Below are 487,512 nucleotides of genomic sequence, written 5' to 3' on the forward strand. Positions count from 1 at the left end.
TCTTTAAAAAAAAAAAAAAATTATGTACTGCTGGCCAGCAGCGGTGAAAATAGCAAAGACATTTCATTCTTCACCTGGTGGCTGGGTAAATAGCAGACAATAGGCACAATTTGGTCAGTACCCATACAATTAGTAAGGAACTTCACTATTTGCCCAGCTGCTGGCTAAATACTTGTAATTATGTATTATTATGCCTAGCACATATTTTAACAGGCATGTACCACCACATAAAACTGCACTCCCATCTCCTTATGCAAGCTAGTGCTAAAACTGGCTTACATTACATTTGCACCAGAAGAGCACCAACTCATAAATCTAAAAGTCCCTATAGCTATCGAAGGGAATGTTTGAATGTTTCCAAGTTAATTTGGAAGACATGTAACAGATTGCCACTCCGTTGTACCATGGGCCAGACCACAGCAAATTGGGAGGCCCTTTATGGATTTGCCACATACACCACAACTGCTCCTTTCATTTTTACCTGTAGAGGTAGCTAGTGATAAAAAGGATCAGATACTTTTCAAAACTGGGTGAAGCTGTTTCTACAGCTATGTACTCACTCTTAATCAGAAAGTAATGGGAACGTACCAGGGCCAGATATAGGAGTACCAAAAGACTCCATGTTATCAGGACACCTCCTTTTCTGCCCTGAGTTTTCATTTTAAAAAAACAGTGTATTATGGAATTAGTAATTCTGGATCTGGTCAATTAAACAAATCAGACAAAAACATCTGAATACAATGGTTTGTAAAAGCAAAGGCTAGACCTGGAACATTAGTGACATGGCACAATATGATATTTGGGATGATCTTTTCAAAATACAAACTATTGTGTAGGGCCCCTTATGCAAGTCATCAATGTGGTATGATTGAAAAGCTTTGTTCCAATATCAAGACAGAATGAATAAAAAATATACATCTTAAAAAATAGAAGCAATGTACCTAGCTACATGTCAATCAATGTTTTTTTCAGATGCCTTCATAGCTATGTTTGCCAATAAATTAAATAATAAATATGATAAATGGCTGTGAGGTTGAATCATCATTTGATTCTAATTCCTTAAAAAGAAGCATCAGGGGCAGTCGATCAAGAATGTATCCTTCGTAATCTGATTTCCAGATATGTGGTTCTTAAAAGGCAGGCTTTATGCATTGCTGTAATAAGCCTGTGGTATTGGTTATCCTCTTGTTAGATACTTTATAGTTTATTTAACATATAGTGTAGTGCTGATTTCATACAGCCAGTAGTCAGACTACAGAGTATAGTCATGTAGATGTGCTGCAGGTATGTCTAAGCACCTCTCATATTTTCTTCTTGTAAATAAGATGCATGCACTTCTTTCCACAGGCCGCTTTCTATGTACCACAGATAGACAATGAAACTATTCTTCCGCCTCTAAGCCGGTGTTGTGGTAATTGTGATAATAACAAACAACATATTGGGGAACCTTAAAGCAACATTTGTTAGTTTTCTCAGAATAATGATAATGAGAGGTCGAGGGAGTAAAGAAGTGTGATTATTTCATTGATGAGTTTATTGTACAAACAGGACCAGAAATGTTCTCCTAAATTAACAGAAGGAAAGTCCTAAGTGACTTGTAAATGCTATACCTATTATGTCAGTTTTTCTGGCTATCCTTTTGTTCCCTCCCTGGTGAACTGAGAGTGTACTTTGCAAATGGCCCTTCCTGTTTTTTTTCTGTTTGGTGGGACTCTGATGACAAGGAAACACCCAAATTGTACCTCTAATGAGTAAGATTGCTGCTGAACAGTCAGCCCACGCTATACGGTGACAGGTCCAAGTAACAACAGATTAATATTGCATGAGAACAAGACTTTTAATCTATGTCACAGTGGAGATTGGCTATTGGCTGTTCAAGATCCCAAACTGCAGTCTCTTGCCTTTGTCGTGTATGGAAGCTCAGAATGTGTGTTTTACTGATATTGGATGAATGGTGGGGTACAGTTGAGCGCGGGTGTGTGTCAGACAAGTTAGTTGTCCTCCCGGAATACATTGTCTTAGCCCTTGGTAGTCATGCTAGAATGCACATACTGGTTCCTAAGTGCTCACCTCTCTGAAACCAGTTGTAGTTGGTGGATGGGGAAAACGCTACAAAAGTATTCCCTTGTCACATTAGGTTTCCTTCTGCTCAAGTGAGATCCACTTGTCCCCTGCTTTCTATGTTGCTATATAGAGACAATGTAGTCTGATGGAGAAGGCTATCTTGCCTGGAATCAACAAAACTACCCTGGCCGGTCCATACTGCTCTGGCAAGTTATTTTGGGCCTCAGAATCCAGGAGAAATTGGACAATAAAACGAAGAAGCACTTTTCTAGGATTTTACTTTTCTATATTGTATAATACTTCATGCCCCTGATAAGGTACCAAAGCACTTCTGGGTCATTAGCTAAAAAGCAACCCTATTGGCTGTGCTTAGTTGATATTGTGTGGTCAATGTAGAAAACATTGGGTGTTATGCATGAGGGTCAGTATCGTGCTCCCATAATTGCACAGCAAACATGGTTATGCTAAGCATGAAGCGAAGCAGAGAGCTTTAAGGGAGGTAGAGTTGCCATCTTCTTTGTGGCTGTGCTTGGTTGGTAGGTGTTGATTTATTGTCTGGCCAATATAAAAACTATTAGGTAACATATGGGAGGGCCAGAGGAATGCTCCAAAATGTGACAACAATCTTGAAAGTATGCTTATCCCTGGAGTGCAGCAGAAAAGTGTAAGATTGAAATCAGCTTGGGGATGCATCCCATCATCCCCTAATCTGACCTATGTATGATTATCTGTGTGAGAACAAAAAGGGTAATCCATCCATTGGTAATTGAAACTACACCAGGAAATAGGCCAGATTCCTTTAGTGTAGTAAAAAATACAAGGGTTTATTTACAAGCCCCTTGGGCCGTTGGTGTGTCACTTTTCGAATGGGAAAACTTGACGTATTGGCGGCACAAGGGGCTTTTAAATAAGCCCCACAGTCTTCAAAGTCAGAAAGTGTGCTGTCTGACCAATAACACCCTCCCTATGGCTTTGGAACAATATAGACCTGCAAATAATGCCATGGGTGGAGAAGTACCCGAGGCCTAGACCAATTACATTGCTTGCACATTTCACAGTGGTTGACTCATTTGCTCCCCGAGTTCCCAGTTACTTTAATCTTTTTATGGCAGTCATTATTAGGTCATAAACACTGAAAATCCTTTCTGGAAAAAAGGTTACTACTATAATACCTACTCTCCAAGTATTAACCTATTTGTGTAACATATTCAATTTGAATTCCTAAGGAAGAACTTTGGAAAAATCAAAATAGTCAATGGGCATGGGTCCAGGCTACAGGTGTAGGGCACAGCCGGATGCACTGATGAGGTGCTGCTTCCTGGGTGTGTAATTACCCGAGGACACTGGTGAATGTAGGCACTGAGCCTACGAGGAAGAGGTATCTGTCCTCCAGGCCCCGTGTGCTGATCCCCCATGGGCGAAGTGGCAGGCCTGTAGGGTGGGGTGTCCTGTCGCTGCCCCAGGCCATTTCAAAGGCCAACTCTGGGTGGCGGAAGGGAGAGTAAAGCACTGTCCGTCCTCCTGTAAAGGGCTGTGCACATCTTTAATTGGAGCCCCAGGGAAGCATTCATGGTTGGGCAGGCTTGGCCTCCATTTTGGGCATGCGGCTCGGTGGAGGATAAGGCCAATTGTCAAAAAGCGTGCCTATCCCTGGGGTGCCTATCCATCACCGTCTCTTAACACCCTCCGGCAGCATGGGTGATGCCTGGCAAACCCCGGTGACGTTGAATTATTGCCACTGCCGTCACACTGAAGGGGGAGCTAACTTAGCGGCTGCCATGCTGGATCTGCCTTCCTAGCCACCGCCAAGGAAATAGATTATCTAAAAATAGCAGTCTGTAGCAATTGTGACGTCATTATCACCACCTGCAAAGCAGCCTTCTGCCCTGCAGTAAAATCTTATCAATAGTTTTATCCACAGGCCTTGTGAACTACTTCCTCTTCTTATGAGGATGTATGACGTTACAATGCATGCTGTTACAACGCATGCTGTTACAACGAAAGTTTTACAACGCGAGTGCATTGACAACGCAGGACATTACAACGCAAGTCTTTACATCGACTTGCACTAGATGGCGTGCTAACATTAAAAAAGTGTAATTTACTATTCCAACTCCAGTCCACGTAACAGTAGGGAAGGTGTTGGGATAGTAAACTACACTATTTTTAATGTTAGCACGCCATCTAGTGCAAGTCGATGTAAAGACTTGCGTTGTAATGTCCTGCGTTGTCAATGCACTCGCGTTGTAACAGTTTCGTTGTAATGGTAGTGCGTTGTAAAAGTTGCGTTGTAAAGGTTGTTCCCCTCTTATGACTATGTAATCCATGTAGCATTATTAGAATAAGAACATCTAATTACAGTAGGATTTGCGAGCTTTGGGCGTGGAGTGGGTGGGATCATCACAATTTCTATGATTAAAGGAGAGGAGTGAAGGGCATCACTGTTGGACTAAACATGATGTCATCCCACAATGAAAAAGGTCAAAGGCCCTGAGACACTACATACAGTGGTTATAATGGTAACACAGTTGCCAGAGGCCACCCATTGTCCCTATAAATACAAACAAAAAAGACCAGGAAAACTAGTTTGGACATGAAATGCTTCTAGTAACAGAGTGGCCTCCTTATTTGAGAGCATCTTCTGAAATTATAACTGAGCAAAATGAATAATTACAAAAATCAAAAGATGGGGGAGAAAGGCCCACTTGTCCTGTATAACCAGGATCTTTGTTCGCGTGGGAACCGTCTTAAAAAACCCTCATATACGTACACAGGCAAAACAGCTGTATATCTTGGTTCTCCGCCTCAGTGTACAGTAACAGCATGATCATAAGGTCTTTTCCTTTGTCCATATGCTGACCTCTGCATGGAGGAAGACCAACTGGTTTGTCAGTAGTGGCAAGGAATGAAAAATGAGGGCGTGCTCGTGCTCTGATTAGGTGAAGTAAAATTCCCTACACCACTTTTCACATGTATTTTATTAAACATGTTGTGATGTGGGAAATTAAAAACGCAGTTGTGCGTGTATAGACCCAGTTACTGGTCTATCGCACTAGTGTTGGTCAACATGTTTCAGCCTCGTGGATCCTCTAGAGGCTTTCGGCAAGACCGGGGTGTGTTTAAGAGCGCATTTTGGCTCTTAATAGTGGGAGGTGTACTCACCGCATACAGAGCAAGAACAAGCAATGACCTTCCTCTCCGTGGCAGATGTTCCACCGACAGAGACTCCTAGCCCTCATCTAGAGGGTCCATCAAGTTTCAGAGTTGAGTACAACCTTTAATGGTGGCCGATTTGCATCTACTGTAGAGTGGATGGTCCACCCCCATTTATGGGTGTAAAGTACATGTAATTTCAACATGGTAACAGCACCAGATTTTAAATAAACAATAGATATGGTCCCACTAAGAAGCTGTGAAATACCTGTAGAACATTAGGGAGGCAGCTAAGTGAATATCAATAATGCACTCTGGATTTCAGGGTAAATATCCATTGCCCACATTCGCAATCGGAATCTTAATGTAGACCATGGGCCATAGCAGAATTGACTCTGGAATTTCAATCCGCAAAGCGTCTTCGTACATTCTGGAGAGTGACGTGGGCAAAGTGAATTCTGCTACAATAGTGGTAAAATGAAAATATGGAAGATTATCCATCTTCACTGTGGTGGCAGATTAAAATTCAATACCATGGTGGGGAGGAAATAAATCAGCCAACCTCTAAATTATAACCCAAGTCTGCTAAAAAATAAAACAAATTCCAAGACAAAATACATGATGAAATATGAACTCAGGAACCAACCCAAAATCAATGAAAAGTTGACAACGTCATGAACAAGTGTTCCAGATATCCGATTAGATCTGACCAGATTGGCAGAATAAAATGCTGCTTGCTAGAGTGTGTATCATTTGAATGTAGCAGGAAAAAAGGCAATATCCTATATCTTGCAATGCAGGGCACCCCTGTTACTTTTAAGATATGTTGCTTTAGCTGTTGCTTAGAAGATTGAGCCTTGAAAAAGAGTCACCCATCTGGATTTAAACAAATTGTATTCTCTGACTTGTTTTGAGTGCAGCATTAGTGGCAACATGGATTCCATATTACTGCCCATTGTGTCACTGCCCAGATTTATACTAATGTCCTAATTCCAAATTACTTCACAGCAATACCATAAACAGCATGGGCCAGGGAATGGCTTGTGGAAACCAAACACAAAGGTGCATCTTACCAAGCGGCAGCGATAATTATCGCTGTCCACCCTCAGCGTGAAAATGTTTATCGCCGGCTATCACTGATAATTATCGACATGCTAGCGCTGTTAACAACGCATTGCGCAATGGCGATAATTATCCCAGCGATAGCGATGTCTTCCATGGAACATCGCTGGTTTTCCAGCGATGTTCCATTGAAAATGGCGTTAACCTTGCTGATACGACCCTGTGGTCGTAACAGCACAATCCACCCCCAATGAGAGGTATAGCTAAGTCAGCATTTTAGCAGACGTTATTCGCCAAAAACTAACATCTGCTAAAACCCTGAGGGCCACATTGTAAATATCGTGATGTGTCTTTAGCGATAATTTACAAGGGCGTCCATCAGGGGTACGCCCATTGACGCCCACTTTGCATCTCATTAGAGATGCAAAGCGAGGCGTCGGGAAAACGGGTGCTAACATGCGCTAATGCATGTTAGCATCCCCTTGTAGATAGGGCGATAATCTTATCTCCGCTTTTTAGATAAGGCCCTTGTTAATATGCCCCAAAAAGCGCATAGAAACACCTTTAGTAGCATTGTTACTGTAGGTTATTCCACAGGGAGTTCTGCAAAGACCTATATCAGGAGGTGATGCAAAGTGAAAAGCGTACCACTGTTTTACAATATTACTTTCAGCCTTTGGCCAGACCTTTAGGTGAGGCATTAGGTGCTGGGGAAGAAGACTATGAAATAGATGCAGTACTTGTAATATTCTTTCTATACTGTAGGAATGTTCATTGAAGTCATAACCCTGATTATTCAAATTCACTGTATGTACCCACTAATGTAGCGGTACATTCAAAAAAATTAATTGATACCAAGATGGACAACTAAAACTGTGTTCTTAATTTTTGCCAGGCATTTACACATGAATTGTCGATTATATTGAATTAGTGGTAACATTCACAAACCACAAAGCTCTAGGGGCCACAGTTGCAGGTGATTTGTGTCCTTGTTTTAATCTTTAATTTTAAGCACTGAAAGAGTGGTATAGATTTAAATACTGTGGGGCATATTTACAAGGGCTTTATCTCCGCTTTTTTGGCTTACAAAGCCAAAAAAGCGGAGATAAAACCAGCGCCCTATTTACAAGAGGGTGCTAACATGCATAATCGCACATTAGCACCCTTTTTCCCAACACCTCACTTTGCATCTCCAATGAGATGCAAAGTGGGCGTTACTGGGCGTACCCAATATGGACAACCTTGCAAATATCGCTGACGTTTGCATCGCGATATTTACAAGGCAGCTCACATGATTTTAGCACACATTAGATTTTGGCGAAAACAGCAGTTTTCGCAAAAACCTAACATCTGCTAAAATCCTGCTTAGCCATCCCTAACATAGGGGGTGGATTATGCTGATACGACCCTGTGGGTCGTATCAGCAAGGTTATCGCCCTTTTACAGGGAACATCGCTGGAAAACCAGCGATGTTCCCTGCAAAAGGGCGATAAGCTCACTATCTCTGGAATTTTTATCGCCCTGGAGTAACACGTTGTTAATAACGCGCTACCAGGGCGATAAATACCAGAGATAGCCTGCGATAATATAATTATCGCTAAGAACGACCAGCGATAATTATCGCTGGCCGTTGTTAATATGCCCCTGAGATAACTTTTGAAATGTGCATGTTGTGCAATTTTAAATGTTTGCCAGAAATCAAAAACGCTTGCAATTTTACTCACACATCCAATGGAATCCATGGGAATTTTCCATAAGACGCCACACTCACTCAATTTAGTCCACAAAGGTGATTATTATACGTGGGCAAACAAATTACCTGAGTACACCCTTTTTTAAACCATTTGCAAAGCATTTTAGCAATGTATGCGAACCAAAGAGGCAGGCAGATTTTGGACGTTTTGTTGGGTTTTGTGAATTGTATGTGGTTTTCTCTGGCAAAACGTGGCCCGCAGTGAACAACACGATCTACAATTATCTGCAGTTCATTTTAGGATTCTTGTCTGTTCTTCTTATTGTTCATCTGTGGCAGGTGTAAGCAGATTGTTTTGCATATTGGCAATGCAGTCCTCTTCTGCCTACTACAAGAAGTAAAACAAATTGACCACCCTAGGGGTAATGACACCTTTTATCAAATTTCACAAAGATAGTTCATTGTCTGAGGCGGGTTTTAGACTTTCACTGAATAGTAAAAGTACTTCTATAAAGAAACAGGTGTGTCACGTCTGATGTGATATATTTTCATTAAACCCCATAAACAATTATAGACAGAGAAATTATTAGAGAGTAGATCTATATGTTATCAGGTTCCCTTACAAAACCCACCAAAGGAGACATTTTTAGGGATTTATGAAATAGTTGATGCCAAGACCACGTTCCAATAAAATAGGTAAAGTTTATTTTTTTAATAAATTGTGCATATTAGGACAAATGAGTCCTTTATAACAACTCTTTTTAAAATAGATTTTGAATTGCTTTAGATTCGATGTTATTTCGTCTGCTTTCAATACTGGATTTCATAGCAGTTTCCAACAGCTATTTACAATGTCAAATCTGTAAGCTTTCAGAATTGTAAACAAGTAAAAAAATGTATGTTTGGTTTTATTGCCATAAACACAGGTTGATTAATTCATATACTTAATTATAAAATTGTAATGTGAGCACAACACTGCAAAACACAGATAGCATGCCTGAAACTGATTTGAAACATGACACCAATATAAAATGTGAAATTGAGTTATTATGTCAGAGATTAGGTTGCTTTCAGATGAACTTTTGCATCTTTAAATCACGTAGGGATAATATATGTTATGATTTGATTGGTTGAATCGTCATCTCATCAGACAGAATCGGGATGCCAGTCATGCCAGGCGTCGGCTTAGAAATATGGACAATGGGTGCAAGTAAAACTTTTTAACTCTAAAATTAAGCCACATATGTAAGAGATGAAGCAGTAGAACTATATGTATTACATGTAAGCAAAGAAATGTTGCACATCAATTAAAATAACTTGAAAATTGTCCGTAACAATCGTCCAAATTGTAGGTTGGTGCTTCCAGCATTGTCTTTAATGGTCTTCTTTATAAAAGCACAGAGTCTATAAATCACTTTCAGCCAACACGCGATTTGTCATATGGGCCAATGATCCCCTGACTTCATCAGGGCTTCACCTGAATGCCGAATCCACGAGTCTCATGGCACTCCGGGCACAACATGAGACACCATTCCACATCGGGTACATTTGAGCTAGAATGCAATCCTTATTGCTAATATTGTAAACCAACACTTCATTGGTATTTCTTTACCTTACACATAAATAGGCTATATAGCCCTGATGAAGTCTCTTTTAGTTGTCTTTGCTCTGCCATGTGGAGGTGCCAAGTTGTCCAATGGTGTCCAAGCACTTCAGCTCCAAATAGCTTGTACAGGTATATTGGAATGGTAGAATACACATATGCTTTCCTGCAACCCAGTTTCTGGAGTTCCAGAGCTCTCCGCCTGCCTTTGGGTTATGCTTGGCATAATTTAGCATCGGACATACCCTAGCAGGGACAGTGTATGTAGTTTAGTTGTACTTTGAAGAATTGTTGCCAGTTTCTGTTTGCCTCCTAGAAAAACTGGGAAGACCCATATTGTCCTGAATGTCATTTTAAACAAAGGTTGCACTTCTGTTGTCCTGGCTTTACCCCTCGTGGCTTTAAATGCTTGATTAATCCTGGCTCCATTTAACCAGCAGTTGTGATTCAGCAGGATTTCTGAAAAAAGACCTCATGCATCAATCCAGAAGAACAGGAGGGGCAGGACTGTAGTGCCAACATTTAAATTAAGTTGATAAGGCATGTCAGTTGTCTTATAATAACAGTGGAATGCAGTTTAAAATATGACAAGTATTGGCAAGTAACAGAAGCCCCAATACCAGTGACTAATTTGTGTGTGGTGGTTGCAGCTTGGGGGCACTAATTCTGCTTATCTGGGGACCAGGAGATATTTTTGTCATCCCACTTTAACCCAGAGCAAAAAAAGGAAAGACAGAAACGAGAGGCAGAAGAAGGAAGAGAAAGGCAGAATAAAGTGACAAACAAAGGCGGCATTGACGAAAAAGAACCTGGAAGATTGAGGTAAGGAGACAAGAAGTGTAGAGTAGTGGAAGATATTTATTTAGGAGATATCTACAGCGCATGGCCACCAAAGATATTGATGTACCTTACAAGTTGATAATAAATGTGACACAAGCTCTTACATAGAAGTGATGATTTGTTGTAGTAATAAGTGTGACAATGTTTAACATAGAGAAGATCAGGGTAGGAAGAAGGGGGGAGGCAGGGCGGAAGGGTGATCTTAGCAGATGGGAGGGAGGTAGAGAAAGCGGAGTAATGTGGAATCTAGACTAGGCAGCCTTGTTATTTGCCATTCCCGGCATATAGGAGTGACAGCATTGGGCTCCTAAGGAAAACCTTTGGTTCCTGCACCTACTTTCTGATCAAGCACTGCCTAAACAATGAGTAAGGCCTTACTTTCCCTAGCTACTCAAAATGCGACAAAGGGTTAACCTAAAGCTGTTCAACTCATGAGAACATTTACAACAGTTTGTTTTTCCTTATTTGTAGTGTCTTGTGAGTTAGAAGTGACAGAACCCTTTTGGCTCTCAATGGACTCCGTAGACTAAATGTTGGAAAGGGAAGACAATTTTGAGGTCACGTTTACACACCGATGAACAAAGATGTTAAACTACCCCCGTATGTGGCGCAGTCATTTACGAGTGCCCAGGCTAGGGAGAACGCTTCAATATTAACTTGCCATTTAAACACCAAACGATAATCCTACACATGCGTTAAAGTAGTGCCTGCACTGTCACTTACATTTTCAGGAAGCACATGGGTTGGCCGAAGGTATATTATAATGGTAAGGATTGTCTTTTTTTCCTTTAATTTCTCACATTTGCTTTTCTATCATCAGATAACAAAAAAAAGGCAAAAAGCAAAAGACTGTTCTTAGATATGGAGCATATCAGTCGCGGCAGGCATGACTCGCGGGTAGGGATGGGGGTGACGCACGCGGAGGGGGTGGGAGTTGATTTAATTTTTTTTAATTGTTTTAAACTTACCTTTGCCGTCGGTCCTGGACTCCCATGTCGCATCTCCTGCTCTCTCTGCTCACAGGAAGCAGAAGCAGGCAGCCTCCCTCTCCTCCCCTATGCCAATCACAATGCTGCAATGGTAGCGTTGTGATTGGCTAGGAGGCCGTCCTTACAGGCGTCTATGGTGAGGCCGTTTTCTCCATTCAGGCTGTACAGCAGCCTACATGGAGAAAACGGAGAGTGCTATGACTGGTTTGGTCGGCCCTGGGGACGACCAAACAGTCAGCGCCCATACCATTGGGCTAGCCATTCCTCCCCGACTCACCAACCAGACATACCCTTCTTCTGCTTTCTCGCAGTGTGAGAAGTAGAAACATAAAATGGTATTTATACCATTTTACGTTTCTGCTTCTCACACTGTGATAAAGCAGTGGGGCGACGCTCCGACGCCCACGTGGAGGAGCCGCCTCTGGAGCATATGTTTTCTACCAACATGTTAACACTTACTGTTTGAAACCCTTGCACAAGGGAGAGACTCTTAAATGCACTTGGAAATTCAGAAGATAAGGAAGAACCCAACTCAGGACTTTTACTTACGTGCACATTTTTGGGACCTGTATGTCCAAGGCTAGTGGCACTGGTCTCCCCACTTCCTCTTGGTGACAGTAAAGGGTAGACTTGCTGGGTACCCTAAAGGAGAGGGTTCCTCTGAAACTTCAGTGAATTGGTCCTGTAATGGGTAGCCCTTATTGTGAACCCCCTGGTTCAAGTCAGTCAAATAGGCACCTTGCAAATGGCCGGGTACCCATGGGCCTGGGGAGTGCAGGCACAGTGTGCAAGCAGCATTTAGGGCCAGGGAGTGGTGCTAAGGAAGAACCGAGGAGAAGGTGTTACCAGGAGCAGAGAAAGAGTAGCAGATCCTGGTGATAAACATCTCCTTGCTGTTGGAAGAGTGCTGAGGCCACAACGAAGCATTACAAACCAGACTGAGAAGCTAAATGGGCAGGAGGGTGTGTCCTTAGTTCTTTCTCATTGGAGGGCGAGTAGCTAAAAATGTAAGTGCCAAGAAAAGGCCAACACCATTAGAGTCTAATAGGCGTGAATCCAAACCTCTTGGAGACTGGAGCTCACCACCAGAAGTAAAAGACATCACTCTCTAAGAGAGTTGGCCTGTTGGAACCCGAGATAAGTACCTGTACTTCCCTCCTTCAGAGAGAAACAACTTAGCATGTCCCCAGTGCCACTGGGTGTGAAAAGGCAGTTTTGTGAGAAGCAGTTTCAGAACTAACTCCCCCTAAGTCGGGTCACTGCCCTGGAGGAGTTCAGTGATGGGAGGCATGCCTGGCATTCCCCCATCTTCACACTTACACTCAAAGGGAGGGCTAGTGCCCTGTGGGTTCTGTTGTGCTCCATTGTAAAAAGGCTGCCAGGGTGGGCTTGCACCACTGCTTGCCTCCTCCGCAGCTCACGCCCCTGTCTGGGGAAGCACACAGTGGTCCATGCCTGCCTGTGCAATGGAGAGAGTGGGGGCATGAGAAGGAATGGGAGACAACCTGCTTCTCCGCTTCCTAGGGAAGGCAAACAAAAAGGTACAACTTCTTACCCTCAAGATAAGCAGGGTCATACTGGCCGTACTGGGCATCGGTCGCTTCCCCAGGAGGCTAGAAGGGTGGGGGCCGGTTTTGTTGTGGTGGGGGCCGGTTTTGTTACTGGGGGCCGGTTTTGCAGCAGGCAAGCATATCCACCCTCCGGGGGCAGGCAGTTCTTCTTCAGGGGCTGGTCCGAGACTATTGCCAGGGCTGCTTTGGGTTCCCAGTCCGGCCCTGAAGAGAAGCGCATCCAGATTCCACAGATGTGGGAGCACGAGCTCCCAGTTACTAAAAAAGAAAAAAAGGCGCCAGCAGGTACATTTCTGATAATGTAAAAAGAAAAGCCAGAGGCAGCTGAAAGATAATGCCTGTGGTTGAAAGTGCTTCCGTGAAGACTCTAAAAAATTTGTAAGTGAGCAAAAGTGGTTCCACAGGATGAGAAGGGACATGACTAAGGATCTTTAGTTCCTTTTGGTGCTACCAGCAAGGTGCCAGAGCTCGACATGAGCTTTCCCTTAAATGTGGATAAGATAAAGTTGAGCAGTGAAAACTTTATTAACTTACACTGTGTTAATTGCATGTGTTGTTAGTTCTATCCTGAAGTGTTTCAGAATTGATTTGACTGTATATGACTCTATTTTTTGCTCTTAACTACTGTGCTTATGAAAAGCTAGTTAGCTTGAATTATATTAAATGCCCTCCTCATTCTGTGTTAGGCTCATAGTGGGATTATTCTATCTTTTAGGGTTCAGGATTTGCTGGAGCACAGATCGTTACATGTGGTTCCTGCGCAGTGGGTCCAGTGTATAGGTATGAGGTACAGGTATGCAGGACCTTTCTTTACTGTACGGCCCTGTTGGTTTGGAGGCCCTTTTGATGGCATCACCATACGTATTTTTACCTGCCATTCTGCATATGTCTGTTAATTTGTACATAATATTTCATAGTATTTATAATATCGTACTTTGTCTTTTCAAAAGACAAAGCACTGGCTGGACAGCTATTTATTAAGTGTTGTTTGCTATGTTGCTCGGCCTGAATCTCTTGTCTACAGCACCTTCCAGGAGTAAGCTTTGGACTGATCTCCCTCACTGCTCTTAGAGTCAAGTGCTAAAACAATATACTTGGGGCTTATTTATGAGCTGCATGCGACACTTTTGAGCCGCCATTGTGTCACTTTCCGTGATTTAGCGGCAGCGTAAACAATGCAACATATTTACAAAGTGACGCATCTAGGCAGATGAGCCACTTTGTAAACCCCTGCGCCACATTATACTTGCGTCAGGTACAATGTATGCAAGGGGGGCGTTTCCCCGCAAGAAAGCCTCGTAGCCACACAGGTTCAAAATGCACATGGTCAAGGACTTGGGGCCAGATGTATCAAAGGGTTTTGCCCATTCTGTGTCTATGGGGAAATGTGTTGGTACATAAGGCCCTTTATCTTCACAGGTGCATACCGCTCTGTGCCCTGCCCCCCCTTTGCCACCCAAATGATGAGACAATTGTGCATATATCAGAATGAGACCAGAGGTGTATGTAAAAATGAGCTCTGGTGTTGGGAAGAACCGATACAAATTTCGTAATATTTGGCCAACCGATGCAGGAGTGGAGACCTATTATGCTATTTGGATATTGCACAAGGCAAATGGTTTAGGCTGCAGCTCTCTAATCAAGATGACTTTCTGTGATTAATGATAACGCTGCTGGTCGGTTACCCCAGAAAATGTATTTCACTCTGCCACAGTATTGCGAAGCTTAGTTTATCTCACGGGTATTTATACTGATGAGGTGGCATTGAATGGCTGTGATAACATGTGTGTCTATAACATGGAAAGTGCAATGATGCCAGTTACCCTTGGTACGTCAGAAAGCTATTACTTAAGGCAATAAGGGGCATATTTACAAGCCCCTATCGCCACCATAACGTCACTTTTAGTGACGTTCTTGTGGTGATAGGGGCTTCGCCTTATTTACAAGGTAGCGTTAAGCCACTTAGCCGCTGTACTTAGCGTAAAAAGGAGAGGGCAATGGGTGTTGCCCACCACCACAACACCCACTGATTTTGATGCTGCCCCCATTCACAAGGGTGGAGTAAATAGGAGTCAGCGCCAAAATTAAGACCGGGTCTTAAACAGGCGAAACGTGGAGAAATGCTTTATTTCTCCTTGTTTTTACTGTTTACATGTGTGATGCATTGTGCAGCACACATGGAAACAGCAAAACGCCAATGATTGTTTATGTGCTGGAAGTTCTCCCTTCCTACACATAAACAATCATTAAACAATGACATTTTGTAACTTCTTTGTGTGCTGCATTAAGCTAGCACACATAAAAGTTACAAAACACCATTTGAAGATTGTTTATGTGCAGGAAGGTCTCCCTTCCTGCACATAAACAAGCTTCCCCTCAACGCAGACACCCTAGCAGCACTATGGTGCAAGGGAACCTGCGTTGAAGCTAGGCAGCTAAATTTAACACCAACGCAGGGGGAAACACAGGGCTGCACCATATTCTTGTGAAAATGGCACAGCCCTTCGTTTCTAAATTGACAGAGCGTGTCCTTAGCCTTCTTGTTTTAACAACACGCTTCGCCGCTTTGTTGTAAATATGCACCGAAGTTTCTGATTTCTGTCAAAGACAAGAAAACTGTATGTATCTGGTGGAGATTTCACAAAACCCTGATTTGTACACAGCAGTGATGTTTTATTTTGCAACTTTCCTTCCATATCCCTGTATTCCCAACGTATGTTTATATTTTTCTGTATTTCTGTAAAAAAAAATTCCATGTGAAGGCATCACTTCTCCCACACCTGTTCATAAACTAGTGTTCTATGCTGTTTTCACTGTTCCAGAACCATTAGCCAAAGTCACCAAGAAGTCCATAGAAGTATGTAAAAGTGTGTACTAGACATAAGAAATGTAGGTGAAAACCCACAAAGGTATCACTGTGAGGGTATTTGCAATGAAACACTTGGCATGTGCAGATAGTGGTATTTTGCGTTTGGAACTGACTTTCTGCATCTACTATTAAACTGTTAAGTCTCTCAAATTTCTGCAAATGCCATCATTCACAGAATAGTTTTGGAAGGTCACAGAGTTTCATGGTGGTGTGCGTGGTTTATGAAGGACTGCAAAATATCGAAGGGTTTATGAAATTAAGCGTTTCATGATTTGTCTTTGGCACCTTTTCCCCCAGTTTTGTGGAACAGAGGAGAGAAATCCCAAGAATTTGAATAATTCTCTGCTGCTTTGCATGAATTAAAAGATTGACTAATCAATTGCCCCGGCCATCCTCTCAGACTCTCCTTGTGGCTGATATTACTGTGACAAATTCTGGCAATTGGTGACACCTCCAGTCATAAGTCATATTTCTGCAACGCAAAAAAAGTGGATTTTTAATGCAGAATTTAGGGGCATATCAGCAAGAACCGGCGATAATTATCGCTCAGCGCGAGGATAATTATCGCCGGCTATCGCTGGATTTTATCGCAGAGATAGAGTGCTATCAGCAACGCTTATCTCAACAGCGATAAAATTCCAGGCGCAAGCTCCCAAATGTGCTATTATCACTGGAAATCCAGCGATAATCGCACAACGTTTGGCGAGAGCTTGTTGATTAGGGCAGGGCAGACTCAGCCATGATATCCACCTTCTATTGGATATCATGTCTAAGTCAGATGAAAAGCAGGCGTAAGGAAAGTAGCGATAACCGCGGTTAGCGCTACTTGTCTTATCGCTCTGCACGTTAGCGTGAGGCTAGATAATAGGAGAAATGTCGGTTAGTGACATTTCTCACGTTCTTTTGGGAAGGAACGCCCACTTTGCATCTCATTAGAGATGCAAAGCTGGGCGTTAAGGGGAAGGGCGCTAAGGCAAGGATTCACGCGATAGCGTGACATTGCTAATAAAGCGATAAAAGTATCGCCTCTTTTCGGCCGAAAACAGACGCAAAAGCGGCGATACTCTTATAGCGCCGCCTTGATGATCTGCCCCCCAATCTTTTCTATGAACATTTATGAATCATTCAAGAAAGATAGATATGGAATCCTACCATTTGTGCTTGCACTAAGAAAATCAAGGTAGCATATTCCTAGTCAGGTCTGAAATATGCCAATATGACTGCTCAAGACCCAATATAATATAATGTTGTCTCTCTACATTGCTCCATGCCTCTACCTTTAATTTGAATTCATTGTTCCAATAGTTAACATTGCTAAAAAAAATAATAAAGAACAACCAATGATAGTCCCCTCTTCGATTCTATTTTTTCTGATGACTCTGTTTCCTGAATGACAGAAAGACATATGAATATGTGACATTTCTTGGGCACTGTGACCCAATTAGTCAAAGTGGGAGCCAGAGACATAGAAGATGTCACACTAGAATTATTCTATAGTGATATAAATCCCTATAAATATGAGGCATCACAGATTTCTGATGTGACTTGATTGACACGAAAGTATCTCCTGAAACCACATTAAATCAGTTAAATCATATTATATTCATAACTTATTCACAGAAACTTTACCACTCTGGCTTTGGCCTTCATGATAAATGATCTGAACGCTACACCAATTCAGAGTGCATTGTAAATACAGGTACTGCTGTAAGTGGCGGGATAGGGTATAGGTTCCGTGGGCCTTATTTGCAAGGAATTAACAGCGCAGTGCTGAAGACAATTTGGCAGTGCCACGCTATGTTAATTCCGAAGCAAAGGGACACGTCATATCTACAACGATATGACAGATCCCTTTGCTCCGCCCTGCACTGGTGCACAATTAGCTGCCATGTGCCGCTGCAGGCACCCTTGCACATGGTACCTTCCTGGACAAAAGCAAACCTGAGAGGCGTCTTCCTCTTTGTATGTGTGCTGCAGAATGCAGTACACATACAAAGAGAAAAAAGCAAGGAGAAATATAGGGATTTTTCCTGGTGACCCCTCACCTTGGGAAAAGCCAATAGGTATGATCTTATTTTAGGTGTATGTTTGTTGTTATGTGAGATATCTGGATGACATAGCAGAAAACTCACAAAGAGGCCCCCAAATAGTGATCAGGTGACACACTATGTAAAGCACAGGATTTTATTTTACTTATTTTACCCACATACTTAATGTGGTCCTAACCCGGGAGTCCGCAACGCCTAATCAGGAGGTCAGCAACTGTTAGTAAAATTAAATAATATTAGCAGATTAATAAAGTGCATTTAAATAAAAATGAAAAATTGTAAGGGGCATATGTACAAGCCCCTATCGCCATGGGATCGACACTTTTTGTGACGTTCCCATGGCGATAGGGGCCTTGCCTTATGTACAGGCAGCATTAAGGCACTTAAAGTGGCTTAACTCTGCCTTGTACATAGGGCACCCTTTCACGCTATGGATAGCGTGAAAGGGGCGTGCAGTGGGTGTTGTGGTGGGCGTTCCACCGCAACACCCATTGTATTTGACGCTGCCCCCTATGTAGAAGGGCAGCGCACATAGGAGGCAGCACCAAATTTAAGACCAGGAAAACCTTGGTCTTAAGGTGGCAAAACAAGGAGAAATGCATTATTTCTCCTCGTTTTTGCTTTTTCCTTGTGTGCTGCCTTGTGCAGCACACATGGAAAAAGCAAAATGCAATGGTTTGTTTTTGTACAGGAAGGTCTTCCTGTACATACACAAACCTTTTTAAAAATGCAATTTTTTAACTTTCATGTGTGCTTCATGAAGCAGCACACATGAAAGTTACAAAATGGCATTTTATGATTGATTATGAGCAGGAAGGGACACCTTACTGCACATAACCAATTCTCCTCTGCACACAGACACCCTTGCACTCTGGTGCAAGGGTGCCTGCATTGGCGCTAAGTTGTGTAACTTGCATTGGGAAACGCAGGGCTGCGCCACATCCTAGTATATATGGTGCAGCCTTGCGTTTCCGAAGTGGCGGAGCGTGTTGTTAAGCCCAGGAGGCTAACGACACGATCCGCCACTTCGTTGTACATATGCCCCTAAGTTTTAAAACATAATGTAAATGCAAAGGAATTCAAAATTGGTAGCTAAAATTTAAGTCTCGAAACCTTGTAAATCTGGAAATGCGCCAAAAATCATGGGAGTTGCGTGGGAACACCCGCAGCAACGCGCATGGAATGGCTCCCTTGCGCAGAGCAAGATGACGCAGCCATTGCTGCTGTGTTGCCTTACTCAAGATTTATGAGGCCACTTAAAGCCACACATTGTGGCTTTGAGAGGCTTCATACATCTGACTGAGAGCCGTGCGTCGCGCCATGTACCACTTTTCATGGTACAAATAAGATGCAAAGCTGTCATAAATTTTTAACTTAGTATACTGGGCCCCAAATTCAGAAAAGATGAAGGTCATTAATGAAGAAGGTCCTACCACAATTTGGTTGTGTAATCTGTTGCTTTCCAACCTTGGTCGCCAACATTTGCATGTCCACATTCTGGGCTTCTTGTTTGATCACTCTCTGACTCTTGCTCTCCAGATTTTTATGATGCCTTCTGGCTGTTTTTTTACCTAAGGATGCTCAGGATATTCTTCCACCTTTATCCTTCTCTTGCCAATTTGCAGACACCCAAACAATCATTGTGTCCCATCTGAATTACTGTAATGCTGTATACCTCAGTTTTCCTACCTAACTTAACAACCTTCAAACAGTCCAGAATTCAGCAGTCATATCTTGTTTGACTTGCCTTGTGAGGCTGGCCAACTTGCAAAGCTCCATTGGCTTCCTGTGGTTACATTCTTCTGGTTTAAGTGTTTGTTCTTTTACCAAAGGCTGTTAAGGGTATAGGCCCCATATTATTGTGCAAAATCGTCTCTGCATCTGCTCATTAAGAACTCTTTGTTCTACCACTGCCAGACTTTTGACAGTTAGCAAGATCCTAAGTCCTGCCCTCCCCTGACTGGCATCAGCAGGTCATTTCCATTTCAGATTGCTGAATGGTGGTATTTTATGGCAAGACCAGAGGCTAGCATTATGCATATTTTCTCTTAAGTCCTACACCTCAGCAGCAACTTAAAAGCACAAGGGCAGGGCTTTAAGCCAGGTGGATCCTGCCAGGTTTCAGACCCAGCAGTAAATAAAAACTGACTTTAAAAACAGGAATCATTTTCATGTCCTTATTTGTTTAGAGAAAAAACAATATTTGACTGTAAAAACCCATATAATAATTAATGTCAGCAATCCAGTCCCTGTTCACAGTCCATGTTTTACTTCTTGAATCTGATTTCCCTTTGAGTGTTTGCTTTTTCCAAATTTTGTGCTTCTGTAGTTTGTCCATGTAACATAGGACTTTTATATAGTGCCTACAGTGAAATAAGTCATCTCTAGCTGTCTAGATGATTTCAGGTTGTCGGTGGATGTTATAGATGGGGGCAGTTTCTCACACTAATTGACAGTAGTTCATAAAGGTTCAAACTACAGGCTCAACCATTGCTCATCCAATCGTTGGCCTCTGTATTGAATGTACAGAGTGATGGTCACATATGTGCCCAATTGTAATCAAAACTGTATGTGAAATTGTGTAAAGGTGGTATACACAACTGTTGAAATATTGACACCATTAAAGTAAGTTAAAATGCTGTGTTTACAAGTGAGAAGAGAGAGTGGATATTTGTTTGCATGTGAGAGAGCGAGGACATGGTGAATGCGGAGGTGATGTAAGGAAGGACAGAGTGAACTCAGTAATTAGAGGAAGAAGATGACGTGTGAGATAAGCTAATCGAGGATATCTGAAGGATGTTGGGTGAAAAACAGCATAAAGGTCTAACAGAGTGAGATACTAAAGAGGAAAGTGCAGTGAAGGAGAGAAGAGGAGAGACTGAGATACTCCAGAGACTACTTTACCTTCTACAGACTTTAGTAATGTTTAACTCTAGGTCTCATATTTCCAAAATTTCAAACTTGAAGCATTTTAAATTCTAATTATTCATATCAAAATCAATGTTGTTACTCATTTATCTGATACAACTAAGAAGCATTGGAAAAGCCAATAGGTATGGTCTTATTTTAGGTGTATGTTTGTTGTTATGTGAGATATCTGGATGACATAGCAGAAAACTCACAAAGAGGCCCCCAAATACTGATCAGGTGACACACTGTGTAAAGCACAGGACTTTATTTTACTTATTTTACCCACATCCTTAATTACATAGGCTAGTGGGCCTAACCCGGGAGTCCGCAACGCCTAATCAGGAGGTCAGCAACAGTTAGTAAAATTAAATAATATTAGCAGATTAATAAAGTACATTAACATAAAAAGGCGAAATTGTAAGGGGCATATGTACAAGCCCCTATCGCCATGGGAACGACACTTTTTGTGACGTTCCCGTGGCGATAGGGGCCTTGCCTTATGTACAAGGCAGCATTAAGCCTCTTTAAGTGGCTTAACTCTGCCTTGTACATAAGGCACCCTTTCACGCTATGGATAGCGTGAAAGGGGTGTGCAGTGGGTGTTTCGATGAGCGTTCCACCGCAACACCCATTGTATTTGACGCTGCCCCTTATGTAGAAGGGCAGCGCACATAGGAGGCAGCACCAAATTTAAGACCAGGAAAACTTTGGTCTTAAGGTGGCAAAACAAGGAGAAATGCATTATTTCTCCTCGTTTTTGCTTTTTCCTTGTGTGCTGCCTTGTGCAGCACACATGGAAAAAGCAAAATGCAATGGTTTGTTTATGTACAGGAAGGTCTTCCTGTACATAAACAAACCTTTTTAAAAATGCAATTTGGTAACTTTCTTGTGTGCTGCATTTTACGATTGGTTATGAGCAGGAAGGGACACCTTACTGCACATAACCAATTCTCATCTGCACACAGACACCCTTGCACTCTGGTGCAAGGGTGCCTGCATTGGCGCTAAGTTGTGTAACTTAGTGCCATCGCATGGGGAAACGCAGGGCTGCACCACATCCTTGTATATATGGTGCAGCCTTGCGTTTCCGAAGTGGCGGAGCATGTCGTTAAGCCCAGGAGGCTAACGACACGATCCGCCACTTCGTTGTACATATGCCCCTAAGTTTTAAAACATAATGTAAATGCAAAGGAATTCAAAATTTGTAACTAAAAATTAAGTTGATGCCCTTATTTTGATTTGTGGCAGTAGTGCAAAAACAGCCGATTGGTGGCTTAATTGAAGCAGCACTGGTAAGCACCAACAAAGATTGAGCATTCATTTGCTGCAAAAAAAGTAAGGTGTTATGCTAACGTCTGGTATTTCACTTAGGGCCTCATGTAGGTAAATAAATTTTACCGGTTCTTAAATACCGAGCCGTACCGAATCGGTAAATTAGAATCGGTAAGTTATATGTAGGTAAAAATTCGGTAACAGTTACCGATTCGGTAACATTCGGTAATCACGAATCGGAATTCACCGAATCAGTAAATACCGAGGTGGTATTTACCGATTCGGAAAATACCGAGGTGGTATTTACCGAATCGGAAAATACCGAATCGGTATGTACGGATTCGGTAAATAAAATCACATGACTTGACGAAACAGCTAATCCTGTGCAACGACAGCCCACCCAACCAGGAAGTGGCCACACCCAGGCAGGTGTACATAATTAGCCGACCCTGGAGAGGCTTTGAGTGCAGAGGAGAGGCAGGGAGCCGTTGCCTGTGCGAGCGGGAAAACTAACAGCATGTCCAGCCAGAGAACACAGAGAGACGGAGGGGAAAGGAGGAGGAAGCTGAAATTTAGCCCCAAGGAACTCCAGGTGCTGGTGGAGGAGGTGGTGAAGCAGCACCAGAAGCTGTTTGGAAGGCAGTCCCTGCAAGTGCCTGAGGCTGAAAAGCGCAACATATGGCTGGCCATCCAGGCGCAGGTCAATGCTGTGGGAGTGACCCACAGGGACATTGAGGTCCTCAAAAAGCGCTGGTATGACCTGAGGATTGTAACCAAGAGGAAGATGGGCGACATCCAGAAGGAGGCCAGCCAGACCGGAGGTGGAACCAACAGGGCACCTGCCCTCACCGAACTGGAGGAGTTGGTGGCGGCCACAATCGAGCAAGAGAGCGTCGTGGGCCTCGGGGACGCCGACAGCTCTGCCAGAGCCGCAACACACCAAGGTAAGACGAAAGCACAGCAATGTAGCCCCCCCACCCCTATCCCACATCCCCCATTGTGAAACGAGAATCACACTGCAGTCCACACGTGTCAGTGCAGACAGGCAATGCATTCCGGGAGATGTAGTCAGGGTAACACTAACCATGACGTAAATGTTACAGGGCAACAAGGCATGTCACGCACTCGAGGCACAAGGAGACAGAGGACATTTTGGAATGTGAAATGATTTATTGTGACGCTTGCAATGCAGCCCTTCGGGGACACTGAGCCAATGTTGTATTTCTGTCCACAGATGTGACATCATGCAGGACAGGGCATGCTGCAGGAGAGACGGCACACCGGCCACAAATATCACCTCTAGCCAGCACAAGTTCAGACCAGGGAGCAGGCCCACTGGCAGCCGCACCACCAACACAGCCAGCCTCGCCGCACCCAGAGCCAGCATCACCTCACCGAGAGCCAGCATCACCTCAACCAGAGCCAGCATCACCACTCATGTTCGAATCACCGGCCACATCTCCGCTTGCAGGTGTGAGAATGAGGAGGCGTCCAGCAGCCAGGCTACGAGCCTTAGACACCTCGTCAGACGACAGCATGGGCCCAGAAGACCGCACCAGGCCCCAGGAAGGGAGCCATGCCACTGTGCCCCACACCTCACAGGCAGCACAGACGGGAGCAAGAGGGCGCCGCAGGTCGCGTGTCCAGAGTCCACCAGCACCCATTGACGGCCATGGTGTCTTCTTGGGTCTCGAGGGCCAAATGTTGAAGCAACAGCGCCTGCAATCAAAGGCAGTCATGTCAGTCCAGAGGCACATGCGGGTGATGAAGACAACATTAGTCAACATGGACAATAACATTAGCGGCATGGCTGCGGGCATTCGGGACATGTCCCAGTCAATCCAGCAGTTGTGCAGCAAATTAGATGCTGACATCGAAGCACGGCGCCGGGAACGCCAGAGAAGGGACACCACCAGCAGGGCACTCAACCGTCTGGCAACTGCGACTTCTCTACTGTGCCGGCGCTCTGTGACGATGCAGGAGGGCCTAACACAGTGCTGCAGCGACCTGTCTCGGGGGATGGTGCAGGTGACAAGTGCACTAGGGGTGCTATTGACTAGTCAGGCGTCGACAACTGCTGCAGGGGATGCTGCGGAGAGCATCGACACCAGCAGCAGGAGCAGCATCACACCCCCCGTCCCAGAAGCACGCAGGAGCAGCAGGCGGCTTGGGGTTGGCTCTAGTGAGGATGCACAGGCCGTGCAATCCACCACTGCTGCGCGTATGCGCAAACATTGATGTGGCCCTGCTTAGCCACTTCCCAATGGGTGACGTAACCCTGGACATACTCCTTGTATAGATGGTATATTGCCAGATTGGCTTGTTCATGTGTTCATGGCGTGGTGCCACATTAAAACTACGTCATGACTTCTCACAACTCGCTGTGTCCCCTCACTTACTCAGAAATAGTTGCATGTGATCTCTGCCCGTCTCTCTCTCCCATCGATTGCAGTTGGCACTCTAGCTGCGTTGCCCTCTGGCTGGCCTGACTCATCCTCGTTGTCCTCAAAATATGTTAGTTCCACATCTGTACCTTTTTTCGTGGCAAGGTTGTGCAGCATTGCACAAGTGGCAATAATCTTGCAGCAGGTGATGGGTTTGTACTGGCGTGCGCCTCCGCTCTTGTGCAGGCAGCGGAACCTGCTCTTCAGTAGTCCAAACGTGCGCTCCACCACATTGCGTGTTGTTTTGTGTGCCACGTTGTATCGTCTCTCACTCTGGGTTGCTGGGTGTAGGTAGGGAGTGAGGATGAATGACCGGCATGCATATGCACTGTCGCCTAGATGAGTAAAAGGGAACCATCAGTAACATGCCTCTATACACTATGATTTGCAGGTTTCAAGGGGCGTCACTGTTACTTACCTAGCAGGTATCCCTCTCCGAATTCTCCGGCACTCAGTCGTGTGTAGATCCCACTATTCTGGAAGATGTAAGAGTCGTGGGTGCTCCCAGGAAACTTTGCAACAATATCTGTGATGATGTTCCCTGCATCACAGATCACCTGCACATTGATGGAGTGGGTGGACTTCCTGTTCCTGTAGATGTGCTCTGTGTCAGCTGGTGGACAGATTGGGATGTGTGTACCATCAATACAGCCGATGACATGGGGGAACTGTGCCATGTGATAAAAGTCTGTTTTTGTTTTCTGCAGTGCAGCCTGTGTGTTTGGGAAGCTTATGTAGTGGTGCATTCTCTGCATCATGGCATCCAGGAACTTCATGAAGAAACGTGACAGGCAACTCTGGGATACCCCACCCACCGCAGCTGTCACCACCTGATAACTGCCGGATGCCAGCAGATGTAGGCTGCAGAGCACCTGGACATGTGGGGGTATGGCGTGCGCCCTTCTTATTGGCTGGTCCAGGTGTGGGTGAAGGTCCCTGATTAAGTCCATGATGGTTTCGGGGTGTAGCCTGTACCTCTCATGTATCTCTGCATCAGTCAGCTGGAATAGTGTGATGCGCTGTCTGTAGATGCGTTCCTCCCGTCGCCAAACCCTCAGTCCTGCTGCCTGTAGACGTAGGCGCCTTGCAATGACGTACATAGCGGCCATGTTGTCCACGCTGTTGCATTTTGGGATTGCTTATCTGCACTGTTGATGGTTACCACCTGCTTTCAATCCGTGTTAATTACCGACTCTTATTTACCGATTTTCTTGGATTTCTTAATTACCGAGTGCTCCTACATGTCATTTTGATTTTTACCACTTCATATTTACCACTTCATATTTACCGATTCGTTAATTGTGTATTCGGTAAATCTGATTCGGTATTTTGGAATTCGGTAAATATGAATCGGTATTTACCGCCTCATATTTACCGAAAAGTGGTTTTTGGACTCCTACATCTCACTTGTCTGAATACCGGTCGGTAACGGCATATTTACCGAAAATCGGCCGTTACCGACCGGTATTTGGCTACCTACATGAGGCCCTTAATCTTTTAGAAATATAGCTAAATTGTGAAATGCTCCAACCTCCCCACTAAACCTAAAATCTCGATTTTTGCATTTTTAATTTGTTTGTGAATTAAATTAAATATTCCATAAATTGTGTATTTGTTTGAGATATACTGGCTCCTGCATTTTTGTGTATCGTTTTCAGGTTCAAAGTTTTCAGGTTCAAATCATGGAAATTGCTTAGACAGGTTTCCTGCCTTTCAGTAGTGATTCAGTGGGGGGTCCAAAAAAGTCAAAAGGTTAAGAACCATTAACATAGGCGCTCCTCTTGGAAAGGATGCTTAGGGGCATATGTATAATAAAGTGGCGAAGCATGTCATTAAGCCAAGAAGGCTAACGACACGCTTTGTCATTTTAAAAATGCAGGGCTGCACTATATTTACTAGAATATGGTGCAGGCCTGCGGTTCCCCCTGCACTGGCGCTAACTTAGCTGCTTAGCACCAATGCAGACACCCTTGCACCATAGTGCAAGGGTGACGGTGTTGAGGGGAAGATTGTTTATGTGCAGGAAGGTCCCTCTTCCTACAAATAAACAATCCTTAAATGCCATTTTGTAAATTCTATGTGTGCTGCATTGAGCATTCATTTGCTGCAAAAAAAGTAAGGTGTTATGCTAACGTCTGGTATTTCACTTAATCTTTTAGAAATATAGCTAAATTGTGAAATGCTCCAACCTCCCCACTAAACCTAAAATCTCGATTTTTGCATTTTTAATTTGTTTGTGAATTAAATTAAATATTCCATAAATTGTGTATTTGTTTGAGATATACTGGCTCCTGCATTTTTGTGTATCGTTTTCAGGTTCAAATCATGGAAATTGCTTAGACAGGTTTCCTGCCTTTCAGTAGTGATTCAGTGGGGGGTCCAAAAAAGTCAAAAGGTTAAGAACCATTAACATAGGCGCTCCTCTTGGAAAGGATGCTTAGGGGCATATGTATAATAAAGTGACGAAGCATATCATTAAGCCAAGAAGGCTAACGACACGCTTTGTCATTTTAAAAATGCAGGGCTGCACTATATTTACTAGAATATGGTGCAGGCCTGCGGTTCCCCCTGCACTGGCGCTAACTTAGCTGCTTAGCACCAATGCAGACACCCTTGCACCATAGTGCAAGGGTGACGGTGTTGAGGGGAAGATTGTTTATGTGCAGGAAGGTCCCTCTTCCTACAAATAAACAATCCTTAAATGCCATTTTGTAAATTCTATGTGTGCTGCTCAATGCAGCACACATAGAAGTTGCAAAACGGCATTTTCTTTAAATGATTGCTTATGTGCAGAAAGGGGGACCTTCCTGCACATAAAGAATCAAAGGCGTTTTGCTGTTTCTATGTGTGCTGCACAAGGCAGCACACATGGAAACAGCAAGAATGAGGAGGAATAAAAGCATTTCTCCTTGTTTCGCCTGTTTAAGACCAGGTTTTTCCTGGTCTTCATTTTTGCACTGACGCCTATTTATGCTGCCCTTGTAAATAGGAGGCAGCGTCAAAATCAATGGATGTTGCGGTGGAACGCTCACCGCAACACCCATTGCCCTTCCCTTGCACGCTAAATACAGCGTGAAAGGGTGCCTTATTTACAAGGCAGCGTTAAGTTGTGGTAAATAAAATATTACGCTCTCAGACTTTTATATTATCAATAAGATCATGCATAAAGCAAGAGGCTGAGTCTGTGGTATCAGATTCATAAAGGGCTTTATTCCAATAACTCGAGTCAAAGGGAGAATATCTCCATCACCAAAAAAGGATCTGGACGGGGCTGAAAAGTATTCTCAATATTCTCCAAACATTATTCACAGAGTACAGTATATATACATTTCTCAATTGTACGTAAGCAAGAGAGCAAGAGAGAATGAGATAAGAGCATGTGGGCGTGTAAGTAGGCGTGAAGGTGGGCGTCCATGTGGGCGTCCACTTGATGATAATGGGTAAATTGTCATGTGTGGGTGGATACCTGGAGATGATTTCGCAATGTCAGCAGAAATACTTGGCAGAGATGCGCGCGCAGCAGCATGACGTGTGATTGACGCGCAACTAGAGGGTGAAGGGGACTTGACATTTAGCTCTACATGTGGAGACAAAAAGTCTGGGGTTATGTCAACCTAATCCCAAATCATATCTAATATCCTATGTTTAAAGAACTATGTTATCCACAAGGGAAGGGCTCTCGGACAGAATCTATTCTATACTGACTGTGTGTGCGTGCACAAGCGTCTAAGTGTCTATATGAGATGCAAGGGGCAGAAACTTTCCATGGTAACAGGGCTATGAATTACTTGCATGAAGACAGAGAAACCGGGCCTTTTGCTTGGTAACTGGAAGAATGTTTACTTAAACTACTAGGCAGGAATGCATCGGCTGAGGGGGAAGCAGATAATTCGAAGGTGAAATACAGTTTCTTGGCAGGCAGGCAAAACTGGCCGAGGCAGGCACCGTTAGCCGCACAGGGAGTAGGACAAAGTTCATGGATACAGATGCGAGCTCAAGTTGAAGCTGTCAGAGGCAGAGAGCAGGGAAAGGCTTGAGGACAGAATCGGGCCTACTCGCCTGAACTGTAAAAATGGAGTAACTGAGCCATATAAAGTCGGTGGCCTTTCATACTTAGGAAGCGAATATCCAGCCCATTCATGGCGGATCTGACAGAGGACATGTTGACGGTGGACGCACATGTGTTTGCGTCATCAAAACTGGAACTGGAGGGAACATACATGTACTTGTGACATGCACATAGAACCGTTGGGGTCCAAGATAGGGGACATAACTGACCAGGAAAATCCACATTTCCACATTCCCTCCTTGTCCCCTACTTGCCCTTCAAGAGATATCAATCTTCATCAATCCATTGATCTGTTCATATAGCATCATTTGTTCTTTCTTCTTCTTCCGTGATCTTGAATGAAATCTTGGTGGTGGAATACACGATGTGGCACACAGACCACAGATCGCTGGTCCACATTGTAGACATAGACAGCAACTGAATAGTATGAGAAGGCCAATACCTAGGAAGGATAGGACCCTCCATCCAAAGGTAGATAATACACTCCAAAACCAACCGGACCAAGTCCAGGTGCCTGGATTCTGGTGTATCTGGCTTACAATCTTATGAAGGCGAGTTATGGCTTTATATACAGATGGCGAATTTTCTGGTATGAAAAATGCAACAGCTTGATTTGATGACCCTACAAGCTCCGCCCCTATCGGCCAGGATAACGTCAAGGACAAGACTATTTTAAGCACAACAATCCGCATAGCAGACTGCTCTTCTGTTAAATTGCCTAAGGCGGAAATAGTTTCGTTCACTACTGCTTCAAGGGTTCTGGTTAATCTACGTATCAGCTTACTATTGGTAACTGTACCTATATAGGGAAAGAAACCTTTATTGAAATCTGTGTATTTTTCCCATGCTGCTTCAGTGTAATCGACAATTGGGAGATCTCTCTGCTGTCTATTGTGTACTAAATGAGTATTTTTATGATAATCAGGAGGAGCTAGGAAAACAGGTGGTAGGAGGAATGCTATGTAACAGGTACCATCCCAATCTAGAGGTAGGCGTATATATGCGGTCTGGCCACATATAAAGTAGGAATGACGAGAAGCTCTAAATGTAGACTTGCCTTGATCACTGAATTTTATTACAGTGGTGCATTTACTATGGCCCATGTGTATGGAGCCATTCTTTCTTATACATAATTCCTCTTTTACTGGGAATACGGACATGGCGGGCAAGATTGGTGTAGCTTCAGATTCAATGTTCAGGATCATGAGGTTAAGTGTAAAATTACCTAATTCATATACTTCATTTCTTAGATCAGTTCCTGTTCTTTTGGGAAGTCCCTCCTTGTTAGGGTAGCAGACTTTAAGCAAAACTAAGTTCAGGTTTCCCCATACCCAGTTGTCTTGATAAACTGCGGAATTCGAATCTAGGGAATTAATTAAACTAAACCATGCTCCACAGGAGCCATTGTGTGTGAACGGATAGAGAATAAAGGGGCAAAACTCCCTTATAGTTCTGATAGGGGGGGAGTCGGCCACAGACCCAGCAGTCTGTAGCATTGCTAGTCTGATATGAATGGTGCAGCATCTGAATAAAGGTATTGTTGCGTAAGGCAAGTCGATATGATAGCTCATAGGATGGCAGATCACTAAATGTGTGCTTTATGGTATCATTAGTGGAGGAGTGTAAAAGTGAGGCAATAGGAGGAAAAATAGCATGTAGTATTAAGCTGATACATATTATCGTGATGTACATAAGAGATTGAAAAATTACAGTCACTATACATCTATTTGCTTCTTATCTAGCTCTCTTATTTTTGCTTTATGTTATTGTCCAAGATCTTATGCGAGCCAGAATACATGTTCAACCGCTTCACCACCTAGTGGACTTAATTGATCAAACGGGTTCTGACTTCTTGGATCACAATTTGGCTTTGTGGAAACTTCTGGGCATTCTCCTCTAGAAAATGTTGTTCAAAATCCAAAATCCAAGTTCAAAGTTTTTTTTCCTTTGTAAAAGAGTGGTGAAGGTGCAATAATCCTTTCCGCCTTTTGACTTTAACGGCCGTCCCCGTGGTCCAGAGCACTGACTTTGGCGCCTTCCATCCAGGAGCGATGGAGTATTCTTTGACCTGGGTGTTGTCAGGCAAGGCGGCAGCAACCTGCGAACAACAAGAGAGTAGTGCAGACATCAAGGAAGCCAGGTAATCTGTCAGCATGTTACTGTCAACATAAGTAATCTTTTAGGCATTGTAGTGCCCACATATTTTGGTGGTCTACCAAAGACCACTTCATAGGGAGATAAGCCTGTTCTAGAATGAGCTACCATTCGCATGTAAAAGAGGGCAACCGGCAGGGCTACCATCCAGTCTATACCTTTGTCTGCGCAAAATTTTAATGTCTGATTATGTCTTTCTACAAGGCCTGCTGCTTCAGGATGTCGCACACAATGGAATTTCCAGGTATACCCTAACAGAAGGGACACCTGCTTCATTAGTACCAGGACATATTTGTAACCTCTACATCTGTTTATTTGGATATAATCCATTTGGAGCACTTCAAAAGGGTGGTCAGGTGGATGGAATCCACCTTGTTCCATCGGAATGCCTTTACCTGGATTGAATTGGCAACAGATCATACATGTTCTGACCTTTTGTTTCGCTGCTGCACGCAGGTGCTTGTTGAACCATATATTCTGTAAGCTATCTATCATTGCTTTCTCTCCTAAGTGTGCAGGACTATGTGCGGTATTTATAATCACTTGTACCATGGTATCAGGAAGAAACCATGTGGATTTGCCCTTATTCATCCAACCCTGATCAGTCAGTACCCCTCCTTGTTCCGACCATTTCTTTAATTCGTCCATAGTAGCATGTGTCTGTATGTCTTGTACATCCTTGGAAGGATCCCTAACTGTCATGGCTTTGGACACTTATTGAACCTGTAACTTTGTCATGTCTAGTGGGGTCTGAGCTGTCTGTTTAGCAGTTCGGTCTGCCAGATCATTGCCTTGGGAAATGGTATCTGTGGCTCTAGTATGTGCTTTACATTTTAGGATAGCTATGGCTGTTGGTAAATGTATTGCTTCCAGTAGGGCTTGAATATGGGGGCCATGCTGTATCTTGGCCCCATGGGAGGTCAAGAAACCTCTTTCTCGCCAGAGAATCGGTGTAAATGTTTACTCTCAGGTGCTTAGCTCTTATGCACGCTTGTGTCAGGGCGATGAGCTCTGCTGCTTGTGCTGACAATATGTCTATTCTTTTAGTCTCTATTATTACAGTATCAGCAGTCACTGCATATGCTGCCACTAATTCTCCCGCCCCTGTCCTCATGCATGAGCCGTCAACTTATAGTGTTAGGTCGGGGTCTGGGAGTGCAACGTCTGTCAAGTCTTGTCTTGGCTTAGTCACGGTATGTATTACTTCAACACAGTTGTGTGGTGAAACGCTTTCTGTACTGGAGGGCAAAAGGGTAGCAGGATTCAGTATGTTGCATCGTCTGATCTCTATGTGTGGTTGAAATAACGTTGGCTCATAATCCGTCAGTCTAGCTACAGTCAGGTGTTGTGTTTGTGTCCGGTTCAAGAGAACCTCTACTGCGTGTGGTACTTGTACTGTCAGAGGGTGGCCCAGCACTATCGAGTCACTTTGTCTTATGGCTAAGGCCGTTGCTGCAACTGATTTTTGGCACGCAGGCACAGCCTGTGCTACTGGGTCTAATGTACTAGAAAAATAAGCACAGGGCTCGTGTTTTCCTGCATGATCTTGTGTTAGGACAGATAGTGCTGTTCCATCCCGCTCTGTCACAAAAACATAAACGATTTGTTGTAATCAGGGTTTGCTAAAACTGGTGCTTGACATAAAGCTCTCTTTAATTCTTCAAATGCCACAGTGTGTTCTTGTGTCCAAGGGAGGACTTTAGTAGAAGCTGTATTAGGGGCTTGGACTAATTCCCCTGAAAGATCACAATAAAACATGAGAAAAAGGGGAAAACACCATACCTATTTCCTTGGCTTAATTTCTAAGGGGGCTAATTTCTAAGGGGCTTAATTTCTTAAGGGGCTAGCGGGAAGCGAACCTCCTCAGGGGCCAGCAGAAAGCCAATATTCTCCTCCTTCCCCCCCTTTTTGACAGGAGGAAATCTGAAACAGATTTCACTGCTGTCAAACACTATCAAACCCTGTGTCTTGTCAACACTATTAATCCCTGTGTGTAGCTACTGGGCGTAAGCAAAATTATAGGAGATACACAGCGTATGTGAAACGGCGAGAAATCCTTCAAATTAATGTACAAACCTCATTGTGTTAGCTCATAAGCTGGCCAAATGACATCTCATATGCAAATGTCCCTATTACATGAACCTACACCAACCTGAAGTCAATATTAATGCTAGGAGGCCCTAATAGGAATGCTAAATTACCTAAATATTCGGAAAACCAAGTTTAAGAACAGTTGTTAATGTTGATAATTAATAATTTATCTGCTAAAGAAATCAGTCAATGTGCAATAATTTCCACCTATACAATAAATAGCCTAATTCAAAAACAAGTCAACTTTAGGGGCCACCACTTACAAGAATGAGCTTACTAAAGCAAACTTTAAAAAGGAAATCCTGTCAGATATTTTCTCATTACCCTAAATACCGAGCCTTATTTGTCACTCTGTGGTGGCAGTCCTTATTTAAAACAGGCCTTTCAAGAGTTAAAATGCGAGTGCACAGATCATAATTGTTCCTTAATGTCCAATCTGGAAACATATGACCGAGGCTGCCTGTCTATAAGAGAAAGGCAGTTATGTGAAAAATATTTTAGTCTTGCATAGCCTTTTTCTTTTGTTTCATTCATCTCCAACACCAATTAGACATACACTGATAACGTGTTGTCTGCTATTTTGACAGCATGATAATGGTAATATCATGTCTGTGAAATTTAGTAATTGTGCCAAGCCATCAGTATACCGGGCACAGAAAGCATAGATAATTACACTAACATATATAAATGAGCAGCGATGCGTAATTACAGTACCTACAGCTCAGATGCGAACATTCTGGCCTGCTTAATTTGTCAGGCTTATAATCAATAACTTATTTACCTGCCCTATACAACCCCATCTGGCAGTGGGTCATCCCAATGATGACCGCGTCAAGTCTGACACACAGGATCAGCAACAATAATCAAAAAATGACGAACACACGAACCTGTCTCTTTTTTTTTTTTTTTTTTTTTTTTTATAAAAAAATGTGCTATGCTTCTTTGTACACAATGTACCCTCATGTCCTAGTCGAAGATGCATCTCACATCTTTCCTCACAGACCCGTAACCACTGGATCATTTATCCAATGCAACTGGTGGCAGCTTGTGGCCACAATTCAAAAATGTCTGAATTTGAAAATCGTTTTTATATAGGCACATAGCCCTTAAAATTCCAAACAAGAGCAACATTTTACTTTCTGACCAGAAGCAATATAACAATTGCTAAAAAATAAAACAAATCTTCTCCATAGACATTTCCTCGGGGCACTTGTTTTGCACAGAATAGAACAAGGGAATCTTTCTCGACTTACATTTCTCAGCTGCCCTGTCTTATCAGAGAAGTTAAAAATAGCCCCTCAGCGCGGCCTGAGCCTGGGCTGCCAGCCATCTTTTTTTTGTTTTTCCTACTCCTGGCCCCAAGGCTCTCCAGCTGCAGGCATTACACAGATGCGATGTCAGAGAAGCCTTCTAAGCAGTGCCCTGTTCTGCTCCTCTCATCGGCCCCCACCTACACTGGCTACAAGGTCAGAATCTGTCTCCGATTTCTGTATCACATTCTGCTCTACACGGCCCCCACCTTCTCCTCACTCTGAAGCTGTCAAAGACAAAAAGACTACTCAATTCCATAAAAACTGCAATAATTCGCTCAATTGAAAAATTATTTTTACATACAATTTGCACTCAGGGGGTCATAATCTTACCGACTTGACCCAGCACATTGGCTCACTGGACCATCAAGAACACAAACCTGTATTCATGAAAAATTTGCAAATTCGAAATACCCACAATTCTTTTTCCAAGCTAAACTTGTCACTAATTATTTTTCGTTAACACTTTGTACATTAGGGGTGTCATCAAATCACAGGAGTTGCTCCTTCTCTAGCTGCACCCCTCTCAATTTCCTATTGACAACGTAGTCAAATGTTGGACCATGTAAACACCAGCTATGCGCTGTTCATTTGGTGGGGGGCTCAAGAACCTTTGGGCTACTATATAATTAATATATGTATTATAACTGGTCTTTTTACTGGGGCCACTCTTGCTAGGTCCTCTGAAAGGACGGGATAAATACCAGCAACGTCAGTATTTCTTTTTCTGTCAGCCTGCGCTCATTTTACCAGCTCAAATTCCTCCTGTAACATCTCATCCTTGGCTTTTCCAGACTCCAGTCCACTTCTCTCTGCTTCGTGAAACACTTACTCTGTCCTTCTATGTCACTCCTTGCGCCAAAAACTCAATGGCATCCTTCCAAGCTGGTCTACATTTCCTCTTTCATAAGAGTGTTTCGTTGTCTGTCTACTTGTTCTGCTTTTACTCAGATACCTTCCTCAACTAACACATTTTCTCGGGCTTTGTCTGAATCCTCCCTACTTTTCTCTTCTTTTCTGAGCGCTTACTCTGTGCGTCTATGCTATTCTTTACGCCATAATTCAACAGCGTCTTTCTGTGACTGTCTAGCTTTCCTCTTCCACAACTCTTCTTCGACTTTCATGATACATTCGGCATCCCAGGTCCCAGCTACGGGCCATCTCTGACTTTCTGGTAACTCTTTGGTGTAGTCCACCCATAGATCAAGGAATAATATGGCGTCTAAGCCATGCTTGTGATACATAAAGTGCCCTGGAGTGTCCCTAGGAGGAATAGGAACTGCTTCTTCAAGCACCCCTTTTCTAGTAGTAATCTGTCTGAACTTCGAAAAGAGCGGCATATTGACAACTGATCTGACACCTGGTCTTGAACACACTTAATACAAAAAGCACAATAATGAACAATCATTCATACCACAATATGCAGGACATTTTAACACATTAAACATTGAACATAAAACATTTTAACCTTTAAAAATGACCAACAATGATGACAGTCTGCATAACTAATCACCAAGCAGAATTCTTGACAATAACTAGATACTTCGGAATACTTGATATACTGCTAAACAGTACATATACACTGCTAAACAGTGCAGACCGGATTTGTGTACCCAAATCCGTCTTGACCGGCACAACCTATGTGCGCGTCAACACGCCTCCCCGGCGATGGTACTCACCGGGTAGCTCCTTGAAACGGAAGGCCTCGGAGAATGGACTGGACTCGACGACTGCGGACATCGGACCCTCTGGACATCGGGACTTCGAAAACCTGGTGGGCCTCTGTATACCTCGGACACAGCTCTCTCGCAGGTGGGCTCTGGGTAGACAATCTGCGTTCCTCACCGCCTCGTATGGATGCCTGGTCGCAGTCTGTCCCCTTCATTGGCCTGAGGGAGTTGGCGGGAAAACCCGCGACGTGCGCGCTTGAAGTCCATCACGGCTATGGAAGGGGGCAAAACTGGACCTTCATCTCCGGCGTGTGGGGAAAGAGATTAAACTGTTCGGGCGCCATTCTGTGGTAAATAAAATATTACGCTCTCAGACTTTTATATTATCAATAAGATCATGCATAAAGCAAGAGGCTGAGTCTGTGGTATCAGATTCATAAAGGGCTTTATTCCAATAACTCGAGTCAAAGGGAGAATATCTCCATCACCAAAAAAGGATCTGGACGGGGCTGAAAAGTATTCTCAATATTCTCCAAACATTATTCACAGAGTACAGTATATATACATTTCTCAATTGTACGTAAGCAAGAGAGCAAGAGAGAATGAGATAAGAGCATGTGGGCGTGTAAGTAGGCGTGAAGGTGGGCGTCCATGTGGGCGTCCACTTGATGATAATGGGTAAATTGTCATGTGTGGGTGGATACCTGGAGATGATTTCGCAATGTCAGCAGAAATACTTGGCAGAGATGCGCGCGCAGCAGCATGACGTGTGATTGACGCGCAACTAGAGGGTGAAGGGGACTTGACATTTAGCTCTACATGTGGAGACAAAAAGTCTGGGGTTATGTCAACCTAATCCCAAATCATATCTAATATCCTATGTTTAAAGAACTATGTTATCCACAAGGGAAGGGCTCTCGGACAGAATCTATTCTATACTGACTGTGTGTGCGTGCACAAGCGTCTAAGTGTCTATATGAGATGCAAGGGGCAGAAACTTTCCATGGTAACAGGGCTATGAATTACTTGCATGAAGACAGAGAAACCGGGCCTTTTGCTTGGTAACTGGAAGAATGTTTACTTAAACTACTAGGCAGGAATGCATCGGCTGAGGGGGAAGCAGATAATTCGAAGGTGAAATACAGTTTCTTGGCAGGCAGGCAAAACTGGCCGAGGCAGGCACCGTTAGCCGCACAGGGAGTAGGACAAAGTTCATGGATACAGATGCGAGCTCAAGTTGAAGCTGTCAGAGGCAGAGAGCAGGGAAAGGCTTGAGGACAGAATCGGGCCTACTCGCCTGAACTGTAAAAATGGAGTAACTGAGCCATATAAAGTCGGTGGCCTTTCATACTTAGGAAGCGAATATCCAGCCCATTCATGGCGGATCTGACAGAGGACATGTTGACGGTGGACGCACATGTGTTTGCGTCATCAAAACTGGAACTGGAGGGAACATACATGTACTTGTGACATGCACATAGAACCGTTGGGGTCCAAGATAGGGGACATAACTGACCAGGAAAATCCACATTTCCACAAAGTCACTTTGGCTTAACGCTGCCTTGTGAATAAGGCTAGGTCCCTATCGCCATCACAACGTCACTGAAAGTGACATTGTGGTGGCGATAGTGGCTTGTAAATATGCCACTTAGATACGCTTCTTTGGCTATGACCTATTTAGAGACGCCCAATCGTTTTTTACCACTTAGAGCAGGGGTCTTCAAACTGTGGGGCGCGACCCCCAGGGGGGCCGTGGAGTGATGCAAAGGGGGTCGCGCCTTCCCAGTCACACTTCTGCCCAGGCCCAAGGGCTTCAGCCCTCCCCCCCACACTTCCCCCATCCTGTGTCTCAGCCCGGGCTGCTGCAGTGAAACTTGAGCTGCTGGGGGCTCAGCTGGGCAGTGTCTGGATTCCTATCTCCGGCACCCCCGTGTTTTTTCACAGGTCTTTAAAGACCATTTGCATTTTAGCATGCCTTTGTAAACTGGTTACAGAGGCTTAGGTTTTTTTGCTGGTTCCAGTACCCCCTGGGTCCCCACTGTGCCTCTTCCTTACATTTGGATTTTACATTCACTGCCCTAGTGTGAGAATGCATTTCATGGAAAGGAATACAAAGTTGGCTTCCTGGGGGCGCCGTGTGTGAAAGTTTATTGTGCTTTTGAAGCACCTGCTGCAGCGTTTCTTTCCCGGCCTCATGTGATTAATTATCTTCCTGGAGAGAGATCAGTGTTTTGTATAGTTGAGGTTTTGACTTAGGTGAAGTTAGTGCAGAGGGTTAATATGCCTGCTGCAAAGAAGGTGTACCAAGTAGATTACAGAGTGCGTATGATGTGAAGAGATCAGCAGGTTACTGCTTTCAAAAGAGACATCCTTTTGTTACTTGCAATTTATAACTTAAAGTCCTAATATAGAATAGTGAGCTATTAACTTTCATCCTAGAACAGCATGCACACTACAAAGAATACCTTATTAGACCATTGATTAATGTTGCAAAAAGGGTTAATTTGGCTAGAAATCAATTCTTATTATTAAAGGAAACTCCCAACTATGCTGTTTCTTTTTCGACTCTGAGTTTGTGCTTCTCCGCACCAAGCACTCTGAAACTATACTGCCTACCAGTATGGATGACATGTGACTCCTATACTTTTAGTCCTTTGGCTTATGTAACATTTCCTATACACTGATTTACACATGTATGATTGATTGTCTGTGTAATGTGTGTGTGATGCAAAGTGCTCGGACACCCTACACTGGTATGAGTGGCACTATATAACTAATTCAATGCATCTGAGAGTGTGGGGTTATGGAGACTTGGTCACTGTTAAAGGGTGCTAGTGAGGGAATCCGTGGTGGGGGTGGTCATTGGGGGGGCACCAACAAACATTGTCGCACAGGGCACCACCAGCACTAAAGCCGGTCCTGGGAAGTATGCACAGATAAGCGCTGAAAATACCGCTTTAGGTGACTGCTTTTTTTTGTACCGACAGGGCCATCAAAATAATCTGCTGGTAACCCTAACCATAGGACTGGAAGTTTGTTGCAGGATCAGCACATTATTTATTTCCTTCACCCTCGATCCCCGATTAATGCCGCAATAGTTTAACTTAGATCTTAAAGTCTACGCCCCGTCAATAACATGCTGAGTTACTTCATGGGTCTGGGAATGCACCCTGCATTCAGACAACTCATTCCTCATTCTCGCTCTTTATTGTCACGCTCACCTTGCACTCACAGTGATCACAATGCACTCACACTGATCACCATGCACTTGCACCATTCACCCGCTCACCTTGCACTCACAGTGATCACTCTGCACTCAAAATGCACTTGTCCTGCTCACACTATACCTCAACCTGCAGTCACACGAGTACACTACTCATCCTGCACTCATGTGACACTTCACTCACCTGTCCCCCTCACTACTCAATATGCAACTCACTCAAACAAGCCCATTAGTAATCATACATTCATTCATCCCATTCTGAACTTGCATCCGCACCTAAAATGAGAGAGGACAGCAAGGGAGTGAGAGAATTTTATTGAAGAGGTCAGGGATGAGGAGAAATGTGAATTGCTGAAGAGAAGTGTGGACACCCAAGAAGTGAGTGTGATCCAAAGGTGAGGGCTTCTGTTAGAACAAAGGGGAGATGTGAAAGAGGAATGGGGGGACTGGAGAGGTATAAGATACAAATAGACAAAAATTTGAATGAAGAGACGAGGTGAATGAGAAGTGCTGAGGGGCACGGGAGGTGACAGGGCCAGAGAGGCCATGAGATAAATGTGAGAGACTGTTAGAGATGAGGGCAGTGAAAGGACAGAATGGCAAGAGGTGATTAAAGGTGAAGTGAGAGGTTTAATGGGGAGAGTTCAGAAGTTGTAAAAAGGGGTGAAAGAAAATGACCTGCAAAGTGAGAGAGGGATCCGGGGTTAGGAGAGGAGAGAGGGATGGAAGGGAGGGGGTGAGAGAAAAGCTGCATGGGTAAACGGCTTAACTCTACACAAAACCGCCAGGGTTTTAAGGGACCCCTGCTTCTTCCGGTCAGGGCCAGGTGAGCTTCTAATGTGGCAGCACGTATTGCTGCAGAGTGGAAGGCCCTTCACAAAGGTTGACTTGAAATCTTTCTGATGATAATTGCTGTATTTTGGTTATAAATGGGTACTGATTGGGTGAAATCTTTCCTCAGCGTTACTGTGTGTAACAAATATCAAAATAATGAAGCAATGCTATCCCAAAATACGCGGCATCACATAACCTCATTTACATTTTCATCCCACGCAATTTAGTCAACAGGTTTAGACATTTTTGTCAGGAGGGGGTCCTTACGCCTCAAAATGTTGACAGGGGAGTCTCGGTATCCAAAAGTTTGAAGACCTCTGACTTAGAGCAATACACAAGGGTAGGCGCGCACCTTACAAATGCAATAAAATAATTAAATAAATTAAGTGAGAGACATGACATTTGGAGACAGAAGACAACAAAAGCGGTAAAATGCGGAAAGTCTTGTTCATTATGAGAAAACATATTGCAAGTGAGCCTGCAGAGAGCAGGGCTGGTCTGAGCACTATAAGAAGCAAAGTCCCGAGTCAACATGCTTATTAAGAATGTATTCAAGTGAGTATTGCTTGGAAAGTGGTCATAAAACGGAGGACCTGGGGCACTTCACTGTTCCTGACATGAAAGTCCATACATTGGCAGTATGTTGTAAGGATTCCATAAATAGGTGGCCATGCCCCAGACATGCATTTTTTTGAATGAATATCTAGTATTTCACTTAATTGGTGCTCTAGATTTTTGAGTGCCATCTTTCCATGAGTGAAAGATTTTTTTCTCTTTTTTTTTTATGTGTCATTTATATATATATAACTCAACAACCTTCTTTTCACGAGGAGTTCGATCTCATCAGGCAATCTTGGCTAAGAGGGGGGAAAGGTCGTCCCCCGGAGCAATCTGCAAACACAACCGCATCCAGAGGAGGGGCGGAAGGAAACACAAGGGCCGGAGCAAGAGGCGCCAGGAATCGAAGGGGACGATACAATCGGAAATAGAAGACAATCTGAACATCATTAACCTTTCACCTAGGATTTTGAGTACGGAAGAAGAAAAGGTACTCAAACTTGGTTTAACTTTTTGTCCCACTGGCTGCTATGAATATACCCAAACGCGAATAGACTTATTTAAATTTGTACGAAAATTAAAACTAATGAAATTTTTCAAACAAAGAAATCCCGCGCAACAAAGCGAAACTATCCAGAAAGGGAGACGGCTTGTAACAACAGAGCCAAGTGAAATGAGTGTTCGTGATTTGGAAACATTGGCAATTTTGGAGGAGCTGGGGGAAGAAAGCGGCTCCCAGTTACCCTTAGCGAAGGATAACCGACAACGCGCAGCAGAGATGGGAATAATTCAAGTGGGGGAAAAAACCCCCTTCAGACCATCTTCACGTTTCATTCCACAACTTCCTATGAATGCCATTGATATATTCTCGGAATCAGTAATTCAGGACCTCAAAGAACTCAGAAACAGAGAGGGAAGTTGCAAAAGCAAAAATCAACGACAATGGAACTTATCCTTGAACCAGAGAAAGGCAATACAGAATTTACAAAAGGATGCTTCTATAATCATAAAACCTTCAGATAAGGGCGGCAATGTCGTCATACAGACCTATACAGGTTATTGTAAGGAAGCTCTCCGCCAATTACAGGATGAAGCCAACTATGCCCTAACGACTGAAAAAGAATACAGGATTAGCATTCAGAACTATGCCAATTTGATCCAAAAATGGTTCGAAAGAGGAACGTTGTCCAGGGAAGAATTATTGTTCTTACAAAACAACAATCCAAAGATGCCTACATTTTATCATTTACCGAAAGTGCACAAAGACACAGTGAACCCACCTGGAAGGCCAATAGTATCTTCAATTGGAGGTTTGACTGAGAACATGTCCAAATTTATCGATTATTTTTTAGCACCTTTGGTTGTTCAGACAAGTTCTTATACGAGGGATACTAAGGACTTTCTGAAACAAATGCAGGGCATCACATGGGAAAATGATTTCCTAATGATAACCATGGATGTTTGTAATTTATACACGAGCATAAAACATCAGGATGGTCTAAAGGCTGTAAAATTCTTCTTGGGGCAACGACCAGTGAGGCTTCTAGATCACAATGAAATGTTACTGGAGTTTATTGATTTTTGCTTGAACAATAACATCTTTGTTTTCCAAGATCAGAGGTATCGACAGACAATGGGTACTGCCATGGGCACCTGCTTCGCCCCCAGCTATGCGAATCTTTTTGTAGGCTGGTGGGAGAAGCAGGTAGCCTGGGCAGATGACAATAGCATTTGGGTGGACCAAGTTGTCTGCTGGCGTCGTTACATTGACGACCTCTTCATTATTTGGAAGGGGTCCAAACAATCAGCAGAAGAATACATCACTGCTCTCAATGTAAATAACTATAACTTGCGATTTACCCATGAAATAAGTGATAAGGAAATACACTTTTTAGACATAAGGGTCTTTGTAAAAGCTGGTATGATTCAGACATCATTGTACAGGAAGACCACAGCAGGCAACTCTATTTTGCATGGCGGGAGTAGCCATCCGAGAAACCTGATAGGTAGCATTCCGTATGGCGAGTTGCTGCGTATCAGGAGGATTTGCTCTATGGATGAGGATTTTGACCAAGCAGCCAATGACAGCGTTAGACGCTTTAAAGCTAGAGGATACTCACAAAAGGTATTGAATGAGGCACAATTGAAAGTCAAGGAAGTGACAAGACTAACCTTGCTAGATGACAGTCCCAAAAAGAAAGATGAGGCAGGAAGCTTAAGGTTAATTACTACTTATACTTCATCAGCAATGAGGATAAGACAGATATTACGAAGGCACTGGAGGATTCTCAGAATGGACACTACTATAGGTAGTTCTCTGACTGATAATCCTCAGATTACTTTTAGGAAGTCAAGATCCCTAAAAGATCTATTGGTACAGAGTCACCTAAAAAAACCATCTGTTTCCACCTTGGGACTGGGGGACCTTAAAGGTTAATTTCCCTGCGGGAAATGCAAGGCGTGCCAGGCAAGTAGGAAGACCATTATGTACACCATTCCGGGATGTGAAACCCCAAAAAAGATTACTAAATTCATAACTTGCACTATACCATTTGTGGTATATTGCCTCGAATGCCCCTGCAACTACCGTTATATAGGTAGTACGGTAAATGCGGTCAAGATGCGCATCCTAGAACATCAAAGGGCAATTGCAAATAGAGATGTCAATTACCCTGTTGCACGACACTTTGCCTCTCACCACAACAGTGATAGAACTCTCCTCAGTTTTTTCAGTCTGGATTGTATACCAAAAGATATCAGAGGTGGAGAAAGGGAAAAAGCTCTGAGACGCCTGGAATCCAGGTATATTATTGAACTCCAGACAAAAACACCTGAGGGACTGAATTCAGGGGAGGAATTAATTACTCACCTATGAGAAACCATTTTGTCACTGTGTTCCTAAATTTGAGCTGAATAGAAACTAAGGAAAAATGTAAAACTTGTATAAATGTGATTAATCTAGTAATGAGATGTCTCATTTGAAGTGCACTAATGATATTGTGAAAATACAATCTCAGGGTATGCCCATCCAGGGCTTTATACTTACAGAATATGATGAAAATGGGATGCCTCATCGCGAAAGAATTTATGAATTGTGAAACATGCAATTTAAAGTTAAGAAATTGAATGAATTGTGAGTTTAATTTGATTACAAAGAACATATATCATGATTGAAATGTAATTTTGCATGTTCAAAGATGGCGACCAAAGTCACATTGAACTGGTCCCTCATTTATGTTTACAGAATAAGATAAAAATCAATTTCCGTTTTGTACGCGAGCCGACACTGACGAAAGCTACGGCTGAAACGCGTCTGTTTGCACTAATAAATCCGAATTGGGATTAAAAATCTAACCGGAGTGCTGGTCCTTTGTTCACTTCGTGGAACTTTGGAGCGTTATATATATATATATATATTCACTGAAAAAACCATAGGTTTCACACATGTTATAGTTAGCGGAAATTTTACTGATAAAAAACCAATGAAATTCCCCCGTTATAGTTAGTGCAGGCAACTATAACTCACGCGACCGCAATCCTCTGCTGATGCTAATACTGTATTTAGACACTTATTTGCCCATGTCTTCTTCCATAAATTTTTAGCTATACATATATTACAAATATTTTTTTTTCATAAAGACACATATGTCATCAGCAGAAGATTGCGGTCGAGTGAGTTATAGTTGCCTGCACTAACTATAACGGGGGAATTTCATTGGTTTTTTATCAGTAAAATTTCCGCTAACTATAACATGTGTGAAACCTATGGTTTTTTCAGTGAATTTGCAAGGTTTTTTAAATGCTAATTCCTAACTATAACGTGTGTGAAACCTATGGTTTTTTCAGTGAATTTGTACGTTTTTTTAAATGCTAAGTTACTTTACGCCATTCGTGGCGTGCGCGCCCACTTAACGCAGTTCGTTCCGTGCGTGCACGGTGCGCTTCGCGCACCGTGTGCGCACAGTGAGCACGCGGTGCGCTTCGCGCACCGCGCGCCCACTTTACGCAGTTAGTGCCGTGCACGCACGGTGGGCACACGGTGCGCTACGCGCACCGCGTGCCCACGTTACGCTAGATGGGCCATGTACGCACGATGCGCTTCGCGCACCGTGCGCACATGGAGGACATATGATGCGCTTCGTTGTGAAAGGTAATATTTTAGTTTTTCATATATGTGATAGGCCATGCACAAATGGTGCCGTTAGGGCACCATTTGCACATGGGGTGGGGAGAGTGTGGATAATTTTTTTTTTTTTAATTTTTTTAACCGTACGCGTACGGTAAGCGTAATCGGCGAAATTATCGAAAAAATTAAAATTCCGTTTTTGGCCGTGGGGGATCTTTGGGGACTCCCTCAACATGGCTAGGTGCTTTGGAGCTGTCTAAACAGCCCCTTTACATGTTTTTGTCCTTTGTTTTTTAATCCACACTCTGAGTGCGAGAGAGAAAATGGCGGCCGCCGCTTCCTGGTTTCGACCGATTCGAATGTTTACTAAGATCTAACAGCCAATCAGAATCGCGCTCGCGCACGTCACCGTACGCGTACGGTAAGCGCACCGTAAGCGCACCGTAAGCTGGCTCAGATATATATATTGATTTAAAGGCTATTTTCTCAGAATCTACTGAACAGATTTACACCAAACCGACAAAAGGCACTTCCTTGACCTGTAGACTACCTCTCTGCCAAATTTCAAGGAACTCTGTTCAGCCGTTCGGGCTGTAGCTGTGTCTAAAGGTCCTATGGAAAAATGCATGGGAAAAACGCGTTTTGGGACCCCCCTTTTACCTCAGCCCCCGCTTGACGAATCCCCCCGAGACTTTCAGGGTAGGAGCGGAGCGTAGCGCCCCACCTATTTTGAAATATTCGCGAGGATTCGTCGACCGGCGCCAAAGTTATTCAAAATAGAATGTTGCGGATTTCCTATGGAAACAGGGTCCTAACTATAACTACCTACTGGCGACCGCCAGTAGGTAATATATATATATATATATATAAACAAAATTTTGGGGCTGGGCTGGCAGTGCAAAAAACAACCCCTTCTCACTATACCTCGTCAGACGTGTTACCGGGAAGGGTACCTATATGTGCTGTGCCGATTGGAGTTACTGGATACACAACTTAGAAGAGACAATCCTTTAGTATGTATAGATGTGAGGACGGTATTCGGTTTGTAGCATGTATAGCCGGGTCGCACTACGGGCTGTCTCGGGCCACTGCGGAACAGGAATCTTAGCAGCAACTGAGCTATCAATCTTTGGTGCATATTTTTACACCCATTACAAGATATAGAAGGTGTGTTTCAATATTACCGGAGGCCCCAAGAAACATTTCTGTGGGTCAACTTTACTTTTTATCTGTTATTGACCAACACCATAGCTTACCTATCAGGGTTTGACAAATGCTGACTCCGCGACAAAGTGATCTACTGAGCCTTAAAAAATCCAGGAATCCAACAAGTATGAAATGGTACCTGGGCATGGATCAGTCCATGGAAGCAGAAAAGATGATTTATGGAAGTAGAGGATGCCCATGGATTTATTTTCAATATGAGGATCCTGCAGATACTGCTATGGCTTAGAGAATGATACCGTAGGTGCTTCCAGGTGGTCCAAGATTTTGCCACAAATGCTTGCAGATGGGAGATGCTCAGATTTTATGGTGGGATGAAACTTGGACTTACTGGAGCTCATTGGGTCAAAATCACTGGCAGTATAACTACCAAAAAGTTATTGCAATTAGGTACTTGCGCCAACTGTTGACAAGTGCCTCTGTATGTTATTGTTCAGATTTTGTTGTTTCATGCAAAAAGAAATAAAAAATTGTTACAAAATTGAGGATGATGAAACACGTGTTGGACTGCATGCTTGCTAACTAAAATGAAAAATACGAATTGAGGATAAATTGAAAGAGAGAAAAAGAAAGTAGAGGATTTGGGGTTTTATTTAAGGTGCATTACTGGCATACCTACTGCCCCTATACACTGTTTTAGTGTGCAGTTGATACAATGTCAAAACTGCACTGTCTTGGTCCAGTCCTTTGGCTCAGTTTGACATCTGGTGTTAATGGAGTTCCTGCTAGTTTTGAACACTATATTGAACGTCTCATTGTCATGAAAATTGGTCTAATGAATACATTAATGTGGCTACAAAACTATTGTTACCAAGCTGTGTCTTCCACATTAGGAGGTCTGAACCTTTTATTTCTCCTTGTTAAGTCCAGTTGTTGACATCAGCGGGATCGAGAGATTGAGTCAGTTGTAGGTACGACCAATTTAGAAATTCATAATTGCATTTTAATGGGCTTGCAAACTGTGAGGTGCTAATTTTTATTTACGTAAAGGGGCCATGCCCGCTGTACAAATCGGTAAGAATCAGTGTACAAAAAGAATAAATTGCATTGGCCAATTACCTGGTATCACTTCCTCTTTGAGGAAATTGCTAGATAGATTCTGTTAGACCTGTCAACCTTAGGGTGTTTTTCTCCCAAACGTTTTGCCTTCACCCTTCGATTTTGCGCACTCTGCACTTTACCACTGCCAACCAATGTTAAACTGCTTGTGCTCATTGTCTTAAAACGTGGTAAATTGGCTTATACCTGAGTGTCATATTTAATGCACATATAAGTCGCCAGTAAAGTGGTATACCATATACCCAGGACCTTAAAAGTAAATGTCACTAGTGGGCCTGCTGCACTATTTGTGCCACCCACTTAAGTAGCCCCTTAAAACATGCCTAAGGTCTGCCAAAACAGCCTGAATGCGTTTTTAGAATGTCAATGTGATTTGGCGATATAACCTACTTTCCAAGCTTCAAACTATCCTTTTATTGCACGTATGCCAGCCCTAAGGATGGCCCCAGGTAGCCCTTGGGACCGGGGAGGTTTTAATTAAAAGGTGGAACATGTGCTTTTAAGTTTTACATGACCTGGTAGTAAAAAAATCCTAAATTTATTTTTCACTACTGTGAGGCCCACCTATCCCATAGGATAACATTGGGTTACCTTACTACATTTAACAAATATTTACTTTTGATCGTGTTCGAGTAAACATTTCATGTTTGGTGTCTGAGAAATTGTAATTAAAACCCTCTTTAATCGTATAGTCGGATTTTAAGTTACAATTTAGAAAATGTCCCTTTTGTAAAGTTGGCATTTCACTGCCCGTACTATTTGGTGCCTGCAGCCAATTACTGGGTCACAAAACTGAGTTTTGTTGGCAGTTGGACTCTGTTTATTACTCCCAGACAGCCACACAATAGAGGGATTAGGTGTCCCTGGATGGCCATCACTGGCAGTATGGGGGTCAGAGCTGTGCACAGCCTCACTTGCAACTGAATAGGCTGTACATCGACTCCACACAAAGAATTAGTCACCACTGCATTCTTCATGCAGACTCCCAGGAGCAAGGGCAGGAAAAGCAGTAACCTTCAAGTAATTCTAAGAGAATTCTCTAGAAACTTCTCCTACTTCAAAGAAGGCACCAGGTATACAAATATGACCCTCAAACCCACTCTTAAGTTTACCTTCTGGACCTGTGGAAGGAATCTTGGTAGACTGCCTGCTGCCTTGGCCTGCTGTGTACTTCAGAGGACTGCTTTGTTGCACCTGGAAGGACTTTCCTGCTGCCTGAAGCCTGTCTTGAACCCTCAGAACCCTGCCCTGCTGCTTGAGCCATTTTTTACTGATGAAGCCAATATTGCCAGAGTGAATCCAAGGGCTAGTTGGCCAGCATCCTGATCAGAGCCAGAAAAGACTTCAACCATCTTGAACCCGCACCTGGACCCAACCTGACTAAGTAATACCCTCCCAAATGGTGCCCATCCAGTCATGGACCCTTAATGGTGGTGTTAAAGGTGTTCAGATAGCCAAAATCCAAAACTTGGGGCTTACAAATATTTGACTAAAAACTGTTATGAGAATTGAGAGCAGACAGGGACCAATCTGCTCATCTATACGCTCAAGGTGCATCAACGGTCAGTCTGGTATCGCGGCTGTTCCCGCTACAATCTCTGCAGCAGCAAATCCTGTTCAGCATTCCTTCACATTGTGAAACTCTTGTGGGCTCTAGCCTCCAGCTTTGCACCACAGGGCTTCCAAAAAAAAAACTAAGTACGAATGTAGAAATCTTCACCGCTACTTTGTCCAGTGGCTCCCCAACATTGATGCCTCCTCCTCGGACACTGCCTGCAGCCTTACCCCACTGAACATGAACCTTCCCAGAGACTCTTTGTTGAAATTTCTTCTAAATCCAAAGATAAGCGCCAACCAGGCCCACTCCACTCTTTGTTCGGACTCACACTTCATCACGGTCGGCCATATTCTTTGACTTTGTGCTGGTCTCGTACTACTAGATGACCGCAGTTGCCGTTTTGATCTTTTAGGTGCCAGTTTTTACCTTAAACTTTAAAAATTCCTAACTCGGGTTCTACTGATTGGATTTTATTAACTTTGGTGTCAATTAATTTTTTTAAATTTACTCTAAATTGGTGTTGAATTTTTCTTGTTTTTTGTTTTGACGTTGTTGCTATTTGTGTGCTGCATTTACACATTGGCTCTAAGTTAAGCCTCATTGTTTTTAGGCCAAGTTACCAGAGGGTTAAGCACAGGTTAATTTAGTTGTGGTTCACCCTGACAGGGATTGCGGATGTTGCTTGAGCAGACTTAACACCCCTCAACCAAAAACCTGATTTCTAACAGATTCTAAAAAGTGCCCTTGTGATAATGTTTCATATCAAAGCAAATTGCACTTTATTCTGTTCTGCAAGTTCTATACAAGTCCCAGGAAAAGATTTGCGTTGCAGATATTCGATACTACATACCCTAAATTTGAGACAGTATCCGCAAGCCCTGTTTTTTTCTGCAGACTCTTCAATTCACAGTCATCACAGCGGCTATCGTAAGCTTTGTACACAGCACTAGCAACATAAGGAAAAGATTTTAAATGTATGATGTATAATATTGTATATTATAGAATGAATTGATTATCGTATTGACAGAGTCTGCTATTTTAGGCTGTCAATCATGTTATGTCTCACTTTCTGTATTGTTTTACATCCTATTTTTCACATTTATTCTTAACATGTTGTTTATTAATCATTTATGGCCAATCTCAGCCGAATAAAGAATTTTTTATTGAAAAAATTTAAAATTGGGAATGAAATTGCTGGAGAACACCAGAGAGGATAAAAGGTCCAGATCAGAGCACTGTAGAACCATGCCACGAGATAAGCCACTATGAACTTGAAACCCTTGTGGACAGATTTGCAATTGAGAATAAGAAATGAGTGGGATAAACTTCTCTAACTGTTCCTGAATCCACTAAAAAAGCCAAGAATACATGTTGTAGTTGTGACCAGCAAAACAATGCACAAAATTAAAAGTGATGCAACTTACGTTCACATGGCACAGGAAAGATATAGCCAGCATGATATAGGATGCTTCTGTAACATCTGACGGGGCAGCATCTAACCACTACCACTACCTCCCCACCAATGCCTTCTCCACTTTCCTCACTCCATGTGAGGAACTCATTAATAGTACACTAAGTCCATACACAGTGCAGGTTAGCGCAACATAGACACATTTGCTCAGGAACCCATGTTGAGAGGTGAGTGTCTCCCATAAATATAACAATACAATAATAGCAATTTACACACCTCTAGGAAACATGTTCCAGAATGTGTTTGAAGGAGTACAGCTCCTAACAGGTCACATACATTTACAATCAATGAAAGGCAGCATTTCTTTTTAATCATGCATTATTCACACACTGCATCAAGGTACTTATAGTCTACAAAAGTTGAATTTGACAGACAGTCAGCAATGTGATGCCTGAAGGTTCCACGCATCAACATTGGCATTACCCCACATCCTCTTGTCCTCATTCCAGTGGCGGCTGGCATCCACTGAGGGTGGAGAGGCAGGCAAACAAAGGAAAAAAGAAATGCCCTTACCAATCCTCGCTCTGACTTCGTCTGCTACCAGGACTGCAGTGCAGGCCCCATCAAACTCTCTCGACCAATCCAGGACTGCTCACATACTGTTAACCAGCATGTGGGCAGTGCCCTTGTTGGTGGGAGCGGCCATTGTCGTCCCTCCCGAGGGCACTGGATGCCTGCACTTGCTCTCAACCTAACTGTCTTAAGACAGCTGGGTTGGTAGGTTTAAAGTGCGTGTGTGTGGCTGGCCGTCTCAAGATGGCTGGCCAAGGACACATGCTCATGTTAAACAAGTGCAAAAGGCAGCCCGTTCAACAGGATGATAAAAATTGAAATGGTAATGAATTACCATTTTATTTTTTATCTCTTGGGCTTTGGGGGACACATAAGTGAGGCGACGCTCCTCCGCTCCAATGGAGGAGGCGAGCCACCCCTGTCTCATCCTCTTCATTGGTTTTGAGGTGGAGGTCACCTCAAGAGACAGAAAAAGAGCAGGAAAGCTAGTATGGATCTCCCCTCCCTCTGGGATTGTAGCCTTTAGGGGGGGCATCCATACCCAGCATTCCTCCTGTTCTTTTCTGTCTATTTGAGACGAGTAAGGGTGGATTCGGCTGCTACTGGGCTTGAAACTTGAAAAGATGGATGGGCAAAGTTCCTTCTTAGATTGAGCAAACGATAGTGGATCGCTAGAGGCAATCATTTCCGGATTGTTCTCCCTTGCGTGGATGCTGGGCTGTTCGTGCAAGTGCATTTCAGTCATCATTCGCTCAGATGCAGCAAGCGTGAAGGAGTGAAAAATGAGCAATGGCTGTCAGGTAGGTTCACGTAGCGTTGATTTACGTTTGGGGGTTTGAATGCTGCATATTGTTTTTGGATTACAGTTGTCATTATTGGGAATCACTGTAAGTATGCTGTCTCCCACTCTTCTTCTGATTCCTCAGAGTATCCTCCCCTAAGAAGAGCATATCTAAGAAGGGGAAGGATCAAACTTAAAAGACTGATTAAGGAGACTTTCATGGAAATAAAAATGGATAAGTGTCATTTACCAGATAAGTCTGATCCTGTTTTATCAGAAGTATCCTCGAATTCTGAGGAAGAGGAAGGACTAGTTTCTGATAAACATTAGGGAAAATAAAAAACAAAAAAGAGATGTGGTGGGACATTTTAGTTCATGTGAGCCAAAATGTCCCATAGGGACATCTAGGGCTTCAGGGAGAGGAAGCTCCTAATCGGACATGCCTGTCCATACTCATATCTTGGGGAGCCCCTTAAGAGGGAATAGAAGGACCCGTACAAGATCATGCTTCCACCTTTTATGTCCAAGTTGTACCCTCTTTTTGGCATGCAGAGAACGTTTCTGGATTGTATTTCCATTGGTTCTCTGGTTGCTAGTTTGGTGGGCAGAACCTCTCTGAGGAGGCAATCATTAAAGACCAGTCAGACAAGAAAGTCGATCCAGCTCTAACACAGGTCTATTCTGGTACTCATCTAGCCCTAAGAGTGGCTATTTATGAAACCTATGTTTTGAAATCCTTAATCTGGGACTAATTAAATCTATGGAGGAGGGTAATGGTTGGGCTTCTCTATTGGAGGGCATTTAGAGGCAGATTGAGTATATCTCTGATATTTCTTTCAATGTTGTCAGCACAACTGCATTGGCTGGAGGAGCTTCTATTTTATTCTATTGCAGCCAGAAGATACTTGATGTTGAAGGACTGGCACACTGATTCAGCAGAGATAGCGTCAGCTTTGGGAACGCCTTTTGAGGGGCTCACCTTTTTGGCACTGAATTGGAGAGTAAACTTCACAAGTTATTTTATGAGAAGAAACACTTCTCATCATTCAAGCAAGGTTCCTTTGTTCCTCAAAGCATAAAAAGTCTCCTTTTCCTCAGCCCTCACGTAAGCATCAGCCAGGCAAATTCAGGCCAAGGAATGAGATTATAAGACCAAATCTCTCAATCAAAACAAATACTGGGGGGGTGTGGCCGAGGAGTCAAGATGGCAGTCGCACTCTAAGAGTGCTCCGGACCCCCTCCATCATCCGCCTCACATCCGCCCGTTTGCAGCTGCCATCGGACTCTCTAAGCTGCCCACAGAGGTTCCCATCCTGCCTGCATCGCTTTGATCCCTGTTGTTAGTAGATTTGGGCTCCCGCAACCTGGATCCGACCTCTCTCCTCCCGGGGCCTAGAAACTGCAAAATGGCGCCCTCCACTGCGCTTCACCCATGGCCCTAATGTCTCTACCCTGGCATTTCGCCGCCTGGCTCCCTCCTTGCTGCTGCGGAGTGATGGAGGTGCCTGACTGGAGTTCGCTTGTCTCTCCCCCTGCCTGAGACACCCTGAAGCTGCATCTCTGTGTCAGCGCCTACCTGCGGTGTGGCGGCGCCCGAGGCCGCACTTGGGGGATCGCTTCGCGGCCTGAGGTGACCGGGGAGAGCCGAGGAGTGAGCGTGGCCCGGCCGTCCAGAGGAGTCCCTCCTGGCCCTGTGGAGAGCTGTGCACCTGCCTGGTGTCCCCGGTGAGGCTCGGCCCCGGTTCTACACGGCTGCACCCACCTGGTGAGTGAGGCCCTGCAAACCCTGCCACCATTATCGGGTGGCGGCGCGGGAGGTTGGATGTCGTCTCCCTCTCCCCCTACTGCATTTGTGTCCCCAACTGCGTGCCCAGAAGACCCATCCGCTGTGTTTTGGGGCGGAGGGTCGTTCTTGCCCTCTGGATGCTGCCTCCTGCCGGTCCTGAGGGAGGGACGACGGACTCGGCCCTTGGCGCGGCCTTCCATCACTGGGGGCCACCTTTGCTCCGCAACTTGCTGGCGCACCCCTATTGTTGCTCTTCTGCCACTCCTGGCCCTGTCTGGGCACCCCCTGCTCTTCATGGACCAAGGTAGTGCGGCAGATCCGCCCTGGCTCCCGGGCATCTCTGGCCTCTGAGGATGGCGGGAGGCCCCTGTGACCTTCGCCTACAGGCTCCCGGTGAGTGGGGTAGGGGGTGAGGATCGGCTGCCATGTCGGATGGTGGTGCGGGGGGATGCAGTCGGCGCTCCCGCCCCCCCTCTCTTCCTCAGTGACTTATCCCCTCTCCCCCCTTCTGCCTGCACCAGCCTGTTGTTCCTGGAGGGGCCCAGCCCAGGATCTTCTCACCGCCACTCGCTCAAGGAGAGGGGAAAAGCTGGACACTGTCCACCCTCCTGGACCTGCCTATACCTCGGTGCTTGGAGCCTGCAGTCTGCCCTCGGGCACCTCCGGCGATTGTTGCCGGACCCCTGCACTGGACTGGGTCTCACCAGACTGCGTTGTGAAATAACGGACCGGCTCCCTGGGACCCCCTCATCATTAACTCACTGGGGCCTATCTTGAGACTGGGAGGTGGTGCCATCCTGTGTCAACCGTCGCATCGGACGGATATTGGAGAGGGGTTCACGGACTCATGCTGGTCGACCCCGGGGGCTCACGGGGACCTGGAGGGTTTGGCCTAGACACCCGGCCCGAGTATTGATGGTCTGGGTGCCGGCTTCTTCCCCCTTTGGGACCGTTGACTGCCTCTCTCGCCCGTTCAGCGGCTGGGCCCCCCCACTCTAGGGAGCGATAGGCAGGGACCGTGCCCCGAAGACAACGGCCCCACAGACCCAAACGATAATGGACCAATACACCACCAATGACAGGGATCCTGGAGGTGGGGTGTCCAATAACCCTGCCCCCGCGAGGGGAGATCTCTCCACTATCCTCCAAGCGATTGGCGCGTCGCAGGCCTCGGTGGAGAACAAGATTGGCGAGGTAAGGGTGGACATGGCCCTCATTCGTCAGGACCTGCGCAATGCCACGGCCCGGATCTCGGAGGTGGAATCGTGCATTTCCATGGCCGAGGATGATATAAGTCAACTCAAGACCCAAGTGGCCCGCCTCCAAACTCAGACCTCGGAACTCCACCGTAGGGCTGAAGACGCCGAAAATAGGTCAAGGAGGAATAACCTGCGCCTCATAGGATTTCCTGAGGGGGCCAAACAGGGTCAAACGGACACATTTGTGAAGACCTGGCTGAGATCCTGGTTGCCCAAGGAGTCCCTCTCCCCTTGGTTCGCGGTCGAGCGTGCCCATCGCTCCCTGGCTCCATGGCCTCCACCCGGGGCTTCGCCCCAGCCCATCATCTTGAGGGTCCTCAACTTCCGGGACAGAGACGCTATCATTAGAGCGGCGAGGACACAAGTTCCAGTGCTTTATCAAAATAATAAGATCATGCTTTTCCCGGACTATACCAAGGAGGTACAGGCCCAACGACGAACTTATGACGATGTCAAACAGAAGCTCCGTAACCTGGGTCTTCGCTATGGCCTCCTCTTTCCAGCCCGACTCAGAGTTGTATTTCAAGACAAGAAACTCTTTTTCGATACCCCCCAAGCGGCCTGGACTTGGCTTACAGAGAAGCGCCCTCTCCGGACCCGTCCTGCTTCCCCCCCCCCTGTTCGACGGGAGCCTACGCAACCTCATCCGACCCTTCCCAAGCCACAGCAATGTCGTGTGGGGTCCCACAGGAAGGGTGACCGGCGTGGCGGGGCCTCCCGATCACCGGATGCAGTGTCCCAATTGCTCATTACCTCTGAAACACCTCGGCTGACTGGGACCAAAAGCCTGACTGGTTCCTTGATTGATCTAAGCTGGATCCCAGACCCCTCTGAGACACTGCGCCCTGCCATATCTGACTCTGACTTGTCAAGGAGCCCCGCACTTCGAGGATCTGGGGAGGACGACGGAGTCTGACCCCTGGGGCCCACTGGCTTAAAGTCCATAATTCTGTTACTTAATTGTTCTTACAGCTGTTAATGTTATGATATCTGTCTACATGGAGGGGTCCATCTCTACCACGCTCATGCTCAGCTAACCGTTTTAGCTTAGCACTCAGACTTATTTGTATTTCTGTTTTGTTGTTTTCCTTTTCAGGGCAACCGAAGTGTAGAGTGGGGGTGTTGGGGGGCGGGGGGGGAGACCGTCGTCTCCCGATTGTTTATTGTTTTTGGCCGCCTTCGGGCCAATGCTTTTTGTTTTTCATGGCAGCTTTCTACACACACACGTCACCATTGACGGCAGGAGACCTATCAGACCACACATGCTCTATCCCCGCGCCCCGGCTATGGGATGTTACCTCCCTTGGGACCCGGGTCTACCCGCACTGTTCCACACACACACTACCCTCTCTGATGACGTCCACCCTTAATAGACCCCTCCACATTTTGGCGTGGAACGTCAATGGGCTACTAGACCGAATGAAGCGAACCGCAGTTCTTCGCAGTGCCCAACGCCAGGCACCCGACATCCTCTTTCTGGAGGATACAAACCTTCTGGGAACTCATTGCACCTTCCTCGCCCATTATGGGTTTGACAGGGTCTGGCATTCTGGTTTCACACGGTGCTCCCGGGGAGTGGCCATACTGATTCGCAGGGCCTCCCCTTTACTTTGATACAGGCCTAGACTGACGCACAGGGCCTCTATGTGGCCTTGACCGGCAGGATCGAGGGTCTTCTTCTTAATCTCTTGTGTGCATACATTCCCCCTGCCACAATGCCCTCTGCCCTTCGACGCCTTATGCTAATAGTCTCAACCTTTCCTCAGGGTCTGAAGGTCATCGGGGGCGACTTCAATGCTGTTATGCAAACTCCTCGTGACACGACAGGTGCTCCCTCTGCATCCTGTCTTGCCTATGCTAAGCGCCTTTCTGATTGGTCCTCCGCCCTAGGTCTCTGCGACGCTTGGAGGGTGTGGAACCCCCACCGAGAACAATACACTCATACTTCGGTGGCCCACCGTACTCACTCCCGTATTGACCTTCTCCTGTTGCCGGCCATCGACTGTCAGTTGATGTCCGGGGTTACTATCCTGCCCCGAGGTATCTCAGACCACTCACCTGACTCCCTCCATCTCGGGAGTTCCCCCGGTGGAGTCCAAACAACTTGGTGGATATACGCTTGGTTTCTGCAAGATGCGGAATTCGTCGAAACCCTTGGGCAGGAACTGCAGCAATACTTGTTGATCAATAAAGGATCGGTCCCCTCGCAGGGTACATTGTGGGAGGCCGGAAAGGCCACTATATGAGGCGTGGCTAGAGGCTTGGTCCACGCGAAGCGCACGGCTCAGACCGCCCGCCTTGTGCAGCTTGAGGCCCGCGCTTCACAGTAAGAAACAACCCAGGCTTCTGCCGAAAGCGTTGACTCCACCCGACTGCTCGTAATGCTCCGTGTGGAGATCTGTCAGATCTCTCTGGCATCCCCTAAAATGCTATGGCGCTCCTCACTGGCGCGCGTATACAGCTGGGGCGACAAAAATGGCAAAATACTCCATAATCTAGTCTCGTACCCCAAAGTCAACCGCATAATCCCCGAGGTCCGCGATGCGGCCGACGCTCACCATTTCACCTCGCAGGCTATCGCCCAAGCCTTTGCGGGCTACTATGCTAACCTTTATGCAGTCCGACCTCCCGAAGCCTCCCTGGCTGCATTGTTGTCAGAGACAAGGACCCAACTGCCCTGTCTTCCCCAGGCGGTCTCGGAGACTCTGGACCTCCCCCTTACCCCGGAGGAGATACACGGGTTCATTTCATTCTTGCATTCCGGTAAGACGCCAGGGCCAGATGGCTATCCTCAAGAATATTACGCGACCTACCGCGACTTGTTGGTTCCGCACTTAGTGGGTCTGTTCCAACATGTGGTGGACATGGGGTCCGTTCCCTCAGAGACTGACGTGGCCACTATTGTGGTTCTTCCGAAGACACAACCGCCTTCCCTTGCCTGTGCAGACTATCGCCCCATTTTCCTTATCAACACCGAGGTGAAAATCTTTGCCACTGCCTTGGCCCAACGTTTCTGCCCCCTCTTGCACCACTTGGTCCACCCAGACCAATGTGGCTGCCCGGGGTACCCAGCATTGCATGCGCCGTCTCCACCTCGCCCTCTCACACCGCCATCATCTCACTCCATACTTGGCCCTGCTTTTCATTGATTCATTGATTTTGAAAAAGCATTTGATACTGTTGACTGGAGCTATCTGGAAAATGTGCTGGAGGTGTTGGGTTTCGGCCTTCCATTTCGGCACCTCATCCATGTTTTATACTCCAGTCCTAAAGCGAGGGTCATAATTAATGACGTGCTCTGGGGGGCATTCCCCATCCAGAGAGGCACTCGCCAAGGCAGTCCACTCTCGCCGCTTTTATTTGCGCTAGCGATGGAGCTCCTGGGCTCTCTATTATACGCCAAGATCCCCGCATCCGGGGTTGGGCTTGTGACCCTTATAAGGTCGATAAGGTCGCCCTTTACACCCACAATGTCCTCAGATTCTTGGTGGACCCTGAGAACTCTGGCCCACGGTGCTTGGATGCCCTTTCTGCCTTTGAATGGGTTTCTGGCCTTCGGCTCAACCTGGCGAAGTCCACTCTGGTTCCCCTCCACCCGCCCCGTGTCTGCTTCGATTGGCACACGACCATTCCTCTGTGTAGGCAGTTCTTCAAATATTTGGGGGTCTGGGTCACCCTGCTTCCAGAACGTGAATGGGCCCTCAATATTACACCCCTGGTTACCAAGGCGGACCTCAGGCGATGACAATCCCTTCCTCTTCATCCCCTTGGCAGAAGTGCCCTTTTTAAAATGATGGGTCTCCCACGGTTTTTATATATTCTACAAAATATAACCTTTCACCTCCCGGGGAGCTGGTTCTGTGAGATTGATGGTTTACTCACCCGATTTTTCACGGACTCGTGCTGGTCGACCCTTGGGGCTCACGGGGACCTGGAGGGTTTGGCCTGAACACCCGGGCCCGAGTATTAACGGTCTGGGTGCCGGCCTCTTCCCCCTTTGGGACCGTTGACTGCCTTTCTCGCCCGTTCAGTGGCTGGGCCCCCCCAATCTAGGGAGTGATGGGCAGGGGCCGTGCCCCGAAGACAACTGCCCCACAGACTCAAACAAAAATCGACCAATACACCACCAATGACCGGGATACTGGAGGGGGGCATCCAATACCCCTGCCCCCACGGAGGGAGATCTCTCCACTATCCTCCAAGTGATTGGCGCGTCGCAGGCCCCGGTGGAGAACAAGATTGGCATGGTAAGGGTGGACATGGCCCTCATTTGTCAGGACCTGCGCAACGCCAGGGCCCGGATCTCGGAGGCGGAATCGCGCATCTCCGCGGCCGAGGATGATATAAGCCAACTCAAGACCCAAGTGGCCCGACTCCAAACTCGACCTCGGAGCTCCACCGTCGGGCCAAAGACGCCGAAAATAGGTCAAGTAGGAACAACCTGCACCTCATAGGATTTCCCGAGGGGGCCAAACAGGGTCGAACGGACACAGTTGTGGAGACCTGGGTGAGATCCTGGATGCCCAAGGAGTCCCCCTCCCCTTGGTTCGCGATCGAGCGCGTCCATCACTCCCTGGCTCACGGCCTTTGCCCCGGCCCATCATCTTGAGGGTCCTCAACTTCCGAGACAGAGACGCTACACACCTGTAGCATGGTACTTGGCTGTGGGAGGCCTCGACTCTCTGGGACTTCCGTCGGTGGGACCACATTGGGATCTCGCTTCTTGGGGACGTCTGGATTGGGGACCACATCAGAACCTTTGCAGACTTGCAGCAGCGCTACTCCCTCCATTCCTCCCAATTTTACAAATACCTACAGCTTTGGCATGCCCTCAGGGTGCACATTCCGTCTCGCACCTCCCTCCCTGTATTTAGCCCCCTCGAGGCCCAAGTGATGATGGGGAACATAGGTAGAGGGGGGGTGTCGCGGATTTATCGCTCCCTCGTGAACAATGGCCCCACAACCCTAGATTCATTGCGTGCCCGCTGGGAGGGTTGGTTGGGCCCCTTAGAGGATGCGGAGTGGAGAGACGCTCTTATGGCCCCCAAGACCTTGACGCCCTCCTCCAAATTGCGTCTAATCCAACTCTACTATTTACACATGGCATACCTAACCCCTGCGCGTCTATATAGAGCCTGACTGCCGCCCTCCCCGACCTGTACATGATGCAATCACTCCCCAGCTGACTTTTATCACATGATCTGGCAATGCCCTGTCCTTGCACCATTCTGGGGGGGTGTGGAACTGGAACTTACACAGACCCTGGGTGGACCATTCCCCACGACCCATTATGTCTGCTTATAGGTGTGTTTGAAAGCCTGGATGGTTCTCGGGCCGACAAGCGCTTCCTTGGGACTGCAGTGGCAGTGGCGAAACGTGACATTGCGGCACTCTGGTCTCAGGCCAAGTCCCCTACTATGCGGAAGTGGAGACGGGTGGTAGACTGGTGCGGAACTCAAGAGGAACCCCTCTTTGAATTCCGTGGCTGCTCTGAACTATTCAGAAAGATTTGGGGTAAATGGTTCAATCTATTGTCCTGAGGGGTGTGTGTTTTTATGAATCGTGATAACCCCGTCCAAGACTCTATCCTGAAGAATGATTTACAGGTCTCTGTCATCTTCCTTGCGGTTGTATACTATCCAGACAATGTGCTTGATTTTGCTGCTAATGTAAATTTGTGGTTTGTTTTAAAATCAATAAACATGATTATAAAAAAAAATAAAAAATACTGACAATGCCTGGTCTGGCTGAGAGTTTCCGGTTGGAGGCAGGATGTGTCATTTTCAGGAAGCCGGGGAACCCTCTACCTCAAATGCTTGGGTTCTCTAGGTTGTTAGGTCAGGATTCAGGTTAGAGTTTGTAATTATTCTTCACAACTCAGGGGCAACACTAACTCCTTGGCCATCCAACAAAGAGAAGCAATTGGCTCTCCAACAATGGATAGAGAAACTTTTGTTGAACAAAGCAATCTCTCCAGTGCATCAGGTGGAACAAAACCAGGGGTTTTACTTAATCATTTTTCTGGTTCAAAAGTATACAGGGAATTACAGGGAGGTACTGGATATGAAGCATCTCAACAAGTTTGTTCAAACTCTCCCATTCAAGATGGAGACATTACAGGAGATAATTCCACCAGACATCAAGGGTCACTTTATGATAACTCTAAACTTACATGATTCTAACTTCCATGTACCTATCTGCCTGAGCCATCATCAGTTTCCATGGTTCTGTGTTTAAAGGAGATGCTTCAAATTCAATGTACTCTCCTTTGGCCTAAAGACTGCCCTGTGTATTCACAAAGGTGGTTGCTCCGGTGGTTGCATTTCTTCGTCTTTGCGGGAGAAGATTCTATCCTTACATGGATGATTGGCTCCTTCATGCACCATCGAAGGGGCAACTACTGCAGGTTATGGAAAGGGTCGATGAGTGTCTACAGTCACATGGATTTCTGTTGAATCACAGCAAGTACAATATGATTCCAGTGATGGAGCAGGCAGTGCAAAATTTTGTATACCTCCTCTATTTTGCATGAAAGTATTAACTGAATAACCTACTTATTATAATTTACTAATCGTGTGCCGTAATATATTAAGATTAACCAACTTGCATACACGAGTTACACGTGGGAACTTGCTATTTGCATGGCAAAATAACTTTAATATCTATAATACGTACGCATATTAACAGTAGTATATGTGATAAATAGATATTGCATGATGTATGTTGCTTTTGTAACGTTTGCACCCTCGTGGAGGACCATAAAGGTGATTATACTGCTTTAAATGTCGCTATAAGCTAGGAAAATACTAATACAGAAAGGGATTAGTGAGGATATAACATTAAAAGCATCATTTCTTTATATTAATTACTCTTTTGTGTTTGTTTCGCTTAAGTTGACATCTTGGCCTAATAAAAGATGGCGGCAGAGTACGGATTCAGAAGTGGCCATCGTCTCGTGATGCACGAAGCCTAGTGCGCAAACTCGGACGGTACCGTGAATTCCCTAACGACCTCTGTACACGCCGTTCCTGTCAAGGATAGGTTACTGGGGCACTGCCAAAGACCCCAGAAGATAAGAACTGTTATAAATGAACAAAGAATGAATTTTAAAAGTTGCAACATTCGGAAATGTCCTCATAGCCGGAGAACTGATCAGCAAAATCCCTGTGAAAATTGACAATACAAAATCTGACGATTTCTCTTGGCCAATCATCTCTCTTCTCCGCCCAAAAATGTTTCACGTTATCCCGAAAAATAATATAAAAGAGTAGTAAAATAGGGAGGAGAAAAAGGTCGATGAGGAGTTGATGAGAGGGTTGTGTTCGCTACGCTATTCAAGACCTTTCGATGACGGATGCTGGCACGATTTCTGGTCCTTTGATGATCTTTGGGGCTGTAACGTGCTGAGCAAAGGACTCTGAAATCTGGCCTGATCCTTGGACAATTTAACGACAAAATTTGGTTATGCTGAGCCAATGAATTAGAGAAAACCCAGATAGCCAGAATAGGTAAATATGGTGTTTTGTGATTTACTTAAATTGATCTAGAAATACTAAAATTGAAGAGACAAATGCAACTTTAATGAAAAATTTAGATAAACAATTATTGATTAAGAGAAAAATGATTTTTTGGTTCTTTAAAAGGATAATAGAGGATTCTGAGTCTTAAATGTGTTTTAGCTGATTCTAAAATCACCATCAACCAATCCAACTATTTGGTCCGATCGACCAAGTGGGCGGGGTGCCTTGATGTTTAGGATTAGGAATCTATAGGTGGCGAAGGTTAATGTATATGATGTAAAATAACTTTTCTTTCCCTATAGGTTATAAGGTACTCCCACCCACATGTCCGGCCCATCATTCCCCCTCCTGTGTGCAGACCTGTGAAAGAGAGAAACGTGCGAGTGTTGGTGTTATGGGCCCCACCAATGAATGCGTGTGTGAATGAGTTAGTGTGACGGCAGGTCTGCGACGTAAGGAGGACAGCTGTGTTCTCAACTTTTTCCCAGAGTTGTTGATTGCGCTGGATCAGTTTTTCCTGGTAGCAGAGTTATGGTTTTATTGCATTGGTTTGGTGATTATTGGTTGTAAATTACTTATTGATTATTGATAAGTATAGGTTTATGTATTAACACTCTATGTTGAGTCGTGTTGCGTTCCATGTTGTTTGACGACTTCTGGGATGTAGGAAGTCGGAAGTTTGTAACGATTCCGTAGTAAAGCAGAGGTAAGCACTGCTCTCGGGAAAGACGGAATTGTTGTTGTTGCCCTGTAGGTACACGGGGAAAACGTGTGACGATTGAAGTTGCACGACGCATTCTGGGTTCGATTCGGTAACATCGTCGTGTGTTGCCATTAGGGACATTTTCGGTATCCGAGAAATGTATGGTAGCGTAGGTCATCTGTGAAATTTTGGTCTTAAGTACCAGGAGTCCAAAAGGAGCTCTGATTACGCTTATCACTGGAAAGGTAATAGGTGTTCCCTAAGGTTGTTAGAAGGATAAAGTAGAGGGAAGTGCTACTTTATTAACAAATGAAATAATTCTGTAGTAGGGCAGAGGTAAGCGCTGGTCTCGGGAAAGACAGGATTCTGTGTGAATGAACTACATTTTTCGTATGAATGTATGTAAATTAAATGGCATTCAGGTTAATTGTGAAACTCTGGTTTTAATTCTCAGGAGCAGTGGGTCTCCAACAGGTGTTTTATTTCTGGAGAAACGGTTAGCTAATGCTTGCTAGAAGGGTACAGTAGAGGGAAGTGGTACTTTATCAACAGAAGTAACGATTCCGTAGTAGGGCAGAGGTAAGCGCTACTCTTGGGAAAGACGGAATTCTTGTGAGAAAGGTCAAGACTATCCTTTGTTAGCGAAACAGATAATGGTGGCGTATTTATGTCGTTACTAACAGAATTTTAGTAAAAAGTGAATGTAAAAAGTTTGCCGATAAATTTTGTAAAGGAGGGGTCAGCAGGAGAAGGAGTAGGAGAAGGAGCAGCAGCAGCGAGACAAGCTGACGTCAGAAAGACCGCGCTGGAATTGGACAGTCAGTAAGAAACGTAGACATTTCGGATTGGTGCGTTCGTGTACACCGCACTGCGAGTGGAGAATTACAGGGTGGCATAAACGCTCAGGATTGCTGCGTTAGTGTGTGTCGCGCTACGATTGAATAGAACAAACAAAACAGTCGTAGGAGAAATCTAGCCAGACAGAAAAGAGAAAATTATGTATTACGATCCACCAGAGAAGGAGAAAAAGTCCTGGTTCGGTAAAATCAAGAACTTATTTAAAAAGGACAAACCGATTTTGACTAGAGAGGGACAGTTGATTCCTCCAGCAAAATCACCTGCATCTTTTAAGATTACGAAATACGGTTATCATACATGTATTTGGTTAGACAATTGGGCAAAATATACAAAAGATTATGGAGTTTTGGCATTTCCGGAACATGGTTCATTTAATTTAGCGGTTTTGAGAAATCTGAGAGAAAGAATGATGAAATTAGAACCGAGACCTAGACCTACACAGTTTGAAGGATTGACAGAATGGGAAGATGAAATGTATGACAGAGAATGACAACGGAGTGGCGGAAGGTATAGATATATGTTTGGTAGATCATATGGACAAGAAAATCATGATGATAGAATGAAGAGATGGCGAAGTGCAAATATGACTGATGGGTTGTTTCCTATGAGAAATGTGGAGGAAACCTCTAGCAGAAAATGTATGGAAAAGAGAAATAATACAGGATCAGAAGGTTATAAGTATGGTGTGCATGAATCGGAGGATGATGTGCTTGAGGATATGTTTTATAAAAATCCACCCCCATATCAACAAAATTCCACATTGACACCGAGTGATCCAGTAAAAGAATCGCCACAGAATATAAAATTTGAAACAGTACCACATGAGGCAGGACGAAATAATCCTTTTAGAGAAACAGAAAATAGCCAAGTTAGTAAAATGGCTAATGAAAATTCCGCTGAGTTGGCTAAAACTACTCTAGAATTGACTGAAAAGATTAGAGAATTAACTAAAAATATGGAAGCAGTAACTGTCCCGTTAACAATAGGTCCTCTAATACCAATTTTTGATAAACAGAAGGATAGTGAGCATTGTCTGACGATTCCTTATAATGCAAACAGAGAAAATGAAATACAAAGACGAGATACAAGAGAAAATTTGTGGGGACAAACGGTAGGAATTTCTGAACAAAGTACTCCTAGAAATTTGACAGTAAATCAGAGTTAAGTAAATAGAGCAATAATGACGACAGTACCAGGATCACCAAAAGGATTAGAACAGACACGAAATGAAATGATTTCTGTAGGTCCTACTTCTGATGAATTAAGTGATTGGTTAAGAAGTTTACAGCAAAAAGATGCTGAGCCTAAACCTTTAGATGTGGCTAAATTAAAAAATAGTATTAGAGGAATTAATAGTAGGGACTATTCCTACAGAAAAATTAAAAAGTTATCAGGATGAAGAAATCATGTTTCTATGCAAAAGCATAACATGGAGAGTCAGAAATTTACATGAAAGATTGGAAGAAGTGGCAAATGAAATGGGTATTGATTTTGAAAAGGTAAAGTCATTACAAAAACCATATAGAGTAGATTTTTCTGAAAAAGACATTGAAAACCTAAACACGACAGGACGAATGATTCAGATTAAAGATGTAATCATATTATTGAGGAAATGGGGCGATGTAGATAAATGGAAGAGTAGATGGTTCCGAAAACAAGATGATGCAATGGATAAAACGTTTGCAGCCTACCCAGTAGGAGGGAAAGAAAAGGTAGTAACTGAATGTCCTATGAGAGAGATTCCAGGTGGAGGATATGTGCATGTCCCCTGGACTAGACAAGATATTTTGTCGTTTACTAATGATTTCCCTCGACTGCGCGAAAAGCCAGTTGAGTGGTACAGGCAGGTAGACAGGTTTGTGAAATTATAAAAAGTCCTATGGATTGATTTGAGTAGTCTTTTCGACTTAATAGTACCTGCAGATTTATGGACCGAGTGCAAGGTAATGATCAGCTGGCCTACACAAGAATACCCTAGAGATTCAAAAACCGGTACCCCAGATCCCGAAGTAATGAGAAAATATGAACAAGTAATTACCTTTTTAAAAAATAAAGTACCTCCTAAAGAAACTGATTGGGTAAAAATTTATAGAACTCATCAAGAAGTGAAAGAATCAGTACATGCTTACTATGAAAGGCTGATTCTTGCCTTTAAACAGTATAGTGGTGACGAAAACTTAAGTGAAAAGGATTTGAGTCATTTTGTATATAGATTTCTGTATGGATTGCAACCTGAAGTAAGCGAAATGATTAAACAGCATACAGTTGATTGGCAGAATAAAAAAGTACTAAGACATGCAAAATATTTTAGTGATGAGATTGAAGCAAAGCAGCGTAAATTAAAAGAGAAAGCCATGTGGGCTCAGGTAAAGGTAGCAGAAAGACAGGAAGCTCAATTGATTGAACAAGCAACTGGTACGGGCATGAAATCAAAATTTAATAATGGAAAAGGGAAAGGACAATTTAATATAGACGAAGCCAAAAAGAAAAGGCCATGTCATAATTGCGGAAGAATGGGACATTGGAAATCCGAGTGTAAATTTCCCCCGAATACTAATGGTGATAATGCATCATTGAATCCGCAGGTGCAGAAAGAGGTGAGTCGTTAACCGCAGCAACAGCAGCAGGTTGTTCCCCAACAGAATCAGGTGCCAAAACCGCCTTTTCCACAGAGCGTAAAGCATCAGAAATACAGTAATGAGACAGGATTCTACAATGAAGAACAGGTAACTAAGCTGCCGTGCGCTAGTGCTGTTTCGCAGTATTGGCTACAACGCGAAGAGAGTGAGTCAGAAGAAGGTTATTGACGGTGCCAAGGGGAGGAAGAGGAGTGCGTACTTGGCGCAACTCTAGAAGTAGACCACACAGGCCCATTTGTGGATGGAAAGGTAAATGACAAAAACATTACTTTCCTAGTAGATACTGGTGCTACTCGTTCAACTGTTAGATCAGCTGATGTTAAAAATCTTCCTCTCTCGGACGAAACAATCCAAGTAGTTGGAGTATCCAACAGACAAATAAAAACGTACTTTACTGAACCCGTAGAAGTCAACATAGGGAGATTTTCTGAAATGCACCGCTTTGTCGTGTGCGACTCAAGCTCTGTAAATTTGTTAGGAAGAGATTTACTGTGCAAAATGAATTGCACTATATTTTGAACTCCCGATGGTATAGCATTCAAGACTCCAGATGAAGATGTACTGTATAAAATGACTATGGCTCATATGGAACCTGAGATTACTGAGGCATTTGCTGTATTTAACCCTGAAGTCTGGGATTTCACAGGAGAAGATGTGGGATTAATGAAAAATGTAGATCCCGTAAAAGTGACTGTAAAAGAAGGAATAAGTTACCCAAATATTCCTCAGTACAAATTGACGCCCGAGATAATTGAAAGAGTTACTCCTATAATGGACATAATGATCAAACAAGGTATTTTGAGAGAAATAAGGAGCAGTCCATGTAATTCACCAATTATGGGCCTGAAAAAGCCTAATGGAACATTTAGAATAGTGCAAGACCTGAGAAAAATAAACAAAATCATTGTGTCATGTTGTCCCATTGTACCAAATCCATCTGTGATTTTGTATCAGATTCCTCATGATGCAGAATGGTACACAGTAATTGACCTATGTCATGCTTTCTTTTCCATCCCATTGCATCATGACAGTCAACAAATGTTTGCGTTCCGGTTTGGCTAACGTATTTTGGCATGGTGCCGAATTCCACAGGGGTATACAGAGAGCCCCTCAATATTCAACCAGATATTGAAAAAGTCCTTAGAAGATCTAAAAATGCCTGAAGGCTCAGTACTGGTTCAGTAAATTGACGACCTGCTTGTGGCGTCAAAAACTCGAGAAGCTTGTGTAGTGGATACCATAGCATTGCTGAATCATTTGGCAGATGGAGGACTTAAAGTATGTCCGTCGAAATTGCAATTCTGTCAGAAAGAAGTACAATATTTAGGCCACAAAATCGAAAAAGGACTGAGAAAAGTAACTGCAGACAGAATCAAGATAATACAAGGAACGAGAGCACCAATGACACAAAGAGAAGTAAGAATGTTTCTTGGAATGGTTGGATATTGTTGTCAGTGGATAAGTAACTTTTCCCTGATTGCAAAACTTTTGGTACGCTTATTAAGAAGTGATGTGAATGACCCCATTTAGTTAAACAAAGAGGAATTAACAGCTTTTAAACAATTGAGAGACAGTTTATGTGAAGCACCAGCACTTGGTATGCCGGATTATGAAAAATAATTTGAACTTTATTGCAGCAAAAGAAACGGATGTGCACATTCTGTATTAATACAGAAACATGGAAAACTAAGGAGACCAATTGCGTATTTTTCAGCTATGTTAGATCCCGTAGCTGTAGCATTGCCAGGTTGTCTGAAAGCTGTAGCAGCCACTTGCAAAAGTTTGGAACAAAGTGAAGGAATTATAATGGGATACCCTGTGAGAGTGTTTGTACCTCATGACGTGGCAATCCTTTTAACAAGGAGCTGCACCCAGTTCATGACACACAGTTGTCTGACTAAATATGAGAAAGTTATCCTAGGTGCAACAAATGTGAGCCTGGTGAGATGTCTGAATGTGATTCCTTCAACGTTACTGCCTGATGCTGAGAATGTGGAAGTCAGAGATGATGTGGATCATGACTGTTTGGAAGTGCTTGATTTCTGTACCAAACCCCGACCTGACATAAAAGATGTACCTTTGACAGAAAGAGACTATGTGATGTTTGTGGATGGATCATGCTTGAGAACAGATGAGGGAATGCTGAGTGCAACATATGCAGTATGCACAATAGCAGCGGTTTTGGAAACGTCATGTCTAAAAGGAGTAAAATCAGCCCAAGTTGCTGAACTGTTTGCCTTAACAAGAGCATGTAAGTTGCGAAAGAATGTGAGAGTGACTGTGATAACCGATAGTCAATATGGCTTCGGTGTAGTGCGGGATTTTGGCCAGATTTGGTCGCAAAGAGGATTTTTGACATCAAGTGGAACTCCTATAAAGAATGCTGAAGTGGTTGGAAAATTGCTTGAGGCGATACAGCTGCCTAGGCAATTGGCTGTTGTAAAGTGTACAGCACACACAAAATCTAATGACTATGTGTCAGCTGGTAACCAATTCGCAAACAATATAGGCTCAATATTGCGCACAAAATCAGAATTCGATCAATAGGGGAAGAGAGAGGGAAATTAATTCATGCCCTTTGTTGTTTACTAACACTATGAATACATGGGAGGAAGTGAGACAGTTGCAGGAAGAAGCAGGAGATGAGGAAATGAGACACTGGGTAAAAGCAGGATGTGCACCACGGGAAACAGATCATGTGTGGGTTTATCGGGATGGAAGACCAGTCATGCCTGATAGCATGGTGTCTGCCATGGCACGGATGTATCATGGAGAAACACATGTAGGAAGAGACGCAATGATTAAACTCTTTAAGCAGACATGGTATAATGCAAAATTTAGACTTGTAGCTGAAAGTCTTTGTCAAATAGGTCTTATATGTCAACAATTCAATCCAGGAAGAAAAACAGTGGTAAGTCTGGGAACAATAGGTCGAGAAGGAGGGCCTTTCACCAGAATGCAGATTGACTTCATTGAAATTCCCCCATGTAATAGGTTGAGGTATATTTTGGTGATGGTTTGTCTATTTTCACGATCGGTGGAAGCATACCCAACGAGAAGAAGTGATGGAATTACAGTAGCCAAACTATTACTAAGAGAGTTCATTCCTAGATTCGGTTTTCCAGTCACAATTGAATCAGATAGAGGAAAGCATTTTCATAATGAAATCATGAAATTGATTTGTGAAGCATAGAATGTACAACAGAAACTACATTGTGCCTATCGCCCAGAGGCTTCTGGTGTAGTGGAACAAGTAAATGGCCCCATTAAAAACAGGCTGGGAAAAATGTGTTTAGCCACAGGTTTGAAATGGCCTGATGTCTTGCCTCTGGTACTCATGACTATTAGATCAATTCCAGACAGGAATACAGGTCTGAGTCACCATGAAATTGTCATGGGAAGAGCAATGCGACATGTTTTCATACCAGTCAACAAGCTTTTGCTTATATCTGATGACTTGGTGTTGGATTATTGCAAGGGGTTGGCTGATTCCGTTCATTCTGTGTTCCATCAGGTTGGATCAGATGCCACCACTCTTGAAAAGAAGCCAGCTCATGATTTGAGCCCAGGGGACTGGGTGAGAATAAAAGTGCACCGAAGACAGAACTGTTTGGTCCCACGTTGGGGAAAACCACGTCAGGTGATCTTGATTACAACAGCAGTAAAATGTGCAGGAGTGAAGAACTGGATTCATGCTAGTCATACCTTGCGAATTCCAAACCCAGTAGATAACAAGGAAGGAGAATACTTTGAAGAATCAGATACAAGTTCTGAATCAGATACTGAAGAAACAAGAACAAGACACATTCCTGAAAGGGGGGAATCAGAACAAAGTCCAGTTATTGCACCAGAGAACCTTCCTTTAAGAAGAAAGTTACAGATTTCTGACACCAGCTCAGAATCAGAGACTGAACCTGTTCAAGCACATAAGAATAAGAGTAAACACAGTGAATAAACTGTAAAGGAAATTCTTGAAAAGACAGTCCCGAATGAAAGTTCAAGAGAAATTCCACCGGAGCGAATAAAATTAGATGGTAAGGTATCAGATACAGAGAGTGAGGGAAAGATTTTTGCAGAAGACCCCCGAGGAGTTGTAGGGAACTCCCACATCCAGTTAGAGGAAGGGACAGTTAGTCAGCAGGAAGATTGTGTGGAAGAACCACGAGGAGGGACAGAAGTAGGGAACAAAACAGAAGTGGTGGAAAGGAGAACGGTTGAAGAAAAAAGTCAAGTTGAAACTGAATCAGAGGACAGTGATGAAGAAGTATCAGAAGGTCGAGTCCTGAGAAAGAGAGCATGGAGCACTGAGAAAAACGAGAAAGGAAGTAAGTTGAAAAGGCCAGCAGGAGATGAAATTTGGCCTAATAAGATAAAAAGATTAAGATACAGATTGACACAAGTGAATTCATCTAGAGCTGAACAAGTAAATGAAGCGTCTAGACAAGAAAAATCGAAAGAAGTAAAACAAACAACGGTGGAAGAAAATAAATGAACGAGAAAACCTAACCAGAAGTATAAGTCGCCGGAATGGTCATATGTGGCATTGCCTGAAATAAAAGAAGTGACTGTACCAGGAGTGGTTGAGGAAGACGAAGAATCGGAGATCCTGAGAGTTATCTTGTCCGACATCGGAGAAGAGACGGATGTTCAGGAAATCCTACAACAAGACTAAGAAAGAAAAGTGAAAGACGATCAAATGCCAAATTGAAAAGATAAAGGTGTTAAAAATGGAGAAACAATAAATTACCGGAAAAGATATAAAACTGAAAGAACCAAGTGGGTGCTTAGAGCCTTGGGTTAGACAAAACTAGTTGTGAAGTAGAAGAGGCTAAGTCAAAAGACACTGATCATTTTTCAAAATGGCAAACACAGAAAATAGAAAATCCAAATGTGTATTTCTTAGAAGATGGTTAAAAATGTGTTGTTGTTGTACAGGATTGCTAATGCTTCTGTGGAGCGTGTTAGCTCTAATGGTTTCATTTAAGGCTACAGTAGAAACAATAGAAGGACATAGCGAGAATAAAACTAATATAGAAAAGACTCAGAAGAGGTATCCGACTAAAATAGACAGAAATTATTTACATAAAAATTGGTCCATAAATGATTTTTCTAACAATGTTTTTTCAAAATTACTATATGAATATGTGAAGACGATGGACGTGAGGGATTGCTACGTCTGTATGCAGTTGACAGCGTCTGTATCTGAGGGAGTGACTTACCATCACTTACCAGTAACATATGGAATAACATGTAGTGTAATAGCAAGCTTGTTTTACAAAATGGGGAAGTTAGAATATTATTTTTCAGATGTAGATAATGTATTTTTACAAGTACCTGTAATTAACAAGGTGAATAAAGTTAAACCTGCAAAAGTGTTAGGTGAATTTTTTTTAGAAACTAAAGAATTAACATTAGAATCAATATTTAGAAATAATCTAACTTGCAGTTTAAAGAAGGAGGAGAAAGTTTTCTTGGATATGGTTGAAGAAAGGAGATTGAAAATGCAAAGGAAAGCACCTGAGGGAAAAGAAGAAAAGACAGTCTGGGATGTTGAAAGAGAAAAACATTTGAAAGGAGAAGCTAGTCCAACAATGGCTTTAGATTGGCCTCAGAAACGGAAGTTGTGTATTAGAAGAAATCAAACTGCATATGATAATTATTTTGTAGGTACCAGTGATTGCCATGATACTTATAGAATCATGGGAGGATGGGGATTTATAGGAGGAAATGATCCAGTTTTTCCTGGATTATATTTTATCTGCGGGAACAAAGCATATTATCGATTACCAGATCATTGGTATGGTCTGCGGGAACAAAGCATATTATCGATTACCAGATCATTGGTATGGCACATGTTATCTAGGCCTGGTTTTCCCAAAGGGTTTTCCATGTGGGAAGAGGGAATGATGGTGCACATGATTTAGGAAGACAACTAACACGTAGGAAAAGAGAATCTTGGTAAGAAATTGTAGGAGACATTTTCTGAGCGTTGATACCAGCAGTGGGAATATCTCTGAATGCACATAAAATTAGAAAACTTTCAACAGTAGTAGATCGCTTGTCAACAGGCACCGCTGGAGGATTTTTATTGGTAAATACTGAAATGGTTGCCATGTGTGCCATGGTGATGCAAAATCGACTTGCCCTTTATATAATTTTGGCAAAAGAGGGTGGAGTTTATGGAATGCTGAGAGTTCAACATTGTTGTACTTACATTCCTGACGAAAGTCAAGATTTAAAGACTTACATTAAGAATATAACTGAGACTGTTTCTCCCTTGAGTTTTGTTTCATTGTTTCTTTGTTTGTTCTTTTCTTTTAAAAATTTAAAATATCTGTATCCTGCCTAGCTTCTGAGTTGCTTAGAATATCTCCTGTAACCCTGCTTGCCCTCTGGGGATCAGTCGCTGCTTCGTGACATCCAGCAATTGATATGCATATACTAGCGGCCGGCCCTGGTGGTTGTAGGCCCATACTTGTCACGCTGCTATTTTGCACAATAAAGTTTTTCAACAAAAAAAAAGAATATAACTGATTTGCCTGAGGAAATTGTTCCACTGGAGGTTGAAGGTATTTGGGAAAAGATTGGGAAAAAGTTTTCTACTATTACTTCTTACTTCAGCTAGGTAGTACCTTTATTGATAAAATATTAATTCCAGTAACGTGTGATTATTTTAGTATTAATTCTAAGACTAGGATGTTTATGTAGCAAGAAAAGGAAATTACAAAAACCCATAAAAAGAGAAACTGTAAGAAATAAAGACAAAGAAAGAAAAAGAGAATTTGAAGAAGTAGAATTAGAAGAGTGGAAAGAAATATGTATAGAAAAACAAGAGAAGAGGAGACAGGGGAAACAGTAATATAATCTAACAAAAGATATAAGGGTATTGAATTCATTTCTTTTACTAAATTTTTCCAAAATTTTAAAGGTAGTGTGGTGATGTTTTAAAAAATCACCAAAGGGGGGATTGATGGAGCAGGTAGTGTAAATTTTGTATACCTCCTCTATTTTGCATGAAAGTATTAACTGAATAACCTACTTATTATAATTTACTAATCGTGTGCCGTAATATATTAAGATTAACCAATTTGCATCCACGAGTTACACGTGGGAACTTGCTATTTGCATGGCAAAATAACTTTAATATCTAAAATACGTACGCATATTAACAGTAGTATATGTGATAATTAGATATTGCATGCTTTATGTTGCTTTTGTAACGTTTGCACCCTCGTGGAGGTCCGTAAAGGTGAATATACTGCTTTAAATGTCGCTATAAGCTAGGAAAATACTAATACAAAAAGGGATTAGTGAGGGTATAACATTAAAAGCATCATTTCTTTGTATTAATTACTCTTTTGTGTTTGTTTCGCTTAAGTTGACATCTTGGCCTAATAAAAGATGGCGGCAGAGTGCGGATTCAGAAGTGGCCACCGCCTCGTGATGCACGAAGCCTAGTGCGCAAACTCGGATGGTACCGTGAATTCCCTAACGACCTCTGTACACGCCGTTCCTGTCAAGGATAGGTTACTGGGGCACTGCCAAAGACCCCAGAAGATAAGAACTGTTATAAATGAACAAAGAATGAATTTTAAAAGTTGCAACATTCGGAAATGTCCTCATAGCCGGAGAACTGATCAGCAAAAACCCTGTGAAAATTGACAATACAAAATCGGACGATTTCTCTTGGCCAATCTTCTCTCTTCTCCGCCCAAAAATGTTTCATGTTATCCGAAAAATAATATAAAAGAGTAGTAAAATAGGGAGGAGAAAAAGGTCGATGAGGAGTTGATGAGAGAGTCGTGTTCGCTACGCTATTCAAGACCTTTCGATGACGGATGCTGGCACGATTTCTGGTCCTTTGATGATCTTTGGGACTGTAACGTGCTGAGCAAAGGACTTTCGGACTCTGAAATCTGGCCTGATCCTTGGACAATTTAATGACAAAATTCAGTTATGCTGAGCCAATGAATTAGAGAAAACCCAGATAGCCAGAATAGGTAAATATGGTGTTTTGTGATTTACTTAAATTGATCTAGAAATACTAAAATTGAAGAGACAAATGCAAATTTAATGAAAAATTTAGATAAACAATTATTGATTAACAGAAAAATTAGTTTGTGGTTCTTTAAAAGGAGAATAGAGGATTCTGAGTCTTAAATGTGTCTTAAATGTGTTTTAGCTGGTTCTAAAATCACCATCAACCAATCCAACTATTTGGTCCAATCGACCAAGTGGGCGGAGTGCCTTGATGTTTAGGATTAGGAATCTATAGGTGGCGAAGGTAAATGTATATGATGTAAAATAACTTTTCTTTCTCTATAGGTTATAAGGCACTCCCACCCACATGTCCAGCGCATCATTCCCCCTCCTGTCTGCAGACCTGTGAAAGAGAGAAACGTGCGAGTGTTGGTGTTATGGGCCCCATCAATGAATGTGTGTGTGAATGAGTTAGTGTGACGGCAGGTCTGCGACGTAAGGAGGACAGCTGTGTTCTCACCTTTTTCCCCGAGTTGTTGATTGCGCTGGATCACCAGCAATGGGCATGACTTTCATAGGAGGGAGGTTTCACGCAGATTTTAACAAGGTTTTCCTTCCAGAGGTTCGGGCAGTTTCACTGAAAAAATTTGCGCTGGACATCATTCAAAGTGGGTCACTTTAAATGAGACAATGGCTCAAGCTTCATGGGCACATGGTGCCATGAGTCTTCACTGTGCCCTAGGCGAGACTGTATCTTCATTCAGTCCGGCTTCATCCTCACTTATTTTGGGATCCAAAGTCTCAGGACTTCGACCAGATGATCCCAATTACAGAGGAGATACGAAAGGAGCTGAAATTGTTACTTCATCCGTAATCCCTCTTGAAGGGTGTGTCCCTTCAGCAGGACCATCCAAAAGGTTCTAAAGATAGCAAGTGCCTTTGGTTGGGGAGTGACTCTGGATTCAAGCTCTGGCCAGGCAAGATGGACACTTCCAGAGTACCATCGTTTATCCAACTGGAGAGAACTCACTGATGGCTAGAGCAGCCATGGCCTATGCAGGTAAGAGCAGTGGGGCCAGGTTGGGGGGTTCGACAGACGACGACAAGAGAAAATTATTTATTTATTTAATTTTCCCTTGTGGTCGTCTGTCGAATCCCCCCAACCCGGCCCCCCGCTCTTACCTGCACGGGCGGCAGCTGGTCTAGAGAGCAGTGACCCATTTTCAACAGTTGATTCAGCGTTTTCAGATTGGTGGTCTGGTCTAACAATATAGTGACAGAGCCAAACCTGAACAACCAAAGGGGGAACCAAGTCCAAACTTCTCAAACGGATAGCGGTCCAGCTGTTTTAAGGGCAGAAGTTAACAGAGCACATTTGGATTCCCTCTCTGGTTATTACTGTGCTATACATAACCTACAGTCCCTGAGGGCAGTTCATGTGAAAGGGACAGATAATGTGATAGTAGATTTGCAGAGCTGAATATTTCGGGAAACATCGTTTACATCACTTGCCAACGCAAGTCGTTACAATGGCTCATTGTTACATCGCATGCCATTACAACGCTAGTCGTTACAACGACTTGCTGTAGGGGGCAGAAGGTGTTAGAGTTGTTTGATTTTCAATCCAACACCTTCCCTACTGTTGCACACACTGGAGTTGGAATAGTAAATTATACTATTCCAAACTCCAGGGCCCCCCTACAGCAAGTTGTTGTAACGACTTGCGTTGTAATGGCATGCAATGTAACAATGAGCTATTGTAACGACTTGCATTGGCAAGTGATGTAAACTATGTTTCCCGAAATATTCAGCTCTGCAAATCTGCTATCACATTATCTGTCCCTTTCACATGAACTGCCCTCAGGGACTGTAGGTTATGTATAGCACATAGAACCAAATTGAACATGAGGGATCACAATTATGGGCAATTTAGTGTGTTAGTGGTATCTAACAGTTGGGCAATTCATATTGTTGCCGGTAGCTATGTTTTGTAGCAATGCAGTTAAAAGCAATGTGGTTGGTGGGCATTCGGGACAGTGACCTCAAATATGTGTCAGGATGTATTTTTATGGCACATGCCCATCAACTGTATAGGAAACACCAGATAGACTTTGTATTGTGGGTGCTTTTTCTTCCTCTATGGTTGTACTCTCATATTATTTAACCTAATTGTGAACTTTTACCTAGATCTTACATGCCAGATGCAGAAATCATGTGTGATCCCTGGATAATCAGTGGCGGCTCCTCCGCCAAGGCATAGGAGCGTCATGCCACTGATTTTTAGAAGCGAAATAAAGGAATAATAAAATGATAATAACTTGAGGTTATTATCATTTCATTTGTTCCTGCTGCAGATGTGGGTCCCGGGCTCACTGTGTCACTGGATTCAAGCTATCCTGGCTGATGAGGGGTGAAACCCTGAAACCGGTCCTAGGATGCTTGTTTCCAGTCCAGGCTGAACTGTTGGCATGAGGCACAGGGTCAAGGCGAATTTGCATATGTCAAAGTCTAAACTGGGGTGCATTGGTGAGCAAAAGAATGATGTCTTTAACCCAGATCTCTTGACTGGGGGTGAATGTTTTGATTTGTTCTGCATTCCGTCCATCGAGTGTGTGTCTTTTGCTTTATCCCCATAAGTGCGCTGGGTTTGCCCAGACCTGGGTCCCGGGATCACTGTGCCACTGGATTCAAGCTATCCTGGCTGATGAAACCGGTCCTAAGATGCTTGTTTCCAGTCCAGAGAGGAACTGACTTGGCAGTTCGGTTGGGACTGTTCCCATGAGGTACAGGGTCAAGGCTGATTTGCATATGGGCAGGTTTAAACTGGGGTGGCGTGGTGAGCAAAAGAATGATGGATTTAACCCAGATCTCTTGATTGGGGGTGAATGTTCTGATTTCTTCTGCATTCCATCCATTAACTGTGTGCCTTTTGCAGCGTCTCTGCAGGACGGGGCTGCTCTGCTCTCAGAGCAGGGGAGGAGTGCTGTGTACACTCTTTAAGTGCGCATGAACTTTTGGCTTGCCGTCTCGGGCCGGCCAAACATTCATGCACACTTTGCATGTTTTCCACCTAGGCTCCCACTACCTGCCTGACCACCACCTGCCCTCCATCCCCCGACTACCAACCCCCCACCCCCGACCTGTGCTGGCTGCCACTGTGTATAATGTACCCCTATGTCTGTGACCATAGCACACCACTTGAAAGATGATCAAGTGCTGGTTCTTACTGCTCCTATAAATGTTCTTAATACCAAAGGGGGACATATCATTTTGTCCGTCCTATCCACACAGCGTACGGCAAAACATTTGCACCCTGAAAATTTTTTGACCTTTGTATCCTTAAATTCTACTGTTTTGTATGGAAATGCCATATATGATTTGATTCTGACTAATATTTCATGTGGGAGCTTTCTAATGATTTTGATACTGTATTTTGGCACATGCCTCCAGACATAGAAATAGCAGATTGGTAGCTTCCAGAAGCGAGCAGCTGTAGAGTGCACAACACCTGAACATGTGTTGGTATTGCCCAACTGTATTGCATTTCTCATCCTAGCGATGGTCAGAACTCCTCAATAATCTAACAAGCATTGGCAAAGCCAATAGGTCTAGCATTAACCAGAATCTTATTGGTTTTGGCAATGCTTGTTTTTAAAGTATTTATGCAAATCCTTATTATTGTGGAAGCTGCTGGGTCTACGTCAATCGAAAAAGAAATTAGATAACAGAAAAACATATATTCTGGTCTCGAAAAGCACACCTTGCCATTGTAAATCCTAGCACTGAAAGGAATGACCTTTAATTTCACAATTTTCACATTTCCAAAATGTACGCTAGACTGAGCTTATTTTAGCAACATACTTATTTTAAGTGTCATGCATTGCATTGGGGTGCTTTAGCATGTTCCAATCGGTATGCAAAATGTTTGCATATCGCTAAATATATTTGGCCCTGTCTTCTATGAGGCATTTGTTGGAAACAGCAGCTTGTAACTTGTACCTCATTACATTAAATTGATTCGTGTATTAATACAGCTGATATTAGCTTCTGAATGCCGTAGAACTAAAACTGACACCCTCCTGACCAGCACCAACATTTTCCATGGTCTCAAATTTGTTACTTCTGCAGAAGTTGTGAGGCGTGTCCCTAAGTTTTAGAATGTGTCCTTTGACTCCTATTCATCACAGTCTTTCCATCCTTTTCCTCCCAGGTTCTGCAAACATACAGCTTCTTCAAGTCCTGCGTGAATTGCAGACTGCAGGTGCAGTAACCTTTCCCACAGCAGAAGGGCACTCATGGTGCAATTCTCCATGTGAGAGTAGGCTGGAAGAAATAGCTCTGGGTTAGCCCATGGCGGACACTCAAAGTGAGAGTGGGGGAACTGAGTAGCAGTGAAACGCTTGGGTTTCAAGGATAATCTTTATTAGGTCTTGATGGTTTCTCAGTTAACAGATATAGGAACAGAATACACAGCAACTGAATTGAATGATCATGAAAAATTGTTAAGGCATTTTTTTTTACTTTTTTTTCAGAGTTTCACTTTTCTAGAAAGGCTGTTTACTTTGATTGTTAAGCAGAGCTATTGAGAATGAGCCAACCAAATTGCAGAGCGGGAATACAATCCCCACAAAAAATACGTGTTTTTCTTAAAACAAGGCAAGTGAATTGAAATCTTAAGTTTAAAAACATTAACTTCTCTCACCCACATGTCTGTGTTTCATTAAATACATATTATCCACCTTCGAAGGGTAACTTAGTAACCAGATACAAAACTGAAAAAAATCCAATTAGGTTAACGGTTGCTACTGAAATTCAAAGTCTTGTTGATGAATAATTTTACCTAACTTTAATATTAAAACCAATACTTACAGATGGAAATGAGCAGATTCACCATTTTGGGCTTTCATTGTGAGAGTATCCAGAGGGTTTCTCACTGGTGCATTGATTGTTAAAGACTCCCGGCTGGCATTCATGATTCTTTCAGAACTATTCCCTAAGGAGAGGTTTACTTGTAAGGCCCTGTAGTTTAGTTCAAACGTGCTAACTTCAAAGCCTAGGGACCGTGGGTTCAATCCCAGCTTCCCCACTTTATGAAATGTTGTGATCCTGGGCAACAAACTGTGAGCCTCAATAGGAGTGTCCCAGCAAAATGACGTGGTATTATTATTATACCTTTACTTTTCCTACGGTACGCCGAATAAAAGCATAAATAAAACACAACAAAACGAATGGGATGGGATGGGATTCAGTGCTTCAGTGCTTTGAGCGACACGATTAAAATCAAAATAGACAGCTTTCCTAATACAGCATTTGACATCCCAGTCCCTTGTTAATTATTCCCATTTGGGCCAGCTTTTCCCAAGAGGTAGGACCCCCAGTCAGGCCTTTTATTAGACTTAATCTGGCCAACTAAAAGCAATATTTGGCAATAAATCAAGCTATTGAAACAACCTTTGCAAGAATCGCCTTTAATAAAGGAGACAGAGAAAACCCATCATGTTTTATCATAGTTTACTAAGTCACTCACTACAGACATAACATTGGCCTTGACAACATTTCAGGGCTGCCACAAGTGACTTTGAGAATCACCTCTCAATATATTGATAGGAATCAACACTTTCTAGTATCTCATCTCCAATCCTCCAAGTATGAAGGACCCTCTTTCTCCGAAAGACCAAGGGGCATATAATCAAGAGATATATCGCCACGTTTTCGGCACATAGCGCCGAAAAAGCGGCGATTTTATTATCTCAATATTAGCAAGGCGTCGCTAACATGCATTAGCCCATGTTAGCGGCCGAATCTGCATCGCATCTCATTACAGCGAGAGATATCGCTAATGAGATGCAAAGTAGGCGTTTACTCCTAGGACAACATGTGAAATGATCGCGAAACCAACATCGCGGTATTACCAACGCTGCCCCTGAACAGCGAAGCGAAGACAAAAGGCACGTTGAGCCCACATTATCGCATGGTTCTAACGCCTGAATAAAGCCTGACTTAGCATTATTGCCTATGGGAGGTGGATTGTATGGTTAAGTACACACTCCCCTATTACCAAGCTTTTCATTAGCGCTGTGAAATCATCGCTGGATTTCACACACTAATGATCATTATCGCACTCAATCATTGTATTGTACTCCGCCTGTTAGCAAAGCGTTGCTAATACACCGCTAACACGGCGATGTAATTCAGCGATAGAGGGCGATAATGAAAAACGCGCTAAGCGAGATATGCAATATTCATTGCGTGTTCTTGATAATATGGCCCCCAATCTTTGGATTTCTTGTTACTTTATTACCATGTTATTCTGGAAACAAAAGTGACATAAGAAATGATACACTGCAGATCAGTGGGGGCACAATTCGGCAAAGCCAGATCGTCTTCTTATAATCCCACTCTATTAATATGGCTTTAGGATAACAGATCTCAGGGCCTCTCCCATTGAGGGGGGTCACAGCTTGAGAGTTTGCAATTTAATTAACTAGCTCTGTCAAGTGAGGGACCAGGTCTGAACTGAAGGCCTTATAAAATAGGGCGGTGAAGCCACCGGGGCCAGGTGCTTTATGCAGTTTATGGGAGTCTATAGCGGCCTGTACCTCTTCTCTTGTTATGGAGCAGCTTAATGTTTCATGGAGAGCTGGGGAAACTTGAGGTAAGATAACTTCTTCTATGTAAGTTAACTGTTCCCCAGTATCTGTAGGATCCATGATATAAAGTTGTTTGTGGAAGTTGTGAAAGGCCCGAACCATCCCTTCTTCCGTACAGTGAACAAGCCCAGTCTCCTCTTGTATCTAACATATGTATTCTGTATTCCTTTTCCTGTTTGGTTCTCAATTGTCTCGCTAGTAGCGAACCTACCTTGCTGCCTTGTTCCTAGGTAGTCTTTTTAAGACGTAGGAGGGTGCATTCTGCCTTATTTCTGTAAATAGCTTTGATCTCTCCCCTTAGGGCAGTAACCTTCCTCCTCTAGAGGGTAAGAGTAAAAACCTTATGGGCTTTCTCGGTTTGAAGGATTCGGCTTCTAGCACTTGTTCTTCCTTGGTTTTTGTTGGGTCAGGGTAGTCATCAGAGATACATTTTCCTAGTAGAACCACCTTAAAGGCGTCCCAGGTTGTTGAGTGAGAAGTGTCTCAGGGCTTGTTCTGTTGGAAAAATTCCCTTATTGTTTTACAGAGTTCGTCTCAAAATGAATGATCATGTGAAAGAATGTTAGGAAAAAAGCATCTACAAAAGGTAGAGATAGGGGTACGCCAGTCCATCACTACTTCCACCAGGCCATTATCCGAAAGAGTAATAGGGTGTGTTGTGGCAGATAAAGCATTGCGTCATAGGAGTTGGCTAATGAAAATGTGGTCTAGTCTAGAATAAGTACGATGGGAGTGGGAAGGTATAATCGCATGTGGTGGGATTGAAAGCCCTCCAAGCATCTAGTAAACCCAATTGGCAAGTGCTGATTTATTATTTTTAGTAAATGTACCGGCCTGTGTTCTTTGAAGAAGAAGCTTTGCTTGATGCATTTGTTAGATGTGAAGAGGGCTTTGTTAATCTACCTTAATAGAACAGAGGATTTCAGAAAGGTGGACAGTTTGTTTGTGACAATTGGTCCAGTAAGGAATGGATTGAAGCCTTCAAATTCTACATCGAGTAGATGGATAAAACAAGCGATTTTGGTGGCTTGTGAGACCCAAGATAGGAACGTGGTGAGTCAGATTCAGTGAAGATCAACTAGAGCTATGTCCTTTTCCTGGGCTTTGTTCAAAGGTGTCTCAATGGAGGAGATTTGCAATGTGGCCACATGGTCATTGCCTCATACTTTTTTGGAAGCAATCGGTTGGAAGTAGGAGGTCATGTTTCAAAGTCTTTAGCTACCTCTGTACTGAACTCCAGTATAGATTGATATGTATGTAAATAAACATATTTTGGTGATTTGGATTAAAACTTGACTTATGCAGTTATGATCAATGAGTATGTGTATTTGTCAAGGTAATAAGTGTAGCTGATTCTAGCTTTGGCATTAGCTCATTGTGTAAATACTGGGGCGATGAAGACGGACGAGGAGGTAGTGACCTGGTTACTTACCGGCAATCTTCATTATGTCTAAGTCTTTCTCCCCACAGTATAGTTTCCCATCAATCCCAGTCCTGTGTTGGGTGGCTTCATTTTTTGAGGCTTTAGGAACTAGGATGTGTTCTTGGATAACTTCCTTTCTATGAAAATTAAGGGGAAGAGGAAGTCGGTTATATTGGAGGGATGGGAACAAGTCTGTTAACTTTTGTTTTGGAGTTTTCTTTAATGGAGGCTAATGTGCATTGTGTAAATACTGTGTCGAGGAAGATCTGGACTCTGAGTAATGAAAATTACCAGAAAGTAGCCAGAAATCTCACCTGCTCAACAGGGATTTGTTGACAAGAAGAACCCCAATATCTCAAACACAACAATTAGAATTTAACAAAAACATAATCAATAACATCTAAAAGCAAAGTAAGACAGTAAACAGCTGGATTTGGTAAATCCCCCCAATCTATACCTAGCATGCAAGCTTGTTCCCAAAACAATGCATCACTTATTGCTATTTTGCAATGATTAGAAGTCCCCTTGCAAGAAGTGGAACATACCAGTGTGCCAATTGCTAGGCTTCAGGCAATATGAGACGTCCCTAAGAATTATGAAGTCTGATACTAGAGTTGTGGTAGTCATTAGTGCTGCTAAACTTTTGCATGCTGCTTGGCTTACGTGAAAACTTTATCTTGAGAGCACCTTTTGTAGCCCTTCCAGTAATATTTGATAGATTGCCTACATTCTACCAGGAGAACACCTTATTTGCACATTCTTGCTGCTGTGCCTGTTTTCTCTTTTATTATAAGATGATGAACTTTTACTTTGCTATTTTTAAATCTTCTCAAGCACAACGATACATTTTACTCCATGTCACTTTATTTCCGTATAGAACTGTGTCCTATCTTGTTAAGATGAATTACTGTATTGCTATTTTACACTGTAGGTCGCAGTGCTAATCATTAATTCCAAATTCGATTTTTATTGATCCTTTTTTGCTGGGATGTTCTTACTGTACCAAACCATATGTTTTTAATTCTTGTATATTTTATGGATCCTGAATCCGAAATAAACAGATATAACTGAAATTTCACCAACCATTGATAAGCCTACGCTCTGCCTCCCTTTCACTTGCCCATACTCCACCTATCTATCGAAGCAAAAGTGGAGGACACTCCTTCCCCACATTGCAGCAAAGACCTAGAACAGCCTCTGCATGCCCCTCCGGAACATCACCTCACTTTCGGAATTCGAATGGTCTTCACAAGCTGGCTGTTCGAATATGCCTCTGTGGCCTGCATGTGCCTAGATACCCTATCGTGTGATTAGCTGCACTTTATAGATCCTGATTGATAAGCTAAATCCACCCCTTTTTAAAAATTGACTTAATGATAGTCCCAGTCAAATACTAGGCAGCTACCATTAGAAACAATCCATCTGAAAAAAGGATGCAGATGATCGTCCCACCAATTCTCACTGAAACTCAGTAAAATGCGTGGGAGATTTTTGGGCCCGAGGCCTGACTCAGGTGCATTGACAGAATGGTTTTATCCACCTTTAACACAGTAAGAGACTCTAAGAAAGGTTCACCAGCCTCACACTGCAACAGATTCTCAGCAGCCTCTGTATATATCTAACAGATACTTGATTCATTGACCTTCTAAAACTTAATAATCTATTGCATTTTCTATAGCTTTTTCCCAAATTATCTAGCAGATGGAAACCACCCCTGTTCTACTGCTATAATAAGGTGGGAATTTGCTGCCATTTTTTTAACCTGGAACTATGATTTCTCCTATTTCAATACTCTTTGAAGTTTTCAAACTCTTACAGGCCTGAGTGTCAGGTATCATGCCTCTGCCACTACCTGGGGCCCTTTGTGGTATGCTTGTTACTACAGATTATAGAGGGGGGGAAATTACCGTTTTACAGTATGTGAAGGTGGAGAGTGTAGATGAGGGCACAAAGGATGACTAGTTGAGTCTTTCTGTGTAGGCCACAGTATGTATAGTTTTCTCACATGTTCTTTAATTCCTTATGTGTTATACCATTCAGGATAATGGTTCAGGAGCTTGGGCGTCCCGAGAACATTTGTGCTGCTTGCGGTTTGGGATGTCTAAGTCTTACAGCAATTTGGCAATTGTACAATATATGGAATTCCTGGCAGCCATCTTGACTAACAGCTTATTTAATCAACTCCCTCAAGATGTTTTGAATTGAGTTGTCATGAGAGATGCTGATCTGTGGAGGCTGTATTTCCTCCTAAAGCTGCCACAGTGTTATTTCTTGGCTCCTCCCCAGCAACCAACTTGGCCCTGTACATATGGACCAGTCAGACCTAAGTACATTTTAGCGGTTTTATGATACAACCAAGCAAGCCTAAACAACGCAGTCTGAACCACGACCGTGCCTTTACCATGCATGCCTTTACCACGCATGCCTTCTTCACGTATGCCTTTACAACGAATTTCGTTGTAAAAGCATGATGGCTAAAGGAATATGTGTGGTAAACTGCAGACCCCAGCCCCCCACCCTGTGCCCTAACACCCGATACCCCAGCCCTGCAATCCACCCGCCTCAGCCCTCAAAACTACCCTGACACCTCACCCTGAGCTCTAACACTCGGCCTCTGCCCCAAAAACTACCCAGAACACCCCTGCCCTGAGCCCTAAAACCCCACCCTAACTAATTTCCCTGAGCCCTAAAACCCTTCCCCAGCCCTTAAACCTACCCCAACTCCCCCACCCTGAGCCCTAAAACCCTGCCCTCTGCCAAAAAACAACCCCACCCTAACTGCCCTGAGCCCTAAAATTGACCCCACCCATGAAAACTGCCCCTTTCCCCCCATCCCAGCCCTGAGCCCTAAAACGCTGCACCCTGCAAAAAAATTACAACAACCCACCCTGCCCTGAGCACTAAAATTCTGCGCCCTGCCCAAAAACTATCGCCCTAAGTGCCCTGAGCCCTAAAACTACCCCACGACTGAAAATTTCCTCTGCTCCCCCACGCCTGCCCTGAGCCCTAAAACCCTGCCCCAGCCCTTGAAACTACCCCGCTCCCCCCGACCTGAGCCCTAAAACCCTGCGCCCTGCCCAAAAACTACCACCCTAACTGCCCTAAGCCCTAAAACTACCCCCACGCCTGAAAAATTCCTCTTCTCACCCACTCCCGCCCTGAGCCCTAAAACCCTACCCTTGAAACTACCCCGCTCCCCCTCGTCTTGAGCCCTAAAACTGACTCCGCTTTGTCCTTAAAACTACCCAGACCACCCCAGCCTTGATCCCTAAAAACCAACCTGCCCTTAAAACTACCCCTTACCCCCCCCCCCTTCCCCCTGCAAAAAAAACGACCCTTGCCCCAGGCCCCCCCCAACCCAGCCCCACTCATTCCTGGCTGTGTCCAGAGCTTCTTCTCTCTTCCTGGTCCTCTCCCCGCCCACCCGCACATACAGACCACTGTCTGCCTTAACCATGCGCGGTTAAGGCGGATGCGTGGTTTAGGCAAGTGTTGTTCCGCTTGCATGGAAACGGCACACGTGGCTCAGCCTGCATTGTAAAGTCTGTTTCCCCTTTTCAGCATTATTCAGTACGAGCAGTAGCGGTTTGGACATGGATATGTGTTATGGGCAATGTTTGTTCATGTGTAACTTATGCAGAGTTGTGCTAGATGGAAAGACCTAAGAAAGCCGCAGGCTCAAAGAACAATGGCAGCAGTGTCATCTTCGTAACACATTGTTTTGAGTAACTCGTGTGATTTCACAATCCTCTTAAATAAAGTATATATGGCATAGCGTTATGGTTGAGACGGCCATGACCACATACCATTGGTTTATGACAGTGATATTCTGCTTCAATTCTCTATTAACTATTCTTGGTGTCTATGAATAAATAAACAGCAGCTGCAAATCACTCACTTGCAACAGGTTTTCTATTCTGATAAGTACTACTGATTGTAAGGTTACAGTTTTCAGTTTTACTACATTTGTTCTATCTTGTGTGTGCATTGACCCTCTCGCAAGGTCGGACAGTCCAGTTCCTTGAGGGAGCTTCCCATGTGGCAGCAACATGATTCTTCTGGTCCTTGTGAGCTGGACGCCAAACCAGGTAGGCTTATTTCAGTTTCACCAAACACCACCTTTTCTTTTTAAACCCGGGATTTTTGCAGCAGTAAGCATGTTTGCATAGTCAAGTGATAGTGCTCCATTTATTCTCAGGGAGACTGTCTACTTCATTATTGGGAATTACCCTGAGAATTAGCGAAATTTGGGGAAAAACAGAGCATCCTGTGTGGTAGGTCCAGATAATTCTTTCCACTGATCAGAAATGGGGTCATAAAGGCTCATGATAAGGAACAGCTGTTACAATAGGAGGATCTTTGTGTTGATTTTTGCAGATGAACACACTTGTCTTTGTCTTATTTTATCTTTATTTTAGTTCATTTGTTGCTCTCGAACCCTTCGCCTGGGGTCTTTTTTTTATACTACTGTGTTCTAAATCCATAATGGTGACTTGGTGATCACCAGAGATCATTGATCCATGATGCCCTTCTACTCCCTCAGGCAGAGAACACATTCCTGCATTCAAACTTGACACTGGTAGAATCCTTATCTTTATTGCCAGATATAATCTCTTCCCACTTTCTAAACTCTTTTTCTAAGTACAAATACTCCCGTCAAACCATGTAAATTTACAAAGCTTATGATTGGATTCAGCCAAAACAGAGGTAATTAAAGCCCAGATCCTATTGAATATTTCTTCGTACCAGTCCTAAGTCGTATGAGACTACCAGCCTGGAAAATCATTCCACCTCAACTGAAGATCTTTTACCTGATGTAGTGATTCACCAGTATATCAAATTCTCAATCTTTGAGGAAAAGTGAGAGCAAGGTAGAGTACATAGAAATAACCTTACGTCTGGTAGTCAACAATTTCCCTCTAAAAGAGTAATGACCATTGTTACCTCTAAAGGACACTCAGTGAAACAAGTTGGCATTAAAGAAATATGTAGAAATAAAAATGTAATCAGTCAAATTCTTAGATTGGCTACGAGTAACCGTCTTACCAACAGGTCATTTGTTTTTCAACTATCTCATTCAAAGCAATTAACTGTCTAGCTAGTAAAATGTATATTAGTTCACTTCCATATTTTGTATCAGAACAGTTAACATACTCCCCTTGAGGTATTTTAAACGTTTCCAATAAAGACTCTAAATTATCCATCTTCTTCAAATCCAGTTTCATATTTAAGTCTCCATCTAATATTGTGTGCCCCTTTGGGAAGAAGCTTGCCATACTCAGCAGGTCACATTGAAACTGCTGCTAATCCTTCCAAATGTCATCAATTTAAAACAGAGGTTGTGTATGATCAGCTCCTCACACTGATCTACTCTTTCATTTAGCCGGGTTAGTACTGCTAAGCAGCCTTCATAGGATGTGTCCAGTTTTAAGTAGGATCTAATTGTATCAATTGAGACTAAAGTCAACAACCCACCGGAAGCTCTTTCCCCATTAGCTCCACAAGCAGACAAATTTAAGGCGATACAGCCCGAATATCCATATTTGATATTTATTAATTTATATAGCACCCAAATCACCCCATCTGGGGTATCTCCGCGCTGGGGGAGCGTGCTTCAGCCAGACAGACACACCTCAGAAGAGATAGGTTTTTAGCAGCTTCCTGAAATGCAGGAGGTTCTGACATTCGCATAGTTGGCATGGAAGTTCGTTCCAGAGAGTGGGGGCAAGGAAGATAAACGCCCTGCCACCCATGCGAGCTTTTTTAATTCTCGGGGTGCAGAGAAGAAGTTTAGATCCTGACCGAAGAGGCCTAGAGGGTGTATACCTTAACAGTTTATCGGACAGGTAGGGGGGTCCCAGCCCATTGAGAGCTTTGAAAACAGTGCAGCGGATCTTGAATTTCACTCGTTTTCTCACAGGGAGCCAATGGAGTTTGTTTAGAAACGGTATAGAGGCCGTTCTGGGAGGGGCATTCGCTACAAGTTGGGCCGTGGTGTTCTGAACTACTTGCAATTTGTCCAAGGAAGCCTCGTTGGCCGAAGCCAACAATGCATTGCAGTAGTCCAGTCGGCTTAGCACTAGAGCTTGCATCAGTGTTTTCGTATGGAGGGTGGTCAAAGAGGGAACACTCTTCTAAGGAGGCTGAGAATGTGAAAACATGTTCCTGTGGTAGTGGTGTCATGTGCTTCGAGCGTATGTTTCTGGTCAATACGGAGTCCCAGATTCTTGACCACTGTTTTCGGGGAGGTGGCCGGGCCTAGTTCCTCTGGCCACCAACTGGGTGAACAGCTTGTTGCCGTGCCTCCAAACAACATAATTTCTGATTTCTCGGTGTTCAGTTGAAGGAAGTTGGCCCTCATCCATGCAGCAATGGTCTTCAAGCCCTCTTAAAAGATGAGTTGGATATCAAAAGCGAGCTGGGTGTCGTCCGCATAGGAAATGGGACTGAACCCTAGGGTCTTCATTAGTTTGGCCAAGGGAGTGACATAAATGTTAAAAAGAGTAGGACTCAGACAGGAGCCCTACGGTACTCACTTGGCTACTTTGGTGGTCTTGGATCGAAAAGTGCCCATAGTAACTGTCTGAGATCTTACTGTTAGGAAGTCTGCCAATCATTTCAATGCAGCCCGTTGAACCCCGATCTCCTGAAGTCTCTCCTGTAGGATTTGGTGCGAGATGGTGTCAAATGCCGCCGATAGGTCAAGCAGCACTAAACGTGCTGCCTGACCCTTGTCCAGTGCCATTCTAATGTTATCAGTTACCTCTATTAAGGCGGACTCGGTACTGTGCTTGGCCCGGAAACCTGACTGGGAGACACCCAGGCAGTGTGAGGATTCTACGAACTCAGATAAGTACTTTTTAATGTGTTTTTCTAGTAACTTACTCTGAAGGAGAAGCAGAGAAATGGAGCAATAATTGGACAGTTCGTCTATGGGAGCTTTTAGGTTTTTCCGGATTGGAACAACTTGTGCTGCTTTCCATTCGGGAGGGAGTCTGCCATCCCTCAAGGAACTATTGAAGATGGTGTAGATAGGAGTAGCAAGTTGTTTAGCAAGCCGGAAGGTGATCTTTGCCGGAATTATATCTAAGGGGGACACAGATTTGACTTTAGTTAACAGACACTTTATCTCTTCAGGGATGAGCAATGGAAAATTATGCAGTTGTGCGGCATTGGCAGAGGTTGCTGAGCATTCTGTGGAGGGATTATTATAAATACCACTAGTTGCGGTAATTTTGTGGTAGATTGTATCAATTTTCTGGATAAAATAGGATGCTATGTTGTCACATAGAAATTGAGAAGGATTCTCTACAGTGTCGCATGCCTTAGGGTTTGTAAAGGACTTCAGGATTTAGTACAGAGTCCTTGAGTTGTAACCAGCCTGCTCAAGTTGATTGGCGATATGCAGCTTGCGTGTGGACTTAAAATGTTTATGGTAAGAGGACAGTGCAACTTTGAATATCTCTTTATCCTTTGCACTATGTGATTACCGCCATTTACGTTTTAATTTCTTACATTGGCTCTTTTCCGTCCACAGGAGCGGGGAATACCAACTGGTTTGAGAGTGTTTGGGAGGGTGGGACTGTTATTTCAAAGGCACTACGTGAACAACAGTGGATTGTTGGATGGTGTTAAAGTGAGCTAGCTGGTCTTCTACACTACCCGTGTCTGTATCACTGAACCAAGAGCGAAAAAGAGTCTGGAACTGGTCAGGGTTAACTTTATGCCATTGTCTATACCAACGCATGGGGTAGGTTTTTGGGGTTGAATGATTTCTAGGACTCATGATTTGAAAATCTATCAAAAAAAGGTCTGACCAGGTTAGAGGACGAGTTTCCCCACAGGTGATGTTAGAGGAATTAGTTAAGATTAGATCTAAAGTGTGTCCCACTGAATGAGTGGGGGCGTAGTTAATCTTCAAGCGGTCAAGTGTGGCCAAATCTACCAGACAAGCTATGGCGTCGAGATTGGAAGCATTTCCACTGTGAATATTAAAATCACCCAGGAGTAAAAAGATTTGAGTTGAGATGACATGTGGGGAGATGAATTCCATCAGTTGGTTAGTAAAATCTAACAGGGGGCCCGAGGGCACTTTTCCAACTATGTTGTGGATGCAAGTCAAGTCTAAAAACTACACATTCTAGTGTGTCCTTACACATCTGGTCTAGAATAGAGATAGTGATAGATTCTTTATGTAGAATGGCTATGCCTCCCCCCGCCCTTCCCTGCCTGTCAACATTGGCCAAAAAACAGCTCCAACTCTTATGTTTGTTGGCTGGGTCTGGGCACGACCTTGTGGAATGCTCACACAGGGCCTAGATCCCTTTATCAGGTCGGGAGGTGTGCAGTGCGTTAGAGTGTCTTCTAGGGCAATGCTCTGAAACCTACAATTCCTGCATGGGAAAGGCCCTTCTAGATTTGTGGAAAGAGAAGAAGCGGAGTATACTAAGAGAATCACGTTCCGACTCCTCACCCACGCACACAAAGCTCTCCACAACCAAGGCCCAAGATACCTCAACCACCGCTTGACCTTCTACACTCCCACCCGCCAGCTTCGATCAACCAGCCACGCCCTCGCCGCCGTCCCCCGCATCCGAAGAGCCACAACAGGAGGAAGATCCTTCTCCTACCTGGCTGCCAAGACGTGGAACTCCCTCCCCATCCACCTCCGCCTGACCCAAGACCACCTCTCCTTCAGGAAGCAACTCAAGACCTGGCTGTTTGAGCAGTAGCGGACCCCCCTCCCCCAAGCGCCTTGAGATCCTCCGGGTGAGTAGCGCGCTATACAAATGATTGATTGATTGATTGATTGATTGACTCACAGGGGTTAGTGAGATTATACTTAATCTTTAATTAATCTTTAATAAATCGTCCCGTGTGTATGAGCAGCGATAACGCTTAAGGGTTGGCCCTATCTGGGGGAAAACTGCAGAAAAAATAGTGTTTAACAAGCAGGTCTCTTAGAGGGATAATCATCTATCTCCCTTTCTACTTACCTCATTGAGTGATAGACCTCCCTTGAGGTTTTACCCCAACCTCTGCATAATTTCTTTCTGGGGGTCTCCTTAAAATGTACACCATTGCCTGATGCCTTAAAAATGTGACCTTTTTGCTAATATGTCTGCCCTTCCTCAGATCACCAATTTATCTGACCAGCTCTCAAACCCACATATTTTGAAGGGCCAAATTACTTTGCATTTACACTGGGGTGAGTCTTAACATTTTTCAATAGAGTAATGTACAATTAAGGAACTCATCAATTGCCTCTTTTACCTCTTAGGCAAAAAAACAATCTTTGCCTCTTCACGACCATTATAGAGAGACAAAGGGGATACTTGTTTTAGGCTGTGTATTTAACTCAGAGTAAATTTGATAAAATACTGTGCAAATTCTCTGCCTATTTAAGGGTTTTTGCTTTGCATATGTCCCTCCCGAACATATAAATTACATTGTCATCATACAGTGGCGACCGAGCATCTACTATTATACCTAAATTTCCAGGATTTAGAGATCGAAAGAGGTTCTTCATGAATAGTGCTTACTGTAACAACACGACTGACAGCATCAAGAAGCTTTTTGCATTACTTGAATCTTCAGACTTTTCCAGTGGCGGTGTTGGCTGTAATGTATGCTCAGGCTTCAAAGAAATATGGGTCATATTATCAAGCACGGCGCTAAAATTATCGCCGCTTTAGCGGCAGAAAACTGCCGCTAAAGCGGAAATAATGGGCTTGATAATATGCCCTCGACATTTCCCATAGAAGCCCATGTTGACACCAGAACATGGGCTTCTATGGGAATTCTCGAGGGCCTATTATCAAGCCCATTATCGCCGCTTTAGCGGCTGCCGGTAAAGCGGCGATCATTTTAACTCCGTTTCTTGATAATATGCCCATATATTGTTTGGAGGAGCCATTTTAGTCTTTTTCTGTTTCTTGCTGTTAACATCAGATATGACCTTATTTGTATATGTAGCTACTGCTAGTAATGGTTTGAGCGGAAATTAAAACTTCTAAAATCTTCCCGATATATACATTTTCATTAGGACGGTCAACTTTTTTTACAGACTTCAAATTAGTATACATAGCATTTCCAGCTGAATGCTGAAAGTGGTCACCTTATATGAAGTACCCTTGAATCCTCATTAGGTTAAATCTTGCAATTAGTTTTAATAACGTTGTCAAGCACACTAGTTGATTGCTGCTTTTATACAGTCAATAATGCCTCCAATATGGCCTGAAGGGTAGTTCGTATAAATAGCGAATAGTTTTACATGCTTGTTTTGTGAAACTGCCCTTAAGATTCTGCTCTCTTAGATGTAAGTAATGCACCACTGGCCTTGAGCTTGAAGTTCAGTATATGCCTTTCTAACCGATTGCTGCATTCTCAGTTTCTCCCGATTCCACCATTTACAACTGATAAGATTTCATCCATTTCAAGTTCATCCCACTTTAGAGACCCGGCAATACAATACCCCACGCCTCAGCATTCCCATACCCGTCAAAGCCTTCCATACTTCCAGAGACCCCTAAAGACCTGTCAGAAACCAGAATCGCAAAAACATACTCGCCAGTGGATAGAAATGGGTCCCTAAGAACTTTGTAACACAGTTTTGACATTCATTTGCATACATTCTCAAAAGCCTCTCATAACATAGTCCAGTACTTTCATCACATGCCAACCAAATCAGACCCTCCCTTTAACAAGGGTGTTTGGGTTCCAGGGGTGGCTCCTACGTAATGGGGAGGAGCGTAGCCCCACTCGCCAGGGTCAGTCACAGAAAAAGAAAATGATAATAAAACAATATAATTTTCTTTTTCTGTGACTGGCTGGCATGCCTATTTAGGGCAGGGCGGAGTCGGGCTATGAAAGGGAGGAGTGGTGTGCACTTAGAAGTGCGCATGTGGCCGGTCAAACAGACATGCGCACTTCTATTTTTCCAACCCAACTTTGTTCACAGCCGAGTTGGTGAAAAGCTGCAGGCTCCCAGGCGGTGTCTGAGCGAGAAACCAGGCCGCTCAGACCAATACTGGAGCTAATCACTTAGCATGAGAGCAGTCTGAATTTGGTGGGGAGCCTGTGTTTTACCAGAGACTGCTGGGATTGAAGAATCGCGGCGGCTGTTGCCGTTGGATGCAGCGGCAGCGAAAGGTAAGTTGTTTTTAATCATTATTTTCCCCTAAATTACCCGTTGCCACCCTGCCCCCCCACACCCTCCTCACACTTTTCGTTTGTGGCTGCCGCCATTGTTGGGTTCACTCAACCCCAAAAAATATTTTGAAATGTAGGCACAATTAAGCACTTTCTACATAAATTGCTGTAATTTGCAAATCTACCCGGTCCTTTCTAAGCATGTTGCTCTTTCATGTCATGACTGATATATCTGTGGAAGGGACATGGTGGCAAATTGGAAAAACAAAATATCAGAGATTTGACAGCAGCCAAGTTACACAGACAAGCAAGGGCCTCAAACAGTAGCAGCGATTATCATACAGGTTTAAGTATATGCTTTAAAGTGCAATATTTTTGTCCCAAAACATCACCTTCCGAGTCTATGAAAATATACGCATTTGCTATGAAAAACAAACTTTTCTTTTTGAAAAAACAAACTCATTTACCCAAAGCAAAATATTAACACACCAGCCTTTTTTTTAAGTAAATGTAATGTTTGGTGTACAAACTTCACTTTATAATTTACCCACATGAACTACTGGCACTTATCTGACACTATACCAAGAGTGGGTACTATCATGACTTGGCTGCCCAAAATATGTGGTGAATTATCAACAATATGCCATAGTTAGGAAGGGGGAGCTGAGCACATATGTACACTCGCACACTACAAGGTCTCTTTCTTTCTCGCTTTTTTAGAGTGAGACAAAGGTGGGATGGATATGGACTAAAGAGGAATAAATTGACCAATGAGTTGAGGTGGATGGCGACAATGGGGAGGACAGGGTGGAAGGAGACAACCAGCCGCATAAAATTAACAGGTCGATGCAGCCTACCACGTGCATACCCGGATAAACATTAATGGGAGTGTGCAGGTCCACTTAACTGTGCTTGAACCAACAGAACTCTGTCGCCTGTGGCATAGATGTGTCACATTCTCTTATTAGGTGCGCACGCCTCATCTCATCCTCACAAGTTGTCCAGCTCACTGACCCATGAGTATCCTGAGTGCTTTAGTATCTTCTTTGACCAAATAACCATCAAAAACATTTTTTCTCTCTCAGTTGACGCTTTTCCAGCTGTCCTCTGATTTTTCTGCTCTTTTTGATAAATTCTCTTTCAACGGGCATGCGATTGGCGCTTCAATTGAGTAATAACTCTTTAATCTGGATACATTCATTATTTTATAAGAAAGGTCTAGCCCTAAAGAAAATAAGAACAAGATACTTACCTTCGGTAACTCTCTTTCTTGTGGATCCTCTATCTAACTGCAGATTGCTAACCTTGGGAATACCAGGCGCCAGACTGGATCCAGAATTTCTCAGCATTGCTCCCGCGCACCAGCAGATGCCACTGTGCAGCTCTGCGCCAGCTTCGCACCATCACTGAAGTGCCACCCATGCGTGCTTATGTCAGTTTCTTTATTGACTCCATCCATGTTGGGGGACGCGGAGCAAAATAATTGAACAGATAGAGTGTGGATATCTCTAGATTGGGATCTTGTTATTGATAGAAAAAGAGACCATTACACAGAATGGGGAGGTGAGAACGTGGTGCAGAAACTGTGGTTAAATAGAGTATGCACCACAAGGGTTGTTACCAAAAGTGAGTAACTTGTTCTACGATGGATACACCTGACTGCAAATACCTCACCTTGTAAATAGATACCAAAGCAATGCCTCCAATATTGGAATGGCGCAAAGCAAAAATTCTTGCAGTACCGAACGTGTAAAATGCTGCTCGTGCCAGACGTGGCTATCAAGGAATTTGTGCATCCTGAACATGTGAATTGATGCCCACGGCGCGACCTGATGTCTAAAACAGGTAATCCGCTTGCCAGCACAGTGGTGGCAGCCTTAACTCTAGTCAAATGAACCCTCAGACCCTCTAGAGTCTGATTCTTGGCCAACGAAAAGCAACTCTTAATACAAAGGACTAGCCACTGCAATATTGTCTTCTGTATTGCTTTACCATTCATGCCCCAGATAACCTGACAAAAAGCTGATCATCCACCGATGAGGCTTAGCACAATTGATGTAGAAAATATTGGGGGTCCAAGGATTGGAGTCTTGCCTCCTCATTCGAGGGGTGAAGCTAGGCAAAGAAATCCAGAAGAGTGATGGATTGGCCTACATAAATGGGAGTTACAACATTCGGCAGAAATAGTCCTCTGGCCCTTAACACTAGTATGTCTGGGTGAAAAATGGTGTACGGAAGTTGAACAGACAGAGCCTTCGTTCACTCACGCAATTCACTGAAGTTATCCAAATGATATGAACAGCTGACCTGAGCGTCTCCTGACTCTTAAAACTGTTTTTAAGCTGAAATGAGGTACATATAAGGATTGTGAAAAACAAATTAAGGTCCCACTGCAGCCTCACGAAAGGATTGGGTGGGAACATATGAATTAAACCTGTAAGAAAATACATCACAACTTGTGATTTAAATAGGGATGCTGGATCTGGGAACCGCAAAAAGCCTGAAAGGGCTGACAAATAAGCTTTAACAATTTTAACTTTAAATGTTTAACTTTAAAACATTCATGTAATGCATGTCAGCGATTTAGGGCATACATAAACCCATAAAATAGATCATAAAATAGGAAATAAAAGTCACCTACCAGTGTTCTTCAGTTCTCCAGCAAGGGCCCACTTAACTCTCCTAACCAATCCTGGCGCTACTCTCATGCTGTTAACCAGTGTGAAAGAAGCACCAGGATTGGATGGACTCTCAGCACTCTAAAGGGCACTGGAGACCTGTGCTTGCACTCAACCCAGCTGTCCAAGACAACTGGTTTGAGAGGTTTAAATTGTGCATGTCTGGCTGGCCATCGTGAGACAGACAGCCAAAGACATGCACACTTTAAACTTAAAGTGCCCAGCCCATCACCCCGCTCTCCTGCTGTCACTCAGCAGCAGCCCCGCCCCCATCCCAACACTTGGCTCATGATGCGGGCTTGGAGAGTTAAAAAATAAAATGGTAATATTTATTACCATTTTAGTTTTCTTCTGTGGGTATTTTAATTAGGCAGGCAATGCTCCTCTGCCTTAACGGAAGGCAAACAGGAGTCCCGAGCTCCATGCTAGGTGGGATGCATCTGAGAGAGAAAGAGAGACATCTTGGGAACTTGAGAGTGCAAAAGTGTTGATAATGAGTGTTCTCAGCGGTGGCGAAGAGCTCAAGCAAGGGTTCTCCCCAGTGTTGGAAGACATCCGGCACCATTTTTGGGTGTAACTGTCTTTCATAATCCGGTAGGCAAGTGCAGCTTAGTTCATCTGCCCTAGTGCTAAAAGAGTCTGCCTGGTGGTTCACACCCAGGGAAATGTCCTGACGACTCAACCTGACAAGTTCCCTTAGTGTTGATCCCACTGACATTTGAGATCCCATTCAGGAGCCCAAATGCGCCCTCTGGTGTAGTTGAGTGGATTGTGGGTGAGAGCGCCGAGGGATGCGTACTTTGTGTGCTCCCGCCCCACTTAGTTAAGTGAGGACTCATCCAGGAGGTGTTAGTACTAAAAATAAATATTAGTGCTAAAGAAAATCTCGTACTTGTACTATACACCTATTTAGTAGATGCCCCTATTCCTAAAAAAAATGCACTCATCTCCTACACTCCTTTAGGGTAATGTTGTCCATGGAATGTCATCTTTTAAACCCCTGTCTCTGCATGTTAAACACCCATCAATGTTCCTTGATAAACAAGAACTTTGATATGTCTTTGACAGTGGTCGATATTATTGGTTTGTCAAGTGAGGTCCAATGGAGATCGTTCACTGTGTTCCCTTTCTCCAAAAAGCAATTGGTCAGCTTAATCGGGGTCTTTTTGCATCTATGCATGCTATGATGTTCTGTGATGCGTATCCTGATCTCAAGGAGCGTCATCCCCACATACCGGAAACTACATAGACAGGTAATGAGATAAAAAAGTTTATCACTTTTGCAATTGGTGTGTTGTCAAGAGTTTCTATGGGGTGAAATTTCCTATATCCAAATGTGTGGTATGTTTGGTGTATGCACAAACCTCACATGGGAAATGATCCCTAACAGATGGTAAAGCCCATGTCTCTTGTCTAGACGTCGAGGGGATGGTCTAGTATGTACCTGCGGATCCTTCATTTTTTTGGCTTCGTTTGTAGGCAAAAGGAGGTTGTTGCATAGTATGGTCGCCTGTGTTCAGATTGTGCCAGTTCTTACACACTACCCATTTGATGGTGGTAGAGAAACTGCTGAAGGTGTTTACAGAGGGGAGTACAACTAGAACCTTGAGGAAACTCCACAGGCTTGGAGGGGAACTGGAACAAATTCAAATTAAAGAGGCGCTCAAGAGATTGTGTTAGGTTAACCAAACCTATTACGAAAGGGGTGATAAGGCAGACAGTCTCCAGGCCCATAAACGTATGCCGATTGTGACAAAAAACCACTTTCGAGCAATAGAGAACGAGGAGGAAAGGCAATATTACTCAATCCTGTTTCACGCTCATGATTTGGACAAGCAACTCTAGGACGAGTAGCTTTGAGACTTTCCTCCCCTAAAAAGGGAGGCAGAAATGCACCTCATGAAAGAGGCGGCGAACAGATTGCCATCTAGGAAGGCCCAGGGCCCTGATGGCTTACCTGCCTCTTTCTACAAGGCCTACACTGCGCTTCTAGTTCAATCCCTTAGTCGGGTTTTGAACTATTTTTGACATCTAGGGTAGCGACAGATACTAGGCTCGGCTCCCATCTTATTCTTTTCCTATAACCTTATAAAAACCCAAAGCTCTATTTGTCATATAGACCGATCGCACTATTAAACTGCGACATCAAAATATTCGTATCCATACCAGTAGGCAGGCTCCAACACATCAGGTCCCACCTTGTCTCTACCCAACAGTCAGGTTTTATCAAAAATAGACATGCGAACAATAACAAGAGACTGGCAGTGGTGCTCAAAAAGGCCTTATGCCGGAACCAGCCAATGGGCGTTAGCTGCTGAGATACAGAGAAGGACTTCAACAGGGTGGACTGGCCATACCTGTCAAAGATGCCGGACAAAACCCATCTCGGTCCCAAGATGAAAACATATATTCAGGGGAATTACCCGAAACTGACTACAGAATTAAAAAATAACGGGGAATTCTCATCTGACATCCCCACCCCCCCCCCAAAAACAAGTAGAATGAGGCGGGGATGCCCCTTTCCCCCCTAATCTTCGCCGTGGTCATGGAATCTCTGGTGGCCAAGATCCATAATAATCTCATCATCCATGGTTATGCTTTGGGGCTGAGCTTGAGATCAGTGCTGCAGGCAGAATTATTGTTCAAAACCTCAGGTAATAGGGAGAGCGGATCTACATGGCCAACAATGGGTCAAATACAGATTGGTGGGTTTACGTGGGTAGTCAGGGGAAGACTAAACCATATACTAAAATGGTGGTATGTGAACCACGATTCAAGTCAAGACTATACCCAGAAGACGTAGAAGTGCCGGGGACCCAAGGATTATCCAGCGCCAATCAGGGATCGATAATCAGTCAATAATACAAACACAGGCCCATACTCATTCACCCAAATCCCTGTTGTGCTGGTATAAGTTTATCAAGGTTAGAAAACAAATCAGTTGTCCATAATACAGGCTCATATCTGACACACTAAATTGTAACTGAACCTGTATTTCAACTTCTTTCCTCTGGTTGATGGACCTAAAGTTGAGAAGTTGATGGTAATAATTAATACTATCTATCTATCTATCTATCTATACTACTAAATAATCACAAACTCTGTAAAGTTATCAATGTTTATCGCAAAATAATGTGAAGGTAAAATGCTCACCGTGTACAGGTTTACAAGGCAAACAAAGAATCGATCACAGAGAGAGAGAACATTATCAATAACAACAGTATCAAACTTACATCAAAATGAACGTATGCAAATGAAGGAGTGGATAGGCCAGAGACAGTAGTTTAAGAGACAGAAATACATTTGCAAATGATTATGCAAAGTATGAATCATTAGCTATACTAACCTAAGGAAATCGGAGGAAAACCACCTCTAGCCAATGGGATAGCGGGGGTTCCCCGTGTAAAGATTCGGAGAACAAAATTTATCAGGATACAGCATTCAGGTCAGGAGCAGGAAATAGATAGGCCTCTATCAGCAAACCAACGGACAGCGACGATCCCCTTCTAGCATCGCCAACTTCGCCCTGGCATCGGCAGCATAGCCTCACCACCCTACACCCCCCCAAGACACCTCAATTATACCCTAAAAACGTACATGTCCAACACACATTTGTTGGAAATTTTTCAGAAACTCAGTCTCTCACTGGCTAATTTAGGGGGTGTTCTATCACACCACCGTAGTCCCATTCATAATTTTCACTGCTTCTTTGTCTTACACATTTCACATTACGTTAACCACATCTCATAAATACACATTTCCTCCAACAAGTAACATGTTGCAAGTCTCTACATATTCATTGTTCGCCTCTGCAGTTTCCGTGGAAGAAGTTTGTACATTTGCACTTGATCCCACAGCCATCCTTCCATTACTTGGCAGACACACAATAATCCTTGAAGGTTATCAGCCTTTGCCTTCTCCATTCTCTCTCAGAGCTCGATTTTCAGCGTATTTATTTTCTTTAACCCTCAACTGACATGCAAAGATGTAGACCCATTCTTGCTTTAGTACAATGAACAAAACACAGACATGATTAATTTCACGAAATATATTTCTCACTCTTTACCAACCACCATTCCACTATCCCACGTTATATTCCTAGCAAGCGAAATAATGTGAAATAGCGGCATTATTTTGTTTTATTCCAAAAGCAGAACGCAAATGCGGCCTAGTTTTACATGCATTAGTCCACGCATTAGTGCACATATGTGCAAAGCATTTCCCCATGTTTTCGGGTTTTTGCAAGTTATTTCCACAGCACACTGTCAGTTTACGGTACGGAGGACTTAATCCGAGCAGGTTATATTTTCTCAAAACCCTGCTCCATCAGGATCCACCTGAGGTAAGTAACCAGGAGCCCCACGAAGGCCGTGTGCAGAGTGGGAACACGACTGCGGGTTCAATACAAGTCAAAGGGTAAGTCGTAGCAATTTCAAAGAAGAAGGACCCTTCCCAGTGGAACCTGAAGAAACCCCGTGGAAGACAGAAGGATGGAGAGCCACCTCACCCGTGGATACCTTAGGAACCATGATACCTACACCAGGAAAGCTGGGTGCATAGATTTGAAGTGGCGTCAGCAACCGCCGTTAAACTCAATGGAGGACTTCAGGAGGATGCAACTACTGGAGAAGGCGAAAGTGTCCGGTGGAACTCAAAGGTGGATTCAAGTTGAGAAGTACCTGCAAGGAGAGGGGACAGAGTGACCAGGAGCAGAAGAGGAATGCCCACCGATGTCAGGTGTTGCAGGAGAGATGACTTTGATCTTGGAGCAGCAACTGTGAGGACCAGGCAATGCTGTGGAAGACCAGGAGCCGTTCACAGGATGTCCCACGTCGGATGTCGAGAGTTGAGGGGTCGGTGTCCGTCAAGAGCACCAACAAGTCTTGGCAACTGCATACAACGTGGAAAGTGAAGACGGTGCAGTGTCGGGATCAGCAAAGTCCAGGTGACTCAACACAAGGTAGGACCTGAGCAATCAGGGGTGCCCGCAGAATTCAAAGATGACCCTCAAGAGGACCCACAGGCCAGAAGTACTCAAGTTGCGAGATGACTTCGAGCAGCTCACCAAGGATGCAGGCCCAAGAGTGTTGCGGTAAGAGAGAAGCTCTTGGTCACTGGAGATGCTTGAAGGTAGGGCTACTTGGAGCCCGAAGATCTTAGGGGAAGGAAGCCAACAAGCATTAGCAATGGCAAGTCGACGCAATTCAAAGGGGTGCAGTTCCTGCGACTCCGACGAGGGATACTGGCCCCAAACCTGGTGAGAGGGAAGGGTAGGCCTCGAGGGATGTGAACGACCAGGACCTGCGTTGCTGAGCCTTGCGGAGTCTGTGGGAGCCCAGGATCAGCAGACCGGTCAGCTTAGTTGTGGTGCCTACAGATGCAGGACAGTGATTTCTTCACTTCAAGGGATATTTGCAGGGCAGTGACTTCTTCACTTCAAGTGAGATTCCATCAGGTATCTTGGATGCCCACAGGCCTTGGAAGGTTCCTGTATGAAGCACAGGCACCGACGTTGCAGCAAACAAGTGGAACGACAAGACCAGGAGCAGCCGCCGTCTTCCCAGTTGCAGTCTTGATGCCCAGAGCGAAGTCCAGAGTGCCCAGATTGTCGAAGAAGTGATGTCTTGAAGTGAATCTTATCCCGCGACGAATCTAGGGACCTACCCTCAGGTAAACCCTTAAGTACCCTAGGGAGAGGGTTGTGACGATTTAGGGTTCCCTTCCAGGGAAGGGGTCGTACAGTGAGGAGGATACTCTCATGTCCTTTGTCCAGTTTTGTGCCAGAGCGGGAGCCAACTGCTCCCTGAGCTGGTTTGAACTGGACTATGCAAGGAGGGCACTAAATGTGCCCTACAAGCAGAGTGGCGCTGGCAAGCGCTCCCACCCGACCCCAATACACTAAACCCTGTCTGGGAGGTGGTCACACCTCCCTGTGACAGGATACCTATTGTTCTACCTTCCCCTGTTCGAGCCTTGCTCATCAGCAGGAGGCCAGAATTGTGTCTCTGGTCAGCAACAGCCACGTTGTGCTGTCCAGATGTAGAACACTGGTACCGGGAGCACTGAGGGCTTCCCGGAAGAGTTTTACAGTGCATGGATTCATACCTCCATCATCATTTATGGTGTGGGGGTATGATTCGGACTTGTTTGATACCAAACATGACAGGGTTCATTACAGCCACTTTAGAGATGGTCATCACGTAATGATGTGAGGCCAATATGTATTGTAATGGCTGATGCACTTAAAACCTGGGAGAATAGACTCCGAAGGTTGCAGAGGTGTCCTTCACATGCAGGGGCACCCTCACACTTAGAGCCGAGCACCCTGCCTTCAGGATTGAAGTGCTTGCTTTAGGGGTGAGTTATAGGTTTAAAGTGCAGTGACCTAAGATATAGGGAAACCTAGATCTTTCGTATGTCGTGCTAGCACCAGCTTACACAAGCTGCAATGGTAGGCCTGGTTACAGTTTGAGTGGTCTCCCATGGGTGGCAAAATACATGCTTCAGCCCATGTGGGACCCCTGGTGTATCTATGCCCTGGGTACCTCAGTACCAATTACTAGGGACTGATAAGGTCACACTGGTATCCAATCTGGGCGGTACCTAAGTACTTACCATAGCCAATTTAGAGGAGAAAGCACAGAGACTGGGGTCCAAATTAGCAGGATCCCAGTCAGACTAGTCAGAAACAGCATAGCACCAGGCAAAAAGTGAGGGTAACCATAAAGGCAGATCCTACGTTCCGACACCTTTGGTGTCAGATCTCGGGATTGATCTACTTTGGGTTTGTGTGTCCAAATATGGTGTACTGTTGTGCGAGAAGGATCAGGCTGTTTGAAAGCTTCTCCTGGAGACTGATGGACAATTCCAGTAGCATCAAGAACCAAGTCGGCCCAGCCCAGTTGGTGCCCCTAGGATGAGGGTCAAGTAGACCTGCCTCATTTGTCTCACAATGTATGGAATAAATAGGAGGGGCAAAAATATACCCGCCAGTTCATCCATAGCTCATTTCCATGAACTGGAGGTGTGGGTAATGGGAGGTGAAACTTGTGCATTTTGAGTTTTCTTGAGTGGGGAAAAGTTTGATGGCTGGGCTCGCCCACCTCTCGAAGTACCTTTGAATGTCTTTTGGGTGGAGTTCCTACTCATGGACTTGTTGATGCATCCTATTTAGCAGGTCCACAGTGTCATTGTCAATCCATGTAAGGTGTTCCGCTAGGCGATGGATGTTGTGGCAGCTTGCCCAGTGCCAGATCTGTTGTTTCAAGGCAGACTGGAGGTAGAGGGGTTATAGTCAGTGCTGGAGCCTGTGGAGGCCCTGTGGTGGATTTGAAGGTCCAACCTGCGCAGAGGGCGAACAAGCGAGCGGTATTCTAGATGGAGGGCCTCTAAGCTCCCTGGCATTCCAGAAGGAGTCAGTAAAGATCTGAGGAGTCAGTACAAGGCCTTGCGGAACTGTTTGGTCTGCCAAGTTGCGGATGGCATCCAATGTCAACCGACTTCGGGCGCGAGATTGTGAGGCATGGCAACTCCCTCATCTTCTCTGGAGTATGTGAGTAGTGGTAATAGGCAGAGTCCCGCCCAGATTTTTTATGTTTTTTCCTCAACTTACACAAAAGACTTGAAGCACAACAACGACCCACCTTGAGATCGAATCCTGCGACTTCTGAACCAGCAATAGGACCAAGACTGAGCCTTCGACTTGCACCAGTATCACCGCAGAGTCTTCTGGTGCTTGGCAGCAAAGTTTTGCCTTGCAGTTTTGTATAGCCTTCGGGTTCATCGACACACAGTCACTGTAGGATTTAGAGTCGTGGCCCAACCACAGACACCACATGAAAACCTGATGAGGATCTGTTAGAGATATTTGTTTGCGACAGTCCTTAAAGGGTTTAACTCCTGTTGCTTTGAGACATTTCCCTTGCACACAGAAAACTGTCTCAAAGAAACGTGAGGTAGCTCTGGATCCACATCTGGTGGCATGGAAAGAAAGGAACATACAGAGTTTGCAGTGCTTGGGAGTGGCTCATCCTTTCCCTTGTGCAGGATGACTTTATGGTGCTAAGCTGCTCGCCAGATGACTGTGGTAAGGCTTCAGGTCTTGGTCATCGGGGGGAGTTGAAATTAAAGTATAGTCGTCTCATAGGGGATCTGTTCCCCCTGAACCAGTGGGCCAGTCATATGGATCAATTTCCCCATTCAGGCTGCCTCGTCGGAAAAGGAATGTATGGACTCTTCTGTGGATTTGAGTGGAGGTGGTGGCAGTGGTGAGACTGGCCATGGTGGTGAAGCAAGCTGTTCATGCTTGGGTGTGGGAGGTCGTGTAAAAAGTCTTGTTGTCTGGCCCTTGTGTTTCTTGTACACTAGGTGTCGAGGTGCCTCAAGGGCAAGTTTCTCTTCGACAGTCATCCTCCACCCTTTGGAGATGGGAGGCAGATAATAGAAACTGGCTATGTTTGAGGTGGTTTGCCGAAATTCTGCCTGTTTTGAGGTGGATAAACAGACACACTTGTCTGGCATTGATTTCTTCTCAGACATTCCAGAGGATGTGAGTTTCAGAGGTTAGCGATGAGGGGAGTCTTTGCTTCAACTTTAAGTTGGGCCTCGGAGGCATAGACCTCTGCTCAGAAGATGGTGGCACACTGACTATTGGGTGAGAAGGCATCAAGGGTGGGTGTGGCTCAATGCCCTTTGATGGACGGCAACTCGTCTCGAAGCCTTGTCATGGTGCCAACTGGAACACAAGGATGGAGGTGGACCCAAGGTCACCTTTTCGGCTGGTTCCAGGCTTGATGTCCGACTCCCTCAAGAGCAGTGCTCTGCCTTAGTGTGGGGCGGTTAAAAAGGCTGTGGCCTCAATCTTTGGCTGGGTTGGGACCAGAGGTCTTTTCTATATGTGGTTACATTGGCACAGACTCCAAGGGGTGTTGTTCCAGAGAGGTGCTTGCAGAAAGCATCTCGAGAATGGGTGCGGCTTGGGCTGCTGGTGTTTTGGAGGGTCTGGCTTCTTTATCCTTGATTTTGAGCAGATCCTGTTTGCCGTAAATGTCTAGGGTGTCTGATAACACCCTGTGCTACATTTCCAAGATCACTCAGTGGCTTTCCCTCTAGTACCTCAATATCGTCTTGCATTGGAAGGCAAAAAAGAATTTGTATGACGAATTCTTGTATTCAGGAACAAGACAGAGGTTACAGACCTCTTGGTGATTGGCCCAAGGATACTCGGCATTACAATGAGGACAAAATCGGAAGGGTGTGCGTTTTTTTAATCGGACGACATTCTTCCAGGCAAAGTCATTGGTGATGGAAGAGAGGTGGGAACTTGCACCATCTAACTGGGCATCAAATCAATAGGTTAGAATAAATGCAAGGTGGTTGTTCTCTTTAAACTATGAACTACAGCTGAGCCTGAAGGCTTTGCAAGAAAAGCGTCGGCCTCGGAGCAGTAGCTAAAAATGACCAATGGCAGAAAAAAAAAATATCTAAAAGGAGGAGTCGGTGCCCATGGAGGAGTCCCACAGCATTGCGTGACTACGCTTTTAAGGAGAATCCTCCAGTGCCTCATCCCAACACTAGACGGTAAGAGTTGTCAAAGCATGTTGTGTATCTAGAGCCAGACATGCTATTAGGAATATGCTACTTACCAGTATGCATCTGTTCTTGGCATGTAGAGCTGCAGAGTCACACACTTAGGATAGTAGATCGCCATCTGGTGTTGGGCTCGGATGCTTGCAGGTTGTTGTTGTCTTCGAAAGAAGTCGTTGGTCACGAGATAGGTGACTCCTCCCTTGGACGACAGTGCGCATGGGCATCAACTCCATCGTTAGATTGTTTTTCGCCATGATGGGAAATGATGGAGTTGGTAGAAAAGAGAGAGAAGTCCATGTGTGTTGTCTAAGTAAGACAATGCTGGAACAGATACAGGTCCCGGGGAGGTGGGTGGGCGTGTGTGACTCTGCACTTCTACATGCCAAGAACAGATGCATACTGGTAAGTAGCATATTCCGTTCGAGGCATATGAGCTGCAGATCACACACTTAGACTATATAGCAGTCTCTCCCCTAGTGGTGGTCACCTGTATCGGTTGCAGCAGTTTGAAATAAAGTTTTAAGGACAGCCTGACCCACAGAAGCTTGCTGTTTTTCTTGCACGTCAACACAATAGTGTTTAGTGAAGGTGTGTGTTGTAGACCATGTGGCTGCCTTACAAATATCTTCTAGGGGAATGTGTCCTAAGAATGCCATAGAAGCCCCTATTTTGCGTGTGGAATGCGCTCTAGGGGGGACCATTAGTGTGCGTTTAGCCTTGTGGTAGCATATTTGGATACATTTAACTATCCACCTAGCTATCCCAGATTTAGAAATGGGGTTGCCTTTATGTGGTGGAGAGAAAGCAACAAACAATTGTTTTGTTTTGCGGAATGATTTGGTTCTGTCAATGTAGTAAAGAAGGACTCTTAACGTCTAAGGTATGAAGAGCTCTTTCAGCTACCGAGTCGGGATTTGGGAAGAACACTGGTAACTCTACTGATTGGTTAAGATGGAACGGAGATATGACTTTTGGAAGGAATTTCGGATTTGTTCTAAGAACCACTTTGTTACGGTGTAATTGTAAGAATGGTTCTTGTATCGTTAAAGCCTGGATTTCACTTACCCTTCTGCGGGATGTGATAGCGATAAGGAAAGCCACTTTCCATGTGAGGAACTGTAGTTTGCATTTATGCAGAGGTTCAAATGGGGGTCCCATGAGCCTTGTAAGAACAATGTTTAGATTCCACACTGGAGAGGGTGGTAATCTGGGAGGAATAATTCTTTTTAGTCCTTCCATGAAGGCTTTGATCGCAGGTACTTAAAGAGTGACAAGTGTTGTCTATTTTGTAAGTAGGCTGCTAATGCTGCTAGGTGGAGACGTATGGATGAGTATGCCAATTTACATCTTTGCAAGTGCAGTAAGTAGCAAATGATGTCCTGGATGGATGCATCCAGTGGGTTTATATGATTGTTAGTGCAGTAAATGGCAAATCTTTTCCATTTTGCAGTGTAGCAGGCTCTAGTGGTAGGTCGTCTGGCCTCTCTTATAATATTCATGCAGTCTTGTGGTAGGTTGAGATAACCGAACTCTAGGACTTCAGGAGCCAGCTTGCCAGGTTCAGTTGACCTGAATCTGGGTGTCTGATTTCTCCATGGTTCTGGGTTAATAAGGATGGGGAGAGATGCAGTTTTTGGTGGGGCACTAGCGAGAGTTCCAGTAGAGTTGGGAACCACGGTTGGCATGCCCATGTGGGAGCTACTAAGATCAGTTTGAGAGACTGTTGCCTGAGCTTGCGTACCACTAAAGGAATGAGTGGGAGAGGCGGCAAAGCGTACGCAAATCTGCCTGACCAGTTCATCCATATTGTATTGCCCTTTCACTCCGGGTGGGGAAACCTGGCAGCGAAGGTTGGGCATTTTGCGTTTCGTGTGGGGCGAACAGATCTAGGTCTGGTTGGCCTCATTGTTGGAAAAAGGGTATTAGAACTTGGGGATGTAGTTACCATTCGTGGATCTGTTGAGTCTGTCGACTTAACAGATCGTCAATCTGATTGTGAACCCCTGGAAGGTGTTCTGCAAGTAGGTATATTTTCTGTTGAATGGTCCATCTCCAAATATTCTGTGCGAGCTGGGACAGCTGGAGAGAATGTGTGCCTCCTTGTTTTTGTATGTAATACATGGCTGTCATGTCTGTCCGGATGAGGACAGTTTTGTTTTGGAGATGTAGTTGGAATGATTTTAGTGCTAGGAACACTGCTAGCAGTTCCAGGTAATTGATATGGAGCATTTTTTGTTGAGTGGTCCATTTGCCCTGAGTGGTGTGGCCGAGGAGGTGGGCTCCCCATCCTGTGAGCGATGCGTCCGTTGTCAGCACTATCTGTGGAAGAGGCTCTAGGAACGGCCGCCCTATGGAGAGGTTTGTTATGTTCCACCATTTGAGAGAGCGATGTGTGCGGCTGTCCACCAACACCAGATCCGTAAGTTATCCGTGAGCCTGGTTCTACTGACGTGCTAGACATTCTTGCAAGGAGCGCATTTGAAGTCTGGCATAAGGCACAATGAAGATGCATGATGCCATCATGCCTATGAGTTGCATGAACACTCTTGCTGGAACGGGATGGTGAACCAGTGGACGCCGCAGTAGGTTTACACGCGGGGGAGCACCGCGACCAAAGTACCAAATAGGAGCTCTCCCCTCCCTGGAATCGTATGGCCATAGAAATACCATGAATTACAAATGTTACCATTGATGGACCAGTACTCTTGGTTAGTCCATTTTTGCATGAGACGCACGCATTAGCGAGTGTGTAAAAATGCAATACACACGTGGTTTAATTTTTACCATTCACCTTCGAACTTTAACTAATAGAGAGGTCCTGAAGAAAGCTCAAAAAAAAATTTCAAGAGCTGAAACGTGTTGACCAAAGGATAATCCAGACACTTACTTACAGTTCTGACATATTATCCATCTCACCATTTTTAAACATACCCTGGACCACTGGGAATAAAGTATTGAATAGTGAGTTTCCCAGAGGTATTTTTAACGTCACTACACTCACAGCACCATCACACAAAAAACCTGCTCCACTGTAGAACAAGTTACTTACCTTCGGTAACGATGTATCTGTAAGAAACATTAGTTAGTTAGATTCCTCACCTTAGAATATCCCCAGGCATCAGACTGGATCCGGAAGATTTTTCGCCAGCAATACCCCTTGCGCGTCGCTAGGCGTAGTCTGCGGCTCCGCGTCCGTCGTCGGCGTCGTGCGGCGGAATGACGTCAGAGTACTTACACGCCGCCCTCGCGCGCTGACATCAGTTCTTGTACATAGCTTTTCACGCCAGGAACGCAGAGCCATGCAAGAGACCGACACTGGTGCCAAAAAAGTCTAGGGCCCTGAAAGGGATAGCCTTAACCCTAGATGTCAGTTCGCAGAACGGAGAGGATGGGTGGGTCGGTGAGGAATCTAACTAACTGTTTCTTACAGATACATCGTTACCGAAGGTAAGTAACTTGTTCATCTGAAAGAAACACGTTAGTTAGATTCCTCACCTTAGAATAGATACCCAAGCAATACCAACCCCGGTGGTGGGTCTGCGAACCAAGATCACACCAGAAAGTCCTGGAGGACAGAACGGTCAAAGAAGCCATCCCTCCGGACTTGGCTGTCTAGGCAATAGTGCCTGACAAACGTGTGCAGCGAAGCCCACGTCGCCGCCTGACAGATGTCCTGCAAAGGGACTCCCCGTCCCAAAGCAGTAGTAGCCGCCGTGGCCCGAGTAGAATGGGCTCGCAGCACAACAGGAGGGTCCTTTTTCGCCAAGGAATAACAGATTTTTATACACAAAACGTCCCACCGGGAGATGGTCCGTTTGTGCACAGCTTTTCCCTTCTTTGCACCCACGTAGCCAACGAAAAGCTGGTCGTCCACTCGGAACTGTTTTGTGCGGTCCAAATAAAAGGAGAGCGCACGTTTTGGGTCCAGACGGTGGAGCCGCTCTTCCTCTTTGAAAGGATGCGGAAAGAAGGTGGGCAAGGTGACAGATTGCCCAAGATGAAAGGGGGTCACCACTTTCGGTAGAAAGGAAGGACGAGGCCGAAGGACAACCTTGTCCGGATGAACAGATAGAAAAGGAGGCTTGGACGATAGAGCCTGGAGCTCACTCACCCGTCTAGCCGAGGTGATGGCGACCAGGAAAGCAGTCTTAAGAGTTAGAAGAGGACAATTGTGAAGAGGCTCAAAGGGAGCGCACATCAGGAATGTTAAGACAAGTTTCAAGTCCCACTGAGGCATTACGAAAGGGACAGGAGGGAACGTGTGAGTAATGCCTTTAAGAAAGCGTGACACTACAGGGGACTTGAAAAGAGAGGGCTGATCAGGAAGCCGTAAGAAGGCAGAGATGGCAGCAAGATAACCTTTCAGGGTGCCCAGGGCAGAGCCCTGCCGGGCCAAAGAAAGAAGAAAAAGGAGAACCTCAGAAAGAGGGGCGGAAAGGGGATCCACAGCCTTTGCTGTGCACCATGCCACAAATTTGTTCCACCGGCAGGCGTATACCGTCTTTGTGGAGGGACGCCTGGCTGCCAGAATGATATCACAGACTTCAGGAGGCAAGTCAAATGGCATCAACTGCCGCCGCTCAATCTCCACGCATGGAGGTGGAGGCTGGACAGGTTCGGGTGGAGGACCGTCCCCTGATGCTGCGACAGAAGATCCTCCCGAAGGGGCAGACGTATCGGAGGATCGGTCAACATACTGAGTAGCTCGGGATACCAGTACCTTGTGGTAAATATTTCGTTACCGGTACTATTTTTTATGCGGTAAAGTCTGTCTAAGAATAACTCAGTAAAATGAGAGGCAGAATCCGTGGTATTAGAGCGTTTAAAAAGGCTTTATTCCTATACAAAGGAACACAATTCGAATTGTGGGCCTTCTATTCCATCACCACGAAAGTTCAGGAAGGAAGGAACATATATTATTGACAGATAGGTAGTTTTATAGAAAATACATTACAGTAAAACAGATGCAAGAGGCGTAACAGCTGATAAAAGGTGCATACGTAGCTAATAGAGGGCGTAATTTAATAAACGTCATCATACATGATGTAATATGTGGGTGGATCCATAAGAGAATCCTGCAATGTCAGCAGAAATAGTTGGCAGAGATGCGCACGCAGCCGCATGACGTGTGATTGACGTGCAACTAGAGGGTGAAGGAGACTTGACATTTAGCTCTACATGTGGAGACAGAAGTCTGGGGTTATGTCAACCTAATCCCAAATCATATCTAATATCCTATGTTTAAAGAACAGTGTTATCCAAAAAGAGAGGTCTCTTAGGATAGAATCTTATTCTATACTGACTATACTGACTGTTAGTGCGTGTACAAGCGTCTAAGTGTCTACACTAGATGCGAGGGGGTAGGAATATTCCATGGTAACGGGGCTATGAATTACCTGGCATGAGGGCAGCGAGGCCTGGCCCTTTGCACGGTAGCTGGAGGAATGTTTACCTAAACTACTAGACAGGAATGCATCGGATGAGGAGCGAAGGAGATAATCTCGAAGGTGAAATACAGTTTTTGGCAGGCAATATGGTGGATCAGGCACCGGTAGCCGCGCAGGGAGTAAGACAAAGTTCATGGTCACGGATGCAGGCTCAGACTGGAGTTTTCAGAGGCAGAAGGCAGGAAAAGGCTTGATGACAGAATTCGGGCCTACTTGCCTGAATCTGTGAAATGTGGAAAGTGAACCACATAAAGTCGGTGGCCTTTCATACTTAGGAATGGAATATCTGACCCATTCATGGCGGATCTGAAAGAGGACATGTTGACGATGGACGCACATATATTTGCGTCTTCAGAACTGGAGCAGGAGGGAACATACATGTACTTATAGCATGCACATGGAGCCGTTGGGGTCTACGATAGGGGACATAACTGATCACAAAATTCATATTTCCTCAACCTTCGTGCCCAATCCGGAGCCACCAAGATGACTTGGGCCCGGTCGTGCCTGATCTTCTTCAGCACTCTGGGCAGAAGTGGTATAGGCGGAAAGGCGTACAACAGACCGCAACTCCACTCGTGACGAAAAGCGTCGCCGAGCGAGTGCCGACTTGGAAAATCCAACGCGCAGAACTGCTGACATTGTGCATTCTCTTCGGTGGCGAATAGATCTAACCAAGGCTCTCCCCACTGCTGAAAGAGACCTTGCGCCACTTCGAAGTTCAGACGCCATTCGTGATCCATCATGCACCGGCGGCTGAGTTCGTCTGCTCTGGCGTTCAGAGAGCCCGCCAGATGTTGAACCACTAGGGTGACGCCCTGGTGTTCCAGCCACGTCCAGAGGCGCAGAGCCTCCTGACAAAGGGTCCACGACCCCACCCCGCCCTGTTTGTTGCAATACCACATGGCGGTGGTGTTGTCCGTGAACACCTGCACGACACTGCCCCTGACAGAGGGAAGGAAGGCTTTCAGTGCAAGTCGGATCGCTCTCAACTCCAACAGGTTGATGTGGAGACGAGACTCCGCCGGAGACCAGAGGCCTCTGATCTCCGCCTCTCCCATATGGCCACCCCATCCCAGGAGGGACGCATCCGTCACTACGACATGCTCCGGTTGGGGAAGGGAGAGGCTTCTGCCCAAGACCCAATCGCGGTCCGTGAGCCACCACTGCAACTGCTGTGCAGTGCCCTCCGAGATCAAGACATGGTCGGACAGGTTTCCGTGATGCTGGGCCCAATGACACTTCAGGTCCCACTGCAGAGCCCGCATGCGCCGCCTGGCGTGATGCACTAGTAGGATGCAGGAGGCCATCAGCCCCAGAAGCCGCAACACTAGCCTGACCGAAACCCAGGATAGAGGCCGAAAGATGGGAATCAGGGCCTGTATATCCCGGACCCGCTGTTCCGGTGGATAGACCCGGAACTGCGCCGAATCGAGAACCGCTCCGATGAAAAGGAGCTTCTGAGAGGGACTCAGGTGTGACTTCGGCACGTTGATGGAAAACCCCAGCAAATGCAGGAGATCCGCCGTAGTCTGGAGGTGGGAGACGACTGCCTGGGGCGAGCCCGCCTTCAACAACCAGTCATCGAGATAGGGGAAGACTGGAACCCCTGATCTGCGCAGATGAGCTGCGACCACCGCCATCACTTTCGTGAACACCCGAGGGGCACTGGTGAGGCCGAAGGGGAGCACGGTAAACTGAAAGTGCTCTTGGCCCACCGTGAACCGCAGGTAACGCCGGTGGGCCGGCAGGACGGGGATGTGGAAATATGCGTCCTGCAAGTCCAACGCTACCATCCAGTCTCCGGGGTCTAGGGCAGCTAGAACCTGAGCCAAGGTCAACATCTTGAACCTTTCCTTCCGGAGGAAGGCATTGACGTTCCGAAGGTCCAAGATAGGGTGCAGGCCCCCTTTGCCCTTCTTGGGAACCAGAGAGTAGTGGGAATAACAACCACGACCCACTTCTGGACTCGGAACGCGCTCGACGGCCCCCTTGGCCAAGAGGGCCGAAACTTCCTCGTGGAGAAGATTCAAATGATCCCCCGAGATACGGTGGTGCTGCGGTGGCATGGCTGGAGGGGTCGTCTCGAAGGGGAGGGAGTAGCCCCTTCGGATGATTTGCAGCACCCACCTGTCCGATGTGATGGACCGCCAGTGGAGCAGGTGATGGCGAACTCTGCCGCCCACTGGCGTGGAATGGGCCTGAAAGCTCGGACTAGGAAGGCTTTGAGGCGGATGCTGCCGGGGTGGATGTGGGCTGACCTCGTCGTCCTCCAGATCCGCCTCGGCGGAAACCACGTCCGCGCGCAGGTTGGTTCTGCGCCTGGTGGCTAGGCGCACGTGAGGAGGCACCCCTTCCTTGGCCACGAAAGGGGCGAAAAGCGGAAGATTGCGACCGCGGGCCGAGAGGCCCAAGGACTTGGCCGTAGCCCGGGAGTCCTTAAAGCGGTTCAGTGCACTGTCCGCTTTCTCGCCAAACAGGCGAGTGCCATCAAACGGCATGTCCATGAGAGTGCTCTGGACATCGCCCGAAAATGACGTGGACCGCAGCCAGGCGTGACGTCTAAGCGCCACTGTGGTAGAAATGGCCCTACCCAGCGAGTCCGTGGTGTCAAGCCCACAACGTATAGCATGTCGCACGGCATCCCTCCCATCGGCCAGAGCCTGGGTAAGTAGTGTCCGGACCTCCTCCGGACACAGGGGCAGCGCGTCCTCCACCGCATCCCACAGAGAGTGGGAATAACGGTCCAAGAGACAAGCGGTGTTCAAAGACCGCAGGCCCAAACTAAGGGAAGAGAACAGCTTCTTGCCAAACTGTTCTAGTCTCTTGGAATCCCGGTCCGGCGGGGCGGTCGGGAAAGAGGATTGGGAGGTGGAGGCCTGGATAACCAGGCTCTCAGGGGTAGGGTGTTGGGACAGGAAACTGGGGTCGCCCGGAGCAGGGCGGTGGCGCCTGGCGACGTTCCGGTCCACAGGAGGAACTGTGGAGGGCTTGGACCAGGTGCCCTGTAGAACGTCAATGAGGGCCTCATTGAATTGCAGCAGAGGCTCAGTGGAGCTTGCTGCAGACTGAAGCACCTCAGTAAGGACGTTAGTCCTCACAGCCACGGCAGGCAGCTCGAGCCCAAGGGCTGCGGCCGCCTTGCGCAGCACCACAGAGAAAGCAGCGCCCTCCTCCGAAGCCACAGTCGGAGGAGAGACAAATCCAGTGTCTGGAGAGGTATCCAGGCCACTGGCCTCCCCCAGTTCATCTGCCCAGTCCTGGGACAGTTGAGCCTGAACGGCCATAGGATCCTCAGATCCCTCCAAGTTGTCCCCATCATCCGACTCCTGGTATAGAGGAGAAAGTAACGGAGCCAGGCGGTAGACATAATGTGTCTCTAGCGGCGTCGATCTCGGCGTCCATCGACGCCGGACCGGCGCCGGGCCCGGAGTGGGACTGAACCGGGGCTCGACGTCGAGCGGAGTCGACGTCGGCGTCGGAGGTGGTACCGGTGTCGACGCCGGCGGAGGAGGCGTGACGAGGTCGACCGGCGTCGACGGGGACTCGAGAACTGGTCCCTCGGGCGCTTGCGGCGTCGAGGCCGGAGCCGTCAATGGCACCGGGGCCGGAGCCACCGGCAGGCAAGGCAGCCCAGTCGGGTCCGCGGGGCCCGAAGGCGCACCAGCGGGCGCCGACAGCGGAGCCAGGTTCCTCATGGCCGAGAGGAAGGCACTGACTTCCGCCGGCGTCGCGTTAGTCCCAGGGACCGGAGGGTATGGGGACGGGCGCGGCGCCTGCGGCTCCGCCGGAGCCGCGGGGGTGGAACCACCCTGACCCTCGGCCAAGTCGCGCGACCGGCGAGGGGAGTCCGAAGAGCGATGTCGCCTCTTGGACTTCTTGGAATGCTTCGACTTACCCGAAGACTTGGATCCCGACGACCGATGGTGACGTCGGCTGCGGCTCCGCGACCGATCCTTGGACCGCCTCCTCCGAGTGGCGATTCTCGAGAAGCTTACGGGACCGCTCCCGTCTAGCCTTCGAGGTCAGGGCCTTACAGTCCGAGCACGACTCCGCGTCGTGGTCGAGGCCCAAGCAGTACAGGCACCGGCGGTGATGGTCCGTAACCGACATCAATCGGTTACAGTCCGTACAGGCTTTAAACCCAGGCATCCTACCGGCACCGGTGTCGATTGACAGGATCAAAAAGTTAGTAAAAAATTGACTAACGGGGTAGCTCTCCCGGATCTGCGCTTACTGGCGCGGAAAAAAGAAGAACTGACGTCAGCGCGCGAGGGCGGCGTCTAAGTACTCCGACGACGTCATCCCGGCGCACGACGCCGACGACGGATGCGGAGCCGCAGACGACGCCTAGCGACGCGCAAGGGGTATTGCTGACGAAAAATCTTCCGGATCCAGTCTGACGCCTGGGGATATTCTAAGGTGAGGAATCTAACTAACGTGTTTCTTTCAGATACAACATACAAATAAGATGCGGGACCTTCTCGGACATCTGTCGCAAACAGGAATTACAAGTTTTAAAGCCAGAAGGCATCGCACACTGTTCCCGACGCTTTGCATCGACAAGGAGACCTGAACACAGGGCCAGAGCAACCGCTCACTCCGGATCCGTGTTGCAAGCGGAAAAGAAGGAAACTGACGTCAGCGCGGCGGGAGGGACTTATATGACCTCGCTGACGTCACGTACTTGGACGACGTCATGGCGGGGTCGTGTGGCACCGTCCCCCGGCGCGCAGAGGTGCTGCTGCAAAAGTTTTTCCGGATCCAGTCAGACGCCTGGGGATATTCTAAGTTAAGGAATCTGCTGCTAGATGTCTTTATCCGATAAACAGAAACACACTTCTAGACCCAATGCAGTGAAAATAATGCAAGGGGAAGGCTGTGTCCTGGTGCATTGTGTATTTAGGGTGACGTTGTTATGAGTCATTCAATTTTGATCTGAAACCTAAAACAAATCATTAGCAAAAGTATATTGTAACAGACAAACCAAACTAGAGCAAGGAAATCATGAAGAACCACAGACACAGCAGCAACTACGTGTGTCCACATAGAAATCAGGAAGCACGTAAACCTCAGCTTTTTTCTTTTGTTTATTTTTAAAAATGTTCCATAATATAAAAGAAGCATATACCCAGGATGTGCTCCTCCAAACAGGGTACAGCCCTCACCACACAGAACATGCATGCGAGTTCACGCGAAAGGACCTGTGCACACTGCATCAGATGATACCTTATATCAATGCAGGTTACAGTAAGTGGAAATAAACAATCAAGGACAATGCCTAGCGGGAAAAAAAGCACAAGGATTACAACACAAGCAGTGCTATTATACAAGACTGAAATTTCAGATGGTGCACCAGCCTGGCCACTATATTTCAATGGAACGACTCCTCGCCTCACCCACACGCTACCATAGTTGTTACTTATAAAATTGCAGGGGGGCATTAAAAGGTGTATTAAAGGCTTAGGAGCAATTACGATACGGAAGTTAGATAAGTGACTATTCTGATGTGTAATGCATCTCATGTTTCTTTGGCCAATTCTGTGAGGTGCTCTGATGAGTCAGCAAGCATGATATCGAGTACCCTTCTGGATTGTCCATTTCCTGATGGGCAAAAGAGCTTCACCCTTCCTCCTACAAAAGCAAATCACTTTGGGCCAGATGTACTAACATTAGGAATAGAATTTCCAAATTGAGATTCTCTCAGAATCGCAAATAGGACATCGGTATTCCTAAAGTATGAAACTCTTTTGAGTTTCAAAAGTGATTCCTAGTGGATCGCAAATAAACCTACCTCATGCACATTAATGAGGTAGGTCGCAATTTGTGAACCATTATGAATCGCAGCCAGCTCAGGTATGGTGACCTGCCGAGGTTAGCAGATCACCATGTCGGTCATAGCTTTTCAATAAAGCAATTAAAAATAATAATAATACAGCCCGTTTTCCTTAAGAAAAACAGGATGCATTTAAAAAGGAAAAATTATGCTTTGCACTTTAATTTTTTAGAGCAGGCAGTAGTCCATGGGATCACTTACATCTCTTAAAAATATTTGTTTTCCATTCTCAAAGGGGAAAGGGGTTACCAGGGGACCCCTTCCCATTTTCAAATGGGTTACTACTTCCTTCAAGAAGTGGGTAAAATATAAATGTTTTGTGACCGTAAATCGGTCACAAAACATACATACATCCAATTGAAATTTGGTATTTGGAAGAGACACCCTAAACAGGCCCCTTCCAAATACCGAATCGCAAACACAGTAATCCAGTAACGCGTTACCTTATTGCAATTTGTGTTTTGTACATATGTAAAAGCATTTTTGCTGTCGGAAACGGCCCGATTGGCCGTTTACGTCCGCAAAAAATGCTTCATACGTAAGGCCCAATTGTTTATTCGGTCCCTCTGCTTAAATAAACTGCAATCAGGGTCACTGGAATTATGCGAGAGTAAAGCTGGACAGTGGAACCCTATAGGCCACAGCACCTGACTCGCTATCCCCATGTCATATGTATATACTCTGGGACTACCCAGAAATCCGTGTGCACACTATAAAGCACCCACTGTCACAATGCAATTCCAATACAGGAATATCACAGTTTAAACAAAAGCAAAGGTGCACCACCAAAAGACCCAGACAAGGAAAAAGAATCTTTAAATCCGTGTCCACAAATATATTCTTCAAAGTTCTTCTTTTATTTTGATACAGGTTCAAATCACGATCAATACTATCAAAAAACAGCAGACGCGTTCCGTCCTTACAAAATGACTTCTTCAGGGCATAGTAAGTCTGTATATTTATTAGGACGGTGAATGATCCAAGGAGTGAGAATAACCAAGGATATGTTATATTTCCGTCAGCTTGTCTATTTTGTATAACAGGCAAAGAGCTCTTCACATATGTTGAGCGAAGGAAGTGGTCCAGCTAACCAAAGAAATTGGTGCCACTAGTTATATCAAGTTGGTTGAAAGCTTCGATTAATTTTACTTTGCGTTTAGTCAGCGCCTGACTTGTCAAGAAGGGCAAATATTTGTATAGTCACTCCATAGTGAAATAATCCATGGTCCAAAGTGAATAAAGGGAAAACAATGTGATTGGCAAAAGTACCATTACCGTCCAGGATCAGTCGGTATACGGCTGTTTTTTGATCGTCCTGAACGTGTTTTAAACCTCTAGCAAAATAAAAGAAGAACTTTGAAGAATATATTTGTGGACACGGATTTAAAGATTCTTTCTTACTGGAATTATGCGTCAGGGGAGCACGAAATCATGCTGCAGGTTTAACCAAATTATGCAGCAAGAAAAGAGAAATTATGCAGCATAATGCAGCACCTTTTTTATGTTATTAATTTATAATTATGTCATTTTTATGCATGGTAATACTGTCTTTGTAAAGATTTCACCTGATTAGTGTCAGTTTAACAACTAAATAAAGAAAAAAGAAAATGAAAGATGACCAGTTACCCTTTGAGAAGGGCCTTCCACTGCACGCAAACATATTTTTAGTAATATTTGATTTGTTTGAGGTAGAAACAATATTTTTTGTTAAATTCTGCAGCGGATGATTGATTGTGTGGAAAACGCAGCAAATCCTTAACTAAGCAATAAAAGCTGCGGCTGTAAAATCGAATAATTTTAGTGGTCGATTCTGTAATTCTATGCTTTTGCAGCGAGAGGTAATGAGTAAAGCACAGAAGACATGATCATTTTTGTAATAAATAATCATAACTCGTTTTTCATAGAACCTCAGCAGTGCCTCAGGCACTCCTGAGAAATTAGCTACATTCATATTGGTTCCAATGAGGTGATGGATCATAGTGTCCTGAAGGAAGGGTATAGTTCTGAAGGTACTGCCACCTGAGTGCCTATCTGTAAAATGCAGGATTATAGATGACACAGTAAAGAATGGGGATACTTATAACTCAGTGACTCTAAGCAACATCAAATTGATAATCAGAGTGAAGATCAGTTTTCTATGTCACTGAGAACACCTAGATAGAAAAATCTCTATTATTCAAGGTTCAATTTCTATGATGTAATGTTATGTTTGGCCCCTCCATTCAGCCCTGTCTTATCAGATGCACAGGAGTAGGAGTCGTCATACATATGAGCTCACCTTACAGTAGCACCATGCCACAAATTACATATGATGTCATGTTAGCCACCACTTTCCGACCTGCTGCCCACCGCACCAACCAAATTTTAAATACAGATCCTTGTCAAAGAGTAGATGCGATACTTCAAAGGCAGGTAAGGAAAGGCACTAAGAAGCCAGATGAGGGAGACTTTCGTCTCGCTGGGCCCCCTGCACATGAGCTGAAATTGACACATCAGAATGTCTACCATTAAAGGCTTGATTAAAAGAAAAAAAAAAACAAGTGCAGGGAATAGACATCTTACTTTGGAGGTCGCTACCAGGGCTGCCAAATGCCAGAATTGCCCAATACCAGGGCTGCTTAATTTTGATTATACTAAAAAGGTTATGGGGCCACCTGGTGTTCTAGGGAACACTACTTATAAATAACATTGCTCCCTCTGGTAATTTTTTAAGCTTAAAATTCTAAAGCAAAGACTAGAATGCATTATTCATCTTTAAGACATTTAACAGTGCATTTAATTTCTGTAAAATCTTTAGTTTTTACAAAGATCAATAGAACAAGTGATTCAAAAACAGCACAGTGTAAAGTGATTAGTGACAATAGTGAAAATGAGTGCACTGGTGCTAAATTACAAAGGATAATCCATTTACAATTTTGAGCAAGTAGTATGACAATTTACAAACTAAGCAAATCAAAATTCGAGTACATGTTGGGTACTACACACTTTGGTAGTCAACATTGTAATACATCTATGTTTCAACCCTTTTTGCTACTTAAATGAGGGTCTTCATCAGGACAGAATAGAGGAAGCAGCCTTACTGTCACAAACAAAATCATGTATGACCTACATATCCAAGTTCCAAATCCATTCCTGGGATCATGAATGATCTGTTTGTGTGTCTTGCTTCCGTTTAGGCTTGTGTCTCCAACAACCGACACAATAGAATTCACATTTTAATCAACATAATCGTTCATCAATCTCCACAAGGCTCAGCTTGTCATGGTACCATGTGCACCGATGTTAGGTCTCGAAAGTAACTAAATACAGTTCAATGTCTTACAGATGAATAATACATTCTGGTCTTTGCTTTAGAATTTAAGGCTTAGAAAATTCCCAGAGGGAACCATTGTTGTAATTTAGCAATAATTTTGATTATACATCATACCTCTTTCTTCCATTACCCTACACTTCTTAGTTCTTGATCTCACTCCAGCAGATGGTTTTTCATCCCTACTTTCTCCCTTGGGCACTGCTTTTCATTTTCTTTCTCACTTTCTCTTGTTCTCTGTCACAGTGCGATGATGGAAAAGAAGTCCTGGTCCCCAAACATAAGTGTTGGTGTCCGTACCCTACAACCACAGGCACAAATAAAGCACTGCCTATCAGACATGAATAGGTGTGTGTTACATCACAAAAAATGGCACATGTAAATAGAAAAAGCAATTGATTCATAGAGAATTTGAGACAGACTACTATTGCACAGTGAGATCACACCCTGCACAATGTGTCTGGCTTTTCTCGCTTGGAAGCAATCCTCTGATCAAGCAGAATTGGTTAATACCTTCTTGGTCTGTTCAGGTCAATTACGTTCCCATAAGGCACTGAAAAGGCACAGGATAGTCCTTGGTGGAGGTTGGAGTGGTCAAGAGAGACTTGCTGTGTCTGGAGTAGTTGCATTTCACAAATTAAATGGTTTTATAACACTAAATATGGCACTTCTACTAAATCATATTTGTAAGAGCAAGTTCAGAAAATGCTGAAAATTGAAGATAGTGGGCATTTTATCTTTCCTCTCAATGAATTATGGGAGCTTTTATCCAATTACACCAAAGTAGAGACTGTAAGCAAATTATACATTTTTAAGGCTTCTTTCTTCAGGTGCAGGAGATGACGGACATTATATTTGAAAAACTCTAAAAACATTAAAATGAAAATGATGGTCATCAAGAGAAATGAGGCTGTAATTCTTAGAATGCAGTATACAGATGGCCCATAGCTGGGATGGTCTGCAAGCAGCCAGGTAGCTAGCTAAAGTCTCAAAGACACCGTCTCTAGTTTAAGAAAAATACTTTTTGTGAGCGAGTGAGAACATTCTCTGATAAAAAGGACAAATAAAACATGACTGGAAAAAAAGATGGTGACAATTCGTGCCACAACAAGACATGCATCAGGATAACTGCAGAAATTGATATTTATATGCACATCTTACAGTGATTTATGTTACAACTGCAGGTAAAATACACCACAAATACCTTCTTCGCAATTATGGTGGATAACTCATATCAGACTAATCATGAGTAATTTAGGAGACAAAAACAAGAAAAGGGGGGGATGTAATGCTCAGGACGCTGTTGGAATGGCACATCTCATGACTGTTAATTTAAAGTTGTTTATTCCATGCACTGATCATCTATCCACACAGCTTCTTATTTGGCAACCCCAAAGCCATGAGGTATATTGCAAGGCAGGAACGGTTGCACCCAAAGGCACATGTGCAAGGCTGCTGTGGCTTATGAGATGAAGTAATGGCGTACAGTAAATTAAGTCCATGTTCATCTTTCGTGCTTGTAGAAGTTCATCATGAGGGTGTGGGTAAACAGGGACGTAGGTATCATCCGTTATCCAACAGTGACGGTGAGAAAACGTATATTTGAAGCACCCCAGGCCAGAGCAGTAGGGTGAAGACCGGTTGGCCACACGGAGCGAAGGACTAGAAGAAAGTGCTATATATATAGAGCAAGCTTCGCCACTCCTCATCTGAGAGGCACTGGGGGTTGCATCGGGTACACAAAGCTTGCCAGTGGTAAACATCTAGGTACAGCCGGCACTATGACTTCGTCTCTAAGCAAACATGGTCATCTGTAACCACTGCAGAGGACAAAAAACAAAAATGAATACAAATGATCAAATAAATGAAGCAAGGTACAAACATACCATTACCCATGAACCACTCTGTAAGCAATGAATTACTTTACCTTAAATAGGTCAAAGAGGACCTTTCCTTCTTTCTGTGTATCCATTCCCTGGAAGAATCCTGTAGGGTGAAAGAGTTTCTTATCAGTGTTCATGAGTAAGTTGTTTAATTAGATTCTAATCCTGCTCCAGGCAACAAGTAAAGACAACAGCCATGGATGTCAATTGGGATATCAAGAAAGTACGGTTGCTACTCTCACTTGCCAGTGGCCATGATATACCTGGACTTGGAAGTCATGATGGCAGTAGCAGGAATAGAAAGTAAACATTGCACGGTACTTTTACTTTCCAAGGCTCCGATCTTTGGCCATTCCTAAGCCTTCAGCACCAAATTGAAGGCTGTTGAGGGATTATTTATAGTACTTTCTCAACTAATACTAAAGCCTGTTAGGCCTCGTTAGAGGTATGGAAAGCATTATGTAAACAGCACTGCAATACAATGTGATGTCATCAGGTATCAGTGGGTGTACAACACCATTTCCACTAACGCTAATATTTTGTTGAATTAACATGCATGGCGGCAGGAATTTTATTTTTCGCCTTGCATTAATTTATAGGATTGGCTTCTTAAATTATTTCAAGGGAAAAGGACTTTAAAAGCCATATTGACACAAGGTAGCCATGCTCCCGCAACACTTCATCATTGCAGCTTTGTAAATCAATCACCTTCTGGGGCTGTGAGTGACATTCACCCTGCATTGCATGCCCATTCAGCCCTAGACCTATCTGAAGTATCCTATCTAGTGACCACAGTGGTGGGGTTCAGTTTTGTGCCCTTTCAAATCCTCTCCTCTTTTTAAAGGGATCACCCTTAAGTGGCAAGAGAAGGATCTGTCTCTTGCAACTCTTGTCTTCCTTCCTCTGACTGGCTAAATTCATACAAGCAAAACTCATGACGCTCCTTCATCACTCTAAAAAACAGAGTCCAAGGACACTCACTGAACATGGTTTCAAGTCGCACTAGGCAGCAGACAAAGTTGTCAAAGTCAACAGCCAGATCAGGCTCTGCATAGCGAGTGATGATAAGCTGGTGCAGGTTGTTGTTCAGTTTGAAGCCTGTAAAAAAAGAGAAACCCAAAAAACACTTCAGTGACAGTGTGACCCAATTTCTTCACTTTCCCTCCAATGTCAGGCCCTAGAGGAGAATCTGAAATGTTGGAACTACTTCTGAAGGAATGGTTGTGCTGGATGGTGGTGTGACCAATGGGTACTTTTCTATATTCAGCTACTTTTAGGCCCACTTAGTAGGGATCTGAAAATGTAACACTACAGTCGGGATCAGCCCAGCTGAGGTCCAATGAGATGTAGAGAAAAAAAAAGAGAATTCAAGATAGGGGATATCTCTGTAAGCTTGTAATGCCTAATATGCAGAGAAAATCTAAAGGAGGCAGCTTCCTTTCATACATAGTGACCTTGACAGGACTGGTGTTTACTGCCCAGATCTGTTCACAAGTCATCGCTAGTGGCCCAGTGCTGCCTGAAGAATACAAAGGGAAAATTAAATCAGTCATCTCACTAGCGACTCCTAATCAGTCCCATCACTGGATCCAGGGTTGAAAAAGTCCAGCAGAAGTAAGGAAAAAAACATTTGCAGGTTGGGAAGTTGTGACAGGATCTTTTCTGGCTGCGGAAATTTTTATGTATCCCACACCACCATCTCATGTGACTGTTACAAGCTAACAGTCCAGCTGCTTATCTCCTTCTGTATACTGTTAATTAGTGATCTACTAGTCACCTTCTCCAACATTTCATGCCACTGTGCAATCCATAATGTAATCTGGCAGTGTGTGACTCTGAGTTCCCTCAAAAAATACTTTCCTCCTTGCAGGGCAGAGCAGTTCCCCTACTTTTAGTGATAAGATCATGCAGAGCCTCTTAACTCAAGAACGTTTTCATAACCAGGCTTCTGTGCCATGTTACCGTCATTGCGGTTGCTACTTCCATTTACTAAAATAATCATTATTCGCACTAATTTAGCTCCTTTATCTCATGCATACTTGGATCCTATTAAATCCATTGCCAGCTTCTGGTACGCGCCTCTGGATACCTGCACAGGACTCAACAGTGATGCACTGTACATGCACAACGCCTGTCACACTTCACATATGCTCGACACTTCGGCCAAGTTCCTCATCCAATCAGGGGTACATACATCACTTCTTTATTTTTTGCTTCAGATAACTGCATCCCAAATGACTCTTGTGTGCTGTGCTGTCTTTATATCTATATGAGCTTCTGCCTCACAGACATTAGGGGCATTGCCCTCCTGTCCTCCCAACCTACTGAGAACTATTCGATCAAAGTGCTCATCTCCTTCCTCGCCCTTGGCAGGCATTCTACACAAACAGATGTTGCCACATTTTTCTTCTACTACAAATAACAAAAAAATATATTTTGTGATCACCAAGTCTTAGAGGAAGCCAGCACTGAACGTTCATTGTCAGCAAGTTCACCAGGGATTCATGATGTGATTTTAACTCAATGTGAATTCCCCATAAGTCTTCAAAATATGCCATATTCCAAAAAGACAAGATGACTTTCTAAGGGTGTCAGCACTCCATCACTGTCAGAGTCATTGATGCTTATGCAGGACAGCAATTGATAAATCCTTTAACACTTGTGGCAATACTGTTCGCAAACCATAAAGGCTTGCTTACATTCACCATCAACATAGCCTTACATTTTACATGAAAGGGAGCATCTGTCATTTTCCCTCAGTCCTCCAAATAACATTACAAATGGCGTTCATTTTTTGAACAGCTCGTTTTATGTTAAATTAGTTTTGAAACATCTTCTATGGGTTTTCATATACTATTCTATGAGGCTCAGTTGATCTTTGTCTTTCACTAATTTAGCCTTTCCCAACTCCTCCACCAACCCCCCTTCTTGGTCTAATACCCTCTTCAGCCTGGTAGGCGTTTCTCCTGGCCTTGCATTTCTGTATATTCAAACCGTTTACCTTTAAAACCTGTCACTACCACATGTTGTGTTCATTTGCAGTGTTTTCATACAACAAAATGTCATCCACAACATACATTATTCCTTCACTATCCTTGAACAATGAATCTATTAAGCCTTTAGGCATAGTAGATGCAAAAGCCAACAATCACGCAAAAAAAGTTCTCAAAGCACCACGTAGTCTGAAAAACTATAGCACATGCCTTGATCCAAGTTGCAACGTTATTTGAGAACATTTATGAGACAGATTTAAAGTGCTGTACAGTTTGACATTCTCTAATGTGTCATTTATATATTTTATTTATGTTTTATAGGGGAGTCAAGTCTATCCAATATTCAAACTCCAATGACTCAATATAAAACACACTGTTACCTTCATCTGTTTTCATTGGAATAACCACACACTGCGTTACCTTCATCTGGTTTCTGTGGAAGAACCACTGGCATGCCTCTTCTAGTTCAATCACACCACACTCTGAGTCCCACACCAATGTGACAGGCCTTTCTACAATAAAGCTCGGTCCCACCAATGATCTTTGCAACAGTGGTGGTGATGAAAAAGTGAGGAAAGGTTGCAGAACAAGCTTTAAAATAGAAAGTCATTACACAACTTCACTTGGTGAAGTCACAACAAGACATACTAAAAGTAAAAAGGTATCAGTGTCCCATCAAACAACCACTCAAAGCAAAAAGCGGTCATTAGATAACTCAAACTCACCTGCAAATTCAATGGCCAACCTCATTTCATAAGCGCTCATGCTCCCAGACTTGTCCACATCAAACTTACGAAAGATGGTCTGCAAAGAAGAGAGGCATAGAAGTAACAGCCTTGGAGATAAGTGGGGTGAGTGGAATTTGGAGTTTCACTGGAAACTTTTTATTAAAATGTAATTCTTCCAAAAAAGGATTACAATCATGCACATCTACATACAAATTGTCAATATACCACAACGATTCTCCAAAATAAACACCTCACAACCTGAAGCTGGGACTGGGTAACAATGTTCCCATCTTCTTGAGCTAAATATTCACATCTCTCTAAAGATGATAAATCCTGAAATTAGTTATTAATACTACATTTAAAGTGTTACATAAAATAGAACTGCTAGGACTGCAGGTACTCCCCACAAGTAGGTTAAACAAATCTAGAATTTAGCTGAAATAGAAAACTATGAATCAACATTGAAATCTCGAAAAAATAATCCAAATATTATTAGTATACTTTATTTCTGAAAATGACCTTAAAAAGTAAAACTTTAAGAAATGAAAAACAACCCCCATACAATTGCCAATGGAGATGGGTTTGGCTACGCGGTGTAACATTTAGAGATGGACAGACTGCTTTTTAGGTCTCGCCTGGCAAACGCAGCGCAAAGCGCTGTCGCCAGCGAGATCTATGGTTGCTGACTTGCCTCGGAAGTGGGACAGGAGATGGGCACGCGCAGGCTTTTGGCGGATTGGAACCTGTGTACGCGCTTGTGAGGTGTGCACTTCTCCTGTCCCCCTTCCATCCTCGCAAGCCAGCATGCAGTATCACTTTTCTTTTTTTAAAACTCACCCCATCGTTGGAGCGGCCCGCAACGGCGGGTCTGCTCAGGAAATGAACATTGACGCTGGCTGTGGCGCGCTTCCGGAGCACTCCAGCTCCTCTATACTTCTGCCAGCACAACGCGGGGCTCTCTCCTTAGGCATGGGAGCCCCGCACTGCTATCTGCCGCTCTTCACCCAGGCCCCCTCCTGGGACCCGGGACTTCAGCTCCCGCACTTCCTCTCTAGCACCGGGGCTCCCTCTTCACCACGGGAGCCCCGGAAGGGGACAGGCGCTGCCTGCACCGGCCGCACGCGCCGCAGCTGGGCACGCGAAAGTTACAGGTACTGCGCATGCGCGGGCAGCCCTCGCCCTCCCAGGTCTCCTCCCCGGCCCAGATGTGGAGCAGCTTTCTGTTTTGCTTGTTTTCAGGGCGAGTATGCATGATATTTCACCGTTAATGTGTGTCAGGTACTGCGACACATTTAACAACAAGCATTTGCAATGCAATAGGTCTCGCATTGACGCGAGTTTGAGCTATTGACATTGCAAATAAAAATGCCTTTTATTTTCTTTTTAAAAAAATAAATAAAAGGCATTGTTAATTACAATGTCAATAGCTCAAACTCGCGTCAATGCCAGACCTGTTGCATTGCAAATGCTTGCTAAGGATTGTTGCAGACAGAAATGTCCTCAACTTGGGCTGCCACAGGGGCTAGTAGTCTCCCTAGGATATCACCAAATTGGCATTTTCTTCTACAGTACCTGTCCCTTAGAGTAAGGTAACCTTTTAACATTGCTGCACCCTGTAAAGTGTATTTTAAAAAGTGACAAAGGAAGGAAGGGAGACTTACAAGATAGTTCTTGATTTTGTTCCATAAGATATTGAATTCCACCAATCCGAGCTTCCCATTTCCATCTTTCTGGAACCAGGCAGTTAAGGAGAAGCATTAGGACAATATTTCCAAATAGAGAAAGAAAGTTTATAATTCAAGAGCCTTATTATAGCTAAAGGAGAGCATGCTTAACCTTGAATATAACATATTGGGGAAAATACTGTTGAACAGACGGTACTAATTGTGGGATTGTTGGTCCATCAGACCAAAATGGATTTATACATGGGCAAACACACAGCGGCAAACCCAACCTGCCTAGCAGTGGCTCTCGATGTTGAAAAGGCACTAAATACTCTTTTTTGGTCCCATCACCTGACAGTATTCAAGAGAATGGGGTTGGTCCTAATATTTCTCAGCTGGAAGTTAACACTAAACAGTCACCCAGTGGCCATGGTCAAAATGGGGCAGATCATATCAGATCGCTTTGATAAAGGAACAGAAACTCGACAGGGCTCCCCCCTCCACCCACCGATCCTTGCGCTGGCCATGGAACACCATGTAGGCTACTGCACACAAAGGCGTAATACAGGGGAATGCAAGCACCTGCCAGATGGCATGGGATATCTCTATATGCGGCTGATGCCCCGACTTGCATCCAAAATGCACATGAAACCCTCCCACGGCTCGTGGAACTATTAGAGACATTCAGGGAAAAGTTGGGCCTCAAAAGCAACTGGACTAGATCTGGTCTTTTCCCTTTGGGGTTGACATTCAATTAGTGTAGTGGTGCAGTTTCACCTACCAGACTGGCATGGTGATTCAACACTTTTAAATACCTGTAAGTGCATGTATACCACACGACCGATGACCTTACTGGGGCAATCTGGGAAGAGTGATGGCCTTGATCAAAAGTTCACTATCATTTTGGACCGTATTACCCCCTCAATGGGTCGAGTGGCGTTAGGAAAGATGGTAATACTGCCAAGGCTACTATACTACTTAACTGCACTACTGATGTTCCTCAACCGAGACACTTCATGGTCTCCTTACGAGCCTCATCTGGCGGTAATGGTAGAAAACGAGTGGCGCTACATACACTACAGAGCCCACAGCTAGGAGGTGGACTGAGAGCCCCCAGTTATGAACTATACTATGCAGCGGCATGACTGCAGTGGCAGATGCAATGGTTGGGAAAGGGGCACTGTGAGGAGAGACCAGAGGTGCCACAAATACTGGGCAGCGTATCTATCCTGGTTGGATTTCAAACACCTCCAAGACAATTTCCTCTGAATCCAACTTAACAAAGGTGGCGAGGGCATGTGGGCACAGATATATCCACACATAGGGCCCCCTCCCCATATTTCGCACAGTTACTACTGTGAAAGCTACCCGAGATGCGGGGAGCTGAACCGAGACACATTGCACAGCCCTGGAGGGACACCAGGGTGACTCCACTTGCGGGGCTTACATACTGATGTAACCTACAGCCATTTTAAGAAATGAGGGACACACAAATTAGAACCAATAATCTCCACACCCCTACAACGGCTTCTTCTCATGGCCCTGGAAGGAAAGCTGTGATTGTACTCTATGACCTGCTTAATGCACAACACACTTGTAATTCAGACAACAAAGGGAAGTGGGTGACCGATCTAAAAAAGAAGTTTACCACTGAACAGTGGGAAAAAATCTTATCACTAATATAGCAGAACTCAAGATTCCAATACACATGATTTAACTATTTACCCCGGATATACCTTACCCCGACATGTCTACATGGCCTATTCATGGCAGCATTGCCCTAATGCCCTAGATGTCATCAGATTGATGAAGGTTTGTACCACATGGTGTGGGAAATGATCTCAGAGCTGGTGGATCGATCTTCTAGTCCCCCACCTTTAAGGTGTGACTTCTAGGGTTTATGGCAAGACCACAAAAAGATAAATTACTATGTAGATTCATAGACTTAGCCCTCATACTCTTCAAAAGTGGCATTGCGATGACATGGAAAGTTGCATAGCGCCCAAAGTAAAACTTTGGCGGCAGGACTTGTAAAAATGGGCCAGAGGGGAAACCAATGAAATAACACTGACTTGAAGCATGGAGGGACAGGAGCCAATCAGACTGATCTGAGATGTATACATTACCAAACTGGAAGCAAAAAACAATACCAGACCATTGTCATTAAACATAAATGTTGAGCAACCCATGTTGAAACAGTAAGCAAATGTTATACATATGAAACATGGGTAGAGGCGGAATGGGCCATTATCAGCCCACATGGAATTTGGCCACACATACATAGCCAAACTGAACAGTCAACGATTGTCGCACCTACAACACCCCGCCCCACGCGGGCTCTCACAATTGCAGACACTCTCATAGAGGGACAGTCAAAAAAGTCTCAAATACATTTGCTGTTACTAAGTATGATAACCAATTGCTAACTTGTGTAAATCCCGACTCCCAGAATGGTGCTGATCATTTTGAGAGGGTCAGCCCTCCCCACCCACAGGGCCCCCAAAACACCCAATTAGTGGCCAAGCCCTACACCAAACTACTGAACCCCCATTTTTCACCCTTGCATTGTAAGCACTACATGTCTGTCAGTGATGTTAATGTAATATGATTGTGAATCTTAACCACATCTTTATGACTGTTAAAGGTGCATAAGCTTTCACAATTGCATTTTTGTTAAAACTAATAAGGAAATTAAAAATTAAAAAAAAGAATGTTCACATCACAATGATCATTTCCATGAGCTCCATGGGAGCTGCCATCGACCTCCAAGATACCTATTGATACATCCCTATTTATGCAAACTATCAGAAGTTCAGCAGCAGACTAATTACAGGTGGACAGGACTTAGATGCAACTTTATTCTGGTGCCTTGGGTGAAATTTCACATCAACAAGGTGATGAGGTACATCATAGCCCACTGGTATTCCAACTCTCAGTACCTTGCAATCCAGGTTTTAATGTAGACAGTACCCTAGTAACTATACTGGTGACTGAACTCTCAGAATCTCATAAGTATTCTTTTATCAACTATACCTCATTTAATCTGTCAGATGCCAGTACAGTGAGAAGGAGTACATGGATTGAGTCTTATCAGAATCAGGGCCTGTGGCCTTTGTTTCAATGGGCCAGGTCGTCCTGTTGGCCAGAGTTGGCAGCCATTCACTAAGCACTTTCTCAGTTCTCTCACCTATTGAAGGGCAAGGTGGCATTAGTCAGGAAAGACTACATGAGGAAGTCTTATTTAGTGAGACAGGGAGAAACGAGGTTGATTTCCTGGTCCAAAATATCAGATCAGATATTCGACTGGGCAGAGAAAACTGTAATATCAATCTTCGGCCATTCTCATTCAGGGGTTATCAAATACAAACAAGCGGAGCAAGGTGAGCCGTTCTTTGCTAGACTTCCTCCTAAGCCCTCTTATCTTTTCATCAGATATGACAAATGTGGAAGCATCTGAAAATGGATCTTTTTACTTTCCCTCCATACTCTCAGTAAATGGTGTGGATCAAAAGGTTTACTTAAGCAGAAGGCAGATTTTGTTCAATTTCTGCCCTTCCTCTAGGATGGCATTTCATTAGGACCGAAGGTTCCCACAAAGGCAGACATGTTGATGATTCTGCAAAAATACAGAAAATGGAGCCTCGGCCTGTTCAAGATGGAGGCGGGCCTTATGGCCTTTACATCACCTGGTCTTATAAACACCCAGGTTCTTATGGATTTTAATGACTACATTATTTATAGGTCCCTCCTTTGTGCCCAGCGTAAACTCTGCATTCCGCAGGGATCAGGAGATAGCTCTTCCAGTGTTTTTTCCTCTCCTACGGATTCAGTGGAAAGGAATCTAAATTCACTAGATGGAGAAGAGCAGTCTTCCGTTGTCCGGATAGAGTGTCAGGGTTTCACCCTCCCAGTTTGTGAACTTTGGGCCAGCCAAAAAGAGAGCCAAACCTTCAATGCAAACCCTTAGCAAATGGATTAGGTCTCTGATTACTTTGGGCTGTAAGACTACCTGATTTCCTTCCCCTTTGGGAGTTCAGGGCAGATCAACCAGAGGAATGCCAGCCTTTTTGGCAAAACATTCAGGCGCCTCCACAGTAGAGATTGGTAGATGTAGCTACATGGGCTCCACTGTCCACTTTTGAAAATGATTAGGGGGTCAAGGTGTGATTATTAAAATCTAAGCATTCAAATTTCAGTTATTCTGGTTCGTTTTGCTAGGATAGTAATGGGAATATGAGCAAGGCTGGTCGAAAGGGTAATGTTTCAAATACTTACTGTTAATTGCATTACTCTAAGTTCTTCCCTTGCTTTAATTCATGACATGTCCCTTGCACTTGTTCTTCAGGCAAACTCATTTGTCTACGGTTCTAGCTCTTCCATTTAAAAAAAAGTTCCCAGGGCACGCTTCTTATTCTAGATGGAGTCACCTTCTATCCGGATTCCATTTCAACTATTTCTGCCCTGTCTTCCCTTGCGCTCAAATCTGTAGCTTTGAACAACAGTACTCCCTAACAACCTTGCAATCATTTCAACCTATGAACATAATAGCAGTATGGTCCAAGGCACAATGTGCCTGAAGCAAGATGATGCCAAACATGAACATGGTAAAGGCTTTAAAACATCTGGAATGAGTCAATGCCTTCATCACAATTGCCTGCCAGTCAAGGCCTGAAGAGATGGGGTTCTCAAATGATCTGATGTTGTGTCAAAGGAGGAAATTAAGAATGTAATTTTTTCTCATAAGGCCCAAATAAGTTAACCTACATATCAACTTTAAAGAGTCAGGTTAATTATCGCAATAAGCTGTCACCAGGAAGATGCATAAACAATGCCCATACCTGGGGTTTTAAACAAATACAAGTGACTCTGGGAGGGTAAATGGCAAATACTGGCTCTCACCCTTACTGCATGCAAGAGCAGAGAATAGATGGAGATTTAGGCACCGTTGTCAGTACAGGGTCAGGGAAGTCTTAAGGAAGGATACATCCATGAGGTTGACCATGCTTCGGCATGCCTCCATACTAAAGCCTTTTGTTCGGAGGTCTTGGTCTGTAATGAAAAGATAAAAAGTTGCAGCAATTAGTCTTGGATGATGGGGATGATCACCTAGGCAAACCAGTGTCAAAGATGATGGATGCATAATCAAGGACAGGGTCTAATCCTCAGCCAGCAAGGTTGGATACCATAGCTTCATCCTCCAGTAAGAGAGATCGCCACTTACGTTTCCCTACAATCTTGTTGAGAATGGTTTGAAGCTCCTTCACACTGACTTCCAAGTCCTGCACAGGAAAAAAAAAAAGACAAAAATAAAGGGCACACTTAACAAACAAGCATTAGGGTAAAGATGGAGACTTTAAGAGCCATGTGAGTCGGAACTAGAGGGAAGGCTGTACTTGGTGTCATATTCTATTCCTAGGTTACTTTGCCAGCATTCGCATTGTTCGGTTCTGCAGATCATGGCAAAGCGCATACTCAAGTACAGTATCATCTGAGAGTATGCTGCAATACAAAAGAGCTGGCCTCAACTTTGTCACAGAAGAAGACATCAGAACTTATGATATGACTAGAAGAGCAGAGATTATGCAGCTCAAAATTGAGGTTCCTTGACGGTTTATATGTGGGTTTGGTGTTGAGAATGGCAGTGATACCGTATATACGGGCGGAGGTCAGCTGTATTAAAGTGGTAGGGATGTTGCTTCCTGCATGCTAAGATAGATGTGTTACTGTAGAGGTGTGAGTGGGTTCCAGTACTGCAGCAGAATGGTTAATATCTCAAAGTCTGAATCTACTGCTCATCCCCTCACAGTGCCTGGGACAAGCCAGGGATTAAGATCCCTCATCTGTTCTTCAGTCATGCTTAGAACAACAACAGGGGGTGGATGATTCCTCAGGAAAGACAAATTTGTATACCCCGCTCATCCCATGATCAAAGCAACTTCCCAGTACAAGGCAGCCTTCACTTACAGGACCAGCCAACTGCCTGAAAAGACTCTTGAATGCAGCGTCAATCTCCTGTTCTGACAGCATCACCTACGAGAAAGAAAAAAAGAAAGCAGTCAATTTGATTGGGCGGTTCTTAGTCATCGTTACTTCCATCTGAAGGCGGGGGTCTGTCCCAGACAATCCAATCCTAGTAACAAGCTCAGAAACTCTAGCAAAGGGGACATTGATATGAAAGCCTAGTAAAAGTAAAGCTGTGGGTCTGAACGCGAAAGGTGCCCTGTGTGAAATCATGTTATATTTGACTGTTTGTATTAACATTTTGTTTATTGCTGGATGTAAAATGATTTGTGTGAAAAGCATCTTGCAAGACCAAAGGAAAACCGATTAGGTGTAGTTACGAACGCCAATGAATTAGATTTCTTCCCAAGTTTTCGTTGGCATTTCCAAAGCAAGATGTGATGTGAGGCATCAACCCAAGATTCCACCTATCTCACAAGCTGCCTCACTAATTGCTTTTAATTTCTGCCATATTTCCCAAACCCAAGGCTAAGTGTTGGGATGGAAAGGGACATAACAGGGAGAACGGCCAGATCGTGGTCCTTACCTCATCTGGGAGATCTGCTGAAATCTGATCATCCATCACCCTGTAAAGAAAGGTAAAAGAAAACATACAAACAAAAAGTGATATGGAGTTCAGGGTGTAAATGAGTACAACTGAAATTGCAGGATCCTTATAAGGGGTTTAATGATTATTGTAATCAATCCTTTTGCCACATAAAAGCGCTTTCTTTTCAAGGCTTTGGTTATATAATTTTTTTTTTAAATGGGTTTACCCCTAGTCAGGCACTGCGCACTTCTTTTGATTTCACCAATCAGCAAATTAAATTCTCTTGTATGAAGGTACTGGGGAATACTGCTGTACAAGGAAACAGGTAGTATATTTGGTGCTATAGGAAAGGTAACAAAACCTACAACAATACAAAAATTACACAAAAAAGCTTCTTGCAAGACCAATTCACTGAAACATAGTATATAAAAAGGCACATTGAGCATATGCCATTTACAGTTTGGAAAATGATGTACAGTGTTATATAGACGACTGAATCCAATTCCGAGATACCCCACAAGCACAAACCAGTCTTCAGATTGATTTTCTAATAAGGCAGTCTGCAGGAACACACAATACAAAATGGAATTAAATCAATGCTACAAAGGTTGCTTATTTTGGCAAGCACACAAGTTAAACAAAAATAGAAATGATAGAGCTATAACATCTGATTTGCCAAGGATGTTTCAAGGAACTAGCTAGATGTGCCATGAATGTTAAGACATAAGAGTCTGTAGAGGGTTCAGTTGACCATCAACAGCCTAACTGTAAAGCCATTTGCTTATTCCAATACATTCTTTCCGGGCTTCTTCTTGATTGTAATGTGAGTTTCTGACTAGTCCAGACGAGCATAATTGAGTTTCTCATGAACTGGGCTCATAAGGTCAGCAATGGTAAGGTAGAATGGAGAAACACTCACTATTACTGAAATAGAAGACCCCAAGTTCAAACAAGGGGTTACTGAGAGCACAAAAGCCCAGACTAATCGGTCTTGGCAAGTAGGAAGTTGTCATCATTACTGACTTTCCAGGGATTACTATGCATAAGGGTGTTGAAAGAGGCTTAGAGGAATTTTCCTAGCTAATATTGGATGGTGTGCATTCCCTAGGGAGCACTTTCTTGCAACCAGATGTAGTACACACAGGCCTATTGGAAGATATTCCAATTCCTGAAGGTGGGCTAAGTGATCACATGATGGATATGACATTGGCAGTGCTTGGATATGTTTTTCTTCCAGATGAAACCCTTTGAGAAAAAGGTTTTGGAGCCCCAATCGCAGATCTGGTCTGCTAATAAGCTCAAGGAGCAGGATTTATCTCTGCACTTTTTTCCCCAGAGAACAGGATTTCTGGGTGGTCTTTAAAGGCTTGGACAACTCTTAACTGTAAAAGAGGAAAAATCACTTTAAAACCAGAGCAACAGCTTTAAACTATACTTGGGTTTCTTATCTTGGGCTGACCGCAATCAGAGTCCAGAGGTCCGGGGAGTAAGCACCCCAACTGTACAGAGATGAGTCAGATATGTTGTAGAAAGGAATGACCCATGAGGAAGGTTGATATCTAAATTCATAAGGAGAAAAAAAAAAACTTGATAGGAGAATGTTGTTTTGCAGGAGCCGATACTGCTGAAACCAAGGAAGAGCCAGATGCCGTTACATTGGCTAGAGGATGCACATGAATGCAAGAGGTCAAGAGACCCAAAACGCCTGTGAAACACACGGCAGAAAGAAACCCTACAAACTTAAGACCTTGGAGGAGGGCTAGCTGAGACTTGATGTTTATGGTGAAATCTAACAAGTCTAGAAAGAATGTGTCCCAACAACAATGGATGTTTTTGCCAATTTCACTGGTGTGTGTGCTCCTTTCAGAAAGTCACTCAGGGAGGGGCATAGATGAAAAGGTAAGGCCAATACTATGAGAATGTTTGTGCATACCCTTAAACAGAGTTGATACTGACTTACAAGCACATATTTAGAAAGTGCGGCTGTTTATGTCAAGCAATAGTCAATGCTCTTTCTCGATGGAATATGAAATGCATCTTGAAGGCTTACATATGACTAACAGTCTTCATCATGCAAAAGCTCCAGAATTAGCCACAGAGATAGGATCTAAAAAATGTGTCCACAAGTTCAGGTCATACAGGCCTTGCACATGCCTGATGCCCATCGAGTGTCTGCATTTCAGACCGAGAAAAAAAAACGTAGAGTAAATGGCATTAGGGAGGTTGGGATTAATATGGATCTAAATGATAATTGAGACTATTACCTTAATCGGAAATGACTGATGAGATCTCAAAAACCTGTGGGCATTCCATCATTTGACATTATACAATTGGAGGAGTTACTCCATTTCAAGACGACTTGAATTAATACAAAAAACAACAAAGTAAAGGCCTTCTGAATTTCTGTTTTGGCGCTTCCCACCACTTTGAAGTAATATACAAGTCAGTGATCTGGTTGTCAACTGAAATCGATCGCGAAAGTAAAGAGGAAAAAAAACCTTCTTGCCTCCCAGTGCTATGCACTCCTTTTTTGGCCTTCTTAGACGAGCAGTGCTTTTCCAGATCTGCTTCCAGGAGTTCAGAGTCATTGTTCAATAAAATTTTGTAGCGGATTGGAGTCCATGTTATTTAGTGCCTTTTCCAATTAAACTAAATGTTGGTATGAGAATATATCCTTTTCTAAATGTTTCTTTCTAATCAGGTCTCGGGTAATATTCTGGAACTGTGAGGATTATACACTTTAAGAACTATGTTACTAACTGAACTGCTTCACCAGGAACGGAGACATTTCCTCCAACCCTCTTGTTTACCTTGTTATTACTTTTGATTTTTTACGTATTCCACCAAACTTAGAGTTCATAAACTTATAAGGCGGCCTTGTTTGAAATTTGACTTATTTTTTGGTAGATACTTAATATGCTGTGAAGGAAGAGCTGAACTGGTTTAAGGATTGAAGATACTATGACCGTGAACATATTGTTTCTGGATCATTTGATCACTCATTGAAGACTAATAAAGTGTTTCTAAAGTTTGCCGGTAACCTACAGAGACTCTATATTCTCATGTCTTACCCATTTCCTTTCATTCTTAGTATGACAGAATACACAAGAGACAGTCACATGAAAACTCTTATTACAGAAGTGAGATATGTACAGGGGAGGGTTTTCTCACTAGTTCCTTTAACTATAAACATCAGTAGTTATGCAAGTGTTTTCAGCCTTAGAGAAAACTTTTGTTTTCCAGGGGAAGATTGGGTATAGCTGAAAAGCTCCAAGAGTGACCTTTCATCAACATTACCTCCCCAACTCGTTGGTCTTAGGAGATGGAAAATCACAAGTTTAAAAAAAACAGAAAGTCACCCTCCCACTGATGCATAAACTCTTGATCAATGGAAAGGAAAAGTCGAGAGATCCCTGAAGGATGTCTTCCACATCTTCAGAATGAGCATGTTATGTTAGAAGTCTGTCTCCAAGCTTGCCTGAGCTTTCAAAGCCAGTGAAAGTAGTTAATTGCCCTTTTTTGCTGAGAGGTGTAGAACACATGGACTTGTACGAGTACTACACCTTTTTGACATTCTTCAAAAACATTGCAAGTTGATGACGCAAACAAAGTCTTGCCATTAAAGGGTAGAAATGTACTTGATATTCCGGGCACCAACAGCTTAAAGCATTATTTTGTAGCTACTCTAAATCAGCTTCTTGGGCCTCTGCATTCTAGAAGACGTTCTACTGAAGACCATGAATGAACACATTCTGCAAACCTTTCAATGTTTCCCAATGTTTGTCACTTGTAAACCAATAAAACAGTTGATAAATAGGTCGCAAGGACTTTCAAGGCCTGCATTCTAGTAGCTCATTTACCGAACTCCACCATGCTTTCTCTTCCTCATCTAGAACTACAGAAGGGGCAGTACTAGGCCTCTGCCATTCTCAATGATGCTGTAACATAAGCCGATATCCCATCATGACAACAGGTCCAGGTGTCACTGTTGAGACAAGGACTGTTTTGAGCCATGCCATCTCTTCTAATTGAGCACATCAATGATGCAACTGTACTCCACCATGATAAATGAACGGCTGCAGCCCCCGTCACAGCAGGGCAGCAGATGACAGGAGATGTCACACGTAGGCTATGCCCATGTGCACACAGAAGACTTCATAAGACTAAGTGACCCCCCTATAACTAAATTACTGAAAATAATTTACAATGGTTTAAAAGTGGAAAGACATCATTTTTCTTGGCACTGGAATATCACTAACAGTTTTATTTTAAACCTAAACCTGAAAACGTGACTATGAGAGATGCAAAGCAAAGTATGGCTACCGCCTCAATGTCATTTTTAAATGCATCGTTTATGTGACTAACTTCTAAAATGGTGACTGATGTTTCTTAATTCTGGTTCACTTTCTAGCATATGTGGGCATGGAGAAAAGTTAGACAGAAGTTAGTGAGATACTCCTGAATATTGCCCAAAAGGTTTTATTACAATTTATTAAAGTTGCACCTCGGCCAGCCCTCTAATGTGCGATTGTGTGGGGTGGTTTCCTCCAACACAAAGAAAAGATAGACAGGAGGTGGGGCAAAGCAAATGGTGATAGAATGCACTCGGCCCCTTGCTATGTTTTGGTTGGTTGTTTAAACATGTATGAAAGCACCATGGTAGCCAAATACTTTATAATCTCAACAGTGCTGTCACGTTTATAATGAGGAGCTCTTTTTAAATCTTGGCTGTGATGTGATCCTCCTATTGGAGAAAGTGGATTAGGCAAAAATGTTGAAAACTGGACTGATGAAAAAAATCAGTTAGTTTTTTTAAAGGAAGAGGGATACATTATTATGGGCAATTTAGAGTTATGGAACATAGTACAAGGTTCACGAGAATAAAGACTGTCTCACTAAAGATCTGTCTATTTTGAAGGTCACTTTGCATAACCATCAAACTTGCTCAAACAGGCAGCTCGTCATTTACAAACTACTAGATTTTACTCCACCAGTGAGATTCTTCTGAAAGGGGATTCTTTTTAAAACACTTTCAAATAGTTCATCATTTGTGAGGTGAAGCAAATGCTTAAGAAGAATATTTACTAACAGCAGCCAGGTCAACAATAAGGAAAGGGAGGCGTGGCTTGAAAGCCAAGAATGGCCGCCGATCAGTAAAGGAGCTCCGAGCCATCGCACAGACATCTGCTGACGCTGGAACCTTTCCCCAGGACCTCATGTGCTAAAGTGAGTCCCGGAACGAGGCGAACCCATGGAGCCCGCTGAGACCGGTGGAGGACATGGTCCCAACAGCTAGAGCATCGCATGCACACTCGACTCTAGAGCATTCCCATAGATAGGATCACGCCTATGGCCTATTGACAGACCCCCCACTCACCGAACTCTGCGGGGCGACTCAATATTGTCTCATGGAATGTAAACGGCCTCCTTGAAAAGATAAAAAGTGGGGCAGTTATGACGACAGCACACATGTATAAGCCGGACATGCTCCTTCCTACAGGAAATGCATTTCATGAGCAACAAGGTACCCTTTCTGGCACACAAAGGATTTACAAGGTTGTTGCATGCAGGGTTTCACCGCGGCTCACAGAAAGTGGAAATACCACTGTGGAGGCACGTCCCCCTAGAGATATCAAAAGAATGGCATGATCGACTGAGACATTATTTTGACGGCGATTGGGACACTGCATGGGGCCCTGATGTTCGGGTTTTGAGTCTACACCCTTCCTCCCTTAACATCAGAGTTCACTGCAGAACTGAGATTGCTCCTACTGCAGCTCCTGGCAACCCCATGGGTTAAGGGGGGATGGGGGGGGGGGGGGGGGCGCAATGGGGTGCATGACCCTCGACTGAGCCGCTCTTACCAGGCGCCCACGGTAGGAATGCAACCAACCACTTTGGCCATGTTTATGCGCAATATGTCTCTTTTAGATGTGCGGCAGGCACATCACCCATTAGAGTGCCGATACACGCTCTTCTCTAATGGGCACAAGACTTTCTCTCACCTCGCTTATTTCTTACCCCCACCCCACTACCTAGAGCCACAGGGTACTCAGTACACACATCCTAGTATGCATCCTAGCACGAGGCCTGTTGGATTACTTCCCTATTCAGATGGACCTCGCCTGGGGGTCTCTGCGATCTGCAACTGGGTGACACCTGAGTCGTTGGTTCCTGCAAGCTGGTTACTTCCACACAGCCTGCCAACGAATGAGAGAAAGTTACTGAAAAGAAAAAAATGGGTCTTTGACTCTGGGGAGGCCTTGAAAGCCAACCTCAGAGAGATCATTAGCTATAACAAAAAGCCCGAGAATGAAGTCCCAACAAAAAATCTTGGACTTGAAATCTTTTTGCCGAGCTAGAACAGCAATACATTACAAAGGCAGAGGATTCAATCCTAGGGGAATCTCTCTACTCTCTCACACACACAGACGCCTCTAAGAAAGGAACAGATACAGGAGGCTTGGGCAGCTTGACTTGCTCCTTGTAGTCAGAAATACCAGTTGGGTGACAAAGCTAGCATGACTCTTTATTGGCTGTGTACAGTCCATGCTAACAAGACTCCCATATCCTCCATCGAATAACGACCTTGGTATATAAATCAAGGGCAGTGAGGATATAGCAGGTGCTTTTGCCACTAACTACCAATGAGTATACGACCTCAGCCAGGAGGAGAGGAAGCCAGATATGCAACACTTCGTTGCGGACCTCCTGATGCCCAAATTGGAACCGGAAGACACGGACGGAGATACTGGAGGCAGATGTCACATTAGAGGACTTGGGGGAAGCCCTGATGCAGCTTTAATCATTTAAGGCACCGGGCCCCAATAGGTACCCGGCAGAGTTTTGGAAGCTCCAAGGGCGCAGGTGGGCCTACTCACATTACGAAGGGCATATACCTCGAGATATGCAGATGGCAGACATGGTGGTGATCTCGAAACCGGGCCATATAGGCACACGCTGCAGGGAATATCACCCAATCTCTCTGTTAAACACAAAAGTTAAAATCTGGGCAAAGGTTTCGGCCAATAGACTGTCGGGGTGATTGGTAAACTGGTGCATCCCGATTAGTCCGGGTTTATTCCTCGGAGGGTCACTAGGCACAACGTTAGAAGGGTAAACAACACTACTGAGATGAGTGCTGCCATGGCGGGCCATCAAACCCTATTCATGGTTGACTTTCATAAAGCGTTTGACTCCGTAGAATGGGAATACCTCGTCACACTGCTAGCATATTGACAGTTTGAGCCTAAATACATTGACTTTATAGGACTGTTTTACACTCAACTCCAAACCAGGGTACGGATTGGTACCCCTGTCTCTCCTGGTTCCCTATAAGGATGGGCACTTGTCAGGGATTCCCTGTCTCCCCTCTCCTCTGCCCTAGAACAGAGCCCCTGGCTGCCTGGGTAAGAGCGGACACTCATTTCCGCGACAGGATCTCACTATACGCGGATCCTCCCAGCTCAGGCCGCGAATCCTGCAAATTTTAACCGTGTTTGGGGAATATTCGGGCCTGCAGATTAACAAATAAAAAACATCCATTCATCCCATAGACTGATGCCCGACAGAAGTGTCTTGGGCCCTGGAAGTACGGATATTCCTACATGGTTTCAAATATTTTGGAGTATTTATCACGACAGACAAAGCCTTGGCATACGAGTGCAACCTCAACTCACAGTTGGGGAGACTGACTGGAGGGACATCAAATACTGGCACTCCCTACCGCTATCTCTGCTTGGCCGCTCAGCCATCTTCAAGATGGTCTCACTACCGAGAATAATGTAGCAACTCCAAAATTTCCCCTTTCTGGTAAGGAAGTCCTTTTTTGTCAAGGCCAACGCTCTGGTAAGAGACGTCTTGTGGAACAGAGGACCGCCCTGCATGGCTCTCTCCAAATGCTGCAGATATACCTTTGAGGGGGGGCATTGCCACCCTGGCTCTGTTGCAATACTACATGGAGGCGCATCTTCTAATAATTAATGACTGGTGGTTTGAAGAATTTGAGGATCCAGCATATGCAGTGGGGGGTTAGGTCTTGACAGCCTTCCACATATGCTATGTGGCAGCGATTTGCCACGCGCTACAGTTACCTCCACAAGGGTGGTACTGACTGTATTGAAGGAGGCCATGAAGGCCGCTGGATGGGCTGGCCAATTGACACTGCATACTCTGCTGTGAAAGGGAACTAGATTTCCCATGGTATCGGCAATGAGAGGATTTGCCAAATGGGATGCCATTGGCATTGTGACGTTTGGGAGATGTTCTTACAAACGGATCCCTTAAGGCCGTCTCGGAACTGCAGGTGAAATAGCAAATGTACCTCTCCCAGTTTTTTTGTTGCCTTCAGCTTCGCCATGCTCTCAACCCATATTTGCTGGTAAATGCCAAAATACAAGCCTACTCACCTCTTGAGGCTAAAATTCTGCTCACTGATATCGAAATGCATAAGCTGTTGGTATTATACCCAACACTACTACGCCAACAACCAGATCCTATGTTGGGAGTGAGGGAGGCGTGGACACCGAACTTGGTCCAACTTGAGGACGAGGACTGGAGGAAGATGGTGGCGGCTCCAAGGTAGGCAGTGGTGGCCATCCAATTTAATCTTTTTCAACTTAAAATACTGCAACCACACATACCTCACTAAGGAGAGACTCTTTATGATGGGGTTTGTGGGCTCCTGGAGTTGCCTGCATTGCAGTGCTGCTGATGGAGATTTACTGCACACATTCTGAGGCTGTTCAGTCCTCTCACACTTCTGTGAGAGGGTGCTGGGAGCTTTGGGGAGGGTCCTGGGCTGGAGGGTCCCTAGGAACTCCAAATTGATCTTACTCCAGATCGCAGATGATGTAGAGGGTAACAGATATCAGAAGGCCCTGCTGTGGTTGGGACTGCTTGTGGCCAAGTGGGACATTGCAAGGGAGGGGGAAATGGCAGGGCCCCGACCTGGGATGGATGGGAAAAGGCATGGATTTCTGCATGGGCCTGGTGCACCCGGTTTATCTGCAACATAAAGTGAGTATTGAGGGTGCGCGGAAACAGAAAGAAGAACTAGCATTTCTAATTGAGAAATGGACTGACAGGAAAACAAAAGGAAACACCTGTGTGAAAACAGAGGTACACAAGTCTTTCAGTTCCCAGGATGATGAGAGAATGCTTGACATGACACCATATCATGGGCACAGTGTACGATTTGGGAAGTGTGTCACCTTTGTTAGCATCTGATTTTTTCTAAAATTTAGAATGGAATCCTTTTTCTTTGGAATAAGCACCCAACTAAGACTCCTGTTCCTCATAGCTGACGTAATCTGCCACATTGATAACATTGATGGAGAGAACCGTCCAGTAGGCACCCTTCATTACTAGCATGAAGTTCTGAGCCGCATAATTTTCGCTACTGCACCACAATGTCCGTAACTTGAATTGCATATAGGGTGCACAAAACTATTTGTGACCTTGGTAGGCATCACATGGAACAATTTGGAGTACACGTCCATGAATGCAATTTATTATAAGTCTGTACTTTATAGGTGCCTGGAATAGATTGAGTAACATGATATTAACATGTAGCTTTCTAAAATGTGCTGCTTCATGTTGCTTTGTATTTTGCTATTTTATTCAGGCTGTTTTTATTTATTTTTTATTTTTTTTATAGCTGGTATTCAGCATGTTGCATTTTACAAAGGAAAGTTATTTTTGTATTTGCATGAAGGAGGAAATGGATTTGAGAACCTACATTCTTTTAATTAGGAATGTACATAGGGATAATGCATTATTTTATCATCTGTTGTTGTAAATTATGTGGACCTCCTTTGGAGTTCTGTCCCATAATAAAGCTAATTAAATTGAATTCCAAGTCTGGTAGCACTGCAATGGGGGTGGTCAGTAGCATGCACCTTTGGGCAATCATAAATTCACAACAAACAAAAGTCAATTACACTGTTTTAGCTATGCAAACTTGTCTTCAGCCTCGAAGTGATTTTCAAAGTTATTGTTGACGAATCAAGACCTCAAAGTCTCCTTGCAAGCAGTCAAGTCACGCCAAAAATAAACATACATGACATTTTCAGAAAGGTTTCCTCTAGGAACCTATAAGTGCTCAACTGAACCCAGCTGCAGACAAAGACCGCTAAGGAGATCATCAGCTCATGGTGCCTTCCGAAGTTAGTTATTATTAGAAGGAGCCTCATTGCAAATCCAAAATCATCATAATCCCAAAATCAGCCTTGCCCAACGCATAATCTAAATTTTTAACAAATCAGTGATGTAAATCTGTGGGACACATGATGTACTGCAAAAAAGAAATACAGTGCCATGAGGGTCCATAGCCACATGACCAGCAGGGCTGATAACCATAGGAGAACTCTTTGAACATCAAACGCGCATGTGAGTGCCGGAGTCACAAGGGAGGAGATACATTTACAAGCAGGTAACAAATGCCCGCAAGAGGGAGTGGAGGCTCAGAAGGAGTATGGAGGAGCTACTTGAAAGGAGAGTGTATGGAGAAGTGAGTGCAGAGTGCTCATGGGACTTACACTGTGCCATGCTTGTTCTCGGAGAAGACTCTTATGACGAAATCAGCCTCCTTGTTGGGCTCGAAGGTGGATGGCACCACAATGTACTCCCCTGGGGGGAGCTTCAACCTTGTGCTCACTTCTCGTAGGTTAATGAACTGTTCTGAGCGTGCCCGTGAGCTATTGGTCAAGAAGAATTCCCGCTTCAGGTGAACTGCTGACTGTCCAACATTCTGCAAAAGACAAATTGACTATTATGACCAACTGAACATCAAAGGAGTAAGCTCCACATCATGCCCAGCTCCAAGGCATCTGTTCACCACAATCACACTGCCAGGTACAGGTACAGATACAGCACAGACTGCAACAGTATCCTCGCACCTTTTTTATTTGTGCTATATATAAATGGGTTGGACTCCACTCTTACCAGTATTGCGACAGATAGCCCTAGGATAGGTTCACGTAAAGTGCCTGTCCTATTATACGCAGATGATGCTGTTCTCCTGGCCCGTACTCCCAAATTTTAATAGATGGTTTTACAACTTTCATGACTAATCTGGACATGTCTACTAATCTCACCAAATCATATGTGATGACGGTAGGGGAGAAACCACGAAGACAACAGAACTTAACTATTGGTACACATGTACTAGGAAATGTACCCATGTTCACTTATTTAGGCGTAACCTTTGATGTAAAGCTGAATTTTAAAAATCTAATAGATGAAAAATGTCTCAACATGTCCAGGATTACAGGGTCCATCAAGGGATATGCCACACGGCTGGGGTATTGGACGCCCGGCCTTATTTTAAAATTGTATAACTCCATCTGTTGTTCAGCGGTTCTATATGGTAGTGAAGTTTGGGGCTTCATAGAAACGTCTAAACTTCAAACTGTTGAAAATAAATATTTGAAAAGCTTGCTAAGAGTTCCGCCTAGCTTACCCACTTTCAGCATACATGAGGAGTTGGGGGTCAGCTATCTCTCTGACCTGGTGGCCGTCAAACCCCTTCTCTGCTGGCTTAAAATTTGGCTCAATGAAGACTCCGAATTAACAAAATCTGTCTTATTGGACTGCTTGAAACTGGATCATAGCAGCAGGATCCCGTGGCTGCGATACGTCAAAACCACATTTATGAAGTTGGGACGTGAGGAACTGTACAGTGCACCTGAGATAATTAGGTCCAGCGACAAGGGGAGTATAAAGATCTTGCACTCTAATTTTCTGGTTAGCAATCGTGAAAAGGCGGTACTCTCAAAGCGGACTGTGAGAGAACATGCCTTGGTCAAAACAACCACTAGTATAGAACCCTATCTGTCTTTCGTACTTAATTCACATGAAAGATTCCTAATGATCCATTTTAGATTTGGTCTTATTCATTTTTTATTAGCAGTGCCAGAGGGTTTTACCGATAAACTTAGCGATAAAGGGCACTACGGCTGCGATTGTAGATCTCCGCAGGATACCCTTCATTTTATATTTTTATGCTCTTTTTATGCCGGGCCAAGGAGACAGTATCTAAAAGATCTGCTTAAGAAACTTAAGTTTAAACATGTAAGGGTGGCATTACTGTTTTTAAAAATGTCTACCGATCAATTCACTTTATTTTGTGTTTTAAACTTTTTGAAGGCAGCAATGAGACTACGTAAAACTAGAGGAGTTGTATATTAATTCATTGTAATGAACTTGAGTACAGTGTATTATATTGACTGGTTGGGAGGTCTCTTCTTTTAAATGTATTGCTTTTATGATTTAATTTTAAATCGAAATAAAGCTGATTGATTGATTGACTGCAACAGTGTAAGCTTCAGCTACAAATAGAACATACACATTATGGGCAGCCATTAATCAAGTGTCTCTCACATGCAGGTTCATCATGAACAGTGTCGGTACAAGTTCCCCTCACTCACAACAGCCACAGCATAGGCATCAATTGTATATTCAAACAAAATAACTAGAACAAAGGCATCAGCGATGTAAGTGTTTCTTACACAGGATAAATAAAGCACAGGAAACAGCAGAGCAAGCGTGCCTAACAGAGGAGATACATCACTGACAGTCTTCCCTCACACTTAAGCATAGTTGCACCCAACACCTAGTGGTAACAGGATGTATATGTTTGTACCAAAACCGTAAGCCAACAAGCTCCTCAGGGATTCTCAAGATGAACAGGCAGTCACTTCCCCAGGACCACCCGAGGAAAGGGGAGGTCGGCCCTCCCAGGCTTCACAATATGCTATACCAACATACTTACCAGGAGCGTGTGTATGTCTACTTAAAGAGTAGTGAAAACTGGCCACATACCTCTTGTGGGACCTGAAACAGAAGATGCACATTATTTTAGAATTCTAGTGGAATACAAGAGACATGCAGGCTGATTGGTACAGACAGTCTAGAAATCCCAGACTTCCAAAAATTGACAACTTAGAGCAATATTTAGTTCTTGAAAAGATAATCTTGAAAATATCCAATCAACCTGCCTACAATAAAGTCAAATAATTTCTCAAGACCATCTGTTCATTATTGCTTGGTGAAAGAAAAGTAAGAGTCTGGCAGTTACACGGTTTGAAAACAGTTCTGCAAATGTTAGATAAGGGACCCCTATGGAGAGTTATTTGGGTGAAATGCTCTTTTTTGTTGACAACAGGTGGATTTACAAGTCTTCCACCTGCAAACAGTTCAAAGACCTTCACCCACGCTAACATGTCCACGTTCAAGAGATTCAGGTTTGGTGCAATAATACAGTCAATAGGTGCATTTTAACTTGATGACCTTTGAAATACCTTCATTGTAGGCTGAAAGTTTGCAGGCACTGCATGCGGCTTACCTCATACACAGCAAAGCCAATGGTCTCCATGTCGCGCCCAAAGCGCTTCTCCTTGCGTCGGTTCTTCTGCATTAGTGACAAAAGAAAACTGCACCCCCGTTCGTTGCCATACTCATCGTCGTCGTCCACTTCATCCAGCTTGATCTTGAACTGTGGATTGATCCAGAAAGTGGCTGTAGTGGGAAAGAGAAGTAAGACGTGTGTCAAGAACACCAACCGTGTTGACCAGAAACAAATCAAGAGTGGTTGCAGGTCAAAAGGTTGTACTATTGGCGGGAAAAGGGTCCATGATGGAGTATGGGAGGTAAGCCCTGAGTGTGGGATATCTGTAGAACTTCAGGAACAACTATACTACAGAATGTGGAATATTTTCATTGAAAGGAGAGAGACTGACTAAAAGCAGGAGTGCTATACCGGAGTTCTGTGACAGCAAGAGAGTCAGTCTTTGTAGGCTGGTTTGAATGACTGGTAAGTACCTGGGTAGTTTCGGCAGCCACCAGCAGTGCTGCCACGCCGCCAACCCCCATCATACAGCGTAGTATTCCACTTTCTGTACTTTCTTGCCTTTAGTGCATCTGGGGTGAGGTTGCAGATTTCCAGCCGTGTGAACTCCCGCAGGAAGTCTCGGAACGCCATCCTAATGAATAGAAAAGACAGCTCAAATCTCAGAGGTCACACACAGCACATATTAAAACCTTTCTCAACACAATGGGATATCTCAAATTAGTCAGTTTTTCCTCAATCCTGAAAGTAATCACAATTTACATGCTAATTTGTGTCTCTGTATTTAATTTTATGATAGAATTTTACACGTTTAATGTGCTTTTTAAGTATTTTTATGCTTTTCCATGTGCATAGTTCAAAATCACACAGATTATTTCCTAATGTATTAACTAACTACTTGAAAGAATTTCTTGGGTAATGGTAGTTCTCCAACATTAGTATTCGTCATAACTTCACATCCTTTAAACCTCCTCTTCAGACCAAACCCAAACAATGGAGGAGTGCTCAGTTGTGGTTCCCCTTTAGTCCTAGCTCTTACCCTCTGCCCAAAGTGAACCATGACCCCCCCCCCCCCCCCCTCCCCCCACCATTATCCAGTGTCAGACTGGGACAGATAATAAAAGTGAACTCCATTGATGAAACAGGTTGTATAACTAAAAACACTGTTAAGTACTTATGCAGCAGTCAAACAGTAACAAAGTGAAAATTCAACACAAGAAATCCCACACCAATTTAGAACGAATGTAGCGAAATTTAATAAATGTTACAGCAAAAGGACAAAAATCCAATCAGTAGAACCGGAGATATTCAATCTCAAAGATTTACGTTAAGTAGAACGTCTAAAAGAACAAAGCGCTACTCACGGTTATTTGGTCACGTGAGGCCGGGTGAAAGGCATAAATTCAGGCTGACCACGATAGAGCATGAATTACAGGGACCAGGTTATTTCTGCTGAAAAAGACCCCTTCTAAAGTCCAGCGTGAAGAGTCTAGTTTGTGGTGGAGGAGGTCGCGAGGAGCAGGGACAGGGTTGTAGATGGTCATCTCTAGCGCAAAGAGCTGGCCGAGAATCAGACGGTCGTTGCTGGAGCTTTGTGCTGGGGATCATAGCAGATTGTCTATGCTGTGGCGCAAAGTGCAGATCTCATGCTGCCTGTCGTCGCCAGAAATCACTGTAGCGCAGGTTTTGGGTTCACCGGAGATTCGTGTTGGCAGGCCGCATGGGCAGCAACATGTTGTCACGAACGGGCCAGGTCACGAAGAGCTCAAAACTTCAGGATATCTTTTTTTTTTCTTTAAGGCACTCCACTAATGCCACAGCAAGGGTCCACGACCTGAGAGGCACCCCTTGGGTATCAGGAACTCACTCCTGCAGAGGTCAGCAGGGCTCAGGCAGGTCCAGGTGCAAGTCCAGGACAGCTGCAGACCTGGGCAGTTCCAGAGGGGCCTCTGGAGCTTGTTGTGTTCCAGTAGTTCAGAGCAGGAGGACAGTCAGCAGACCCTTGGAGTCATTTCAGTCTGGGACAATGGGTGCAAGTCCAGTCTTTCTTCTCAGAGAGCAGGGTAGCCCTCTCAAGCAGCAGGGTAGCCCTCTGGCAGCAGGGCAGCCCTTTTTCTGCAGTATCAACAGGTCCAAGAGTATACTGAAGAATGGGTCTGAGGGTCTAATATTTATACCTGGTGTCCACTTTGTAGTGGAAGAAACCTCTGGAATCTTCCCCCAATAAGAGTGTCTGGAATTTCCTCCTCCCTGCAATAGTCCCAAGTCTGTCTGCATGCACAATAGGCTAGTATGAAGTACTTTGTGTGAGATCTGAGGCAGTGTCTTTGAAGTGCAAGTGTGGCAGGTGACCGCTCCGGGTTCCTCATCAAGTCACAACAGCCCATCCTGCCAACATCCAGACAGTCTATGGTGTGGCGGTATGGGAGGAATACACAAAGGCCAACTGCCAAATAAACCTAGTCATGTGACCCAGGAAATAGGCTGCAACCACCAAAGGTTAGTACAAGAAAATACCAACTGTCTAAAAATAGCATTTTCAGAATTGTGACTCAAAATCCAACTATACCATTAACCCCCTTCCCCGATCATGACGGAACCACTCCGTCATGAGCCACGGTTGCGCTGTGCTCATGACAGAGCGGTTCCGTCATGCTGCGGCCGTTGGCGGCCGCTCCGCCCACGCGGCGCTAATTCCCCGCCTGTGCGGGCGATTAGCGCAGTGGGCGGAGACGTGACGGAACCACTCCGTCATGAGCACAGCTCAACCGTGGCTCGTGACGGAGTGGTTCCGTCACGAGCACAGCACCACCGCACCTGCCCCCAAACCCCCCCAGCGCCGCAGCGGAATTCCTGCCGCGGCGAAGGGGTTAAGGAGAGTTTTACATTACAATTCCTGAGACAACAAACAGGACATTTCTACCTGCCTCCTTACAAAAGTAATCACTTACTAAATGTAATAAGGTAACCCAAAGTTATCCTATAGGAAAAGTAGGCCTTGCAATAGTGAAAAACTAAATTTGAGTTTTTCACTACCAGGACTTTAAAGACTTAAAAGTACACATCCCACTTTTTAACAACAACACACCTGGCCCATGGGTTGTTTACAGCTTACCTAAGTGGTGACTTATTGGTGTTAAAAGGGAACGTTTAGGTCTGGCAAAAGGTTTATTTTGTCAGGTCAAAATAGCAGTTCAAAACTGCACACACAGGCTGAAATGGCAGATGGGAGACAAGTTTAAAAGGGCTACTTAAGTGGGTGGCACAATAAGTGCTGCAGGCCCAGCAGTAGCATTTAATTTAGAGATCCTGGGTACCTGTAGTTAACCTTTACTAGAGGCTTATAAGTAAATTAAATGTGCCAATCAGGTGTAAACCAATGTTACCATGTTTAAAGAAGAGCGCGCAAGCACTTAACCACTGGTCAACAATCACGGGTTCAGAAAACAGAGTGGCGAAGGCAAAATGTTTAGGGCTGACTGGATAGAGGGCCAAGACCAACAATAACCAAGGGCTATTGAGAGGGAAAGACTAGCAAGAAAGATGGCATGTGTGATAAAACAAAGAAGCAGAAAAACACACTTAAGGTAGCTAGATAAACAGCTCCTGGTGCACTAGAGGTACACTTTAATCAGCTAAAACAATTCTCAGCACAAAAAGTAGGTGTTATAAATTTACTTTCATGTAGTCACTTTGTAACCACCACAATCACAGACGTTAAGGATTAAATGGCCTACACTAGCTGTGACCGCAAACGTTTAATACTAAACATATTATTATTCTTTGCTTGATTTCAAGTTGATTTTATTTCTTTGCACTCTTCTCTTAGACAATTTAGAGACAGCCTTGGGTGCTTTGGAAGTAATTTTTAACCGGCCACTGATTAAGATGGCCAGTTAATTAAACATTTCCTTGCAGGTTTCCCATACACTGCAATATGGGATTTAGATACAGTCTATACAGACTTTCGTCCTGCTCAAGTTGATATATTCAGAACAATTTAATCATTTTATTTTTAGTTTTCATACATCACTGAAAACTTAGAAGAACAACTGTCCTCTTTGTGAATGCTTTTAGATACACTACTTGAACAGGTTTTTGCTTAAGGACTTGCATTTTAAGTTTCCTAGCCAGATTTCTCACCTTCTGGTATAAGTAACTAATCTGATGATATATACTAATGCACTGATAAGAGAAACCGGTAACCACACACTCACCTGTACAAGTTAAATGTTAAGGGCTATGATCATAGCTATAAATAATTAAATAGACTAAAGCCACATTTATCTGCTAGAGACTTCTAGCCGCAGATTCCTTACCTCAGAATATTTCCCAGATTCAAACTGGATCCGGAACTTTTTGAGCAAGCCCATTGCATGCTGGTAGGTGGTGTCGTTTGGTTCCGCATGATGTCATTGGCATCATGAGCCGGGAGTAGCATGCGCTGTATTTATAGAACCACCCCAGTGCGCTCACCTCAGTTCCTCCTTCTTTTCATCATCAGCACAGTTTCAGATCAAGCTCCCCTCAGTCACTTTTTTGACCGACTTCTTTCGACATTTTGACGAACTCCAGGGTGTCTTTTTTTACATTTTGTTTCTGAGATGACCCCAAAGAAACCTACCTGGCTCAAACTTGTATCGCCTGTTATCGACAGATTTCAGTGCTAGATCCTCACTTGGTATGTCTGTGGTGCCTGGAAGGGGACCATGACTCCAAGTTGTATGTGGAGTGCAAGACTATAAACCCCAAGGCCATTCGCAAGTGTGCCAAGAAGGTCTTCGCCGCTCACAATGCAACTCTGTGCTGCTACAGATCCTGTTTGCGTGGGAGGTCTCAGGACCGCTCCGCAGTCACTCGTGTTGGTTCTCATCGCACTCCAGCACTTCTTCAGGTAGGTCCCTAAGAGGAAGTCCAGTAAGTGGAAGAGCTCTTTGACATGCTCCCATTCTCAGACAATGCAAGGGAACAACACCACAAATCCTTACCTCGCTTGCAGGTGGTTTCTGTGCAGCTGGTATCAGAAGTTGGGTCTGCTCTGCGCTTCTCTGAATTTCCTAGAGCAACCCCCGCCCAGCTCCAAGAGTTATTAAAGGCCATGAGCTTCATTGTTTGGCAGTAAAATCCCTCTGGAGCACCTTTGGGTCCCATGGGTACCGGAGGGTCTTGGGCTGGAGTTCCACCAGCTGGTCCGACCTCGGTGCCAGTCTACTCCTTAGGATCTGTTGTTCAATCTAGATCGCCCCTGGCTGTGACTTCGTGACCTCCTGCCGAGGCTGTTTCAGTGGTGCCATTCCCAGCACCACCAAACCCATCTAGATTCCTGACACCGATAAAGAGACGGAACGGTGTCTCACAACGTAGATTCTAATGCCAACCAGGCCCACATGAATTTCACTGAAGGGCTTGCTGGGGGAAATGAATGGAGAAGAGCGGAGGATCCCTATGCCTCCACTGACCCTCTAGCAGACTCTGTGACTGATGACAACTGGCATTAGGACCAGACTGACATCAGTGGTCTGGACACTTCACCAGACACTGGCTTCCTCTCTACTCCCACAGTGGCTATGGAGCAAGAGGCTTCCTTTGCGATGGTGGTCCAGATGGCAACGGAGGTCCTAGACCTTCAGCTGCCCATTGCTCAAATCAAAATAAATGTCTTGACAGAGGATCTTCAACCGGGGATATCCCCATCAGAACCCACACTATCCTTCAACGAAGCGCTCACTGATGTCCTGCTCGGGGCCAAGCCCTTCACAGGCACTCGTGTGCATAGAACCACTCCTGGGGTCCCAGCCTTTCTCTCCCATCAACCTACCCCTAAGTGCCTGTTAGTCCAGGCCTCAATTCCTTGAATCAATCTCAGCACATACCCTACCAGATAGGGAATCCAAGAGACTGAATGTCTTCAGTAAGAAAATTTTCTCTTTCAAGAGCCTGCCTAGCACCGTGGTCTGTTAACACCACGTGCTCATTCGGCTGCTATTCCCATACTGTGTGAATAAAGTTGCGCAAGTGCTGCCTATGGTCCCAGATGCGGCCTGGGCCATACTCTCCCAAGCTACTGCTGATGGGCAAGATACAGCAAAGTAAACAATAAGATGTTGGTTGGATAGGACTGGCTCACTGAGCAGACCCACTGCTTCTTCAGTGGTGCTTCAACGTTGCGTCCGGTTGAGGAATACTGGGTTTTCGGGTATGTCCAAGCCTCGCTCATGGACGTGCCCTTCGATGGAATCCCCCTCCTTGGAGACCTGGCAGATTCGGCTTTGGAGAGATTTATGCAGGGGCACAGTTAGGTCGCTGGGGCTCTCTGCAGCCCAACAACAGCCACATTCCACCTTACACCCCTTCCTTACATGGCTATGGCAGGGGCTAGCAGCCGTGTCCTTTCCTCCTTAGCCACCTACGGCAGGCAGGCTAAGTCCTTTCGTGGCGCTGAGCACGACTCCCACAAGCCTTGTGGGACCCAAAGGCAGAGATCAGCCCAATCCACCCCTTCACCCGACATCCACAGGGTCAAAGGGAACTGCAAACGACCTGCAGTGGTGGCTCACGAACAGCGATTGGGTCAATGGCAGACCTCTCTCTTCCCAACTCAGAGGTCACAGTGGTGACAGATGCATCACTCCTGGGCTAGAGCAGCCATCTGGGAGAGGTGGAGATCAGAGATTTCTGATGTGAAGCCCAGACTGTCAGAGACCGACCTGCTGCAGCTCCAGGCGATTCAACTGGCATTGAAAGCCTATCTTCCTTCAATCAAGGGAAGGCTAGTGCAGGTGTTGAAGAGCAACACTACTGCCAACTCATCCATAGTGCATTGCCCAAGGAGTGTCGGAGTCCGGAGGAAAGCTTGGGCATTTTCCATTTTCATCAGTGGCAAACATCTATCTGAGGGAATCCCCATTGAAGGAAATACAGGAGAAGGACTTCGGGGTGAAGTCCGTAGTCATGGACTTGTTGATGTGTCCTGTTGAGCAGGTCTGCCAAGTTGCTATCTATCCCGTGAATATACTGAATCAACAGGTGCACCCTGTGATGCATCGCTCAACAACAAATGCCCTCTGCTAATGCACACAATTGGAGTGAGTGCGTTCTCCTGTTTTTGCAGGTAGAACATAGCATTTGTATTGTCTGTCCGGATCGGAACTACCTTCCACTTTATGAGGAGAAGGAATGCCTTGAGGGCCAGTTGGATAGCGAACGGTTCTAGGTGATTGATGTGCAGCCCTTAGTGTGCAGGAGCCCAGACCCCATGGACAGTGAGGTCTTGTAGATACGCCCCCCCCCGCCAGTGAGCAAGGCATTTGTGGTGATGGTTTCTTGCAGAACTGGGTCGAGAAAAGGCTGTCCCTTCAACAGGTTGTTTGCATTGCACCACTGCAGAGAGCAATGAGTACAGCCCCAGAGCAACACTAGATCCTTCTCAATGACTCTCTGCATGAGACCTTTATGCCGCTAGGCACTGCTGTAATGGACGCATGTGTAAACTGGTGCGAGAAACTATGGCAAAGCAGGAGGCCATCATGCCTAGTAGGCTCATTTCAGTCCTGACTGTTAGCCTATTTGGAAAAGAGGCAGCAACATTTAGCATGCTTGCACCCTTGCAGCACTGGGATAAGCTTTCCCCACATGGGAGTCGAGAATGGCCCAAGTAAGGGCTGCACTTGGACGGGTGAAGGTGAGATTTGGTCACATTTATAGCGAATCCTAGGCTGTAAAGGAGTTGTATGGTGGCCAGCGTGTGTACTAGGCATTGATGCTGAGAAGCGCTCTTGATCAGCCAGTCATCCAGTTAAGGCAACACATGAATGCTGCTATGTCTGAGGTGAGCAGCTACTACAGCTAGGCACTTGGTAAACACCCTGGGTTCTGTGGTGACCCCAAAAGGTAACACTTTGAACTGATAATGCTGGCCACTCAACACGAATCTCAGGTATCTTCGATGCGCCAGGTGGGAGTAGGCGTCCTTCAGATCTAGGGCGGTCACAAAGTCGCCTTGTTGTAGCAGGGGCATGACATCCTGGAGTGTAACCATGTGGAAGTGCTCGGCCAGGATCATAGCCACCAAGATTTTAGATTGCTATGTGACATTTTCATATTTTCAGACTAATTATGAGTGACATTCCAATGACTAAGTGACACTTTCTCATGAGTAAAACGAAGCAATGAAGTCCATGGAACGGATAAATATTACAAATTACTCCATTCCGAGCTGCGAGAAACTCTAAAAAGATCTTGAAATTGCTGCATAGCACCTGAAATTAAAGGTCCCAATTGATCACAAGACTTTTGTTTTTTATAATTAGGTGTTCTTTGTATTCTGGGATTTGTATGCCCATGCATTATGATAGGAAAAAAGAAAACTACTAATCCCAGTATGCTGAGTGTTTTAGATTAACAAGTCAGGTTTCACAGTGTTACAGTTCACATGAAGCACACAACAGGAAGCAGCTAGGGATCGGCCTTGGTGATTTGGTGTCATGTGACACAGAGAGCCAACCTCTGACACAGATGTCACCTCATAAGTTATTTAAGGCTTTCTCCCCACTACAATGATAAGAAGCTCTAACCAGGCCTAGACTGCCCAAAAGCAGCAGAAGAAGCAAATGCTGCTTAGTGTACACATTCAGCCTCCTGCCAATAACAAGAACCTGAGCCTGACTTTATCTCAGGAACTGCAGCCACTCGCTGGCACTGCTGCAGACAGCAGCATGACGTCCCGCAGGTCAGAAGCCTATTAAAGTCTATGGCACAAAAGAACTCATCCTGACCAGAATTGGCTGTCTTGGTAGTAGCCATTAGGCACTGCCTCTCTCCGGACGTCATGGTCAGTCCTGTGTAATCACAATCAGTAATGGCGCGTAGAGCCGGGAATCGAATGAGATTGTTACATTGCAGCAGCTGAGCTAAGGCTGCAGAGCAGCTCAGTCGGAGCCCCCAAAGCCTGCTGGGTGCATGATTAGCTGCGCTTACGGCTTGAGAGCGAGGAGGCGCTATGCCTACTATGAGTGACTTTCCATTTAAGTGTGATGATGCGGACCACCACAGTGAAATGCGTTAGTCCGACGCCCGATGGGTGGTACTTGGCAGGGCTGCAGGATATACATGTTGCGGGGCCTGAGGTCGCGAACTGGCTTGAGGGAACCGTCCTTACAGGAGATTAGAAAGTATAGGGAGTACATCCCTTTGTCATGATGTTCTAGCTGGACAGTTCCCATGAGAAGGGTTAAAACTGATTTCCATATGGCTGGGTCCAAACTGGGGTGGCGTAGTGAGCAAAGAATGATGAATTTAACCCAGATCTCATGACTGGGGGGTGAATGTTTGATTTATTCAGCATTTCGTTCATTATTTGTTGCCACAGCATTTCTTGCTCTAAGTGGGGTGGGTATGCCCAATGTGGACTCCATGCTCGCTGGGCCACCTTTCAAGCTAGCCTGGCTGATGAGGGGTGATACCCCGAAACTGGTCCCAGGATGCTTGTTTTCTAGTACAGGGAGGACCTGGGTTGGCAGTTCAGGCTGGACTGTTCCCATGACAAGGAGGGTCAAGACTGGTTTCCATATGGCGGAGTCTAAACTGAAGGGGCATGGCGAGTAAAAGAATGATGGATTAAACTTGATCTGTGACTGAGGGTGAATGTTTGATTTATTCTGCATTCCGTCCATCAGTTGTTTTGGGTCATATATTTTGGGCTGGCTTGTAAGGATTGTTTTTTGGTGGTTTGATTCCTTTGTAGCACCTATTCCTTAACTGGCACTCCAGCTCTCTAGACTGCAGTAATCTGCTATTAGTTGTTTAAGCTGTGTTTGGAAAGGGATTGTAACACTCGTTTTTTGGCTAGGAGAGTGAGTTGTTTACATGTTGGAAAAGCAGTATTGTTAGAGGGCAAGGTTTAGGTCCTTACTTATCCCTCCACTATTCTTTTTCAATCCAAATAACAGAATAACATGTCCACCACTCAAATCAAATTAATTTCAGATTTCCGTATATTAATTCCCCACTAATCCGGTTTGGGTTCCAAAGTAGCATGCTACCCATCAAAAAGCACTTCAACACCTCATCAGGGGTAGCAAGCACTATATAAATCCAAAGGCATTCCTCTCCCATCCCTCCACTATCCTCTTCAGTTCAAATAACAGACTAACATGTCCACCGCTCAACTTAATTTCATACTTTTTTGGTTCTTGAGTAGCATGCTACTCGCTGAAAAGTGCTTCAGCACCTCATCAGGGGTAGCAAGCGCTGTATAAATGCAACCTGTACCGTCTTCTATCCATCCACTTTCCATCTCAACCCAAGTAACAGACTTACATATCCACCGCTCAAACTAATTTTATGTTTCACTATACTAATTCACCACTAATCCTTTTATGGGTTCCGGAGTAGCGTGCTTCTCGCCGAAATATAACTTTAATGCCTTGTCAGGGGTAGTAAGCACTATATAAGGAATATGCTACTTACCAGTATGCATCTGTTCTTGGCATGTAGAGCTGCAGATCTATACACTGTGCATAGCTCGCCATCTGGTGTTGGGCCCGGATGTTTGCAGTTTGTTTTTCCTCTTGGAAAGTCTTTGGAAGTCACGAGTTCGGTGACTCCTTCTTTGGTTCGTATTGCGCATGGGCTTCTGCTCCATCCTCAGATTGTTTTTCGCCAGCAGGGAAAGATGGAGCGTAGTAGTAACAGTAAAGAAACCAATGTGTTTTGGATCTAAATAAGATAAAACTGGAACGGATACAGGTAGCCGGGGAGGAGGGTGGGCGTGTATAGATCTGCAGCTCTACATGCCAAGAACAGATGCATACTGGTAAGTAGCATATTCCATTCGAGGCATATGAGCTGCAGATTATACACTGTGCATAGATTATATAGCAGTACCCAACCCTAGTGGCGACCACCGGCATCCGTTGCAGTTGTTTGAAACAGTGTTTTTAGTATAGCTTGGCCCACACTAGCCTGTTGCTTGGTTTGCACATCTACACAGTAATGTTTTGTGAAGGTGTGCGGTGTTGACCATGTCGCTGCTTTGCAGATGTCATCTAGTGGTATGTTCCCTAGGAAAGCCATAGAAGCCCCTATCTTCCTTGTAGAGTGGGCTTTAGGGGGAACAGATAGCGTTCGGTTTGCTTTGTGGTAGCAAATCTGTATGCATTTCACAATCCACCGTGCTATCCCTGATTTAGAAATAGGGTTGCCTTTATGTGGTGGGGAGAAGGAGACAAATAGCTGTTTGGTTTTCCTGAAAGGTTGTGTCCTTTGGATGTAGTAAAGTAACGCCCTTTTAACATATAGTGTGTGTAAAGCCCTTTCCGCAATGGTTTGGGGTTGCGAGAAAAAGACTGGTAATTCTACCGACTGGTTTAGATGGAATGGGGAAATGACTTTGGGTAGAAATTTGGGGTTGGTGCGGAGTACAACCTTGTTGTGATGCATTTGGAGAAAAGGTTCCTGTATAGTGAGTGCTTGTATTTCACTAACCCTTCTGAGGGAAGTGATGGCCACTAGAAAAGCTGTTTTCCATGTGAGAAATTGCAGCTCACATTTATGTAATGGTTCGAAAGGGGGTCCCATTAACCGTGTGAGGACTATATTGAAGTTCCAGACAGGTGAGGGTGGTACTCTGGGTGGAATTACTCTTTTGAGGCCTTCCATAAAGGCTTTGATGGCAGGCACTTTGAAAAGTGAGAGGTGCAGCCTGTTCTGTAAATAAGCAGCAATTGCAGCGAGGTGTAACCGAATGGAAGTATATGCTAGGTTACACCTTTGTAAATGGAGTAAATAACATATAATGTGCTGTATGGATACATTTAAAGGATTGATTGTGTTGTTGTGGCAGTAAACAACAAATCTTTTCCACTTTGCCGCATAGCACGCTCTAGTAGTAGGGCGTCTAGCTTCCCTGATAATGTTCATGCAATCAGGGGGAAGGTTAAGGTATCCGAATTCTAGGACCTCAGGAGCCAGATCGCAAGGTTGAGCTGAGCTGGGTCCGGGTGCCTGATCTTTCCATGGTTCTGGGTTAGGAGGCATGGTGAGAGGTGTAGCTTTTGGTGTGGTACTACTGAGAGTTCCAGCAGTGTGGTGTACCACGGTTGTCTGGCCCATGTCGGAGCTTCTAGGATCAGCGTTAGGGAATGTTGCTGTAGCTTTCGCACCACTAATGGAATTAGTGGGAGAGGTAGAAAAGCGTATGCGAATTTGTTTGACCAGTTCATCCATATCGCATTGCTTTTGGACAATGGGTGTGGATATCTGGCGGCGAAGCTTTGGCATTTTTTGTTTTCGTGGGTGGCGAATAGGTCTATGTGTGGATGCCCCCACTTCTGAAAGAACGGGTGAAGAACGTGTGGGTGAAGTTCCCACTCGTGGATCTGCTACCCCTGTCTGCTGAGCAGATCTGCCACGGTGTTTTGGACTCCTGGGACGTGTTGGGCTAGAAGAAAGATCTTTTGTGGAATTGCCCATCTCCATATGCTATGCGCTAATTGAGAGAGCTATGGAGAGTGTGTGCCCCCCTGTTTTTGAATGTAGTACATGGCAGTCATGTTGTCTGTGCGAATGAGGACTGCCTTGCCTGAAATCTGCGTCTGGAAGGATTTTAGGGCGAGGAAGATTGCCAGTAACTCCAGATGGTTGATGTGGAGTAACTTCTGATGCGGCGTCCATGTGCCCTGTGCTGTGAGATGTAACAGATGAGCTCCCCAGCCGGAGAGCGATGCATCTGTTGTTAGGATTATTTGTGGGACCGGGTCCAGGAACGGTCGACCTCTGGAAAGGTTTGTGGTGTTCCACCACTGCAGAGAGCGATGGGTGCGACCGTGTACCAACACCAGATCTGTCAGTTGTCCCTGGGCCTGGTTCCACTGGCGCGCTAAGCACTCTTGGAGTGGACGCATTTGGAGTCTTGCATGGGGCACTATAAAGATGCAAGAGGCCATCATCCCTAAGAGCTGCATAAACACTCTTGCTGGGAGAGAGTGTTGACATAGGAATTTTTGACGCAGAGCCTGTATTTTTGCAATCCTGGCAGGATTGGGATAGGCTATGGCTTTTGAGGTGTCTATGGTGGCACCGAGGTATTGTTTTGTGTGTGATGGTACCAGGTGGGATTTTTGATGGTTCACCGTGAAACCTAGCTGGTGAAGTAGTTGGACCGTAGCGGCGGTATGTTGCACACATTGTTGGTAGGACGTGGCTTTTATTAGCCAGTCGTCCAGATACGGGAAGACGTGAATGTGCTGTCTTCTGAGGTGTGCAGCCACTACTGCTAGGCACTTGGTGAAAACCCTTGGTGCTGTTGTTACCCCGAACGGGAGCACCTTGAACTGGTAGTGTTGTCCGTCCACCACAAATCTGAGGTACTTTCTGTGAGACTGGTGTACTGGGATGTGAAAGTATGCGTCTTTCAAGTCCAGAGTGGTGAGAAAATCGTTCTGGGAGAGGAGTGGAAGAACCTGTTGAAGGGTTACCATGTGAAAATGGTCTGAATGTATGTAAGTGTTTAGAGGTCTGAGATCTAGGATAGGTCGTAGAGTCTCGTCCGGCTTTAGAATCAGAATGTACAGGGAGTAGACCTCTAAATTTTGTTGATTTATGGGGACCTGCTCTATTGCTCCTTTTTGCAGGAGGGAGATCACCTTGTGTTAGTAGCGCAGTATGTTCTTGAGACATAGGGCGGTGCCTGGGTGGAATGTTTGGGGGGGTAGATGTTAATTCTAGGCAATACCCTGATTGAATAATTTGTGTCACCCATCTGTCTGAGGTGATTGTCTCCCAGACGTGAAGGAAATGTTGTATTCTGCCCCCGACCGGAGTGGAATGGTCTGGAGGGAGCGGGGGAAAGTCATTGGGCAGGAGGTGTGGCAGAGCGGGCGGTATTTGTTTTGCCTCTGCCCTGATTATTATTGCCCCTGTATCCGCCTCTTTGATAACCCTTTGTGAAGGTAGATTGAGGAGGGGATTTGTAGGACGTGGATGCACTATCCGAGGAGTAGCCTCTACCCGTGCCCCGAAAGGAAGAGCGGCAAAAGGAGCGCCTGGGAGTATGTGACTGCAGGGCTCCCATGGATTTCGCCGTGTCTGTATCTTTCTTCCTCTTTGAGGGCTTCGTCTACTTTGGGGCCAAATAGATGATCTTGGTCGAATGGGTGGTTTAATATAGAGGCTTGTACCTCCGGTTTAAACCCTGAAACTCTGAGCCAGGCATGGCGACGGAGAAGGACACTGGTGTTTATGGCCCTGGAGGCTGTATCTGCTGCATCTAGGGCACAGCGTATCGAGGTATTAGTTATTGTTTTTCCCTCTTGAATCAGTTCATTAGCCCTAGTCTTGTACTTTTCAGGGAGATGGTGCATGATGGTCTCTAGCTCATCATAATGCACCCTGTCGTATCGAGCCAACAGTGCTTGCGTATTGGCGATATGCCATATATTGGCAGCTTGTGACGCAGTGCGCTTCCCTGACGCGTCTAGGAGCTTGGACTCTTTGTCAGGCGGTGGTGCTTCGCCTGACGCCTGAGAATTTGAGCGCTTCCTAGCTGTAGATACCACTAGGGAATCCAATGGTGCAGGGCCTTTAATATATGAAGGGTCTGTGGGGGCGGCTTTGTATTTTTTCTCTATACGAGGGTTTAGGACCCTGGCTGGGTCTTTAAAAACCTCAGGTGCATGTTTAATTACGCCCTTTAGCATAGGTAGAATGGCAGTAGACCTGTGTGCATCGTCAAAGGTGTCTAGGAGAAAATCTTCCTCCACTGGATCAGTATGTAACTCCACCCTGTGGTAGTGTGCCGCCCTTTGTAACAAGTGGTGAAAGCCCAAGGAATCTTCAGGTGGGGATGGCCTAGATGGGTAAAGGTCATCCTGTGGGACATCTGGGATGTCCGGATTGTTATAATCATCCCATGGGTCTGGAGATCCAGTAGGGGTGGGGTCTTGTGGAACATCCACTGGATCATAATAAGGGTCTCCCAAATCGTCAGGGACAGGAGACAAGGTGGGGGAACGATGAGGTGGAGGAGGTGGGGAAGGCACCCTGAAAGGAGAGGTAGCAATGTCCTTTCTCTTTGGAGGTGGAGGTGGAGCTGGTTTGTCCAAGTGTCTCTTTTTTAAGACAATGTCAAGTGTCCAGTTTTTGGATCCTTGGTGAGTGTTTTTTGCAGAGGATCCGGTGTGAAAAGTTCCTGCGACACTGGTTGTTCGGTCGGCGCCGAAGTTTTCGGGGCCGACGGCTTTTTAGGCTTATCTAAGCCGTGCTTCTTTGGAACCTCCGATTTTTTGGTCGATGCCGAAGAAGGCCTCGGCACGGGAGTGTCGGTGCCGAGGGTCTTGTGATGTTTGGTCGGCGCCGGAGGAGCAGGTTTCGACACCGAAGGCTTGGGTGCCGGGTTCGGTGTGGAGGCCGATTTTTTCTTTGGGGACCGAAGGGTGTTTTTCGGCACCGGTAGTCAGCTGGCTCGAGCCCGAGCTGCCGGAAGGCTTAATAGGCTTCTTTACCGGGCCTGAAGGCGGGGTGTGAGAAGCAGTGTCCTTGGTCTTGCCTAGGCCCGGAGGCGAAGGTGTGACCGAAGCCTTTTTCGGTATCGGCGTGGGCGTGGGTATTGTACTCACGACCCGCTGCGCCGGGGTGATGTCCTCCACATCTGAGTAGTCGGCCTCGGAAGAACTCACGAGGTCGTCGTCCTCCTGTTCGATGTTCTGCTGTCCCGGAGCTTCGACGTAGTCTCCGAAGATGTCGACTGGAGCGGAGGTCGAGGAGTGCGCCATGTTGCGTCTAGCCCGTCGATCTCGAATGGTCGTCTTAGAGCGAAAAGACTTGCAGGCGGGACAGTCTCGGGCCTCGTGTTCTGGGGAGAGGCAGAGGTTGCACACCTCATGAAGATCGGTGTGGGGAAACTTGGACCCACATCGAGGGCACTTCTTGAAGGGAGTTCTTTCCATCAGCCGAGACTGGAGCCGGAATAGGCCCGAAGGCCGCCGTCGATGACCGGAATCGAAGAAGTGCCGAAGAGAAGGTGAGTAAGATGATTTATTATCTGAAGAAGCTCGATGAGCGAGGATTTTGCGTCGATCGTTGAACTGGGAAGTTCGGAACCGGAGCGCGAAGTATTACATCCGAGCCCAATGGCGGAAAAAAACAATCTGAGGATGGAGCCGAAGCCCATGCGCAATACGAACCAAAGGAGGAGTCACCGAACTCGTGACTTCCAAAGACTTTCCAAGAGGAAAAACAAACTGCAAACATCCGGGCCCAACACCAGATGGCGAGCTATGCACAGTATATAATCTGCAGCTCATATGCCTCGAACATGTAATTACAATGCAATACAATACTCTGTAACAGAGGAAGAGGTAGCTTTAAGGAAGTGGGCGTACTTGTGGTTCATAAGTGAACTGAAATGTCACATTTTGCATCTTGTATTGAGCATTCACAGCATTATCCATTATTGTCATTGGGAAAAAAAAGTTTAGAAAAAGCAGATTAACTTTTTTAACTTGACAATGAAAGAAATATATGATTGATTTAACAGATCGTATAACCATCTCTACATTTGAGAGTACCCTAAATTGTTACCTTGTTAGCAATTTGAATTCTCTGTATAACAAAAGATGGCAAACAATTCCCAGTATTCTTTTGCACAGACGTTTGCACAAGTAATGTATCAATGTAATGTACAAGTATAACCTCTCAGTGACTCCCAACCTTGCCTTTATGCCTTACGACATGATTATCTCAACGTAGACCCCTCCACTTGACAAAAGTGCTCACCAGAATTCGCCATCCTCCATTTGGTTCCGTAGGCTGCCACGTTCGGATTGGTCTATGGAATTCCATTCAGAGGAGCTGAGGAGAATGAGGGAAACAAAGAAAGTCTATTGAGAGCTCTTTCTCTCCCCCTCCTGTCCACCAGCCCCTTTTTTAAGGATATATTGGGAATACAAGCACTTGGATGAGTTCTTTTCAGATAGCTGCACTAAAGTTTGTAAATGTCAGGGAACTAGAAATGTATTCACAGCACAAAAGTATGCATGGTTACTTTTACAATTCAGAGGGGTTCTTTGGAGGAGCTGGTGTACTCCAGTCATACATGTAGGACGAGAAAGGGAGACAGGAAGGATTTCTAGTGAGAAGAGCACTCAAGGCTGAGTCATTAGCCAATACATCTTGCTTCCCCTTTATTACTTACTTGTCGCTCCAGGGCCCAGTCCACTCCACCTCTCCCCAAGGGTTACGCATGCGAATTAGGCTAGTATTCTGCCCTCTGTAATTCACCTAAAATACAAAAAAGGCTATCAGATTTGAGCACAGAGTCATATCAATTTACTGATTCTGGAGGATTCTTAAGTGGAAACACTACGAAGAGTACCCACAGAGTGTCTTCAACACAGAACACTTTCAGGAGAATTGAAGAGCAAAATTTGATTCTAGAACCCAAATGGTCTCTCATGCACCCCAATTCTGCCATACAATGTTTGACTTACACATTCCCTCCAGGAAAGAATGTATAACACAGGTGTATCTCAAATGTGTTCTGGAGGAACGCTGAATCAATCTTCCATCGTGAGCTAAATCAGAACTGTCCCCCTCTTGTGTTTGGATGTTTTGTACTGCACCAAAGTCTTTTCACTACCAGCAACAACAGCTTTGTTGGTGACATCATATGCTTGTGGAAGTGTTTTCGTATTAGTAATTTCTGTATTCAACACAGATATCAATCATGAAAGGAAAACTTTCTAAAAATCTGTAAAAGGGAAAGATGCATCATTGGAGAATTTTGGAACCACCCCAATCATGTTTACAAGAGCTTCCTTACTTTGCTTGTTTGTTCTACTGACACACAAACACCCCTCCAATGAATTAACAGTAAGTGGACTATTGACGGACTGACAGAGTAACATATAAGACATGTGGGTCACCTGAATGTAATTTAAAAAGTATTTTTATAGTACTAGCTGCAAAGAAACGTCTGGAATACATTGTGCCTTATTCTGTGAAATTTATATTATTTTAAATAAAATGACAGATTTTAAAAATACTACATTTATAATGTTTGAAGTGCTGGGATGTGCTACATTTCCCACAGACACTATTTAATGCATTTAAATCATGTCTGCTTCTTCAGCTTATGTACTCTGACAGGTCTTCCTTTTCACAGCAAAGTGAAAAGATTGTAACCTTAACACAGCACTATTCTGGTGCAGGAACGTACCCTTTCAGATAAGGCCCACATAGTGTTGCAATTCAGTTTCTAGAAACCTTATTCCAAAAGCGCCAGCATTTGGATAATGCTTCACCTGTCTGCCATTCCTCTTTTTACCAATTATTTAAAGTATGCATAGAGTGGTCATTGGTTTTGCCCCAGAGGAGTAGTTCCTTCTCACCTTACATCATTGGCTGGATAGTGTATAATTCCATTGAGTAAGGTGTGCCTGCATTGCAGTGCATGAGGGGCTAATTTACATCCAAAAACTGCACTCAGTCACCACTTACTATATTCTTTATGACATACATACAATTGTAGTATCAGATCAAAGGGGAAGGGAGAAAGAGGCTGAGATCCATTCAGCTTCCTTATAGTATTCAATAATCACAAGAGAATGGATCACTTGTACCTGTGTAACCAGGGTCGTTAGTTGTTGGTTCTTTCTAAAAAAAAAACCTCATTCACGTACATAGGTGGTTCGGCTGTATATCTTGATTCTCCGCCTATTTGTAACGTGACAGAATCATCAATGGGTTTTTGTTTAGGTATGCTGACCTCCACCAAGAGGTTGACCAACTGGTACTACAGTAGCGACCAGAGATAAAAGGTAGAAAAAGTGTGGGTGCTAATGTGAAGTGTGTTAAAATTACCTACATCGCCATTTAATAACAGTCTTTAATTGTTATGGGGATGTGGAAAGGTAAAAGCAGAGTGGTGCATGTGTAGACCAAGTTACTGATCTTACGCACTGGTTAGTCCATGTGAGCGGTCGACACGTTTCAGCCCCATTTATGCACAGTCGGGTCGGGTGGCTTTCTTCAGGACCTGTGAGTGAATATAGTTTCTGGATTGGGCAACTATGATAAGTGGGTCATTGACTTACAACTTTAATTACGTGGTTATCAGGTCATTCGTACCTATAACTTTGTACTTTTGTAACATAGCAACAGTAATGTGGCATCCTTGCGTATGAGGTGATAAGTGCCTAAATCCGTACTAGTCCGAATATTGAGAGCTTTAATCGTCACGGATTCATGCCAGGAGTGAATGCACACGGATGAGAGACGGACGCTGATCAGAACAGGGTCACCCATGAAAAAGCGTGTCGACAAAACAGACTGAAGTTATCGGCAAATAGTCAAGGTCTGCTCCTGTCTAATATCTAAAGTCTTCTCTGAGCATGCACTGGCTATTAGCTATTCCTCTGTGATTATTTTTTAGCAGTTTTGTTCTGCTACACATGCTCTGATTTTGGCCTGGTGAACATGGTCTGTCTCGCTGATCTTAAGCACAGGCTGATAATGTGTAGCTCTCCTCAGCGAATGTGTTAAGGAGTTGTTTCTAATGCACATATTCTACTGGTGTACTCACGTCTGTGTTTAGCAGACTGAGTAAGGGGAACAGTGATAGAAACATCTAGTAAGTGAACACAGGTAGATTTGTGATTGACCACAGTGAACCCAGTTCACAATAGGCAGGAACAATGAGCATTCACAAATTAGCGTGGTTTAAAAAGAAAAGAAGGGGGTCTCCATTCAGACTAAGCGCACACCAGTGAGCATGCAAAGGTTCCAGTCTTGCTGCAAAGGTTGCTCTGGTCAACAGTAAAGCATGCTCTAGTGAGCAAGGTCTGAGCTATATAGCTTTTTTCTTTTTGATTCTTCAAAGAATCTTTCAGGCCAGGTGCAGCCAGAGCATTGGTAGAACCTGCAGGTCAATCTATTTATTAATAAAAGTGCTTGGTAAGTGATGAGTGAGCTTGTGTCTGAGTAGAGTAGATCAATGGATGCATCACTGAATGCAGCAGTGGAGAGGGTGCGGCGGTGGTGGTGAATGGGACGAGCTCCTGCCACCATCATGGCTTGTAGCCATTTTGATACATGCTCATTTATTACATATTCATTCATCTGTGCACAACCATTCATCCTTCGGTACACTCATCTATTCATTCCACCATATTTTTGCAGTCTTATATAGCGCAAACTCGACCCAAAGGTATTGGAGTGCTTTACATGAGCCCCAGTTACATTACACAAGGACACTTTTATATTTGTTTTTAGGCACGGGGAGATGAAGTGATTTGGCCAGAATCACAGGATGTTGAGCCAACGCCGAGACTCGAACCTGGTACCCCAGTCCCAAAGTTGGCAGCTCTGGTTGTTATGCCACATTCCCCCCCCCCCCCCCCCGGCTCTCTGTCCATGTTTTCACTCACCTAATCATCCAGCCATATATTCATCCATTCAGATAGGCACTCATCCATCCATCAACGCACCGAATCACTCATCCATCCATTGTTCTATTCACCGACTGATTTCACATTCACCCATTCAACAATCCGCACAACCCCACAAACAATACTGCTAGTCCATGAAGAAGCATTTTCATTCAAATAAATTCAGATTCTCTGGGCTTGTTATCTAAAGCTGGTATTTGTTTCTCCAATGATCCTGTGCAAGCTGTAAAGTTAACTGAAATAACTGAAAACAAACACTAAGCAGGCAGTTAAAACTGAATGTTTAGGCAAAGGATAAACTACCAGAATACACAGAAGGAAGGCAGCAGCACAGAAGGTGTGCCTAAACCTCTAAGCTGTAACTTTACAAATAAGTAACGTCTAGGGGCAGAAATAAATGCAATCATGTTATTCCCCTGCTAACAGAGCTAAAACCACATAGGCTTAACACTGTAAATGCAGGGACTGGATTGTAAACATATTTCCTTTATCAAATTCCAAGTGATGTATAGCTACATCATGTTTTACTCTGCAGGACTATAAGTGTTCAAGAGAGTGCACAAGTAAAGATATTTTCCTTAAGCAAACGTCATTGACAAGCAGTATATTTTACACTTTAGGAACTGTTTGCACTGCAGATGAGCATAAAGAAATGTAAAGTTCTTCTGATTTAAATATATATTTTATGAGCATTGAATGCTATTAGTACTGACCTTTCTGAGATACAGCCAGTAAGTAAACTTGCGGTTTTATTTGGTTTTATTGTAGCATTTCAGGTCCATGTATTAGCAAAAGTGAATCTCTTTGATAATTCGCGATTAAGCATATGCTGACAGGGGACTATACTTATTTTGTATATTAGCACTCAGAGTACTGCTTCCACAACAAGCTTTCACTTTATCACTGAAGATTCATTTTCAGAGGTTTCATTTGGGATTGGGGCAGAGAGAAATTGAAATGGTTCTATAGGGTTAAGGGTTTCCCACAAACGAGGACGCCATTCCTCTGACAGGACTATGGCCAATCTCTTCTGTTCTAGCATGTGCATACTACTTACTCATAAACAAGTGCCAGACAGAAGGCCAAGGATGCCTAACTCTGTTTGCAGCATCAGGTCATGTGTATGTCATTGTAGTTTTCCCTATGTTAGCCTAACTGTGCACGACATAGACCGCATTTGCTTTGCACAAATTACTATATAAAAATGTTTGCCTTTGCGCCACATTGTATTTTCACTAGGTCTGGGCAGTAAACTCCCCTCCGCTCGTGGTTTCTGCACTCCGCGTTACGCCGAGGTCCATAAAACTCCACTCTTTACTCGTGTTCATCAACATCAAGTTGGCGAGCGCGAGCGAGGAAAATCCACCACATGGCGAGATTTTTCCTCATTCGCAATCGTCAACAACAAGTTGGCGAGCATGGACAATCAACCTTCCGGCGAGATTTCTCAACACGGGTAGTCAGATTTCTCATTGCGAGTGGTCACGTATGCTCGCGACCGCTAGCATTGAGAAACCGCCCGCTCGCGAGGAGAAAGTTGCCGCTCGAGTAAAAATCTATTAGAGCAGCAAAAAGGAAGCAGCGCCCGCTTGCACTGTGCATGGTGCCGTTCGCGATGATTGCACAGTGTTGTCAAGCAGCTTGCACTGAAAATCACCATGAACTACATTTATCTAAAGAAACTCTGCTGCTTGCGGAGCTCCGCATATCGTGGCGGAGTCTTTTTTCCACTTACTCCGCGAACTCCACCCAGGCTTAATTTTCACACAGAACCTGCTGTTGTTCTCGCGTTCTGTTCTTTGCTGGGATTTAGTCTGAACACAGCAGACACGGTCAAACAACAATGACACGTTATTTTATTCTGGTCAGGCACAAGCACGTAGACACAACACAGAATGCAGCTGTTTATGAGCATGTACACTTTGTCATATAGGTTATGCACAGTAATGTCACACACACAGATATTTCCTGAGAGAAGATCCCGGCTGTATCTGAGATGTAGAGCGTCCATCTGTGTATGCCAAGGTACATGGTCCGTAACTAATCACAGAGATCTTTGCTGTATGATCAGTTTGCCTCTGTAGAAGGGGAGGGGGGTTAAGCTAATCTGTCTTATAATATGACAGGGCATTTTATGATATACGGTCTACTGACTATGCTGATGGTATTTTTGCTAGGCAGTTGTTTTCAGATTGTGGCATGTATACTGCATTCTAGAGCACAATAGTTTAAATAAACATTTCAAACTTCCTTTGCGGTTTTGGGCATATCTTATGGAGTATGAGTGATTGAGCTTAACATGTTTACTTTTATGTCATTGAATTGCCGAATAATGTATCATTGACTTGTGTGTGAGCGAAAGAGTGTGTCCTGTTACCGTGATCCCTGAGAGGTCAGGAATGTTGTGTTCTGAGGGGTCAATTCATTTTTCTCTCTGGAGATGGGTAGGAAGGCAAGTGAGACACTATAGCTAGTCGGACTCAGGCTCATGGTACTGAGGTGGTATGGTGACTCAGTCCCTATCTACTGATATTCTATGGTCCCAAGCATAGTTCTGTTACTGAGCAAAATCCGTGCACCAATCATAACATGAAACTGTGACTGCAGACCCTGACAGGCCCAGACTGTAGTCTATAGTTCACAATCCTGAAACTGAAATGCTGAAATAGGAACCAACATGGCTCCATTAGCTTCATAGTCTGTGGTCTCAGGACCACAAACCAGGAAAGGGAACCCAAAGGGTGTCCATGAGTTCTCTGGACTATGATCTTTGTACCGGGAATGTGGACAATTGACCACAGACTCAGAGGGGTCTGTCTGGGTCCGCTAACCCCTCACGGGGTTTACAGCCCAAGGAATACAAACTGGTGTTTTTTTCTATTTTTGATCTATACGGGGGCTCTTCAGGATATGGAGCCCATGCTCTGCATTATGTAATGACGACAACAAGAGTACATTTTCTGTTGCTGCCAGAAGCTTCGGGTTTACAAACTAGACACTAGGTTTGTGGACCTAAAGTGGACGAGGGAAGAAAATGTTCCCTCATCTTATCCAAACGGATTGCTTTTTTTCCCCAGTTTGGTCCCACAAACCATCCTTGAGCCTTATTCGTGTAGAATTCACTGTATAACAGTGCAGATATCTCTAACCTTCTTAACCATTTAAAGACCACCAAAATATTTTTCTAATGCTTTGTTCTTAAAAAGCCCACCTTGAGTAAAGTTGTACTTTGATGCCTAGTTTGGTGTAATTCTGTTGGGCTGTTTTTTTCTGTAGAGGAGAACAAAGAATCCTATGGGAGTGGAAATAAGTCGATTTGTTGACCCCTCTCCCACTTCCTTCTTTCACAGATCTGCATGAAATTTGCCAAGCCAAACCTAAATTGAAAAACTATTTTTGGGAAAGTATTGTCTGAAATCACTGAATCCCATCAAAGTGATCAAGAAAAAAAAATTGCAAGTATTTTCAATGGAAACTCTGACCTAACCATAACTATAACTAACTATTGTTATTCTGTAGAATACATAAATATATAAATACACACACATGCCTGTTGCCCAACCCCAAGTTTTTTCAACATACAAATGTACTGAAAAGTCATTAATAAAATTTATGTGATAATCCTGTACCTTCTTCATCATGATGAGGAGTACAAGTGCTTAGAAAGAGTTGAAGTACACATTATTACATGTAGCACTTGACCTTTTGAATATTTTTTAACAATCAGAAATTCTGTAATACAGAAAAGTGAACCTTTACTTACTTTGCTTGTCTGAGGGCCGTGGGGTCTCACTGGAACACCAGCAAGCCCATAACAGCATAAACTCATATGCGTGTGATACACTTGTTGATTAACATGCCTACATACTTTTTAGATACTGACAGGAAGTCACTTCATAAAAGAATCTGAAACTATTTTGAAAGTGAAATCAATATACAACAACATAAAGAGCCTAAAGAAAGATAATTATCTGGGACCATAGCTCTCCATCATCAGTTAGAGAACTTCCTATGATCCTTGATCCTCATTGACGGCAAAGTATATCCGAAGAGAATAAAACTCAAAAGGTTTGAATGCTACAAACATAGCACATCTTAAAGAAAACTGTAGAAGCATGTTTCAGAATGAGATGGAAAAGCTACATGCAGAAAATGTATTTACCTCTTTTGCACCGGTTACGGAGTAGGCGTGGCCTTTGACAAGCTTCTTGAACGTCACAGCCTCCTGATCACTTGCACTGGTGATCTGCAACAAAAGAGTGCCGTGAATATAGACCTCAGTTTATGAGAACATTACCTTCTGTTGTAACCTTGTCCCAACAGGAAAGCAACTGTTCCAAACTGTTAAAGCCTGGGGCAAAGCTTCCCATTTTCACTCTTTCTTCACAAGTCTATTCGTCACAAAGCATGCATCTCAAAATGGCATGCAGGCCGTGGCATAGTAGGCACCGATACACTAAGTATTTGCTTTCCAAAATATGGGTGAATTATATAGGACACTACCATAATGGCCTGCCAATTATGGGATAATAACCCACTTATCGATGATAAAATGTAACTATGACAATTTAATCTGAATTAGATGCTCGATGATAACCCTTTCATCCTAAGACTATGACCTTCTCCAGAATGATCCATGATTGCTTAGCTACATGTCAACTCAACGATAACCCATTTATCGTTTGGCAATAATCCACTCTATGATTATACAATCATGGTCCTGACTATGCACACCTCAATGAAGGCGCATACATGATCAGCTAAGGCCAAATCAATGTCGATTCACTCAATGTCCAACAATGACCCACTCATCGTCCAGGTTACAGTGTCTTGCGGGGCCTGTCAAAACATGACAGCTGTTCACTTTGTGTGTGTGTATATATATAGAGAGAGAGAGAGAGACACAAGTCAAAACATGTAGTGATGAAATCCCATTGCTCAAGGATTCTTTTTTAAAACCAATAAAACAACTGCTTGACTTCTGAGACTCATCCCTCCACTAAATACCTTCTCGGCTCAGTCTGCTTAACATTTGTACAGGAATAAATAAAATATAAATTACGGTTAAAAAAATCTACACAGTATATAGAACACACCACAACATGACAAGTCAACAGAAGCCAAGCATTAATGAGCAGGCACTATAAGAGAAAAGGATCAGCAAACAACGGAAAACAGTATGTGGGCCCCCAGCTTACATTACGGTAGCCCGACGACTGTGACAACTAGACGGACTGCTCTGGGACTTTTACAAAACCAAGTTAAAGTTTTTTTTTTACAAGTTATCAGTTCAAGTTAACAGAGACTCAATTGTGTTAATGTATTACTTTGTTTGAAAAAAATAAGAAAAGAGCATGGTGTCATTGTAGAAATGGAGTCCTCAGGTAACCTCAGTTTACAACAGCATTCCAAGACACTGGCCGCTGTGTAAAGTTTACATACGTAAATCTAAGATGAAAAGATCTGAGAAATAAAAAAAGTTCTGAGACGTTAACTCCAGCTCAGAAGTCCTACATCCCAGCTTATTCTAGCACAATTCCGACCATTCAGATCCTTCTTTAATAAGTCTGGAATAAAGAAATACCTTTTGATTTTAATAAAAATGATACATATAGTATCCTTAGGTATAGGAGCTTTAGTCAGCTCTATTCCTCCAATGGTCTATCATTGTGTCACTCACATTTTTGATCTATCCACCACAGAATGCAGAGTTGGCAACAGAAACAGCCCACTTCAGCTATTGGCTTAGCTCTCTATGAGTGATGACAGCATTCTGCTATTGCACAATGTGCACTTACACAAAGTCCCCTTGCACAGTTTTACAAAAACATTTACAAATAGGGGCAAAGTCAAAATTTCACAACCAACGACTATTGGATTAGCTAATGGCTGTATTCTACTTCAGCTGTCTGCCAGCTGAGAAACGTTGTGTTTTTCCCCCTCATTCCCAAGCATTCCCGCTCTTTTTCTGTCTCACCGGAGAGTTCCTGCATCACCTCCTGTCCGACCTGGACAGGACAGGATGGAATTTGGAAATATACTCCTGATGTTTTCATTCAAATCCTCCAATGACTGAGATGGATTAAAAAGTGGCCCTGTCCCGGCTCTACTGATGCTGTGCAGAGAGGAGAAGCCATCAGAAATTCTGCTCACCCTAGGCTGTTACAACCCTACTCAGGACAGCAGAGTATGGAACACTCACCCCCAAGCTCCACTTTTGAAAGCTGAAATAAAGGCCTAGGGGTCTGAACCTGAAAATATATCCATGTGAATACAAAAATGCACTAGAACAATTCCGAGTGTAGTATAGGAATGTATTCCGCCAAATAAAACCTCTGTTGCATGGCACAGTTAATATACAAAAAGACCAGTGCGGCATGTACAATGGAGGGAGACAATTTCCTAAACTAATCAATCAATCCGGGTTCTTATACAGCGCAGCTATTCACCCGTCATGGTTCAGGCGCCGGGTGGGAGGGGGGTCTTCAGTGCAATAGAAGAGCCAGGTCTTGAGGTCATTCCTGAATTGAGGCCAGGGAGATGTGCTTGCCAGAGGTCTCTTTCACTTGGTGAAAATTTCATGGGTTTCACACTGCAACGCAACATACCGGGAGAGCTGGACACACCCAGCACAGCTGGAGCAATGCCTATGCAGCAGAGCCACAGCACCATGGGCCTCATTTCGATGTCGGACGGAAATCCTTCCGCCCGACACAGTCTCAGTCCTGTGACTGACCGACACCCAGCCAGCATTCCCGACCGGCCCATTACAATGTGACAGAGCATTGTTCGGTCGCATTGCACTTTTCTCAATGGGAGCTCGTGTTACATCCGGAAACCGTCTGTAACACAAACTCCCATTGAGATAAGGGAGGTGCAGTTCATTCCAGCACCCCATGACAGGCATCTCAAGGTACCTGCCATAGATCAACAGGGGGGCACCATAGATGTCCCCTCGGCCTCCAACCGGAGGCTTTGCACCCAAGGGGTCCCTGCAGGAGGCCTCCAAAGTAGAGTTTCAACAGCCTCTCTGTGTCGGAAAGGCTGGCAAGGAAAGGCTGTTGAAACCTGACATTGTAATCTAAAGGGTGGAAATGCCCGCCCTTGAGATTACAGGCTGGATTTCGACTGGCCGACGGGCTCTCCGAGCCAGTCAGAAGCCAGCCGGAATGACCGGCAGGTTTAGTTTACGACCGTCTCCATCGTAATGAGGCAGTTGTAAAATAAACCCTCATTACGACGCGGCCGTACAGGCTCCGACCGAGGGTCAGAGCCTTTTACGGCCGCATCATAATCGGCCCCTAGGTGTGTATGTATACGATAATGTTAATGCACAAACGGACCTGGCAAAAGGCAGATCACCATTTTATGTGTTCAGAAGACAACTACATGCCAGTAACAACACTGACACCTCGCATTATTAAGAGCAAGGACAGACAGACCTGAAGATTGCCGGATGGTCTGCCGATGTTTTAAAGAAGTCACTCTTGCCACTCAATGCCCCTAACGATTTATAATCCCTCCTGATCCCCAAATTCCTTGCAGCTGACCCATCTCAAACTTACATCGATGGAGCAACCCATCAGTGACCCTCGTTCCAGCGCTTTCAGGATAATCTGGTACAAATCTGAGGGGGGCTTGGTCAGGTCGAACCACTCCGTCACTCCTCCAGTGAAATCCTCGAACCCCTCGGACGTGCTGCCACCCGAAAGGGCTTCGTAGCTGCCATTCACCCTGTGAAGGACGAGGTGGGAAAGTATTCAGTACTGAAAATTACAGGACACAGAGAGAAGTAATTTTTTTTTTTTTGTTTTTTTTTTTAGAGTAGCCATGCGTTATACATTACTGTCATCTGGTGGTTAAAAAACACTATGGTGTCTATGAATTCTGCATAACAAGGGTTTTCCGACTCCAACCACTACATAGCGGGATATGCACAGTATTTGGATCTAGAAGACATTTATGCTGCAAAACAAAGGAGGGGGGGCTAGGTTCAGTGGGGATAATGTTGTTCGTTCTCAGTCACACTGGAGTAATCAGCATGATATTCCTGCCCACCACCAGTCGAGGGCCTTAAACAAGCCAAGGAAGAAAACACGCCAGGGCACCTGAAGGTTGAGACATGCAATGTTCACTACCAAGGAGATTCGTGCAGGAGCTGCGCAGTTTTACAGGAAACTAGGATTTCCATCTAAGAATAAACGGATACATCTTTTTTCACAAAATGGCCGTCACGATGGCAAGCTTGAGTTAACCGATTAGAACCGAGTGGCCGGATGATGGCGAGGTGGAAACTTGGCTAAGCCAACTCAGCCTTTCAACTTTCCGCAGTTGTTAAACAGATTATCAACACACTGTTGAGGTATGACATGGCAAACAAAAACCAATTCATAATCATTAGAATGTCTGGCCTCCAGCAGTCCAGGATCTGCGTCGATGTAAGGGCAATCTGCGAAACACCACTATTTCAGGATCTGGCAACCATGCCTAATTTTTGGGTGTATGAGATATCACAGAAAAAAACTTCACATAGAATACCATTACTGAGAAACTATTTCACCTAAAGCGTTCACTGGAAATTGTGTGCATATATCTAATTTCAGGACAAAAAAGAAATCCCCAAAATGTGCTTTTTTTTTCGGGAGGAAATTCCTGCCAGGCCCCCTTTTTAGGTAATATAACTATAATTTGTATATGTCACTATAAACACAGAGTATATATGCAGATGTGCAGACTGCAATATGGAGAGTATATATGCAGATGTGCAGAGTGCAATATGGTATTTATCACCACTGTGTGAGGACCATGACTCACGAAAGGTGAAGCCTCAAGTGGGTATTTATGCCCACCCACCTGCAATAAGAATAATAAATAGCCTATTCAATTCTGAACATCTGCATGGATGGTTTATGACCCAGCATTTTCATATTGGTTTTAAAAAAGGATATTTATCCGGTACAAGGGATTATTGCAATTGTGCAGTAAGACAAAAATAACTTTGAAGTGGCCTCGTAACCATTGGGAGAATTGTTTCCATGTGTTAAGTAAATGTAATACGAAATCTGTAAGACAAACAATATTTTTCTAATCGCAAGTTCGCCCTAGTCTGGTAATAACCTGTAACATGACCAGTGGACTGTAATAATAAAAGTGTGACTGTGCATGTATTAGTACAGTTGCACTAAACATTATATATGTTAGTTCTAGGGTGAATTAGGTATACTGGCAAAGTTGGTCATCACAAATGTAAATTTATTTAGCAACGCGTAAAGGTGAAGTCTCAATGGAGGGCAGAAAAGTAGAAAACAAAGGTGAACGTCAGAAAAATGTCATATTTGACACACACGCTGTACATTTCTAAATTATGTCTAGAGGATTTTTATAGGTAATGAAAACTACCTAGAGGACACAAATGTAAAAAAAAAAAAAAAAAAATTGGATGGAGTGTAAAAGGAAGGCACATGAAATGCTGAAGAATTGCTTGGATGAGGCAACATGAAAAACAGCATGGGGAAGGTTGAACTCTACTACTGCAGAGAACGGAAACCCAAAGAGAGAGCTTGTGAGGAGAAGAAAGAATCATGGAGCAAAAAAAAAAAAAAAAATTATGGAGGAGGAAACCTGTGAATGGACAGGGAAGCCCCCGCTTTACAATGTAAAATATTTATGGCGCAGGAGAATAGAAGCGAAAAAACCCACAAGGGGTAGGAAAATGTTAGAGAAACAGATCACCATGTTTATTTAATGGTATGGAGGAGGAAACTTCAAAACCAGATGGGAAAGCAGGGGCGGATCCTCCATTGGAGAGGAGAAGCGTCGCCCCACTCATGTGCCGCCCCAAAGGCCCAGAGATAAAAAATAAAATGGTAATTTTTTGTTGTCCCGTCCTGAACCGAGCATCAGGGCGGGCCTGCTCAGTGAGGAGAGAGGAGTGGTGGGCAAAGGGCCGCCTTTTGCACTAGTTTAAAGTGTGCATGTGTCTTTAGCCAGCCGGCTTGAGATTGCCAGCCACACATGCGCACTTTAAACCTATCAACCCAGCTGTCTTAAGACAGCTAGGATGAGAGCAAGTGCAGGCATCCGATACCCTCTGAAGTGTCGACAGAGGCCGCTCCCACCAATCAGGGCACTGCTCACATGCTGGTTAACAGCACGTGAGCAGTCCTGGATTGGTCGAGGGAGTTTGCTGGGGGCTGCACTGCAGTCCCAGCAGCAGACGAGGTCGGAGTGAGGAGGATGTCGTCAGGATCGGCAAGCGCATTTCTTTGGTTTGCCTGCCCCAAACCCTCCCCCCAACCCCAGCCTCAGTAGATGCCAGCCGCCACTGCGGCGATTTATAATATCTAATGTTAAGGTTTTTATATGAGTAAGAGTAAGCATACAGTACAGCGAGTAGGATCATTTGTAAAAAATTTGTAATCGAAATTATGATGTGATAAACAGTAAGATTAGTACACGAGTGAATAAAGAATACTGGGCACTGAAAACAATTAAAAGTCACTGCAAAGGCTTTAAAATTAAAGAGGCAAGCAAAGCTTCGAAATTGTATGGAGAAGGACAAAGAAAATATTTATACAGTTACATTAACAGGGAAAATGAGAAAACATGTGGACACAGAGCATGATGGATAGGAGAAAAGAAACACGCAGGTTTTAACTTGTGCAGAGGAGGAAACTGATCAGGAAAGAAAATACTTAAGCTATATAGTCACATATTATTCTTCTGCCCGAGTTACCATGGCCCGCGCCGGAAATGGATCATTCCTGCGTGCCAAAATCTGAAACTAACAAAATGTATAGTGGCCCTTAGAATACTAAGGAGTGACACCACTCCAGTAAGAGCCATTGCTACGAGAAACTTATTGCTACGAGAAACTTTCTACAGGCGGTATGGCACAAACGTGGTAGGTTACCGATTGTGCCCCTAAGCGATAATGGGAAAAAAAATTTAATGACTGTTTTATTTCTTATTAACATTGATTTTAGATTTATAGCTGGAAGATCATTTTCATGTTTTTATGTATTTATTACTCGACTTGCACATAGTTCTGCTTGATTTTTTGCCTCCATTTTGCACATAAGTAATGGCTAAAGAAAATGACCCTTGAATAAGTTTGGTTCCTTTTAATGAATTGCGCTGTGACATGTCTTAAAATTATTTTATGATGTATCTATTGACATGTTTTTGCACATGTGCACATTGATGGTACTTGGCTAACGAATAAAGTTTATTGCTACTAATACTACTTAAGCTATAAGAAAAAACGAGTTCAGGACAAGTCCGCAGTGGAAGAAAAGAAACCCAGCCAATCACAGAGATGATTAACAGGATGTGGTTAAAGAGAGGGACAAAACGAAGGAGGGCAAGCCAAAAGAAGGGGGCTGTGAAAACAGTAACAAGTAAATAAGAGTGCCAATAAGGCCAGCCTATGGTAAGCAATGGGCAGTCTTTAAGCCCAGGAAGGCTCTTGGGAAGCCCACAATGTGTCTTTGCAACCAAACAGATGTGCTGCTGCCTAGTAGCCTAGACCTAAAAATAAGAGGACTGGAAAAGGGTTTTTAATATTTTATTAAGGACGATATAAAAAAAACAGTCTTATCACCTTTCTGCCTGTTGCGGTAGGAATGTAATGAGAAAGAGGGAGAACTTTCTCTGGTACATGAGGATACTAATCTGTGGGGCGAGGATATGGGTGGCGGATGGAAGGGAAAACGTGATCTGCAGGAAGAAGGGATGAGGGATTTCTGCAGGCAGAGATGCTTTAAGGGAGAGGGTGACCTCTGGGGTAGGCATGCAGAGGGAGGAGGCCTTGATCCTGTATCCAATGCACATGAAGTAGGGACCACCCCCCCACCCCACCCCCCCCTGTAATAATGGAAATTTCCTGAGGCAGGGAAAAGAGACAACAATAATGTAGATCCTCAGGCAACTACTATCTAACAGTTATTCGTGAAAAGCAGAGCCCATGACCATATGAATATAGAAACATATCAGAAATATTGTATTATCAAAAATTAATTCAACATATCATAATAAATACATAAATATAAATTGAATATGACTTCAAAACAATACAATCAGATCATACACACCTCTCATAACCCATACTCCTCCACAAATTTGCACATTATTCCCAACATGCAGAAAACTGTATAACATCTAAATTCCTGAGGATCTACACTATGGTTGTTTCTTGATACTGTATCCCCCATTACTCTCTCCTTTTTTGTTTGCACTATTTATTGTGAACCACAGATTGTGTAGAAAGGTTGGCACTATTCGCAAGCTTACATACATACCTAGAAGGAAGGGGAGAGAGGGAGACCTACAGCGAGAAGCGCAGAAGATTGAGAGGAGAGCAAAAGGGGGAGGGAAGAGTGAAGAAGAAAGTGACTTGTAGGAGGAAAGGTTAATGGCAGAGCTTAAACTATTTCCCTGTAGACATTTTCATGCACAAAATGTCTGTAAACACATAATAATATACCCTGGGTAAAGGAGACGATGAACTACAGGGATGAGAAAGATATGATTGCCTACCATGGAGAGAGATGGCAAAAGAGAGGAAAGGAAGAGAGCCACCCGCATGTGAGGAGTGATGACGGAGATGGGGGTCTGCAGGAAAGGTAACCCTTATGGAGAGGGAGACAGAAAGAGAGATGTAGAGGGATAAGGTGACTTGTAAAGAGAAGAGGGTGATTGTGACCTGTGGGGTGAAGTGGGAGTGGATGACCTGTAGGTGGAGCGTGATGAGGGTTATGGTGAAATGTGGGAGGAAGGGGTGAAGGAGAGGCTGGCCTAGATGGGAAGAATGATAGGACAGCATTGCGGAGGGGAGGTCGAGATTGGGCTTGAGGGTTACCTGCAGTGTATGCACTGAACCAAACCCATCCCTCAGGATCAGAATCATTTTTTAAGTCCAGAATTCTCAGCACTGATGTTAGCGCTGTGCGGATCAGCAATAATTAAAAACTCTTTACAGTATCTGCCTATTACACACCGGGAAAGTGTCCCAATTGTCCACTGGATCCCAGGAAGAAGCAACGGGGGACATACCTCTCTGCCTGTTGTGTGAGATTTTTTATTTGTTTTAATCTGGAATGAAGAACAGCTTCCACACAATCACAAGCAGGACTGGTGGCTCATGCTCTGCGATCGCTCTTATAGGGGCGGACTGCTTCACCCTAGTGTCATACACTGCTGGTAAGGGTGTCCACTCAACCAATCCATTACAGCACATAGAGAGCAGTAACCAAAGATTGGAACAACCCCTGGATGCATGGGATTATGAATAAATAGACAATATACTACCTACCACATGCTTCTAGATGTCCAGCACCCATTTCTAAGCTGGGACCCACAATCCGCTCAACTGTCTATATAGCAATTGATTATCCATTGGTATTTACCATGGAACAGCCTCCAAACATGTTGGTTCGAATCTGCCGTGCATCCTACATAGTACAGAGCAAGTCTCCCGAAACAAGAATTGAGAAAACAAATAGGTGTGAAAGAGGTTCAATGAAATATTTTATATAATAGGCCAACTGCCAAACCCAGAACTTCTGGCTTTGCCAAGGTTTGTTCTTCAGCGCAGTGCAAACGAGACAATTCATTTCCATTAGTGGACCAACACAATTCTGATCAAACTTGGCCTTGGTCGAATCAAACCAGCAATGGTAAACCGATCTTTAATCCTTTAGCAAATCACCAAGCCAAATCCTATAAATTTACAGCTGTACCATTCCCGAGTGCCCTTAGTGACCTAATGGAATGCTCTGTATGCCAGCACCAATCTGGAGGGTATCCATATGGTGGCTGGATTAGTGGTGTTGCATCCCTATGTCTATTCTCTGAATCGATCTAGACCCACGTGCAACAAGCCACATGACTCGATACTCGATTACCCGATACCCACTGATCCCTACCAGTTAAAGGTCTTGTATTACAGTGCTGACTACCAATGCCATTTGGTCCTCAAGGAGACTAGTTTGATGTACACCTGCAACAATCCTTTCAACCCACACACTTCTTTATCTGTCAGGTGGATTCTCCCAGCACCAACCAAACAAGCGCTTCAGGTCTACATTAAAAAGACTGCGCCAAGTTTACCTTGGCCCAAGGCCTTGTGTAGATTCCACTGCTTTTTGAGGAATTTACATCCAACAGGATCCCATGTAACTCTTCATCTTTTAAGGCAAGGTTTATAAAGAGATGGTTTAGGCTATTTGGAGTGGCTACTGGCTCCTCGTAACATTTTGGTCAGCTGAGTTGCACAAGATCCTGAATATCAAACTGACCCTTATCGGAAAGAATAGCACAAGTATTCCCACAGGTCGAGAGGCTGCATATATACACTTTCCAATCTGGGATAATTGTACGCTGTCGCCTGACTGGCCAATATCACAAGGTTCGTACCTGCCTTCATCCAGCCACAGTGACCGATCAGCCTTCCCTGAATAATGGGCACCCGAGTCTTGTTACATCAAGTGGAATGCTTTTAGTCCAGCGACTGGTCTCCATTTAAAAACATCTTGAGTACCTTTGGGTCCCTTACTCCTCTTGGGACTGTCTCGGGGACCAACAACTTGACAACCGGTAGCCCTGTTACCTGAACTACAGCTTTTTCTAGAGCCAGTGTCTTAGCCACAGGAATTCTGCAGGAATAAGGATTGTGCTGTGGGCTTTGATGTTATTTCTGATCTACGGTTTTTGACCAGTCACTTTTGACTGTGCCTTTTGTTATGGTAACCACGTAATGGATGAATTTTTAAAAGTATATCTATATATATATTTTTTTTTTCACTTAAAAAACCATCGGTTTCACACATGTTACAGTTAGCTGGACATTTCACTCGTACAAAACCAATGAAATTCCCCCGTTATAGTTAGTTCAGATAACTATAACTCGCGCGCCCGCAATCCACTGCTCATGACGTCACATATTACATCACTCATGACATGGTCAGTGGTATCACTCATGACATCACTGATGACATCATCCTTGTGATAGAGTGGCGGTCGCGCGAGTTATAGTCAGCTGTCTCCGGGACCGCCTGGTGTGGCGCGGGCCTTGATTTCCCCATCCCGACCACACCGGGGGCGGGAAGGCCGGCGCCGCTGGTCAGGCCTCGAGGGTTTGCAGCGGTGCCAGGGGTCCGTGAGGAGAGGAAGGTGCGGTGATGAAGGACAACGAAAGAGCGGCGCCGGGGAGCAGCAGCCCGAGCCGGTATTCTGGGCCACCCTCCACAGGTAGGGCGTCGGAGCCCCCGGTGTCAGACCGCCGCAACCCCCCGTATAGCGCTTCCAATTGCCGACCACCTATACAAGAAGCACGCCTGCGTCCGATGTTTTGGGTGAGAGATCACTTGCGACGTCCTCGAGAATTGGCGGTGTACTCCACAGGATTCGTGGGCGATCCTCGTGGCATCCGCGCTGACTAAGTCCCGTCCAGAAGCCCACAACAGAGGCGAGACACCCTCAACACTTCAGGGAGTAGTCGGCGAGGCCTGGCCGTGAGTGGCGGGGGGAGCTTGGACGGTACCCGGCGTCTGGGGCGCCCCCTGCAGGGTGTATGGCTTGTTGTCACCTCACGCCGGTGCGGCCGGTCGCGCCGGTCCCCTCCGATCTCTAGGGCCCTCCGGGGCACCAGGGGGCTCTCAGGTGGTCCGCATTGGATAGATGGTGGACGGGCTGACCGGGAACGCACCACCCTCCCCTGATGCCGCCGAGGAGGCAGTCGCTGTGACAGTCACGGAGGTAGAGGCCTCACCGGTGGTGCAGGAGAGGTGCCGGTGTCCCCTTAGCGGCCATGTTGAGGTCAGGCAGGCATCGTGCGAGAGGGTCAAGAAATCCCCAGGTCGTGCCGCTCCTGCCGGATCCCAGCACCTTCCCTCCAACTCCCCAGGAGTCAGGTGTGGGGGGTACCTGGGGCCCTCGGTGGCGACGCCAATGTCCGCTCCCAGCTTACTGCGGGCTCTCGGTATCCAAGGTGGCGGGTCTGGGTGAGGCCGCGATGCTCATCTGCCTCAGGGTGTTCTGTTCCGAAATCCTCGGATTTCCTTTTGGCTCCTCTCGCCCCCGGTGTCTCTCCCCGCTCTGTCCTCGTCTCCGTCAAGGAGGCCCCGGCGCCATCTTAGGTCGCGGGCTGCGGCGCTAGCGGCTCCGTCCGGGGGAAGCCTCGGTACTACAGCTTCAGACGCGTTCGGGCGCCCATCGGGATTGCTCCACCATACAGGTACGTTCCGGAGGTCCCTGGGCCGCCGAACACCCGTTTCAATGCTCTGAGATGCTGCGAAGAGGCGCCCGGTCACGGAGCCTCAGTACTGCATGACCGCCATCGTGGCTGGCTTGGCCACGCCCCCCGAACAGATTGACTCCATATATGCTAAACGGTACAAAAGGGGGTGGTGATGGACGGAGCATCAGAACCAATCAAACACTCACACCCAGTCAACAGATCTGGGTTTAATCCATCACCGTTCTTTAGCCCACTCTGCCACCCCAGTTCAGACATGGCCATATGCAAATCAGTCTGACCCTGTGCCTCATGGGAACAGTCCAGCCCGAACTGCCAAGCCATGCCTTCCCTGGACCGGAAACAAGCTTCCTAGGACTGGTTTCTGGCATTTCAGCCGTCTTCAGCCAGGCTTGCTTGAATCCAGTGGCAAAGTGAGCAAGGGACTCACGTCTGAGCATACCCTGCCAACTTATGGCGAACAAAGCGGTACAAAGGATGCTTGTTTCCAGTCCAGGGAGGACCTGGCTTGGCAGTTCCTGGCTTGGCAGTTCGGGCTGGACTGTTCCCATGAGGCACAGGGTCAAGACTGATTTGCATATGGCTGGTTTCAAACTGGAATTGCATGGTGAGCAAAAAAACGATGGATTTAGGCCCAGATCTCTGTACTGGGGTGAATGTATGACATTGTTCTGCATTCTGTCCATCAATAGTTCTTTTTGCATCCATATATGCAAAAGACACATCCCTGACCTGAGGACTACCTCTTTGCCAAATTTCAAGTAATTCTGTTCAGCCGTTCGGGCTGTACCTTCGACTAAAGGTCCTATGGGAAAATGCATGGGGAAAACGCGTTTTGGGACCCCCCTTTTTTCTCAGCCCCCGCTTGACGAATCACCCCGAGACTTTCAGGGTAGGAGCTGAGCGGAGCGCCCCATTAGTTTTGAAAATTTTGCGATGATTCGTCAACCGGCGCCAAAGTTATTCAAAATAGAATTTTCAGATTTCCTATGGAAACTCGGTCCTAACTATAACTATCTACTGGCGATTTCATGGAGGTGAGATTGGGACTTGCAGCCATCTCCTGTGCTGCCACAGTCCCTCCCACCAGCCCAGTGTGGTCAGGTTGCTGCCCCGACACCCTCTCACCTTCCCTGTTTTGTCTGTGTGCGTCATTATAGTCTCCATGTTACCCTCCATTATGTGTTGTGCTTCCAGTGCCAATCGTGCCTGCCCTTCATGGTCAGCTTGCTACTCCCGCCCTGCTCTCTTGCCCCTTGCCCTCCATTTTCCATGTGCAGACCACGATCCCCGGTCTCCTGCCTTGTAAGGTCCGTTGGTGTGCCCCTATTCCCTCCCTCCTGCTCTTCATTGTCCATTATGCTGCAACTGTCCCTCCTGTCTGTCCAGTATGGTCAGCTTGCTGCCCTGGTCTCTTTCCCCTCTGCTCTCTGTTATCCATGTACATGGCCCAGTACCTCCCCTATTGCTTGCCAAGGTCCATTGTGCTGCACTGCTATCCCGCTTGCCCTGTGCAGTGTATTGTGCTGCTGCAACCCTGGACACCTGCCCTGTAAGGTCAGTTTGGTGCCCCTGACTATCTGTCTCCAGCCCTTGGTTATCTGAATCCATGCCTCTACCCAATTCCTCCTGCCCTCCTTGATCCAATGTACCATACTTGCCAAACTTTTGAACTTGGTAGGAGGGAGATATTGAAAAAGAAACCTGAGAAGTTGATTTTCCCCATTGATTTACATTGAAAAACAGGACATTTTAGGCAGGAGACAGATAGAAATAAAGCCCTCTTGGGCTTAAAAATATCTGGAGCCACTGCCTCTTCCTTCTGCCCTCAATCGTCTGTTATATTGCCACAGCCTCTCTAGCCTGTCCTGCAAGGTTAGTTTGTTGCCCCTGCCCCCCTTTCCTCTGCCCTCCATGAAACATTGTGCTGCCACTGCCCCTCTCACCTGCCCAGCGTGGTCAACTTGTAGCCTCTGCCCCCTCCTCCCTGCCCGCAAATAGAGTCTGTGCCCTTGACCTCTGCCTCCCAACAGTATTCTAATGAACAACTAGATTGCTAACATACTATGTTTATTAGAAAAGTGTGGCACGCCTGACGTTATCTTGATGTAATCAAAACTGTAATAATTAAGGCATTTCCCTTAGAAATTATAAAAGCGAGAGTCTTATTCCCATTGAAATTATGGTTAGTGTTCTAAAAAAGTAAAACAAGAACATATTTTCGGAGTTCTCAAATAGCAACAAAGCACTTTAAAAAATGTTGTTATCTTTATGTTTCTTTTATCCAGCTGATCACTTGACTATATATTACACTTAGGGGAGAGGATGTGGCGTTATGGCCAGAGCGGCAGCCATTGGAACTGGGGAACCAGGTACGAGTTTAGGTATGAGCTCAACATCCTGTGATTCTGGGCAAATCACTTACTCTCCCCATGCCTAAAACCAAAATAAATGTATCCTTGTGTAATAAAAATGATGCTCATGTAAAGCACTCCAATACCTTCAGGTCAAGTCTGCGTTATACAAAACTGCAAAAAAACAAAACAATTAATTGTTTTACACACTTCTGTCATTGCGCTATATTTGGGTGATATTTGTGCTACATTTGGGCTCTTTTTCTCTGGTGGCCATTTTGGGAGAATTATTAGATATGAAGCTACCTAATTTCCCCATTTGCAGCATTAGGCTCAGTAGAAAATGCTTTCAGTTTTCCACTTTGATTTCATCAAGAGAGCATTCAGATGTGCTACACTTTTGGCACAAATTCTTAATGTTAGCACTCTAGTTGCTCATTAGAACACTGTAGTAAAGTTGTTCATCACCAGGGATTCAATCGGGATGGCTTCAGGTGCAGGGACGGACTAGCCGTAGCAGGCACCGGGCGTTTCCCCGGTGGGCCACCAGGGTGGGGGCCGATTTTTGGCCCCAGGGGACCGTTTTTGTTACAGGGGCCGTTTTTGCAGCCCCTGTAACAAAATCGGCTGAAACCGGCCCTGGCAAACAGCTCGGCCGCAACCCCAACCCTCCGGGGGGCCGGCCGAGCACTTTACCAGGGCCGGTTTTGGTTCCCAGTCCGGCCCTGTTCCGGTGTGCCATACCTTTATCATAAGTAAGACTTTTAGCACTCTAGTTGTTCTATAGAACACTCTAGGAGGCTGCAGTAGAACACAGGGGAATCAACTGACAACTGACAGGCTGCGCCTGCTGGAAGTACATGATATTCTGATATTCTGAGAATGTCAGACTTCATTCTCATTTGACTGAGAAAGATAGTGTGAACTTACAGAAAATAAGCTCTCATTTCAGATTCTGGAGCACCTTTCATAACCTCTATGGTAAGATCATGATAAAACAGTATTCTCTCAAACATGATTGATGAAATCCCAGCAGAAAGCTTTTTCACAGGATAAAATCCTCTTAGAACACACCACAATTCCTAAAATGAGTATGGTTCCATCAACAAATAGTTTATATTGTACCTAAAATATGTTATCACCCTTTATACATTCTCCTTTTTGTGACCCTCAAAGCCTGCCTCTCACTACAATGCATTTTAATGGGGTGTATCATGCATATTGGTCCCAAGATGGCTGCCAGCACTTCCTGATTGAAGTGCTGACAGTCAACCAGATCTCAACATGATATCTGTGCTTAGGCTCTGCCCAGATATACAAATTTCTTTTTCTTGAATATCCCAATAACTACTGAACAGATGTATACCAAATCACAAAAAGGGCTCTTTCCGGACTAAGAGCTAGCTTTCTGCCAAATTTGGTATAATTCCGTTTCAGACTGTAGTCGTGTCTAAAATCTCTATAGGAAATGCACTTTTTTTACCCTACCTTTTTCTCGGCCCCTGCTTGACGGATCACCCCAAAACTTTCCATGCACAACAAGAATCTGGAGGGCATATTTTGGGGAGCATTTCGTGAAAATTTGACAAACGGTGCCAAAGTTATAAGCAAGTCAAAAAACGGTTTTCCGATCGTGTTGCCATGGTAAATGCCTTTTTGGTGTTGCCACCATTTGATGAACCTCCATGAGATTTTTTTTCAAACTGCTTCATTTTTGACTGGTTTGCACATGGAAACTTTCCCAAACCGCTGAATGGATTTGGACTAAATTGGACTAAATTTTCAAAAGGCTAGAACTTGGTGTAAATGTGATTTGGTGTAGTTTAGAGAAATGAAGGCTCAAAAACGTTATATATTTTACACCGCGGAGGTTCCACGGACCCAAGAGATCTCCTGCTGAGATCTAATTGGCTCCCACTATATCACTATATCAATAATGATGTGGAGGGAGCCCTCTTAGGACTCGGGACTGAATCTGGAGTCCTAAAAATAACACAAAAAGAGACATAGGGGGCATGGTAGGGATACCCTGACCACCTAGGCCTGGTGGTGCAGTCCCATAACCTGGAGCCAAAAATGTTTTACTTTCGTTTTCAATATTGCAGCAAATTTGTGGTGGAGCCATGAATCTGTGGCAAAAAAAAAAAAAAAAAAAAAAAAATTGTAAAAAAAAAAAAAAAAAAAATTAAAAATCGCAGGCTCCTGTGCATGTCAACGACCAACCCCCTGGGTGCGCCAGGGCCCGGGGGTTCGGCACAGTTTAAAATTAAGAAATTAGGAGAGGGGAGCACATAGCCTAAAAAGGCCCTAGGATACCAATCCTCCAGGTGCAGAATTCTTCAAAAAAGGGGAGGTGGCTGCACAGCCCTGCTCCACAAGCCTAAAAAGCCCACAGTTCCCCATCCACAGGCCATGTGTATTTAAAAGGGAGGAGGGCTGTGCAGCTCCCCTCCATGACCCTTAAAAGGTCCCAGGGACCAATTCCCCGGGGTCAGCTCAGTTATTGTATCCCGAGTAGCCCACATCCGGGAGACAGTAGTTTCCCTGCCCAGACAACGACTGGCAGGGAAGCATATGTTAGCTCCCACCTGTCAAGAGCATTTTTTAATCTCCTGCCAGATGGAAGCAAACATGCCTTCCCTGCCTGCAGCAACACGGGTAGTGAAGGAATGTCTGCTCCAGGCCAGCGGGAGACTTGACTAGGCCTTGTTGCCAACCCCCGCTTTGCACAGCCAAATGCCTTACAGAGTATGGGGTTTGTTGTCAGCAGGGGGCTGGTCATAACGGGCCAGTAGCCAACCCCACACCGTGCACGACCAATGGTCATACAAGGGGTTGGCTGCCTACATGGGGGGGGGGGGGGGGGGGGGGGGAGGTCGCGAGTTGAGGATAGTACTAATGATTAATCTATTGCTCGCCACAGCTGAATTTATTTTATGTTATCCTTAGCAGGGGTGTAGCTTGGTCAGTAAGATTTGTGGGGGGGGGGTGTAAGCTTCCGATTTCTCAACAATAGCACTGACACATAGGGGTCTATTTACCAAAGTCTCACACAGCGCAGCAGTCAACAATGCTGCGCTGCGTGAGGAGGAGCAAGCAGCAGAGCGCCATGCTGACAGAGATATTGCACTCTCCTCCCCTCTCCCTAGAGCCGGTGCACAATCAGGTAGCCATGCAACATGCACACACCTTTGCACCATAGTACAAGGGTGTCTGTGTTAGTCTGGCAGAGTACCTTTCCAGTACAAAATAAAATGCTTAGACTAACTTTAAACTTTTCCCACTTTGATTGTGTGCTGTACAGTGCAGCACACATGCAAAGTTAGAAATGAAAGGAGAAATAAAAGCATTTCTCCTCGATCACACCAATTTTAAAAGAGGGTTATATCTTGATGCAAAACGGTCTACTTTTTTTTTTTAGTAAATAGCGTTTTGCATAAAAAAAATCATGGTTGGTTGCATGGGAACGCCCATGTACCACCAATGGAACGCCCGCTTGGCACCAACTAATGCAAAGCAGCTCTATGCGCTACTTGCATTACTTTCAAGTGAATTTCCAGCACAAAACAAGTTTTGCACAGGAAAGTAAATGGGGGAAAAAAGATTTTGCGTCACTTTTGTGACGCAAACACAACACAAAATCTTAGTAAAGATACCCCATAATGTTAAACTACATTATACAACAAGCAGGTAGCATGAGAGGGGCTTAAGCAGGAGTGGGAAGGGAAAGTAATGCGGATTGGTAGGGGTACTAAGTGAGACAACACATTATTTTGTGAAATAATCAACATTTTTTTCATTCCCTTCCCAAACAGAGAGTGAGTGAGTGAGTGAGTGAGTGAGTGAGTGAGTGAGTGAGTGAGTGTGTGTGTGTGTGTGTGTGTGTGTGTGTGTGTGTAAAAACATTCCTTGTCAAATCCGACAGACACCTCAACATACCCGACTGAAAAACACCTGTACCCAACTATATGTTTCACAAAATACATTTACTAAGGAAGTGTAACACCCCAAACACCCCTCCTAAATCTACACCCCTGGTCATTGGTACTAATAAGGGAAGAATTGTATTATCAAAAAGTATATTTAGCCCGAATGCATTTGATTAGACTACATTTTTCAAGGGTTCCGTCAATCCTAAACAAACATTGATTTAATGTGGATGGGAGCTCTAGATCATGCTCTCTGGACGTGCTGGCGCTAGGTTTGTGGTTAATTGTATTGGGAGGCAGAAAATCAGCTGCTGCACCAAGAGCTTATTCTATGGTTTTGTGCAGGGTGGTGGAGTCTCTCTCATCTGGGTTGCAGCCATACATCCAACCTTGGTTGGCATTGACCACACAATATTGATGTATGTATGTACATGGTATTTTATTAGCACAAACTGAGGTAAAAGGAAGCAGACTGCTGTACATTGTCAAAGACAAGCATAAAATCAATGAGTAAGAGGAGAGGAAGCTAGGTGGTGGATGGTTAATTCATTGTGAGGTAGGGTTCTTTAAAGAGGTGAGTCTTCATCTCTTTCATAATTTTGAGCAGAGTTGGGGCAGTCCCGATGTATACAGGAGATATTGGTCCAGATTCTGGGTGCATGGACAGAAAAGGTCTGTAGTCTTATTTTATTTTTTACACTTTTTAGTCTGCAGTCTGATGTGTCCAGGCTGTGGCGTGCCAAGGTACACCAGAAATGGTCTGCTGCTGGATTTAAATATGGTGCAGGCCAGCAAGGGTTGTCAATAGAATTCCATCGGGGGTGATTATAATATTTCATGCTATGGATGAGAGAGGGGCAGTGTGTAGGATGCCCAAAAGGTGTGTCAGTGTGGAGTCAGGGAGGTCATGAAGTGGGGGATTACACCGCCATTCAGATGCAACAGTATGAGGGGTTGAACAGCAGACGTTCTCAGAGATTTTTGGTGTGCACACAGAACGGCATAACTGGTGGCCATACATTCCATATTAGCAAAGGGTTTCTGCTCACACAATGTAAAAAAATGAATAGCCATCAGGTTTGTGGTGTTGCCAAGTGCATTTATTATAAGCGAAGGATTAGGCTTCTTTTTTCCAGCGTTGCTTATAATTTTGGTCCAGTACTAAATGCAGTTTTGTGGTGTTGTATAGCCCCCAAACCACATGTTGAGCACCTGCAAGCAAATAAAAGTAAGCTTTGAGGGAACCTTGCCAGACAGCACAAAAAAGAAGGGTCTTTCAAGAAAACTAATACATTATCTAATCATCATCCCCTTTTTAGCTCTCTTTTGCCATTTTTAGGTCTCGGGACCATCCGGTCTGCCGAAGGCAGAACCGGAAGTCGAGAGATTTAATGTTTTGGAGAAGAGGGGCTTGAACCCGCCCCTCTTCTCCCCTGTTCTCCATTGGCTGGCCTCTTCAATGCTGGCCAGCCATTGGAGAAGAGGTCCCGTCACTCCGATCAGGCCCCGTCCTTTTCGGATCGGGGGGCGTGTTTTTTGCAGAAAGTCTAATTATCTCCTCCAGCCAATGGCTGGAGGAGATAACAGCAAAACACGCCCCCGATTCCGAAAAGGACGCTGCGTTTCTCCGAGGCATTTCTGCTCTGCCTCGGAGAAAGGCGGTGGTGTCTTCCGGTGCCCTCGGCTTGTTCCTCTTTACTTTGTATTTGTAAATGTGCCACAGCTGAATGAGACGTTTAAGGATGACTGACTGCTTTCTGGGCAATGCAGTGGGAAATGTATATGGGTAAGAAACATTGTTTCCTGCTGTTCCCCACCAGCTGTCTGGCTGCTCCTTCACTGTTAGTTATTCGTTAGTCGGATGTCTCGTCGCCTCTTTCTACTGTGGTCCGTTGTGCCTGGTGTATCTCTCTGCTAAAGGCCGATGTAGGTGGCCTCTGATCCTCAGTGCCACCCATCGACGGACGCCTTGCTTCTTCAGAGACTCCTCCTGACAATTTGATGGGTTAAAGTATGTCTTATGTTTCCCAGCCGGTGTTGCTCATTAACATAAAAATGCTGCATGCAGCAGTGAGTGGCATGCAGCATTTTTTTCTGTAGCAGTGTGAGGCATGCAGCCCTGTGTGGCGTGCAGCGGTGTGCAGCAGTGTGCGGTGCGTAGCAGTGTGTTGCGTGCAGCTGTGTCGTGTTGCATGTAGCAGTGAGTAATGCAGCAGTGTGCGGCGTGCAGCTATGTGTGGCGTGCAGCACTGTGTGCCGTGCAGCAGTGTGTCCTGTGATGCATTCATTTGTGTAGCATTGTGCGGCGTGCAGCAGTGGGTGGTGTGCAGCAGTGTGCGGCGTGCAGCATTGTGTGGCGTGCAGCAGTGTGCGGCATGCAGCAGTGAGTGGCATGCAGCATTGTTTTCTGTAGCAGTGTGAGGCATGCAGCCCTGTGTGGCGTGCAGCGGCGTGCAGCAGTGTGCGGTGCGTAGCAGTGTGTGGCGTGCAGCTGTGTCGTGTTGCATGTAGCAGTGAGTAATGCAGCAGTGTGCGGCGTGCATCAGTGTGTGGCGTGCAGCACTGTGTGCCGTGCAGCAGTGTGTCCTGTGATGCATTTTTTTGTGTAGCATTGTGCGGCGTGCAGCAGTGGGTGGTGTGCAGCAGTGTGTGGCGTGCAGCATTGTGTGGCGTCCCACAGTGTTTCGTGTAGCAGTGTGAGGCATGCAGTACTGTGTGCCGTGCATTGGCGTGCAGCAGTGTGCGGCGTGCAGCAGTGTGCGTCGTGCATCAGTGTGCTGCGTGCATCAGTGCCGTGCAGCATGCAGCAGCGATTAATGCAGCAGTGTGTGGTGTGTAGCAGTGTGCGGCGTACACCAGATCTGGAAGGAGGTTCCCTGACGGTGCGTGTGATGTAACAGTGATAGATTAGCAAGAGCAGATCTGGAAGGAGGTGCACTGACGGAGCGTGTGTGGTAACAGTGATCTATTTGCAAGAACCCATCTTGAAGGAGGTGCACTTACGGAGCGTGTGTGGTAACAGCGATAAATTTGCAAAAACTGATCTGGGAGGAGGTGCACTGACGGTGCGTGTGAGGTAACAGTGATAGATGATCCTGAAATGATGTTGAAGGAGGTGCACAGACGGAGCGTGTGAGGTAACAGTGATAGATTATCAAGAACAGATTTGGAAGGAGGTGGCCTGACGGAGCGTGTGAGGTAACAGTGATCGATTTGCCACAACATATCTGGACTGAGGTGCCCTGACGGAGCGTGTGAGGTAACAGTGATCGATTAGCCACATCAGATCTGGCCTGAGGTGCACTGACGGAGCGTGTGTGGTAACAGTGATCGATTAGCAAGAACAGATCTGGAATGCGCTGCACTGACGCAGCATGTGAGGTAACAGTGATAGATTTGCCACAACATATCTGGACTGCGTTGCACTGACGGAGCGTGTGTGGTAACAATAATAGATGACCCTGAACAGATGTGGAAGGAGGTGCACTGACGGAGCGTGTGTGGTAACAATGAGAGATGACCCAGAACAGATGTGGAAGGAGGTGCACTGACGGAGCGTGTGTGGTAACAATGATAGATGACCCGGAACAGATGTGGAAGGAGGTGCACTGACGGAGCGTGTGTGGTAACAATGATAGAATCGCAAGAACCGATGTGGAAGGAGGTGCACTGACGGAGCGTGTGGGGTAACAATGATAGATGACCCAGAACAGATGTGGAAGGAGGTGCACTGACGGAGCGTGTGTGGTAACAATGATAGATGACCCGGAACAGATGTGGAAGGAGGTGCACTGATGGAGCGTGTGTGGTAACAATGATAGAATCGCAAGAACCGATGTGGAAGGAGGTGCACTGACGGAGCGTGTGGGGTAACAATGATAGATGACCCAGAACAGATGTGGAAGGAGGTGGACTGACGGAGCGTGTGTGGTAACAATGATAGAATAGCAAGAACAGATCTTGAAGGAGGTGCACTGACGGAGCGTTAGTGGTGCAAATCTAGAGCAAAAATTCCAATTAAAGACTGCTCTCAGTTATAATAAAAATACAACTCTGCTTTAAATTGACCGAGTGCGTTCGGGTGATTAGCATCTCCGCAAACATAAGCTCGCTCTTGCCTACATGTAAACGGGGGCTGCAAGGGTCCTACTTTGTTATCTATAGCGGTCTGAGTGCATAAAGCCTCGTTGTATTTGCTCTGACATCAATGTCGACTCACATCCAATAAGGGTACCCCACATAGTGCCTCGAACAGCACATTAAGTCTAGAAGCAGGTGAAGTAATCGTGTAGAAATCTACGGCCGTTGTTCAATTTCTTACCTTTGCATCCTGTGTAATGGTATGAAATGGATAATGAGTTAAAGAGTGCATAACAATTAATAAAAAACTAGTTTTAAAGCGTCCAAAATGGATTTCTTGTCGATTTTCCTACAACCAACTTTTCTTTAGTAATGAACTTGTAAACGGCAAACATTGAGCACTCTCTGGAGTGCTCCAAGAAAAATCTCGTAACTGTTATAAAACATTTTATCAGAGGAGTCATGTCTTTTTGTAAAGACTTCTCTCTGGCCACTGTATCCTGTGTTGTCAGCAGAACAGGAAACTGCAATTGGAAGGATGTTTGCGTTTTTTTTTTCTCTCCAGGCGCCCCTGTTGTCTGTAATTCCCACACTTGCGAATGGGCCATTTACCAAGCCTAAAGGCTCGGTCTGGTTTCGATATCTGTGGCGCCTGATGTCTGTTGTGTGATCGTGTTTTTCCCTGCAGGAAGGGAGGGGTTGGAGCATCTGAGAGAGGGGGGTGGGTGGGGGCGGGAAAAAGACTGCCATGCGAGGGCCGCTGTAAGCGTGGCTAAGGCTTTACAAACAAACAAAAGTTGAGAAAGTGCATGCCAAGCAATCACAGAGTGCTTTGAATTCGCGTAAAGAGACATTCCTGCAAGATTTCAATAATGTGTGTGTGGCACGTAGTGTTTTTTGGAAACCTGTTGGGCACTAATCTATTGTGTGAAATATGGCAAAAGGTTAAGATACACGTGATGTTTTCTCACTTGGGACATACTGGCTGCCCCCGTTTCTGATGCAATTTTGTGTTTCTTTTTCAAAAACAAAACCAAACAAACATTTCCGCCTATTTCCTCACTGTGCTGAGAAGTAATCTGGAGTTCGCTGCACGTCCGAAAGGAGACGTTTGTTTGGGGCGGGGGGGGGGGGGGGGGGGGGGGGGGTGAAGGCTAGTGAGTCAGTCGTTGTAACGGGGGGGGGAAGGCTAGTGAGTCAGTCGTTGTAACGAGCGAAAAATCTGAAAGCAAGCGTGCTCTGAAGCTGACGAAGAGGGAGTGGGAGGGGGGAGTGGAGGCGGGCACGCAGGCTGCCAAATGGTTATATTTTTTTTGGTTTAAACGGAAGCAAAAACGAAAATGCATTTGATTAGCAATAACAGATTTGGAAGGAGGTGCCCTGACGGAGCGTGTGTGTTAACAGTGCTATATTAGCAAGAATCGATCTCGAAGGAGGTGCAGGGACGGAGCGTGTGTGGAGGAAACCAAGAGGACAATTAACAACTAAAGACTGCTCTCATTTATAATAAAAAAAATACAACTCTGCTTTAAATTGTCCGAGTGCGTTCGGGTGATTAGCAAGAACAGAACCAAGAGGACAATTAACAACTAAAGACTGCTCTCATTTATAATAAAAAAAATACAACTCTGCTTTAAATTGTCAGAGTGCGTTCGGGTGATTAGCGAGAACAGATCTGGAAGGAGGTGCACGGGGCATGTTTGGCAGGGCTTGGCGAAGGGTTTCCATCACGGCGAAAGTGAAAGCAAACGAGTGGTTTCAGGACTCCAAATGGTGCGCACGCCCGGACGGGTCACATGCACTGTAGTTGGAGGCCTGCAAAGCCACTGTTAGCACTTCCAAAACTCGCTTACTATAAGTCTCGCCAGAGCAGCGCTAAAGCGCTGGCTCAGGCGAGACCTAATGAGCCCAATTGGCTTTGCGAATGCTTTTTTAAAAATAATTTGTGATTCCTATGGAGTTGCCCGGATGGAAATGGAAAAAAGCAGAAATAGAACTACAGTTACTTTCTTTGGCTAATTGTAGGCATGTGTTTTTTCTAAGTCCATGCCAAGGTTAGGTGTGCGTGATTTTGTTGTAATTAGCAATTATTTTTAGTTAGACATGGGGTGAAATTGAGTAACAATTGAATACCAGACTCATTAGGCTGAAAGATTTCGTTCAAGAAATATAATATTCTTAAAACTATTAGACATGTTTGCTCAAAACCCAGAATGGGGAAAGATGCATTTTAATGTAGACTCACAAAATATATGGTTGATCCCCCTTACAGACAAATGCAGCGTTAATCAAGGTGCGGGCTATCACTTTAAAAGGTTGGAGTGCCACAGGCAAACCTGTGCATTAGTTGGGATGAAAAATACACCTTTTTAAAGACCAATGACTTATAGGAATGACACTTTGAAAGGATCTTCGACGTGGTATAAAGGGTTCACTCCTATCCTTCGTTTGAATATATTAAGCCTTGATTTAAGCTCTAAGGCCCACATCCGCTGATGTTGCCGCCATCCTATGCACTGACACCCAAACAAGGCAGCCTTGCACGATGCATAGCCGTGCACCATGATGCAGAGGTGAGTGTGCGCTGTCTAGCGAAGGATTTGTACTGGAAGCATATTCTTTTCCAAATGACTATGCCGATCAGGCCCCGTCCTTTTCGGATCGGGGGGCGTGTTTTTTGCAGAAAGTCTAACATATCTCCTCCAGCCAATGGCTGGAGGAGATGACAGCAAAACACGCCCCCGAATCCGAAAAGGACGCTGCGTTTCTCCGAGGCATTTCTGCTCTGCCTCGGAGAAAGGCGGTGGTGTCTTCCGGTGCCCTCGGCTTGCTACTCTTTACTTGCGTGAAGGAAGAAGGACAGCCTGGTGCGCCGATGAGGAATCTGCCAGACAAAAAGCAATCATCGGGTTTTAGGGCTAAATAATTGGCGGTATCATCTCGCCCTCTCCTGCAGCATCGATTTCCTCCCACTCTCTGCCTCCGAAGCTCCGCCGCACCACAGGCCTATTTAAAAACCTGCAATTTGTAGTTCAACAGCAGCCGAAAGATTCACTGCAATGTGATATCAGACGCGGCTTGTCACTTCAGATCACCTATCGATCCGTGCCCCGCCTGCACGTCGCCGACGCCTTCCCCGGGAAGAGTCGGGTTTCCTCCAGAATGCAATAACAGCGCTTTATTGCTCAGAGGGATGGAGGGAGGCGTGCCGATGAGGTGCTTCGATGCCCTGCCTCTCAGCTCGGGGGTACCCGTGGTGGGCTTCTCCGGAAGCTCACCGGGCACATGCGTGTCCGACTGTACACAGGCTGCCCGGTGGGGTTTACAAGATGCTAAAGGCGCGCGTCGTCACAGTCACTGGCCATTGTGGCCACTGAAATCTACCAATATCCACTAGACTTAGAGACATGGTTACCATTACACTTGACAATGGATCATTCTACCAAGAGCCCATAGAGAAAATAAAAAAAATATATATCTTTTAGCAACTGAAGAGAGTTCGAACGCACCTCCCCACATCCAAGTCGACATATTGGCTGTACCCAAGATGGTGGCGAGGCTTCCCACTCGTACAACACAAGGCGCTCGATTAAAGGAGGTACATATTCACAGGTGCACTACTGCCTGAAAATAAAATGCTGATCTGCTACTTTTATAGATTTCGTTAAAAAAAAAAAGTGATTTGTTACTATTCGTCCTGCATTCATGCAATAGCAATTTACTTCTCTTCAAACAATTGAGAACGCTTGGAAACCAGCAGGACGCTGCTGTATTAAACCCATGTAAAAAGAAAAGAAAGAAACTGAACTAAGTCCCTCCGTATCCAACAAGCATTTACAATGCAATGGTCTCGGCATTGGTAAAGTTAGAGCTATTGGCATTGCTCATGACATTATTTTTGTTTATGTTTTTGTTTTTAAAACATTTAAAGAAACGGCATTGTCATGAGCAATGCCAATAGCTCTAACTTTAACAATGCCGAGACCGTTGCATTGTAAATGCTTGTTTGGTTTGCTCTCATTTTGAAAGGACCTTAACTTGTTTTGAGCTTGCTTTCAAAGAGTGTCGTCCATGCTTAGATCTGGTAACACTTCCCACTTTATCCCTTGTGTCTGTCATCTTAGTGACTTCCAAAGTGACAAAGAGCAGACCTGTGGAGGTTCATCGCAGAGCAAGGACACGTGTGTCGCTGGGAAGCACATTGATTCATCAAGCAAGTCCTTTATAATACAGCATCTCTGTCTCAGTTGCAGAGCATCTAGTTGGCCGTATATGCAGTGTTCACTTCTCTGCTTCAGCAATCAGGCATGTGACTAAATGCAGAACAATACTTAACTGCTGCTACTTGGCTGCTATTCCATGATGCAGAGGGGACTTAACTTCCCATCATCTGTTTTTGAGAGAACCAGAGTCTGAACTGCAGTGTTTAAGTCTGGTCTACATTGGCACGCCATTAACAAACGCGGACGTGGCAGGCATGCAAACAGTGGTATTGTGTAGAGCCAGGTTCTGGCTCTTGGAAGGGACATAGTTACCGTCAGTATACGACAAAATGCTATGCTGGAAACTGTTAGGATAGCATGGGCAATTAATAAATTTGCTTTCTGGCATAAGTATTTTAGCCATGAGGTTCAAATCCAAAGTTAACTGTCATTTATCCTTTCAAAGTCAGTGGCAGCTTACAAGGAGCCAGATAACGGATGTACTCGCAATCCCACCCTGCTCTAATGCCCACCTGTGCTGCGAGTACCGGATGCACATCGGAATCATGTACGCATTACAACAAAAGAGTGCCGTCTCCAATGCATTCTCTTGTTCACCGAAGTAGCCCCATACCCTGGAGACAGCACTGAAGAGAAATGTAAAATATTCCTTAATCTGCTTCTACGTGTTTCCGTACAGATGCCCATGACCGACCATTAAAGATGCCTTCAAGGTCCCCCTCAGAGGCTTGGGTGCTACATGCCTTTGCACAAATACTAATCATTTTGAGAACACGTCATGCCCCTGACGAAGTAAGCCCAGAGTCATCCTGAGAGACAGTTACTTCAGGAAGTCTCGCCAGTTATTGTTTTCTTGTGAGTGCTTCAGATATGATGCCTGGGTTATTGGGACAGACGTCCACTGCATAGCGTTATAACGCTGTGCTGCCTGAACTATAATCTTTCAGACCATCTCAATGGGGTTTTGGGGGGAGGTGGGGGTGACCGCTCCGGAGGCTTGCACCTCTGGGGGTTTTGGGCCTGTGGTGCAGCCCTAGCTCAATTGGGCGCTTTGGGTTACACAAATTGGGCTGGGGAGGTATTAATGCAGTCATTTTAGGCTCCGTGTCACCATTTTGAGTAATGTGACACAGCAGTCTACCATTTAGGGGGAAGAAAGCATTTTCTTCCTCCCTTAATTCATTGGGGGATTGTCATTAAGGATCTACATGGTTAGGGTAATTTTATTGAGCACAAGTGTGCTGGGTTGGGAAGTTTTTATTTTGGTTGCCCCTTGAAGCAGGTGCAAGGCATTTTGGTAACTAGTTTTTATATGGTTACAGGTTCAGTTTAGGGTTGTGAACAAGTTACACCGGAAAGAAGCAACAAATGATAAGTTAAGACAGGACATACTTAGATAGGTAGATGTTTATAGAAGTAGGTACGAGGTTTTAGGGGTTAAAGTTCAACAGTTAATGACCAAGTAGGGGTTTAAACAGTTGCAAGTAAAGGATATAAAGAGAGGGAACACTTGGGGTGGGGGAATTAGGCATGTAGGTGAAAAAAAGTATAGTGACTTGTAGTTTAGTAATTCAAAGGTCAAACTTAACATTGTGAGGTGCACCGGTCTTCAATAAAGCAGCCTTTTCCACACAGAAAAGCGAGTTAGTGGTCTCTACTGCACCCCCTTTGGCCCAATGTTGGCCTCATTATTTAAGCCCACTGCACCACCTTTCAACAAGAAATGATCGAAAATCAAGCCTGCTATATTTGAAACAGGTCAACACCCAAACAGTATGATGTTGGGTACGGCCTCCTCAGTCCAAACTATGAGGTTACTGGTGATGGTGGCAGCGATTCTTGTCCAGGAGTGTTGATACTTTTATCTCCATCCCTGAGTGTAGACTGCCCATTGGCTGCTCCTTTTAAAGGATTGTCGCTTTGCTTTTCACTGGAGTACTTTCCATGCCCTTTTTCTGAGAAGTGCTGTATGTGTTGCGTGAACTTCACTGTGTATTACGAGTGGAGGGCGCTGATGGGTGCAATGAAGATCACTTGTTATTTAGCATGCGTTTAGTACGCATGCCATTACAACGCGGTCATTAGTACGACCGCGTTGTTAGTTCGCATACCTTTACTACGCAATTCGAAACAACGAATTGCAGTAGGGGGGTGCTGGATGTTGGAATAGTATAATTTACTATAACAACTCCAGTCTATGCGGACACTAGGGAAGGTGTTGGATTTTAAATCCAACACCTTCTCCCCCCTAACGCAAGTCGCTGTTCCGACTTGCGTAGTAAAGGTTTGCAAAGTAACAACGCGGTCATACTAACGTCCGCGTTGTAATGGCATGCGAAGTATCGCATGCGAAGTAACGAAAAGTTTCTTACCTGTCGGTGTAGTTTTGCAGCTTGAAGATCTTTCTGGATTCACTATGCTGTGCATTATTCCGCGATCTTGTGGTTGGGTCCGGATTCGTAGTCTTTTCTTTGTTTTTTTTTTTTTTTTTGTAGCCCAGGTGGGCGGCGACGACCACCATTTGGTGCACCTTCCGTGACGTCGTCGTGCTTCCTGCGGAAGTCCCACCTTTGGGGCGCCATCTTCGGGTTCTTTTTTCTCTCTTTTTTTTTTTTTTTTTTACCCTAGGCGATTGTTTAATCCTTTTGTCCATTTTCTGAACGTTTCCATTTCTTTGATCTTTTCCATTTCACCCCCTCTTCCTCCAGCCTCATCTTCCTGGCGGAGGTGGGTGGGTTCGCTAGTGAATCCAGAAAGATCTTCAAGCTGCAAAACTACACCGACAGGTAAGAAACTTTTCGTTTTGCAGCGTGAATCTTTCTGGATTCACTATGCTGTGCATAGACTTTGTAGCGGTTTTCCTAATTTTGTGGTGGCTGGGTGGAAGATGATCGTTGGTCGTTGAAAATGTGTTGTAGCACCTTCTGTCCGACCTGTGCTTCCTTATTCATCTGAATGTCCACGCAGTAGTGTTTTGTGAACGTGTGCACAGATGCCCAAGTTGCAGCCAGACAAATGTCTTGGATGGGCGTGTTTGCCAGGAAGGCAACGGTGGCCCCCTTCTTCCTTGTGGAGTGAGCCTGGGGCCCCTCCGCTAGCTCCTGTCCAGCCTGTTTGTGACAGAATTGAATAGTGAGGGCAATCCACCTAGCGATGGTGCCCTTGGTCACTGGTCTACCCATGAAGCTAGTAGCAAAGGACACAAACAGCTGCTTCGACTTCCTGAGTTCCTTGGTTCTTTCAATGTAGTGCATCACCGCTCTTCTGGCATCGAGGGTGTGCAGTGCCTTTCTGCGTTTGTAGTCGGGTTTTGGAAGAAACTTGGTATCTGGATACTCTGATTCATGTGGAATGCCGACACTACCTTGGGCATGAAGTGTGGGTCCGTCCTCAGGACTACCCTGTCTTTGTGAATTTGAATGTAGGGTTCCTGTAGCGTTAGTGCCTGAAGCTCGCTCACCCTGCGTAGTGAGGTTATGGCCACTAGGAAGGCAGTTTTCATCGTCAACATTTGCAGAGTGGCCTTGTGAATGGGTTCAAACGGCGCCTTCATGAGCTCCGTCAGAACCACGTTTAAATTCCATGCCGGCGGCGGCAACCTTTTCGGGGGGGCCATTCTTTTGGCTCCCTCCATGAATCTCTTCACCACCTGCGAGGTGAAGAAACTCGTACCCTTCTCACCTCTGGTGTAGGCAACGATTGCTGCTAGGTGTACCCTTAGGGAGCTGGAGCAGAGGTTACTCTTTAGAAGGTGTGTGAGGTACCTCAGCACAGTTGAGTCTCTTGTCATTCTGTTTTGCAGGCCTTTTTTCCTGCACCACACCGTGAATCTTTTCCATTTTGCGCTGTAGCATTTTCTTGTAGTTGGTTTCCTTGCCTCCCGTAGCACTCGCATAGTGCTTTGAGGCAACCTTAGGTGTGCGAACTCTAGGTCTTCAGGAGCCATGCTGCCAGGTTGAGGGTCTCTGGCTCTGGGTGCAGGACCTCCCCGTTTTGCATTGAGAGCAGGTCTTTTCTCCTCTCGAACCTGTACGGATTGCCTTGCGCCATTTCTTGAATTTGTGAGAACCATGTCTGCCTCGCCCACTGCGGGGCCACTAGGATTAGAGTCATGTTGCTGGTCCTGCACTTGCTGAGCACTGTGTGCAACAGGGGTATCGGTGGAAAGGCGTAGGCAAATGTCCTCGACCAGCTTATCCATAGGGCATTCCCCTGGGATTGCTGATCTGGTTCCCTGGACGCGAAGCTTTGGCATTTTGCATTTTGGCGTGTTGCAAATAGGTCTATTGTGGGAGTTCCCCATCTCCGGAAAAGCTTCTTCGTTTCCTGGCCATTGAGCTCCCACTCGTGAGATGCAGAGGTCTGCCTGCTTAGCCAGTCTGCCTCCACATTGTCCTTCCCCGGTAGGTGAATTGCCAGTAGATCTATCCTGAGAGGTATGGCCCATCTCCAAATCTCCTGAGCCAGAGAGGAGAGAGGGAACGACTGTGTCCCCCCCCTGCTTGTTGATGTAGAACATTGCCGTGGTGTTGTCCGTTTGAACCAACACCCTCTGGTTGTACAGGTGCCTCTGGAATGCCTTCAGGGCTAGTAGGATTGTCTTCAACTCGAGGTAATTGATATGGTGAACCGCATCTGCTGGAGCCCACAGACCCCTCACTCTGAGGTTGTCCATGTGTGCCCCCCATCCCTTTTGCGATGCGTCTGTGGTAATGGTCATTGTTGGGTTTGGTGGTGTCAGGCTTCTCCCTGCTGTCATGTTGTCTCTGTTCCACCAAGTTATCTCCTCCTGCACTGCGTGCGTAACAACCACTAGATCCTCCCAACTTCCGTTTGCTTGTGACCATTGCTGTTGTAGCCATTCCTGGAATGGTCTCATGTGCAAGCGTACATTCGGCACTAGCTGGATACACGACGCCATCATCCCCATCAATTTGCTCACCGCCCTCACTGTCAGAGCTCGCCCCTTCTGGTAGAGCCGCGTCTCCTTCAGTAGGGCATCTGTCCTCCTGTCGCTGGGCACCACGGTGCCGCACAGGGAGTTGATTTTTGCCCCCAGGAAAATCTTCACCTGCTCCGGTTCCATCGACGACTTCCCCCAGTGGATTGAGAACCCCAGGTTCGTGAGAGTGTCTGTTACGCGTTTTGCGTGCGCTGCGCACTTTTCGCGCGAGTTTGCCTTGACCAGCCAGTCGTCTAAGTAGGGGTAGACGTGTATCCCCTGTTTTCGTAGGTGGGCCGCGACCGCCGACAGGCATTTTGTAAAAACCCTTGGTGCTGATTTTAATCCGAATGCCAGGGTTGTGAACTGGTAGTGTTCCTGGTCGATGTTGAACCTTAGAAGACCCTTGTGTCTTCTGTTTACTGGGATGTGCAGGTAGGCATCTTTGAGGTCCACGGTGACCATGAAGTCTCCGTGTCTTATTTGGGGCAGTACCTCCTGCAGCGAAGTCATCTTGAACCTTTGCGTTCTGACGAACTTGTTTAGGTATCGCAGGTCTAGGATGGGTCTGAGGCTCCCGTCTACCTTCGGGACCACGAAGTAGTTTGAGTAGACCCCCTTGTTGCGTTCTCTGAACGGCACTGGCTCTATGGCTTCCTTTTGTAGAAGCTTCCGTGTTTCTTCTCTGAGTAGGGTCAGTTCTTGGTCCGATCTTTGCCTTCCCTTTGGCTTCCTGTTTGGCGGTTTCCTTTCCAAATCTACGCAGTACCCGTACTGCATGATGTTCAGTATCCATTTGTCTGTGGTTATACGCTGCCACTCGTGAAGGTAGAGTCTCAGCCTTCTGCCTACTGGTGTTGTATGCTCGTAGGCTTCTGATCCTTCTCTCCCCCTCGATGTTACTGTTTCGCGCCTCACCCTTGGGGGCATGTCGAGGGTAGGCGTCCTCCTGCGTGCAGAGTCACTTTGATGAGGGCTGCTCCCCCCCTCTCCTTCTCTGGCCACGTCCGTTCCCTCTCCCGCGAAAGGACTGGCCCCGGGGCTGGTACTGCCAGTTTTGCTTCTGCTGACCCTGTCCGTGACCTTCACCCTGCTGACCCTGCTGGAACGTCTGGTGCGACGGGCCCTGCTGGTTTCCTCCCCTACCGTAGGGTCTCCTTGAGGGGTTGCCTCGCCTCATTCCCCTGTGCTGTAGGGCCCCCATGGACCTCGCCGTTTCGTTATCTCTTTTTAGCTGGGTGAGCTTCTCGTCAACTGTTGCTCCGAACAGTGTCTCTCCGTTGAAGGGGGTGCTAAGGATGTTGTTCTGCACCTCCGGTTTGAATCCCGAGATTCTTAACCATGCATGCCTTCTCTCGGTGACCCCTATGGCCATGAGTCTTGCTGAGGTCTCTGCCCCGTCCAACGCCGTCTTTATGCAGGAGTTGGCGATGTTTTTGCCTTCATCAACCAGGTGTGAGGCTCTCTGGCGGTATTCTTCGGGGAGATGCTTTACTAACTCTCCCATCTCGTCCCAGTGCTGGTACTGGTGTCTATTGAGGAGAGCATTGGAATTCGCCATGCGCCAGTGCATAGCGGCGTTCCTCTCGACCTTTCTTCCTGTGAGGTCTATCCTCCTGCTCTCTTTATCAGGTGGTGGGCCCGAGGTTGCTGGTACGTTGGCCCTTCTCCTGGCCGTGGACGCTATGATGGAGTCTGCGGTCACGCTACCCTTGATGTACGGGGGGTCGAGGGAAGAGTGCTTATACTTTTTCTCCGTCCTCGGAGTGATAGACCGGCAGGTCGCTGGTTCCTTGAAGGCTTCTCTCCCCTGATTCATCACGCTTTGAAGCATGGGGAGGAACTGGCTCCTTGTCTGGATGGGGAGCAGGGTCTCGACGAGAAAATCGGCTTTCGGCTTCTCTTCGTCGAGTTTGACGCCGAAGGCTGTCGCTGCGCTTCTGACCACCATATTGTACACCCCGATGTCGTCGGGTGGCGAAGGCCTCGAAGGGTACGTGTCCACGGACTCCTCCGGGTTCTCGGTGTCGAGATCCTGCCATTCAATCTCGTGGCTGGTCGATGGTGCCGAACCGTAGACCGACTGTTGGTCTTCTTCCTCGGCTTCCTCTTCATAATAGGTCTCGTCTTCCTCTTCGAGATCCCTCATCAGTCCCTCGGTGTCGAATTCTTCCTCGACCTCGACGACGTCCGCCGATGAAATCGTTGGAATCTTGAATTCCTTCATCTTGGCGTCAAACTCCTTCTTCCTTTGAAGGATGTTCTCCATTTCGGCCTCGAGCCGCCTTTTCTTTTTCTCCATCTCGGAGATGCTTTCGGCGTCGACCGCGGATCTTTTCGTCGAAACCTGCGTCGACGTCGACCGTTCTTTCAGCGTCGACCGGGCCGCTCCCTGGGTTGTCTTCGACGACCCTTGCCTTTCGGCGTCTTTCGGCACCAGGGAGTCCTTCTCTAAGGATCCGCTCGGCCTCTTGTCCATGGTTCCCCCTTTGGTCGTCGAAATTTTCGGCGCCGGGGCTCCCTTCGTGGACTTAGACTCAGATTTTTTCGAGTCACCCTCGTGTTTTCGAGGTACTTTCTGTTTTTCGCTCGACGATTCTCTTACCTCGTCTTCTTTTTTCTTGTCGGTCTCTACGACCGTGAAGTTTTCGGCTGTCCCGGCGACGTTGTCCTCGTCGTCCGAGGAGAGGCCCAGATCGTAGAGCGACGGGGCCTTACCCTTGCCATCCATGCTGGCGTTGGCTCTTCTCTGCCGCTCTCTCACTCTGAGCGTCTTCGGCGCGAAGGCTGAGCAGGCGTTGCAGTCCTTATTCTGGTGTTCGACCGGTAGGCAGAGGTTGCAGACCGGATGCTGGTCCTTCTGCGCGAATTTGTGGTGGCAGTTTGGGCAGAACTTGAATGGCGTCTTGTCCATTGCGCTCAGGGCCTCTGAGTGCGCATTCTCCCAGGTCGTCGAAGAAAAAAGGGCGCTGAACCTCCTTTCTTCGCGCTGCTGATGAAATAACCTCCTTTCCTGTGAAACTCCGATGTATTTGTCGACGAAAACTCGCTTTTCTTTCTTCTTTCTTCGGTTGTAACTCTGGAGCTTCTCGATGACGATCCAGACCCAACGGCGGAAAAAAGAATCTGAAGATGGCGCCCCAAAGGTGGGACTTCCGCAGGAAGCACGACGACGTCACGGAAGGTGCACCAAATGGTGGTCGTCGCCGCCCACCTGGGCTACAAAAAAAAAAAAAAAAACAAAGAAAAGACTACGAATCCGGACCCAACCACAAGATCGCGGAATAATGCACAGCATAGTGAATCCAGAAAGATTCACGCTGCAAAAACGCTGTTTACCGCTCAAGATCCCTTCCGTGAAAACGGAGTTACCTGTTATCCTGTTCACTCCAATGTGTAAAGTCACCCCTTTCCCTTTGTACCTAAAATCCCTTCACATCATGTCAAAACGATCCTTCAAGCTCTGATGTAATTTAGCAAACCTTATTCAAGGCCAATCTGATGCGGTTTCCACACTAGAGTGCATCTTGACCAACAAAGTCAGTCACCCGCCTACACATCACTCACTTAGCATAAGCCTTCTCCAGCAAGGCACTCCAGAACTCCGTACCCTCCGCCGAGTGGACAAACACGAGCTTGCCATCCTTCATCGGCAGCAAGTCATCCACCACCACGTCTACCCACTCACCGAACTGCCAGATCTGTAAAGAGACATAAAAAGGGGAGGAGCCAGTGAATGAGTGAATGTTTGACATTCTGACGTTAACAGCGAAATTATGGAACCAGGCATCTGCCCATAAGATTACATAGGAACATCTATGTACTAAGGTCCTACACTCCTAGCATATGTTCAAATCCTTTGGGAAAAAAACAATCAACAATGATGACTGATACCAGCCAGTTAATTAGTATGCTAATCCAGATACACGAACAGGTAAACCACATGCAGGGAGCAACTGGGGGATACTGTAAGTATGTACCTAGACAAAGGAAAGGCATGAAGCGGATCACCAAAAAATGTGGAATTAACTCAAAGCAAACATATGTCGGTAAACTATTTTTTCTCAGGGCAACTTACCAGCTTTTACGGTTTATGGTGAGAGAATATGGTGTACCTCTTCATGGGATAATGTGCAATTCAGGGTGTCTAGGCACTTCACACATTTCTTAATAAAATCTTTTTACCCAATAGATATACTCATTTGCTCGGCTTCTGAGGTGAAATGTTAAATTGACCCTAGGGAAAATAGCCCCACAGATTGCACAAAGATCTGACGCACTTGCTTGTCTGGTATTTCACCTTGAAGAGACTGTTTTTCCTTACTTTCCCTTAAACACATGCCTTTATCAAATCTCTTTGTCTGCTACAGTGTACACTTCACAGAAGCTAAAAGTTCTGTTTTTCTATTACTAAAGGGATCGGCTCCATTACAGGTTAGAACTGGTTTCTTTTGCAGCATGCAATCTCTTCTAGATTCACATGCTTTGCACAGATTATGGAGCAATATTACTTGTCTTGTGGTGGTGAGTAAAAGAGGAAGTGGAGGCAAAAATGTTGTTCCACATGGCTTGTAATGCCTCAACTTCTTTGAGTGAGTGTAAGTCCACGCAATAATGTTTTGTGAATGTATGTTGAGAAGACAGAGTTGAGGCCCTACATATATCCTGTATTGACATGTTGGTGATCAAAGCCATTGTAGCCCCATTCTTCCTAGAGAAGTGGGCCTTTGGTTTTCTGAGCAAAGGCTTGTTCGATAAAAGGTAACATAGTTGGATAGTTTGTACCATCCATCTGTCAATAGTGTTCTTGGAGACAGCCATCCCCAGAGCATGAACTGAGTGGCTTAAAAAGAATGGTTGTGTCTTTCCAATGCTGTGTGTTGCTTGCATGTAGTACACAACTGCCCTGCTGACATCTAATGTGTGTAGGGCTTTTCTGAAATGTTTGTAGTTTTCTGGAAAAAAAGACTTATTGCGATAGTCTGGTTTTAGTGAAAAAGTGAAATAACCTTTGGTAGGAACTTAGGGTATGTCCTCATTATCGCTTTATCCTTGTGTATGGCTATGTAAGGCTCCTGTATCATTAGTGATTGTATCTCACTAACTCTGGTTAGTGTCTTAATTGCTACCAAGAACAGTGTCTTCAGTGAGAAATGTCCGAGTGTGGCTTTGCGCATTGGTTTTTAAGCTGCCTATATTAACCCTGCCAAAACTAAGTTTAAGTTCCACTGTGGAGGAGGTAACGCCCTTGCTGTTAAAAAATGTTTTGCTCCTTCCATGAACCTCTTTATTTGTGGGAGTGACAAAATGTTCTGTATACATAGCGCATTTAAGTAAGCCGCAATGGCGGATAAATCCACCCTTAACGAGACATGAGAGTTTTCACTTTTTTAAATGCGTTAAGTACCAGGCTGTTGCAGTGTCTTGGAGGAGCACATTCTCCATCTTATTGGATTAGCACCAAGTTACAAATATTTTCCACTTGAAGGCATGGCACCTTCTGGTAGCCAGCCTTTGGGCTTCTCCGATTGTATGGAACGTGGCCTCTGGCAGATTTACGTGTGTTCATATTCTACTGCTTCAGGAACCATGCTGCCAACTGCATCGCCCCCGGGTTTGGGTGTCATACTCTTCCCTGTTGCATGGGGTGGGTGTCCCTGCACAGTGGAATTTGACATGTTGTTTTGACCATTGGATCAGGTGAGAGAATCATGGCTTCCAAGGCCATCTTGGAGCCATAAGAATGATTGTCATGTTTAAATTTTGAATTTCTTTAGAACTGTTGGGGGGGGGGGGATCAGCTGTGCTGGCGCAAAGATCCTGTACCAACGTATCAACAGGGCATTCCCATGTGATTTGGGATGGCAGTACCTGGATGCTAGGCACCAGCTTTTGTGTTTTCTGATGTTGCGAAGAGATCCATGTCTGGTGTCCCCCCCCAGACCAAATAATGTGTCTATAATAGACTGTTCTATTTCCCAGCAGAGTGCGCAGTTTGTCTCCTTAGCCCGTTTTACTGAACATTTTGCATTCCGAGACAAGACTTGCTAGCGGTAAAATGCTCTCTGCTATGGCCTTTTTTCAAATGCTCTGTGCGAATTGTGACAGTGGATATGATACTGTACCTCTGCCCCGTTTGTTGATGTACAACATTGCAATTGTATTGTCTGTTAGAATTTGCATCATTTTCCCCCTGATCTACCTTTGAAGGGTTTTCAGTACGAAGAAGATTCTCTTTAGTTCCAGAAAGGTGTTGTGTTTGGTAGAGTCCTGTTCTAAACATAACACGCTTATCTTTAGTGTATCCATGTGTGCTCCCCAACCTACCATTTTGGGGTCGGTGGTAATGATGGCTTGTGGTGAGGGGGCTTAGAAAGGTCTCACCTAGAAAATGTTGCCCGCAGTCAACCCCCTCAGGTCCTTGCTGACCTTGTCTGTTACAACAACTTCACTGGACCCTCCCAAGTGCCTAATTCCTGAGCCAATTGATTGTATAACATTCCTTACTGGCCTCATGTGAAGTTGTGCAATGGGAATGAGGTGGATACAAGAAGCCATCATCCTTAAGGGTTTCGTTACTTTCCTCAGACTGTGACATCTGGGCGAGTTGTATTGAGTAAGTATGGCCTGAGCCCTTAGTGTGGTAGGATATGCCATCGCTACTTGTGTGTTGAGACCTGCTCCCAGAAACGTTTTCCTGGTTTGTGGATTGGGAAAGATTTATCCAATTCACAGTAAAACCAAGTGTGTGTAAAAGTAACACCATGTTCTCCTGCCAAAATTCCAAGGTGTCTGCCTTGACTAGCCAATCGTCTAAGTATGTGTAGACATGTATGCTCTGCCTTCCGAGTTCTGCCGCTACCACTGTCTTGGTGAAGACTCTTGGCATGGACTTTATTCACAACGGTGGGCCCTTGAATTGGCAGTGTTCTTCTTCCAATATGAATCTTAGGTACTTGTTGTGTGCCATGTGAATGGGTATATGGAAGTAGGCATCTTTGAGATCTAACGTTGCTAGGTAGTCCTCTTCATCTAGCAAAGGAATTCCGTTCTGTAGTGTTGTCATTTGAAATTATTGTGTCTTTATGTACCTGTTCACAAAGCGTAGGTCTAAGTGAAAGTCGTAAAGTCAGATCTGTTTTTGGTACAAGAAAGTAAATGGAGTATAGACCTTTGTTGCTTTCCTCCTGCTGTACTTTTTCTATAGAGTTCTTTGTCAGCAACTCTTGGTCCTCTTTACATAAGATCTGCAATTGGTCCTTTCTGCAATGCTGAGGTGTTGGTGGTTTTCATAGGAAGTCTAAACGGTAGCTGTAACAAATGATATGTATAACCCACTTGTCAGTGGAAATGTTTCCCATTTTTTTCAGAAGTCCTTTATCCTCCCCCTATGGGAGGCTATGCCTGGGGAAGTGGAGAGCGAGTCACTTAGGACCACCTGAGGCAGACTTCTGCAGTTTTCACTCCTTGGTTTTCCACTGCCTTCTTTTTTTTTTTAATAATTTTTTTTATTTTCATCATCACAAATGACACAAGTAAAGTTTTACATCACATTAGTAATAAATCAAAAGAACAGTGAAAATTACAAGGAGAAGGAGAGCAACAATCATAACTTAGTCAAAGAGGACAATATAAACAGAGTTTTCATATAATACTTGAATAATATAAAGTTATATAATCAAAAAGACATAGGTCGCCACAATACTTCAAATTTGTCTAAAGAACGAGTTCCCCTTGCCTTTGCTAGGGCAGCCTCTAAACCATAAATTTCTTTAATTATGACCCAACAATCCTCAACCAACGGAGGTGTGGGAGAAATCCATACCCTGGCTATAGTTAATCTCGCAGAAGCCATCAAAATTGAAAAAAGACGTGCTATAGCTGGATTATTCTCCCTATATCCCAACATAATTTCTAAGTCAGTAAGTGGTTGATCCAGCCCAAGTTTAGACTGTAATAGTTGTTCCATTTTCTGCCAGAAATCCGTCAATGCTGGGCATGATATAAACATGTGTAATAAATTAGCAGCATATAATCCACATTTAGGGCAGTATTTTTTATCACCCATCACATTTCCTTGGGCCCATCTAGCTATTTTAGCCGGTGTATAATACAACATACAAATAGTACGTAATTGCTGTAGTTGCAGATTAGCAGAATGGACTGACTCTTTCAAATTCCCTAATGCTTGTTTGATCATGCTGGGTGAAACCGCTATGCCCAAAATTTGGCTCCAACATTCGGCTAATTTTTTGCTACCATCCAATTTAAAACCATGTAAGTGTGTATACATCAGCCCTATTAAAAATTTGGTCTTTCTTTCATATATACAATCCCAAACGTTTGACTGCATAAACTCAATTGTCCCTAAATTTGAAGTCAAGTAGTCTCTTACTTGCAGATATTTAAAAAAGAAATGTGATGGTAAATTATAAATTAGAAACAAATTTTCAAATGATTTGATTCCTTTCTCATTATAAATCTCGCCCAAACATATAATACCATACTTAGCCCAAGATTTACCAGCCTGATCCTGAAAAACCACGAGAAAAAGAGGATTCCCCCACAATGGGCATTTGTTATGAAACATTGATAATTTACACTTAGAAAACATATCTCTCCAAATATACACAATATCCCTCACAGTCTTAAACTTAACTCTTTTAAAGTAATTAGGGTCATTTATTCCATACAAAAACATATCCCGTTGATTACCTAACATAAACTTAAAGAATGAATCTGTCTGGTCCAAACCCAACAAACAATGAAAACGTCCGGTAAATGAGGCCCAGAAATACATTTTGAAGTCCGGGAAACCTAGTCTGCCTTGTTCATATGAAGATTTGAGTAGCTCAATTGCCCTCCTAGGTTTCTTATAGCCCCATATAAAGCTACTACAGATACCCTCAAGTTTTTTTTTTAAAGTATTAGGAATTTTCAAAGGAATTGAACGAAATAGATATAAAAATTTGGGAAGTATTTTCATTTTAATTAAGTTACATCTGCCAAGCAGTCCTAAGGGAAAGCCTATGCCAGACTTTGAACAGCTTAGTAATTGCCTGTAAGAGTGGTACATAATTAAGATCATTAATCTGATTAACTTTAGCTTTTATCTTTACCCCTAAATAGGTCACTGTTGTATATGCCCCAGGAATAGATTTATGGATCCCGGCTGTAGTAAGCACTTGAGTTTTTATTAACATTCAATTTATAGCCTGAAACGTTACCATATTTCTCAGCTTCTTGCTGAATCCTCATCACAGCCTCACTTGGGTTAATTGCATAAACCGCTATATCGTCAGCATATGCCGTGAGTTTAAGTTTGAAAGTACCCGATTACAGCGGATTAATGTATGCGCAAGATTGTAAGGTGCGTAAAAATGGCTCTATGTATAAAGCAAAAAGTAGTGGAGACAGAGGGCAGCCCTGTCTAGTCCCACATAAAATCCTAAACGATGCTGATCGGAATCCCATATAGGAGAGATTGGCTTGTGGATTAAAATATAAGGCCTGTATGCAAGATTGAAACTGCGTACCTATACCAATCTTAGATAGCACTGCCCATAGAAACTCCCCATCTTACACGGTCGAACGCTTTTTTGGCGTCTAATAAAATCATTCCAAAATCTATTTTCCTTTGCTCAGCATAATCGAATGCTCCAATAGCCATATTCACGTGAGCGGTGGTATCCCTCCCTAGTATAAATCCGTGTTGTCTTTCAGAAACTAGATCTGGCATAAGCGGAGCTAAACGGGTTGCCAAGATCTTTGAAAATATCTTTGCGTCTGCATTAATAAGGGAGATTGGTTTTCATAGGAAGTCTAAACAGTAGCTGTAACAAATGATATTTATAACCCACTTGTCAGTGGAAATGTTTCCCATTTTTTTCAGAAGTCCTTTATCCTCCCCCTATGGGAGGCTATGCCTGGGGAAGTGGAGAGCGAGTCACTTAGGACCACCTGAGGCAGACTTCTGCAGTTTTCACTCCTTGGTTTTCCACTGCCTTCAAAAGAGGCTTTTGGTTGCTGTTGTTGCCACAGCCCTTGAAATTGGATGGTTCATGGCTATTTCTGGCTCTATGAGCCACACATTTGTCTCGTCAGACCTCTTTCTGGGAGACTGTCTTTTTTAAATAAAGGTCCCATCCCATTTCCTTTGCAGTCTCATTTGCTTTCTTTATGTCTTCCAGCGCTTGGTGAACATCTGGGTCAAAGATCAGATTTCCTGTGAGGGGTTTGTCAATGATGGTAGATTGTAGCTCAGGTTTGAACCCGGAAATGCGCAGCCACACATGCCTCCTCATGACAGTCCCTGTAGCTAACTGCATGCTTTCTGTGCCAGCAGAATCAAAGGCTGATTCAAGGCACAAACTGGAAATGTTCTTTCCTCCCTCAATAATGCTCTTTGCCCTCTTGTAATATTTGCCCAGAAGATGTGACATGAGAGCTTCCAAATCCTACAAGCATTGATGAGCATGCCTATTTAGTAGTGTATTTGAATTGGCGATTTGCAGCTGTATCTCTCTCCATTTTCCATCCCACAGCCTTCATTCTCTTGCTTTCTTTGTCTGAAGCGTGATTCTGGGCAAACCACTTAATCTCCCCGTGCCTGAATGTGTAACGTAACCGGTGCTCATGTAAAGCGCTCCAATACCTTCGGGTCGAGTTTGCGCTATATAAATCTGCAATAATTTTTTTTTTAAAGCGGGACCCACAGATGCCAGGGACATTGCTCTCTTTGCCAGCCACAGTGGCACATGTCCTGTGTCTCTGCGCCTGGAGATGGCCGGGCTAGTGCTTTCCTGAGGTAGACTGTTCAAGTCTCCCAAGGCTAATGATGGTGTCATAATAGAGACAAACACAAGGAGATGATGGACCGAGCGATGAAACATTTCAGACACTCATAGATCTGTGTTTAATCCATCATTGTTCTTTAGCTCACTTCGCCACCCCAGGTCAGCCGCAGCCATATGCAAATCAGTCTTGACCCTGTTCTCTCAACTGTTTTCCTTCATCCTTCCAGGATTCTTCATCAACCTCTGTCCAAAAAACGTCTGGATCTCTCTGATCCATCCCTGTATTCAACTGTGTAAAAAGGAATCTAAGATGGTGGGCACGCACGTGGACTTTGTGGGATTGCTGTCGAGGTCATGCTCTGCCCATGACGACTCTCAAACCACAAACTAACAAACTTTAGAAAGCAATTAGGATATTTCCGGACTCGACCACTAGATGGCAGGATTGTGCAACACATGTGAATCCAGACGAGATTTCATGCTGCAAAAACGTAACACTTCGCTATTAGCAACCAATCACAAAGTTTTTCTGAAAGAAAGTGAAAGTAGAAGTAGAAAATCAGTCTTACTGAGGAAAGCAGATGGCCTCCAGAACGGAGAGTAAGAGATTTCATGGTTCCAAATCAGTGCGCTAGAAATCCGGTTGTATGCACTGCCTTATGGAGTGACTTGTAGGTCGCTCACTTCATGTGTTCCAAAGAGGTCTAGGCCGTGCACGAGACGCCCCAGTGCCGAATACGGATTTTAATATCATTCTGAACGAACCTCTCAGTCACGCTTTTAGCTGGAGGTGACAAATTAAGATTTTAATCAGGGATTTAGCTGACACCTAGGCTAGTTCATTTTAGGGCTGATCAAACAACTATAGCTTGTCCATAATAATCCACATTTGTAAAGCGCAAACAATCACCGTAAGGGTCTCTAGGCGTTGGGGGACGTTGGGAAGGTTAAGCAAGCTACTGCCCAGAGTCACATGGTGCTGGGCTAATCTGCCTCGGGCGCCGGGGATTGAACCGTGATCCCCAGATACCGGAGTCAGTCGCCCTGGCCGCGGCGCCACACCTCTTCCTTAAGAACAGTGTCTCTGAGGGCCGAAGGGCTCAGATACTACAGCAGGCGCGGCTCCTCCGCTAAGGCGGAGGAGCACCGCCTCACAATGGAAAAAGGAAAAAAAGTAAACATAAAAGGATTAACGCCACATTATCATCATTTTATTTTTCCTTACTGAGGGAGGTTTGAGGGGCAGGGCTCAGCGGTCGTCATAGCCAGTAATGGAGAAGTGGTTTGGGCACTTAAGTGCGCATGACTGTTTGACCGGCCATATTGGGCTGGCCAAACAGCCATGCGCACTTTGCATGCTCCCCACCAGGCTGTAATGCAAAGCCTGGTGAGGAACATGCACAGGCTTCCACTCCCTGTCTGAGGGCAGAACCACGGCGCTCAGACCAATCACAATGCTGCTGTCATGGTGACAGGAGCGTCATGATTGTCTTAGGGTGTGCTTCCTGCTGAAACAGAAGAGGACAGAGGCGAGGCGGCAGCCAGGTAAGTCAATTTCTTTTTTCTTCGCCCCAACTAAATTTATTGATTTACCACTCAGCTGGACACTGTCCTCCAGGGTTGGCAGGCCATCAGGAGTAACAAAGATGTACACTGCCATGTCACTTCACAGTTTGGCCAAGAGTTCAAAACAAAAGAAAAGGTTCTATTTTCTCGAGCACCATGCAAATAAAAGGTGACGGAAATAAGTTTAATGATAGCTAAAGAACAAGGACAGACATTGCATCTGTTTTCATTACAGACATAAAAAACAGCATGACCATTCAATAATATGTAATGTATCATGCATGTAGGAGTGTATGCAAAATTCGACCGATACTGGCCATTTCGTTTATACAGTACACAATACTAGAAAAATAATTTTAGGCGCTTAATAGATTTTAATTAGGTCTCAATTTAAAGGTATTTATTTGATCAACAACCAACGAAAGACATTTTTATTTAACCCAGTTGCTGATTAGTACTCTGATGGGTCCTGAATTATATGCCAACCACCTCTACCTGCCAAGGAAGGCATCTGGGCAGCTCACCATGTGCATCCAGCATCAGAAGAACCTCAGCGACAAAACCCCAGGCTCCACGGCCAGCACCTAGACAGTCCAAGGTGAGGGGTAAGTATCATCGCATGAGTCTGCCAACATGAGCAAGCGACTGAGAATCAAGAGTTGCTAGTTGAAAAGGAAGCGTGCCCTCAACTGTAAAGCGTCCTGATTTGCCCCATAAAAACGGACCAAGGGCAAGAAGAACCAGCCAAACTTTATGAGCAGTAATCCGGAAAGATAAAGAGATCTTTTTTTTTTTTTTAACTAGTTTTTTTAACTAGTGCGTTACAAAGAGATAAACATAACGTGTATTTGTAAAGCGCACATTCACCCAGAGGTCTTGTGGCGCTGAATACCAGATGTTTATTGTTACCCAACTCAATGGTACTCATTTTATCGACCTCAGAAGGATGAAAGGCTGAGTAGACCCACTGGGATTTGAACCTGTGACCAGGAGGTCAAACATAGGCCCCTGCATTAGTCCACTAAACCACCTCATACATTGTAGAGAGGAGCTGACAGACTATGAGCAAAGGAAAGCTGGATGCGCCCTGAATGCCAACAGAGCCCCAGCATGCCTTCTGTGGTCAGAAGCTTTGCCCTGCAAGAAGACCAAGCTGAGGACTTTGAAAGGAGTTTGTTCAGGAGGGCATCTAGGCCACGGATCCGCTCCGATCACCACATCATAGTAGCCTCCTCATGGGGCCTTCATTAGGGCAACTCTAGATTTGGAAACAAACTGAAAAGTAACAGCCTTTGCTCCTCCCATACAGGTTGCACTTTTAAAGAAAAGGTAGCTTTAACGTCCGTGTTAGAGGCAGCTTTAAAGTTCCAGCGACCGATTTCTGACAATTTTATATTAAACACTTGAGAACCAAACAAAGAATAATTTTGGAGTATTTTATCCTTTTCAAAGGGGGGGCATTTTGATAGGTTAATATTTTAATAGTTAGGCTTGAGTTGTTTGAAGTAACAACAGAAATACGCCTGTGAACATTTTTTAATAAGAACAAGAAAACGAAAAATGTTTTCCCACGGGGTGGCATTTTTAGCAATAGGAAAAATACCTTCAAAACACAGCCATGCCGACCTCACGGATTCTGTTTTCATGGTAAAGTTGTTTCATGCACTTGGACAGGCTGCATTATCAAGCAGGGATTCTCGATTTGGGTAAACTATGTGACTGAATGTAAGAGGATATTAGTTTTGTATGAATTTAAGCTGCACAGAATATGCACATTTTTACTTCTGCTGGCTTGGGGAGCAACCACAAAGTTTTAAAGATTGATGGATATGAATGCCTGACCTTTTGATCATCTCTTGCTCAAGTTACAATGACATTTTAATTGCACCTTGACCTGTGTTTGGACAGCAATTGTTTAGGGTACTTTTTATGGTGGTTTTGATAGGATAAAGGTTGTGATACTGCACAACTACTTCCCTTATATGTACATTTTGAAGTCTAGACAGGTGACAATACTGTGTATTGTTGTGATGCACGTGTCTTTTGAAACATTTGTAGATGTATTCTGTTTGCATCTTCTTTAGTGGTTATGGAAGACAAGGCCACATGTAGCAGGAGGAATGGTGAACATGGTCTGCCACAGGATTGGGTAGCAGTCAAAGATTTGTTGTTGGGATGCTGTTCTCTGCAACCATCAATTCAGTTGTGGTGTTTGAGTGGGTGTTCTGTCTACGGCACGCCTCGAGATGGGCATTACTGTGAGTACCCCCTACCCAGACTCTGTCTTGGAGCAGCTGGATTGTTGGTTCTGGGTCTACTTTTTGGTTAGGTGGAGATCTGTGGTGGAGGTTCCATAGACTTTATTCCCATGGGAAGGGCAGTGACTGGGGACCTAAGCAACTTTCACCTTTCCATTCAGGCAGAGATTTAGGATAGATTTTTCCTTCCCCCGAAGAGCCTTTTAGGGATGTATCTATGTTTTTGGGCTGCAGTTTCAGAGACAGTGGGTTTCATGATCTATACACTTTGCTATGTTTCGTTCTTTAGCCAAAGATATTTTAAGTTGTTCGAGAACTTATATCATAATCTTCTATTCTCTTTCCATGTGTCACTGGAAGAAAGTGACTAGTAGCAAGAAGCCGAGTCATGCTTTAAGGTCTGTAGTGCATTAAATTAACTAACAGAGTACACATTATAATTGATGCAGTAAATGGGGTGACCGATTTGCCCCCTCTGGAGGAGTGAGAGGAACAACTGCACGGTTTATGCCTACCTGAAGGGTAAGCCTGATATGAGAGGTAGGAGATGCTGAAGGATTTGCTTGTGCCTGAAGGGTTGAGCAAATTCTGAATGAATGGCCACACTTGAAACTTCATTTCCCTTTTACCGGGAGTGAGGGAAGGCATATAGAGAGATTGCCTTCTAGGATAGAAATAAGCTAATATATTTGAATGTATTTAGTTTTTGTCATTAAGAGGGTATAAAAGGCATGTTAGTTGACAGGAAATGACGTACACCAGGGGATACGGAGATCCTATCACCTGACACATAGTATCTATTCTTTGGGGCCAGGACAAAAAGTTTGCATGTTTATTTTGTTAACAGGACAAATAAACCCAAACACCTGAAGCACAAACACTTTGGCTGCCAGCTAACAGTGGTATGGTTGTGGGAAAGAGGATTGTCTGCTGCTATGGCATTAGGCGCATGCATCTATAGAAGATGTTTGAATGGTATTTATGATTCATTCATGTAAAGCCTATACTGGTGTAGTGAGTGCTCCTATGAAATACTGTGACCTGTAAAGTAAGACTGCATTAATGATAGTGGTTCCAATATAAAAATGTGTACATGTTTGCAAAATGTTGACAGTTTGTGGATATTTATAATGCTCCTAGAAAACTCCTTTCTGACGTGGAAATACAAGCATAAGAATGGAAGAAAGACTGGTGGCGATATTATTTCGAAAGAAAACTATGTGCCCAAAAATATTTGTAACTTGAAACAAACAAAGTTACCGGCAATTTTGCTGAAACATTGTGCAATTTGTTTACCTTCAAAATAAAATGTACCCAAACATATTTGCAACATGAAAAAAGCATTTTTACAGTGTTACTAAACTATGGTGCATTCTGTTAAAGACAACTTTAAATACAATTTCTGAGACACCATTTAATTAGCAACAGTGGTCCCTCAAGGGGGAAGATTGAACCTCTACTTCCTAGGAGAATATTATTTTTACTATTAAAAGATTGGTTCAATTTCTAAACAAGACCGTTTTATTAAGTTGGTTCAATAATAGAAAATAAAAACATTGCATTTTTATATACTCAAGCCAAATTTAAAGTAAAAAAAGACGATCCCAAAGAGCACAGCAGAGCAGTGCAAGTGAAATAAGTGAGTGTAAAGTGCGCTGGTGCTATTCAGTATATTTCCATGAATAGTGACTGATTCAGGGTGCAAACGTGGCTGGTACACAGCAGGGGCGGCTGGTGACATTTGAAAATGGCGGGTCGTAAAAGTGCTGGAGGAGTGCCCAGTCGGTGTCGAGCGAGCAAGCAATGCAAAGAAAGAAATACTGGGGATAATGGTCCCGAAGAATGAACTACTGCTCTAGCGCGGAAGGAGGGGGGAGGCAGCTGCCAGCAGCGGGAGAACTGAATAAAATTAAAACAAAACTTACCTGACCGCCTCTGCTCCTGGTCCGCGTTGGCGCCTCTGCCCCCTTCAAACCGGAACACCACGTCAGCACTGGAGTGGCAACCCCTCAGCCAATCCTGGCGCTGCTACAGCGCCAGGATTGGCTGAGGGCACAGCTTACGCTACGCCCGCCGCCTGCCCATTAGGAGACCGTGGGGCTCCTAATGCGCATGCGCAAGGCAGTAAAAACACAAGTACGCATGACTGGGCACGGGCTAAAAATTACTCTCCATGCCCACTCATGCGCACTTGTGCTGCAGTGCTGCCTATCCCTGGCTTGTCTGACATTGCATGTCAGTCAACAGGACGCTGGACCGCCCACGGCCCGACGTCATGCTGACTGACATGCATTGTCAGTTCTCCCCACCCTCGGCGTCTCTGAACTTAAGTAAACTAAGTTCAGAGACACCGAGGAGCGAGCTGCGGGCGCGGGTGGGGGTGCAACGCCCCAACGCCCCAATGGACGCACCGCGCCTGGTACACAGAGTGAAAATGCTACAGAATCAAATAAAACAGTGCACTATTATTGTGTCAACGTTTCGACCCTATTTATACAATTTACACATGGTCATCATCAGGATGTAGTGGCCATATTTTCACATGCCAGTTTGATTAATCATTTCCCTCAATTGGTGAGTCGAGATTCTTCTCTGACCCATTATTTCAACAGTGATTTTCATTGGACTTTTAAGAGTCCAGTGACCTGATAATTGTTGTTATGATAAGCTACAGCACACAGAGGCTCCACGTTTTTTTTTCTTCACTTATGTTGGTAGTTACCCAACGTTATTTCAGAGATACCTTTTTATCACAGTTTCATTTTTATCACCTGTACTCCTCTCTCCCAGAGGTTACTACATTTATGGACGATCCAGTACAGCATGCGGAGGCAACCTAATGCCACTGGTTGCCCATATCTCATTCTACCTTTGTCAGTAAGTTTTCTCACAGGTTACAAGCCACCAACCAAGACTTCTTTACAGAGGTGTTATTGTTATATTCACTAGTTTGTTTTACTTTATTTATCCATTAGAGAAACCCAATCCCAGGGAACTTTCAACTGCATACGGAACGGCTCCAACCCAGAATTCTATACTGTTACACACATGTTCTGACTGGAAACCATACATTATAGGTTAATTACCCAGTCTGTTGAATCCACTTCAACCGCTCGAGTGTAGAGACATATACTCACAGGGCATAACTGTATCGTCTTCTTACTACAGATTCAGATTTAATCCCTTCCACTCCTGTGCAGGCTTATGTGTCAGTACCCCTCTGAAGTATCTCCTCATTAGGCCCTCCCACGAGTACATTGTATAAATTCCTAAACTGTGTTCTATGCAAGCAGACCCACTGACACAGGTTTTCTCCTCTGGAGGTGCTTCCTAAACATGCGTCTTGACGATGACACTGTCTCAATTGTATGCATAGGGTTGAAACGTGGACACAATAGTGTACTGTTTTATTTGATTCTGGAGAATTTTCACTCTGTGTCAAAGTGTTTACCGACCACATTTTCATCCTGAATCAGTCACTATTCATGCACATAGGCTGCATAGCACCAGCGCACTTTACTCTATTTGATTGAGTACATAAAAATGCTACGATTCTTTTCTATTGATCAAACTGAATTAAACTGTCTTGTTTAGAAACAGAACCAATCTTGATTTTCTCCAAGGAAGTGGAGGTTCACACTTCCCACAACCCGGATGGGCCTTTCTTTGTTTCTCTTTACTACTATATTACCCAGGTCCCAGGGTTACTGGGTTTCCCCTTATCCTTATACATACACCATTTAATTAATCATTGTTGATGCCTGCCAACATTAAATGAAAAATAAGTGGTAATCACTGTAAAACTAATATTAGTGGTGTAAACATATTATAGGCCCTATTGTTATGTTGTTATGTTATGTTATCAGTTTTGTAAAGCGCAAACAGCTGCCCCCGCAACGGGGCGTCCCGGCGCTGGAACCATAACACAACCAACTGAAACAGGGGGAAGGGAGGGACCTAACAGGGGGGGAAGAGATAGGTTTTAATAGCTCTGCGGAAAGCTAGGATGTTGTCCATGCATCGAATATTGAGGGGAAGGGAGTTCCATAATTTGGCCCCCAGTAGTTTGAAGGAGCGCCCTCCAATGCGGCAAAAGTTAGAGTAGGGTACCATTGCTAGGTGTTGCCCCATGGACCTGAGGTTCCGTTTGGGAGTGTAGGGGGTCAACAGCGAGCGGAGTAGCTCCGGGCCTTCGTTCTTCATGATTTTAAAGGCGAATATGAGGGCTTTGAACTGGATGCGGGCTTCCATGGGTAACCAATGTAATCTGTGAATGGTCGCTCTCGCCGAGCATCTTTTAGGGAGACCTACTATAGCCCTTGCCGCCGAATTTTGTATCCGTTGGAGTCTCTTAACTTCAGTTTTATTAGCTCCTAACAACAAGGCACTCGCGTAGTCCAGTCTGGACAGAATGGTAGATTGTACGATGAGTTGACGAGTTTTTGAGTCAAAATAGCCTAAGATGGGGGTGAGGCTTCTCAGTAAGCCAATGCAGGTTGCGGCAACTTTTTTTGTGTGCGACTGGAAGCTAAGAGCAGAGTCCAGCCACACTCCCAGGTTTTTAGCTAGAGTCTTTGGGGGGGGTGCTGGGCCTAGTGATTGGGGCCACCAGAGGTCATTCCAGTTGTTACTATTTTTCCCCATTATCAGCACCTCTGTTTTGCCGCCGTTGAGTTGAAGGCAATTAGCCGTCATCCATTTAGCAACGGCGGTCAGACCATCCCTGAATCTAGTGGCATCGGGAGAGGGGGCATGGTTGAGGCTGATGACCAACTGGGTGTCGTCGGCGTACGACACCATTGTGAGGCCCCATTTCTTGGCAACCTCCGCCAGGGGTTGCATGTATAGGTTAAACAAGGAGGGACTGAGGGCAGAGCCCTGTGGAACTCCTTGTCCTATGTTTTGAGGTTGGGAGATAAACGGGGGGGCAGATACCCTAAACGATCTGTTGGTTAGGAATGATCTAAACCATTGGAGTGCCGCGTCTACGATACCTATGTTTTCCAGGCGTTTCAATAGGATGGCATGGGAGACCGTGTCAAAGGCCGCGCTGAGATCGAGTAATATCAGCGCGGCACTTTTGCCGGAGTCCATAATTTCCCGTAAGCTTTCTGTGGAAGTTAGGAGCGCGGATTCCGTGCTATGGCCCGGCCTGAACCCGTGCTGGGAGGGGTCCAGGATGTTGTTTTTCGCCATGTGCTCACTTAGAATTTTGTTAGCGTGGGCTTCCGCCAGTTTCGCGACCCATGGGAGCAGAGAAACGGGCCGGTAGTTTTCCGGTTTAGCGGGGTCTAGGGAGGGTTTTTTTATGATCGGTGTTACCCAGGCCTGTTTCCAGCAGGTGGGGACCGTAGCCGTGGCAAATGAAAGATTAAGGAGTGAGGTCAAGGGTGGGAGGAAGAATTCCAAGGCTTCCAGAAAATGAGTGGGCCTCATCGGATCTGTGGGTGCGCCCAATTTCACCTTCCTACAAAGTTTAGAGAGTTCTTCACCGGAGATGGCGGGTATGCGAGTGAGACTAGAGTCTCCGAGGATGGTAGTGGGAGGGTTGATGTCCTCTGGACTGTCCTGGGTGAAGGCATTGTAAATTTTTTTCACTTTATCCGTGAAGAAGGTAGCTAGGTCTTCACATTGTTGCGTGGAGGTAATGTGAGAAGCCGGCTTGTTTCCGTTTTGTAGTTTTTGCACGATTTGGAAGATCGTTTTCATGGGGTTAGGGCTAGCATTTATCTCAGTGGCGTAGAAGGCAGCACGGGCTACCCGGATTGCCTTGTGATACGTTCTGAGAGTGGTCAAATATGCGTCTTTGTCCTCCTGCTTGTACTCCTTTCTCCATTGTCGCTCCATTTTTTTACAGACTCTCCTCATTGTTTTGAGGTTCTCATTGTACCAGGGATTGGAAGGGGTGCTACGCCCTTTGGTCCACTTCGCTGGAATAATGGCGTCCAGTCCCTTGGTAATCCAGTTCTGGAAGGACATATATGATTTCTCAATATCATCTATATCCTCCAGGTTAGGTCTCCCCAAACTCGCTGCAAGGTCACATTGTTGGAGTTTGTGCCAAGGTCGTTTTAGGCAGGAAGTTGGAGACTTTTTTATGGTGGAGTGGTTATTAGGGATGGAGAAGGTTACTAGTGAGTGGTCCGTCCAGGCCATGGGTATAGGATCATCCGCTCTGGCCTCTGGAATGTTCGTAAACACTGGGTCCAGCAGATGGCCCGCAGCATGTGTTGGGGTTCGGACAAGCTGAATTAGCTGAAGAGCAGCTAGGTCTGCTGTCAAGTTGCTGATTTTAGCATCTGATGAATTGTCTATATGGAGATTGAGATCTCCTAAGATTGTGAAGTTGGCCGAGTCAGTAATCATAGCGAGTGTTACCTCAAAGAGCTCTTCCGTGAATTTCGTGGAAGGCCCCGGCGGTCTATAGATAAACAGGCCTGAAAAAGTGCAATTTGGATTAGTGGAAATTTTGAAGCGTGCGCATTCACAGTCCGCAATGCTTTCCTTTAGAAAGGAGCAGGTGAAGGAGGATCTGTGGATGGCGGCGATGCCCCCTCCTCTTGAATCTCTGTTAATACAGGTCATAGCAAACCCATCCGGTATAGCAAGATTGGGGATACTGGTTAGTTCATCTTTAAGCCAGGTTTCACTCAGAAACATTATGTCTGGGTTCTCATCCATTAATAGCGTTCTTACCTCCGCATGGTGTTTGACCAGGGATCTAACATTCAGCTGCATGATGGTAAGTGACGTTTCCTTCCTTTTGTTCTCTTTCTGGCTGATATGGCGTGGTGCAGGTAAGACCAGGTTACAGCTTTTACAGTGGAGGGCGGTACGACCAATGCAGCCCTCTAGCTTGTCGCATCTCAGGCCAGGGTTGAGTGACCACAGTGTATCACTGTCGTATACGTATGACTTTTGGGCAGGGGGTCTGGCGAGAGGCGAGGACTTGGCGAGGACGGGCGAAGACGGGCTTGCCTTCGGCGCGCAAACGGCGCGCCCGCTGCGCCCGTCCGCTGCGCGTCCGGTGAATGCACATCCTTAAAGGTGGGAGAGGGGGAGGGTGGGCGTGGCCTGCAGGTAGGCGTGGCCTCTGTTCCTCGCCGGTAATGGCGGCAGAACTGTTTGTTTTGGCGGAATCGGTGCAGCGAAGGGGTCGCTGTTTAGGCGTACTTCTAGCCCAAAAGGAGGTGCCTGAAGGGTGAGTGCGCAGTTAAAATGCAATTTTTTATCAGTGACACAAAATACAAATTTTAAAAATATTTCGTCCTCTCCCGGCTTCCGCCTCAGGAGATTGCGAAGTATTCTTAAAGTAAGCCACAGAAGTGCACCTGTAGGTTTATGACTTTGCATTGCTGCAGATTTGCGATATTAGGGAATTAAGTAGAATTCAAGTAAATGTATTTCCTCCAAGGAAAAACTCACATCTCATCCTGAAAAAAGGTTTACGGCATCCTTGTTCAGAGCAAATTTCTGACCTTTCCCAGAGTGAAAAAAGTTTGGGGAAGGGCTGGTGATGATAAACATTGAAGACTGAATACCTTTGGCAGGTACTTCAGTTTAACTGTTTAGATGAAGATACTCGAAAAAAAACTGAAGAGGCCCTAACAATTTCTAAATATTAGTCATAGTTAAATAAAATCTACTACTAGTGTGTAAATGCTATAAAAACGTTAGGGTTGCATTTCGGTCCCAGAAAGCGCCAGCATCTTTTTTAATGGGCATCATAGATTTAACCACACTGTTTTACCCCTGGTTTGATAAAGAGGGGTTCTTCAAAGAAGGTATACTGAGGGCTACACACCGAGTTCAGTGGGAGTTGTTTACTGTGCCATGTTTTCTCTGAATCTCTAATCACTTTCACATCCGAAAGTAAGCCTTGAATGTTCAATCTTCACTCATCATGAAGAGGCCACTAAGGGAGTAAATAGGATTTCTAATTAGTGTGTTATAGTATTTAAGGACCTGGAACACCAGAAGTAAAGGACAGTACTCATTTCACATCCTGCCCAGTAACCTCTTCCTGCCGGAGCCCATAAAATGCCTCACAAATATAAAATAATGAAATTAGAAGATTTGTTTCACAGGCTGTATGGGAACAGGTGACTAGTCATCCACAAGTCTAATTCAGAAAAAAGTTTAATGCACCGAGTAACCACAAGCAAATATAAAGCAAACCTCTTTGACTAAATGTAGAGACTCCATTACGGATTGACCTCTTCTGGGCAAAGCCAAAACACTGCTTCAGGGACCACCTCGTCCACACATGAAGCCCCTGCTAGAGGTCTGTTATCTCTTAGTAAGAGAAGTTTGGAACCACAATTGAACCCTGATGTCAAGGGCAGCCAGAGAGACCCAAGTGATCCTTAAACAGCTGTGAAACAACTCTCAGATTTAATCTGCGGTCAGCAAAGCAAGCAGTGGCGGGTGGAGGATGGCACTCATTACCAAGTCAAAGGGACACATAAGGCACAGGAAGAGGCTCACCTGAAAGTGGAAGACGCCAGCGTAGCCGTCCTGGAAGCTCTGCCCATGAGGCACTACCCGTTGGAGAATGGGCTCATTCAGGGTAAGGGAGGCAATGGCAGCTAAGAGCCAGCAGTCACCTAGAAACAAACATGGTATGTGATGAGACAAAAGGGCTCTGTGGTTCGGGCACCAGTTCATCTTGCAATGTCAATCGTGTCACATGTGGAACGATGATCAATCAACAGTCTACCTTTCTATGTTAGATTTTCGTTTTTTATGGCTGCCAACGTTTGGATTGTCTATCTGGATGCTGCTGGCATTTACTACTGCACTTAAGTTAACTGAAAGTTTCCTGCTAGCCAAAATACTACTTTAGGCAAGTTGGAGCAAACTTCACCGGCGTGAAGTTCTACAGATCATGGCTTTAAGAGAAGTGGGCCCAACAGGTACAGCAACCATCCAATAGCATTGTGTGTGTTGGCTAGAATCCACACAAGAACGACCGAGGAAGACGGAGGGCTCATAGAGCACACTTCAGTTGCACGTCTACAGGCAATGCATAGACCATGCGGGCCACTTATCAAAACACTGTTGCATCACAGTTTGTGTTTGTTTTCAAGAAGTGAAACCTACAGAATAAAATGCAAATTTGTAGCTTTCTGGAAAGCGAGAAAGAAGAAAAGAAGGAAGACAAGTAAGGCGGAAGATCAGGAATAGAAAGAGAATGAAGACCAGGAAGACGAGAAGGAGTAGGAGGTTGGAAGTGCTGGTGTATGTTTGGGATATGGACAGTCTATTGTATAGCCAAAAAAAAAACATATTTACATTTCAAGTAAACAATAAGGCTGCCACATCAGAATGCACAGACACATTTGTCACAGGCCAAAGTGACTAAAGCAAAAATGTCAGCAGCTAGCTCAAATACAAATGATAAAAACCTAGAGCCTCTATTCTTCCAGGCATCAAGATCTCTACCAGGACAGCTTAAGCTGTGCATCCGGAACTGCATAAATGCACAATCTGTACACTGAGAATTAGTTCATGCACCAAAGAAAAAACTAGTTAGATGGCATGGAACAGGCGGTGGGTCTCACTGCTGATCAATATCTTTTCATACCTGAGAAGTCTCACCTCTCTGTAGCAGGTATTGCCTAAAAATAAACATCTTCAGGGTCACTGTAATACATCACATCTTTAACTTAGGTTGCCATTTCAGGGGACGTCCCTACACAGACATTCCAACCCTACACTTAACTAGATGGGCTACAGCTGTAAACAGTAGAGTTGGATGGAGAAGCTCAGACCCCTCTTGGAGGGACACATGGCAGACAGAGACTACTGGACCCAGCCATGTTGGGTGAGGTCGCTTGCCACTTGTGTACTGAGGTGTGTTCTACCCTACATTTTCAAACTGTGCCACGAATGAGCCCTTTCTGCACTGAAGTCTCATCACACAGCAAGGGCGAGCAGTCACATGTGTTTCAGGGAGGTAGTATGGGGTTCAAGAGCTCAGAACTGGAGTCAATTCTCAGATAGTTAATTTACAACCCAGTGCTTGCCTTTTTGTCCAAAATAGTAGCAACAGCCCCAATATTTTGTGGAGGCGCCACGAGTTAGGACAATGTGCAGATTTTGTCACTGTTACCCCAACAGGTTCCAATAAGCACTCCGTTCAATAGTTCTAAAGACCGGTTTAGTTTAGGCAGAAAGTCCTAAGTGCTGGTACTCAAGCCCTTGGAGGGCATCTCAATCTTTTGTTTAAGTCATAGATGAAGCTCTGTGTTACCTCATTGATGGTCTTGCAGATTAGGTGGTGTCACCGGCGCAGCCCGCATCCTAAGTCTTTGCAGCAGTCTCTCGAAAGAGGAATTTAGCACTGCGAGTCCCAACCTAGAGAATGATGCCTTCGGCAGTTGCAGCCTACCGGTCAAGTGCCAACAGGTCCTACAGCAAGGCAATTGCAGCTTGTGTGTCGATTTATCAGTAGCACTGTGTCATCGCAAGCTGCAGCTTCCCACACAAACCAGGCTCCACGTGTCTTCTTTCTCTCCGATGTCAGCAATAGCATCACCACCTCCCGGTCCACAGCAGTTGCCAGCGGACAAAGTAACAATTACTTTGGTGAAGTCTTTGAGGCAGTTTGCACCCCCAACTTTTTAACGAGAAAAGGAGACCAACTCTTGGTACGGTTAACACCAGGCTTCTCTTTGTGATGTAGTCTACTTTATTTGGGTGGTCTTCACGTCTACAACACATACAACTTCTCCTCCTTGACAGTTTCGCCTCCCGCAGGGCCAGGCACACTCTTTCAGTCACATAGCAGGTAGGCAGGATTCTAGGCAGAACGTAAACCCTCATTTCCTCTAGCACACAGTGCGGACTTTAGCTGATGTGCCCGCTCATTTGGGAGACCAGCAATCTGGGTGAACCAGTACAGGCTACACAGCATCGCTTTAAGTACTCTGCGGAGCACCCCCTTCCATGGTCATGAAAACTTGGAACTTGAACAAAGTGGTGCATTTCGAATCCCACTTTTATACACATTTTCCAGACAGAGGATGTGGTTCCAATACCCGAGGTATAACCTGTTTGGTTGGTTTCTCTTCCACATCACCTCTAGGCTGCTTACCAGACACAGCATTTGTTTAAAGTGATTTTTCTCACAACAGGTACCAATGGGGCTAGCTCAATTCAAGGAGCACCCAAAACATGGGCACAATGAGGTGTGAGATTTCAGCTTGTGGCGGTCATCAGCCTTCTTGAAGCAGTAATCTGGGACAGGCAAAATGGAAGGCTGGGTCTAGAAACATACTCACCTTTAACACAGAAACTGCTCCCCCTACACCTTACATCAACCAAATGACAGGGTTCAGGCAGTATTAATCAGAGGTCCCTTGCTAACAAAGTTCCATGGAATTTTTAAAGGTAGCCCCAACTCTGTCCTCCTCACTTCAGTGTCTGGGTCTCATCCTTCCAGCCACAGGAATGCAGACAACACCCTTCCAGTGTCTGGGGAGGAGATCCTCATCCTCTTTTGCCTTGCTAAATTAGGGGCATCCAAAATGGATCCCCCTGGTTTCAGTGTTCATATTCACACAGATACAGTCTTTCTACCATTCTGGTATCACGCTCTCACTGTACACATACATGCACTCATCACAAATACCAACTTAACATACTTTCAATGTTAAGGACACAAATATCGATTCAAAAAATATAGTGGACCAAAATCACATCGTTAAATATGTAAATATATCAAGTTAGAAAAATTTAACATTATATTCACTATAAAAATTGTACTTAAAAATCATTACATTCGCAAAAATATATATACACACACACACACACATCAGGAAAACCAAAACTAAAATAACTTTGAAAATTGATTCACAAAAATCATTTTTTTTAAACAGAACAAAACACAATTTAAATGAAAATATAAATAGGCTTTGAAGGGTCAGAATTCACTATTCCTACACCAAACTAAGTATAAGTAAAGAACTTGGTTTTTTGGAGGAGACAGATTTGATTAGTACCACACCATTCTGAGCAGCAGCAGGTAAAGTGATGGACTTTGGAGAGGTGAGATTTGCTATTCCTACTGCAATTTAAGCAACAGCAGGGAAAGGGTTAGATGTTGGAAGGGTTAGATATACTTTTCCCACTCAATTGTTTTTAAAACACTAAACAGACAAAAAGTCAATTAAAATATATATCATTTTGACAGTGAATACAGATAATTAAATATTAAGATTACAGCATTAGAATGAAGATTATAAACAAAATATTAAAAAGGTTTACTAATTAACATCATAAAAAATATACATATAATACACTTCCCACACTTCTACCCTAAAACTCCAGTACCCACAAAAACAAATAAATATTCTAGACAAAATTAAAAGTACTGTTGTAACCTATGCTGTTCTTTCTTGTGACATTTCATATGGAATGTGGTGAAGCAGTTCAGGTCCTGATCTGGATAGGTTCTTCGAGACTATCTGCCTGCCCACAGTCCCCGAAGACCACCAAGAAACGCTCGATGGTCCCTCACTTTGGAGGAAATCGGGGTGGTGATCGGCTCCATAGCATCTGGGAAGGCACCGGGGTAGGATGGCCTACCCGCTGAATACTATATGGCCCACCGGGAGTCCCTAGTGTTGAGGTTGCATGCCCTTTACTCCACAGCTCTTGACGAGCACACACTGCCCCCCTCAATGCGTGAGGCCTACCTGGTGTCCCTACTCAAGCAGAACAGGGACCCCGAGAATTTGGGATCATACCGACCCCAGGCACTTCTTAATGTGGACTATAAAATATTCGCCAAGGTGTTGGCAGAGCGCCTGGTACCAGTAGTACCAGAGTTAGTCCACAGCGACCAGAATGGTTTTGTACCCAAACGTAGTACCTCACTGAATCTGCGGAGGTTCTTTAGGATGGCGTCGGATAGTGCACAGGAGTGTCCTACGGCAGGTTGCCTTGTGCTGGACCTCGAAAAGGCCTTTGATTGTCTGGAGTGGGGCTACCTCGCGGCAGTGCTGATGCGCTATGGGCTGGGCCTGGGGTTTCTCCAGATGGTCGACCTACTATACAACAACCCCACAGTGAGGGTGAAGACAGGGCCATACATCTCTGACGCCATACCAATTCGCAGAGGCACTAGGCAGGGGTGCCCGCTCTCGCCCCTCCTGTTCGCGCTAGCAATCGAGCCCCTGGCAGCGGCACTGGGTGATGGAATTCCCTTGGTGGATGCGACACATCAGGTATCCCTGTACGCGGATGACCTCTTGGTCTTCGTAAGAGAGGTGAGTAATATTCCAGCCCGGTTGGCGCACACGTTGCGCGACTTCGCCGCTCTCTCGGGCCTCAAGGTAAATGCCAGCAAGTCCTGCCTCTACGCGTTTAGCGGAGCCACTCAGGACCCGGGCTACATACTAGATGGTGTGCGGGTGCAGTGGAAAGGGGACACTCTCCGCTACCTAGGAGTTCAGATATATCGCCAACCAGCGGATCTCATCGAGGGTAACCTGGGCCGGGCTGTGACAGCAATTAAGTCCCAAATACGATTCTGGAACACGCTCCCACTAACAGTCACCAGCAGGGTAGCATTTTCTAAGATGGTGATCCTTCCCCGCCTCCTGTACTACTTTGCCAATCTGCCAGTTTATGTCCCGGCGGCCTTCTTCACCACACTCACTCAGTTACTTCGGGACTTCCTCTGGGGCAACACACGTCACAGGGTAGCGTTGTCTAAGTTGTACTTGCCCACTGACCAGGAAGGCCTTGCTGCGCCGTGCTTCGAGCATTACTATTTGGCAGCGCAACAACAATGGATAGCCCGCTGGCTAGCTGACCGGGGACATGACGACACCGCGACCACAGCACCTCCCCTCTCTCTAGTTGATATTACCAAACTCTTTCACCCTGCCGGAAAAGCCCCAGCATCGACACCGCTCCTCATGGTGGTGGCTTACAAATGCTACCGCCGTAGCCTATACCTTACTAGAACTCTGGTCCATACGCTCTGGCCATACCACTAGAGGGCTCCCCCAGTGGGCTGAGAACGCTTACATCTTCTGAGCTAGTGGAGTGGCACAAAGCAGACATACAGACCCTAGGTGACTTATATAGTGCTGGCATTCTCATGACGTATGTATCCCTGGTTGAAGAGGCGGGGCTGCCACCTTGGCAATTTCTCAGACACCGCTCACTGATTGCAACGCTGACCTCCACATGGGGGGACATGAAGGAGGACCCAAGACAACACCTTCCCATACAGTATCTTTATGTTATGGGGCGAGGTAGACACTTGATTCGGTGGTTTGCGGCATCCCTACGTACACACGCAGAGATAAGTTTGGAACCACTACGCCGAAAATGGGAAGCAGATGTGGCGCGGCCACTAGAGGATAGGGAGTGGGGTAAGATGCTACAGAGTCCAACACGCATACCTAGAAATATGAGGTTCCGCCAAACACAGTTGTTTATACTCCATAGAGCATACCTTACACCGGAAACGATCAATAGTTACTTTCACCGCACAGATACGGTCTGCCCACGCTGCGCAGAGTTGGGAGCTGGGTTAGTGCACATGCTGTGGAGCTACCACAAGCTACACCCCTACTGGGGGGCGGTTCGATAGGCGCTACACACGTGTACGGGCCGCACCATACCCTTTGAATGGTCAGTTTACCTGCTGCACCTCTTTCGCAGAACGCAGTCCACAAAAGTTTCCTCCCGCTTTCTCGACTTGTGGCTGGTGGTGGCTAAATGGCCACTTACTAAAAGGTGGAAGGCACCAGACCCACCACACATAGGGGTGTGGAGGTATTCACTCCTGGCGTGGGCCAAGGCAGAGGGAATAGCTCTCCTGAGAGGGGAAACGCTTGGACTCAGGAAGACGCCTACTGTGAAACAAGGGAGGGTCTACTACAGGCCTTGACACAGTCTGGGGGGGGGGGGACAGCGCAGAGGGGCGTCCTGAACATGGGGGAGGCACCCTTATGGGGAGTGATGAATAAACCACCAAGGGTCAGTAATGTCGCCATACAAATACCCGTGTACTATCTGGTGCTCAGGATGGGCAGTGCTGAGCTCTCTGGCTGGTGGTGTCTGCCTGCGGGGAACCGGGGGCGGGGGAGGAAGAAGCAGTGGGGACACGGTGCGGAATTCACATTCAAAAGTCGGACTATGCTGCTGTTCTTGGTTATTGGGGTTTTGTTGAGTTTTGCCCTTTAATATTTTCTTTCTAACATCTGTGCACACATGTATCCTGTAGACTCTGTACACCATACCACTGAAACCATGTCACCAATGTATGATGTCGTTTATCCTGTCCAGGTTTAACTTGTAACTAAACCACTACTGTCCTTGATATGTACATCGGTTTATCACTGGTCCACAGTCATGTTCATCTGATATTGCCAAATACTTTAAGGTATGGTCGATGCTGTATGTTAAAAGCTGCCTGTCTACAAGATGTCAACTCTTCAAAACAATAAAAACAGATTTATAAAAAAATGAGTGCATGCTTGGTGAGCCCCATCATGTCACTGGAAATGGTTCTGGACTTCGCACGGCATGGCCACACCCAAGCCTCTGTGCCCACACTAGACTGCCATTACCCCAAGGCAAAAGTGAAAGTCTAGCTTCACATGAAGTCCTGCACTTACGCCAACAGTGCATGCTTCTTTACTATGCAGAGAAAAGAACATGTGGCCTAAAAGCCAGAGCTGTCGACTTTGGCACTGAGGTACCCAGGGTTGAGACCCAGTGTCAAATCTACATCCTGTGATTCTGGGCAAACCACTTAAACTCGGTGTCTTAAAAAAAAGAAAAGTGACCATGCATAGTATACTCTGGTGATCACGTAAAGCGCTCCAAGGGCTAGATATACAAACATAAGAAATACCAATTTCCTAATTGCGATTCTCTTCGAATCACAAATAGGAAATTCGTTATTCCTAATGCATTAAACTTATTGAGTTTCAGTTAGGGATTCCTTGTGGGCGGCAAATCGACGTACCTCATGAATATTAATGAGGTAGGTTGCAGTTTGCAACCTACTAGGAATCACAGCCATCACACAAGGATGGTGGCCCGCTGAGGTAAGCAGACCACCATGTCTGTGATTGCTTTTTAATTCTGCAAACTTTTTTTGTTTTATTAAATGCAGCCCATTTTCCTTAAAAGAAAATCGGATGCGTTTAAAAAGAAAAACAAATTAAACCTTGAAGTTTCATTTTGTAAGAGTAGGCAGTGGTCCGTGAGACCATTGCCTGCTCTTAAAAAATATTATTTACACTGACTAAGGGTAAGGAGTCTCTTGGGGACCCCTTCCCCTTTGTGAATGGGTTACCACCAGTTTTAAACTGGTGGTAGAGTAATACTGCTTTGCATCAGGAATTCAGTCACAAAACAGTAATACATACATACCATACCGATTCGGTATTTGGAAGGGACACCCTAAACACGCCCCTTCCAAATAACAAATCGCAAATGCGAAATGCGTTTCGGTAACAAGTTACAGCCTCGCATATTGTACATTTGAAAAAAGATTTTTCCTGTCGCAAAAATGCTTTGTACATCTGGCCCCTGGGCCAAGCCAGTTCTATATAAAATTACCAACAAAAAAAAGGGCATTCCCGTTACAACACAGAGGCCTGGAAGAGTAGTCGAGAGGGAGGTATTAATGGTGTGTTATATCAAAGCTCTAGTCAGTAATGCCACAGCCAGGACCTGGCCAGCTGTAAACTGCGTGTGTACCCAAAAGCATGTGTATTTGTCTGTCATCCTGACATTGTCAATCAGTGTGTGATGTAGGGGTTTGTGCGTGCGTGTGTGTGTTTCTGAAGAATTCGCTCAGGTTTCAGAGGATTTTGCTCCTTTACAAAACACAGCCCCGCCTTGGCCTTAACTTTTTAACAAAAAGTTGTGACTCAGACCCTGCCGTTCTCCTAGTACAGTCACACTCCATTAAGAACCGGGAGTACGCGTTGCCAGGCGTTGTTTAGGGGGGGCGGGGGGTGTTGAAAATCCACGTTCCCTTCCCCAGACACACCCAGCGAGAATGTTCACCAAGTGCAAGGGCCTCGCCCTCAGGAAGCAGAAGCGAAATGGGCCTACTGTGAAAAAAAGCAAACGTTTGTCTAGCCCTGCTGCCATCTCAGAGCGCGTTTGAAAAAGAAAGAAAAAAAGCTTAGGATTCCTCTGAAAACCGCAGCCAATGGTTGGTTGGGCCTCTTTGACATCCACAAAACACCACATAACAACCCACGCAAAATTATATTTACTGATTAGTAACAGTGTGCATGGAGACACGCATGTTTAGTTTTACTTACTAAAGTAGGCCGTTTAAAGAGACCTGAATGCAGTCGAGTGAGAAAATATCGAAATAACTTAACCGCTCTCAATCTTGCTAATCTAAAAAACCCAATCACATAAGTATGCAATATTTACTTAGGACCTTCCCTGAATTTAAGTTGCATTTATTTTTCATTTGACTGACTGACTGACTGACTGACACACACACACACACACACACACACACGCACACACACACAAACACACACACACGCACACACGCACACGCACACGCACACGCACACGCACACGCGCCAAACCCCACTCATGATCAACGTTGCCATAATTTTCTTTACGCCCTTCGACCACTGTCTGTTTATACCAAGCAAGGACCCACGTGTAGCTTAAGGGTGACCAGTGTGTTCATACAAACCAAGAACCCCAGGAGTATGCAATGATTATCACCCTAGATAAGAACAGACGAGAACAGCAGTGCCACCTGCTGGCCACCTGAAGTATGGCATTAGTTGACACCGCGAAGGGACCAGACAAAGATCCAGCCCTCTAATGACCAGAGTATAACAAGCATTTGCAATGCAACAGGTCTCGCATTACCCTAGTTCGAGCGATTGGCGTTGTAAATGTCAATGCCTTTTATTTATGTTTTTGAAACAAATAAATCACAGTCATTTACAATATCAATAGCTTTCCTTCTAGCTTTAAAGTCTGTTGCAATGAAATCAGTTGTGCAATACAATTGCCACCATGGGTCTAGGATCTCAGAGCCAGGCACCCTGGCATGTGGACCTACCTACCTCACAGACCAAATGGTGTGCCTTATGCAGCTCAACTCATTTCCACTCTCTTGTTTCTCTACACATGGTTGGCGCAATTTGATAGCTGAAAAAGCTTCTTGGGGAGGGGCGGGGGGGGGGGTGACTGGTTGACTTGTGCAGAGTAGAGAGCATTAAGGAGAGGCATTGATGCAGAGTAGCTTGGTACAGTGATGCAGTATTGCAGCAGGGGATACTAGGGAGATGTCCTGGCTTGTGGTATTAATTCACCATAACACGCTTCACATATGGGCAACGTGGTAATGCTGCCAGTTTACGTCATCCGGGCTGCAAAACGGGCCGCTATTGCATATTTGTCATATTTTTGCATGCCACAAATCACTCTCTGTTGTACCTAGTAAAATTTGTGCTGGAAAAAAAAAAAAAAAAATCGGTAGGTCCGTGCGTTCAAGACTCGTGTTTTTGATTTGTGTGAAAACTCCTGTGGTTATCATCCCGATCAAAATGATGGAAAAAGTCAGGTGCATCTTGTCATCAGTATAATGCGGGTTCCAAACAGTGTACCAGAACCGCACACCATCAAAAGCACACAGCAGAAATGCATACCGCAAAAACGCATGCCACCAAAAGTCCAACCAACGAAAAGCACACAGCAAAAACGCATACCACCAAAAGCGCAACCACCTAACGCACACAGCAAAAAAGTGAGTGTGGTGTCCCTAGTGGGTGCCGCGCTCCTTAAAGTAATTTAAAAAAACATAGAAGAGAACGAGGAGAGGTCGCCGTCGCTACACTCGGGCTCATGCTGGACGGCGGCCCGTGCCTGCGGTGCTGCTCCGCACCTAGTCAGCAGAGAGCGTGCTCATGTAAGAGTCTGGATGGGCGGGGCCTAAAGGAGACCGGGAGGGTTAACCAAAAAGCCTCACTCCAACTCACATGTGAGCGTTTAACATAAAGTATGATGCAAGCGAATGAAAAACGGAGGCGGAGCTACCACCCCACTTCTGAAAGCTACCCGACAACAATAGATCACGCAGAGCGAGCAACGCATGCACTGCGACGCTAGGCGAGACCTAAAAAGAATTCTCAGATGGTCTGTGAGGCAGACAGTGAAACACCAGTGTCACTACTGGACAGTCCAGTTATGGCACAGACTGAAATTTTAGCGTTAGCAGAAAACGCCGAACGCAGGAGTGGCACAGAGTTCAGTCAAACAAGGTACTACTGACTGAAGTCCTAGGAAGGCCTGGTAGGCACAGGTCGACCATGGAAATCTAGCGGCCAGCTAAAATAGACCAACAGCGGAGATCCTAGTGGGAGCGCAAAGGCACTGATCCAGAAAGGACAACCAGTGCTGAGTCCGAGCACAGACCTGACTGACTCCCTGGAGAGCGCAGCGAAAGTACCCCTGCAATATAGTTTTACAGCAGTCAGCCAAAGTGGTCTCACTTAAAAACTTGCCCTGGGGAAGCCGTAGTCTCATTCTCTACCAGGCCCTTTCCTTCCAGATGTCTACCTTGACGTCATCAGATCAGGTTTATCTTCTGCATCACCAATGGATCGCCATGCTACTCATATCTACAGCTTACGCGCTCTCCGCACATTACATTTTAGAAACCTGCTTTACTTCAAGGCTACCTATCTGCCTTTGCTTTATTCTCAGCCTGCCTTCCTGACGATACCTGCTTAGTGGCAAAGGCCTGCGTGGCTTCTGTCCTACTCATTTAACTGACCTGAAAATCCGCGAGCCCACTGAAGTAAGGGGCTGCATCTTTCATCAGCACAAGTCTAGCTCTGCTGAAAGTCTGCGCGTTAATACTGCCCTTCAATACCACCATATTATCACATCTGTATACACCGGGCGCACCGGCCAGCGAGTCCTTTAATGGACTAACGGTCTTAATGATTGAGGACATCTCTTTTGCACAGTATTATGTTTTAACAATGAGCTTTTAGCAGTCATTATAACTTTATTTGTGTGGTTTGACTGCAATGATTTTAATTAAGTTGCAAATAACATTTTTACTTACAGCTATAAGGCAGTGGACAGCGGGTATACTGGCTGTACCATGGTGGGGAGGTCATTTACTGGCTGCGTACTGTGAAGTTTGATAAGTCCCCCATATTCAATAACTAGGGTCCCTCTTTCCTTGAGGAGTGTCTCTTTGTAGTGTCTGTGTAGTGTGCATGTTCCACAACTGTGGTTAGGAACCCTTGTATTGGATGGCTGGTTGCCATCTCAGAGTGGTTTCACTGCAGGCTTATTTCAGCGATGTCATATGTGGGACCCTGCTTAATCTTGGCTTAGAACCCCCTCCTAAATAATGACGTCAACCGGTGGGATCGCAAGAATCCCCTTCATTATCATGTTGAATAGGTTTCCCTGTTCTAAAATGGACCTCACTATGCCCTATCCGGTGCCGCATAGGCTGTAGTCTGGTAACCAGCACAGTGGATCATATAATCTGATGCTCCGCAAGTGACTGACTAACACAACAAAGAAGCAAGATGGCAAGGGTGTGGCCTAATGGCTTGAGCCGTCGACCTCGAAGCTGGGGAACCAGGTCCGAGTCTCAACAGGGATGCTCAACATCCTGTAGGAGTGAGGGTATAAGTATATGTTCCTCTCCTGTAATACAGTGTATTTTTTTAGACAACAGGATAATTCCTTTTCTAAGGCATCACACAGTAATCCAATTTGGTTTGGGTAAAGGTAGTTCTTTTCATTTATTGCTTTGGCAATCCATTTCACTCATTTAAGTATTCTTTTAATTATTCTTTTATTTTTTTAGACAGTTGTTACAGAATAAAACAGCCGACACGTGTTTCGCCCTATATGGCAAATCAAGCCAGAGTGGTCCAGCGGTTATCACACTGCTGTACCGCTCTAATGCAAGGATTTATCCGGGGACAGAATTCTAGAAGTTAGATTACTCTGCCACTGAAAATAATGGATTTTGTTCATAGACTACCTTGAAGCAATTTGGATTGTTCTCAAATCCGGTCAGATTTTATGACCTATGTTCACATTGATTGGCCTTGAGAAAGATCTGGCTTGATTTGCCATATAGGGCTGTTTTCTTCTGTAACAACTGTCTAAAAAAATAAAAGAAAAATTAAAAGAATAATCAAATGAGTGAAATGGATTGACAAAGCAATACATGAAAAGAAAAGAACTACCTTCACCCAAACCAAATTGGATTACTGTGTGATGCTTTAGAAAAGGAATTATCTTGATGTCTAAAAAATACTCTGCATTACAAGAGAGGAACATATGCTTATACCCTCACTCCTACTTGTTCAGCACGAGGTTGGATAGGTCCAGAGCCTCAAGCAAAAGTTCCTCCATCATTTTAGGAATCGATATCCAGCACCAGGATCCCTGGACCTTTTCTTTTTCTAAGATGCTCAACATTCTGTGATTCTGGGCTAAACCCAATCCCCCCATGCCTAACAAAATGAACGTGGCCACTTGTAACGCAACTGGTGCTCATGTAAAGTGCTCTGATACCTTTGGGTCGAGTTCGCCCTATAAAAACGCCCCCCCCCCCCAAAAAAAAAATGCCTGTTTTGCTGGCTGGAGAAAGATCTTTTACTTTATTTTCTAAGATGTCACTTTGGTTGGCACCTACTTCCCAGGAATGTCTCCAAAATTAGAATAAATAGTATTGCATCTGGACTTCATGGACACACTGCACAAAAGCGTAGAGAACACATTTGCCAGGGACAGGAACTTTGCTGCTTGCAGTCCTCTTTAAGGGTTAGGAACAAGACATTAACTCTGAAGAAATCTTGGGAAATCGGTGATGCTGTGACGATTAACTGCAGAGATATCGGAGGACCATGCCCCTGACCAGAAACAAGATCCAAACAAGGACCAGCACAGTGTAAGTCACAGTGGCACCAGAGGCTACTGGATACTGGTGAAACAGGAGAAAAACAGTGACCAGAAATGTATCTGTTAAGAACTGAACCATAAGGGCTGGGAATGTTGTTCAAATGGTTCCAGATTCAGGGAGACCTGCTACAGCTTATAGTATCAGTGCCCATACCAAAGGGTGCAGACCAACAGCCCCCATCTCCCACAACATCTAGAAAGGTACTGGGTATATGCAGCAAGTGTCACAGAAAAGACACAAATGGTGAAACAGCAGCCCCTTAAGCCAAGTGTTCTTGCTTACCCTGGGCAGCTACAGTGGGACATGTTAGGGGTCCTGGGCATTTTCTGCCTGTCAAAGAGGCCTCGCAAGCAGGTCCTTCCAGCCATTTTGCTCTCCTTTTTGCAGATGCAGTCCAGCTTCTCCTATTGCCAGGAGAGCTATTTCTTTTCAACATAGAATCAGCAACAAGGCAACCTCACAGTCTTTCACAGACTTGGGCCCAATCAAGAGACAGAATTTCAGAGGTTCCAACCATGGTTGATATGTACCAGTATTTATCCTTCCTTGGTGGCCAGGCCTGTCCAATCAGGGCTTCCACTTCTTGGGAATGGCTTGGGAACACTGCAATCCTACATACTACCACTGCCTAGCACACACCCTAGCACAAACTATAAATCTCCCGAGGATAAATGGACACTCTGCAGTTATCTGTCCTCCTTTCATGCCAGAAATCACAGAAAACAACCCCAGAAACAGGTTTCCCACTCACCTCCACAAACATCAGAGATCTCCTCATCCCAGCAGGCTACAGCATCCAATATATAGAACACATACAGAAAAGAGGAGCAAAGCACCGCTAGCTGTCATCTACAAGTTCACCTGGGCCCTGCAACCCTAAAAAACATTCAAAACCCAAGTCAAACGACTGTCTCAGTTGCCACTTTCCACTCAGCATTTCAGAAAGGCTTCTTTACTCTGATCTGCAGCCACGCAGGACCCATTAAGACCTTCAGAAAAAAAATCCCAGACCCCCCCCCACCTTTACCATCAGTCCCCTGTTCTCACCTTACATTTCTCAGTGACTTCAACGCATTTGTTATGTTATGTTAAGGGCATTTATTGAGCGCAACTGTTACCAAAAAGGTGTCCTGGCGCTTAGAGAAGCCTAAAGAGGGATCTAGTCAGGAGAAGGATATGGAGGATCAATAATTGAAAAGAAAAGTTTTCAATGTCTTTCGGAATGGAAGAAGATTGGTCGTACTTCTTAGAGATCGAGGGAGAGCATTCCATGCCCTGGCTGCATGGACTACAAAACTTCTACCACCCCAATTGGCCTTCTTCACCCTGGGAACTGATACCAATTTAGCATCTGAGGATCGTAGGGTTCTGGTGGGAGAGTACCAATAGAGTTGCTGTGTTAAGAATTCAGGCCCTGTTCCATGAAGGGCCTTAAATACCAGCGTCAGAGTCTTGAATTGAATGCGTTGCCTCACAGGTAACCAATGTAGAGCTTTAATTTGAGCAGAGATGGAACCAGTCCTAGGAGTACCTGTAAGTCATCTGGCAGCCGCATTCTGCAGAATCTGTAATTTATTTAAGGACCCTTCATGTATTTTCAGATACAGACTATTGCAATAGTCCAATCTTGGCATACTAAGAGCAGTAACAACTGTTTGTTGTACTGCTTTTGGAAGTAATGGCATAATTGTTTTACAGGATTTGAGAATGTAGGTAGTAGTAGAGACAACTTTGTTTACCTAATCCCTGCCACTCAGTTGATCATCCAGCCAAACTCCCAGATTTTTTACTTTCCCTACAGGAGTGGGGAGTTGGCCAAGATCTGTCAGCCAGCAGCCTGGTGTCCATAGGTTAGGGTTGTTGCCAAAGAGAATAACCTCCGTTTTGTTGGAGTTAAGCTTTAGGCAATTTTTTGCCATCTAGCCTCCCACAGCAGACATACAACTTTGTAGTCTTAATTAAATATTCACAGAATTTCCTGGGAGTAGGTTGACCACTATTTGGGTATCATCAGCATATGAGGTTAGTGTAAACCCAAATAATTCGACAAGCGGTGCCAGAGAGGAAACATATACATTAATAAAAAGAGTAGGACTTAGTGAAGATCGCTGGGGAACCCCACAAGGCAGGGAAAATTATTCAGCTTGAAACTCCTCCAATGTTACAGTTTGTACTCTGTCCGTCAGAAAAGATTTAAGAAGATTCCAGTCAGAGCCCCTAACTCCTACTTCCATAAGACGTTCAATTAGTATACTGTGATGGACGGTATTGAATGCCGCTGAAAGATCCAACATGATCAAGGCGGCATCCCCTCCTTGGTCCAAAATGTTCCTGATCTCTTCCGTGGATTTTAACAACGCGGTTTCAGTGCTATGACCCCCCCTCTAAATCCAAACTGTGTTGGGTCCAGGGCTTGTGAGTCTTGTAAAAATGTATTTAGTTGGGCATTAATATTCCTCTCAATGACCTTTGCCGGGAGTGGAATTCTTGATATAAGTCTAAAATTGTTGGGGTCATTGGTATCTAAATTGGATTTCTTTAAAAGTGGCAAAATTGACGCATGCTTCCAGTCTTTAGGGAAATATGCATCTAAGTACATAGTATTAAAAATGGAGGTCAATATTTTTGAGATCGGTTTTACGGCTAGTAGAGCTACCGTACTTGGACATGGGTCACAAGGGGAGCCTGACTTTATCTTCAGTAATAACTTAGTTATGAAAGGTTCTGTTAAAGGGGCAAAGTTAAGTAAAAGAGGGCTGTTAACCATAGTTCCTAATTGGGAGGATGCTGGACTCAGAGTGTTTTCTTGGGCTGAATTAAAGAAGGTAACAGATATTAATTACCTTTTCGAAAAAGCTTTTAGCAATCTTATTACACAATTCTTGACTGGCCTGAAATGATGAAGAACATGGGTGGGCTAGAGTTTTTACTATTTTAAAAATCACTTTAGAAGTTTTTAGCGGAATTAATTTTATCAGTAAAATAGTTTGGTTTTAGCAGCAGATGTTTATAGGTTGACAGGCTAGCTTTATAAATCATTTTGTCCTTTTCATTGTAGCCCGCCCTCCATTTTCTTTCCAAGTGCCTACACACAAGTTTCTGATCCCTAAGTTCAGAAGAGTACCAGGGAGCAGAGGGTTGTTGTCTATTAAGGCGAAGATGTTTCAATGGTGCCAATTTATTCCCTACAGCTGTCAGCCAATTTGTATATGTATTAGTAGCCTCATCTAGGTTTCTTGGTACCGATGGTAATGTTAGAGTAAGATGTTGTTGCATTTCTCTTGAGTCTATCTTACTCCAGGCTCTGGTCACGGAGCTTTTTTTCCCCAGCGATTTTGGGGCCACGTGGTCAGGCATGCTAATCTCACTAATGACCGCCAGGTGGTCTGACCATGCCAGAGTGAGAGTATTTAAAATGGTTATATGCGAATTATTTGAAAAGATACCATCTAGTGTATGGCCAGCTATGTGAGTTGCTCCACTCACTAATTGCTCTAAGTTGGCACCTGCCATGGCTCTATCAGCCGAATTGTTTCTGAATCAGACTAATTGACGATTTGACAAATCCAGAGTATAAAACAATGAAGAAGGATGCCCTTTCTACATGATCCAATACTATGGAAATCAAGCAGCACAACACCAAACCCATCCAATCCAAAGCTAACACCCTAGACGTAATTCTGGCAGCTTCAGCCGCAATCCACTATGCTGGCCAGATATCCCTGGGATCGCTTAGCTATTTTTCCATGCATTTCTTCATTATCCAGACCATTCCATAGCATTGAGGTCAACCAAAGATAGAAAAAGAAACCTTTTGCTCCATCAAATACGTATTAAAGGATGCACTCCTAGAAGATATCAATCAATCACTTTCATACCAACAAGATCAACAGAGTAAGATCCAACATTGAAAAGGACATCTAGATTATATCTGCCCCCCAAACTTTCAACCTCCCCCCACAATCCAAATGGAAAGTGTTCAACCTCCTCCGGCACAATGAACTCACTCAAGGTAACCTCCTAAAAAAGACCATCTTTCCATCATCTGCATATCACCTCTTCAAGATGCCCTGACACCACTACTCAACATTGTCCATTTCTCTTTCAGCCTAAGAACCTTGAAGGACGGATCCTTTCGCGTAGAAGAAACCAACTCTGGACCAAGATCAAGATCTATCAATAATCTGATGGCACCCATCTCTGATTTAAAATATCCTCTCCCAAAGGCATTCAGTAACTCCCAACCTGCCTTGAGATAATCCAGAACTAAATGTCAAGTACCCCCATAAAGCTCAATACAACTAAGTAGGAATTTCTCCTATTCACTAACCATTTAAAACACCACAAATTCAAGAATGGCATCCAATATGAAAATGGACAGCTTCACCCTGCAACTGATAGACATTGAAAAAAAACATTTGGTTTCACACTTCACAGAGACCCCCTCCTTTCAGGAACAAATCCTGGGGGTGGGGGGGGGGGGAGACATATCAGACTGCCAGATTTCTTTCCTGAAGAGAGTGAAGTCAGTCATTTCAGAAGCCGATTCCAGAACACAAGTGCAAACCCTGGTCCTTCTACATCTTAAATGAGGCAATGCCCTGCTCAACCACCTACGTGACTTCGGTGTGGCACCCCAGAAAGGCATCCTACATGCTGTTTATCAAAAAAAGGGGGGAATTAGAGGTTGATGGTTAGGTTCACCCTCCAGCAGTATATGTATCAAAGAACAACCTGAACTAGTCAAGTAAAAGAACCTAACCTAGGGGGAAGGGAGGTGTCAGAAAACAAATTGATTCTGAAATACACCAAATATAGAAAAAGGAAAAGATTGTCCTTTTCTTGAGTCCCCTCACTCACCAGCATATCACCCCATTTTTAACTTTTTCAGCTTAGAGCATCAATAAAGTTTATTTGGCCCACTAGCTGATTAATTTTAAATTCCACTCCACTCTTTCACTTGCACTACACATAGTCTGATTTTTTAGTGCTCCTACGTAATTCGCAAGTCGCAGCACGCCTCAGTCCGTAGAGGACTGGGAGGACCCCAATGATGAAGCATGTCACCGTGTGAAAACCCTGGTGAGTGAGGGGACTCAAGAAAAGGACAATCTTTTCCTTTTTCTATATTTGGTGTATTTCAGAATCAATTTGTTTTCTGACACCTCCCATCCCCCTAGGTTAGATCCTACATGCTGTGACATCTCATCAGAGGTATGAGGAAATCTAACCATAGCACTTTAACATTGAAGGTATTATATTGTTTCAGCCCACCTTACCTAGCAGGAAACTAACTACTTTAGTGTCACACCAAGAGCCAGGGCACCTCCAGACTGGAGACAAAAGTGTGCAAGAAATATTTTTTTTTTTAAAACACACACAAGGCTGGCATTCTCAGACTACACTCCCAGACTAGTCCACCACCCCAAATTATAATAAATTTACTGCAACCATCCTGCAATTCAGAAAGAGGCCGAGGCTCATGTCTTGAAGGAATACCTTACCCTATCTTACTATAAATGGCCCTGTATTGTACCCTTGGACTCTCACCCTTCTTCAGCCCATCAGTGCCTGCTAGCTGGGTTCGCATCTTACCATTACCTATAAATAGAGACATACTAATATATATATATATATATATATATATATATATATATATATATATATATATATATATATATATATATTCACTTAAAAAACCATAGGTTTCACACATGTTATAGTTAGCTGGACATTTCACTCGTAAAAAAACATTGAAATTCCCCCGTTATAGTTAGTTCAGATAACTATAACTCGCGCGCCCGCAATCCACTGCTCATGATGTCACATATTACATCACTCATGACATGGTCAGTGGCATCACTCATGACATCATCCTTGTGATAGAGTGGCGGTCGCGCGAGTTATAGTTATCTGAACTAACTATAACAGGGGAATTTCAATGGTTTTTTACGAGTGAAATGTCCAGCTAACTATAACATCTGTGAAACCTATGGTTTTTAAGTGGATTTCTAAGGTTTTTTAAATGCTAAAGTCATGTATGTATTATTATATTTTTTTATGTATTTATCATACAATAAGCTACCTATGTATATAGTTAGAGATTGACTGTATCCTGTAATATGGAATGGCTCGTTTAAAAGGCTTTTTTCTTTTTTTTTTTAAGGTTTTTCACCGTGCGCACACCCCACGATTTTTTGAAAAAAAAATAAAATGTTTTTTTCCTCCTTCGGGGTCCTTCAAGGACCCCCTGCCAAAGGCTAGGGGGTCAGGAACTCTCTACCCTGCCCCCTTTTCACGTTCTCCACCTTTCTTTTTCACGGTCACACACAAAACACACAAAATGGCGGCCGACACTTCCTGATTTCGACCGATTCGAATGTTGACTGACATGTAACCACCAATCAGAATTACGCTCGCGCACGTTATGGTGCGCGCACGGTGTGCGCATGGTGCGCGCTTATAGATATTTATGTACTTTTAACTGCAATTTTCTCAGGAACTACTGAACAGATTGACACCATATATGCAAAAGGCACATGCCTGACCTGAGGACTACTTCTTTGCCAAATTTAAAGTAATTCTGTTCAGCCGTTCGGGCTGTACCTTCGACTAAAGGTCCTATGGGAAAATGCATGGGGAAAACGCGTTTTGGGACCCCCCCTTTTTCTCGGCCCCCGCTTGACGAATCACCCCCGAGACTTTCAGGATAGGAGCTGAGCGGAGCGCCACATTAGTTTTGAAAATTTCACGAGGATTCGTCAACCGGCGCCAAAGTTATTCAAAATTGAATTTTCTGATTTCCTATGGAAACTCGGTCCTAACTATAACTATCTACTGGCGACCGCCAGTAGATAATGTATATATTATACAAGAACTAAGTAAATCTGAGAAAAAAGATCTCATTGCGGCAGAACAGGAGGAAATAAAAGAACGGCTTAAGAAGCATGAAGATAAGATTAAAGCGAGAAAAGTACATGAATTTGCACGCGATCAGGCCGACTATGAGTTAGGCCAGATTTATACCTTTGCCCGAAAATATGAAAACGCCATAAAATTAAAATTTAGTGGCAAGGTGAAACCCAATGTTGTAAGCAGCATGCAAACAATACCAAATGATGACAATGTTTCAAACGCTGACAACTAATAGCACAATCCTCAGCCTTGGAGAAGAGATTGATTTTTTTAGTGGAGGAGCGGAGGCAAACATTGAGACCAAGAAACGAATGGAAGCCAACAGAAAAAGGCGGAACACCATTAGAAGAGTGCGGCGCCGTAGGTGTCAGCGTGAAGCCAAAAGAGAAGAAGAAAAGAGATCAATGCCACAAGTAGAAACCGGTGACGATGAAAAAACCATCATCAACTTGTCTACAACCACATTAACCAAGGCGGAGGAACAATTACTTGCCCTAGGATTAAATTTCATTCCAGAAAGCAACTTTAATTATGTTAACACTAGAGTGGATGTGTTTTGCTTCATACGGAAATTGAAACTTAGAAAATTCTTCACTATAAAAACAGGACTTGAGAAAGCGAAATCAACACTGCCATCGGAACTAAGAGGTCCACCAAAACTACAAGTATCGGACATTCAAACACTCTTAACCATGCATGATCTAAGTAACAAACCGAACATTAACAACCAACAACAAGATTCGGTTAATGCCACCCAACAAAGGATGTACAACATTCATTTACTACAAAAAGGAGCAGGTGAAAGTCCTTATAAGCCTAAATCGACATTTCTTCCAATGATGCCTAAAGACGCAGTTGATATTTATCACAAACGTGTCATAGAAGACATCAAGAAATTGCACCACCAAGTGAATTACAAAAAAAGTAAATTACAGCACAACAGAATACAATATCAAAATCTGGTGAATAAGTTAAGTAGGGATGTGGAGATTGTTTTCAAAAAATCGGATAAGGGCGTCAATATTTTATTATGGTCCAAACAAGACTATGTTCTGGAAGCAATGCGACAATTGAATAACGAGCAATGCTATGAAAGATCCACTATGTGGGAATACAATAAAGCGAAGGATTCCCTGAAAAAGGAGTTACAATTTTGGAAGCGGGATGGACTGATCACTATGGAAGAGTTTTCATATTTGTTCAATGAATATCCTGTTCTTCCTTTCTTGTATCTTTTACCAAAAGTCCACAAAAATGTAATACAAATCCCGGGTCGCCCCATAATCTCTGCCATTAATAGTATGACGGAACATGTGGGTGAATATGTGGACTTTTTTCTACAAGAGCTGGTAAAATCATTACCCTCATATGTAAAAGATACTGGTGACTTTTTGAAAAAACTCAGTGATATTGTCTGGACAGACACTCTGGTGTTAATAACATTAGACATTAAGGGCCTCATGTAGGTAAATAAATTTTACCGGTTCTTAAATACCGAGCCGTACCGAATCGGTAAATTAGAATAGGTAAGTTATATGTAGGTAAAAATTCGGTAACAGTTACCGATTCGGTAACATTCGGTAATCACGAATCGGAATTCACCGAATCGGTAAATACCGAGGTGGTATTTAGCGAATCGGAAAATACCGAGGATACTACCACCTTCCCTTAACCAAGTAGCCAATATCATAATCATGTTATAATAGAAGGTCTCGCAGGCTTGAATAGGGGACCCCATACCTCAAAAATCAGCTCAGTGAAATCACATCACAGGAGCATCAGGAGCCGTCTCGCAGGAAGGCACGTCTTCGGTCTGAACAATAAACATGATGTCTGTGATATGAAAAGCACCAACTTTCAGGTAATTGCAGCTGCGCGTGTGTCATGGCTAAATAGTGGGTCGAACAACCTAGAGTGGAAAACATGCATCGTGTAAAATTCCAGACTGTGTGTCACAGCATGTACAGACCAAGGTCGCTGCGCAGAGCTTGGGATGGGAACAACAGAATGCACTCGTCTGAAGGAAGTCTCGAGTCAGCAGTTTATTCAAGAAAGAACATGTAAACGCAGTGTCGTGTGCAAAGACAAAAAGATGGCTACATAATATTCAACGTGGTTATGCTAACTGAACAATGTATGTACGTATTCAGGGAGAACTCACTACACGCCCCCTTGAGCGAAGCAACATGTAATAGGCAAGAAAAGAGAGAACGCAGAGTTCAGTTTCGTCAGAGCAGAACAAGGCGTAACCAATGCAGCGCCAAAGTCCTAAAGTCCAATTCATTGCAGCATAAAATTCCAAAAAACACAATGCAAGTATAGTAAAAAACTCAAGCCGACCATCAGGAAGAGAAAACGAGAAATAAGAGAAATAAATGTTGCGCCAGGGTGCTGTCCAGTAGCACAGGCGCAATGGACGACAATCCAGTTAATCCATGAATGTATAGGCAGCATATGTGGCCACGGCTTCCAACAAAAAATCGTTTGCAGGGCCACTAAAAGTCTCAGCCATCCAATTAAGTAAAGAAAAGGAACATACGTGTTCTCCAACCAACGGAGCCTCTAGCACAATCAGAGGGCACCCGGAATGTTCCTCCAAATAGCTCATGGACAAGAAGTCGTAGGCTGCCGCTGAGATGTCCCAATTACCCAGGATACCATGCGCCGCACCACACGCCATGATCCGGACACCAGAACAGGACAACTCGTGAGACACTAAGGGCCTCATCAGTCGATCGAAATCCGGCACCGGAGACACCATGTTGGTCAAGCACAAATCCAGAGGCCATTCAAAGGGACAATCCAGGCAATGTAATACAGGTTGTACGCAGGTGAAGTAGGAATACCTGAAGGATAATCCATAAGCCAGGCTCACAGTCGCCAATGGCAAAGTACCATAGAAGTCAAGCATCCTATCACGAACAAGATGCAGACGGGATGGGTGCTCGTGTGGCACAGAAGGAGCAGCCATTCCGGAGTACGAAAAGGTAAAGCAGCACACCTGCCACTAGCGCCAGAAGCAGCGGAACACCTCCAAAGATGCTCGAGAAAAGTGAATGAACAAATGCCGGAATTACACCAAAAATAGTTAGGAAAGAGGTCACGGGGCCCTGAGCCCACATGTTAAAAAAAATGAGCCAGGCTGGTCGTGGACGAGGCATTGATAATAGTTTGGATCAAAGAGCTGAAATGCAGGGGGAGGCCAGTGTTCAGAGGCGCCTGTACCTCAGTGCGCGTATTAGCAACGTGAAGGACAAATGTTTCACGAGAGGAAGTCAAAGGCACCTCTTTGTGGGACAATGGCGCTCTATTCTGCTCAACTTGTTGAACTCTGCTTTCAAGGTTGGAATCGAAGGCCAGATGGAAACATCCCGCCGCACATGCGGGGGTGGAAAAAGAACAGTATTGCAGCAGACAACTTTATGCGAGACAGTTATGTACGGGATTCCCACTCACATCCCGCAGCAAGCTTCATTAATCAAAATTGAATAAATACCGTTTGCAAGCAGAGTGAAAGAAGGTGTAATCACAGGCACTGGGATACCTCGTAGGACGCACGCCAAAATCGGGGCTTGTACATTGCATGCGCCGTGTACTTGCATGTGCCTATTGTCTCATGTATGAATCCTAGAAGTGAGAGTGCTAAAGCTATTATCTATGACGGCAAAAGCCTTCTCCATGTTTGCTTGGTCAATAGCTCTCAATCTGGAAGCCGCCTCACTGTGCGACAACTTGCAGACTTCGTTGTAAGTAGCATACGCCCACCTTTGGGTTCTGCCACCCACAGGACCATTCCCAATATCATTCAATTCGGTATGCACATTGATGGAGTGGGTGGACTTCCTGATCCTGTAGATGTGCTCTGTGTCAGCTGGTGGACAGATTGGGATGGGTGTACCATCAATGCAGCCAATGAAATGGGGGAACTGTGCCATGTGAGAAATGTCTGTTTTTGTTTACTGCAGTGCAGCCTGTGTGTTGTGGAAGCTGATGTAGTGGTGCATTCTCTGCATCATGGCATCCAGGAAATTCCTGAGGGAACGGGACGGGCAACTCTGGGATACACCACCCACCGCAGCTGTCACCACCTGATAACTGCCGGATGCCAACAGATGTGGGCTGCAGAGCACCTGCACATGTGGGGGTATGGCGTGCGCCCTTCTTATTGGCTGGTCCAGGAGTGGGTGCAGGTCCCTGATTGAGTCCATGATGGTTTCGGGGTGTAGCCTGTACCTCTCATGTATCACTGCATCAGTCAGCTGGACTAGTGTGATGCGCTGTCTGTAGATGCGTTCCTCCCGTCGCCCAACCCTCAGTCCTGCTGCCTGTAGATGTAGGCGCCTTGTAATGACGTACATAGCGGGCATGTTGTCCACGCTGTTGCATTTTGGGATTGCTTATCTGCACTGTTGATGGTTACCACCTGCTTTCAATCCGTGTTAATTACCGACTCTAATTTACCGATTTTCTTGGATTTCTTAATTACCGAGTGCTCCTACATGTCATTTTCATTTTTACCACTTCATATTTACCACTTCATATTTACCGATTCGTTAATTATGTATTCGGTAACTCTGAATCGGTATTTTGGAATTCGGTAAATATGAATCGGTATTTACCGCCTCATATTTACCGAAAAGTCGTTTTTGGACTCCTACATCTCACTTGTCTGATTACCGGTCGGTAACGGCATATTTACCGAAAATCGTCCGTTACCGACCGGTATTTGGCTACCTACATGAGGCCCTAAATCATTGTATACCAGTATAGAACATACTGCTGGCCTAACTGCCGTTAATCATTTTTTGGAGTCCAGATCTTGTGAATATTACCAACACAATAAGATGCTAATGGCCCTTATCACATGGTGCTTGAGTAATAATTATTTTCTGTTTGTCAAAGAAATTTACAAACAGATACAAGGTGTTGCTATGGGGGCCTGCTTCTCTCCGAGCTACGCATGCTTGCATGTGGGCTTTTGGGAGGAGCAGGTGCTCAGGAAGCAGCACCTTGAGATCTTTACAAATAATATTGTTCACTGGTTGCGTTACATTGACGATGTGTTTATAGTGTGGAATGATAATATGGAGAGTGCCAAAAAGTTTGTGGAAACAATCAATGTTAACTGTATGAATCTACACTTTACATCGCACATCAGTCAATCTAAAGTAGAATTTTTAGATGTTAGTGTGTTCACCAATGAAGGAAAACTAGTTACCACTGCCTATAGAAAACCAACTGCAGGGAACACAATATTACACGCAACCAGCGCACATCCTAAGCACCTTATCAGTAGTATCCCATATGGGGAACTCTTGAGACTAAAACGTATTTGTAGTACATCAGCTAATTATGAAAATTGTAAATACAAAACTTTAACTTGTTTAAGAAAAAGAGGATACAACAACAAAATATTGACAGAAGCTGTGAATAAAGCTGAAAAGCAAACAAGAGTATCACTGCTTCCACAAAATGATAAGAATGAAATTACTCCTGCAGATACAATTAATGACACACCAAGACTTATAACAGCCTATAGTCGACAAGAGAGGAAAATAAGATCAATAATAAATAAAAATTGGCCTATAATACTCACTGATAGTGTTCTCAGTTCGAGACTTCCGAATAAACCAGTGATTACTTTCAGAAAGACACAATCCATGGAATCTAAATTATACAAGAATAGTCCAAAATTGAGTATTAACAAATCCTGGTCAAAACCCAGACAAGGCTTTTTTAAGTGCACATCTTGCCGAGCCTGCAAATTTGGAGTAAATACAACACGATACAAAACGCCCTTTAGAGAAAACGAAGTAATCATAAAAGGCAGCTACAACTGCCGCACCGATCACGCAGTATATGTTCTCACGTGCACTTGTGGGCTTAGATACGCGGGGAGTACTAAGCTTCAAGTTCACGTGAGAATATTGCAACACTTACGAGCGATTATTAATAGTGATCCGGCGTATCCAGTTGCCCGCCATTTTAAGGAAGTACATGACAATGATGTTAAATGTTTGTCTTACTTTGTGATTGACTCTATTCCAGTCCCACGCAGAGGAGGAAATCGGGAAAAATTACTAAGACAGCGTGAAACTAAAACTATCTTATCTGGTGCTGTGCTGTTAGCGGCTGGGCTGGGCCGCTTCCGTTGCGGAGTCGAAGGTCCCCACCGGGAGTTTGCCTTGCCTCCGCCGTTGTGAGCCCGCTGGGTGTTTGCCTTTACCGCCGCCGACGAGTGCCGCGAGGAGCCCTACGGAAAGACGCCAGCGCTGCGTGTACGGTGAGCCACCCTCGACCCACCCCCCCGTTGCATGCCGCTACCTGCGTTGTGGTGCCGGAGGATAGCGTGGACGTGGAAAGCGGCGGGGGTGAGTGAGGGTGCAGTGAGAGGATCAAAGCGGATTTAGACCGCAGCTGCTTTTCCCCCATTGCTGAATGCTGGAGCGGTGCGAGGAAAGTCACCGTAATTGTAAGTGCCGGTGTAGGTGCCCGGTGTAGGTACTACGGCTCTGAAACGCCACGATACGGTGTTTTGAAAAATGTGCTGAGTGATTGCTTCTTTCGTGGAGTTTCCCGGATGCTAAGCAGTGCAGCAGTGATCATTGGTGTTGCAGGGAGGGGTATATTGGAAACGTGGACTTGGAGTCAACGTTAGATTCTGGAGACCCGTAGAGTTCTGGTTAGCAATTTGGGGGCTTGGGGAGTGTACCGGATCTCTGTAGAAGCCCGGGACTTCTCTGGACTCACACTGCAGCCTGTCTGTGTTGAACTCGGAGAGCAGTCAATTTGATTTGTCTCACTTTTCAACCGCTGCGAGGCAATACTGGAAGCTTGTACCTACCTGGGCATTGACAGCTTTAACCGGGACGGCAACGCTGTGGGTCCTCCCTGCCGCCGATTAACATCACTGGCCGCAGTTGAGGGGGACTGCAGCTGCCAGGACACCTTGCGGAATCGCGTTACTTCCGCCCATCATTGCGCACGGAGGCGCTGAAAAAGCAGAGACTCCCTCCAGGACGCGCGCGGGCGGTGCCGGGGGCCAGGGCGGGGCCATCAGAGGCCGAGGTAGGCCGGGCTGGGCCCCCCCCTTTTTGTAAGTGACTGCCTCATACACGGAAAGGATTTTTATTACACTAGTGGAGCTAGTAAGACGCTATAATTGCCCTATCCTGCACTGTGTTATAAACTCTTAATTGGTCGATTGGAGAGTCTATTGTTATTGTCCTAGGGCCCATGAACTAGGCCACATTAGTCCCGACTACGATTAGTTTTCATTATTGTTATTGTGATGTCGTCTCTTGATAAACCTACAATGGCTGGAGGAGTCAATCAAGGTACACTCGATAATTTTGTCATCAGGGCTATCTCGGATATCGACAGGGAAATCATACATGAAGAGCGACGGGCCGAGAGACGACGCTCTATAGAATTTATTAAGAACAAGCGTTTGTCTCTGGGCCCGATCCAGTTAGCTAGCTCGCCTGCCTCGAGCACATATCGTGTAAGGGAGGATTGTGGGTTATCCCCAAGCAACAGTATCCCTTTATTTCTACGAGATAGATCCCCTAGTCTAGTAGAACCCAATACCCTGATCATGAATGTTTCTGCCTCCTCTAGCAATTTGATTCCACAGGATGCGATTACGATGGATACTCCGTTGCCACCATTAAAATCTGTCCAAAAAACCAAAAAAAATCTTAAAATCCCTCGCGCCCAAGGCCCACCACCGGGGAAAAAGAGAAAGAGGGGGAATGGTCCTCAGAAAAAGTTGCTTAGTCATTCTAACTCTGGGATCCTGCAAAGCCCCTCTCTCAATGTTCCACCAATACCCGTAGTAGTAACTCCTCCATACGTATCATTGAAAGATGCATCCACTACCGACCTAATGGGCAGTATGGAACAGCTAATTAGATCACTTATATCTCCGTTAGTAGAGAGGATAAAAAGAATTGCTGTACAATTGGATAGTTTGGAACAGTCTATTTTGGCAATCAAAGGGGCAACCAAGGATCTAAATATGCCATCTCCAGTCCTTCCTGATTCCGCTTCGGGCCTCAACCATGTGCCTCAAAAGGAAGCAACAGCAACTAATATAGTCAAGACAAAACTGTTGAAAGCAACCCCCTCTAAAACTATAGGGCTAAATGCAAATAGGGAAAACATGGGGGCTCAAGTAGGTGGAATTATAAATCCTCCGAGAACTGTTTTAACATCAAATCTCCCAAAACTGAACAGCTTGAATAAGCCGGCGAAGTCTACTGCACAAAAAAAGCACTCAGTAGAACTGCCCCCAGAATCAGTTCCGTATGTGGTGGTTCTTACTGGTGTGCCACCCCTAGAGGAGGGTAGAAGAGAAGCTGTCTGCCAATTGAAAAATAAGACCATATTTTGGCTTAGACAGAATCGCCCTCTACCGCCAAACATAAGCGGCGAAATCCTATATGTCAGGCGTCTCCCATGGTTAGGTCAAAGAACAAAGGACATAAAAGGGGATATCGTAATAATAAATTTTCGTGACAATAGAGCTGTTAGACACATTACAAACTGGTTCCCCCAAAACGGCAGTAGTGTAATTTCCACCCAGGATTTGACTTATTTTTATCCAAGAGGTTTAGTGGCCCCTGCAATCAATGTTATGCCCCTGTTACAGGTAGACCATTTTGGGGCACCATTCCAATACCAAGTAGGCCATCCAAGGCACTCTTCCCGTCAGCAGGTCGTTCGCTACCCTCATGTTTACAATCGATACGGGGTTCTATCAGGCTTGGAGGGAGTAGATTGACTGCAATTCGGGGGTACAATAAATACTGCCGAGGACAGCTCACAAAAGGTGCCTCTCATAACCACAGAACCCTTACCCAATGGTAGACCACACATTACGCTTTTAACCCAAACTAGTTTCCAGCATGTAGTGAGCGATTCCTGTGATAGTGGGCCAGGAGAGATGTCAATTGTCCAACAGGGGCCAAAGGCCAGGATCCTCCCCAAGATATTTAGCAGGGTGGAGGGGGCTGAACATCCAGGCTTGGCAGGCTTTCCTCTGGCAGAAGATGTTGTGGCCAGCCCAGGTGGGAGGAATGAATTAGGAATTGCCATTAATGAGCTAGCAGGAGGTTGTGAACTGCGAAATATTAGTGGCCCAGGGGTCCAGCTGCCAGCCATCGCTGTACTGGGGGGTGATCCCAGTAGGGCTAGGGGCAGAATAGTCTTGTGGAATGTCGCGGGTTTGGGCCCTAGAATGTACTCTCCAGAGTGGGTGTCGTTTATAAACGACTTTGATGTCTGTATCTTCCAGGAGACATGGGCCTGCGAGCCTCTTTTCCTTTTGGGCTTCCTTAATTTTTCTGTTTCGGCCGTTAAAGGGCCAAAGGGAATACCAAAAGGGGGTTTAACCATTTGGGCTCGGCAGGCTCTCTTTGATAAGATAGCAGAGCTCCCCACAGGCAATAATGACATGCAGCTGATTAGGCTTTGTTTGCCTTCGGGGGAACCTCTATATATTTATAATCTCTATAGAAGAGGTCATAATGGGGGGAAATCCCAAGTCTTGGTTGCACTCGACCAATTGATCGGTGCCCAGTCAAGCGAGAACAACATTTTAATTGCCAGTGACATGAATATGACCTTTGAGCCCCTTTTAGTAGAAGGCTGGCAATCAGGAGATGATGTAGATATCGAATGGGGAATCCCTAAGCTGGACCTAAAACCGGTGAGTAGATGGTCAGCTGAAGTATTACAGTTGAACGCTATATGTAGCGAAAGGGGGCTCAGAGCTTTGAATGGTAGGACATTGAGCGATGGACAAGGGGCAAACACATTTGATAATGGCCGTTGGCAAAGCCGGATTGATTATGTTATTTGTAGCTTAACGATCTGGCACTTGATGAAAGATATGAGGGTGGTTAACAGACAAGAGAGTGATCATAATCCCCTTTGTATCACTCATTCGTTGTGGGGGGGGGGGACCAGGAGGGGCAAAACATTATAACAGAAGCAATGGCAGAGATCGTCCCAACGAAGGACATGAGGCGAGTCAAGTGGCCCCAAATTGTGGTTAACCACGAGGTGCTATTAAGTATTAATTCAAATCTGGATCTTACTACCTCTGCCATGGAAGTAATTTTGAATACAGGATCGAGGAGCAGATCAGATATGGTTGAGATTACCAACCTGCACTGTGAATTCTTTAGCTCGATAAAGGGTCATTTCTATAGGGCAGTACGCTCACACCCGGGCAAGAAAAGCCGCCCTTATGTGGCGGGGTGGTACAACGCCACATGTAGGGAAGCTAGAACTTCTTTGGGGATGGCCATCAAGTCCAAAGACCCTGCCTCCGTCAGGGAAGCAAGGCGGAAATATAAGTCCAGTGTATCTATAGCTAAGAAACAATGGGACGAGCAGCACTGGCAAGATCTTAAAGCTGCCTGCTCCGCAAAAGACTCCAGATTATTCTGGAATATTGTTAAATGGGGGAGAGGGGGTCTCCCAGAACCACCTTCCAACCATGTTTCACAGAGCAACTGGTTGGATTATTTTGGTCCCCAATATAGGTGCCGTCCGGAGGACAGGAATGGGGAGTCTGTGCCCTATGTTATATTCCAAGCTCCTCCTTTTAACAACGTGGATGTAGCATTGGCCTTGGATTCAGTTACTCGGGGCAAGGCCCCGGGCCCTGACGGGGTGCCTGCAGATGTATTTCTCTATGAGAAATCATGCTGGGGCAAGTATATTTTGAATTTGGCCAATGCAGTAGCACAAGGGGCTCCGGTACCAAAGTCCTGGCTGGGGGCGGTAATAATCCCTATATATAAAAAAGGAGACAAAACTCTACCAGGGAATTATCGGCCCATCAGCCTTATAGACACAGTTCAGAAGGTCGTAGGTAAAATGACCTTGGCAAAAATCATAGCCTGGGAGGAAGAAAATAATGTTCTATCTCCCTTCCAAGCAGGTTTTCGCAAATTGACTAGTACGATAGACCAGATCTTCCGGTTTATGCTACTGCACTGGAAGACAGTAGAGCTGGCGAAGGGCAGTCTTTATGCTGCCTTCATAGATTTACGTGCAGCTTTCGATCTAGTCCCTCGCTCCCTGTTATGGAAAGTCTTAGGTGAGATGGGCATGCCACTTGAAATACTATCGCTAGTGATGAGATTGCATGAGTCAAACTCTGCAAGGATCCAGTGGGGGAAACATGGGCAAATATCTGATGAGTTCCCGGTAGAACGGGGGGTACACCAAGGCTGCGCCATGGCCCCAATGCTCTTCTCCCTTTATATTAACGGAGTAGTGGAGCGTATGTTGTCTGCTTCTGTAGATGCTCCAACACTGGATGGAGTGAAAACGCCAATCCTATTATTTGCAGACGACACGCTCATTCTATCCAAAACTCCCAGCGGCCTGCAGCGTGCCCTGAATATCTTCGAGGGCTTTTGCACCGATCGAGGCCTAGAAGTAAATGTAGCCAAAACAAAGCTCATGACATGCAATCCCCACTCCAGCTTTAGAGGGAACTTTTTCATGGATGGCCAAAAGGTAGAAATGGTTTCGGATTTTGTTTATCTGGGCATCCACATAGCCAAGGGCGCAAAGTGGGGGAAACACACAGAAGTGGCGGCTCTTAAATTTCGCCAAAACACTGGTGTTATAAGTGCTGAACACAAAAGGTCTTTGACCAAACCTATTGCGCCAGCACTCCAAGTATATGAGGCCAAAGCCATTAGCTCGGCGCTCTATGGCTCAGAGCTTTGGGGCAATGGCAATAGCACCATTAACGCTCGCCGAGAATAAATTTCTTCGAAACCTCATCGGCCTTCCCAAAAGTACACCCATGAGGCCTCTGCGTTGTGAGCTAGGCAGGAAAGCCATTTCAGATATGGCTAGACTAAGACCCATTTTATACTGGCGGCGCATTTGGGTCACCCCTGAACTCGCTCACTACGCAAGGGGCTTCCTGGATTTAATTAATCATGATAAGTTCCACAAGATAGGTTGGTTGGGGGATTTGCGCAGAATGCTGGGGATTTTGGGCATGAATGAGCTATGGGTGAATCCAGAGGAGGCCTTGTTCCCGACTAAAGCAGTTATAAAAACAAAGTATTGGGAAATGGTAGAACATCGGGATTGGAACAAAGCCGATTCTTCTACCATGGAGGGACTTTTTCTTGAAGTAAAAGATTCCCCCTTCCTTGAGCCCTATTGGGATATTATAACCAAACCCCTGGATAGGAAGCTATATTTCCAGCTTAGAGTGGGGACTCTCCCAATTAGATCACTAACTGGAAGATGGGCAGAGGGTAGTTCCAAAGCCTGCCCAGTCTGTAAAAAAAGCACTGAGACCACTGCCCACTTACTCTTTGTGTGTGGGGCTTATTCAGTCCCCCGACATGTCTGGCTGTGGGCTATGTGCAAACAGCTAGGCACGAGAGAGAGCGGCATCGCTCTTAGGATTATTCGCACCAGTCCTTTAACATTCATTGCTGTGGCAGTTGCTAAATTTCTGGGTTGGGCTTGGGCCATTAGAAGGAAATCTCTCCCCTAATAGTAGGCTAGGTGAAATGAATATTAGTCCATTGCCTGTTCCCCCAGTCAATGAGATTCTAGTCTCTTTGTGTTTATACTGGCTAAATAACTGCATTTGACATGATCTTTAGTTTTCATTGATGAATTTTAATATTATTGATGCCATGATGTTTTATCATTTTAAAGATTTTATAAGAGATTGTAAATATGTTATAAATGTTTCATGCTTTTATGAGTTTTTTTATCTCGAATAAAGCAATTAAATCGGATCGGAAAAAAACTATCTTAGAACTCGATAGTAAATTCCCAAATGGATTGAACAACACGGAAGACTTGCATACTTTTCTATAACTTTGTTTATAGACTTCCCTACAAATGATGATTTTTTCGTTATAAACACACTTTTAAACTTAAAAGCTATATTCAAACAAGGGGCACTAAGAAATGTGAGATATTGTAGCTGTATGAACCCATGGAAACTTCCTGCTATAAGAAGCAAAAGTGACGAAGTCTTTAACGTTCACCTTATCTAGATACCAAAATAACAAATATCATCTATAAACGCTTCTCGTTCTTTTAAACAAACACCAACATTTTTTTAACTAATTCTGTATAGTTAATTATTACACTTTTTCTCTTGTGTTATTTATCTATGTATTGAAATGATATGCACTAGGCACTTTAAATTTTTTTTAATAACACATAGGAATCACTTGCACAGATTTGCACGAGGCACTTTCTCTTTATAAATATTTGCTCTGAGAACTAGTATTATGCTGAAATCAAAGGATTATACGTGGAAAAATAAAAGGCATTAAAGCAGTTATATGTTTTTTCCAGAGGCAGACATTTGCACACGATTTCGCTATTTTAACATTTGTTGAAGTGTGATAATATGTATATTTTAAATTATTTATACATATTTATTTATGAAATTTCATTATTTTTCTGAATATTGATATATCTTTAAAAATGTATTTAAGACACGCACTACAATAGATGCTAATGCTGATGTTTATTAGGTGTGCGGTAAAATAAGTTGAAGTCTGTTTTCAGCCATCGATGCACTTTGAAATGAGTGTTTGAGCAGGTAACAAAAGGAAGTGTTTCTTCACTTTATGATTATGGAGGTGTGTTCTGTTTCACAAAGCATATATAAAAAAGATGGCGTACTGCAGTCTCCTTATGTGATCAAGGGCACCTGATGCCCGAAACGCGTCATGAGATGAGGAATAAGGAACAATAAAAGAATATTGCCACTTACTTGTCCTGGTGAGAGAGACACAGACACAGACACACACACACACACACACACACACACTCAAAACTCTATAGATCTGGCTTTGGCAAACTACAAACCTCTCAATTCAACTTCCTTTTGGCAGGAGTCAACCCCCATTACCATCCCCTCACCCAAACCTTCGGTTTCATCCACTGCAATAGCCTTGACTAGGCTACCCCCACTCTGACTAATCAAATTACAGTGTGCCGCAAGCGCTCTGGAAGCTCATGCGGAGTGACTGTTGTCCTGTGTATTTGTGAGTACTGCCAGGGAACTAGTAGCCTTATGAACCAGGCATCATGCCTTTCAGTTTGTGAGAACTGCTGTGTGTGGATCATGGAAGCAAAACATTAGGAAGTTCTCGATAGTCCCGGAGCACCAACTCTGAACTTGTGTTGCGGTGCACAGAGCATCACAGAGCTTGAAAAAACAGGCACACAAGGAAGCCATGAGAGATGCATGCAGGTCTGACACTTCAGTGCATCTGGAGAGTAGAAGAGGGGCCTAGATGGGGCCGGGCACCCCTGACAAGCACAGACACATACACATCATCTCTCTGTCACACCGCTATCTTACCTGGCAGACTCTTGCATCTCTGGACCGTCCAAATACTTCTAACGTTCCTCCATTTTCCAGGTTACGTACATCTCTGTCAAGTGAAGTTTACTAGGCTTATCACAGTGATGTGACTTGAGGCAGCACCTCAGGGAACGGACACCTCAAGTGGGGCTGCCACAGTTTCTGGTGCCTGAGGAGTTTAAACGTTAGCCATGGGGGAGCTAGAATCTACTCTTGAATCAGGATGTGAAAAATGAATGGCAACGCTGACAAACTCTGTCAAAACCAACCGATCAGCTACTGCTCGCATCCATCCACCTGCACCTCCCCATTGTTATTCTCTATCTCGGCTTGCACAAATGCCAAGCCCTCCTGTCTTCCTTGGCAGACACTGCCAAAGACATCCCCGCTCAAAAACGTCTACCCTGCTTCTTTCATGTGGCACACCTCCTACGTATTTCCTCATTCTCATTCTCTCTCAGAGGGCATGTGACTTTACTTCCTGTTATGTCACTAGGTCAAAGGTTATGTAACATCACTTCCTCTGATATCACGGTATCAAAAGTCATGCCTCTTTTTGGCCAAATATAGAGGCCTACTAATATCATAGTGTTACAGCCTGATGCCGAGGGCCTGACCGGTTGGTAATGACCAGAGCCACAGTTGAGGGGCCCCTCGTGGCCGGTTGCAGCCTCCTCTCAAGCTGCTGGAGAGGACAAAGAAAAGGTTTCACATAAAAATACAGGGGCTAGTCGGAGGTGGGGGTGACATGTTTTAGTTGCAAATCTCATCGGTGGTCAAAATAGACAGTACTGCTAAGAGTTGCTCAGTCATATATGCCTCTAACATGCTTCTTACCTTGGGAAAGAAAATATGCGTTTACCCCAAAACGACATCCTCATGAATCCATCTTCAAATGCTATGGGATCATCCCATAACCAAAGCTGTAGCTATCAATATCACACCAGATACAGTGTCGCTAGTCCCAGATGTGAAAGGGTCCCACAGAACCCAAATTATGCCTGAGTTTTTACTGCCCAACCAGAGTAGGAGAGGGGCCCTTTCGCAGTGCTTACATTAGGCCACTTGGCACACTTACACAAGCACTTCCTGTAAACACAGGATGCCTCCAATGAGAGTTTGCAAACGTTGCCAGACAGGGCTACCAATCGCTTTCCATTCCCACTTTCATCACACAAAGTCGCCGGGAGCCAGTCTCCCTAATCGACGGTGCACCTGCCAAAAACACACAGGAAAGCAAGCACTGGAAAAGCAAATAGTTCAGGCCTTAGCAAGCCTTCGAATTTTTACTTTGAAACTTTTTTTAAAGCAAGCACAAGGCATTCAACGTTTAAATGCCATAAATAAGTAAAAATGCTGCCTGTCTTAAAGCTATTGATATGGTTGCACAGAAAAAATAAACAAGCACTGAGAAAGTCAATAGGTCTAGCCTACGAGACAGCCTATTGGCTTTAAAAATAAATAACAATTTAGCTGTGTGACTGTTTTTAAACATAAACATCCTTCTTTTACAATTATTTAGTGTGAATGTAGCAGTCTGGGGTTTTGGATTGTTAAAAGTGATCTTGAAATTATTTTAAGTGGTATTGTTTGTTGCTTGCAGCATGAGTGTAATAACGAGCATTGCCAAAGCCAATAGGTCTTGGCAATGCCCAAGCTATTGGCGTTGTCAATGTGAATGTCTTTTAGCTGCATTTGGTCCCCTAACTGATGCTACTGTGACAGTGTTAGTGTGTCAATGTTAGTGAGTTAGTGCTAATGTGTTAACACTGCTCTGCATTATTCCATGCAGATATGTGGACTGACATGAAAACTGAAAAGGATTGGCATCAGCTCTGTTGTCTTTTCCCTCAAGCCGGTCTTACTTCTCAGACAGTAAATGTTAAAGCATCGATCCGTATGCCCACCTGACCCTTCCCCTACGAGTGCCTACCTTTGCACTGTATGTGTGCTGTAGGACACTGAATGCGGGTCTGTACGTGTAAACCTCTGCGTGTCGGTCTGTGTTTCATTGTCCGTCTTTGATTATTTCTGGGTTAGCCTGGGGACCCCGATGGTAACCTATAGGCGCGTGTTGAGGTGGCTATGTCGGTTTATTATGGTACGTACGCTTTTGTGCGCATGTGGGTGTCTGCAAATGGTCTGCTTCGCCTGACGTGCAAGCATGTATAGTGTGCATGCACCATCAAGCTCCAACCCAATGGCTTTAGCGAAGGTCTAGGCCCGACAGACCTGCACGGGTTCTAAGCACATTGCTCATGATGCTCTGCCATTAATTCAGTGCTCAGCACGGATGCTAGGGATCCTAATAAAATGAGCAGCATTGACCCTTAGCCAGTAGCTAGATAGCAATAAAATCATATTTAAGGGCCGAGGGTCCCCTGAGATCTCTGGTCCCGGTACCACTGCACCCGTGACACTACACATGGATGGGCTGCAGTCACTTTAGCACCAAATGACTGGTCTTATTGCTGCACTGCGCACTTGAAGATGGGGATTTAGAAAATACGTGTAGAGATTTGAATAAGGCTTATGAATGGAGCTGAGATGTCCCGCAATGGAAACAAACCTCTGTGCTGAGCTGCGCAACAGCTCCACCTTGTGAACATGTGGCCAGAAATGTGATCAACATCTGCACCCTCAAGTCAAATCACGATACCATTGGAATATACGCACTGCTTGTGGGTGTAGTGACTGCGCCCCATGGAGAGGAACACACTAGACTCCAGTTAAATGATGATTTATTATCATTAACAAATGGGGACGGGTGGCCCAATTTCCTTGCTTGCATTAAGCCCACGGCCCCCTTGCTATGCCACTGTGAGAATCACTGTGGTACGCTTACAATAAAGCAACATCGCATGGTCACTCACGTTAACCATATGGGTGAACCATTTCGAACATGTCCAGTGGCACCGTAAAATTCTGCCCGCAATGGGTGGGTGAGGGGAAGATTTGTATATGATGAATAACAATGGTATGGGACAGACCTTCAAACCACTATGTTGTAAACTCAAATTCTTGAGTAAAAACATGTGCATACCCATAAATCGAAATCCAGCACGTATGTGAATAAAAAATGTATATTTTTAATTTAAGATATAATTTGAAATGCATATATTAAATAATTCAAACATTTGTGCCCATCAGCTCCAAAACGTGCAAAGAAATAACATAAGGTGTATTTGTTGATCGCACCTTCATCACGAAGGGGATCCAGGTGCTGAATAACAGATGTTTAATGCTACCCAACTCAATGGTACTCATTTTATCGACCTCATAAGGATGAAAGGCTGAGTGGACTCGCCCGGTTTTAAACATGTGATCATGAGGTCAAACACCGGCCCCTACAGTGGACCCATTAGTAATCTAAGCCACCCTACCCGGTGTAAAGGATTCACAAATGATTAACTTGGTTATTCAATATGAATATATTAATGTATTAGTGCCCGCGAGTGCCACTGGCAGAGTCAGTGTTCGCTCTTTAGATTCCACAGTGCTCATCCCTGCTGAATAGTGCCTACTTCAGTAGTAGGTGAAGGCTGGGGGCTCGCTGTACCCAGGGGATCCTGCACCATGGGCTGTGCATAGACCTTGTAAGGGTCAAAGGGATACAGGGAGCAGGGCACCAATGAGGAAGGGGATGGAGAGATGGACACTGGGACATTAATTACAAATTAAAAATTCCTCTCACAGAAACGGAGCTTGGTGTGAAAACACAAGCACTCGTGTGAAATGCTCTTAACCAAATAAACAAGCAGTGATGAGAGATGGGGTGGGGGCACGGAATAGGCGCCCTCTGAAAACAGCATCTGACATTTGATCTCAGTCTTTGAATGCTCAGCAAATGTGACGAGATAAGAACAATGTTTACAGGCCTGTTTACAGGAGCGGAGCGAGTGAAAACCAGACCAATCATGTAAATTGCTTTGCAACAAAAAAAAAAAAGTAATTCCTAAAACAGATGCTAAAATTGGACCAGTGGGTTGATATAGTAATTGGTCCATGCTCTAGGGAAGGGCTAAGCACAGGAAGTGGCATGACGCACGATTGCCATGCACAAATGGGGAGAAAGAATAGGAAAGCAATGATGGAGCCAGCAAAAGGGAAGCCTATGGGCAGGCTGAAGCCCACAAAGTATATACAACATGTCTCGAAGAAACAGCGCAAGCGCTGTCTAGCCGATTCCTAAAAAGCAGTTTATCAACTCTTCCAGGTTTTTGTTTTGGCTTCAAAGGAGACATAAAACAACATATGTTGATCGCTGTTAAACTGTCCAAAGGGTTTTGGCTCAATGATGAAGCAAGAAGGTGCGATTACGGACAGAGCTGAGGATTTTGGAACTGGGGAAGCTGGTTTGTGTCTTGGCAAAGGGCTGAGTATTCTGTGATTCTGGGCACATCACTTAATCTCCACGTGCATAAAATAGGATTGTGATTTTGTGACAAAAGAAACCGCCAAGCTCTTAGAATGATTTAAATCCATCCAAACAGTGTGTATGGGAGAGCATCACAAGCCTCATTGTATGCGAGGGACAGATATTGTATGCTTGCTAGAGGCTTCTAGTGCCATGTCAAAGACGGAATGTGCGCCCACCAGTTTGGTGACTTGATGCTGTATTGGGTGTTAGGTGGCACAAATAACATGCCGGAACGGCCGAGGATATTTCATGCATAAACTTTTGCAGTGTGGTATTTACCTTTACCACATTGTGCCTGCACTCCAAATGTATATACATTTCAAGGTAAATGCTGTTGCACCGTGAGTTAAACAAGGTCACACCTACACAGAGGCCAGACAACCAATGTCAATGAAAATGTTACTCCGCCGAGAGAAGCACTCCCCCCGAAGTTCTGCTAGAACAACATACCATGGCGACAACACACCCCGGACCTAGCAATCAGTCAACAATTTAATAGTACCATCAACGGCATGATCCGAACAAGCATAATAAACATTCACAACAGTTTGCTATCGGATCATTAACAATAGTAAACCTCCTAAGACAATATTTATTGGGCAAGTTCCGTGATTCGATTGAGGCTGATAGTGTTTATTAAACATGTCTTAATGGTTTAATTGCGGGACTCCCACTGGAGTTTCTCCCCAAAGAATATTTGGGAGCTAGACTGTCTGCTTCGCTCCCATTATTGGGGCACTTTGTGCTGTCGTGTAGCACTCTGGAAGTTGCAGTGGCCCATGGCTTAAGGGGGCCTAGCAGCTCCCGACTTGGAATTATATCACTTACAGTGCAGTTTCAATGGGTGGCGCATTGGCCAGCCTTTCTATGGGACAGTGTGGGAACTGCTGAGGATGGCTTTCCTTCCAAGGGCTGCTTATTGTTTTTTTTTTACAGAAGCCCACTCCTGCTTCCAGGGTACAGTCCTCGAATATCCGGATTAGGACTGCGCATTATGTTTGGGATTGTGCCTTGCGGCAGACCCAAACGCCGCTCCTGTACTCCCCTGAGCTTCCTTTTCTGGTAATCCGCCATTAGGGTCACCTGGGTGGGTGGTCTGGTCTCTGAGTGGCTAGCAGGTGGGGATTGATGTCCTGGGTGATCTTTTTTGCTGGGGGAGAATTGCGTCCTCTCAGACCTTCAGGAGCCTTATGACATTCCATTGGGCCATGTCATCCTTCACAGAGCCCTGACACGCAAGATACAGGAGTGGTGATGCACCGGTCTGGCGGAACCTCCGGAGCATGATTGCCTGCATCATCTTTTCCTTATTATAGGTTGGATGAAAGCTGTTACATTATTTTATAGGGCTTTACTGGAGGGGGCACAACCAGCTTTTGTGAACCTCCAGTTCTGTTGGGAGGCAACCTGGGGACACTCTTGGATTCCTCTTGAAGGAAGAAACGGGAATCTAGTTTGAAAGTATGTAAAAATGCCCGCTTCAAACTTATTCAGTGCTTTTATTTACATCAGGCCTATATGACACCAAACATATGCACACTATATTTCCGGCCGCGAGAGTGTCCCGGTGCACCGTTGAGGACGCAGATTTTTTCCACATGGTTTAGTCCTGCATGCTCTTATTTCCCTATTAAACAGTGATGGTCCAGGTGGGCCATAGTCAGAGAATTTTCTCTGGGTCCTTTATTGGGATTGCTTGGCCTCCATGAAAGCTCAGCAGCTCAGAAGGTTACTGATCGGTTTTTCGATATGGCCTTGCTTCTTGCCCATAGACTGTGACAATAAGTTGAAAGTCGGTCAGGGGTCCTGATGTCTACAGCTGGTGGTTAGAGTTAACAAAGTGGGCTGAATGCAAACGGGAAGAGATTCGTAGGTAGGAGACTTGGGTGGTTCAGAGAATACCAATACTACCTGCATGGGATAACATCTTGTTAGCTTGTCGGTGACTGGATCATGGAGGCCGGGTGCTTGTGAATGGTTCCTCTTCTGGTGGCTCTGTGCCGGACTCGGACGCTGGAGGGCTAAGTCCGGCCCACGATGACACTCCTTAGTGGTTTTCCTTCCTTTCTCTGCTTGTCCCCTCCTGTTGTGTGGAAACCTGGGTTCTGTGCATGGTGGGTTTATTGGAAGGGGGATTTATTTCTGGATTATTGCTATACTTTGTCCATTCCCAGTCTGTGGGTACCCTTATCTTTTTTTCTGGTGGAGCCTTTTCTTTGCTGTGTCTGTAGATAATATTATTGCTACTCATTGTATCTGCATTATTTTATTTGACTTCTGCTGTCTTGTCCCTAGGTTAATCCTGCCTGCATTTCTGTTCATATATACATTAGTTGGTTGCAATGTATAGTACAAACTCAACAAAAATATATTTTTGAACATTTTCTTAATGATTTATTCATGTGAATGGCAAATAAGGAAAGGCTGTGTCGTTGCATGCCCCCCTCCCTATTTTTTATAAGCACTCATCAGTCAAGGCACCGGAAGTGCCCAAAGCCTTTAATTGCTTTTACGAGGGTCAGTATGGGGCGGCAATATTATATTCAGGGTAGCGTGCCAGAATTATGCTTTTCTTTATCATTTTTGCTCCATGTCCATATACCTATATGTACGGATTGTACGCTGCATGCATGTTAACACACCGGTGGACAGGGGCTTAACCCATACCTTCTTCTGCGATATGTTAACAACTCAACGGTGTACCCACGTGGGAGCCTCTTCCTTTCACTCTCAAGCTACCCAAAGCCCTCTTTCCGCATGCCCCCGTGTGCCTGTATTAGAAGTGGAAATTGGTACCCACTAAATATGAGTGCCCAGTTTCTTGTGTTAACTTTCAAACATGCGGCACTAGACACAATTATTTTGCCAATGTTTGTTGTATGCACAGTGGCCTCCCATGAACCCTGGCTGGCATGTGTAGCATTTAGGGCCTTCGAGGCGCTAGATATGCACTGAACTCTTCTGCATAAAGTTGTTCACTTTAATTGCAAACCAGACTCGAAGTAGTGCTTTACCTGAACTCTAGTTACATTAAACATGTTTTTATTTTAGGCACAGGAATGTGAAGTGATTTACCCAGAATCACAGGATGGTAAGTCGACGCTGAGACGCGAACCTGGTTCACCAGCTTAAAAGTAGGCAGTTCTGGCCGTAATGCTACATTTTTATCCTGCGAGTTTTGCGCTGATGTGTGATGTCTCTTAGCAAACAGAAATATGCCTGGGACCCATTGCACCAATATACACTTTTCCTGTTCAACTCAATAATGTAACTAGAGCTCGGTCCAACATAACGTTGTGGCTTTCAGAAAGAAAGGCACATGGGATGCTTATGGATGTAATCTGCGGTTCCATGTAGTGTGCACTCTGTATAGGGGCATTTCAGTGCTTTGCAACACAACCACACTTATCACACGCATTTTAAACATTCTTGCAACTGCTTACCGAGGCCTATTGAGTGCTGCATTTTCCATCATGGAATATTGAGCTGAGGCTGGGATTCCCACCTGGTTCCTTAATTACAATGGCGGCTGCTCTCTTGCGCATCTCGGAGATATGAACGCGTTCGCATCGACCGCCTGCCTTTTCAGCACTAACGCGCAAAATTACAAAGGCAAACGACCAGGAAGCAAAAGTAAAGATACTGCTTATGCAATGGGCGCGGGATTATAGCCCATGCCCAGCTGGGGCAGAAGTTCAAAAATGGTAGCAGTGGTGAATGCTGAAACAAGGCAACACTTTAATACAGCAGGCTGACAGGACGTGCATTCGCAAGGATGGTGCAAAGATGAAGAAAAAAGTAGACTCTAAGAGAATACCAGTGGATGGACACAGGTACTTGGGCCATGCTCAATGGGAGGGTTAAGCAGACAAAAAAAGTGACCCCAGCAAGCGCAGATCATATAGAAGCATTCAAATGGGAGTGACAAAGCTGCCAACCAACTGTAAGCAATAGGCGGACTGCAAGTCCAGTGCATGTAAGCAAAATGTCTCACAGGGACAACACATGCACTCTCTAAGACCTAAAAATGACCACTGCATAAATCAAATGAAATAAAACATAGAATGAAGGCAGATATGGAAGCAGTTATTGGCCCACAAGCCTTGGCACGCAAGTTGACTGTTTTAGGTGGATGTGCACATGCAAACTGCCATCACAGTAAAGATAGCTTATGACTGAAGCGGGGGACCCACTGCTCAATGTTGTATGCTGTGGTGGATAGAAGCAAAATGTGAATAACACCTGTACATATAAAGGAATGAAGATGGCGGACTAAAAGAACCGGTATATAGCTATAAATTTTGGTTATGATTTTTTGTGAAACATGAAGCTAGTGACACAGCTAGCTACAGGAGTTCTAGGCCAGACCCAAAAAACCATGAGTCATGTAGTCTTAAGCGACAATTCCTACAGGACTGAAAATGAAATAACATGTTCAGGGAATTTTCCGGGTGGGGCCTAACTGCTCCAGCCTGTTTAGTTAGATCTGCAGCGCTCATGGCGATATTCCAGGATCGGAAAGGCGAATGCAGCAGGATGAGTCACGGCTTGCTTTCTCCAGACACACTGCTCCAGTTACCAGAGGAAACACACCGGCAGCGAAATCGGCCTCTTTCTTCTCTGCAGCACCACTTTGAGGAGGCTATACTGCATAGCTGCGTCAGAACAAGTGTTTCAATTCAACGTTGACGTAACAGGGTATCAAAATCTGAACCAAGGCCAAAACGAACTTCGACCAGGGAGATTTCCTCCCCGGTGACTCTTGGGGCAGCCATGGCGTTGGTCATCCGCCATTTTCCTCTAGGAGGGGTGGGGTGAAAGACTGCACAGTAGAACATACTCAAAATAGTTGCTGTCTGGCAAAGCTCATGAAATGTGAATCAGTGGGCAGTGCCATTTCACACTTAACATCACCACCTCAGATCTGCCAACTCACTCAGTGCCCCTGCGTGTCACATAATATCAGTTCTCTTCACACCGTCTCCGGACTGATACCACAAAGTGGAAGGCAATGGGAGGTGAGGAAACCCATGTTCAGAGAGCTTCCCGCTCCGGTGTGGATGCTAGTCACACATGAAGTTTGTTCATTGGGGGTTTTAAAACCTCCTCTAGGACATCAGGCACAACCTCCGAATCGTGTTTGTTTTTAGGCGTGTATGGCACAAAGACACGCCCCTCTCCGTAGCCCCGCCCACTCAAGGCTGATGAGTCGAGTGATGGGTTCAAGGCACCGACCTATCCCCAGATCCCTCCCTCTCTTCTCACATAGTGGCATTTCTTTCACAGTCAGCAGGTCTGTCAATCGATGTAGGGACAAATGTCTCAGCTTGGAAAGTCCCTGGCAGGGGCAAGTGTCTCGGACAGGCAGTGTCGGATTACCAAATAGGCACCGGCCTTTAGGCCCCACTCCTTTTAGGGGCTTTGCGATGACGGATCAAAATAATATTGATTTGATCTTGATAGAAAATTACAATCAAGCTTTCTTACATATTGTTATCAAAAGATAGAAAACAATGAATCAACTGAAAGGAACGATACTTTACATTAAAGACTCTATAGAGAAAATACTGTATTCATGTAATGTAACCATTAACAACTTAAAGTACATAAACCAGAGACATCAGATTCACATAACAGTTTGTCTCTTAAAGCTCATCTGCTAGCACCTGGCAGTTTGTAAAAAAAATAAAAAATAAAAATTCCGGTGCATTGGGTATTAAGAGATAATTTGTGTGTGTGGGGGTTGGTGAAATGTTGACTGCCTAGTGGCCTCCACAGGGTTTAATCCGGCTCTGTGGACAGGGAAGTCCCCCCTCCCCCCTCAGAGGTCTCATGCAGCATCACTCTTCACCAAAGTGGATGACATGTTGTATATAAAACTGACAGAAACGAGCACTCCTGTTTATCGCACTGCCTTGGGTGCTGTATTTAACTCCTAGGTTTGTAGAAGTGCCTGTTTACAACAGAACTTCAACTTCAGGTCCTTTGGGTCAAACTTTCTCGCCTCCTTAGACTGCTGCCACTAGGCTTTGGGCCACTCTCCTGCCATGCACTGCCCACTCCAGCTAAGAAAGTCACAAATCTGGGGGCCTGTCTGGAGCCGCAGCTGTCACTAGCAGAACATGTGTAACATATGGTGCTGGTTTGCTTCTTTCTCCTGAAAGTAATCAGAAAAATATCTGCCCTTTATCCCTAAGAATGTCCATCGCATGGTAATCCAGGCCACTATTTGGGTCGCCCGGATTACTGTAACTCCCTTTTCTTAACTGTTGACCAAAGCCTTCTGAGAAAGCTGCAGAGGGTCCAGAACGAAGCAGCCAAACTGGCCCTCAGACTTCTACACTCCTCCTCCGCCTCCGGAGCCTTGGACGCTCTTCATTGGCTCCTAGACGGACAACGGATTGCTGTCAAGTCTTCACACCATGTTTTCGAAGCAGTTCACCATACTGGGCCTAACTATCCATCGCAAAGATTCATCAGTTATACACCCTCCAACTGTGTACAATCTTCAGATGCCCAACAGCCTTCTGTTCCCTGAGCTAAGCAGACACGTTTGGGTGGTAAAACTTTCTCACTGAAAGCAGCTAACATGTGGAGCGAGAGTCCTTGTAAGATTCCTGTATTACTGATCTTCAGAAAGGCCTTAAAGACTTTGGTTTTCAGTAACTAATTTATGCCTGTTGCTTTTAGTCTTGTCTATATCTTAGTTTCCAGCACCAGGACACTTGTTGTGCTGCAGAAATGTGGACACTTGTTGTGCTGCAGAAATGTTATACTATATCAAGTCAGCTCAGGAATTATCAGCACTTTAAAGACAGCACTTTCAACACATTTCTCACTCAATCCAACCAAGCACTGCACCGCTGTACGCCGTGCTACCGGTCTTGTAATGCACTAAGGTGCCTCATTGTTAGTATGAAGGTAGTCCTGTCAATGCACACTGTGGCACCATTGGCCAAATGATATTGGCTTTCCTTGCACAGCCACTTGAAGAACCAATATCACACAGGGGAACATATGATGAGCTGGGAACCCCAGGGAGAGAATAGTTTCCAGCTCCTCTGTTGAAGCTCTGCTCAGCTGAAGCCCATGTGGGATTCTGCAACTTCTATTGGACAGCCACTGGAAGAGCCAATATCACACAGTGGAACATAGGATGAGCTGGAAACCCCATGGGGAGAGTAGTTTCCAGCTCCTCTGTTGAAGCTCTGCTCAGCTGAAGTCCATGTGGGATTCTGCAAATTCCACAGGACATCTGCGTCAGCCCTAGATACTTTTGTTTTTGGTGGTTGGGAGGTAGTGGCGCTCAGTACAAAGCAACATCCCTCCCCATGGCCCGGCCCCTCAGAATCCCCAAGGACTAATGCTACTTTTGTTATGTTAATTTGTATAGCGCACTAATCACCCGAGAGGGTAACCATCTGACACTAAAGGGCTCAAGGCTTCACCCATCCAACCTCCTCCCAACGGGGGAGAATTTTTATTTTTAATTTGGCAGGTCTGATGAAGAGCTATGTAAATGCAACTACAGTACAATACACATTAGCAGTAAAGGAGGACATTTCTGGGAAGAACTCAGGAAGGAACTGCAGAATAGAAGCATTCATTTCTCCTGACCTGATACAGACATTATGAGGAAGGGCACTCCCACCCTTGCTCAAAAGTGACACTGGGCGTGCCACTGTCCCGGGAGCTCAGAAAAAAGCCTTTTGTTAGAGAGTTAAAAAAAACAGGTTCTCAAACACACAAGTAAGAAAAATAGAAACTGGTTTATTAGCAGAAATGGCCTGGTACAGGGATTTAGTTTCAATTGCACGAAGAGCAGGATGACTCAGTGAGTTACAAAGCTCCCTTCTGAAACATGCATAAATTGAGAACTATTTTTATTTTTTTATTTACTTTTGCAGTTTTAAATATCGTAGGGAGACTCGCCAGAGCAGTAGAATGCTTTACATAAAAGTGAGTAGTAACGGTACAAACAGGAAGGTATATAGTATATTACATATAGGAAAGCGTGCAGTGTGTATCATGAAAAAGACGATTCGGTGCCAAACAAAACAAGCATTGGCATAGCCAATAGGTCTCGCCTTTGGGACCTTATAAGTGTTTAGCCATGCAACAGTTGCATAACTAAATCCTTATAAGGTCCCAAAAGCGAGACCTATTGGCTATGCCAAGAAAGTGATCGCGATCACGATCAAACATCAAAGCGGCCGTGCCATCGCGAAAGTGAAAGTAATCGCGGTAAAGCGCGGCGCGCGCGCCCGTGCTCATGCACTGTAGCTCTAGGCCGGCCTGGTAGCACTTTTTGGAGCCCTCTCAATAAGTCTCGCCAGACCAGCGCATGCGCTGGGTCAGGCAAGACCTAAAAACGTACTGGACGGGGGGGGGGGGTTGGGTGTTGAGATATGGTTCACGAAACCTTAGGGGTTTGATCAGACTAGCGGCAGGTTGGCCATGCGGGAAGGTTAGACTACTGTGCAGGCTGGGGGCGAATACGTATCTCACGCATCGGTAGTGATTCGGTCTGGACTGCTTGATGTAGAATTGCAATGCCGCCGGTCCTCAGGGATGTCGGCTAAATGGCTGTGTGAGAGATACTGGACCGGTTCCGAAGAGCTCGCTGGAGCAACCCATTGTATTTGGAGCCTATGGCAGTCTGACATGTCTATATACTATATCTCAATAAAGGTTTTTCAACAAAAAAAACAAACAAACAAAAAAAAAGACCTAAAAACGTACTGCCATACATTCCGGGCAAACACTGGAGACAGGGAAGCCTGCAGTATTCCAGTCTAGAGGGCGCAGCTCCAAGTAAGATGCATACAAATACCCTTTATAAACTGCCTCCCTGAAGATCTAAGATATCAAGAGAATATCTGGTCCTTCAGGAAAAAAGTCAAAGTAACTATTTAAAACTCTTCCAAAAAGTGTCACTCTTGTTGACCTTCATCTCAAGAGGAAAGACACAAACAAAAGCTTCCTGTGTTTTCTCCTCTTTTCCCTCGTTGTGTGAATGAACTATCTCCACCTCCATTACCCCATACCTTCCCCCGCCTCTTCCTGACTAGATCTCTCTCTCTGCTCCAATGTAAAAGGTGCCACGGGTATGCTCTGCTTACAATTAAATGTACACTTGGGACATCCTATTTATGATGTTCAATGTAAAGCGCAGACACGCCTGGGTTGAGTAGCACTATAAAAGAAACCCAAAATAAACGACACCAATAAATTAGATCATGGCAACACTTTTCTAGTTACAGTGCTTATGAATGACAGGAGAGCTATTATTAAACAGCAAGTCTTAGCCGACCCTTTACCCCCCCCCCCCCAAATAAAATAAGTGAACTGAACAGTACAAGTGCTTAAAGTCACACCAACTGCACACATAGGAGGGTAGTGCGAGCCTTGCTCTCCCCCAGAACCTGAAAAGCAGCAGTGCAAACCTCTAGCTATGACGTTGTCTTCCCCAGCCCGTCTGGCCCTAAAGGGTGGTTGGCCATTTTGGGACAGCCCCTTGCACAGCCAGCTCCTGTAATATCTGCACTTGGCTCAGCGCCCCTTCCACCCAACTCCTCCTGTACAGGATGACAGTCGTACTAGCCACACCCCGTGCGGATTAAATATGAGCACCGACAGCGGACAAAAGGAATACAAAAACGATAACTCGGATCAGCAACCGGTCCTAACCTGCCGGCTAGGAGAACCCCACGGGGTGTGCAGTCGGGGAGGGCAGCGCCTTCACGTGCCACCGTCTCTGTGTTTGTGCATGAATGCATGTGCTCACAGGCCCCGCATTCCGCCCAGCACCGCCTCAGAAACTTCTTGTGGGATTCGAATTGCAACATGGCTGCCAGACACGGCGGTGCAGAATTCCATTGACTAGAATTTGCTTTAGAGGGGGAACCGGTTCTGGCTTGAGAACCACTGCAATTACAATTTTGTGATTTTAAAGCTTGCATTTGAAATTTCTCAATCGTGTAGGACAATGATCAAATTCTGAAAAAGTTTATGCTACAATGTTCTAACTTTATGTAGCACAATTCGCCTAGTTAAAAGAATTGTGAAAGGATAATTTTCTCATTCCACTAATATGAAATACTACATAAATCCGAGCCCAATTTTTACTCGTCTGTGATGGAAAAGTCTAGACCTATTGTGCTTATTCTGTACTAATTAATAATGGAACATTTTATTGCCTCGGTTTTCTAATTCTATAAGAAATCAGGAGTCAAATTTAACCATTAAGGGAAACACTGGTGAAAATGTGACCAGCCCTTCAGTTTGGTTTGGTTTAGTAATGTCGAAAAACTGTGCAAATTAATTTCCCGTTTCACAGCCCTGGCACGTACCATAAACCATGGGTTAGACGATCGCACTGGAGTGCTGGTGTCCGCAGCACTGCACTGAACTGTATTGATCAGGCATATTACAGTTCCACCGGCTCCCATAATGCGCGTTGAGGCGCTGCAGGGCATAATTAAATAAAAGCAGACAGTGCTCTTCAGCTCGCCCTGTGCCGCTGCCCAGGCAATTAAAGGGGCAATCACCATCAAGGCTGCCCAAGTACCCCAGCCTACAATCAGTATTGTGTCTGCATCCTGGAGCCCGACTCCTTGAAGAGGAGACCACGGCTCCCTGGTAAGATGCTCTCTGGCTAAGCTTGGTCGTCACTGGGATGGCACACGCCAGTCCAGCAGAGCACTGAGCTCAGCCATAGGGCAACAGCGGCAGTGCCAGAGTGTGGGGCCGGGGTCAAATACTTGGCTAAAAAAGACAAGTATTTTATTTTTATCTATTTCGTTGTCATTCACTTTCAGGTAACTGCATATATATTAACACAACTTATATGAAATATAAATGCAAGTTAAAGTAATGAGTTTGGGGGGGGAGGAGGAGGAGAAAGAGAAAAAGAGAAAAAGAGAGAGAGAGAGAAAGAGAGAGAAAAAGAGAGAGAGAGAGAGAAAAAGAGAAAGAGAAAGAGAAAGAGAGAGAGAGAGAAAGAGAGAGAGAGAGAAAGAGAGAGAGAAAGAGAGAAAGAGAAAGAGAGAGAGAAAGAGAGAAAGAGAAAGAGAAAGAGAGAGAGAAAGAGAAAGAGAAAGAGAGAAAGAAAGAGAGAGAAAGAGAAAGAGAAAGAGAAAGAGAGAGAGAGAGAAAGAGAGAGAGAAAGAGAGAAAGAGAGAGAGAGAAAGAGAGAGAGAGAGAGAAAGAGAAAGAGAAAGAGAAAGAGAAAGAGAGAGAGAGAGAGAGAGAGAGAGAAAGAGAAAGAGAAAGAGAAAGAGAAAGAGAAAGAGAAAGAGAAAGAGAGAGAGAGAGAGAGAGAGAGAGAGAGAGAGAGAGAGAGAGAGAGAGAGAGAGAGAGAGAGAGAGAATATAACCAGAATTGAATCTTGGCTGGCATAGTGGGGATGAGGGTCTTGTGTATTTATAAAGCTACTAGGACCCGGCTTGTGCGAGTGAGAAAGCACTGTGGATATGAAAGTCATTATTTTAAAATTGTATTACAGGGTTAGATAAGTGTCACATATTTGGCAGTAGAATGGCCCTCATCATTAAACTGAAACCATAAATGTGTTACACATAAGCAATCTCAAAACTTGGCAGCTATTCTTACAGACTCGTACATACCCAATGCCCCCTGGCAGATGTCTGTCCGGGTGGCTCCGTCAACGATGAACTGTGGTCTGGATACCAATTGCTGAAAAAGAGGAGCTTAGAGTCAACGGTTGGCCCTCAGGTGGATGAAAAGTAGTATAAGGCAGGGAGTCACCCTCACCTTCCCCACCCCCACAGCCAGAATGGCAACATACATTTTGGCTTCCCAATTAGAAATGTCCTCTTTCAGAAGCAGTGCTAACCGATCCATGCACACAACATTCCCAAAATATCCTTTCCATCACCGATATATCACCCCCACTGCCTCAACAAGAAATAGCAAACAGGCCACTGAAACATTAGCGTGGACGCATTTCTCTAACAAAGTATTTTCATCATGCATCTAGGCATGCTCACCGCAAAGACCAGCGGCGGCTCCTCTGCAATGGCGGAGGAGCGTTGCCCCACTGCCTGGCTCAGAGCCAGCAAATGAAAAATCAAACGATGTCCTAGCATCTTTTTATTTTTGATTTGCTAGCTCCGAGCCAGCTTGTGCAGGGAGGGGTGGCGCAAGGGGAGGAGTAGTGATATGTGTACTCCCAAAGTGCGCATATGTATTTGGCCGGCTGTTTCAGGCCGGCCAAAACACATATGCGCACTTAGGTTTCTCGTGCAGGCTGCATTTAACAGCCGGACTGGAGAAACCCCCAGAGACTCCCTGGCCTGAGCAGGGCATCTCTTCAGCCCGCTCTGGCCAATAACTGCACTGCTCTCCTGGTAGGAGAGCAGCGCGGGATTGGATGGGAGTCTATCCCAAGGGCTGCCGGGACCAGGAAGAAAAGAGGAAGCACAGCGCGGCCGGCACCTTAAGGCAAGTTTATGTTTTATTATTAACACCCCCATGCTCGTCCCCAACCCCCGCGCTCCCTCCTCCTGCCCCAACACCCTTTGTTTATGGCGGCCGCCATTGGCAAAGACCAAACCATGGACCGAAGAGCAGGCACGAAGTTCCAAATAAGCCAGTTTACTTTTTTGCCTACAATTACACATATTGAAATCTACACATACCCTCCATTCGTGGAATACACAAATAATATGTGCTAGCAGGAGGCCCTAAAAAGTTTTTTTTAGCACCTGCCACATTTCTTTCAATGGATGGGAGAAAGTAATGCAGCTGAGTACTCAAGTCAATGTTGATTCACGTAAAGAAGACAATCATTGCTTCCTTTCCCGAACGGCACTATCCAGAAAGACTGACCAATATTTCTAGAAAAATCTTTTGCACCACGCTCCGAGGCGGACTTTGCGTTCTCATACTCTGCCATTTCCCTGGTGCGGTGCAGGCTAGAGGGCTGCTTTCATGGCAGCGAAGGCTGTCATGATCAAACCATGGTCCCTTTCTAGTCGCTGCCACCAGCGTGGGGTTCGTTTGAACATTTTTGCATGGGTCGATTTTTATTTCTGGTCCGGCCCTATCCATGCCGCACCTCTCTAACCATGAACAGTTCTAGCTTGGTGGAAGATACGGAGTGTTTGCTGAAAGAAGGGAGGTCATGAGCTTTGAATATCTCGATGAGCGATGCACATTGGCATGCCTGGTCAACCTGCACCAGTGGAGACTGAAGTGTGGGTTATATCCAAGTCCAGATTTTAAGGTTAAAGAGGTCTCTACTCTGTATCCTCTGATGTTTCCAACTCACATTAAGGAAGGTTCCAAAGTACATATGCTCGGCATTGTCTAGGCAGGAGAGTAAGTAATACGTGGATGGTGGCTTGTACTTTCTACAAATCGACGTATCCACTTAAAGCATAGGGAAAATGTCAGTCATTGACTCCTTACTTCCTGCATTGGGTTTAGAGGTGCGTGGAGCTCGTTTAGCCAGACGGTGAATGGGTGGGAGGTGGGCCACATATCCCAGGCTAGTGGTTCAGCATTTGACATGGTTCATTTGAAGTGGTTTCTTACATTATTAATGGTTGTCAATGCGCCCTCTTTTCCGTAAACAAGCATACTGCGATCTCCTTACAATACTGTGAAATCAAACCACCCCCCCCCCCCCCACTGAGCTTTCTTTCTTAAAAGAAACCCCAAACTGGTGAGCCTGTCCATATACCTCCACTCTTCTAACCAAATTAATTTGATGGCCTGCCTTGCATTAGAATCTATCAATATCCTTTTCACATAGAAAGGATGAAACATGATAAGCAGAAAATTGACTAACTAGAACATTGTGATGGGTAACATGGCATCTTCAACGCCATTTTCAAAGTCCCTTTTAATGGATGCTCCACATTGCATGAGGAGGCGTGACGCTGTCCACACATGGTTACCTTGTTAAATAGGAATCCATGAGCTTTTGTGTACGGCTGGCCGGACATGAGGCACTTTGCTAAGTAACTCCGTGGGAAGTATATGTTTTTTTGCAGTGAAGATCAGAAGCAACCAAATGTTACTATTTGGTGCTCTTCCTGATGCAAATGCCTCACGCTCAGGATCGCAGCACCGAGGTCAAGTTGGTCATGACGGGGCTAAAGAATTTTACCTTGGGTGTTTTTGAAATAAAAACTCACAGAGTGGTTTGTACCAGCTGTCCCACCCTATAGTTTTCTTATTTATTTAAAGGTCCCCTGTATTTTTGTGGCATATCTAGGGAGCTTCCAATGTGAGGGACCATACAGATGCCAACTATGAGACCTGTGGCAAGCTAAAGGCCATTGCTGCAGAAGTATCACAAAAAGTCCTTCTACCATCGACCAACTGGATTTCTCCAAACCCCTGAATGCCTTGAAGCCAATTTGTGTTTTTGGGCATTTTGTGTAGCAGTTTTGTGGGTAAAAGTCCATCAGTCACAGTTAGTGGGGAGCCATTTCTTCCTCGCTCCAGTGTAAGAGCGCGATGAACGGTGTCTGAGTTTACTCTGTGAAGCAGTGCTTTATGTACACCAAGACAGAGAGCAGATTGATCCTTGCGAGTAGAGACAAGAGGAAGCTCTTGGCCGCATCATTTTTGTGTCAGAGAGTTCATAAATCTCCCATTTAACAGGCTCGTCTTAGAACCTGCTCAACAACACATCTCAGGCCTCTCCAGGTTGTGAAAGAGCCCATAAAGATCCTGTGATCTACTGAGGGTCCTGGAGCCCCATTACTGGTCTCCCTCTGAACCAGACTCCGCTGAGCAAAAAACAAAGAAAAAGGATATATCCCAGCGCCTCTATGTCCTGCGCTTTTGACTATGGACCACAAGATTAATCTTACCTTTAAGGTTACAAAATCTTTTACTCGCAGTTGAAGACAGTTCTGACCTGAGTGCTGCTTGTTTCATTAAAGCTGGGGTCAATGATAAAGGTCTGACTTTGTAATAAGTGGATGGGTCACCTGAGAGGAGACCCTAGCAAGGGCTGGGAGACCAGAGGAGCTTCTCCAACAATTTACAGGGACTAGGAGTGCAACAAAACTGCAGGCGAGACTACCCCACAAGTAAATATTCAGCCTGGTGAATATGCTCTCCTGCACCATTGAGTGACCATTTATTATGGGGGATTCATCCTTGAACCATCACCAAAGCTCAGAAGCTTCTGTCAATCAGGATATGCGCGTGTGGCCCAGATGCAGTCAGTGTATCCTGGAGACACTTTCATGCAGCGGTCTAGCAAATACCCAACCTTTTGGTCACTGCGTTCTGGGATCAGAGACTGAGGACCCCAAGGTCCCTCTACTGAAGAAAAAAGCTTTTCTCTAAATTGGAGACAGTCCAGATACAACCACGTCTGAAAACGCAATACTCCTGAATTCGGCACCACTAGCCCCGTGAGACTAGCACTATTTCGGATGGAGGTATAAGTTCAGGTTAGGTATCCGTGATGTTCGCAAATGATAATCCCTGACCCCACATATTTGTAGCAGAAGACTGCAATGTCCTGGAAACCATAGAATGTTTGCTTTGTCAACTACCTTCTGGGATAAATGGACTTTTATTCATCCTTGGTTACAGAGTTAACATGTTGTTGAGAGGCTCAGAAGTAAGCTCTTCTGATACATTTTGACTTCAGAACGTATACCTTCTCCCCACAGTATCATCAGGACACCTCTAAGGTATTCAAGGGTCAGTCCCTTAAGTGCTGAGGATTTCCATCTCAGTCCCCCTTCGGCTGAGCCCTCCTTTGACATTTGGGGTAGTCCGCGTTTGAGCCTTCATAACCTATCACCACAGATATCAAGGCTACGTTGGTGTGCCTTTTCCCATAGGTTGGAGATTCCAATAGTACACATGATTTTCGGAGAACAGGGAAAATAGCTAAAATAAAGCAATTTTATTTTCTCCGAAAAATGGGAAACAATTGATGCACAAGAAAATTTGTGGGTTCTTCTTCTGAAAATTTACATCAGCAAACTGTTTACCGTGCTAAAGTCCTCCTTTCCCCAGCTCTTATAAGCAGGCAGAGCTGTATAAAAAATCGTTTTTGCATATTGCTAACTGTGGTCAATATTTCGAATTTTGTAGTATCCACCTACTTGCAGTTTATAAGTGAAATAGGTTTGAAACATACGAGTTAATCTGGAAAGCTATAGCATTCTGAAAGTAGACACAATTCTGCAAGGTGTCATTTGAGTAGATTGCTCATTATTTCCCCAAATAAATTAATAATTGAAATCAGAAAATAGTGAGCAGGAAAAAATAGAAATGGGAAAAAATGTTTGCATCTCTAAATTGCTTTAAATCCAGGCCAATCTACAGAGTAATATAGAAATTAGTCTGTAATATTCTTTCAGTCTTGGAGATATACAAAATTTGCCAGTCTAAAACAAGCATTGGCATAGCTAATAGGTCTCGCCTTTGGGACCTTATAAGTGTTTAGCCATGCAACGGTTGATGTTGTTGAACCAAGGATATTGTGCTGCATAACTAAATACTTATAAGGTACCAAAGGCGAGACCTATTGGCTATGCCAATGCTTGTTAGTCGAGAGGTGGGGCTGACTGCGGCCACCTTTGTTTTGCAAACATCGTTTGATAGTAGGCCCCATGCTGGCTGAAAGAATCCTCTCACCCGCTGGATTGAAAAGGAGCTACAAAGCTTTAGGAAAGGCAGGCCAGGTTCGTTTACTATTCATGTAAATGATAGCTTATCTGGCTGCTGTCATATTGAGTCACTGACCATTAACCTGGTTCTCAGCCTTTTATGGACTGCAATAAAACACATTGTAATGCAGCGGGAATCCCAGCAAAACATGCCCTTTAAGTGCAAAACCTGCCATTTGAAGTTGTGAAAAATGTTAGTGAACAGTGAGGAGTCAGCTCCTGGCTTTAGCCATAGTGAAGTGTCAAAGCCCCTCTCCCCTTGCACAGATATGTAAAACTTGCAACAGCGAACCAACAAAATGATAGACAATTGTAAATGTGTCCGTCTGCTCATCATTCTAAAGCACACCTGTAGACAAATTATACAGACTTCGTGTTCCCCAGGGGCGTTCTTCAGCCTCTCGTTACGTCCGACGGATCGACGCCCGAACTGCTGTTCGCATACTGTGTTTGGAAGCACCTACCATAGTGCATCCGACGGTAACCAAACACCGTTGGGTAATGAAGAACACCTAGGTGCACTGTCCTTCCTTTATTTCTATGATCGTACTGTCTAAAACGTGCAGCTAACTACTGGGGCCGCGCCGACGGATCGACGCCCGAATTGCTGCCCGCACACTTTTTGGAAGCACCTATCATAGTGCTTTCGACGGTAACAATACACTGTTGATTAATGTATTATTACTCACGGGCCTGACATAATGTGCAACTAATAACTGTGGCAGTTCCGACGGATCGACGACCTAATTGCTGCTCGTACACTCTGTTTGGAAGGACCTATCACTGTGTTTCTGACGTAAAACCACACACTGTTGGTTAATACTACCGGATGGTGACTCAGTAATACAGGTGTTATACGGTTATTGTGCCGATCTTCGGGCGACAACTTACTTGGATCGGGACTCATATAAATTCATCTTGCTGCATTATAATACTTAAGCCTTGAGAAAGTTACATTACGTAACGAAACACGTGTCGGCTGTTCTTGATGGTTTCCTCAATGGGGTGGCGACGTCTGACTCTCCTCCCCCCACGGAGTTTTTGTGTGTCTCCGAAGGACGAGATGTGTATATTGGGTCATTACTGTGTACATTGTGTTTTTCAAAGGAAACAATGGAATACTGAGAACGGCTTTCTTAATTGTGTATAATTGATTATTCACTTTGTACATTGTGCATAGTAAATGAGAATTTTCTGTCATCGTCATTAAGAGCTGACAATTGTTTATAATTTTCTTTTTTTGAAACAAGTTATGACTTATTAAATTACATGAATATTAATGAGAAAAATATGTTGGGACATTACTGTTTTTTCTTGTGAATTACAAAAGTGTCAAAGTACATTAATGGTTGGTAGTTCAGGGGACAGCAATGACCATTTGTATAGTTACTTAGGGTTGTATGGGATCTAACCTAGAAAATATTTGGCTGACATTGCCACCTTAACGATAGAGTGCCGGGGTAGTACCAAGTTAAAGAAAAAGACTTCTCGTGTTCCCCAGGGGCGTTCTTCAGCCTCTCGTTACGTCTGTGTATTATTAAATTCTGAATTACCAGCCCCAGCATGCAAAAAAAGAGTGAGGCATGGATAATGTCGCGCAAGGACCTGGGAACACAGAGAGCTTTGACAGCACTTTGTTGAATGCTACAGTCTACCAAATGCTCCAGTCAGTTTTCTTCAAATAACTGTACTTCAATACGCACCACTTGTTCACCAATACCAACCGAAGGCCGGATTGCATTAATTTGTATGCTGGATTGTGAATCTTTTTTCGAATTAAGTTGACAAGTTTTTGGGTGTTTAATTTGTAACATGTGTGTGGCTCTGTATACGAATGATGAATTGTATGCAAAAGTATGTTTAATAGCCCGAGTTACACAAGAAAAAGAAATACGTTAGCAAGTCTGTGACGAACTGAGCCCAGCGAATGAGTGAGATGGGTTGGGGAGGCAGAGCACCCAAGAGGTGGAGGCTAGAGGATGAGGGGAGGACAGTATGTGGTGAGTGAGGAGACGGTGTGAGAAGGAGAGTCTGTGATGAGTGGGGAGATGTAATGATCAGGGAGGGACGGGAAAAAGAGTAGGAGATGGTAAACGGGGAGACGCAGTGACAACGAGAAGGAAGTTGGGTTGTTTGCGCGAAAGGAGGAGACCGGATGAGAATGAGAGGTAGGAAAGAGCGAGGGAAGAGTAAAGAGGGATCTAGTGTGGGAGTATGTAATGAAGAGGGAAAGAGAGCCCGTGGGAAAGGGAGAATGAGAGTCTGATACAGTGTTTAAGAAACCTCTTGGGCTGCGAGAGGCCAATGTTTACCTACTTCAATCACACACCGTAGAAACCCGGGCAGCGAGCTCTGCATTTGGAAAGTGCCCTAAAGAGATAACTGGCCTGGGCAGTAAGACGCTGGTTACCTTTGTCCTACTAGTGAGAGACATAACTTCTGTACTGGCCGTGCTGTGCACTGGGGAGGCCCTGTGCACTCCCATCACCACGCCGGGCCTGGGAAGTACTCACTTCGCTTGAGCGGAGCAGAGTTCCTGGACACCCACCAAGGATTTTGCCCCTCTGGTGCAGTGACCCCGAACCGGTCGAGTGGGGTCACCTGACGCTAAGAGACAGGACACACCACCTGCCAGTCAAAGATGTTGAGTCCCGCACAAGAGCGCCAAGTACGAAAAGCAGAGTAAAAAGTTTCCAGTGTCAACAAGAATTTTAGAACAATAAAGTTAAAGAAAAGCGATACAAAATCCTAAGGGTGGGTGGAAACTAGCAGCGAAAGAAAATGGACAACAGGCCGCGCTCAGCGTCCCGCGAGTGGTGTACTCCATGAAAGTAACAAGGAGGAGCGGGCGCCATCACAAAGCAGCGTCCCGCGAGTGGTGTGCGCCATGAAAGTAACAAGGAGGAGCGGGCGCTATCCCAAAGCAGCGTCCCGCGAGTGGTGTGCACCATGAAAATAACAAGCAGTCTTCACTTTTCAAGCACTCGCACTCGTGCTTGTGGCGGCATCCACCTTGCGGGAGCATGCAGTGGCGCGCTGTATGTAATTAATGTGGCCACGCCGCTGCTCGCTCCCGCAAGGTGGATGCCGCCACGAGTGCGAGTGCTTGAAAAGTGAAGACCAATTGCTAAAGGCCCTCTCCTAGTGCAGCGCATGCGCGCTGCCTAGGCAAGACCTAAAAACATGGAGGATCCAAACCCATCAATCAAGCAGCAACTCAATGATTTTTCCATTGTGTTTGGACCATGCATAACTTTATACGGTTAAATCTAATGGATTATAATGGGCAAGAAGGAATACTCTGTATTTTTTATGTGCCCATGAATCTGAATCTAGCAATACAGGTTGTTTGTATCACTTTGAATTTAGGTTTACACCTATCTGGCAATTTTTAGGGACATTTTAGAAAATCTGTGTTTTTCTGAAACTGATTTGCATTTTAAAGTGAAAAATGTACAGAAATCAAAATAGATCATAACAAACACTACTATTCTACTTTCCTACACTTCTCCCGATTAAAAACAGAACTTCACATGCACAAGTGGGCCTACTGTACGGAATAGAAAAGGCCCAAGAATCATGCCATGGCAACATCATAATTTTTTTTTTTTTTAATAACAATGTTTCTTGGCAGGTGGGTTTCTGCTTGTGTTGGCCAGCACCCAAGGTAAAATACAGACCTCAAATGTTTTTGATACTAGACACTGCGGGAGTACATAGTGTGGTGGCTTGCATGGACCAATTTGCATTACCTTTTCTTACCTATACTAGCCTGCAAATGTCAAACTCTAGCTAAAATCACAGAATTTCCTTTTATTTCTGGGAAGTAAATTTCAAGATTCAGCAGGGATCAACAAAAGTCCTGCTACACAGAAATTCTGCACTTCTCTCATTAAAGACGTTACCCCGCTAATGTGGATGGGTCTTTCCCACAAACACTTGTGAAGCCCCTTCTGTAATACTGAAAGCGCTGAAACATATAGGGCCAGCACTATCATGAGAGGGCATTCCTTCATTTGTATGGTGGTGTGGTTGCATGCAAGTGAGGGAATCGGTTTACCTCTGCTCCTGCACCGTATTATGGATGCAGGTACAGAGGCAAGCAGGTCTTTCAGTGCGCCTCCAGAAGAGGGGGAGGAAGTGGGGAGGAAGGGGGTCCCATGGACCCCCCCCCCCAGAAATCCCACTGCAGGCAGGAGCAGTCACTCACTGGTCCCGCCTGCAAGGGATCTCTTTCCCCTCTTGAAAGTGCAGGCAGCTAGCCGCCTACACTGTGAAATATGAAGCAGCTTTGAAGCAGCTGCTGAGTATTTCACTTGAATGGGATGCCACCAGTGGAGCACATGCAGCATAATGGGGTGCTCTTTCCCTGTTTGGGAGGGGTTTTGTAGGTCACCAGTGAAGCTTATATAGCTCCGCATCTGTAGCAATCCATATCAGAGGGAGGGGTTGCAAACTCGAATTGCAGATCGACAACCTTGCACAATCAGTGAATTCACTCTGCCCACACGCAATGGTTAGAATAGTCTCATTGAACATCAATGGGCTAAGCTCACTCAATATGAGAGAACAACCATGTCAGTCCATGAGAAAGGACAGTAACATTTTACAGCCCTACAAGTCAAACACCTTAGAAGACACTTAAAGGACACTATGAGCTTCACCTTAAGCATAAACAATACCCAAAACATACTGGCCATCAACGCAAAGGAAACATAATAGCCTGACACTCGTCTTCCATATCTTGCTGGACTTTGCCTTTATGGCCTGCAAAAAAGGTAGCTATCTCATGATTGCGAGTTGGATTCAGAATAGTTGAGTCACGGTAGCCACTATTTATGCCCCCAATGTTGGGCAGGACAATTTCTTAATAACCTTCCTCACACCTTGACAGGATTTGCTGCAGGGACATAATTATAACAGGAGACAGGGGCGCTAGGAAAAGAGCCTTAAAGAACAGGGAGGACCCTAGGTTTGTTTGATCCTCGGAGAAAACATCACACAGATCAGAGGGACTCCATCTCTTCTCTCATGCTCACCAGACATATTCAAGAATTCACCATGTATTGGCGAGCAATGCATTAATAGTGTTCATACAGGACACCAAAATATGTCCAAAAGTGATCTCAGACCATGCACCAAACTCACCATGACCTGAAATTTCCAGACGTAGCTAGAAGAATTATGGATAATGCATCTATCACTCGTTTGAGACACAGTCTTGAGAGCTGACATTCAGTCCCACATATAGGAAAACTTACAGTTGAACACCACTTTTAAAGGGGGGCCCTTATGTCACGGAGACAATTTCAAAGCAGTCCTTCAGGAACTATGGCCAACCTCAAGAAATACAGCGCAAGAAAAAGGCCTTCTAGGGGGTCAAGTTGAAGCAGAACAGATGCAGAGGTTGACTCTCCCCCACTCATAACCTCATACATAGATCGCATCTCAGAGGAGCAAACGTAACACGATGGCTTTGAACAAAGCAGAACTGGCAATGCTCCACCTTAAAAAGACCTCATACCATAAGTGCGATTAAGTGAGGCCCCACCTAGTTAGGCAGAAGCCACGAGAATGGTTAAGTGGATGACATACAACTCCGTGAGGGCCGAGCCCTCTATTCAAAAGGGGAGAAAATGGAGGACTTTCAGATGTTTCAAGCCTCCTTATAGTCCCCCCCCAACCCTCTCTCAGATGAAGACCAAACCTCTAGTACATTATATGCATCACTCCCCCGTCTAACTCAAGATCAGAGGGACACACTTGAGGGACCGATAAAGCAAATCGGAAGAACTGGCAGCTATTAAATCCATCACGCTACACAAAGCTTCGGGCCCAGATGGCTTACAGGAAACTTTTATAAGACCTTTGCTAACTCCCAAGCTCCACACAGGACAAAGGAAGGCAAAGTGACCTCCTCGATGAACCCGGCTAATATCTCTTGATCCCAAAGCCAGTTAAAAACTGGAAACTCTTTGCTTGACACAGACCAACAGCACTTCTCAAAGTTGATGCCAAACTATGTACAAAGATTTTTGCAATTCTAGTGCTTCTAAATGTTGATGCTAAACTTTATACAAAGATCCTTAAAAGGAGACTGAAACGCCTTCCTACCAACACGAAACACTCAGGCTATTCTGGTTTCATTAAAACCCAGCAAACATCCCCGGTTCCGGGCACTGAGTCCACTTAGTCCCCGTCCTGACCTTTTCCCCCCCTTGATACTCCTATGGATTGGTGGGGTCCCCCTGCTAGGGGAGCACATGCTGCTGTTTCCGATTTTGGGTTGCCTTGTGGATTTGTTTTTTGTTGTTATTTATATTAAAATGAAACCGTTAGGTGGGGTCCGGATGGTGTGGCTACCAACGCTTTTAACTCCTGTGCATTTCCCTCTGCCGCAGCATGCGCACTATTGTCTGTATCACATGCTCCTCTTGCTTGCTAGCGGCCGGCCTGAAGGTTGTAGGCCCATCTTTGTATATTTTTTGGATTTTGTAATAAACGGTTTCAGGAAAAAAAAAAAAAAAAAACCCAGCAAACACATAATAATATCTGTTGCAAAGTCCATGTGGTCGAGAAAGCCAGAAGGAAAATGATAACTGCAGAAAAGGCCTTAGACCAGGTGCACAGGCGTTTCTTGCTCACACCCTATGCACAATAGGATTTGGACCTAGGTTAATAACCATAGTGCTGACAGGATGTCACACTCTCACCTCAAGGGTTGCCTTAAATGGCAGGGTATCACTCCCTTTTGCATTGGGTAGCTGAAATAGTTAGGTATATCCTGAATCCCCATTACTTTTTTGCCCTCAGCACTGAGCCCTTCCCAGCACATTAGGAGGCTACACATATGCATAATACCTTTATTTGCAGGTGATTTTCTGCAAGCTCTAATGCACCATACGCGCATCCCACATCTTCAATTCCAATTGCCGTATATGGAGAAAGCCATTGGCTTTCAGATGAATATGAAGAAATCGGAGATTCTGAACCGGACACAGTCCCAAGGAAAAAGACTATTAAAATTCTGGATCGTCTCCAATTGGGCTACTTGATCTGTTAGATACTTGGGATTAAACATTGGAGCTATATAAAACTAACTACCCCCACAAATTATTACAGCCCTCTGTGAGGACTTTCAGAGATGATCAACCCGGTTTCTTTCATGGCTAGGTAGTATGAATACGATCATAATGAATCTACTAATTAGTATTACAGATCTTTTTAAGCAATCCCCATCTAGGCATGCTAAGAATTCTCCACAATGCTTAAACAATGCTAAAAGATTTTAAAATATATCTGGCAGGGAAACTAGGCCAGGATGGCCTGCAGTGTTTTGTGTCAGACCAAGCCGCGCTCTACCAGACATCATGACATCTTATTGGGCAACAATGCTACATGTTCTGTTGGAGTGGTCTCTTGGGGAGACAGACAAAGTGTGGCCACACATGGTTCCAGCTGTAGTAGGCAGAACTGTATGGGACTTGGTGTGAAGCCCAAGTGAGATCAACCCCAAATATCTACATTAGCACCCGTACACATACAACACTAACATCTGGCACATACTATCAACGAGTTTGAGCCTAACCATATTTCTCTCACACATAACCCAATCTGTGGCAACCTCGCTTTTACACCAGTGTTACAGCAAGGCCCGTCGATAGGTGGAAAATGTTTCACAGTCACAGATATGTTCCACAGGGTTACCATGGTGGCCCATTAAATATTCAAACAAGTTTTCCAACTTGATGGAACACCCAAATGTGCCAATCGTTGATTAACACAGTTGTGAGGAAAGTGGTTACCTGTGACCTAACACCCACTACAACATTTTGGATATCAAGACAGGTTTCAAAATGGAACATTTCTACCCTATAAAACCGCACAGATGTTTACCCCACTGCCCACAATTAATAATTGTAGCCTGCAATGAAATGGGATCCTAGACAGAAGGGTGAAGTAGCCCCAACAGAGATGTCTATGGCACAATATTAGACATGAAGCACATATTATCCTGCAAAGGAAGACTCGCCATAAAATAGATTACAAGTAGTATCTCGCCCCTGTGAAGCTATATAGATTTTACTCCCACACAAGTGCCTCCTCTTGGAGAGGGTGTGGCCTACTGGGAGCCTTCAGACATATACAGCAGGACTGCCTCTACATCATGCCATTCAGGGCCAAGATCTTGGCAGCCATGAAAATAATTTTGGGATAGCCATCCCCTCAGACACAGCCTTTGTCCTTCTGGACCTCCAATCACCTCTCTTGGAACTCCAAACAAAAGCAGATTATCTCCTAATGTGGAATTATTTGTTGGCAGCGAACACTGTCCCCAGACCCTATGTTGAGGGGGAAAAAAGATTCTCCACTTATTACAGTCTCAAGTGATAATGTTAAATGTCATGGTAATGTAAAGACTCCAGATCAATATCTGGTCAGTAGAATGACTTTGAAATGACATGGAGCCTGCGATTAAAATACTTGTCAAAGTGCTTCCCACCCTTTCATGCCCTCCTAGACTGCAGCCCCTAAACTTTTTCAATTATTAAGAGCAGGTTCAAGCGGTGCCCTCCGGAGACCATAAATCCCCCGATGATATGGAATGTTTACTGCTAATTTTTGCTTCATCCACATATTTGGTTATGAGGGGAAACTATATAATTGTTTATGCTGGTTGACGAAGCTGTTGGGGATTTGAGGGGGAGGGGGAAGAGAGTGCTGGAAGTGGAAGGGGAATATAAAGACTATAGGCATCTGGCAAACAGGCTCAGAAACAGTATTTTCCCAAAGATGCCTTTATCGCTGAATTTGCTGACATCCACATTTATGGTGCAAATATGAAAACACAATTAGGAAATACAAAAAAAAAAAAAAAAAAAGCACTGGCAAAGCCAATAGGTTTGGTCTTGTTGAACTATTGCCTTGATCGATGCTTTTTGCTGATTTTGTGCCAAATCGATAAAAGAATTAAATAAATAAAGGAGCAAAGACGAGGCTGCGTCATTCTCTAGGTACGCATTTGTGATGAAGTATGTGCACATGATTCATTGTGCATTCACAGGCCTAGGAAATAAGGAGAGTCTCATTCTTATTTACTTATCTAAGATGGAGGACACCATTTGGATTGTTCAATAAAAAAATCATTTTAGCATCACAAAAGCACGTTTTGTACTGCAGAACAGCACAGCGCTGAATATCAGCCATCAGGCACTCCAAAATATTAAAAAGAATTTTAAAAAAAGTTAAATACCTCAAGGAGTTTAGAGAGCAACAGAGGAGTGGATGGGGAAGCAGTTGGGGGAAGCAACGGGGAGCGAGCAAGAAAGTAATGGAGGCACTCGAGGAGGGGCCAGAGGAGGCCAAAAAGAGTTAGAAGAAACAGGAAACGTGAGAAAAGCAAAAGGACAAATTTGGGGGAAGTGATAAGGGAGCAACACAGACCATGCGGGTGTGGACGTTTGTGGGAGGAGAGCAGGACACAAGGGGGAGAGCTAAAAAAAAAAAAACACATACACTCTAATGGAGTGCTGAAAGAAAAGAAAAAAGTAGTTCCCGAATGTGAACAGTAGAAAATATACAAGTCAAACAATCAAAAGGATGGTAAATAAGCTACGCTCAAGGGGAGGGACAAAAATAAAAATAGAAATCAAGCTGTTGAAAAATAAGCAAGCAAATATGACTTACAATAAAGCCAACCAATAGTAAGCAATGGGTAGGCTGTAAGTCCACTATAGGTTTTTGGTACGTCCACAAGAGGCCTTCACCTACAGACAGCTAAAATGTGTCTGGCAGGAGATACCCAAAAAGGTGTGCAGGGTGCCTATTGTCTAGGACAGAAATGGCCCCAAAAAAACACCATGGAATAATCAAGAATTCGGGTTTGAACATGGATTAAATCTTGGGTTGTGCGTAGATGTGAACGACATTACAGAGTTTGCTGGCATAAAGCCTTGCCGAGGATGGCTCTTCAGAGGTAGTGACTGGGCTGAGAAACATAAGCTCTCACACTGTCCACGGGGAATCTTGATAAGGTTATGCAGTGGGCAGAGGCTTCTTGGATGCAGGACTTAGGCAATGACTAAGTAAGTCAGGATATCTTCTCCCAGAGCAGTCTACCTATATAATCCTTAAGAGGCAACAACAACAAAGTCTTTTCTTGAATCCAAGGAGTACAGTCCTTGCCACTGACAAGGAGAAAGATAAAGACTCGGTTTCCATTTCCAACCCTACTCCCCATAGGTGTGCAGAGCTCCCTGGATTAAAGGGTGGACAAGGGGTAAGTGAAAATAAAATAGCTCATTCCCAATACTGAAGAACTTAGCCTAGACCCATCAGTCCACTCAAGATTTAGCCATAACTTTGTTGGGTTGGAGAGGAGAAAAGCATGACAAACTGCATTTTCCTCCCAGATGTGAATCAGATCCAGAGCAAACAGTAGCCTTGTTGGTGTTGTTTCTCCCAATCAGAGAAGAAAATTTGATACAAAGGACGAGTAGGTAGCCAAACTCTTTTTTACATAGGGTGAAGTCTTAACCATGAATGTGACCACGTCTCTTTTCAGGTGTTTCCCTCGTCAGGCCACAGTCTGATCCTGTGGAACTCGCTTGATCTAGACCCGGCCTTCCTGCTCTTCTCACCTGGATGTGAATTCAAGCTACACAAGCCAGCACTATTCAGGAAGTGGGAAATAGAGTAGCACAAAAGGGTAGGGGAGACATTGGGAAGAATGCAGCATTGAATACTACAAAGACATAAGGTCCTCCCTACACCCGAAGGAGCTACAGGCAACAAAAGGGGGCATCAGCCCAGCACATTCCAAACAAAAATGAAGCCCGGCCATGACATACTACACAGATTTACACGTCAGCCATTGAGCCATTTACCCACTTGGGTGCAGGTAAAAAGGCTTGTACCCCACCACTAAGTTCAGTCTCCACCAAACATTAGTAGAGTTGTGGCCACGTCTGGGGGGCATAAACCAGCCATATTAAAAGGGATAGCACTATTTTGTGGAGCCCAACCTCCCACTAGAGTTTAGCACTTTGTAGGAAAACAAGGTCAAAATCACTGCAGCTCACTTGTGCAGGAGACCCCTGCCATGTGTCGGATTACAAAACTACTTACCATTGTCAGCACGCTGATCTGGCAAAGAAAGATATTATGGTATGGGCAAAGCACCAGGGACTTTGGAACCTACAATGGGGCACCAATGAAAGAGGATGACAGATTTATTTGGGGCTGTATTTAATACTACTCTGGGAACGTGAATGAACTGGTTGAGGTAGGTTTGCATAGGGCTGCCAACTCGTCTTACAGAAAAAACATTTCAATTACAGTCCGTCTCATTACCCCTTCCCTCTAGAACGAATACTGACTTCTTATGTGCAAAGAAGAAACTCACTCTAATGAGGGTTTTGGTGACCCCCTACATTCATAGCACTGGCCTGCAGTATTCCAGAGTGTCCAGTTAGAGCTCAAAGCACCTCAGAAGCCCAGGGAAAGGCAAACAATTCTACGTAAGAGCACCATACGTACGAGCAGACAAGAAATATGGGAGAATAGAAACAGCCCCGAAAGAAGACTGACGATTTCCAAAGGAAGGCAGAGCTCAGTTACAATGCACTCAGATCACTCCATCAGTGCCCAATCAGGGACACTGAAAAAATCCACAGAAGGTCGCTGCTTCTTAAGGTCAAGAGTGCAGACGTGGTCTAGTCCACTTGCTGTGTCTGTCGTAGCAAATAGGAATTGTCCACATAGTCTGAAGCACAGGCCTGTCAGAGTCCTTCAGAAAGCATCTGATGCTTGTTAGGTCAGGGACTGGCTAGACAACACAGCTAGCTGCAAAACCTAATGTTACCTATTTTAAAGAATAAAGGACACTTAGGAGAGGACTTTGAGCAAACCCTTTCAGACTTGGAGGGTTCTAGGGCCAGCACCCACGGGAGCACCGGAGTACTAGTGTTACTTCACCCAGGGAAGCCGGGTGCATAGGTGTCAAATGGTGTCGGGAATCGTCGTTGATTTCAATGGCGATGTGCTGCAAAGTGCTGCTGCCGTGGAAAGGAGAAGTGTCCGGTGTGATCCAAGCCTGGATCGCAGATGTGAAAAACCTGAAAGCAGAGGGGACAGGGTCTGGGTCACTTGGCAGTGACCAGGGGCACGCTAGACTAATGCCCACCGATGTCGGGTGTTTCAGGTGCGATGAGGTGAAGCTTGACTCCACTGCCACGGAGACCAGGAAGCGTCTAGGACGACCACAGTCTGCAGGCGAGCTGTCCCACGAAGGATGTGGAGTGCTGGGGAGTTGGTGTCCGGACTGGAGACCAACAAGCCTTAGCAACGGCCACCCATATGGTGAGAGAAAAACGGCTTTGGTGTGGACCAGCAAGGTCCTGTGGACTCCCCAAGCGATGGAGTCAGGGCATGTCTGGAGTAACCAGGTAAGCCCGTTGAAAGTCAAAGTACCCTTCTCAGGGACCCACAAGTCGACAGACCAGGGATCACGAAGGGACCTCTAGAGGAATCGCTAGATACCAGCTCACGGGTCACTCGTGGAGTGTAGGCCAGCAATCTTCGGTGGAATCACTGCTCGGGGTCTGGACTACAAGAAGCCCAAAGCACAGCCTCAGGGATCGCCAAGAAGCATATGCTGCTGCAAATGGTCACGGTGTCCAGGGGTTCGGGTTGCACGGTCCCCACGAGGGCTTTGGATCTCAAAGTTAATGAGAGCACGGATCGGCCTCGGCGAAGCTTGGAAACCCACCTCCTGGGTTGCAAAATCGCCAGAGTACTTCAGGAGCAGCGTCGATGCAAACCGGACAGGTGAGTCTTTGGTGCCTGCCTTGCCTAAATCCTTTACTCCAAGGGAGATTCTTCTGTCATCCAACGTCGTGTAGATAGTAGAAGTTCTGGGATTCTGTAGCAGAGTTTCGTCCAGGTAAATCTAAAGTCCTGTAGTCAGGGGTTCCTACTTTATACCCAAGGAAGGGGTGGGACAAACTCTGGGGACCCACCTATGGGAGGGTCAGGACAGAGGGGTGGCTACACCCATGTCCTTTGTCCAGTTTCGCGCCAGAGCAGGGGCTGAGTGCCCCTGCAACCGGTTTGAGCTGGACTATGCACAGGGACACCAAATGTGCCCCCAGTGCAGACATCAAAGCACTCTTGGAGTGCACCCACCCAGCCCCAATACACTAAAGCCTGTCTGGTAGGTGGTTACACCTCCCTGTGACAGGAAACTTATTGTCCAGGCCTCCCCTGCCGGAGTTTCGTCCAGTAGCAGGAGAGTAGACTCGTGTCTGTGGCTGGCAGCATCCATTTTGTGATGCCAGGGTCTGTGAAGCTGGTACCCGGTGTACCAGTGCGGTCATGTTTCTCCCTCTAGTAAGCTGGAATCATACCTCCCACACCAGTTACTGGTGTGTAGGTATGATTCCAAGGTGTTTGACACCAAACACGACATGTTTCCATGCAGCAATTCCAAAGTTAGCATTTACAGCGAGGTTATAATGCACTTAAGAGTATATGGTTTGGCTGCATCACAAACCACCCTGGAATAAAGGTTCAGGGGGCTGCAGAGGGGCTCTGCTCATGCATGAGCACCATTTCACATAAAAACCAGCACCCTGCCTTCAGGATTGATAAGGCCTGCCATAGGGGTGACTGATAGGTTTATATGTCCTGTGATATGGAGAGATATAGGGAACCTATATCTGAGTAAGGGGTGCATGCACCACTGTACACAGGCTCCTGTAGCAGACCTATTGTGTCATTTTGAATGGCTTCCCAGGGGTGGCATAATACATGCTGCAGCCCCTGGTAGGCCTCTAGGGTACCTATGCCCTGGGTACATAGTATACCATATACTAGGGACTTCTAAAGGTACCCCAGATTCCAATTTGGAGTGTACCTAAAGTACATGGAATCCATTTAGAGAGGAAGCAGCTAGGCTGGGGCCATGAATAGCAGGGTCCCAGCCAGACTAAAGTCGAAAAACAGTGAAACGTCAGCAAAAATTGGGGGTAACCATAAGAAGCAGATCCTGCTCTCCTACACCGGTCACTCAGCGCCCTGTTTACAAAGGTAAACTTAGACTTCAGGTGTAAGTTTACCTTTGTGAACTGGGCCCTCAGACTTCAGGTCTAAGTTTACCTTTGTGAATTGTGCCTTGATGAATGTGTCTCAATAACTCGTTTCTTTTGCCTGCTTTTGTCTGGCTGGGTCCAAACTAGAATGGCATGGTGAGACAAAAACGATGGATTTAGGACCAGATCTCTGTACTGGGGTGAATGTATGACATTGTTCTGCATTCTGTCCATCAATAGTTCTTTTTGCATTTGTCACCCCGAGTGGGATGGGTATGCTCAGACGTGAGTCCAGCGCTCTCCATGCCACTGGAATCAAGCTATCCTGGCTGAAAAGGGGTGAAACCCCGAAACCGGTCCTAGGATGCTTATTTCCAGTCCAGGGAGGACCTGGCCTGGCGGTTCGGGCTGGATTGTTCCATGGGCACAGGGTCAAGACTGATTTGCATATGGCTGGGTCCAAACTGGAATGGCATGGTGAGCAAAAAAACGATGGATTTAGGCCCAGATCTCTGTACTGGGGTGAATGTATGACATTGTTCTGCATTCTGTCCATCAATAGTTCTTTTTGCTCTTGTATCTGAAGCATACTGCTTGGTACATTAATTTTCTTCTACAGAGAGCACTTTGATCTGAATCACCGCCATGTACTTCTAATAAGATCAGGTAACGGAGTGAACAGGGGGAACAGTGTTTGACTCAGGGTCACACATATTTAGGCCAACTGAAGGAAGCCAGGATTCACACATGGATATCCTGACACTGACGTCTTCAACTTAATCCACTACTTCATTTGTAAAAGAACAAGTGTAGAGGTCCAAAGTGCTGCCGAATGCCAGGGTTGCCGAGTAACAGGCACCTAGAATGCATCGACTGCCTCCGTCTTTCACCACCCTACACATACTGACTCATTATCTCACTCTTACAGGTTCGTTTTCAATCCTGCATGTTCCCTTTGGCACTGCTTTGCTACCCTCTCCTAACTTGATCCTCCACCATTTTCGGACTTTCGCTCTCGGTCGAAGTCCGATGCTGAAAAATAAGTTACTGTCCCCAAAAACAAGAACAGGTGCCCACAACCAGCAACCACTAGCAAAAACTAAGCACTAACTTTGACCCTTGAACAAATCTCTTTTCCCCCATTCTCCTCACACTTCTTCACATGGCCTAGTTGGAAGGATGAAAATGTTGGTGGAAGTAAAGTTTGTTTTTGTTATATTAAAATTTTAGTCTCCGTCACATAGATAGCCCCTAAATTAATACTTTATTCTCAGATTCTTATTGAACTGCTGAGTTATTTTTTAGTAAATCTTCAGCTCTGTCTTCAGAATTACACATAACAAATCTTTTTTTCTTAACCAATATAGGAGGTTGTTTAGTGTGCGACGGACACCATACTCCACCACAAACATGACTGAGTACCCTAACTGCCAAAGTGACGGTCCACAACTCTATTTAGAATTGGTAGCCCACCATGTTTGACAGCGAAGCCGAAACAAGTGGAGACCTTAGACCAATAGCCCATCAGACATCAGCTTAGCTACCGGAGACCAACAGCCCTATTTAATGCAGACGTTCTGAAGTACTTTTTTCCTATACAACACTGTCACAAAAAGAATGGAATTTCCAAACTGAATTTTTAAAAAATGATCTATACACCTTGGGAGAAAACTCCCAGAGCATTCAGGCCAATAGATTTTTTTTTGTTTTTCAGATACAAATTCCGGTTCTGGGAGTAGCATTTTCGAAAAACAAAAGAGTTTGCAGTATCCGCATGAATCATGGTGGCCACTCTCAAACTTACAGTGCCTTAAGAATAACTGCCATGGTCTAAGGTTAAAGATCTCTAAATGTGGCAGGCTGCAGTCTACTAGGGGGAAGCGAAGCGGAGTACAGTCTACCTAAATCTAAGTGAGTCCTATAGTTGTCAAATGGGCTTTTAGACATACTTTTTGACTGCTCAAAAAAAAAAAGAAATGCCAAATACACCTTCATGTGGTAGGCTTACTTAGCAGGTTAACAAACACATGCACAACGATATGCACATTCTTGCTAGTGACACAGAAACTGAGTGTGTCCTAGGTTTTTCTTATAAGAGAAAAATAAATCTTATTGAAAGCTGGTTGGCACCTTTGTTCTATAATGAAACCTTCACCCCTGCATCCTCAATGCCAGAACTGGTCCTTGTAGCTTGTTGGTTACAAAATGATAAAAGCTGGGGAAAAGCGCTTGCAAACCATGTTTGGCACTGTACAATACACATTATTCAAAACATTTAGATACAAGGGAGATTATCTAGTGCACTCAGTATTCGGCATTGTCTTATTCTGAGTAATAAGGAAGGGGGAAATAGGTTTTTCTTGGAAGGTGATGCCACTGAAGTCAATAGAAGGAATCAATCATTTTGGAGAGCAGGAAACATTTGCCTGGTGGTTGCCCCCTATGAAGCCTAGGAGAGGCATTTGGCTTGCCCTGTTGAGATGGTAAACATTATTACAAGTGGGAAGACACTCACAAAATAAAGACATGCTGAGAGGTATGCTGCAGGAAATATGGCACTACTGAGTCACCTGGCCAGCCATACTAATTGTAATTCCGCCAACTTTGTATATGCTATCTGGTCACCATGCTCTAAGATATGTATTGGACAAAGCTCAAAAGAGGATGGCTCAGATGTACGAAGCCATTTAGCATTTCTTAAAGGGCCGAGTCGCTTTTTTGGCCCATTAAGAAATGCTAAATGGCCTTTTCAGATGTACAAATGGCAAAAACTGGTTACAATTTCCGATTTCTACCTGATAGAAATTGCAAATTGCGACAGATTTAGGAATCACAAATAGGGATTACCCATTTGTGAATACTGAAGCACATGTACATAGCATTTCCTAAATACGAATCGGGCGTTTTGGCAATGAAATTACCATCGACTTCAAGTCAATGGTAACCATGTGCAAAATAAAGACAATGCATAAAAATTCATTTTTTTTATTGTCACATGAAGCACACATATGCCCCTGAGGCATGTGCGCCCTTACATTTGCACTAGAGAAATTCGGGGTGCCTCCTGGGGGGCCTCAAGCCTAGAGGCACCCATGGCTTTGTATTTCTATAATTGCGATTTCCTATTATGAAATCGTAACTCGGGAAATGCAAACCATTTCCTATTTTACCCATAGGCCGGAATACAATGGCATTTCCTATTTTTGATTCCCTAATAGCGATTCCTAATCTGTAGGAATCGCAAATTTTGTACATATCCTTTTGCATTCTTTAGATAGCAGTGCAAACGGGAACCTTAGTACATCTGGCCCAAAGTCTTGCAAGTTACAGCATAATAGCCAGAGTGTGTGTGCCCCTGCAAACGTCCTTTTTGTTCAACCATCTCATTGAGCGCAACCACAAACAAATAGTTATATGCTACCAAGTTACTGACCCTAGAACCAGTGGCGTCACTAGGGGGGTGCGGGGGGTGCGGACCGCACCGGGTGACACCATCAAAGGGGGTGACACCAAAAGTCAAACTTCGCAAGGGAAATTCTCCCCCAGCCCGTCTGATGCCTCGACAGAGCAAGGACTGAGGCTGGGGGCTCGGGAGTCGACACACTTGCCACACAGCGGCATCGGACCATGAGACTCTGACCTGAAAATGGCGGCCGGATCCATTCACTCTAATGGGGGTGGGGCGGGTGAGAAGCAGCCGAGACTTCACAGCCACCACAGAGGTAGTTGAGGGCTCCCCGGAGGCTGCGGAACACGGTGAAAGGCCTGGTGGAGCGCCCAACGCATGGCTCCAACTCCAAGACGGAGGGAGAGCAGAGGCTGCCGGGGACCAGGAGCCGGTGATGGGCCTAACAGGCCATAAAGAGCCCGTGCAGAGAGAGTCACTGCGAAACCGCGGGGTCCGGGTAGGTGCAGGCTTGCCGACACGGAGCATCGGCAGAGTTATCTACTGGCGCTCCCTTGCAGGCCTAACGTCGGAGCAGTGGCTTCCCTGCAGCCTTACACTGGGGTGATGGAGCGTAGCACTTGGGGGCCCGGGAGACAGGACCGCAGCAAGACCTAGTGAGGCGCATGTAGGCCTGCAGCCAGGTAGCAGGGCCCAGGGCAGCAACGGTGCAGAGGACAGAGCAGCCACACGGGACGGGGGGCATTGGCCAGGCTCATCGACTGGCGACCGAGGACAGCTGACAGCCAATACAGGGAGCCGGCCCAGGCACACAGTTGAGCACGCCGACCCATGGAGAGAGAGGATTGTGCAACCCAAGCGGTGGCGCCAAGGGGCCTGACGGACAATCGAGCCCCCGCTGAGCCAAGAGCCTACCCGGAGCGGAAACGGCCTGAAGCTACGCACCTCGGGAACCGCTTGGGACTGGGGTGACTCAAATGACGGAGAAGCGGCCATCGGAAATACTCGGCGGCAGTGACGAGGGGACGACTGCCCTGGGGGGTGAGCAGAGGACCACTGAAGGCGACTGACCCCGGTGAGGAGAGTGGCGGGGCGCTCCACACAGAGATCGGCAGCGGAGGGAACAGCAGCTGCCTGAGAGGGAGCGGTAGGAAGAGGCCTAGAGAGTCGCACAGGACATAGGCACGTGGCAGACGAGGTGGAGCAAGGTGCAGAAGCGGCACAAAATAAAGCAAGAAAAGCGCTTGGCGCCCGGGACCTCATACCAAGCCACATCGCTCCTGTTGATGAAGCTGCCACACGGAGACATCAGGCGAGGGCCGAACCGGCCCAGAAAAGGTGAAAGCCCCGGCGTGGTGTGGCTGAGGCGAAGCTGAGCAGAGGGGAGGTGCGCTGATCCGCGCCTCAGTGTCATCGGCTAGTAAGTCGACTGGCGCCGAAGGTCTAATTCAGAGCGGATCCACAGCGCCATGGGTAAGTCGTGAGGGGGTGACACCATAAGTTACCGCACTGGGTGACACCAACCCTAGTGACGCCGCTGCCTAGAACACAAACAGGAATGATGATCACTTGAGGCAACTCCTTCGAAGAGAATGCGGGTGATTAAACGTCATGGACACCATTGACTGCACCACGTGAATGGACTGTTATAGCTTTGCTGACGTAGAGTTGTTGACCGGATAACATTTTTGTGCGGGTCACCGACATTACGATTGAAAGCATTTTCCTTACGTTTTATTTTTTTCATTTTTCACTGCCACGCCCTTTGTTCTGCAATCTCCTATATTTCTGTTATGTATGGCTCTGGTATAGAACCAATAGCCTGAATACCTGGATTCAAGTCCAATAACTGACTGCTATGAAGTAGCAACAGTTGTCAACAAAAGCTGTTACCCACTGTTGCTATGCCATAAAGTAATTTCATGCTGCCCCAGCTGGGCGCTCAGAAAGCCTGTCAGAGTAGCTCTGGAAAGTACAGAGGGAAGCTGCAATAGCTGATCGACGGGAAGGGATAGAGAGTGGTAAGGGTGGGTGGCAGGAGACAATGTATTTTTAGGTCTCGCCTGACCCAGCGCATGCGCTGGTCTGGCGAGACTTATAGAGAGGGCTCCAAAAAGTACTACCAGGCCAGCCTAGAGCTAGTGCATGTGCGCGGGCGCACGAGCCACTTTTACCGCAATTACTTCCACTTTTGCGGCCGCAAGGCCGCTTTGATGTTTGATCGCGATCACTTTCGCGGCCGCTTGGCATTGCCAATAGGTCTCGCTTTTGGGACCTTATAAGTATTTAGTTATGCAACTGTTGCATGGCTAAACACTTATAAGGTCCCAAAGGCGAGACCTATTGGCTATGCCAATGCTTGTTGTTATCTGGAACAGTGGGAGAGGCACTGTTATGTAAGGCATCCCATTGTGCCTCTGCATAACAGTTGAAAGCAGGGGCAGGTGATTTTTGCGGCCATACATGTCAAAATTAAGATGGGTAAAAAGTGAATTACTGGAATGTTTTTCACCTCTGGGTTCCCTTTGACCTCATTGGCAACACGAGATTAGCTCTTGTTGTCTATTTCATGTCACTCAGTACCCCTTGATGAAAAACCTCCCAGTGATTCACTGTTCCCAGCCTAAAAATCTATATTTTACTGTTTTGCACTTGCATAAGGTTTTTATACCATGGTTCCCGCTGGATTACCTGAATACAATGATTATCTCCTGCAATTAATTCCTGCTGCTCGAGTTACACTAGGATGCCCTTCCCCCCGCCCCTTTTACTGTCTGGTTTTACCAGCAGTTTGTTTTCAAAATGATGGTCTTTTTTCCATACCTATGGCTTACAAACGCATCATATGGCAATCAGAATGGTAAAATAATTATCTCCTTTTCCTCCACCGTAGAATGGTTTCCTGCAAATGTTAATTATTTCTACATATTTTCCCTCTGCTTTTGGTGTTCCAATTTCCAGACACTGCCATATTTTTGTAACTACATAAGTGCCTGACTACAATCTTTGTTTTACCCCGCTCGGGCAGAGACTGAAGGTTTCACCCAACTGCTCATCTCTCCTTTCTGCCAGGTGAACGCCTTCCTCGATATCCAGAGATCTCCTCACCTCTGTTTTTATGATGCTAATTCTTAGGCTCTTTCATATTGTGACCTTTTTAGATAACAGAGAATTCTTGGGGTCTCGAGATTGGTGTGGTAAGCCGCTCCTCCAATTTACTGGTTTTGAAGAATGCCCTATTCGGCTTTTGGTGGCCCATTACTCACTTTTTGTTATTTTTGCTTGCTTGTTTTAGATTTGAAGTAGCTCATATTTGTCGTGGTAAGGCCTGTCTAAACCGGAGAGATGACTCACTGACCTAAACCTGAGAGATGACTCATTGTCTCCCTTTAGCACTTTTTCAATTCTGCTTTTTCAAGACCTTTAAGTGACACTTCAAGGGCATCCCGCAATTTGTGTATTGCAAGTGATGCTATTGACTGCATCAACAGGGCTCTCCTACAATTCATTTGTTTAATTGCCCTCTTCAAACCTCTATTATGTTATTTTATTTAGGGTTGTGAATCCTAAATTATTTATTGACACCGTCCTGATGATGACCCATCATATAGGACTCCCGGATTGAAACGTTCATGGTCATCCCAAATGGCTTGCCTCTTGATCAGTGTTTACCAACTCCCCAGAGACCTAATTAAAAAAAATCTACATATAGTCTCCTCAGATACAGAATTGTTAGCACCATTTGTTTTTTCCTTGGCCGTATCTGCACCTATTCACCTTTACACATTCGATACACCTCAGCACTGCACAGTCTCCACTTTTTACCTTGCCACTTACACCACCTGGTACCACGTTCTGTTTCCTAAAAATTCATCAAATAGGAGTTGATTAACCTTTGGGAGTCTGTTTATTTTTAGTCAATTGGTGCATACTTACTTCTAAAGGCACAAATCATTTGCCCTTTTGAATGCAATACTGTATAAATTAAACTTTAAAAACTTCTGTTCTGCTTATAGCCAGGTTCCTAGGGACACTGGATGGCCCTTTTTTATCGCCAGTCAGGGCCAGCAAAAGGAGTACTGCCAATGAGGAAGGTTTTTACTGCAATCATATGCTGCTTTACTTACCGAAGGCCGCACCCACTTCACACCGTAGGTTTTAGAGGAGTTGGGGCCTAGCTCGTTGAAGCCCAAAGAGTAGGCCGAGGCGGGAAAGGTGTCGTCTTTGAAGAGGGATCCACTCTGCAAGCACTCCTGTCGAATCCGGTCATAGTCCTGGCCCAGGAACTTGATGGCCTTCTCGTTCTGCCCTATGCCCAATTCTTTGTCCCGCTGCTTCTGCACTTGAGCCGAAACACCTGTGGCATACACTGCACATATCACTTCCTCTTCCATCTTTGATGGGAGAGCAGCAGAGACTCAAACTAGCAGAACTAATGGGGGAGAAAGAGAGAAGAAAGGATATGAGTTCTCAAGCGTTCCAGATCAGTCACACAAGGGTTTGCAATTCCAATACTCCTATCCACACAAACATATATTGATGCCTCTATCATGGATTACAGTACACTACATTATCCCAGTGAGGAGACCCAAATATGAATCTGCTATAGCACCTCAATTCTGAACTGCTGAACCCCACACTAAGCCAGTGCCACAACCCAGATACCATTCTGCCAATGAGCCTCAATCCAGGCCCTCAACATCCCTCACTATTCCATTACAGACACTCACAGAGACCTCTGGTAGTGTATTTCGCACATGGCAAACACATACATTTATACACAGAATAGGATCAAATCCTTGCTCCTCCTTTTAGGTTAATATAATATTTGTTAGTCTGCAAAATGTGTAGAAAAACTGTCTCCAATTTAATTTTATCACAGTATACGTGTGACATCACCAACATCCTGTAAAAAGAAAATGACATACCTACTTTACAGTAACATGTTATTAAAGTTCAGTTGTGGAGAAAGAAAGCATGCAGCTCATGTCTTCAGTTTAAGCAGATGATATTTTAATATATGCTCAAATCTTGTGAAGCTGTTCACTAGGCTTAGATGTTTTAAAGTATATATCCACAGTTTTGCCCCTGCCACTTTTGTTGATCTGCTTCCAAATTGAGAAAAGTGCCATGGGATAATCCAAATTTCAGCCAGAGCAGAAAAGCAGGGGTGCAACTCATTGGTGGAGATGGAAAAAAATCTGATGGGTATTTTGGACCTTTCTCTTTGAATGTTTTCCAAACTAGGCACAGAATTCTGTGTTGGATCTAGTGAATTATGGTTAGGATCTCATGGCACATACAATAATTTTTCCTTAGACCATAACTGATAACGGTGGCTCTGTTTTTTGTCAATTGCAGTTTCTGAAAATATTTTTGGGGGACAGCTGAATATGCGGATAACACAGTATTGTAATCTGGATACCACAACTATCTGCATTAGTAAATTACATTTTTAAATGTTAAAAAAACGGCAGATTTTAGAACAAGACTATAACTAGTAAATGACAGATTTCACAGAGGCCTACGGTTGAGTGTCAAATGATTGCTGAGTGTTGCAGAGAACAAAGCAAACACAAGGAAAAGATGGATGGAGCTCTGAAACTTTTCAGACACTCACCCCAGTCACAGAACTGGGTTGCATCCATTGTCAATCTTTAGCTCTCTTCGCCACCCCAGTTCAGACCCAGCCATATGCAAATCAGTCTTGACCCTCTTGCTCATGGGAACAGTCCAGCCCGAACTGCCAAGCCAGGTCTTCCCTGAACCGGAAACAGGCACCCTGGGACTGGTTTCGGAGTAACACCCTATATCAGCCAGGCTAGTGTAAATCCAGAGGCAAAGTGAGCAAGGGACCCACATATGGGCATACCCATGCCAAATTTTTGGCGTTGCAGAGAACAGCCACTTTCTATGCCATTTTCAAATGGGACAGGCATGTGGTCTATCTGGGAAGGCCAGTGCATATCTTGTTAGATATGAGTTTTTATTTATTTATAATCAATGGCTTACTGTTTAGACATAATGTCATTCATTCTTATCCCGTTTCAGATTTCCAAGAAACAGTCACTCACTGTGGCCAACTCTATGGATTGAAGTTGAGGTCAAGAAGAAACTGTGCAATGTTGTGTACATCTGACAATGCAGCTCTCTCTCTTAAATCAGGTGAGCCATGGGTAACATATATAGCGTAAAGAGGAGAGCGGATAGGGCAGAGTCCTCGGGTACACAACTGTCTAGTGCACTAAGATCAGCAGTACTCGCCTAATTTGATCTGCTACCCATGCTCATTTAAGAAGTATCTAAACCCATCATAAGCTTTCCTTGAGATATTAGAAAAATCTGATTTAAAAGTGTCTCATGGTTCACAGTACTGAAGGCCGGCAGGAGGTCACCTCCCTATTGTTCTCCCTCGCAAGTTATTTCTGGAACTTCACAAACTGTTGGGAGACCTTATATGGCACAACTCTTGCAGGCAGATGGCGCTCTCAAAATTGGAGCTCCCCATCAGAGAATGGCAGCCTTGGGAAACCCTAACTTGGAACATTGCTAAACAGCTGCCCACTCACAATGGCTCTCCCACTGGCCGGCCGATCGCTTTCTGGAGGAGACCTGTACGATGGGCTCCCCACTTACTTGAGCTGAGCTTCTAACACTCATAGCTCTGGGGACTCGGCCCCCTTGCACTCATACCCCCACTTAACTCCTACGCACCTGTGATACCTCTGCTCGGTCTCTCGACACACCACTGCCCAATTACTGAGTGGGAGCTTCAGCCCTGGGATCAGGCGAGGATCTCCACTGAGGGGGATCTCTTCTATAACTGTCAATTTCTCTCTTTTCAATCCATGGTGGTCAATTCCTCATACACACTTTGCTTCAGAGGGCTCATAGAGACATTTGGGATATACAAAACACAGGGCCGGCTACCCAGCAGATAATTCAAGCCCTCCACACCTTGGGCAGTAGTCGGCGGCAGATCAGCTGGCTAACTAGTGCCCTAACTGCCCAAATGCACATATCACTGCAGCCCTTGAGGGACGCATGGGAAACTGATTTTGGTAGACACTTGAATTACAGGGAGAGGGATAAAGTGCTGAAATATCCCAGAGAACAGCCCAGGAATGGCAGACTAAAACGTATTCAGTTTTGAAAAGGTGTGTCCGGGCTAGAGTTTTAGTTTCAGTTTTTGGGAATAAATTCCAATTGCGACATGCAGATCCGGGTGAGATAAGTATTTTTTATTCTTTTTTGGGTAGCTGCAAGAAAAAGGATGGCACAGCCTTTGTAATGTTCTGTGGAAGGTATTTGGATTTTTTGCGGTATTTTGTGTGTTCGTGTTCCAAATCATGCATGACTGCTATATGGAAGGCATCGATGCTGTTCCCTGCAGGTAATTGTGGTAAGAAGGTAGATTTTTTGGTTAGTTTGCTGTCGATTGAGTGGTGTGTGTCAATTCCAAGTTCAAGTGCAGTTCTGGTTAAAGAATCTGGATCATGATTCGTCTCACTGAGGTTGGTCAACAGGTCTATGTTTTCGAGTTCTTGAATTGAAAGTTCAGATGTTATTGGTGTGGCAGACGGCTCATGTCTCATGTATTGGTCTGCAAAAAACACTTTTAATTTAAGTCTGCGGATGAATTTGAACAGATCTATTCGTGTTTTTGTGAGATTCCATGGGGCCGTTGGGCAGAAGGATAGTCCTTTATTGAGAATGTTGTCCTCTTGTCTGGATAATTGAGTGTGGGATAGATTCTTGACAAGATTAAGTGGTGTTATGTCCTTTTTTCCATCTCCTTTCTTCTTGATCTCGTAGTGACGCCCATTGTTGGTGTCTGCTGGCGTCCAAATTGTTGGGAACCTCCCATGGTTGAAGTATTTGTGATGTTTGTTGTTTTTATACCGAGTCGGTAGCGTAATACCTCCTCTAAAAAATTGACCTTGCATCGTGAGTTATCGCCTTCAGGTGCAGGTGATGGTGAGTCGATGTCTGAGCTGGTAGTTGCTCCACTTGGTTGTTCTGTGGTGTTGGTGTTGGAGGTTTCTTGAGGTTTGGTGTCGTATTTTTTAGCGAAAGTGTAAACTCGTCCAAATTGGTAGTCCAGTTGATCCCTCCTGAATTTTCGGTTCTTTCTTTTGATAAGATCTTCTTCAAATTCGTCTATTATTTGATTGAGTATTTCGTAGTTTTTCCTTGTGAGATCTCCCCAATTAGAGTCTTCTATGTGCTTGCTGAGATTGTCTACTTCGGTTTTCGCCAGGTTGTATTCTTCTTGTGAGTGATCAATTAATTGTCTAATCATATTGTTGGAGCATTCCTTTAGGTTCTCTTCCCATTTTCCTATGTATTGGGGGTTAGTGGTGTCTGATGGTGGGAAGATAAGTATTCTGAGTCCCCGTGGGATCCTGTCAGCTTCAAGGTATTTTTTGAGTGATTCTGCTTCCCACCACTTGCTAGTTTCTCTCTTAACTGCACGTTCCAAGTTCTGGAATGTACTCCGTGCAGATGTTGGGTTGGGTTTTGGGTTTGAGTTTCTATTGGATATTGGTTCCGTTGAGAAGGTCTCCTCGACCCTAGTCGAACGTTGTGCTCGTCGGTCTTGACAAAAAGCCATGTGATCTGAAGGTAGTTCTGAGGCCTTGTACTTTTAGTGAAATCCGTAGAAGATTGAAGCTTGCTGATTATTCGGGGATGTGATCTTCAGGTTTGTTGAAAGAGTGTGAGGGGAAAGAGATCCTCATCCCTTACTCATCATCTAATAAGCATGAAGCTTTCAAGTAATGGTTCTTGCCCAGAGACAGGGGGAGATACCCCTTTCCCCCTAAAATGAAAGGTGTGGCAGACGGCTCATGTCTCATGTATTGGTCTGCAAAAAACACTTTTAATTTAAGTCTGCGGATGAATTTGAACAGATCTATTCGTGTTTTTGTGAGATTCCATGGGGCCGTTGGGCAGAAGGATAGTCCTTTATTGAGAATGTTGTCCTCTTGTCTGGATAATTGAGTGTGGGATAGATTCTTGACAAGATTAAGTGGTGTTATGTCCTTTTTTCCATCTCCTTTCTTCTTGATCTCGTAGTGACGCCCATTGTTGGTGTCTGCTGGCGTCCAAATTGTTGGGAACCTCCCATGGTTGAAGTATTTGTGATGTTTGTTGTTTTTATACCGAGTCGGTAGCGTAATACCTCCTCTAAAAAATTGACCTTGCATCGTGAGTTATCGCCTTCAGGTGCAGGTGATGGTGAGTCGATGTCTGAGCTGGTAGTTGCTCCACTTGGTTGTTCTGTGGTGTTGGTGTTGGAGGTTTCTTGAGGTTTGGTGTCGTATTTTTTAGCGAAAGTGTAAACTCGTCCAAATTGGTAGTCCAGTTGATCCCTCCTGAATTTTCGGTTCTTTCTTTTGATAAGATCTTCTTCAAATTCGTCTATTATTTGATTGAGTATTTCGTAGTTTTTCCTTGTGAGATCTCCCCAATTAGAGTCTTCTATGTGCTTGCTGAGATTGTCTACTTCGGTTTTCGCCAGGTTGTATTCTTCTTGTGAGTGATCAATTAATTGTCTAATCATATTGTTGGAGCATTCCTTTAGGTTCTCTTCCCATTTTCCTATGTATTGGGGGTTAGTGGTGTCTGATGGTGGGAAGATAAGTATTCTGAGTCCCCGTGGGATCCTGTCAGCTTCAAGGTATTTTTTGAGTGATTCTGCTTCCCACCACTTGCTAGTTTCTCTCTTAACTGCACGTTCCAAGTTCTGGAATGTACTCCGTGCAGATGTTGGGTTGGGTTTTGGGTTTGAGTTTCTATTGGATATTGGTTCCGTTGAGAAGGTCTCCTCGACCCTAGTCGAACGTTGTGCTCGTCGGTCTTGACAAAAAGCCATGTGATCTGAAGGTAGTTCTGAGGCCTTGTACTTTTAGTGAAATCCGTAGAAGATTGAAGCTTGCTGATTATTCGGGGATGTGATCTTCAGGTTTGTTGAAAGAGTGTGAGGGGAAAGAGATCCTCATCCCTTACTCATCATCTAATAAGCATGAAGCTTTCAAGTAATGGTTCTTGCCCAGAGACAGGGGGAGATACCCCTTTCCCCCTAAAATGAAACTGGTTTTGAAAAGGTGTGTCCGGGCTAGAGTTTTAGTTTCAGTTTTTGGGAATAAATTCCAATTGCGACATGCAGATCCGGGTGAGATAAGTATTTTTTATTCTTTTTTGGGTAGCTGCAAGAAAAAGGATGGCACAGCCTTTGTAATGTTCTGTGGAAGGTATTTGGATTTTTTGCGGTATTTTGTGTGTTCGTGTTCCAAATCATGCATGACTGCTATATGGAAGGCATCGATGCTGTTCCCTGCAGGTAATTGTGGTAAGAAGGTAGATTTTTTGGTTAGTTTGCTGTCGATTGAGTGGTGTGTGTCAATTCCAAGTTCAAGTGCAGTTCTGGTTAAAGAATCTGGATCATGATTCGTCTCACTGAGGTTGGTCAACAGGTCTATGTTTTCGAGTTCTTGAATTGAAAGTTCAGATGTTATTGGTGTGGCAGACGGCTCATGTCTCATGTATTGGTCTGCAAAAAACACTTTTAATTTAAGTCTGCGGATGAATTTGAACAGATCTATTCGTGTTTTTGTGAGATTCCATGGGGCCGTTGGGCAGAAGGATAGTCCTTTATTGAGAATGTTGTCCTCTTGTCTGGATAATTGAGTGTGGGATAGATTCTTGACAAGATTAAGTGGTGTTATGTCCTTTTTTCCATCTCCTTTCTTCTTGATCTCGTAGTGACGCCCATTGTTGGTGTCTGCTGGCGTCCAAATTGTTGGGAACCTCCCATGGTTGAAGTATTTGTGATGTTTGTTGTTTTTATACCGAGTCGGTAGCGTAATACCTCCTCTAAAAAATTGACCTTGCATCGTGAGTTATCGCCTTCAGGTGCAGGTGATGGTGAGTCGATGTCTGAGCTGGTAGTTGCTCCACTTGGTTGTTCTGTGGTGTTGGTGTTGGAGGTTTCTTGAGGTTTGGTGTCGTATTTTTTAGCGAAAGTGTAAACTCGTCCAAATTGGTAGTCCAGTTGATCCCTCCTGAATTTTCGGTTCTTTCTTTTGATAAGATCTTCTTCAAATTCGTCTATTATTTGATTGAGTATTTCGTAGTTTTTCCTTGTGAGATCTCCCCAATTAGAGTCTTCTATGTGCTTGCTGAGATTGTCTACTTCGGTTTTCGCCAGGTTGTATTCTTCTTGTGAGTGATCAATTAATTGTCTAATCATATTGTTGGAGCATTCCTTTAGGTTCTCTTCCCATTTTCCTATGTATTGGGGGTTAGTGGTGTCTGATGGTGGGAAGATAAGTATTCTGAGTCCCCGTGGGATCCTGTCAGCTTCAAGGTATTTTTTGAGTGATTCTGCTTCCCACCACTTGCTAGTTTCTCTCTTAACTGCACGTTCCAAGTTCTGGAATGTACTCCGTGCAGATGTTGGGTTGGGTTTTGGGTTTGAGTTTCTATTGGATATTGGTTCCGTTGAGAAGGTCTCCTCGACCCTAGTCGAACGTTGTGCTCGTCGGTCTTGACAAAAAGCCATGTGATCTGAAGGTAGTTCTGAGGCCTTGTACTTTTAGTGAAATCCGTAGAAGATTGAAGCTTGCTGATTATTCGGGGATGTGATCTTCAGGTTTGTTGAAAGAGTGTGAGGGGAAAGAGATCCTCATCCCTTACTCATCATCTAATAAGCATGAAGCTTTCAAGTAATGGTTCTTGCCCAGAGACAGGGGGAGATACCCCTTTCCCCCTAAAATGAAACTGGTTTTGAAAAGGTGTGTCCGGGCTAGAGTTTTAGTTTCAGTTTTTGGGAATAAATTCCAATTGCGACATGCAGATCCGGGTGAGATAAGTATTTTTTATTCTTTTTTGGGTAGCTGCAAGAAAAAGGATGGCACAGCCTTTGTAATGTTCTGTGGAAGGTATTTGGATTTTTTGCGGTATTTTGTGTGTTCGTGTTCCAAATCATGCATGACTGCTATATGGAAGGCATCGATGCTGTTCCCTGCAGGTAATTGTGGTAAGAAGGTAGATTTTTTGGTTAGTTTGCTGTCGATTGAGTGGTGTGTGTCAATTCCAAGTTCAAGTGCAGTTCTGGTTAAAGAATCTGGATCATGATTCGTCTCACTGAGGTTGGTCAACAGGTCTATGTTTTCGAGTTCTTGAATTGAAAGTTCAGATGTTATTGGTGTGGCAGACGGCTCATGTCTCATGTATTGGTCTGCAAAAAACACTTTTAATTTAAGTCTGCGGATGAATTTGAACAGATCTATTCGTGTTTTTGTGAGATTCCATGGGGCCGTTGGGCAGAAGGATAGTCCTTTATTGAGAATGTTGTCCTCTTGTCTGGATAATTGAGTGTGGGATAGATTCTTGACAAGATTAAGTGGTGTTATGTCCTTTTTTCCATCTCCTTTCTTCTTGATCTCGTAGTGACGCCCATTGTTGGTGTCTGCTGGCGTCCAAATTGTTGGGAACCTCCCATGGTTGAAGTATTTGTGATGTTTGTTGTTTTTATACCGAGTCGGTAGCGTAATACCTCCTCTAAAAAATTGACCTTGCATCGTGAGTTATCGCCTTCAGGTGCAGGTGATGGTGAGTCGATGTCTGAGCTGGTAGTTGCTCCACTTGGTTGTTCTGTGGTGTTGGTGTTGGAGGTTTCTTGAGGTTTGGTGTCGTATTTTTTAGCGAAAGTGTAAACTCGTCCAAATTGGTAGTCCAGTTGATCCCTCCTGAATTTTCGGTTCTTTCTTTTGATAAGATCTTCTTCAAATTCGTCTATTATTTGATTGAGTATTTCGTAGTTTTTCCTTGTGAGATCTCCCCAATTAGAGTCTTCTATGTGCTTGCTGAGATTGTCTACTTCGGTTTTCGCCAGGTTGTATTCTTCTTGTGAGTGATCAATTAATTGTCTAATCATATTGTTGGAGCATTCCTTTAGGTTCTCTTCCCATTTTCCTATGTATTGGGGGTTAGTGGTGTCTGATGGTGGGAAGATAAGTATTCTGAGTCCCCGTGGGATCCTGTCAGCTTCAAGGTATTTTTTGAGTGATTCTGCTTCCCACCACTTGCTAGTTTCTCTCTTAACTGCACGTTCCAAGTTCTGGAATGTACTCCGTGCAGATGTTGGGTTGGGTTTTGGGTTTGAGTTTCTATTGGATATTGGTTCCGTTGAGAAGGTCTCCTCGACCCTAGTCGAACGTTGTGCTCGTCGGTCTTGACAAAAAGCCATGTGATCTGAAGGTAGTTCTGAGGCCTTGTACTTTTAGTGAAATCCGTAGAAGATTGAAGCTTGCTGATTATTCGGGGATGTGATCTTCAGGTTTGTTGAAAGAGTGTGAGGGGAAAGAGATCCTCATCCCTTACTCATCATCTAATAAGCATGAAGCTTTCAAGTAATGGTTCTTGCCCAGAGACAGGGGGAGATACCCCTTTCCCCCTAAAATGAAACTGGTTTTGAAAAGGTGTGTCCGGGCTAGAGTTTTAGTTTCAGTTTTTGGGAATAAATTCCAATTGCGAAATGCAGATCCGGGTGAGATAAGTATTTTTTATTCTTTTTTGGGTAGCTGCAAGAAAAAGGATGGCACAGCCTTTGTAATGTTCTGTGGAAGGTATTTGGATTTTTTGCGGTATTTTGTGTGTTCGTGTTCCAAATCATGCATGACTGCTATATGGAAGGCATCGATGCTGTTCCCTGCAGGTAATTGTGGTAAGAAGGTAGATTTTTTGGTTAGTTTGCTGTCGATTGAGTGGTGTGTGTCAATTCCAAGTTCAAGTGCAGTTCTGGTTAAAGAATCTGGATCATGATTCGTCTCACTGAGGTTGGTCAACAGGTCTATGTTTTCGAGTTCTTGAATTGAAAGTTCAGATGTTATTGGTGTGGCAGACGGCTCATGTCTCATGTATTGGTCTGCAAAAAACACTTTTAATTTAAGTCTGCGGATGAATTTGAACAGATCTATTCGTGTTTTTGTGAGATTCCATGGGGCCGTTGGGCAGAAGGATAGTCCTTTATTGAGAATGTTGTCCTCTTGTCTGGATAATTGAGTGTGGGATAGATTCTTGACAAGATTAAGTGGTGTTATGTCCTTTTTTCCATCTCCTTTCTTCTTGATCTCGTAGTGACGCCCATTGTTGGTGTCTGCTGGCGTCCAAATTGTTGGGAACCTCCCATGGTTGAAGTATTTGTGATGTTTGTTGTTTTTATACCGAGTCGGTAGCGTAATACCTCCTCTAAAAAATTGACCTTGCATCGTGAGTTATCGCCTTCAGGTGCAGGTGATGGTGAGTCGATGTCTGAGCTGGTAGTTGCTCCACTTGGTTGTTCTGTGGTGTTGGTGTTGGAGGTTTCTTGAGGTTTGGTGTCGTATTTTTTAGCGAAAGTGTAAACTCGTCCAAATTGGTAGTCCAGTTGATCCCTCCTGAATTTTCGGTTCTTTCTTTTGATAAGATCTTCTTCAAATTCGTCTATTATTTGATTGAGTATTTCGTAGTTTTTCCTTGTGAGATCTCCCCAATTAGAGTCTTCTATGTGCTTGCTGAGATTGTCTACTTCGGTTTTCGCCAGGTTGTATTCTTCTTGTGAGTGATCAATTAATTGTCTAATCATATTGTTGGAGCATTCCTTTAGGTTCTCTTCCCATTTTCCTATGTATTGGGGGTTAGTGGTGTCTGATGGTGGGAAGATAAGTATTCTGAGTCCCCGTGGGATCCTGTCAGCTTCAAGGTATTTTTTGAGTGATTCTGCTTCCCACCACTTGCTAGTTTCTCTCTTAACTGCACGTTCCAAGTTCTGGAATGTACTCCGTGCAGATGTTGGGTTGGGTTTTGGGTTTGAGTTTCTATTGGATATTGGTTCCGTTGAGAAGGTCTCCTCGACCCTAGTCGAACGTTGTGCTCGTCGGTCTTGACAAAAAGCCATGTGATCTGAAGGTAGTTCTGAGGCCTTGTACTTTTAGTGAAATCCGTAGAAGATTGAAGCTTGCTGATTATTCGGGGATGTGATCTTCAGGTTTGTTGAAAGAGTGTGAGGGGAAAGAGATCCTCATCCCTTACTCATCATCTAATAAGCATGAAGCTTTCAAGTAATGGTTCTTGCCCAGAGACAGGGGGAGATACCCCTTTCCCCCTAAAATGAAACTGGTTTTGAAAAGGTGTGTCCGGGCTAGAGTTTTAGTTTCAGTTTTTGGGAATAAATTCCAATTGCGACATGCAGATCCGGGTGAGATAAGTATTTTTTATTCTTTTTTGGGTAGCTGCAAGAAAAAGGATGGCACAGCCTTTGTAATGTTCTGTGGAAGGTATTTGGATTTTTTGCGGTATTTTGTGTGTTCGTGTTCCAAATCATGCATGACTGCTATATGGAAGGCATCGATGCTGTTCCCTGCAGGTAATTGTGGTAAGAAGGTAGATTTTTTGGTTAGTTTGCTGTCGATTGAGTGGTGTGTGTCAATTCCAAGTTCAAGTGCAGTTCTGGTTAAAGAATCTGGATCATGATTCGTCTCACTGAGGTTGGTCAACAGGTCTATGTTTTCGAGTTCTTGAATTGAAAGTTCAGATGTTATTGGTGTGGCAGACGGCTCATGTCTCATGTATTGGTCTGCAAAAAACACTTTTAATTTAAGTCTGCGGATGAATTTGAACAGATCTATTCGTGTTTTTGTGAGATTCCATGGGGCCGTTGGGCAGAAGGATAGTCCTTTATTGAGAATGTTGTCCTCTTGTCTGGATAATTGAGTGTGGGATAGATTCTTGACAAGATTAAGTGGTGTTATGTCCTTTTTTCCATCTCCTTTCTTCTTGATCTCGTAGTGACGCCCATTGTTGGTGTCTGCTGGCGTCCAAATTGTTGGGAACCTCCCATGGTTGAAGTATTTGTGATGTTTGTTGTTTTTATACCGAGTCGGTAGCGTAATACCTCCTCTAAAAAATTGACCTTGCATCGTGAGTTATCGCCTTCAGGTGCAGGTGATGGTGAGTCGATGTCTGAGCTGGTAGTTGCTCCACTTGGTTGTTCTGTGGTGTTGGTGTTGGAGGTTTCTTGAGGTTTGGTGTCGTATTTTTTAGCGAAAGTGTAAACTCGTCCAAATTGGTAGTCCAGTTGATCCCTCCTGAATTTTCGGTTCTTTCTTTTGATAAGATCTTCTTCAAATTCGTCTATTATTTGATTGAGTATTTCGTAGTTTTTCCTTGTGAGATCTCCCCAATTAGAGTCTTCTATGTGCTTGCTGAGATTGTCTACTTCGGTTTTCGCCAGGTTGTATTCTTCTTGTGAGTGATCAATTAATTGTCTAATCATATTGTTGGAGCATTCCTTTAGGTTCTCTTCCCATTTTCCTATGTATTGGGGGTTAGTGGTGTCTGATGGTGGGAAGATAAGTATTCTGAGTCCCCGTGGGATCCTGTCAGCTTCAAGGTATTTTTTGAGTGATTCTGCTTCCCACCACTTGCTAGTTTCTCTCTTAACTGCACGTTCCAAGTTCTGGAATGTACTCCGTGCAGATGTTGGGTTGGGTTTTGGGTTTGAGTTTCTATTGGATATTGGTTCCGTTGAGAAGGTCTCCTCGACCCTAGTCGAACGTTGTGCTCGTCGGTCTTGACAAAAAGCCATGTGATCTGAAGGTAGTTCTGAGGCCTTGTACTTTTAGTGAAATCCGTAGAAGATTGAAGCTTGCTGATTATTCGGGGATGTGATCTTCAGGTTTGTTGAAAGAGTGTGAGGGGAAAGAGATCCTCATCCCTTACTCATCATCTAATAAGCATGAAGCTTTCAAGTAATGGTTCTTGCCCAGAGACAGGGGGAGATACCCCTTTCCCCCTACACACGAACACACAAAATACCGCAAAAAATCCAAATACCTTCCACAGAACATTACAAAGGCTGTGCCATCCTTTTTCTTGCAGCTACCCAAAAAAGAATAAAAAATACTTATCTCACCCGGATCTGCATGTCGCAATTGGAATTTATTCCCAAAAACTGAAACTAAAACTCTAGCCCGGACACACCTTTTCAAAACCAGTTTCATTTTAGGGGGAAAGGGGTATCTCCCCCTGTCTCTGGGCAAGAACCATTACTTGAAAGCTTCATGCTTATTAGATGATGAGTAAGGGATGAGGATCTCTTTCCCCTCACACTCTTTCAATAAAACGTATTCAGTATTACATATTACATTGAGTCTATAGCCCTCCTCAGCGCTTTGAGACCCACACGGGCGAGTAGTCGCTCTTAATAAGAAACCTGATTGATTGTTTGCAGCTGGCCAGGATCTTCCCAGAAGCCTCAAACTCCTGTACAACCTGCAACACTTGAAACATATGATATGGGACTGCTCTCAGGTGCAATCCTTCCGGAGGACGGTGCTGTTGAGAAGAGAGGTGGTCATGGGCATACAGGGCTCGTGTTTCTAGGAGGCTGGGGCTGTATATGTCTACAAACGATCCCACAGACAAATAATTGCTGTATGTTTCTTTGATCTCACTCTCATCTTAGCCAAAAGACCCATAACAAGGATATAGAAGCATCAGACGCCCCAATCCCCGGAGGTCTGGCACCACGCAGTGACTCGCTGGGCAAAGGCTGAGGTCACGGCCATTCGCTGGGAAGAGGCCAAAAGGTTTGCACCACCGCCCAATTGCCACAGACTAGGAGCTGCTACTATCTAGGTTCCTAGACCCCCCCCCAGCCCACCCCAGGAGCCAGCATATCTACACCTGAGGCCAGGAACCAGATACTGACCCATTAGATGTTGACAAAGATTCGTCTCCCATATATTCTTCCAATCTCTAATACTTTTCCTACTCCCCGCTAATGCCCACAGAGTCACGCTGGTCACCAATCTTGCTTATATGGCCCAGCAACCGGCATTTTAACCAGTCGAGCCTTTTCCTCCCAACCTACCATTGCCCTCTTTCCCTTACGCCCCCCGCCCCTGAATTTATCGAACTCAATGTTTGGATAATCATCATTTGAGTGTTTTGTTAATATATTGGTTACTTTCTGTACAGATCTCTTCTACGTATGACTTGACATGCGAATTGGTTGTTCTTTATCAAGTATTGTTAAATTCCAATAAATCGATAAAAAAAATTCAAAAGGGCCGGCGGGAAGTACAACAGGGCTAGTGCTAAACCCTCCCCTCCTTAGTGTCCTGGATCCATCGCCTTTTCTCTGATGTCCATGAGAGCGGTCTATGTCCCTCTCAAAAGGAAGGAAGCCTGACTGGACATTAGATAATATGCTGGTGTTTTTTACTGGGTTGCTGAGCAAGGCAAGCATTGGACTCATTGGGGCGTGGAATGGAAGTGAAGAGAAGCCACTTACTATTACACTCATCTAGAGCAGGGTGGTGGTAGCGGAAGAGCTGTGGTAGCTGGATAACACATTTGTACCTTTCTGGGGGGTCTCAGTGATGTGGTAGTAACAGATTAAAGCAGGACAATCACACCCAGCAAAAGAGTAGTAGAAAGAGAGCTAAAACATGTGATAAAATGTGCACTGCAGAAGGTGCGATATTGCACCCGTTTGCGCCATAGGGTTAACTGCATGAACACTAAATGGTGGAGCAATCCCGAACTTCTAGACTATTGCAAAAAAAATGTAAGGACAAACTTAAAACAATCTCATGATAAAACATAATTAAAGGTTATAGAAAATGGTTTCAAAATTCACGGAAATACTCCCTCATTTTCAGGTCATTACCTGCACAGGCTTCAGTGCAGTCGGTTTTATTCCTTACATAACTGTCCTGCAACGTTTCAATAGTCTTCTGCATTACTGTCCTCAGAATTATAGTCACTCTCAGTCAATATCGCTTTGATCATATACTCCAGTGGAGTCTTAGACATTTCCACGTGACTTGTCACATCCATTAAGATTAAGTCCCGCTCAGGCTATGAGGCTCACCATACAACATCAGAGGGGGGTTGCGCATTAGTAGGAATACTCATCAACAGCTCCCCCATTAACCACACAGCAGGACTCACACGGTCAGACTGGGCGCAGCTTATTCCTCGCTTCACTCATTCCAAGTTGCATACATATTTTTATTTTAAACCCAGATTGTTTGCTCAGCTTTGAGGCCCGTTCATGTTCAATCCCTCACAGATCAGATGCACAATGGCGTGGCTGGGTTGCAAAAGCTAAGCTCTGCCACTCCCTACTTAAAATTGAAAAGTATGAACAACCTGCAAAACCTGCTCAGCCAGCTGAGGCAGGGGGTAGGCAACAGATATGGAGCAGCCGTCCTCGTACTTCTAGTGAGGTCTTGCCCATTTAAAAAGGTCCCGGGCAAGCCCCACATCCACTGATTTCCGAGTTAGGCCTAGAACACGGACCAGTTACCGAGGAAGGCCCAACTTCAGTGCTTCCGCCCGGTGTGCCGTGAACCGACATCGGTAGTTAAACAGGCTACGACGATGCTTACTTTACACTGCGCTCCCGGCGGGTTAAGTGCATGCCCGAGGGCCACGCATAGCAGAGCGGGTGCAGGACATCGCTGAAGCACGTACTTTCCTACCTGTCAACTCACCGGCATTTGGCGGGTGTGACACACTTTCACTTATCCGCCTGACAAGCAAAATGCCTCCCCTCCACAGACTTTGACGGAGTCACTTGTTTTCCAAACCCAGATCATCCAATAAAATAGTTCATCTCCATTCATCTTATTGGGACCACTCTCTTAAACGACTGACATTCGCTCGCACTTTGAAGTCAAGAGGCAGACAGTATCCGCTTAGAGCTCAGTCCCTGTTGTGTGCTAGCGTGTGCATCAGGCGCGCAACACCCATTGGACTCACAGGGCTTCAGCCCCCCCCCCCCCCCCCTTGTGTGTGGCAGCCCGAGATGAGACAGCTTCCCGGCGCATACACAGCCGCACCCGAGCACTTCACAGGTCTTTAAAAGACCATTTGAATGTTAATGAGGCCTCGCTGGTGTTTCACCCCTTTTAAGAGCCCCTGCAGCTCCACTCTGCCTATGGCTTAAAAGATTCAGCCCCCCCCCCCCGAAATTTGGCTCTAGTTGCGCCTCTGGTGTGCATCATTGGCAATGTGCGGTGTGGGTAGGAGCCACCTTTACAGGCAGGTTTTGTGGATCCACAGGCTTTATGTCAGATACTAAGGGCCACATTTATATCTTGGCGGACAGGGAACTCCGTCCCAATGCCGATGGAGTTCCCTCCCCGCCAAGGCTGCAGTCTGCCCGCCTGATTTAAATGTGGGCGGACCATAGTTTGATGACAGTGGACACTACTCTTTCTCCACCATGGGCAAACTTCTCCGATGGCCCGACAGAGTAAGATCCATCAGAGGTTTGGCTACATATCCGCCCGCCTAAGTTAGATGGGCGACGTATAGCTGTTTTTTTCAATGCCTGTCACTACAAGGAAAGGCCAGGAGGTAGGCGGCATTGAAAAGTGATCAATGCTCACCTCACAATGGGAGAAAACGTCCATAGACGTAGGGCACTGTATTTTCCTGGGATTTCCTTTTAAAAATTAAAAAACAAATGCAACTTTGACGTAGAGCTTCGTCATGTTTGACAGAGCCATCCGGCAAAGTTACAGTGTAGGGACAATGCTTGAAACGTCCGCAGGGCCAATGGAAATTTCCAAATTTGGCGGCTGGTACCTCCGTCAAGGCGACAGAGTTAATTACTAAGTCACCTGGCTGGGCCGCCCACCAAAACATATCGGCCCCTAAGTAACAACAACTCTAGACTTGTGAGAGTGCATTGTCTCACTTCTTCCAACACAACAACTACTGATTTGTCTGTGACTACACGGATTTTTTCTCACAAGACAAAATGTGCAATGGCCCCATGGACAAAACAATCCCTGGATCCACCTCCAAAATTAAACTGAAAAGCACGTGAAGGGTGGGGGGTCTGGCAGCTTTGGCACCTTTTTTTCTTAACAATAATTGGCGAAAACTTTTCAAAGGCCTACAAAGTCAGAATAGAGGCAGTTGCATTAGTACTGCGAGGTATCACAGCCGGCAAAAAAATAAATAAATAAGTTATGGTCTAAGGTCTCATTGAGGATTACATAGAACCAGAGGCGCAACTCGAGCCAAATTTCGGGGGGGGGGGGGGGGGGGCTGAGCAAAAATTTCGGGGGGGGGGGGCTGAACTTTAAGCAATAGGCAGAGTGGAGCTGCAGGGGCTCTTAGAAGGGGTGAAACAACAGCGAGGCCTCATTAGCATGCAAATGGTCTTTTAAAGACCTGTGAAGTGCTCGGGTGCGGCTGCTTGTTTGCCCAGGAAGGTGTCTCATCCCGGGCTGCCACACACGACGGGGGGGGGGGGGGGCTGAAGCCCTTTGAGTCCAATGGGTGTTGCGCGCCTGCATAGAACAAATGGAGCCGGTAGCTATGAGCAAGATTAAGAACTGGGTTGATAAATCTGAGATCTGGGGTCCTTTTCTTCATAAGTACGGATAACGAATGCAAAAGTAAGTGCTTTGTAAACTAAGATGGTTAAATACTGTATGTTTTCTACTTTGTGTTAGTTTAGCTCTTGGAAGGGAGGAGGAACTTGTAAGGTTGGGTGACCTCAGCATTCGTGCTAACGCATGGCTTGCTATCGGACGATTAAACGGGAAGGTAAAGAGAGAGAGACTGACAGGAAGATCGGTCGGTCTCCGCTGCGCGAGGAGAGGGCAGCGCGCCAGTGTGTGGGTGGGTGTGCCGACCTGAAAGACATGTATAAAGTACAGCGCGACATAGAAAAAGCTATAGAAACCACCAAACGCGTTAAAACACTATGCCCCCGGTGCACTTAGAAATATATTTTTTTTAAAGTAAATAAATAAAATAACAGTACAGTACCTGAAGGAGCTAGCTGTCGGAGTCACTGTCTCTCAGAGGACCAACAAGCAGGGCGAACACGCTGCTTCTGAGAATCATGCTGTGATTCGTGAGGTAAAACCGGGCCGCCCACGCACTCCCGCGAAAGGCTCCGAGCGACCACGCCCCGTACACACAGAATGACAGATAAGCTGCAAATTCCTCCTCGGGCTCACATGCAAATTCCTTCGCAGGCTCACATGCAGGGCAGGGCCCGTTTACTTGTCGACAGGGTGTGTGAGTGTGTGTGCGCAATAAACGCCGGGCACTTGCTCACATGAACCTCGCCCAACCCGAAGCCAGAAGGCTTTTAAAAGCATGCCCTGCCGCTTACTGCTATGTCCTAGGAGGATGTACAGTGCCTCAGACGGAGCCATATAATGTGATGATAGGTGCAACGTACATCAGTATTTGCCCCATAATAACATGACAATGTTAAGTTCTGTGACAGAGATTTGTCAAGATTCCGTCGCAGACCGCACTGCTTTTTGCTGGAATTGTACCATCAGTAGTGTGGGTGAGGTTCATATTCGCGGTGCGTCCATTGGGGGCGTTGGGGCGTTGCCCTACTAATGCCACGAAAATCGTTCTACTTCTGACGCTAATTGCAGCAATCAGGACTCCTGATTGGAATTAGCGTCAGAAGTAGAACAGCGTCGCTGAAGGGGGTGGGGCTGCAGCAGCACTCTCAGGGTTGAGTGATAGCGCGCTAGTGCGCATGTTAATTTTTGGGCTGATCATTTTTACGATGAGCCCGAACATGCGCACTAGCCTTCCCCTTTAGGAGAGCGAGGGTTGCTTCATGCGCAGCCCCCCGGTCTCCTAATGGTTTTAACTTTATTTAAACCCCCCAGCCTCCACCCCCGCGCAACCCCCTCCCCCCGAGAGTATTGCAAGAGTGAGCCGCGACTTGGCTTTAGTGTTATTAGGTGCGTCTGTTAGGTGTGTGAAGGCAAAGATCTTTGCTAATTTGTGAAAAATAAATAAATCTTTCCCACCCTGGGTTTTGTCTCAGCATGGTGCCCAGTGTAAAGCACTTCAAAGCCGCATCATGTGTAGTAAGCACTATATACGTGCAATTAAAATACAGAACTAATCAACAAGGTGTGCATCAGCCATATATTATAACAATATATGCACTGTAATCATTGCTTTTAACGCACACTGGGGTTATATATGCAATATACATCTTCTTTGGTCACATAATATCTTGGGGGGGGAGGGGGGGTGAGTGCTCACTGTAGTTAGTACATTATAAAGATATGGGCAAGTCACCTCGGAGTTCCATAACCATATAGAGGAACAAGTCTGAAGTCCAAATTCCTTTATACGGTTATGGAACTCCAAGGTGACTTGCAATATCTTTATCATGTACACTAGGGGGTACTTTATCCCATATAATACATGGTCACACCATCACTTACCCACAAACCACTTTAAACCTTGGTGCTTAGCTCTTTCATATAAAAGAGCAAGAATGTTTGCAAACATGAAGAATAAAAATGAAACCTCAGTGAAAAATTAAACACATCAAAAACCAGTTCAATATTTGTTGCAAACAGATATTAGTAACAGCTCAATACAAGTAAGTTTTCTAAATAAACGTTTAAAAAGCTACAGTAGCTCAGAATGCGTTGAGACATGCAGAAAGATTCTAGCTTTTCTCCAACTAAGAAGAACAAACAATAAACATGTTTTCTCGGCTTGTCACTGTAAACTGGAAAACTAGAGCAGAAGGGAAAGCAACATTCAATTTTTATTGCTTTAAACAGCTGCTTCAATTATACTCCGTGACCTGACTTTCACATGGGCTGCTGGCTCTGGCAGAAGGCACTGTGACGCAAGGACGTCTTTTCTTTATAATCAGCGACTGGGTGCGTCACAAGTCGCCGATTATAAAGAAAGTAGAGATTGGCATTTATACAGGGATTACAGAATCCCACGTATTACAGAATAATATGTAAACTGTACCTCATCCAGTGACATTTATAGTACATATGTGCATGGGTTTTGCAACATAAGGTGGCAATGACAGCAATTTAAACCAGTTATTTGTATATAGTTCAGGCCACTGGAATTATGCAGCAAGGAAGGACCAAATTATGTGGCATGTCTTACTAAATTGTGCGGTATAAAAGGGGGTGGCGATGGATGGAGCATCAGAACCAATCAAACACTCACACCCAGTCAACAGATCCGGGTTTGATCCATCACCGTTCTTTAGCCCACTCTGCCACCCCAGTTCAGACATGGCCATATGCAAATCAGTCTGACCCTGTGCCTCATGGGAACAGTCCAGCCCGAACTGCCAAGCCATGCCTTCCCTGGACAGGAAACAAGCTTCCTAGGACCGGTTTCTGGCATTTCAGCCGTCTTCAGCCAGGCTTGCTTGAATCCAGTGGCAAAGTGAGCAAGGGACTCACGTCTGAGCATACCCTGCCAACTTATGGCGAACAAAGCGGTACAAAAGGGGGTGGTGATGGACGGAGCATCAGAACCAATCAAACACTCACACCCAGTTAACAGATCCACTAAATTGTGCAGCAAGAGATGCAAACTATGCAGCATGATTCAGCACATTTTGCAATGGTATTAGTTCATTATTTTGTCATGTTTACACGTTAAACACTGCCTGGACAGAAATGTCACCTTGTTAGTACTAGTCTAACACCTAAATACAGCATTATGCAACTGAGAAGTGAACAGTCAACCTTTGCAAAGTGCTTTCCACTGCAGTGATCCGTTTGAGCTAGGAAACACTTTTTTTGTTAAACTCTTCACATAAGCAGTTGTACAAAGCTTCACCTCCTGGGAGGCCTCCTATAGAAGAAGGATGTAGCTAAGTGAGCACACTTATGAGACAAAAATGCCCTCAGTCAACCCCCTGCTAATTGCAGATATACAAAGTGAATCAAATTAAAGTCTGCATAGGGAATCCTGGAACCATCTGCGATGTCAGACTACCGCAAGTGCTACAATACCATTCTAATGGCAGAATGTGCACCATACAAATGCCTGAACCAGAAGGCATGTGCAATTGTGTCTGTTTTTTTTGCCATATGTGACAATCTCTGCAATAAAAATAAACACTCTTGATACAGAATGAGGAGCTATGTGCATTACTCCCCAAGCGTTGCCCTACAATACGAAATTCTCAATTTACTAATCAAGAGGTCTCCGTCATCCTCTTAGTCAATAAAGAAAGATCACATCACCCATACTCCGGAAGATCATGCCACATTACAAAAATGGATGATCACAAAACCATAGCTGCACACACTCCAGCTAATGCACACATCCATCCTTCTACGTGGCTTTGTGCAGTATACGTGCCAACACATCCATAAGGACGAAAGAAAACGCACAACAGATCCTAAAGATTTAGCCAACAAACTGCTCATAACCAACGTCCTTTTAACAAAATAGTTGAGATTTGGTCATACAATACCTCATAAAAATGTATATGATCTCATTTAAAAACAGACCATAAAAGCACAATTTCATCGAGCAGTCATAAAACAATATTGTAAAACCATATAAAACCGTTATAAAACAAACAAAAGCAATTTTTGTGGGGCTTCTCGGCAATATCATTAGGAGAGCCCTAAACCGATGAATAGAATATTTCCTTTTAAAAACCCTTCAGAGACAGTCAAAGTCTTAGTAAGTCTTTAAGGCCAACTCATTTGGGTGAGACCCCTTTCCAATTTTCCGACATTTTCAAAGCATCATATTCCGGTTCTTCCTTTTTCTCACACAGGCCCACAAGAAACTTGCTACAGAGAAACATACATAGGGATCAGATAAGGCCTTTAAAAAGTAAAGGGCCACCCTACATTGTGCAAAATTATAGCGCCTCAAAAGGGGAAGAATGAAAGCTTTCCTTTCCGTATGATAAAACTTACAAAACAGTACTAATTGTAGGTCCGTCTGAGGTGAGTAGTTATCACACGGACAGGGGGACAAATCTGATGGTTTAAACTTCTTCTCCGGGAAACCTAACATGAATGGGATAAGGTTCAAGCGAAAGCGCAGTAAAATAAATCTGTGCTGAGCAATATTAATACGGGAAAGATCTGAAGACCCTTCGACTATTCTTGGTGAAATAAGATCATACACGAGGGACGCCTTTTGTTGCGGATGGTTTCCCCTCTGTATCGCAGTAACCCTCTGCATAAATAACTCGGTTATGTTCTGAAGCACTCCTACATGTTGAGGGGTCCCTAAATAATTTTTCCTGCCAGATTGCAACCAATTCAGCCTCTACGTATCTGAGCCAGGCAATCTTTTTGTAGTGATCCAGCTTCATACAATCAGCAGTGACGCGTTGTGTTAAATTTACGGTGGGCCTACGCCAAATTGAGAGCCATAACAAGATTGGTGCCAGCCTAATGGAATCTATCAGATACGGTAGACCTAATTCCAGGTGTAAAATGTAGTTTGAATATGAACGGGGGGGGGGGGATGAAAGTCTATTTTTGAAAAAAATGTCTTTACACACTCTGGAGTTTATCTGTGTTTACCATCCCCCATACACCCGTCCCATACATTGCCGCTGCCTTTGTTTTCGCGCAATAGATGTTCTTAATCATGTCCAAGGGACTGGCTCCTAATTTCCTAGTAAACTCCTTTACGGCTTTATGGCTTGGAGGCTCCTTTCCATACCTAGTGCCGTAGCCGCCAATAGGTTTGTCCAGGAATGATATGTCGAATAGAACTCCCAGATATGAAAAAGAGTATCTCTTCGATTTTCTTGGATGACAGATGGAAATAGGAGGGGGAGGGGGGGGATGTCGCTCCTCTACCTGCTCCTACAATAATAACGAAAGATTCCGATTCATTTACACTCAGATCTAAAGAGGCCATGAATGAGGCATACGATGTTATAAGGCTTTGTATGGAGATTCCAGTCCTAGCTATTAGGACAGCATCGTCCGCGTAGGCCAATATTGATAGGGGGAATATTGATAGCATTCCCCCCTATCAAATGTAGCGACGTCCAAAGGTGAGCCAGTCAGGGCCGCCCCCACCCCGTTTGTATAGATGGGAAAAAGAAACAGGGCAAGGATGCATCCCTGCCCGACTGCCCTCTTGATCTTGATGGAACGTGTACACTTCCAATTTGCCCCGTACCTCACACAAGCAGTGGCATTGATGTATAGCTGGCGGATGAAGCAGATTATCAAGGGGTCAACCTCCATCCCCGCCAGTATAGGCCACAGGTTCTGATGAGTGACACAATCGAAGGCCACTGTCTGATCCATAAAGGCTATATAGATCTTCCCGCCTTTTACTTTGGTATGCAGGTCAATGCAGAGCGATAGGTTACGGCATTGATCTACCGTCCCCTTACCCCTCTGGAACCCACTTTGCGCCTCCATCAAAGTGTTATGTTCTTGGGCCCAGTCCTCCAGTCTGCCAAGTAAGAGCCGGCCCATAAGTTTTGCAGTTGTATCCAGAAGGGAGATAGGGCGATAGTTCTTTGGACTATGGGGACTATTACACTCTGGTTCCATAAAGGTGGGCGACCCTCCTCCGCTATAGCATTAAAGACGTTTGTTAACAGAGGAACCCACATATCATAATTATCCTGAAATAAATCGATCAGGATCCCATTTGGGTCAGGAGCCTTCCCTGAGGCACAAGCCTCCAAACCTCTCCTAACTTCAGATAGAGAAAAACTCAGCCTGCCTTGGGATAAGGGGGCTTTCTCCGCAGATATTGTCGCGGACAGGGTGTTTGCACCAAAAATACTTTCAAAGTGTCTCACCCATGCATCCTCCTCTACTTGTGCATCGAGGGAGGGGTCTTTATCGTCTTTAAAGTGAGGGGCGTTTATAACCTTCCAGAAATCTCTACTGCTGTTTAAAACAGCAGCTTGCTCAAGATCGTCCCATGCTTTCTCCCTAATATCCTTTTCTCTCCTTTTTGTAGCCTGATTATAATTGCTACGTAACACTCTTATCAATACTGGGTCTCTGTGTTGATCCTTGAAAGCATTTTTGAGGGCTTTCTTTGCTTCAGAACACGATTGATCAAACCATCGATTAGTTTGTTTGGAGTTTACCGGCTTAGTACGGGTGAGTGCTAGTTTTAGTTTTCTTAAGAGGACTCTAAACTGGATGACTAGTTGTAGAGGGTGCAACCCTTCTTCCAAACATTGTAATATCTCTTCCCTTGCTTGTGTTATTATTCCTGGTTCCAATTTCAGTCTCTCAACCTGTACCCACTTAGTTTATATCCATTTTTCCTGGTTAAGGCTATGGTATCCGCTACCAGTTGATGGTTATTTTCCTTACCAGAAATAGTTAGATGGGTAAATAGTACAGCATGTAATTTGGTTATCAAGGTGGAGCACTTTCTCATTTATTATAAAAGAAACTATAATGAAGTCAATAGTTGACACGTAGGTACCCAGTCTAAATGTTTCCCCTACCTGGCCCGCTTTGGTATTATTGATTATTTCCAGGTTGTTTGTAAGTAGGAGACTGTTCAGTGTGTCACCATATTCATTGTGTGAGAAATGGGTAAGGGGGTTACCCTGCCAGTCTTCTAGGCCACACACCTTGGCCTCGTTATGCTTGCAAAGGTGAGTGTTGAAGTACCCTATCCAGATAACATTAAATGGACCCTTTTTTCCCCTAGCTCCCTGGTTAGATCTTCTACCACTACCTTCTTGTTCCTCCCAAATTCATTATTATAAAAATGTATTAAGAACCAAGGGCCTTCGTTTCAGTACTCAAGTTTGAGAAGCTGGAAATGGATATTTGGTATGCCAACCTGCCTCACCTGTAGGGGTATTATATTAGATATTAAAGTTAATAATCCCCCCTTCGCTCTGCCTGATGTAGAAGGGACGGCAGGAGTATGAAAGGTACGGCACCCTGGAAAGAAGAGGGGCTCCTTGGCCCAGGTTTCTTGGAAACATATAATCTCCAGAGATTATTGGTCGTCTCCAACCTTTGAGCCTATTCCTGCCACGTTCCATGATGCTAGACTAATCTTTTTTTTTTATCTGCTATGATCCGTGGAGGTAGAAGGATAGGGGTTACCTGCTTTTCCTGTGCTGGGACAGGTGGAATATCTAATCTCCCAATAGGCAAAGGTGGAGATAATAGTAGTGGTCAGACGCAGGATTCCAGTTCACAAAGGGGGGCAAACCTATTTTGTAGTGTACCCCCAAAGAAGTGTTGGAGGCCTCCCCATATCCAGTAACCAATTGGCCCCCCTTGACCCGATGCTGTGTCCTATGCCTGGCACTACGCTCTGCTTGTAAAAATGGTCTAAAAGGTAAGGGAATAATCGGAGTAGTCCTGATGGGCGATCTGAGAAGGTTATTTAAAGGATGACTCACATATGGATTGTTGAAATTTAACACCACACAGTCTCCCGCAATGGACTTTAATGAGCCACCCAATCATCCCACTCTCCTAGCCATAATTGTGTTTGCCAGCTGATGGTTCGTCAGCCCAGTGTCTTTAAGATGGTATGAGAGTCAGTGCAGACATTTATCCATTAGCTGGGTCATGGACTCCAACTGGTTTGCCTGAAGTGAAGGAACGTTGGCAAGAACCAGTACCAAAGGGGAGGCTGCCGGTGGAAGATATAAAACTGGAAGAAGATGATGACCTGCCATTGTATTTAATGCATCTCCAGGGTCAGGTTTGTAGCAAGACGGTCTTATTCAGAGGGGCTGGATTTTAATAAAATAAAAATCACTTACCTGATCTCGCCACTGTCTCCCTATCGCTGCATCTCTTTCACGTCGAGCGAGTCTCTTCCTGGGACCATGAAGCACCCAGACTCCCCACAGCCAATTACAACGCTGCAATGCAGCGTTGCGATTGGTCTGAGCACCGTGGTTCGGCTCTTAGCCAGGGAATGGGGGCTTGGGCATGTTCTCCAAGCAGGCTGGAATGCAGCCTGCATGGAGAACATGCGAAGTGCGCATGAGTGTTTGGCTGGCCCGAGAGGGCCCGCCAAACATCCATGCGCACTTTACGGAGTGCACAGCCACTCCTCCTCCACAACGTCAGGGGAGCCAAGCCCCGCCCTAGCCTGACCACTTATGAAAAATAAAATCATAAGTTATCATTTTTTTTTCTGTTTACACTGCTCTGTGAGCAGTGGGGCGACGCTCCTCCGCCTTGGCAGAGGAGCTGCCACTGTGCGAAGGGCTCACCACAGCAACCTCTGTGCCAAGTTGTGTCCCACAGAAAGGCAACAGGAGGGCATGTTGAAAGACAGATAGTGTTTTGCATTAAACTGAAAGATCCGCACATTAGAAGAAATAAATTCACTGTGAACGATTTTGCAAGATACAAAGTGAACTTAGCCAAAGGTTACCAAATTTGCTTGCACGTCAATTGGTGAGATTACACCTATGCAGATTCTTACCCATAAGCTTTCTTTTGTTGCTAGAACACTGTACTGGTGTGCAAACTGTAGCAATAGTGTCAAAACATTGTTAGTGGTGCAGCAACAGTAGCAATTGTGATAAAACAATGTGGTTGATGTGTGAACTGTTGAAAATGGGGAGCACCGCATAGTGACAAGTACAAACCTGTAGGCAGGGCCGCTGCAATTATGGAGCAAGGGAGCACCAAATGAAGCGGCAAGGATGACTAAATTATGTGGCAAGAAAATGCTAATTATGCGGCATAGGGGGAGGAGCCTAGCACGGGACCAAGATGCCTGCGTGAGCACAGAGCTCCCGAGACCCTCGTGCCCTCCGGCAACTATCCTGAAACGAATCCTGTGTCAAATATCCGGAATATTGGAGACGAACCATTGCTGAGGCAAACGTCATTGTCCGGACTGAAATCGTTTACCGGGGACCGAAGTTGTGACAAGTGGAAGTTCGCGGCCTACCCCCGGGAGATGCACGGGTCTTGCGTTGGCATGGGCCCGGACACTAATTGAACAACAGCTGCCGTGTGGGGTGCAGACCATCGGATGGGTGTTGTCTTCACTTTCACTTTCGTTTTCTCTACAACTGCGCGCCTTGGCCCGAGAGTACCTTGGGCAATAGTCGCCTGTAGCTCGACCTGCACATGCCTGGACCTAAATCGGGCGTTTAGGATACAGCGGACCTCGTATCAATTGGATGGCTAAGTGATTCGTCTTTGACGCTGACTGTTCCGGATTTGAGGATGTCGGCCAAATCGGAAGCCGAAAAACAGAAGCCTAAGAATACCAGGCGAGGGGGCTACACTCAAATGAACAATATGTATCGCTATGCCCAGCAAAAGGGATCGCCAAGTGGACCGGGAAGGCCGCAGGACGTACCGAGAGATGGTTTGCTCCCCGAACCGGAATTGACACTGCAAGACATTGAGGGGATGAAGTCCTCTATTGGGCAACAGTTCGAGGCCCTGGCACACAAAGTGGATACTATATCAGTGGATGTTAACTTGCTTCGCGCAGACTTGGGGAAAACCAATGAGAGAGTTAAATCGTTGGACCTAAAAGCCTCTAGCCTTGCGGGGGACGTCTCTGACCTGCAAATAGAGGTCCGCACGCTGAGGACCGCTAATGACCTCTTTGCCCGCAGGATGGAGGATTTTGAAGGCCAGGCACGACGCAATAATGTGCGCATTGTTGGTGTTCCGGACAAATCGGAGGAGCAATCTGCGGATTTGTTTGTTGAGGACTTGGTGGTTAATCATCTGGCGCCCAAGGGCCTCAGCAAGTTCTTTGCGGTCGAGCGGGCCCACAGAGTCCCAGGAGGGAGGACCAAGGTGGGGGCCCCCCCGAGACCGATTGTCGCCAGGATCTTCAATTTTAGGGACCGCGACGCCATTCTACAAGCATCACGAGTGTCCGGACCAGTCGCCTTCCAGAACACTGCAGTGAGTTTTTATCCTGACTTCACCCAGGCAGTGCAGAAGCAACGGCAGAGTTTCATGGGGGTTAAGAGGAGGCTACGTGAGATGGGTCTGAAGTAGGCCATGCTCTTCCCAGCCAAGTTGCGCGTGAGTATGAAGAGCGAACCTTTTTCTTTGACTTGCCGGATGTAGTCGGGGAATGGCTCGACACATTGCCTCAGCGGCGGACTAGTGGGGATCATGCTGGCGGAGCAGCAGGTGGCCAGGACGAACAAGAGTGAGGATTCCAGTGATTGAACATTCTGACTATGCCCGGGACAGTGGTTCGCTGATTTTCGTTCTCTCTGATGGCTATTTTTCGGGGGGCGGCGGGGGTGTAATGGGAACTCTTTCCTCCTACGGGGTTTCTTCTTGTAGATTAGTTTTTGTTAGGGCGACAGGCACACTGCAAGTTGGGGGGGCTTTCCAGGCTTACGCATGGGTGCAGGGTGGGGGGTGGTATGGGTCTGTTGGGGTGGATGTTGTTGTCTTTCTCTCTGCAAGGTATCGCAATGCAAGTCTTTATCGCTCGAGTGCTGCTCTCTGGGGGGGGTGGGGTTCTCTTACCATTTCGTGATGGGGGGTAGGGGTTTGAATATACTAGTCTATACCTCTGCTTTCCCCCCACTTCTTTAGCGTGTTGTACCGGCCTGCTGATGGGAGTGGGACCTCGCCCCAACTGAGAACTTGCGCATGTTTATTATATGCTCTGCCTTGCTTTTGTTTTTCATTTTCGGTTTAATTTAAAACTAAACCTTTGTTACTCCTTTTCTATAACCATGGACCCTTTACGTGTTGTTCTTATCATGCTGCCGGACCTCCGGGATGTCGGCTGAATAGCTGTGATCCATGATGGCATAAATAAAGGTTTTTAAAAAAAAAAAAAAATTATGCGGCATAATGTAGCAATTTGTTTTATAGAACCGATTATTTTGTCATTTTTACACATGGTAATACTGCCTGGACGAAGATTTCACCTCATTTGTATCAGTTTAACAACTAAATACAGAAATACGCAAATGAAAGATAATTAGTTAACTGTTGCGAAGGACCTTCCACTGCGAGCAAACATGACGCTGCATTTTTGGTAACTTTTGATCCATTTGAGCTAGAAACAGATTTTTTTGTGTAAAAATCTGCAGATTATGCAGCAGATTATGCATTATGTGGCGACTGCAGCAAATCGAAAATTATGCGCAAGAAGCTACGGCAGCAGAATCACATAACTCCAGGGGACTCGCCTGAAGGAGAACCTCTATCACTGTGTGTAATATTTTGTTTTGCTGTGATATTAAAGTACTTCTCTTTTTGCTCATGCAGGCACTGGGCTGCACATTTTGAACACCCGCCGCTGCAAGCAATAGAGGCGATAACTTTGCTGGGAATGATGGTGATACGCCATACACTTAGCTGCATATTGTATCTTATTGTAATTGCATTTATATAGCTCTTACTACCCCTGACGAGCCATTGAAGCGCTTTTTCGGTGAGTGGCATGCTACTCCGGAACCCATAAAGGATTAGTGTTGAATTAGTATAGTGAAATATTAAAGTAATTTGCGTGGTGGATAGGTTAGTCAGTTATTTGTATTCAGAATGATAGCGGAGGGATATAAGAGGGAAAAAGGTTTGCATTTATATAGCGCTTGTTAACCCTGATGGGGTGTTGAAGCGCTTTTTTCAGCGAGTAGCAAGCTACTCCGGAACCCATAAGGATTAGTGGTGAATTAGTATGGTGAAATATGAAAGTAATTGGAGTGGTGGATACTAGTAAGTTATGTGGATTGAGAAGGATAGCGGAGGGATAGAAGAGGGAAAAAGGTTTGCATTTATATAGCGCTTGTTACTCCTGATGGGGTGTTAAAGCGCTTTTTTGGTGAGTAGCACACTACTCCAGAACCCATAAAGGATTAGTGGTGAATTAGTATAGTGAAATATGAAATTTGAGAAGTGGATATTTCAGTCTGTTGTTTTGATTGAAAAAGATAGTGATGGATTTAGACTTTTTTTTGGGGGGGGGAATGTCATGGCAGTCAGATTGAGAAGTGGCTTAATCGACTATGTTCACATGCTCAGCAATTGGGACGTGCATGTCACAATGTCGGTGGCAAAGTTATTGCCACTGAAGAAAAGTGCCCTTTACTTAACGGGCAGGACTTTCACACACCAACACCCAAGTGATGGTTACAACAGACGAGTCCTTCATGGATATACCTTTGCAAGGCAAATGAATTAAGACAGTGGATATAACAGAGCAGTAGGATAAACACTGCGATCCTTACATGCTTGGATTATGAGCAAGGTGGTAGTCAAACGAACGAACATCTACTACACGTTAAAACAATTGTTCAGAGGAAGACACTGGCGTATTTCCATTTTGCCATCAGAAGAAAAAACACACTTGCTATTCCCAGAGTTGAAAACTGAATGGACACATTCAATCGACAGGGATATGCGAATCGGAGCCAGACCAGCACACCAAACCGGAAAAACTTTACGAATGGGGCGCCGAAAAATATACATTTATTCAAGAGAAAGAAAAAAAATCTTGAATTTAGAACCAGATTCCAAAAGACAGACTACACATACCCTCTTTATTATCTTGAACAGGACATTTGTGCGCATAATTAAGAGATTAACAAATTAAATTGGACATCTGTAGCAGCATTTACATTCACAACTTTAAAACAGAAAATCTGTTGTATTAAACACTTTATAAAACAACTGGTTATAAAAATGTTAGTATTCTTAATCAACCACTAGGAGGATAAAATGCACACAAGAATTTGAGGATGCACTAAATAAATGCACATGCCAAAATGGCGGATTCATGCATGTCAAACAAAAAGCACTGAAGCTGGCAGTTTTAATCCTGAGGTCATATAGGTCTGTCACATGCAACAATTGAAAGAGTGCACGGATGTGTGGACAGAGGTAAAGCAAGGCCAGATTAAACCAAAGATGAACTCTTGTCTGGTACTTCCACTTGAGCACCATGGTGCACCTTTGTCACAGCCTACAAGACTTTCCCGAGGAAACTAAAGCATATTTAGACACTGGCCTGTGCCAACTTGGGTTCATGAACAATACTGGAGCGCCTGCATGAAGGTTGCACCAGGGAATTGCCCTGGGAAGTCATTTTCCTTAGAGCGACGATTTGCTCAAACTACCTGAACAACTTTTTTTTTTGCAGTTTTATATAGCGCCAACTCGACTTGAAGGTATCAGTGCGCATTACATGAGCACCAGTTGCATAACAGACAGACACATTCATATTTTTAAGCACGGGAAGATTAAGTGATTTGCCCAGAATCACAGGCTATTTGAGCCTCCCCAGATTCGAACTCGGTTCCCCAGCTTCAGAGTTGGCCCCTCTAGCCATTACGCCCCATACCAATGTTAAAAAATAATGCAAAGCATCATTGATACTTCCGGCCCAGATTCATAACCAACGCTAGCTCAATCATTTCTGCTAGACGGTATGGTACACATTTAGAGGAGCTCTTTTCCAGTGCGCCTACTGACTTCCCTCTGTTCGGTTTAGGAGCGAGTTCTGAGTGTTTGTTTCAATAGGATACCTTAACACCACCGTTCTACACTAAATTCTCACGTAGAAGCAGGGACAGCACCAAAATGAATGGCTCTTAAGGGCGGAGACGCCATTTGGCCAGCCAGCCTAGATTTTAGGCCCCGATTTAAGGCCCACTCATTGGAACTGCTCATGACCAGCTTTTAGCGGGAAGAAAAGTGCCCGTTCGCCCTGGTCACGAACAGGAGGTAAGCGTGCCCCATGACTGCGAGAAGCATCAGTCACTGATGTCAGCCACGTTACTCAATACACCAGGATGAAATGCATGTATTGGTTCAAATGTATTGATTACAAGTGACGAACAAAACCAACAGCATGCGAATAATAGTGGGCCTCTGGTCTCTGCAGAATGATGGGAGTGTTGGTCTCTGCAGATTAGGAAATTCACTGTGCAGGAAAATAAATATTTCTGCTGCAACACGCGTAAGGGCAAGAGAAAGTGCACAGTAGAGGCCTGAGACCGATGGGGGAGACAGAAAACAGAAGAAAGCAAATCAAGAGGAAAACTTGACAAACACAAGTGCATACAATGAATGAAGGAACAAGTGTCTTGATACATCGGAGGAGACGTTTTAAATAAATAAAAGAAGCCTTACAACTGTAAAAACAAGAGTCCGCCGCAGTCTGGATTGAATAGGATTTAACGCCCACACCGCTGGTGCTAGCTGGGTGCGACCTTCACTCTGCTTCAGTTGCACCAAAGGGAAGGGAGAGGTTAATACGATGAATCATTGGTGAAAAACGCAGTCCGCGTCAGAGGTCCCCTTCTGTGTGTTGTGCTGATTTGTAGAACTTATTTTATACAAGTCTTCTTCGGGGCGCACAGTTTCCTCTCACTTCAAGCAGATATCGGTATTTCATGCGATGACCTGTCTGTCATACCACAAAGAAGCTGCGTCAGGCCAGCAGGAGGCAGTGTCTCGACTAATTAATTCATATTTTCAGATAAAATCTACCATGGCACATTAATTACATCTGTGTTGTGTTTAGGCTGTTGAATCTAACACGACTCTCGGACGAGGCCCATTCATGGACGCGATTGTATTTTTAGGTCCGGCCTACAGATAGCAAAACAAGCATTTGCAATGCAATAGGTCTCGCATTTATGAGAGTTTGCACTATTGGCATTGTAAATGACAATGACTTTTATTTATGACTTGTTTTTAAAACCAAAATAAAAGGCATTGTCATTTACAATGCCAATAGCTTAAACTCTCGCAAATGTGAGACCTATTGCATTCTAAATGCGTTTGGCGCCCTTGTCATAAAGATAAGCGTTAGGAGAGAGCGTGTCCTGCCTGGCAGGACAAAGCTATTTGAAAAAACTAGTGCAAAATGAGACAAGGGGGTACTATTGAGGGACAACTAAGCTTATTGACCAATGAAAAGGCACAGTTTACAGTGGACAATGACACAAACCTAGGAAAAATATAGAGCCGTCGGAGCTTCAAGTACATACCTGAATACAGCAAGTCTCAGAACAGCGCATGAGCTGCCCAGGCTCGACGTAAAAAGTGCTAAGTAGAGGCCAGCAGTGGCCACGTCATAGTTTTATTTGTATGACACAAAAAAGTACTAACTATAAAACTTTAAACTACAAAAAGCAAATAACAGATGATAAAAAGGGTAAAAGAGTCAAGTTTCAGAAATCAAATTGAAGGCACAAAGACACTGGTTCCAATGCTTCAAAACAATGTAACACCACCACAAATCATAGAGAGTTGCAGCTTTAAAACCTGCATTCATAGTAGTAACTTGTTCTACAAAACTCGAGCTTCGAGAGCCAAGTGCAGATTTACCTTCAGTAAAACAGTGCAAAGCAAGTTGAACTTAATGCATAACCCCCAACCCCCTTTACCTACGCACGCTCTGCTTTCTGCAAGGGGTCCGACCCAGTCTACACTGCTGGCTGCCCAGATATTAAACGCAGAAAAAGAAATTAAAAGCTTAGTTCATATTTACAACCATTTAAATATTTTTTTAGCAATAAGCCTCGAGCAAGAAAGCTTCAGTTGCATTATTTTCCACTAGCATCCAAGTTAATTTACCTTAAAAGCTTGAACTGTATTATAATGTTTCTCTGTTTGCTATATATATTTGATACAAACTAGGGCCACATTTTGCTTTATTAGCCCCAATCCGTTGGGTATGGGGGCGGGGGATTGCTATATGCACCCTTTATGTATCCCCTATACATGCATCGGTTCCAAAAACCCCAGCCCCCAACTCATCTTTCGGTTGTCCATGTGCTTGCTCCAAGTACATCGCTTCCACCCTCTGTTGTCAGAGTTGCTCGCGACTCACTCTCCCGCTCTTTCCGTTGCCTACCACTACCCACTTTTCCTTAAACAAAAAAAAGCACTTCGATATTGCCAGAGCTGGGCGAACCATAGACCTCTTCTCCACACCCATGTTGTCCGGTTGCCACTCAAAAGCATTTGACCCCTCCATGTTGCCCCCTGGCCTTACTTCTGCTCCACTAGCAATTAAAATAAAAGTGCATGACGCGGCCAGCACTCACCCCCTCAAAGCATTTTTTTTACAAAATTCAGCCATGCTGCTGCCGCACTGCTGTACAACAGGACTGAAAACTACATTGCCAAGGCCAATCGTTCTCTCACAGGCAAGACGAGACCGAATGGCTTTGCCAATGCAGATTACTCTTTCTTCTTCCTCTGCCATCCTTCTACCTGTTGCTTCTACCTCTTACACCACCCTGTCCGCGTTGCTTCTTCCACTTGTCAGTGTAGCTTGTTTCCTTGTCCCCCACAAACACCATAAGGTATAAAAACAAGAGATTACTCACGGTTTACAAACTTTATGGGAACGGGCTGTTGACATGGCTATGTGGAAGTGCGTCCGCTGCCGCCTGGCCAGGTCCACTGTGCCCTGTGGGCGAGGGCGCAGAGGGAGCTGCGTCGAGTTCATCCACGCGGCCAGCGCCCTCTGGTTCCCATACAGAGCAGGAGCGGACACGATGCCCGCACTCCTGCCAGGGCCGAGAGTTCACGGGCACGGCTCACGAGTCAGGGCCCCGGCAAACAGCCATTGTTTGTGCTTGGTTCTGCAGCCAGCTCGAGCGGTCTGGGCACTGGGTGGGCTGCGAGGAGCCCGGGGAAAGCACTAGCAAAGTGCCAGAGGAGCGGGGAATAGAGGTGGAAAAGACGAGGCAGGATGAGGGGTGGGTTGAGATATTCGTCGGAGATAGAAACAGAGCCATTTAGGTCGGTGCTAGATTTGCAGTCTGCGTTTTCTCTTGCGCACGGAGGCATACAGGCACTGTGACTCCATCTATCTGCGCTCTTCAGGTTCAGTGGAAAGAGACGTAGCATGCCCTTACAGAGGTACGGTGATGACGTTTTCTCATCTTATTCACATGTGGTCTAGATATCAGAACACGTTATGCTATTTTACAGAAGCCAGCAACCCCATAATCAACCAACCATATTTCTTGGATGAAAAGCAATTTATATCTTTCACTTACTGAATACAATGGTGTACTGCAGTCATCGCCATGTTAAGAACAAGCAGCAGTGAAAGCGATCGCTATTGTAAAAAAAAAAAAAAAAAGGTAAAAAAGCCCGCAAGTGGTACGCACGCGCGCGCCACAGCGAACATGTGGTTTCAATTAATGTGCCCGTGTCTGGGCACGATAATTGACACCACATGGCCTTTGGTGCGCGTAATAGACACCAATAGGCCATGGGCAGAGCAATGCGCCCGCATTTGGCCTATTGCGTACTCTCTTAGTAATAAACACACACGCAAAGGCCAATAGCGTTCCACAAAAGGATAAGCACGAGCATGTGCAATTTCTAGGTACGTTTTCAGACCCCCTACAAGAGGTCTCTTGCTGTGCACTGCAACGCAGGCGCGAGACCTAAAAATGACTCACAAGCCTCATGTAATAAAAATGTATTAAAAAAACAAGCATTTGCAATGCATTAGGTTTCACATTATTGAAAGTTTGATCTATTGGAATTGCATTCTTATTTGCAACGCCAATAGCTGAAACTTTTAGTAATGCGAGACATGCTGCATTGCAAATGTGCATGGGGCGAGAAAGGGAGAGAAGGAAGTTGGGCAGCCACACTGAAGAAAAGAAAGGTGTGGACTACTTTTTCAATATTGTAAATTTTTTGTAATCAGCACAGCACACTGCCTGTGCCGCACGGATTACTAAAAGTATACAATAATGAAAAAATAGAGTTTGGCAAGCCACGTCTAAGAAAAGAAAGGCGAGGCCACCATGGTTAAAAAGATGAAGGCGTGCCTTGCTGCTTACAATGCGGGAAAACTTATCGTACCTGCAACAGCAGCTAGAAGAAAAGCATGAATAAAATAGGGCTCACAGACTGTAAATAAAACATATCGAGTAACAATACAGGTAAGAGGTCCAGTCCTCATGGGAGGTTACAAAAGGAGAAAAGATGCTACGAAGCCCATTCACGAATCAAAAGCAACCATTTAGAAAAGACAGTAACCGGAGCCAATTAAAAAGATGGGCGGAGCTTCAATTCCATACCTGAATACAGTAGGTCTCTAAGAAACAGCGCAAGCGCTGTCTAGGCAAAACATAAAAACATATGCAACTGTTGGTCGCATTTTATTTCCGCCCAGTAAAGAATACAATTATTCACCTTTTTAAAATCGTCTTTCGTTTTTTTTTAGCTTTACAAACCAATAGTCATGCAGTGAACTCCAGCCAGAAAAAACAACATGTCTAACATTAACATGTTGCACCATGGCTGACAAAACATTAAATAAATGTGTTTAAGATTGCCATGGACAAAGGCCGATGGAATGGTCAGGTTTGAGTATGACTCCACAAGACGAAATAGTTCCTCCTTCTGGCCTAACACAAACTCTGCACGGATTGGTAAGCAAGTTGTCATGTCAAAAAGAAAACTCTGCTTAGATTTTGAGAAAACAAGCATTGGTAGAGCCAACAGTGTTGGCGCTTTGGAGCTGGCGCTAAAGTTACATAAAAAATATTGCCAGCATGCGCCACAAAAATTCGAAAAAAGTTAAACATGCAGCCACATAAATGTAGCCGCAATATGCTTGCCATCAAAAAATAAAACATTAAAAAATATTTAGTAATGTGGCCAGGTTACCTGTGATTTTAATAAATAACAAGCCTTTTCAGTTATGCCTTGCAATTTATTATTTTTATTTATGAAGGATACAAGAATATATCTCTACCCAACCATGATCTCAAATCGCAGGCAGCTATGTCATAAACACTTTATATTAGCAGTTTTATAAAGGAGATGGAAAAATAAATCACTATCCCACTGGGCACCCAAGTGCAGGTACCATAAACGGCGGGTATTTAAAATTAACATAAAACAAAAAAAAAACACTTTTAACCAGATTTGTCACTGAACAGAAGAACTACTTTCAGGCGGATGGGGATAATATACACTTTGGGCATTCACTCAAAGTGAAATGAGCCAAAGGGAAAAGTTGGCCGATTCATTGCCCCATTCTGTGTGCTGTGGTGGCCGGAAGCAAAATCTTTTTTGCATCTATCATTGCACCCCCATAATTTTCCTCCTTAAAAATTCATCAGGTCAAACCATTGCAATATAACAAAGGTAAGCAGATTTTGGTGCAGTAAGTATGAAAATGTGTTTGTTTCCCCCCCCAAAAAAACTCATGATGGCGATAATTATTGCACTTGATAAATTCCTAACACCATGGTCTCGATTTTTATCAGGAACAATCATTTTCATAACAAATACTTGCCAACTCCTGAAGAGGGCCCTAAAGTCAATTGTCCACTCCAGGCAGACAATGATGGTTACTGGGCAATTTTGTGGTGCCTCAGTGGACTAACACATCCGCTCCAGGAATCTTGGTTTGCTTCATGAACAAAAAGTCATTATCCCTTGTTTTTGAGGGCGATCAGATGGCTATAGTTCAATTGTATGGGACACATCTGTTATTTAGCGTCAAGATGCCCCAAGTGCTTTACAAATAAATACACGTTATGATTATGATATGCCAACAAACGTAGTCAAGCAGTCACGTCTTACTACAGAAAGTGAGTAGGGATTGGGCCTAGATAACATTTGGTACAAGTAAGACTAGTCAACGTTCTACGTTTGAAAAAGGTTTAAGGTTTTGACGTAGAAAATGTACAGCAGTTAAAATGGATGCTCAGTAAAGAAAATTAGCTGTTAGCATGGTGGTACCCCAAACTTAAAGCCGTGTAAAGGTCGGGGGCAAAAAAGGCTTCAGAAGCATTCAAAGGGTGCCACAGATCACACAACAACGTCAATGATCCCTATGGAAGAGGTGAGGCACAGCGGCCAAGGCGGCTTACTCCGGAACCCGGGGGCTCACGGTTCGATCACTGGCGCCGGCGGCAGATCGGCCCAGCACCATGTGATTGAGCAATAGCTTGCTTAATCTGCCCGACGGCCCCCAGCACCTGGACACCCTCGGGTAATTGTTTGCGCTTTAGAAATACTGGACATTTACATTTATCACTAACTCACAATTAGGTATTTGTTAAACACCCAAAACAGTCCTTTATGCTGTGTATGTTAGGTTTCTTTTATATAACCTCTTTATTTCAAATAATATGGCTGCTAATGATAAATATTAAATTATCAAGCGGTCTTACTACAGCAGGCAGTACTTTCAACATCAGGCAGTTTATCAGCAAATGTGTCCCGCTCACCCGACGTTTCCCTCCATTCCAAGCTTGGCAAGTGGGCACCAGCAGAACGTAAGCAGTTTTAAGCGCCCCCTACTGGGGTTCTCGCCCTATATTCCAACAAGCATCAGCAAAGCCAATAGGTCTTTGGTGTAATATTTACTATTGTTTTTTTTGCAGGCATATGTTACAAGAAATTAAAAAAAACACAACTGCCTTAAAATGACAGCCATATACTTGCAATAAAAAATTTAAAGAAAAAAATACACAAAAAGCTTTGCATATAACTTGCACAGTACGGGTGCTTCCTACCAGAGGTGTACTTAGAACATGCATTGAAGCCTTTTTAGTATTAATGCACATTACAGTAGGATTCGTTTAGCGCAAAGAAAAGATAAAAAAAAAAAAATCTACAAAAACAAATGTAAATTGAAAAACATTGCTTCAGCATACAAAGAGAACTCAAAAATATAGTATGAAGGAGGGGTGTGGCCTGACTGGACATGGTTTAGGATGTGCCTTGCGATGCTCCGGCGCCGGACGCAGGCCCCTGGGTGAAATATCATGTATGTCGGCAGGTTGTGGACCCTGTATGCAAGGGGGTTGACCCCCGAGACAACAAGGGGCCAGTTACAAGGATAGAGGCAGCTGACAGCAGGCCTTAGAGAAAGAATTTGTATGTGTTTGTCGCTGGAGCCAGGCAGCCAAGATGGCGACAGCCTAGCAGTAAGAAGCAGCCTGCGAGCGGCGAAACCCGAAGGCAACAGATCGGGAGTGCTGGGTGCTGGCTGAAAGCCAGACAACTGTCGAGTGAAGGAGGCTACCCCCACGACATTGAGGGGCCGGCAGAAAGGACAGGGGGTGGCGGACAGCTGCCTTCAGCGCACAAACCAGTTCATGGAAGTCGAAGGGCCGGGCGGCCAAGATGGTGACGTCCCAGCAGTGAGGAACAGCACAGAAGTGGGGGAGGTCGCAGACTAGGTGAGCAGGGTGCCAGCTGAGAGGGTCTTTGGTAAAAAGCACAACATGGAGGCGAGAGTGAGATAGCGGTTTGACCAGGGAGGCCGGGCGAGATGGCGCATACTGTGGCGTAGCCAGGAGCAGTCGAAGGCTGGGCCCAGGAGCCCCTCTCAGTGGTTAGAGTGATAGCTGCTTGCTGGTGCGGGAGGGGGATCAGGCGCACACCCATACTATTGCAGGTGAGATTGAGACACTGCTGCCCCCCCATCCAGACTGTGAAACCAGGGGGCGGCTGATGAGCCTCCCTGGGAGAAAGCCAGGCAGGGCACAGCAGAGAAGCCGGGCGGCCAGGAAAGCAGTCACCCACAAGTGAGGAAGGGCCCGCTCGCAGCAGGAGCCAGATGAAGTTGGCAGGGATATTGAGTGCCGGTGAAAGGCCACAGCTCTATGCAGACCGGCATCTTCTGATCATGTTGGGAGCCAGGAACAGGTCGTAGTTCAGGAGCCACAAGAGTGGCTGTGAAGTGGCTTGGGACTGGGTGGGAGTGACGATTGAACATTGGAAGAGGCTGGTTTATGCACCTAGAAGCCATTTCAGTGGCTGTGGAGTGGAAGGGAACGCAGAGATATTACCGGACCCGAGAGGTGGAACACAACGCCAGTAGTTGGTATTGTAAGCAGGTTACCTCTGTAGTCATTAGGAAGTCTACATCGCTGGGGAGGTGCCGGCGTCTGCCCTCCCCAGTGATGTTTCGGGAGAGTGACTGGTGAGTGTGGGGGCTCAGTGCTGCGTTTGGACTTTGGGCTTGCACCTTCCATGCCGGATGAAGACTACTGGTGGACACGCCAACGGAAAGAGGGGGGGAAGCGCTGACACACATGCAGTCACAATGGGGGATGAACATACAGCGAAGAGAGGGGAGGGTGATTCCCTGGCTGCACACACAATTACAATCTTGGAGGCCATAAGGGATACAAAGGGGTCATTGGAAAAACTAATCTCTGCAGTGGTGAACAAAAAGGGACTCTTAAAAGAGGATCATAAAAACTGGTGTATCGTGTTAAAGAAACAGAGGATCAACTGGGAACTACTCTGCCAAAAATCAAGGAGCTCACACTGAAGTACCCTGCAATTAAAAAGGAAGTAAAGGCGCTGGCTAACTGACTAGAAGATGCAGAGGGTAGATCCTGCCGCCACAATATAAGACTGGTTGTGGTCCACCAAAAGGCCGAAGGGCCTAACACGGAACTGTTTGTGGAGGAATGGCTGGAAAAGACTGTTTTGCAGGGCCTTCCATCACGGTTCTATTCAGTGGAACAAGCACACAGAATACCAATGCGCACTCCGCCACCTGGGGTGGGCCAGCGCCTGATCATAGCTCTGATGAATTTCAGAGACAGGGACGTCATCCTCGAGGCGGCGCAGAAACATGGACCTTGGTTAATAGAAGTAAAAGAGGTTAACCTGTACCCGGACTATCCTAATCTGGTCCAAAAGCAAAGGGGCACGTTTGTGCTGGTCAAAAGGATACTACGCCAGCTGGATCTCAAATATGATCTTAGTTTCCCAGCAAAGTTGTGGACTGTGCACAGGAATAAGGTTCACTTCACGTCATCAGTGTAGGAAGCTAGGTCATGGCTAGAGCACCAGGGTCTATGGACAGGCCCTCGACCCCGCGTGGAGAAAGACACTAATTGGCGGCTGGTGCCCTCGCAGCAAAGGAAAAACAAAATGTACCACAGCCTCACCAACAAAAGAACAAATGAAGGCAGCACAAGTGAAAGTAGTGAGGGAAGTCAAACACTGTAAGGACATTCTCAGTAATAATAAATGGAGGGCACTAGTCTCCGAGGAAGAGGGCAGTGACTGGGACCAAACAGAGAACCGGAAACGGAAGATAAGCGCACCCCAGCAGTCACACCCATGGCAGCCGAGCTTCTGGGGGTAGGAGGTGTGCAGTCCTTTTGCCTGTCGAACCAGGCTGACTACGAGATGTGCTAAGAGTGAGACATCCTCTGGAGCCCCAATGGTTGCGGAAGACGATGAAGTTTACACTGACTACAGAGACCATGGTCCATCGAGCACATGAGGACTCAGGTTGCATCCCGGTGACAGAAGCGAGGAATGTTAAGTTGCTGGGGGCGTGGCCAGTTTTAGGATCACAGTAAGGTAGGGTAGCGGGTAGTTTACTGCACATTAGAGCACCAAGGCACCAGGGACATCACGGAACATGAGCATTCAGAGGTGGGACTTGCGAGAAGGGAGGAGAACTCCAAACCACCATGACAAACACAGGTATTGACGTTGTTAACTTGGAACATCAATGGGCAAAGAAACAAGGTAAAGGGGGGGTGGTCTGGTCACCATGGCTCTCAGCAGACACAACTGATATAGTGTTAATGCAGGAAACACACCTTACTGGCGGACAACATTTCAGCCTGGGGTAGAGCAAATCTATATTGGCCTGCTATGCACAGTACACTTCAGGTTTGAGGGGTGTGATGATTTTTCTCAAGAGGGCTTTGCCATTTCATGTGTCCTGCATGTGGATGGACGCTAGTGGGTGCTACGTGGTGCTGATGGGAGAATGTGAGGGTGAGACCATGTTGCTGATCAATGTACATGCTCCACCAATCTGCAACACTTCATTAGGTGGGGAATATTCTGCTGGAGGCCCCGCCAGCGCTCACTATTATTGGTGGGGAGTTTAATCTCGCAAGGGATACACAGCTATATAGAATGAGTACGAAGACAGAGGGAGAGGCGACCCGAAGAAAGCTAGAGGGATTTAGGCAGGCACTGGGGTTGTGCAATATCTGGAGAGCTCTTCACAGGCATGAGAGGGGATATTCTTATTACTCGAATGCACATGACATGCACTCTAGGCTGGATTACTTTCCCACCCCTGGCTGCTCTTTAAACAGGTCCATTGAGGCAGAGTATTCAGCCAGAGGGATCAGTGATCACTCACCTTTGTATGCGGCTTTGGCCACTGGCATACAGCGGGCACATGGGTCATGGAAGATGGAGACCTGGCATGTCTCGAACAAGCAAGAGGTTCAACGAGGAGATAGAGCCATCAAACCCGATTTTGAGGAGAACAAGGGTACAGTGCTGTGTCCGGTCACGTTGAGGGAAGCGTACAAAGCCACAATCTGGGGTGTAATCATTTCCGGAGAGATATGTGACAGGAGGGAGAGACTCCAAAGATTGACCACGCTAGAGAGGGAATTGACATAGTTAGAAAGCGACTATGTGGCATCCCCCATACACCGCTTGAAAACAGCTATGGACTTGAAGTGGACCGAGTATCAGATCTTCGTCACAAAAACATGAGGTTAAAACAACTTACCTAGCAAAATAGAAGCATAATTACGAATCCGGAAACAAGGCAGGCAAATTATTGGTATGGATTGTTAGTAAGGGAAGGAATTTGAATCCAGGAACTTATAGCCAGGGTCAGGCAAAACGGTGAGAGACAGTCAGAGAATAGCAGAAGTGTTTGCAGGGTATATGGAAACTTTCTACAGCACACAGCCACAGGCCCCAGAGGAAGAGGGACTGACTTTTGTGAACAACTGCCTAGTTGGGCGTCTTGGACCACAACAGGTGAGGGACTTGGAAACAGACATCTCGGCAGAGGAGGTGACACTGGCCATGGGACAGATGCTGACGGGAAAAAAAGACAAAAAAAAAAAAGATCTGGGTCCAAAAGGGTTCCCAGTCGAGCTGTTCTGTAGGCTGACCAGGAAGACGGCAGTGCCTCTCCATGCGGTCTTTATGGAAGCATTTAATGTGGGGGGGAGGGGGTGGGGGGGGGAGAGTTGCTGTAGGTATGGGAGACGGAGGCCCATTTAAAACACCACCGGAAGAGGTGGCCCCCCCATGGGTAGAAGTGCAACACGAGTAAGGGTGTTTTACTTATGCACCGTGACCTGATAGAAGGCTTACAGTGCGAATTTTACAGCGCAATCCAGTATTGTAGATTGGTTTCATTGCCCTTGTCCTAAGGAGGCCAGAAGAAATTGACGGCTGAAACGCGCTTGCATCGACAGTTTCATATAAAGGAGTCTCTATGAATTTCAAATATTGTTGTAACAGTGATAGCACAGAGTTGAAAAGATAGAGAGGTGTTTTCAAATCAGGTGCTGTTAGGACTACCACGGAGTGTATCACCCAGATCTAAAGAGTGGACACTAGCTATTTAATTATATTTTGGGGTATTGCTGATATAGAGAGTATACATCTCTCAAGCTCAGAGTTGCCCACTCGTAGGAAGCACTCTGACCGCTGTTAGAGAGAACACTCTTTTTATTGATATGGGCAGTGTCCATGCAGATCGACCCTCTGCCTGACGCGTTTCGGATATTATTCCTTCTTCTGAGGCGATGGGTTCAGTGCACTCTGTGAATGCATAGAAAAAAATTCCAATGAGTCTCCGTACGGAAAACTGTCCTCAATTCAAAACATGTGGCCCCATAAATTGTTGGCACAATCAATATCGCACCGGCCGTGGCCCCGTGGAATTCGCGGGGTGGTGCTCTCCTCGCGGCTGGGAGTGTCCATGCAGATCGACCCTCTGTCTGACGCGTTTTGGATATTATTCCTTCTTCTGAGGCGATGGGTTCAGTGCAAGTGCCTCAGGTCCTCCATCTAACATGCGTAATGGCACACCCTGAATGGGCAGTCCAGGGGGCCGGGGCCAGGGCAATATTGATTGTGCCGACAATATGTGGGGCCACATGTTTTGAATTGAGGACAGTTTTCCGTGCTGAGACTCATTGGAGTTTTTTTTTAATTCATACACAAGACCACTGCGGCATAGGATTGGTAGGGCAGGGTACGGCCTGTCTTAGGGGTTGTGGGACGGAGGACAAACTATTGCATACACTATGAAGTTGTCCCCGCCTATGAGCCTTTTGGGAGGCGGTGAAAGATTCATTAGCTGAAGTCACAGGGTTGCCCTGGAATTACAACCTCGATTGGCGCTGCTGGGCATTTGGGGACCAACAGATATGTCACGCACCAGAAGATTTGTCAAAATACCCGATAACGATTTCCTCAGGAGCAGAAATTATCTCCCGAGTCCTCTGTATTACTATATGCCACAGACAATTTAAACTTGTCACATACAACAGCAGGGGGGAAAGGGGAAGTGGATAACAAGAGTGACAGCCTCAGATGTCTGGTACTTCACCTTCACGATCCTCACTTAGCTACTCTGCATGTCATCTAGAGTTTTCGCTCAGGAAGTCCCACCTATACGAGAACATAATGAACACCAATTAATTCTATACTGAATATTCATATACTTATTCTCCGATAACAATTTTAAGGACTCTTTCACTGTATACACATATATTTCTCACTCCTATTTTACGTGCACTGCTCGGAGGAATAGCACCTCTCTATATAGTCTGTTACTCAATCTTTTTGATGATTGATCATGTTAGTGGAGAACATACTCACAGTTCTCGCTTCCACTTGAAAAGTTTTACTATACCCTAGCTCTTGTTTAGTGCTTCCTGTCTTTTGTCAGTAAGAGTTTCTTTGTTGATTTTTCTTTGTTAGTTTTATTTGATATATATTTATTACCTACTGACGGTAGCCAGTAGGTAGTTCTAGCTAGGACCAGGCTTCCATAGGAATAGCGTTTGTTTTGCCAATAACTTTGGCGCTGCTGGACAAATCTTGACGAAATTTTCAAGAAGTTTCCTCTTTTTGGTTTAGCTGCTGTGTTGAAAGTTTGAGGGTGATCTGTCAAGTAGGAGCGAGAAATAAGGGGGTCCCAAAATTAGTTTTTCCCATGCATTTTCCTATAGGAATATCCTGAACGCCTAGAAATGGGGGGGGGGGGGGGGGTGGCTGTCCCCACAGGGACCACGCTGCGTATTAAAAAGATATTTTTTTCAATTTTGCTATGAATTTGCAGGTGGATCCAGGTGGATCCCCGGCAAAATAGAAATAAAAAAAAAAAGGCAGACCTCCGCGCTTCTTTTAAAGTAAGACCCCGAGGGGGCCAAATCCCAAGGGCATATGAAAAATAGAGGAGGGGGTGCAAGGGGGCCTCCCTTCTAAGGTTTAATGAAACCCCGGGGACTACCAACTGCCTGGGGTTTTGTTTTAAATTATGCCAGGGTGCCTGCACGGCACCCCCTGCACCCCGGGGACCACCATCTCCTGAGTCTTCCTTACTTATTAAATGGGTGGGGGGTCTCTTGGACCCCCTACCAGCCCCAGGGACCGCCACCTACCCAAAGCTTTCCAAGAAAAAATGCAGGGGTGCCCTGCGGACCCCCCGCAGCCCCGGGGGCCACAACCACCCCATGGCTTTTGTGACATTATATGGGGAGGAAGGACAGTGTTGACTCACACCTGCCTCCTGCCCCCGGAACCCTGGGGACCACCAGTTCCCCGGGACAAATTCCTTAAAAAGGCGGCGAGCTGCAGATGTCACTGACCACGTCATGAGTGATGTAATATGTGAGGTCATAAGCAGAGCATTGCGGGGGCATAAATTATAGTTAGCTCAGGTAACTAGAACTGCTAAATTTAAATGGTTTTATTCAAGGGAAATCTGAGCCTAACTATAACATATAGGTCCAAACTTGTATTAGAGACCGGACCAGGCAGTGGGTAGGACTACTACAAGATGTAAGTTACTGTATGGTAACTGCTTGGCATAAAACTGTTAATGTGCGGGTGGTTGGAGGGCACATGTGGTGAGATATTATATGAAGTTGACATAGGTTTGTCTTGTTATGTACAAAACAAACAAACATTCAAAAAATATATTATAATACAAAGAATTAAAAGAAAAAAACACGGGCAAAGAAAAAGACAATGACGTGCATGTCTTTGTTGGCAGATGTGCACATGGGAGCAGGAAAAATTCTGCCATTTAGAGGGCGAGAGAGTCATTGGCTGTAGTAGCCTGACCCACTGGACCATGCTGTATGCTGGAATAGGCGTAAGTATTACGTGAATGACAGCTGAAGAGACCAATGGACGAAGACCCAAGACCCCTCTATGTATACATCTATGTATTCATGTTTCTGATTACATGACACACCAAACCGAAAGAGGGGGTCCTCGTACAGTAAAATGCAGGCTGGCGAGCACTGCTCTCTTGGGCCCTGGGCGTGTTACACTTAGACAGCAAGAATTCCATGCTCCACAGCGCACTTCCGACATATACCTCAACATGATAAAGTAATGGCGCAGCAGCAAGATTGGCCAAGTGGCTGAAAAGATAAAAAGATACAAAAAAAACAACAAAAATCACTCCTACACTTCAGGGTGACATTGCCTCCCATTGTAAGCACGGATCGCCTTTAGGGTTGGCAGAGTGTTACATCTTAGCCAACCCTAATGGCTGGAATCTGGAATGTAAAGTAGAGGAGCCCTGTGTGGATGAGATTCCAGCCACTGACAGCTGGCCACGCTACAAGATGGTTTATATGCAGTCTCTCTTAAAAGAATGCATAAATATACTACCCAGAATCCTGATGTGTGCAGAAGATTCATCTGAAGACAGGAACATAACACCGAGTCATATTCAAGGACGCCAATATACTATACTCCACACTAGCAGACAAGATCAATAGCTCCAGTGCTGAATGCGCTGCACACAACCAGGGCATCGCCAGGCTTCAGGTAACAAAATGCAAGCAGGAAAATTGAGAAGATGGACATTCCCTTGTGAGCACAAGGATGTGAAACTCCATCCCAGCACAAATCTGACAGAAAACTTAACTCTTCAACTTCTGGACGAAGCAGAAGAACCCTTCCATTACAGGAACAGGATCCAGAAGTAACAACTGCCACTGCCTGCCACACACAGATACCAATGAACAGACGCATCTATTAATAAGCCGGAGTTCTTTTTAGGTCAATTGTACTGTACAAGAGCGGCCCGTGCAGGTAAGAGCGTGGGGGGGGGGGCTGTTTTGACAGATGAGGAGGCAAAATTAATGATTTATTTAATTTTCCCTAATGGTAGTCTGTCAAATCCCCCTCAGCCCGGCCCCACCGCTCTTACCTGCACAGGCCGCTCCCCGGACAGTACATGGCTACATTGCTGTAATGCTAGGTTCCCATAACCACAACACCCATTCAAAACAAGCCGCCCTCTAAAACTGGAGCTGGAGGACTCCCGGTAGTTGGTGGGTACTTAGTGTCCTTTAAGGGTTAGGTAAAGTACTTTCAGGTGGAAACTATACACCCGCAGATTCCTCATCAGCTTATAAAAAATAAAAATAAAACATATGCAATGCTCTCAAATGTTAGGCCGATATCTTGACTGCCCTTCGCAATTAAAATCCTTGAAAAGCATGTCAATCAGCTACTGTCGGGATTTAAGAAGCAAATTCAGATCCTGTACAGTCTGGGTTTCCCTGTCGCGTATCTGTGGGTCTTATAGGACTTGCGAATATCGGGGAACAAGGCAGAATCAGCATCACTTGTGCTGCAGGAACTGAAGATCTTACCACTCCCCAAGCCGGCCTGTTAGAGGGATTCGGGCAAAAACCCTTAGTTGCCTTGACTTTTGCAACTCGCTTTCCCATGGTTCGTCCATGGAACCAATGAAAAAATTACAGAGGAATGAAAGTCCTACTGCAAAATTAGCTCTTGAAGTTGCGCAATTCTATTCAGCGTCTTCCACGTGGAACAAGCTGCACTGGCTCTCAGTGGCAAAAAGGGTTTAAAATTATTTTGTCATTTTTATAGACCGCTGCTTGTCACCGGCACCATTTGAGAAAAAACATTACCACCTATGGTCCTGGTCGCTCACTTCGCTCTAAAAATGAATTCCTATTAAAAATATCAAGATTCAAGCGGGCTTATTCTTGAGATAGTCCCCACAGATCGAGGAATTCCACAAAGTTTTTTGCTCCAAAAGCAGATTACCATACAATGTTGTCCAACAATGCCGCAGCATTGTTGGACAACATTGTATGTGATGGCATTGTTGGACAGCATTGTATGGGAACCTGCTTTTGGAGGAAATAACTTTGTGGAACACCTTGATCTGTGAGGACTGGAATTGATAATGGACTACAAACATGAGATTTATCTTATGATAGGAACAGTGTGTGCTTGAGTGTGTTTTGGATATTGGGCACACACTTTGTTTTTAAAGTGTGGCCAAAATTGCACCAAAGGTTGCTTGGTACAAAGCACGACAGCTCCACGAAGTGTACAAATATTGCAAACTAATGTTTTGACTATAGCCAATGACCATAGATAGTTGTGCAGACATTGGGCCTAGTAACCAGATGATTATCTCCGATTATTCTTGAGGTAGATCCTTCTCGGTGGTGGCTGTCAATCTCTGGAAAGTGCTCCCACTTACTCAGCGCAAAACACACAATATGCTGCATTTCAGGAAGGCCTTGAAGATCTGTCTATATATGAGCTAGTCTCTGTTTCTTAGGCTATTACTCTTCTTTTCCGTTCTCTATGTGCTACAGCACCTGTATAGGTATTTGAACACATTAGAAAACAAACCTATTAAATAACTGTAGAACATCCCCAAGCGCCAGGCTAGATTCAGAAGATTTCTCGGCATAGACCTGCACACTGATTGGTGGCATCATGCTGGCCTGCATTATCTCCACTCTGCTCCGGAAGTGACGACTGGAGTCGCATATAGGCACCACCCAGGCACACTGATGTTAGTTGCTTTCTGGACATCGTCCGCCCCCCCCCCCCCCTCTGGCATGCAGGCCAACAGTAATCAATTTGCTTTGGACTCAGTCAGAACTATGGGCTTGGCGTCCTCCTTCAGCATTGGCAGTGTCAGTTGGCAGATCCGTTGGCAGTGACACTGCTGGAGGCTTCCGATGATTCCTGGGCCCAAAGGCACACCAGAGGAAACCAGTGAATTGCTGTAGATGCAAAGCATGGCTTTCTTAAACGTCTCAGTTTGTAGCAGTGTCACACACAGACATGGAAACCGGGCATGCATCAGAATCTGCTGCAAAATCGGCCTCTTGGTAGGGGACCAGAGGCAAGAATGCGGGGTGCCTTCATGTTCTTACGACTTGTCAGAAGAAGAGTGGTGAGGCAGGCTTGGGCTTCTTGTGTTTCTTTTTGGATTTGCACATACTCAAAGACTTGGGGCCATATGTATCAAGCTAATTTGCGATCGCAAATTAGCAGTGTGCAATGTATCACACAAAAACCCACTCGCAAAATAAGGAATCACAAAATTTGCGATTCCCTATTTTGCGAATGCATTTAAGGAATCGCAAATTGCGATTCCTTAAATGCAAGGTAAGAAGTACAAAAAAAAGTGCGATTTGACCTTAAGGAATCGCAAATTACCACCAACTTCAAGTTTGTGGGAATTTGCGGTTTTCTTAAAAAAAAAACACTTTTTGGATTTTTTTCCAACTGCCATATGTCGCACATACATTCCCTTAGGGCATGTATGTGCACAAAATGTGCATACATGCATATTTCAGGGGTGAAACAGGGTGTCCTTTTGGCCCCCTTGAAACCTTAAAATTGCATTCTCAATTTGCGATTTTCTAATTGGTAATCGCAAATTGAGAATGTCTTCCCATTCATTCCTATGGGGGGGCCTCCTAGCCCATAGGAATGAACGGGAAGGTATTCCTTATTTGCAAATCTCAATTTGTGATTTGCAAATAAGGAATATGTAGGATTCACAAATTTAAAAAAAAATCCTACATTCATTGCATTTTGCGATTCTCTAATTGCAATTCGCAAAAAAAACGCAATTAGAGAATCGTAAAACTAGTTTTTGATACATATGGCCCTTGGAGTGCAACGAAGATCTGTTGCAGGACCAACCCCAGAACGAGAACGGGACAGAGGAGAAGAAGCTAATCAAATTACGAGAAAAAAAAGGAAGGTGTTAGCTAGATGCTGAAAAAGATAGAACCTAACATCAGTGCACTAATTTTGTTCCAGGGAAAACCCATGGACAAACATTGCTGGTATTCCCCAGGGCAAAAGTACAGCAAGATTCAAAATGAGGGATAAGATGCAGAATCAGTTATCATATTACAAATTTTCCCTCTTCTTACCAAGTTATGCCAGGCATATTTCGGCAGTTATTAGCTGGCAAAACGTGCACAGGAAAACAAACATGAGTGTGCTGTATTATCAAACAGCTCAGAATACCAGGATCAGGCACACCCAATCCCAATATTTCTGAGAAACTTCTAATGAGGTCCTGATACTCGGGCTTCCACTGTATGGAATCCATAGTTCACTAAAATGATGTTGTTGAGCGCACTGTGACGAGTACCTTTGAGACATCTATTTTCATTACGAGCATGCGTGCAGACGCTTTTCTCTCTTTCAGTAGAAAGTTTGAGATTTTTAGACTATTATAGACACTGACATGTTAGACCTGGGCAAAGGTATTCGTATTAGTATGTGCCTTCTACCTAGGCTGAAATTTATATTGTTTTTGTGAAGGGAACTGCCATAACATCATGGGTTCTTGCAGTGAAAGCGGACATGTTTCTATTGTTTTGGTTATAGGAGCATAATATCTCCATGTAAAACGAGAGGATGCATTTATCATCATCTTAATTCACACTTGGAGACTTTAGTCTCTGTAGGTACGGTTTTATTTTATAAACAGGAGAGAAAATACACGATCTGCAACTATAAAAACCCAGGTATTTGACCATAATTTGGCGGGACTTTGTGCACAACCAGCCTAGTCAGAGGAGGCTCCAGGATCAGTCCAGATAAGTGGCCTTCAGCCCGGCACTCCTCATTCCTGGCCAGGGGCTGTGATCGAGAATGGCTAAACCGCTCTGTGATCCACCTTATCATTCCTGGCCAGGGGCTGTGATCGAGAATGGCTAAACCGCTCTGTGATCCACCTTATCATTCCTGGCCAGGGGCTGTGAACGAGAATGGCTAAACCGCTCTGTGATCCACCTTATCATTCCTGGCCAGGGGCTGTGATCGAGAATGGCTAAACCGCTCTGTGATCCACCTTATCATTCCTGGCCAGGGGCTGTGATCGAGAATGGCTAAACCGCTCTGTGATCCACCTTATCATTCCTGGCCAGGGGCTGTGATCGAGAATGGCTAAACCGCTCTGTGATCCACCTTATCATTCCTGGCCAGGGGCTGTGATCGAGAATGGCTAAACCGCTCTGTGATCCACCTTATCATTCCTGGCCAGGGGCTGTGATCGAGAATGGCTAAACCGCTCTGTGATCCACCTTATCATTCCTGGCCAGGGGCTGTGATCGAGAATGGCTAAACCGCTCTGTGATCCACCTCATCATTCCTGGCCAGGGGCTGTGATCGAGAATGGCTAAACCGCTCTGTGATCCACCTCATCATTCCTGGCCAGGGGCTGTGAACGAGAATGGCTAAACCGCTCTGTGATCCACCTTATCATTCCTGGCCAGGGGCTGTGAACGAGAATGGCTAAACCGCTCTGTGATCCACCTCATCATTCCTGGCCAGGGGCTGTGATCGAGAATGGCTAAACCGCTCTGTGATCCACCTTATCATTCCTGGCCAGGGGCTGTGATCGAGAATGGCTAAACCGCTCTGTGATCCACCTCATCATTCCTGGCCAGGGGCTGTGATCGAGAATGGCTAAACCGCTCTGTGATCCACCTTATCATTCCTGGCCAGGGGCTGTGAACGAGAATGGCTAAACCGCTCTGTGATCCACCTTATCATTCCTGGCCAGGGGCTGTGAACGAGAATGGCTAAACCGCTCTGTGATCCACCTTATCATTCCTGGCCAGGGGCTGTGATCGAGAATGGCTAAACCGCTCTGTGATCCACCTTATGAAACTTGATACACAGTCTTACTATTTTCTACTGATAAAATTTAGCATAGCGCTTATTTATTTATGCGTTTTTATATCTTCAAAAGCAACAATAGGGTATTCAGATGCCATGAACTTACAAACCATTATGGAATGAGCATTATTGTTTTTGATAGGCATGTCATGCACCGTTACATTTTTCTCATTCTGTGATTACTGTTCTTATTTTATTCTCTAGCACTGGGTTTAAAAATAAACATTTTCATGTTTTTCCCCTGCTTCTTAGTGCTATTTAGAGTCCTGTACAGTACTGCTCAGTGGATTGTGTATGGGCCGCAGTCCAACTGGGTATCTAATTCATCCTCTTTGTGCACTGAACTAAGTCCCTGCACCAGAGGGTTAGAAATCCAACCCCTGCGGCTCTGGGGTGGGGCAGATCATGACATTGTCAAATCCGTGAATTATAGAATATATTTAACAGAAATTACATCATACTTGCAAAAAATGGGTTTTGAACCACTGCATGTGGCACAATAAAAACAACAAACTTATATGTTGCGATATGCAGAATAACAAAGCCATACTTTATGACGAAATAGGCATACATAGCTTCTTTGCACTATTATATAAGATGCAAAAAATATCAGCTTGTGCTCTGCAAAAAGAGTTGTGTCCAACATACATACTTCCGCTTTTTCCAAAGAATGTGAAAGCGCAAAACACCTTAGCCTGTGCCACACAGTTGTGGAAGTATAATTGCTATTTCTAAGATTCTGCCCTGTAATGCAACCACATGGGAATTGAGCAGGAGTGTCTTCTGCATGGTGTACAGGGGTGTTCCTTATACCAAGTGCTTGATTGTGTGCATCTGGTATCCTGTTTTTTTATTTTGCTCATAGCCTCACACTGATCTACTGTGGATACAGAGAAGTAGGCCTGCCCTATGACCTTGAGGGCACACTAAGCGTCCCCTCGTTGATCTAACAGTGGGCCACTGCCCCTGGCATATGAAGCAGTGGTGGAAGCATACCAAGTAAGTAATTTTTTTTAATCCGGGTCTCTGGAGTGGAGGCCTACTAGCCTACTTGTGTAAAGTTCCACTTCTTTGCACTAATCCACAGCCTGACGCTAACATCCTAAGTGTATGTTGTACATGTTTGTTCACGTGTGCTGTGTTTTACCTGCATGGAGCATATAAGAGCGTGGAGCCGTGGGAAATTTTTCATTCCCCAAGCCGGACTTGCAGCATGAAATGGCAACTGAGGTTCTTTTCTCAGACAGTGGGAGTATATGGCTAACATTTCTGAGAAGAAGACGTAAACACTGAAGTAAAGGAGGAGAAGTCAAGGCTCTTTTCAATATTTGATTAGCTTGTTGCCATGCAAGGAGCAGCAATTTAGTTCCCTTGTAGCACTGCCATTTCGTAGATGGTACAGGTGAAGGGAAAAACTGCAGTTTCACTTGCAAGGTAAAGGGTACTGCTGAGATGAAGCCCAGACTTTGGTCTCTCTAATAGCACTCTTTCAGTGTGCTGATGATAGCCAAGTGCATAAGCCTCACATCTCTTTGTGCCTCTGTTGTGGGTGCTCCAGGCTGGAGACTGCTGTGAAGAGCATCACTCAACACAAAGGCTACGTCCAGAGTGAGCAGCTTGGAGAGGACGATTAAAAGGACAATCACCCCCAAATTAGTTCTGAAAGTGCAGACAGTAGATCCTCATCTCCAGTATGATTGATCAGACAGTATAAAAGTGGGACCCACTTGTTTTTCCAGGTCCAAGTATTCTAGGACCAAAGATGGTAGTGCTTCGCAGAGCACTCAAGAGGACTGATGTGCAGTCAGAGCTGGTGCCTACCTGCAGCCAGCTCCCTAGAGGTGAGGGGACAGCACCTGAGTCTACCAGTTGCTGCAAGAGCTGATCACCTGTCATGAAGGCAGCCAACCAAGAGAGGTAAGGAGCCTGCCAGGCCTGCAGGACAAGTGACATGTAAGGAGGAACAAGATGCAGGTTGTAGTGGGTCTGCAGAAGTGGAGGACTATGGGGGGGGGGGGGTGATCTGCATGACATGGTGTTGGCGGTCCGCAGACTCTCTGTGTGACTTCAGTCAGGAATCATGAAGCACGACCATCCTCAACCGCTGTGTACAGGTGTGTAGGCCTACGACATATCCTATTGAGTCTGAGGCGTGAAGTTGTAGCAAGATGGGAGCCACTTTGCTCAAGTTGTGACAACCCAGTGTGGCTTAAGCCACTGCATCTAAAGTGTGCAACTGTGCCATGACCTGAGCAGATGTGCTGAAGTTGTGAAGATGGAATGTGATCGGAGCCACTGATCTCAAAGTGTGCAACTGTGGTGTGACCTGAACCACTTTAATGAGAAGCCATTGACAGCCCAGAGCAGCAACAGCCACAACTGCACAAAGGCAAAGAGAAACGTCTTGCTTACTCTTAGCTCCAGTACAAGGGGAGCTGCAGAGTTAGGGTAAAGAAGGTCATTAACTGAGACACCAGCCCAAATCATGGGCTCTAACTGTTTTGGGGTGAGAACCATTGTGCAGTGTTTAGGTCTTGTGTGCATTAAAGTACTTTTCTTATTGAAAGTCAAGCTCTGGTTTGGACAATCATTCATTATCCTGAGTGTTTCTGGAGTGCTGAACTCGAGCATCCCCAAACTACCTCCACGAGAATCTAGGACTGCTCACCATGACTACCACTGAGCGTTCTTGGCCCAGTTTGCAGAGCCAAAGTATGATGGGTTTTGGGACATCAGACGCAAACAACCTTAAACCCTATGGTAGAGACCCAGAAACCCCAGCTTGCCCTGTGGCCCGATGCACGAGGCCTGCCTTATGGTCTTTGTTCTTACATTATGCTTACACTAAAAATGCAGGGAAATCTAAAATATCCAACACAGCCGGTGTCTCCTGCTATTTCGTTTCCAGGGACTGACTTGCCATTAATTCAAACAATTAAATGTAAAGGCTTTAGAGCAGAAACCTGTTGGTTTAGGACAACTTCTATATTAAATTTAGCACCTCTTCACTGTAGACATTCATTTTCCTCTTTATTAGCATCTCTAAAGGTGCATTGTGCAGGAGAAGATCTGTGTGAAAAAGAGAGAAAGAGTGCACTCACGTAGTTCTTAACCAAAAAGTGAAAAAAGAGTTCCCTACAATGAGCAGTTGAAGGACACAAGTCAGCCAAGCAAAAGCATGATAAAGCGATTATACTCCAGAAGGAAAAAAACGAAGATTAGACAATGAAAACTATTCACTACAAATCAATAAGCAGGCTGTAAGCCCACTGTAAAGTCACAACAAGTCTTTTTCCATCCAAACAGTTAGTGCTACATGGTAGACAAGATCTAAAAATCATACATTCCTAGCATTCTACCTGGCATAAGCAAAAAAAGCTAGGGCCCAAGTGGTGTTTTCCTTCTAGATAGGTGGAATTGTGCAATGCAATGTGTGTGAGCTCCATGCCGTTTTTCAGAGATGAAAAATGCCCACATACATCCTTGCTCGCCAATCAAAATAGTAATTGTACTTGCACGCAAACAAAATAGTAATTGTACTTACACTCCACGCAGCCACCTAGAAGAGTCTGGAACAGTTTGTATAAGGGCCTACTCAGAAGACAATCAGGTAACTGTGTTGGATGTGAAACTGCATAGCTGGACTACCAAGAAAAAACGAAAACAGTGAGGCCCTCCAGGCATCCAAACCCCACTCACGAAAATAATATTTGACAAACCAATCGGTCGGAGTGGTATGTGCTAAATGCGCAGCATTAGTATATTAGAGTGAGACACAAGGGAGAAAGATAGCAGAATTGGACACGGAGGGCTATAATTGTTAAGTGGTACCTGATGCACTTCAATGCAAGCACTTGACTGGAGGTGGAAGAACACACCCAAACAACCAGTAGCATTAGGTAAAAGATGAAAAATCCACTGGGCTGAGCCAAGACTTAAATGGGCCAAAAGCACACTACGTGCATTGTATGTATGTATCTATGTATATGGTATTTCTATAGTGCTAACCTAGTCAAAAGGCAGCAGGGCACTGTACATGGTCAAAGACAAGCATAAAGTTGAACACCAACTCCACGATTGAAACTGAAAACACTAGAGCATAGAATAGATGCAATGCGTTTAAACTTTATCAAATGGAGACTGAGTTTCTTTCGTCAATTCTATGTTTCTGCGTGCACAGCTTATTTTCTGTACCACATCGCCCACCCCCACATCAACACTTTTAGAAATGCTAACAATGTCTATGGTGCCCAAAACATCACCCATAAATAATTGCAATTAGTAAACCATTGGAAGCAAAAACGCCACAACAGGAAATAATATAAATACATACAAAAACAGGAGTAGATTGTTTTATACCGCTTAAAAATCCCTGGAGTTTCAAAAGATCATTGCTAAAGTACTTCTTGCATAACGTGGATCCATTTTGTGGCAAATTATCAAATATTTGACCATGTATCTAGTCTGGAGGGATCACAAAAGGAGTTGGAGGAGAGATGGAAAGCTCCCAAGAAATTGCTTAACAGAAGCCGTAGCCAGCCTTGAAATGCCCTGTTCTGTTCCAGCTGGGAGCATGAGTCATCAGTGTTGGCCGGCCTCCCAGAATCCTCTGTTCAGTCTCTGGAATTTACGCAGGGCTGCTGAAGACTCCTCATATTTCACATTTCAGAAGCGTCCCAACGCGACTTGCTCTATTCCCTGCATCTAAACCAACCAAATAGACTTGTGCTGGTGTCCAGAAAAGCTACAACTGACCACCAACCCCACAGCTTCCTCTGTCTGAGGCCCAACACCACAACTGTTCGCCACGTGAACACTCCCTCGGGGGGGCTGCTGTCAACGTCCTCTGTCCTACCCCCTAGACCACAATGACCTTGTCCTAACTTCATTGAGGCCTCCCAAAAGTAATCTTCAAGGCCAACACATGCCCTTGCCTTTCGAATCCACAACAAAAGACATCCTCTTTTCATTTGTCAAAGCCATCATGGAGTCAAATGTCTGACCAACAACACAACCATGGCCTGATCTGTTTCGTTAAACCATGTCCTTTTTTATCTCAACTTTCCTCTTCCAACTTCCCACTTTAAAGTGGCCTTACTGAGATACGAGTCACTATACAACAAAACAACATAACATATAGCCACTATGGTTTCCTCTGTCCAACCCCAAAACCTACATGGGATAACTTAACCCCCAACATCACCATTCACTGCCTCCTCCGCCCAACACAGCGCCTCCAGGACTACACCCAATATGGCCTCCCAAACCTTTTCCAGACACAGTTGAGGCCTTCGCTGCCCTACCTGCAATACAACCATAGCCGCCTCTTCGATCCTCTCTTCACCATGTGCATTCTCAACTCTCATGTCCCCTGTAATGCTTCAAAGCATCCTTTGGTGACTTAAGCAATAAAGGAGGAACCAACATTATACACACATTGTGGCCTGCTTTCTCTAGGCCCATATGAATTCCTGTGCTTTCAAGCCATCCCTCAACACCACCATCGCCTCCTCTGTCCAACACAACTTTACTGTGGTTTGCTCCATGTGCAATGACCTTCTCCATGTTTGAAGGGGATTCTTTGCCTGGTCTTCCATCTCTCTATATCACGGCCTCACCATCACAAAATACATCCTGCCATATAAGGAGCTTCCAGATCCTCTCCTCTGAACATGAACCCTCTACCCTCCAGCTTCTCCGTACCGGTCCCTCACATGCGGTTTTCATCCATTTTGACTACCTCTGACAAACACATGTTCTAAGCAGAGCGTGTGTGTGTGTGAGACCTGGAAACATGCCTTCTAGTTCAAAACATAGCTACTGCTGAAACGGCACTGTGAAGCAAGCAAGTTTATTTACTGTCACAAAGTTAAAGAGGCATTAACATACCTGATAAGTTTATGACTGAAAATTGGGTGCAGTCAGGTATTTAAGAAGGTGAAGCCATTAAGGAGAATCGAAAATGAACACGTTTTTGAGAGGGCGAAATAGGCTTGAAAAGCAGGTGACCCAATTAAAGGCTATGGGGGCCTTTTGTTAGTCAGGTGGGTGAACAGAAGCTAAAAGAGGGCTACACCCAACAAACACTGGTGAGCTGACAAGAACGAAACAATGTGCAAATTACGTTAAGATCTGTTCTGTTGAAAACATTGACAGAAATAGGACGTCAACCTGAACATCACAACAATGAGTTCAGGAAAGATTTCTGTTAATGCATACACTTTAAAATTAAAGGAACACGACACTGTTGATCTCCACTCAAAAAGTGCAAAACCTGAGAAGCAAAATCAGATGTGCACAAAAATGGTCGGGGTGCAGACTAATTTACTGAAGACACAAAAAAAACGGCGTCTTGAAACCTTTATTCTAAAGATCCACTGATCTAATCTCACTGGTTGGGCTGTATATGGAGGGTGTCACTCCCGGTCTTCTACACCTGCCTTTCATGAGGTCTCACACACAGGATTCATCAATGGCCTTCTGAAATGTGCTCGGGCTCCACATTAGATTTAGAAATCCCCTAATGGGAAAAGGGTCGTTAAATGTGGCCGCGCGGCTCTGCCCGGGCCGGCAGCTGTCAGGGACCCCTGCGTGTCAGCAGGGAAACCAAAAATCACGTGCTTTTGCCCACACGGTCACGCATAGTGAAGTCTCGTCCTAAAAATATACTCTGAGCGTCAGAGGGTTCAGGGCTCCGGGGCACCAAACATTCGACGTGCAGTGCCAACAAAATGGGGGGAGGGAATATGGTCACCCCATGGTCGCCTGCCCAAAAGTCACTTAGAACTGCTGCTCCCGGCCAGCTGTTCTAAGCGAATTCACACAAGAAACAGCGGCAGTAGGGGCCCGGGGGCCTTTGTCTAGAGTTTGCGGCCTCGGTGTGAGGCCCCGATGTGATGTAAACCAGCAGAGGCCTTCTCGGAGGACAGGCGTTGGCGCAGCCTGCATGCCCAGGTCTACGTTTACAAATATGTCGTTAATAGTACTGCAGCTTCGCACTGTAAAAAGCAAACAGCGAGCTTGTAAGCTTATTAATTCAGTAACAGCCCAAAACTCATTAGGATTTAACGGCAACTTTATTAGGGTGACCAGAATTTTAAATCCAAAAACCGGGACATTTCACGAAAATAGAAGGACTACAGTTTTATTTCAAACGAGCGCACAGAATGACAGCACTCCTCAGCCGAGAATTACAGAACAGGCAGCTAGAAAATACATGAAATGCCATTTTTAAACCCAGAAGCTTGCCTGGTAATTAAAATTGCTTTCTTGAAACAACTGCTAACATAAACAAGCATTTGCAATGCAATAGGTCTCGCATTTATAACAGTTTGAGCTATTGGCATTGTAAAATTACAATGCCTTTTATTTAAGTTTTGTGTGGGACCCCTCGTGGCGTGGGCCTCCCTGACCATTAGCATCCCAGCCCAATCCATGCACCACCCTTGATCCCCGGTTGTCACCGCCCTGCCTCCCCACCCTGTACCACCCGAAGACCTCCGGCCACCATGTCCTGATGTCCCCGATGGCCGGCCCGGGGCCCCAGAGAAACCTAGACCCTGAACGCGCCATACCCGGCCGAGGGAGGAAGAACCCCCCAAGCAAGACAGGGAGGAGTAGTCTCTGTCACACCTCTGACCTCCTCTCAGAAGAGGGTTTCGATCGCCCTCCGGGCCCCCGGGGAGCTGGCTCCCCGCATGCTGGGTGTCTGGAGTCCCTCCAGATCCAACTTGAAAGGATCAAAGAGCAGAGCGGCAGAAAATCCCAACACGCCGCCCCCAGGCACCAAGACCCCTCCCTGCGAGGACTCCGGACTTCAAAGAGAAGAAGGCGTATAACAAGGGGTGCTCAGGGGACTGATGGGCAGAGAAGATCTGGAACTAAAAGCCCTGCGGACCTGGTCGTGGCTCGACGAATCTAAAGAGGAAAAACGCCTCCCGGCCCTTGGAAACCTGACAAGCCCTGCTGACTTCGTCGCGGCTCCCGCTTGGCAGAAACCCATTCTGCCGGAACCATCTGAGCCCTGCTGACGTCGTCGCGGCTCCCCAGAACACTGAGAACACCTGAGCCCTGCTGAGAGACTCGCGGCTCCCCTAACCCTAAGACCAGCTGAGCACTGCCGAGTGAATCGCGGCTCCCCGAAGAGCAAACAACCTATGGTTCATTCCTGCCGGAGCCCTGCTGACGTTGTAGCGGCTTGAAAGTACACTGGTCCGGCTGGACCCAAGACCGTACCGAATCCCCCGGCTCGAGGATTGAGAGCTGTGCGAAGGATACTCGGCATCGACCCTGAACCTAGAGACTGTCCCGCTACCCGAACCCCTTATCAAGAAATTAGGAACGCTTGTTGTATTGACCAAAGGCTACATCACGGATCATAAAGATCCAGAGAATCTTGAGATAAAGAGATCCGTTCTACTAAAAACCTACTGTGTGGTGTCCCTTTGTCAAGTGGTGCAAGCTCAGCGCGTGCGATCCTAGGTACGAGACCCTTCCCTGAAAGGGCCTCCCCGCCGGTGCTCGGCCTGGTTCTGGGAGAGGTGGGTCACGGGGTGGTCAGGAACGTGTTCTGTAACCCCCTGAGATCGCCCCTTCCAACATTTTGGTTTTAAAACAAATAAAAGGCATTGTCATTTACAATGTCAGTAGCATAAACTTGCATAAAAGCAGTGTGTGGAGTGCAGCAGTGTGCGGCGTGCAGCAGTGTGTGGCGTGCAGCAGTGTGTGGCGTGCAGCAGTGTGTAATGCAGCAGTGTGTAATGCAGCAGTGTGAGGCATGCCGCACTGTGGCGTGCAGCGGCGTGCAGCAGTGTGCGGCATGCAGCAGTGTGCCGGGTGCAGCAGTGTGCCGGGTGCAGCAGTGTGCAGCAGGGTGTGGCGTGCAGCAGTGCGGCGTGCAGCAGTGTGCAGCGTGCAGCAGTGTGCGGCGTGCAGCAGCGTGCAGCAGTGTGCGGCGTGCAGCAGTGTGTAATGCAGCAGTGTGCGGCGTGCAGCAGTGTGCGGCATGCAGCAGTGTGCAGCAGTGTGCGGCGTGCAGCGGCGTGCAGCAACGTGAGGCATGCAGCGGCGTGCAGCAGTGTGCAGCAGTGTGCGGCGTGCAACAGTGTGTAATACAGCAGTGTGCGGCGCGCAGCAGTGTGAGGCGCGCAGCAGTGTGAGGCCCGCAGCAGTGTGAGGCCCGCAGCAGTGTGAGGCGCGCACCAGTGTTTCGTGTAGCAGTGTGAGGCGTGCAGCACTGTGCGGCGTGTAGCATGCAGCAGTGAGTAATGCAGCAGTGTGCAGCAGTGTGCGGCGCGCAGCAGTGTGCGGCGCGCAGCAGTGTCATGCAGCAGTGAGTTATGCAGCAGTGTGCGGCTAGTGTGTAATGCAGCAGTGTGTAATGCAGCAGTGTTCGCAGCAGTGTGCGGCAGTGTGCGGCGTGCGGCAGTGTGCGGCGTGCGGCAGTGTGCGGCGTGCAGCAGTGTGTGGCGTGGTTTGTAAACAACAAGAAAAGCGGACATCAGAGGAAGGGTGGGAGGGAACGAGCATATGGGGTGAGAGTTATAACGAAAGTTCTGGCGAAAGCAGTCTGCTGCTTTCAAGTCCGATGCCAGATGCCAGCTTCGCGCATGAATGCCTCACATGCACTGGCCATAAACCGCATTCCTAAGGTCTTGTGCCCCTTACTAAATCTCTCTGAATGCGTGAGGCGGCGCAGGAAGTAGCTGGTGGCAAATGGAATGCGCGTGGTTGTGCACGTAACCGCCACCCGATCCGCCTGGGAAGCCTTTGGGAGCATTTTCGGAAGCCCCTACATAAGTCTCACTGAGCGATCGCTTACGCGATAGCCAGGCGAGACCTAAAAAGCACCTCCCACAGTTTTCAGTCGCCCCTCTCTAAAAGCCAGGACAGGAGCTAAATTTCCTGAAATCTGCCCGGACAGCAGGTGAAACAAGCATTTACAATGCAATGGTCTTGGCAATATTATAGGTAGAGCTATTGGTATTGCTCATTATTTTTTTATCATTATTGTATCCCTAAATAAATGGCATTGTCATTTCTATTGGCATTAGCTTTTTTTTTTTTGCATATGTGATACCTATTGCATTAGCAGAGAGAGAGTGAGGTAGTGAGATAGAGAGACAGAGAGTGAGGTATTGAAATAGAGAGTGAGGTAGTGAGAGAGAGTGAGATAGATAGAGAGTGAGGTAGTGATATAGAGAGTGAGGTAGTGAGATAGAGAGAGTGAGGTAGTGAAAGAGTGAGGTAGTGAGGGAGAGGGATGTTGTGAGGTAGTGATATATAAGCATAGAGTGATGTTGTGACTGGCCTTTCTTGTGATTGGACTCAATCCTATTTCACGTTGGATATTACATTTTACAACTAACCTATTATTCACTTTGAATATATGCCAGCTACTAATTGCTCATCTTATCTTTCAGAATGACTTGAGTGTAGTATGAAGCCCACAGATTTTAATATCAGTTCATGAGTACATCTGGAGCGATGAAGCTCAGCAGGCAGGGTGTACTGGCTGCCCGTGCATAATATGCGTACACCTGGATGCTGTGCTTTGTAGCCATTGCTGCAACCCCAGTACGCATACTTTTGAAATGTATTACGTGTACCTTTTCATAATGTACAGTGCGGTCATATCGCTATTTAATAAAAGTGTTCTAGTGAAATAAGGCAACTGTGGTCATATGTAAAACAGAACGATAGATAACACAGGGTTTTGGAAATACACAAACCTCTCCCATCAGTTGTGCTGCCTCTTTTTCAGTGCATTGAAAAATAAAACCAATACAAAAGAGAATAGCTGTGGGAAACAAAAAGCAGCGTGCTAACAGTATAATTTGCCACCCTTCCAAATAATCAGTTCTCACCCCCTCCCACTAACCTTTCCCTGTCAGATTGCGTTGTGACGTCCTTTGTTATTGTAGCTCCACCTCACTCCCATTCGCCCAGCATATCCCACGCCGCACCCAAGCACCGACATGCTTATCTGAGTGTTCTGGTGAGACGGGAGCGCAGCAGCAGGCTGCACTTACTCCTGTCTGGGGGAATGAGACTAACATGCACTTACTCCTCTTCGAGGGGGTGAGGCAGACGTGCAGTTACTTTTTGCTGAGGGGATCAAATGTACCAGGAGTGTACTTACTCCTATCTGAGGGGGTAAAACGGGCGTACACTTACCCTTACTTCTCTCTGAGGGGGGATGAGACGGGCATGCACTCCTCTTCAAGGGGGTGGGGGTTAGGCAGACGTGCACTTACTCCTCTCTGAGGGGGTGAGACGGGCGCGCACTTGATTTACTCCTGCCTTCCAGATTTAGCAGGGCATGCGCAGGTTAGGGGCGTATTGTATCCTGGGCATCTTCCCCTCATTTGAATGAATGAATGATTAAACACCAGAGGGAAGCTGTGCTGACTGCAGATGTTGTGTCTGCAGGGTGATATTTAAAAGCTTTTTTTCCCCAAAGGATAAACTGGTACGTGAAATCCTATCCTGGCGAATCCGGTGCCAATGCTGGGTGCCTGCAAGATCGGCCCGCTATACGAACACACTTCACAAACTGAATGCCACGGACGTGGAGTCATCCACACTGCTGGGGTGGGCACAGTTGGCACGGCGTGGCATCCATCTATTTGTTTATGTGAACATTCCACCGTTATAATGGATTTCCGCAACAGCCAATTGAGTCCAAAGGGTGGGCTCGTCAGCGTCCCTTGATGGTCACCTGTAAAAGGGCACCCCTGGAGTACAGCCCCAGCCCACTGGCACCCAGAACGGTGTTTCACGTGAAGATGAAACGCACATTCCCGAATTTTTTTTCTAGAATGACTATATAACACCGTCAACACAGGCTCTGGAAACCTAGCACTAACGTATAATACACAATCTATATTGAACTCCTGCATATTACATTATCCAGAAACTATACAGTGGATCGGGCCTGCGCTTGACACCCTGGGTTGTGCATCCTATATTCCAATAGGATCAAAAGAGCTTCCACCGCATGTGTGATCCGCTGCATGTGTGTGTGGCAAATATTGCAGATCACACACTGCGATACAATGCTCACGGTCTGCAGTACGGCTGTGTAGGAGTCTAGAAGCCACGCGCCTCCTATATATGGAACGCTCACAAACTGAAGGACTCATATGCTCTCAATGGTTTCACCGCGCGCCAGTGCCACACCAACTGTCAAAGTTTTTTTTTTTAGCTCAAATACACAAATAGCATGATATCTCGTGACAAATCTGGACCATCATAACATCACCACAATACACAACATCTTTGCAAAAAGCCTGCAGGAAGGCTCGGTGAGCTGAGCGCTCCCTGCTGACAAATGCGGTGTTCTGAAGATCAAGAGTTCGAATCCGGGAAGGCATACTCAGCCTTTCAACTTTAAATGTATTGCAATACAGAATAGTGACATCTTTCATTTACAGTGCTTAGAAATGGCACTAGTGCTGCTTGTAGCGCCCTATAAAGTGTTGGCTAGGGCGTCCGACCTCGAATCTGGGGAACTGGGTTCGAGTCTTGGCAATGACGCAGAACATCCTGTGATTCTGGGCAAATCACTTAATCTCCCAGAGACAAAAATGAATGTGTCCTCATGTAATGCAACTGGTGCTATGTAAAGCGCTCTGGAACACGATTCGGGTCAAGTTCGCGCTATATAAAACTATGTACAAAAAATATATCTGAACGTAACACAATAACAGGTAACACATCCAACCAAAAGGCAGCAGCACAAACAGGCAAGAGATGCAGTGTGTGTGTGGACATGTATACGGGAGATCAGGTTGTGTGATCTTGGGCCTTTAACGATTGTGAGCGCTTAGAATTAGACTAAATGCTTGGTTGCCGTTTGTCCAAAACTGGATATTTACAATTACAATATATAATGGGTACCTTCATGCCCACTGACAGTTTTGTGACTGAGAACCCTGGCGTCAGGCCCTGTGTTTTTGAAACAGTAATTGTCTGTGTTTAAAATGGACAGCATTTCAATAGGTGCGCCAATTTAAAGCACTACTGTGGGTACATCCAATAATGCCCAGGTCTAACAAATGAACACAAAAAGAAAAGAAATGTGAGTGAAGGAGATACAGAGAGTTCTTCTCAATTCACCACCAGCACTGCCGTAGTGACCAAAGCAGAGAAGATGGAGGCGTAAGCCGCGGGCAGCTGCAAAAACATAAAAACACGCTACTATTGCGTGTCGGATCACAAGGTTAGTTTTTTTATACGTGAAAAATGCATTCTTTCATTTACTTGAAGTGCCAGCTGAGAAGTATGGATTACATGAAATGGAAGAGTCATGGTTGATCAATTAAACACACATTTGTCAACGTTACTCATTTAAAAAAGCTCCCCTTTGGAATGAGGTTTGAGGTATTTAATCCTTAAGAAAACATTTTATTGTCAGTTTCCAAAAGTAAGGAATAAAATCCTCCCCTTTCAAAACATTATCTGCAGCCTCGCACAGAGGCCTTTAATTCTCCATTTGATAACTTTATTTCGGTCAGAGACCATAAAAGCACAGAATAAATAACAAGAAAATTGCACATTTCATTTAAAAGAATAAATAATGTCAAGTTAATACAATAGTTAAAAAACGTATTAAACTAGTGTTATCAAAAGACTCATTTGGTAAAAGACAAAAGTGTTTAAAGAAAACTTTTCCTTCTGCGCCAGAACCCATGTAAAAAACGAGACATAGCAAAAACAATTGGGGGGTGAGTATCATATCTTAAGACCCTGCATGCGAGCATGCAGTGTCTAAACCCTAAGTTCTTGCAAATGGGAATGAGCCACTTTTTCCTTACTAAGTGGTATGCAGGACAGAAAAACAGGACATGGCATATATCTTCACTGCTATGATTACATGCCGGGCAGACTGCATTTTCCGATCTTGTCCATTTGCAAGTAAATGCTCTAAGTGGTAAGGTACCATACCTCAACTGCAAATAAAGCTTCCTAGCAAGAGACGGATAAATTACATCAAGAAAGGCCTCTGCTCTTGTTTCTAGTTTTACTAGGAGAAACTCATTAGTGAGTTTCCCCAAAGAGCTTGAACCATGTAAGGTTGCTAATCTCAGCTCCCTTATGTGGCCTCTTAGATCAGATTTAGAAATCCGTGTGCTGGCTACCTCCGGAAATTCCCAGAGATCGGTCCTGCCGATCTTTATGCTGAAAGCCTTAATATGGGATAGCCATGGAATGTTCTTACTTTTAATTAATGGCCAGACCTCTAGGAATTCTTCTCTGAAAGGTGCCAGTTCATGCACCGTCCAGAGCCTTTTCCAGTAGAGTAAGGGTCGGAGAATTGCCAAGTCTTCAATTGGTTCTAGCCCCAGGTCGAGGCGTAGGGGGATGAGCGGTGTACTTACAGGAAGGCCAACGAGTCTTCTCATAAAGCCCTGCTCAGCCAGGGTTAATTTGGCAATGTTTTTATGGCCCCATAACTCCGCCCCGTACAATGAAGCTGTTCTAGCTTGCAATCGGTATATTTCAGCTACTGGAGCTGCTGGTTTATATACCGAGGCTTGCTGGACTTTGCAAAGGCCCCCTGCTATTTGAGACAGCCTCAGCCATGATTTAGCGATTTGAGGTCCCCAATCAAAGTTCTCGGTCAACGTAATTCCAAGGTAGACAAAAGTCCTGACTCTCTCAAGGGGGGAGCCATTTAAGGTAGGATTTGGTCGAGTCTGTTTGGGAGGATTGAAGATCATGAATTTAGTCTTTTCTAAATTAATCTCCAAGCCTCTGGAAGTACAGAATGCCAGGAAACCATCCAAGATGCGCTGGATGCCCGATGATGTTTTAGATATCAGCAAAGTATCATCAGCAAACATCAGAGCGGGCACTCTACCAGTAGCCAATCTTGGGGCGTCATTATTAGGGACATCAGCCAGGTGAGTAACAAGACCATTAATGTATAGGCTGAACAATGTTGGGGCCAAAACGCATCCTTGGCGCACTCCCTTCCTTACGGGAAAACGTGAGGATAAATCGCCGTGTCTCCCGCATCTAACCTGGGCGTAATTACCACTGTGAAATCTAGTCAAGATATCTAACAGGTAGGGTGGGAGACCCATTTCTGCCAGGACTTCCCATAGTTTTTCTCTTGGGACAAGATCAAAGGCAGCTCGCAGGTCCACAAAGATGAGGTAGAGACTGCCACCCTCTACTCTCACACTTTTCCAATATAGAACCTGGAGCCGGAAGATCTGGTCAATGGTGGAAATCCCAGATCTGAACCCTGCCTGTAATGTAGTCAAGATGTTGTTATCGTCCACCCATTCCTGTATTCTATCCAGGATAATCCTGCCCATTAGTTTCTGGGTGGTGTCAATAAGGCTAATTGGTCTATAATTAGCCGGCTTCAATGGGCAGCCTTTTTTAAATATGGGAACTATCTCCGCGCCCAACCAAGTGTCTGGCAAAACGGCCCGCGTCAAAATGGAATTGAATAGTACCACCAAATACGGGGCCCAGATTTTTGGTTGGGAGCGGAATAAGTCCGGTGGTAATTTATCCAGGCCAGGTGCTTTGTTAGGAAGGAGCTTGTTTATTGCGATTTCAACTTCTTTAAGAGTGATAGCCACAGGAAGTTCTGTCACAGGAGTGGCTACACCCATCAAAGATGGTTGGGGCTGGCAAACATGTGAAGGTGCTAGAATAAAAGGGCGTGGATGGATCTCAACATTAGATATGCTAGAATCAATTCCTCTGACCAAACTAGACTCGAGAGACATGTCTGTAGCAGAAAGGTCCTCCGAATCCCCATACAGTTCCCCAAAATGGGATTCCCAGACTTGTGGAGCTATATTAGCAACAAGGGATGGTACTACCCCATTCCCGTCAGAGTTAACAGTGGCCCAAAACGCCTTAGGATCTCTACATATAAGAGCTAATCTTAGGTCCTCCCATCTTTGCTCCTCCCAATCCATCTTCCCCCTGGCGATAGCCTTCTTATAGCCTAGACGAAGTTTCTTTATGTTGGTCCTGTCGTTACCTTTGATTGCCGCGAGCAAGTCCTTTTTTGCTTTTCTGCAAGGTTCCTTATACCAGGGGTGTGATCTAGGCTGGTGATGTATATTTCCCACTGGGTTAAATAGGCCCCTCAGATTATTAACTAAGTGAGTATGGATCTTAGTTGGGTCACTCAAGTTGTCTATACCTACATCCCCCATTGCGGAAAGAGATGGCAAAGCTGTCTGATATACTTGCGCAAGTTTAGCAGGGGATTTCAAAAAATAGGGCCATTTTATTCTCCTCCTATTATTAGAAAGGAGTACCGGGAGTATAGGGCTATTTGAATTGGGAGGAGAGTTAGTTAGACCAAAACGACCCGGTTTCAGAGTCAGAACAAGGGCGTTGTGGTCGCTATCTTGCCTGGGGTGGATTTCAAACTCTAATAAATTGCCCCAATGTCTTGCTTCCATTAATATATAGTCGATATTAGATTTTTGGCCTAGTCTGTTGAACGTGGGATGGCCTGGGCAATCGGGTTCCAATCTCCCATTACAGGCCCTTAGGGATAGTGCAAGAGTTAGAGATTTAATTTGAAGGACGAGCGGAGTCCAGGCTCTGACAGGAGACATCTGTGGTTCACGTATATGCCAGAACTGGTCTTCTTCGTCTAGCTCGCCCGTATTAGGAGACTCAAGGGGTTCAAATTGGCAGTTAAGGTCGCCTCCTATTATTAATTGCGGTGGGGGGTCTAGAGACAATATAAAATGCTTTAATGCATCTATTACACCAGATTCTTGGCCATTCTTGACTGGCCTTGAATAGACGTTTATTAAAGCAACCGATGGTTTGTCTTTTAGGGTTAGGAGGACGCATTGAACATCCAGGGAGTTAGTTGGAATCACGGTTGCCTGGGCTCCCAAATGGGTCCCTACCCAAGTTGAAAGACCACCCGAAGGCCTCCCTCTGCCACTTGTGGTTGCCAAGGTGTCGAAAGTGGCATAACCAATCCTTGAATTTTCTTCGGTGGCCCACGTTTCTTGCATAAGGCAGATGTCATGAGTACCTACAAAATCACTCCATTCTAAGTTAGATAACTTGTTTTTTATCCCTGCCACATTCCAAGACAATATTTTTATTCCCTCGCCTAGTGCTCTATTCCTATTTACTGGGTCGCCAGGCGTAGAATCTGTGCAGACTTCAGTTGTTTGAGGGTTTGTTGCTGTTGTGGTGCCCAGAAGGTTAACATTACACAGAAGATCATCAGGGGGAACAACCAAGTCTTCATGGGTGGTTTGTTTTATTTCCACTCTTGCGGTTAGGGGAAAAGATACTGGCAGAGATTCAGGAATTACACTCACATATCTATCCTTTTCTACAGCTGATTGGGCACCCATAGCTTTGTCAGGTTGGGGTACAGGACTCGAGTACACGACTGGTCAGTCCACCTCCTCCAACACACTGAATCTATTTTTTTGAGCAAAAAGCGACAACAAGGGCATATTCTGGGTCTCTTCCACTGATCTAGCGTACAGTTTATTTTGGCCCCCTGCCCAGCTCATACCCCTGATCTGTCCTACTCTGTGCTGTGGGGCTGGATAGAAATATGACAGATGTAATGGGATGATTTGAGTGTTAGGTCTAAAGGGTGTCCTGTTGCAGATGTAATTTACAGCAAGTGGATGTCTAAAATTGACAATGACACAATTTCCTATGATGGACTTAGGAGTAGGCCCTATCCAATCTAGTCTCCGAACACCCAAAATTTCTCCAGAGATGTTGTAGGGGAGGGGGCTGTTTAAATTGAACCAGTGTATACATTTATTTTTTAGATCCGAGAAATCCTCGTTCTTCCCTTTAGGTAGGGGGGGAACACCAGCAAGCACAACAACATACGGGAGAGATTCAGGTGGCAAGTCAATACAGGGTAATGCAGTGTTAGGTCCCTCAGTAAGAGTATTTCTATGATCTCTAGCTCGACTGTCTGGATATTTTTCCCCCACATTGGTAATCTCCCTCTGTGTTCTGGAATTTTCTGGGTCTGTAGTCCTAGTCAGAGAAATAGTTGCAGCGGGGGCAATCAAGTCCACTATTTGAGGGGGAGCAGGGAAGGTTTCAGTGGCGGCGGAAACGTTGTTGTCGGCGAGAACAGGACAAGGGGGGGAGTTTGTGGAGTCTGTAGGCTGCTTGGTTTTGCCAAAGCCGGCGTTGTTGATGGTGGAGACCAATCTATCCAACCTAGACAGGAGGGATTTAAAATGGGAACCAAGTAGATGTTCGATATGGGCCTGGAGATCTAAAATCATATGAGTGGCCCACAGAGGAGCCTGCATGGGGGGCAGGGTAGGAGAACTATCGATCGGTGCAGAGGAATTAATTAGAAGCTTATTCTTCCTTAGTGTTTTGTTCTTCCTAACCCTAGGTTTCTTGACTAAATTACGAGTCACAGGAGCCTTATTAGGAGGAGAGTGACGCGGGGAGTTGGGAACCTGGAAGGCGTGCGTATCACTAATAATGGGCTGTGCGCAGGGTAGATCAGCGAAGGAACAAATAAAAGAGGAATTAAGATCAAGGGCGTTAGTTGTGGCAATTGACACTTCCTCCACTGTTTGAGAAGAAGGGGGAATTGCAGGAGTAATTGATAAACGCCGCTCTGTATTTTCTATGGCCGAGGCCACAGCTCCAATTGTCTGCTGCAGCATTTTATCAATAGCTGTCAAGCTTGGGAGGGGTTGCGCAGTTGTAGTCTGTTGCCTAGTTGTTGGGCGTGAGGTAGATAGACTAACATTTTTGCCATTGCGTTTCATAGTTACAACCAATGTGTAAGTATACACAATTGCGCAATATTTTACAATTGATCCCTTAAGTGTTAGTTGACACAGAGCTGTGAGGGGGGATAGCCGATAAGCTTGTAGTTCAGAATGGCGACCGAATCAGACACATAAGATTACTCAGGGATTTAAAATGCATATCAGACTTGTGTCACAGTACCTTGAGTGCTGATATATCCAGTTGCGAAAATGTCAGTGGGGTAGCCCGGCCCGGCCTCTTGTGGCCCCTGACGGCCACAGACGGCCCGCCCTCTGCCCGGGCTCAGCCCGGCGACGCCCGCGCGCGTCCACGAGGCGGAGGGTGAGCTGGGTTTTTGTAGCGCCTCCAGGCGCTGTTGGCGGGCTGAGGGCGGTATCTTCCGTGAAGGGATGGACGCCGGGAATTGTAGTCCCTTCCGACCGCGGCCGCGAGAGTGCCCAACGCGGCGGCGGGAGGGAGACGCAGGCCAGGAACAGCCCACAGCGATGTCGAGACCAGAAGGTTGCTTTCACCACACACCGGCGCTGCCTCAGGTAAGCTCAGGACCCCCGCTCCGCCGAGGGTGAGCTGGGTTTTTGTAGCGCCTCCAGGCGCTGTTGGCGGGCTGAGGGCGGTATCTTCCGTGAAGGGATGGACGCCGGGAATTGTAGTCCCTTCCGACCGCGGCCGCGAGAGTGCCCAACGCGGCGGCGGGAGGGAGACGCAGGCCAGGAACAGCCCACAGCGATGTCGAGACCAGAAGGTTGCTTTCACCACACACCGGCGCTGCCTCAGGTAAGCTCAGGACCCCCGCTCCGCCGAGGGTGAGCTGGGTTTTTGTAGCGCCTCCAGGCGCTGTTGGCGGGCTGAGGGCGGTATCTTCCGTGAAGGGATGGACGCCGGGAATTGTAGTCCCTTCCGACCGCGGCCGCGAGAGTGCCCAACGCGGCGGCGGGAGGGAGACGCAGGCCAGGAACAGCCCACAGCGATGTCGAGACCAGAAGGTTGCTTTCACCACACACCGGCGCTGCCTCAGGTAAGCTCAGGACCCCCGCTCCGCCGAGGGTGAGCTGGGTTTTTGTAGCGCCTCCAGGCGCTGTTGGCTGGCTGAGGGCGGTATCTTCCGTGAAGGGATGGACGCCGGGAATTGTAGTCCCTTCCGACCGCGGCCGCGAGTGCCCAACGCGGCGGCGGGAGGGAGACGCAGGCCAGGAACAGCCCACAGCGATGTCGAGACCAGAAGGTTGCTTTCACCACACACCGGCGCTGCCTCAGGTAAGCTCAGGACCCCCGCTCCGCCGAGGGTGAGCTGGGTTTTTGTAGCGCCTCCAGGCGCTGTTGGCAGGCTGAGGGCGGTATCTTCCGTGAAGGGATGGACGCCGGGAATTGTAGTCCCTTCCGACCGCGGCCGCGAGAGTGCCCAACGCGGCGGCGGGAGGGAGACGCAGGCCAGGAACAGCCCACAGCGATGTCGAGACCAGAAGGTTGCTTTCACCACACACCGGCGCTGCCTCAGGTAAGCTCAGGACCCCCGCTCCGCCGAGGGTGAGCTGGGTTTTTGTAGCGCCTCCAGGCGCTGTTGGCGGGCTGAGGGCGGTATCTTCCGTGAAGGGATGGACGCCGGGAATTGTAGTCCCTTCCGACCGCGAGAGTGCCCAACGCGGCGGCGGGAGGGAGACGCAGGCCAGGAACAGCCCACAGCGATGTCGAGACCAGAAGGTTGCTTTCACCACACACCGGCGCTGTCTCAGGTAAGCTCAGGACCCCCTTTAATTCTAGTTTTTAGCTTGGCACAGCATGCGGCAGGAAGGGTGCTTGAAAGCAAGGACTGGAGGTGCTGGACACGGGCCTGCGCACCCCCTCCCCGTGAGTGCATTCTTCCGGGATTGACGTGGGGTCTCACATAGAGTGTTTTTCTAACGTGCGCCCGAGGGTTTCTTGGCACAGTATCAGCCTCAGGAGGATGAAAGCCCGAGCGGCCCTGCTGTGACAATGGGGTCACACACAGTCCCAGAGTCCGCTGAGCCCATCAGCCCGTTCGGCTGGGGAGGCTTCTCCGGATACATGCAAACTATATATATATATATTCTACTTTATCTCGCTTTGCTCAAGTTGTGGTGAAATAAATGGGGTGCCGAGTAGAAAGCTGCAGCGCTTGGCTATACGACCCATCCTTGGGAGGGCCTTGGGGGTGAAGAGAGCCTTTTGCATTACCTTTCCCTGGAAGGGGGGGGGGGCATGCCTCGGCCTGTGGGCACACACCTCCCCCATCTGTCATCCTGCCTCCCAGGGCCTCAGCAGCCAGGCCTCTTCACGGGACTTCAAGCTAATCCCGCGGCTCCTGCCTGTGACAGGTCATTGTTAAACACCCCTTCCCATTTCCACCCCCTCCCCATTGTCATGAAGGTGTGACTGCAAGGAAGCCCTCCCCCTCTCAACGCTGCCAGCAGCAGCTCTTGGGAGCCATGTATGCTGTTTTCTGAGGTTTGGAAGAGTTGCCAACTTGACACCATGCCTTGAGACATCGGCTTTCATGTCATAAATCAGTGCATTCTGGGACTTGTAGTATTCCGTTACTTCACTAAAAGCAGCTGGTCAAAGTGATCTGTTAACAGTGATTTGTGAAACGAGAGCACACGACTGACTTTGGTTGCACATCCTGCGTGGGCCTTTGCTAAGTTTCTGGGGCTTGCAAGTGTGTTATGCGGGTACTCAAACACACATGGCAAGTACGGATCGCTTGTGACCTTCCGTGTCTAGTGTGTGTAATGGCGGGGGTGTCCCTGGCGCTCATAAGAGCTCACTTTATCAGATCGCAGACTCGACAGGTGAACACCGCTGAGAAGGGCACAGGCTAGGGCGAACCACACAAACACGAGACCTGGACCCAAATCTCTACTTCCCCATCATACTGACCAAACTGTGTGCTCTTGGGCACCTCATCCCCGTTTCTCGTGTCAATTATCTGCCAAAGTCAGCAGCTCTTAGAAACAGAACAGAACAGAACACACACACACACCGAGCAAAGAAGTGTCACATTTCCATTTATTAATTGAAGGGGCGATAACTCTCGCCCTCACATCCTTGCATCTAGCGAGTGAGGAAACTCAGCGACGCGTTTATTCACTCTAGAGACTGGGTGTCGCGGATTTCAATTCTGGCAAAGCACATTCCGGGTTTCAGTCTCCTGGGACCGCTTTCATTTAGTTGCGATTTTCCTGTGAACGCGCCTGCGGATTAAACGAACTGCAGATTACTCCCCCAAAAAGCTTTTAATAGCTCTAAAATTATTGTTTTACGTCATTTGGTAATGCCGGTGTTATAAACTTAAAGAAGACACGGAAAACAGCACTAAATACATAGTATGACAGACAACTACCTCTGCCCTCCCCCCGCGCATCCCAAGCGGTAAACATAGCATTTCAAGCGACTTTTACACTCCATTCCGCTCCCTATATCGATTGCTTCCAGTCTACGGTTTAACGTAGCATTCGCTGCTGTGGTTTCTGTTCATGCAGACCAATGTTCATATCGCACTGACGGAGGCTGCTACCCCAACTCGCTCTTTAGTGTCCCTGGTTCCTTTCAGTAATGTCCACTCCTTCCTCGTCTTCCCCCTAAGCCATTAGCAGCCAATTGATGTTTACTAAGGTGCTTAGTGTGCCGCGGCGCGGACAGCACTGGAAGATAGCGGCAGGGCTGAGGGTGGAGCGCAGCCACCGGTTTCTCTGGAGGAGGCTGTCGATCTGTGATGCCCACAGGGCAGCCGGGCATGGAGCAGGCTGCACCTGGGAGCTGTGCACAGGATTCCCGAGCCCGGCGCCGCCGCAACGCACTCAGAGCTTCGCGTGATTGCTCAAAAATGGCGGATGGAAGCTTCGAAACTTTTTCGGATTCGGGGGCGTGTTCCTGCTGTTCTAAAAGGGCGTGGCTAAAAAGTGGAAAGAACAGCACGGAAAACGCCCCCGAATCTGAAAAAGACGGAGCCTATTTGGAGGGACGGCTCTCTCCTCCAATGGCTGGCCTCCGTTTAGGAAGCCAGCCAATGGAGGAGAGGCAAAAAGAGAGGCGGGCTAAGGAGCCACTCTCAGAAACATTAAATCTCCGACTTCCGGTTCTGCCTTCGGCAGACCGGACGGTCCTCGACCTAAAAACGGGACCGTCTGGGCAAATCTCAGACGCCTGATCACCCTAAACTTCATGTATGTACGATTTGTGCAGGGTGAACCTAACATTCAGGCAACAAAGTAATGTGCTGGGTCAAAGCAAAGAAACGGCCAATAAGTGACTGGGGGGAGTGGCTGGGTTCTGAGAGAGGAAGTGGACTGTTACTGTACAAGGGAAAACTGTGGAATAGGTCTAGAAGGGAGGGGGGTCATAGTCAGAGAGCAACAGACCCATTTTTATAGATGGATGGATTGACACGTTTCATGGGCAACTCGTGACTTTTCCTCATCTGAAGGGCAATGGATTGAAGTTGTACCTTTTAAATGCAAACCTTCATCCCCGGGGGCCATCTTGCCCTAAAGACGGATTAACATAGTACAGAAAACAGGAAATTGAAAAGCCAGTTAACAGAACAAGCATCTTTTTAGGGTCTTCCGAAAAGCCATGAATAAGCTGATCAAATTAACCACGAAAGGGAGACTGTGTCAAAGCCGAGGTAGGAGATCTGACATAGCTCTGCTTCCATTCTTTTCTTCTTCACACAAGATACCGCCAAAAGTAATTAATAGGACGAAGATTTATCGATGATCCATGATGGTAAATTTGAGCAGCTAATTGGAGATTAGGCTAAACCACAAAAAAAAAAAAAATCTCATATCAGACAGAGTTTTAAAGACAAGCTTCTGCTCGACGAGAAGCCAGTGTAATTTATTTCTGGCTTGAGTAACATGATCTTTCTTCTTCACTCCACCAACCAGTCTAACAGCAAAGTATTGGATTCTTCGCAGCACTGTTGGGAAAGTCTAAGTAAGACCCAAGCAGAGAAAGTTACAATGGTCTATTTTAGATAAAAATACTGCTGATAGAAACAGAGTAGGAAGAAGTTTGGGATGAAATGGTAGACTCTTCTTAATAATCCTGAGTTGAAAAAAACCGGACGAGCAGACGCCTTCAATCTGCTGTTTCCTGAAGAGAGGATCATCTAAATAGCACCCGAGTGACTAAACATTAGCACATACAGAATTGGGATATGTAGGTTTATGCCATCCGATAGCATGGTGTCCCAGCAAAAAAGACCTTGGCATCATTAGAAGTCAGTTGGAGCAAGTACAAGGCATTCAAGACTGGACTACAGAAAGACAAGAGGTCATCTTTGCCGATTATGTGGGACAAATACGGAGAGGACAAGATGTGAGCCGAGTCAGATAGGGTCGGTCGCCTCCTCTGAGTTTTGGCCACTGCACAAGCAAACAAGTGTCTGCAGCTCAACTTCTGATCATCAGAACCAAAGGACAGTCTCAGAGGAACACATGCTACAAAAGGTGTTTGATCTCTGCTTCTCTCCCAGAGTTGGAATGTCTTCGGAGACAACTTACAAATCATGTACTTAATCAATCCAACACCTGACTGAGATGACTAGTGATAAAATGCGACCAGTCCAACTGGATGCAGGCACTACAAATATCTACACCTGCACAGTGTACGTAACTGGTGTGTACTTCGGGAAGTGATGTTTCGGGATTATTTTCACACAGAGATGTGCACATTACATTACCTTCCTGGGCTTGTCATGTTTCATCCTGAGCCATATCGTACAAACATTTATTTGCAGAAAGGTTCAATACCACAAATAATTTGCTTTATATGCCTTCCTTCTATATGAAGTATCTTACTTGCCACACTCTACTGAATGGATACTTTAAAAACAAATTTGACGTGAAATCCAATAGCCAGTAGAACCAGTCATATGATGTACAGGTTCAGGGTGAGCAGGAGCCAGTACCTCGTCTGACATCACCTATGGTTGTAAGCAGGACCTTGGGCTAAGAAATTGACACTCCTGGATCGAGGGGAATCAGTGGCAGTGGTCCTCCTCGACCTCAGCGCCGCATTCGACACGGTATGCCACAAAACTCTATTGCATCGACTTTTCGATCTTGGAGTCTCTGGAAATGCTCTTGCATGGTTAAAATCCTTCCTGAGTGGAAGAACCTTCCAGGTCTTCGATGGCGACTCCTGCTCCACCAGCAAACCTCTGAGCTGCGGGGTGCCACAGGGCTCCTCCCTGAGCCCCACGCTGTTTAATGTCTACATGAGACCGCTGGCTGGGATCGTTCGTCAATATGGTATCAAGATCATATCATATGCGGACGATACCCAGCTCGTGGTCTCCCTTGCACAGAAGAACAGCAGGCTCCCACAAGTCAACATGGCATCCTGCATGGAAGAGATAAAAAGCTGGATGACGGCATCCTCTCTAAAACTGAATGGGGACTAAACCGAGATCCTGCTCCTCAGCCCCCCTTCCCCAACCACCATTGCACAGCTATGGCCCCCCAGCTTGGGCCCACCCCCATCTCCAAAGGAGGACATCAAGAGCTTAGAAGTCTGGCTTGATAAATCCCTGACTCTTAATACCCAGGCAACCAAGACCTCAGCAACTTGCTTCGGATTGATCCGGATGCTGAAAAAAATCCTCCCTATCCTACCCCTCGAAGCCAAACAAATCGTCATTCAGGGCCTCATTCAATCTAGGCTTGATTTCAACAATGCCCTCTACCTAGGAGCACCAGAATATGTATTAGAAAAACTTCAACGGACCCAGAACTGTGCAGCCAGGACACTACTACAGATACCCCGCAGAGAATCAGTCAAGGCAGGGATTCGATCTCTCCACTGGCTCCCTGTCAGGGAAAGAATAAAATTCAAGGCCCTCTGTATCTCCCACCAAGCCTTCTACAGAGCTGACCCCCAGATCAACCACCCCCTTCTCACTCCATACCACCCCGGCAAACAGCTCCAATCATCTAACGCCTGCCTTGCCACAGTTCCCCGAATCAAAAGATCTAAGGCCGGAGGCAGGTCCTTCGAGCTCAACGCTTCCAAGCTTTGGAACTCCCTTCCCCCCTCTTTAAGATCCAATCAGACTCTCTCCTCCTTCCGCAAAGAACTAAAAACCATCCTTTTCAGAAACTAAGCACCTCACCCCCTCCTCAGAGTACTTTGCCCTCTACTCAGCGCTTGGACGCCCTCGGGCAGCAGCCGCGCTATACAAATCACCTTTTCATTTCATTTCATTCATTCATGGAAATAGAAAGCTAAGAACACAGCATCCCTGCAATTCGTTGAACATCTGGGCAACCTTCTAGTCTCCTAGACCTCTATGCAGCCTTTGATATTATAGACCACTCTATCATCCTAAACAGACTGTACATGGTATCTTTTAGTGACAGAACCGCCCTGAACAGGCTTGGGTCCATTTTGATTCACAGTTCTCAGAACATCTTACTCCGCCCTTATCTATTCAATGAGGTCTCTTCAGCGGGTGCTGTGCCCTCCCTTGCGTACAAATTTGACATCTTCAAAGACACCAAGATGGGGTTACAATTCTAGGCTTACAATATAGAGCTTTAAAACAAGTTCTCACAAGACACCATAGTGTCCGATCTGCAGAAGGTATGGTATAGGTAGAATCTTGGGTGGAAGAAAACAATCTCCACCTAAACCACCTCCAGACCAAAGGTCGACTTAATTTGGCATCCTTACCCCCCTTTCATGCCTAGGAGCAACAACTCAGTTTCCCCTAAAGTAAAGTCTAATCTTTTTCTCAATGATCAGGTTGCATTTTACATTGGCAGCTCATTTCACCAATAAAATGCCCTGAGGCACGTTTTGCCTCTAGTGTCCAGCTGCCACAGTGCAAGGTGAAGGGGCCAGGTGACAGCACATTTGTTTATCACCCCACAAATCAACCCATTTGGCTTGTTTTTGATTCATATTTTGGATATATATTGGTCCTGAAGAAGGTGGTTTGGCCACCGAAACGCGCGTAGACCAACATAGTACCCATGAGGAGCGGCCCCTGAAAGGCAACATCATCATACACAACCGCTGTTTAAGACCCTTCAGTTGTTGAAACAATCCCCTTCCAGACAATCTGTGGGACCCCTCATAGGATGGAATCTCTTCTTCCTTTTTTATGAATGAGAGTGTATGAAAGTAGTGTGACTGACAAGTGTGAGTCTGTGTGTAGGGTGATATTATTGTTGCAATGAATCCTATTTTGCTTTGTCTAAAAAGCAACAAAGTGTATATATAATGTCACATGTATTAATGGATGATTTTGTATAACTAATGTCTATATAACAAAAGAAAAACAATTTCTCTCAAAAAAATATGAAATGTTTGTGTATATATAAAGAAAAAAATGTTATTGACAAAAAGATAACAGAATGATCTATATACAGAGATATAAAAGAATGAATGAATAAAAAGGTCTCTGATAATTTCTGATGTTTTGTACAGTGATGTTGGGTAGTTGGCAATTTGAACCTAAAAGGTCACACTAAAGAAATATAGGTCAGATAAACGGTTTTGTTGTCTGTTAGCCCAGGTGACAACACGATGCACGATTACTATGTCACTTTGTACATTGGATTATCTGCCTTTCAGAAATATTGCCAGCCAAGGCTGCAGAATGCCCCGATTCATGTAGAGTCAGAACTGGGACGCAGAAACCATAATCCCAAGGCCAGACTCGCCCTTAGCTGGCTCACTGTTAGGTATCATATTTATTTCAAAATATTCTGCCTCTGGTTCAAATGTGGTCAATCTAGCTCCCTCCTCTCTAGCCAACAAGATTCTATTCTATCATCCACAACGTAACCTACACAAAAATAAAAAGTCACTCACCTGGATTCATCGCGTGAAATTGAAGCCCAGAGGTGGGCTATTTTTGTCATTTTAGAGTCCATGTTTTTGCAACTTCTTTTCCAGCAAGTGGCAGTAAATTCCCCTTTTATTCACCTTTAAAAATATGTTGACGGGGGCGTGGCCAAGATGGCGGGGTGAGCGGACGCTTCCTCCCGTAGCTCCTCCGGCCCGGCCAAGCTTGAGCCCTTTTCTTATGCTTTTCTCCCCCCGCTGAGGCTCAGCGTGGAAGAGGAGTGTGGCGGAGCACCTGGTGCGCACGTTGTTGCCGTTTTGGTTTTGATCGCCTCGGGGGAAGCCCCCAAAAGTCCGATCGAGCTTGAGGAGCGAAGGAGGGCCTGAGAGGCGGAGCGCATCGGAGTGCTGTCCGGGCGCCTCGGCTGGGCCTGGTGCTGAAAGTTGCGATCTGGAGGGAATCTGGCCCGTCGCTCGACGGAGGGCGAAGGAGCCCTGCGGGAGGGGACCCGACGGTGCGGAAGACTTAGGACGGGTGCTTTGGCACTCGGACCTGTGTCGGCGACACTTCGCACTATGTAGGCCCCTGTCCCTTGGCCGAAGTACAGCGGACTCTCTGTTGGGGTCGGACCATCTGGGCCCCTGCGTGTGACAGACTGAACCCGGCGGTGGAACCTATTTGATTGCTGTGCGTTTTGGGGGCCCCGGTGGTGTCGTCGGGCCTGGTCGCTCTGCCCTGTCTCGCCCTGCCGCCATCTTGTCCCCGTGGGATCAGTGGTGTTGGCCTTCGCCGGAGCCCTTGCTGGCGAATGTATGGGACCGCCGCTGCTGCCGGGCTGACTTTTTGGGGGATATGCTGATGAGGAGCCCCCCACTGTAGCTTCCATCCCTGTCTCGGCTGGGCACCCGCGGCTGGCGGTGACCGGGCTGGACCGCCATTTTGTCACCTGTGACGCAGCGACCCTGCTTGTGGGGGGACACCCACGTCGAGTGCCTGCCAGCAGCTGGGCATCCCTGGGACGGCTGGACCAGTGCCCGACCGTAGTGCCTGCGATGTCTGGAAGAGGAGGCTCGAAGAAGGGGGACCGCACCCTGCCGGACATGCTTGGCAGGGCCCAGCAACTGCGGGACAGAACACAGCCTCCGCCGGGGACTTCCCAGGCCTCGGCAGACGTGACTGGGGGGGAACCACCCGTCACGAGGACCTTTATGGAGGAACTGTTTAGCTCCCTCAGGGAGGACTTCCAGACACTGAAGCGGGAGGTGGCCAGCGAGGTCCGGGAAGTGCGCAGGGAAGTGGAGGGCCTTGGCGAGCGCGTTGAAACGGTGGAGACGGAGGCCCAACGCCGGGAGGAGGAGATAGTCCGCCTTCAACAGGACGTTCTCCGCCTCCGGGAGCAGTGTGTTGAGCTCCAGGCCCACTCTGAGGACCTTGAGAACAGATCACGGAGGAACAACATTCGAGTGCGTGGTGTGCCGACTGCAGACGAGGGGTCCGATCTGGGGAGCTACCTGCGGGACCTGTTCCGAGAGATCCTGGGGGAAGCTGCGGACTTCCCCATTCGCATTGATAGGGCACATAGGGTTGGCCGGCAGCGCCAGTCATCGGCACCTCCACCGGACATTCTGGCCTTCCTGCCCGATTTCCCGCTGAAGGAACGCATCATGGCTGAGGCCCGCAGGAAACAGCCCCTGACTTTCCGGGAACGGCCGGTGGCGCTTTACCAGGACCTTTCCGCCATCACGCTGCAGAAACGCAGGTCCTTCAGGATTGCCACTGACTTTTTGCGAGAACACGAGACGCCGTACTCTTGGGGTCATCCCTTCCGCCTGATCTTTCGATGGAACGGGGTGCTACACCAGCTACGCTCCTTGCAGGACATTTGTGGAGTCTTGGGGCTTACGGCGGCGGAGGAGGAAGGAGCTACACCGTCGTGGAGGGCCTCGGAGAGACGGAGCCGGTGGAGGTCGGCGAGGCGACGATCAGCGGCCAGCGCAGGGCGTCCTGATTCCCCTACCATCAGGGCGGACATGGCCGACGCTTTGAGGGCGGCGGCCAGGGACTCGGCCGGCTCCACCGGCGTGGCCTTGACTGCCTAATACTCACTCCGGGGGGAGATGCCTTTAGCTTCTTTCAATGCTTGGTGCGGGGCGGGGGGGTTGGGGGGGAGCGGCTGGAGGTGAGTGGCTGGACGTCCACTTCGTTTCTTTCTACGGACTTGCCCGTTTTGGGGCTTGACTGGGACAATGGGGTGTTTGAGTTTGTGTTTGGCTAGTTGCCAGGGTTGTGTTTTGGGGGGGTGTAGGGGTTGTTCTGGGGTTGGGGAGGTCCCGTCCGATGTTGTCCATGCCCACGCTTGGTATGATATGGCTTGTCCTGTGCGGCTGCCCCGCGCGCCCCACCCGCTGATCCCCTGCCCATTGCATGGCGCTCCCGATCCCCGAGAGGTATGTCGGCCCTAAAGGTAGTGACCCTTAATGTTCAGGGTCTGAATAACCCCGTGAAGCGCAGAGCGATTTTATCTTTGCTGGAGGGGACGCAGGCGGACATTTGCCTTTTACAGGAGACCCACTTATTGTCCCGGGATTGCCATAGGCTGCGCTCTGCTAAGTTCCCTACCCAGTTCTTCTCCTCGGCAGCGAACAAGACGGCGGGGGTAGCCATTCTTCTAGCGAGCTCCGTTAGGGGGGAGGTTTTGTATAAATGTGCTGAACAGAAGGGGAGGCTTCTTGCGTATCGCATGCGCTTAGGGGGCATAGCGTTTACGGTCGGCTCCGTTTATAGCCCAAACGACCACCAAGAGCGTTTCCTAGACTCCGTGTTGGTGGATGTCACTGCTTCCCCCGACCGCCACGTCATTTTGGGGGGAGACCTTAATATTGTCTTCGATTCTGTGATGGACAGATCGGCGCAGCGCTTCCCGCAGACGGGGGAACTGTCCCAGGCTGTGAAGGCCCGGATTGCGGAAATGGACTTACACGACCTTTGGCGTTCCATGCACCCCACGGATAGGGACTACTCTTACTTTTCACACGCACATCGAACCTACTCACGGCTGGACTACCTTCTGGTGAGTGGACCGATGCATGCCGCAGCCACGGCGGCGGACATCGGGGTCCTGACCTTGTCTGACCATTCACCAGTCACCGGCGCTTTCCAGTGGCCGGCGGCCTCCCCCTCTCGAGGGGTGTGGCGCCTCCGGGATACCCTTTTACACAAAAAGTCTGTCGTGCAGCGTATTGGGGAGGTCATACAGGACTACCTAACTCACAACAGCAACACCGACACCGACACTTCGCAGGCGACACAGTGGGCGGCACTGAAGGCAGTCCTCCGGGGGGAATTTATCTCTATCTCCGCAGCCGAAAATAAGGAGCGGCAATGGAAGAGGGACGAGCTGACCGTTCAGGTCCGGGAGCTTGAGCAGGTCCACCGCCGCACGGGGGCGCCAAGGGTGTGGAGGCAGCTGAAGGCTGCGAGGAAGCTCCTGTCGGCATTGGATCTTCATAGGGCGGAGTATGCCGCCTTGCGCTTGAAACATGCCTTCTACACTGGGGGGGACAAATGTGGCAAGCTTCTAGCACACCGGCTCCGGGTCACGCAGCAGCGTGGCATCGTGAAGGAACTGGTGGGTGCAGACGGGGTGGTAGTCTCCGGGGACTCAGCGGTAGCGGAATCTTTCCGCGGCTTCTACGAGGCGTTGTATGCGGAGGAGCCCTCCTCGACACGGGACGCCAAAGGCTACTTGGAGTCGGTGACCCTTCCGGTGCTGGATCCGGCTCAGGCGGACCACCTGGAGCGGGATATCCATGTTGAGGAGGTGATTTCTGCTATCGCGCGGCTGAAGCATGGTAAGGCCCCGGGCCCGGACGGTTACACGTCTTTGTTTTATAAGACTTTTTGCACGGCTGTGGCCCCTGTCCTTACTCGGCTATTTAATTCCTTTTCCGAATCGGGAGCCATCCCACCGGATCTCCTGAGGGCGACGGTTGCGGTAATTCCGAAACCTGGGAAGGATCGGGCCCTCTGCGGTTCGTATAGACCCATCTCGCTCTTAAATGTCGACCTCAAGTTGTACACAGGGATTCTAGCGTCCAGGCTGGGTCCACACCTCCCCGGATTGGTGGAGGCGGACCAGGCAGGCTTTGTACCCGGGAGACAGACGGTTGACAATACCAAGCGGGTGGCGCATGTTCTGGAGAAGGCCTCGCGGATCCCGGGGGAGCGGATGTTGCTGTCCGTCGACGCGGAGAAGGCCTTCGACAGAGTTCACTGGCCGTATCTCGAGCTGGTTCTCAAGAAATTGGGAATCGGGGATAAGTTCCGCACCATGGTATTCAACTGTTATAAGCATCCTTCAGCGTCGGTGCGGGTCAACGGGTGCAGCTCCGGTGGATTTGCCATCAAACGCGGCACGAGGCAGGGCTGCCCCCTCTCGCCGCTCTTGTTTGCCCTCTACATGGAGCCGTTTGCTCAGAGGATTCGCGATAACCCGGATGCGGTCGGGGTCCGGATGGGCCAGTATGTCCACACTGTCAGTCTCTACGCGGACGATGTCCTGTTGACCTTGGACGACCCTAGGAGGTCGCTGCCTGCTTGCCTCCAGGAACTAGACGCCTTTGCCTGTGTGGCCGGCTTCAAAATGAATATGAGCAAGTCGGTGGCGTTAGACGTGTCCCTGGCTGCGGACACCAGGAGGGACCTTCAGCGACTCTTCCCCATGCAGTGGTCCTCCTCCACGGTGCCATACCTGGGGATTCTGCTGGCACCCACATTACCGGAGATGGTCACGGCTAACTATGCCTTCCTCAGCAGGAAGATCAAGGAGGAGCTTGGTCGTTGGAGCAAAGGCCTACTGTCCTGGTTCGGGCGAATCGCGGCGGTTAAGATGACGGTGTTGCCCCAGATACTGTATCTTTTCCGGGCCCTCCCTCTCCAGCCCCCGGTGGGCTGGATACGACAAATGCAGGCTGACATCTCCCGCTTTGTCTGGCAGGGCCGCAAGCCACGAATGAAGAGGGTCCTCTCCACGCTTGCTCCGGAGGCGGGGGGCCTCGGTATTCCAGACCTCCGTAAGTACTTTCAGGCGGCACAGCTGCGATATTTAGTGGAGTGGAGCAGGTGGGAGTCCGACAAACACTGGCTCTTTCAAGACCAGGCAGTGGCGGGCCGCACTTTACAAGAGGTTCCATTCTTGCGTCGCGCGCACCGCCCCCCTAACCTTTACGCTTCTTTTATTACGCGGGTCCCCCTGCGGGTGTGGGACGCAGTCTGTGAGGCTCGGGGCCTCACCACCTTCCCTTCGCCTTTCACACCCATAGCGGGCAACCCGGACTTCTCCCCAGGCATGGAGCCGGGAGTTTTCTCCCATTGGGTGCAGGCGGGCTGCAGGGCGCTCTTCCAGATCTATGGCCCGGAGGGAGTGATTCCGTTTCAGCAACTCCGCCAGGAGTTCGGCCTGACGGAGCTGGACAGATTGCGCTACATGCAGGTTCGGCATTGGGCCCTCCAGCCCCAGGTGCGTGACACCGCTGCTCGTCAAATTACACCGTATGAGAGGTGGCTGGCTACCCGGACCTCCGACGCTAAGCTAATTACCGATCTGTATAAGTACCTACAACCCCCGCCATTTCACTATTACAATCCGGGGAGGGAGCGCTGGCACAGGGAATTGGGTAGGACACTCAGCCACAAGGAATGGGACAAAATTGCGTATCGGGCGCGGCACTCTGCATATCACACGGGCCTTACGGAGACCTTCACTAAGGTGTCCACTTATTGGTATTACACCCCGGAGCGACTGTATGAAATGCATAAACACACTGACAAGGGGTGTTGGCGGGGCTGCGGGCAGGAGGGTACCCTCTCTCACATTCTTTGGGATTGCCCCGTGTTGACCGCTTACTGGAAGGAAGTTTTGGATGAGGTGGATAAGCACTTTGGGATAGAGCTGCCGCGCTTCCCAGCGTATGTCCTGCTGGGCCTCCCCAATGACCTGATGTACCCACTGAAGTCCCGCAGGGGCAGACAGATCGCGATTGCGCTGGGGTCTGCGGTCCAGAACATCCTTATCCACTGGCGCACCGACACTGCCCCCTCCATCACGGGTTGGTTGCATAGGCTTTGGCATGTGCTGGGAATGGAGAAGCTGTCGCTCACGGGGGAAATAGATCAATTTGAAGAGCTGTGGCAACCCTTTCTAGCGCTGCTGTCCACCGAATTCCGGGAGCTCACCTGCCCGAGGTATCTTAGGCTTCTCAGGCTGACGCCGCCGGTGATCCCGGCGGACTAGATCACATGTGAGACGGGGGCCTCCGGGGAGGGGGGGGGTGCGGGGCTTCTTGGTGAGGACTAATCTGACGCGGGACCATAGGACGGGGGGGTGGGGTATTGTTTTTTCTTCCTTCCTTTCTTTATTGGGGGGATGGGGGGGGGGATGGATTGTGCTTTGTCGAGTTGCTGCTGGCTTTCATTGCTCAGATTTGGGGTGTTGGATATGCACGCAGGGATTCCACAGTTTGCATTTCTAGCCTTTCATTTATTGTGCTTTTCCCCTGACTCATCGAGCTATCCATCGCTAACCCTCTTGAGTTGCACCTTTTTTCTTTGATTGTATTAAGTGTACCCTAACCTCCTATCCCCCTCCCCCATGGTTTGTTTTGTATCAATAAAAACGTTTTAAACATAAAAATATGTTGACAACCTATCTTTACCAGGTAACTTTAAGACCAGAGTAAAGGGACCACCAGATAACATACCAGTTAAAAGTGTCAGTCAGTCATCCAGTCAAACAAACAATGAGCTTGTGAAGTGGTGGATCTCAAACAACAGTAAGATTTGAATGGCCAGCAAAATGTTCAGTCTTACCTAACTTTAATCTATGAGACCATGCTGTTTTGACTGAAGAATTTCATAAAGTGCTTGCATTTGTCCTCCCTTAGTTGCCCATCTTAAAAGACATAATGTCCTCCGTGCACTTCAGGTCATTGACATGTTCTTTATCTTAGTTTCCTTTAATAGAACCCACCTGGTTTCCTTATCTGAAATCGGCAATAGTGAGTGACCCCATACACTAGAATGAACGTGTGGACAGGAGTAAAGTATTATTAAGAATATTAAGAGCAGAGATTTGGTTTGGGTTTCAATCACGAGCAGTGCTCAGAGTGAATATGCACCCTTCAACGAACTGAAGCGACCAAAGGGTGATCTAAGCACCATATTAAAAAAATCTAGAATGGACGAAGTGATTACGATTATTGTCAGAAGAAAAGCACAGAACACGTGTGTTCATTACCAGAGGAAGAGGTGTCAATGAGTCCGAGCATTATCAGGAGCGTAGTACAGGGTGAGTCTCTGTATTATCAGAAGCAGTGCTCTGTAGGAGTCCAGGTATTATGAGGAGCATAGCACTGAGACGGTCTCTATATTATCACAAACAGAACTCTGTATACGTTCGAGCATCATTAGGAGAGCGGCACTGAGCTAGTCTGTGTATTATCCGAAGCAGAGCTCTGTACAAGACCGGGTATTATCAAGAGCTTAGCTTGGAGCGAGTCTGTATATTATCCGAAGCAGAGCTCTGTACAAGACCGGGTATTATCAGGAGCTTAGCTTGAAGCGAGTCTGTATATTATCCGAAGCAGAGCTCTATACGAGTCCGGGTATTATCAGGAGAGAGTGTGTATATTATCCGAAGCAGAGCTCTATACAAGACCGGGTATTATCAGGAGCTTAGCTTGGAGCGAGTCTGTATATTATCCGAAGCAGAGCTCTATACGAGTCCGGGTATTATCAGGAGAGAGTCTGTATATTATCTGAAGCAGAGCTCTGTACAAGACCAGGTATTATCAGGAGCTTAGCTTGGAGCGAGTCTGTAGATTATCCGAAGCAGAGCTCTGCACAAGACCGGGTATTATCAGGAGCTTAGCTTGGAGCGAGTCTGTATATTATCCGAAGCAGAGCTCTATACGAGTCCGGGTATTATCAGGAGAGAGTCTGTATATTATCCGAAGCAGAGCTCTGTACAAGACCGGGTATTATCAGGAGCTTAGCTTGGAGCGAGTCTGTATATTATCCGAAGCAGAGCTCTGTACAAGACCGGGTATTATCAGGAGCGAGTCTGTATATTATCCGAAGCAGAGCTCTGCACAAGACCGGGTATTATCAGGAGCTTAGCTTGGAGCGAGTCTGTAGATTATCCGAAGCAGAGCTCTGCACAAGACCGGGTATTATCAGGAGCTTAGCTTGGAGCGAGTCTGTATATTATCCGAAGCAGAGCTCTATACGAGTCTGGGTATTTTCAGGAGAGAGTCTGTATATTATCCGAAGCAGAGCTCTGTACAAGACTGGGTATTATCAGGAGCTTAGCTTGGAGCGAGTCTGTATATTATCCGAAGCAGAGCTCTGTACAAGACCGGGTATTATCAGGAGCTTAGCTTGGAGCGAGTCTGTATATTATCCGAAGCAGAGCTCTGTACGAGTCCAGGTATTATCAGGAGAGAGTCTGTATATTATCCGAAGCAGAGCTCTGTACAAGACCGGGTATTATCAGGAGCTTAGCTTGGAGCGAGTCTGTATATTATCCGAAGCAGAGCTCTAAACGAGTCCGGGTATTATCAGGAGCGAGTCTGTATATTATCCGAAGCAGAGCTCTGTACAAGACCGGGTATTATCAGGAGCTTAGCTTGGAGCGAGTCTGTATATTATCCGAAGCAGAGCTCTGTACGGGTACATGTATTATAAGGTATGTAGCTCAGAGGGAGTCTGTATATTATCGGAAGTAGAACTCTATAGCAGTTTGGGCATCGTTAGGAAGGTGACAGAGTGATTCTTTGTTATGCATGGCTGTCCTAGAGAGCCAATAGCATGAATGACTGGATTCCAATTCCATTACTTTGCTGCTATGAGGCAACACCAGTCATGAAGAGAACTGGTTAACCACTGTTGCTACCTCAGAGGGAATTCCAGGGTTCTCTAGGTGGACTCTTTGCGAGCCTGTCAGAGCAGCGCTGGGAGCCATGGTGTACAGCTTTTGGAGGAGAGGAAAGGCAAGGCACAGAGCGGTGGGAGTGGGAGGCAGGAGGCCATTTATTCTTTTGAAATTGGGATATGAAGGAGAGGCCAGGTTATGTATGGATCTCTCACTACTGCTCTGCCCCCCAGCCTAGCAGTGGAATGCAAGGGCAGATGATTTTGGGTGCCATACAGAACATAAAATTATAGATCGGTGAATTGCAGGGATCTTTTCACCTCAGGGTTCTGAGTGACATCATAGACAACTCTAGCTTCGTTCTCTTTATCTGATCTCACACAGAACCCCTCTGTGAAACACATCCCCGTATTTCACGGTTACCAAGCTATAATTCTATATATAATTAGAAGCGGAGCTCTGTACGAGTCCAGGCATGATCAGGAGAGTAGTATAGGTTGAGTCTACATATTATCAGAAGTAGAGCTCCGAGGGAAATAGGGTACGGTTTGGCAGCAGGCGAGTCTAGGCATTATATTATCTGAACAACTATTGCTTTAGATGATATTTGGATATTCAAAGAGACAACTTTCAGGAACATAACTCAGTTATAGCCGAATTTTCATTCCTGGAACCAGAGTTCACGTTAGGAGTGGGGTGTAAGGTTAGCGCGGACGGCTTGAATCAAGAATATCCCAAATGCGAATCAGGGCACTAAATTCTAGTTCCCACATAGGTGGTCAGGCTTCTCATATGTATACTGGAAGTAGGTGTGCCGTATATTACTTTGTTGGCATTCTTTATTGAAGCAGAACATTCTCTTGTCAATGGGTAGCACTGATAACATTCTGCCATTAGAGACGAGGGAAAGAAACAACTCTCTTTTTCTGGATTTTCTCTCATTAAGTGTGTGATTTTGTGCATACGGTCCATGGAGGTACATGAACTCTGATTTCCTGCGAGTGCAAGAGTCAGGTCAAAAGTTCCCTCCACGTCTGAAACACACTAGAAGCTCACAATTCCTTAGCTGGCCGATATGACCAAGTGTTCTGGTTTCTAAAGCTCTTTGAAAAGGCAAACTATTTCTATAAAAAAACGTGAAAAATGATTCAAACACATCTCATGCAGGTACAAGTGGGCAAGTGTGAGAAAGTGTGAGAAATCGCAATGTTGGTGGGGAGGGCGGGGGGGGAATTGAACCCCTACTCAAGCAACAGCCACAATCCTGGTCAGAGTTAACCCCAAAAAGTCACTAAATTAACTTGTGCTAAACCCTCTGGTAGCTTGGCACATAAGCAGTCAGGCTTAAATTAGTGGCAATGTGTAAAGTATTTATGCAGCGCTCACAAAGTAATAAAGTGAAAACGTAGCACAGGACAAATCCCACACGAATTTCGAAAAGTAGAGTTTTAATAAATTGACACCCAAAACGACAAAAATTCAATCAGGAGAACTGAGTTATGATTTTTTTAAAGTTTCAAGGAAAAATAGCGCCTGAATAATCAAAGAGCCAACCACGTACAACCTGCTGCGTAGCACCGGGGCAAAGTGGAAAGTTATGGCCGACTGCGATGGAGCTTGGTTTCGGAAACAGGAAGTCGATTAGGCCCGGGCTCCGCCTACCCGCAGACTTAGAAGAATTTTTCATGAAAAATATCTGAGAAGGTAAAGTCCAGCTGGGCAAGAAAGCCAGGGGTGTCCGAGGAGGGCGTGTCATGGTCAGGGAGCCACTGGACGAAGTCGCTGTGAATAGGTCTACGTTCAGATTAGACTCTTTTATGAAAGTCGAAAATCAAGATTCGGGAACATAGCTGCAGGCTGTAGCCGACTACCATGCAGTCAGGCCGACCAGAGACACACGTTAGGCAGATCAGTGAGAAGGTAGGTCCTGGTCTCCTCCAAGTTCTCAGTGTACTCTTTGGCAGACAATATTCCAAGTCCCATGTTTTGAATTTGGGCTATCTAGGCACCTCTACCACCACTTCCAAGGGTCCACGACTGGAGGGGCACAATTTGGAGGGTGAGGACCCACTCATGCTGAGTCCAGGTGCAAGTTCACAATGGTTGGAGCCTTTTCTGTACCTGAGGTTCTGATCTGGAGGCCGGGCACATACCTTTCTTTTTAATAAATATAAGCCACTCCTAGAGTAGGTCCTAGACAGCCCATAGGTCAGGGTGCAATGTATTTCAAACGTAGAACATGTACTTTTAATTTTTACATATCCGGATAGTAAAAAAAACTTGTAAATTTGTTTTTCACTACTACAAGGCCATCTCTTCCCATGGAATTGCTTTACTAATTTTATAAGTGTAATTTCCAAATGGGAAGAGATAATCAGTTTGGGGTCTCTGGAATTACAATTTAAAATCCTAACTTGTGGTAAAGTTAGATTTTAAATTGCAATCCTAAAAATGCCACCTTTAGAAAGTTGGCATTTTCTTGCCTTACCCATTTACTGCTTGTAGCCTGTCTCTGGTCACCTACCTGCTTGGCTGTAGCGGATAGTTGGGCTTTGTGTATTCCTCCTAGACAGCCGCACGCAATAGGGAGCTTAAGTGTGTATGGATGGGCCATTAATGGCAGAATGGGAGGGAAGAGGTGGGCACAGCCCCACTTACACCTGACTAGGCTATGTCTTGCCTCCACACACATGGCTGCATGCCCCCTGTAGTTAGTATGGAGCCAGGGAAAGGAAAGCAGCATGCCTGGGGACTCCAAAAAGAAACCTCTGGAAGCTTCTACTAAACTTCAAAGGCACAACTGGGTACAAATTCTTGACTTCAGACACCAACGCTGCTGCGTGAACTGAACCCGTTGCAAAGACTCGCATCGCCGCCACTGAATGCATCGCCTTCAGAACCATTGACTTAAAGTGAGGTAGATTGGGTGGATTATAACAGGGTTGAAGGGAGTGGGGGTAGTTTGGAGTGGGGTGGGGTAGATTGGGTGTGCTGGGTTGGTTTAGGGTAGAGTGGGGTAAATTGGAGTGGAAGTAGAGTAGATAGGAATTGGGAGTGAGGTAGATTGGGTAAGAGTGGAGTTCAGTGTATTGAGGTAGATTGGAATGGAGAAGAGTAGATTGGAGTGGGGTAGATTAGGGTGGGGTGGGTGGAAAGGGGTAGACTGGAGTTGGATAGATTGGGTGGATTATGGTATGGTAGACTGGAGTGAAGTGGGGTACATTACAGCAGATTGGAGTTGGATATAGTGGTGTGGGGTAGATTAGGATGGGGTAGACTGGAGTAGCTTGGAGTGGGGTAGATTGGAGTGGATGGGGTAGATTGGAGTAGGGACGTCTGGGATGGAATGTGTTAGATTTGACTGGAGTGGGGTAGATTTGAGTGGCATGTGGTAGTATGGAGTGAAGTGGGTAGTTTGGGTAGAGTAGGATGGAGTAAGGTAGATTGGGGTAGAGTGGAGTGAGGTAGGTTGGAGTGGGGAGGAGTGAGAGATTGGGGATGAGTGGGGTAGATTATGGTGGAGTGAGGCAGATTGGGTGGATTCGTGTAGGGTAGATTGGAATGGACTGGGGTAATTGGAGTGAGGTAGATTGGGGGAGACGGATAGAATGGAGTTGTGTGGGATAGATTGGGATGTGGTGGGGTAGATTAAAGTGCGGTAGAGTGGGATAAATTGGAATCAAGTAGAGTAGATTGGAGTGGAGTAGAGCGGAGGGGGATATATTGAGGTAGATCGGAGTAGGGTGGTGATAGACGGAGGAAGAGTTGAGTGCAGTGTATTGGGTAGATTGCAGTGGGATAGATTAGGGTGGAGTGGGGTTGATTGGGATAGACTGAGTAGATTATGGTACGGCAGATTGGAGTGAAGTTGGGTAGATTTGTGTGAAGTTGGGTAGATTGGAGTGGGGAAGATTGGATTGGGATAGTTTGGGGTGGAGTAGATTGGAATAGGGTAGATTGGACAGGAGTAAGTTGGAGTGGAGTTGGATAGAATGGTGTGGGGTAGACTGGAGTGGATTGGTAGATTGGAGTGGGGTAGACTGGGGTTGGGCAGACTGGATGGGGTAGAGTAGGGTAGTGTAGATTGAGTGGGGTGCAGTGGATTAGATTGGAGTGGGGTAGATTTGAGTGGCATGTGGTAGATTGGAGTCAAGTGGAGTGGGTTAGATTGGCTGCTGTGTAGTAAAATGGGGTACAGTGGAGTGGGGTCGAGTGGGTGGATTGGAGACGGTAGATTAAAGTGGGGTAGATTGGGGTGGAGTGGAGTTGGGTACATTGGAGTGAAGTGGGGTGGACTGGAGTTCGATAGATTAGAGTGGATGCAAGATTGGAGGAGAGTGAGATAGATTGAGGAAAAGTGGAGTAGGTTAGAGTGGAGTGGGGTAAATTGGGAAGATTAGAGTAGGGTTGATTTGAATGGAGCAGATTGAAGAGGGGTGCTTAGAGTGGGGTAGATTGGAGTAGAGGAGGTATATTGGAGTCGGGGGGACTGGAGTGGGGTAGATTGCAATGGCCTAAAGTGGGGTATATTGAACTAGAGTAGATAAGGATAGATTGGGGAGGGGTAGACTAGAGTAATGTAGATTGGGGTGGGGGTAGATTGGAGTAGAGTGGAGTGAAGTTGACTGGGGGAGATTTGATGACAGTAGAGTGGAGTGAGGTATAGTGGAGTGTGGTAGAGTCGAGCGGGGCAGATTGGGTGTATTGGAGTATGATAGATTGGAGTGGAGTGGTGTAGATTAGAATGGACTAGATTGGAGTGGGGTAGAATGTGGTGGAATGGGGTAAATTAGAGTGAACTGAAGTTGGATACATTGCAGTGGAGTTTGAAGTGGGGGGTGAACTGAAATTGAGTGGAATCGTTTGGCTGGAGTGGGGTAGAGTGGAGTGGGGTTGATTGGGTTAGATTGAGTGGGGTAGATTGGATCGTAGTGGAGTGTATTGGAGTAAAGTGGGGTAGACTGAAGTGGAGCAGATTGGAGTGGTGTGGGATAGATTGGAATGGGGTAGAGTGGGTGTGTAAATTGGGTTGGAGTAGATGGCGTGGGATGGATTGGGTGGAGTGAAATGGGGTAGAGTGGAGTAGACTGTAGCAAAGTGGAGTAGGGTGGGGTACATTGGCGCAGAGTTGGATAGACTAGAGTGGGGTTGAGTGATGAGGAGGGGAGTACAATGGAGTGGTATGTTGTGTCGTGGAGCGAGTGGCATAAATTGGAGTGGCATGGAGTCGAGTGGCGTGGTGTGTCACAGAGTGTCTTAGAGTGGAGGGGCGAAGAGTGGAGGCACAGGTCATAGAGTGCTGCAGAACAGAGTGGCGTGGCATAGAGTGAAGTGGCATGGTGTGGTAGTGCACTGCCATTACAGACAACACATTTTAAATTAAACGACCATTGCATTTGTACAGAAATACGTGGTGTGCAAATTTAATCATCTAGCGCATTGATGTGTTTTGATCGCATTCAAATATTTGTTTCCTCCACTGTAGGAAGCCACTCTCTACATAGTGCACTAACATGAGGTACACTGTGCGGAGAGTCCAGGAAAACCCCAAAGGAATTACAGCGCCACAAATGGCACCCCAAATGCTCTTTTGTGGTAGTGTGGGAGAGCAGTTAGACGTATCAGAGAGTAGGGCTAAGCATTTATTGCATATATAAAGGCAGTTAATGAGACACACACTCAAAGAAATCAGACACCAATTTATAAAAATAACAGTTCATAAAAATAACATACTTTTATATAAATTTAGATACCAAGATCATCAGAATTGGTTAAGTACTTTTCGAGTTGTGAATTTTAACAGTTTTCAAAAATGGGCAGTGCAATTTCTGCATTTGTAATGTTATCCTATAGAGGAAAACATGTATTGCATTCAGGCACTTAGCAGCAACTTATGGGACTGGTCTTCAGGACTTAGGGCGAGTATGGGGCGAGGTCTAAGGTCACGCCAAAGGGTCAACTCGGGAGGCTCTGGGGCGTCCGGGTGCAGAGGTGTATTACGGCATCGGATGTCCTATTCACTTCAATGGGAGAACTGTCCAGTTAGAAAGAGGCTGCAAGCAGTGGCAAGGGGACCAGTCCTGGGGAACCCACTGGGTGGCTCGACCTTTGGGCATGTGGGGACGCATTTGGTCTACTCCTTGGTCAGTGGGGGCTCAAGTGCAGTGGTGTCTTTTGACGTAGGATTCCGGTGCACGAGTCTCTCACGATTGAAGGGGATCTGCTGAGAGAGGCTGCAGGCGGCGACTGGAAGTCCAGTCTGGACAAATCCAAAGGTGGGCCTGGCTCTTGTAGGTATGAGGACCCCATTTGACCTTGGACTCGGGCTCTGGAGTGCAGGTGAATAGGTGCTTTGTTCACGACTCAGGGCTTGGTCTTTGTTTTGGAGAAGAAGGGCCAACAGGACAGCTAGGCTACTCACCAAGTGGGTCTCACTGTCCCTGAAGTCCCTCGACAAACAGGTCGGTCTTCATCGGCGGTGGTCTCTTCACTGGGCACAACAAGCCTTGGCTGCTGCAAGGGGTCAGGTACACCAGGTATCGGTCTGTCGGGGATCCCTGGGGAGTGAGACCCACTGATCTGTCCCAATAATGACGCTTTGCCGCTCCGTGTGCAGGACTGGGATGGCCCCTTTCCTTCTCCTGCTGGTTCAAGGGAGAATTATTCAGGAGGAATGACGTCGGCACCTGCCCTCCTATCAGGAACACCTGCCGAGCAGAAAGGGAAAGAACACGGGAGCGCGTAGGCCGGAGGAGCCAGGAGTGACTAGGAGAAGAGTGACTAGGAGAAGAGGAGACCAGAGGAGCAGCAGCGGGATCCCCGAAAAACCAAAAGGTGCCTGAGCCTAACCGGAGGAGCCGGGAAGCGGACTGGTGCCAGGAGACCAACGACCCCACGCGTCACCCCGCCACTGTCCAGGAGGAGTTTGGCTGGAGCAGGTACGTCGGCGTCTACAGGGGTTCTCTATGTCACAGGGAGGGAACGGGTAGAACTTTGAGGGTGGGCACTCCTTTCTCTTGCCGGTTACATGTGGTGGTGGTGGCCCACGGTGAACCCTCGCACTCCCCTCCCTTTAAAAGTACTGGCCCACAGAGCCTTCCACTGACCAGTGGTTTCTTTGCTTTCTTTTGGTTTTGGGACAGTCTCTGTCGGAGTTGAGGAGAACAGACGCCTCCCCCAGTAACCAGCAAGCCCTCCCGGAAGCTACCGAGGACAGAGACTCTTTCCCCACTGCAGAAGCCTATACTTGTTGATTAAAACATGTGAAAACAGCCATCTAGACCTACTACTCATCTTTAAAGGTACAGTAACCTCCAAGTATAAACTTTCCCCCTGGGGCACACATTAAATTTGGTGTCAGAAGTGGGATAACGCAGTCTGATACCAGATGGAAAACCTGATCACACAATGAGAGGGGGACAAAGCAAACTGGAGTGGGCCGTGGAGAAGAACGCCAGCCAAGCGGAAATGGGGAGGGCTGTGTTCACCTCTGCTATCCAGGCCCAGGCTGACAACCTAACCAAACTGGCTAAAGGACAGTCACAGTTATTGGCAGCGTTGGGACAACGGAGAGCGACCACTCTGCCCAGCACAGGGGTTCCCCTGCAGAAGTATGTGCCAGGAGACGACCCGGTCTCCTTCTTTCTGAACTTTGAAAGAGCCGTCAGGGCCAGCTCTTGGCCCGCAGACCGATGGCCGTTCTATTTAGCTCCCCTACTCAAAAGTTGAGGCACAGGCGGCATATCAGATGGCCAACAAGGACGGTACAGTTGCCTACGGCCATGTGAAACAGTTCACATTGGACCAATTGGGCATCGATGACGAGGCACACCGCCTGAAATTCCAACAAGAACGGGGTGCACCCGGCAACACCCCAAAAACACTGTTTTACAAATTAAAGGATGTCGCCGATCATTGGCTAAAGCTCTTGGAATCTACCCGCGAAGAGATCATGGACAAGATCTATCTCGAACAATACCTTGATGCACTACCTTATAGGACACAAAAGGTGGTTACGCCAACATGCGGGTCTGACTCTGGAACATGCCATAGAGATGACCACATCTTATGCCAGAGTACGGAATCGAGCCATGATAAAGGAACCCGAGAAAAACCCAAGGAAACCCCAACCTGGGAAGACTGGGGAAAATAAAAAAATAAAAAAAACACCTTTACCGCCATTTGAGCCCCTAAAACGAAGATACGGGAAACCAGACTCTCGCACTTCTTCTGAGCCCCAGTGTTTTGAGTGTGGTGAGTGGAGGCATATCGCCAAGTTTTGCAGAAGGAAAGGGGAGAAAACCGAAGAACCGATGGACGTTAGATATTTGCCCCAGTCTATTCTCTACGCCCAAGAGACAGGTCCAGTCTTCTATGAGAGTTTATGCATGAATGGCCAACCAGTAACCGCTCTCAGACTCGGGTTGTAGGCATTTGGCAGTCAAAAAGGAACTCATTTCCCGTTCTTACCTGCTTCCTGGAAGGACGGTTAGCATTAGGTGTGTACATGGTAACGTAAGGACTATGCAGTAGCTAGAGTAAGTCTTAGAACCGAGCTAGGCATAGAAACCCTGACAGACGTAGGGGTCCTGCCTTACCTTCCTGAGCCTCTTATAATAGGCGTAGATAACCCCTGCTTTTCTACCCTTATGTTAGAGAACCTGAATAACAAGCCCGAACCTGAGAAATCCCATAACGACCGAATGACCTTCGAACCCTGGGCCATAGACACGCACTTTAGGACTGCACAATTGAACTACAGTAGTCCTAGTAACGCCTGGCAGAGCGCCAGAGAAATGCAAGGTTCCCCACGATGAACATATCCCTGCTTCATTGAGCAAAACGGCCTTTTGTATCGGGTGGCCAAGGACGGTGAGGAACCCCAGTTGTTGGTGCCAACCGGGTTCAGAGACCAAGTCCTATTCTTTGCTCATGCCCATCTCCTTGCGGGGCATTGTGAATCAGAGAAAATGGCACAGTCCATACTGCAAAGCTTCTTCTAGCCAGGGGTCCACGCCCAGGTACGGAAATACTGTCAAGAACGCCAGATTTGTCAAAAGAGAAACCACTACGTCCCTACAAACGTCCCGTTAAACCCACCACTCATCATTGGTAAGCCTTTTGACAGAATTAGTATGGACCTCATAGGTCCCCTTCCAAGGTCCACCCGGGGTTACCAGTCTGTCCTTGTAATAGTAGACTATGCTACCAGAAGCCATTCCTTGCGTTCAGCCACGACAACCACTATTGCCCAGCGACTAGTAGAGGTCTTCTCAAGGATGGGGTTCCCCTGTGACATCATCACAGATCAAGGGACCCCCTTTGTATCAAGGTTGATTAAGCAGGTCTGTAAGGAATTGAACATACAACACAAAAAGACCTTAGTATACCACGCCCAGACGGACAGGCTTGTTGAGGGCCATAACGGCAGCCTCAAGCTCACCCTACAAAAAATGCTAACCGGGGATGGGAGAAACTGGGACCAACTGCTGCCGTTAGCCCCATTCGTACTCAGGAGTCCAGTACAAAGCAGTCTTGGGGTTTCCCCTTTCGAGCTCCTCTTTGGTCCGAAACCCTGGACGCTGCTAGAGACCACCAAAGAAAGCTGGGAAAAAGATGGGGCCCATGAAGCCCAGTCCTTGTTAGACTATGCTAATCAAATCAAGTCATGCCTCCATAAACCGAGAACCCTAGTGCATGATTCCTTGGAGAAAGCCCAAGGAAAACAAAAAAACGTTTTACGACAAAGGTAAAAAGTGGAGAGAACTAAACATAGGATATTGGGCTCTGGTTCTACTTCCCTTCTCAACTCACAAGTTGAGGAATGAATGGCAAGGTCCCTTTCAGGTCCTAAGGAAGATAGGGAGAACAATGTATGTCCTGGGCCTTTCCCCAAGTAATACCCAAATGTACCCTATAAATATCCTGAAGTGGCTAGGCTCTCCACCCAAAAAACCCATAGTGTTTCCACTGTAGAAAACCCATCCCATACCGTCCATAACACCGCCATCAACTCTGATTTGAAGGGCAAGGAGGAGGAGGAAATCCATTCCCTCCTTCTTGATTGCAAGGATAGAATTTCAGACCAATCCAGAATAACCCATTTGGCTATGCATTCGATCCCAACCCAAGAAGGAGTCTTAGTTAAACAAAAACCCTACAGGGTCCCTGAGGCCTGTCGGGTCGCTCTTCAGAAAGAAGTGTCCCAGATGCTAAAGACCGGGATCATAGTACGCTCCCATAATAATTGGTGTTCTCCAGTGGTGCTCGTACCAAAACCGGATGGCAGCCTCCGGTTCTGTATAGACTTCCGAGCGGTAAACACGATCTTGAAATAGGATGGTTATCCCCTTCCCAGGGTTGATGAATTGATACGCCTGGGTGAGGACCGTTACATCTCCACAATTGACCTCACCAAGGGCTACTGGCAAATCCCCCTAAACCTCGATGATCTAGAGAAGACGGCCTATGCCACACCCTATAGCCTAAACCACTTCACGGTCCTCCCTTTCGGGTTACACAGGGCTCCTGCCAGTTTTCAGAGGCTGATGGATATAGTACTAGCACCCCACCTATCCTACTCCTCTGCCTACTTAGACGACATCGTCGTATACAGCAAAACATGGAAAGAACATCTGAGGCATCTCGGTGCCATCCTTACAGAGCTCAGAGTCGCTCATTTGCACATTAATGCGAAAAAGTCAAGATTCGCCTTCCAAAAAGTTAAATACCTGGGGTATGTTCTGGGAGAGGGTCTGATAGAACCACAGACAGAAAAGGTGAAAACTATACAGGGTGCACCTTTCCCCACAACTAAACAGGAACCGAGAGCTTTTTTGGGTTTAGCAGGGTAATACAGATGCTTCATCCCCCAGTTTTCCGACATTGCTGTCCCCCTCACGTATCTTCTGAAAGAATTTTTTTTTTTTTAAAACGATCTCCTCTTCGCGTCTACCCTCCCCCTCGGTCCCTGAGAGTGTGGCCTTCCAGACACTTAAGAACGCCCTAACCACATCCCCTGTGTTGGTGACACCAGACTTCCAGAAGTCCTTTATCCTGCAAATGGATGCATCAGAAGTGGGTATAGGAGCAGTACTGTCCCTGGTAGACAGCGAGGGTTGTGAAAAGCCTGTACTCTACATTAGTAGAAAACTGTTTCCTAGGGAAAAGGTCTGTCCCACGATAGAGAAAGAGTGCCTGGCAATGATATGGGAATCGAAAAACTGCGATAGTATCTTGAGGGTAGGCCCGTTATTTTGTATACAGGCCATGCCCCATTGACTTGGCTCCAGCGGAACAAGGGCTGTAACCACCAAGTGCTCCATTGGTTCTTGGCCCTCCAGCCCTTTCGGTTCGAAGTCCGTCAGGGTACAGAGCAGCAAAATGCTGACTGTCTCATTATCCTCTTTCCCCCGATCAGGGAAATCCTGGGGGGGGGGGGGGTTGGGTTGTGTCGGGGATCCCTGGGGAGTGGGACCCGCAGACCTGTCCCGATAATGACGCTTTGCCGCGCCAGAGTGTGGCTGGAACAGGTACGTCAGCGTCAAGCGTCAACAGGGGTTCTCTATGTCACAAGGAGGGAACGGGTAGAACTTTGAGGGTGGGCACTGCTTTCTGTTACCGGATTCACGTGGCGGCGGCCATCGGTGAACCCTCGCACTCCCCTCCCTTTACAAGTACAGGCCCACAGAGCCTTCCACTGACCAGTGGTTTCTTTACTTTCTTTTCTTTCGTTTTAGGACAGTGCCTGTCGGAGTTGAGGAGAATAGACATCTCCCAGAGTACCAGCAAGTCCTCCCGGAAGCGCCCGAAGACAGATTCTTTCCCCACGGCAGAAGCCTATACTTGTTGCTTTGTTTTGTTAACAAAGACGTGTGAAAACAGCCATCCAGACCTACTACTCATCTTTAAAAGCACAGTACCTTCCAAGTATAAACTTTCCCCCTGGGGCACACGACACGGTCATGTGCGGCTTTGATTCAAGGACAGATCGGACCTTCAGGAGCACTGGGTTCTCCTCCTGGGGAGTTGCTGCAATGGGTCTTTGGTGCCTGGGGCTGCAGCGAAGTAGCTTCTCTTGTCCAAGGGAGTTTTAGGCAATTTGTAAAGCGCTGGCAGCCCCCTGAGTTTCTGGAGGTCTGCACAGTGGCATGATGAGTCAGATGCTCCATGAGGGTTGGGTGTACCAGGCAGGCCGGCAGGGTTGGCATCAGTAGAAGTCGCTCGTATTAAGAAGTAGTGGGCGGGGGAATACAAAAATAAAGAGAACATATAAAACGTACAGGTACCTGCTCTGACGGCCACTGCCTTCCTTCCAATCCTCGCTGCCCGGATCTCAAGGAACTGCTGCACACTGTGCAGACTCCCAGCTCCCAATCCTAGCGCTGCTCACATGTTGGAAATGCTGGTCTGGGCGCCTTGGTTCGGTGATCGGACATATACTGGGAGCCTGTGTTTGTTTTCCTGCCCAGCTGTACAACACAGCTAGGTGCAGAAAGGATATTGTGCATGATGGTTAGGCCGTCCAAACCATCAGGCGCATTTGGCAGTACCCAGCACTCCTCTACCCTCTCACCCCCACATTTCCCTGGTGATGCAGTGTCAGTATGGGAGGCCATGCCCCTCCCTCGGCTCGTAGCCTGCAGGCCTAAAAATAAAATGATAAAATGTTTTATAATCATTTTATTTTTGTGGGTTGCCTCTGCTGGCTTTCAGCGGGGGGTGGATGTGGTGATGCTCCTCTGCCATAATGGAGGAGCTGCCCCTGGTTGGCGCCAAGCCAGTCGTGCTCCTCAGTTCTCGGGTCAGCAGTCTTATTTGTCCACTTCTTCTTTTGGTCCATAGAAATCTGAAGATCTGGTATCAGGGGGTGCCCTAAATACTCACTTTAGGAGTGTTAAGGGGAGCATGGGGTAGTAGCCAATAGGCTATTAACCCTTGGGGTCCCTACAACCCCTAGATGACTACTTCATTTGGCAAGTGGGCATCACCTTGTCTCAGAATTCCTAATTCTATCACGCACAATTTGGTGGAAATTCTAAAGTGTGTCCAGCCTGGCAGTGCAACATGCCTCCTACATAGCTAATTTTCCCACCTGTCCAGGTGCCAAAGGGCTCTGGACAAAGGGTGTTCGGCTTCCTCTCCAGTAAGAGAAGCCAGATTCACATACCAAAGGCAGCGGGCTTGTTGAAGCTTCCATGCCCCGGAGTGCTAATCTGCATGTCATCCTGTGGGACGGTGTGTGAACACCCTCTGCCAGAGAAGGCTTTGTTCTAACCTCCTGAGAGCAAAGGCCCTCAGCATTGGGGTGGGGGGGGGGGGGGCAGGAACTGGTCTCTGGTGGCAGGCTGGCGAGAACTAGTCAGTCAGCACACCAGGAACTAGTCAGTCAGCACACCAGTAGCTGGTAGGTTTTCAGGGGGTACCTCTAAAGTGACCTCTGAGTGCATGTAACACTGGCATCAGTGTGGGTTTAGTAATATGTCAAATATACTAATATTGGATTTAGTTAAAAATCATAAAAGGGAGGAAGAAGCACCGTGGAACATGATAATTTAGGACTCCATTTTAAAAACATTATTAAAGAGACCACAAGGTCCTAACATCCCTATTTTCAGAGAAGCCATCATGTAGCTGGAGAACTCGTTTTCAACAGTGCCCCACGCATGCTTTTAAATTGGCTTCCCTGATCACTTGTAATAACTAGTAATAAAATTAGACATCACAGGAACATATATGCTCATGCAGATATGTCCTCACATAAAATATAATGCACCCTGCCTTAGGGCAGAAAGACCTACTGTAAGGGTGACTTACGTATATTAGATGCAGTAACTTTGGCATGACACACAGGAGTGTGACTTGTTGTGCTTTCACTCATGGTTTGCACCATGTCACGCAGCCTGCAATGGCAGTCTGTGTGGAACTGGTATGTGGGTCCCTACGGGTGGCACAAGATTTGCTGCAGCCCTTAGGGTCCCTCTTTGGTACCCCTGCAGTAGGTATCGGGAGTACCATCTACTAGGGAATTAAAGGGGGCTAAAGTCCTTTATCAATTGTAGCACAATTAGCGAACACCTTGTTTTAGGGAAGGAGCACTGGCACGGAGGTCTGGTTAGCAGGCCTCAGTGCACAGTCAGTCGAAAATCAGCATCCATTAGCTAAAAAGGGGGCAAAAACGTGGGTGGAGGGGAAGGTACCTGCAACAAAAGTCTCGTTCTCTACAACCACACTTCAGAATTATATATAACAAAATTAAAATTAAGTACTTCAATTGTACTAATTCTGAGACATCAGAACGGGTCTTTTTGTGGATGCTAGAAAGAAAAAAACATACTACACCCTCTCCTCTTGCATGGGATATACATGGGTACGCAGCAGGATTGTCACATAAATTCTCCCACTTTGAAGTCAGAGAAAGAAAAATACACCAAGTTCCCTGGTAGAGAGAGCCTGATATTTGACATCTGTCTCGGAATGCACAGCAAATGTGACAAAATAAGAACAAGACTTAAAAGTTTGTTTACAGAAATTGAGTTTGTGGAAGAATACAGTAAACAAAGTTTGGGGAACAGGAGAGACAAACTCAAGCTGGACAGCCTGAAACAAATAAAGCCAGCAAACAAACAGCTAGTTACAAACCACAAAGCCAACGGTAAGCAACTGGCGGAATGCATTCCTAAGTGAGCTTTCTGTATGTCCCAAAGATGTCTTTAGCAAACTTCGTTCTAAAAGGAGTTTTAGGCTAGGCAAGGGGATCATTTTGCCAAGTCGAATTGGCAGTTTAAAACTGCACACAGGCTCTAATGTCAAACCTGAGACATGTTTTATGGGGCTACTTAAGTGAGTGGCACAATAAAAGCTGCAGGCCCTTTAGTAGCATTTAATTTTCCAGAAACAAGCTTCCTAGGACCTGTTGACTGTGTGAGAGTGTTTGATTGGTTCAGATGCTCCGTCCATCACCACCCCCTTTTGTAACATTTAAAGATTAAGCATAAACCTTCCATGTAAAACAGGGTAGTGAAAGGGATACCCATTTAGTGGCTTAATTGCATAATGTTGAAACAAGAAATCCAGCTGCGCTGTTTCACCATATTGTGTGATTCTGGGCAAGTATTCAATTTGGCCGAGCCTCTTTTTACTTCATTGTCTCATAGGAGAGTGTCTTCAAATATTTGAGTTCAGGATGTATGCTGTATAAAAACCTCTTGTGTTTTGTTTAGTAGACTATAATGTTGATTAGTTTGTATTAAAAATCAACGCTATATATTATACGTCAACTTGCCTTTTAGTTAACTAATAAACAGTGGTCCTCAAATGGTTTAAGGAATAAAGGGAATAAATATAGTACAGAATCGAAACTATATTAAGAATGTCCAGCCGGACACCCAGTTTAATTCTTCAATGAAACACAAACAATAATCAACAGCAAAACACAGTCCTGCATCCATTGGGAAAAAAAGACATTTACAAAACAAACAGACATTTCAGGCAAGGCAAAGGAGCTTATTTACAAAATCCAGTGTTTTAAGCTTATTCCATACAGACAATGCACTTTTTTACGTAATGGGTTAATGTGCACGCTGTTTAGATTGGGGTCGACGACGTTTCGATCCTATTACAGAGATACAAGGATCATCATCAGGACGGAAGAATGTACATGCCTGGTATTGAAAGAAATTGCCTGTAGGGAAATGAGAGGGGAAATAAGAGTGAAAGAGGGGAAAAAAGGAAAATTAGAGCTAGGATAAGGCAGCTGCGGTAATTTTAGCCATAATTGTGCGCAGTGCACATGCCGCTTGTGAGTGCATGCATATTTAGAAATTGTGGCGGTCGTTAAGAAGCCAACGGGTGAACTGGTGAAGGAACCAGATGGTTTCTAATTCACGAAAGAATGAGGTGGTGGAAAGGCAAGCATTAGAATGGCGCCGAAAAGAGAGTGCTACGAATGGCTGTAAAAACGGGGTCTGATGGGTGGCGAGATTTGAGCCGCATAGAGTGTGGACAAAGTCTTACAGGCATTGGGTGGTGACTGCCGGTCATTATGTGGATCACAACACGGGAAGCCAATTGGCCCGCTTACCGTAGTGAGGAAAACCGGATTCCAGATGTGTTCAATGTCGGAATAATGGAACTCACGTCTTGTAGTAGAAATAAGGTCTGACAGGCGGCTCGTGAATACGGGTGTAACCGTAACGATAGCTGGGGAGGAAGGAAGGCACGTGAGGCAGTGAGCAAGTGAACGGATAGGGGCGCCGGGGCGGAAAGGGCGGACAGGGAGAGGTACCTGTATCTGGTCGGAAACGGGCAATTCGGATAAGTTGCTCCGATAGGTAATCCCAGAACTGGAAAAAATTAGGTGCGAAGGGAGGTACCTGGCATCCAGAAAAAACTGGCAATTTCGATTAATTTGCTCCGATGAATGATCCGTGAGATTGCACTGGAAAGGGGAAAGTGCAAGTTAGTGAATTGGTCAATGGTGGGTGGACCCGTAAGGGGCGAAGGTTAGAGCGCTTACCGAGATCAAGTGGCGTCCTCAGGTAACGATGAACAAGTGACGAGGAAAACCGGGGATGCGTGCTGGTATATATGCAGCGTGGGCTTGTGGGGCACTAGAGCGTAAAACCGCGCCGCCATGATGGGAGAGGAGAGTAAGGATGGGAAAAAGACTCACCAAAAGGGAAGTCTTTGAAATCGTAAAACAGTCCATCAATGAAAGGAACATTTTACATGTTGGCAATCTAGAGTGAAATCCACAAAATTAATTATTATGCGCCAGAGTATGAGAATAAAAAACATCACATAATACAATTCCTTCATATCAGTGAGAGAATGGCGTGTGGGGCACTAGGGCGTATGACCGCGCCACCATGCTGGGGGAAGCAAAGGGATGGAAAAGGGCATAGAAGGGGATTCAGCAAAGGAAAAATCATCAAAATTACGACGAGTTTGGGAAAAAGTACATCAGTAAGAAAAATACATTTCCGTTATTGAAAGTCATGAGGAGAATAGAAATTTCTTATTAAGCGCCACAGTATGAAAGAGGGAAGAAAATTATGCCATGTAAAGACAGGATATTTCATCACAATGAGAGAATGTTTGAGATGAGTCAATCTCAATCAGACATAAGAAATTTCAATGACAACAAGGTGTGGATATTAGACAAACTCGCCAGAAATTTTACCAATGGTAAACGAAGTGAACTCACAATGCATACCCATTTTTAATTTGTCCCAACATGTTCTTACTGACCCTGAGGTTTCTATACTCAGTAAAGGTTTATCCTTCGTCCCTACCACTCACCCTAATTTTAGAACTCCATACTGAACTGCTCAGATTTTTTAAACGTTTACGTCTACATACCTTTTTTCTTTTGAATCCTTCCACACCGCCCATTGGCAACACTCCCTTCAGACCTCCATCTACCTTCTGCCCTTCTACCAGTATGATACCTAGTGAAATCACCACCTTCGAGAAATTGGTTCTTAAAGATCTATCTACTTTGGAATCTAAAAAACGCTTTATCCCCTACAACATTACCCTTCAAGAGAAAAACGCCATCTCTTCCTTGAAGTTGAACCAATCGCTAATCAGCAGACAAAGGCGGGGGTATTGTGCTACAAGGAAAGGATACATACACAGCAGAAATTCTTAGACAGTTATCTAATACTGATCACTATTGTAGACTCCTTACAAACCCTACCAAAGAGTTACAGACACTGATTCTTCAATTAACTACAGAGGCTAAAATGCAGGGCTTCCTCAGTCAGAAGGAATTTCTCTTCCTTAATGTAAAAGCTCCCCGCACCCCAGTCATTTACACTCTCCTAAAAGTTCACAAAAATCAGAGTAACCCTCCAGGACGCCCAATAGTTTCTGGTTGTGGCTCCATCCTTGAGCCTCTTGGTCAATATATAGACCATTTCATTAAGGACTTTGAACCCCTCACCCAGTGTTATATCAGAGACAGCATGTCTATGATTAACCTCATTGAACACCACCCCTTCGAACCAGTTAATGATCTTCTATGCACCATGGATGTAGAATCACTCTACACTAACATTCCACAAATCCCCGCACTCCTTGTAATTCAACAGGTTCTAGACTCCAGACCACGCCCTCATTGTGTCCCTACACTGTTCATCATCCAGCTGTTAGAACTTTGTCTCACCCGCAACTTCTCCTTTGAAAATGATTTTTACCAACAAGTCAAAAGGTACATCGATGGGAGCAGTCTTTGCGCCTAACCTGGCCATCCTCTATATGGACCACTTAGAAATGACTTCCATTCTTTCTCCCACGAATCCATTCCTTTCTGGTATCACCCTATGGCGTCGTTACATAGACGATATTTTCCTAATTTGGCATCACAATGAGACCACACTATGTCAATTCAACCATTGGTTGAACAATAACTGCTCAGGCCTCAATTTCACTAACACGTATGACAGATCACACATTCCATTTCTTGACCTTACCATATATCATTCCAATGGCGAACTACTCACAAAACTTTACAGGAAAAGTACTGAGAGAAACACTTTACTCTACTATGAAAGTCATCACCCCAGAGCCTTAAGAGACTCGCTACCATACTCCCAGTTTTTGCGCATTAGACGCAACTGCTTCTCCAAAGAAGATTATTTCCTTGAAGCTTCCACTCTCACCAAAAAACTCAGAGACCGAGGGTATCCTAAGAGACTTGTGCGTAACGCTCAAAAACGAGCATGGTATTGCCCAAGGGAAGTTCTCCTATCTCCTAGAACTAAAACAAATACCGACCGTATAGTTTGCGTCACTACCCTCTCCCCCGCTTCTAATCAAATTCGCAAATCTATTTTGCAACACTGGCCAGTGTTAAATGCGGGTAATCTTTCAATAGAGCGACCCTTGTTTGCCTTCCGAAAGAGCCGTAACCTCAAGGATCATTTAGTAAGGGCCGCCCTACCTTCCACTCGTCCCATGGCGACCTTGGACGCTCACTGGGGTCTTGCACCCCTCATTGGTCATGCTAAATGTGGTAATTGTAATGTATGCAGCATGACTATAGAAGGAAAGAGTTTTGTATTTAACAATGTTTCTATCACTTTGACTTCGTTTTCCAATTGTAACACCAGCAATGTCATTTATTTGATTTCCTGTCCCTGTAACAAAGTGTACATTGGCCAAACTACACAAAAAGTCAAACTACGCATTGGTCAGCACAGAAGTAGAGTGCGCTGCAAAACCCTCAACGCCCCTCTTGTCGAACATTTTTCTGAAATGGGGCATACAGAGGATGACATCAAGTGGACAATTATCAAGACCATCAAGCAACCCCCAAAGGGCGGGGACATTGCAAAAATCCTAAATAAAGAAGAACTTAGAATGATCATTTGTACCAACAGCATCAAAGATGGTTTGAACCGCAATGAGGACTGGACCAATCTCATTTAATTCTCACTGGAATGGTTCTGCCTTTTTCCCCCCCATTGACTTTTTTTCCCCCCATTTACAATTTCTTTCACAGTTCTTAAGAGGTTGTCTAATATCCACACCTTGTTGTCATTGAAATTTCTTATGTCTGATTGAGATAGAATGTTTGAGATGAGTCACTCATTGTGATGAAATATCCTGTCTTTACATGGCATAATTTTCTTCCCTCTTTCATACTGTGGCGCTTAATAAGAAATTTCTATTCTCCTCATGACTTTCAATAACGGAAATGTATTTTTCTTACTGATGTACTTTTTCCCAAACTCGTCGTAATTTTGATGATTTCTCCTTTGCTGAATCCTCTTCTATGCCCTTTTCCATCCCTTTGCTTCCCCCAGCATGGTGGCGCGGTCATACGCCCTAGTGCCCCACACGCCATTCTCTCACTGATATGAAGGAATTGTATTATGTGATGTTTTTATTCTCATAGTCTGGCGCATAATAATTAATTTTGTGGATTTCACTCTAGATTGCCAACATTTTATTTTTTTGTTGAAACATTTTTTATTGTTTTCATAGCAACAACTCAGTACAAACCCCGCTTCCTCCCCGGCCAAAGAATATATTGCACATACAGAGTTACCAGCCAATATCCGGGAGAATAAGCGTCCAGCCCATACGGGCCCTCCCCCCTCCCTCCCCACCCCATGTCAGTGTGCCTCCTGTCTTCCGCCTCGCTCCTGATGTGCCCCCTCCCTGCCATAAATCAGACATGGGTGCCCACCCTCCCCTAGAGAACCATGGCCTTCCCTCGCGCTTTAGCCACACCCTTGCTTCCAGTGCTCGCTACTACTCCCCTTCTACTCCCCGTTCCCCGCCTCCTCCTGCCCGCCATATGTGTCCCCCTCTGTCCCGTTGTTAGCCATCAGCCCCTGAAGTTCCACCACCAGCGCCTCCCACGCACGGGCCGTCGCCAGCGCTTTTTCGTCATCCCTCCGAAGAGCTAATTGCAACCGGAGCGCACCCTCCGCCCCCGCCCAACGCGCAAAGGCCGCCCTCCACTAGATTGCCAACATGTAAAATGCTCGAAGCCCATCTAAATAAACATCTGGCTGCATTTGTGGAGAGCTCGGGCTGTTTGGATCTCTCCCAGCATGGTTTCAGGAGGGAACACAGCACTGAGTCTGCCCTCACCATAGTGCTGGATACCATCCGCACTAGAGTTGATGAGGGTCAGACCTCCCTCCTGATCCTTTTAGACCTCACAGCGGCCTTCGATACCCTGTCTCCTGTGGTGTTAACATCTCGCCTGAGGGAGATTGGGGTCCGCGGGCCTGCTCTGGGACTTCTTTCCTCTTTTCTCGACCATAGAGAACAAAGGATAATGCTGGGATCGTTTCTATCTCCATCCCTGTCTGTGCAATGTGGGGTCCCTCAAGGGTCAGCGCTCAGTCCTACCCTTTTTAATATCTATGTGACCCCCCTTGCCAGACTCATTAGATCTTTTGGGATGGAGGTAGTTTCCTACGCGGACGACACCCAGATCTTAGTCTCTCTCTCCCAGCCAGCTACATCAACTGCCGCCAATTTTAGATCTTGCATGGAGGCAGTTGGCCAGTGGATGATCCACAATTCACTAAAACTGAATGGGGAGAAGACGGAGGTGATGGTCTTTGGAGGAAAGGAACCGATCTGGTCGGCGGAGTGGTGGCCGAACTCGCTGGGCGTATGTCCCGAGCCCACCTTGTCAGCAAAAAACCTGGGAGTTATGATCGACCCCAACCTTAGTATGTGCCAACAGGTCAACAGGACTGTTTCGACCTGCTGGGGGATTATCCACATTCTGAGGAAAATCAGGCACTTTTTGTCACCCCAGGCAAGAAAGCAACTTGCTGTCGCTCTTTTGGGTTCGCGACTGGATTACTGCAATGCGCTGTATGCAGGGCTGAACAAGAGTCTTCTACAGCGCTTGCAGGTGGTCCAGAACGCGGCAGCGAGATTGGCTCTTGACCTACCAAAACGTGCCTCTGCCACCGAAGCCCGAAAACAACTGCACTGGCTCCCCGTTGAATACCGGATCCTTTTCAAATCCATGTGCCTGGTGTATAAAGCCTTAGCTAAACCCAGCCCTACAAGCATGGGATCCATTCTTTCTCGGCATAACCCCAGTAGAAATCTTCGCTCCAGTCACAAACTTCTCCTCTCTGTACCCCGTGTCAGAAAAGCAAGATGGGGAGGCAAGGCCTTTTCCTTCCTGGCACCTAAGTGGTGGAATGCCCTCCCTTTGGAAGTAAGATCCAGTCCCTCTCTGCAAACTTTTAGATCCGCGCTTAAGACTCACCTTTTTACACGTGCATTCCCGTAGTGGTGCTTTGTATATTCTGTTTATTGTTTATTGATTTTGATAGGCGCCTTGATACCTTCGGGTTTAGTCTGCGCGTTATAAGTTGCATAATAAATAAATAAATAAATAAATGGACTGTTTTACGATTTCAAAGACTTCCCTTTTGGTGAGTCTTTTTTCCATCCTTACTCTACTCTCCCATCATGGCGGCGCGGTTTTACGCTCTAGTGCCCCACAAGCCCACGCTGCATGTATACCAGCACTCATCCCCGGTTTTCCTCGTCACTTGTTCATCGTTACCTGAGGACGCCACTTGATCTCGGTAAGCGCTCTAACCTTCGCCCCTTACGGGTCCACCCACCATTGACCAATTCACTAACTTGCACTTTCCCCTTTCCAGTGCAATCTCACGGATCATTCATCGGAGCAAATTAATCGAAATTGCCCGTTTTTTCTGGATGCCAGGTACCTCCCTTCGCACCTAATTTTTTCCAGTTCTGGGATTACCTATCGGAGCAACTTATCCGAATTGCCCGTTTCCGACCAGATACAGGTACCTCTCCCTGTCCACCCTTTCCGCCCCGGCGCCCCTATCCGTTCACTTGCTCACTGCCTCACGTGCCTTCCTTCCTCCCCAGCTATCGTTACGTTTACACCCGTATTCACGAGCCGCCTGTCAGACCTTATTTCTACTACAAGACGGGAGTTCCATTATTCCGACATTGAACACGTCTGGAATCTGGTTTTCCTCACTATGGTAAGCGGGCCAATTGGCTTCCCGTGTTGTGATCCACATAATGACCGGCAGTCACCATCCAATGCCTGTAAGACTTTGTCCACACTCTATGCGGCTCGAATCTTGCCACCCATCAGACCCCGTTTTTACAGCCATTCGTAGCACTCTCTTTTCGGCGCCATTCTAATGCTTGCCTTTCCACCACCTCATTCTTTCGTGAATTAGAAACCATCCGGTTCCTTCACCAGTTCACCCGTTGGCTTCTTAACGACCGCCACAATTTCTAAATATGCATGCACTCAGTAGCGGCATGTGCACTGCGCACAATTATGGCTAAAATTACCGCAGCTGCCTTATCCTAGCTCTAATTTTCCTTTTTTCCCCTCTTTCACTCTTATTTTCCCTCCCATTTCCCTACAGGCAATTTCTTTCAATACCAGGCTTGTACATTCTTCCGTCCTGATGATGATCCTTGTATCTCTGTAATAGGATCGAAACGTCGTCGACCCCAATCTAAACAGCGTGCACATTAACCCATTACGTAAAAAAGTGCATTGTCTGTATGGAATAAGCTTAAAACACTGGATTTTGTAAATAAGCTCCTTTGCCTTGCCTGAAATGTCTGTTTGTTTTGTATATGTCTTTTTTTCCCCAACGGATGCAGGACTGTGTCCCACATATGTTTTGCTGTTGATTATTGTTTGTGTTTCATTGAAGAATTAAACTGGGTGTCCGGCTGGACATTCTTAATATAGTTTCGATTCTGTACTATATTTATTCCCTTTATTCCTTAAACCATTTGAGGACCACTGTTTGTTTGAAATTAACGATTACCCAAGGTCCTCAACTACCTTTTGGGTCCCCTTGTTTTGTTAGAATATTTTAGTTAACTAATGGCATAGACAGAAGGAAAGGAGGATGGTAGAAAAGTTTTTAAGTTAATGTTTAAAAAAATATATATAACCAGTGTAGTGATATACTCTCATATATAAACGTGATTCGCTTCTCTGTATTAAAGAGCTTCTCTATATTAAGAAGCACTTTTTTTTTTTATTTTGAAGCTACTTTATGGTATTTTACTTGACATGTGTTGCACGACTCACATGCCAAATATTTTCATTAATCGTCTCTGCTCGACACAAGCTCTTAGAGCCAAGCCAGACCCTTGGCTCAGCTCTTCCTGTTTGTTTGTTGACTCCGTCACCTCTTCCTGCAGGTTACATATATATCTTTACAGTAGGGGCAGTGCACACTGGTATATTGGATCAAGATTCAGGCCTGCATGTTGCACACACTCCATGTGTTGGAGCATCTGCATCAACAAATTACCATCTAATGAGGATTGGAACCTGAGAGATTATATAAAAATCACTGCAGCGAGAGCTTTAGCCAACTGAGCTAGCGTACCGGCAAATACACTTTAGTAACAATAGCTCCCAGAGTATACAGAGTTATGAAACTGCAGGACTGATACACTACGCTGAAGAAGCACCTGTATGAATATGAAGAGAGTCTAAGGGGGGTTATATAGAATTTTCACATGGGTGGAGCTTAAAGTCCACTGTTTAAAATGTAGGTGTGTGGAGGTGTGCGCGAGACCAATCTTAGCCAAAAACACTAAAAGCCTTACTGTCCTCCTTGAAGAGCGGAACATTCAAATGTTGCAATACATTCCTTTCGCTTTCAAGATTACAGCGCTCAGAAAACCTTTCTTTGATAGCGCACCGAATACCTTTCTTTGGATGCAAGTGAATACATCGAAAACATTTCTTTGAAAAGCACGATGGTCGATTACGATCTTCGGAGAACAATGGATGCCTGTGCAAATTACCCATTAGTAAAAACATAAAAGTGAGAACAACTGTGCAAAAACGAGAGTGCACTGAAGAAGTCTCGATATCATTTTACACCCTCTGCTTTGCAAGTATTTATTTTAAAATGCAGGAGAGAGGCATCAATCTCAGTCAAGCTGTCATGCTATCTCCAGTTGTAACTTTGTATTTGCCCTCGAAGACAACTTTCAAGCACCAGAAAGTGAATGAAAACGAAGGGAGGTATTCTTAAAATATTTTGTTCTGTCCAGTTGTTCTAGGTTTGCCATGAAATCACAGACCTGTGCTGCTTTAACTACAACTTCAACTTTAAAACCTGGCTATGGTTAACGAGACATGGCTAATTTAATCATTTAAGCCTTTTATTGCTAAATTTTGACGCTAATGCACGTTCCTCAGATGAGGCCTTAGGGGTTGCTGTGGGGGGAGGGGGACACACACCCTAATGTATTATTGGGTTACTTAAGTGGGTGGCAAGCAAATCGTATTTATATTAAAGTACTTAGCTAAAAAAAAAATGTTAGTATAGGGTATTGCAATATTATTCTCCCCAAAGGGTGCATTATATCAAAAGCTTCCACTAAAAGATCTAAATATTGTTTCTTTGGCTGAACCCTGTGCGTGATGATATGCACATACATACTTTACGTAAAAGTACTTGTGGAAGTCTAATACAAGACATTATTGCTTTCTGGGCGACCTCAAAATTAACATTTACTGCACCTATTGGCTGGATTCACACAGTGTTAGTTACTTCTCATAATTTCAAATATTTCCTTTGCTTCTGCTATTAACCCCTTGGACAGTGCTAATTGCTATATTCCACATCTAGCTAGCGTGATTGTAAACTGGTGTGAGACTATCACCTAATGCGCAAGGTTTTGATCGCATTCTATCAAGAACTAAAATAAATAAATAGTTATAATATGGAGGAGAGGATTAATAACAAGCGTTTTCAATGCAATAGGTCACGCATTTGAGAACGTTTAAGTTATTGGCATTGTAAATGACAATGCCTTGTATTTATGTGTGCAAAAAACACATATATAAAAGGCATTGTTATTTTTAATACTAGTATCTCAAACTCTCGCAAATGTGTGATCACTTTAATGGCTGCCGCGCCCCTTTCTTTAGACGCTGCTCCGGTATTCAGTATAGAGTGAGCAGCACCTAAATAAAGGGACGGGGTCAACATTAATGTGAAAGTGCGTATGGGGCGCTTTCACCCAAAGTTAACAAAACTTAAATAATATATTACGGTTCTGTAGCGCAGTCGCTAAAGTGAAAGTGGTCTGTGCTGTAAAATAAATAAATAAGCATGGCCACTAAAATGAAAGCAGACTGAACCGTAAATTATATAAATAATTGTGGCAGCGAATGTGAAAGCAGCCCGGGCTGTACAATAAATAATGAAATAAGTGTGGTCGATATAGTTCAAGCAGACCGTGCTGTAATTTAAATAAATAAATTACTGAAAGCGTGCAGAGTGCTGTGAAGTCGTGGGTGGAATAGGAGAACATCACTAAAGAAAATAGTGCTCACCGATTTACAAAGCAGACCGTTGAGAACACAAGTAAAAAGTCCAATTGTTATAGGAGGTTACAAATGCAGACAAGGCGGTACCAAGGAGGGACTATTAAGCCTATTTACAAATGAAAAGCAACCATTTTGCAAGGACAGTAACAGGAGCCAATTGAAAAGATGGGTGTGAAATGGACGGAGCTTCTATGCCTAACCTTAATACAGCAGGCTTTGCAGAGCAGCGCATGCGCTGCCCAGGCTCGACCTAAAAAGTGTGTTTAAAGTTCTTACTGCTATCACGTTTTGTCATCAGATTTCACACGTAATAAGAAACTCACCTGTAATACTTTATTACAAAAGATGCTTCAGAGCCACCTACAATTTACCCCACTGTGTGCGAGGGCTCCCCTCCCTCTCTGCAGCTTCATCCTCAGGAGGAGGAAGTGATGTCGGGTAGAAGCAGAAGTGATAAAAGATCCCTTGCGGGCAGACTGTGCAGCCCAACAACTCACAAGACCAGGGTGATGCTACTAATCTACATTGATGAACACTGTTTGTCAAACCTATTGATCTTAAATGGTTTTCTTAAAAATAAATAAATACATACATCAAAAGATGCAAGCCCTTATTGTGGAGAGCTGCATCCTTCACCAGAAACAACTGCTGCTTGGTGGTCTCACCCATAGCTCCTGAGATGAATATATATATTTTTTTTAATAGATGTAAATAAGATCTCAATTAGTTAAAATTGTTTTCAGTGTAGGGACATTTATTTGATTTATTTATTCATTCTTTTATCCCACTTTATGCAATATCAAATACACAAGGATGGTCTGACTTGGGATTTAAGGACACCTACGTCATCTCCAACGCATGATGAAAATGTTTCTGCCCTAACAGATTGTGCAAAAATGGTCTCAGAGTTTTTGGGAAGGACACATGGGCCCGGCTAACTGGCCTAAAGAAGAATCAGAAGATGATATTCTACTCATACCTGACCTGGAACAACGTTTGAGCTCTGTGAAAAAGTAAACCACACACTTATATTAGATAAAATAACCCAAAATGTACACTTAGGAGTACTTTTTAAGTCACTTCGGCATTGTATGACCTTATAAAGGCATTTACTTGGCTTACAGCTTCATGCCTCTACATGGTCACAGACCTCCTGTACGGCTTACAATATCCTTATAATATAGATTTTGGGTTAAAATATCCTATAAATCAATCACTTCTTTCACCTACTCATCATTTTATCATCACTTCATTTGCATGTCTGCTTCTTTTCCCACTTCAACTTACTTCTCTCTTCTTTTTCTCCTGTGCCTTTCATATTTCTATAAAACATAGTTTTATTGTTTTTCTCCATAGTCAATTAAGCCAATTACGTCTTAATTTTTTTTTTTTTCACAACATAATTTTATTGTCAACAGCCGGAGGATGCCCGGCAGGGCGTTGCACAAAAACATAGCTGGATACAAATCACGGATAAGGACGTCGACATTTGGCATTAAGATACATAATGAAAGATTCTGTACATGACAACTGGTCATGAAACCAAGTAACCATAGGTCCACCCACCTACAATAAATAGAAAGCATAGAAAATCCGTCTAATACCAAAAAGTCTACTTCACAATCATCTGTAAATCCCCCCACTGCAGTCATATTCAAGTCATTCCACCGGTGAATCAGGAATAGCCTCCAGGTAAATCCCCCTATAGTCTGCTCATCTCTTCCGTATCTTGGGATGTCTCTGTGGACAGCCCCAGGCAGCAAAGACAGGTACCACAAGTCCCATGCAGAAATCCAAGCCCTTTTTCCAGACCCCTAAAGAAGGTGGGGAGGTGTCTTTCTAATGTTTCGCAATATCGCGCTTTGCAAGTGTGAGGCCCAGTAGCAACAAATGTCATTTATATAGATTTCCACCTATTTCATCCATGATATGCAGGAGGGTCAAAATGGGTGTATGGGGAACATCCCACCCCAGTACCCATGCCAAACAGGAAAGAACACCATGCCAAAATTTCAAAAGGGATGTACAAGACCAGACGTGTGGAGAAAAGTGCCGTCAAACACCCCGCACCTCAAGCAGAGCGGGGAGGCGATTAGTCCTGCCCGCCACAGCCAGTGCCTAGTGTAGTACACTCTGTGCAGGTATTTCAACTGTATGTATCTCAGGCGCGCCGCAATGGCAGTACCACGTGGGGACTCCAGCACCTCAGTTCAATCGCCTCCCTCGTGTGGGGTAGTGTTGTACGGCTATTGGTAACTATTGCGCGATAGATTTTCGCAGTCTTGTGCTCCCCCAGGTCCCCCATAAACACCTTAGCCTCAATGGGGCTAAATTCAGGGACGGACTCCTGTAATGCTAAGTAAGGCGCAAAGGCATGACGGAACTGCAAATATTTATAGAACTGCGATCTAGGCATTGCGTATTCTTGTTGCAACTCCTGAAAGGACTTCTCCGCCTGCCCATGGCAGTCGCTGGGGGCAGCGCCCTTTGGACCCCGACCGCATACAAGACGGAATGTAGTGGTTGAGTGCCCATAAGCCAGCACTCAACGGTATACGCGGGCTCCGACCTATCCCCGTACCACGAATCATTTAAGATAAGTAAGTGTGAGGTTGCATAATAGGCTTGAATGTCCGGCGTTGCCAATCCGACACAGTTGGTTGACTGGAAACAGGCACTCAAGGCAACCCGGGAAGACCCCCCTGCCCCCCAAAGAAAGTGGCGAAGGGTAGCATTGAGCGCTGTGAACCAGCTTGGTACGTCTTAATGTTTTATGAAGCATGTTTCTTCACCTTAAATTCCTCCCATTTAAACAAATGGCTGTATTTTTTGTCATAAATATTGCATTGTGTCTACCAGGCACTTGGAGCAAGATGCTGGCTGTGAGGAAAGCCGACACTTGGAAATGAGAGAAAATGTAAATGATGAGTTTTATGGAATCCATATAAACAAGAAGTCAACTCTTCAGTTTAATTTTCTCCCATTTCAAAGTGTCGCCATATTTATAGTTGAAAAATACAGCCACGTTTTTAAGTCGAATAAATTTAAAGTGCAAAAAAAAGTTCGAGATTCTGAACATTTTTACAGAACATTTTTGCTACGCTTTAAATTTCTCCCATTTTAAAGAAAATGGTTTATATTTGTGTTACACGTGTAACAAGGAAATGTAGCGAAAAGCATGTCCTGCGCCTCAATCAGATACAGAACAGGATCTCAGTCACACCTACATCCCTTTCATACGCACACATGTTCATACAGCCCCAAAGGCCATGCTCACTGACACACGACAGCCCTGTCATAGTGCCCCTGGTCGAAGTATTTTGTTCGAACCATAGCTTCTGGCTCTATAGACATTGGGCTTAAAGTCTATGAAGCTGGGCATGGGGATGTCTAGTAACTATGTGCAAGTTGCTTGGCCTTCAGTAGCTCACAATGATTTTCACCGAAGTAGCTCTCAAAGCAGAAAAAGTTGGAGGCCCCCGGCCTGTTGTGTACCTGTTCCGTCAGGTTTGTGAGGATCTTTTCACTATACAAACACAAAACAATGGGCAATGTCAATATTTGTTTAACCCCTTCAGTGCCCATGACGAGCTGGACTCGTCATGGGCCGCGGTTGCGCTGTGCCCATGACGAGTCCAGCTCGTCATAGACCCCGCCCGCTAATGCAACGGCCGGCACAGGGCGGGGAAAGGGGCGGGCACTGAAGGGGTTAAAGTCATTCTTCATTTTATGTAAACAAAATACTGCAATGTCATAACATTTTTACTTATGTTATTCTCCACGTAGCATTCCTTAACCCGAAACTCTTGTCAGGTACATGATATTCTTTCTTAGAACCATGATATTTCACACTCTGCACACTCTGAGGAGGTCTTGGATTGGCATGAAAGCTGTACAAGCAAAATGGAAGGGCCATGTAGAAAATCCCCCATTTCTGAGAGGTCACCTGATTTTTTGCCTTTTGCTGGACCCCATATTTTTGCTAACTTTGGAACTCTGAACTTTATCCCGGCTAGCCAGTAGTAAAGTGCATGTGCCTTTAAAGATGAAAAAATTGGCATGCTCCTAATTGGTATATTTAACTTACATACAAGTCTCTAGTTTATGGTATAAAATGTGCCCAAGGGCCCGGAATTTAAATGTCACTAGTGGACTGTAACACATTCACTATAGTTGCAGTGCAAACATGGATTCAGGCCTACTGCTGTAGCCTGGCTGTAACAGTGCAAAACATGTACTGCAACCTGTCAATAGAAACCTTTTTTGCAGGCAAATACTGTTCTTTTAAATATTAATAAGTCACTACTACGTAGGCTGCATGGTATTTAAAATCGGGCCATGTAGAAATATAATGTTAACATGTTACAGTGACTAGAACCCAAAAGCTATTTTCACTGTGGTAGGTCTAGCTGTTCTGTGTAGAAAACCAGAGTACTGATTAAGATATGAATTGTGTATCTCAGGAAGGAATTATTCAGAAAAAAAAATAAAAAAAACACTATTTTCAATAATTATTAAAAATCCAATTCAATAGTTAAGTGAGAGTTACTAAAAACAAGTAACTTTTAGAAAGTTAGTTTTCCTACCTGAACTGCCAGAAGGATAACTAACATAAGCCCCTACCACTAAATAAATGTGAACTGCCTCCGAGGAGCAAACATTAGGCTGACCTGAATGGGCAGAGATGACTCCGCTGAACTCCCAAGGAATATGCAGGGTGGGGCTGTGGGCATCCTTTTTGATACCATAGTGACAAATCTTGCTTGACAGGTCTGCTTTGTTTACATGCAACCCTTGGGACATATTTGAAAGAGAAGAAAACAGGATAACAAAGCCAGTTCTAGTGGTTCCACTGTCCACTTTCTGAAGGACTCTGTTTTTGTCCTACAAAACTCCTGTCTCTCGATTTAAATATGACTATTGGGGAACACTTGAAAGGGGAGACAACAGGATGGCAAGACATTTCTTGTGGATCCAGTGTCTGGTAGCTGAAGGACTCTGCTTTTGTCCCTACCAGACTTCTGGGCTTATTGTGGGTCCAGTGGCTGCCTCAAACTGAATTTTAGTGTTAGATAAAGGAGAACATTAAGAATGCGATTGTACACTCCCCCCACACACACCCAGCCCTCAGAGGCTAACTTTACTGTGGCTGATCAGTTTTGCCATCTGGAAAAAGGATAGGGTTACCCAGAGGAACTTTTACCCCATTGGTTAGGGCATGCCCATGAGCCATTCTGACCCACTAGCTAATGCCAGGCATAAACAAGGAACTTCTAGGCACCCACTTCTTAGAAATGCAGAGGCTCAGAAGAGGACTGGGCCTGCTTTCAGTGACTTGGGAGGAGCCTCAAAGGACTGGACCTGCTCCCTCTTGACCCAGGACAAAGAATTGTACTTCAAGGGTCATAAGACTGGCCTCCTGTTCAAGCTACAGGGATACAACAAGAACAAGAGGCATTTTCCTGGAAGTACCGAGCTGACCAGTGGCAACTGGACCTGGACTTGACCCAGCCGTTGGCCTTTACGTGACACCCTGTGAGTCTCCAAGTGCCAGTACAGGGGGAGGGGGCTTTAGAAGTATACGAATGTGGTGGATTGGGACTTAAAGGACTAAGTAAGAAGGTAAAATCTTTGACCACAATGAACATGTTTGGTATATCGACCCACACTCCATCATGATCAACCTTCATTTGCTCCTAGGTAACAGTCTACTGAGACAATTACCCATCACTGGTTCTTTTTCTACTGACAACTTTAGAAATCCATATCTCCTGCTACCCATATTGGAGTTTCGTCTTTTTGTTTATTACATTTTACTATATTCTTCTAATTTAGTTTGGTATTTTTATTGTTCTGCATTTTGACTAAATTACTGTTTTGACACAGCATAAATACTTTACACATTACCCCATGTTAAGCCTAACGGCTCTGTGCCATAGCTATCAGGTGTTTGAGAACAAGTTTATTTAGTGATTTTAAGCGCTCACCCTAACAAAGGTTCTAATTATTACTTCAAGTGGTCAGTCACCTGCCCAAAATATTAATCCAATTTCTAACAAGCTCACCTTTCTGCATGGAATATCTTTAAGCAGCCCCCTACTATAGACTAGATATTCATCAGAGCTGTCTTCTGCAGAGTGTACCCCCACCCCCCCCCCCCCACCCGGTTATGTGTGCAGTGTACTGGCCCAGCCAGAACAGCTGGAAATGCAGCCAAGGCTCCTCAGGTCACATGTCAGGCACAAATTGATCACATGATCCTGACCTGTGCTTTACATGCTGGTGCTTGTAGTTTTTTTGCTTTCAGTGAACTAATTCTGGACTACAGGCCCATGAATACAAGGAAAATCATCGGACTGGATGCTCTTCTCACATTTGAACCTGAAACAACTTGAGAGCGATGACCACCCTGTCCTCAATGTCTCCATCGGTAGGATATTAGTTCCGGAGTAGCGTGCTGCTCGCCGAAAAAGCACTTAGATGCCTCATCAGGGGTAGTAAGCGATATATAAATGAATACCATACCATACCACACCATGTTTTGTAGAGTACATTACACCCTGGTGCTACTGATGCAGGCTTTGCATCCCTTCAATAAGATCAGGGCCACTAGAATTAAGCGATTCTGCATCCGAGTTTTTTTCCAAAGTTATAGATTTGTCACATTTGCCAAACAGTCCATTATTAGCTACATATTATGCCGATTTTGACAAAAAAAATAGTTTCTACCTCAAATGGCTTAAAAAGTTACTAAAAAGATTGCTACGTGTTTGCGTGTAATGGAAGACCCCTCACAAAAGTTAACTGGTCATCTTTCAGTTGCTTTTTACTGTATTTGGTTGTTAAACTAGTACTACTGAAGTGAAATTTTCGTCCAGACAGTATTACCAGGGAAATAATTACAAAGTAATTAAGTCATACTATCAAAATGTCTCATTATGTGGCATAATTTGAGTTTTCTTGCCGCAAACTTTAATCAACCCTGCCGTATAATTTGGTGCTCCCCTGCCCCATAATTCCAGTGGCTCTGAACAAGTTGCGTGCATCACACTATAACTTCTCACTTTCTGTACTCTTATACTCGCCCCCATCTGCGACGTATAGATCAGTACACTTTCCGCAGAGGCTTCCCTATCTGCAGGACATAATACACGCATATTTTAGTAGTAAACAAGCCCCAGCTACCTCTAACGAAGACACCTCGAAGGCCTACAGCTGTGCGTGCACACCCCAGATTACTTTATGCAGGATGTCTTGAGAGTTTCATACAGCGCATTTTCGTCATGCATTTCTGCTTGTCGCGGTTATAAATGATTTGCATTGTTTAGCAACGAATATGAAAAGTGTAGGGGTGATTTTATCGGCAGCAGGGAGAGGTTGGGCGGAGTTACCGTTTTAAAGTGTTAACGGAAGACGAGCCTGTCGGAAACATCCCACACAGCACGGCAGCGGTCCCCGAGACATTCGACCGAGAGCTGAAAAGGACTAAATTAATGTTTTAATTGCAAGACATTTGCTCTTGTCCCACATAATGCGGGATATAGACCCGTCCCCCCTCCATCAAACCACACACACAGCCCAGGCTCATTTTTGGACATGTGCCTACCCACTTTGCAGGCGTGTGTATCCCCGCTTCGTCTCTACGAGACAACGGGGATCACGCACTCACCTCGGCCCCTCTGAAGGCTCCTGTCCTCAGGCAGTTCCTGTCAGCTGGCACTGCGGCTCTCCCCGCACTCAAGTTCCTGCTGCAGCTGCACTCCAGGGCTCGCCCACTCCTCCTCAATCCGTGTTCCTCCCCTGCCCCAGCCCGGATTTCATCCTCTGCGTGCCAAGACCAGCCCTATGCCCCACCTCTTCAGCTCCGACCCTGCCCTCCTCGGATTGTTACAGACCCGCCCCAGGTCAGGCCCGGCATACATATGCAGCAGTCCTCACCGCGCCTCCCCAAGGTGCGGCAAACCCTTAGCAGACACGCCCTCGCCTCCAATCACGCGCCCCACCCCTCTTCGTGACCAGCCAGACAGTCTCCACCTCCTCCAGAGCCCCGCCCGAGCTGTCTGAAGCCTTGTTCTCAGTGCGTCTAGGACGTACCTCTCGCCGCCTCTTCTCCAGGCGCAGACACATGATTCAAATTAACTTTATTGACATGATACGTTGTTAGTACACGACATGCAACTAACAATGGCAGAACAGGACGGCTGGAACATTGTTACTGCTCTTTCTTGATACAGTACAGTGGGGTCATAGAAGTGTTCGCCTTTCATTGTTTAATTTTGGTGTTTTTATGTAGCACGAAGACGGCCTCAGGGCACCAGAGCGCTTTACCGGAGTACCATTATCTACAATCATGCACGAATATATTTGAGATAAAGAACAGGAAAAGTGAAAAACATTCGAGAGTGTATGTGAGAACATACATTTAGCCCATGTGTCTTTCAAAGAAGAATTTTAAGCTCCTTTTTAGGTCTCGCGCCTAGCGTTGCAGTGCTCAGTGTGGTGTTGCGGTCTAGTCCGCGGCGCGCACTATGTGCGACGTCACCGGACTTCCGGCGGCGGCCATCTTGGATTCGGCAGTAGCGCGCAGATTCGAAGGAGATCGGAGCTCCGTACCGGCGCTCCTGCTGGGAATGTGTAATTGGAATAAAAACACTACTACACCACCACCACGCTTAGTGTCATCTGTGGGGCACCACCTTTTGATAAAGGGCACAACATTACAATGGCAACGAGGTGAAACGGCCCAGCGCTGCCTCCAGGGTGAGTGCCACGTGGTGAGCACGCCGACTACACCCACGGTCACCACCACCAACCGGCAGGAGCGCGGCAGCGTCACGGAGAGCGGCAGAGGGAACGTGTCAGGACAGAAGGGTAGCAGCCAAGCCTGGTCCAGGACAGCAGCAGCCCGGCGGTAAGGGACAGCGCCAGGGAGAGTGCACGTGGCCAGGCAACTCAACGCATCGTGGCGGGGGTCACAGGAAGCCACGCGGGAAGCGGAAAATCCGACCAAGACGACGACCCAGGCGAAGGGGGCTCCAGCGGCACCAGTGCGTCGAGAAGTTCGAGCCCAAGGACGCGGCGGAAGGAGGCTGGGAGAAAGATGAGTACCACATCGACCGCGTTGCCGAACCCAGTACCCTTCCTAACAAAAGCGGAGGTTCCGGAGATGCCGTGGGAGGACTGGAAGCGGTATTTCATGAACTACCTGTTCGCTCTAGAGGAGGAAGGCGGCGCAGAGTTCGAGCACGCGCAGGAAGAGGATACTCTTACACCATCTGGGCCCAGCGGGTCAGAGAGTATACGACGATCTGGTGAAGGTAGTGCGGCCCACAGGAGCCGATGATGTGTTTCAGCACGCCATCGACGATCTGGATGCCCATTACCGCCCGACCGTGTGTACAGCCGTCGACAGGTACAACTACCACAGAGCGCAGCACAAAGGGGAAACGATAGACCAGTATGTGGCTGCGTTACAGAAGCTGGCCCTGACGTGCAAATTTGGGACCTTCCAGGAAGAGTTAATCAGGGACCAAATAGTAATGCATGCAGCGAACACGTCCATCCAAGACAAGCTGTGGGCCAATGGCGACGAACCCCTTAAGACAGTGGTGGCCATGGTGAAAAAAGCAGAATTGTCCAAGAGGTGTGCAGAGGCGGCTAAGAAAGACCGTCTCCCGGAACAAGCGGTGTGCAGGATAGAGGAACGGAAGAGCCGCGAGGGCCAAGTGGCGGCAGAACAACACAACACGCGACCATACAGGAAGTCCACGACAAAGGGCGCGAAACAGCAGGTACAGGGACAAGGGAGCACCAACACGTGCTACAGATGCGGCAGCAATAGACATGCCGCCAACGACAAAGGGTGCCCAGCGATCCGGGCTAAATGCACGTACTGTGGCCTGATGGGCCATTACGAAAGGGTATGCCGAAGGAAAGCACCGAGGCAGCAAGTGAAGTACGTGGCACAGGAGACAGGCAAGGAGGAAGAAGCGGAAAGCCAGGAGGACGACGAAGAGATCCTGATGATAGAGGATCAGATATTGGGGATTGACGGGGCGGTCGACAAGAAATCCAGATGCGACATGAACATCGGGGGAGTAAGAGTCACAATGGTCGCAGACTCGGGTTCCCCCTATACGATCATAAGAAGGAAGATATGGGAGGCGGACTTCGCACCGGCTACAACACACCAACTGCGTCCCACAGACATCCATCCTGTGACATTCACTGGGGAACCCATACCGATGGTAGGGTATTGCCCCCTAACCTTCGAGTTCAAGGGTAGAACGTGCGAAGGGAAACTATACGTGGCAGAAAAGGGGCCATCAGTATTAGGATGGAGGGATCAAGGAAAGCTAGGGATAAAATTGAACCCGGGAGGTCGTGTTCAAGTGCTCATGATGGAAGACGACCCTGGAGTGGGAGCAAGGCAGTGGAAGGAGGAGTTTCCCGAAGTCTTCAGAGACGATATAGGGAAGTTAACCAAATTTACGCACAGAATAAACCTGAAGGAAGGAGCCCGACCAGTGTCACACAAAGTGCGAAACATTCCGTTCCGCACTAGAGAGGCAGTACAAGAGGAACTGCAGAGGTTGGAGGACAACGGGATCATCGAAGCCATCGACAATGCGGAATGGTTGGCCCCATTAGTTGTGGCACAGAAGCCGAACGGGAAGGTGAGGTTGTGTGTGGACCTCAGGGAGCTCAACAATAACATTGTAGTGGACAAGTTCCCTCTTCCCCGCATCAACGAGATGCTGGCCAAGACCAAGGGCGCCAAGTGGTTCTCCACGGTAGACTTAACGTCCGCATACCACCAGATCGCACTCCACAAATCGTGCAACCATCTCACATCGTTCATAACGCCGTTTGGGTGCTACAAATTCTTACGGATGCCGTTCGGGCTGGCCTCTGCTGCAGCAGTGTTGCAAAAATTGATGTACCGCCTGTTGAACAAGATGGAGGGAATCCAGTACTTCCAGGACGACATCTTGGTGATGGGAGCCTCCAGGGAGGAACATGACCGGAAGCTAGCGGACGTACTGGCAGTACTTAAGCAGAATGGGCTCACAGCCCAGTGGGACAAGTGCAGGTTCGGAATGGAGACCGTCACGTACCTGGGGCATGAAATCAGCCAGGATGGCATAAAACCCAAAGCGTCAAACGTGGCGGCTATCAGGGACGCACCCACACCATCAAACAAGGAGGAGGTACGGACGTTCTTAGGGATGGCTGAATTCTACAGCAAGTTCGTATCCCACTTCGCGTCAAAGACACACCACCTGAGGTCGATCCTGAAGGACAAGATGGCGTTTGCATGGAAGGAAGAACAACAGCAGGAATTTGAGAGGATGAAAGGAGAAATATGCGGTGCGGTACCCATTCAAGGTTTCGACCCAACGGCTCCCACGATCCTGACCACAGACGCGAGCGACCGAGGCCTAGGGGCAGTTCTAACTCAACAGTCCGCACAAGGAGCGGCAGCCACGATCAGCTTCGCATCCCGCACGTTGACTGACAATGAACGCAAATTCAGCGTGATTGAAAAAGAGATGCTGGCCGTGGTGTGGGCGGTGGAGAGGTTCCGACAGTTCCTGTGGGGAGAAAGATTCCTCTTACGAACAGATCACAAACCCCTGGTAAAAGTCCTCACGTCCAACGGCCATGAGCACGCAACACCGAGGATCGCCAAGATGACGCTACGACTCCTCGACTACATGTACGACGTGGAGTACATACACGGTACCAGGAACAGAGTAGCAGACTACCTAAGCAGGGCAGCAGCGAAGGAATCGGCAGAGACGCAAGACACAGAAAAGTGGGCAGAGTACGCAGTGGCGTTCATGGGGGATCACGAGAAAGCCATCAGCAGGCAGGAGTGGGAAGAAGAGTATGAGACTGACGAGAAGGTGAAGGCAGTCAAAACATATGTGACGCAAGGGTGACCGGAGAAGAGGCCACTCGGAGAAGAACTCAAACAGTACTGGGAAAACAGAGAAGAACTGTCGTTGGGGGACGACCCATGTTTTCTGTTCCGGGGTAACAAGGTAGTGCCTCCGATGGCGTTGAGACCTAGAGTGGTGGCCTTGGCCCATGAAGGGCATTTAGGAATCGTGAAAACGAAGGGAAGAGTGAAGGAGGACTACTGGTGGCCAGGGTTGGACCTCGCGGTGGAACGACACGTCAGAGCGTGTGAGCAGTGCAGCAATGCAGACAAGACGCAAAGGATGCTGCGTCCACCACTGGGACGTTTTGGGTGTCCGGAAAATCCGTGGGAAGAAATCTCAATAGACGTCCTAGGCCCCATACAGGACGCCAGTGGTAACCAGAAGTACCTCACCGTAGTCGTGGACAGGTACTCGAAGTGGCCAGAAATCCATGTGGATGAGAACGCGGAGACAGACACCATCTTAGGATTCCTCACGGACATATTCATCAGGGAAGGAATCCCCAAGGGAATCCTAAGCGACAACGGCCCACAGTTCACGTCGACCAAATGGGAGGCCTTCATGGACAGAAATGGGATAACGGTCAGACGCACCCCAGTCTACCACCCCGCGGGGAACGGAGCAGTGGAGAGATTCAATAGAGTAATAATGGGGTCAGTGCAAGCAGTAATCGGACAAGGGGCAAGCTGGGAGAAGGAACTTAAGCGTTGGCTATGGGCTTACAGGATAACCCCCTCTTCCACAGGCTACAGCCCGTTCCGAATACTGAGAGGAAGAGAACCGTTCACCCGAGACGACGTGGCATGGAAGAGGCTCACCGTGCAGAGTCATTGGTCACAAGCAAGGGTGCGCAAGAACTTGGAGAAGGCGCAAGCCGTGTACACTAACTACTATGACTCAAGGCATAACACCAAGGAAGTCGCACTGGAAAAAGGGGAGTGGGTCAGGGTGAAGCTCCCAACACCCGGGAGAAAGGGGGACAGCAAATTCACGCCCCCATTCCAAGTAATGGAACCCTACTCCACATCAGCCTTACTGAGCGACGGGAAGATATGGGCCCAAGATCGTATAGCAAGATGTACCAGGGCCGAGGAGACAGAGCACAGAACAGAACTGAACAACATGAACGAGACCCGGTCCACACCGGCGACAAAGGGAGATAGGAGAGGACTGGAAGGAGAAGCAGGAGGTTCCCCTCAAGAGGCCTGGAGTCCAAGAGGAGGGGGAGTCGAGACACCAGGACTAAGAGACCAAGAGACAGTGATAGAGACAGAGTTGGGTGGTCCTGAACTCAGAGAAGCGAGTGGAGCAGCATCCCTGAGCGGGGGGGGGCACCACCCCAACCGCGAGAACAGGAGGTAGGAGAACACGCTGCGGGAGGAGAATAATGCTGCCACGAAGATTCGAAGAGTTCAGCCTGGACCACAAGTAAGACTGTGCAAGTGTGAAGGGGGGGAAATAGCATGTTGTGTTTATAAAGGAGGGAGATGTGGTGTTGCGGTCTAGTCCGCGGCGCGCACTACGTGCGACGTCACCGGACTTCCGGCGGCGGCCATCTTGGATTCGGCAGTAGCGCGCCGATTCGAAGGAGATCGGAGCTCCGTACCGGCGCTCCTGCTGGGAATGTGTAATTGGAATAAAAACACTACTACACCACCACCACGCTTAGTGTCATCTGTGGGGCACCACCTTTTGATAAAGGGCACAACATTACACTCAGCCCTGCTCGCGCAGTGAGAGACCTCTTGTAGGGGGTTTCAAAATCGCCGTAGGAATTGCACACACTTGTGCGTGTGCTTTTCCTTTTGGGCCATGCCATTGGCCTTTGCCTGCATCTTTTTATTAAAGACAGCACGCAATTGGCCAAAGGCGGGCGCATTGCTCCGCCCATGGCCTATTGGTGTCTATTTCGCGCACCGCCAGCCATATGGTTTCAATTTTCATGCCCAGACACGGGCGCGATAATTGAAACCACATGGCTCGCTGTGGCGCACCACTCGTGGCCATGTTTGTTTTCTCAGAGCGATCGCTTTCACTTTCGCGATCACTCTCCCTGCTGTTTGTTATTAATGCGGCTGTAAGTTAATTGCTTGCGTTTGCTCGCAATAAAGTGTTCCTTATACTAAATGCAAAACAGATGTCTGCACGACGTGCGCAGCCGGGATAGGGGCTTTGTTAATGGCGTTGCGTGTTTATTTTTTGCATCGCGCTTTCATTCAAACTGAAAGCGCGATGCAAAAAATAAACTCAGACCCGCTTTTACCTCCTGTTCCGCTTGTTCCAGAAGCCACCTTGAGATCGAATCCTGCGACTTCTGGACCAGCAATAGGACCAAGACTGAGCCTTCGACTTGCACCAGTATCACCGCAGAGTCTTCTGGTGCTTGGCAGCAAAGTTTTGCCTTGCAGTTTCGTATAGCCTTCGGGTTCATCGACACACAGTCACTGTAGGATTTAGAGTCGTGGCCCAACCACAGACACCACAGGAAAACCTGATGAGGATCTGTTAGAGACATGTGTTTGTGACAGTCCTTAAAGGGTTTAACTCCTGTTGTTTTGAGACATTTCCCTTGCACACAAAAAACTGTCTCAAAGAAACGTGAGGTAGCTCTGGATCCACATCTGGTGGCATGGAAAGAAAGGAACAGACAGTGTTTGCAGTGCTTGGGAGTGGCTCATCCCTTCCTTTGTGCAGGATGACTTTAAGGTGCTAAGCTGCTCGCCAGATGACTGTGGTAAGGCTTCAGGTCTTGGTCATCAGGGGGGGGTTGAAATTAAATTATAGTCATCTCAAAGGGGATCTCTGCCCCCTGAACCAGTGGGCCAGTCATATGGATCAATTTCCCCATTCAGGCTGCCTCGTTGGAAAATGAATGTATGGACTCTTCTGTGGATTCGAGTGGAGGTCGTGGCAGTGGTGAGACTGGCCATGGTGGTGAAGCAAGCTGTTCATGCTTGGGTGTGGGAGGTCGTGTAAAAAGTCTTGTTGTCTGGTCCTTGTGTTTCTTGTACACTAGGTGTCGAGGTGCCTCAAGGGCAAGTTCCTCTTCGACAGTCATCCTCCACCCTTTTGAGATGGGAGGCAGATAATAGAAACTGGCTATGTTTGAGGTGGTTTGCCGAAATTCTGCCTGTTTTGAGGTGGATAAACAGACACTTTTGTCTGGCATTAATTTCTTCTCAGACACTCCAGAGGATGTGAGTTTCAGAGGTCAGCGATGAGGGGAGTCTTTGCTTCAACTTTAAGTTGGGCCGCAGAGGCATAGACCTCTGCTCTGAAGATGGTGGCACACTGACTATTGGGTGAGAAGGCATCAAGGGTGGGTGTGGCTCAATGCCCTTTGATGGATGGCAACTCGTCTCAAAGCCTTGTCATGGTGCCAACTGGAACACAAGGATGGAGGTGGACCAAAGGTCACCTTCTAGGCTGGTTCCAGGCTTGATGTCCGACTCCCTCAAGAGCAGTGCTCTGCCTCAGTGTGGGGCAGTTTAAAAGGCTGCAGCCTCAATCTTTGGCTGGGTTGGGACCAGAGGTCTTTTCTATATGTGGTTACATTGGCACAGACTCCAAGGGGTGTTGTTCCAGAGATGTGCTTGAAGAAAGCATCTCGAGAATGGGTGCGGCTTGGGCTGCTGGTGTTCTGGAGGGTCTGGCTTCTTTATCCTCAATATTGAGCAGATACTGTTTGCCGTAAACGTCTAGGGTGTCTGATAACACCCTTTGCTACATTTTCAAGATCACTCAGTGGATTTCCCTCTAGTACCTCAATATCGTCTTGCATTGGAAGGCAAAAAAGAATTTGTATGACAAATTCTTGTATTCGGGAACAAGACAGAGGTTACAGACCTCTTGGTGATTGGCCCAAGGATACTCGGCATTACAATGTGGACAAAATCGGAAGGGTGTGCGTTTTCTTTTTTATCGGCCGACATTCTTCCAGGCAAAGTCACTGGTGATGGAAGAGAAGGGGGAACTTGCACCATCTAACTGAGCGTCAAATCAATAGGTTAGAATAAATGCAAGGTGGTTGTTCTCTTTCTCTTGAAACTATGAACTACAGCTGAGCCTGAAGGCTTTGCAAGAAAAGAGTCAGCCTCGGAGCAGTAGCTAAAAATGACCAATGGCAGAAAAAATAAAATATCTAAAAGGAGGAGTCGGTGCCCATGGAGGAGTCACACAGCATTGCGGGAGTATGCTTTTAAGGAGAATCCTCCAGTGCCTCATCCCAACACTAGACGGTAAGAGTTGTAAAAGCATGTTGTGTAGCTAGAGCCAGACATGCTATTAACATATTTATTCAGAATGCTCAAAGGTTCTCATTAATTGTAGCATACACTATACCAGAGGCAATGTGGAGGGAGCAGAGTTTAAAGGAAAAAAAATCATATTCATGCCAGGCTTTTACACTCACTCCTGAGTCAGTGAAGTGGGTCAAAGACAGGTGCCACTTTACAACTTGTAGGGTCAGCACAGAGGCTTGGCCGGGCGAGCTTGATTGCGGTCAGCACCACATGCTACACATCCTCTGTTCACCCCACACATCCATTTGTTCCACCAAAAATGGTGGAAAAGAGGTTGACAAATCAAAAAAGTAAAGACAGGTCAAAAGACCAATGCCAAGGTTTGCTCAGGAATACTCGAAGATTTCAGCACACATCGATTACCACTAATGTAGAATAGGTATAAGAAATGCATTGACATGTATCACAGATCTTTCAAAAAACAAATGAGAGAGTTAGGACAGTATGTGGGCCGTCCTTGTCCCAATGTAATATGAAATAACCAACTAAGACGGGCCACTGGACAGTGGCAAGGTCAACTAGGTAGTGTCTAACACCATAAGGTATGTTTAAAGGAACCCTCACACACCAACCTAGTTGGTGTCATGCTTCATCATTGGGTTCCCAGTTGGGTAGCCAAAACTCACTATTCAATACTTCATTACCAGTGGTCCAGGGTGTTTAAAAATGGTGAGATGGATAAAATGTCAGAACTGTAAGTAAGTGTCTGGATTATCCTTTGGTCAACATGTTTCAGCTCTTCATAAATTATTTTTGAGCTGTCTTCAGGACCTCTCTATATTAGTTAAAGTTCGAAGGTGAAAAGGTGAGTGGTAAAAATTAAACCACGTGTGTATTGCATTTTTACACACTGGCTAAGGCGTGCTTCTCATGCAAAAATGGACTAACCGAGAGTACAGGTCCATCAATGGTAAAATACATAATTCATGGTATTTCCATGGCCATACAATTCCAGGGAGGGGAGAGCTCCCATTTGGTACTTTGGTCACGGTGCTCCCCCGCGTGTAAACCTACTGCAGCGTCCACTGGAATGGGATGGGATGGTGAACCAGTGGACGGCGCAACAAACCTGCTCCACTGTAATCAGGTGTTGAAGCACAGTTGGGCAGCATTCGGCTACCCAACTGGGAACCCAATGATGAAGCATGACACCAACTAGGTTGGTGTGTGAGGGTTCTTTTAAACAAACCTTGTGGTGTTAGACACTACCTAGTTGACCTTGCCACTCTCCAGTGGCCCGTCTTAGTTGGTTATTTCATGTACCACAGATATACATTAAAAAAAAATGAATTTTAGTACCAAAGATGTAAGAATATGCACAATAAATAAAATAAACAATAGATGGAATAAAGTGTGGAAATAAGCCGCCATTAACAATTGTCACTAAAAGAAACAGAGGGTTTACCTGACAGTCTAGGGACTGGTAAAAACCTGCCCTGAGAACTGCCTTGATCCCAGGAATGGATTCACAAAGCCCAAATGATTGGAGAATGCGAGTGGAGAACATCACAAAGGAGCTACAACATACCCACAGTCTAGCTGGTCAAGAGAAGCAAGATCCAAGAAGAGCATTGTCTAAGCCGTGCTGTTTCAACACAATCTGTCTTTGATGAGCTTGTGAGACACCAACCCTGAACCATCGTGTAATAATAGGATACCATTATGCCCACGCTACAGTTACAGAAGAACCAGGACGCAGTAAGTATTCAGACCCCTGTTAGGGCATAGGGTTCTGATGGCTGGAGGAGGTCTTGATTCCAGAACCGATCTAACCTAGTCTGTCCTGCTGCAAATATATAGACCCCTGAAGTAGTGACTATAACCCTAACCTTAAATCCAGTTCACAGTGAGGAACGAGCGCACTGCCTGGCATACCAGCATACAATTCACCCAGATGCATTGTGGTAAATGCAGTGCAAGTTAACGCTCCTATAGTTCAGTGGTTGACCTGCCACTATTCAACCACCAGAACATTTCTAGGTAATGGTCCAGTTTAGGTACCCATTATGACTCCAATATGAGGGCTAGGTCACTTAAAGATCTCACCATCTGAATTAAATGACAATCATTAAGATTCTCAACAGCTTTTTGGACTTCCTCAACTTCAATTGTACTCTATGTGATAATCCGACCTCATTGGTTGCCAGTTAATCGGAAGGAATCTTGTGGATAATACCCAGGACTTCACTGGGATGAACTCCTTATTGAATGTGTGATGAGTATTTGGGGATTTCTGTATGAACTAGAAACACCGCAACTAGGCTTGGGACCACTAAATTGTCTTGTGTGGTACCGAAAGTCGGACAGCTACTAGAGTTTGTTCCAGAATTCCAGCATTTGTATCCCTTTCACTAACCAAAATTCCTTTGCGGGGAGAGTTCCTTGCCAGAAACAAGACCTAGGAAGTTCTATAGCTCCACCAGAGGCCCCAAGCGCAGCACCCAAAAAAAACAACATTGACCAAAAGTCCAAATCTGTACAAAGCTGGCATGTATCAGACAGACACTATAAACACATGCGAGTCGCAGCTCGGTCCCAGAAGGTGCTGGTACTAGCTTAATTTCTTTGAAAATTCTAGCTTTAAATGATTTGTCTCCCTACTTGTTAATAAAAGTATTTTTTTTACAATTCTACTCAAAGTACTGATTGTACATTGAAGTTGTTGTGAGTTATTTGCCGTCTAGGTGAGACTCTTCAAGTGGTGTTGGTATGCCTAGATGTGAATCACCCGCTGGGTGCGCCACAAGACCTTGAGCTGTATTTCACCGTGAAGGACTAATAAGGCTAAACCAGTCTGAGTTTCTTGTGTTCTCATTCAGAGAGGGTATGGCCTGGCAGTTCTGGACAGACAGTACCTATTGTAGCAGGACTAATATTCATTTGTTTATATAGGGCCTCTTTCTGTCGTGGCACAAACAGGCTAATGGTGAATGGTTTGGAACATGTCCAGAGTAATTACTAGTGGTTCAGAATAATTCAAGCATTTGCATCCATCACTTTACGGCAGTCTAAGTGCTAATTACTGTGTCAATCTGAGTTGCTAACTCCTACCATCTCCTACAGTAAACCCTCACTACCTACAGAAAGACAGAGAACCAAGTGCTCAAAAAGAGTAGCTTAGTTCTCCAATTGCTTTGCAATGGTACTGTGGCCTGGTAAGTGGCAGTGCCCATAAAGAGAAGCCCGATAACTGATTGGCCCAAGACCACCGAAAAAGGCGTCTCAGTGAGGAAACACAGACTAGACTTTTGTCGTTCCAGCGCTAGTGGTTATTGCACGTAGGATAAAACTTAAAACTTCAAGGGAATATTCTGGGTTGACCAAAGCCGCCAACCAGAAGAATCAGTGATCAAAGACCTGCTTCCACCCCGCGTTGGATGGAAGAATTCAGTCCTGGTGGTGTCCTGCTTTTTAATTTATGTCGAGGTGCCCAAGATATTGTCATCGGTTAAACTTAAAGTATGAGTTACTTACCTTCGGTAACAATGTATCTGGTAGAGACGTTGTCTAGTCGCAGATTCCTTAACTTAGAATATCCGCAGGCATCAGACTGGATCCGGAAAAAACTTTTGCAGCAGCACCTCTGTGCGCCGGCGCCACATGACCCTGCCCTGATGTCGTCCGCGTACGTGACATCAGCGAGGTCATACAAGTCCCTCCCGGCGCGCTGATGTCATTTTTCTTCGGAGAAACCTTTCCGCGACAACGCGAAGCCACCAACAAAAAAACTGTGAAGGTATGGGAACAGTGTGCGAGGGATGAAAATCTGTGAATAAATAAGGAGGATGGTGCAAGACACCATCGTAAAAGACAGAATGAGACACTGCCTACATATAAGTGAAAAAGCTGTGAGAAAGAACCACCCAAGCTAAGCGAAGACCCTTCCCAATTGCAACAAGGGAATAATATCTCAGACAGAAATAGACTGCCAGTACCAAGTAGAACTGTGTCGTCTAGCAAGAACGGAGCACAGAGAGAACAGTCCACCGCAGGAGGGTATGAAAGGACTGGCACTTCCCCTATAGTAATGGAGTTCTGAAACAGAGGTCAACAGATCCCCATAGAAGAAGCCTGTAGAGGGGACCAGAACCCTGAGCCAATAGAAAAGGCAGGAGGGAGGAAAGGCAGCAGGAGAAGATAAGAAAAGGAAGATGAATCTCCTGGTGAAGGTTAATCAAAAGGCATCATTTTACAGGTAAGAAACCCTAGAGAGGAAGTCAGCTGTATTATGGTAACAGAAACCCCTGAAAGGAAGTCAGCTCTATTATGGCAAATCTCAAAGGGACGTAACAATGTGAGCACCCATGAGAGAAAAACCAATGCTAACTGTAAAATGGGCTAGCGGAGAACCCCACTTGGCAAGGTCCTCGCAGAACGGGGAGGCTGGGTGGGCGTTAAGGAATCTGCGGCTAGACGTCTGTACCAGATACATCGTTACCAAAAGGTAAGTAACTCGTACATCTGATAGAGACATCTAGCCGCATATTCCTTAACTTAGAATAGATACCACAGCCATACCCCCCAAAAAAGGGGGTCTGCGAGAGAACAACAAAAAGTGCCAAGTATCCAATCCGGCAACAGAGTGACGGATTAAGGGGGGGGGGGGGGTAGAGCTGTGGCGGAACAGCCAGACAGCAACCCAGCAGCTCAAAAGAGCAGAAATAACAGGATAGAGGATATCCCCAAAATGCCAGAATGGCCCCACACCATACCCGTATAAAAAGGACAGGCAAAACAGCCGGAGCCCTATACCAGAAAGAGAGAAAGAAGGACCACTCTCCGCTTAATGGCACCCGATGAGTACACTGAGGCAAGCTCGAAATGAACTTGGAGATGCAACCAGCCTAACAGACTAACCTAAGAAGGAAGTCGAAGGAGCCGGTGTCACGAGCCCATAGGCAAGAGCTAGAACTTGAGCCATGCGTTGGGAATAGTCAGCGGGACAGGAAACATGCTAAGTGCATACACAAGCCCCAAAATGGTTAAGTAGGGGCAATTAGCATCAATTCTAAACCCGCCGAAGCAGCAAGAAATATGCAGTAGGCAAACAGCCAGGGAGACCTTAAAGTGGCTTACACAAGAAGCATAAGAGTGCTCGACCGGGTAATATGAAGCCAAAGTGAGAAACAACCCACAATAGAGCTGTCCTGCAGGCGTAGCTGTTATCAATAGTACATGAAAACGTGGAAAAGGGCATATCCGAAGTAAGGGGCCAAAAAAACACCAAATTTACAACTCGTGGGAAGAGTCTCTGAATCCGAGACCAACACTCCAGAAAAGACACGTACAGCGTCGAACACCAAAAAAGGGAGCATATGTCACATTGAGAAATTACCCCAGTAAGCAGAAGCAAGGAGGGACCTATGGGCAACTTGCAACAACATAGAAAAGCTCCCCCACACATAGAGATATTGGTCCGGGCCATGCAGCCTCGAAAGCGGTGGCGACGTAGGAAGAGGAATACCAAGGCAACAGGCATGTATACAGAATGTATAAATATATAATCATGTAGAGACCGAGCTAGCCAGGAGCAAGAACATGTCCGTACCGGATCCTAAGTAGCACAGTAAGGGCAGGCAGGAGCCGTTGTAGAAGAGGAGACCATGAAACCTCCCAAAGAGGTGGATGACCATGGCGTAAGCAGATGGCCCCTGGAAAAAACAGAGAACACCGGACAATCGGACCACCAGATGAAGCATGGAGACACAGGCTCTCAGGTCCAGGTGAAATAAGCAAAGCTATATAATAACATACAAGTACCCCACATGGAGTATGCATACCCCAAACAACGGGGAACACCTCCTAGGGCAATAAGCCAAGCTAAAAGAGTGCAGTAATGACCTGAACCTGAGTTCCGAGCCGGATGACATAACCGAGCCAAGCCGCCTGCAATACCACAGTCAGAGGACCAGACACAGCAACCCGTGGATCACGGCATAGCAGGCCAACAGGCAGCTCAAAGCAAAATGCACCCAAGGGATGCTAATAAAAGGGTAATCACCCTTGACCACAGAAAAGAAGACGTAAGGCTCACCGCCCATGTTAAACACAGAGCGCATCTAAGGGATGCGAAATGAAAAAGTACCACCACGGAAGATAGGCCTAAGAAGACCGAAGTGGGAGGACGAAAGCCCGCATGGAGCCGGTGAACCGCCGACTCGGCATGTGCATCAAACAGCAAAACCCCATCAAAGGCTAAGTCAACCAGTCGCTCCAAGATATTTTCAGGGAAGACACTATCTCGCAACCAAGCGTGACGCCTTAAGGCAACAGAGCCCGCCATAGTTCGGCCCAAAGAATCCGCAGTATCTAAGGCTGAGCGGATTGTGAATTCGGCGAGGTCGCGGCCATCCCGGAGGTGAAGGAGATCAACGCGTGCGCCTTCAGAGGTGGCAGAAAGCAAAGACTCTGCAGTGTCCCACAGGGCAGAGGTAGCCCGAGCCAAAACACACTGTATTTAAGGACCGTAGGGTCGCACTAGTGGAAGCAAAGATGTTCCTACCCCATGACTCAAGCCACCTAGACTCCCGAGAGGGAGGAAGCGTTAGAGGGGGCAGTGAAGGAAAGGCAGTCTGCAACACAAACCCCTGCACATCAGGATGCAAAAAAAGACAAACAGGATCATGCGGAGCTGGACGGTGGCTGTGCAAAACTGAACGAGCCACCGGGTCACCTGAAGCAGGCTGGACCCAGGTACCCAAAAGGGTATCATAAAGGGAAGCCTCAAAGGGCAGAAGCAGCTCCACATTTCCGGACCCCGGGTGAAGGACCTCAAGCAAGGGGTCCACAGACAAGGGGGCAGAAGGGGGTTGCATGTGTAAAATGCGGGTGGCCAATGAGACCACTCTCAAAAAAGCCACACCAGCCTCGGTAGCCCTCCGCGGAGGGGACAACAACTCATCAGTGGGGCAGGGTTGTAAGCTGACCCTCCCAAGACACTGAGGGTGTGACCAATGCCCCACGGAAGGGAGCCCCATTGAAGAATGAGGATCCTGACGTGGTTCCTGGGGAGGCGAAGAGCCTGCCGGATCTGGGAGCTCCTGAGGAGGCTCCACAAATTCCAAGGGGGGCACTGGCAACAATACCTTCGGTGACGCCGGGCGAGAGGGAGGCGCCGAACTCTCTCCAGAGGCCTCTAGAGACGAGTCCATAATTCGGCGTCGACCCGGTGTCAAAACAACACGTGTCGGCGCCGACCGTGCCTCATCAGTCGCAGACTCGGCTGCATCCGGTGCCGAAACTATGACAAGCTCCCCTTCCAAAGAAGGCGTGGGAGCCGGCGATGCAAGCTTTCGGCGCCGCCCAAGTGCCGACTCCACCTCATCCATGACAGGCTCAGACTCCAGAGAAAGAAGCCAAGGCGGAGTGGAAGAGGCGAGCCTCCGGTGCCGGTACGGCGCCGACCCCAGCTCCGGACAGGCGACTGCCTGCCCGGGGTGTGCTCAAGGCAGGGCTATGAGCACTGGCAACCACCTGCGGCGCCACCGGGAGCACAGCGGGCCTATGCGGCGCGGCAGAGGCATCATGAGTCATAGAGGGGGATCCAGGTGGGCCGCGCCCTAACGACTCCACGTGGACTGTATGGGGGACCCAACCGGGCCGTGCCCTAACGGTACCACATCTCCGACGTTCCTGGGGGGCAAAGGCTCAATTGGTGCCGGGGGGCGAACCTGCCAGCGAGTCCGTTGGAGATCCCACAAGAAGCAGAGGCCCCGAGAACACCCCAGGAACAGGAGAGGACCCAAGGAAGGCCTGCAAGCCGCGGCATATGCCTCCATTTGGGCCCGACTCGCCCCCACATACGGAAAGGGCGGATAGAGGGGGTAGACTGTCAGACACGCATGTCCGGAATGTTCCGGGAACCAGTGCCCCTGACAACAGAAGAAGGGGATGTCTAAGACCTCGGTGACAAGCGCCTCGACTTACCAAGTGGCGAACGACGGCCCCAGACCCCGGAGGTCGAATGACGGCAGAACCGGACAGTACAGGGACCTGCCGTTAAGAGGCCGGGGGGGCGAGACGACTCCGACCGGGACAGCAGTGCCGAGAGAAGCTTCATACGGCGCTCCCACCGAGACTTCGGCTTCAGGTGTTGGCAGGCTTCACAGTCCGTGGAGTCATGGTGCTCGCCCAGACACCACATACAAATAAGATGCGTGTCAGTCGCGGACATCTGTCGCAAACAGGAATTACAAGTTTTAAAGCCCGTAGCATCGCACACTGTTCCCGACGCTCAGCGTCGACAAGGAAGCCTGAAAACAGGCCAGAGGAACCGCTCACTCCGGATCCGCATTGCAAGCGGAAAAGAAGGAAACTGACGTCAGCGCGCCGGAAGGGACTTATGTGACCTCGCTGCCGTCACGTACATGGACGACGTCAGGGCGGGTCGTGTGGCACCGTCCCCCGGCGCTGCTGGTGCTGCTGCAAAAGTTTTTCCGGATCCAGTTGGACGCCTGGGGATATTCTGAGTTAAGGAATCTGCTACTAGATGTCTCGATCAGATAAACAGAAACACACTTCTAGACCCAATGCAGTGAAAAATAATGCAAGGGGAAGGCTGTGTCCTGGTGCATTGTGTATTTAGGGTGACGTTATGAGTCATTCAATTTTGATATGAAACCTAAAACAACATCATTAGCAAAAGTATATTGTATCAGACGAACCAAACTAGAGCAAGGAAATCATGAGTAACCACAGACCCAGCAGCAACTACGTCCACATAGAAATCAGGAAGCACGTAAACATCAGCTTTTTTCTTTCGTTTATTTTTAAAAATGTTCCATAATATAAAAGAAGCATATACCCAGGATGTGCTCCACCAAACAGGGTGCAGAGGCCCACAGCCCTCACCACACAGAACAGGCATGCGAGTTCACGCGAAAGCACCTGTGCACACTGCATCAGATGATACCTTATATCAATGCAGGTTACAGTAAGTGGAAATAAACAATCAAGGACAATGCCTAGCGGGGAAAAAAAGCACAAGGATTACAACACGAGCAGTGCTATTATAAAAGACTGAAATTTCAGATGGTGCACCAGCCTGGCCACTATATTTCAAAGGAACGAATCCTCGCCTCACCCACATGCTACCATAGTTGTTAAAATTGCAGAGGGTTATGCACTAGATTTTGGGGGCATTAAAAGGTGTATTAAAGGCTTAGGAGCAATTACGATATGGAAGTTAGATAACAGTGACTATTCTGATGTGTAATGCATCTCATGTTTCTTTGGCCAATTCTGTGAGGCGCTCTGATGAATCAGCAAGCATGATATTGAGTACCCTTTTGGATTGCCCATTTCCTGATGGGCAAAAGAGCTTCACCCTTCCTCCTACAAAAGCAAATCACTTTGGGCCAGATGTACTAACATTAGGAATAGGATTTCCAAATTGAGATTCTCTCAGAATCGCAAATAGGACATCGGTATTCCTAAAGTAGGAAACTCTTGAGTTTCAAAAGTGATTCCTAGTTGATCGCAAATAGACCTACCTCATGCACATTAATGAGGTAGGTCGCAATTTGTGAACCATTATGAATCGCAGCCAGCTCAGGTATGGTGGCCTGCCGAGGTTAGCAGATCACCATGTCGGTCATTGCTTTTCAATAAAGCAATTAAAAATAATAATAATACAGCCCGCTTTCCTTAAGGAAAACAGGATGCATTTAAAAAGGAAAAATTATACTTTGCACTTCCATATTTTTAGAGCAGGCAGTAGTCCATGGGATCACTTACATCTCTTAAAAATATTTGTTTTCCATTCTCAAAGGGGAAAGGGGTTCCCAGGGGACCCCTTCCCATTTTCGAAAGGGTTACTACTTCCTTCAAGAAGTGGGTAAAATATGAATGTTTTGTGACCGTAAATCGGTCACAAAACATACATACATACATCCAATTGAAATTTGGTATTTGGAAGAGACACCCTAAACAGGCCCCTTCCAAATACCGAATCGCAAACACAGTAATCCAGTAACGCGTTACCTTATTACAATTTGTGTTTTGTACATATGTAAAAGCATTTTTGCTGTCGGAAACGGCCCGATTGGCCGTTTACATCTGCAAAAATGCTTCATACGTTAGGCCCAATTGTTTATTCGGTCCCTCTGCTTAAATAAACTGCAATCAGGGTCACCGGAATTATGCGAGAGTGAAGCTGGACAGTGGAACCCTATAAGCCACAGCACCTGACCCGCTACCCCTATGTCATATGTATATACTCTGGGACTACCCAGAAATCCGTGTGCACACTATAAAGCACCCACTGTCACAATGCAATTCCAATACAGGAATATCACAGTTTAAACAAAAGCAAAGGTGCACCACCAAAAGACTCGGACAAGGAAAAGGAATCTTTAAATCCGTGTCCACAAATATATTCTTCAAAGTTCTTCTTTTATTTTGATACAGTTTTAAATAACGATCAGGACTATCAAAAAACATCCGATGCATTTCGTCCTTACAAAAGGACTTCTTCAGGGCATAGTAAATCTGTATATTTATTAGGACGGTGAATGATCCAAGGAGTGAGAATAACCAAGGATATGGTATATTTCCGTCAGCTTGTGTATTTTGTAGAAAAGACAAAGAGCTCTTCACATATGTTGAGCGAAGGAAGTGGTCCAGCTAATCAAAAAAATTGGTGCCACTAGTGGTATCAAGTTGGTTGAAAGCTTCGATTAATTTTACTTTGCGTTTAGTCCGCGCCTGATCTGTCAAGAAGGGCAAATATTTGTATAGCCACTCCATGGTGAAATAATCCATGGTCCAAAGTGAATAAAGGGAACCCAATGTGATTGGCAAAAGTGCCATTACCGGCCAGGATCAGTCGGTATACGGCTGTTTTTTGATCGTCCTGATCGTGTTTTAAACCTCTATCAAAATAAAAGAAGAACTTTGAAGAATATGTTTGTGGACACGGATTTAAAGATTCTCCCTCACTGGAATTATGCGTCAGGGGAGCACGAAATCATGCTGCAGGGTTTACCAAATTATGTGGCAAGAAAAGAGAAATTATGCAGCACCTTTTGTTATAGTATTAATTCATAATTATGTCATTTTTATGCATGATAATACTGTCTTTGTAAAGATTTCACCTTATTAGTGTCAGTTTAACAACTAAATAAAGAAAAAAGAAAATTAAAGATGACCACTTACCCTTTGTGAAGGGGCTTCCACTGCACACAAACACATTTTTTGTAATATTTGAATTGTTTGAGGTAGAAACAATTTTTTGTTAAATTCTGCAGCGGATGATTGATCGTGTGGAAAACGCAGCAAATCCTTAACGAAGCGATAAAAGCTGCGGCTGTAAAGTCGCATAATTTTAGTGGTCGATTCTGAAATTCTATGCTTCTGCAGCGAGAGGTAATGAGTAAAGCACAGAAGACACAATCATTTTTGTAATAAATAATTTTAACACGTTTTTCATAGAACCTCAGCAGTGCCTCAGACACTGCTGAGAAATTAGTTACACTTCATATTGGTTCCAATGAGGTGATGGATCTTAGTGTCCTGAAGGAAGGGTATAGTTCTGAAGGTACTGCCACCTGAGTACCTATCTGTAATATGCAGGAGTATAGATGACTAACAGTAAATAATGAGGATACTTTTAACTCCGTGATTCTGAGTAACATCAAATTGATAACCAGAGGAAGCTCAGTTTTCTATGTCACTGAGAACACCTAGATAGAAAAATCTCTATTATTCAAGGTTCAATTTCTATAACTTAATGTTATGTTTGGCCCCTCCATTCAGCCCTGTCTGTTATCAGATGCACAGGAGTAGGAGTCGTCATACATATGAGCTCACCTTACATTAGCACCATGCCAGAAATTACACATGACGTCATGTTAGCCACCACTTTCTGACCTGCTGCCCACCGCACCAACCAAATTTTAAATACAGAACCTTGTCAAAAAGTAGATGAGATACTTCAAAGGCAGGTAAGGAAAGGCACCAAGAAGCCAGATGAGGGAGACTTTCGTCTCACTGGGCCCCCTGCACATGAGCTGAAATTGACACAGAATGTTTACCATTAAAGGCTTGATTAAAAAAACAAAAAAAAAAAAAAAAACAAGTGCAGGGACTAGACATCTTACTTTGGGGGTCACTACCAGAGCTGCCAAATGCCAGAATTACCCAATACCAGGGCTGCCTAATTTTGATTATACTAAAAAGGTTATGGGGCCACCTGGTGTTCCAGGGAACACTACTTATAAATAACAACATTGTTCCCTCTGGTAATTTGTTAAGCTTAAAATTCTAAAACAAAGACTAGAATGCATTATTCATCTGTAAGACATTGAACAGTGCATTTAATTACTGTCAAATCTTTTTAGTTTTTACAAAGATCAATAGAACAGGTGCTTCAAAAACAGCACAGTGTAAAGTGATTAGTGACAATAGTGAAAATGAGTGCACTGGTGCTAAATTACAAAGGATAATCCATTTACAATTTTGAGCAAGTAGTATAACAATTTACAAACTAAGCAAATCAAAATTCGAGTACATGTTGGGTACTACACACTTTGGTAGTCAACATTGTAATACATCTATGTTTCAACCCTTTTTGCTACTTAAATGAGGGTCATCAGGACAGAATAGAGGAAGCAGCCTTACTGTCACAAACACAATCATGTATGACCTTTATATCCAAGTTCCAAATCCATTCCTGGGATCATGAATGATCTGTTTGTGTCTCTTGCTTCCGTTCAGGCTTGTGTCTCCAACAACCAACACAATAGAATTCACATTTCAATCACCATAACCGTTCAGCAATCTCCACAAGGCTCAACTTGTCATGGTACCATGTGCACCGATGTTAGGTCTCGAAAGTAAATCAATACGGTTCAATGTCTTGCAGATGAATAATACATTCTGGTCTTTGCTTTAGAATTTAAGGCTTTGAAAATTCCCAGAGGGAACCATTGTTGTAATTCAGCAATAATTGTGATTATACATCATACCTCTTTCTTCCATCACCCTACACTTCTTAGTTCTTAATCTGACTCCAGCAGATGGTTTTTCATCCCTACTTTCTCCCTTGGGCACTGCTTTTCATTTTCTTTCTCACTTTCTCTTGTTCTCTGTCAAAGTGCGATAATGAAAAGAAGTCCTGGTCCCCAAAGATAAGTGTTGGTGTCCGTACCCTACAACCACAGGCACAAATAAAGCACTGCCTATCAGACATGAATAGGTGTGTGTTACATCACAAAAAATGGCACATGTAAATAGAAAAAGCGATGGATTCATACAGAATTTGAGACAAACAAGACTACTATTACACTTCCAGTGAGATCACACCCTGCACATTGTGTCTTTGGCTTTTCTCGCTTGGAAGCAATCCTCTGATCAAGCAGAATTGGTTAATACCTTGTCTTGGTCTGTTCAGGTCAATTACGTTCCCATAAGGCACTGAAAAGGCACGATAGTCCTTAGAGGAGGTTGGAGTGGTCATGAGAGACTAAATATGGCACTTCCACTAAATCATATTTGTAAGAGCAAGGTCAGAAAATGCTGAAAATTGAAGATAGTGGGCATTTTATCTTTCCTCTCAATTAATTACGGGAGCTTTTATCCAATTAAACCAAAGATGAGAGTGTAAGCAAATTATACATTTTTAAGGCTTCTTTCTTCAGGTGCAGGAGATGACGGGCATTATATTTGAAAAACTCTAAAAACATTAAAATGAAAACGATGGTCATCAAGAGAAATGAGGCTGTAATTCTTAGAATGCAGTATACAGATGGCCCATACCTGGGATGGTCTGCAAGCAGCCAGGTAGCTAGTTAAAGTCTCAAAGACACCCTCTCTTGTTTAAGAAAAATATTTTGTGAGCGAGTGAGTACATTCCCTGATAAAAAGGACAAATAAAACATGACTGGAAAAAAAGATGGTGACAATTCGTGCCACAACAAGACATGCATCAGGATAACTGCAGAAATTGATATTTATATGCACATCTTATAGTGATTTATGTTAGAACTGCAGGTAAAATACACCACCAATACCTTCTTCGCAATTATGGTGGATAACTCATATCAAACTAATCATGAGTAATTTAGGAGACAAAAACAAGAAAAGGGGGGGGATGTAATGCTCAAGACGCTGTTGGAATGGCACATCTCATGACTGTTTATTTAAAGTTGTCTATTCCATGCACTGATAATCTATCCACACAGCTTCTTATTTGGCAGCCCCAAAGTCATGAGGTATATTGCAAGGCAGGAACGGTTGCACCCAAAGGCACATGTGCAAGGCTGCTGTGGCTTAGGAGATGAAGTAATGGCGTACAGTAAATCAAGTCCATGTTCATCTTTCGTGCTTGTAGAAGTTCATCATGAGGGTGTGGGTAAACAGGGACGTAGGTATCATCTGTTATCCAACAGTGACTGATAAAACGTATATTTGAAGCACCCCAGGCCAGAGCAGTAGGGTGAAGACCAGTTGGCCACACGGAGCGAAGGACTAGAAGAAAGTGCTATATATATATAGAGCAAGCTTTGCCACTCCACATCTGAGAGGCACTGGGGGGTTGCATCAGGTACACAAAGCTTGCCAGTGGTAAACATCTAGGTACAGCCGGCACTATGACTTCGTCTCTAAGCAAACATGGTCATCTGTAACCACTGCAGAGGACAAAAAACAAAAATGAATACAAATGATCAAATAAATGAAGCAAGGTACAAACATACCATTACCCATGAACCACTCTGTAAGCAATGAATTACTTTACCTTAAATAGGTCAAAGAGGACCTTTCCTTCTTTCTGTGTATCCATTCCCTGGAAGAATCCTGTAGGGCGAAAGAGTTTGTTATCAGTGTTCATGAGTAAGTTGTTTAATTAGATTCTAGTCCTGCTCCAGGCAACAAGTCAAGACAACAGCCATGGATGTCAACTGGGATACCAAGAAAGTACAGCTGCTACTCTCACTTGCCAGTGGCCATGATATACCTGGACTTAGAACTCATGAAGGCAGTAGCAGGAATAGAAAGTAAACATTGCACGGTACTTTTACTTTCCAAGGCCCCACTCTTTGGCCATTCCTAAGCCTTCAGCACCAAATTGAAGGCTGTTGAGGGGTTATTTATAGTACTTTCTCAACTAATACTAAAGCCTGTTATGCCTCGTTAGAGGTATGGAAAGCATTATGTAAACAGCACTGCAATACAATGTGAGGTCATCAGTTATCAGTGGGTGTACAACACCATTTCCATTAACGCTAATATTTTGTTGAATTAACATGCATGTCGGCAGGAATTTTATTTTTCGCCTTGCATTAATTTATAGGATTGACTTCTTAAATGATTTCAAGGGAAAAGGACTTTAAAAGCCATATTCACACAAGGTAGCCATGCTCCCGCAACACTTCTTCATTGCAGCTTTGTAAATCAATCACCTTCTGGGGCTGGGAGTGACATTCACCCTGCATTGCATGCCCATTCAGCCCTAGACCTATCTGAAGTATCCTATCTAGTGACCACAGTGGTGGGGTTCAGTTTTGTGCCCTTTCAAATCCTCTCCTCTTTTTAAAGGGATCACCCTTAAGTGGCAAGAGAAGGATCTGTCTCTTGCAACTCTTGTCTTCCTTCCTCTGACTGGCTAAATTCATACAAGCAAAAGTCATGACGCTCCTTCATCACTTTAAAAAACAGAGTCCAAGGACACTCACTGAACATGGTTTCAAGTCGCACTAGGCAGCAGATAAAGTTGTCAAAGTCAACAGCCAGATCAGGCTCTGCATAGCGAGTGATGATAAGCTGGTGCAGGTTGTTGTTCAGTTTGAAACCTGTAAAAAAAGAGGAAACCAAAAAACACTTCAGTGACAGTGTGACACAATTTCTTCACTTTCACTCCAATGTCAGGCCCTAGAGGAGAATCTGAAATGTTGGAACTACTTCTGAAGGAATGAGGAAGACGGGTTGTGCTGGATGGTGGTGTGACCAATGGGTACTATCTATATTCAGCTACTTTTAGGCCCACTTATTAGGGATCTGAAAATGTAACACTACAGTCGGGGGATCAGCCCAGCTGAGGTCCAATGAGATGTAGAGAAAAAAAAGAGAATTCAAGATAGGGGATATCTGCAAGCTTGTAATGCCTAATATGCAGAGCAAATCTAAAGGAGGCAGCTTCCAATCGTACATAGTGACCTTGACAGGACTGATGTTTACTGCCCAGATCTGTTCACAGGTCATCGCTAGCGGCCCAGTGCTGCCTGAAGAATACAAAGGGAAAATTAAATCAGTCATCTCACTAGCGACTCCTAATCAGTCCCATCACTGGATCCAGGGTTGAAAAAGTCTAGCAGAAGTAAGGAAAAAAAAATTGCAGGTTGGGAAGTTGTGACAGGATCTTTTCTGGCTGCTGAATGTTTTACGTATCCCACACCACCATCTCATGTGACTGTTACAAACTAACAGTCCAGCTGCTTATCTCCTTCTGTATACTGTTCATTAGTGATCTACTAGTCACCTTCTCCAACATTTCATGCCACTGTGGAATCCATAATGTAATCTGGCGGTGTGTGACCCTGAATTCCCTCAAAAAATACTTTCCTCCTTGCAGGGCAGATCAGTTCCCCTACTTTTAGTGATAAGATCATGCAGAGCCTCTTAACTCAAGAACGTTTTCATAAACCATGTGCCATGTTACCGTCATTGCGGTTGCTACTACCATTTACTAAAATAATCATTATTAGCACTAATTTAGCTCCTTTATCTCATGCATACTTGGATCCTATTAAATCCATTGCCAGCTTCTGGTACGTGCCTCTGGATACCGGCACAGGACTCCACAGTGTACATGCACACCGCCGGTCACGCTTCACACATGCGACACTTCGGCCAAGTTCCTCATCCAATCAGGGGTACATATATCACTTCTTTATTTTTTTGCTTCAGATAACTGCATCCCAAATGACTCTTGTGTGCTGTGCTGTGCTGTCTTTATATATATACGAGTTTCTGCCTCACAGACATTAGGGGCATTGCCCTTCTGTCCTCCCAACCTACTGAGAACTATTCAATCAAAGTGCTCATCTCCTTCCTCGCCCTTGGCAGGCATTCTACACAAACAGATGTTGCCACATTTTTTTTCTACTACAAATAACAAAAAAATATATTTTGTGATCACCAAGTCTTAGAGGAAGCCAGCACTGAACGTTCATTGTCAGCAAGTTCACCAGGGCTTCATGATGTGATTTTAACTCAATGTGAATTCCCCATAAGTCTTCAAAATGTGCCATATTCCAAAAAGACAAGATGACTTTCTAAGGGTGTCAGCACTCCATCACGGTCAGAGTCATTGATGCTTATGCAGGCCAGCAATTGATAAATCCTTTAACACTTGTGGCAATACTGTTCCCAAACCATAAAGGCTTGCTTACATTCACCATCAACATAGCCTTACATTTTACATGAAAGGGAGCATCTGTCATTTTCCCTCAGTCCTCCAAATAACATTACAAATGGCGTTCATTTTTTGAACAGCTTATTCTAGGTTACATTAGTTTTGAAACATCTTCTATGGGTTTTCATATACTATTCTATGAGACTCAGTTGATCTTTGTCTTTCACTAATTTAGCCTTTCCTAACTCCTCCACCAACCCCCTTCTTGGTCTAATACCCTCTTCAGCTTGGTAGGCGTTTCTTCTGGCCTTGCATTTCTGTATATTCAAACCGTTTACCTTTAAAACCGGTCACTACCACATGTGTTCATTTGCAGTGTTTTCATACAACAGAAGGTCATCCAGAACATACATTATTCCTTTACTATCCTTGAACAATGAATCTATTAAGCCTTTAGGCATAGTAGATGCAAAAGCCAACAATCGCGCAAAAAAAGTTCTTAAAGCACCACGTAGCCTGAAAAACTATAGCAAACGCCTTGATCCAAGTTGCAACGTTATTTGATAACATTTATGAGACAGATTTAAAGTGCTGTACAGTTTGATATTCTCTAATGTGTCATTTATATATTTTATTTATGTTTTATAGGGGAGTCAAGTCTATCCAATAATCCAATATTCAAACTCCAATGACTCAATATAAAACACACTGTGTTACCTTCATCTGTTTTCATTGGAATAACCACACACTGCGTTACCTTCATCTGGTTTCTGTGGAATAACCACTGGCATGCCTCTTCTAGTTCAATCACATCACACTCTGAGTCCCACACCAATGTGACAGGTCTTTCTACAATAAAGCTCGGTCCCACCAATGATCTTTGCAACAGTGGTGGTGATGAAAAAGTGAGGTAAGGTTGCAGAACAAGCTTTAAAATAGAAAGTCATTACACAACTTCACTTGGTGAAGTCACAACAAGACATACTAAAAGTAAAAAGTTATCAGTGTCCCATCAAACAACCACCCAAAGCAAAAAGCGGTCATTAGATCACTTAAACTCACCTGCAAATTCAATGGCCAGCCTCATTTCATAAGAGCTCATGCTCCCAGACTTGTCCACATCAAACTTACGAAAGATGGTCTGCAAAGAAGAGAGGCATAGAAGTAACAGCCTTTGAGATAAGTGGGGTGAGTGGAATTTGGGGTTTCACTGGAAACTTTAATAAAAAGTGTAATTCTTCCAAAAAAGGATTACAATCATGCACATCTACATACAAATTGTCAATATACCACAACGATTCTCCAAAATAAACACCCCACAACTTGAAGCTGGGACTGGGTAACAATGTTCCCATCTTCTTGAGCTAAATATTCATATCTCTGAAGATGATAAATCCTGAAATTAGTTAATACTACATTTAAAGTGTTAAATAAAATAGAGCTGCTAAGACTGCAGGTACTCCCCACAAGTCGGTTAAACAAATCTAGAATTTAGCTGAAATAGAAAACTATGAATCAACATAGAAATCTCCAAAAAATAATCCAAATATTATTAATAGTATACTTTATTTCTGAAAATGACCTTAAAAAGTAAAACTTTAAGAAACGAAAAACAACCCCCATACAATTGCCAATGGAGATGGGTTTGGCTATGCGGTGTAACATTTAGAGATGGACACACTCCTTTTTAAGGATTGTTGCAGACAGAAATGTCCTCAACTCGGGATGCCACAGGGGCTAGTAGTCTCCCTAGGATATCACCAAATTGGCATTTTCTTCTACAGTACCTGTCCCTTAGAGTAAGGTAACCTTTTAACATTGCTGTACCCTGTAAAGTGTATTTTAAAAAGTGACGAAGGAAGGGAGACTTACAAAATAGTTCTTGATTTTGTTCCATAGGACATTGAATTCCACCAATCCGAGCTTCCCATTTCCATCTTTCTGGAACCAGGCAGTTAAGGAGAAGCATTAGGACAAGATTTCCAAATAGAGAAAGAAGGTTTACAATTCAAGAGCCTTATTATAGCTAAAGTAGAGGATGCTTAACCTTGAATATAACATATTGGGAAAAATACTGCTGAACAGACGCTACTAATTGTGGGATTGTTGGTCCATCAGACCAAAATGGATTTATACCAGACAAGAGCACCTTTCTCACTATCAGTTGATTGCTGAAACTCATGGGAAAAACACGGTGGCAAACCCAACCTGCCTAACAGTGGCTCTCGATGTTAAAAAGGCACTAAATACTCTTATTTGGTCCTATCACCTGACAGTATTCAAGAGAATGGGCATGGTCCTAATATTTCTCAGCTGGAAATGAACACTAAACAGTCACCCAGTGGCCATGGTCAAAATGGGGCAGATCATATCAGATCACTTCGATATAGGAAGAGAAACTCGACAGGGCTGCCCCTGCCACCCACTGATCATTGCGCTGGCCATGGAACACCTGGTAGGCTACTGCACACAAAGGCATTAGACAGGGGAATGCAAGCACCTGGCAGATGGCATGGGATCTCTATATGCAGATGATGCCCTGACTTGCACCCAAAATGCACATGAAACCCTCCCAAGGCTCGTGGAACTATTAGAGACATTCAGGGAAATATTGGGCCTCAAAAGCAACTGGACTAGATCTCGTCTTTTCCCTTTTGGATTGACATTCAATCAGTGTGGTGGTGCAGTTTCACCTACCAGACTGGCATGGTGATTCAACACTTTTAAATACCTGGAAGTGCATGTATACCAGACGACCGATGACCTTACTGGGGGCAATCTGGGAAGAGTGATGGCCTCGATCAAAAGTTCACCATCATTTTGGACCGTATTACCCCCTCAATGGGTCGAGTGGCGTTAGGAAAGATGGTAATACTGCCAAGGCTACTATACCACTTAACTGCACTACCGGTGTTCCTCAACCGAGACACTTCATGGTCTCCTAACGAGCCTCATCTGGCGGTAATGGTAGAAAACGAGTGGCGCTACATACACTACAGAGCCCACAGCTAGGAGGTGGACTGAGAGCCCCCAGTTATGAATTATACTATGCAGCGGCACGACTGCAGTGGCCGATGCAATGGTTGGGAAAGGGGCACTGTGAGGAGAGACCAGAGGTGCCACAAATACTGGGCAGTGTATCTATCCTGGTTGGATTTCAAACACCTCCAAGACAATTTCCTCTGAATCCAACTTAAACAAAGGTGGCGAGGGCATGTTGACACAGATATATCCATACATAGGGCCCCCTCCCCATATTTCGCACAGTTACTACTGTGAATGCTACCCGAGTTGTGGGGAGTTGAACAGAGACATTACACAGCCCTGGAGGGACACCAGGGTGACTCCAGTAAGGGGCTTACATACTGATGTAACCTACAGCCATTTTAAGAAATGATGGACACACAAATTAGAACCAATAATCTCCACACCCCTACAATGGCTTCTTTTCATGGCCCTGGAAGGAAAGCTGTGATTGTACTATGACCTGCTTAATGTACAACACACTTGTAATTCAGACAACAAAGAGAAGTGGGTGACCGATCTAAAAAAAAAAAAAAAAAAGGAGTTTACCACTGAACAGTGGGAAGAAATCTTACCACTAGTATAGCAGAACTCAAGATTCCAACACACACGATTTAACTATTTACCCCGGATATACCTTACCCCGACATGTCTACATGGCATATTCATGGGAGCATTGCCCTAATGCCCTAGATGTCATCAGATTGATGAAGGTGTGTTCCACATAGTGTGGGAAATTATCTCAGAGCTGGTGGATCGATCCTCTAGTCCCCCACCTTTAAGGTGTGACTTCTAGGGTTTATGGCAGGACCACAAAAAGATAAATTACTATGTAGATTCATAGACTTAGCCCTCATACTCTTCAAAAGTGGCATTGCGATGACATGGAAAGTTGCATAGCACCCAAAGTAAAACTTTGGCGGCAGGACTTGTAAAAATGGGCCAGAGGGGAAACAGATGAAATAACACTGACTTGAAGCTGTATACATTACCTAACTGGAAGCAAAAAACAATACCAGACCATTCTCATTAAACATAAATGTTGAGCAACCCATGTTGAAACAGTAAGCAAATGTTATACATATAAAACATGGGTAGAGGCGGAATGGGCCATCATCAGCCCACATGGAGTTTGGCCACACATACATAGCCAAACTTAACAGTCAACGATTGTCGCACCTACAACACCCCACCCCACGCGGGCTCTCACATTTGCAGACACTCTCATAGAGAGACAGACAGTCAAAAAAGTCTCAAATACATTTGCTGTTACTAAGTATGATAACCAATTGCTAACTTGTGTAAATCCCGACTCCCAGAATGGTGCTGACCATTTAGAGAGGGTCAGCCTCACCCCCCCCACCCCCCGCCCCCAAAACACCCAATTAGTGGACAAGCCCTATTTTTAGGTCTCGCCTGATCCAGCGCTTGTAGCGCTGCTCTGGTGAGAGTTTTAGTAAGCGGGTTTTGGAAGTGCTAACCTAGTGGCTTTTCAGGCCTCCAGCTTGCGTTTGCGATGTTGTGCACGCGCACAGTTGCTATCCTTGTTTTTTAACATCCCTCACATTGCTGGCTTTCCTACCCCTCTCTCATCCACTCCTCCCTCTCCCTTACTGCACGGAAGAGTTTCGTGAGACAACAGGCACCACTGGGCTCTAAGCCAGACAGAGCCATCCGGCTTGATTAATGGCAGCATTTGCAAGTGTTACAAGTACACAAACCACGGGCGCCAGGAGAGAACAAGCCATACCAGACATCCTCCTTAATTTAAGTTGCAACTCTGCTGTAAAGAAATAGATGTTTTTTTCTATTTCTTTACTTTTGGTATAATCGCGGCACACGCACTTTACTTTTAATATTATAAGTAAAGCACGGGTGCCGCGATTATACAAAAAGTAAAGAAATAGAAAAAAAACATCTATTTCTTTACTTTTGATATAATCGCGGCACCTGCGCTTTTGCTTTCAACGTTAAAAGTAAAGCGTCGGTGCCGCGATGCTCGTTTTATAGAAGTGAGCCCACAGTACTGATTTGGAAACCGTTACGACGCTTAGATAACATGCCAGCTACCGGTATAAAACTTGTACTTGGGTAAATGGCGTGGAGATCGTCCATACAACAATTAATTTAGTAAAGAAACAGGCCACCCAACGTGTAAGGTATTTTACTCTATGTGAGTAAACACAGCTCTTGGCTCTAGTGACTAATTTGTTTCATCATCATTAATTTTAGGTCTTTGGATGTCGGGCCACGCCCCTCTGTGAGTCCACCTAAGGTCTAACTGGGGCGCTATAGAGTAGAATCTACCGAGTAGATTTTTAATTTTTTGGGTGTCCACACAGTATTGCTTTTGATCATGAAGATAACAACATACTTCTGTATGTCATATGCAGTTCTTTATCTTTACAATTATTTACAGTAGATTGTAGATGTCTTAGAATGGCAAATTATAACACCCACTATTTTGTTAATAACATTAACATAAGCTTCTACGGCTCTTGCTGGACGAAACGTTTCATTCTATTAAGATATTTGTACTCAAATCGCCATAGAATTGATTTCATCGTATAGCTTGCTCATTGTGTCCTCCAGTAAAGCCATCATCATTTGAAGATGGTGTCTGCTCTGTTCGCGGGTCCAGGAAGCGCTTTTCCATCGTCACAGTTTCGGTATTAGATGCAGCCCAGCAGACTGCAATAATTTGAAGACTGAGATAGATAGGTTGAGGAGCTTGTCTTAAATTTTTTGTTTTGGATTAGAGGAGTTTAAGGTAAGCAGCTCAGTGCTCCTGATTTGCTCTGTCAGTGTTCTGTTAATTGAGATGGCCGATTATCCCCAGACCCATCTACGTGTAATGCGTTGTTACTCGCAAATATATTCCCGGGGGCAACAACTAAGATGTGTGATGTGACCGAGAGCCGCATTGATCTCCTGTGGGGACGGAGGGGCAGTTTGAAGGTGGGTGTAGCGGATGTGAAGCATGTGCATGGTGTGCAGCGAGTTATTTCGAGGGTTTCATTCAATACTGTCTGCCCTCTAAATGAAGCGTTCTGGAAGAATCATATTAATTCCAGCTTTCCCACGTAGCCAAATTGTGTGATCTTAGGCAACCTTTTTTTTTCACAATGCCTCGTTTTTGTTGATTATCATATGAGAGCGCCTTAAAATTACACGAGCTCAGGGTCTGCGCTGTACAGAAGTTCGATTTAATGAGCTATCATGTTCCATGTACAATAATAAACAAGCATTGGCATAGTCAATAGGTCTCGACTTTGGGACCTTGTAAATATTTCGTTATGCAGCACAATATACTTACTGCAACAACATTAACTGTTCCATGGCTAAACACTTATAAGGTCCCAAAGGCGAGACCTATTGGCGATGCCAATGCTTGTTCACCATTGCATTGTAAGTACTATATGTCTATCAGTGATGTTAATGTAATATGATTGTGAATCTTAACCACATCTTTAGGACTGTTAAAGGTGCATATGCTTTCACAATTGCATTGTTGTTAAAACTAATAAGGAAATTAAAAAAAAAAGAACGGCCACATCCCAATGATCATTTCCATGAGCTCCATGGGAGCTACCATCGACCTCCAAGATACCCATTGATGCATCCCTATATATGCAAACTATCAGAAGTTCTAATTACAGGTGGACAGGACTTAGATGCAACTTTATTCTGGTGCCTTGGGTGAAATTTCACATCAACAACTTGATGGGGTACATCATAGCCCACTGGTATTCCAACTCTCAGTACCTTTCGATCCAGGTTTTGATGTAGACAGTACCCTAGTAACTACACTGGTGACTGAACTGTCAGAATCTCATAAGTATTCTTTTATCAACTATACCTCATTTAATCTTTCAGATGCCAGTACAGTGAGAAGGAGTGCATGTATTGATTCTTATCAGAATCCGGGCCTGTGGCCTTTGTTTCAACGCGCCAGGTCGTCCTGTTGGCCAGAGTTGGAAGCCATTCACTCAGCACTTTCTCAGTTCTCTCACCTATTGAAGGGCAAGGTGGCATTAGTCAGGAAAGACTACATGAGGAAGTCATATTTAGTGAGACGGGGAGAAACGAGGTTGGTTTCTTGGTCCCAAATATCAGATGAGAAATTCGACCGGGCAGAGAAAACTGTAATATCAATCTTCGGCCATTCTCATTCAGGGGTTATCAAATACAAACAAGCTGAGCAGGTTGAGCCCTTCTTTGCTAGACTTCCTCCTAAGCAGTCTTATCTTTTCATCAGATATGACAAATGTGGAAGCATCTGAAAATGGATCTCTTTACTTCCTCTCCGTACTCTCAGTAAATGGTGTGGATCAAAAGATTTACTTCAGCAGAAGGCAGATTTTGTTCAATTTCTGCCCTTCCTCTAGGACGGCATTTCATTAGGACCGAAGGTTCCCACAAAGACTGACATGTTGATGATTCTGCAAAAATACAGAAAATGGAGCCTCGGCCTGCTCAAGATGGAGGCGGACCTTATGGCCTTTACATCACCTAGTCTTATAAACAACCGGTTCTTAGGGATTTTAATGACTAAATTATTTCTAGGTCCCTCCTTTGTGCCCAGCGTAAACTCTGCATTCCGCAGGGATCAGGCGATAGTTCTTCGTGTTTTTTCCTCTCCTACGAATTCAGTGGAAAGGAATCTAAATTCTCTAGATGGAAAAGAGCAGTCTTCTGTTGTCCGGACAGAGTGTCAGGGTTTCACCCTCCCAGTTTGTGAACTTTGGGCCAGCCAAACACAGACCAAACCTTCAATGCAAACCCTTAGCAAATGGATTAGGTCTCTGATTACTTTGGGCTGTAAGACTACCAGATTTCCTTCCCCTTTGGGAGTTCAGGGCAGATCAACCAGAGGAATGCCAGCCTTTTTGGCAAAAAATTCTGGCGCATCCACAGTAGAGATTTGTAGACGTAGCTACATGGGCTCCACTGTCCACTTTTGAAAATGATTAGGGGGTCAAGGTGTGATTATTAAAATCTAAGCATTCAAATTTCAGTTATTCTGGTTCGTTTTGCTAGGATAGTAATGGGAATATGAGCAAGGCTGGTCGAAAGGGTAATGTTTCAAATACTTACTGTTAATTGCATTACTCTAAGTTCTTCCCTTGCTTTAATTCATGACATATCCCTTGCACTTGTTCTTCAGGCAAACTCATTTGTCTACGGTTCTAGCTCTTCCATTTAAAAAAAAGTTCCCAGGGCACGCTTCTTATTCTAGATGGAGTCACCTTCTATCCGGATTCCATTTCAACTATTTCTGCCCTGTCTTCCCTTGTGCTCAAATCTGTAGCTTTGATCAACAGTACTCCCTAACAACCTTGCAATCATTTCAACCTATGGACATAATAGCAGTATGGTCCAAGGCGCAATGTGCCTGAAGCAAGATGATGTCAAACATGAACATGGTAAAGGCTTTAAAAAAATCTGGAATGAGTCAATGCCTTCATCACAATTGCCTGCCAGTCAAGGCCTGAGGAGATGGGATTCTCAAATGATCTGATGTTGTGTCAAAGGAGGAAGTTAAGAATGTAATTTTTAGTCATAAGGCCCAAATAAGATAACCTACATATCAACTTTAAAGAGTCAGGTTAATTATCGCAATTAGCCATTACCAGCAAGATGCATAAACAATGCCCATACCTGGGGTTTTAAACAAATACAAGTGACTCTGGGAGGGTAAATGGCAAATACCGGATCTCACCCTTATTGCATGCAAGAGCAGAGAATAGGTGGAGATTTAGGCACCGTTGTCAGTACAGGGTCAGGGAAGTCTTAAGGAAGGATACATCCATGAGGTTGACCATGCTTCGGCATGCCTCCATACTAAAGCCTTTTGTTCGGAGGTCTTGGTCTGTAATGAAAAGATAAAAAAGTTGCAGCCATTAGTCTTGGATGATGGTGATGATCACCTAGGCAAACCAGTGTCAAAGATGACGGATGCATAATCAAGGACAGGGTCTAATCCTCAGCCAGCAAGGTTGGATACCATAGCTTCATCCTCCAGTAAGAGAGATCGCCACTTACGTTTCCCTACAATCTTGTTGAGAATGGTTTGAAGCTCCTTCACACTGACTTCCAAGTCCTGCACAGGAAAAATAAAAGACAAAAATAAAGGGCACACTTTACAAACAAGCATTAGGGTTAAGATGGAGACTTTAAGAGCCATGTGAGTCAGAACTAGAGGGAAGGCTGTACTTGGTGTCATACTCTATTCCTAGGTTACTTTGCCAGCATTCGCATTGTTCGGTTCTGCAGATCATGGCAAAGCGCATACTCAAGTACAGTATCATCTGAGAGTATGCTGCAATACAAGAGAGCTGGCCTCAACTATGTCACAAAAGAAGACATCAGAACTTATGATATGACTAGAAGAGCAGAGATTATGCAGCTCAAAATTGAGGTTCCTTGACGGTTTATATGTGGGTTTGGTGTTGAGAATGGCAGTGATACTGTATATACGGGCGGAGGTCAGCTGTATTAAAGTGGTAGGGATGTTGCTTCCTGCATGCTAAGATAGATGTGTTACTGTAGAGGTGTGAGTGGGTTCCAGTACTGCAGCAGAATGGTTAATATCTCAAAGTCTGAATCTACTGCTCATCCCCTCACAGTGCCTGGGATAAGCCAGGGATTAAGATCCCTCATCTGTTCTTCAGTCATGCTTAGAGCAACAACAGGGGGTGGATGATTCCTCAGGAAAGACAAATTTGTAAACCACGCTCATACCATGATCAAAGCAACTTCCCAGTACAAGGCAGCCTTCACTTACAGGACCAGCCAACTGCCTGAAAAGATTCTTGAATGCAGCGTCAATCTCCTGTTCTGACAGCATCACCTACGAGAAAGAAAAAAAGAAAGCAGTCAATTTGATTGGGCGGTTCTTAGTCATCGTTACTTCCATCTGAAGGCGGGGGTCTGTCCCAGACAATCCAATCCTTGTAACAAGCTCAGAAACTCTAGCAAAGGGGACATTGATATGAAAGCCTAGTAAAAGTAAAGCTGTGGGTCTGAACGCGAAAAGGGTCCTGTGTGAAACCATGTTATATTTGACTGTTTGTATTAACATTTTGTTTATTGCTGGATGTAAAATGATGTGTGAAAAGCATCTTGCAAGATCAAAGGAAAACCGATTAGCCGTAGTTACGAAGGCCAATGAATTAGATTTCTTCCCAAGTTTTCGTTGGCATTTCCAAAGCAAGATGTGATGTGAGGCATCAACCCAAGATTCCACCTATCTCACAAGCTGCCTCACAAATTGCTTTTAATTTCTGCCATATTACCCAAACCCAAGGCTAAGTGTTGGGATGGAAAGGGACATAACAGGGAGAACGGCCAGATGGTGGTCCTTACCTCATCTGGGAGATCTGCTGAAATCTGATCATCCATCACCCTGTAAAGAAAGGTAAAAGAAAACATACAAACAAAAAGTGATATGGAGTTCAGGGTGTAAATGAGTACAACTGAAATTGCAGGATCCTTATAAGCTTATTGCAAGACCAATTCACTGAAACATAGTATATAAAAAGGCACATTGAGCATATGCCATTTACAGTTTGGAAAATGATGTACAGTGTTATATAGACGACTGAATCCAATTCCGAGATACTCCACAAGCACAAACCAGTCTTCAGATTGATTTTCTAATAAGGCAGTCTGCAGGAACACACAATACAAGATGGGATTAAATCAATGCTACAAAGTGTGCTTGTTTTGGCAAGCACACAAGTTCAACAAAAATAGAAATGATAGAGCTAGAACATCAGATTTGCCAAGGATGTTTAAAGGAACTAGCTAGATGTGCCATGAATGTACATTCTTTCCGGGCTTCTCCTTGATTGTAATGTGAGTTTTTGACTAGTCCAGACGAGCATAATTGAGTTTCTCATGAACTGGGCTCATAAGGTCAGCAATGGTAAGGTAGAATGGAGAAACACTCACGATCGCTGAAATTGAAGACCAAGTTCAAACAAGGGGTTACTGAGAGCACAATAACCCAGACTAATCGGTCTTGGCAAGTAGGAAGTTGTCATCATTACTGACTTTCCAGGAATTACTATAGATAAGGGTGTTGAAAGAGAGGCTTAGAGGAATTTTCCTAGCTAATATTGGATGGTGTGCATTCCCTAGGGAACACTTTCTTGCAACCAGATATAGTACACAGAGGCCTATTGGAAGATATTCCAATTCCTGAAGGTGGGCTAAGTGATCACATGATGGATATGACATTGGCAGTGCTTGGATATGTTTTTCTTCCAGATGAAACCCTTCGAGAAAAAGGTTTTGGAGCCCCAATCGCAGATCTGGTCAGCTAATAAGCTCAAGGAGTAGGATTTATCTCTGCACTTATTTTTCCCCAGAGAACAGTACTTCTGGGTTGTCTTTAAAGGCTTGGACAACTCTAAACTGTAAAAGCGGAAAAATCACTTTAAAACCAGAGTAACAGCTTTAAACTATACTTGGTTTATTTTTTCTTGGGCTGACCGCAATCTGAGAGTCCAGAGGTCCTGGGAGTAAGCACCAAAACTGTACAGAGATGGGTCAGATATGTTGTAGAAAGGAATGACCCATGAGGAAGGTTGATATCTAAATTCATAAGGAGAAAAAAAAAAACCTCGATATGAGAATGTTGTTTTGCAGAAGCCGATGCAGCTGAAACCAAGGAAGAGCCAGATGCTGTTACATTGGCTAGAGGATGCACATGAATGCAAGAGGTCAAGAGACCCAAAACGCCTGTGAAACACACGGCAGAAAGAAACCCTACAAACTTAAGACCTTGGAGGAGGGCTAGCTGAGACTTGATGTTTATGGGGAAATCTATCAAGTCTAGAAAGAATGTGTCCCAACAACAATAGATGTTTTTGCCAATTCCACTGGAGTGTGTGCTCCTTTCAGAAAGTCACTCAGGTAGGGGCATAGATGAAAAGGTAAGGCCAATACTATGAGAATGTTTGTGCATACCCTTGAAACCGAGTTGATGCTGACTTACAAGCACATATTTAGAAAGTGCGGCTGTTTATGTCAATGCTCTTTCTCGATGGAATATGAAATGCATCTTGAAGGCTTACATATGACTAACAGTCTTCATCATGCAAAAGCTCCAGAATTAGCCACAGAGATAGATCTAAAAAAATGTGTCCACAAGTTCAGGTCATACAGGCCTTGCACATTCCTGATGCCCATCGAGTGTCTGCATTTCAGACAGAGAAAAAAAAAAGACGTAGAGTAATAGCATTAGGGAGGTTGGGATTAATATAGATCTAAATGATAATTGGGATTATTACCTTAATCGGAAATGACTGATGAGATCTCAAAAACCTGTGGGCATTCCATCATTTGACATTATACAATTGGAGGAGTTACTCCATTTCAAGACAACTTGAATTAATACAAAAAACAACAAAGTAAAGGCCTTCTGAATTTCTGTTTTGGCACTTCCCACCACTTTGAAGTAATATACAAGTCAGTGATCTGGTTGTCTACTGAAATTGATCGCGAAAGTAAAGAGGAAGAAAAAACTTCTTGCCTCCCAGTGCTATGCACTCCTTGTTTGGCCTTCTTAGACGAGCAATGCTTTTCCAGATCTGCTTCCAGGAGTTCAGAGTCCTTGTTCAATTACATTTTGTAGCGGATTGGAGTCCATGTTATTTTGTGCCTTTTCCAATGAAACTAAATGTTGGTATGAGAATATATCCTTTTCTAAATGTTTTTCTAATCAGGTCTCGGGTAATATTTCTGGAACTGTGAGGACTATACACTTTAAGAACTATGTTACTAACTGAACTGCTTCACCGGGACCCGAGACCTTTTCTCCAACCCTCTTGTTTACCTTGTTATTACTTTTGATTTTTTACGTGTTCCACCAAACTTAGAGTTCATAAACTTATAAGGCGGCCTTGTTTGAAATTTGACTTATTTCTTGGTAGATACTTAATATGCTGTGAAGGAAGAGCTGAACTGGTTTAAGGATTGAAGATACTATGACCGTGAACATATTGTTTCTGGATCATATGATCACTCATTGAAGACTAATAAAGTGTTTCTAAAGTTTGCCGGTAACCTACGGAGACTCTATATTCTCATGTCTTACCCATTTCCTTTTATTCTTAGTATGATAGAATACACAAGAGACAGTCCGATGAAAACACTTATTACAGAAGTGAGATATGTACAGGGGAGGGTTTTCTCACTAGTTCCTTTAACTATAAACATCAGTAGTTATGCAAGTGTTTTCAGCCTTGGAGAAAACTCTTGTTTTCCAGGGGAAGATTGGGTAAAGCTGAAAAGTTCCAAGAGTGACCTTTCATCAACATTAACTCCCCAACTCGCCGGTCTTAGGAGATGGAAAATCACAAGTTTAAAAAAAACAGAAAGTCACCCCCCCCACCACCCCCCACTGATGACGTAAACTCCTGATCAATGGAAAGGAAAAGTCGAGAGATCCCTGAAGGATGTCTTCCACATCTTCAGAATGAGCAGGTTATGTTAGAAGTCTGTCTCCAAGCTTGCCTGAGCTTTCAAAGCCAGTGAAAGTAGTTAATTGCCCTATTTTGCTGAGAGGTGTAGAACACATGGACTTGTACGAGTACTACACTTTTTGACATTCTTCAAAAACATTGCAAGTTGATGACGCAAACAAAGTCTTGCCATTAAAGGGTAGAAATGTACGTGATATTCCGGGCACCAACAGCTTAAAGCATTATTTTGTAGCTACTCTAAATCAGCTTCTTGGGCCTCTGCATTCTAGAAGACATTCTACTGAAGACCATGAATGAACACATTCTGCACACCTTTCAATGTTTCCCAATGTTTGTCACTTGTAAACCAATAAAACAGTTGATAAATAGGTCACAAGGACTTTCAAGGCCTGCATTCTAGTAGCTCATTTACCGAACTCCACCATGCTTTCTCTTCCTCATCTAGAACTACAGAAGGGGCAGTACTAGGCCTCTGCCATTCTGAATGATGCTGTAACATAAGCCGATATCCCATCATGACAACAGGTCCAGGTGTCACTGTTGAGACAAGGACTGTTTTGAGCCATGCCATCTCTTCTAATTGAGCACATCAATGATGCAACTGTACTCCACCATGATAAATGAACGGCTGCAGCCCCCGTCACAGCAGGGCAGCAGATGACAGGAGATGTCACTTGTAGGCTATGCCCATGTGCACACAGAAGACTTCATAAGACTAAGTGACCCCCTATAACTAAATTACTGAAAATAATTTACAATGGTTTAAAAGTGGAAAGACATCATTTTTCTTGGCACTGGAATATCACTAACAGTTTTATTTTAAACCTAAACCTGAAAACGTGACTATGAGAGATGCAAAGCAAAGTATGGCTACCGCCTCAATGTCAATTTTAAATGCATCGTTTATGTGACTAACTTCTAAAATGGTGACTGATGTTTCTTAATTCTGGTTCACTTTCTAGCATATGTGGGCATGGAGATAAGTTAGACGGAGGTTAGTGAAATACTCCTGAATATTGCCCAAAGGTTTTATTACAATTTATTAAAGTTGCACCTCGGCCAGCCCTCTACTGTGCGATTGTGTGGGGTGGTTTCCTCCAACACAAAGAGAAGATAGACAGGAGGTGGGGCAAAGCAAATGGTGATAGAATGCACTCGGCCCCTTGCTATGTTTTGGTTGGTTGTTTAAACATGTATGAAAAGCACCATGGTAGCCAAATACTTTATAATCTCAACAGTGCGGTCACGTTTATAACGAGGAGCTCTTTTTAAATCTTGACTGATGTGATCCTCCTATTGGAGAAAGTGGATTAGGCAAAAATTTTGCAAACTGGACTGATGAAAAAAAAATCAGTTAGTGTTTTGAAAGGAAGAAGGATACATTATTATGGGCAATTTAGAGTTATGTAACATAGTACAAGGTTCATGAGAATAAAGACTCTGTGTCTCACTAAAGATCTGTCTATTTCGAAGGTCACTTTGCATAACCATCAAACTTGCTCAAACAGGCAGCTCATCATTTACAAACTACTAGATTTTACTCCACCAGTGAGATTCTTCTGAAAGGGGATTCTTTTTAAAACACTTTCAAATAGTTCATCATTTGTGAGGTGGAAAAAATGCTTAAGAAGAATATTTACTAACAGCAGCCAGGTCAACAATAAGGAAAGAGAGGCGTGGCTTGAAAGCCAAGCATGGCCGCCGCTCAGTAAAGGAGGTCCGAGCCATCGCACAGACATCTGCTGACGCTGGAACCTTTCCCCAGGACCTGATGTGCTAAAGTGAGTCCCGGAACGAGGCGAACCCATGGAGCCCGCTGAGACCGGTGGAGGACATGGTCCCAACAGCTAGAGCATCGCATGCACACTCGACTCTAGAGCATTCCCATAGATAGGACCACGCCTATGGCCTATTGACAGACCCCCCCACTCACCAAACTCTGCGGGGTGACTCAATATTCTCTCATTGAATGTAAACGGCCTCCTTGAAAAGATAAGCATTTACAATGCAATGGTCTCGGCATTGTTAAAGTTAGAGCTGTTGGCATTGCTTATGACATTCTTGTATGTTTTTGTTTTTAAAACATTTAAAGAAACGGCATTGTTATTGACAATGTCAATAGCTTAATCACTCTCCAATGCGAGACCTATTGCATTTGCACCCACACAGAGCCATACACAGAGCCACCCACACATACAGAGCCACCTACACACACAGAGCCACCTACACACACAGCAACCTACACACAGAGTTACCCCCACCACACAGAGCATTCTACACACAGTTACCCCCACACAGAGCCTCCCACACACACACACAGACACACACACACCCACACAGCCTCCCACAAACATATACGCTACAGCCAGGGCTTTAAGAGGGCCAGGTCTCACCAGTGAAGAGCATCGGCAGTTTTTAGGTCTCGCCTTGCTATCGCGTAAGCGATCGCAAAGCAAGACTATTGTAAAAGGGCTTTTCAAAGTGCTCCCAAAAAGCGGATTGCATTGCTAGCACGCGCATGGTGCCGCCATGCACTCCGCTTTTTGGGAGCACTTCAAAGGGTCCGCTCCCCCGCCCCCAAGCGCGCACGCGCCACGCTCCGCCAGGCATGTCTTGTTATTTCAAGTCATTACGACTTCCCGGAAAAACATTGTGCATTGTGAAGTCTGAACTATTTTACTTCTTAAAAGTACACACAATCACCCTGCTGTCATTCGTGTCTCATCTGTATGTGTTGTGTACTCAAGGCATTGCTTTTTTACGCTTCTCGGAACTGGCAAGGCCAGCAGATGTGATTAACATAATTTGTAAAAATGAATTGAGTCGGAAGGATGTATACTTGCACAGGATAACAATTTGGTAGGTTATGTTCACGTAAGTTTGGCCCTCGGTGCTTCGGAAGCTGTGCAGTTTGCGGCTGTACTCGTCGAGCAGCTTTCAGCTGGGTGAGCGCCTTGGCCGCGTCCCCAGCCTAGCATGAGTGGCCACCTTTAAGGTGGTACGCACGATGGGCGCGGGCCGCCCTCGTGCCCCCCTCCCCCCACACACCCCGGTCATGCACAGATCACTGCTGTTAATCTCATGTAAAGTAGAATCCTCAACATACTCGTGTTTTATGGACTGTCTGAGAAACTGCTTCCTGGCGTATTTCTGGAAGCAGTCCACAATTTCTTAAAACGTTAACAGTTGTCATTGCAAGTTGTGAGTCTTTGTAAAATCCTAAATCATCTCGTTGTTTGGTATAGCTGATTCGGTCAAAATGTGCATTCATCTGCGATTCGTTGTGACTCAAGCTTGGAACATATCCGCTTTTTCGTTCGAGTATATATGTGTGCCTGTGTAATTTTTTTTCCTCTTAATGTACTTTCTAAATCCTTTATTTGTTACCATTCCCGAAATGGGTTGGTAGTTAATGTCGGCGCAAGTAGTCAGGCTGTGCAGCCCGTATTTAAAGAGATCCTTGCTGGAAATACTTAAAGAATTATTGGCATTTATAATGAGTTGGAAAACAGTGTCAGCTTTAGTTAGCGCCCATAGCCTGGGTATTTAGGCAGCAAATATATATAGCAACGTCCAATATACATCACACGCCCACCGGAATTCACATTGGGATATCAATTGCTGTAAATGTGGGTACCCTTTGCAATATTCGGACCGCGTAGGAGCCTAGAAGCGTGTTACATCTAGTCAGCGCGTATCGGTACCTGAAGAGGTGTGAACGTCATTAAAGAAGAATGGTCGAGGGGAAGCATACAATGTAATTCCTAACCATTCACATGTTTGGCCAGAAGGGCCACCAGAATCCATTCTACCCATAGCCCCCGTTTCTCATTTGTTTGCGCTTTGAAATCGCGTTTTACATTAGAGGGATTGATGTGTTTTGATGACACAGATATGTGGCTGACCCTCCGGTCAGAATCTGCAACATGTAGTGTAATGTTCCCAGGTGTCTTTACAAGAAACTCCAGAGCGGGGCCCCACCGCAGGAGCAGACGTTCACGTGCACACCAAAAGCATGGACCCCGTCCCCCTCGCGTTGTTGACATTTCTCTATTTGACTTTGATCATTTGAACCCTATCCGCGAAAGTGCACACCATTTGCCACCCCCTCCCTTATCCCACTTCCTGCTTGTTATCACATCCTTGTTAACTCGGGATATGGATGGGGCTCAGCCTCGCAGGGCAGGCTGGGCTCCATCCGTCAGACTGACCACATAAGCCTGTGTATTGCAGTTGACAGCCTCGCGCATATTTCCAAGCCATGAGTCACAGCCATTAACGTTATAAGAACCCTCGACCCCCACCCCCCCTTCCCCAGCATTGCTTTCCTGCAGTTTAAACATCGTTAAAAGGTGAAAAATAACAGTATTGAAATAAATTGTATTTTCCAATCAATGTGTTCCTTAACCAAACTCAGACATGACTCAAGACTCTCTGAAAATTAATCCTATCTTCTCCACCCCCCCCCCAAACTAGTTTACCTATAGCTCCTCCCCCGCCTTTTCTCCGCATCTTGCCGCTGACCTCTGGCTCTAGTTTCTGTGAATTCTTTCTGCTTTTTTTATGTCACCTTTTATTTTCCTCCTCCTGTTCAACTGGCTCGTCCGCTCTTCAAGTCTCAATTTTCCTAGTGTTCTACTAACTCCATGCTCTCTCCACCTCACACCACCCTTTCTCCCTCCATCTCTACTGCACACCTCCCTCCGAATTAAGAACCACGAGTGTAGCAGGAGCCCCGAACTGTAGTGAGCTTTGCGAGAGCCTCAAACACCTCAAGGGAATTTGGGGAGCGCGCCCCTCCTCCAGACGATTTATGTTTAACAAGCATTTGCAATGCAATAGGTCTCGCAGTTACACGAGTTAAAGCTATTGGCATTGTTATTTGCAATGTCAATAGCTCAAACTCGCGTAAATGCGAGACCTAATGCATTGCAAATGCTTATTTAAATGGGGCCTCGAAACGGGTCTCTATCGGGCTCTGTTTTGTGCCCTGGCACCAGCGGTCCATATTTTGTCCGTTTTGTGTCACAGCAGGCACATTGACGTGCGTGCTCACTTCTCTGTAGTGGAGAAATTAGCTTTAGCGTTGTATCCTTTAAAGATTTCCCTTCTCTTGGAACTCAGGAGCAGCAACATCGTCGTGTTGTCACCAGGGCCTAAAGTGTATCATTCAACTGTATGCATACCAATACTATTTTATACAAGAAGGCGAGTGGATGTGTGCTGAAAACTTGTTTTCAATTCAAACTTGATGAGAAGTGCAGGGTGCATGGTTTAAAACGTATACAGGCCCAAAAAACGACACCCAGTTTCAATTAATCCCACATATTAAACACTCTCAAACTTCAAGATGTGCCATTATAAACTACCATCTCATAACTCTCCTATGCAGAGGAATGAAACTTCTGTTGCAACTGAAAGGCGACAAACAATGAAGTTATCGCGAGCTTTTACCAGTAGAAATCATTCCAAGTAAATAAAGTTAACGGGGCTGAAGCAGAATACTATTTTTCCGTGACAGTACTACTTGCTATGTTTTACGATTAAGCCGCACTTGAGAAAGCCCAAAGCACACATATTTATGTGAAAGGTTCACTGCACATCAGCAGATGCTTTCAGGAAACAGATGACGATCAAGAGGGCAACAGATATCAGAAGGCCCTGCTGTGGTTGGGACTCCTTGTGGCCAAGTGGGACATTGCAAGGGAGGGGGAAAGGGCAGGGACCCCGACCTGGGATGGATGGGCAAAGGCATGGATTTCTGCAATGGGCCTGGTGCACCCGGTTTATCTGCAACATAAAGTGAGTATTGAGGTGCACCGAAACAGAAATAAGAACTAGCATTTCTAATTGAGAAATGGACTGACAGGAAAACAAAAGTAAATACCTGTGTGAAAACAGAGAGGTACACAAGTCTTTCAGTTCCCAGGATGATGAGAGAATGCTTGACATGACACCATATCATGGGCACAGTGTCTACGATTTGGGAAGTGTGTCACCTTTGTTAGCATCTGATTTTTTCTAAAATTTAGAATGGAATCCTTTTTCTTTGGAATAAGCACCCAACTAAGACTCCTGTTCCTCATAGCTGACGTAATCTGCCACATTGATAACATTGATGGAGACAACCGTCCAGTAGGCACCCTTCATTACCTGCATGAAGTTCAGAGTCGCGTAATTTTCGCTACTGCACCACAATGTCCATAACTTGAATTGCATTTAGGGTGCACAAAACTATTTGTTACCTTGGTAGGCATCACATGGACCAATTTGGAGTACACGTCCATGAATACAATTTATTATAAGTCTGTACTTTATAGGTGCCTGGAATAGATTGAGTAACATGATATTAATATGCAGCTTTCCAAAATGTGCTCCTTCATGTTGCTTTGTATTTTGCTATTTTATTCAGGCTGTTTTTTTGTTGTTTTTTAGGTCTCGACCTTGCTATCGCGTAAGCGATCGCACAGCGAGACTATAGAAAGCGGGTTTGAAAAGTGCTCCCAAAAAGCGGATTGCATGGCTAGCACGCGCACAATCACGCGCATCGTGCCGCCATGCAATCCGCCTTTTGGGAGCACTTCAAAGGGTCCGCTCCCCCGCCCCCAAGCGCGCGCCACGCTCCGCTCCGCCGGGCTGGTCTTGTTTTTTAAAGGAAGAAGCAGACATCAAAGAACACCGAAGTGTGACGCACTGATTGAACCGATTGGCTGCAGATGTGCATCTTAAATCCATCCCTTCAATTTCCTTATCGGAAATCCCAGCTAGTAAACAGACTCTCGGCACAGACACAATATGAACTCTGTAACACTGCTTTCGAGATCCGCTTCAGCAAAGGGACCAGCAGGGAACGATGAGAAGTCGGCACTGCTTTGAAAAATATTTACTTGAGAAGACAGCAACCGTTCAAGTCACGAGTTTCAAAAACACGCTGGCAACCCCCCGGGTAGTGAGGCGCGTAAGAAGCTTCCAACGACTTCCAGGCCAGAGATTTAGCCGTCAACATGTAAAACAAAGCTCGAGGGATTTTCTCTTCCAGTGGCCTCCGCTCACTGTTCACTGTTTGAAAGAAGGTCACAGGAACTTAACTGGCAAAAGGGAAACGTCAGCATCCGTTCCGATGACTAACACAAATAGTTATTATTAGTGTTCCTTGCCTTGTCTTTTTAAACCAATTAAAACAGCATTCATATTACGGTAAAAGTTACATTCGACCCCAAGTACCGGGTGCCACGCTGTTCCAAAGTAAAACCCAGCTTTATTTACAAGCCTTTAAGTTTAAGTGGACATTTAAAGAAACGCATTACATTCTAGACCATAAAAAATTGCAATTATGACAAGGTCATTATCCAGGAATGAAAAACAAAAGATTTTCCGGGCAGGATATTGAGCAAATACAATTTTAAAGGATGCTGTTATTTAGGGTCAGGCCTAGAACCTGTCTGTCAGTGACTCCTATTTTTATTATCCCTGCTCAAACATATTCAGCCTTCAGCCTCATACAATTTATGTTTACTTCTTACCATGTGCCCCTCCATACGCTTTTAAATGCGCTTCATCCCTGTGGTCTCCGAAGACATGCAGCTGTACACAACAGACCAGCTCGAGTCCTAATTAGCATCAGACAGGCTACTCATGAATAGGACCAACTCATGATTCAGCGGACGCAGTGTAGGCCAGAAGAGTCCCACTGGCCCCTACACAAGGCGCCCCATGCACATTCAGTAAACAGGCCCCTAAGAGACACTCTGGCCACAGCATCCCAACTTTCGACCCTTGGCTGATTCCTGTCCGCTTCCATGAGAAACTTAAACAAGCATTTGCAATGCAATAGGTCTCGCATTTACGTGAGTTTGAGCTATTGACATTGTAAATGACAATGCCTTTTATTTTGTTTCTGTTTTTAAAACATAAATAAAAGGCATTGTTATTTACAATGCCAATAGCTCAAACTCGCGCAAATTCGAGACCTATTGCATTGCAAATGCTTGTTTTTTTTATAGCTGGTATTCAGCATGTTGCATTTTACAAAGGAAAGTTATTTTTGTATTTGCATGAAGGAGTCAATGGATTTAAGAACCTACATTCTTTTAATTAGGAATGTACATAGGGATAATGCATTATTTTATCATCTGTTGTTGTAAATTATGTGGACCTCCTTTGGAGTTCTGTCCCATAATAAAGCTAATTAAATTGAATTCTAAGTCTGGCAGCACTGCAATGGGGGTGGTCAGTAGCATGCACCTTTGGGCAATCATAAATTAACAAACAAAAGTCAATTACACTGTTTTTAGCTATGCAAACTTGTCTTCAGCCTCGAAGTGATTTTCAAAGTTATTGTTGACGAATCAAGACCTCAAAGTCTCCTTGCAAGCAGTCAAATCACGCCAAAAACAAACATACATGACATTTTCAGAAAGGTTTCCTCTAGGAACCTATAAGTGCTCAACTGAACCCAGCTGCAGACAAAGACCGCTAAGGAGATCATCAGCTCATGGTGCCATCCGAAGTTACAGTTATTATTAGAAGGAGCCTCATTGCAAATCCAAAATCATCATAATCCCAAAATCAGCCTTGCCCAACGCATAATCTAAATTTTTAACAAATCAGTGATGTAAATCTGTGGGACACATGATGTACTGCAAAAAAAAATACAGTGCCATGAGGGCCCATAGCCACATGACCAGCAGGGCTGATAACCATAGGAGAACTCTTTGAACATCAGACGCGCATGTGAGTGCCGGAGTCACAAGGGAGGAGATACGTTTACAAGCAGATAACAAATGCCCGCAAGAGGGAGTGGAGGCTCAGAAGGAGTATGGAGGAGCTACTTGAAAGGAGAGTGTATGGAGAAGTGAGTGCAGAGTGCTCATGGGACTTACACTGTGCCATGCTTGTTCTCGGAGAAGACTCTTATGATGAAATCAGCCTCCTTGTTGGGCTCGAAGGTGGATGGCACCACAATGTACTCCCCTGGGGGGAGCTTCAACCTTGTGCTCACTTCTCGTTGGTTAATGAACTGTTCTGAGTGTGCCCGTGGGCGATTGGTCAAGAAGAATTCCCGCTTCAGGTGAACTGCGGACTGTCCAACATTCTGCAGAAGACAAATTGACTATTATGACCAACTGAACATCAAAGGAGTAAGCTCCACATCATGCCCAGCTCCAAGGCATGTGTTCACCACAATCACACTGCCAGGTACAGGTACAGATACAGCACAGGCTGCAACAGTGTAAGCTTCAGCTACAAATCGAACATACACATTATGGGCAGCCATTAATCAAGTGTCTCTCACATGCAGGTTCATCATGAACAGTGTCGGTACAAGTTCCCCTCACTCACAACAGCCACAGCATAGGCATCAATTGTATATTCAAACAAAATAACTAGAACAAAGGCATCAGCGATGTAAGTGTTTCTTACACAGGATAAATAAAGCACAGGAAACAGCAGAGCAAGCTTGCCTAACAGAGGAGATCCATCACTGACAGTCTTCCCTCACACTTAAGCATAGTTGCACCCAACACCTAGTAGTGACAGGATGTATAGGTTTGGACCAAAACCGTAAGCCAACAAGCTCCTCAGGGATTCTAAAGATGAACAGGCAGTCACTTCCCCAGGACCACCCGAGGAAAGGGGAGGTCGGCCCTCCCAGGCTTCACAACATGCTATACCAACATACTTACCAGGAGCGTGTGTATGTCTACTTAAAGAGTAGTGAAAACTGGCCACATACCTCTTGTGGGACCTGAAACAGAAGATGCACATTATTTTAGAATTCTAGTGGAATACAAGAGACAAGCAGGCTGATTGGTACAGACAGTCTAGAAATCCAAGACTTCCAATACTGACAACTTAGAGCAATATTTAGTTCTTGAAAAGATAATCTTGAAAATCAACCCGCCTACAAGAAAGTCAAATAATTTCTCAAGACCATCTGTTTGTTATTGCTTGGTGAGAGAAAAGTAAGAGTCTGGGAGTTACACGGTTTGAAAACAGTTCTGCTAATGTTAGATAAGGGACCCCTATGGAGAGTTATTTGGGTGAAATGCTCTTTTTTGTTGACAACAGGTGGATTTGCAAGTCTTCCACCTGCAAACAGTTCAAAGACTTTCACCCACGCTAACATGTCCACGTTCAAGAGATTCAGGTTTGGTGCAATAATACAGTCAATAGGTGCATTTTAACTTGATGACCTTCGGAATACCTTCATTGTAGGCTGAAATTTTGCAGGCACTGCATGCGGCTTACCTCATACACAGCAAAGCCAATGGTCTCCATGTCGCGCCCAAAGCGCTTCTCCTTGCGCCGGTTCTTCTGCATTAGTGACAAAAGAAAACTGCACCCCCGTTCGTTGCCATACTCATCGTCGTCGTCCACTTCATCCAGCTTGATCTTGAACTGTGGATTGATCCAGAAAGTGGCTGTAGTGGGAAAGAGAAGTAAGACGTGTGTCAAAACCACCATCCGTGTTGACCAGAAACAAATCAAGAGTGGTTCCAGGTCAAAAGGTTGTACTATTGGCGGGAAAAGGGTCCATGATGGAGTATGGGAGGTAAGCCCTGAGAGTGGGATATCTGTAGAACTTCAGGAACAACTATACTACAGAATGTGGACTATTTTCATTGAAAGGAGAGAGACTGATTAAAAGCAGGTGTGCTATACCAGAGTTCTGTGACAGCAAGAGAGTCAGTCTTTATAGGCTGGTTTGAATGACTGGTAAGTACCTGGGTGGTTTTTGCAGCCACCAGCAGTGCTGCCACGCCGCCAACCCCCATCATACAGCGTAGTATTCCACTTTCTGTACTTTCTTGCCTTTAGTGCATCTGGGGTGAGGTTGCAGATTTCCAGCCATGTGAACTCCCGCAGGAAGTCTCGAAACGCCATCCTAATGAATAGAAACGACAGCTCAAATCTCAGAGGTCACAGCACATATTAAAACCTTTCTCAACACAATGGGATATCTCAGATTAGTCAGTTTTTCCTCAATCCTGAAAGTAATCTCAATTTACATGCTAATTTGAGTCAGTATTTAATTCTATAATGGAATTCTACACGTTTAATGTGCTTTTTAAGTATTTTTATGCTTTTCCGTGTGCATAGTTCAACTGTAAAAACACACAGATTATTTCCTAATGTATTAACTTACTACTTGAAAGAATTTCTTGGATAATGGTAGTTCTCCAACATTAGTATTCGTCATAACTTCACATCCTTTAAACCTCCTCTTCAGACCAAACCAAACAATGGAGGAGTGCTCAGTTGTGCTTCCCCTTTAGTCCTAGCTCTTACCCTCTGCCCAAAGTGAACCATGACCCCCCCCCCCCGCACCCCACCCTTATCCAGTGTCAGACTGGGACAGATAATAAAAGTGAACTCCATTGATGAAACAGGTTGTATAACTAAAAACTGGCCCCAGATGGCAAATTATAGCAACGTGGATCTGTGGTAGTCTTTGGGGGTGTGGGATCACACACATTTTTTACTCATGTCATTGTTGTAATACTGGGAAATGCATCACTGTATTCAGGGATGCTTTGTCCATAAGGCGAGGTAAGGTCCTAGCATGCCTCTTAGCGGTGACACCAATTACTGACAAGGGACAAAAAAGTGTATTAGGGAGCGCTCCCAAATTTTTAAAAATATTTTTCCAGAAGGACTAAAAATCCTTGCACAATCCCCAACTATTTTGCTCTTTTCGCTGTCACACAGGGGTACTACCTTTGCAATTAATATGATATCAACGTCTGCTCAATATTAACTCTACCTTAGCAGGCAGATGTTGCTGTCCTGGTTGCCTTAACTGAGCATACACAGTTCATACTCTTTTGCTTGATGGGGAAGGGCAGGCAAAGAGGAATTAGCTTTCACACTGGGGAATCCTTACTCCACTACTTCAAACCCATCTCTGCTTCCATACCCAAGCAAAGAAACAACCGTGATCCACACAGCACCAGTTGTGCCGGTACAAGGATCACTGCCACCTTAGTGACATCACATTTCAGCCGCCCTCTGCCTCAGACATGGGGCGTGGTGTAATCATATTCGCTGCTTAGATGGATGGTCTGGTTATGCGTAGCCTTACCTAAACTCACAAAAACACTAAAACCTACCTTAATCTAAAAACCTCTCAATATCTCTGACCGCAACAACTTCTTAAATTCCTCCCCAAGTCACACACATGCACCCCGATATTTAATAGTAATACCTCCAAACAACCTTTAAGAGTTAAACCCTTCATGCCACTCCATGGTGCACCACCTCACGCATACCTGCAAAGTCAACTCAGACTTAAGCTGGGACATGAGACCCTTCAAGAATTCTCAGTCTCCAACGCTCGCCATCTTGGGCTTGGCTTTCACCTCCCTACCTGCAGCTATCTTCCTTCTCTTTGCCTTTCCTCCTGCAGCATTCCCATTTGCAGCTTTTTCCCTTCTTGCCTCTCCTGGAGCTTTCCCATCTTTCCTACCTCTCCACCTGCAGCTTTCACACCCTCTTCCTACTTCCGCTACTGCAGCTTTCTCATGCACTCTTACCTCTCCTTCTGCAGCTTTACATTCAGCAGGCCATCTCTTCCCCTTCAACTTTTCTCCCCATGCCATCACTCTTCAGCGTTCTTAGAACAGCTCATTAGCCATCCTGAATCTCCCCTTTTCCCTTTTATCTCTCTTCTGAGTCTACTTCTTACCTTTCCTGCAGCATGTCGGTCTTATTCTTTTTTAAGCTTTTCCTTCTTTGCCAACTCACTTTTCACAGTTCTAACGTCTTCCTCTTACCACTACTCCCATTCTCACATTTTCTTCTCCCTCCTTTAACAAGGGAATATCTCTCTCCCTAACTTTCCTTCTTTAGCTCTATGTTCCTCTTCCCTTCAGCAGGCCTTCCAGTCGTCTTCCTTCACAAGCTTTCTTTGCCCTCTCCATTTTTCTATTGCAGGTCTCCATTCACTGTGTCACCTCTTTTCTTGAGGCTTTCTATTCTACCTATCACTTCCACTACTGAAAGTTTCACTTCTGCCTCGGTCTTTTCTACTGCGGCCACCTCTCTTCTCTCTTCTCATCTGCAAAACAATTTCCTCTTCTTTGCTTCACTACCGCTTGTGTACCTCCCACGGCTCAGTTCTCCTCCTTCAGTTTCTATTCTCCACCCACTATTCCACATGCAGCCTACCTTTTCCCAAACCTTATTTTTCATTCACATTCCCACCTCTCCTGCAGCAGCCGTATGTGTTGTATCAGGCTAAACCATGGTTAAATGGTGGGTGTGGGTACGTGCTGCGCCTAGCCGTGCTTTTTGGATTATGAATATTGGTTTGATGAAGCTGCTTGCTGTGTTTAACAGTGAGGTCCGTGTATTGGTTAGTGGCTTGTGTTAAGTAGTGAGGCTTGTGTGTCAAAGACGCACAGACACTGCAGTTGTGAGGTAAAATTGGTGACTGAGATTTCGAGTTGTTGGTTGAGGGGTGTAAAACCCAACTCAAGCAACAGCCACAATCCTTGTCAAGGTGAACCACAAAAGTCACTAAATTAACCAGTGCTTAACCTTCTGGAAACTTGACACAAAAACAGTCAGGCTTAACTTAGAGGCAATGTGTTAAGTACTTATGCAGCAGTCAAACAGTAACAAAGTGAAAATTCAACACAAGAAATCCCACACCAATTTAGAACAAATGTAGCAAAATTTTATAAATTTTACAGCAAAAGGACAAAAATCCAATCAGTAGAACCGGAGATATTCAATCTCACAGATTTACGTTAAGTATAACGTCTAAAAGAACAAAGCGCCACTCACGGTTATTTGGTCACGTGAGGCCGGGGTAAAGGCACAAATTCAGGCCGACCATGATGGAGCATGAATTACGGGGACCAGGTTATTTCTGCTGAAAAAGACACCTTCTAAAGCCCAGCGTGAAGAGTCTTGTTTGTGGTGGAGGAGGTCGCGAGGTGCAGGGACAGGGTCGTAGATGGTCATCTCTAGTGCAAAGAGCTGGCCGAGAATCACAGACGGTCGTTGCTGGAGCTTTGTGCTGGGGATCATAGCAGATTGTCTATGCTGTGGCGCAAAGTGCAGATCTCATGCTGCCTGTCGTCGCCAGAAATCACTGTAGCGCAGGTTTTGGGTTCACCGGAGATTCGTGTTGGCAGGCCGCATGGGCAGCAAGATGTTATCACGAACGGGCCAGGTCACGAAGAGCTCAAAACTTCAGGATATCTTTTTTTCTTCTTTAAGGCGCTCCACTAATGCCACAGCAAGGGTCCACGACCTGAGAGGCACCTCTTGTGTATCAGGAACTCACTCCTGCAGAGGCCAGCAGGGCTCAGGCAGGTCCAGTTGCAAGTCCAGGACAGCTGCGGAGCTGGGCAGTTCCAGAGTGGCCTCTGGAGCTTGTTGTTGTGTTCCAGTAGCTCAGAGCAGGAGGACAGTCAGCAAACCATTGGGGTCATTTCAGTCTGGGACAATGGGTGCAAGTCCAGTCTTCCTTCTCAGAGAGCAGGGTAGCCCTCTCAAGCAGCAGGGTAGCCCTCTCAAGCAGCAGGGTAGCCCTCTCAAGCAGCAGGGTAGCCCTTTTTCTGCAGTATCAACAGGTCCAAGAGTATACTGAAGAATGGGTCTGAGGGTCTAATATTTATACCTGCTGTCCAATTTGTAGTGGAAGAAACCTCAGGAATCTTCCCCCAATGAAAGTGTCTGGAATTTCCTCCTCCCTGCAATAGTCCCAAGTCTGTCTGCAGGCACAATAGGCTAGTATGAATTACTTTGTGTGAGAGCTGAGGCAGTGTCTTTGAAGTGCAAGTGTGGCAGGTGACAGCTCCGGCTTCCTCATCAAGTCACAACAGCCCATCCTGCCAACATCCAGACAGTCTATGGTGTGGCAGGATGGGAGGAATACACAAAGGCCAACTGCCAAATACACCTAGTCATGTGACCCAGGAAATAGGCTGCAACCACCAAAGGGTTAGTACAAGAAAATGCCAACTGTCTAAAAATAGCATTTTCAGAATTGTGACTCAAAATCCAACTATACCATTAAGGAGAGTTTTACATTACAATTCCTGAGACAACAAACAGGATATTTCTACCTGCCTCCTTACAAAAGTAATCACTTACTAAATGTAATAAGGTAACCCAATGTTATCCTATAGGATAAGTAGGCCTTGCAATAGTGAAAAACTAAATTTGAGTTTTTTTACTACCAGGACTTTAAAGAATTAAAAGTACACATCTCACTTTTTAACTACAACACACCTGGCCCATGGGCTGTTTACAGCTTACCCAAGTGGTGACTTATTTGTGTTAAAAGGGAACGATTAGGTCTGGCAAAAGGCTTATTTTGACAGGTCAAAACAGCAGTTCAAAACTGCACACACAGGCTGAAATGGCAGATGGGAGACAAGTTTAAAAGGGCTACTTAAGTGGGTGGCACAATAAGTGCTGCAGGCCTAGCAGTAGCATTTAATTTACAGACTCTGGGTACCTGTAGTTAACCTTTACTAGAGGTTTATAAGTAAATTAAATGTGCCAATCAGGTGTAAACCAATGTTACCATGTTTAAAGAAGAGCGCGCAAGCACTTAACCACTGGTCAACAATCACGGGTTCAGAAAACAGAGTGTCGAATGCAAAATGTTTAGGGCTGACTGGGTAGAGGGCCAAGAACAACAATAACCAAGGGCTATTGAGAGGGAAAGACTAGCAAGAAAGGTGGCATGTGTGATAAAACAAAGAAGCAGAAAAACACACTTAAGGTAGCTAGATAAACAGCTCCTGGTGCACTAGAGGTACACTGTAATGAGAAAAAAAAATTCTCAGCACAAAAAATAGGTGTTATAAATTTACTTTCATGTAGTCACTTTGTAACCACCACAAGCACAGACGTTAAGGATTAAATGGCCTACACTAGCTGTGAACGCAAACGTTTTTAATACTAAACATTATTCTTTGATTGATTTCAAGTTGATTTTATTTCTTTGCACTCTTCTCTTAGAAAATTTAGAGACAGCCTTGGGTGCTTTGTAAGTAATTTTTAACCGGCCACTGATTAAGATGGCCAGTTAATTAAACATTTCCTTGCAGGTTTCCCATACACTGCAATATGGGATTTAGATACAGTCCATACAGACTTTCGTCCTGCTCAAGTTGATATATTCAGAACAATTTAATAATTTTATTTTTTGTTTTCATACATCACTGAAAACTAAGAAGAACAACTGTCCTCTTTGTGAATGCTTTTAGATACACTTCTTGAACGGGCTTTTGCTTAAGGACTTGCATTTTAAGTCAGTCAAAAAAAAAAAAAGATGTGGTTTATCACAACCATAAAGCACACAATAAAATATGTACAATTGAAGTTTTAAAAACATCATATTATCAATAAAACTTTTGAATATTTACAATTTCTATAAAATTCCCAGAGCTGTTCCAACCTCAAGCCTTTGTTCTTTATCCGCTTTCAATAAGAGGTTGTCCACTAGGGTCATGAATTTTACACCACGACAAATAAAAATATTTGAAGAGCCCCCCCATCCAGCTTATTACCGCCTGTCTGCACGTGCGAATCTGTAAGTCATTAAAAGATGCTTTTAGCATCTTCCCTCTTTCAGTTTTTAAAGAGTCACAAACGCACATCAGGTGGCATATGGATTATTTTCGATAACCACACAGACTGCAATTTTCAACTTGTTGTTTGCTTTCCCAGGTAGGGACCAAATCCTTCGAATTATGATCGCCTAATCTGTACCACATAAACCTCTTTAATGATAGTCGAAAGTGCGCCACTAAATAGGGTTGCGGTTTTAGCTTGGTATACAAGTTTATTACAGTCCAGGCATGACGTGGATTGGTCAATCTTCTTGTGTCTTCCATGAGCGATAATTTCTTAGCCATGGCGTTACACGCTCTATTAAATGTTGTTCTTTCCAACTTGCTATTACAGGCTTCATCAATCTCTAGTTCTTCCGGGGCTGTACACAGAAAATTGCCCCATGAATGTTTTTTTTTGCTCAAACTGCGATCTTATTTCGGTCCAACTTAAGTTGCTCAGTGATCCAGGTTCCGAAGCTCTGAATTTCCAGCACAATTTCGCAAATAGCTTTTCTTTGATATTCCTGATTCTGGAGGCCAAATTGCAAGTGTATCTGTGCTGGGGATTCTCCTTTAGGAAGATTAAAAACTGCTTTACACACTTTTGTCTGCACTTCATTTAAAATGGTAATTTCTTGACCATGCCAGATTTCCAGGCCATAGGACAAAGTTGGAAGCATTTTATTTTCAAAAGATGGTCGTGGGAAGGACATTGCAATTTCTTATAGAGCTGTTTGTAGGCAAAAATTAATGATTGGGCTTTTGCTTTTATATCCATTTTTTGATTCATAAACGTCATCCTTCGACCCAGTTTGATTCCCAAATATTTATATGAGCTAATTTCCTCAATTTGTGTTCCCTTTACATACCATTTATTTTTTCCTGATCTAGGGCCTACTAATAGCACCACCTTGGTTTTTGTCTTATTTAATTCCAAGCTTAAGAGATCAAAATAATCAGTCAGTTTGTTTACGACTCTTTGCAACCTTATTGGGGTTTGACTCACTACCACAATGTAATCCGTATATTGCAGGAACTGAATTGACTCATTTGCCAGTTTAGGCGGATGGTCATTTGTCTTCAGCAAGTAGTTGTTTAAGTCTGGTAAGTATAGATTAAATAGACCTGGTGAGAGGACGCAGCCTTGTTTTAATCCATTGGTTATTTTTATCCTTGATGATATTCTGCTGCCGTCTCCAAGCTTCACCCTGGCCCAAGTTTCGCTGTATAGAGATATTATTGAGTCTATCAATTTTTGGGGTAATCCCCATTTTTTCAGTTTCAGCCAAAGACGATCTCGTGGCACTCTATCAAAAACAGATTTTAAATCAATATAACATGCTAATAGACATTTTTTTTATTTGCAGCTTTTTCAATTAAGATTGCCAATGCTGCCAGGTTTGTGATGGTGCCCATGCCCTGTCTGAAACCGGTTTGAAATTTCGGGATTATTCTTTTTTCCTCCATCCACTCCTGTAAATATTGTAAAATGCAAGATGCAAAAAGTTTTGCCTCTATATCGATAAGGGCAATGAGTCTATAGTACCCAGGTTCTGTTCGACTGCCGTTTTTATAAATTGGATGAAATAAACTTCCTCTCCAGGAATGTGGCGTCTTATTCTCGGAATATAGTTGGATGAAGAGTGGGGCGAGGTAATTGGTCCTAAGTTCCGGGTCATGCTTGAAAATGGCATTTGGGAGGCCATTTGGCCCAGCGGCGCCTGCGGTTTTCAAATTTTTTTCACTATATTTAATGGTGTTGTTGTTGTAAAAGGTATTAGATCTTGCGTTACAGGTTGCCCTTTTTCAATGATGGGACTGCCTATTGAAGTAGATTTCAGATTTAATTCCTCTGGCTCGTCTGGACTTATATCTGCCCACCTGTGAGTACCTGCTTGTTTGTTATTATACAATTTGTTAATGTATTGTATCCGAGCTGACACACTTATTCCTACATTCTGGTGGGTTTCTGTTCCCTTTGTTAGTTTATTTATTAACCCCCAAAATTCACTGCTGTTTGGTAATTTGCTTGCCCACAGCATTTTCTCCCAGAGTTTTTCAGTATGTGCCCTTTTTGCCTCTCTGCGCATTTTCTTATATACCTTTCTCATTATTGTGATCTTGCTGTTATCTATTACTTTTCCCATTCTGGCTGCTGAGGCCATTACTTTTCCCTCCTTTAAAATATTCCTCTTCTGGTCCCTCAGCTGTATATTATACCAAGGTTCTTTTCTGGACCCGTACAATGCTTTGCTTGCTGGAATTGCTGGGAATTTATCCAACAAAGACTTGCACAGATACTCCCAATCCTGTACTATCAAATGGGCGCCCAATGACTCATTGTTCTCCACATGTATATTCACTACATCCATTATTTCTTTAATGTTTGTTCCTCTCCATTTAAGTCTCCTTTGGTTATGTGCTTCTGGCATTACGGCTACGGATACTGTGCTCTTTCTATATATCAAATTTAAATGAAGTGCCATTTCTTGGCGAAAATGGTCACTCTCTGGTCGGATTTTTATAGAAAAATAATCAACTAAGTTCAAAAAGGTCCTTACTGATTATTGTGTAATCTATAGTGGATTGTTTCTTTCCACTTAAAAAGGTAATTCCCGCTGGTTGGTCTCCCTTTGTATTCCTGTTCAAAATAACGAGACCTAGGGATTCCAAGTCTTGCTTCCATTTGATTACTTCATGCCCGTTTTGACATCTGTTCTTGTTAAGGTGACCCCCTATTAAATTACAGTTCAAATGGCCAGACATTACCATCTCATAATTTTGATATATTACTTGCAAAATTTTTATTAAGTTTATCAAATTTGACAGTCTTTCCATTTTCTTTTTCTTTTCCGGATGAATGTATATATTTAAAATCAATAACTTCCACAAGGCTGTGTGAGTGGGGCGCTTATAATCCAGTTTCATAACTTGTATCCAATTTACGCCGGAGTCCAGTTCCTCTACTTTCCAGTCGTGTTTTACCGTTATGTAAGTGGATAAACCCCCCCTAGGATGGCCATAATTTGAAACTTTTTCAGCCATAACATGGTATTCTTCATATCCTGCTATATGTCTTGGTGTTAAGTTCCATGTTTCTTGTAAGAGGATTATGGCGATATTTCCCAAGAAGGAGATAGTCTCTTGGTCTTGTTCCATTTCCCTAAACCCTAGGGTTATTCCAGGAGCAAATTCTGATCATCTCCTCCTTTTGAATAATTGATTGAGTTTTTCTGCGTTGCTCCCTTCTATCATTTTTATTTTCATCAGGATCAATGTAGATTAAGAATATGTGGTACCCAGGACCAATCTTGATTTTCTTCGGATCGATAATCGGACTGTCTGGTGTTGAGGCTATTTAAGCATGTATCCTGACTTGCTTGATGTGTTGGGTTCGTACTTCTTGCCCCCTTCAAAATGGAAGTTGTTGATTTTTGATTCATTTTTGGTGACTGATTTGCCTCCTTGTTTAATAACGGATATGGATATTTTATGCGCGTTGGATATGCCAATGTTATGCCCCAAGCTTCAAAGACCGTTATTGTGGAATATAGCAACTCTGTTATTTCTTTTGACGCCCATGTTGTACTGGTTGCCTCTGATTTTGTCCCTTTCTCCATCTGTATAAATTCGACTGCCGAGAGGTCTGCCGATGTAATTTTTCTTAATTTTGTAATCTCCTTAAACAGTCTCATTAAGTTTCCCCTGTTTAAAGTATCCAATCTACCTTTGGTTGAATATTCTGGCATAAAGATCAATTTATAGCCGAACTCTACTAAGTCGTTTTGTTGGTTTTGCGTTTGATGTGATCCCAATTCTTCCATTCTGGGATCTCGGAATATGTTTGACTTTTGGCTCATAATCTCTACCATAGCCCTTTCTTGTGAGGTATATTTGATGTTGAGACTATCCCGATGGTTTTTCCTGACTATCTTTAATATTTTTTGGCTTAGGGACATTGGAAAACATGGCGGCCGCGGGTTAGGCGGTTCGCGCGTCAGCAGATTTGGACCTTCCGAGCCTCCGTCGAGACGCGCAAAGCCACCGGAGCCCTCTCTACGATGGAGGTCTTCGCGGACTCGCGTTGAGCTCCGCCAAATTACCGTGTACTTTTTCACCTCCGTGTTGCACAGTTTCTCCGTCGCTCTGCCTCGCATGGGTCTGCCTTCATGTTGGCGCAAGGTATAGCAACGACTGACTTCTGAGCGGCGCCGATGTGTGGGAGTCCCAGCCTAAAGCTCTGTTTCCTCTACCCTGCGCTGGAAGCAGGCAGCCGTGGAGCTCAGGCGCGGACGTAGGGCGGCGGCTCGCGGGCTCCTGAGGGGGGGCTGCCGGATCCAGCAACGCGAAGAGCACCCCAGGGAGCCGGAGGAGGACACAGCGGGCACAGCACAGCCAGAGAGCCGGTAGTTGTTATAGGCGCCCCAGGCGTCCCTCGCTCCTCCACGGACTACAAGGTGGTGAGTAGCAACGAGGGAGGACGGGGGGAGGGTGCGGTGGCGCCAGGGACTCACAAACCCACTCAGAAACCTACTGGCAGGACATCTCTAGAGAAGGGGGCAAGACTAGGAGGGGGAAAGGCCCCACGTCTATTGCCCCGGGGGATAAACAAGGCATCAGTCTTAAGGCCCCCCAACAATCTATGACTGTGACCTCAAAGGTACTGGAGGCTCCAGTGGAAAAGAGAGGCAGCGCGGCTATACCCCCAAACCGAGTGCCACTATCTATTCAGTTGAGAGGGAAGGTAAAAGATCTACATAAAAGCTCGATTCGTATAACCCCCTCACTGCTTTCATACTTCAGGGTGCGGCCCCAAATTCTGGACATTCAACTTGGCTCAGAGGTTGTCAGCAATACAGCCGGAATTTCGGAGGGACCTATGAGCGATAAAAGCAAGGCCGATACCCCCCAAGGTGAGGATGCACTTGGGGTGGTTGAGTCGCCTGGGGTTAGACCCACAATGGTTGTTCCAGAGGAGGGTGCGACGTCCTTGCCGGGCCCCGGGGGGCTGGACCACTCGCGGCCCACAATGGGGAAGTTGGAGGGTCCACTAACATAACTAACAGCGATCCCTCCGGAGAGGGGGGTGAGATCGGTGGTGCTTTGGAGACACTCCTGAATACCATGAGGGAGGAGATTAGGTGCGGTTTTGCACAGTCCAAAAGCAACCAGAATGAGATCAGGGCGGTCTGTGAGGCTCTCGAAAAGAAGGTGGATGGTCTCTGTGAGAGAACAGACCATTTGGAAATCTCTGTAGGGCGCTTGGAATCAACTCTGGAGTCAGCAGAGACCAAGATCCAATCCTTGTTAAGAGAAGGTGACGTGATGAAGGAGAGAGTGGAATCTTTGGAAAACTACTCCAGAAGAAACAACCTCCGCCTACTAAAAATACCAGAAGGAAAGGAGGGTAGTGATATAAAGGCATTTGTGGTGGCCCTATTAAAAAGCTCACTCAATCTTGAAGAATCGGCAGAAAGTCTCGATAGGGATATTCAGAGGATCCATAGAGACCCTTTCCGCCTTAACCCCGGGAGAGTGAAACCAAGAAAGATCCTGGTTAACTTTCTTACCTATTCCCTTAAGGAGAAAATCCTTAATCTAGCACTAAAAGCGAAGTCAGTGACGGCCACTGGCTTCTCTTTTGAGATCCGGTCAGACCTGTCTAAAACCACCTTAGATAGACAGAGGGAGCTAGGCCAAAAAATGGACAAGTTTAGAGCAGTAGGGGCAACCGTACAGATGAGATTTCCTGCTTTCCTGAGGGCGATGTACAACAATAAAATGCATAATATCCGATCCCCTCAGGAAGCAGATGATTT

General features: G+C 45.3%; 2 protein-coding genes across 2 annotated transcripts in view; both read right to left on the reverse strand.

Moving 5' to 3' along the window:
- Window positions 1-119,424: 119,424 nt before the first annotated feature.
- Window positions 119,425-425,839, reverse strand: CAPN1 (calpain 1). Its single transcript, XM_085625758.1, has 22 exons — window positions 425,667-425,839; window positions 303,983-304,287; window positions 277,314-277,383; window positions 226,488-226,606; window positions 206,948-207,081; window positions 175,163-175,331; window positions 171,760-171,843; window positions 164,345-164,430; window positions 163,927-164,001; window positions 147,627-147,787; window positions 147,151-147,323; window positions 146,628-146,639; window positions 144,344-144,555; window positions 133,803-133,842; window positions 133,220-133,285; window positions 132,477-132,534; window positions 132,240-132,304; window positions 127,253-127,321; window positions 125,589-125,667; window positions 122,852-122,968; window positions 121,915-121,973; window positions 119,425-121,807 (listed from the first exon to the last, which is right to left on the reverse strand). Exons 2-22 carry the CDS (start codon window positions 304,247-304,249, stop codon window positions 121,781-121,783), a joined length of 2,142 nt encoding a protein of 713 aa, XP_085481884.1. The 5' UTR covers window positions 304,250-304,287; window positions 425,667-425,839; the 3' UTR covers window positions 119,425-121,780.
- A 22,342-nt stretch (window positions 425,840-448,181) lies between these two features.
- Window positions 448,182-487,512, reverse strand: part of LOC146798487 (calpain-1 catalytic subunit-like) — a 224,882-nt gene continuing 185,551 nt past the window's right edge. Inside the window, exons 10-22 of the mRNA XM_085625759.1 lie at window positions 475,841-476,001; window positions 475,365-475,537; window positions 474,850-474,861; window positions 473,996-474,207; window positions 461,989-462,028; window positions 461,408-461,473; window positions 460,666-460,723; window positions 460,428-460,492; window positions 453,469-453,537; window positions 452,659-452,737; window positions 449,918-450,034; window positions 448,981-449,039; window positions 448,182-448,873 (exon numbers count right to left, since the gene is read on the reverse strand). Of these exons, the coding sequence (XP_085481885.1) occupies window positions 448,847-448,873; window positions 448,981-449,039; window positions 449,918-450,034; window positions 452,659-452,737; window positions 453,469-453,537; window positions 460,428-460,492; window positions 460,666-460,723; window positions 461,408-461,473; window positions 461,989-462,028; window positions 473,996-474,207; window positions 474,850-474,861; window positions 475,365-475,537; window positions 475,841-476,001 (1,138 nt within the window). The 3' untranslated portion in view covers window positions 448,182-448,846. The remainder of the gene's footprint in view (window positions 448,874-448,980; window positions 449,040-449,917; window positions 450,035-452,658; window positions 452,738-453,468; window positions 453,538-460,427; window positions 460,493-460,665; window positions 460,724-461,407; window positions 461,474-461,988; window positions 462,029-473,995; window positions 474,208-474,849; window positions 474,862-475,364; window positions 475,538-475,840; window positions 476,002-487,512) is intronic.

This window comes from Triturus cristatus, chromosome 9, assembly GCF_964204655.1.
Source record: "Triturus cristatus chromosome 9, aTriCri1.1, whole genome shotgun sequence".
Taxonomy (NCBI): Eukaryota; Metazoa; Chordata; class Amphibia; order Caudata; family Salamandridae; genus Triturus; species Triturus cristatus.

What these genes read in the sequence shown, in the direction of transcription:
- CAPN1 (XM_085625758.1), bottom strand. Translation starts at nt 304,249, where the DNA reads ATGGAAGAGGAAGTGATATGTGCAGTGTATGCCACAGGTGTTTCGGCT. An exon ending in GAGAACAAGCATGGCACAGT is followed by an intron (nt 133,843 to 144,343) that starts GTAAGTCCCATG and finishes CTTTCTTTACAG; the next exon opens with GGTGATGGATGATCAGATTT. An exon ending in TCCTCTTTGACCTATTTAAG is followed by an intron (nt 121,808 to 121,914) that starts GTAAAGTAATTC and finishes TGTCCTCTGCAG; the next exon opens with TGGTTACAGATGACCATGTT.